Source organism: Mus caroli, unplaced genomic scaffold (genome assembly GCF_978045245.1).
Source record: "Mus caroli unplaced genomic scaffold, Mus_caroli_1 scaffold_17, whole genome shotgun sequence".
NCBI lineage: Eukaryota > Metazoa > Chordata > Mammalia > Rodentia > Muridae > Mus > Mus caroli.
Window position 1 is genome coordinate 53,445,761 of NW_028227272.1, and position 576,716 is coordinate 54,022,476.

The 576,716-nt window shown below is 40.0% G+C and overlaps 5 protein-coding genes and 4 pseudogenes across 16 annotated transcripts; 4 read left to right on the plus strand and 5 right to left on the minus strand.

Annotated features, from left to right (window-relative positions):
- Positions 1-16,310: 16,310 nt before the first annotated feature.
- On the plus strand, positions 16,311-233,390 carry Abi3bp (ABI family member 3 binding protein). Of its 7 annotated transcripts, XM_085832338.1 has the most exons (59): positions 16,311-16,458; positions 70,766-70,945; positions 92,895-92,963; positions 98,190-98,322; positions 109,832-110,013; positions 110,531-110,586; positions 121,380-121,422; positions 122,382-122,453; positions 123,089-123,181; positions 127,094-127,171; positions 128,972-129,046; positions 129,752-129,826; positions 130,776-130,847; positions 131,306-131,380; positions 137,348-137,410; positions 138,639-138,713; positions 139,181-139,255; positions 140,747-140,821; positions 148,239-148,280; positions 150,460-150,546; positions 150,964-151,011; positions 151,962-152,024; positions 161,670-161,729; positions 162,519-162,605; positions 163,921-163,956; positions 164,714-164,794; positions 166,320-166,376; positions 167,185-167,268; positions 168,761-168,820; positions 170,677-170,757; positions 171,572-171,655; positions 172,979-173,038; positions 173,743-173,826; positions 174,882-174,941; positions 175,768-175,851; positions 176,722-176,778; positions 177,752-177,814; positions 178,440-178,520; positions 180,146-180,220; positions 181,054-181,110; positions 186,495-186,566; positions 191,477-191,551; positions 194,877-194,936; positions 195,487-195,534; positions 196,317-196,397; positions 198,165-198,242; positions 201,576-201,641; positions 204,474-204,548; positions 211,491-211,565; positions 213,134-213,253; positions 216,108-216,236; positions 216,771-216,839; positions 219,620-219,829; positions 222,512-222,620; positions 229,894-229,973; positions 230,652-230,681; positions 231,159-231,320; positions 232,232-232,354; positions 233,107-233,390. In XM_085832338.1, exons 1-59 carry the CDS (start codon positions 16,380-16,382, stop codon positions 233,220-233,222), a joined length of 4,839 nt encoding a protein of 1,612 aa, XP_085688464.1. In that variant the 5' UTR covers positions 16,311-16,379; the 3' UTR covers positions 233,223-233,390. The 7 variants fall into 7 exon arrangements, with proteins under 7 accessions (XP_085688464.1, XP_085688460.1, XP_085688461.1 ...); XM_085832334.1 differs by lacking the exons at positions 150,964-151,011; positions 151,962-152,024; positions 161,670-161,729; ... (15 more) ...; positions 180,146-180,220; positions 181,054-181,110; XM_085832335.1 differs by lacking the exons at positions 150,460-150,546; positions 150,964-151,011; positions 151,962-152,024; ... (16 more) ...; positions 180,146-180,220; positions 181,054-181,110.
- A 1,100-nt stretch (positions 233,391-234,490) lies between these two features.
- On the minus strand, positions 234,491-261,985 carry Tfg (trafficking from ER to golgi regulator). Of its 6 annotated transcripts, none has more exons than XM_085832342.1 (9): positions 261,743-261,985; positions 257,107-257,336; positions 250,179-250,262; positions 248,938-249,084; positions 245,557-245,724; positions 241,924-242,052; positions 238,902-238,991; positions 236,014-236,054; positions 235,031-235,313 (listed from the first exon to the last, which is right to left on the minus strand). In XM_085832342.1, the coding sequence occupies exons 2-8, from the start codon at positions 257,288-257,290 to the stop codon at positions 236,020-236,022; spliced, it is 837 nt and encodes a 278-aa protein (XP_085688468.1). In that variant the 5' UTR covers positions 257,291-257,336; positions 261,743-261,985; the 3' UTR covers positions 235,031-235,313; positions 236,014-236,019. The 6 variants fall into 6 exon arrangements, with proteins under 6 accessions (XP_021040750.1, XP_021040748.1, XP_085688466.1 ...); XM_085832341.1 differs by having other exon boundaries at positions 241,912-242,052; XM_021185091.3 differs by lacking the exon at positions 236,014-236,054 and having other exon boundaries at positions 234,491-235,313; positions 261,743-261,984.
- Positions 261,986-269,065: 7,080 nt separating this feature from the next.
- Positions 269,066-353,456, minus strand: Adgrg7 (adhesion G protein-coupled receptor G7). The gene is made up of 16 exons (XM_021184877.2): positions 353,342-353,456; positions 332,459-332,572; positions 330,907-331,011; positions 327,206-327,318; positions 324,076-324,222; positions 321,688-321,788; positions 315,807-315,937; positions 315,587-315,694; positions 305,583-305,749; positions 304,762-304,917; positions 302,236-302,348; positions 290,746-291,089; positions 288,578-288,674; positions 282,515-282,670; positions 279,904-280,060; positions 269,066-269,299 (listed from the first exon to the last, which is right to left on the minus strand). Exons 1-16 carry the CDS (start codon positions 353,454-353,456, stop codon positions 269,066-269,068), a joined length of 2,358 nt encoding a protein of 785 aa, XP_021040536.2.
- Positions 311,967-312,424, plus strand: LOC110311977 (tropomyosin-like; annotated as a pseudogene).
- A 22,799-nt stretch (positions 353,457-376,255) lies between the features above and the next one.
- On the minus strand, positions 376,256-465,116 carry Tmem45a (transmembrane protein 45A). The gene is made up of 6 exons (XM_021185518.2): positions 464,797-465,116; positions 394,010-394,202; positions 392,218-392,424; positions 391,056-391,240; positions 381,357-381,502; positions 376,256-376,732 (listed from the first exon to the last, which is right to left on the minus strand). The coding sequence occupies exons 2-6, from the start codon at positions 394,197-394,199 to the stop codon at positions 376,639-376,641; spliced, it is 822 nt and encodes a 273-aa protein (XP_021041177.1). The 5' UTR covers positions 394,200-394,202; positions 464,797-465,116; the 3' UTR covers positions 376,256-376,638.
- LOC147000659 (UBX domain-containing protein 2A pseudogene) lies at positions 407,386-408,786 on the minus strand (annotated as a pseudogene).
- A 21,737-nt stretch (positions 465,117-486,853) lies between the features above and the next one.
- Positions 486,854-488,053, plus strand: LOC110311322 (programmed cell death 6-interacting protein pseudogene; annotated as a pseudogene).
- Positions 488,054-492,327: 4,274 nt separating this feature from the next.
- Lnp1 (leukemia NUP98 fusion partner 1) lies at positions 492,328-509,591 on the minus strand. The gene is made up of 3 exons (XM_021184383.3): positions 509,278-509,591; positions 495,739-495,969; positions 492,328-492,693 (listed from the first exon to the last, which is right to left on the minus strand). The coding sequence occupies exons 1-3, from the start codon at positions 509,440-509,442 to the stop codon at positions 492,550-492,552; spliced, it is 540 nt and encodes a 179-aa protein (XP_021040042.1). The 5' UTR covers positions 509,443-509,591; the 3' UTR covers positions 492,328-492,549.
- A 45,175-nt stretch (positions 509,592-554,766) lies between these two features.
- LOC110311323 (heterogeneous nuclear ribonucleoprotein M pseudogene) lies at positions 554,767-555,902 on the plus strand (annotated as a pseudogene).
- Positions 555,903-576,716: the final 20,814 nt, after the last annotated feature.

A 576,716-nucleotide genomic window follows, 5' to 3' on the forward strand; every position in this document is an offset into this window, starting at 1 on the left:
ATTATGGCTATTCCAGCTTGTTTCTTGGGACCATTTGCTTGGAAAATTGTTTTCCAACCTCTTATTCTGAGGTAGTGTCTGCCTTTGTCACTGAGGTATGTTTCCTGTATGCAGCAAAATGCTGGGTCCTGTTTAGTCTATAAATATCCAGTTTGTTAGTCTATGTCTTTTGGGGGGAATTAAGTCCATTGATGTTAAGAGATATTAAGCAAAAGTGATTGTTACTTCCTGTTATTTTTGTTGTTAGAGGTAGAATTATGTTTGTGTGGCTATCTTCTTTTGGGTTTGTTGAAAGATTACTTTTTTGCTTTTTTTAGGGTGTAGTCTCCCTCCTTGTGTTAGTGTTTTCCATCTGTTATCCATTGTAGGGCTGGATTTATGGAAAGACATTGTGTAAATTTGTTTTTGTCATGAGATATCTTGGTTTTGTCGTCTATGGTAATTGAGAGTTTTGTTGGGTATTGTAGCCTGGGCTGGCATTCTCTTAGGGTCTGTATGACATCTGCCCAGGATCTTCTAGCTTTCATAGTTTCTGGTGAAAGTCTGGTGTAATTCTGACAGGTTTGCCTTTACATGTTACTTGACCTTTTTCCATTACTGCTTTTAATATTCTTTCTTTGCTTAGTGCATTTGGTGTTTTGATTATTATGTGGTGGGAGGAATTTCTTTTCTGGTCCCGTCTATTTGGAGTTCTGTAGACTTCTTGTATGTTCATGAGCATCTCTTTCTTTAGGTTAGGAAAGTTTTCTTCTATAATTTTGTTGAAGATATTTACTGGCTCTTTACGTTGGGAATCTTCACTCTCTTCTATACCTATTATCCTTAGGTTTGGTCTTCTCATTGTGTCCTGGATTTCCTGGATGTTTTGGGTTAGGAGCTCTTTGCCTTTTGCTGGGGGCTGGAGAGATGGCGCCACAGTTAAGAGCACTGAATTTTCTTCTAGAGGTTCTGAGTTCAATTCCCAGCAGCCACATGGTGGCTCACAACCATCTGTAGTGGGATCTAACTCCTTCTGGTGTGTCTGAAGACAGCTACAGTGTACTCATACACATTAAAAAAAAAAGAGCTTTTCATTGTATAAGTGAATTGATTACATTTCTTACCCAGGGGTGTGGGGAGAAGCCACATGTTCAAATTTGTAAGATATTTAGGACAGATGTCAATACACACTGTCCATTTAAAGTGCTTCTGTGTTGGGCATCCTCAGTTAGCATCTATATCTAATGGGTTTGAAAAGGATTCAATGAGAATTACATGTTTATGTTTTCTGCTATGCCTTTCTAATCTCTTTTAACATCCTCAAGCTAAGATGCTTGTATTTAACATCCATAATTCTTCACAGTCCTTGAACCATCTTGTCAGAGATGTTGTGGAGAAAGTGTTTCTTTTGGGAATTTCACAAGAATTACCTTGAATGTATTAACTTATATAGCAAGGGAGAATGAAAACTGCAGATGAAAGGAAGTCTAATGTTCCTGGGCTGTAAAATGGATTGCATTTGACTATCTAGATTGACCCAGTACAGTCATAGGGGTCTTTAACAGTGGAAGAGAGATAAGAAAAGTACACACACACACACACACACACACACACACACACACACACACACATTTGGAAATAGAATGCATGGGAGCAGTACATGGGAGGATTTGAATCAGTCAAATTTTTGTTATTCTTATTTTGTTAAAACATATCTTAGTTCATGTGTTGCTATCACAAAATACCCGAGTGTAAAGACATGAGCTTTATTTGACTTGTATTTGTGATTACTGAAAAGTTCAAATAGCAATGTGCCCACATCCGACAAACTGCTCCATTTCAACATGGTGGGTGGCACTTTTAGATGAGAACAGAAGCAAAAGAGGTCACTTGGTAGGTGAGGAAATAAGAAAGTGGGGAAACACTGGCTTTAAACCTATATAACAACCTGAACTCATAGGACCTGTCCATTCTTGGAGTTCGAGTTCCCATGATATGTATTTGTGTGTGTGTGTGTGTGTGTGTGTGTGTGTGTGTGTGTGTGTGTAACCTCCAGTGCCTAATTGTTTCCTCATTGCTCAACATCTGATTCAAATGGTTTCTTAGTCAAGGCCTTTAGTTTAGTGTGAATTTTTATGGAGACAAACCATATTTAAGCACTGAAAGATAATTAGATCTTCTTGTTCCTTTAATTGTTCAGTCTCAGAAACCAGCATTTTCAGGAAGGTTTTCTAGCACTCTACCATCCCCAAACTAGGGGAAGCTAGAGACTCCAATGTTTCTATGCATTTTTGAGTCTTCATAAATATTGAGAAAAAAATTGGAGCACAGTCCACCTACTCTATTAATAAGGAGGATTTTTAAAACATCTGCTCAGATATGACCATCAGAGTGACAGAACTGGTTGCTCTGATTCTTACATATCATGTCAGTAGGCTAAAGATTGGGTTAAAGAACTTTATGAATATGGCATAACAGTTTTCTCCAAGATTGAAGCATTCCATCTGCAGTGAAACTCCTTAGGTAGGAAGGTAAACAACTCAAAGAACATCAGGAAGTCCCTGAAACTGACAAAATTCACCAGTCCCCTCTTTCCAAGAGTAATCAATAAAGACTATTAAAATTTACTTTCAGACAAGCCAAGCTGTAAAGAAGACTCCGAGATCAGACCAGCTGCTTGGAAGAAGAACCCATCTGAGCTGCCTGGAAGAGGTTTAGACCAATTGAGTCCCTTGGAAGGGATACTCTTCAGTGTGTTGAGTTTCGTGGAGGCTGTGCAATATGCTCTGGTTTCCCAGCTTTTGTGAGCTGTCACTCTGCTGGCGTGAGATTTGGTGATACAGCCTTCTGTGAGTAATTTCTGTCCCTTTAAATAATTATTCACTAATATTCCTGTAATCCCAATAAAACTCATAGTTCACCAGGTTAGACTTTCATCGTCTCTGTACTTTGGTCTGTCATGGATTCTTATCTGGGGTGGCTTATCTGACATGTATGCTTGTGACTTCCCAGGCAAAGTTTTGTCATACAACAGTGAATACAGTAGATGATAGATTGGGAATTTTTTTTTAATGTAAGAAACATGAGTCCTCTGGGAAGACTTCAGAACCCCACTGATGGTTATCTTATGTGATGCTCCAATGAGCATTGTTGTCAGGAAAAGGGAATTTTGTAGGTTAAAGGGTACCAGTTTTTTGTTCAGGATGTGACAGCTGATGATACACCCAGTTACAGAGTTGCCACATCTCATCCTCTGAACTCTCTCTCTCAGACCCTCCCGGTTGCTTTCTACACATTTTTATATTTCAAGCCTTGTTCCTAAAATTAATATCAGATGTTTTGGGTGAATCATGTAATTTCAAGAAAGGACATGGCATTTTATTTTAACATGGAAAAGGGTGCGGGGTGTGTGTGTGGGGAGGGATTTCCCAGATTTTCCTGAGATGATAATTGAGAAGAAACTCTCTGGAGAGTCAACCCTTTCTTCTATCAAGGTTATGTTTGACTATGGGTAGGTGGAGAAACCTGGGGAGAAACTCATTTTTTTTCCATATAGAATGGAACCATAGTGAACAAAACAAAATAAAACAAAACAAACAGTACTCATAAAATTTGTATTTGTTCATGTGAGATCTTAGATTGGCAATATTCAGCTGGTTGTTTCTTGTTCCCTTAAATTATTGTAGTTCTTTGAGCTGATACTAAAGAATAAGATACTAAAAGCAAGGCAAAGGGTTTGTGTGTGTGCACGCACTTATAAGGTGAGCACTGATGCTTTTCCAGAGGACCTGGGTTTGATTCCCAGCCACTCACATGGTGGGTAACAACAATCTGTAACTTCAATTCCAGGGGATCTAATGCCTTCTTCTGTGGGTACTAGGCATGTGCAGGGTACAAATATATGTATTCAAAATACCCATATACATATACTTAAGAAAATAAATAGGGCTGGAGAGATGGCTCAGAGGTTAAGAACACTGACTACCCTTCCAGAGGTCTAGAGTTCAATTTCTAGCAACAACATGGTAGCTCATAACCACCTATAATGGGATCCCATGCCCTCTTATGGTGTACCTGATGACAGATACAATATACTCATATAAATAAAATTAAAAATAAAATAAATAAATATGGAAAAATTAAAAGCAAGATACAAAGAAGGGATGGTGGATTTAAAAAGATAAAGACATGAGAAAGTTGTCTTCTATAGAATCTAACATGCCTGGATGGGTACAAATCTGAATCCCCACAAAGTCCTTAAGGTATTTCTGGTTTAAAATTCCTGCTTGAAGTCTTCCTCACACATATGAAGAACTCTTTTGTTCCATCCTCTAATCTGTTCTGTATATCTTCACTGAGTCTACGGAGGACCTACAGGTAACATCTACCTCTCAGCATTAACACAAGGGTCTCTAAAGGATCATTACATTTTATTTATCCGCTAAAAGAATTTTCTCTAACATATTATTTCAGACATGAAATAGCAGATACAGAATATGTTTGGTATTCCTTCAAGTCCTAGTACTTCAAGTTCCAGGAAATTACTAAACTCAAAGCTTGTGAGCTACACCAATGACCATGCTCATCGGGCCAGTCTCAAGTTGTTTGAGCCATGCTTTCTTTATTTACAAAAAAAAAAAAAAAAAAAAAAAAAAAGCTTTCATGGGTCATTAATAAAGATCAGACAATATCAAAGTGTATGGGTTTGAAAACAAAAAATGAACCAGAGTACTCTGAGGGAAAGGATAGGGGAATAAGTAATTAATTTTCTGTTTCGTAGTGGGTTTTATACATGTTGAAGAGAAAGACAAATACTTCTGGGGAAAATGAGAGGAAATATTCTGGAAAAATAAGAAAGAAAGACATGTTTGGAAGCAGCTGGGATGTAGAGGAAGCTGTATTTTCTTTAAAAGATGAATACTTGGGTGTGTGTGCTATGTGAGTAGCTTCTCCATTTCAATATGAAATCTTCAATAAAATTTATGTTATTGGCATGTTTGTGCTCTCGAATGAGAATAGGACCAATCCATTTGAGGTCTCACTATTTGATCTTGAAAAACATTGTCGGAGTTCGAGACCAGCCTGGTCTACAAAGTGAGTTCCAGGATAGCCAGAGCTATACAGAGAAACCCTGTCTCAAGAAACCAAAATAAATAAATAAATAAATAAATAAATAAATAAATAAATAAATAAATAAATAAAAGAAACGCAGCATTGTTTCCGGGACTCCGCAGAACTTAGGAACTTAGTCTGCACAGGTGAGAGTGTGCACCACAGAGGCAGACAGCTTCTGGAACAGGCGGGAGCCACAGAGCCACTGAGGCAGCACCCTTTTGGGGCCGCAAACATCCGGCTCCCTCCCAGCAGGAGGACAGTGGTCCGCCCTGCACGGGAGCCCTCTGCCTCAGGAGCAGGGAGCACCATCTTGTTTCCGGGACTCTGCCGAACTTAGGAACTTAGTCTGCACAGGTGAGAGTGTGCACCACAGAAGCTGACAGCTTCTGTGACCTGCCAAAGCAACACAGCATCTGGGAAAGGTCCTGTTTGGGCCTTCTTCTTCGTCCAGGAGGAGGTCCAAACACCAGATATCTGTGCACCCTCCCTGTAAGAGGAGAGCTTGCCAGCAGAGAGTGCTCTGACCAATGAAACTCAGAGGAGAGAGCCTGTCTCCCAGGTCTGCTGATAGACGGTAACAGAATCACCAGAAGAACAATCTCTAAACAGAGACAACTATAACAACTAACTCCACAGATTACGAGATGGCGAAAGGTAAACGTAACAATCTTACTAACAGAAACCAAGACCACTCACCATCATCAGAACCCAGCACTCCCACTTCGCCCAGTCCAGGGCACCCCAACACACCCGAAAAGCTAGACCTGGATTTAAAAGCATATCTCATGATGATGGTAGAGGACATCAAGAAGGACTTTAATAACTCACTTAAAGAATTACAGGAGAACATTGCTAAAGAGTTACAAGTTCTTAAAGAAAACCAGGATAACACAATCAAACAGGTAGAAGTCCTTAAAAAAAAAAAACAGGAAAAGACAACCAAACAGGTAGAAGTCCTTAAAGAAAAACAGGAAAACACATCCAAACAGGTGATGGAAATGAACAAAATCATACTAGACCTAAAAAGGGAAGTAAACACAATAAAGAAAACCCAAAATGAGGCAACACTGGAGATAGAAACCCTAGGAAAGAAATCTGGAACCATAGATACGAGCATCAGCAACAGAATACAAGAGATGGAAGAGAGAATCTCAGGTGCAGAAGATTCCATAGAGAACATCGCCACAACAATCAAAGAAAATGGAAAATGCAAAAAGATCCTAACTCAAAACATCCAGGAAATACAGGACACAATGAGAAGACCAAATGTACGGATAATAGGAGTGGATGAGAATGAAGATTTTCAACTGAAAGGAACAGCAAACATCTTCAACAAAATTATAGAAGAAAACTTCCCAAATCTAAAGAAAGAGATGCCCATGAACATACAAGAAGCTTACAGAACTCCAAATAGACTGGACCAGAAAAGAAATACCTCCTGACACATAATAATCAGAACAACAAATGCACTAAATAAAGATAGAATACTAAAAGCAGTAAGAGAAAAAGGCCAAGTAACATATAAAGGCAAGCCTATCAGAATTACACCAGATTTTTCACCAGAGACTATGAAAGCCAGAAGATCCTGGACAGATGTTATACAGACACTAAAAGAACACAAATTCCAGCCCAGGCTACTATACCCAGCCAAACTCTCAATTAACATAGATGGAGAAACCAAAGTATTCCACGACAAAACCAAATTCACATATTATCTCTCCACAAATCCAGCCCTTCAAAGGATAATAACAGAAGAAAAACAATACAAGGACGGGAACCACACCCTAGAAACAACAAGAAGGTAATCCCTCAACAAACCTAAAAGAAGACATCCACAAGAACAGAATGCCAACTTTAACAACAAAAATAACAGGAAACAACAATTACTTTTCCTTAATATCTCTTAATATCAATGGACTCAACTCCCCAATAAAAAGACACAGACTAACAAACTGGCTACAAAAAGAAGACCCAACATTTTGCTGCTTACAGGAAACTCATCTCAGAGAAAAAGATAGACAATACCTCAGAATGAAAGGCTAGAAAAAGATTTTCCAAGCAAATGGTATGAAGAAACAAGCTGGAGAAGCCATTCTAATATCTGATAAGATTGACTTCCAACCCAAAGTCATCAAACAAGACAGGGAGGGGCACTTCATACTCATCAAAGGTAAAATCCTCCAAGAGGAACTATCAATTCTGAATATCTATGCTCCAAATAAAAGGGCAGCCACATTCATTAAAGAAACTTTAGTAGATCTCAAAGCACACATTGCACCTCATACAATAATAGTGGGAGACTTCAATACACCACTTTCACCAATGGACAGTTCATGGAAATAGAAACTAAACAGGGACACAGTGAAACTAACAGAAGTTATGAATCAAATGGATCTGGCAGATATCTACAGAAGATTCTATCCTAAAACAAAAGGATATACCTTCTTCTCAGCACCTCATGGTACTTTCTCCACAGTTGACCACATTATTGGTCACAAAACAGGCCTCAACAGATACAAAAATATTGAAATTGTCCCATGCATCCTATCAGATCACCATGGACTAAGGCTGATCTTCAATAACAAAATAAATAATAGAAAGCCAACCTTCACGTGGAAACTGAACAACACTCTTCTCAATGATACCTTGGTCAAGGAAGGAATAAAGAAAGAAATTAAGGACTTTTTAGAGTTCAATGAAAATGAAGCCACAACATACCCAAACTTATGGGACGCAATGAAAGCATTTCTAAGAGGAAAACTCATAGCTCTGAGTGCCTCCTAAAATAAACTAGAGAGAGCACACATTAGTAGCTTGACAACACACCTAAAAGCACTAGAACAAAAGGAAGCAAATTCACCCAAGAGGAGTAGACGGCAGGAAATAATCAAACTCAGGGGCAAAATTAACCAAGTGGAAACAAGAAGAACTATTCGAAGAATCAACCAATCAAGGAGCTGGTTCTTTGAGAAAATCAACAAGATAGATAAACCCTTAGCCAGACTCACTAGAGGGCACAGGGAAAGCATTCTAATTAACAAAATTAGAAATGAAAAGGGAGACATAACAACAGATCCTGAAGACATCCAAAACACCATCAGATCCTTCTACAAAAGGCTACACTCAACAAAACTGTTGAACCTGGATGAAATGGAGAAGTTTCTAGACAGATACCAGGTACCAAAGTTGAATCAAGATCAGGTTAATGAACTGAACAACCCTATATCCCCCAAAGAAATAGAAGCAGTCATTAATAATTTCTCAACCAAAAAAAGCCCAGGACCAGATGGGTTTAGTGCAGAGTTCTATCAGACCTTCAAAGAAGATCTAATCCCAGTTCTTCACAAACTATTTCACAAAATAGAAACAGAAGGTACTCTACCCAACTCATTCTATGAAGCCACAATTATTCTGATACCTAAACCACAAAAAGACCCAACAAAGATAGAAAACTTCAGACCAATATCCTTTATGAATATTGATGCAAAAATCCTCAACAAAGTTCTTGCTAACTGAATCCAAGAACACATCAAAACAATCATCCATCCTGACCAAGTAGGTTTCATCCCAGGGATGCAGGGATGGTTCAATATACAGAAATCCATCAACGTAATCCAGTATATAAACAAAGTGAAAGACTAAAACCACATGATCATCTTGTTAGATGCGGAAAAAGCATTTGACAAGATCCAACACCCATTCATGATAAAAGTCTTGGAAAGATCAGGAATTCAAGGCCCATACCTAAACATGACAAAAACAATCTACAGCAAACCAGTAGCCAACATCAAAGTAAATGGTGAGAAGCTTGAAGCAATCCCTCTAAAATCAGGGACTAGACAAGGCTATCCACTTTCTCCATACCTATTCAACATTGTACTTGAAGTCCTAGCCAGAGCAATTTTACAACAAAGGGAGATGAAAGGGATACAAATTGGAAAAGATGAAGTCAAAATATCACTTTTTGCAGATGATATGATAGTATATATAAGTGACCCTAAAAATTCCACCGGAGAACTCCTAAACCTGATAAACAGCTTCGGTGAAGTAGCTGGATATAAAATTAACTCAAACAAATCCATGGTCTTTCTCTACACAAAGAATAAACAGGCTGAGAAAGAAATTAGGGAAACAACACCCTTCTTAATAGTCACAAATAATATAAAATATCTTGGCCTGACTCTAACTAAGGAAGTAAAAGATCTGTATAATAAAAACTTCAAGTCTCTGAAGAAAGAAATTATAGAAGATCTCAGAAGATGGAAAGATCTCCCATGCTCATGGATTGGCAGGATCAACATTGTAAAAATGGCTATCTTGCCAAAAGCAATCTACAGATTCAATGCAATCCCCATCAAAATTCCAACTCAATTCTTCAATGAATTAGAAAGTACAATCTGCAAATTCATCTGGAATAACAAAAAACCTAGGATAGCAAAAACTCTTCTCAAGAATAAAAGAACCTCTGGTGGAATCACCATGCCGGACCTAAAGCTTTACTACAGAGTAATTGTGATAAAAACTGCATGGTACTGGTATAGTGACAGACAAGTAGACCAATGGAATAGAATTGAAGACCCAGAAATGAACCCACACACCTATGGTCACTTGATCTTCGACAAGGGAGCTAAAACCATCCAGTGGAAGAAAGACAGCATTTTCAACAAATGTTGCTGGCACAACTGGTTGTTATCATGTAGAAGAATGCGAATCGATTCATTCCTATCTCCTTGTACTAAGGTCAAGTCTAAGTGGATCAAGGAACTTCACATAAAACCAGAGACACTGAAACTTAAAGAGGAGAAAGTGGGGAAAAGCCTTGAAGATATGGGCACAGGGGAAAAATTCTTGAATAGAACAGCAATGGCTTGTGCTGTAAGATCGAGAATTGACAAGTGGGACCTCATGAAACTGCAAAGCTTCTGCAAGGCAAAAGACACCATCAATAAGACAAAAAAACCACCAACAGATTGGGAAAGGATCTTTACCTATCCTAAATCAGATAAGGGACTAATATCCAATATATATAAAGAACTCAAGAAGGTGGACTCCAGAAAGTCAAATAACCCCATTAAAAAATGGGGCTCAAAACTGAACAAAGAATTCTCACCTGAGGGATACCGAATGGCAGAGAAGCACCTGAAAAATTGTTCAACATCCTTAATCATCAGGGAAATGCAAATCAAAACAACCCTGAGATTCCACCTCACACCAGTCAGAATGGCTAAGATCAAAAATTCATGTGACAGCAGATGCTGGCGAGGATGTGGAGAAAGAGGAACACTCCTACATTGTTGGTGGGATTGCAAGCTTGTACAACCATTCTGGAAATCAGTCTGGCGGTTCCTCAGAAAATTGGACATAGTACTACCGGAGGATCCAGCAATACCTCTCCTGGGCATATATCCAGAAGATGTCCCAACCGGTAAGAAGGACACATGCTCCACTATGTTCATAGCAGCCTTATTTATAATAGCCAGAAGCTGGAAAGAACCCAGATGCCTCTCAACAGAGGAATGGATACAGAAATTATGGTACATTTACACAATGGAGTACTACTCAGCTATTAAAAAGAATGAATTTATGAAATTCCTAGCCAAATGGATGGACCTGGAGGGCATCATCTTGAGTGAGGTAACACAATCACAAAAGAAGTCACACAATATGTATTCACTGATAAGTGGATATTAGCCCAAAACTTAGGATACCCAAGATATAAGATTCAATTTGCTAAACGCATGAAACTCAAGAAGAATGAATACCAAAGTGTGGACACTATGCCTCTTCTTAGAATTGGGAACAAAACACCCATGTAAGGAGTTACATAGACAAATTTTGGTGCTGTGATGAAAGGATGGACCATCTAGAGACTGCCATATCCAGGGATCCATCCCATAATCAGCTTCCAAATGCTGACACCATTGCATCCACTAGCAAAATTTTGCTGAAAGGACCCAGATATAGTGGTCTCTTGTGAGACTATGCAGGGGCCTAGCAAACACAGAAGTGGATGCTCACAGTCAGCTATTGGATGGATCACAGGGCTCCCAATGGAGAAGCTAGAGAAAGTACCCAAGGAGTTAAAGGGATCTGCAACCCTATACGGGGAACAACATGATGAACCAACCAGTACCCCGGAGCTCTTGTCTCTAGCTGCATATGTATGGAAAGATGGCCTAGTCGACCATCACTGGAAAGAGAGGCCCATTGGACTTGCAAACTTTATATGCCCTAAAACTTTATATGTACCTAAAAGTTGATGTATTAAATATCTTCAATAATGGAAACTTAATCTCTAGTGGAATATTGTTCAGATATGAGATAAAAGGTTGATTATCTGGTAGATTTACCCTCAAAATGGATTACTGTCATGATATGGGAGTGAAGTAATAAGATACTGAAAGTATTACAATAATGAATCTATTCTGTTCTCTAACATACTCTCTCACCTTGTGATACCTGCCACTATGCTAAGGTTTGGTTCAAAGGGGGAATCATAGAGGGTGTGTGTGTGTTGGTTTTACAAATTTTCTACTCCGTGATGTTTTACTGTGTATATATAATCTAGGCTGGGCCAGAAGGCCTACTTCAAAACTCAGAGATGGACCATTTAAAGACCATTTGGTCTTTTCAGACCAAAGGAAAAAAATTCATTCTTTTACAAGAAGTTGCTACTTACCTTTCATTCTTTTACAAGAAGTGAAGCCTAAAGCTAGTGGTCAAGATGCCTTCAGAAAGATTAAAGAAGGACTCAAATACTTGGGTCCCTTTCTCTGCTCTGTAAATCATGCGAGAGAAAGTTTCAAGCTCTGGCCAAGTGTACCCTCACTGGAGCGGATGCTTGTCCAGTTGGATCATAAGTCTCATTCAACACAGTAATTATAGACTTGAGATTTGGGCTGAAAAGCAGAATGCTGGGTTTCCCATTTAGAATGAGTCACATTAAAAGTATTTTTATTAGCTTCCCTAAAAACCACAGGATACCTTCATATGTTATTAATTGCAAATGTATATTAGCTTTAAAAAAATCCTCTACCATGGTTTCTAATGTAGTAGAGAATAAAAATAGTAGACTAATAGGTTAAATTTCTGCAAAGAGCTTCCAAGATTTGAAAGATTTATCTAAGTTTCAATTCAAGTCTAGGAATTAGTATTGAGCAATTAAAAAACCAGCTTGGAATGACTGAAAAACCATGATACCTATTTAGGTCTGTGTTGTAGAAGTCCTCTAAACTCAAGCATTTCATCCCCATCTCCCAAGAGAGTATATGTAGGTTGAGGCACTGTGACTATTGCAATATACACCATTAGCATCTACTGTTTGTAGAAAGGGAAAAGAGAACAGGTCTCCAGGTTCCATCTTCACCATGTGTATCACTTTCCTGACACAGCTTGTGTGCATAGGGACAGTTGGCTATACTTTACCTTGTTCCAGAAGAAATCAACACAGCTTACAAAATCACATAAATTAAGACTCAGAGTAAAATATGCAAGAAATAAGGGTATGTGTGTGAACAATAGAGCCAGCAATGATGCTTAAAAATGCACATCCTAACCTATACACTCAGTGTGGGTGGAGATAAATTTGGCACTGGTTTTCTAGGAATCTGACAAGAGAGAGAAACCCGGTTACAGTGCTCCAGAGATAAACACAGTTGCTCAAATAACTAGTCAGAGCAGTTTTGGAGAGAAAGATTGTCAAAGGCTTTCTGTAGTGTTGCAATCATGACAGTGTATATGGTTCAATAAGCAACAGCTAGCAACACAGGGCACACTGTGAGAGTCAAAACTAATCCTTACAGTAGACTTCAATGTAGGCTTTATAACGAAGCATTCTGCTAAAGCAAGATCTAATAAAGTACTTGAAAGTAGTCCAATTATTGTCAGGTCTGCAAAAGTCTGAAATTTTTGCCATATGCACAAGTAAGCACTCGTTTGCTCATGGATGCTGGCTTGAGATGCAAGATTCCTGGGTTAAAGACAAAGGCCAGCATATTACTCATAGCAATAGCAATAGCTTGAATATTGTTTTCATCAGAGCTTAGACTCTCAGTCTCTACAGAGCAACACAAATAATGGGTGATACCTGTATGTGATGTGGGTAATGTTACGGAACAGGAACAAATCTTTTAAGCTAGGAGACGACATGTATTCTGTTTGCTCTGTAATAACACAATCCCGTCTTCCAAGGCTACTGCAATGTACTTTTCGGAGGAGGTAGTCTAACATAGGTAGTTGGTGCCTTTGATCATAAAATCTGAAGAAACAAGAGATTCCTCAAAGAACTGACCTTCAACAATTCTTTGTATTCCAGGGCTCTCTGCATTAACCTAGGACTAACTGTTAAAGAATTCTTAGGAATCTGTAGGTTTTATGACCTTTGACATTTGCCTTTGACTTATTACTTTTTCTTCATGAATATTAGTGACAGTGAGCTTGGTAGTCTCCTACAAGTATCTGGAGTTTTGTATTTCTCCACTTTCAAGTAAGACAGTCTTAAGTAGTTGTTCTTTAGTGGAGATGGAGAAACCAAATAGAGTCACACAAATAATTTCAAAGACATCTCCACGAGGTCCAAGGTCAGGTTCAATTTTTCCTTAAGAATAGCCTAAAACCTTCCTACGATTATGTGATCCAAACCCCAAGGCTTTACTCAATGTGAGAAAGGATGTATTCATCTTGTTTGTGTTGGGACTCTGAAGGCAGTAAAATTTATAGTCATTAGAAGATGAAATGAAGTATCCTGTGTGTGAGGTCCCTTCGTCAAGTCACTTCCTCTCCCTGGCCTGAGCCCTTATATTGTCAGTGTGTCTGTTGAATGCTCGTTTGTACTACTAGCTAGAATATCTTTTCCTGACCAAATATTAGCGGCTGGCCTCGATTTAACTGGTGTCCAGTTGGTTCCAAGCAGCAAATAATAACTTCTAACATTGACTGGGCTTCATCTGCTCGCCAAGCAGAGTCTTAATTGTGAATTCCATTACCTAAGTCTCCCACCAGGCTCACCCTGTTTTGACCGAGGAGCCTCTTTTCCAGTATTTCTGCTAGGTTTGTTTCCTTTGAAATCTGTCGTTTCCTCTGATACTGTGATCTTGTTCATGTAGCTTGATGGCTATGGGCTACAGACACAGAGCCCGGAAGGGTGAGTCTGAACTCAGGTTTGAGAGAGCTGTCTGTTCAAGCATAAAAACAGAGCTGAGAAAGACTTGTTAAATACCCCACCCCCTTCCGTGGCCATTGCCAGAACATTCTATTGGTGAGGGCTCAGGATGTCAGAAACAGATGTCGTGAACCGGTGCATCCCCTCACTTTATTTGAGAGATGTCATTGTCTCTTTAAGCTGCCTTTATTTATTTATTTATTTATTTATTTATTTATTTATTTATTTGGTAAGCTACCCTATCATGCTTCATTTGACCCATGCCATTCTATTTCCCTCTGACTGATTTTTGGCTTAGTTATAGCAACTGCTGAGAAAGGCTATTCCCAAAGACTCCATTTAAACATATAAACAGCAGTCACTCAGAGTACGGTGGGAACCCAGCTGTCCCTGCAGTGTACTTGTGTTTGGGGCAATGTGATGTCATAGAAAATGGCACACACAGGGACTTTACAGATAAACACTGTCGTTGCTATTTTTCTTAATTAAGGGATTTGCTGTTGTTGTTGTTTATTATTGTTTACAGTAACTTTATCGTGCGTGCTTTCTGCATGCTGGACACTACGAGAAAAAAAAAAAAGCTGTTGTTGAATTTACAAACCTGGTGCTGCCCTTTCTTTTTCTTTGCCTGGAGGTGTGCCTATGTGTTTGTACGCATGTGCACTTGTGCATGAATATACTATACTTGTGTACCTGTGTGTCTAGGTGCTTCTGACGGTCAGGGGCTGACACTCAGTGTCTTCTACAGGTGCTCTTGTCCTTGGTTGCTTTGCTGAATCTTGATCTCAGTGAGGCTGACGGCACCGTAAGCCTCACTCCAGGGTTCTTCCTACCTCTGTCTCCCCAGTGCTAGTCCTAGCACATGCTGTGGTACTTGGCTTTTTACAAGGACAGTAGGATCTGAACTCAGATCCTCATGCTTGAATAATAGCAAGCTATGTTTCTGGTCCTCATCCTGATTTTAGAATTTAAAGTTTAGTAAGGTCTACTAGATAGCTATGGGTCCCATGGCCTACTTAACTGGCTACCCTTGCTTATTTGTGCCATGATATTGGGCCTTTTTCTTTACCTCCCTCTGCTTGATTTTCTATCAATAATGGAAGTCATCGCAATGCCCTCCTCATGAATGGATCTGAAGAATGATGCCTTAGTAATGTGTAAATTGAGTAGATCAATGTCTGTCATGAAGAAAGTCCTGTAACTTAAATGGTATTGACAACATAAAGAAGAGGTTTTTTTAAAGCAGTTAAGTGGGATCTAAATGTAAAACTCAGTGCTCTGTTACAAAGCCCGTCTGGATTTGGTAGACTCTACCTGCTTGGTTAGGCCACCTCTTCTCTCTACATCTCAGCCTTTCTTACTAGTAAAATGGAGATAGATCACACCATGGCCCCAGCACAGCCACTATGGCAAAGGTCATTGAGGAGACTAGCCCAGTGTGGGGATGAGGCAATGTGCTACCTCTCCGTCTCTGCATCCTTACCTATGGAATATGTTGATATACATAATACATATATGTATGCATTTGTATGTGGGTATATATGTACACAGTATATAACTGCACAGCTTAGGACTCCATTGCCATCCCTCATAATATTATAGCTACAGAATAGTACAAAATATATTTTTATGAATTCACTTCCATTTAAAGGAAGAATTGGATTGGTTTCCTGGCTAATTAAAAACAGTTTCCGTCTTAATAAACTATTTATTTTATATTTTAGTGTTTTGAAAGGTCTAAGTGGACATTTTTATTCTTTAAACTAGTTCATCAAATGTTTCAAAGTCGCCTGAGTCATTCTTTCATGGATACAGATTGGTCATAATTTCAATTCTTACACTGAGAGCAAAGAGAAGAGGCAGGCTATTGCAGCGTTGGAGAGGGAAATGTGATGATATGTTTTTGCTGTTGTGCCTACTTTCTTTTTTCTTTTCTTTTTTTTTTCTTTTTGAGTGTGTGGGAAAGGGTGTGATGTCATCTTGTCTCCACCCCCTGTGAGTAAGCCCACAGCAGAACTCAGAGCAGCATCCCGCCTCTGTCAGTGGAGGACGCCCACTTAAATGCAGTTCCAGGGTTGCAAGGCACCCAGCCGCATCACTCCCCGTGTGAGCAGGCAAATGCAACATGCTCTCCAGCCTGGGGTGTCTACTTCTCTGTGGAAGTATTGCACTTGCTCTGGGAAATGCACAGAAATTGCCAAAAGGCAAGTAGCTGGGATGTTTTGTGTTTTAAAAGTAAGATTAAGAGGTGCTTGGCTTTCGCTGTTGATATGAAATGTGATCTGCTGTACAATATGGGGGAATTGAATTATTCTGCAGAGAGTCAAAGGTCCTATGTGTGAAGGGGGTGACTCAGGGGTTGTTTTCTCTCGCACCCCTGTGATTTATTTTGTGAGCTCAGCTTCTCCTAGCAGCTTCTAGTGGAGTATGTTCACACGGACTGGAGTGGTGTGGTTTCAAACTCCAGCATCTGTCTATCAAATCTGATTATATAAACGACTATTGTGGCTTGTTAGAGTTATTTGGTGCTTTTAGCCCTGGCCACAGAGACGGTGGAGAGTGGCTTAAGCCCTGGGAGTAGCTTGTTCTGCAAACCGAAATCTTTTGCAAAAGTCTCAAACATACCTGTGGGGTAGGGGCTGAGGGAGTCTAGCCAGGTCAGACTTAAATACAGTTTCGAGCTAAGTAGCAGAGAAGGCTCTGCAATGGAGTTTGGCAGAGAATTTGATTTGCTGGACAGGACACTCCCCCTTCTCTTGACTAAATTGCTTATTTTAGTGTTGGTATTTTGTTTACAAAAGTCATCAAAAGAGAAGCAAATTTTCTAAGTTTAGACCCTAGGCGCAATCTTTGGAACTCATTAGCACTAAATCAGGAGCGTCTTCCTTGTCCTGTCTGTGAACATAAATGTTGTGTGAACTTTTGCTTTTTCGCAGAGGCACTTTACGTCGGTGGAGGCTTTTTATGGCTACAGACTGCTGTAGTCAGCAAGATTATAAGGGGGAAAAAAAAAAGAACTGGCTGGAATTTACCGTACAGTTAGGCTGAAAAATCTTAGAGGTAACGCACAGCACAGACTCATCAAAACCGAGTCTGAAAGAAAAGCTGGTCAGAACGCTTAAAGGACACTTCTGTGTCCTCTCTCTGTAGTGGTCAGTCTAGGATCATCTTCTCTCAACCGCAAAGCCCCCCACCCCCACTGGGTAAAGTGAAACTTGAATCCAGAAGGCTGAGGCATTTGGCTAGTTAGCTCACACTAGGATGGGAACTGTAGCAAAAGGCAAAGGAAACCTCAATTCTGATCAAATGATTATGCAAAGAAAGAAATATGAAACACCCTTAGGTTTTCCTCCTTCCACAAGTTTTATTCCTTGATCATAATAAACCCTGACTTAATCCATAATTAATTGTTCACTTTGATGTAACTTTTAACAACTTTGACATTTGAAAGGAGCCGGTAGCACAGTTTTAGTTTCAAAACTTACGGGTGTTTTTATTTTACTCTGTATTTACTGTGTAAGGATGATAGGCAAATTTGGTTACTACAGAATTATGTAAACTCTAAATGTCTAAATTTTTCCGTTGTCATCATTAGATATAGAACTTTTGGTAAAAGTTGCCTTTGTTTGTAGTGATAAAGAAGAATGTATAGGTGCAAATACTTGCCACAAAACTTTTATCTCTTTTCTTTTGCCAACCAATGGTTTGCATCCAGGTTTCTTTAGTAATGTTTCAGCAATCTATAGTTTTGGTTAGTCTGAACAAAACAACACATTATAATTACTATAAAATAAATAGTAAATGTCTTTGGTTTTATTTTCTTAAAAGCTATTGAGGAAATGTCTTTAAGTTGGTCACCTTTGTTAATGTGTGTTCCAGAATGCCCTCGAGTAGATAGAGGGAGGGTGGCAGATACTTTCCTCAGTGACTACCAGAGCATTTCTTGCTTGCTTGCTTTTGGTGTGTGTGTGTGTGTGTGTGTGTGTGTTGTGGGGTGGATTCTACAGTGGATGTTACCATTCTATATGATCCAAGTATTTCTCAAGAAAAAAAAGTATCCAACCTTTTAACCCATTGTTTTCCAAACCCATTTGAATGATAATCCCCTTTCTAGTCGAGCAGCTATGATGTCTTTCCAGAGACTCTGTGTGTTGGAATAAGTGCTGGGATAGATAGGTTCTTCCTTATATCCTTAGAGTTTAATATCTGTGATTTAAGAAGAGAATAGAAATTAAGAGCCAGAGATTAATGGTGGCTGAACATAGTCTATCCCAGACCTTTGCATTTGTGGACCAGTAAAATGCATTCAGGTTTGAATAGCAGGGTCCTGTTAATAGAGGTCACACTTGACTTTAGCCTTGTGAGAATGTGCAAAGCAAGGGAGAAATCCTTGCTGTTCAGGAAACCAAGCCATTTTCATCAGTTTAAAGAAATAAGTGCATTTAACTAGACAAATAATTCAGTCTGGTGTCCATCTTTTTTCTTATCTTATTAAAGAGTGATTAAAAACTCCATCATAGGCCAGTATTTGTAAAACACTGGCCTATCTTAACTGTTTATATAAATGAAGATACGCACAATAGGGGAGATTTAGTAACTTTCCCATGTTAATGGCAGAAACAGGACCAAATACCAATCTTGCTTCCTTCTGGGTAAACAGAACTCCTGAGCTATCCTTTGAATCAGGTCTTCAGCACACATGGGAAAGCTAACTCTCCCTTAGATCATATATGGTTTCTCATACAGATGAAGGAATTCAGACTACAGCATCCTTAAAATCATCTTGCAGAATTTCCTAAAAACATACCATCATTTTATATACTGGTATTATATAATATAAGCATATATATTTATAAGAACCCACTTGTTACATGTCATGATTATTTGCATATCTAGTCACATATCTTATTCTAAAAATAAATTGTTAGAAAATTTTCGTTTTTAAAAATTTAGAGACTACTAATAATGTATCTTTTCTTGGTTTCATAAGTTGATGACTATATTCTTTGGTAGTTTATTTATTTGCTAATTTATTTATTTGCATCTAGTGTCCAAACTGTGAGTCATGTCTAATAGCATGCAAGGTAGCATGTTCTTGATAGAGAGGTGATAGGATTACCAAGCACTGTCCATATAATAACATAGCGGGAAGGTATCTACTGACTTGTGTCCTGACCATCCTTGGCTCATAGGACAGATGTGACTGTCCACAGGAAGTAGCACCTTTGCTCTACCAGCCACTGCTCCACTACTGGGAACCCTAATGGCTCTCCTGGTGAGGTTTACTTGAACTTATTTTTAAAATTTATTTCTTATATTTTTTGATCTTGGTTTTTTTCCAGGAGGAAAAATTAAACTATGACTCTCAGACACTGGAGAAAACTAGCATATTGCTTTGTGCTGTTGGAAGCCCCTGTGCTCCAGCTCCTTCTGGGACTTGACTTTGGCCACTATAGAATTGTCATTTCCCCTGGCTCATGTGCTAAAATAAAAACCACAGAGTACATGGTATGAAGAAAGCCAACACAATCTTTTAAAGGGGCACCAGAGGCTTGACAAACCTGTGTGCTGAAACTCCTGTGTATAGAAGGAAAGTGCTAGCTCTACCGGGCAGCTCTCTTACTTCTCATGAAATATGCACAAGGAAAGTCACAGAGGAGTGTTTGAGATACAGATGTGACAGACAACATGACTAGGGGGACATAGAAGTCTTGGATACATGGGAGATAGTGAGCAAGTGGCACTTTGCCTTGAGTTCTTACTCAAAAGAGTAGAAATTCTTGTCATATTTCCTAACTGCCCAGTCATCTTTCCAGTGCATCCTCTTTTCCCAGAGGACCCGAGTTCACTTCCCAGCACCTATCAGAGCAGTTCACAACTGCTGTAGAAAATCCCCAAACTCCAGCTCTAGAGAATCCAAAGCTTTCTTGGACCTCAATGGATACAGGCACACGTGCTTATATCCATAAATAGACTTTGACTCTCTCCCCTCTCAATTAAAAACAAAATCATCTTTATTTTTTAAAGTGGACAGATGAATAACAACAATCAGAGCTATTAGCTGCTAGCTATTATTCAATTAGGTAGTACTCTTCTAGTGAGTAATGTGGTAATTTAGTGTTACATATTATTGATGCAGGAAATCTAAGCAGGCATCTTGTTCCTCTCATTTTATAGAATATCAGATTATGCCTCCAGGTGTTTAAATAATTTTCTCCAAGTCATTTATCCAGACAAAGATCCTAGCCTTAACTTCAACATAGTATCAGCTCCCTGACCCATGTAAAGAAATACTAATTAAAAAAAAAAAAAAAAGCTATGCGCCATGTCTGGAGTATGGAGACGAAGAAGACAAAGCATGGGTATGTCTTCTGGTATCTGACTAGTTAGCGGAGCTGATGAGAGAGAAGCCCCTAGGCTTTGAGAACGGCTTGATGGACTCAATCCAGACCAGAGGCTGATCTGAGACACCCAGGACAGGGCTGAGAGACAGGGCAAGGAAGAATTTGGCTGAGAGATGAAGGAACCTTCTTACTTAGCCTCCAGTGAGCTTTCCAGCAACTCACCTTGGGGCTGGCTCTGACTTTCTACAGCACCCTTCTGAAGAAAAAGATACAGCAAAAGAATGTGTCACTCAGAAAGCCTGGTCTGTCTCTCTAAGGGACAGATGACATTTGTGAGGCAGTGGGAAAATGGGAAGGTTAACACCCAATGGGTGAAGGGCTGATTTTATTTTAATTTTTTTTGTTGTTTTTTTTTTGAGACAGGGTCTCTCTGTGTAGTCCTGGCTGTCCTGAATCTTGCTCTATAGACCAGGATGGCCTAGAACTCAGAGATCTGCCTGCCTCTGCCTTGTGAGTGCTAGGATTAAAGATGTGCTCTACCATGGGCTAAGGGCTGATTTTATTAGAATAATGTTTTTGTGCATTTCTGGGACAGTGTTAAAGAGTACATAGGAAGAAATTATTTGGTTTTAAAAAGGTTGTAAAACCATAGTTGAGGCTAAGTTTAGAAACCAATGTCTTAAAATCAATTTTTCTGATGTTAATTATTCAATCATTAGTTATACATTCAATGGATTGCTCTATTGGGCTATAAGATACGAACTATTAAGGAATTTTAGCTCTCTGTTTTTCTTCAAGCTAATGGGTTGCAAGGCAATGTTTGAGAATACAGTTCATCAATATCATAGCAAAAAAGGTTAAGTTTTTTTTTTTAATAGGTTATTCCTGACAGAACGTCTGTCTAAGGCAGAGGTAGAGGGTCTAATGCAGGGAGAGCCAGTAAGGACACATGACCGACCCAGAGTTTCTATGTCGGTGACCAGCCTCAGAAAGAATTCCCTTTGCTTGTTCTCTGATGGGCACTGATAAAAACAAGCGCAGAAGGAAGAAGAGAACTTGCTAAGAGTGGTCAGAAAACGAACGTAAACTTAAAAGGTAAGATAATCTAATATGAGAGATCACTAGAATAGTAAAATAAAACCAAAACTTGTCTTTTTAACAAGCATAATAAATTAAAATAAATAGCATCAACTATAAAAGGAAAAGTGCTAAGTATAGAACGGGAAAACAATGGTTAAAGTGCATATATTTTATTAAAATAACATTAAACATATAGTCAAATTGTTACCTAGCATGATGAGTAATTTATATAAATTATCCTCCCACTTATATCTTATTAACTTAATAATATATTGACATTAGAATAATAAACCTTAATCGTATATTATCTACTGCAGTATAAAAGTTTCCATGAAATTGGCAGCTCAAGAAAATGCATTCATTGCTGCAAAGTTTCTGGCTTAGAGGGAATTCTCTGATTCAGTGTCTTACAAAAGGCTGCAATGAAGGTTCTAGCACTGCATTTCATCCGAAGGCTTGGCCGGAGAAGGATCTCTTTCTAAGATCTTATGGTTGAAAGTATCCAGTCCACGAAGGGCTGCTGGCGTGAGGGTCTCACTGACTATTGGACAGAAGTCACCTCAAGTTCTTGGCTGTGTGGGCCTTTCCTCTGTGGCCAAGTGCCTAGAACAGTCTGCAGTCGGAACATAAATCACACCCATAATTGCAGAGGTAAATATCTGAAACTTTCATCGCTGTGTGGTTTTCAGAGGGTAGAAGTAGTCACATTCCTCAGGTTAACTTAAAATTATCCCACCGTAACTGCCCAAAAGGCTGTTTCACGTCCCTCCATCATACAGTGGTACCGTGAACACAGGAAATGTAACACTCCATCAGCTTCCCACAAAATTCAGCCTTTCGTGACAGATGCTTCACAGGAGAGGTGCCAGGCAGCTTCCCTATATGGCTGGAGTTAATTCTGAGCAATCCTTGAGAAGCGACATGAGGTCTTATTAGAAAAGTGAACGCGTCCAATGTGAACCTTATTTTCTGATTGAAAGAGTCCAGTCGCTGCCTGGATTCCTTGGTCTATGTGGAGAGACACATGAAGCACATTTTCCCCAAAATCTCTTTTCACAGATGCCATGTTTGTCAAAGGAGAAGACGTAAGAGCTTCTTAAGAGACAAATTTTAAGTAGTCTGCACTCATGAACTTACCCTACAGTCCTCAGAATAACAGGCTTCTGAGAAGTTTGTGTGGTAGCTTTAAGAGTAAGCATGAGTGGTTACCATGAGGTCAAACTAACTTTGTGTCTTGCGGAAGGATATAGACATCATTACTGGATGCCGTGGAGAGAAGTTGGAAAAACTAAAGGACCTTCGTTCAGACATCTTTTAGTGTTAATAAAACAATTATATGTGCTCTCAGCACACAAGGCAAAATCTAGATGGCACAAAGAAAATATTCTTAGCATGACACGGGATTATTTGATATCACAAAGTATGATGTTTAATTATTAGGATGTTTATGGACAGTTTAATGTGAACACACCATGTGGCTTTTCCCACCCTTTGTGTTTCTTGTGCTGGGGTGGTTTATAGAAGGCATATGGCAGGTAAGGGTGGCCCCATTGTCCCAGCCCTAAGCGTCCTGTGGTCAGAAAGACTGATTTCCACTAAATCCTTCCATTGTAAAACATCCTTAGTGTTCTCCATGTTGTCCCATCTAATAAATCCTTGACCTGTATTCCTAGTCACTGGCATGGCGCTTTGAGATGCTCAGTGCTATACTAGGATCTGAGCTCCTCTCAGCCCATGAACAATGAAGTCTGCTACTGTTTGTCCTGTGGAATTCTGGAAATGAGGGAGAAAGGAGACACATTTGTAGACAGATTGTCTTCATTTTCCCATCAAGGGCTGTCCATCTGAGGCCCACCCAGTGGACAACCAAGGCAAAACTGCTCATTCTGACTATCTTCTGGTCAGGTTAGAAATTAATATTAGAGAGAACTGAGGCATAATTCATACTTTCCCTATGCCACAGCAATCTTGGCTACATATGAGCACAGCTGAAAGATTTCAGCTCAATCAGTAAGGCTCTGCCTCCGACTCAGTTTCTACCTAATTAGTGTGTTGTGAGAGGCTTTATAGATGCTTCATGGATGGTTTGAGTGCGATTGAGGACTACCGATCAGTCTGGAGGAGTGCGGTGTAAAAGTTAAAAGTTGCAGGTAAATTTCTTTGTTGGCTAAGGGTTAAGTTGTGAATTTCTATACATTTAAAAGTGATTATCATTTCTTCTCGTTACCTTATTTCAGGATTTTATGACCATGTTTTGTAAAAAGTTCAGACATCTTTGTCAGCTATAGAAGAGAATGCTTAAATTTGAGGCACAGTTTTTTTTTTTCTTTTTCTTTTTTTTTTTAGCGTTAACACCTAGGTGTAACTGGTTTCATAGATCTCCTGTGATATCCCATGACTGTATGGCTCAAACGCACCATCCTGTCAGAAAACCTCAGAAGCCAGGACAGAGAAGCTGTGGCTGTTCGTCTATCTCAAGGAGTTTGACCCTGGCTCTATTTAAAAACATTCGGCATAGATGGTTCCACAGTTCAGGGCATTCACTGATCTCCAGAATGCTTGTGTTCTTCCCTTAACACCTACATGGAGGCTGGCTTCAGCCTCCAGAAACTAGAAGATCTGACACCTTCCTTTGGCCTCCACAGGCTCCTGCCCACATGTGGAACACCTAAATTCACATACATAAACTCACACATGCATTCAGAAAAATACTAAATTAGTAAATACATTTTTTTTAAAAATTGGTCATAAAACATGTTCTTTTATAGGAATCTATTCTGTATCTTAGCTTGTGGATGCCCATGCGTACTCACATGTGTATGTGATTGGTACATGCACATGTGTATGTAGGATATGCAGAGTCCAGAAGAAGATGTTAGATATTCTGCTCTGTCACCCTCTCCCTTGGTTCCTTGAGACAGGATCTCTCATTGAACTTGGAAGTAGATGTTAGGCTAGCAGATTCTCAGCCATCCTCCTGCCTCCAACCCAACTGGGGTAACAGGCACTTGCATTTCCTAATTCTTTTATTCTCATTAAAATCAACATTTCCAGGGTCAGTCCATTGTACTGTACACTCATATTCAGAAATCTAATAGTTCACATATATTCAAAAAGATGACTTCTTTTGATAACGTAGTGTACCCTCTCTTCCCACCAAGCCAGGTTACATGAGCTAACTTTTTTTTCTCCTTTAGATCAAAGATACATTTTCTACCTAGTAGAATGCTTTATGATCGAATACATCTTTCAAATGCATGTGTCTGTGTCCCACATAAAATGGTGGGTCCCTCCTGAATGAGGGAAGGAACCCTGGTAGAACCTCAGACCTCCAGCTTTGCATCCAGTGTGCTGACAAGGTGGTTTCCTTAGATATCATCTTTTGATTTTCCCATTTTGTTAGCTGGTAAGAGATTTTCCTGGTATTCCAGGATCCTGCTGAGCATCCATTGTGCACACAGCACGTGGGTGGGGCAAGACCTAACAGCCCTTCTTTCTCTGAGAGCTGCGGATCCTGCCCTTTAAGGAAAGGGTTAGGATGGCTGCCAGAAACTCTGGAATTCAGTCCTGTTCCAAATAGGCTGTCAGTGGTGGAGTGTGGTCTCCTTCCAGTTTCCTGGATGGAGTTAAGCTATTCCTCGCCAGATTGTTCAGGAGAAAGCATCAACCCTGCATTCTTCTTCTGGTTCATCCTCTCCAGATACCCTGGTGACTGGACTATCACTAAATTCTTCCCTAAAGGCTCATATTTTCACCCGACTCAGAATATTGTGCATGCAGCTCCACTGAGGTTTACTCTAATCTGTAGTTCGTTACGAATTGGAAGGATAAATGTTCAAAGATATAGGTTAGTGGGTAACTAAGAGAAATAAATAAGAGCTGCTAGTTAATAATCCCTCTTTGAACATCAGATTATTCCCCCCCCCCCTGAAAAGGGCATAAAATATCAGTTATTTTGTTTTTGCAAACAAATAACACTAGGGTAACTTTAATGAATCTTTTGATTATTTTTTGTATATCTGGTGTGTGTTTATGTATGTGTGTATGTTTATAGAGGTAGTGCTAGAAGTTGATATCAGGTTTCTTCCTCATTGTTTACCTCATTTGTTTGAGACAAGTTCTCTCATTGAATCTGGACCTCACTAACTAGCAAGCTGGCTGAGCAGTGTGCTCTGGAAATCCATCTATTTCTACTTTCTCAGTATTGGTATCATAGACATGTGCCACTATGCCAGGCTTTTACCTACGTACTGGGGATTTGAACTCAGATCTTTTTGTTTGTTTGTTTGTTTTGTTTTTTGTTTTTTTCGAGATAGGGTTTCTCTGTATAGCCCAGCCTGTCCTGGAACTCACTCTGTAGACCAGGCTGGCTTCGAACTCAGAAATCCGCCTGCCTCTGCCTCCCAAGTGCTGGGATTAAAGGCGTGCGCCACCACCAGATCTTAACTACTGAGTCATCTCCTCAACTCCTGAGAGTTTTGTTCCTTTTTTTACTCCTTTGAGATAGGGGCTCACTATGAAGCCTTGGATGGTCTCAAATTCATTATGTAGACCAGTCATGGGGTTCTGTCTGCCTCAGCCTCCAGAGAGCTGAGATTAAAGAGGTGTACCATCATGTAGGTATTTGATAGTTATACCTCAAGTTCAGTGTAATAGTTATTTTTTTTTATACCTGTGACTAAAATCCTTAGGAGGGGTTTCAGAGGGTTCACTCCATGGTAGCTTTGCCCCATGTGCTTGAGTGGAACAACACGGTGATTGGAATATGTATATGATGTAGGTTCTTCACCTGACTGCCAAAAGCAAACAGAGAGGGACACAGGAAAGAGCCAGAGACAGTGTCCAAAATCTACACCTAGTAGCTATAGTAACTGCAACCTCCAGCTACTATATCCCCTCCTTCTCTAATTTATGGAACCTCTCAAAATGCTACTCTCCCAGCTGTTGTCCTTGACTTCAACTCGTGGGCCTGAAGAGAAATTTCATATTAAAAGTAGGTAAGAGCCTGGAAACTGAGGACCTTTTTGAAAACTCCATTCCCATCTTGGTAGAGGAAGATCTACAGAGCAGTCCAGAGCTTCGGTACTTCTTGAGAAGATGCTGAGAGAAAAGTATCCTTGGTCCTATGGTATAGCAGCCCCACACAGAGACAGGACCTGGGGAGTGAAACCAAGGCTCTGCAGAGGCTTTGAACGTAACTTTAGTCACCAGCTTCCCACGGATGCTGTCATCCATTCCTTCCTGTGAGAGTTTGGAAGGTCCAGCTCTGGGGAGACTGGCCTCTTACTCTGAAAGATCTTGAAGAACAAGCCGTGGTCCTTGGTTAGTTTTTTCTTGCACATATCTGTGGTATATAAGCCATTATGTGGCCCGACTTTCCTCTGGGATGCCTGCTACTATTTGTCTGGTTCATGTACTTGACAGACTTGATCAGAGCCTGATGAGTCACTTCCTGCTTCATGGAATTATTTTCCTGCCTATCCTTTTCTTTCCCTTCCTCCCTCCCTTCCTTCCTTCCTTCCTTCCTTCCTTCCTTCCTTCCTTCCTTCCTTCCTTCCTTCCTTCCTTCCTTCCTTCCTCCCTCCCTCCCTCCCTCCTTCTTTCCTTCCTTCCTTCCTTCCTTCCTTCCTTCCTTCCTTCCTTCCTTCCTTCCTTCCTTCCTTCCTTCCTTCCTTCCTTCCCTCCCTCCCTTCTTTTCTCCTCCTCCTCCTCCTCCCTTCTTCTTTCTTTCTTTCTTTCTTTCTTTCTTTCTTTCTTTCTTTCTTTCTTTCTTTCTTTCTTTCTTTCTTTCTTTCTGTCTTTCTGTTCCTATTTCTTCTTTTCCCTAAACCTTCATCCCCCATCTTCTTCTTCCTATAAAACTCATCAGAGCATTTTCTGGGTTTCCACTTCAGCCTGTGTTCTCTCCTCACAGCTGACTTTCCAGCTGCTTGGAACACACCAAAGTCATCTCTTTGGAAGACAATGCACACTCTGTCTTTTTAGGGAGGAAGGCTGTTTCTATGTTTCATACTAAGAGCTCCAATAGGTTGAAAATATTGCTTCTTGTTCATTTACCTTAGCATCAGTGAGCTTGCAAAAGGATACATTTGCATTCATCTGATGAGCTCTGTGTCTATTATTCAACATAAAGCAGAACTGTCTCTTTACTTCATGGTGCATTCTTTTTTTTTTTTTTTTGGTTTTTTGGTTTTTCGAGACAGGGTTTCTCTGTATAGCCCTGGCTGTCCTGGAACTCACTCTATAGACCAGGCTGGCCTCGAACTCAGAAATCCGTCTGCCTCTGCCTCCCGAGTGCTGGGATTAAAGGCGTGCGCCACCACGCCCGGCTCATGGTGCATTCTTAAGTGACAGCCTTTTCAAGCAGTGTCATCAGATGGTGACTATGTGTTCAAATACATGAGCCTGTGCTGGACCTTTTATGTTCAAACCAGTAAAGATTCTTTTTCTAACCTTAATCCATATTAAGAATAAATATAAAAAAAAACCCATATAGTCATGCCTGCATGTTCTACTTCTGAACCATCCATCAATGGTAAATCTGATGTATTTGAAAGACGAACTATATTTGTGCTGAATAATTATAGCTTCTTTTATTGCTCCCATTCCATAGACCATGCTTACAGTTTGAAGTCCATTTCATAATGACAGGTAAGGCATGGTGGCAAGAATGGGCTGAGCTCTGGCAACAGGAGTGTGGGTTGCTGGTGCCATTGTGTCACAGTTGGGAAGCAGAAACGGTAGAATGCAAACACTGCTTGCTTCCATGTTCTTATTCAGTCTCAGATTCCAGTCTGCGGCGTGGTGCTAATCACCTTCAAGATGTCTTCACACCTTAGTAGAACTTTCTGGAAATGCCCTCCCAGACATGTTTTATCAGAGATTTTAAATCTCTTGACAATAAAAATTAACCATCACAGATAATAAAAAAAATATCACGACCCCCTTAGCAGAGTAATACTGTGTCATACTATAAGTTAGTCAACATTCTTTTCTTGTCACATATTTTTGGTAAGAAAATCCACTCTTATAGCTTGTCACCAACATGTCAGTGCTTTTTCAAATATTTTCAGGCACCCCTCTGCTTATTAAAAAAACCAAACAAACAATGTATTTAGTTGTATAAACCCCTAAACTTGTCAGCTGAATTTTATTATATAACATTTCTTAGTCTGGCACTCAGTGCAAACATCTGTTTTCGCTTATGTCTTATTAAACTAAGATGAGTATTTACTGTGGTGTTTCCCAAAGTCATCACAGTCCATGGCTCAAGTGTCCTGTGCAAGGGCTTTGTGGTGTCCCAGTACCATTCATTTTAAACATTCCTTTTCATGGCTGGAGGTTCACAGGCCACAGAAAAACCACAGACATGAACAGTAAATAAACTTCCTATAAATTATGAAATAATTTAAAAGGCACTAAAAGATAAACATGGGCATATTTTGTGGACATGTCTTGTTAAAAGCAAAACCAGAAACCAAATGCCACCAAAACCAGCAAAAACTATTGATTTTAATTTGAACCAAGTGTTCAATAAAATCTATTGATCTCAATGTGAACCTAGTCTTCAGTGTCTCCCACCTGCTTGGCACTAATGATATTTGTAGCCTACATCCATCCTTATGGCTTGCTTGGGGAAGATTATTAAATGGATGCAGTAAAACAACCTTATAAAGGGCATAGAGGTAGCTCAGTGGTTAAGAGTATGTTCTAGCTTTGTTCTTGCTGAGCTCTGTGTCCACTTAGGTCTTCAGAGTAATGATTGTTGAGAGATAAGAAGGCAGTTGGGTACAACATGACTCAAGATTCTGACACTGGGCACTTTGTTTAAGGCATATTTAAGCACAGCACAATTTGGAAAAACATTCCTTGCTGATAACTCAATCAATGTGCACAATAAAGCTTATCGTATGACTAGACCTAAACTCTTTGTAAAGTACATTTGATCTCTTCCATAAAGATAACTTCTATAGATTAACTACAGGTTATATCTTAAGGATGGTGGCGTGGATCTGGTGTGGTTTCAGTTATACAGTTAGTGAGTGCAAAGATCACCAGGCTATTAAACAACTTCTCTCCTAACCTTCTGGGTGGAAAACAGGTTATATATCTCTTCCTTTGAGGAGACAACCCTGTGTGTTTATTCCTGGTTTCTCTATTACTTATCTGTGAGCACAAGACTCTCTGTGCCTCTGACACTAAGTATCTATGGGTAACCGATGGAATTAGCCGTGTGCTGAGAGATAACTCCAATTTTTTTAAATGTAATCAGGGTGAAGCACTAGGGTTCTGATTTAAAAGACAATGGTTTAATATAAACTTTGCTAGCATACTGTAGTCTCGTGGATTTGGAGAACCTGTGCATCCTACTGTTTTGTATGTGATACCCTTCTACAGGAGAAAGCTTATCTTGAGATAGTGACCTTGAAAGTTTATCTTGAGATAGTTCCTCGATCTTATGATGAATTTGCTGACTACATTTTATACTTAGCAGTTTTGCCACAGCTTTTACGATATATAACCTTGTTTGGTGGTGAGTAATGTTTAAAACTTGAACTAAAAGGTTCTGGTGACATCATGAGTGGTCACTGGAAGCCATTGTGTGTGTGTGTGTGTGTGTGTGTATAGAAGTTAGATTTGTGCGAATGTGTCAACTACAACCCAACTCAAGGTCCACATTATATGCTGTGGACCAGTTACTCCACTAGGTCAATGAAGAGAGGAATTTGATGCTTAAGGTAAATATTTTCTGTCATTTTGACATTCATAGATTGTTAGCTAGACCTTAAGTTAACGTTGGACATTTGCCTACTACATTTGTGGTTGGAAGTGAGTTGAAAGCTTTACATTCAGCTTAAAAGTTTATTTCCTTTGCTGAGGGGATCCATAAAATTCTTGACTTTGTATGTACTATGGTGAACTTGGGTTTCTGTACAGTTTGGTGTTACTTCTCAAAAAGTCCAAGAGTTAATGCAAATTAAGAACTTTTTGTTGTTGTTGTTTTTGTTTTGTTTTGTTTTGTTTTGTTTGAGACAGGGTTTCTCTGTGTACTCCTGGCTGTCCTGGAACTCACTTTGTAGACCAGGCTGGCCTCAAATTCAGAAATTCACCTGCCTCTGCCTCCCAAGTGCTGGGATTAAAGGTGTGCACAACCACTGCTCGGCCTAAGAACTTTTTTATGAAGAACATTAGGATGGGTCAAATGTGTGACTGTTCATGATGAAAGTTCATGAAGAACTTCACATTTTATAACTAAGATGTGAGTATGGTTTATTTTGGGTAACTGATCTCAATGTGCTGCAAACCATTTCAGTGAGGAAATCCAGTGTCCAGGAGGAGCCTCTGTTATGCTCATTTCCTATAATCTTGTATAGAGAGTCCATTAGAGTAAAACAATGAAGATGTGCAACCTCTGGGGCTAGATTATAAAAAACACTGAAATGAATTCCCTTCTTACCATCTTTTGGTCATGCAATATGGCAAAGGTGAGTTGCCAAGTCTTGAAACACAGTTACAGTCCTCGGTGGAGCCCTGGTTAAGCTAAATGGATCACAAACCAACCCAAAAGTCGTTAATGTGGGAAAGGGACTAATAGGGAGGAGGTGGGGTTGATAGGGAAGGGAGGGGAGGTAAGAGGGTGAAGAAAGAGAGTACTTAGAATGTGTTATATACATACATAAAATTGTCAAAGAAAAACTTTAAAAGTACAGAGATACATAATAAGCTTATTTATTGTAGCTAGCTTCAGAAACATTGTCGTACCTATGGGAAAAAGACACATAGGAATAAATTTGGGGGAGAATATTTAGAACAATTACCTTTTTCAAGACCACAAAATATTAAACATAATTGCTACTCAAGGAGTAAATTGGAAAAACACACAACAAACATTCCCTTTTTAAAATATCCGTAGAAAATATTTGATGGTTTAGAGCAACTTAAAGAGTACCTTCTGATGCTCTCACAAATGGTCTGTGATTTACCTCAGGGGCCGTATCAGGTCAGGCCTGAGTGAGGCCAAGGGTGTGGATCTGCATTGCTTCTGCTGACTTTTAAGAGTCAACCTGTGCCCAAGATAGCTTACAGAGAACCAGATCAAGGACCCACCCTTTAGTTGACCTACATCCCCAAATTCCCTTTGAGAACTAGATCTCCAAGGACAAACTTGATTCAGGGCCCAGCTCTCATCAGCTTGGCCTTAGTTTTGATTTCATGCTCAAACTCATTCTTTATGTAATTACGTTTCCAGGATAGGCACTGAAAATGTCTTATCTCTTATAAAAGTCATTTTATAAACATGTTATGAAGACTACAGATACAAAGAAGAAAAACCAAACGGTTCAGGTGATAGCTCCTTAAGTAATGTTCTTGACTTCTGTCTTAGAGTTAGATTGCTGTGAAGAGACACCAAGACCATGGCAACTTATATAAAGGAAAACATTTCATTAGAACTGGCATACAATTTAGAGGTTTGGTCCATAATCATCATGGCTGGAGGCATAGCAGTGTCCAGGCAGACATGGTGCTGGAGAGGCAGCTGAAGAGCTCTAAGTTAGCCAGCAGCAGGATGTGAAAAGTGAGCCACTAAGTCAGGTTTGAGCTGCTAAGACCTCAAAGCCTAACCCACAGTGACACACTTCCTCCAACAAACCCATACCTAGTCCAACAAGGCCCACCCCTTCCTGATAGTGCCATTCCCTATGGATGAATGGAGGCCAATTTTATTCAAACTACCATAACTTCCAAACATGAAGACTTGAGTTCAATCTCCATAACCCATGTAAAACAAAACAACAACAACAATAAAAAACATGAGGGTGGGTGTTTAGAATCTTAGTGCAGTGGCAGTTGAGATAAGTGGGTTCCTGGGGCTTCCTGTCCAGCTGAACTAGCCTACTTGATGAGCTCCAGGTTACTTTGTGATCCTTCAAATAATCCAAGCCAACCAACCAACCAACCATAGTAGACATCTCCTGAGGAATGCCATTCTGACTCCTATATGTGTGTGATTATCCTTCCTTTATACACATGTACCCATACACACATGAACAGGCACACACGTACATGAGAAATAGATACTGTCTCAGGGTAGTTCATATTATAGTAAAATGGTGAAACAATATACAGGAGAATACAACACTGTCATAGCTATGTCTGCAGATAAATAAAACTAACCTGGATACAAAGAAAGGAGGGGCATATTATGCATGGGGAAGTTGAAAAGGCTTGAGTTAGGTCTTTTTTGCCATTCTGCAATTTTCAATGACATTTCCACAAGTGTTTTATGTTTTCAAAGCTTTATAGAGAATAGATATGAGCAGGTAAAGTTTTCTGACTCTAAACTAGACAGCAAAGTATCTGTGAACACAATTTAGAAGACATAATAGGGAGCATGCCTGCCAATCAGGTCTCCCAGAAGGTGGCATACACCCTAATCCTCTGCCTTCAGTAGGCATCATTAGTGGATGCCATTATTGCGTAGGTCATCTACACTTGATTCTTTCTCAGACACAGCTTTATAAGATGTTTACAAAGAAGTATCAGACTCTTGGCAGCTAATAAGGCGGTAGCAAAGGCCTTGTTAATGAAGTTGGGGGAAGGCCGTTTCTATGAAAAACAAAATTTCAGTCTGTATCCCGAGGAGTCTTTCACACTAATGTGTAAGGATCCAGGGAATTTCAAGGCCTCATGTCATCTTTGGCTTTTGCATGGATTCAGAGTGTCTTGGATTTGACCTTCTCCAAGGCTCTTATCAGAGTTGCCAAGGAAGGGCTGTGTTAGCAGTGAAAACAACTCATTTCCTCTTTTATCCATTCTCAACCAACAAACCTAATTAAGCAAGGGCTTTGAAACAGTCTCTGTGAAGGATGCCATTAACAAAGAAAACAGTTGATTCGGAGCAAAAGTTTTGAGTCCTACCACAAAGCTGCATCCTCTTAGGCAGGTACCACTAGAAAAATCATAACTTCAATGAAGTTAACTGTTGTGTGATCCTTTTCCTGTCCCCTTCATTCTAGAAGGCTTATCTTTTTTTTAAATAATTTTTTTAAAAAATTATTTACATTTCAAGTGTTATCTCCTTACCCGGTTCCCCCCCCCCTCCCTCAAACCCCCATCCTATCCTCCCTCCCCATGCTTCTATGAGGGTGTTCCTCCACCCACCCACCCACTCATGCCTCCCCACCCTCAATTCCCCTACACTGGGGCATCTAGTGAGCCTTCAAAGAACCAAGGACCTCTCCTCCCATTGATGCCTGACAAGGCCATCCTCTGCTACATATGCATCTGGAGCCATGTGTACTCCTTGGTTGGTGGCTTAGTCCCTCGGGGTGGGTTCTGGTTGGTTGATATTGTTGTTCTTCCTATGGGGTTACAAACCCCTCCAGCTCCTTCAGTCCTTTCTCTAACTCCTCCATTGGGGACCCTGTGCTCAGTCCAATGGTTGGCTTCAAGCATCTGACTCCGTATTTGTAAGGCTCTGGCAGGGCCTCTCAGGAGACAGCTATATCTTATCTTTTTGATGGTTGTTAGATTCTCCTGTCCTCAACCCTTCTCCCATAATGTCTCTTAAGCCTCGGCATTTAAGCTCTGATTTTTGTTATCTAAAGTTGAATTTCAGTATAACAAAATAGGAACGGTCTCCAAAAGATGAAAGGTTTTCATTTACATTTAAATGTAAATACTTTCAATTTTTCAATATCCTTATTTTTCCCTGTCTTTTTCTAAGACAAGGTAAGCACAACAATGCCTTATAAGAAATTCTGCATAGTACTACTAATGCTTGGAGTATTAAAGTATTACTTAACCTTCAGATTAGTAGATTAAAAATTACTAACATCTTACAGAACAAGTGAATGTCTTTGTCTTATGTGGGGTCTCCTAGCAAACCAAGGTCTCAAACAGCACCTTGGTCAGATTTGGCTGTTGGAACTAGGATTACCATCCCATGTTGCACCCTGCAGCTAAACACACCTCATTTTAGCATTACTCTCAGCGAATCCGTAAATACTCATGCTGCTCATTATTGTGAAAAATAAGCAAAGCATGACTTTTTATCTTCCAAAATTTAAACAAATGGTTAAAGGGGGTCTTGTTTCCTATTTGTCTGCTCGATCCAATCTGAACACGTTTGTAGCTTGTCACAGTTAATCAAGATGTCAAACACTTGCATGCCCTCAGAGCGTTCCATTGTGCTCTGTGGTCAGTAATTTTCCTCCACCACACCCCCTAGGAAATGCTGCTCCAGTTTCTGCTCTACAGAAGTGTGTAGTAAATAGGCCTTTCATCTATTTTTTCCTTCTTAACAGAGTTTTAAATATGATCATATAGTCATAGGCATTAATACTTTCTTTTAGTTCATTTTGTGCTTACCTCCCCAATGATAAATGGATTATTTGGGCCTTTTTCCTGCTTTAAGCAAAAATGAATAAATGGTCTCTAAGTTTTGCTCATGGGCATGTGTGCCAAAAAATAGTTTCATTTTTTTTTTCTTCAGTAAATATGGTAGAGAGTGTTTTGTCATATATTAAGTAAATGTTCAACCTTAAGGGAAGTGTCAAACTTTTCCCAAGTGGCTATAACATTTTCTTAATAGAAAGGTATGAAGATTTTAGATTGTTCTACACATTTTCCGGAAATTTATAGCATCAACATTTTGGATTTATTTATTTATTTATTTATTTATTTATTTATTTATACTAGTAATTATTTTAATAGGAAAAAGCCAGCTAAGTTTTTAATCTGTACCTTTCTATTCCTTATAGAGTTGCTTCCTACTTATTAAGCATCTTTCTTTACATATGAAGACACCGGTTTAAAGGGTAAAAGTCAAATTAAATTGCTAAAACCCACACTGATTTCTTAGCAGGTGAGATGAGATCTGGACACTGGCTCGATTTACCTGGCACAGAGGCAACGCTCAGTAAAGCTTAGCCTTACCTCCTCTGCATGGAGCTTGTACTCACAAACCTTCAGGACCAAAGTTCTATAAAGGGAATTCAACTGTTATGTATCTTTTCTTGAATTCAACTGTTATGTATCTTTTCTTTTTTTGGCTTTTTGTTCAATTTAGGCCTGATTTAAGCCCTTCAAAGACAATACTTTATTAGTAACAAGAATCTTAGTTAAATCCTGGTACCTGTACCATGCAGGTACATGACCCCAAGGCAATTAAATATGTATTTCTTGGTCTTGTGGATCATGGAAAGTAATTCTGTTGGTCCTTATTTCAGAGAGAAGTAAACATCTACAAACTTTCAGTTAATTCAAGTTGTTGAATATTGAACCGTTCTTTCTGGGTGAAGCAGTTGACTTCCTCTTAACCTCTGGCGGTATTTTCATCAGCAGACCAGTGTATCATCTTTTCTTATGCGTATTTCTCTTCAAAGACACCTTACTTAGTATACATTGTTGGTTCATTAATGTTAAATATTGGCTGATATATTGTTGTTCATGTCCAAACGTTCCTCTAATTTCACGGTTTCTTTGCCTCCATAAGGCACATCTTAACCTTATCAGTAGAGATAGCATATAGCCCAACAGTAGTACACTCATAGATCAGTTGAAATCACCACAAGGGCATACTAATAGAGGCCCTAATCACATGATAAAGATCTTGGTTGCAGTCTAAGGGTTGAAAGGGACAGGGTCTCGTTTTGTTCGACATTAGCTAGGAAGGTGGGCATTGAAAGCATCCAATCTTTCACTGATTCACCCCTCCCTGTCCACAAACAACTGTGAGCATACATTCAATACTGGTTTAAGGGTTACATGTGCATTTTAGCAGGTAGAAACCTTTGCAAACACACAATCTGTTGGTAGTGAGGATCCTCTCTATCTGCCACATCTGTTCTGCTGGGCAGATCATGCCTGTTGGCAATGCCCCATTTACAAGATGATTCTGGTATTGTATGGCATGAACATCTTTTTCTATTTAAGGGCTGAGGCATCTGACCACTCACAAAGAAAGAAAGAAATATCAGCACTTAGAGATTGGACCTCTACTCCCCTAAGCAGACGAGTGGAAAGGAAAGGCCCAGTAGAAGTGCTCACTTGCTTTAAAATGTGTGTTAACACAGTGATAATAACATCAAGATAAAGAGCCTAGATTTGGGAAAAGAATAACTCCTGTTATCTGATTCTTTTATGAGATTAAGGACTTGTTAGAACATGATTGCTTTGTGCTCTTATGTAGATTACTACAGAGCCACTTCTAACTGAGTGGTCATTTCTCTTTTTGGCCTGGGGAGTACTTTTTATATCTGAAAGGTACTTAATAAATATTTGCAGTCACTGGTGTATTTGTAGACTTCTTTCAGCCCAGATAAGAGGGTTTTTTTTTTCCTATATAAATATTTGTCTTTGCTTCTCTGTTTATAAAGAACTTTCACATACTTATCTCACTTCAATTTTCATAGTGTAACTTTTATTTTTTAACTATAGTGTGGATGTTTTAATGACAATGACCTTAGACTTGGGGAATCTAGGTACATCAGCTCATTGAGCTATGAGGTGAAGTTACCAGGTGATGAAATGCTTTTGCGGGCCTTGAGCTGTGGAGGGAGGATGGCATTCCAATCTTAGTTGCCCTCCTTTTTTTTTTTAACCCCTTTGGGAGGCTCACCCTTCTCAGCCCACATTTCTGTGATTTTTCTGCTGAGAAAGAGCATGCTGATTTGACTGGCAAGAACTCTCCCATCTCCTTTCTGTTTAAATTTCCATTCTCAGTTCTATTTCTGATGACCTTGTTTCTAATGCTTTGTTTTTTTTTAATACTGCGTGGTTTTGTTAGGACAAAGAGAAACGAATACCTTGATAAACAAACAAGACACACTCAATAATCCATGAACACTTATTAAACACCAAAGACCAAACTATGCTTGGCAGTTTCTGTCATTTCTACTGTGTGAAACACATCTGTTATGAGGTATTAGAGAGAGAAGATCCAGAGTGGGTGATAGGGATGTAAGTGGAAGCGTGTTTTGCTCCTCAGGAGCATCCATACTTCAGGGTCCTTCCTTTGTACAGCTGAGGTGCCTAGGACCTGAAGACTTCTATTGCCCCATTTGGCATTGCCTTGTGGCAGCAGTACTGTCAGCTCCAGACTGTCCCTTCCCACACTCAATCCAAATGTCCCAAGTTAGTACTTTGTTACCACTGCCTGCTCTCCTTCTATCCTAGTAACATATAGGAACTGTGCAAATATTGAGATCTAGTGTGATGCCCCAATATATTCTCAACCATAGTAACGGGCTAATACTTGTTAATAGCTTAAGCCTCATTCTCCTAGAGCATATGTGTTCCCTCTAAAGACTCTTTGTGTGGATAAAAAATTAATCCCAGTGAGCCAGATTTGTTTTCTCTAAGGAGGTGACTTCAAACAACACACATAACCAAGAAGGTAGGTTTTTTAAAATCCAAGAGCCATCTTAACACCTCTTAAGTCACATCAAGTTAAGTGACCACTCTATTTACACATCATCTGGGTGCTGGAAAAGGTGGCCAGCAATATGTTCACTGTAGAATGTCCCGAAAGATACAAATGTTTGTTTAAAATGTGTGTGTGGGGGGAGATGGTTGTGTGTTGAATCTAGAAAATGATATCACCCAGTTGCCCATATCGCCTAAAACCATTATGATTTTACCAAGAAAACAGACTTAAGGATCCTTTGCTGGACCGACTCCTTGAAATAACACATTTTAAACTAGGATTTAAATAGGAAACTCTTGGCATGGAATATGTGACAAGAAACCTTGTGCCTGTCACCTCTCAGTCTTTTCAGAGATACTGGGATGAAGTAACAGGTATTTACCGTCAGGTGGGGCTCAAAGCCTTCCTGTTCTCACCTTTCTCCTTGGAGTTTCCACTCTCTAGGAGTGGGAGAACAAACTGATTATCCAGGGGAAATTTGCAGTACAGAAGAAGAACCCCTGTCTCCCATGCTTGTGTTGAAGTAACAAGCCAGAGATCATGGCTCCTAGATAGGAGAAGAGTCTTTGGACTTCCCGGAAAAGTCGGTGAGAAGATGCAAATATAGGAGAAGTCATCTGGCTTGAAGTTCTTGGGTTCTAAATAACTGAAAAGGTTTTAATCTTAAGCCCCATTGTGGGTCCGTACATAAATATCATGTGCTGTGACTGGATACCTGCCTGTCTATTTTATGAACTTCATCATATTTTTTTTTAGTGTGTTTGTTTTGGAAGGGACAATTGCTTGCCCCCAGGTATCCAGTTTGGGCTGCAATTTTCATGAGAGCAAAGCCCAAGACATTTTAATTTTTTTTTTTTTTTTTTACCAGTAAGCGCTATTACAGAGTTAGAGGATTAATCCCTGCCTCAAACAGAAAGTCAATGATGCATCCCATAAATACTTGTGCCTTAGGTAGTTTAGGCCCCATGGGAGAGTGCGTGTGGATAACGTCCTTTCCCTCTCTCTGGAGTGTACATATGTAGCTGTTCATGCATTCAGTTCACTGTCTAATCATGTAGAATGGAATCTGAGTTGCAGCCAGATTTTAGAGGCGTGGCCAGGACTAGTTTGACCTGTACCTATGAAAATAACCCCACAGGAGAATTTGTTTGGAAGAAACACTATAAATCTTTATGTAATATAAAGTGTGCAAACAAGGGCCGCTTAATAATGATTTCCTTTGAGAAAGATTGCGGGACAGATTTATTATTATTATTATTACTATTAAGGTTAACTTTACATGAGTGGATATTGAAAGGGAAGAAGTACACACAGGCATCTTCAATTAAATCTTTAAACAACAGCCCCCTCCCCCAGCCTTCCCTTCGCTGAGTTTCGCGGGGATTTCCTCTCCTCTGAATCTTGGCAGATGATTTACAAGAATGAGTTAACACCCTCAGATGTGGACTCTTCCCACTCCACCCTGACTGGATTCCAACAAAGTCCATTCCTTTTCAGAAAAAAAAAAAAAACCCACAGTTTTATTTTCTGTTGGTGACATAGGTCTGCTTTTCCATCTGTTCTGGGCTTTCTGCTTTGAGATTTGGAGGTCCTGGGGGTTTTCTGTCTTGGTCTTTCAAATATACACATTTGGAGCAAGATGTTGTTCTGAGTACAAGATCTTAATATTTGTGATTAATGGGGATATTTTCAAGTTTCTAATGGAATCCAGAGTCAAGGTCTTGCTGCAGAACATGTGTATTGAATGAGCCCATTCCATTCAGCACTTGGTATTGGCTTTCTCTGCATGGAGTAGTTAGTGGGTGGATGGTATGGGGTTAGATGCATGGACAGGATCCTGGTGCTTCAATTTGGGGCAATGCCACTACTCAGTTCTAGAGCCCTACATAAGTCACCTAACCTTATTTGGCTTCAGTTTCCTCTGATTTCAAATGCAGATCTTATACTGTACTCTTTCAGCCATATCTCTAACATTCAGCGTGGTGTATCAGATCACACTGGGCATTGACTTTTGGCTCATTGCAAGCTGCCTGCGTGGACATCTTGGCTTTGATTCAGGTCTGTGACATTTTCCCTTGGTGATTTGAATCACTTATGTCATGTCTGCACCTCCCTGACCTTTGTCTCATTCGCTGGAACCAAGTCAATGAGGCACTACTGACAGGACTGGTACGAGACCTTTGAAGAAAGTCATCAGATCCCACAGGACCCATGTTTTCAGGGGACACTTCTTTTCCAGGGTAATCTGAAGGTTGTTTTGGTACAAGAAGATCTGTGAAGTGGATATATAGGATTTGTTGTTCTTATTATGATTCTAGGGCCCTACGCTGTAGATTATACTAATAGAAGGCTTTCATTTAAATGGGTCACATTTGGGCATATTATCTTCCAGAACTTTTCAATCTTGCTTGTTATGGCAGGTCTATTCCTGAAGTCAGATCCTTTTGAATCTCATTAATTTTAGTGAACTTTGTTGTTTGTTTCTGGCAGAGTCTCACTATGTAGTATAGAGGCTAGACTTGAATTTTGTGTTTAACCTACTGGGGTTAGCCTTGAACTTAAAAACCTTCTACCTCCATCTTCTAAATTCTGAGATTCCCAGTACTTTGTCTTTATTTTAGACAATCTTAAAAAAGCTATGTGGCTATTGACTTAGATAGGTTTTTGTATGATACATATTTTTATGAAAACTGGTGTGAATTTAGTAAAACTAAAAGCCAATTTGTAGATGAAAATTTTGTTACCTACATAATGTTATTGAGAGATTTCTATTCCTAGATTAGTTGGGTAAAATTTGAATGGCAAGTAAACTATAAACATAATTATGGAACTCAGAAAAGGCTCAAAGAGGGTAAAATAAATCACTATAAAATTGGAATTATGCCATATTCATATGTAGATCTTTGTTCACAGTGCTGGTTTTAAAAAGGCCAAGAGTCCAAACATATCTGTGAAGCACCATTAATATTTTGTTTAACAGTACCTTACTACAGAAATTGGATAGAGTCCTTACAATTGATGGGATTCAAGGGGATTTGCCTTTACTTGAAGTTCAGAGCCCAGAGCCAGAGAGATTATTCAGTTTCAGCTGGTCCACTCAAGAGTGAGAAAACTGAAGATTAAAAAACATGAAGCTATGATCACATTACTAATAAATGGATCTGTCTTGAGGTTACATGACCTATGGTCATGTCCTCTACCTGTGGAGGGGCTTGGGGGCATTGCCCTTACATGATTGATGGCCACAAATCTATGGAGGGCTGCAACCTCATGTCAGGAGCCTAGTGTCAGGAGCCCGGTGTCTGGGAACCAGGCAAAACACCTGCTGTTCCTCAGGTCACCAGAGTTTCCAATCTTAGCTCAACCAGGAACCAGGCTACCTTTCATGGTCCTACAATGTTCAATATTGTTATTTCATAAAAACCTTATAGATTCTTATCTATGAAACATGGGAGTTCTTTAGTGTAAAATCCTTTGCTCATCAGGGTGGAAGATGGAGAGATATAGAATATATTCTCTTAGACCTAGAGACCAAAGCCACTATCTTAGCATGGATTCTAACTAATGCCTCGTGCTCTAAGAGTGTAAGAAATATTTACATTTCACTCTTTTCCATGTGAGCTCAATGGGGGCACATGAAACTTTATAAAATTCCTATCTGTGCTATGTTCATAGGTTTAAGTAAGTTAGGAAACCAAGTTTTCCAAATTTTAGCAGCTTCTCTATTGCAACATGCCCATATGTTGTTGTTTAGTTGGCTTTTAAGTATCTGGTAGCAAGATTTTTTCTGTGAAAGTGCTGTCAGTAAACATCAGAGTTGGTCCCAGATGGTATGTGTCATTCTCAACTCCGCTGTTTTCACTAAAACAGGTGGTGGACTGCATTTGGCCATGGACTGTAGTTTGCCCCTTACAGGATGAAACTAGCAGACAGTGTCGCCTCACTGGCTCTTCACCAGAGAGAAGCTGGCTAGAGCTAAGCGGATGGATGAAGGTCTTACCTAGTTTTCTAACTAATCAAATTAAAGAGAGACTGGGTTTATTGATAACAGATCTCTTGCCTGCACTCATACTCCACTAATGAAGTCATAGTCCTCTATTTTCAACACAACAGCTGTGCACTATGGAAACAATGTTGTGAATCCAGTGTTGGGCACTAAAGGCATTTTTAGGTGAAGGATGTCTCTCTAGCTTTCCTGTATCTCTCCTGGGATTAAGTTAGAAGAAAAACTAAGTTAGACATAGAATTGGACCTGATTCATGGACTTTGTTTAGGCCCATTTGTATTCTTTTGTGAAGTCCTTCCTTAATGTAGGGGTGTGATAGGTGCATGCAGTCCTACATTTCAGATGCCTCTATATCCATGGTAGCACTTGGTATTTGTAAAAACATATCTACATTAACTTGAGCACGGTGAAGGTAAATACTTTGCTGTAACTCTAGCTGTGATACATTGGCAAACACATTCAACAATCTAGGCCATGTTGAGAGCATCTGTTATGGTCCCCACGGTCCTTCTACTCCTCAAACTCCTTGATTTTATTTTCCAGAGCATCCAGAATAATGCAGGGGAAGAAAAGTTTTTCAGTAGACTTTTAAAAATTATTATTATATTTGTACTGACTGGTTTTGTGTGTCAACTTGACACAGGCTGGAGTTATCACAGGGAAAGGAGCTTCAGTTGGGGAAGTGCCTCCATGAGATCCAGCTGTACGACATTTTCTCAATTAGTGATCAAGGGGTGGGGGGGGCCCTTGTGGGTGGTGTCATCTCTGGGCTGGTAGTTTGGGGTTCTATAAGAAAGCAAGCTGAGCAAGGCAGGGAAAGCAAGCCAGTAAGTAACATCCCTCCATGGCCTCTGCATCAGCTCCTGGGTCCTGATCTGCTTGAGTTCCAGTTTTGACTTCCTTGGTGATGCACAACAGTATGGAAGTGTAAGCTGACTAAACCCTTCCCTCTCCAAATTGCTTCTTGGTCATGATGTTTTGTCCAGGAATAGAAACCTGACTAAGTCAATATTCAACACAATATATATTTTTATACCAATCATAAAAATGGCAGACGTGTTATTAAATGAACATAAATAGATAAAGTCTTTTTGTTTGTTTGTTTGTTTTGTTTTTAGTAGAGCTTAAAATCTTGACTCTTACTGTGGTATAAACCCAAAATAAGAACAATTTTTAGACATTGAAGTTCTTTGTAATAAGGCTGTACTTCAGTGTCCCTCACATCACCAAAGGATTTTACCTCCATAGTAGCTAAGCTAAGATTTGACAGTTTTGCTGCACCAAGGAATGAATTGTAGGCACGATTATTTGGATACAGATTTCCTGCTATGATAAAAGCTATTTGACTTGAGTGATTGTCTTCATTCTCAGCCCACAGGGAACAGGTTACATTCATTTAAGAAATGGTGTGTGTATTAAGATGGTCTATCCATGAAGTCATTCATCAACTATTTCAGTGAACAATGGTTCTGCTTGGAGGGTAGCACAGACATCAGTTGAGGGTAAGATTTTGGTTCATTGGCTGTGATTTTGAAAAGCATTCATCTCAGAAAAAGAGTAACTTATAAAGTCCTCTTCTTCAAAATTGATACAATAATTATAAATATCAGGCAAAGCCTTCAGTCTCACTCTTGGCTGTTCTCTTACAAGCCACCTCCCAAATTAATTGTCTATGTTTCTTTTGGCTGTATAAGTATTTTTGAAATATGTAAGCTATTCTGAAAACCATAGTATAGTGTAAAAACATCAAATAAACAATCCTACTAATATAGAGGCTGAGATAGGAGAAGCATGATTTCAAGACCATTATGTGGTACACAGCAAGACACTGTCATGTACAAATAAGCAGAAAGTATATATAGATTGTATAATATTGAACCTATTTCTCCATTACCAAATTAGAGAGACCATTGGATGACAGCCAACAAATTTCTAATTCCTCGTATTTTTGAGTTTCAATCAATTAGGATATGTTGGTAATATTAATTTTCATATTAGGAGATATTAAGGAACGTGATTGTTACTTACAGTTATTTTTGTTTTTAGATGTGGAATTATGTTTGTGTTGTTTTGTTGAAAGATTACTTTCTTGCTTTTTCTAGGGTGTAGTTTTTCTCTTTGTGTTGGTGTTTTCCATCTATTATCTTTTGTAGGATTGGATTTGTGGAAAGATATTGTGTAAATTTGCTTTTGTCATGGAATATCTTGGTTTCTCTGTCCATGGTAATTGAGAGTTTTGCTGGGTGTAGTAGCCTGGGCTGGCATTTGTGTTCTCTTAGGGTCTGTATGAGATCTGCCCAGGATCTTCTAGCTTTCATAGTCTCTGGTGAGAAGTTTAGTGTAATTCTGATAGGCCTGCCTTTATATGCTACTTGACATTTTTCCCTTACTGCTTTTAATATTCTTTCTTTGTTTAGTGCATTTGGTGTTTTGATTATTATGTGACAGGCAGAATTTCTTTTCTGGTCTAGTCTATTTGGAGTTCTGTAGGCTTCTTGTGTGTTCATGGGCATCTCTTTCTTTAGGTTAGGGAAGTTTTCTTCTATAATTTTGTTGAGGATATTTACTGGCCCTTTAAGTTGGGAATCTTGGCTCTCTTCTATACCTATTATCCTTAGGCTTGGTCTTCTCATTGTGTCCTGGATTTCCTGGATGTTTTAGGTTAGGAGCTTTTTGCTTTTTGCATTTTCTTTAACTGTTATGTCAATGTTTTCTATGGTATCTTCTGCACCTGAGATTCTCTCTTCTATCTCTTGTATTCCCTTGATGATGCTTGCATTTATGACTCCAGGGTTATCTCTCTTTATGATTTCTTTATCGTTTCTATTTCCATTTCTAGATTCTGGATGGTTTTGTTCCTTTCCTTCACCTCTTTGATTGTATTTTCCTATAATTCTTTAAGGGATTTTTGTGTTTCCTCTTTAAGGGCTTCAAGCTGCATTACCTGTGTTCTCCTGTATTTCTTTAAGGGAGTTATTTATGTCCTTCTTAAAGTCCTCTATTATCATCATGAGAAGTGATTTTAGATCTAAATCTTGCTTTTCCGGTGTGATGGTGTATCCAGGACTTGCTATATTGGGAGAATTGTGTTCTGACGATGGCCAATAATCTTGGTTTCTGTTTCTTATATTCTTATGCTTACCTCCTGCCATCTGGTTATCTCTAGTGCTACCTGCCCTGGCTATATCTGACTGGAGCCTGTCCTTCCTGTAATCCTGGTTGTGTCAGATCTCCTCAGAGTCAAGCTGTCTATGTGATCCTGGGATCCTGAGATCCTGGGTGTGCCAGAGCTCTTGGGAGTCAAGCTGCCTCTGTGGCCCTGAGATCCTGGTGTGATCAAGCTCCTGTGATCCTGTGATCCTGAGATCCTGTGAAAGTGGCATGTTAGAATACCTGGGAGTGGAGCTTCCTCTAAGTGTTGTGCAGCTGTCTGCGGAATTTGCGCCCAAGGTCTGCTCAGGGCACCGGCCCCCTTACTAGACTTTAAAAAAATGAGAGATGTGTAAACCCAATCCTTTCCTCACTAAAGCCCCTTTAATGGTAAATCAAATGCTTCCTTTGCTTTAGATAAAGACTTTCCAGGTGTTTATATGACTGCTTTGCACTGATTTGACAATTGTTGACTATTTTGACAGTCATTAAACGTAGCATTGAGCACTTTTAAATGAATGTTGTTATTGAAAGAAATGAGTGGTGATGATTTGAAGAACTTGGAGACTTGAGACAATATCCACTGGATTTTTGGACTTTCTTTTTGCGTACATTCCTGCCCCCAACAGGCTCATTTACAGAATAATCTTATGGAAGAAGCATTTTCTTAATTTAGCTTCCCTCTTCTCAGATGACTCTAGCTTACATCAAGTTAAAACAAAACAAAACAAAACAAAAAATGGGCTGAAGAGGTGGCTCAGTAGTTAAGAGCGCTGACAGCTCTTCAAAAGAACCTGAGTTTGATACCCAGGAACCACATGGTAACTCACAACCATCTGTAATGGGATCTGATGCCCTCTTTTGGTGTGTCTGAAGACATTGACAGTGTACTCCTACATAAGATAAACAAATAATTCTAATAATTCTAATAATAATAATAATAAGCTAACCAGGACAAGGTGACTTAGAAATGATTAGAGATGAAAAGGACCAAACAGAGAAGCAAGTATTTGAGATGAATTTGACCATCAGTGTCCAGTGCTGTTTAAAGTTCACCAAGAGAAGAATCTACCAAAGCCAGTGCAGCACAGACACTGCTGACCTTACAGAGTATATTTGTTTATGGAACTAACACAGGAGCAGTTTCATAGTGGGTTTCAGATGGAAGACTGAGTGAAACATAGACAGTGAGTAGACACTGTTGAGAAGTTGGTTGGAGAAGGGAGAAGAGACAGGAGCTGAGAATCTGAGGTCAGTTAAGAACGATGTCCTCTTGCTATAGTAAGAAAAGGGAAACTTGACTATGAAAGTCAGAGAAAAGTATAATGGAACTGAACAGAGTAATTTTCCTGGAAAAAGGAGAGGAATAAGATGTAGACTATAGCCAAAAGAAGTCTCTATGTGTGAAAAAGATGACTCCTGTTACTCAAAAGAGGAGAGGATGGACCCCCTAATCAGAAGGACTTACAGTTTGAAAAATGAGAGTCTGGGGAAATTCTTGTCCAATGGCTTCTGCTTTCCCATGAGTATGGGGCAGGGCAGGAAAATTTGACATGGTTGTCAGACAGAAGACAGAAGATACCTGTGTGGAGTTAAGGGGACCCATTTTAGATTAGTGACTGTGGATTTGTCCGAATGCCATCAATGCTCTGTGATCTTCATTAGATATTGGAGGCAGGCTCAAGGAAGGGTTGATTTAAGATACTGGGCTCATTCAGGGATTCTGAGTGAGGCATGGTTAGAAGCTTGTGATGAGGGAACGGGTGCTTGGTGGAGACGTGGAGGAGCCACTGAGGCTGATTTCCAGTGATGCTCAAGAGAGACTACAGCGGGACAACTTAACAGGCGAGCAGAGGTAATCAGACACAGATGGTTGAAGTGGTCATTTTGGAAGAAGGACGGATTTACTGGTGGAAATTTTAAGGCTGTCTTGCATGAGAGTGTCTGACACTGAAAGTTATGTTTTTGGTAAGCACTGGCATTTTCTATTTATTCTTTTGTGTCACAATAGAGATGATGTCTGGATCTGGTTTTGTGAGTTGCTGTATCCTAATTGCTAATGAAGCTTGACTTCCCTTTCTTGTGCTATCTTACTCTCATGCTGTGAGTCCTCTCTCCACAAGCCCTTGGATGCTATCTATCATTGTCAACCTCAGCCATGGTACTACGAAGTATCACTTCCTATCACACGTGTGGTCTACATGTGAGGCCTGAGATTACCCCACACTCAATGTCCCTTGGAATTTCTTTCTTTGAAATTTAAAGTTAGCATACAAAGTGAGGGGTTTCCTTACAGCATCTTCATGCATATATTTAAGTATTTGTTGTTTACTCATTTATCTGCATAATTAACACAGGCTATCCCCTGTCTAACATTTGACTCATGACTGAAAATCAAGCTGTGATGTTGGGTAACTGGGGAGGTTAATTTCATGCCTGAAATCAGACTCTAGATAATTCCCCTTTTCACTTGTGGGCTCTGTGGTATGCTTGGGAGCACCACTGATTTTGAAGCATGTTTTCCAGAAGCCAAACATAAAGACACTTAAGTAGTTTCAGTTGTTGCCATAACAAGTGACTACAAACTCCGAGGTTTCAAGAAGACCAGTGTGTTATCTCATAGTCTGAAGGTCATGATCAGGGTGGGCCTGACTAGTTTCTTCATTTCAGCTCTTTGGAAATTAAAAGAAGGGTGTCAACAAGTACAGGGAAGTTCCAGAAGCTCAGAAGCAGATTCAGTTCTGAGCTCATTTGTGTTCTTCAGAAAATCACACCCCACATGGTGATAGGTCTTAGAACTCTGTTTTCCTGTTGGCTACTGGTTGAGAGTCATTCTGAGAATCTTGAGGCCATATGCATTTATTGTCAAGTGACCCTGGGATGGTTAGATTCTTGTCAACCTGACACAAGCTAGGGTCTTCTGGGGGGAAGGAACCATATGTAGTTAAGAAAATGCCTTTGTAAACTGGCCTATAGTCAAGTCTGTGGGTGTGGTCCAGTTCACTGTTGGTGATGCCATGCCTGGGCAGGTGGTTCTGGGTTGTGTAAAGAAGTAGGCTGGTCACACCAGTCAGAATGGCTAGGATCAAAAATTCAGGTGACAGCAGATGCTGGCGAGGATGTGGAGAAAGAGGAACACTCCTCCATTGCTGGTGGGATTGCAAGCTTGTACAATCACTCTGGAAATCAGTCTGGTGATTCCTCAGAAAACTGGACATAGTACTACTGAAAGATTCAGCAGTACCTCTCCTGGGCATATACCCAGATGATGTTCCAACTGGTAATAAGGACACATGCTCCACTATGTTCATAGCAGCCTTATTTATAATAGCCAGAAGCTGGAAAGAACCTAGATGTCCCTCAACAGAGGAATGGATACAGAAAATGTGGTACATTTACACAATGGAGTACTACTCAGCTACTAAGGACAATGAATTTATGAAATTCTTGAGCAAATGGATGTATCTGGAGGATATCATCCTGAGTGAGGTAACCCAATCACAAAAGAACTCACTTGATATGCACTCACTGATAAGTGAATTTTAGCCCAGAAACTTAGAATACCCAAGATACAATTTGCAAAACACAAGAAAACCAAGAACAAGGAAGACCAACGTGTGGATACTTCATTCCTCCCTAGAATAGGGAATAAAATACCCATGAAAGGAGTTACAGAGACAAAGTTTGGAGCTAAGATGAAAGGATGGACCATCCAGAGACTCTACCACCCAGGGGTCCATCCCATAATCAGTCACCAAACACAGACACTATTGCATATGCCAGCAAGATTTTGCTGACAGGACCCTGATATAGCTGTCTCTTGTGAGGCTATGCCAGTGCCTGGCAAATACAGAAGTGGATGCTCACAGTCATCTATAGGATGGAACACAGGGCCCCCAATGAGGGAGCTAGAGAAAGTACCCAAGGAGCCAAAGGGGTCTGCAACCCTATATGTGGAACAACAATATGAACTAACCAGTACCCCCAGAGCTCATGTCTCCAGATGCATATGTAGCAGAAGATGGCCTAGTCAGCCATCATTGGGAAGAGAGGCCCCTTGGTCTTACAAACTTTTTATGCCCCAGTACAGGGGAAATGCCAGGGCCAAGAAATGGGAGTGAGTGGGTAGGGGAGCAGGGCGGGGGGAGGATATAGGGGACTTTTGGGCTAGCATTTGAAATGTAAAAGAAGTAGGTTGGGCAAGTCATGAAGAGCAAGCTAGTAACAAGCATTCCTCAGTGTTCTCTGCTTCAGTCCCTGCCTGTGTTCCAGCCTTGAGTTCCTGATCCTACCCCAATTCATTACATTCATTACAAGTAAAAATTATTTTAAGTTCCTTGTGTGATAATTCCAACATCTGTGCAACATCAATGTCAGGCTCTATTGCTTGGTTTGTTCTTTGGTGCTGTCTTATCTTCCTTTTTTGTAGTCTCATATATATTATGATGATGGTGATGGTGATGATGATGTGTGTGTTTATGGGGGTACTTCTGCCACGGTGTACATATCAAAGCCAGAAGATAGGTTTGTGAAGTTTGTTTTCCTTGTATCTTAACTTGGATTCCAGAATCTAACCTAGGTTAAAAGGCTTGTGGGCAAGTGCTATCTCACTAGCCCATTTAAAAAATACAAAACAAAACAAAACAAAAACCAAAAAACAAAACTGGCATCTTGTATAGGACTGCAGGGACCAAGAAAAGCAACACACATTTTCTCTTGTTAGGCTGTTTGTGGGATGTATTGAAACACTAGGTTAGCAGTTTGTTGAACCGGGTTTGTAGTTTGTTGTTTCCATGGTTACCCTCAGTGTGTTATTAGTCTCAATTGCCTTCAACATTATTTTTATGGCCAAGACTGACTTACTGGAGACTATTTCTTTGCTGTTTATTTAACCAGAGTTAGAGTTAATTAAGAAAGTCTTTTATATAGATCTAAGTAGGAGCTTTAAAAGATAGAGAGATAGAGATGGAACGAGATAGAAATTGAAAGGAAGTGAGGACAGCTGCACCTCTCTCTCTCTCTCTCTCTCTCTCTCTCTCTCTCTCTCTCTCTCTCTCTCTCTCCTCATAAAATTTCCTTCCTCTCTCCCTTTTTCCTTTCACACCATCATTTCTGGGATGGAGAGGTGTTATTTGTTTTTAAACTGGGCCTTACCATGCCTGGCTTTGAATTCTTACATAGCCTACGATGAACTTGAATTCACTACTACTGTGAACCCCGTATTGGGGCTCTGCTTCTAGTCTAGTCTTTTCTTTTCAACCCCTCACTTTCTCTCTCTCTCTCTGTCTCTCTCTCTCTCTCTCTGTCTCTCTCTCTCTCTCTCTCTCTCTCTCTCTCTCTCTCTCTCTCTCTCTGTGTGTGTGTGTGTGTGTGTGTATGCTTGTGTGTACTTGCTTGTCATGTCCCCATGTCCCCATGTGCATGCAAACAGAGGGGAAGTCAAGTGCCTTTCCCTATTGCTGTCTCCCTATTCTCTTGAGACATGGAACTTCAGTGAATTGACACTAGCATTTTCCTCTCCTGGAATCTGCTTGTCTCTCCCCCAGTGCTGGGGTGACAGAGAAATGCTGGCACACCTGGCTCTTCTTGTGCATTTTAAATTTTTTCCTCAGCTTTTGCCCTTTTTGCCCTACTCCTCAAATAAGGTTTCTCTGATAGCTGTTATTTTTCTTTAATGCTTATTAGTCTATGAGCAGGGGTGTGAAGGGTCCCTCTGCCTTGTTCTAATTCAGTCTCTGTCTTAAGCAAACCCCATCTCTGTCATGGAGATGGGGTAAGCTAAGTGATCCTGTCCCTTCAAGATCTCTAGCGGTGTGGGTTCCAGGGGGTATTTTTGTCTTTCTCCCAGGGGTAGAATTTAGGCCTCAGTTCCCTTCTCTGTAGCTGGTATTCACCTGTGCTCTGAGGCAAGCTTGTCCTTCTGTGGATTAGGTTAGGTCTGTACAAATGGCAGGTGAGAGGCTTTGGGTGGCTGCTTTCTGACTTTGCCTCTCTTAGTCTTGAACCTCAAAGGAGACTTTGAAGAATGGTTGCCCCTACCAACAGTTCCTGCAACTGTGAGGCTCAGTTCTCCTCTCTCACGAACCACACTTGGTGCAGTTACAAGTCTTTGAAGCATTCTCTTCTTCAGATTTTACACAGAATTGTCAGAAATGGTTTTCTCAGTCATGTTCTCTCCTATTCTAAGTGGACACTCCTCTATTACGTAATGGCCACCACTCTGTGACAGCTCACGTGTACCTTTCAGAATGGCTTCAATGCACCTAGAGCAAATCTGATAAACAAATGATCGATGGGACCTAAACATTCCTGAACTCGCAGAGTCAAGGTCTGCCCAACGGTCTATAAATTTGTCTCAGTTTACCTCTAAGAGTGTATGTCAGGCCCAAATCATGAGTCCCTAGCTCTCGAGGGAGGTTCTTTAAGAATTTATTAAAATTTTTAACTAACCAAATTCTTTTTACAAGCAGAAGCATCTTCCTTGTGTGTTCCTATCTTTTCTTACACTTCAGATCTTTCTAGAGCCTTGGCTTTTATCAGTTTTAAATATGGGATGTGTTTATGCTTATCTTGCCACTTTTTATTTTCATTCTTATAAATCTGACAAGGACGTTCTCTTAAGCTTGTTAGATAGCACATGGAAATTAGAACTTCAGTGTTTTCAAGAAGGTTTGGAACACACACACACACACACACACACACTCCTGATATAGAACTGTGGATATGCAGAGAACTTTATTAATGGTAAAATTACTGTAGTTAAAAATTCTGAGTATGCTTGTGTCTCTGGCTAAATATATCTCAAAGAACATTCTTCCTAATGAAGCAAGGCTACAGAAGAACATGTTTGTTTTCCTGGCTGTCGTGCCTGCCAGTTCCCCTGCCCTCTCCCACTCTCTCTTTTGTTTTCTGTTGTCTTGGTTGATTTATCATTATAGTGCAAACCGCGTGTTTCCAATTTGGACTAGTTCAATGATAAATCCCACCAACGCTAGTGAGCATGTATGCAGAGCTCTGGTACAAACACTGTCTCACGAGCTGAGCTGTGAGCCTTTCGCCCAGGATCGGAGCCACACATGATTCCCCTTGGCAGGTGGCTTCCCATTGCGGGGCTTTTCCACATTTGTCTGCTGTTGCTCTGTGCCCACCCGCTGCTCTTCAGTCTTCTTTGCTGATTCATTCTCATCTAACCCGTTCCTTAAACTGGAGCGTCTCAGGACGGAGACATTGGATCTCTTCTCTTGTGTCCTAATTCTCTTGGTGATCTCATCCAGTCTCATGATTTTAGAACAATCTAAATACAACAAGCTGAAATTTCCTATCACCAGCCAGGATCAGATCCATTGAACCGACTCCCCATTTAATATCTCTCCTTGGTTTTCTGACACCTAAGATCCAGCATGTCTCAAGTGAGGTTCCAGAAAACATTGTACCCCAGCCTTTCTTCTGCTATGGTCTTTGCTAACTCCATTAGATACTCTGCCACCTTTCTGTTAGCTCACCTGAAGACCTCTAAAGACATCTGTGACTCTTTTCATTCTTCTCTCACGCATCACATTCAGTGCAGTTACAAGTCTTTGAAGTTTTCTTTTTCAGATTTTACATGGGAATGTTTTTCTTTCTTTCTTTTTCTTAAAATTTATTCTTCTCTTACAATACATCCTGATGGCAGCCTCCCCCTACCTGCATTCCTCTCCTTCATGCTCCACCTTCCATTTCCCCAACATCCACTGCTCCTCCAGTTCCCTTCAGAAAAGGGTAGGCCTCCCAGGGATATCAGCTGAACATAGCATAACAAGATGCAGTCAGACTAGGCACAAATCTTCATATCAAGTCTGGACAAGGCAACACAGTAGGAAGAAAAGGGTCCCCAAAGCTGGCAAAAGTAAATAAATAAATAAATAAATAAATATCAGAGATACCCTAAACCCCCACTGTTAGGAGTTTCACAATAACCCCAAGCTAAACAACCACAGCTCACATACAGTACATACCTAGTACAGACTGATAGAGGTTCTGTGATTGCAGCTCCAGTTCCTGTAAGTCCTTGCAAGGGCTGCTTAGTTTATTCTGTGGGTTGTGTTCTCCTGGTGACCTCGACACCTCTGGCTCCTATGTTTCTTCCTCCTCTTCTGTGGATAATAAAAGAAAATCTCCAGCACAAGGGGGAAACTACTCCCTAGAAAAAGCAAGAAAGTAATCTTTCAACAAACCTAAAAAAAGATAGCCACATGAACAAAATCCCAACCCTAACAACAAAAATAACAGGAAGCAACAATGACTTTTCCTTAATATCTCTTAATATCAATGGACTTAATTCCCCAATAAAAAGACATAGACTAACACTGGTTACACAAACAGGACCCAGCATTTTGCTGCATACAGGAAACCCACCTCAGGGACAAAGACAGATACTACCTCAGAGTAAAATGCTGGAAAACAATTTTCCAAGCAAATGGTCCCAAGAAACAAGCTGGAGTAGCCATTCTTAATATTGAATAAAATCAACTTCCAAAAACCAAAAGTTATCAAAAAGACAAGGAGGGATAATTCATACTTACCAAAGGTAAAATCTACCAAGATGGACTCTCAATTCTGAACATCTATGCTCCAAATGCAAGGGCATCCACATTCATTAAAGAAACTTTACTAAAGCTCCAAGGGAATGTTTTTCTTAGTTATGTTCTCTCCTATTCAAAGTAGACACTCATCTATTACGTTATTGCCTTCATGCTGTGACAGCTCACATGCTCCTTTCAGAGTAGCTTCAATGCAGCACCCAGAGCAAATCTGATAAACAAATGATTGATGAGACCTAAACATTCCTGAGCTCAGAGAGCCAAGGTCTTCCCAATGGTCTATACATTTGTCTCAGTTTACCTCTAATGGCTTCCTTCCCACATGTCTTCTCCAGCCATGTTCCTCTCTCTGGAATTCACGTCTCATGTTCCTTTCACCTTGAGTGTTCTTCTTTGACATACTTGAATGATTGGCCCCTTAACTTCCTTTGTGCCTTCTCAAGCAGAGGCTGTGCGTCTGCACGCAGTCACCCCTCCTAATCAGCTTCCAGCTCCATTTTCCTTCATGGTGTTTTCCAAAGTCTGCAGTTGTCAGATTGCTTAGATTATGTGTTGGTAACTATCTCAACTCCTGATGGCTTGAAAACAACAAAAGCACATGTATTGCTCAATCACATGTTTATTAATATGACTAGCTTTCTGTTCTTTGTAATAACCGGGACCAAGGCTCCCCCTGGTCAGTGTATTCTGGCCAGTGCAGGAGGGGACGGGAGGGAAAGTTCTTACACTAACAGTTCTCGCTGCTAACCTGACCGCTTCCCTTAAGTGAATGGCCTGGTACTGAGGGTTAGTTACATGACCATGACTAATCTCAGGGAGATGGAGACATACTCCTTTCATGTGCCCAGAGTAAGGAAAGTATTATTTGCTGGAGGAAAAAGTTGTATGCGTGTGTTGCAAGGCAAAAGTGGGTCAGCACAGTCATTGACAGTAGAGTTCGGCATCACAATTTTAAAAGTCCCACCCATATATAAGGGAGGATGGCTTCTAGAGCTAGGCCATACCCTATCCTAATGATGCTGTTATGACAGTCCCTTGCCACACAGTGGGTCAAGTATGGACATGATCTCCATGTTTCCTTCCTGAGCCAAATCTGACGTTTTACTGGGTAGACTGCAAGCCCCTTGTGCTAGCATCAAACACAGCTTGCATTCTCCATATGCAATCTCTGTCTCCTTCCTGTTGACATGTGTGCTGATTGCTCTCTGTGTGGTTCTGGAAAGATTCTGTTGATTTGATGAGAGGAGGCATGTCTTAATTTCCCTGTCTAATCCTCACCAGCCAAGTTTTATGATCCTGTAAAAACCTAAAAAGTTAAAAAAAATGCAAGGAATGATAAGCATATTTGCTCTTGCCTGGGTCTAGTGGAAACATGACGTTTCTGATAACGGTGAGCCATTAATAGGACTAGTAGGGATTTCCCCACATGTGCCCCCATGCCTGGTAGATTCTTATCACAGGCTCCAGTTTCAACTCAGAATGACAGGGGGATAGTTTGCATCCCATCAGAGCTAATACAGATAAACTAATCCTGTGGTACCAAACAAACACAAGTTTTCTTCTAAGACTGCCCACCAAGATCTGATATTATAGTCTCAGAACTGTCTGTGTCTTGTTTAGCTTCATGTGACTTGCTCTTTGGAAAGGGGTAGCTGCAATGCACTGGAAAGGACCTACAATTGCCTGATTGAACTTAAGTCTACTGCTACTTCACTTACTTCGTTGGATCACAGCAGCAAAGAGGGAAGGAAAGGACTAAAGAATGACGGGGAAGCTGCCAGGGAGTCACCATCCTAAAAATAAGTGTAATGAGAGGAATGTAGGAAAAGTACACGATGGAAAATAATCCTGAAATTGATTATAAGTGACTCCATGACCAATGACTGGCCAGCAAACTTCTGTCCAAAGGGCAATTCCAGGATTTTATGATTTCCAGCTCTCTTAATCCTGTCTTCTAGCTTTGCCAAAAGCCCCCAGAGTTGTTGCCTTTCTGTCTGAAGTTAGCGCTTCCTGTTTGTGTTGCTGATTCCAAGTTTGAGGCTATTATGCCACATTAGCGAATAGCTGTATGCCTTTCCGATGACCACTGAGCGAGTTCCAAAGACAAGCATCTCGCGCCTCTTGCCAAATGCCATGTTTGCAAGGAGAATGGACTGACGAACACCAGAACTGCTGTGTCTATGGCCAGTGAATCGAGGCCTCTGCTAATCAAACTGGAATTTAGGATGGAGAAAAGTGGTTCATTATATAAAAAAAACCAAAATCCCCAGTCTGGCCCTGGTGTATCTGCCCAGTGTCTTCACAAGAAGGACAGAGGAGAACAGACAAAAACAGTTTCCAGATTTTCCCAACTCCTCTGCTGCCAGTATTTATGAATATAATCCTTGCATCTCCACAGAGTGGATTATTTGCATTTTGTAACTATGTTCAGGATTTTCAGTTCTATGTGGGCTGTGCCTTGACCATGGTTTTTTTTTTTTTTTAAATGACTGCTGTTCCAAATCCTGGCTTTGATTTGATACTTATTCTCAAAGCTGAATTGAAATCCATTCTTCCCTATGAGGATTTCTCTGTAAAATACTCTCTGTTCTCTCTAAATTCAATCAATCTCAATCATTCCATAAATTGCTAGCCTCTCCAACAGTCTGCTAATGTGCTCCAGGACAGAAATAGTATTGCTGACTCTGAGTAATGTTTGGAAAAATGCTGTCCTGCAGGCCTCAGAGAAAGACCTCTTCTTTCTTTGCAAACGTTTTGCTTGCAGCTGTTATTGTGTTTACGAAGTAACTCCTCAATTTTTATTTTTTTTATGTTGTTATGAGTGTTTTGTCCGCATGAGTGTATGCGCACTCTGTGCATGCCTGGGCCACAGAGGTCAGAAGGTGTCAGAGCCCCTAAATCTAGAACTACAGACATTTGTGAGCGGCTATGTGAGTCCTAAGAACTAAACCAGGGTCTTCTGCAAGAGCAGCAAGTGCTCCGAAGTGATAAGCCACCTCTCCATCCCTCAAATTAACGCTTTTAAAAAGTTTCCTTTCCTATGAGGTAGTAAACCCCTTCAACTCTTACAGTCCTTGCCCTAATGTCCCCATTGGGGTCCCCATGCTCAGTCCAACACCTCCCCACAGCTCGTAGGGGCTAAACTACCAACCAAAGAGAACACAGGCGGTTGTAACCATGGCTCCAGCTAGATATGTAGCAGGGGATTGCCTTATCTGCCATCACTGGGAGGGGAGCTCCTTGATCCTGTGGAGGCTCCATGACTGAAGGTAGAGGAATGCAAGGGTGATGAGACAGGAGTAGGAGGGTGGGTGGGGGAACACCCTCATAGATACAGGGGGAGGAAGGAAGGAATAGGGGAGGGGAAATTGGGAAGGGGGCAACATTTTAAATATAAATAAGCAAAATAACCAATGAAAAAAATAAGTTTCCTCTCTCCCTCCCTCCCTCCCTCCCTACCTCCCTCCCTCCCTGCCTGCCTGCCTCCTGCCTTTCTCATGTGCACCCAGCATGGTGCACAACTGGAAGGGAGAGAACATTTTTTCAGGAGTCAGTTGTCTGTCTACCACATCAGACCTAGGAATTAAATCCAGTTCCTCAGACTTGATGCCAAGCTCATCTGTCTGGTGCACCAGCTTGGGGGCTCTCAAATGAACTCTTTACAGATCAGCATCTCTCTCCACTGAGGTGTGAGGGCACACAATCTTTTACAGTCACACAATACTATTTACCCTGTACCTGCATCCTTATGCTGCTAGACTTTAATTTTTTCTCTATTTCTAAGTATAGCTTTTAAAAATACCTTTATTCTGTTAGGGATGAAGGGCTCAGCTACTGTTTTTCCAGTGTCCAGAAAGAAGGAAAAGGAAGTAACCAAACTTGGCAGTGTTTTGTACTTGATCAACCTGGACTAGACAAGGGATGAGTGGGAAAGATGATGAGCACAAAAACGTGAAAGATTGATGGTCTTTGGGGCCTTCAGGTATTGTGTCTATGTAGAGTCTGGGACCTGGAGAAGTGCTTCCTCCTAAGGGGAGCAGGTGCACTCTGAGGGCCATTGATAGTCTATGCGGCATGAGAAGAGTAGAATGTGACATCCAGGGAATACAAGATGAGGCTTTAGAGTTGGAAGCAGAGATGACAAAAGGAGAAAACAGAGTAAGTAAGCAACTTAGAGGAGTTAAGGGATTTACAGACATAAAATTAAAGTTAGTAGAGAAAATATATGTCTGCTTTAATGGAGAGACTGGCCATTCAGGGATGAAATGTCTTCATACTCCCAAGGTCTTACAAAGAAACTTGCACAAGGACCTCTTCCTAAAAGATATTCAATTATAAAAATAACCATTCCTTTTAATTAAAAAATCAAAACAATAAATGTTGGTAGACCAAATTATAAATTTCATACTATCATTATAACAAATTATAATTAGGGTTTTTAGTACAAATAATATAGTAAACATTATATATATATATAGATATATAGATAGATTCTTACTTTCAATTATCTTTTGGTTGACAAGTAATTGTTATGCTTGTGACATACAATGTGATGTTTTAAATATATATCATTGTAGAATGATTAATTAAAGCTAATTAAAATGTTAATCACACCTAAAGATTTTTATATGGTAAGAAAACAGTATATATCCAACATTTAAAAGTACATAATATGCTGTTAAAAGCAGGTTAAAAATGTTAATCATGACTATAGATTTTTCTGTGTGTGGTAAGAAAATATAGTATATTCACCATTTAAAAGTATACAATATATTGTTAAACACTGTAGTCTAAAACTACCATTTTGTATAAGAAATGCCTGAAACTTAAAATAATAATAATAAAGATTTCATGCTAATTGAAAAGGAAGAGAGGCAGTTTTGACCAAAACATAAGAGATTGTTTGTGGACTAGAGACGAAATGCCATTTCCTATTAGAGACAAGCATGCCACCAGGGAGAGCTTTCACTGAGTAGCACCAGGCACACTGGAATAAGCTGGAAACAGTAAGCACCAGGTTATGGGAGGGCTAGGAAGGAAGGTGAATGGGAATTCCTGGGAACCGAGTCATTTAAACTCAGACAGTAAAGCGAAATGGCTTTGGGGAACAGAGGAGATTGGGTTGTAAGCAGCAAAACCTTCAGTCTGCGTCAAGGGAGACAATTAAGTGCCAATTGCTTTACTTTTCATTTAGCTTTTGGCTCAAAATAGAATTGAGACTAGTCACTTTGCATGGCACATTTGGTTTTCAGGGTCTTGGAGTGGTTGAGTTTCATTAAGCTGTGGTCTCTAAGGTATCTTCAGTGCCTTTCATCTGAAAGTGTTTTGTTTAAATAGGGCTCGGAACACGTAACAACAGCAACTTTTTCCTCACTCAACACCTCTGCTCACGGGATGTCTTATGGTCAAGGACACTGCTCTGGCCCTGCCTTGCCTACACACCCTTGGGGTTCTGCTGACTCGTTCCTAACCATTCATTGCATGCACGGCCCCCTCAGCTCACAGCAGTTGCTTATTGGTGGAAGACAGGACCATCTCAGTGGTATAATCTGGATTTTTATCCTGGTATTTGCCCATGTCTGTTTCCCTCTACCAGTGGATTGCTTGGTTGAGATCTGCCATTTTCTCAGTATCATGATTTCTACCACCCACTGGTCTTTATTATCTCAACCTCAACTCCTCCAGCCTGTTGTGTCTCTTTCTTCTCGCCCTGATTATTTTAAAACTCAATTTATGCCATGCTAGGAACTTCCATGTACTGTGTCTAAGGAATGCTCTTCCAGGAATAATTCTTGTAATACTTAAAGGAAATCTCATTCCTTTATTTTAAAATGTAGATTATTTTTACTAGAAGGGATGAAATTTCTTTCAGAATATGTGTTCTACATATGAGAAGAAGAAAACCACAAAATTTTCCACACTAGAAACCTGAGCTCTAAGGGAACATACAACTTAGTCATATGCTTTAAAAGGTCAGGATGATGTTTGCTTTTTCAAATGGCTTCCTTCAGTTAGATTTTTGCTAATATTTAAAAAATGTTATAAAATTCTCTTTCAAGCCAAAGCTTGAATCATACCCACCTTGCAAAACTGAGAAATTTTAATAATGTGAGATGAGTAGGCAATGATGCCAGGCCTCAGACTTTCTATTCCTTACCTTCAAAAATGCAAATGCTTCATTAACCAAAATTGTAGCAGATGTTAGGAGTAAGACACATGCACACCACATGTGTTTGTGAACTAAAAATTTTACATTTTATTAGTATTTTAAAAATAGTTAGGACATTTAAATTATGTCAATTTTTACTATGAAAAAGAAATAAGAACAGGTATCAAAATAGGAATATCTCAGACAGGAATTTACTATTATAACCAGAAAAACTTCAACTGTGGCCTTTGGATACTGAAGCCAAAGTTTATATCAAATACCACTTTAAAATTTAAGTATATATAACACTAAAATTAATCTTTCTAGAATTGATTAATTTGGAGATAGAGAAATAATTAATATGGACTAAAATATATCCTTAAAACCGAAATAACTAGAAAATTAAAAAAAAAAAAAAAAGCAAGCCAATGCTTTAGCCCATACTGTGGTTATTGCTAAGAATACCAGTGTTTCACTCATCTATTGGATGGAACACAGGGCCCCCAATGGAGGAGCTAGAGAAAGTACCCAAGGAGCTGAAGGGGTCTGCAACCCTATAGGTGGAACAACAATATGAACTAACCAGTACCCCCAGAGCTCGTGTCTCTAGCTGCATATGGAGCAGAAGATGGCCTAGTCAGCCATCATTGGGAAGAGAGGCCCCAGTACAGGGGAACGCCAGGGCCAAGAAGTGGGAGTGGGTGGGTAGGGGAGCAGGGCAGGGGTAGGGTATAGGGGACTTTCGGGATAGCATTTGAAATGTAAATGAAGAAAATATCTAATAAAAAATTAAAAAAAAAAGAACGCCAGTGTTTGTTGGACTGTTTTACAAAAGATCCTATCTCCTAAACAAATTGGAGTTATTGTGCTTTAAAGTAATTATTGAAATAAACTTAGTCAAAGGGAAGGAGTCCCAAGTCTTTGTTTTATGCTTTTGTAACAGAATACAACAACAACAACAACAACCAAAATCAGAGTGTTTTTTTTTTTATTGCAAATGATCTGCAAGTTTTCTAAGTGTTTTTCAACTTTTGTATGTGCTTAGCATTTTGTTAAATGCTGGGAAATATTCTTCTTGGCCTCTAAGTCTCGGATTGGATTGGTTGGACTAAAAGACACTAAATGAGAGGCTGATTTGATTCCCAAATTATCAAACATATTACTTTTGTCTGTTTCCCAAAATTACAGCTCTATGAAACCATAATTCAGAGAATTTTTTTCAAAAGGACTAGGAGGTAGTTAGAGGAAAGAAAGAAGGATGTGTGGATATGATTAATATGCATTATATACATATACATAATATTCATTGAACATTTCATACATGTATACAATATATTATGTAATATTACACACATACATATATATATATACACACATACACATATATACACACACACACACATATATATATATAATTTTTCCTATGATAGGAAATTTAGCAGAGTTGTGGTTGAGGTCTTTTTTTCTATAAATGGAGTTCTTTTAAAAAGTCCTTTGGGGTTCATCAGCTTTGTTTTTGTAAAAAATAATGGTTCTCAACTGGAGTGGTGGCTATCCCAAAAGCGGTTGCCTGTACGTGGGATATGTTCTTCTAGCTGGGCTGCCTTGGCCTCAATGGGAAAGAAAGTGTGTAGCTTTGCAGAGACTTGAAATGCCAGGGTTGGGGAATACTCAGGGGGGCCCCACATGCTTCAGAGAAGGGGGAGGGAGGATCGTGGAGGTAGCTGACAGAGAGAGGGCATTGAGTGGGATGTAAAGTGAATAAGTTAAAAAAATTAAATAAAAACAAACAATAAAACCTATATATTCTTTTAAACAATTACAAAGAATCTACAAGTTTTCTAAGTGGTACAAAAGTAGCACAAACTGTCTTCCACACCTGCATTGCTCTTAATGACATCTCACATGGCAATGCCGTGGGTCAAGAATTTTGCGACTTGCTTACTGAAGGGGCATTTTCTTTGTACATCTTTTAGCTGAATTTAAGAAATTCTACTGTGGCTATACTTGATTAACTCTATTTGTCATGGCAGACTCACTTTACCTAGTTGTCAGCACAATATTCTGGAGTCCAGCCATTGCAATCAAAGAAGTCGTTAATACCAAGTATCTAGTAGTTAGAGAATAGTGGGTATTGAAAAGCGGATCAGCAAATGTACATATGTCACGGAGACTGGGTAAGCAGCAGTAACTGGCAGTGTATCAGCTCCCAGTTCACAGGTTGTGAAGTTCAGCCTCAAGGCCTTCCTGCTGGCTCTCATCTTCTGCGAGACCACCAGAGGGCAGCAGAATAGGAGACGGCAGAGCTCACCTTAGTGCAGTCTAATAGGAGTTAATCTCTAACATCCTGTGGTGTTTTCAATGGGGTTTAGGTTTCTGCATGTGTTTCAGAAGAGACTAAATTAGTCAAACCATTGACTTCTAGGCGGCAAAGGTAAACTATGTGTATATTTCTTGTCATTTGGAGACTTGCCCTCGTGAACATACAGCGGATATATGGTTGTTGATCATACATCTCTGTCATTCCCATCATCTCCCTCACCCCTTCCTCTCCAAGATACCATTGTCCAGACTAAAGAGCAGCTTTAGCAGAGTTGGATCAAAGGCTTACGTAGGTATGGGTGAGACGGTCTACATCTCAGGATGGGAAGCCTCCATAAGAATGATAGCTCGTTGATTTAGAGAGTCAACTATGAGAAGTAATTTTCCTCCCTGGCTCCCAGTTGGTTTATAATCCAGGCCATGCAGTTATGTCTCCCTTGGTAAAACTATTAACATTGTTGAATGGTATTGGGATGTCAGCGCTGGCAGGTCTAGCCTGTCACTCATTCCTCTAGAGTCACCAGATGGGGAAGTATTGGCCCAGGCAGTCAAAACATTGGGGATTCTGACCTAGGTGGAAACCGTGGCTGCTTTAGCTGAAGTGGGACCCATTTTTCACCACAGCTGGGCAAACATAGAAAGTGTTCCGTTAGGAGGAAAACATTTTCCCCTTCAGACTTTGGACATTGCTGCATTCAAGCTTCATAAATTTAATAGCAAACATCTTCTGGATAGTTGGTGTATTTAATGTCCTTATAAATAGCAAGCTGTCTAATTAGAATCCTGCTCTGTGGGGGTCACTCAGGGCCATTTGTGTGCCCAGAGGTCTCCAGGTGAACAAGTGTGTGTTTCCTACATTCTGAGAGTTCATGTCGCCTATGGGAACCCATTCTTCAGCTGCTGACTCACTAATATGTTGTCCTGGAGGGTGAGTGTCCTATTTTGTCCTAGAACAGAGTTCATGAGAAAGTATAGCTTGTGATGCCTACATATAGATCAGCATGGATGAGTAAATTCAAATTTTGAGTTTTTTGTTTTTGTTTTTTTAATTTTTATTTAAAGATCTAGTTCTCTGGCACTGGGGATGTTCATGAGGCTCACGGAACTTTTATCACCATATTTTCTCTCTCCAATTTTTCATTTTTCTTTAGAGCTGTCAAGATCGTTCTTTATAAGTTCGTTGTATTTTAATTGTGTTTTCATATTTGTGTTGGTAAGTCACACATAAGGTTGCTTTCTGTGACCATCTCGGGTACTGTGTGCTGTTGTTGATTTATCTCCTGAACACTGTGAACTCTTTAACTTCACAGTCCCTGTTTATGTCTCTGCTTCGACATGTGTTTTATATATATATAGTGAAGAAGTTCATTTGTAAGTTAGGGTTCACAGTGTCCAAAGTGTTTGTCCTCATCTCACTGTTCCAGGAACCCTGCCACCTGCATCCTTCAACTTAAAAATGACAAAGAATTTTCCTGACAACAACTCTGGGAATGTTTATAACGTTATAATTGTTTATAACAACAGTTTTATACACACACATACACACACACCATGGAGGTAACAGAATTCCTTCCACTGCCCCCCCCCCCCCCGCCCCTTGTTGTGGTACAGTCTCATGCCATGACAGAAGAGAGCCAGTTTTTCTCATCTCCATAGCTACTTAGACTCTACTGCTCATGGAAGGTCAATCAAGTCTTTGGCTATTTCAGAACTGGTAAAAGCAGTTTAAATAACATTGAATATTATTTAATTAACAGTGACATTAAATCTTTGTAGTCTCCTTAAATTATTGAACTGAAATTACCTTTTGTCTTTATGTAAAATTTCCACCGGGGAGCTGGAGAGACGACTTGGTGCTTAACAACGCTTGCTACTCTTCTGGGACCTCGGTTCAGTTCTCAGTACCCACACGCTGACTCACAACTGTCTTCTAACTCTAGTTCCAGGAGATCAGACATCCTCTTCTGGTCTCTGTGGGCACCAGGCATGCACATACATACATGCAGACAAAATACTCACACACAAAAAGTAAAACAAACCTTTTAAAAATTTTTCCCACTAGCATCCTTGGCTACTAGGTTGTTGTCATTGGCAAGAAGGCCCTGCCATCTGTCACCTAGGAGCAGAATCAAGTGAATAATTGTCTCACAGCCTTCTCCTCCCTAGCTACTCTGTGGATAGTGCAGAAAAATTACCAAAACTTTTAACATATTTCTTTACCTTATAAAACCAGGACAGGGAGGATCAATTGGGTACCAAACCTTTATTCCATGATCTGAGTTTCAATCCCTGAAAACCAAGGCAAATGGTTGACAAGGCTGAAGTTAACATTATGGTTGGTATATCTGAGCATGAGAATTCACTGGAATACAATCTAAGCTCTCAATTGTGTTTTTGAAAGCTTTTTAATATACTGTCACATATGTACTTAATAAAAAATACTAAGATGGGATGTCTTGATAGGTCCTTAATATTCTGTGTTAGTAAGACATTGGAATGTTTTAATAGAGTGCATTTGAAAGTTAGTTCGTTCCAGGACAGCCAAGGCTACACAGAGAAACCCTGTCTCAAAAAACCAAAAAAAAAAAAAAAAAAAAAAAAGAAAGTTAGTGCATTCTGACAAAACTTGATTTGTGTGTGTATGTATGTATGTATGTGTTAAATGATAAATAATACTAGATACTACTAAAGCTAACTCTACCAGTGTTGTGATGGCAACATGCTTGAATGTCTTATTAGAAGGCATCTGTATAAGGAAGAAAGCACTCTCCCATCCTACAGTGGTAAGGTTGCACACCAGAATAAAGCTTAAGCCTGTCTTAGCATACATAGATAACTTGTTTTTTATTACTGAATCATATCCAATTGTATGAATGAGACATAGTTTGTTTATCCTCTCAGCCACTGATGGATTTTGGGTTTGTTTCCAGTTTAATGTTGCTTTGGATGTTCTCATACATGTTTTACATAGACATGTTTTCACTTCTCCTATGCACAATAGCTAGGGTTGAAATTGCTGGGTTCTGTGGTAACTTTTCAACCCTTCTCCAGCTAACACAATCAAAATGTAAAATACTTCCAAATTGTACCTGATATATCATTAGCTTATTGCTACTTTAATTTTAACCTTTACACATCATTGTGGTTTTAATTTTTATTTCCCATTGATTAATAGTACTGACCAAGAAATGGTAAATTATGACTTGCACATAACAATGCACAGTTATTCCACTTACTTGTATGATGTGTACAGTTTAACTTCTCCATTCTCTCTCTCTCTCTCTCTCTCTCTCTCTCTCTCTCTCTCTCTCTGTCTATGTATCTTTATGTATGGTGTATGTATATGCATGTGTGTGGTACATGCATGTGTGCATGGAGTACCTATGTGTATGCACATGTATTGGCATGCAGAAGTTAGAGGATGATGTCAGGTATCTGCTTCAATCATTTTCTGCCATCTTCCCTTGGAGCAGGGTTTCTTCCTGAATTTAGAGTTTGTTTTTGGCTAAGATGCCTGCAAAGCAAACATCAGTGATTTTCCTGTCTCAAGAACGCTATCATCTTGATCAGCATGATGCCAACAACTTTTACTGTACTGTATACTACTTGAAAAGTATAAGATGTCTTTATGTGAAGAGAATTTTTCTAGATGTATTTTAATGTTGACTTCTTTTTCTGAGGTCTGTGACTGGATGGCTGAAATAGCTTTGGTGCTTTTTACAGAAGTATAGGTTGTGTTGGTGGTGTTGATGGTACTGTTTTTGCTGGTGGTGCTGTTTGTTTTGGGGTTGCTTGAACTCTGGTACCCCTTTTTGATTGAGCTTTATCCCAGGCCAGGCTATTTCTTTGCAGAATTGGAACCCGTCCACAGCCCTCAGCAGCCCTCCTTTGAGTGGCCTGGTGACCCAGAGTTCTTTGAGCTGACAGTGATGTTTCCTTCTTTTGTCTGGTCTACCAATCACATCCCATGTTTTTAATGCATATGTTTATCTTTAGGATTTAAAAATGGGCTAATTTTATTTTGCTTTGGAAGACGTTTTATTTATTTGTTTTTAGAATTTCACAATACTTTGAAATATTTAGAGATACTGTAGGGTGTTGCAAATAGAGGATTAGAAACCACTGTCATGGGTCCAAGAATGTACTGTGCCAATGTGCAGCTTTTCCAAAAGCAACCTATTATTGATTTCCTAGAATTTATTTTTGTTTTCTCTCACATGCAATAACATTTTCTTCCTGTAGTCTTTTCTTCTCTGTTCTCCTGACCATTTTTGGGTAATATATTTGTTGTTTATTTATGTGCTATTTTGTTAAGGTTATATTGTCATGTGTTATTTTCTGATTTAGCTACATTACTTACCAGAAGTTTAACTATGACTAAATGCTGAAAGATAACTTTTATTACATGAATGAGCTTTAAACCATCAGGCATGTCTAACTAGTGTCCCTCTATCCACATGTAGTTAGATATCTATCAATCCAGATCAACTCAAAATCATAAACTCACCTAAATAAAGCATTATGAATTTTTGGTAAATTTACACAGTTTTTGAGTGCCAACTTTGTAAGTGACAACATTATATTTAAGTGTCTAAAGGTTAAATATCCATAATAGAATCAAACCATAATAACTCATAATGAAGATTATTTATCATTAAAGATTAAAATTAATGTGTGATGCACAGAAATCTGAGTCCCCAATATTAGAGTATTGTCCAGGTATAAAGTATCATTGAATACTAATATAGACAGTAGTTTCAAGGATTGGTCTTGCCTGTGGGATGGGTTTCAAAAAGTTTTTTTTTTGGTTTTTCGATACATTTTGAAAAGACATTTTTTATATCCTCTCAGAATACTGCAAACAGCCTAGCTGTGTTTCAACTTTTTGTGAGATTTGACCACCATCTAAAGCAGAAAAATGTGTCCTTGACATACATGTCATCCCTTCTATTGAGAGAAAAAAAAATGGAGTAATTCTGGGGCCAATGTAGGAACGTTGATTAAAGGGGAAAAATTGATTTGGAAAAGTATATTTTTTTTCTAAATTATACATCATTTAATTAAAACCTGGTGAAATTAAGTCAAACCAAAGCCTTCAACGTGAGGCCCATGGCTTGACCACTCCTAACTTCGTCAAGCAATAGCAGTGGCCTTGGGGCTAATCTAGGCGCCAAGAACTTTGAGACTTAGTTTTGACACTGCAGTAAATGTACAAAGTAATGGGCATCATGAGTGTATCTAGTTGCCATTGCCATAATTTAGAAGAACTAAACTGTGTATGTAAACTGTGGAATGTAAACTGTAAGTTCCTTCTTTTGATTTTCAATAAGTCACTTAGTGTCTTAGTTAGGGTTTGAGTGCTGTGAACAGACACCATTACCAAGGCAACTCTTTTTGTTTTCAATTGTTTTATTAGATATTTTCTTCACTTACATTTCAAATGGTATCCTGAAAGTTCCCTATACCCTCCCCCCACCCTGCTCCCCTACCCACCCACTCCCACTTCTTGGCCCTGGCATTCCCCTGTACTGGGACATATAAAGTTTGCAAGACCAAGGGGCCTCTCTTCCCAACGATGGCTGACGAGGCCATCTTCTGCTACATATGCAGCTGCAGACACGAGCTCTGGGGGTACTGGTTAGTTCATATTGTTGTTCCACCTATAGGGTTGCAGACCCCTTTGGCTTCTTGGGTACTTTCTCTAGCCCCCCCATTGGGGGCCCTATGTTCCATCCTATAGATGACTATGAGCATCCACTTCTGTATTTGCCAGGCACTGGCATAGCCTCACAAGAGACAGCTTTATCAGGGTCCTTTCAGAAAAATCTTGCTGGTGTATGCAATAGTGTCTGTGTTTGGTGGCTGATTATGGGATGGATCCCCAGGTGGGGTAGTCTCTGGATGGTCCATCCTTTCGTCTCAGCTTCAAACTTTGTCTCTGTAACTCCTTCCATGGGTATTTTGTTGCCTATTCTAAGGAAGAATAAAGTATCCACACGTTGGTCTTCCTTGTTCTTGATTTTCTTATGTTTTGCAAATTGTATCTTGGGTATTCTAGGTTTCTGGGCTAAAATTCACTTATCAGTGAGTGCATATCAAGTGAGTTCTTTTGTGATTGGGTTACCTCACTCAGGATGATATCCTCCAGATACATCCATTTGCTCAAGAATTTCATAAATTCATTATTTTAATAGCTGAGTAGTACTCCATTGTGCAAATGTATCACATTTTCTGTATCCATTTCTGTGTTGAGGGACATCTGGGTTCTTTCCAGCTTCTGGCTATTATAAATAAGGCTGCTATGAACATAGTGGAGCATGTGTCCTTACTACCAGTTGGAACATCTTCTGGGTATATGCCCAGGAGAGGAATTGCTGTCCAATTTTCTGAGGAGCCACCAAGGCAACTCTTATAAGGACAACATTTAATTGGGGCTGGCTTACAGATTCAGAGGTTCAATTCATAATCATCAAGGCAGGAACATGGCAGCATCCAGGCAGGCATGGTACAATCAGAGCTGAGAGATCCACCTCTTCATCTGAAGGTTGCTATATGGGGACTAACTTCCAGGCAGCTAGGATGAGGGTCTTGAGGCCACACTCACAGTGACACACACCTACTCCAACAAAGTCATACCACTTCATAGTGCCACTCCTTGGGCCAAGCATATTCAAACCACCACACTCAGTGTCTATGGTTTTCAATAACCAAGAATGAAAAGTTTATAAATCATTTTGTTTGGGGGAAGTGGAAAGTAATATGTACATACTTAGGACTTATCCTCCTGGCTGCTAAGGTAGAAGTGAGTCCCATAGTGTGGCTCTCTTGAAGGAAATAGTTTTCTTCTTTCAAAGGCTTAAAGCAATCCTTTTATGTACCTAGGTTAGTTAGCTTCTTGTCACTGTGACAAATACCCAAAAGAAGTATATTAAAAGGATGGAAGGCTTAGTTTGGTTCATGCTTTGATGGGTTTCAGTGCATTGTCAGTTGCCTGGGTGCCTTGAGTTTGTGTTGATGCACAACCCTGTGCTGAAATTACAGTGTAGAGCATTGTTGTTCACAAAGAAGCAGAGAGACAGGGTGGTGCCAGAGATAAGATGGAGCTTTCTAGAAAATGTCCTTAGTGACCTTGTTCCCCCACATATGTTCTACCTTCTGCTTTCCACCATTACATATTAATGTCACCCTATTATAAATCATTCAAAAGATTAACCTACAGATGAAGTCAAAGTTCTCATGATCTATCCTCAGTGATTCGATCCTCCAGCCTGAGACCAAACATTTAACTTGCAAGGTCTCAAAAGAACATATCCCACACAAAACCTAACAGTCCCACACTGATCAAGATTGTTCAGAATCGTTTGGGCTGAGGTACAATAACATCTTTGGTGCGACTATTGTGGGGGTCTCATGTTTTACTGATGTGATGGTTAGCATTTGTCCAATGTATGACTTTGGAAAATGAGAAACAGGATGTGAATTGTTAAATCAGTCTTAAGGCAGTAAAGGCAGTCTTCTAAAAGGGCAACAATATTTGCAGAAAGAAGAGAAAAACCCATGACCCTAGACTTTTGAGGCAGACATGTTTTATAATTCAGAAATTTGGGCCACCTTAGAAAAATATTAGACTACATTTTATGAGTATAGTTTATATTTATTTCATGAACCAGGCCTTGACCAGCAAGGGTCATTTAAATAGGTATGACTCCTTAATGAAACAAATTAACAATTGACTAAGGTACACATGGTGGGCTGGAGAGATCTGATTCAGTGGCTAAGAGGACATCGTGCCTTTATAGAGGACCAGAGTTTATTTCTCAGCACACACAGGTTAGTTTTCTACCATATAACTCCAGTTTTAGAGATCTGACTCCCTACTTTGGTTTTCAAGTGTTCTTGCATGCAACATCACCCATTTCAGCACCTCAATAAGTCCTATACCAGAAACTTTCTTTCTTACTCCATATCCTGACCTATTAGTTACCAAAACCTGTGGGTAAGGGTCTGGAGAGCATCCCAAGGATATCGGGATATTTCAAAGTACATTTGTTAAATTTTACCAATAAGAAACATCAGCTCCTTGCACCATATCTTAGTGATGTATATAAAATGAATATTCTGGCCCACTTTGGATAAAAAAATAAAAAATGAGCCTCCCTAACGCTACCCAACACCTCTCCCCTACTCACCCACCCCTTTAGTAACAGTCTACCAAGAATTAGACCTCTCAATATTTTTATTTTTATATTAGTCTGCTTTATACACTCTTAAGCACATCTAACTTGATTTTAATGTTAGCCAATGTTTTGGTCATCTGAGCATACTAAGAAGCCAAAGAGATAGCATTTGTTCTACGAATGATGCCTCCAGGAAGCAAGGGTTGCTGAGGGGTGGTAGTTGCAGCCTGTGGAGGGGGTGAAATATCAGGCACTTACCTATGTTTCTCTGATCAGGTAAAAAGCCAAGCTTGAAAGTGCACATCAATACCACCAGCGACTCCATCCTCTTGAAGTTCCTGCGTCCAAATCCAAACGTAAAGCTGGAAGGTTTTCTCCTGGGATATGGCAGCAATGTGTCTCCAAACCAGTACTTCCCTCTTCCCACAGAAGGGAAATTCACAGAGGCTGTAGTTGGTAAGGTGTTTGGGGACCAGACTCATGGATGGGTTGTAAGAAGTAACTGCACTAAGATGCCCAAACATGGAAGATGAGAAACATTTATTCTACATCCTTGGCTGAGCCCAGTGTGGCAACACAAATCACTTTTGTAACTGGGACCTGGAGCCCAAGTTTTTTATACTAAAACTTTTTATTGCTTGAAGAAATTATTGTCTTAACAGCTGTTGAACCTGTAATCCCTCCCCACCTAATTGAATAAAAAAGGGAAAGAAATACCTGAGATCCTGGAGTTAACCCTTATGGCATTGTTTATATGACTAATTTTCTTTCTGTCGTTTTTACTTTCTTATGGTAGAAGATGACAACTATAGATTTTGAGTTATCTTTTTTATAAGATGTTATCATTGGAAAGAAAACATATTACACTTTAAAGTTTTTTAATTATTTCAAACAAAGAGATTAAAGCTTGGTATGGATTATAAAATCATGCATTTCTTTGAAAATATTTTAATGATGTAAAATTAGAGTCTCAGGATGCAAGCCATCTTCTTGCTTTTTCTAAGAAAAGAAATGTAAATAAAATCCTTTTAAAGGATTAAATGCTTTGAAAAGGATGATTCATTGTGAGAATTCTGAACCTCTAAGATGAAATTCACATTTTTTTCTCCCTGCTAAGATGTTGCTTAAGAGTCTGTCTCTGAACTTTAGAAGTTTGATCCCATGTGTTCATATATTGGCTCTAGTGTGTGCAGTGAGAATGTCAAGATGAATTGACTTTGTCCTTTTGTCTGTTGTTTCTCCCGGAAAAGTCTCTGCTGCTCCTTAATGCCAGCCAAGAGATAATATTATTAATAAGTAACTAAAGATAATGTTGATAATTAGCGAGTAACTTGATTTTACATGTAAGAAAACCACTTTAAACAACCCCGAGAGTTCGTTATCCTTGTACTCTGAGAATTAGGCAGTTTTGACAAGTATAATAACAAATTCCATGAAGAACTTGAATGTTTACAAATATTCCGTGGTATGTATTTAAATAGAGAACTGGTCATTTGTTAGCTTTCTTTATAGCCAGTGAAATAATTAAATATTAAAATGGTAGAAGTCAAATTACTAATTTTAACTTTTAAGTTGTGTAGAAAACTATAAAGAGAATTTTCAGCTTAAATAATCCAATCTTTCATTTTTTAAAAATAAAGATAGTGGATCAAGTAGGCTGGGGACTCATTATTTTATTATTTTTGTCCCTAGCATTTTATTGTATAAATTTTCAAAATCAAGGGAGATAATATTGATGAATGGCTTACAATGCATGTTAAATACATGTCATTGTGCTAATGTTCTATGTGTTCATGCATACTGCTCTTTAGAGTATTTTACAGCATAAAGAGTTAAACTTTTAAAATCAAGTATGCATTTCTAGCATATGAGAACTAATTTAATAATTCCATAACTTTATTATATTATTACAATTAATCCTATAATGTCTTTTAATACCTAGTTTATACTTAAAATTTCTCATGTGGTCTTACATAGGTCTTTTTAGTCTTGCTCCGTTTGAATCACTGTCTAAATAAAGTCCACATCATATATTACCTTATGGATCTTAAATATTTTCCTTTTCTCTTAGAATATCATTGGTATCTAGGGAAATTTGAATAGTTATTGGGTAGGCTGTCCACAGAGTGAATTTAGCTGGCTATTTCTGTTGTGTGTTTTTCTTTGTAGTACAGATGATAGCCTATTGGAGAATGGAGACAACCTACATGTTAGATAGGATTTACATTATCCAAAATTCTCTAGAACAGACAGGTTTTCCTAAAGAGCACTTTCATGTTCATCTGTAAGGAGGTGACAAGAATTTGTCTTTGGAATTTTTTCAGAGAGTTTTTGGCCAGATGATAATCTTACAAGGTTTAGACAGTTATCTACTAATGAACATCCATGCAGTTCTGAATCCACCCAGGCCAGAGATATGATCCTGACCCTGCTCTTTAGACCTCAATATTAGCAAAAGTGCTCCCTGAGCTTCACGAGGATATCCAAGTTCACACGGTTTTGTAGAATTGCTTTTTAAAAACAATCATCTTTTAGACCTCAGAATGAAGAACAAACATTCCCTGCACTGTGCCACTTAAGGCATCCTCAGTATATTTATTAAGAGTTTCAATATGTCAAATGATGTTCTCTGGTCCTGTAGATGGTATAAAAATGGAGGCCAGGTAAAAATAAAAGGGAAAATACTCCACATCTGGAGATGCTGTAACATATGCATACTTATTTGACAGGTGATCTAGAGTTTTTAACCTGTCACTTATACTCAAGAAAATCCTAGAGTATTTTGCTAATCCATCTTAGGAGTAACGAAGGTGGCAGAGCCACTGGTGCTCTTAGGAGGTGTCGACCATCTTCCTAGTCTCATGATCCACTCAGCAGCAAAAGGGCTTAGGGTGAGATCTATGTGAAAGCATACCCAACCTCTAAGGAGAGATATGTGCTAAGGACAAATATTATCCTCTAGTTAAACTGTATTTGCTGCTGGCAATCTTTTCCAATGGATATGATTACCACATTTGACCTTCCCAAAGGGCTAAGGTCTCCAAGAATAAGGAAGAAAAAGTCTAGTTCCCAGATGTGTAGCTGCATGGTGTGTGGTCTGATAAACTAAGGAAACACGTTATCACTTTGAAGAAATTTCAGGAGGCCAAATTGAAGAATAATTTTAATGGCCAGCTTTGGACTATTACCTGGTGATTGGAAGGGAGAGAAGAGACCGGAGTAGAGGAACTGTGTGACCAGGGATTGGTGTCTCCTGGCTTCAGGCTACAGAAAATATTGTTTGCATTTAGAGAAAGAATAAGAGTTCTTTAATCTGGTTTTAGATGGGGTGTTTGCTGTACCTGGGATGTCAATGTCCCTGATTGGGGTATAATAGCGAGGCTTATAAGAATTGAACCATTGTCCCCTTCTAAATCTGGCCTAGCTTGTTTTCTTTTGTATTATTATCAATTATTTCATTCTTTGGCTATGCTTCTCCCACATAGAAAGCTAAAAATTTACTTTTTAAACAATAGTTAAGGTCAGTTGATGGTCATTAGAGGTGGCTTTTAGGGGTCCAGGAGGAATTCTTGCATCTAAGGGTTTTGTCTGTCTGTTTGTTTTTCTTTCTGTCATGTCATCTGCTGGGATGCACTAGGGTCTTGCTAACCATTAGAAACACTAAGATTATTTTTCTATGCCATGATCACTACTTTGAAAAATGTTCACTGATGAGACTCCAACCTCTGGGCTCTACATTTTCTCTCTAATGAGTTAGGTCAGGATGATTTGCATTGCATGGACACCACCAAGTATTTGTGGCATAGGTTATAATAAACTCAAAGCTATTTAGATTTAAAGAGGTCGTTTAATTAAGCTTGATTACCAGGCAAGTCAGTACCTATGCCATTCAGAGGAAATCATAGACTAATCACTGTGTTTTAAGGAGCCTTAGGGACAAAGATTCGGAATGCCTAGTAGGCTATTTCATGTGGCATACCTAAAACTCTAACTTGCCCCTTAGATCAATGCATTTCTTTTCTTTCTTTTTTATTAATCCCTTTCCTTTTCTAACATTCTAGTAAAAGCATAAAATAGTTCAATATTTTTTCTCTTTTTATATTTCTTGCTTTTAAATTTTATTTAATAGAATTACATCATTTCCCCCCTTTTCCCTCCTCCAGCTCCTTCTCCTTTCTCATGAACCCTTCCTGTACTTTCCTACTCTCAAGCTGATAGCCTCTTTTGCCCAGACTATTTTCATTATGTGTGTGTGTGTGTGTGTGTGTGTGTGTGTGTATACATAAATGTATACCAATAGAACCTGCTGCATTTGTTTTTGTTGTTTGTGTGTATATAGTTTCAAGGCTGACCACTCTGCATTGGACAACCAACAGGGGGACTCATTTTATTTTATTAGTTCTTTGAATGTTTTTTATATGTTTGACCATATTTACAACCTCTTCTTGAACCATTCCCAAATCTAACTCCCTTCTGTATCCATCCAACTTTATGTCTTTAAAAAAATAATCGTTCAAGTCCAATTCTTGCTGTCCAAATATGGTCTTCCACTGGAGGCTGGTCAACTTACCAGGGGCTACATTCTCAGAGAAAGTCATCTCTTCCTCTCCCAGCGGCTAATAATTGCCAATATCCCCACAGTTGGGCATGGGAATGTGTGCCCAAATCCCCTGCTCACACTGAGATTCCATTTAGCTTGAGCTTGCATGGGTTTTGTGTGTGCTACTGCAACTGTAGTGAGTCCTTAACAGCTTCCCTCCTGTGTCCAAAAGACAGTGAATCCTTATACTCATCTCCATCTGTGGCTTTTAATCTTTCCAGCTCCTTTTCATGTTTTGTTTTGTTTTTTAAAATCATTAATCTTTTTATACAGTCCAGTCATTATCCCTCTTCCATTCTGCCCTCTGACAGTTCTTCATCTCATTACTCCCCCACCCCCATCTCCAAGAACATGTCCCCATACTCCCCCCAGCACCGCCATCAGGTCTCCCCATTCCCTGAAGCCTCAAGTCTTTCAAAGATTAGGTGCATCGTCTCTCATAGAGGCGAGACCTGGCAGTCCTTTGCTGTATATATACACATGTTGGGGGCCACATATCAGCTGGTGTATGCTGCCTGGTTGGTGGCTCAGTTTCTGAGAGATCTCCGAGGTCTGGGTTAGTTGAAACTGCTGGTCTTCCTATGGGTTGCCCTCCTCCTTAGCTTATTCCAGCCTTTCCCTAATTCAACTTCGGGGTCTTTGACTTTTGTGTGTACGTATCTGCTTCTGTCTCGGCTGCTTATTAGGCCCCTTGGAAGGCAGCCATGTCTGTAAGTACATTACAGTATCAGTAATAGTGTCAGGCTGTCACATCCACCCCAACCAGCAGGAAAGACACAATACCACATTGTCCTTCTTCAAGCAGGTTTATTCAGGAACACTTCACATTGCAATGCAGGAACGGGATTCCCCCAACAACCCTGGGGCGTGCCTTAAATACCCTACTGACTCCTCCCAATCACCCCAGTCACATAACGGCAGTCCATTGGTTCACAGCAAATGATGACACCTCAGGCGAGCTGACGAGGCATGGCATATGTGCAGTGCAGGCAGCTGTGATGTGGCTAAGTCTGAGGTAATGAGAAAGTCAGGCACAGGTCATAAGACCTGCCTGGCAGCCATCCCGGGTGTCATCTTGGGGCCGTGGCCACACTGCTCCTCACATCAGGCCTTGGAGCCTCCCCTTGTGCTGAACCCCAAGTTGGGCTGGTCACTGGACCTCTTTTCCCTCATTTCCTCTTCTCCATTTTTGTCCCTGCAGTTCTTTTAGACAGGAACAATTCTAGGTCAGAGCTTTTGACTGTGGGATGGCAACCCCATCCTTCCACTTAATGCCCTGTCTTTCTACTGGAGGTAGGTTCTACAAGTTCCCTCTCCCTACTTTGGGCATTTCATCTAAGGTCTCTCCCTTTTGTCATCTAAGGTCCCTCCATTTGTGTTTCTTTTTTTTTTTAAGGTTTATTGTTATTTTTAATTGCACACATACATGACTGCACGTGTGTGTGTGTGTGTGTGTGTGTGTGTGTGATTTTATATGTTTGCAGAGGCCAAAAAAGAGTTTTAGATCTCTTGGAGCTGGAGTTACAGGCAGTTGTGAGCCACCTACCATGCTGGAAACTGAGCTGAGCTCCTTCAGTCCTCTACAGGAGTAGCTCATGTTCTTAGCTGCTGAACCATCTCTCCAGCCCTGTTTTGTCACACTTCTCTATACTAAGAAATCTGTATGCTTTTGTTTTTATTACTTCAGAATAGACTCATGTTCTAAATTAAATGATCTTTTTCAATTCGTGAGATTGATTGCTTAGAACCTTGCCTGACTGTTTGCATTCATTATTCCTGGTTCATTAGCCAGCACACACTATCTTTCTGTGGCTGTAATAACCTATAACAAACTTGGAGGTTTAAAACATTATAAACATCATCTTACAGTTGTAGCTCAGAAGGATGGCTGGGTCTTAGTGGGTTAAAATCAAAGTGTTGAGTAGGTTACATTCTTGTCTGGTGGCTGAGCGGTGTGTGGTGTCTTGCCCTTTTCCAGCTTCACGAATGGCCTGCGTGCCTCTTCTACCTTAAAGTTGACAACAGTAGACCAAGCTGTCCTATCACAGCAAGTCACCCTGGCCTCTTTGTATTGAGCCCATCTAGATAAGCCTGGATGCTCTCCTTATTTTAGGCCAGCTGATTTTAACAACCTTAATTCTACCTGTGAAGTAAATTTCCTTTGTTGTGTAACCTCACATATCACAGTTATCTACCTGTCACAACCTGCAGTCTTGACATTCACATCTTTGTCTTTCTGCTGCCAGTTTCCCATAAGGCCATTGTCTGTTCTGTTCATTAGTAGCAGGTCAATTTTTCACAGATAGGCTGTGGCGAGGTGATGATTTCAGGATTGCAAACTGATGAGCTGAAATCCCTTGAGAGTGGATGAGCAAGGAAATTTTATTTCTTTGTGCAAAGAAAGCATCTTTTATAGCACCAATGCACCCCTTTGTAATAGAATAATAGCATTTCTTTTTCCAGTGCACTGGACTTTAGACAAATGAAATAAGTTATTTTTACTTTCAAAACAAGGACTATTATGCCACATTGCCTGACATACTTCAATAGTTGAAGGATGTGTTTACTATAATAGCTCACATGTGACATGAGAAGTTGTTTTTCAGAAATATTCAGGGTAATATTTAATGATATGTGGACTGATACTCTTACTAGTCACTGATAAACGAATCTGGATTTGTTTTCATATCTTTATACTAAGTACTAACTGGCTTTTTCCAAGTCATTTACTACTCTTATATACAAAGTGAAGTTCATCATTCTTTCTTATATTTTAAAATTTATATGCAGATAAAATTTGATAAAGCCTGACTTAAGTATAGCTGTGTGGTAGCTACTATCCATTATAGCCACCAGGAGTCCAGCCTGGTCTATACTGAGTGAGTCTCAAAAAGGGGGGTGGGGGGGGTGGGATCTTAGTAAATTGATTGAAGCAGTAGAAAAATTTACTTAATGCCCACTAGAGTCCAGAAGTGGGTCTTAAAAATCCAAAATTATTAGCAAACAGATCATCTAGGCTTCTACTTCTCTATTGTTTGACTCATATCCTGAATCAGCCTGGCTCTGAAGTCACAGAGGCTCACCTGTGCCCAAGTGAGCAACACGATCAAAGGCTGTGCCATTGTGCATGGCCCTGCCGCTCAGTTTTATGTTGCTGATTATTTTTTAAAATATGCTAGAGAGAGGGGGGTGGGGAGAAAGAGAGAGAGAGGGAAAGAGAGCAAATGAGAGAGAGGGGAGAGAGAGAGAGAGAGAGAGAGAGAGAGAGAGAGAGAGAGAGAGAGAGAGAGAGAGAGAGAGAGAGAGAGAGAGAGAGAGAGAGAGAATCTATTAACTGGGTAGCATAAGGCAAACAGCTTTCCTTTCTGGCTCAAATAACAAATGAGAAAGCGTCTCTCTACTCAAAAATCACATGAATGCCAACTGAAGAGCTTGCCTTCCAGTCAGGTGTTAGGAATTCAGTATATTTGGTAAAGAAAAGAGTTTGAATTCTTACAGTTGCACGTGTTTTTCAAAGAGCACATTTTGTGCAGCTGTGGGCCTCTCGGGGCACTTCCAGGCACCATCTTGTGGATTGATTCAGGGACTAGCACTGAGTCCCATCAGATGCTGTATCCAGAAAGGAGCTCTGAGCCAGAATGGTGACTCCTGTGTCCTAAGAAAGTTTATCCTTTACTTGCGAGGAAGCGGGTAGAAAAAAAGACTTCTGAGTCAAACAGACTTGGATTCAAATTGGATACCCCTGCTAACTGTGGAGTGGTTTGGAGTAAGGTATTTATTTAACGTTTCTGATCTTCCAGACGTGTTGTGAAGACTGGATAGATGATGCCTAGATTGATCTAGGTCCTAGCATAGAGTGTACGTGCTTTATTCATTTTTATCAGTTTCTCCTAGAAGTTAAATGGCCTAGGTCTTCATGTTTCTGAGCTTTGTTGCAGCTGCTAACAAGGGTTGGGCTATTATATTTCTACTGCAGTGTTGGTTTATGCAAGATTTTAGTGTCTAGAGTGAAAAAGCTTGGTCAAAGTTGGGTTGTGTGATTTGGTTTTTTATTCGGCACTGAGTGCCGAATAAAAGCTGTTTGCCTTATGTGAGGCCAGGAAATCATAGAAGTTATTTTAGTAGAGGAATGAGTAACTAAAAACAGTCCTATTCTTCTCACTCTTTTGTCCCAAGATGTTTTCTTGAGAAGGACAAAGCGAAATCAGAGGCTGTGGTGGCAGCCCAAGTGTGGCCGCACATGGCACTCACATGGTCAGGGTCTAATCATCAAGTGGAGAAGTATATTGAAGCTGCCTCACTGCACTTGGTGACCTCAGACCAGGTGCTGCTTAGAATCCATAGTTGTAGTTCCAAGCTTGATCCTTGACTTTTAAGGCACTTATTACAGTTAATTTTCATGGGTGTAGGCTGGAGGGCTGACACTCAGGATCTGAGACCCATTTCTCTCTTTCCAATGTGAGTCCTGGGGACTGAGGACATCTGTTCATCTGCGTGGCAAGCACTTTCCTGACTGAGCCATCTCACTGAGTCTTCCCTTAAGTTTTATATTTGACTAGACAACAAGAAAAAAAGTATGTGTTTCATGTATCATTGCAATTTAGACTCATAGCGTCCCTTTCTTAATCTCTACGTAACTATGCATCTGCACATCATTTTGTGTGGAAGCGTCATAAAGGTTAAAATGGTGGAGGTTGTCACCACTTATTCTCCTGGAGGCAAACATCACAAGAAAGCAGTTGTGGATTTGTTCGTGAAAACAGAAGTGGAGCTTGGGTTGGAAGAAAACTGTTGGGAAGGAGGCAGGACGAACAACAGAAGGGAGGGATGCAGAGCGGCTGTGAAGACCATGTGAAGCCCCCTTCCCTAATTGAACCCTTAGATAATTAGCAATAGGAAAACAGCTGTCATCAATGAAGATGGGTGCTTACCAAACTCCCAAGAGACAGCTGTTGGGCAAATAGCAGTTTTCAAATTCTCTTACTAAACCGTTCTCAACCTGTGTGTTTCGACCTCTTTCAGGGCTGAAGGACCCTTTTCACGAGGGATGTATGTCAGATATTCTGCATGTCAACTAGATATTGACATTACAATTCATAGCAATAGCAAAATTGCAGTTTTAAGGTAGCAAGGAAATAATTTTATGGTAGTGGTCGTACTGTATTAAAGGGTCGAAGCATTAGGGATATTGAGAATCACTGCTCTTATCCATAACGTTATCCATAAGGAAAACAAAAATTAAGTTTATGTCTTAAGGCTATGTAGCTAGTCAGTACAGGTCCAGAATGACTCCAGCAAACTGGCTGAGAACCCCGTGTTTTACGGCTGGCCACCACTTTAGAAAGAATCTTTTGGTCTACAATTGGAACTCCTAGTGGTTTGCTCCTGTGATCTCCTATAAAATTCCTTTCCTTTTTTTTTTTTAAGAGGCCGAGCATCATCACTACCTAATTCTTAAATATGCGAATTTTGATGCGTAACAACTGTGCCCCAAAGACTTGTGCTTTGCCACCACCACTGCCTTTATAATGATTGCCCACATGATCTGTGGTGGTGCCTCATCTCCACAGGAGGCCAGGAAAGAAACCATTTATGGCCCTCTCTGTGTTTATCAAACAGACTTGAGTTTTTTTTTTAGCATACCCCATGTGAACTGCTGTTACCATTGGCCTCATTTTACTATCTGTTCACCTGGCCTTGAACACGGGGAGGGGGGGGGGACAAGGGGTCCTCCTGTGTCAGCTTCCTGGGTAGCTGGTACCATTAACTACAGGTACCAAGAACTTGGGTACCCCTGGATTTAGCATCACTGTTAAGGTTAAGTGTGTGTGTGTGTGTGTGTGTGTGTGTGAGAGAGAGAGAGAGAGAGAGAGAGAGAGAGAGAGCGAGCAAGCGAGCTGTCTCCCTCCATACTCCATCTAAATAAAGTCCTATGAGTTGAAGATCCTAAGGGCCTTGTATTTCTTTTTTCTTCCATGTTCTTTTGAACTTAGAAACATAACTAATGATCTGGGAGTAGTTGGAGACTCACAAAGTCTGATTAAGCTGTGAGTACCCCTTAAGATAGATTTATTTTTTCTCTTTATCTAAAGGCACTTTCATCAGAGTTATTTTTTTCTAGAAATAGATTTAGTATGAGGTAAGTATTTGGCTTTAAATCTTCAAAATAAATCCAAATTTTTTCATTAAAAAATTAGAAATCCTAGAGCCATTTGAGTTTCTTCCAGGACATAAAATTTAGCAGAATTGAAGTCAATTTTTAAAAAAGATATGTAAAGCTATTGGCAGATAAAATATCAACTTCTGAATAAATGAGTAAGTTCTTAATGCATACCAGCTTTTAACCAGTTCACCATGAGTTTATTATCAGAAAGGCCTATTTTGAAAAGACAACTATTTCCCCATGTGGTGCTAAAGATAAATCTTTTTAATACTTTATTTTTTTTCTATTGGATTTAACTGGACTTTATTCATCTGCCTGATCTCAGAAAGCAATACATCATCTCTAAGTCAATCTTTTCTTAGAAATTCGCTAAAAGCAAATTTGCCTTAAAGTAAATTTAAAGTGCAGAATTTTATTTTTTTAGTCATATTGTATAAGGTACTGTCATCAAAATCTAACGTTTAAAAAAATCATTATGGGTTTAAAAAAATCATTATGGACCATTCCTTTAAATTGTCATCTTTCGTCATGGGGTAAAAGGATGTTTTGCTTTGGATGTTCTATTCCAGAATCCTTGCAAGAGTAGGGCTGCTAAGAAGGTGGTTTGAAATGGAAAGCTAGCTGATGACAAAGGTTAAACTGGAAGAGTCAGGGGGGTTGAAGGGGGGCTGAGGGTTATCCAGGGACTGGAAATACAAGAAAAGAATTAGATATTAGACTTTTCTTTGATTTAGGGATATTTGAAAACCAAGAACAGTAGTTTTAACGGCTTTCATAATTATCATGTTATTTCCCTTGGAATGGGTCAATTGCCCATTGAACTCAGTGTTCTTTGGCTCACGTGAGTCAGACCACGTGTTGTGCTGTGAAAACCTTCATTTGGCTTTACTGTTTTGTTGTGGTCACATTGGGGGTTTTGTGCATGTATTCATCTGTGTCTCATATTTACCAGCCTAATGAGGACTCCTGGAGGCAGATCTGGGCACCATCATTCAGATGTGCTTGATAACTAGATTCGATGAATCTAAGCTATCCTCAGCTCTCCAAACAAGGCTCATTATCAACAAAACAAAGCATCTCTCCTGGCCTGTAGTAGTAGTCTCTGAAGAAACAGTTTGAATTTAGGGGTTGATTCTACCACTGGCAGATGCCTGGTTTGCCTGGCATGTCAAGATTTATACCTGTTGTCTGGTATTTTTATTAAATGTGTCTCAACTTCTCAGGATCTCCCACTTTACTTGGAATGATACCTACTTAATCTATTTTCAAAGAAAACTAGCAGTCTCAGCATGATCCCCTGATCTCTCACAGTCTGATCAGTAGACCACAGCCAAGACTTCACTCTGCTACTGATGGTGCTCTGTGAGAAGGGGACTCAAGGGAAGCTGTTGGCTCTGAGCTCTCTATTGTGTCTACTCACCAAATGGAGTGTATAGTAGCTAGCTAGTCAGCACATGCTGGGATGGAAGTGTTCATTAACCAATGATTTTTTTAATTCCCTCCAAGTCTTCGATGGAAGAGCTGGTCAATTGGTCCTCGGAGTTAACCTGTAGAACAGACACTGTTAACAGCATCCTCTTTATTACAAGGAAGTCAGTGGATCCCTGGAGGTTTAGGAATATGCCAGCATCAGGCTGGCTCCAGATCTGGCTTGGTTTTAGTCACTGCAGCGCCATGCTTTTCAGCCCAGTGGGATGCACATTTCTAGGTTCTTTTTAGCTCTATGAGAAAACTTTTAGGGAACTATTTTTGGCCCAGTATACTACTTGGTAATGCCCCACTAGAACATTTTAAAGGAGAGGGAAACAATATCCTGCTCTTTGAAGCCTGACTTTGGACACTACTATTCTCTGAAAAACGTCTCCAAATGAAGTCCTAATCTTTCACCAGACCTTTCAAAAAGATAATATTAAAGAGTTCCAGAGTTCATGGGTAAATGTGTGTATGTGCCAGAATCAGTCCTAGTTCAAAAGTCAGCCCCAGACAAACATTAAACCAGGTAGTAGACAACAGACACTCCATAGTATACTTCTCTGTAAAGTGCATATATAAGTACAGGCAAAGAGAATACTGTAGGCAAGAAAGCCAGCACTTTAGTATGGCATATCCCAGTCAGAAACGATGTGTGCTGGCCATTAGGACAAGGGTTAGAGGATTATGTTACTGAGTAGTTATGATATCAGGAAGAGAAACAGAGTGGGTAAGTGGAGGAGGATTAGTTTTTGACAGTAGCTGGATGAGACAGACCAGGCTCTGTGCCAAATCACAGGAAACAAGAGTAACCTGGGACAGAGGCACACCCACTGTGCAAGGACAGGCAGCAGCGGGTCAAATCAGTGCTGGCTTCCTGAACAGGTGATAAGTGCCCTTGGAGGACCTAGTGCTCAGAGCTAAATGAGTCATTGCCAGCCTTCTCAATCCATAGTTTTCTTTCCATTTCTTTTAGTAAGTGACATCTGCCGCAGACCCTCTGGGCCCCCTTGTCTGCATGGAACGGGTTCCTGTTCAGGTGCCAACTGCTGCAGACCCTCTGGCCCCACTTGTCTTTGAGGAACAGGTCTCTAGTCGTGGGTGGGCAAAGTGTCAGATGAATTGACAGACAGATGCACACAGGAGAGGTTGTGTAGAATCTGAATGTAATTTGTCAAATCGAGCATCAAACTTTTTATACAAAAGACAATAAGGAAGTTGGGTGACACACTTGCAAGGTACAAAGAGGTTACTAGATTCTTACACAAAACAGAGGAATACAAACACAGAAGATCTAACAGGAACCACCTGAGATAGAATTTATTGTTAACAACTGAGATCAACAAGGGCTCTGCCTAAGATTTACTTAATCTTAGAAGCCAGGGTTAAGGGCTTCCTGCCCTTGCCATAGTTCTTTTTTTAGTATATTGTATAGTCCACCTTCCCCTTAGGCCATTGTAAATAGGCCAGTGTGTATGGGTGTAACTCAGCTATAGTTCTAAGTATCTATTCTGGTTTCTCCTTTGGTCTGAAACTTCCTTCTTCCTTGGTGATGGTAAATTCCTGTGTAGGGCAGTGACTTAGCTTTTATTCAAAGTGAAAGTGTAGTACCAGAGGCAAATCTAAATGTCACTGAATAGCAACATTCCTACTGAATTTCCAAGCCCATGGTCTTGCTCAAGGACTTTCTAGGACTGTTGGAACACCTGTGAAGGCTTTAGCTATGTCAAAATTCAATCTTAAAAGGCACTTATAATAGGATAATACTAAAAGAGAGCATGTGGATCCATACACTAGACTAACTCGAGAATGGAAAATTAATGTATGGGTTAGAGAGAACGCCAGACTCCAAGAGTGAGTTTCCATGAAACTCTTCTGCCTCGTGAGTAGCTTCTAAGCCTCTCGGCTTGTCAAGCTGACTCGACCAGAGTGCGTGACAGACATCCTATGGGGACAGGTTGGGGTATAGAAGCCTGAACTTCTGTGCTTTGGCCTTCCACACACCCCTCACCTTCTCAGTTCAGTTCTCAACTGTTTTGTCTCCAAGACTTACATGTCTCCATTCACTGTGTCCAGCATGGCTTGGTCCTGGAAATCTGACCTAGGCAACAAGGAACTGAAATTATAGCCAGGCAGATAGACACACAGATACACAGATAGACACACAAACTAACAGACACACACCAAGAGTGCTGGGCTGGAAAGGTACCTGCTAAAAAACTGGGAACCTTGGCAAATTTATTATACACAAGCTAGTTTTGGTAGGAGGTCTCTGTAGGGAAGCAGTCTTGGGTTGCAGTCATTCTTGAAGAGGAAGCTTCAATTGCTGGTTTTTATACACACTGCCAACATTCATATGCCCAACCAGAGGGAGGAACTGAGCCTGACCAAGGAGGGCTATGGCAGTTTCCAAGGGTCTGAGACATTTGGGTCCTTGACTTGGTTGTGCCCTTGTCAATGATACACAGTCAATAATTTGTCTACTCCCCACACATTCACTCAGAGCCTCCACCCCTCTCTACACATGCTGTCTGATTGGCTGTTGATGTCTCACTCAGAATCAACAACTTAAGTGTGCTTGCATCTCCAGCAGACCCTTAGGCATGAACTCAGGAAGAGTTAGATATATATACACACACTATGGTACCATATGGTCAGACGTGGTGGCAGTTGTGCTTGTTCTAGCTGGAGGTATCACTCTACATTCCTTAGGGTATGTGGATGAAGCAAATGTCATTCCAATCCTAATCCATATATGAATGTCCTACCACAGAGACTGCAGTCACAGAGGTGTATAGGTTGGAGTGACAGATCTGTAAGAAAGACAGCTTGAGTTTAATGTACTGAGGGTTCAGAGAGGGAGATAAGAATCTTTGATACTGGGGTGTCACTAATGGGACACATTTTTGTCTTAGCCTATTTTCTGTTATTATAACAGACTACCTAAGACTATGAATTTATTAAAATGAGATTTATCTTTGCTCATGGATCTGTAGGCTATAAAGTCCAGGACTAGACAGATGAATCTAGAAAAGTCCTTGTGCTGTACCACAACATGGAAATGGTGTCATGTGGTTGGCACATATGTGCAGACTGCAAGCTGGCAAATGTACAAGAGAGGGCATAGAGAGTGTACATGAGAGAGTAAGGGACCGTGCTGGGCTTGATTTATAATGACCTACTAGGGTTCCCAATGGGCTCTTCCTCTAATATACATATCTCATGTAGGAGTTGAGCCTCGTAGTGAAGCAGAGCAAAGTTCAAAGTTGTTGGGAGTCATAGGTAAGGTAGGGTGTGGTTAAGGAGAGTGGAGCCCAACTCCAGAGTATCACTTTAAATGGCAAATAAACACCATGACAGATCAAGACGAAGATAGGGAAAGAAAAGAGAAGTTTTTTTTTTTTTTAATGTCCTTAATAATTCTTTCTCTCTGCTTTTTAAGAAGGGTTTTCCTATTTGTTTTTTCCATTGGGTTCAGAATCAACATACATAGTTCTGGGTGAAATATGTCTCTAATAGGATTGCCTTCCCAAATCTCATCAAATTCAAAGCACAACCCCAAGCGAAACTCCAGAGATGTCTCCTTCAATGGGATGGGGTTTTGAAATGGCATCGTTTTGGAGACACCACAAAAGTGTTCTCTTCCAGACATGTTAGTAGACTGTGAGGAATAAGTGAGTACAGCAGAGTTCTGAGAACATTTGCTTCAGAAAGAAAAGCCCTCTGCTTTGGATCTTCACGCCCTCAGAGCTGAGTTTCCTTTCCACATTTCGAGACCCCGCCCATTTCACTCTATGGAGAGCAGGATCTGCTTCTCACTGGTGTCAACCCAAAAGACTCATCCAATGGCATACACTGACTGAGCTTTAAGCTCCCTCAGATGAGGTCTGCGACCACCTTCAGTGGCAGATATCCAAGTCCTTGCATTGTCAGTGGCTTTATGATAGGGCTGGCTACACTTCTGTAGATCTTTTATACTTTGCAGTGATTCCAGTCCTGGAGACGAAAGAAGCCAGGATTCTCTTTGAACTGAGGGGCATTGCAGTGTGTTCTGTCAGACTGGGCACAAGTTCATCATTGAAGTGATTTTGTAATATTTGACTGAAATACTTACCAAACAGTACAGGGTTTGCTTTCAAATTGTCTCCAATTACTTTTTTTTAGGCAGAAAAGTAGAAGGTTTATTGATCCACACTAAAACACATGCCTGGCATAGATACTTTTGTTAAGGAAAAGAATCAGTCCTGGAAATAGATTTATTAATTCTCTGCTTAAAAAGTATGAGGTTTCAAAAAGGCTGGTTTGTGTTTATGGACTATGCTGGTCCCCAGTCCCTAACGGTTTTCTCCATTCTTCCTGCAAAGTTCCATTTACTCCCTCTTTCAGAATGTGTTAATTAGATAATTGCTGCTTTTCAAGATGAAAGATAAATAAATAAAGCCTGAACTCAAAGAGTGGCCAGGTCTAGCCTGAGCTCATTTCACCAAGTCCTTCTAGGGAGACTTGGGAATATTCTAAAGGTGGGCTCACTTAGTTTCTGATAATAATAGTTGTATAGATATTGGTTTTTGGCACCACTAACAGAAAGCTAGTAGTCTAAATTTAGTAAATTATATCCATAATTTAGCACTGTGCTAACTTCACAGTGTTTACTAACACATTTGTTTGGCATTCTCTCTGGACTCTTGACTACCATGGGACTTTGCCACTGAATAACTGAGAGTTGGATCAAGTGAACAGCAAGTACCCTCAAAAGTCTAGAACAATGTCCCATCGATGTTTTTCTCAAATAGAACTTCCACTCCTTCCTGAAATGGGCTTCACGTCTTACCAATTGTGTTTTCTGGACCTGTGGATACGGTCTTACAAATAAACCTTATGTTTGTTCACTGTAATAAACTATGCCTAGTTAGATTGTACCACCAGCTTCTGTTTGACAATATATTTTGAAGACTTTTTACAGTGGTATCTATGAATGATTCTAGTATGTAATTTTGGGGGGTGGAGTGGATTTGTAGTTTAGAATCTGTGATCGTTTTTATTCATTATTTAATTATTCTCCTTCTGTGTAATCTGTCCTCCAATCCTACAGAACACATATATTCAAGAAAATTGATAATATTGCTAACATAATTAGTACATTACAAATTAGTAACTAGCATATCATCTGAATAATGGGAAAGAAATTTAACCACCATGGCATGCTCTGTGAAACTAGCCACTGTGATTGTCTCCACTTAGCAATGGGAGAAAATAAAAATTGCCAGTGCTGTCTCTGCCTTGCCCCACTAATAGCCAAGCAGCATAGAACCCCAGCCTCAGAGAGAGAGAACTGCAGTCCAACATAAAACCAAGTCATTAGAATAAGGCTGAGGAGAGAAAGAGAAGGTGAGAAAGAGGCAGGTAAAGGGGCAGGAAGAGACAAGAGACATAATGAATGAGTGAATGAATGAATGAATATGTCTAAGCTCTTTATGTGATTTTTTTGGTAGGGTTATCCTGGCTTATTTAATCTTTGCATAGACATTTGCATGGTAGAAGCTTTGTACAACAGAAATGCATACCATTGTGACATTCTGAGCAGTTTTCCTTGCAAGACTGGGGTCTTCTAATAGAAGCAGATCTGAAATTTGAGAGTTAAATTTTTATTTTTATTTTTTTAAGAGTTAGAATTTTAAAGGGGGAAATATAGTAGGAGTATATTCTTGAGTAAAAAAAGTAATGTGTGTAAATGACTTTAATGTTAAATTTTAGTAAAAAGTAAGCTCTCTTATTCCCTACCCTAGGGCACTTAAAATACTAAGCAAATTAAATTTAACTGGGCTGTATCAGTGTGTAGGATTAGCCACCAGAATTACAAATTTAACTGCATCCTCTGTAAATTTTCTTTTACTGAGATTTTAATTGTATAAGTTCCCTAAATAATGAAATAATTACCTTTGGCAGAATGTCTGCTAAGACCAATGTATAAATATTCTCAGTCTGCTACAAATCCAAAAGAAATTCATAGTGCCGAATGGAATAGAAATATTGACTTTAGTTGCGCTATCTTCCCATGTCTGTATCCCCAAAAGAGAATGAACATTGCTGAAATATTGGAGGTTGGGAGTATTTATTTTATTTTATTTTTTTAATATTTTTTATTATGTATTTTCCTCAATTACATTTCCAATGCTATCCCAAAAGTCCCCCATACTCTCCCCCCCCCACTCCCCTACCCACCCATTCCCACTTTTTGGCCCTAGCGTTCCCCTGTACTGGGGCATATAAAGTTTGCATGTCCAATGGGCCTCTTTCCAGTGATGGCCTACTAGGCAATCTTTTGATACCTATGCAGCTAGAGTCAAGAGCTCCGGGGTACTGGTTAGTTCATAATGTTGTTGCACCTACAGGGTTGCAGATCTCTTTAGCTCCTTGGATACTTTCTCTAGCTCCTCCATTGGGGGTGGGGGTGTGATCCATCCAATAGCTGACTGTGAGCATCCACTTATGTGTTTGCTAGGCCCCAGCATAGTCTCAAAGAGACAGCTATATCAGGGTCTTTTCAGCAAACGCTTGCTAGTGTATGCAATGGTGTCATCGTTTGGAGGCTAATTATGGGATGGATCCCTGGATATGGCAGTCTCTAGATGGTCCATCCTTTTGTCTCAGCTCCAAACTTTGTCTCTGTAACCCCTTCCATGGGTGATTGTTTCCAATTCTAAGAAGGGGCAAAGTGTCCACACTTTGGTCTTCGTTCTTCTTCAGTTTCATGTGTTTTACAAATTGTCTCTTATGTCTCGGGTATACTAAGTTTCTAGGCTAAAGGTGCGGCAAGGATGAATACACACGCCCAGGGTGTCACTTCTCTTCCAGGTTCTGACACACTGCCATGGACTGTGTAAAACAACTGGGAACACAAACAGTTTTTAAATTGTTCCCATGCCCATGTTGGGTCCTGGGCACTGTCTTTGGCATCTGTATTGCTCTAGTATTGCAAATCCTTTTCAAAAAGCCACTAAAGCATAATTAAATTAGTCTGTCTTAAGGAAGTAATTAAAAGTTAGCTCTAAGGAACTCCACCACAATGAGCAACCTAGTAAAACTCATGACTGACCCTTGTTTTCTAGAAGTGCATTTTTGAGGCTTATTAAAAGGGCATTTTGAAGACTAGATTAAGATATTTACATAATTGTAGGGCCACCTACAAAACTAACATTGAGAGCCTTTGTTCCAAAAAACAGGGTTGATTATCATTAAAGAGTAAAACTCTTCTGCCCGAAGTCTCTATCATGATTTTGTCACGTGTTACTTACTAATTAATGTAACTTTAAAGAATGGAAACCAAATTATAGCACTTGGACCTTTGACCTTCATAGTGACAATGCCCATTTTGAGTTCGAATGCAAGATCCTTGAACTCTCAACAGCAGCGCTGGAAGTGCACAACGAGCATCTTGTAGTTCCTGCTTGCAGAGGGATGCCTAAGCAAGAGTTGTGGAAAGGCCACACAGTGTGCCCCAACTTTCATCTCACCTTTGACCCAGGCATGCATATTGGCTGGGTGTTGTTCTTAACTTAGGACTGAGGAAGAACTGAAAGGGAATTGTCCCATCTTTCCCATTTCTTCCAGGTTGGCTAGCACAGTAAAAATGAGCACAAAGGGCTTTCTTGCTGCTTGAGTTTCTTTAAGCATCACCGTCTAGTTTCTTACTGAAGCAAGTTCTTGGCAATGTGACCTGCAGGGGCTGCCAGTGATTCCCTCCACTCCCTCTTAGCCAGTGATAGGGTGTGTTCGTCATTTCTACTGCATTGTGTGGTATATGTCCACCTGTGCGCACACACACTGGCCTGTGCATGTTCATGTGAAAGTCAGAACTCTACTTCTAGTATCTTCTACTACTTCCCCCCTTAGTGTTTGAGGCAGGGTCTCGCTGAACCTGGATCTTGCTACACTTGGAATGTTTTATGTGAAGAGGGAGGCAGAAATCCAGGACAAATGGTATATTTGGCTCCATTTGCTCTCATGCATGCTCCATTGTCCCGTGAGACTTAACTTTACAAAATTAAAGTTCAAAGATCAAAGTGAGAACAATCGCAGTGGGTTGGCAGGATGACTCAGAGAGTTAATGTGATTTTCCTCAAGCCCTGGGACCTGTTGATATCTGGAACTCACACAGTGGAGAGAACTGACTTCCACAAGTTCTCCTCTGACCTCCACCCACCCCCCCAACACACACACACACACACACACACACGTAAACAAGAGATTAAAAAAAATAAAGGAATTTCAAGATGCTGTAGGGCCTGAATCTAAACATGGGGTTCCTGTGAAGGGAACAACTGTATATGTTGCACATCTGTGAAGCTGACCTTGTCTCAGTGAGCTCACTATTACACAACGTAATTGCCCAGGATATGTAAGATTAGTGTGACATGTCATTAGTTTATAAAGTTATTAACACAGTTTTCTGTATACAGAAAGCATGTATTATATAGTGGTTTATTAATATCTGTATTGTTCTACATCCTTAATAAGCTCACCCAATGGTGACTGTGTTCCTGTTGCTAAATTTGGGTTGAGAACTTCTATGAGAGTTTCAAAGAAGCAAGAGACTCTTTCAAACCTGTGAGGCTTTGAAAAGCTTGAACAGCTTATCTGTGTGTTGGTCACGAGGCAACGGGGCAATAGAACCGGAGGTGAGTTCCAGGAGTTTCTTGGGTTGCTTGCTCAGTGGCTAATACAAGCCGATTATACATAGCAAATGCTAAGATGCCAATCAGTCTCCAACTGCAAATGAAGTTGGCTTCATGCAGCCTTGGGAAAGAAGGCCTCTTCAGATCCACAAAGGGTAAATGTAAATTCACATTAAAATCAAAACAAATGATAAATCAAAGTCTCAGGTCTCGAAGTTCTTCAAGAAACTTTGGGGTAATAACTCATCAACCAGTTAGTCCAATGGACTTGCTCAAAGGATGCTACTTTACAGGTCTGGGATGTATCTCATTTGTTTATGTATGTTTTACCAATCAGTTGTCCTCAGTATATTAGTTTTAAAAAGGCTATTTCATAAATACTCAGTCCTTATTAAATACACATATATATTTTAGCTTTAACATCACTTCTCAGCCTTTTAGCTGAGATGTATGTAATGGAGTTTAACATAATTTTACTTAAGACCTAAATATTTTTTAAGGATTATCTCTTATACATCAATGATAAGCTTGAGTGGGTGGCCCAATACTCATGCATTATAGGGCAGTAAAACAGGGCTCAGAGGAATGAACTGAATCCAGGAGATGTTAGGGGAAGAAACAGGAACTAAATATTATTAAAATAAATTGTATCTATGTTTGAAAATTTCAGAGAGTTAATAAATATGTTAAAAATCATATCTGACTGGTGCAATGACTCCGAGGTTAAGAGCATTTGCTGTTGTCTCGCGGAAGCCCAGGGTTTGGTTCCCAGCCCCTATGTGGTGGCTCACAACCATCTATAACTATAGTTTCTGGAGACCTGATGCCCTCTTTTGGTCTCAGAGGGCCCTTGAAAAGCATGCCTTGCAGGTATGTGTGTAATGAGTGTGTTGGGTATACTATAAAGTTTAGAAAGGCTTTCAAGAGGGCAGCAGTGGAGGACTTGGTAGGACTGGCAGTGAATGTAGAGATGAGTCACAAAGGCTGGGAAGTTATGTTTTTCTTCAGTTTCAATTCTTACAGTTGTTTTTACCTTTAGTTCTGGATAAATGCATATAATGTACTTGATAGTGAAAGTGTCAAACTTTAAGCAAAGCTGCATAGCTTCCGAATGGACATTCTAACTGTATAGACATTCATTGAGATGCATGGCATTTGTGACTGGGCAGGTATTAATCTAGCTGTGTGATGATTTTATTTGTGGATTAATAAGAACAAGGCAAGTTTATTTTAAAAAGAAAGGTTTGTGTATCGTTTTCTTTTTAAAGACCTCTTCCCCACCCATGCCCTTTTCAATTAGAAAATATGGGTCTAATTTTCATTTCTAGAACTTAATGGACTTTTAAGGAGGTATTAATTTTCCAGTTCTTAAACCTTCTTGTTCTCTGGTACCAGGGTCAGAGTGAGTTTGACACCACGAAATGTTCTTTTAGGAGTGTGCTAACTCTCATGCTCTCTCTGAAAGAGTTTTGCTGAAAGATAATGTTGTTGTTTCAGATGCAGAGCCCAAGTATCTGATAGTCGTGCGACCTGCTCCTCCTCCCAGCCAGAAGAAATCATGTTCAGGTACCGTTCTTGCACTGGCTTCTCTTGTAGTTAACTTTGCACCATGAAACTTTGCCTTCTGCTACACACCAGGAAGGAAATGCCTTGGGACTGTCTCAGCTGTGTAGGTGAAGATGGTGTCAGTCCCGAGTCCACAGCTTACCCTGTGGGAGGAGTCACATAGCCTAGCCTTAGAGACCTCTCTCAGCACAGGTTGGCACTACCATTTCTTGAGACTGTTTAAGCTGAGGTTTAGACAGTTAACATACCTTCTCCACCCTGGCTATTGGGTAAGTGAGTTAACACAGCTCCAGGCCCGTGGCCATTTGTCATTTGGGATTAGTTCCTACCAGCTTGTTTCTATTCTGTAAGGGTAACCTTTTACCTTCTTGTGGCCTTTCATATTTTTAAGAACAAAACTTTCTGATCTAACCTGAGCTTAAGGAAACCATTTGTGTTTGAAAAGGATAACTCATTTCTGTATATACTGACAAAATTGGCACTTTGTTTTTATTTACTCTGTGCCTCTCCCGTCTGTATTTCTCTCAGACCAAGAAGGGTGAAGACAGAAAATAGATAGCAAATGTATGAATAAGTGTAAAACTTCTGAGTTACTGTGACACTGTTGTCAAGACAGGAGCTGAAATCATTTTGAAAACATACCTCTTGACACAGCTGTCAGAGATTACCCTCCAGGATGCCTGTGGGGGATTATATTGATTAGATTATTGAAATGGAAAGACCTCTCCTAACAGTGGGCAATATAGTTCCCTGAGCTTAGGTCCTGAACCTAATAAAAAGGAGAAAATCTCTGTGTACAGGAATTCATTCTCTCTGCTTCTTAGTCTTCTTTGTGCCCTGACCAACTATTTTAAACTCCTGCCGTCTTTGATGCTACCATAGCATATCCTTCTATGCCAGGATGGAATTGCCCTTGAATTGTGAGCCAATGTAAGCTCCTTTAAGTTGCCTTTGCTAGGGTATTTAATCATAGCAATAGAGGAGCAACCTCTAAAGAACAAAGATTGAAAGCTTGCAATATTCGACTAGTCTGACCTCATCAGAGCATTGCTATGAAGGAAAACATGTAAAGGTTGTGCATGGGACATCTTTCTACCTTTATTTCATTGACCACGAGGTTTTGCTTTGCTTTTTCGGGTGTGAACTCTTTCCCACACAGTCATTCCCTAATCACTTCTGTCTTATGATGCCACACAGAAGAGCATCTTTGTGGATGCTTGTTCTGCTTACCAGGAGGAATAAATGGAAGGCACAGCATTAGACTCTTCACCCACACCAAGCATAGGAACCTTGGCTACTCTGAATTTATACTCAATATACCAGCATGGGCTGGTCACCAGAAATTCTAACACCTTCTACTCTCTTTGCTTGACTTTATTATTTCTTTTACAAGTAATACTGGATGATTATGCATTTGGATCTGTCTGTCTGTCTGTCTGTCTATCTATCTATCTGTCTATCTACCTAGCTATCTAAATGATGTCTAAAGTATTTATGGATATCACAATCAATGAACTGGCTGCACTCTTCTCTATAAACCACCATCTCTCATGTAGATGGTGACATGGTCTACAGGTGACTACTGCCAAGGAGGAGAGATGAGACTCTTGATTGAAGGTAAGGAAACAAACATGAGGAGATTATACTATGCTTCCAGTTTCTAAGTTGACTGTCGTGAGTGTAATACAACAGCATTATTTTATGAACAGTAAGAGCCAGAAAAGTTGCATGGGTGTCCCAAGTTACATAGAATGCAAGGATAAAACTCATATCTGGGTTTCCTTGACTGCTTTCTAAGTTTCTTTGAAGGGTATCCTTGGCTCAGTTCACAGTATATGAAGAGAATACACACACACACACACACACACATATGTATATACTATGTAAATACATATAAATATATATACATTAGTATGTATATACATATATACTTGCATATAAAAATAAACATATATGCATATGACATATATACACATACATATATACATACATATATATGCCTCTTGTCTCAAGGCAAAAGGGAAACTCAGTATCTCAGGTTAGTGTTTCAAAGTTTCGAACAATAAGGTCAAATATGAGTATGATAGTTTTAGATTCTAGTTTTACACAGTTTTTCATTATTCAGATATTTATGTAACTCTGATCATATAAATAAAAACTTAAAGGAAATCAGACTCCTGAGGTTTTTATAATAATAATTTCTACCTTCATTTCGAAGTTGACACCAGCCATGGAGATTATTTTCGCTTTCTTATTCTTAGCTCAGGATATGGTTTTATCTTGCTCAATAGCCTGTCTTTCTTCTCCAGCAATGGATAGCATTTCTGGTTTTTGGATTCTGCATCTGGGAGAGATGCGGCGACTAGTGGAATCACTTTTGGTTTGTTTTATATTGACATCTATTACATAGAATCTAATTAGCTAATCTTTCTCATATGATAATCACCAAGTTAGTGACATAATTGTTTAATCATGCAAGCTTAAGATCCATTGGGGAATAGAATATACATTTTTCATCTCTAAGCTGCGTTTCATCTCTTCAAACGTGGTGAGCGGAGCCAAGGATGCACTTCAAAGAAAGTTTGAAAATAATCAAGGAAACCTAAATATGAGTTTTGAACTTGCATTCTATGTAACTTTGGACACCCTTGCAACTTTTCTGTCTCTTACTGTTCATTTATAAAATAATGCTGTTGTGTTAACATTCATGACAGTCAACTTAGAAACTGGAAGAACAGTATAGTCTCCTCATGTTTGTTTCCAAGCTGTGTCTGCTTCCAACCTTCAATCAAGATTCTCATCTTTCCTCCTTGGAGGTCACGTGTAGACCATTCACGTCACCATCTGCACGATGTCAGAAGCATCTGGGAAGGTTTTTAAAGAAGAGTACTTGCGTGTTTGCAGCCAATTAAATGACTATGATCTTCATAAATACTTTAGACATCATTAAGAGGTCAGCTCTCCTAGTTATGTTTCTAGTCTTCTGCTGTTACTATGTCAAGTACCCGAGATAATCACCTTATAAGGAGAAAGCTTTAGTGTGGCCCAGAGCTTAGAAGTTTGATTCCATAATCACCGAGAGCCATTCTTTAGGGCTATGGTGGGACAGTATAGCAGGCAAGACATTTATGCTGACCTAAAGAGCAGAATGCAAAAGACGAGAAAGGGGAAGAGACTAGGATTTCCTGACTACCCTTTTAGGGTATACTTCCAAAGATTTAAACTCTTCTCATTATCTACTTCCTTGTAATAACTTCTAGTTCAATTATGGGATGAAGACCCAGGCATTCACTCATAGACTTTGGGGAGAGAATTACTCAAATCATAGAACCATATATAATAAAAAAATAGTTTTTTTTTTAATTGAAGATGTTTGATACTTTACAATTAGGAAATGTCAGATGGTTAAGGATATAGACTTACTTACTCTGCTTTGAACTTTATATCATGTGTACAGATATTGAAAGATTTGGCACCCCATAAATAAGCCAACTGCATTAGAATGGGGACATTTTTTGTACCACTATGTTGTGTCGATTCTGGAATCAGAGGCTTTCTTCCTGGAGTCATAACAGACAGAACTTAAAGAAGCAGATGTGACACTCTTCAAGAGCATTTGATTCAAATAGTCACTGTTGCACTCCCTGATGGGGTCCTGTCTTACCCATTTTAACAAAGGTCCCAGGCACTGTGCTGTCTTGTTCTAAGCCCATTAGGTTGAGAAAACAGAAGTTCTTCCCATGATAAACACAATATGCCCAGTCTCATGGAGTAAAGAAAGGACTCAGTGGGGATGTAATTTTATGAGATTTTCGTTCTAGATTTTTTATTTCATTTCCCCTGTTGACCTTGTGTTCAGGGTTCTTCCTTTCCCTGTCTTCTCAGTGCCTTGGATTCACATGATTTTGAAAATTAAAATGCTTACTTCCACATTATTACCCCCATGAGCTTGAGAAGATTCCATTGTCATTCATTAGCATAACTTGTGGTATTTCCCAGATTCAATTAGTTGATCAGAACAACTGTGCTTTCTGTTATATTCCCACCTTAATGGCATCATTAAAAATGTGGGCACCTTTCTATTTGTGTGCTTATGTAAGCATAGGTCTATTACAATATTATATCAAGGGAGTTTACAGTTTATTTATATCTTAAAATATATTACATTATTATATTTAATATTAAATTATGTAATATTAATAATTAGTATAATATTAGTAATAACTAATACAGTATGAAACTGCCATAATAATTTTATTTTCTTATAGGAGGATGTTAATTCATCTGAAAGACATAGTTTTAACTTATTTCTGAAAGAAATGATATAAGTGGCATGTGTATATATGCAGAGATGAAAGTATGTGTCTGCTTGTCTACTTCATTAATCATAGTCAACACCTCCATAACTATATGGCTCCTAGGAAAACTAAAGCTAGGTATCATTGTATAGCATATGTTTTATGTATGGATATATGTGTGAACATGTAGTACGCATGTATGTACACATGTAAACATGTACACCCAAGATCCATAAAGCATTTTCTCTGACTCATGTTTACATGCATGAACAAAAGTCTGTTTTGTAGACAATTTGAAAAGCTATAACATTCTCAAAAAATTTATAAAACATTATATATTTTTTAAAAATCACATTCATAATGACCAGAAATGACTCAGAAAAATATCTTGTTGGCAGTATAAAAGCTAAACCAAAAGGGAAAGGAATAATGTCGTCTTCCTAAGTCATCTTTACACATGCTTTTTACTCGACATCATTTGAAAGGCACTGTACTGGCTGGTTTTGTGTGTCAACTTGACATAGGCTGGAGTTATCACAGAGAAAGGAGCTTCAGTTGGGGAAATGCCTCCATGAGATCCAGCTGTGGGGCATTTTCTCAGTTGGTGGTCAAACGGGGAGGGCCCATCGTGGGTGGTGCCATCCCTGGGCTGGTAGTCTTAGGTTCTATAAGAGAGCAGGCTGAGCAAGCCAGGGGAAGCAAACCAATAAAAAACATCCCTCCATGGCCTCTGCATCAACTTCTGCTTCCTGACCTGGTTGAGTTCCAGTCCTCACTTCCTTTGGTGATGAACAGCAATATGGGAAGTATAAGCTGAATAAACCCTTTCCTCCCCAATTTGCTTCTTGGTCATGATGTTTTGTGCAGGAATAGAAACCCTGACTAAAACAGCATTATGTCTAGAATTAACTGTGTGCTTCCTCCACAGGGAAATCTCGCCCTCGCAAACCCCTCCAGCTGGTGGTGGGTACGTTGACACCGAGTTCTGTCTTCTTGTCCTGGGGGTTCCTCATCAACCCACACCACGACTGGACATTGCCAAGTCACTGTCAAAGTGACAGGTATTTTCCCATGCTGGAATTTTTTTTTTCATTGCTTTTGATGTAGTAACATGTGCATAGGAAAACGCACAAACTTTGGACCCTTTGCATTTACTTATCACCTATTAGCTATATAGTTGGTCTAGGTATGAGGGGTGCATTAATAACTAAGACAGGGACCCTGCCATTGATAGCACTAGGATCTATCTGAGTAGAAAATATGGATATGTTTACCAGCAAATCAGTCAACACAAGGGGAAGGAGCAAATATCAAATGGGCATTATCATACAAAAAGCATAGAGGAATGACCTAAGGAAGTAACGAAGTATATGTTTATGATGTATATATGCATTTACACATGCATACATAAATATATGTATGTATAGTGATATGTGTTTTACATATATATTATCTATATATATGTACAGTGTATGTATGTATGTGTGTGTATCCTTTCAAATAATCTAAAATAGTCTTTATTTCACTCACTAGTAAGCCTATGTCTTATTTTGCTTGGTTGGTTCTTGAAAGTACTTATATTTTTTATGATAATTACAGTTGTTAGTGTATGCCGATGCTGAAAAAGATAAATACATAGAGAGAGGGCCCTACTGTGTAACTCAGGCTGATCTTGATCCTCCTGCCTTTGCCTCCCAAGTATGGATTGTTGATCTGAAATTTGAAGAATGTTTGAAGCAGAAGGCCTTGAAGTCTGCACTCTAATCAAGCTGAGCCACTGTTGCCATCATTGGGGAACATGTAACACGAAAACTGAAGGTTCCCTATTCCAAGACTTCACTGAATCAGAAATTCTGAGTGTCAGTTAAACTATGTGTTTCAAAAAGAATTCCAAATGATTTTGATGTCCACTGATGTTGAGGAGAGCTGGGTTAGGAAGCTGGATGCGCACACACACTGGAGAATTAAGCAGAGATGAAGCGACCGCTTTCTTTGACAAAACAAATGAAAACAGTTATATTTTTATATCACCGCAAATCATTTATCCTTAAACCCAACACTCTGTTTGGCTCTCTCTGTAAATAAGCAATGTGTTAAACACTGAACCATGATCCTAAGTGGCTTATATGTAGTACTTGCTTTTCATAAATATTTACTATGTTAAGTATCAAAATCCAAAAGTTTTGACTGCATGAGTTTGCAAAATTTTCAAGCTTCAAGACTCTTTTTTAAAAATTGGATATTATATTTATTTACATTTCAAATGTTATCCCCTTTCCTGGTTTCCCCTCTGAAAACCCATTATCCCATCCCTCCTCCCCCTGCTTCTATAAGTATGCTCCCCCTTCTACCCACTGACTCCCACCTCACCACCCTGGCATTCTCCTACACTGAGGTATTGAGCCTTTACAGTATCAAGAGCTTCTCCTCCTATTGATGCCAGACAATGCCATCCTCTGCTACATATGCAGCTGGAGTCATGCGTCCCTCCATATGTACTCTATGATTGGTAGTTTAGTCCCTGGGAACTCTAGTGTGTGTGTGTGTGTGTGTGTAGGGGTCTAGTTGGTTGATATTGTTGTTCTTCCTATGGGGTTGCAAACCCCTTTAGCTCCTTCAGTCCTTTCCCTAATGCCTCCATTGGGATCCCTGTGCTCAGTCCAATGGTTTGCAGTGAGCATTTGCCTCTGTGTTTGTCAGACTCTGGCAGAGCCTCTCAGGAAACAGCTATAACACGCTCCTGTCAGCAAGCACTTCTTGGCATCTGTAGTAGTGTCTGATGTCTGTATATGGGATGGATCCCCAGGTGGGGCAGTCTCTGGATGGCCTTTCCTTCAGTCTCTGCTCCACACTTTGTCCCCATTTTTGCTTCAAGACACTTAAAAAGATTTTTTAAGTTCTTGTTTAAATATACTAGAAATTATTTCAAATTTGAGAAAGTTTGCATTTCTACTTTAAAGTTAAAAGGTGAGGTATAATTTAAACACAGTAAAAATCAATAAAACATATACAGTTCAAGTTATAAATATATGACATATATTTGATAACATTAAGAAATAGAATATAGTTTCTATTCTCTGCACCTTGGGCAACTGTAAGTCTCTGTGTTCATCACCATCTACTTCAAATCGATGTTTTTGTGATGAGGGTTGGGAGATGCCCTAATCTGTAGGTATAAAGGTTAATCATTAGGAGTCTGTATAATACTATATCCATTTCACAGCCTACTAAGTTCTTGACGAGGGCCCCTATGACTTATCCAGCCTAAGGTTTGTGGCCCAGTAATGATGCCAGGTATGGGTTTCATCTTGTGGCATGAGACTTAAATCCACCAGAATGTCATTGGCTACTTCCATGATGTTCATTCCACAATTACACTGGTGAACATGTCTTGCCAGGCCAATCATTACTATAACCCTCAGGGATCACAGATAAGATGGTGATGATTTTCTCCTCTGGTAGCATGTATAGCACCTTCAAATACCATGAAAGCAAGCCAGTAGGGTAAGGATGAAACTTCCAGGTTGGGACCAGCTTGATTTCTCTGTGTTCTATGACTCCAGCAACAGGGTCTTATTGTCAAGTTCTGGGAGGTAACAAAGAACAGTAGCAATGTTTGGGTGTCTATGGGAGCTCACTGGGCAACATCCAAAAGAAGAAACCCTTTCCTTACTGTGGAAATTTTATCTACTAGCCTGTGATGTCTAGAAACAATGTTGAGCTGCAGGTAGGAAGTGAGAGTGGTTCTAGTTGTGGGCTGGGGCTGAAACATATTGTAGGCAATTCTCAAAAGAACTAATTTAAATAGAGAGAAAATAAATAAAGAGAATTCTAGAAAGTACCCTCCCCCCCCCACCCCAAGCATCATCCGGTTTGATTTTCAGTCCCTATAGATTAGTTTTGCCTCCCCTAGAAACCTGTATAAATGGAATAACATTGTAAAGGAGGGATGGTCTGTCTTCATTCTTCCAGCATGCTTTTGAACTGCATTTCTAACACTGCAGGTATCAAAGTCTATTTCTTTTTTGTTCCTGAGTAGCATTCCATTATGTGAATATCCTAGCTCATTATATATTCTTCTGATGGTGGGTACAAGAATCATGTTGATAGGGATGGAGAGATAGCCCAGAGGTTCAGAGCCCTGGCTGCTCTTCCACAGGAACAGGTTTTAATCCCCAGCAAACACATGATGTTCACAACCATCTTAACTCCAGTTCTAGAGGATCTGGTACCTCTTTTGGCCTCCAAGGGCACTGCATACACATGACACACATGCATACATGCAGGCAAAATACCAATACACAGAAAATAAAAATTTTTAAAAGTGTTGATGAGTCAGGCATGGTGGCGCATGCCTTTAATCCCAGCACTTGGGAGGCAGAGGCAGGCAGATTTCTGAGTTCGAGGCTAGCCTGGTCTACAGAGTGAGTTCCAGGACAGCCAGGGCTACACAGAGAAACCCTGTCTCGAAAAACCAAAACCAAAGAGAGAGAGAGAGAGAGAGAGAGAGAGAGAGAGAGAGAGAGAGAGAGAGAGAGAGAGAGAGAGGATGATGACTTTATGACTATAGAGTCTATGTACATTTTTTATATATATAAGACTTTGCTTATACAAGTTAATCTCTCTTAGGACAAAAAGTACATCAAATTGGAATTGCTGCATTGAAGGAATGTTTGCAGGATGTCTTCATCTGTACGTGCTGTAAACCCTCCTCAGGGTTATGTATTACAGCATTTTCCATCGTGTAGCTCTCCTGGTGTAGTGTTGACCCATGGGTTACACTCAACCTGCCTGTCCCTTGCACTAGGGATAGCTGAGCACAGCATGTGAGCTTTTATGCTGTATGATTATTTTTGTAGGATTCTATTCTTGTCTAAACTGTGCTTGAAATGAAATAACTTTTAAAGTTGCTGCAAGTTCCCCAAAAGTGCCTTTTAAATTAGTCTGAAATTAGATTTTCCTTCAGATGCCCATGGTTCACAAGGGATAAAATAGCATGGGGATGAGGATTTCCAAAACTGTTCTTAAAAAATAACTTTAAGATGTTTCAAAGAATCTGAAATATTCCTTATTTTACCCACCACTAAGCCTGAGACTTATTTTACTTGGAAAATACACTCTTGAAAGTGCATATTTGTTTTACAATAATTCCAGTTTTTAGAGGAGTAATCCAGTGTGCCAACACTGAGAAAATAATGTGTGGGGTTTTCTTTCCTTAAAAAAAAAAAAAGCGAGAAGAGGAATGAGGGAGAGACTAAGAAGGAAAGCAGTCTGATACTCTTACAGCAGAATGCAGTTCGGTTTTAATGGTTGCTCAGCTTGCTTGATGGATCCTTGAAATGACATGTTCCACCGGGATCAGTAGCAGCCAAGGGGAATTCTTGAAGCATGTGGAGCAACTGTCCTCTAGTGTCTAGCGACTTTCCTTTATTTATGCTTCAGTAATACTGACCTTTCCATGAAGAATTTATCTACACTTGGTTCTGATGGACAAAGGTTGCCATGGTTGGCAGCAAAGACAAAGAATTTAGAGAAGGTCAGTCATAGCAGATGGCAGATCATCTTTATACAGGCCATGGACTCTTTAAACTCATCTGCCTTAGACCTTCAATACATCTCACCCATCCTCTGACTCACCAATTCTGGCCCTGCCCTTGCCGTTAAAGAAGTGTAGCCATGTATATCAAATCACAGTATTTAAAATTCTGCACTAAGTAAAGTGTTCAAAACGTTTAGTAAGTAAAATAATTACATCTTTTCAAATCTGAGTTGGCAAATTAGGCACCTGGTAAGATATAACTTGGAGAAGAACTAGAGAGTCATGGGTGAAAAGGAATATTTTAAGTACTTGTGGATTCTCTTTCTGTAGGCCTCTTTGCTCCCAGGTCAGCACAGTTAGTAATGAGCTGACATTCTAAAGCTTGTGTTGTGTTTGAGAAAAAAACAAGTAGTGCTTATATAAAAGCGCTGGAAATAGTGTTCACATTGTAAACACCCAAATGCATCTACCAGAACTGCAAATAATTTAAACAGACTTGGAGAGATGAACTCTCATATATTTGTGCCATATTTTATGAGATTAGACCAATCTACTAGGTCAGAATAAGCAATAACAGCTAAAGGGGATAATTATATCTTGAAAATTGTAAGACTAATGTAGTTGAGGTTTTCTTTCAGCAATGCCTTCTTTATTTCATTTTATTTTTATTGGTTATTTTATTTATTTACATTTCAAATTGTATCTTCTTTCCCAGTTTCCCCTCTGCAAACCCCCATCCTATCCCCCTCCCCTACTTTTATGAGGGTGCTCCCCCACCCACCTACCCACTTTCTCTTCACCACCCTAGCATTCCCCTAATGCTGGGGCATCAAGCCTTCACAGGATCGAGGGCAGCAATTCCTTCTTAAGGGTTGCTTTGAGTCCTTTTGGAAGAACTGAGTTATAAAAACATTTAACATTGGTTTCTAGAAATCTCCATTATCCCATGCAAAGAATGCACCAGGCAAGCTGTTCCCTTGTGCCTCGATGTTGGGCTTTCCATAGCAAAGCTCTGGCTTGGAAGCCTTGTGTTCTGTATTCATGGGCTCTCATTTCTATTCTTGCTTGCATACAGTCTTTCTGGGTCTCCTGTGATTTTTGGATACTTTTCATAGTTCATGCTGAAAAGTTTTTATGCTGTATTCATGGGTTTGTGCTCAACAGGTTTCAATGGAAGAAGGTAACATTGGTTCTCAATTTACCTAAGACCAACAGAGAACTTTCCAAGCTGACGTAGAGGAAGTGATAAGATTGGATTTTTTAAATCTGAAATTTGTTTTCACATTAATTGCTCCTTTGTCTTCCCCATTCTTCCAGCTTGCCAAAACTTTCAAGATTACTTTATCAGCACTTTTCCAGATTATTAAAAATTTATAATGTACTCATTTGCCTAAAATTTCATATTTCAGTTGCTTATTAGTATAAAATTAGAGTTCTTTCTTTTGATCATTCAAGAGTGATATTAACTTTTATTATTGTGATTTCCTTTTGCTCCTAGACTTCCTGAGAAGTGGGTATTTCCCCTGTCTGTGGATTCTCACTTGATTGAACTTTGAGTTTGTGGCTCATCTTAGTGATCTGTGGCAGTAGGGCCCATGTCCCTAGGCCGGCAGTAAACATGAGCTATCCAGTTAAGCAGGAGACTCTCCTTACTTTCCGTTCTGTGTCACTATTACCTCAAAAGAACCTAACAAAATTGAGCTGATACCTTTCTTCTAGAAACATCATCTGACTTCTCTTACTACTTTGGGATGTATTGCAGTTCTCCTTTTATACTAATTTTAATATTTTTTTTGTATGTCATTTTTTTAGTGTCTAAAGGCCCCAGGTCACACTGGTTTTGCTTAAGAGAAGTACTCATATCTGTGTCCTAATCTTTTGCTTCTCTGTTCCCCCATATACGATCCCAACCAAAGCATTTCTTTACACTCCATATCATGACAGCAGCATGCTGGCCAGGTTCTTTGGCTGTTTTCCATACCTTAGTCCCCCAGACCTTCAATAATGCTGGGCAAATCTAGACTGATCACTGTCAACTTGTCCTCCGTTTCAAATTTACCTTTACTTCTGCTCACATCTCTCTCCTCTAAGAATCACGCTTCTGACTTCAGTACTCCTGATTATATTTCTTCTTTCATCCTTTAAGCTTTGAGTCTCTTCTCTTTTCCAGTTGCTCCTTCATGACCGCTGGTTTCCCGCCTATTGCTTGCAAATAGACTCAAGATTTGCATAGCCAGGCTTGCCCCAAGAAAACAAGTCTCAATTCTGTTCTGTCTTCCATATTTCTTTTCAACCTCCATTCTTAATCCTGAGGCTACTCTTATATTCTTGATTTCTGCATCATCGCTATCCCTTCTCACTGGTTCCTTCCCCCTTCCTACTGTCTCACCAAATCTTCTTAGTCACCAGTGAGCTATTAATTACTAAATCCAGTAGAATTTTATCTTCTCTATAGAATTATTGGCCAGATGATCAGTTAGAAAATTACCCACAAGCATTCAAAAATAATATACTTGCCCTTAGATATTTTGTAAGAATAGAAAGATGAGTGTAAGAGAAATAACATATGGAAACATACATGAATCTGATCAAAAGATTAGACATGAAGGTAGAAGAGACTTGCAAGTTCACAGAAATGTGGGCTATGCAGACGACTCAAGGACAATTTTAAGGTAGACCTGAAACTTATGTAAGTTTAGAGCATTCATTGTATTTTATCATTAGATTTAAGTCTGCTAAAGATGCCATACTCCAGAGTAGAAAGGGACGTGGATATTTTTATCATTAAGAAGTAGAAGAAAGTAGGTTATGCTTATAGTGAAATACAATGACAGGGTTCAGAGACTGTTGAGTTTATTGTTGCTTTGGTAGGTCTCAAAACACCTCCACAATTTCCTTGGAAGATCAAAGCAAAAGTTGATGTGCTTACAAAGTAAGAAACTTGGATAAATTACCAAGGAGGTTACTTTGGAGAAAAGGGGGTTGTATATTATCTCCTGAAATTACCGCAAAGGAGGTAGGGCTGCACAAGGAGGACAGAGCATGGGCAGAATCTCTGGGGGTGGGGCTACAGTCACTATAAAGAACATTAGCAAAGGGGTGTTAGGAGGAATCCTTAGTTACAGAGTAGGGAACATTATATAGGTCCCATGTTTTGGGAAATAACAGTTGTGTCAAAATGCAACTCTTGCTGTAAAAGCATAGTCTACAGCGTAACTAATGATGGGAGAGTTTGCAAGGAATACATTAATTTTTATGTTTTCTACTTTCCCCCTAAGTATGGTTCACTGCCAGCTGCTACATCATAAATTTAGATTTTTTTCTTTTTGCCTCAGGGAGGGTTTTAGAATAGAATATCCAATCTGCTGCTGAAAAAAATGTATGAAGAGTCTCAAAAGGTTCCAAACTTTTTGAGACAATTTATTCCTATGAAGAAAAAGCCCCTGTTAGGCCATGCTATTGTTGGCAGTGGGATTATGGTCAAGCCACCGCCTACTTTTGAAGGTCCTATGATGATTTTTTTTTAAAGAGGCTTTTATTGCGTAGCCCAGGGTGGCCCGGGGTAGCCCTCATGATCCTCCAGTTTAGTGCTTTGATTACAAGTGAACATCGCTATGCTCCAGCTTGCTGTCTGTACTTTAAAAGACCCATTGCCTTCCTAGATGGTTGTGCTCAAACTTAATCATCCACAAAAATCTCACAGAAGCAACATTTGACTCTGAGTGTTCTCAGACAATGAGGAGAATGTTGGCTATGCATTAAGGTGAATATATAGTAAAAGAACAAGTTTGTTTTTTTTTTTTTTTTAAGCCTTGAGCAGTACTAAACTGATTCTTCTCTGACTCTGGGTCATTTAATGTTTGCTTTCCTTTCCTTTTGCCAAGCTGCAGAGCAGAAAGGGAATTTAGAGCAGACCAGAAAGTATAGCTTAGGACTCAGAAAAGAGGATGAAGGATTTGATTGTCATCCAGCTGGAGTTGCCCCAGGGCCTCTTCTAATTCCATAAAGTCTTGCTTTGCTAAGGCTTTATTGACAGACAAACTGAAATCAACAAGAATATGAAGTCTTCTGAAACACAAGTTTTTATTATGCTTTGCCTCAGCTTGTGACAAGCTTAGGGAAATGGTTTGTTTTGTTTCGTGGGCCTCAGGAAAAGTGAATTTGCAAAATGTAAGTATAAACCCAATAGCTTAAATTGTTCTTTGCTGATGTTTGAAAAACTTTGCTGAGAGCACTGGCAATCTAATTTTAAAATGACCTGAGGAGAAGCTCGGCATCTATCCTGCACAATCTTAATGAAGCACCTGTGGCGTGTCAGGTTATAAAGCGGTGCCCACTCTTAAGAGCCCAGAGTTTGTTTTAAAGTCAAGAAGAATTTACTACACTACTTCCAGAATAACGCCTTCTCTCTTCTGTAAAACTTGGAAGCTGCCTACCTTATTCACTTTTCAATTTATATAGTGCTGAGAAAGGCCAGCTTGAATGTTACAGAGGAAGGGAGGCACAGCGGCTTGTATACATCAAGAATTTGGTATAAGAGAGGGTGTTGTAATTGAAACAGATGAACATTACAGGATGAATGGTTTGTAATGTGAAGCTGAGGGTCTTTGAAGACCATGGAGCATTCTCTCCTATTGTCTTCATTGGCAGGCTATACAGCACTAAACTGATTAGAAAGCTTTGGGTCTGTCCCCAGCAGGTCAGCTAGAAATGGGATCTTGATTCATACCTGGTGTTAAGTCCTCAGGAATATATTCCATGGGGGGGGGCGGGTTGTAAGGTCTCATATGCTTTGATTTTAGCTTCTCAGCATTTCTCTAAGGTCCCTTAAGAGCTAGGAAGGGGTGGAAAGAAGGACGACAACAAAAATCCCATGCAGCATGCTTGTCAAGTGATGCATTTCATAAAACATTGTTGAGATTTTGACTTATAAGACACAGAGGACTCATATCCTATAACATTGGTTACTGGTAGCAATAAGCACTCTGGCTGGAAGAGCCATCTTCACTCATTGGGTTCTTTGCTATTTTGGAAAGGAGGATTGGAGCCCAAGATTAGTTTTTGCTGGAAAAAAGCAAGTTAATGACTGGCTGCAAGCATGTCCAGGCTTTGAAACTACTAAGAATGTAAGCTGCATATACAAAGACTCTCCCTTCTCTTCTGACTTGATGGACCTGGGATCTGGGCACATATTCTCCCCCACATACACTTAGGTTTAACCTTTGGCTTAATAGCTCCTGGCACTATCTGAAACTCCTGTGACTTTTAAACAAAGGTTCTGCCTTCTTTTGCTCTGCAAAGTCTACAACATATGTTCAATCCGGGTCCCCACTTCTTAAGATTCTAGGCAAATGTACTTTATCATCCAGAATGTGTGCCTAGAGAAGATAGTGAATGTTAAAGTAAACTTAGTCATCAGTGGGGATCTGGTAAATGCATTGAGCCTGAGTAAAGGAGTGACCTTAAAATCCTAAATAAAACCAGTTAATCTGAATCTTAGTTAATTTAGCTTTAAAAGGTGTGGAGTAGGGGAATCACTCTAAATTTTGAGAAAAAATAAAAGTAATTTAAAAGCTCTAAAATAGCATGCATGCATGCATACATACATATATGCATATATATTTATCTTGATGGTTTCCATCATCATATATGCAACAACTATTTTGTTATATTGGCTTAAAATATTTATTTAAAAATATAAAGGAATCAATTATCTGTCAGGATCACCTCTGATACCAGCTATCTCTTTGCTTGCTCACTAGTAATCAAAGCTCAACTGTAAATATGATATTTTCCCCCATCTGTTACCTCTTTATAATACTAGGAATAATATGGAAAATTTTATGTTCATAATTCTATAAATGATGTGAACCAATATACTACATTTTGCAGTTTTATTTTTTGCTATATCAGTTTATTCTCTTCGGTCTGTAGACTAGTGCAAAACTTGCTCTCCCAACCTGCAGCCTGGCTTACTGTAAGGGGAGTTAAAACCATACCCAGTGCAGGTTTCTTTGGTTTGTGGTTCTACTACTATCCAAGGTAAAGATCACCAGCTGGCAATTCTAGGAAAGCCCCACGATGGTTTACATTCATAAAACTAGATTAATAATTTCTACCATTCAAGATATCCTTTAGATCGTTACATGAGACAGTTAAACCTGCAAAGCCTAGTGCTGGAGATCGTCTTACTATGACATCTAAACTGGAGCACTGAGCGGCTTGAAGCAATATGTAAATATGATGTTAAATGTATGCTTTACAGTCTTACTGTACATTTAGCTTAACTATTAATTTTGCTTGTTAAATTAAAAATAATTGTGTTTTACTCTTAAAAGGTAGCCCTGTATATACCATAAATGCTCAGGTTTGTCTTTTACCAAATTGGAAAATATTACTTTTAATACGCTCTCCATGGAATAAGAAGGCTTGAATTCTTCAAATAGGGAAAAGACCACACTATTTATAATACTTTGTTTCTGTTCTCTATGCAGGAAAGGGATGGATAGCTAGCATTTTTCTCTTTCATGTTCCTAAGTAGCTAATAAGTGTAGTGAGAATTCTGAGGTTGTGTTGGCACCCAATCATGCTGCTACATGGCAAACTGACTTCAAAATTAAAATTTACAACAAAAGCACAGATTTTCTTAAACTTAAAAAAAAAAACAGAACGGTTCAATATTTAATATAGTCAACTGACTGAAGTCTCATGTGTGTTTAGAAGTTTGAGGGAGTAGGATTGACAACTTGGCAATTAACAGCTCTTACTGCCCTATCACAAGGACCAGAGTTTAGGTCCCAGCATGGATGTAACAAGCCACATATTCCACAAGCACCCGTAATCCCAGGCCTGGGAGATACAGCAATGCTTTCTGGGTCCTGTGTACACACAGACACACAAGTACCTGTATACACAGTGCACACCAATATGTGAATATAAGCCTAAGCAAAATGAACCTTAGAAACTTGCACTTGTATTTTTCATATCACCGTGTTTTCATTTTTCATTTTCATATTTTCATTATTCAACAGATTTTATACAATTCGATATAGAGAAAAAGATAAAGAAAAGAAATGGATTTTTCAACTCTGCCCAGCTACTGAAACAATTGTGGAAAATCTAAAGCCCAACACAGTTTATGAATTTGGTGTGAAGGACAATATAGAAGGTGGAATTTGGAGTAAGATTTTCAATCATAAGACTATTGTTGGAAGTAAGTATTTATTTGGTCCAATAAAGTATTTTTTAATTCTTTTTTTTTTTTGGTCTGGCTTAAATGGTTTCACTAGCTGTGTAATATAAGTTCACTTTCAGTTATTTTCAATAGCTTACATGTTCTAGTATTTTAAAAATACAAAGTAAATAGAATTTATTTATCACTATAATGTGCTTTTTAAAAATAAACAATGAACGGTGTGATGTTTCCAGCTATATCACTGTAGTACTTTAAAAGATATATTTGACCTATACACAGCAGCTGAGCTGAACAAATAAAATGTCAATATGTGTAAACATCACATGGGAAAGTAAGCCAGTAGAGTGAACACAGCCTACCTGAGGCTCGAACTTCTCTTCCTTACCTTTGTGCTCACACATCATTGGAGTTAATATCGGAAATGATAGTAAATGAAACAAAAAAAGATCATGACCATGAATTGTCCCCACAGTGAGCTAGAACTGATTAAGGAGCAGAAATAATAAAGGTAATGACATTTCCTTCTTATTTGCAGGTAAAAACAAAGTAAATGGGAAAATCCAAAGCACTTATGACCAGGTCCACTCAGTGGTAGGTGCCAATTTATTAAGATTTTTCTTTAAAGATAATGTAATTGTGTTTCTACTTAGAGGAAGGGAACAGCCCTGCTATGAGATACCAAGATTATCTACTGGACACTGGGGAAAATGCCTAATGATTTAGGAATTAGCTGCTTTTTTTTTTCTTGCAAATAATAAACATATGCTCCTAAACCCTTCCTAACTTGTTTAAAGCTCTACAATTTAGAGACTTGATGTAGTCATTCTAGTATTTGTATATTTTAGAATGTTTTGAGATTTTGTTCATTCTGCCTTGTGAATATTCTTTAAAGATGTGTTCATTTAGTGTGTGTGTGAGAGAGGGGGTGGTGGGGGAGAGAGATTATGCATGTATACCGCATGTGCACAGGTACCTGTGGAGGCCAGAGGGCATCATATTCCCTGGAACTGAGGTAAGGGCAGCTGTGAGACACATAACTCAGAATTCAGTCCAGGTCCTCTGGAAGAGCAGCAGTTGTTACTAAACACAAAACTTTCAGAGCTGACTGATAGCTACATGTCCCAGGTATATTGATAAAGTTCAAATATTTTTATGTTTTGAAATGATGAAACAACCAGCTTGGTTTTGAAATGTGCCCAACCTCCAGTCAGCTCTATAAATGTTTGTATGTTTTGAGTGTAACAGTTTCCCACCTCCAACACTTACATATTTTTTTTTAGATTTATTTATTTATTATATATAAGTACACTGTAGCTATCTTCAGACACTCCAGAAGAGAGCATCAGATCTCATTATGGATGGTTGTGAGCCACCATGCGGTTGCTGGGAATTAAACTCAGGATTTCTGGAAGAGCAGTCGGTGCTCTTAACTGCTGAGCCATCTCTCCAGCCCTCACAGAAACTCTTAGCTCTTCACACCATCACCATTTTCTCTCAGCTCAGTAAATGGTCCTCACAAATCATCTTATCAGTTATGTATGATGGGAGGCATGGTTAAAGTCATCAGTGAGAGAGATGGCTTGTATTTCACATCACATACTCAGGTATAAGGTCAAAGGTGCCACTTTATTGAGCAGGTAGAAGAGGCACTGGGGTGAGAGAATGAGAATTTGTACTGACTTGAGTTGCCATGTGTTGGAATTATACAGCTTGAGAAGGAGCCCTTCAGTCAAATGAACATAAAGGGGGCTTAGTATGATTTTTTCTCATTTTTCTAATGAGATAACATGGACCCTGCTAGTCCCTTCTCTCTTATTCCCCGACTCCCTTATCCTGGGAATGGTTCCTTTTTACTTTCTTTCCACCTGTACCTCTAGGTTGTTTACTGTCATCTGAAGATTTGGAACTAAGAGCCTCCAATGAGAAAGACTATACCATGTTTATTTTTCTGGGTCTGGGTACCTAACTGAATATAGTCATTTCTAGTTCCATCCATTTACCTGCGAAGTTCATGATTTCTTTTCTTCTCCACAGCTGAATTGTATTTTATAGTGCGTGCGAAGCACATTTTCATTATCAGTTTGTCAATATCAGGATATTGGGGTGTCTCTATTTCCTGCCTATTGTAAATAGAGGGGCAACGAACATGGCTGGTTGAGTATCTGTGGCGTCATTTGGGTACATATGCCACAGAGTTAGCATAACGGGATCATATGGTAGACTTGTATTGAGCATACTGAAATCCTCCACATTGATCTCCACAGCAGCTGGACCAGTTTGCAGTCCCACTAACAGTGAATGAAGGCTCCCTGTTTTCAGGCATTTGGCAGTTGTTTTGGTGATCTCTATTCTGACTGGAATAAGATGGCATCTCAATGTCGTTTTGATTTGCATTTTCCTAATTGCTGGGGACAATGAAAAAATTTTTAAAAAATAATCTCAGTAGTATGCTTTTTATAAAATCAACTACAGCAGATTTTTATATAATTGGATACTCCAGATTTTGTTGCATATGTGTTTAAGATAGTGATGACTTCTTACTTATTTGTTCCCTGATGAGAATAACATGCCCTTTATTTTTTCTGAGCAGCCTCAGTTTGATTTAGTCTTCCCCCTCAGACCATAGGATAGTGATGCTTTTTCCTGGCCCCCTTTGACTGGAACTCTTTTCTTCATCTTTTCGCTCTAACTGTGTACTGATTTTTAAAACTAAAGTGTGTTTCTTGTAGACAATGGATAGATGGATTTGTTTCCCTTTATCCGTTTAGGCAGCCAGTGTCTTTTGATTGTAGAACAATTTTATATGTGTTTAATTTTATATGTATTGATTGCAGTCATGCTGGAATGCGTCACTCTAAGCTCTTCAGCTTTCCCACGGTCCAGTAAGAACTCAGCTGTTCTTCTGATGGGTTTTCCTTTATGATGTGACCTGTGCTGATTCTCTTGTCACTTCAGTACTCTTTGTCTGTTCTACATGTTTCTGGTCTATGCCATTGATCTGGAATCTCCTCCCTTACCTGTTCCTAGAATTTGAGGATTGTTTCACGGTTCCCACAGTTTTTGTGTGTTCCTTTCCTGTAATTTAAAGTTTTTTTTTTCATATTCTTTGCTCATTTCATGTAGATTCTCTACTTCTGCAAGTCCTGATGTTTTTATCTGCTGCTTAATTCACGCTGCTTGTAAGCTTTTCCCTTGACTTTTCTAGTTGGGTTATTGGGGTTTTTAAATCCCATCTTTACTTCTGTTCAAGTCATCTTTAATATTTCTCTATTTTAAAATTCCATTTTAAAATTCTGTATTGCCTCCATCATTTGCATCAGCTCTATGTTTGTGGTTTTCAGGCAACACTGGGTTGTTTTTTTCTTTAAGTTTATTGAGCTGCATCTCTGTGTCTTCTTTACACCCATTGAATTCCTTGATGGAGTTTGTGGTTGTTCTTTTAAATTCTGTGTCTTGAGATTCATCTGGTAATTGTTGTGAGGACGAATTCTAGGACTGGTAGAATTTGTTGGGAGACACTGCCTTGCTCTTTTACAATGAGATCTAGACATGAGGACCTCTTCTGCTCTTTATGTGTCTGATATGGACAGAGCTGGTTGGAGCAGGACACAGGATGTGAAGGATAGTTTGAGCCTAAAAGTTAGATATGTCTTAGTTCGAAGGAAGTCATATGGACATGGGTCTGCATTGATGTGTAGGAGATGCATCTATATGCAACCTGAAGTCTGTGACATTATTTTCTATGAATTGCCTAACTTAAATTATGTGATCATTGACTTACTCAGTTTCCAGGTTATAGGCATTTTTATTTTTTGTAATTGACTTTTAATTTGAAATAATTAAAATGCCTATTAACAGGTCAGATTTTTAACTTTTTAAGGGCCTTTGGTATGAATGGGCAAATTTTCTTTCTAAGATTATCCCAGCTTATGATCTTACAAGTAGATAACAAGAGTTTATCCTGTTTATCAACAGTGTGTATTTGTATTAGTAACATCTGGCTAATATAACAGCTTAATAGTTATATTAATTTCTGTATCTGCGAGGGCTGATAGAGTGGTACTATCTCTGCTTTCATTTTCCATTTAGTGGTCACTAGCTGTGGATTTTTTTTAGCTGAGAATTGTGTGAATTTTTTCCTGCCCAGGTTTAAGACTTTATGGACTAAAGGATCCTTTGTGATATCATCTAGAAATATTTTTCTAACATTTGCTATCAACTTTGTTAGTGACAATTGTCAAAATAGTCACACCTTAAAATGTGCTTCATCTAATAGACTTTCATCTTATCTTCAGTTGTGTTATAATTTCCAAAGCCTTTCCCTCTGCAGACAACTGATAAATGTATACCTCGCTTTTTAATTTTAGCTTTTTGCAATAATTGAGCACCAATCTTTGGATTTTCCTTTCCTATTGCATACAGCAAGGTTCTGCATTTTTCTAAGAGACCAGTCGGCTTACTAGAATAGCTTGAAGCCATGAGTCTCAAAAGTGTCTTTGGTTTTGTCTTTCTGGAGTCGAGAAAACCTAACCTGCGACATTGCACCCGAGGAACAGTAGGGATGCAGTTCCCATTTCATTCTCTTGTAGAACATTCTTCATCATTTGTTGTAAATGTTTCCCTAGGGATCAAATCTTACCCCATACCCTCTTGTCTGTCTTGCCTAATCTTCATGTGATTTAATGATGTCATCTCTTTCATTCCCTATTTTTCAACTACCATATGCCAATCATTTTTATTTATTTTTGACAGAATACTTCATGTAGGATACGTTACTAGTGAGGTTGGGAACAATGATTGGGACTTTGCCACAACCGAATTGATTTCTTCTTTCTTTTCATAAGCAGCTGTGATTAGGGCTGGGAAGGAACTTCCTGCATCTGTGACACAGAGCCAAAGTTGTATCACTTCCAGCTGTGAGGTGGAGCACCCCCAAATCCAGCCAGCTGTGATGAGCTGTACTTTAAAACTCTTGGTTATTTCCAAAGGAAAACCCAAGTTCATTGAAAAGCTGCTTCAAAGCTCTGTGATACTCTCTTTATGAGCATCCTCCAAATAACAGAAAAGTGTCTCATGAGCTGATTTCTGTGCTCTTAGGCAACCTGAGACACGGAAAAGCTCAAAGGACTCATGCAGGACTGCCTTTGGCCATAATGTGGTCACTTAGAATCTATTCTGAAGTTGAATTAATATTTCAGATGTATATTTCAGTCCAAATGAAGTCTGTGTCCAAATATTCATCCATTTCTTCTCTATGACCAACCTTAAAACGTGGTATTTCAAGAGGCATATGATGAGGCAGACGACTTTTAAGTAAAAAACTTGTTGACTCTTTTCATTTGGTATTCTCACAACTATACCTTTGAAAACACAAAATATTCTAATACACTACTAAAAGGAGTATTTGACACAGGAAAAGTATTTTAACATCAGGCCATCCTTTCTAAAAGATAAAAGGCTAAAGGTTTGTACATTAAAGCACCCTATCTCATGCCCATGGCCACAATGCATGTGGTAATTTATATAACTAGGCATGTATTCTGTTGGCAGGGCCTGCTCAAGTTGTGTCAAGGACATGTGGCTGGTCTCTTCTGATTGGTTAGTGCCTTTGTTCTACCTGCTGTTAGTATCTTCAATGATGTCACTATCTTTACCTCTAGATAACAGAAAGTATTAGCTTTAACAAAACGGAGATTCTTCTTATATAATGTAAATGCATCATATAAAATGCATATAAGGAAGAAACTGTTTATTATAATATTTGTGATGTTTTCTTTTTCAGAGTCTATATCTTCTTACTGTAATATTTTTGTTTATTCCTTGTATGCAATAGACTACAGACTTTTTATTCACAGTATATACCTATCTCCTAATACTTGTTATTTGGGTTTTATTTAATAATCAAATGGCTAAAATTTAAATACATTTTCTCTCTAAATTTTTGGTTTTGGTTTTGGTTTTGGTTTTTGGTTTTTGGTTTTTCAAGACAGGGTTTCTCTGTGTAGCCCTGGATGTCCTGGAACTCACTCTGTAGACCACGCTGGCCTCGAACTCAGAAATCCACCTGCCTCTGCCTCCCAAGTGCTGGGATTAAAGGCGTGTGCCACCACTGCCCAGCTCTCTCTAAAATTTTTAATCTAGTGTATTCACTAGGCACCACTAATTATTGAAGTATGCAGTACATTTAAATATATTTTGAAATATAAAGTTATTTGATTCAATTTCTCTCAGAATCTGTGTTCCTGTAAACAATGGTGACAATTCTACCATTTCACTTTCCATTCAAAAATTAACTTATTTTAAGAAAGCTACTTGCACAAAATGAAGGATACCTTGGAGTGTCCTCTTAAAGTTTTCACTTCTCAACATGGTTGCACTGAGGATTAAGTTACTAACACGGTTGTGAAGGGCGCATTCAAACCACAGCATCATGCCAGCCCTCGCGCACTGTGTGACAACAACACGTGTTCATAGGAGTTCATTAAAGCAGAATGAATGTGTAAAGTATAACACTGATCAGACAAATGAACCAGGAGAATTTATATAGCATGAGCATAACAAACATCTTCATTCTTAACATCTGTTTTATTAAGCAGAAACTTAAACATACACACAGACAGACACACAGACACATACACACACAGACACACACACACACAGACACACACAAACACGTACAATCACATTCACCAGAGGTTTATATCTTATTTCAGTTGAATTTCTTATAACCAGAAACTTGAATACTTTTAAAAGGGGCATGCTAAAGTCAATTTTATCCAGATGTTAGACTGAAATGGTATGTTTTGTAACTTTCATCAGGTCATTCTAAAGTGAATTAAAAGCCGGATTTAAAAGTGACCAAGTGCTTCTCGAGTGGTTTGGCTCTTGAGCCCTTGCAATTAAATTTCAAACACCCCTTAGCTTCTTCCTAAATAGACAGCTGAAACTTTGCAGGGCCTGAAAATAAAGGTAAATTCTCAATGGATACTCTGATGCCACAAAAATGCCAGATGAACAAACCTTCCAACAGTTGCCTTGATTAGCACTAATATGAAGTAAAGGTCATTTTCAATATAGTATCTAGGAGGGAGTTGGTATAGTGCAAAAGGTGAACTTAGCACTCTTTGTCTTGTGTAGCTGTTGATGCTGTAGCTGTCACTGCTATACTTATTTCTACACAATAAAGGGCTTTCTCTAATCATGGCAAAAACACACTAGCATGACAGCAACATCTCCCAACACACACACACACACACACACACACACACACACACACACAGTTTATCTCGACTGGCTCTCTGTTTCCATTCCAGTGTTGTTTCTGCACCAGGCAGCACCAACTTTATACTCTGTGATTGTCTTGCTCAATGGCTAATCAGTCTACTCACGGCTAGTGCAATCTGAGATATCTATAAAGAGACGAGACTTTTGAGAAAAAGAATTTATTTCTTACAGAGCAGTAAGGGTTATCTTTACCTTCTGACATCTTGTAAACATTCAGAAAATATCTTGCTAAGTGAAGAGGATGGAAATTTTAGAAAGAATAGTGATGGAGGTTGCAACAAGGTTGGGAAGGTTGGGGCTCAGCAAGTTGCAGAGCAAAAATACAGCAGAGAAGCTGCCTAAGTATGTCATCGCTAAGGTGCTATTCATACCTATGTATAACTTATTTTGTTGTTTTATATGGGTGTAAGATGCTACAGCCTGGGTAATTCATAAAGACCATAGTCTCAGTTGCTGTTTCTATTGCTGCAAAAATCCACCATGACCAAAAAGCAATTTATGGAGGCAGAAACTGAAGTAGAAGCCATTGAGGAATGCTTGCTCCCCATGATTTGATCAGCCTACTTTCTTATACATCTCAAGACCACTTGCCCAGGAGTGGCACTGTCCCCATGACCTGGGCCCATTCACATTAGTCATTAATCAAGAAAACACATCCACAGATTTGCCTTCAGGAGACATTTTTCTGATGGAGGCATTTTCCCAACTGAGATTCCTTTCCCCAGTTAACTAGCTTGTGCTGAGTTAATAAGAGACCAGACAGGATGATTAGGAAACCCACAGTATTATTGGTTAACTTACTCCCCAGTAATGGAGGATCTCTTGTGATCTAGTCACCTCCTATAATTTATGCCTGCTAACAGTGTTGTACTGAAGGCTAAGTTTCTAACATGTATTTTGAGAACCATATTCACACCATAGTACAACACTGGCCCACACTGCCTGTACCCTAGTTCCTCACTATCTAAACCCATGACCCAGTATCCATCCATCCATCCATCAGTTTTCATAGGATCAAGCCTATGAAAACAGAAGGGAAGTGTTGGTATTATTTATTTTTGAACATTGAAAACAAAACTCGACTATAATTGATTAAATCTTGGTATCTTCAGAATTACATTTTGCTTTCTAGTGATTTTAGGTGACAGATGTTTTCTTTTACTTTTACTTCATAAGCAGACACCGAAGAAGAATTCAGTGTGGATTTCCTGGAGGGAACTTTTGTCTTTGGTGGACATTGAATAGCTGGACTTTCTTGATCCCTTTAAGTCTATCTTCAGAGATGTGGATATTTGCTCACTGGTCTAGTCTTAGCCTTTGGATTACAGCTTAGGAAAGAGAGCAATTACAGGTCTAGAATGAAATGCATTCTGCAGCTAAATCATTTCCTTATTTTTGGCAGCACACCCTGTACCTATATTCTTGTCATCAGCGTAATAAAACATTGGTCAGTACTCAAGCAAGAACTCAGAACAGAAACTTTGTTCCATTCATGTGATGAGTGGAATATTTTCCATTTGTCAAAAAAAAGTTTGTCTGAAACAAATCAGTGTCACATAGGAACTGTAAATTAATATAATTCAGTGCAGAGGTGATCAGGACAGCCATGTGTAGGCATTTCTGCTATAGTGTGTTTTCAGTCTTTGAGAAATGTCACATTGTGCAGATTATCGTGATAGGACTCCTAGGGCAAACAAGCTGGGTATACCGATGTCTTTTTAACTGTAGTTTAGACCTGACCTATTAGTACTAGGACTCTCACGTAGCCGGAGCTTGCTCTACTAGACATGCAGGATTCTCAGGCATCTTAATCTCATGGATATAGAGACTACTGTGGTGGCTAAGGGTGGGAAGAGGGCTATTGAGCAAGGAGGGCATGGTAAAGCTTCAGTTAGACAGGAGGAAGAGGTTCTTGAGAAGGATCCTGTAGTAGAAAGCAACAATTAAGTTTATTGAAATGCATTTCAAATTTCTTACCACAAGTGTGATGGGTCACACTGTATAACTTTGTCAAAACATCACATTGTATCTCATAAGTATTACATGCTTATAGACAAATATAAAACTTATAAAATATAAGTTGAAAGAAAACCAAATATGAACTGTTCACATGTAAAAAAAAAACATTCTTAGAGTGGTAGATAAAGCTTGGGATACTTCCACATTACCAGCACAACAGTGGCTGGCTACTGTTAGGTTGGTATGGGGGGGGCAGCATAAAGTGTCAGGGACCTGTCGTCAATGGGAACTGTGTATATGTACCACAGTGATGAAGCCAGAAGGAATCCTTCTGCCAGTGTGAGCTCATAGATATTCTTTTTCTTTGCTATGAAGGTTTGTTTTCTTTTTTTTTTTTCCTTCTTCATATGGTTTCCCTGTTCTTGCCTGAGAAAAATCATGGCAAAGTTAATTTTCAATCATTGCTGTGTCTACCAGTGGCCATGACCTAAGTTGCAGTATGGAAACATGTGACAAAGTAATATGAAAACATTTTTCTCTGAATATATATATTTATATGTATGTATGTATATATATATGTATATATATATATATAACTATTATAATGCACTTGTTTCAGGAACTTGGCAAATAAAGGTATATTGCATAAAAATTAATGTCAGCTTGTAATAACTACTGTTCAAATTATGATATATTTCTTTCTAGTCTGTTGTATGTGTGTATGCATGTGTGTGTATGTATGTATGTGTATATGTATGTATGTGTATATATGTATTATAAAATTGGGTTATAATGTGAGTCTAAATTTATACTTATAGTGTTCATATTTTTCAGGATATTAAATAGAAGAAAACCATTTGAACTACAGCTTATTGAATAAAACTCAAACTTTGGGTGATGAAGTTGTTTTCAATTCTAGTAACAAATGTACTCACACACATAATTATCTGTATCAAATTGATAATTATCTGGGTCAATATGTAGAGATTATACTTTAAAAAACACATATCCAGTAATGAGAGTAGGTTCTTTTACAATTTTTAAACATACTATAGGAAGAGAGGTATCTAGGAGTAAGTTTGGTGTTATGGCCTCTCTTTACGATGTCTTATACCATCCTGAAAAATAATAATGTTACCATACTCTTTTAGTCACAACTGCGAATGCCTATTTTATTACTGTCTCATATTCAGTGCGAATTCAAAATAGGCAGATCTTCACATGCTGTGTCTATTCTGTGTATGCAAGCTAAACCAAGTGCCAAAATTTGGCCATTCTTCCTCTTTCAACAACTCATCTCTAATCCTCCTATTTGGACTTCCTGCAGCTCTCATTACCACCTCTCTCAACATGTCACTCATCTGCTTCACCTTTGACCATGTGATCCTGTCTAAACCTATTCCTAGGCATAGGGTGACATCAAATCATCCCATGGGACTTGGAAGACAGTTTGGGTGAGGGAAAGATGTATCATCCATATCACCCTCTGGGTCGTGACCTTCAGAGTTCCCCATGTATAAATCTGGGCAGTGTGGCAGAATGATTAAGTTCAGGTTCAACTGTTCTTCACTTTGGGGCAATAAATGGTGGTGCTAAAAGCTCGTGGAGGTCATTGTATCTGCAGCAACAGCAGCGTTAATAGGCCATGCTCAAATGGTTTGACTTGATTGCTTTTAAAAGATAATGGCATCTTTTTGAGAGGAAGGGTAAAGAGGATGCTTGGCTGGGCTATATCTCAAAAAAAAATACAAATGAGCTCGCTCTCTCTCTCTCTCTCTCTCTCTATATATATATATATATATATATATATATATATATACACACACACACACATACATACACACACACACACATACATACATACATACATACATACATACAAGATTTAGTTTCTTTTGACTGTAATTTCTAAGTAAATGGGTGCTCTGAAGACCTGCTTCTGTGTGGTTTTGGCTCTCTCAAGGGGAAACAAATGAGTTCAGAACAATGTGGGCAAACATGCATGCTGAATATCTATCCAGTGACTTCTAAGGCTCCATTGTGGATGGTTTCACTGAAGACAAGAAAAACCTCCCCTCAGAATTCTGATTTTATTTTAATTAACACTGATGTAAAAGCTGACTTTGTTTCTCTCTTTCTAGCCAGTCCCGAGGAAGCTAATCCCACTAACGATCATTAAGCAAGGTAATTAGTCTGGCGCATTCAGGAACTGTTGTAGCAGTCTGCTCAATGAATATACACAGACAGTGTCTGTTTTCTGTTTTTTCTAACAGTGAGGTTTGGAAAACATTTGAAGAAATTAGTGTAAGTTAGTAAGTTTGTGGTTCATACATACTTTTGGCTGTGGTACCAATATGAAAACCCTTAAATAAACCATACCATTTGAGACACAAAGCAGTGGTATCATGTGTTATATTTAAAATAACAGTTAAGCATGTGGATCTTTACTTAGGATTAAGTTAGCATACGTAAAGAAAACGATTAGCAGACCATTGAGGATACTGAGGATGGAAACTGACTTAGCGGTCACTTGGGGAAAGTAAAGATGCCCCCGTTTTAAGAATTACAGTGCTGTATGTCATTTCAGTGTCTAGCTGTTTTTGTTTTGGCTTCCAGCTTTCAAATTATTAAAATGACTCCATTATTTATGGAAAAAAAAAACTCTTGGTAGAAGAGCTAAAGCCTGAAAATAATTCTCCCTTTTAAGAAAACACAATGTCCTAAGCATAAACTAAAGGCAGGGCCAGGTACTGCTGGAATCACGGAAAGATTCTTTGATTTGAAGATACACAATTTCTGATTTCATATTGTCTTGGCATTGCAATATTTTACGCTAGTTCTTATTTTCTCTGTGGAGAGGGCAGAATGCATAGAGAGTAGAGACAGGGAGAAGTTTCCAGTATTTAGCATGGGATACTTTATGCTAGAATGATAAAGACAGGCTTTGTTACCTCAAGCAAGGATGGTAGGGTAAGACCTATCTGATTCTTCTGTTGTTTGTAGCCAACCCACTGAGTGGCTTCTCTTAGTTGATACATTTAGATCAAGACTGTACAAGGAATGGTAGCTTTACACCATCAGCTTTGTGTTGGTTCCTGTGTTCATCCCCAAGAGTGTGCTCTTGTCTTTTTATATTTCACCAGTGATTCAGAATGTTACTCACAGGGCTTCAACCAAATCCCCAGACAAGACTCCTTTTGGGGGAACAATATTAGGTAAGTCCGTCACAAAATGTGTATCTAGAATGGGCAGTCTAGGCGATCTTTTGACAATGTGATTCTAGTGAGGTTTTGCACTAGGAGCAAGTGTGCTAAATTAGTGTCCGTGCATTTCATTTTACTGTTTTAACTTCTTGGCTGTGTCCATTCTAAGCTACCAACCAAGAGACACCTACTTTATCTTGGCATGTTAAAAGGGGGTGGGATGGAAATAACTATAGCCCATGGGAAAGCTTTGAGTCTGTGAATCTGAACCCAGGGAATTTCTGTTGATAAGTTCTAGATATGGGGGGGGGGGTGGGGGTGGGGAACTCTTTTAAAAAGGTGTGGTCATCTTCTTTTTTCTGCATTTTTAAATTTTCTTTTTATTTATTTTTTTATTCGATATTTTCTTTATATACATTTCAAATGCTATCCCGAAAGTTTCCTATACCCTCCCTCCGCCCTGCTCCCCTACCTACCCACTCCTGCTTCTTGGCCCTGGCATTTCTGCATTTTTAATGAGGAGTTAAAGGTAATCAGGAAGGCAGTGTCAACCTTTAGGTTCTGCTTTATGATTTTGATTTTCCGTGGTTTGTTTTTGTCTGGTTTGTTTTCTTCCTCCTCTTACTCTTTTATCTATTTCCTTACAGTTCATCTGATTATTCCCGGTCTTAATGAATCCACTGTAAAACTTCCCACATCCATAATGCTTGAGATTTCTGATGCTCTCAAGGCACAATTAGGTAAGCAAAGGCTTTTCAGTGCACACTAGCACTGGGATGATACCGCACGGCGACTATGTAAGGGATATTTCAGATGAGCTATTTGAGGGCAAAATAATGAGTGTGGAGGAGGAAGTTGGAGGTTAGATATGACTATCAGTCATCTGTAAGGAAAGCTATTTTATGCATATGGATATGGATATGGAAAAGGAATGGGCATCAGGATCCGAAGTGCACCCATTTGAATAGGTATGCTTGCCAAGTAGAGAACATTTCCTAAATCATACTCATTGAACTTTGTTCTGAGCAGACATTAGGTATTTTCAGTGGGAACGGACATAAAAAGAACATAAAAATGATGGTGTGCTTTACAACGGTATTGCTGCCTTCTTCTAGAAAGAATTGGGTACAATTTGTGTACGAAAACACTAGCCAAATCCCCTTCAAAGAGGCCCAGAGGATAATTCTGGTAGCCACATTTTACTATCAGATTGGGCTCAATGTTGTCTCTCTGGCTGTAGATCTGAAACTTAGATAATGGCCATTCAGACTGAAGTGAGACAGAATAGGAGGCTAGTTTGAAGGCTAAGGATGGTGAATTTTTTCTATTTTTCTGCGTATTAGGTGGTGTGTGAGTTACTGTATGTGTGTTTACATGTGCGGGCATATATGTATGCATGCTCGTGGATATGTGTATTTGTACACATGGAGGACTGAGGGAGGTTGATGTTTAAATCATCCTGAATTACTCTTCCAGAGTATTCACTGCATCAGGGTTTCCTAATCAAACATAAGCTTACTGTTCTGCTTAGTCTTGCCTGCCAACTTGTTCTGGGGATCCCGTGTCTCTGCCTTCTGAGGGATAATAATAGATGGGCCACCATGCATGCTCACATGACATTCAGTGAGTTTTAGGGATCTGAACTCTCTAGTCTTATGTGATAAGTATTTTTGCCACTGAGCCATCCTCTTTTAAAACAAAACAAAACAAAACAAAACACTTTTTAAATAGTTTTCCTTTTGAGAACTCTGTTTAGCCCATTTTTTTAAAATTGTTTTCTTAATGCTTAGGGATACTTTAGTTCCTTGTATATTCTAGACACTGGTTATCTATATGATGTATAGCTCAAAAACATCTTCTTACACTCTGCAGGCTGCCTCTTTGCTGATTTATTTACAATTACATTTGCTGTACAAAACCTTCAGGGCTTTCAGAGACCCTATTTGTTGGTTTTATTTCTTGTGGAGTCCTATCTAAAATGTCCTTATCTCTGCCTAGATGCTGAAGTTCTTCCTTCTTTATCCTCTAGCAGTTTCAGAATATCAGCTCTCATTTTGGGTTTAGTTGGTGGTGATTATCCATTTGTATATAAGTGGTAGTTCAATACAGATATACAAAGGATAACAATGAGTTCAGGATAAGTGGCATATTTATCACTTCAGACATACGCGATGTCTTCGAATTGAGAATATTAGAGCTCCTCTCTAGCTGCTACTTTTAAATGTCATATTAATTGCTGTAAGTCACAATCATCCTAGTATGCTATAAAATGTTACCAAGTTATGGGGGATATGTTCATAGTTTAGAAGTTGAGTCTATCTATGAACCATAGCTTCCAGATGTTTTTCTTTCAGTCTGTAAGCAAGTTTTCATTCTGTTAATTGATTGTTTTGCTGTGCAAAATTTTTCCTCCACAAAGTTGCATGGAAATAAACATTTTTATATTACCAAAGGAGAAATAAACTTCCCAAAGTTAATTATCACTGCAATTCAGAAGAGTTGTATTTTTTTGAGAGACTAAATCCTAAAAATAATAACCCCATTTCAGCAGAGCCCATCATTAAGACATTAAGAGATGCAATAGCTTTTGTTCTAAGAACACATGGTGTGAATAAATAAACAAGAGAAGTCAGTATTATACACACTCATCTCCAAGGGACTTACAAAGGGTTTGCCAAAGCTAAGACACCCCTTGCCAAAAGTTAAGAAAAATAATAGTGTTGAAAATAATATTTTAAAAAATGGAGGAAAAAGAATTACTGAGGTTTAGGCCATAGTTGGATAGTGTTTTACTCTCTCTCAGGATAGCAGGTGTGTAGTGTATAGACAAATGCTCATGGGTTGCAAACCGATGCTAGAACTCTCTCATCTAAATATATTTCCCATCTCCCAACTACTCAGATATCTGGTGTGTCATATTTAGAAGTACCGTATGCCTTTACAAGAAATTAGCATTGTATGAAGGTTACAAATATATCTTGAGAAGATGGCCTACCATGTTTTCCAATTTGTGACTGAATTTAGGTTAATGTGATTGTCAATTAAAGGCAGCTATTGAATATAAGAACCTGAAACCATCTAGTTTCTGGTCCCTGACTGAGAGTCTAAGATCTAGAGGAAGGGGAGACTACAAGGGACACACACACACACACACAGAGAGAGAGAGAGAGAGAGAGAGACAGACAGACAGACAGACAGACAGACAGAGACAGAGAGAGAGACAGAGAGAGAGACAGAGAGAGAGAGAGAGACAGAGACACACAGATAGAAACACAGAGACAGAGAAAGACAAAGACAGAGAAACAGAGACAGACAGAGACAGAGAGGGGTACAGGGGGACAGACAGAGAGATGAACAGATAGAGAGACAGACGGACAGAGAGAGAGAGATGAAGAACAGACAGAAAGACAGAGAAACAGAGAGACAGACAGACAGAAACAAGATTCCAAAGTTAGGTTTCCTAGACAGATAGAGGTTACCAAAATCAAGATCATAGGATATTATTAAGGGAAAAGGAAAAAAGTAACCAAACTGCCCTGATGGAATTGGGAACACCGGATGGGACCTTGTAATTGACATTTGAAGGGTTCATCTTCCTCTGGTGTGCACTGAAAAGAAGAGGAACAGAACTCAGGAGAAGCGTGTTTGTCAATGATTCTTCACTTGATAACAATCAGACAATTTAAAGTGGTCACTATGGAAGATGTCCAGAAAGAAAATCTTGGTAAATAGTAGGGGGGGGGGGGAGATTTTATAAAATAAAAGGTGTGCATGTTTGGTCATTACAGACAGACTTGCTACTCTTTTTGTCCTTGTAACGAGATGGGAATAGCGTTGTTGACTATTTCTGTGATGTAAGCGTGCTGTCTAACCATGGACCCTAGATTAAGAGCAGTGGCCAGTCCACTGCACCTGTCCACAGAAATGTGCACACCCCAAATTGATATGTGTCTGCTTTCAAATTGCTTTCACATCACACCCCAGGTTTAGAAGAAAGGTTTCCAAAAGTTGCATAAAAAGGAAGAAAAATTCCATTTTATCTCAAAATCCCAGAAATTGAACCAGAAGATATGTGAAACATGCATCTCGAATGAAGCCCACTCACTCTCATTGTGGTTTTGGTACACATTTTTCCAAATAGCTTATTTTCCTATGTCTCTTATTTGTGGGTTTCAAATTTTTCAGTGTTATAACTGTTATATTTTTTATCATCTGTAATAATGGAAAATCCCTATTGATGTGTGTGTGTTTTAAAATTAGCTGTTCTTGAATAAAAATAAAGGAACATTCGCAGGTCCAACTATGCCTTGCCGAAACTTTGAGTTGAGTGATGGGATTTATTCAAGTATTCTATCGTGAGTCTGTCATTCCGGTACCTATTAAGATCTTAAAGAAATTCTAGGATTAACTGGGAGGAACTTTAAAGTCTGTGTTCTATTCATAATAGCCCTTGGGACAGTAGAGTGGACTGGCTGGCAGGAAGAGGTGTGTATATATAAATTTTTGTGGTTGTTACATGCAGGCATTAGGCTCATACACATAAAATAATCAAATAACTGTGCAATACATTTTGTGGTTGATTATGTTTGCCATAAGGTAATGTTGGACACTGTACTATGACGAAATAAATTGACTTTCTTTCCTTTTTTCAGCCAAGAATGAAACATTGGCTTTACCAGCAGAATCTAAAACGCCAGAGGTCGAAAAAGTAGCAGGGCAGCCAGTAACAGGTAAGGAGATGCTATTGAGAAAGGATGAAACATTTTTTCAAATAGTGAGTGAGCTATAAACCTTTTTTTCAAAAAAGCAAAGAATGAAAAGAGAAATTAATTTTGATCATAAAACAATAGGAGATTCTAGGGCTCTAGGCTTGGGAAAAGAAGAGATGCAAGTGGGTGGAGCAAAGGTTGGTGGACACAGTAAGTAGCAGAAGAGGTTTGAATTTGATGATGAATGGAGATGCCCTGAGAGCTGAGAGAGTTTACACTAAAGGTGACATAGTGCTCTGTGGCCCTTCCTCTTGTACGAACACTAAAGACCAGTTTTTTATTGCCCGACTAGCTTCACAGGTGATCAACATATCAGAGTGTCTTATATCTCTCATAAATCCATGATGATGTGTCTAAAAACACATTGAAATCATTTAGAAATCATTTAGAAATCATTAGATTAATAGCCCTAATATAGAGAATGTGTATAGTCTGGCTCAAAAAACAAACAAAAATCAAAAATCAAACAAAAACCTTTCAAACAGGAGGGAAGCACTATGCCCATAGTTTATCGTTGCTACTACCAAACATTCAATGTCTGTTCTCCAAATAAATCTACCAGCTGATTCCTCTGGGGAGACACTAGGCTCAGAAGTACTGAGTTTTGGCCAGAATAATGCCACCTTATTCAGGATTTCATGAAACAAACGATGGCCAAACATTTCCTGCAGATCGCTGTTAGTTAAAGAAGGCTCATCAAAAGTGAGCTTTTTCATTCATAAAATTTCTATAAGGTGGGGTATTTGTGGGGTTCCACTTGCATTAAATTTGGGGGCTTGTGTTGGTCACGAGAGAATACGGTTGGTGGAGTAACAAAGTAACTAGAATATGTCTCAACAGAGTATAACCTTACCATAAGAAAGGGGCCTTTATAAGATGAGATAGAAACCATCTGAGCTACCAGCAGAATCCACCTGGGTAATATTCGAAGCTGATTTTTTTTTTAATGACTTTGGTGTGATCAGTTAATATAGAGAAAAGTACAGGCTTGAGCAGTGGTTAAACGAGGCTGTTTCTGTGTCAAGCGTTCTGCCCAGCCTTCCAAGTTCCACTTTCTTCTCTTGGCACGATGTCTGAAGAGAGTCTTCAGATTTCCCAACTTTCTGCCAAGCTCTCCCCAGAACTTTCCACTTCAGAAATACTTGGGCAATCCCCAGCCCTTATTATTCAGTATTGTTTAGTATGTGTCCTTGCTGCAAAATTTCAGGGTTTTGTAGAATGTTAAAATCTCAGCGTTCATGGTTATTATTTCCTCACATCTTTTACACACATTGTCATTACCTTTAACGAAGCAGCTCAAAAGACAAAACAAAACAAAACAAACTCTCTGGACATTTGAACGCTGCCCACAATTCAGCCCAGGCCAAAACTCTGCTGGTTATTTGTGGGGTGTAGAAGAAATCTGGTAACATGGTAATTGGCTTTATTTAACTCTGGATCTTTTTTTTTCTATTTATTTATTCACTTAAATCGTCATGAGCCTGGTTACCATAGGCTCACTAAGGTGTGGGGATAAAGAAAGGGAAGAGGAAACATTCAGACTGCTGTAAAAAAAAATGGCTTCACGAGAACCCAACCTAGAAAGGGTGGATCAGGGAGGAGAGGCAGCCAGAGGCACCTGGGGCAAGTAGGTAGCTAGCTAGCCCGCACCCTAGGAAATTGAATAGATATGTAGGCTGTCAACGGGTGTGCCATGCCTGGGTGGCTTCCTTAGTTTATCATCTCTTAGCTCATAAAGTTGTTTTATGTATTACTTTTCAGTGACTCCGGAATCAGTTTCAAGAAGCACTAAGCCCACCCTGTCTAGTGCTTTAGACACTGCAGAGACAGCACTGGGTAATACTGAAAACTGTCTATCCATTCCCCCTCCCCCAACAATAGAACAGCAATGATGAGGAACCCCGGCGCTCACAGGTTTAACACTGCTTTATCTCGCCACACTCCTTCTCCCTTCCTTTTTTTTTTTTTTTTTTTTTTTTTTCTGGGAATTAACATTCCCATTTCTTGGACAAGTTCTACTGGAGAGTTGCACGGTGCCTTGATCTTGGTGACCAATGGGACAGACAGGCAGGTGTGGATGCTGCACACTAACCGCATGGCCCTTCTGACCCCTGTCTTGTGGGTTGGGTGGGCAGGGGTAGTGTTTCAGCCTCGAGAGCTGCTGGAAATCTTGACTCTCCCTGGGATTTCTGCCCAGACCGGCTATGGGAAATCTTGTGCCAACTAAATTTGGGAAGAATCACCGAGAGACATGCTGTTTAATGAGAATTTCAGTTGCTCATGGTAACTGCTGTTTCTATCTGCTGTTTTAACCAAAAGCATCTATCTTGCTCTTTGTATTTCTTCTCTTCCCTTGAGGAAAAGGAACAGCATGTGTTTGGCTGTGCGCGTACGAGGCTGACCTAAAAGACATCTCCCATTTAACAGCTACGTGACTTTTCCGAGGAAAGCCAGCTCTTTCTATGAAAGTCGTGGATTGCTCACTGCACGCTAGTCTGTTGTGAAGCGTCACATTGCTAACTGTGTCCTTCTTTATTGTAGTCCTCAGTGAGAAGACGTCAGAAACAGCCCGCTCTGTTCTAATACCTGAGTTTGAATTGCCCTTGAGCACTTTAGGTAAAAGTTATCAAGCGATGTAGCGGCAATGACTGCCCCTTCGGGAGTATTATGCATGGCTACTTCGAAATACTTGGCATCCACTTTATTCAAATAAATCTCCTCACAAGAAAAGGGACAAATAATATAGAACAATGAGCTCTCAACACCTACACCATAAATGTGATTTTTAAATATTTATAATTTAGGGCCCTAAAGAAGCATTTCCTATGACAAAGCCACCTGTAGTTTTTCTTGGTGGTGGTGACATTGTTATTTTATTATTTTGTTTCACTCAGAATCATATGAGACTGAACAAATTGGTATCTTATCTCCCCCTCCCCCAGTGGCTTGTATTCATTTCTAGCTTTATCTTGACAGATAAGACATATTAGATGTTTCTATAGATTCCTTAGGATTCTTAGAATTTCTTTATGAATGAAGTATTTAAATGGAGAAGAATATACATAGAGTTCTATAGGTGCCTTATGATTTGTAAAGCTCTCACACAGATGTTTTCTAATCACCCTGTTCGGGGCTTTGCATGGATTAAAGGGAATTATACCTAAGAACACATGTATTTTCCCAATTTACAGAAAACTAGTAAATGTAGATGGAAAAGCCTGAATGCTTCAGTTAGTGGCTTGATTATAAAATTCCATAAAAAGGAATTGTACAGTGCGCATGGTGGTCCATCCTGTAATAACCAAACATAAAAAATATAGACAAGGGGTATCATGGATTCCGGACAGCCTAGGCTATACAATGTCTCAAAAACAAACAAACAAACAAACAAACAAACCAGTTATCCGTCATTGAAACAGAAGTAAAAATAATACTTCTAAGTATTTGCTTGACTTATGGGTGATATTTTTAATCTTGTATTTGTTGTTTTTGTAACTTTGAAACATTTAGAAACCTTTTTTGTTTTTATGCACCTGCCCTAACTACCTCATGTGTTTTATTCTAGCTCCAAAAAGGTTCCCAGAGTTTCCTGAGGCAAAAACAGCCTTCCCATTGGAGAAACCTGGGGTTTCCTGGGGTAAATAGACGTGCTTTGTTTTTGACGCTTTGAATGTGCGTGATGAGCTCAGGGACAGAGTGCTGGCCTGCCACGTATCAGGGCCAGACTTGATCAGAAGCGTCACATCAGGCGGGTGCCGATCAGCTCTGTAGAGCACCGAGTCCTTCCTCTATGAAGCTAAATGCACGAGTGCTGTCAGTTAACTCAGGGAAATCAGTAGTTGGTGGGTTGAAAGGAAAATAAAAAATACTATTTGGTTAGATTTCATACAGCATCATCAAAAGCCGTGCCTGTTACTTCTGCATAGTCTAGCTGGTTGTTTGCTGTCCGGATGGGTACACATTGGCTTTTGTGTATACGGTGACTGCCGATTGGATCCATTTGAGCTTTGCAGTGCACTTTTCCCACCCACTTACCTATCCCAGCAGTCTGTCTGCCATAATACATTTAGCACCTTCTGATTCTCTCTAATATAGCTTCAAGTGAGGAGCCATGGGTGGTACCTGGAGCTAAAACATCTGAAGATTCCAGAGTCGTACAGCCTCAAACTGGTAACTGCATTCTTTAAAAAAAGAAAAAAAATTAACATCTTCTGGCTTTACTTACATAGCTTGCATTATTAGTCACCAATCTACTTTATGGCAAATAGTGATACGTTTCTCTTGTTTCTGCTAATGTGCAAGCATGCATCTCTCTAAGCAGTAGTTTAAATATTCCATGGAACCATCTCAATTTATGTTAAGCTTCAAATTAAAATTTTAAATTAGGTTATTTGTGATCACAAGAATTTATTCATTCAGGAGTTAGTTGACACACTTATGTTTATATTTTATATATTGTTGATATATTTGTACTTTCATTCACATGAGCTTTCTCACTTTTTAATTTGGGGTATATTTGTGCATATACCAAGCTGCTTCCTCTGCAGTTTTGATATATAGCATTAATTTCAAATTACTTGAGTAGCTTCCCATGTTTAATTATTACAAACTTGAAGAACCCAGACTCTGAGGAACTGAGGACCTCTTAGAAGATGTTAGGAAACGTTCGTTTATCTGTCTCCTGTGATATGATCAGCAGAAGGGAAATGGCTCTTTGCCTCTGCTGGTTGAATACATTCAGAAAGTGAGAGGCTCTGTGAATGAGGATCTTCATACCTTGTGACTAGATGGCAAGACCATCTGGATGGTGACAAAGCTGTGCCCGGAGCATAGCACAAACTGTCGGCCTTAGTGAGAATGTGGGGAGGGGAAAGCCAGTTGTGGTTTTGCCTGTGTCCTATGTGAATACAGAATAATTTTGATTTTTGTCTTGATCCATTTTCATGGCAGAACAGCCTCATCTAACATTAATATCCTTAGAGACTGCTGACATTCAGAAGGGGAAAGCCATGGGCCAACTCCTATATGGCTGGCGCTGTTTGATTAGTCACTAAATGTGAAGTGTTGTTTCCTTTTGTAAAATGTATTTTGTTTTGGAACTTAGTGGAAATTTTGCCACCTTTACACTCTGTATCAAAACTGCAGAGTGAGTGTTCTCATGAAGACTTCTGTGCCACTTTTTGAGATATAAAGGACAACTGAGAATTCTAGCTTGCTTGGTAATGGAACCTCTCGAGCTATTTTGATAGTTTCTGGCAATGAAAGAACAGGATATTTGAGGTTTGGAGCCCTGCAAGAAATATGAGAAACACAGTCACTTAATATATACTCAGTCTCTTTGCCCTAATCTTTCACTAGTTCTGTATGTTGTGATTTTATTATGTGGACTTTCATTTTGTATAGCCTTCTGTAAAGTATGCTAACTAGGGATGATTTAGCTTGATTTCCTTGGCAAATCTAATTTTCCATAAAGTATATAAGGGAAATCATAAAAATGTGCTCTATAATAGCATACCAGGATGTAAAATTACTCATAAATTCTGTGTTTAAAGGAAACTGGCCAAATCTTTGAAATACTTAAGTACTTGTGACAGTTACTCAGGGTTAATTCTGTCTTTCTAGTGATTCAGTAGAGTTAGACTTACGTTCTATTAGACAGTGGTCAGTCTGCTATAATTCTAGTGTTACAGTAGAAAGCGTTCTAGAAAACTCTAGACCTTCTACCATCTGATGGACAGTGCACTTGTGTCTCTGTGATCCACACACGGCTGTGTCCTTTCCCCCTTCGAATTACATAATTTCTGCATTAATATTCCTCAAAAGCTTATGGACCCAATGTCACTGGCCTTTCTGAAGGCCTTCAGCATGGTTATTCCTTTTATAGTAGGTTGATGCAAGAGAGACTTTGCCCCGGGATGGGCAGACAAGCAATAGTTAGGCTCACTGAGCTTTTCACAATCACTCCACTGAATGACTCCCAATGAAAAGTGAAGCAGCATCATGTAGCATGCTTTGGAATTTTGGGAACAGAGTTTCACAACAGAGAATTACATGTTCTTCTCCTGTCCCCTGAGTGCAGTAACCTGAATTAGTCCATGAGTGTTCTCTGAGGACATGTGCGTGTTTAATAAAACAATGTCCTGGTCAAGTTTCTGTGTTTTCTATGGGCAAAAGAGCTGGAAAGGCTCCTAAATCACACAGACAGGGTGTGTGTGTGTGTGTGTGTGTGTGTGTGTGTGTGTGTGTATGTCTAACGTCCTAACACAGTACAGGAGATATAGGTGATAGACATGAATTTCCTGTTTCTGGCTTGATGGTGCCAGTGTTAAGCCTCCTTAATTTATTTTAACATTCTGTAAAAGGGCTTTCATTTAGTACCACAAAGGTGCAGAATCAAAGGAGGAAAATGGCCACAACCCCAGAATAATTCAATGCGTTTGATTTCAGCATTAGAAAACCCTTCTGTCTGTCCTTCCCCAAAGTGTTCAAACAACTGAATCACACCCTCCAATATATTGAGAGTTATCACAAAAATGTCTTCCTCTGGAAAAATCATTTCTTTGTAAGCCACAGGTCATCTTTTAGAGACCCATCCTGTCAGGTCAGGATGGAGGACAATCAGTCCTTTTATTACATTCCACATTGGAACTTTCTTTAAGAGGTCAATATTCGCCATTTTCAGTGTGGAATTCGTGCATAGTTTGTAGAAATTCATGCAAACGTGTGTCACATAGCCAGGCTCTGTGAACTAAATAGCTCGGCTGGCATGAGGAGGAGTTTATTAGTTGGAACATTCATATCCTGGGTGATTTCCTTAGAGTTGTTGAAAGGAGATAAACTCTGTATTTGGACCTTACTGCCTGCTGTGAAATACTGATTAGCCCAGAGCTGGCTCATCCATCCAAATTAAACCCTAGAGAGGATGGAAAGTAGGAACAAGTTGTAGTGTTGATGCTCAAGGGAGAGAAGGATGGTATACAGGCTCACTGTGGCCTCTTAGAGATTTATGAGCTCAATCTTTCATTTCACAGACTTCAAATTCAAGCAGAAAAGTGCTATAATTTTCCACTAACCAAAGTATTGTTTGTGTATTCAAACAGTCCAGAGAATCGGGGTTGCTTTCTTAGCTGGGTGCTTTGCTACATCCCTTCGTTACTTCTTCATGTGGCTGTAGGAATTCTGTTTTCATGGCGATGCATAACAATGGCAAGTCTGGTAGCAGATATTTAGGTGCACAAATTTCTTTATTATAAAATGATTAAAAGGAGTGTTTCTCCTCCATCCCCACATCTAAGTCAGAAGGTCATTACTTTTTTGAAGACCTTAACACATCTTCCAAACTAATTTGTGTGCTAAAATGGGAACTTTGAACATTAATTCTTCGGTTGGTCTACCATGTACCAGGATCTAGAACCTTGTAAAACAAAATAGCTATGACAAAATCTCTCCCTAATAAGGTCTTTTATCCATGAAATTATGTTAGAAAAGGAAAATCTTTTATATGGTTATTGATATTCAAGAAATTTAAGCAAAATAAAAGGTATTGTTGCTTATTTGGAATGCTTTATGTACTACCCATGACTCCATCAGGGCGTTTTCATGTTAGTATTTGCATATATTTAGTTTTGCAAAGTAAAACTATATGGCCAATAAACATAATTACCAAATGGTCTTACAAGTATAAATACTTCTGGAAAAGCTGAAAGTAAAATTTTGTGTGATTGCTATAGCTTTGAATTGTGCTACCCATTTTAGCTCCCAAATTTGATTTCTCTTTCAACTCTGGTCTTACAGAAGCGTTGTGAATTAAATATCAAAGCCATCATTGCCCAGTTTCAAATAGCATCAGCGTTTTATCCAGTAAAGGTGGTGATAAACAGCAAGGCATGGTGGCATGCAGACTGTCTGAAAAAAAAAAAAAAAAAAAAAACAGTAGCATTTACCCCAAACTCTTGGGGCTTTTCATCAATTTCATACCTAGAATGGTTTGTTAGAAACAGGCCATATAATTTAGTGAATTCTACTCAGGCAGGTTTAAATGCAAAGTTTTGTAAAGAACTTTTAGATGCCAACGTTTTTGTAAGGAAATCTAGACCTCATGGTGATATTAAGAGCATTTTTCAGAGAATTCCATTTCAATTCTGCCCTCTTCTCTCACAGCTGTAACTTCAGAGTCAAAGGATTTTGATTCAGTACAGCAAGTTTTGGTGGCTGCTTTTCAAAGCTGTCCAAGCAGCATAAGACTTCTAGTATGTAGGGTTTTTTTCCCCTTTTCCCCTTTTTCTTTACCACTCAACTCTCAAAAAGTATAGAACTAGAAATAGAAATCTAGAAAGCAACTGAGCTAACAAGTATGTTATTTGGATCCCAAGTATGTTCAAGAAAAAGACTTGAAAGTAAGAGACTCCTAACAAATGGAAATATGCAGACATGAACCATAATTAGTAGAGGATAGCAAAGTATTCTATTCCTAGTGATGCCTCTAGTGATGACTTACAGAAGTTGTCAGCCTTGCTTGGAACCTAGAAGTGTGAATATAAGAAGTAAGGTTAACTAATAAAAGCCCATTTGAATAAAAATACAGACTGCAGAAAAATTGATCTAACATATGCAATTGAAAGGAGATTTGGGACTTATCATAAATGCAGCCATGGCATTTTCCAGAGGTGTGAATATAAAGTCAAGGTATTAATTTGCAATTTCACAAGTTGAGAGGAGTATGTCTAAATTGATGACATTTCTTATCATTTAGAGGGGGACAGAGCTGATGTCACTAGAAGCTTGACTTGAACCTTAAAGCAGGGCAAGGTTTAGCAGTATTTTTTGTTCTTTGAAAGATTAGTCATTCCTGTCTTTTAAAATAACAACTAGGCTAGCTTTACACTAAAATGTTAGGTCCTAACAAAATATGATTCTCGCAGCATGTGCCTATTTTTACACAGGATATTCTATTTCTGAGGACTATGTAGGTTTACCTTCACAAGTAACATACTTCTCCTGTGTCCTCTTACGGGATCACATGAGTTGGTCTCTTCTTTGAGACTCTGTGTCACTGTATAATAGCATCTTACAGCTTCAATTAGCATGAGCTCCATGTCATTAAATTGTCATTGGGTCCAATGAATAAATCCTCCTGCGTGCTACCCCCATGTCATTAATTCTTCTATGAGCCAATTTGAATGCCCACAATAAGCAGTGTCTACCTCCAGTTTCTGCTTTCTCTGCTTCTTGTTTCCACAGTGGCAGTTATTTGTGTATCCAGAGAAGATTTTTTCAGTACTGTGTTTACTTGCAAGTTATTTTATGTGAACACGAAGTTTAACCCTATATTAAAATACTTAAGCTTGAGTGCATCCCATTTTCTTCCTTTTATACAGAATATAAAAATCTGCCTTCAAATCTACCCATCTTGTAGAAGGGATCGTGACTCTTTGGAGGAATGTAGAATGTTGCCTCTGAATAAAACCAAGAGAGGTGGTGCCAAGTGTGCCCTGGTCTCAGTCCCACTGTCCTTAGCTCTGAAATTAGGGTGAAAATGCACCAAGTCAACAATCTCCCCATATGAACACTGAGATTATGTTTACCACTATAAACCTCAACTTTACTGGCTAGAAAATGGACAGACTGGTGACAATGCCTGTCCCGCCTCTATCTCAGGGATGGTAACAAGGGTAAAGAGGTGAATGCGTGAGACAATGTGAAATTTTAAGTACCATTTGCTTCTTAGGTACTGTACCAGAGACTTTTATGAAGCAGAAAGACCAAGCAAAGGATTCTACAAATAATACCTTCTATTTCAATGTGCCATCTCTTTCCTTCTTTAGAAGCCTCTCTCCTAGCTGCCATATGACTACTAGATTTGTGTTTATGCTTGCTGAAGCTCTTTGATTTAGAGCTGGCACCACTTCACTATAAACAAGTGACAAAATTTTCACAGCATTTTGGGGCCAGGGCCATGGCATGGTAAATGCCTGCAGCTAAGACAGTAGTGGTGACTGTCAGCTCAGTCAGTTGTAAGGAGGCCAAGAGCTCCAGAATTTAGTATCTATGTAAAACTATGCTTTAGCCACCACTAAAATATGTCAGGCAATCATAGCAAAACTAACATGCCTTTTGTTTTACTTTTCTATTTTTAAGCAACTTATGATGTAATCTCAAGCTCAACAACTTCTGATGAGACTGAAGTAGAGCTTCGCACAGGTATACCCAACCTTTCAACGATGCCTTTGGATCCTGGGTCTTCTTATACCTCATGGTTGCTCTTTAGTTTTTGTAGGATGAAGAAGTGTGCTCCCCAGAATTCCATAGCAAGTAGTAGCTATCCCCATCTGTGTCTGGGAGACAGTTCCTGTCCATCCTATTGGGGATTGATCATTATTTTTTATCAGTAAACAAACTCTGTCACACAATGGAAGAGTACAGATAGACGAGGCCACTGCCTGGGGAAAGTACATGGCTCAGAAGTTAAAAGACTGTTCTTCCAGAGGTCCCGAGTTCAATTCCCAGCAACCCACATGGTGGCTCACAACCATCTATAATGGGATCAGATGCCCTCTTCTGGTGTGTCTAAAGACAGTGACAGTGTACTCACATACATAAAGTAAAAATATTTTGTATTCCTAGAGTGTATTCTGTAGGGTAGTAATTCTCAAATGGGGATGGTTTAGAATCTCTCCTCTGCACAGGGGCATTTGGCATTGTATAGAGACACATCTGTTCTTAACTGCGGGGGGAGGTGCATCTACATCTAGAACATAGAGACTTGAGATACACTGCTGTGCACACAGCAGCCTCTGCCAGCTAAGCTTTCTTGGGCACCAGTTGTTGTACTGCTGAGCTAAGGAGCCCCAGGCTGGGATGGGAGCATCACTTGTTTTTACAATTCAGTTGTGTCTAAATCTTACATTCACTTACTGACCCATCTACAGTGGGTTGAGCTCAGCCCAGCGGCTTCTTTTGGCAAATGTGTATCAAGCATCTACCAAACCAGTCCTGGAGACCTAAATGTCAGACTGGTTTCTGTCAAACCTAGATAAGCATGCAGTATGCTTTGTATGAATAGACTTATCTCAACATTATTTGTATGGGAAGCAAAGATAAATAATTGTATACAGTAGGAAAAAATAATCCTCATAGTAGGTCCATTCAGAGTTATGAAGTGAGGGAAGAAAGTAGAAAAAAGGCAACTGAAAATAAGTTGAATGGCATAGCTGCTTTATCATGGGTTCTGATTTTTCAGTGATGTGTGTTTTGCAGAATGAGACCATCTTCAGTTCCTATTGAATCACTGGCTTAAAGCACTGGCTAGCAATTCCCTCAAGTGTCCCTGATATTTTCCTTTCATAGGGCACCATTTCTTACTCAGGAGTTTGTATTTTATCCCTAGGAACTTGTATTCCCTTTTAAATGTTGATATTTATTCCAACAGCAACAAGAGATCCTATTCTGGACTCTGTCCCACCTAAAACTTCTAGAACTGCTGAACAGCCAAGGGCAACACTGGGTAATGTTTTTAACAGAAAAATTGTGCTTTGTTTTCCATTAAAAGTTCCATAACCCATGTGGATGCCTTTCTTCCAAAATGACCATTCGATCCCATTTCATCTAACCATTTACCTCTTTTCTATTTCTGAACATAGAGAACATTTCTCTCATACTAAATGAACTCCATAAGAACAAAACCAATCTCCAATCTTTAAGAACTGCATGGACATCTTTCTCATCTGCAACATCTCTTGCTCTGTGCTTATGGCTTGCATCCCCTCATGTTCGTGGACCAAGTTTGCCTGTTCTGAGCAATTAGCATTCTCACTTCCCCCTGCCACAGTGCCATCCACCAGCTGAGGACAACATGCATCTTTTCCCATCCTCCTAGCATGCAAATCATGCCATCTGAAAGCATGTTGAAAGACCTAAAATACCTCATTTTAACTGAGATTGCTTGGTGGGGTGGGGTATTTATGCTTCCAGCTCCAATCAAAGCGTTATTTGAATCCCGAAATGTGGAAATCTTCACCAGTCCTGAAGTGCGACCTACAACGGCTGGTAATTGATATTTGTATAGTTGTATGCTTTGAAAGGACAGGTAAAGTGACAGCAAAAAACCAGTGACATTTGCCTTTGATGTTTTAATGACTAATCATTTCTTTTCTTTCTTTACCATGGGGTCCTTCAAGAAGCTGAGTTATCCATAGCTAGTCTTATGACAAACCTCAAGGGATTTGTACAATTCTGATGTCTATATATTTTGAAAAGTATTTTTCTTTTTTTCTTTTCTTTTCTTTTTTTTTTTTTTTTTTTTTTTTTTCGAGACAGGGTTTCTCTGTATAGCCCTGGCTGTCCTGGAACTCACTTTGTAAACCAGGCTGGCCTCGAACTCAGAAATCTACCTGCCTCTGCCTCCCAAGTGCTGGGATTAAAGGCGTGAGCCACCACACCCAGCTGATTTCTTTTTAACACTACTCCTGTTGGGTATTCACTGATGGTTATAGGGAGAAAGGGAAGCTGTGTATTAAAACAAAGCCATTTTGTTAAGGACTGTGGTCCAGTGTTCCACCTCTCATCAGGCAGTGGGGGGGGGGTGGGAAGGGTGGGGGTGGCGCAGCTGGTATACCAGCTCAGGAAGGACAGAGTGACTAGGTCAGGGGTCTACAGTCTATGTCTCCTGCCAAGCCAGAAGGGGAGATCTGGGGTGGGGGGTGGGGGGTAATGGGGGATGAGTTGGATTTCGTTATTGTTGGGAGTGAGTGCTGAGAGAGACCTTTTTCTGGAGTCCTAGTGTTGCCACTCATTTTGGCAAAGGCCTTGTCCATCTTTATGTCCATCTTTAATGAAGCAGCTGTGAGACCATCTTAGCTTGCTCATATTACTTTATTGGAGGTGAATTTGGACACATACACTTGATTCAGGTTTTGATTGCTTTCAACATTGTTGACCATAAAAGTATAGCAGGAGCAAATGATGATTGTTTTAAGTATATTTCTTTCTGTTGAGCATAGTAGTAGCATCCAATCCATGGTAGTTCAGAAAGAACCAAGTAGTCCCTGCAATCCTGGATATGCTGAAGAAAGATGTGAGAGAGCGCGTGCCATACAAAGAAAATGAAATAATGGTGTCTGGTGAAGGTGCTAATGAACTGCAAGATAAAGATGTTCTGAATGTTCTTTCCCATTCTATAAATCCAAAATATTGTATAAGTTGTATAAATATCATATGACATATGTTAGACATATGTTATAATCTAAAGAGCCTTCATGCTGCTCAGTTACCAGTATCTTTAACTGAGTAGTATTTTTCCTCAAGTAGAAATTTAAGCACTCCTTTATACAAACATGATTCTTTTGGGCCCAGGGAACACTTAAACTTATTGAATATGTACTCTGTAGAAAGCACGCACAGCATGGGCATCTAGAAATACAAAGACAACTCTCTAGTCCTTCTTTCATTCAGTAGGGTTGTGTATTTATGTTTACAGGCACAGTGTGGCTGGCCTTTGGGAAGTATCACTTACCAAAGCTGTATTAACTCTTCTTGCAGCTCCTCAGCAAACTACATCTATTCCTTCCACACCCAAACGACTATCAACACCCAAACCGCCAAGAGTCAAGCCTGGTAAATAAATGTCTCTTCAACTTTTCAAATTACTTAAACCCGAATAGATCACGCCCATCTCCTTAGAGTAAGAAGAAAGTTATGTTTCTCTGCAGGGCAGTTTCTTTATAAAATTTGAAAATAACTAACAGTAATATAAAAGAGAAAACAGGGGTCTCCAATAACGTGTGTCTAGGTTTGGCGATAAGCCGTGGAGCAGGTCCTGCCCCTGCAGCTCACAGCATGAAATAACTCTTCTGAGTATGCATTGCACTGAAGCCTCTTTCATTTTTACCCTAGGGCAGTGGTTCCCAACCTGTAGGTCTTATCTCCTTCAGGGGTTGTGTGACCCTTAACAGGGACTGCCTAAAACCATCAGAAATCATAGATATTTATAGTATGATTCATAACAGTAGCAAATTATAGTTATGGGAGTAGCAAGGAAAATAATTTTGTGGCTGGACTTTAGGAAGGTTGAGAATCACTGCCCTAAAGTGTGCTGACGTCAAGAGGATGTTATTCTGGTCTTTGGGTTTCTTATAACCCCAAGAGTAATAATATTGAAAATAAAACATAAGATATAAAACTCCAGCCTATAGTGCTCATATAGAAGCTTGAAGAAAGATTGAGTTGCAGCCGTGAGACTTAGAATATTTGTAGGATTCAGGAGGAAGAAAGAGGAAGGGAAAACATCTATGGCAGACTGAGGAAGTTCTAGGAATTTACCATCAACTTGGGAGTGAGGATTTTCATTGCCTAATAGTATGCCCAGATACTTGCTCAGCAAGCTGACTTACTCCCCTTACTTTGTAATGTAAATATTTTTTCTGACCTATATGTGTTGTGATGGTTCAGAAATTCTTTCCTTCAAGTTTTGTTCAGTGCATACTTTATGGCTGACTACTAGGTATGGCAGGGCTTTGAAAGGTCACTCTGTTCTTGAAGGAGATTTTACTATCTCTACATTGTTAATTTTTCCTTCCTGTCACCAGAAAGAACTCCAAGTCCAAGGACCAGTACTCTGAAATTTCTAAACATCCTGATGCTACTCAGTGTTGTATGTGTTTCTTCTCGCTATGGAGAATGATGCTACTCAGTGTTGTATGTGTTCCTTCTCGCTATGGAGAATGATGCTACTCAGTGTTGTATGTGTTCCTTCTCGCTATGGAGAATGATGCTACTCAGTGTTGTATGTGTTCCTTCTCGCTATGGAGAATGATGCTACTCAGTGTTGTATGTGTTCCTTCTCGCTATGGAGAATGATGCTACTCAGTGTTGTATGTGTTCCTTCTCGCTATGGAGAATGATGCTACTCAGTGTTGTATGTGTTCCTTCTCACTATGGAGAATGATGCTACTCAGTGTTGTATGTGTTCCTTCTCGCTATGGAGAATGATGCTACTCAGTGTTGTATGTGTTCCTTCTCGCTATGGAGAATGATGCTACTCAGTGTTGTATGTGTTCCTTCTCGCTATGGAGAATGATGCTACTCAGTGTTGTATGTGTTCCTTCTCACTATGGAGAATGATGCTACTCAGTGTTGTATGTGTTCCTTCTCGCTATGGAGAATGATGCTACTCAGTGTTGTATGTGTTCCTTCTCACTATGGAGAATGATGCTACTCAGTGTTGTATGTGTTCCTTCTCGCTATGGAGAATGATGCTACTCAGTGTTGTATGTGTTCCTTCTCACTATGGAGAATGATGCTACTCAGTGTTGTATGTGTTCCTTCTCACTATGGAGAATGATGCTACTCAGTGTTGTATGTGTTCCTTCTCGCTATGGAGAATGATGCTACTCAGTGTTGTATGTGTTCCTTCTCGCTATGGAGAATGATGCTACTCAGTGTTGTATGTGTTCCTTCTCGCTATGGAGAATGATGCTACTCAGTGTTGTATGTGTTCCTTCTCGCTATGGAGAATGATGCTACTCAGTGTTGTATGTGTTCCTTCTCGCTATGGAGAATGATGCTACTCAGTGTTGTATGTGTTCCTTCTCGCTATGGAGAATGATGCTACTCAGTGTTGTATGTGTTCCTTCTCGCTATGGAGAATGATGCTACTCAGTGTTGTATGTGTTCCTTCTCGCTATGGAGAATGATGCTACTCAGTGTTGTATGTGTTCCTTCTCGCTATGGAGAATGATGCTACTCAGTGTTGTATGTGTTCCTTCTCGCTATGGAGAATGATGCTACTCAGTGTTGTATGTGTTCCTTCTCACTATGGAGAATGATGCTACTCAGTGTTGTATGTGTTCCTTCTCGCTATGGAGAATGATGCTACTCAGTGTTGTATGTGTTCCTTCTCGCTATGGAGAATGATGCTACTCAGTGTTGTATGTGTTCCTTCTCGCTATGGAGAATGATGCTACTCAGTGTTGTATGTGTTCCTTCTCACTATGGAGAATGATGCTACTCAGTGTTGTATGTGTTCCTTCTCGCTATGGAGAATGATGCTACTCAGTGTTGTATGTGTTCCTTCTCGCTATGGAGAATGATGCTACTCAGTGTTGTATGTGTTCCTTCTCGCTATGGAGAATGATGCTACTCAGTGTTGTATGTGTTCCTTCTCGCTATGGAGAATGATGCTACTCAGTGTTGTATGTGTTCCTTCTCGCTATGGAGAATGATGCTACTCAGTGTTGTATGTGTTCCTTCTCGCTATGGAGAATGATGCTACTCAGTGTTGTATGTGTTCCTTCTCGCTATGGAGAATGATGCTACTCAGTGTTGTATGTGTTCCTTCTCGCTATGGAGAATGATGCTACTCAGTGTTGTATGTGTTCCTTCTCGCTATGGAGAATGATGCTACTCAGTGTTGTATGTGTTCCTTCTCGCTATGGAGAATGATGCTACTCAGTGTTGTATGTGTTCCTTCTCGCTATGGAGAATGATGCTACTCAGTGTTGTATGTGTTCCTTCTCGCTATGGAGAATGATGCTACTCAGTGTTGTATGTGTTCCTTCTCGCTATGGAGAATGATGCTACTCAGTGTTGTATGTGTTCCTTCTCACTATGGAGAATGATGCTACTCAGTGTTGTATGTGTTCCTTCTCGCTATGGAGAATGATGCTACTCAGTGTTGTATGTGTTCCTTCTCGCTATGGAGAATGATGCTACTCAGTGTTGTATGTGTTCCTTCTCGCTATGGAGAATGATGCTACTCAGTGTTGTATGTGTTCCTTCTCACTATGGAGAATGATGCTACTCAGTGTTGTATGTGTTCCTTCTCGCTATGGAGAATGATGCTACTCAGTGTTGTATGTGTTCCTTCTCGCTATGGAGAATGATGCTACTCAGTGTTGTATGTGTTCCTTCTCGCTATGGAGAATGATGCTACTCAGTGTTGTATGTGTTCCTTCTCGCTATGGAGAATGATGCTACTCAGTGTTGTATGTGTTCCTTCTCGCTATGGAGAATGATGCTACTCAGTGTTGTATGTGTTCCTTCTCACTATGGAGAATGATGCTACTCAGTGTTGTATGTGTTCCTTCTCACTATGGAGAATGATGCTACTCAGTGTTGTATGTGTTCCTTCTCGCTATGGAGAATGATGCTACTCAGTGTTGTATGTGTTCCTTCTCGCTATGGAGAATGATGCTACTCAGTGTTGTATGTGTTCCTTCTCGCTATGGAGAATGATGCTACTCAGTGTTGTATGTGTTCCCTCTCGCTATGGAGAATGCAGCCCCCTGGCTCTTTTGTAAGCTGTCAGAGGCTGTTTGTTCTAATTGCTTGTTTGGGAGATACTAAGTATCTCACAGACTGCATGGGCTCTATAGCTGTTTTGGTTGTGAATAGCTGGCCCTTGAGTTAGAAGATCTGAGCTCAGATTCAGATGTTGTCTACCGCCAGTACTTGGTAGGTACTACTACTGTTCTTTGCAGGATGGCACACACAGTTCTTGAGGCTTTTTGGGAAAACGCCTTCCAGCTCAACCTATGAGTTCTATGAAAAGGTGACTTTTAACTTGGTGTCATTGAAATTTCTTTGTGTTTCAGATCATAGGATTATGCCTATCAATCAATTACTAACATCAAAACATACCCCATTTTCTAGTAAATATGAAGTAAAAGTGAGAAATAATTAAGCATAGATTAAAACCAGTCTTTGAGGAGTTACCAGAAAGTAGCAACACTCTTCCATAACTGATTCTCTGTGCCTGGAGTGTGAAATATTCTTTTAATGGAATATTTCCAAAATCTCCCAAGCTGATGAATTCATTCCATTTATTCAGCATTAGTATTAGATTTATCTCTTATGGTTTTATATGCCAACATAGGAATCTGTTGGTTATTTTGTTCATTTTTAACTCAGTAAAATACAACTAATTTCTCTGAAACTTCAAATATTCTCTCAGTCTAGAACTGACACCATACATGATAGTTTCTCTGATCCTCAGTCATTCTAAAAATAATGCTGACAGTTTGATTTATGCAAATCTTTGGCTCAAGAAGTTGCAATTTATATGTTAGCATCTGATGAAGGTTTTCCATGGAAAGTGCAAAAACCCAACCAGATGACCTCAGCACAACTGGGCCCTTTGGCATTATCACAGTGTTGCTCTGAACTTTGTGACAGAAAGTTATGTTCATGACCATCACACGAAAAACCCAGAAATCCAGCCTTGAGGCTGAGGGTCCCTTGTCTGTATTACAGCATATTTTCCAGAACCATAGTTGAGTGGAATCCTGAATAACAGCCTTTCACTGGCAAGGCAGGCATGGGTTCCATCTTCTGAGAACCCTGTTTGTTTGGAGCTCTTCAGCTCCAGCTGCAGGACCAGGAAGAGCTGTTTCTTGAATGTGCCAAGGCTTCTTAGTTAAGGATGGTTGTTGCATTTTGTTTACATCTCAGGAGATTTTATGCTGTTTTTCTAAAGTCTAGAAGGCTCTTTGATAGAAGCACCTACTTAAGGATGGTGGAACATACTGAATGATCTAATATCCACCTTTTACAGTTTATCTGGAATCTACATAACAGTCTTGGATATCAATTTATAAAATTAGCTGTGGAGAGCTTTGGTGGTTCTTACTGTCATTGTCATATAAATTGTAAACCTTTAGCTCTCAGGAGAATGCACTCTAACTCCGCTGTGTAGAGGATTCTCAACTTGGATTTCCGCCATCGGTGTGTTTATAACGCAGTTATTAAAGCAAGAGGTTCTCTGCTCAAGTGACCGTGATTAATTTTCATGCTGGCCTAAGGCAACAAGAGCAACTGTTAAGAAAACAAATTTCTGTGGCTGGGTCTCCAGGTGCGGGTGGCAAGCTGAAGGAAATAGAGTGGTGACAACACTTTCAGGGGGTTAAATGACACTTTCACAGGGGTCACGTATCAGATAGCCTGCATATCAGACATTTACATTACAATTCATAAAAGTAGCAACATTACAGCTATGAAGTAGAAACCAAAGTAATTTTATGATTGGGGTCACCACAGCATGAGGAACTGTATTAAAGGGTCCCAGCATGAAGAAGTTTGAGAACCACTGAATTAGAGGCATGGGCAAGTATGTGAGTGACCCTGGCTAAGTTTGCCAAACAAAGAAGCCTAGTGTATAAAAATCAAGTATCCTAGCGGTTTAAATGAAGAGCTTTGTCAGTTGGAGTGGGCAGGAATTAATGTATATGAGTTTTAAAAATAATTCTTAGGATTGGAATGAGGACGTGACTATTTTTTGCTGGATTCCGAGTAGGAGCTGGTACCAGGCAGATGAGGAGCGTGCCGTATATTTTGCTTAGCAAATTAAATAGTCCTCCTCAGTTAATTATGTCTGTTAATTTCACTATAAAGTTTGAAAGCATCAAAAAGTGCCTATAAATATTGTTGGACATTTACTTTTGATAAGTTTTATTATTAGAAATGAGTTTAACATATTAAATTAGAGGTCCTGCTTTTACTCTTTAAAATGGTCAAATAGACACACTTAATTGGAGTTTTTGTTGTTGTTGTTATGTCTTGGTTTTTGGCTGGGACTTTCACTTGGAAGCTGGTGTGGTTTTGTTCCTTTGATTTCTAAGCTTTGTCACAGCCTGAGGTCCTCACCCTTTGTAGCTCACAGGTCAGGATCACCACTTGAGGTGGTTAACACTCAGACCTCACTGTAAGGGACAGTTTCCGTTTCTCGCTTGAGTTCACAAGAGCATGTAAACCATCAAAGATGTCTCAGTGCAGAGAATCCCTGCCTTTCTCAGCTCGCCTCCAATGCCTGCTTCTCCATTTCTCTTCCCCCTGGGAGCTGCTTTTGTTTGGGGGTTGGGTTAGTCAGTGATGCTTCGCATTTGTTTTTGACTGGTTTTATATGCATAACCCAGTGCATTTCTGAAACCCAGTGCCTCTGCCTTTACCCTCCCTGCCTATCCCATAGAATGAGATCTGTCACTCTTCAGTGTGGTATCACACTTGGCTCTGAATTACTATATTTTCTTTCTTTTTGAGTTCTGAAAGCAGGTCATTTAATTCCTAGAAAGTTGCTCTATAAAAGCATCTGTTGTCGCTTTTTCTCCCATTCACTCCTTGTATCTTCCAAACCTGCCGCTCTCTCATTCAGAATTATCAGGGTTAACTCAGACAAACTGCTATCTGAGCTGTATAAATAGACAGATAGTTTATGTTGTAATGAAAGCTGATAGGTGCCAAATTGATTAATTTCTTTTTATAGGAAATAAAAGAAGTTCTAATCCCCCTACCCCATGCTTGAAAAATACAGCTAATTTTAATTATCGTCTTGAAAGAAATTTCTTTTTATTGAGTAGAAGAATACAAAAACTACTGGAAAGGACCTGTTGTTCTCCCCCCCCCCCCTCAGAAATAATAAATGCCACCCAACTATCGTCAGCAAAATATAGATTTCTCACTTCTCATTTGGCCATCGGAGGGTTTGTTATTTATCATCAGATGTTATTTTATTTGTTAAGTGGTTCATGAAACCTGAGACCATACTTGGATTTTGTTTACTGGCAATATGTACTCATAACCACGGGCAGTACCATATGAACACATGTGGCCCTTTTACACTAAAATTTCTTATCTTTTATGAAAGAACATGAGGTCCAGCCAAGCTGGATATCATTCAAAACTAACAGAGTGCAGGCATTAGAGAATGGGACATTGCCTTCTTCTCACTTCCTGGGTTGAACATGGCTGCTCTGTGGGAAACGAAATGGCAGGTGGCAAGAACTTCAGAACACCCCTGAGACAGCCATCAGACATTTATAGTAAGAGCCACAGCAAAGATGGCAGGACAAATGAGAGCTCTTAACTCTTTTGCTGGGGTTTATGCAACGGATGCAAGGGGAGTAAACCTCGGTATCCTAAGCTGGAATTGCCTAGGCCTTCGTCAAGGAGTGAGTGAATGTGTCTTGTGGTAAAGACTGTGTAGTTTCTGCCTTAGGTGACCCCCTCAGCACTGCTCTAACGCTACTTGCTTTCATTGCAGCCCCGGAACCTGAGACTCGATCATCTGCCCAGTCAACAAAGGGTAAAGATGCTTCCTTGAATCAAAGTGGAAGAACGGCCTGTATCACGTTTTGTGCTCAACTTTTGCCCTTAGATTTGCTTCACTTGAAAAATACTTAATTGTTCTTCAGATAGGTCCTTTTTTTGCAGCTGTTTTTGCAAGAACATTGACCCTGTGCCTGGGCTTGGCTGAACAGAGGCTCTGGGACACCCATGAAAGCCATACAGCCTTGGATGTGACCTATCATATTCAAGGAGATTTTCCTTAGCTGCTTCTAACCTGTTATTTCCAGTGGAGACTCCTGGCATCCACAGGCATAGTTGTGCTTCCCTTTGGGAGGTGTTTCCCACCCCTCTCCCTTTTCAAAAACCGCTATCATTTGCAGACTTTCTTGAAAAGCGAGATGATTGTTCCAGATCTGAAAATTCTCATGTGTCACCAGATAATCTATTAGGAGTCAGGGAAAAAGAAAAAAGAGAAAGTAACAACAAAGCTAACACTGATAGCTTCTTTTTCTTCAAAAGAGAAAAAAAAAAAAAAAAAACAAAGCAAATCCAAACCAACCAAAGAACAGCCCCATCCTGCTGCCACGCTAGCCCGTTACACACACTTTCCTTCACAACCAAAGCTCCTGCTTGGCGGATTACATCCACAGCTTCCAGAGGCCCAGGCCTCTGCCCTTTTTCCACTTCTTTCTCCAGACTTTAGCTGGCTACATTTTTATTCATTTTGTCTAAAACCTCAGGAATTGATTTCAGTAGAAATCTCATGTGCATAAAATTTCACCACTTATAATTTGCTCAAGCTAGAAAGTTAAAAATTGAGCATATCCCACATTTTAGTCCATTCTGCATTCATTTTTCCTTTGACTTGATTTCCCCCTTGGTAATTTTGCATGTGGTTTCAGGATCTAGAGCCCGGAGAAAATGTCAGTAATAATGTTGGTTGGTCGTGCAATTACTGAGGGTCACTCCTTTAGATTCATGTTCATAGAGTAATAATATATCAGTGTCTACTAGCTTTGTTTGTTTGTTTGTTTGTTTTTGTTTTTGTTTTTTGAGACAGGGTTTCTCTGTATAGCCCTGGCTGTCCTGGAACTCACTTTGTAGTCCAGGTTGGCCTCGAACTAGAAATCCGAATGCCTCTGCCTCCCAAGTGCTGGGATTAAAGGCGTGCACCACCACGCCCTTCTTCCACTAGCTTTTGTATTCTTGATTATTCTTAAAAATTTTTTTAATCTTTCACTACCTATAAATAAAATCTTTCACTACCTATAAATACCTATAAATTTCACTTTCCTATAAATATGTCTCATTTTTAAAAAAAAGTTTCCCTTGACATAATTTTGAAATTCAACATTTTTTTTGCCCTATTATTTACATGTGGGTTTCTTTAATGCTAAGTAGAAAAAAAAACCCTTCTGTTTTATAATATTAAGCCAAATTTTAATTTTAATTCTTAGTGCTTCTGAAAAATCAATCTTCCTCATGTTCCTTCTGATAGTATAGCTTCAAAACTTTCATGTGACCATCTCCTCTACACTGCACACTCATTTTGAGATTTTTCAATGTCTGTCTCAAAGTGGAAGAATAGGCAAACTATAAAGAGAAAGGGATAAAAGGAAGAGCGAGCGAGCGAGCGAGAGAGCAAGAGAGAGAGAGAGAGAGAATGAGCACAAAATAACATTAAAAAACCAAACTAACTAAACTCCACATTTTATGTAATGATAATGATAGAAAATGACAAAGTACCTGGGACAAAAAAATAAATTAAGGCAAACAAAGAAAGGCAAACAGAACAAACTGCAGGGGGCAAGCCAGTAAGCAGCATCCCTCCTAGGAGCCTGCCTCTGTCCCTGTTTGAATTCCTGCTGTGGCTTCCTTGAGTGATAGGTTGGGACTTGGAAATGTGAGTCAAATCTTCACCAAATTGCTTTTGGTCTACATTTTACACCTCAACAGAAAGCCAAATTAGGACAAGGGTTTTAAAAAAAAAAAAAAAAAAAAAAAAAAGGAATGGGGGCACTCCTTGGACACCTCTGGAGAAATCAAAGCATTCCAACAAGAAAAAAAAAGTGGCAAAACAGAATGTGTCCAGATTGAACAAGAGGTTAAAATATGTGACTAAACTACATGTAACCTTTACTCTCAATTTCTAGCATTAACCTTTCTCTGCTAACTAGAAATTTTCCCTTTTTTAGCTCCACGCGAGACCAAAAAACCAGGTCGCCACCGCCTCCGCCGTCCTAAAACCACACGTAGTCCAGAAGTACCCAAGTCCAAACCTGGTAAATGTGACATTTAGGGTTCTGGTTAGGTTCCGGTTACCATAGATGCAATGATGTGGCTTCTACCCCCCCAAACAGCTGGGCTTTAGGAAACGATATGGTTGGTTGGTATACTTGAGATCTTTATATCTACTCTCGGCGTTCGTGTTATAAATGATGCACCTATGTCTTTACTTGCAATTAGTAAGTATACAATGTGAAAAGCTGGCCCACCAAGTGGATTATTAAAGCAAGAATCTTTAGAGTCTTACAGCTGATTCACGTGGAGGACTGCTGAGGTATGGGAAAGCAAGAGCGGATTGGCTAGGAGAAGCCAAAGGAGAGTTATATTCAGGAAAACGGGAGACTGTGTACAGCTTCTGCCTTAGGATGCCACTCCATGGTATAATTAGTGTTCTTGGTGTTTTGCTTCCATAGCTCTTGAATCTGCCACTGTGACACCGGAGATCTTGGTACCCAAAATTGGTAATTCTGCATCCTCTCTGTCTTGTCACTCTTTCTTCTCATGGTCTCCAACCCGTGCATGGCTGAAGTTCTCTCACCCCATAAACCATACTTTCCTTTATTTCTGGTGTGGGCGGGAAGAGGCCAGAACCTGGAGAAATCTTCCGGTATAATCTGCTATGCTGGGGTAGGGAAGCTCTGTGGTCTTACGCACAGCTTCCCTGTTCTCTGCTGACCCTCTGTGCTTCAGTCACATGTCCTGGTGTTCAGAGAGCCATCTGTTTTTCCTCACAGATGTCTGTAGTCTGCTTGGACTAAACAAATGGCAGACATTTTTCCAGTTTCATTTCCCATTAGTGAATGTTTTTAGTATGTTTGCATACTATAGGCTGATTGTGATCTAGGGTCCAGCGTAAAACTGGTGGTTTGTTTGTCTTTGCAACTTGAGACCATTCAATGTTCCAGGATAACTGTTACTATTTTTAGTGGGAATACTGTGACTATAATTGTTTAACTTCTCAGAATTCAGTTTGTCTCTGATCATTTTAAGAAATTCCCCCAAATCGTTAGCCATGTGTCACTATTTCTTGTGTTAATAGCAGATGTTTATGGGTAATTTTCCAGGTTTCTTCTTGAGCAACTTTAAAATTCCCTATCTTACTGTTTTGTACCAAAAGCAAAGCAAAGTGATAGAAATGATACACTTAGTCCTTAAATGGTGTATTCAAGAAGAAAATCCTATGATGGTTAATACTTTGACGCAAAGACACATTTTGGGCATTTTAAGATTGTTCTTCCATGGGAAACGAATGGTACAAACGAAGAGCTAAACTGAACATGATTTCCACCGTTCCAGGGACTACTTTTACATTTGAATTGAGTCTACACAGAGTGTTTCTCAGCTTATACAACCTTTATTTTGACAGTCACAACTGTGACCATTATGCTAATTTTAATACCTTCTCTTCTAGTTCCCAAACCACCTCAGAAACCTAAAGCCACACGCAGGCCAGAGGTACCCCAAGTCAAGCCTGGTAATTAATGCCTTACATTTTCTTTTTTTTTTTTTTTTTTTTTTTGAGATTCAAGTACATTTTATTCTGACAGTCAGATAAAGCAATTCTATAAAAGGGGACATACAGCTCATGGGTATATGCACATCTCCATCCCATTACTAAACTACGGTATTTCCTACTCCAAATTATTATTTTTTTTTAAATATTTTTATTACATATTTTCCTCAATTACATTTCCAATACTATCCCAAAAGTCCCCCATAGCGCCCCCCACTTCCCTACCCACCCATTCCCATTCTTTTGGCCCTGGCATTCCCCTATATTGGGGCATATAAAGTTTGCAAGTCCAATGGGCCTCTCTTTCCAGTGATGGCCGACTAGGCCATCTTTCGATACATATGCAGCTAGAGACAAGAGCTCCAGGGTTCTGGTTAGTACATCATGTTGTTCCAACAATAGGGTTGCAGATCCCTTTAGCTCCTTGGGTACTTTCTCTAGCTTCTCCATTGGGAGCCCTGTGATACATCCAATAGCTGACTGTGAACATCCACTCCTGTGTTTGCTAGGCCCCAGCATCGTCTCACAAGAGACAGCTATATTTGGGTCCTTTCAGCAAGATCTTACTAGTGTATGCAATGGTGCCAGCGTTTAGAAGCTGATTATGGGACGGATCCCTGGATACAGCAGTCTCTAAATGGTCCATCCTTTCATCACAGCTACGAACTTTGTCTCTGTAACTCCTTCCCTGGGTGTTTTGTTCCCAATTCTAAGAAGGTGCACAATGTCCACACTTTGGTCTTCATTCTTCTTGAGTTTCATGCGTTTATCAAATTGTATCTTATATCTTGGGTATCCTAAGTTTTGGGCTAATATCCACTTATGAATGAATACATATTGTGTGAGATCTTTTGTGATTGTGTTACTTCACTCAAGATGATGCCCTCCAGGTCCATCCATTTGGCTAGGAATTTCATAAATTCATTCTTTTTAATAGCTGAGTAGTACTCCATTGTGTAAATGTACCATAATTTCTGTATCCATTCCTCTGTTGAGGGACATCTGGGTTCTTTCCAGCTTCTGGCTATTATAAATAGGGCTGCTATGAACATAGTGGAGCATGTGTCCTTTTTACCGGTTGGGACATCTTCTGGGTATATGCCCAGGAGAGGTATTGCTGGATCCTCCGGTAGTACTATGTCCAATTTTCTGAGGAACCGCCAGACTGATTTCCAGAGTGGTTGTACAAGCTTGCAATCCCACCAACAATGGAGGAGTGTTCCACTTTCTCCACATCCTCGCCAGCATCTGCTGTCACCTGAATTTTTGATCTTAGCCATTCTGACTGGTGTGAGGTGGAATCTCAGGGTTGTTTTGATTTGCATTTCCCTGATGATTAAGGATGTTGAACATTTTTTCAGGTGCTTCTCTGCCATTCGGTATTCCTCAGGTGAGAATTCTTTGTTCAGTTCTGAGCCCCATTTTTTAATGGGGTTATTTGACTTTCTGGAGTCCACCTTCTTGAGTTCTTTATATATATTGGATGTTAGTCCCTTATCTGATTTAGGATAGGTGAAGATCCTTTCCCAAACTGTTGGTGGTTTTTTTGTCTTATTGATGGTGTCTTTAGCCTTGCAGAAGCTTTGTAGTTTCATGAGGTCCCTCTTGTCAATTCTCGATCTTACAGCACAAGCCATTACTGTTCTATTCAGGAATTTTTCCCCTGTGCCCATATCTTCAAGGCTTTTCCCCACTTTCTCCTCTATAAGTTTCAGTGTCTCTGGTTTTATGTGAAGTTCCTTGATCCACTTAGACTTGACCTTAGTACAAGGAGATAGGAATGGATCGATTCGCATTCTTCTACATGTTAACAACCAGTTGTGCCAGCACCATTTGTTGAAAATGCTGTCTTTCTTCCACTGGATGTTTTTAGCTCCCTTGTCGAAGATCAAGTGACCATAGGTGTGTGGATTCATTTCTGGGTCTTCAATTCTATTCCATTGGTCTATTTGTCTGTCACTATACCAGTACCATGCAGTTTTTATCACAATTGCTCTGTAGTAGAGCTTTAGGTCCGGCATGGTGATTCCACCAGAGGTTCTTTTATCCTTGAGGAGAGTTTTTGCTATCCTAGGTTTTTTGTTATTCCAGATGAATTTGCAGATTGCACTTTCTAATTCGTTGAAGAATTGATTTGGAATTTTGATGGGGATTGCATTGAATCTGTAGATTGCTTTTGGCAAGATAGCCATTTTTACAATGTTGATCCTGCCAATCCATGAGCATGGGAGATCTTTCCATCTTCTGAGATCTTCTATAATTTCTTTCTTCAGAGACTTGAAGTTTTTATTATACAGATCTTTCACTTCCTTAGTTAGAGTCACGCCAAGATATTTTATATTATTTGTGACTATTGAGAAGGGTGTTGTTTCCCTAATTTCTTTCTCAGCCTGTTTATTCTTTGTGTAGAGAAAGGCCATTGATTTGTTTGAGTTAATTTTATATCCAGCTACTTCACCGAAGCTGTTTATCAGGCTTAGGAGTTCTCTGGTGGAATTTTTAGGGTCACTTATATATACTATCATATCATCTGCAAAAAGTGATATTTTGACTTCATCTTTTCCAATTTGTATCCCTTTGATCTCCTTTTGTTGTCGAATTGCTCTGGCTAGGACTTCAAGTACAATGTTGAATAGGTATGGAGAAAGTGGACAGCCTTGTCTAGTCCCTGATTTTAGAGGGATTGCTTCAAGCTTCTCACCATTTACTTTGATGTTGGCTACTGGTTTGCTGTAGATTGCTTTTATCATGTTTAGGTATGGGCCTTGAATTCCTGATCTTTCCAAGACTTTTATCATGAATGGGTGTTGGATCTTGTCAAATGCTTTTTCCGCATCTAAGGAGATGACCATGTGGTTTTTGTCTTTGAGTTTGTTTATATACTGGATTACGTTGATGGATTTCCGTATATTGAACCATCCCTGCATCCCTGGGATGAAACCTACTTGGTCAGGATGGATGATTGTTTTGATGTGTTCTTGGATTCGGTTAGCAAGAACTTTATTGAGGATTTTTGCATCAATATTCATAAGGGATATTGGTCTGAAGTTTTCTATCTTTGTTGGGTCTTTTTGTGGTTTAGGTATCAGAGTAATTGTGGCTTCATAGAATGAGTTGGGTAGAGTACCTTCTGTTTCTATTTTGTGGAATAGTTTGTGAAGAACTGGGATTAGATCTTCTTTGAAGGTCTGATAGAACTCTGCACTAAACCCATCTGGTCCTGGGCTTTTTTTAGTTGGAAGACTATTAATGACTGCTTCTATTTCTTTGGGGGATATAGGGCTGTTTAGATCATTAACCTGATCTTGATTCAGCTTTGGTACCTGGTATCTGTCTAGGAACTTGTCCATTTCATCCAGGTTCTCCAGTTTTGTTGAGTATAGCCTTTGGTAGAAGGATCTGATGGTGTTTTGGATGTCTTCAGGATCTGTTGTTATGTCTCCTTTTTCATTTCTGATTTTGTTAATTAGGATGCTTTCCCTGTGCCCTCTAGTGAGTCTGGCTAAGGGTTTATCTATCTTGTTGATTTTCTCAAAGAACCAGCTCCTTGATTGGTTGATTCTTTGAATAGTTTTTCTTGTTTCCACTTGGTTGATTTCACCCCTGAGTTTGATTATTTCCTGCCGTCTACTCCTCTTGGGTGAATTTGCTTCCTTTTGTTCTAGTGCTTTTAGGTGTGTTGTCAAGCTGCTAATGTGTGCTCTCTCTAGTTTCCTTTTGGAGGCACTCAGAGCTATGAGTTTTCCTCTTAAAAATGCTTTCATTGCGTCCCATAAGTTTGGGTATGTTGTGGCTTCATTTTCATTGAACTCTAAAAAGTCCTTAATTTCTTTCTTTATTCCTTCCTTGACCAAGGTATCATTGAGAAGAGTGTTGTTCAGTTTCCACGTGAAGGTTGGCTTTCTATTATTTATTTTGTTATTGAAGATCAGCCTTAGTCCATGGTGATCTGATAGGATGCATGGGACAATTTCAATATTTTTATATCTGTTGAGGCCTGTTTTGTGACCAATTATGTGGTCAATTTTGGAGAAGGTACCATGAGGTGCTGAGAAGAAGGTATATCCTTTTGTTTTAGGATAGAATGTTCTGTAGATATCTGCCAGATCCATTTGATTCATAATTTCTGTTAGTTTCACTGTGTCCCTGTTTAGTTTCTGTTTCCATGATCTGTCCATTGGTGAAAGTGGTGTGTTGAAGTCTCCCACTATTATTGTATGAGGTGCAATGTGTGCTTTGAGCTTTACTAAAGTTTCTTTAATGAATGTGGCTGCCTTTGTATTTGGAGCATAGATATTCAGGATTGATAGTTCCTCTTGGAGGATTTTACCTTTGATGAGTATGAAGTGTCCCTCCCTGTCTTTTTTAATGACTTTGGGTTGGAAGTCAATCTTATCAGATATTAGAATGGCTACTCCAGCTTGTTTCTTCATGCCATTTGCTTGGAAAATTGTTTTCCAGCCTTTCATTCTGAGGTAGTGTCTATCCTTTTCTCTGAGATGAGTTTCCTGTAAGCAGCAAAATGTTGGGTCTTGTTTGTGTAGCCAGTTTGTTAGTCTATGTCTTTTTATCGGGGAGTTGAGTCCATTGATATTAAGAGATATTAAGGAAAAGTAATTGTTGTTTCCTGTTATTTTTGATGTTAAAGTTGGCATTTTGTTCTTGTGGCTGTCTTCTTTTAGGTTTGTTGAGGGATTACCTTCTTGTTGTTTCTAGGGCGTGGTTCCTGTCCTTGTATTGGTTTTTTTCTGTTATTATCCTTTGAAGGGCTGGATTCGTGGAGAGATAATGTGTGAATTTGGTTTTGTCGTGGAATACTTTGGTTTCTCCATCTATGTTAATTGAGAGTTTGGCTGGGTATAGTAGCCTGGGCTGGAATTTGTGTTCTTTTAGTGTCTGTATAACATCCGTCCAGGATCTTCTGGCTTTCATAGTCTCTGGTGAAAAGTCTGGTGTAATTCTGATAGGCTTGCCTTTATATGTTACTTGGCCTTTTTCTCTTACTGCTTTTAGTATTCTATCTTTATTTAGAGCATTTGTTGCTCTGATTATTATGTGTCGGGAGGTATTTCTTTTCTGGTCCAGTCTATTTGGAGTTCTGTAGGCTTCTTGTATGTTCATGGGCATCTCTTTCTTTAGATTTGGGAAGTTTTCTTCTATAATTTTGTTGAAGATGTTTGCTGGTCCTTTGAGTTGAAAATCTTCATTCTCATCCACTCCTATTATCCGTAGGTTTGGTCTTCTCATTATGTCCTGTATTTCTTGGATGTTTTGAGTTAGGATCTTTTTGCATTTTACATTTTCCTTGATTGTTGTGCCGATGTTCTCTATGGAATCTTCTGCACCTGAGATTCTCTCTTCCATCTCTTGTATTCTGTTGCTGATGCTCGTATCTATGGTTCCAGATTTCTTTCCTAGGGTTTCTATCTCCAGTGTTGCCTCATTTTGGGTTTTCTTTATTGTGTCTACTTCCCTTTTTAGGTCTAGTATGGTTTTGTTCATTTCCATCATCTGTTTGGATGTGTTTTCCTGTTTTTCTGTAAGGACTTCTACCTGTTTGATTATGTTATCATGTTTTTCTTTAAGGATTTGTAACTCTTTAGCAGTGTTCTCCTGCAATTCTTTAAGGGATTTTTGTGCTTCCTCTTTATTGTCTTCTGCCTTTTTATCAGTGTTCTCCTGCATTTCTTTAAGTGTGTTATTAAAGTCCTTCTTGAAGTCCTCTATCATCATCAGGAGATATGCTTTTAAATCCGTGTCTAGCTTTTCCGGTGTGTTGGGGTGCCCTGGACTGGGCGAAGTGGGGGTGCTGGGTTCTGATGATGGTGAGTGGTCTTGGTTCCTGTTAGTAAGATTATTACGTTTACCTTTCGCCATCTGGTAATCTCTGGGGTTAGTTGTTATCGTTGTCACTATTTAAAGATTGGAGCAGAAGCTGTGTTCCACTCACCAGCAGTCTCTAAATCCTGCGGCGGGGGTCGTGGGTAGCTGATGGTACCCCGGTGCTGGTCCAGCCGGAAGAGGCCTGTGGTCCTACTCAGGCCGTTTTTCTGCTTCCCTAACTAATGTAGTCTCTGGTCCCGCGTGCAATTGGATTGGAGCAGAAGCTGTGTTCCACTCTCCAGAAGTCTTAAGATCCTGTGGTGGGTGTTGTGGGTAGCTGGTGAGTGTCAGCTGACCCTGCGCCCCAGCTGCCCAGGTGCTTTTCTGACCGGAAGAGGGTTGTGGCCCTATGTAGGCCGGATTTCTCTCTCCCCAACCAGAGCAGTCTCAGGTCCCGCGTGATTGGACTGGAGCAGAAGCTGTGTTCCACTCACCAGCAGTCCCAAAATCCTGCAGCGGGGGTCTTGGGTAGTTGGCGGGTGTCAGGCAACCCTGCGCTCCCGCTACCCTGGCGCTGATCCGGCCGGGTGAGGCCTGTGGCCCTACTCAGGCCGGTTTCTGCTTCCCTAACTAATGCAGTCTCAGGTCCTGCGCAATTGGATTGGAGCAGAAGCTGTGTTCCACTCACCAGCAGTCCCAAAATCCTGCGGCGGGGGTCGTGGGTAGCTGGCGGGTGTCAGGCAACCCTGCGCTCCCGCTACCCTGGCGCTGATCCGGCCGGGTGAGGCCTGTGGCCTTACTCAGGCCGGTTTCTACTTCCCTAACTAATGCAGTCTCAGGTCCCGCGCAATTGGATTGGAGCAGAAGCTGTGTTCCACTCACCAGCAGTCCCAAAATCCTGCGGCGGGGGTCGTGGGTAGATGGCAGGTGTCAGGCAACCCTGTGCTCCCGCTACCCAGGCGCTGATCCAGCCGGATGAGGCCTGTGGTCCTACTCAGGCCGGTTTCTGCTTCCCTAACTAATGCAGTCTCAGGTCCTGCGCAATTGGATTGGAGCAGAAGCTGTGCTCCACTCACCAGAAGTCTTAAGATCCTGTGGCGGGTGTTGTGGGTAGCTGGCGAGTGTCAGCAGACCCTGCGCCCCAGCTGCCCAGGTGCTTTTCTGCCTTACATTTTCAATGCCTTAGCATGGACATGGAAAAAGAGTATGCTTGTGACACTGATTTCCACATCCCCAGCTTAACTCATGGTAATACCCTGGGAAGCAATTGCTTCATAAACCCAAAGCCACACCTGATATGCCACCAACTAAACCGAGTAAACATAGTTCCCACTGTCCTAGTTTAACACACTTTAATATTTGGAAACATCACTACTGAAAGGGTTTCTATATGAAACTAATATTACAATAGAGCACTGTCATTTGGTTCTTTGTCTTCTGAAAGTACTCACACTGCGTATAGGAAATAACATTCTATACCTGATAGTCTTATATATCCCATATACTATAAAAAACCATTTTTAGGCCTTTCTGGGTTTATAATGAACAGAAGTTGAACTTTTCTGCACCTCTGACAACTTAAAGTGACTTTGCTAGCTATTTTTAGATACTGCACACTGGAGGGAATATGTGCTCCTGTGTAATGGGCACAACTGAGAGACTTACCACATAGGACTTGGCTTCCTTTGAACTACTTGCTGATATTTTAAATGGTAACTGGGTGGTTTTCTACAACATTAAAAAAAAAAACTTACATAACAGTTTTGAAAATTCTGTTTACAACTGAAAACTTCTCCTAAGAATCCAACCAGTATAAAACTCTCATTTACTAAGAGATCTCCTCATTATAAATTAAGCCCATCAAGAAAGCAGTGTGCATCAAGCCAGAATAAACTGTGCTCTTTATCTGTGAACTAAATATCACAAGTACTTAAGGTTGTTTTCTCTTCATCTGTCTCTTATGTTTGATGTTGCAGCCCATGAACCGGTCACATTTGGAAGTGAAGCCCCCACCCTAGCTATAGGTAACACATGTCTTCCTAGCTCATGTTTCCCTGAGAGTTTGCCTCTCATCTCTCTCATCATCTGTACGTTCACTTTCATCACCATCTAGACTTGTCCTATTTGTTACTTGCTATATTTGGCAGAGGCCATTTTTAACACGATGCTAGGCATTCTTGCATCTGATCAGCTAAAAGCACCTGGACATTGTCCTTCCTTTGACCTTCAGAGTCAAACAGATTGCGTGCAGCACCTAATACTGCCAAAATCCAGAGGACTCTGTCCATCCATCCTTCAAAGTAGGGACTTCCTGAAGCTTTTCTTGCATGTGTGTGAGACCATAAAGTTGGTTGGAGCTTTTGATAATGGCTCATCAGTTCTGATAACTGTCCTTTCTTCCTGGGTTCCACAATATTCAAATGTGAGTGGACCTTTCTGCTGAGATACTCATCTTGTGAAAAGTTCTAACAATGACTTCATCACCTTGTCCTAGCTTCCTTCATCATTTCTGTGTATCATTAATTTGGATGCTGATCCCTGCTGCCTTTTCATCCAGCTTCATGCTTTGGTTTCCTGAACAATCAGGGAAAGTCAATCTCTATACTAATGCTTAGAGGACTTTAGATTATGATAAAATCGAAACTTACATGAAATCTCCTAGATCTAATGAAAAGAAAAATACAAAGAGATACTGATTTAATACCAGAATTATAATTCTTCATTTCTGGTCTATGAAAATGTATTTCATTTATAGAAATCACATATACTAAGATAAAAAAAGTTGTATAATTTCCCTTCTAATCTGAATTATCTTTATTCTTTCAGTTGGGGGGGGCTGAGTATTGAAACTGAGTTTTTATTTGTGCTACATGAAGGATCCTTTGCTGAGCAATACTGCCAGTCTTCCATATCTATTCATATACTGGATAATTGCATGTAAACTATCCATTTGAGATAAGTAAACACAGAAACATAGCAAGCAACACATTTACTACAAACAGAAGGCCTTCGGTTTACATCTGTGTGCTTGTCACAGATCTTCAGGAAACAGTACAGTTGACGATACATTTCCGATTCTAGCAACCATCAAAAATAATGGTGGTGAAGATGTTTGAAATATAAAAGAAGCCTCCATAGCCATTTTCAGAAAAAGTTAGTATACCACATCATATGACTGTACAGCAACAGTGTCAGAATAGGTAGAATCAGACGGTCAAATACAGGGAAATACTCTCGGTAACTTCACAGCCATTCTGGGTAAAAATTGTGTAAGTGTCTTACAGTATAAGTGGGCAGAGAATCCAGCCAGCTCCTGGCAGTAATAGAGTTTCCCTAGACTTTAAAAATGCTTTTGAACATAGCTATCTTACATTGCTTGATCACATCTGTGTCAGAACTAACATTCTGTGACTTCTACCAATTCAAAAATTAAGAATATTATTAGATAGCTTATTAGACCTATAGAAAATCTTCCTCCATCTTGCTATACCTGCCTTTCTAATGTACCCACCAATGTATTTGAAATTTGCCTTGATTTATGACTTTCTTTGTTCTATAAAACTATACAAACTTCATGAAACTGTTTCCACATTGAAGCATGGAATTTAGGGTAATCTAAATATGTGTTTCTGGCCCATGGTCACTCAAAATATCTGTGAAATAAACTCTCTCTTACACCACTTAAGAAAAAAAATAACAGGCTTAAAATGTATCGCCTTTAAGATGAGTTACTTTGTATATTTCTTAATTTCTTAATTTCTGTCATGTATTGCTTTTGGTCAGTTACTACTACGGACATTGAACCTGTAATTACGAGAACCAAGGCATCCGTGACAACATTAGGTAACAGCCTTTTAGTCCTTCCCTTCGTTTTTAGTCTTTAGTCTTTACATTCTCTGCTTATTGTCTGATTCCTATCTATCTGGGTTAGGGGATTTTTCTTTCACAAAAATGCCTTACCATTATCTGTATTTCACATTACTTAGTTATATGTCTCTCTGCGGCTCCTGAAGATACCAACCATTAAGCCTCTCTACAGCTCCTGTAGATATCACCCTCTACCCCCATTATCTTGCTTTGCACGTGTTCTACAGAACCTATGAGTCTACTCAGTACTCAGTAGTCCACAGTAAAGATAAAAGATTAGACCCACGTCAGAGTGCCTACCCCTTAAGCTATGGTTCTTGAGTTCTTTTTATTTTGAAGATATGAAAGACTTCCATTGTATGCAAGTGATTTTAGAAAGTGTAAAAAATTTTAAAATGCTAATTTTATGGGTTGTATCTTGAAACTGAGTCTTTCTAAGGACAATTATCCAAAAGCAGGTTAGCCCAGGTCTCTCTGATGTGATAACATACCATGCATCTGACTCTCTTTGGGTCTGAGACCTCTCTGATGGTAGCAATTAACAATTAAGTTTTCAGAATAATAAAAACAATGTCATACAGTCTGTCTCGACAGTCAGCTGACCAAACTGGTTTTACATACATATTACTAAGAAATAATTCCAAACCAGAGACATTTTTTTCCTCTGACTGGAGAATCTGAGGTCTCAGCAACTTTACATTCACATGTTCATCTTTCTTTAGTCCTGAACTCATACAATCACAGTAACCACTTTGCTTTCTCTAGCTCCAAAACCACCAAGACCAACAACTCAACGTCAACATACCAAATACAAAACCACCCAAAGTCCAAAGATACCTCATAGTAAACCAGGTAAATGTGGTTCTTGGCTCATGTAGTTCTTCTCTGGGTAGTAATTACACATGCAATTAAGGGTGAAGGCCTTAGGAAGCAGCTACCACCAGCATGGTGTTCTGTCCAATCCCTAGGCTTTCCTATGCTGTTTCCATGAAGAATTCCTTGATACCTGAATTTTTTTTCTTCCTCCGACATTTAATTACACTTTTCTCTTTGATCATAAATTGGAAAAACCCATCTATTTAGTTTACTTGATGAAACACCTCATTAGCATCTGTGAGCTATGCACTAGAGGTAACAAGTGACTTAGATGACCAAAGGAACAACTCCCATGAATGAAAGTAAAGGATAGGGAGCCGCAGAAAGTAGTCACTGTTTTACCAACTGTTAGACAAATAATAAGTTCTTCAGTTTAAAAAAAAATGTATATATGGGCTAATACGTGTAACCTGAAACCTTTATAGATTTGCCAGCAAGATTGAGCCTGAGCCTACAGAGACAAGAAGGTGCCTTGTCTTGGGGAAGAGGGGACAGACAATAGAAAGATAGGAACTAGGAGTATTGTCAGACTGAGAAGGGTGGTATTTGCTTAGTTGAACAATGATGTTATTTTCGGAAGGTCCACAAAGATCTCAGATGCCCAACTTCAATGGCTACTTTGAGCTCATTGGTATATCCTGCTACTGTTCAGAGCCAGGTCTTTTCTGCCTTGGTAATTAAGAGATGTAGTAACAAGTTCCATGGATCGTCCAGGGCTAGATCTTTTTTGCATTTGCTCAAACATAAGTCTTCATCATTTTCTCAAAGTAGACTCTTAACAAAATCAAGCACTGTCTAATTTTCCTTCAGTATAGTGAAGTTAATATTCACTGTGTCTCCTTAAATATATCAATAATCATATTTATCATGACTCTAGGATTTGTTTTCTATTATACAGACTCACCATAATTGGCTTTCACATTAATTTTTCCAATTGTTATTTATCATAATTGTTCTCGTATGATCTTATTCATGTATAACATTTGTCTAAGCAGAGTTTTCTATCACATTATTGCTAATTTAAAAGCAATCAAAACTTATAGCTAACCCTGTAGATAAACAAGCAAACTTGCTATTAACTATGTATAAATGCCAAGGATAGAGCCATGTTGTACAAACACCTGTGGACTCCTATATAAACTTTAAAGGTTTTGGAATTTGTTGTTGTTGTTGTTATTGTTGACTATAGAACTGATACTAGTCTGGGAAACCTCATATTGGGGAGAAATTGATGGCTTTTCTGATGGGTTTATCATTTCTTTGTTTTAAATTGCCTTTGATCATTTCCCAGCAGACTTGGGACCTATCACTCCTGAGCCACCTTTAGGTAATGGTTCTTCCTATCCTTCTGTGGGTACTTGTTTCTGGTCACCGTTGAGCTTTGCCATGGTTGCTGAGAAGATGATGGTGACACCCCTCTATAGGAATCATCTCAAAGTATTGAAAATTTTCTTACTTTTCAACAGAAAGGAATCTTGGCTTAATTCAATACAGCTATCTGGTCTATGCACTGTCTTGGAATTGTGTCACGTCAGGCAGTGTCTCATTGGATAGTTATGTCATCTGGCTCTCCTTTAGGCCTCTAATGAAGCTCTAGTGGTGGAACAGTGAAGCTCGTATGACAAGTTTGCTTTCTGTACTCAAGTTCTGTGTAACTGGTTTTGGCTCTGCAGTTGTTTCAGTGACTTTCAAAAACACTCTAGTAAATCACCAAGTGCAGAACTTCCCTAGGCACAGTCATGTTTTACTAAAAGCATTACTGTAGAGTTGGTTCAAAATTTACACCACTAGAGTTGAATGTGGAGTTATAACCAATCTGCGGTTAGAGGTACATTCAAAAAATAGGGAGTGTTCCTAACTTCTATTTCTTAAATATAATTATTGATTATTTTTGTTGCTGGAGGATTTTCTATTATTAAAAAAATCTGTTAATATATTAGAGAAAAAATTCAAACCTTACTGATAGGATCTCTTATCTCAAACTATTAAAGGCTTTAAAAAAAATGCTCAGACAGGGTATATCATCCTAGGCGGAGATTATGAACTCGTAAGCACTGAGTTAATTCTAAATTTTCTTCCGTCAGCTTCAACAACAAAAAAAGTCCGCCGTCCACGTCCCAAACCTCAAACCACACCCCATCCAGAAGTGCCTCATACAATATTGGGTAAATATGTGGTTTGCGATTTACTCTGTGTTAGAGGGTATCCTACATATCTCCTTAGGGTGAAAACTCCTGGTTTGCAAAGAGAACAGCACATAGCTAGGCAGCTTATGGTTCCCTTTTAAGAATAGTGTCTTTCAATGGCCATTTTATTTACTTACTCTCTGATTATACTCACTTCTTAAAGAGAAGACTGATTAATATAGTTTGGGCTAAACATCTGCTCCTATCTATACTCATTAAGCTCATACTTGCTCTCCTAAGCCACCTCAGCCCATGGCTCTGAAGTAGGAGGTGTGTTCCATTGACCAATTAGTTGGTAATACAACAAAACCAGCCTGTTCCTGGATAAACAGAAAGTAATATAAGGTAGCATGTTCATGCCAATGTAAGATAAGGAGAGCAACACAAATGCTACATATTAGGAGCCTTGTGGAAATATCCGAAATAATGAATAAGAAGTTAGCTCAGGATTTGAAGGTTGGAAGGATGAAGGAACAAAGGCTAACACATGGAGAACATGACAAATGACTTCCCAGGCAGGATAATGTATTGATGCTCTTCTGTCAGATATGCCAAACAGGCTTACAGAATTAACTAAAGAGATAGGCAGGGCTGAATTCTTCAACTCGATCGTATGAGACTTAATAGTTCTCACTTCTCCACAAAATCATTCTCTTTCTGTTCAGAGAAGTCATGATAACCCAACCCAATGATGACGAAAACTAAGGAGTGATTCCTTATCTTGTTAATTAACTCTATTCTCTAAAGACTTTACCTCTTAATGGGTGTGCTTTCAAATTACTTATAGCTATGAACACACACACACACACACACACACACACACACATATATATATATATATATATATATATATATCATACACATGGAGGACACTAACATACATACATATATATATATATGTTAGTGTCCTCCATGTGTATGTGTTAGTGTGACCTTAGCACTTTCTATCATTCCCCTCTGCCCCCTTCTCACCCTATACACCTGTTTCTCTCTATCTGGTTCTAGTAAGCCATGTGTCCAGTATATACTCAAGGGAGGATACAAATACAAACTTAATATCTGTTGTGACAAAAAGTATTAGCAAGTCATTGTGAATCACCACAGAGTCTGCAAACCATCAGGCATATCTGAACTGCTCATTGCATCTGGCATTGGTCAATGTTTATAGTGGATGCATACTCTGATTTTTACCTTTTATAAAAGTTCCGGGTATCTTTTTCTGATGATGAGTCATATTTTCTCTATAAGAGAGTGTTAGTTAAAATTGGATAATTAGCCAGCAGTAGGATTATATACCTGAGCTCAAAGAGATATGCTGTGATTAATCTCTGAATCAAATGAGTGATTCTTTGGAGAAGTATTTACAGAAACAAAATATATTCATTTTCTTCAGATTAAGAACATTAAAAATAATGTTGCAGTCTAAGAAAACATGTTTTTACTGGTAAGATGAATTTTCTAATATTTCACGCATTCATAAGGTTTCTTTGATTCTTTCAATCAGTTCCTGCTACAAGCCTTGAACCATTTATTAGTACTGAGGCTCCAGGGACAACATTAGGTAATGGTATACCATGTTTTTCTGCATCTTCATTTCCTTCCCATTTTATCATTCCCATGACCGCTGCTTCACAAGACTTCTGTATTTTCTGTCATCCAACTACTTAATATGTTTATGTGTGTTAAAAGGACTCTTATTTTTATGAGAGTCAACTTATTGAAAAATTATGTATGTATATATATGAATATATATAAAATAGATTCACTATCACAGCTTAGATTTGTCTTGTCTCTGCTTCTGTGCATATTAGGTTTATCACATCCACATTTTTGCTGTGGGGCATCCATCTCTGTTCATGGCTACAGGGGAACCTATGCACCTTCTAGGCTGAGTTAATTTGTGTAGTTCTTATAATATGATTGGGTCTTTTTGAAGCTCTAACTTTCTGCATTTTCACCGACTACATTATTTAGTTTTTGCCATTTTAAGGAATAATAAAACTTTGCTTTGTTGTGGATGAAGGTAGAAAATGTATTCAAGACTGGTCATTTGAAGTTATTCAGACTACCATTAGCATGAAACACCCATACCTGTACTTGTGCATGCTGTAACTCTTCAAGTCTTTGGAGCATGTCTTCACTCACAAGTCCTTATGAGAACCTATAGGAAATATTCTTGATATATAAACTCATATTTCTTTATGAGCTTTGTTTCTCAGACAAATGCAAGTGAAAAAAGCACAATATCAAAACAAAGACAAATATTCCAAAACTCAAAAGGGAAATTTCACAAAACTATAAGAAGTGTATTCCTAGACACCATTTCTGCAACCCAATATCCTGTATTAACCTGATATCTTTTCCTTCAGTTCCCAAACTGCCTCAACAACCAGGCTATCCACATCCCAAACCTAAAACCACCAGGAGTCCTGCAGCATCTCCAACAGAACTGGGTAATGTGTAGATCCTGGGTTAAGAATTCTGACAGCCTATCCAAGCAGGTCCCATAGAAAGTACAATAGCAACTGAGGGTCAATAACTCAGATAAGGGATAAGGTGGGGGATAGGGGCAGAGAGTCCTTATGCCCTGCGTGCTAGGATTTTCCCTGCCATGGTTGTTTTCCTGGCTATGCTAGTCATTACCAAGCAATCATAGTGAGCAAGAGAACAAGTATATGATTGTACTAGTGGGAGACGATTTCTCAGTTACTGTCAAGGCCTGTGAGTCATACATAGTTAGCATTGGATAACAACAAGGCCACAATAAGCATTTTCTGTATGGCGCTAGGGGGTTGATACTTCAGGCTTCAGGCTCTGTAGAGGCAGGCTATGGTCTCCGAAGTACATTGTTTTGGATGCCATGTGTTTGTTTCCTAAAACTGTTTATAAATGTAAAAGTAATACCTACAGAGAAGATAGCGTAGACTTGAAGGGCAGAGCATGCAGGAGAGCCAGTGTAAGGAAGCAAGTCTCCTCTTACAAAAAAGATAAGGCTTCTAGGAACTGAATGGCTTTCATGAGGCTCCTGCATATAATGGCCTATAGGGCATATTGAAGAGTTTTTAATGTCGACCTTGGGAGCTTAGAGCTCATCAGATAACTGATTTATGGCCACACTTTCTTTGGGTGCCTTGATATGCCACAGAGAGAGTAGCTGTCCCTTGTAATATTCTCTGAAGTACTCAAGTTGGGTATCTTTTTGGTGAGGTGGACTTGGTCTAGCTATCAGTCAGCTTTGTTCACTATAACAAAACTACTAGCGTGGGCTACTTGCAAACGAGAGGATTGTCTAATTCAAATACTTGAATTCTCATAGCTACACATCACAGGTTCTGTGGTGAAGGCTGTTCCAAGCTTGTATCACCTCATGGTGTGGTGCTATGGTAGGTGTATATATAAGATCTAGCAAGTGATCATATCTCAAACCAGGAATAGAGGACACTGGAAGAGCCAATTTCTTTTTCCTCTAATATTTATCCTCTCTGGAAAGCTCAAAAGGTTATACAGAACTATCAAGGGGTTGTGCAAGCCATCTCATGCCCTCAATGATCTAAGACCTTTTCACTAGATCCCACCATTCAAAGGTACCACTGCTTCCTAACAGTAACTGTGGGCTGGGCCTCAGAGGACACAAGCCGTATTCAAACCTTAGCTATCTGTTCGACACATTAAGTAGGCTCAGATCATAAGAAGATAAGGACAACTGACAGGCCTGTACCTGCAAGGCTTTTGGTTCCCTCCTAAGAAATGAGTTCACATCTAAGAGTCGAGATACTATCTATATTCTCTTGGTTCAGAGTTAACAACATGGCTGAGTGTTTCAAGTATGTTTCAGAAATGTTTCTATTCTGCTAGAATTTGTATTAATTGAATTTAGTAGTTTTTGATAAATTTAATGTTTGGATTGGACTTTTTGTTTACTTTGGTTTTGTTATTTCTGGCTAGTTCCTACTCCAGTCTTTGAACCAGTTACTCCTTTAAAAGAGGATCCAGTGACCACAATAGGTAACGATACTCCTGACTCTCAGCAAATACATTTTCTGTTCATCGTCATTGTTCATCATCAACATGGGATCATGTTGCCACCCAATTACATTCTTCATTTCATTTGAACTGAGCATCCTTAGAAGCACTTGCCTGTTGTTCGTTATATGCATGGATCTAGTTTGTGTGATTGGTCTGCCTCATAAATTGCTTTAAGGTATTTACCTGTTGCTTTATAGTTTTGGTTTAACCAAAATTCTTGTTAAACCAGTTTCATGTGTCTTTGTTGTGCCTACCTCTGATTTGTGCCTGCCAAGCTTCTCTTTTGTTTGTTAATATGTTGGCAATGTGATTTCATACATTGAATAGCATATTTTCAATCTGATTTAGTAGTCTGAATAGCATAACATCAGGTTAAGATCTTTAAATAGGAAACTTCAACCTTAATATGAATTGAAGTCTTCTCTCTCCATCTATCATAATTTAGATGATTCTCAGCCATGTTAGCCCAATCAGATAATTTTTGGAGAATGGTTTGAAAATTCCAGTCTTGACTTTCTCACCTAATAATTTCAATTGGTATATTGGTATTTCCCCCTCAAAAGCCCTTTCTAAAACAAAAGATAAAATAATACTCTATGGGGTACAGCTTTCATACATGGCCCAGAACTCAAGAAAGTTCACCAAGCCTTAAAATCCCTAGAGATTTTTTTTTAATTTTCTAGTATGTTGAACCATAACTTTAAAATAACTCAAGCTTATCTCTTTTTAATCCCCAAAACTTGTCTGAGAGAACACAAACTTAAAGCTACTCAACTCTAGATACACTAGGTCTTCATGATAAACAAAGGGTCCTTGGTTCAAAGAGCCTGAGAACCATCAATGCTTGCAAATATCACATTGTTATAGGTGTCCCTTAAAAAGGGGGCATTATTGGCTGGCAAGACCTTTACAATTGGAAGGGATGCATCTAAGATGTTTTATTTCTCTGTTTGGCAACTAATGAAATCATGAGAAGTTTGTTTGTTTGTTTTAATGACTTCTCATGTATTTCTTAACTACAGAACTTTTTATGCAGTCCTATTTTCATGAACCTGGTAGTTATTTTCTTTTCAGTGTTCCAAAATACAAGTTAGATTGCTATATAGTCCTTACAAAACATTGGAAGCATATGTATGGGCATGGGTAAAGATGCCCTGAAATCTTTCCTGTTAGAGTCAGAGAAGCATTGTAGCATGAGGAACGGCTTGCCTGCAGCATTACAAAATGAGAGCAAGGATGATGCCTATCAGGGAGAACAGTGCTAGCTACTGTTTGTCTGGACAGAAGGATTAATAATTGCCTTGAGTTTTACTAGGCCAGCCATCTCACAGTGTTACATATTGGTTTCTTAACAGCGATCTATTCTTATAGCTCTGGAAGTTACAACTCAAAGACCAAAGTGGTTCTGGGTCTGGTTTTCCCTGAGGCCTTTCCTTGGATCATAAATGGCTGCCTTGCTACATTATCACATGGTCTTTTTTCTATATATGTTCATACCTACTGTCTCTTCTAATAAGGACATTTGACAAATTGGAGAGCCCTGACCTTATTAATCCCTTAGTTACATCTTTAAACATACTGTCTTCAAATACAGCCCACTTCGATTTACCTCTTCAGTATATAAATTATGAGGACACAATTCAGTTCATAATACACTTCAACCAGAAAAAATGTGTGTATATGTATATAAAATTGTATATTATATATTACATATTACATATTATATGTATATACATACACACATTCTAGATGCTGTGTTATGCTAGCAGAATCATTTTGAAAAAAATATTGTGTGCTTATACATGTTTTTTAAAAGCTCCTATTTGTTAATTCAGTTCCTATTACAGACCTTGAACGAGTTACAGACCTTGAAACACCTGTTGCTTTTAGAACTGAGGCCCCTCGGACAACACTAGGTAACACTCTTACTTTCCAAGTGCTTCTATTGCTCATTGAATAATCCATTAAGCCTCCATCCCCATGAGGTGGCCTTTCCACCTTCCTGAGAAAGTACCCATCATCTTTAGCCATCTGCTAGAGAGTTCCAAGCTTCTTACAGACTTGCTTCCTGTTGTGTTTATGAGAGCTAAACGTGAACTTAGTTCGAATACCAATATCCACACGGAACTATTCAAAGTGCTTTGTTGTCTTGTGCATCACAGAATTCTGTATTACCACTGAGTTTTAACCACAGTGGAATGACTGCCCATCAATGGCAACTACTCCTTCGAACATCTAGGTTTCTATACTTGTTTTTGAAAATGATTATACAGTCTTTTCATTTCTTTGGTGATATATCTTAAGTAATGATATGTACATAATGATATATGTAAGTAATGATTTAAGTAATGATATGTGTTACTATAAATTTGACAAATTAGGGATGACCCATTTGAAATGTTAAATTATTGGCTTCTATCATACTGTGACCCAAAACTCTCCCACCCTTCCTTAACTGATTCCTTTTCAATCATTTTCTCTAAAGTGGAGGTCTATTGCTTTCTCCAAATGAGTATGAGTCTTCTTGCATTGAACGAGCAACTCAACAACAGGGATTTTACTTCAAACCACCATCAATGACAAAAAGACATGCTTGTTTTAGGGAATGAAAAATTCAAACTAAAAGAACAAACGCCTGCCAGTTTAGGAAATCTGAGAGCTATTGAAGGCGCTCTTTGCAGTATCCAAGGCCATAAGGGCCAAAGTAACATGAGGTTTCTCTTTTCTCAGCTAGCAAAATATCACAAAGAACCCACCGTCCACGACCCCGACCTAAAGCCACCTTGAGCCCTCAAGCACCTGAAACAAAAACTGGTAAATTTGGGAGTTACATGGCTTCTGGGTGAACCTGATGGTCTTTCCCATCAGAGACTCAAAGCAGGGCTTGTGGTAAGCAGTAGCAGCTCTTACACCTGTGAGTGAGAGGACTCAAGCAGCATCAGTAACTTCTGTTGATGTTGTAAGGAAAATACAGGTGGGTGAGACCCATTAGGAGCTGGAATGCCTTTAAAAAAAATTCAATGTAAGGCCTTCTATTGCAACTTTGTATTTAGTAAATTTCAAACTATACATTTCTATTCAAATCTTAATAGTGAAACTACACCAGCAAGCTCAGTATATTTAGTTTAAGTAAACAAATCCTAAGCCTTTACATTTTCCCAGACTCACATTTGCAATTGTAAATAATAGACCCGCTGTACAAAGTTGTTTCTTCTTCTTCTTCTCCTTCTCCTCCTCCTCCTTTTATACTACAATAAACTAAGGCCATGCTGCACAATATACCCACAAAGTAACAATCTGAAATCTAGAAAAAGACAATATTAAAGTTGACTGGGTTTGGACCTTGAATACAGTACAGGATTTTGATCAATAGAGAAAATAGAGGATCAGCCAGAAACACAGTCCAGTCCAGATGGACTGTAGGTATTCACTCACTTTGTTGATGCTATTGCCTTTGAAAGGCTCTATTAGAGGCCAGCAGAAGAGGGGCTATGAAGATTTGAGTCAGAGTTTAGGTAAGATACAGAGACACTGCATCATTCACAGATAGACTCTTTGATTTCCACTTTTTATGCTCCTGGGGAAGACGGATGCTACATTGGGTGTTAGACTAGTAGCCATCTTTATGCTGCTCTCTCATGGTTTGCATGGAGGTGTCAAATTTCATAAGATTGGCAAGACCAACACAAGCCATGTAGTGATTATTTTTTTAATATATGCTTCAAACTTGTATCAGTGTTTAGTTAAACATGGTAACTCATGCTTTTTAGCTTACTTTTCTAAGGCTATATTAAATGAATGCACTAAAATATTTTCTAATGCAGTGTTTTCTATATAGGCTAGAATTCTTTTATTAAAAACCTTACGGAATGTCACATTGACTACTATGCTTGTTTATATCTCCTCCTCATTTTATTCCCCTTCTTTATTCTAGTCAGTTAGGTAGTTAAAAAGCTGAGACCAACAACCATCCCAACAAAAGTTTAGCAAACTCTTAAAAAGCAAATTTTCAGATAAAGAGTTAATTATATTCTTTCCCTTGCGACAGTTGATATTTTAGATATATATAGTATATATAAATGTTCTAACTCAGTATGCATTTTTTAAATCTCCTTGGCTTGTGTTGTTTTTGGCCAGTTCCTGCTGTAGTCCTGGAACCCGTCACTCTTAAACCTGAGGTCCAAGTAACAATACTAGGTAATGTTGCTAAGCTATTTTTGTAACAAGTCTTCTTGTCACAGCAAAAGTTTCATCTCAATTCAGGTGGCAGCTGGGTGGGTCTTTGTGGCCACTCACTTATATTCATCTAAAAAATTATGAAGAGTTTATAGTTGTCTGCTTTTAAGACATTATACAGGAAACTTCTTTGGGCCATTTATCTGCCATGTTACCTACTTGGAGGTGTGTCCTGCTTTGTGTTTTGTTTAAAGGGTGCTTTTGCTGCAGCTGTGTTTCAAACATGTCATAAGTCTCAGGTACACGGAGAAGCATTAACACTTCTCAGTGCCCAGAGGGCCTGTATTTACATTACACTTTTTTTTTTCTGTGTGCATAATATTTTGTTGTTTTGTTTCTATTTAATAAATTTTTACTTGATAATTATATAGAGAACATATCAAGGATTTTTTAAAGATCAGAGTAGAAATGCACACTATTCATTCAAATTTCGGAATTGTCCTTATCCATTTTAGTTCCAGCCAAGCCATCTTTTGAAACTTAGATAACAATTACTAGCCTTAATTTCTATAATTAAATAGTATTTTTTTCTTCATTATGATTGAAGAAAAAAAACTAGATGATGAACATGTGAGAACCAGCGAGCTATCATCTTTGCACCTTCCATGGCTTCCTGACTCATAAATGATGAAAATACAAAGTAATCCAATAATTTCTTCCTTTAGCTCCCCAAAAACCACGGAAAAAACATCGCCCACATCCCAAACCAAAGCCTGTACCAAGTCCTGAAGTAACCGAGTCCAAACCAGGTAAAGCCTATGTAGCTGGTTTAAACAACCTTAGCAGTGTGTCCTAGCAGGGCTGTGAGGGTTTTCTGAGTGACTGAGAACCTCCAGTGTATCCCAAGTAGAGCAAGTATACAATTCTGTGTGGGAGGGGTAGGCGGTCAAGTATCTCCATTGTACAGATGTCAAGCAAACAATGTTGTAAAAGAAGCCTTGGGGCAAGGAGATACCCACTGCTTCCTATTTTCAACCTTCTCCATAACCACACATCTTTGTAACAACTTTTTATCTCCTAAAAATAAAGTCACTTTAGGATAATCATATTCAATCCAAATAAAAAGCATTATTAAATACCTTTCACCTCCTCCTTATCCTACTAACACCTTTGAGTGAAATAGAAATATCTTGATTTTTATAAGACAACATGGAAACCTTTATAAGTATAGTTGAAAATGGTATAGGAAGAATCTGTACATGAGCATTGATGAATTTGGGGTTATAAACAAAAAGTCTTAGGTAAGTAAGTATTTGGAGCCAGGGACTAGAGATTTAAAAGGAGTAGAGTCTTAAAATCATACTAGAGCCTGGCTGACTAAAAGAGGGGAAGGGAAAAAAAGTGAAGAAGGAGAAATAAATGAAATTGGTCAGAGGAGTCTTTGGAGGAGAGCTATGGATGAGCTCTCCCTTCAAGGCTGTAGTAATCCTTTCTGTATCTCAGAGAATATACATATTCTCTTGGACATGCATATCAAGGTCTTAGGAATGTGATAGGGCAGAGCAGGGGAGGAGTGGGCTGATAGACATCAGCAACCTCTTCCTTCTTATAAGAGCGTACTCTTCCTTTGTCTGTGATAAAGCAACCCCACCAGTTCACCATGCTGATGCCTTGGTTTCTTACCTAATCTGAGTGCTAAGCAATGCCTCCACAGTCCATTCTGGGTTATTCATTAGATGAGAAATGAACAGTGACAAAACGGTTACCTGACTTTACTATGCTAGGGAGATTCATAATGAAGAAAAGATCTCTTTTTTCAGTTGTATAGAACAATCATTTGGCTTATTTTAATGCCTTTGCTTAGTTCCTCCAAGAGAACGTGAACCTGTGACACTCAAAACTGAGACTTGGGTGACAACAAAAGGTATTAACATGTTGTGATGCTGGCTGTGTCCTTTGTCTTGCCATTGCCAAACTCATGCCATTAGTGTCATGGTCACATGTTGTTCTTCTCGTGGTAACACCATCATTCTCTCTGCCATTCTATGAAAATCACTAAGGCTCTTCAAAAAAACTTGTCCCTTGTGAGACCCACCATCATTCTAACCCACATCATCTGTCAGGCTTGTAACAACATGGAATCATTTTGTCATTGTGTGTGCTCTGGGGAGTGACTCACGAAAGCAGTTTTCATCATTTTAACCATTTCTATACTATTGAGGGGTCTCCTAAAGATCTGAAAGTCTTTGCTATGTTTAACCATTCATTCACTTTTGCCATGTGGCATTTGTTCTTTGATTGACATTTCAGTTAGTTATATGTGCAGTCTTACTTTCACAAATTTTCCAAAAAAAATTCCTGACCAGCCATCGCTGCCACCACCATGTTTTAGCAAGAATTCTCAGCATCTTTGTGTGAAGAGTGATTCTCCCTATATAGTCCAGCCTCAAGTTTTCTTAGTATCTCAGTTGGGTTTTCCTCAAACTAGCACTCTTCTTATTGCAACCTCCCAAGTGTTTGGACTACAGGTGGGGGCCACTATTCCTGTCTCCTTACCAATTTCATTCTATACAAGTTCTATTTTTGCTCCTCACCTCTTGACCTATCCAATAGGCCTTCAAGTTGAAAAGTTGAAAATTTGAATTGCCTGAAATATGAGAAGAATCTGATGTTTTACTACATTTAGCACACACCCCCCCCATAGCTTTTGAACTACAAACTTTGTAATAATGAAGATTTTCTTTCCTCAGCTCCTAAAACACCAAAACGAACCCGTCGTCCACGTCCCAAACCTCAAACCACACCAACTCCTGAGACTCCTCTAACCAAACCTGGTAAATTGAGTGTCTGGTCACAGGGATACTTATAGAAGCTCTGGGGAAGCCATAAGGAAGTCCAATGGTAGAATGATGAGCTCGTGGGAGATTAAGTGCTGCATGGGCTAGTGTTACCTCCATTGCCATGTGTAGAAGGAGAAACATTAGGGTCTTGTGTGGCAGCTGATTTGCTTATGATCTCTGCCTAAGTATTGTCTCTATTACTGCATACCTTTTTTGGTATTGCTAATTAAGTTACATTCTTCATGGTTAACAGTTCTTGAATGAAAGAATTCAGAAGTTTGGATCTGATCCAAAAACCATTAGTGATCTGCCAATCTATCTAGAATACTCTAGCAAGGAGCAAGCTGTTCACTCGGTACCACACTTACTAAATGTCCCTTATCCTGGTTTGCTGAGTGAGCACCCTTGTCATACATGAGATCTCAGCCCAAGCCTACTCATGAGTCCTCGAGTACATTTGCCTCATTTGCCTTATCCTTGGCTGGATCTCATACAGAAAAACTGTTGTATTCCTGCACTTTTAGACATGTTATTTTCTTAATGCTTCTATACCAAAGCCCAAGTTATATCTGTGTGGCTTTGGTAAATGTCTAAAATTTCTAGGACAGCCTTCAATAGTAGTAGGAATGAGATATTCCATGTACTTAGAGGAATATCACCTTGACTCTATTAAGAGGTTTAGCACAAAGTATAGGCAGCAACCGAGTACTTCTTGAAATGTTTACCAGGGCACAATGTGACCAAATCATCAAGTAACAAGTATTAAATTGGAAATAGCTCCTTAAACTCATTCCTTATTCCAGTAAGAGTGAACTGTTGTCTTACTGATTTTTCACATATGTTTATTTCATTGTTTTTAATTAGTTGCTGCTACAGATCTCGAACCCAGTGTTCTTAGCACCGAAGTACCTGCGACCGTGGGTAATAAGAATGTGTGTCTTTCTAATCTTGGTGCTTTTCCTGTCATACCATCATATCACCACTTCTGCATCTTATGACCATTCCATCACCAACCTCTGTTGTTACTCCATTACATTCTTTACCTTGAAATTATCCTCAGTTCTATGTCAAGTTATTCGTTGAATTCAAGAGCACCATGCATGAACTAACTTCAGGACAGCAAACCACCATGTAACTCACTGCTCAACACTGTGACATGTGCATTTTAAAAGGGTCCTGACTAAGCCTGTGTTTCCATGTGAATCTCCGTCTGTCATGTTTATGCTGCATATCCATCAACAATTACAAAAATATGCTTCTTTATTCAGAATGCTTCTTGGTAAACTAGAACCTTTTTGATACTTTGGAGCAATCATTTTTAAAAAGTTATGATTATAGTAAGTTGTCAAAGTTAAAGGTGTATGATCTTGAAATGTTCCACTGTTTCCATGATAGAGACTCCTTTTCTAGAAGGTTCAGTGGTCTTTTAAAATCAAGGAATACTTTTTGAATGGGGATATTTCATTAGTTTTGTCTTTATACTTTTCAACAAATGAACTTTTAATTTGTATAATTTTTTCAAACAATAGACAAAACCTTTAGGAAGCTATCTCATGAGTTTCTATAGACTCTCAAGGACAATAACAAAGCTTTTTTTAGTGTATTCAGAAAGTCATCTATTGTGAAAACATAAAAATATGGTCAGCAGAATTCAACAGTAATGGGGGCAGTCAGTCAAATATCCAGAAGAGCATCTCGCATACTGTGACCTAGTTAGTTCTGTACCACGCCTTCTTCCAAGTCTATGTCATGAGCACCCATCCATGGTCCAGCCAAACTTGAAAGAAATGAGTGTCTCTTGTCCTGTTAGTTTTGAGGTTAAAGATAATCTCAAAATTAGCCTAAACATGAAGTTTTAATTTGTCTTTGGTTGATTTTCCTCCTTTCTATCCAGTTCTTGCTACAGCCCTCACACCTGTCACTCTTAGGACCAAGGCTCCCAAGACAACAACATTAGGTAATGGCACTGTGCTCTGGAATGCTTTTTTTTTCACATGTTTCATCCTTGTTTCCATGTGCACTCCATCTTCATCCTAACTTCATTGTCATCTGCTTTATTAGATTGTCTTGCCGTCTGCTGCTGGTCATCCTCATATACTACAGCTTCTTGAGAATATTAAAGGTTTTTAAAGTTACCTCTTTTAAAAGCTACCCACAGACCTAGAATATTACTATCCTTGTTATCTTTGTTATCCTTGTTATCTAAAGCTGAATTGCAAACTCAGCTAGTAATGTCTATATCTTACTGAGACAGAATAAGTTAGAAAAATATCATGGCCCAGTGAATCCTTGAGAATGCTGAAAACTTTCAGTGTCAACCTACAATCCTGCCACATGGAGTTTAGCTTAAGCATTGTTTGATGTTGGAGACTTGTGGCTCTCTTCATTCATTGACTTAATTTTATGTTTTAAGTTTCTTTCTTAAGAATTTTTGGTGATTAAAAAAAAACTATCAAAATAGGGGATAATATTTTAATTCAAAAGCATACATATCCCAGATTTCATGGCAAGATACCTTCACCACAGTCTTTTTTTTTCCCAAAACCAAAAGCATGAAATTAATTGAAAGTTTCTTCCTTCAGCTCCTAATGTACAGCGGACACGCCGTCCACGTCCCAGACCTAAAACCACAGCAAGTACTGGTGTGTCTGAGTCCAAGTCAGGTAAATGTGGAAAGCCTGTTTAAAGGGATGCTAGCAGTCTGTCCCAGAAGGGTCCCAAAGTAATACCTGCAGTGGGAAGCTCCTGCTATTTAAGTAAACTAAGGCATTGGTTCTGGGTAACAGCTGTTCATTCTAAGAGCTTCCCATAAGAGCAGGGATTGGGGGAAATTTGTCCCTAATTCCCTAGTGACTTGGTTTGGACCAAGTTCTTCTCTTTAAAGATGAGTTGATGGCAAGGTTCATATTAGCCATTCATGTTCATGAATTGCCATATTAACATTAAATGTAAGATCTGTTGCTTAGCCTTGGTCACATAAACAGATAATTGTTTTCAACTTCCAAGAAATACAATACCTATTTCCATGGATACTTTCATACATACTACCTTAGAAAATTTCCAAAGTCATCTTCCATATTAGTTATAGCCAGAAAACCAGGTACCCAGGAATCTCTTTATGTGGGCAAAACTGAGAAATAAATAGCCAAGTTCAAAGTGATTGTGACTATTTTCCATAACTGTCTTGGCTACTGTGACCAGCATTTCAGAAAGCAACTGTTTGCTTCCCGTTGGTTTTAGAGTTTAAAAACATGTTTGACATTTGAAACTCGTGTTGCGAAAGAAAATTTAAGGCACTTTGCGGATGTTCAGCTGTCTCATGTGTTCATGTACTGCTTTTAATTAGTTTTAGTTTGGGGCTTTAAACTCGATATTCACAGAACTGGGTCTCCAGAAACAACACTGGGTAACATTTGTGACATTCAGTGAATGTTCTTTTCCTCGCTGGTTAAAACCCATCTGCTGTCATGTCAGCATTCCTTATGCCTCAGAAGACTGTGGTTAGGCTTCCATTTCATACTCTGTAGTCAGTCATGGAAACTCAAGTGTCACCTACCTGTTATTTAATCATTACCTCCTTGGAGCCACTGAAAGATATCAGTATGCCATGAAATTCTCTTTTAAAAAGCCAGAGATCCATATTGTTGCTCCTCTCTTTAGTGGCTATATCTGCAGAGCTACAAATAATTTAGAGACATAACTCTCTCTCTCAGCAACTTATTTTTCATAAAATCAGTGTGTTGTGCTTATTACTTTATTGTGAGTCATTAGATACCCTATTATCAACAAAATAAATTGTACACTATAAACTCCTGGCTCCTACGTCACTGATGAGTTCCTCCAGGAGTTGCTCTTTACTAAGTATCGGCCTTGTTGGGTATCCCATGACTATTAATATTTATTACTTCAATTAACACATGAATGATATGGCTTGGGTTTATAAAGGAACCCTTAGTGATGCTCAGTAACAAATGAATAGTTTCTTTGCAAGGAGGATGCTTCAAACCAGAAACTAGGAACTTTAGTCTGTGAAGATAATAAAAGTTTCAGACTTTGTAGGATACCCAGTCTTAACCACAACCGCTTACACATACCTTGTAAGTGCAAAGCAGCAGTGTTAGTGTGTGAATAGGCCCTGCCTTATTTTGGTCCATGCTCCAATTAGACTTTGAGTTTCAAACCATTTTCATATTTTACCTGGCATAAAATGTTGGTCATTTTTCCCATCACCTAAATTTGTTTTTAAAGATTCACGGGCTAACTTAAGTTTTTTTTGTTGTTGTTGTAGCTCCTACTGAACTGCAAACTCTTGTTTTGAAACCAGTGACCTCACCAAGCCTAGAAATTATACAAAGTCCATCTGGTAAATTGATTGATTTATCTGTCTGGCTGTAACAAGAGCTTCAGAAACATACTATAATCCCCTCCATGTTGTATGTTCAAATATAAAAATTTCTCCTTCCACGGTTGTATATTGATATTAAATTAGTAATACTTTATCTTCTACTGTTCCATTATACATAAAATACCTACCTTTGTTTCACTGAGTTTGCTCTGTAATGTCACTGATAATGATAATGATAATGTCACTGATTAAGCAGTCTTAAAACCTCTGAGGACTGATTATATTTCTTAATTTCATCCACAGTTTAAAGATGTGTTTCTATTAAACAGTATGCTAAATGCTTGCTGACCACCTAAAATAGTGATAATCCCTTTGTAACCACTGAAAAATGAGAAAATCATTTTAGTAAAGATTCTTTTACATTCCTTAACTATAGAGAACCATTTAAAATGTATACTGCCTTTCAAATTACAAACGGAATTTAATGTCAGTATTAGGAATACTGCTGCTGTTCTCTAGCATTTAGATTTAAAAACTTGAATTCCATATTTCAGCATGGGATTATAATTTCTTTATAGCATCTAACCATTAGTTAGATAAGATTACAGTTTGGTAGTCCTGTTGAAGATTTAAGGCATGTTTGTTGATGGCAGCCAAAACAGTTATGTTGTGAATTCAACTAAGTTATGAGAACTTCCTTAAGTGCTCATGCTAATGAGATGCTTTTTATCAGAACCAGGCAACTGGATCACTTACCAGATATCCAGCACTCCTCTGAATAGTGTGTTTAATCTACCTGATGTTTACAACAACACTTCCTTGACCAGTTATATCCTTGTTTCCTTTGCTAGTTTCTGATGACCTGGAATTGGTTGCATTTAGTACTGAGTCACCACAGAAGACAATAGGTAAAAATGTTCCCAGTGCAAAGTCCAGACTATGTGCTTTTCCATCTCACTGTGAAATTCATCATTGGATGTTGTCATGCTTGGGCCATTTGGTGACATTTCATAGCGTCCCGTTCCTTGTGTTGTCTCTGTGCCTATCCAATGGCTCTTGAGAGCCACCATGCATGTGGTACCTCATGTTAGCTACAACCTGCTATATTACAATGCAAGTTTTATTCTCTAGTTTCCTCTGTTAATGAAATTCATAATTTAAGATTTTTGATTCTTTGTATACACACACACACACACACATGTATCTGTCTGTACACATGTGTATATGAAATTTGTCATCTTCAGGTCATTTTCAGGCTTTCTTGTCAAGTTTCCTAAGGACTCATAACTTTTTTCCTTACTAAAATATTCATAAAAAACCATAAGGAAGTCAAATTACCTACTCTACTCTAGGTAATTGCTATAATGGAGCCTAATTCTCATTTGTGCATATGCATCTGTCTTTCTGTTTCCCACACAGCAAACTTCATTACCTAGCTTTGTCTTTCCTCAATTGCAACAGTTTCCATAACCTAGAAAACTAACCTATGTTTTCACCTAAATTCAGGGTTCCATGATAACCTGCTTTGCCCTACCCACCACTGACCTGCCATTTCGTGTTTCTTCCCCAGCACCAGCTGAAACAGGTTATGTAGATACCAAAGAACCTCTCAGGCTAGAGGAGCCAAAGACAGAAGGTGGTAAAGGTTTTATGCTGTGATTAACTCATTCTGCTATTCAAGCCATGGTACTTGATTGAAAGGATATGAAGATCTGTAGATCCACTTCTGATCCATCTATAGATCCACTTACACCCCCTCACTAGGAATCAACCTAGAGAGTCACATTTATTCTGCATGTGTTTTCGCAACGAAGTATATACACCAGCAGCTCTAATGCTCTTGGATTCTTAAAATTAATGTGATAGTTGATGATCTCTGAAAAAAATATACTCTGAAAAAAATATACGTTCTATTTATATCTGTTAGTAGCTGAAGGTCAAGGCATAATACATTTGAAAGTCAGTTGTTGATAATGAATACCAGCAGTTTATTACTCTTAAATATGACTTCTTCCTTTGTGTCCCATCTAAAACACATTAGTGTTTTTTTCTGTAAAATTATGTCATAAGTTCTTGATAATGAGGTTGCAAATACTCAGGAAACACTTGTGGAACTGAACATCTTACAGTTTTAAACTCATTCTCCTGTATTTTGATACAGTTGTGGATTCTCTTACATATGTGTCTGAGCTTCCAGAGACCCACACTAGGTAATGGCATCCTTAGAGCACAAACTGGATGTTCTCTGTCTTCACTGTCATCCCCTGAGAGTCTCAGAAGTGTCCTCCCTGTGCTCTCACGTGGCACATCCTTTCACTGTTGTCAATCTTCCTCCTTATGTGTCCCTATTCATACTCATTTTCCAGAAATGTCGTTTCAGTTAGTATCACTGATCTTGGTCTTTGACTGTTCTTAAGTCGGCCAAACGGTTGAATACAAAATAGAACATTTTCCCAAACAACACACTCCCTGCCATTGGAACTATTTGACTGAGGTTCATGACCCACTTCTGCTTTCTGACCTAGAGGTATTCTTTCCATTAGCAGTCTTCTCATCCTGATGACTCACCATGTTTGGTTCTTTGTTCTCTGTCGTCCAAGTGAAAGTCAACACCTCTTAACCGGCCTGTGCTATAATTTTAAAGCTATCTTTTCCCTTCGTAGTTCTCATTCAAGCATTGTGGAGGAGGTGAAGATTCTTGAAGTAATGATATTGTTATCTCAAAAGTATTTTGCCATCTGAAGGTCTGCCCTTTTTAAATAGAATGAGTTATGAGGAAACCTACTTATTCTTTTTTTAAATTAGACATTTTCTTTATATACATTTCAAGTGCTATCTTGAAAGTTCCCTATATCCTTCCCCCACCCTGCTTCCCTACCCACCCACTCCCACTTCTTGGCCCTGGCATTCCCCTGTACTGGGGCATATAAAGTTTGCAATACCAAGGGGCCTCTCTTTCCAGTGATGGCCGACTAGGCCATCTTCTGCTACACATGCAGCTAGAGACACGAGCTCTGGGGGTACTGGTTAGTTCATATTGTTGTTCCACCTATAGGATTTCAGACCCCTTCAGCTCCTTGGGTGTTTTCTCTATCTTCTCCATTGGGGGCCCTGTGTTTCATCTTATAGCTGGCGGTAAGCATCCACCTATGTATTTGCCAGGCACTGGCATAGCCTCATACGAGACAGCTATACCAGGGTCTCCATCCTTTCGTCTTAGCTCCAAACTTTGTCTCTGTAACTCCTTTCATGGGTATTTTGTTCCCTATTCTAAGGAGGAATGAAGTATCTACCCGTTGGTCTTCCCTCTTCTTGATTTTCTTGTGTTTTGCAAGTTGTATCTTGGGTGTTCTATGTTTCTGGGTATCAGTGGGTGCATATCTAATGACTTCTGGTGGCACATGCCTTTAATCCCAGCACTCGGGAGGCAGAGGCAGGCAGATTTCTGAGTTTGAGGCCAGCCTGGTCTACAAAGTGAGTTCCAGGACAGCCAGGGCTATATAGAGAAACCCTGTCTCAAAAAACAAACAAACAAACAAAACAAAACAAAAACAAAAAAAGAAACCTATTTATTCTTAATATTTCAAATGTCCTGTAATTTAGCCATTCTCTTACTTTTGACATCTGTTCATTGCCATCCTGACTGTTGTCTATAGTCTGAGTGTGCCTAGCATTATAGTAGCCCCACATAATTTCCTTCAGCTACCATAGAAACGTCACCTCTGTCTTCCCAAACTATAATCATACCCAGACCAGATGAGCCTCAGACTGAACCTGGTAAATACACTTTTTGTGCATTTTGTATGTGAGGTGAGTGTTTGCAAAATGACAATGTGGCCTGTGCATAAGAAGTCCTGCCTTTCATTCTTCTCACCCTTTGATGGGTGAGCCTGCTTTTCCAATGTGACATCTCTCTGTCATCAGAAATCTTTTTTGAATGGCAATGTGTAAACCTTTAACATACTACTGAAAAACTATATCTCCACTACTCTTCAAGTTTTTGAGTTTAGAAAATAGAAATATTTAGGAAGAAGATCATATATATGTATATATATATATATATACATATATATATATATACACACACATATACACACACACACACACACATATATATATATATATATATATGTGTGTGTGTAGATTACTTTGTCTTCTTCACTAGTTTTATAACTGTAAAGTATTTTGAGGTAGCTGATTTATGTATGAAATTATACAATACCGACAGTAACATATTTGGCTGTATAATCCACATTATGCGGTATTGACCAGTCCTCATCCCATTATTTAGAGGCCTCTCTACTTCCGTCTTCTGCCTTCAGTAGTATGGTGTTTCCCTCTATACTGCTCTCTGGTATTAGAGAAATAGCAATTAAAGTATGTTAGCTGTAAAGTTTCCCTTGATAGTGGAGTTTGATTCTAATTAAAACAAAATACTTTCATGGATACTACAATTTCTGCAGTACTCACGGGTTTCCATGGGCTAGAATAGCCATAAATAGGCCCAAGCTTCTGTTCTGGTTGTCAGGAAACTATTTTAAACCAGGTGTGGTGTTCATGTGTTTAACCCCAGCATTCTGTAAGTCTGAAACAGGAAGATGCTGAGTTCAAGGCCAACCTCAGCTGTATGGTGAGATACTGTCTCATACCCCTTTCCAAAAACAAACAAACAAAAAACCCCACTTTTATATGGTTCTATTTCCAGGGGAGATAAATTATTAATTTTGATGACTGTACTCTAAAACACTTTTTAAATAATGTTGCCTAATGAATGGTAGTTTAATGTTCTACCCAAATTCTACACTGACATGAAAGGAATGTATCTCATATCAGTTAAAACTGCCACTGCCAAAAATTCTTTCAATAGCCTATTAACATATTATTGTGTGTCTAATTGTATATACTACCTGTAATTTATTTGTTTTTATTTCTTTTTGGTTTTGTTTGAGTACAAGAGCTTGCAATGTAGACCAAGCTGACCCAGAATTCAGGTTCCTCTTGTTTCAACCCCCCTGGTCCTGGGATCCCAGCCATATACCCCATGTCTGCCTAACTGTCCTGGATAACATTCCCAGGAATTGCTTTTGAACATACCTTTGTCTTCACATGGCCTGTTTTGCCTTGGAGGAAAGCAAATAGCACATTAATTGAGACCTCAGCAAGAAATGGAGCTGAATCATGACATCAGTAATAAGCACAAATAATTCATTTTAGGATTATAATACTTCTTAAATATTTCAGTTTGGGTAGCAAATGTATCTGTTGACCCTGACTAGCAAATGGTACTCTAAACCACTGCATTATTCAGCCAAAATAGTCTCATGTGTATCTTAGTAATTATCTCTTTCCAGGCCAGAGAAGAGCCCTGAAATGACTGTGTACCTTGTATATTTCCATCTATTATCAGGAAGAAACCACCCTGAAGCTTGACCTGAGGATGCATGCACACTTCCAGTGCCTAACAACTCATTTTTAGTGGATGTTTCTTAAAGGTTCAGAGAATACAGAGTATTAACACCAATTTTGTTTCTTCTTATCAAGCTTCCAATATCAAATAATTCTTATTTTCAGCAGTATTTTTCTTAAGGTGTCTAAAGCTGTGTGACACTGGGGATAGCATTTTATGTATTATTTCTAATCTTCATTATTTTAGTTCTCCTCACACTGTTCACAGAGGCTCCAGCCCTGGACCTGACAATTCCTTTCCTTTGTTGGGATATACTTTTAATTTTCTCACTGAAGAAAACAAATTATTTTTATACTAATTGTTCCATAGCCTTCCTTAGAGTCTCTCCGGTGAAGAATAATGCTTTGCAGAAAAGTATCTTTAGTGCTCAATATTTCTTTCCCAACATAACCAATAAAATTGTGCTTCAATTTTTTTATTTTTCTATTGGACTTGCTATTTAAATTATTCTATTTGAATTTTGCCATAGTAATTTCTTAGAAAAGATGGGTTTATAGTGAAAGAATACATCTGCAAATTCATTATCACATGTGGATTAGTAATAAGGTGACTTTGTTTTTAACCTATTGAAAAAGTATTTGAAGTAGACATTTCTAAAATACCAGCAGGTCTCTTTTGCAAGCTGAATATTTGAGGTGTCTTTAATCTACCTCTTTCATCCTGTATCTTTAATCTCCCTCTTATTTGTAGCTCTGGAGATATTGACAGCAGTTATTGACTTTATCTTCAGTCACTCAGAAAATACCTTTCAGCTTCTAGAAAACACTATAGTTCTTGAAGGGTCAAGGGCTCCAAAGCTGTGAACCTATTATGTCTTTCCTTTAGCACCCAGGCAGACAACCAGCATGCCTCCCAAGCTCAAAACACCACACTCAAGGATGCCAGCAAAAGAGCCAGGTAACTACAAAGCCTATGCTTTAACTTGTTTGTTTGTTTGTTTGTTTGTTTGAGATTTTTCATATTTGAACACTTTATTATGTAATAGAATATGTTATGTGTCAATTAAATTTTTTCATTTATTCACTTTACATCTGGATCACAGCGCCTCCTCCCTCCTCTCCTCCCTTCCCCTTTCCCCTTTACCTCAGGGAATTGAAGGCCCTCCGTAGGTACCAAACCACCCTGGCACGTCAAGTCCCAGGACTAAGGGTCTTGAGGCCAGACAAGGCAGCCCAGCTAGGGGAAAGGGGATCCAAAGACAGGCAACAGGGTCAAAGAAGACCCCCAACCACCATTCCATTTGTTGAGGGACCCACATGAAGACCAAGTTGCACATCTGCTACTTAAATGTAAGAGGCCTAGTCTAGCCCATGAATGCTCTTTGGTTGGTGGTTTAGTTTCTGTGAGCCCCTATGGGCCCAGGTTAGCTTATTCTGTGGGTCTTCTTATGGTGTCCCTGACTCCTCTAGCTCCTGCAATCCTTTCCCCCCACTCTTCCACAGACTCCCTGAGCTCCACCTTGTGTTTGGCTGTGGATTAGTCAGCAGCTAATGGAAGCATCTGTTTCCATTGCTAGATGAAGCCTTTCAGAGGACAGTTATGCTAGGCTCCTGTTTATAAGCATAGTAGAGTATCGTTAATAGTGTCAGGAGTTGATTCTCTCCCATGGGATCTCAAATTGGTCTCAAATTGGGCCAGTCATTGGTTGGCCATTCCCTCAACCTCTGCTCTATCTTTATCCCTGCACATCTTGTAGGCAGGACAAATTTTAGGTCAAGAGTTTTATGGGTAGGCTGGTGTCCCTCTCCCTCCTCTGGAAGTCCTGCCTGGCTACATGAGGTTTCAACTTCAGTCTCCCTATCCCCTGCTGGTAAGAACCTCATGTAGGTTCACCACTATAGACTCCTAGGAGCCTTAGCAGTCCCAGGTCGCTGGTTCATTCCAGAGATGCAACTCCCAATTTCTGTTCTCCCCCCTAGTCCTCTCCCCTTCTCTCCCAACCCATTTCCCCTCCCTACCACATCTTCCACCCAGTTCCGTCCCTCCAGCCACCTCCAATGTCTATTTAATTTTCCTTTCTGAGTGAGATTCAAACATCCTCCCTTTGGTCCTCCTAATTTCTTAGTGTAGTCATCCTTTTTGAGTATAGTCATCCTTGTGGTATGGTGGAGTGTCCTTTTGTTATATGCCCAAGAGTGGTATAGCTGGGTCTTGAGGTAGAGCTATTCCTAATTTTCTGAGAAACCATCAAATTGATTTTCAAAGTGGTTGTACAAACCTGAAGTTAGTGAGTTAGTTACTTAGTTCCAGCAAATTGAGTTTTTAGCCATCATCAAATAAGGCTCCCTTTCCTTGGTAACTCAAAGTATTTATGTTTGTATGGTGAATGCAATCAGAAAGCACATCACGGGGAGAACTCAGCCCACAAAGCTTTCCTAATGTCTTATTGTTTTGGAGAGGAATGGTCAAGAACAAGTTTTCTTAGAAGAGCCACTTACTCCCTTCCCCTACAATTTTAGGCTATCCTCCTGACCTTCCTGCTGTCCCATCCCCTTGCCAATCATACAACTTAATGAGCACTCATCTGAGTCTTGCTTCCAAAAATTATCTGAGAGCCACTTGCCCACTAAACCAGGAAAGAAAAGCTATTGTCACAAATGGTGCAGAAGTAGGAAAAGAAAATATTTATCAACATCGTATTAGTCTTGATCCAGGTGACAAATTCTTGAATCCTACCAGGAATAACTTAAATAATTTCAGGATCTTTGTTATTGTTTCAGGTACCACCTCTAATATTTGATTCTGTCTTTATTATTCTTTTTAAGAAAATTGATTAAAAAGACTATTCAATGTTCTCCATCTCTGTAATAATCAAAAACCCGTCCTACTCTGTATATTATTAAATTTGTTCATATTAACTACAAAATTCTATTATGACAATAATATTTTTGAGGTATAATATACAAAGATCCCAATGTAACATTCCCCCAAAGAATTAGAAATTTAAAATCATAATCAATTCTTAGAATATTGAGATATGTGGAATTCTGGTAAAATGATGAATGATTAATTAAAAAATAATAATTAGTGAATAAAACAGGGCTAAAATGTGTCAAATATTTTAAGTGACTGTCACTAAATCAATAAGGTATGTTAAAAATTGTTGATACAAAATTAATATAATACTCTAGGGCCTGGAGAGATGGCTCAGAGGTTAAGAGCACTCTCTGCTTTTCTGGAGGTCCTGAGTTCAATTCCCAGCAACCACATGGTGGCTTGGAACCATCTGTAATGAGAGCTACTGCTCTCTTCTGCCTTTCAGGATACATGAAGGCAGAACATTGTATATAATAAATAAATACATCTCTAGAAAATTAATACTATATAAAATTGAATAGTTGTTAAAATTGCATAGTAAACAGCTATCAAGATATGTAGCATAAGAAAAGAGTTATAGATAAGGATAAATGGAAACTTTAAAGACAATAAAATGATAAATATAAAGTGAGACATGCTAGGAGTCCAGACTTCTAGACTATAAATTTCTGGATACAAAGTTAAGTGAAGGGGATATAAACTACTAGGAAAAATTTATTAATGATTTTCTCTTTTTGAAGAATATTTTTTGTACTTAATAAACTTCAGTGCAGTAAATTAGCATCCTTCTATGATTAAACAGTAAATTTTAAATTTGCTTAATTTTAAATTAGCTTTTTAACAAACACAAGATATAAAAGCTCAGAATGAAGAGAACTAACCCAGTTCACTCCATGCTAACTCTGGAGGGCTGGAGGGCTGGCAAACTATAAGGACAGAGGCTTTTGGGTTTGTTCCAGCTGAGCCAGCTTCCAGTCCATTGGCCTGGGCAGTGAATAGCAGCTGCAACTCAAATGTTTCTGACCTTATCAGTGATGTTTAATAAGGGAAAACTAACAGTGGAAATCAAAACATACTAGAATGATTTTTTTTTAAGTGATAGAACTTAGATCTCTCTTTTTCAACATAAGACCATGTTTCTTTTTTTTGTCACTTTCTTTTTTAATATTTTTTATTACGTATTTTCCTCAATTACATTTCCAATGCTATCCCAAAAGTTCCCCCATACCCTCCCCCCACTCCCCTACCCACCGACTCCCACTTTTTGGCCCTGGTGTTCCCCCGTACTGGGGCATATAAAGTTTGCATGTCCAATGGGCCTCTCTTTCCAGTGATGGCCGACTAGGCCATCTTTTGATACATATGCAGCTAGAGTCAAGAGCTCCGGGGTACTGGTTAGTTCAAAATGTTGTTGCACCTACAGGGTTGCAGATCTCTTTAGCTCCATGGATACTTTCTCTAGCTCCTCCATTGGGAGCCCTGTGATCCATCCAATAGCTAACTGTGAGCATCCACATATGTGTTTGCTAGGCCCTATGTCTCTTAAACAAAAACAAAATCCAAATAATACATTAGATTTTATAGCCTTTCAAGAATGTGCACATGTGCACATAAGTATTTTAAAATATTATCGTTTTATATTTTATTTACTTTATATATGTGTGTGTGTGTGTGTGTGTGTGTGTGTCCATGTATGTGTGTGCCACTGCACAAGTGTGAAAGTCAGAGGAAAAGGTTAGGTACTTGTTAATCTCAACCATGTGAGTTCTGAATATCAAACTCAGGTTGTAAGGTTTGGAGGCTGGACCCCTTTACTCACTGAGCAATGTTGCCAGCCTATAAAATGTTTGAAAATTAAATATCCTAGTTTCTCCTCTGTTATCTTTGGATAGCATAAACTTTAAGAGGCCAACTGCATGAGTGAATAATCTGTACGTCTAATCAGTTAGCCATATGTCAACTAACACTACTGCTTCTCCCAATACACAACACAGTGTTTACCTGCACCCTTTTTTAGTGTAAAAATTTTTTAATAGGTAGGTTATCTTTCTAGATATTTAGAACCTATCTATGAAATAAATTATATAATTTATATATGTGTTTAGTTCTGTAAGATAAAATAGAAAATTTGGAACAAATAATCACTATTTTATATAAGCCATTACAGCAAAGTTCTTTGCTCTTCAGCCATACTGACCGTAAAATAATTTTATTCTTAGAGATCTTACAACCATCAAACAACCATTTGGTCATTATAACAATCAGAATTATGAGTATGACTGATTTTGGAGAAGTAAACGAAAGTATAAAATAGGCTAGAGTGAGCTTCCTTAGTGCCAAATTTATAAAGATTCTGGGGAAGGTGAAGAACCTTTAGGGTAGTACAGTTCTCGCAGCATTCACAGTCCATACTTGGTACTTATACTCACCCTGTAAGACATCATTCATAGTCCATACTTGGTACTTATACTCACCCTGTAAGACAGGGTTTGTTACTTCCAACTCACCCTAAGGAGCAAAGTAAAACCTGGCCCAAGCGACTCGGGTATCAAAAGCCTGGATCTGGGCACAGTCATTGTGTCTGACCCTTAGAATCTGCTGCAGGTCTCAGCTCTGGAACTTAATGTGACCCCTGTCATTAGCGCAAGTCAAGCAAGCACATCCAGAAATGACAAGCTTTATATTAATTCCTGTCTCCTTTGACATGAAGATTAAGAAACAAACACACACCACCACTAAAAAACTCTTTATCCTGATGACTTGTCAAACATGATTTCTCAGACTTCATTTTCCAAAAACGAGAAATTTTCACATGTACTCTCTTTATGACATTTGTATTCCTTTTTTTTTTTTTTTGGTCTGTCTCTGTCACTGCTACTGCCTTGTTTTCAATATAGTTCAAGCATATTCCGTGCCAGGCCTGCTGTGTTAGCATGACTAAGAAACGAGGAATCCCAATGGCTCACATGACCTGAGTTTCTCTCTTTCAGTTCCTAAGGTACCTCTGCATACGACTTCAAAGCCAAAACTGCCACCAAGTCCTGAAGTGGCAGACACTACATCTGGTAAATATCTTTTGCTGTGTTTAAGCTGAATTGTGCCGTGTTGTCCCACACACATGCACTGAAAAGCAAGGGCTGAGGCATGTGAGATTAATTCAATTGTACCTCTATTGTACAGTCTGGTGGTTTTTATATTTATTGGTGCCTCAAGAATTCTAGTTTCACATTATTACACTAAGAAGGTAGAGAGGATTATGCCAAGGACGGAATTTTTTTCCTTAGAACCAAAGATTGTTGTTTGTTTTATGGTTGGTGAGTTTTGTTAGGGTTGTTGGATTTGAATAATTTTATAGGGGAATGACCTTATTGGAAGAGAAGCATGAACTAATGAGAAAACTATAGGATAAAATGGCTCAGTATATCTCAGTAGTAGAGTATTTGGCTGATATGCCCATAGACTTAGGTTCAGCCCCCAAGACTGACAAAAAAAGCTACATACTTTTATCTGGTTGTGATACGATCTCAGTACTTGGGAGCTGTAGTCAAAAGGATCAGAAATTCTTTTTTTTTTTTTGGTTTTTCGAGACAGGGTTTCTCTGTATAGCCCTGGCTGTCATGGAACTCACTTTGTAGACCAGGCTGGCCTCGAACTCAGAAATCTGCCTGCCTCTGCCTCCCGAGTGCTGGGATTAAAGGCGTGCGCTACCACGCCCGGCCTCCAGGATCAGAAATTCTAAGTCAGCCTCAGCTACATGGCAAGTTTGGGACCAGCCTGGGCTACATGGAACCCTATGTCAAAAACTAACTAGGATAGGACTAAATAATGAAAGCTAACATGCATTAGAGGAGATGGAAAGGGGCAGACCAATAGCACAAGGAAAGCAGAGGTAGGGGTGGGACATTGGGTCCCTCTCACACTCGCAGTAAGGAAAAGCCCACATAGTCTACATATTTCATGTTTCTAAGGGAAGCGATCTGGCTGCATCCCCTGGGTGGGGTAAACACTCTTAACAGGCCATATTATACCAGTTTTCTCCAATAGTGTTTTGATTTTACCACTGAACTCCAGTGACACATTCATGTATGTGCATTTTACAATTGTCCCCACTTGACACTTTCTACTCAGAAAGTGTATAAAAAGTGTAACTTTTTATAGTTAACTTTTCTTTAGAATGACCCAGTTTACCTAAGAAGGTGGTTGATATAATTGATCGGACAGTTGATATTAATGATATAAATTGGTTAATTTAATTACATAATGATACACTAATGATAAATACAAAGAAATCAAAAATGCGTTCTCAAACAAATTATCATCATCATTTATATTGATGAGATGCCCTCAGCGTGGAGGACATGTTTTAGGGATTCTAACCATGTTGGATTTGATATGCAGATGAAAGCCTCAGCGGGGAGAAAGTCTGACTTGCTTAGAACAGCAGAGGATCAAGTAGGGAACAGGATTCATAGGCCTTTGCTGGGATTCACTCAGCTGCTTTCTGCCCCACTGGTTTCACCTGCACTAGAGAGTTTGCTCTGCAGTTTATGAAATCACCACTTCATGCTAACAAGGGAGGTGCCAGCATTAGCAGCTGGAATCCACATTAACCTCTTGCAAACTCTGCAGGGAGCTGAAGCAGCAGCCACTGATGTGTTTAGAGTATTGCTGGTCTGTGAGTAGCACATCTTTCCTCCCTTAATCCCAGCTCTTCCACGTCCAGCCCGGAACTGTCATCAATAGACATCTATGAACAGCAGCATTCTTTTTAGCATCTTTATGGCCTTTGCAGAGCTAAATCAAAGCACCTTTCCCTTCAGCCTCCAAGTAAACGTTTAGTTTGATTTAAAGTTGGAAATGAATTCCCCAAAACACCAAGTGGAAAGGGCAAGAGTTTGGTATTGGGGTGGATTTTCTTCAAATTTATGAATTACTGATCTTTTCCTATATTACATAAATAAATAAAAATATGAGACTTTTAAATTCCTCTGGAATTTTTTTTTTCTTTAAGCTTATGAGCACTCTGATCAGGCTGGCCTGGAACTCATAGAGATCTTGTTGCCTCTGCCTCCCAGATGCTGGCATTAAAGGCGTGTGCCACCATGCCTAGTTTGAGTAAAGTCTTTATTCTACTAGTCATGTTCAAAATTCCAGAACTGTAATTGACTGCTGTAAATTCTAGAGTAAAAACCAATGCGGCATATGGATGAAACCATCCCTCTTTCCCCAATCAAAACAAAGTCCATTCTAGACAACCTAAATTAGGTTGTGCTCAGCTGCCTCAAGGTGTGAAGGTTGCTTCATCATCATTGTGAGGCAGAGCTCCTGCCTAAATCTTAATTTTTAAAGCTTCCAGCAGGATGCAAGGAAATCACACTAACAAAAGAGATGCTGGTGTCTTGCAAATCCTCAGTGTGAAAGGAAAGCTTTGCATTAAGAAAGTAGGCCTAGGCAGGACCTCACTATAGGTGCACCATGCCCTAAGGTTTTGGCTTGGCGATCTGATATGAGCAACAGGATACCACTCTGGTATTTTCCCCCAGTTAAAAAAAAAACAAACAGAAAAACAAAAAACAAAACCAAACAAATAAACCAGTCAGTGAGCTATCTATTTCATTTTGTTAACAAAGAGCACAAGCATTCAAACTTTATTGTGTTTCTACTATAAGCTGGTTTATTGTTTAACTAAATTATCTTAATATTCTCAAATGTTAGGTATGTATAACACCCAACACACAAGAAGCCATGCCATTAAGCAAGGCAGAAGTTGGTAGTAGTGTGGGTTTGTCTAGCATTTATTCTGTACTGATCACAATCATGGGATTCACACACAGCTACTTCTAGGGGCTAGCCAGCTCCGTTGCCTTTATTTTCTTTCCACAGTAATTTTTCAGGGTCACTTGCAATGAAGTTTTGTTCCCCCCCTCCTCTTAGGTACTCGAGATTTTGGTCTCTTGTCTTAGTCTGAGGACCATTTATCTGATTTAATGTATTTTCTACTGCTCTCTGAATTTTAATGAGTGTCAAATGGCAGCTACCACTTGAGCTCAAAAATTTTCTTGAAAGTCTTGAAAACAACAACCTTAAGGGGAAACTAATTCCCTGTGTCTAGATTATCCATTTTCTTTTCTTTCTGTTTTTCTTCTCTCTCTCCCCACCCCCACCCCCTGTTTTGTTTAAGTGCAGCTTCAGCATCAACTATGACCAACTTACATGTGTTCACTGTAACCAGACCCTTCTTCAGGAAGGCGTAGTCTCCATTTTGAAAGAATGGTCATTCTTTCAAGGCTTTGCTCTTTTGCCTTTGCATCCTTCTTGCTTTAGGGATTTACACCTAAAGATTATGTTCACTCCAGTAGTATGCAGTGTTTTATAATATTTTTCTTTCAGTTCCAAAAGATGAACGACTTTCCCTTAAACCAGATCCAGAGGTCACTCACAGTGAAACTGGTAAAAAAAAAAAAAAAAAAAAAACAAAACATTTTATTTTCCTAGTTAGAGTATATATTTATGTTTTAAAAATCCTGTTGTAAATATATAAATAAAAGGGATATGATACAGAAAAGTATGGCTATGAAATATGTTTCTATGTAGGAAGTTCGGCCATATAATCCTATTTAAAGTTTTTTTCCTGATTAAATATATGAAGATTAACATAATAGGTTTTACTTGTTTTGGAAATGTTTTTACTGAAGAGGAGATCATGTTGAAATTATACAACTCATTTATTAGCTGAGATAACTGTTTTACACTTTTTTGTGTACTTTGTTTTGTTTTTAGTAAAAACTAAATGGTTGCCTGTTGATTCATGTTTTCCTCAAGTGATGAATGACTGGTGAATGAAATAAAGATTTAGCTAAGTTCCTTGACTCCAGTAGCGCTTTCTCATATTTATTATGATTCCTAAGGGATACTCAAGTGTTTAAGTAACTCTATCTATCTATGCTTTGACTGTGTAGCAGTTCTCACAAGTATTTCTTTGGTTTACTTTTTGGCATAGTTCTGCCTCCTGTCACCTTTAGAGTTGAGCCACCAAAGACAACAATAGGTAATGTTTTTCTCATATTAACCAACCAGCTTACTTACATTTTCTGATACCATCAAGATTGCAGGTCTTTCTCAAATGATTGCTAATTGAAAAGTCACTGCTTCTCTGTTCACTTCCTGATGGCATTCTCCCAGTGGCTACCGTTTCCAATAAAGAGAAGCATGGTTTCCATACTGAAAGGTTTTGCTTTGGAGACCAGCCCAGGAAGGCTCATTACCAAGCTTGCCCATATCTACCTCACTTATCTCTATGATTCCACTTTCCCTGTTCCCCATCTAGTTAATAACTCCTGCTGGTTTAATGGCTCTCAGCTGTGATGCTGCAACACAGTAGCATACATCAAAGCATGACAGACTGATGCAAGAAGTTTAATATTGGTCAAAATGTAAAAGCTGCCAGTGATGTGCTTGTTAGAGTAGACTCAAAAGGCTTATCCCAACAGTTTTGTAATCCGTTTGGCTTTGAGGTGAATGGTTGAGAGACAGAGCTACAATCAGAAAACCAGGAAGGTGTCCTAACCACATTCTATCTTGGCCAGGTCTCCCTTACAGAGGGAAACCAGAATGTTATTTATTATGCCTCCTGGTAGAAAACAGTTAAGAATCATTAAGCTAGCATTCCATGGTCTTTTTCCTGAGAGTCCTGTGCATGCTAACTTTCTTTACCATTCAGGAGATGTTTTCTCTATTATATTCATATGAAGGTGTCTCCTGCTGTGCAGTTCTGGTTTATTACTGGCCTTGACTTAATAACTTACCAACTTAGTACTTTTTCTTTTGCAGCACCTTTAGAGACACGGGGCATTCCTCTCATACCTGTGATTTCACCAAGACCTAGTCAAGAGGAACTACAAACCGCCATGGGTAAATTGTGTTATTTTGCTCCACAAGGGACTTATCATTTACAGATTGCCCTTCAAGTAACAAGCTCAGTTCACTCAACTTTTACATTGTGTGACTTCCCATTCAAGAAGAATGTCTGCAAGCATCTCGGCAGTCAAGCTCCAAGTACAGTCAGTTCTCCTGAATGCAAACTACTTTGTAAATAATTGTATAGGAAGTGCTCCGGTGTTTCCCTCAAATGGTACAACAAGCAATTACTTGCATAACATTTTCATCTGTTTACACTTCAAGCAATCTAGAGAGGGCTTATGATAATAATAGGACACCCACAGAGCTTATAGGTTGCCTGCAGAAAGATGATGGATCAGACAAGAAAGTGGTTGATATGATCTGTTGCTTTTGAAGAACTCAACATAAATATGGCCACAATTGTGGAAATCATTTGCTGGGTCCTGAGTGAAAATGATGGGGAAGTCACATTGGTTGGCCCTTCAGCCCTTTCCTTCTTGCATCCTGCAGAGGTGGTTTTGTTTTTGTTTTTGTTTTTTGACTCAATGGCTTTATTTTCCTCTCTTTATCCCTTTTTAAGTGAATCCACCATCGTGTGTTTGTGTGTACACGCATGTGTAACTACCTGATCATATATGTATTTATTTAAATTTTTTAAAGATGTACTTATTATATCTAAATACACTGTAGCTGTCTTCAGACACACAAGAAGAGGGCATCAGATCTCATTATAGATGATTGTGAGCCATGTGGTTGCTGGGATTTGATCTCAGGACCTTTGGAAGAGCAGTCAGTGCTCTTAACTGCTGAGCCATCTCTCCAGCCCCTGATTATATATCGAAATGAAGTTCATTTGGAAGAAAACTTTAAATGGAAGGAGCAAATAAACCCTAATGATTAACAATGCATATCATTTTAGCCTATGTCTGCAAAGTCATGAAATGGTAAAGTTAAAAGTACTTCATAAAATTAACACTAAATACACTAATACTCTAATTTCCACTCCCTGTCTTGTTTTGTTTTACTTTTTAAATGCCTCTTCATTGACTGAAGAAAGAACCATCACCTCACACCCATCACAAATCTCTTCCCAGAAATTCAATCATGAGAATAAACTGGGGCAGGCAAAAAAGAGGGCAATCCTACTACCTAACCAGCAATTTCCTTGAATTTTAAGGTAGCAGAATAAGCAATATCATGTACCTTGTCACTATGATGTAATGATTTCAGGATAACATGAAGGTGGGACTTATTTTGCCAAGAACAGCATGTCTGAATATCAGGACACATACATTTCTATTTTGACACATAGAAAACAAAAGGATATTTCTTCTTCTACAATTGAACATCTCTCCATGTGTTCTATTTATTTTCTCTATATAAATTGTAGAGTAGGGAAGAGACAAAAAACCTAATACATTTAAGGTATTTTCAAGGATATTATCAGGTACATCCAAGGATAGCAACTACATAAAACAGCTACCTCGGCCCTTTCACTCAGTAGCAGGGCACTTGCCTGGGGTTCAGTCCCCAGGGCTGTAACACCAAAAAGCAAAGCAAAAGGATTCTGAACTCAAAGATGCCTTGGAAGTCCTTGTGATAATCACTAAAACAGTAATATACAACAGCAAAGCCAAGTCATTAACATATGCATTCACTTTAGGTTACTATAAAGGATGGAGATCTGAGTGATGTGTTATTTTTTGCTTTGCCCTTGTTCTGTTCGTGAAGATGGCTGTTTAAAGCACAGCATCCTACTGTTGTTTTTTTTTTCCCTAGAAGAAACAGACCAGTCTACCCAAGAGCTCTTCACAACTAAGATTCCACGAACAACTGAAATGGCAAAGACAACTCAGGGTAATGCTGGTTCTCCTCTCTTGGAGGGAAATTTTTCCTTATTTTCCTTTGATCAAGAAATTTTGCTTTCAGATATTTCCTCACTGGAGTGAACTACTCGATTGATTTCATATTAATGATGAAAGGTCTTGGGTAAATTGAGTGCCATTTTGAGTACACAGCTTTTTTGGTTGTTGCTTCAGATGTATTGTTGGATATAGGATGCTGATTTTTAAAGTCCCTAGGGCTTCGGGGATATTTGTTTGTTTACCTTGCTGAACCTTCATGAGCCTGATTGTCATATCTGACAAATAAGGCAGGCCTTCTCCATCTTCCTACTTTGCTTTCCCTTCTCAAGCCCTCTTTGCCAGCTTCATCCACTGACGACACACAGTCAGCTCTGTATGGCTACAACCCTCCCTGGCTTTGGTATTTTCTTCTCTTTTTGAAAACCAGGTTACTGTCTAGAATGGCAGTAGCATCCTGGTGCTAAAATGATGTACCTCTTCAACAAAATGATCTGAGCAGGGTTGTACAATAATTTTTTGCTCTATAATTTTTTCTTGTATCCAGGTCCAGATAGCTCTTAATTTGAGGCTTTGCTCTGTTATTCTAGGGTTTATGCTTCCCTGGTTTTGTCTCAAAAGTTCTGTTTAGGTTCACTTAGGGTACAGTTGCATGGAATTTCTAATAATAATTAGGAAGCCATCTTCAGGGAAAAGAGGAGTACCCATAAACGGGTGCCTTCCAATAACCCTGATTAGAAATAGAGAGGGGCAACTTTGATGAAGACAAGCTATGTGTTATCAGGACCCTCTTGATAAGCTGTGCCTGAGCTCTGAGGCCCTTCAGGTCCATCTGGGACATTGGGGCTGGTTTAATGCTATTCCTCAGATAGCCCAGAGCAACGGAGAGACTAGAGGCAGAAAAATCATTCCTTCCGATGCTGTGCTCTAACCGCGTGAATACCACTGATGCTCGAGACTGTGCCATTGCACACCCTCAGCAGCGGTTCTCCTTGGGCCACAACAGAACTGGCTACGAGATGCACCTACATAGTTTCTCTGTGGCAACCTTGCTTTCCACTTCTAGAGACAATGGCCACACAAAAAATGCTCCATCTTAAGCTCATTTCTCTCTACCTTCCACTTTTGTTTCTCCATGTATTTATTTTGTCTGCACATGGGGCTAATAAGAGGGTATCTGTGGCCATGCCATGGCATGTGTATGGAGGTCAGAGGGTGTCTTGATGGAATCGACCCTGGTCCTCTCATCGCATCGCTAGGATTCTGGGGATTCAGCTTGCCAGGTGTGGCGACAAGCGTTTTTACACAGTGAGTCATCTCTATGTACCAAGCTTTCTGCTTCAATACACTGCAGCAATGTGTATTGAAGATGCCCAAAGGCATCTTAGGAAGTCATGATTATTTGACTTTGAGCTCTTGATCTTGTCTCCATTGGAACGAGGCAGAACTCCTATCATCACTGTGTATTTATTTCTGATGTTGTTTTAAATACTTTATTTTTAATACTTATAGAGGTTAAAAAAAAAGATATGAAATATTTTTAATTTTTGTTTTACTGGCCACCACGCAAAAATTCATGGCATGCTGTTTACATGATTACAAAGTCAGAAAACTCCATCATCTTCCTTTTTATGTGTAAAGAAGTTAGAGCGGTTTTCTGGAGGCCATGTGCTGTCGGGTGCTGAGCTGTCTGAGTGCCTCAGCCTAAAGTTCAATTTTATTCCAGCTCTTTAAGTTCTTCCTAGAAAAACCAGAACAAACACTCTCATGTCCTGGTGTTGAAGTAATGGCAGCACACGGCTGGGTATTACTGCACCCTGCTCTGATCTCCTTCCTGTGCGAAGTTGGGAGATTTGGACGTTGTCTATGACAAGGAAAATAAGAAACCAGAATCCTTTTATTTCTCTCTCAGCAAAAGCAATCAAATACTCAAAGGGATTTACACGAAAAGCAGAACTGGGTTAAAACAACTGGCACTTTCTCAAAGTAAAATCAAAGGGAACCGTTTGCAAATCACCATGAGGCATTTTTGGCTCTGTGGGCATTAGGCTTTGTGTTCGCTGTGGTTAATACCCTTGGGATGGCCCCAGAGAGGCCTCTGGAAGATCTCAGTCTGCCTCTGTTGTTGGCCTGTTGTATGGCAAAATCCTGCTCATCAAAGCCTTCACGCTGGAAGCGTCTAAGCCACAGCTACGGCATGAGCTATTTTACAGGTGGTATTTTTTTTTTAAAGCCCGCCAGGCAAAACATTACTGATTTATGGTTAATAAATATCCACTCATGATGTGTTCAAAACCATTAAATGATGTAACATTTGTATAGCTTACAAGAAAAACTTTTTTTTTTATCCTGTCTATAGCTAAAGTATTACCAAGAGACTTGGTGGCAGGAATACATGTGTGGTCTGCAGTGCACTATCAGCAGTCCATAGACTCCAGGAGCAGCACATGCATTAAGTCCTTAGGGCACACAAATAGTTCTTTATCTTCCCCCGATTTGCCTGCAAGGGTCACTACCTCTTCATTCAGCAAGGCTCCGTTTCCACTCCTTCACGGGCAGGCGCTGTGTACCAGGAGGTAGCAAGTTAGTTTTAGGATCCCTTGATCACTTTTCCTTGACAGGTGGGACAATGAGTATGTTTTCTTTCATACCTCTGTACGGCAATCACAGACAGTGAATATTTATTAATTTCAGAGTTCATAAGCAAAGACACAGATAAGGACTGCATGATGTTATTAATTTTCTTAGCCATCTAAGTCTCCTTTCTTTATATTTCTCCTTTTATCCCTTAAGATTGCTTTCTTTGTAAAAGTAATGTTCCATGGGATAGTAGTTCCTTATTGAGAATGCTGGCTGGCTGGGTAGGTGGCTGGCTGGGTAGGTGGCTGGCTGGGTAGGTGGCTGGCTGGGTAGGTGGCTGGCTGGGTAGGTGGCTGGCTGGGTAGGTGGCTGGCTGGGTAGGTGGCTGGCTGGATTGATGGATGTATAGGTAGATGGATGGATGGGTTATTATGTATTTATCATGTTAAGCAACCACCTGATAAAATTAATACTTTTGGCAACCATATACTAAATGATTGATTCTTAATATTACAAATGACCTACCTCATTCTGTGTACTTTTGCCTTCCAGCCACGGGTATTTTCATTTGTTTTCTATCCCTTTTGCATGATCTAGGTGATAAGTAATTGGCAATTTCAGAATGTTCTTTCTATTTCTATGGGAAGTTTCCTCCTTATTGGTCCCTAGGTAACTAAGGTCAATTGGCTGGCCTTTCACGTACTAATTATTGGGTATACTCATCTATAAACTCTGTCTTCTATTTCAGCACCACACAGATTGCATACAGCTCCTGTGAGGCCCAGAATACCTGACAGGCCACATGGCAAGCCTGGTAAGAAAGCTTTTCTCTGATCTTTCTCATCATCTTTCTCTGATGACCTATGCAATCAGTAGCCTGGGAAAGCTACAGAGGACAAAAATGCAGATTTCCCAAAGGTGGAAGTGTTGAGAGAGAAGGAATCTGGGTCATCTACCATTACGTTGAAATAAAAGGAACACGGACATTCTGGTCCTTGTGGATACTTGAAGGGCTTAGTTCACTAATGTGATAAGACTTAAAGGTTTGTTTTTTTTTTAAATGGATGTTAATTAAGATTCAGAGACCTCTGTGGAACTGAACAAGTATTTTGGTGAGGCTTATTCATAAGTTGCACACACCTTAAAATTTTGTGACAATTTCAAATGTGTTTTTTCTTGCCTCAGAAAACAAATGGCCTCATTCTAGTCAGAGAGGGTTTTCAGTGTCAAAGAGAATAGTTTTACTTGGTATCCTTTGTCTTCAAAAGAAACACCTCTCATCTCTAAAAGGATAAAAAAACATGATTTATCTTGGAGCCAAAATTTTCAGTGACCATAGCCCAGGAAAATACATTCCAGTCTTCTTTGTTGGAATATCATGTGTGTCAAGTAGTTTCATGCATGTTTTTTAGTCCCAGAACAAAGAAAGTTGTAAAGTGGGACATTTTAAAACAAACTAGTAGGCACATCTGAGGGGCCAACTAGAGTACAGGAAGCTGGGGAATCTCTCTTACAAGTCTCAGATGCTACCTGGTGGTGACATTCTTCACTTGTGGGTTGGTGGAAGCTCGTAGCCTTCTTAGCTAATGCGCCCCTAAAGATTTATCTGTTAGTTATAGCATACACAGAAGGTAGACTAGGATTGGCTATTTAGGAGGCTAATGGTAGCTTGAAATTATTCAAGCTCTGGACCTGCATTATTCCAACCTCTCCACATCATGGTAGTTTGTATCAGCTAATCACTCTTGCTGACACAGATTCCTTTCAGGAATTCTTGTCCACAATTCAAAGGATACACATATTTATAAACAACAAAAGTATAGTTCTGTATTGAGAGAGAGAGACGTCATACGAACCAATTCAGAGAGGGATTGTAACTCTATCCTTTTGGGAATTTAAGGCAATGCTAATTGCTCGGTGTAGGTTGCTCTTGTGCTATGGCACCAGCATCTCAGCACCAGCTAAGGCCTTTCTGCTCTTTCTTGTCCTTTTCCATTGCGATTCTAGCTATTCTCAAGGTCCTGACTGAAACAAGCCATTCACAAAGGTGTGATCTTTGTGAATGTACCTCCAGGTATGTTAGGGAAACGAAACAGCATTCTTATATTCTTTGAATATCATATATGTAATATTCAATATATAATGTAAGTATGTACGCATACACATATTTGAAAGTGGACTCATCTAAGGGTGCAGGAATGGTTTCTTTTTCTTATACTAAAGAATAAAAAGGCACAAGAGCAAGGTCTCATCTCTCAACCAGATCCTGTTGAAAGTAGATGCCCAAAGACAACCAACTACACATTGGCAGAGTCCTGGTATAGGAAGGAGACCCAGAGCTGGAATTGGAGTGGTGTGTGTGTGTGTGTCTGTGTGTGTGTGTGTGTGTTTAATGAGTGGTCTTTCTCTCTGGGAATTGACTGATTTGGGCTGTCCCAGGTTGTTGGATGATCTGGACAAAGAAAGGGAAGTAGATTATTTCCCTCCGCATTAGTGCTCCCCAATAGTTTCTTGGAGTGAAGAGGAAGTTCAGCTCCCATCAAGTGTTTGTCTTGGGGAGGAAGAAGCAGGAAGTTAGCTATCTTAAATGTCTATGTGGAAACAGATTAATCTTCCTAGGGTTTTTGTCCTTTGCCTGCCTGCTGGGAATCTGCTGTCTCCTAGTCTATCATATAGAGAGCTAATATTTTGGTTATAATCTCTAACTCCTAAAGGTAGTTAGGTAGAAAAATCTATTACAAGAAGGTATTTCTACGTGACTTTGTGTTACAAAAATCAAGGAATCTTTCATATGTGACTGACTGAACATTTCTGTAGAATACAGAAATAATAATGGTTTACAATGAGTGAGTGCTGACCACGTGCTAGGAGGTCTGTTTGAGGAAACTGAGGTGCTGAGTGGAATCAAAAATAGAATGAAAAAACAGGCAACAGCTAGTGTTTGGTTTTCTAGAGAACAGGACAGAGATATACATGGTAGGATCATGGCTCAGTGCTCAACAGTGGATCAATACAAAGACTACTGTAATTAAAAAGTCCACAAAAGGATCACCAATTTACGAGTGGCCTTGACATTAAATACATTTCAGGTCTCAGTTTTCACTTGGTAAAATGTAGTCCTGATATTCCTTCAATTCTGTTTTGGAATGTGTCTTATATCATCTCTCTAGCTGCATATGTAGCAGAAGATGGCCTAGTCGGCCATCATTGGGAAGAGAGGCCCCTTGGTCTTGCAAACTTTATATGCCCCAGTACAGGGGAATGCCAGGGCCAAGAAATGGGAGTGGGTAGGTAGGGGACTTTAGGGATAGCATTTGAAATGTAAATAAAGAAAATATCTAATAAAAAAATAAAAAATATTTTACACTCAGAATTAGAAATTCCCTTGCTACTTGCCTTTTTTTTTAAAGAAAAGATCCTGAAACCCAGTGACCACCCCAGTATAATTCAGATTTTCATTATTACTTATGAAAGTTTATGACTAGAGTGTGGTGTCTATATTCTATATTCTGGATCATGTATTCTTCTGTATGTGAGCTGTCATTACTTTATTGCCTAGCTAAATGATTTTCAGTTCTGTGAAAAGTTTTGTTTTCCTTGGCTGCAAACTTTTAATACTGAATATCGAATCCCTACTTTGTTGTAGCTCTGAACAAAACAACTACAAGGCCTGATAAAACCAAACCCAGAGGGACGTCCCATAAAAACGGAGTAGGAACAGGTAATAATCACAAGTGTATTTTTCTTTGGTTGTATCAAAATTAAATGTTGCCCATCTCATATAATTTTCTTAAATTCACACATCAATTCCTTTTTGTATATATTTTGGAAAATATTTGTAAAATTAGAATTTAAAGTTTCAACTCATTTCAAAAATCAACTTCAAATATCCCTAAAAATGTTGGAAAAGAATTTTTTACTTTTCTAAACCTAGCCTACTAAATTAGCTATCATATATAGTCTTGTTTCTCAAAAATAATTCTAGTTAAATATTAATTATAGAATGAAAATAGTAAAAATACTTGTTTTTCCATTATTCCAAACGACTTTCTATGCACAAGTCAGTCTTCATGGTTACTTGGTTTTCCATTTTATCATCTCCCACAGAAGCCATCACAACATCTGAAGGGCCTCTATCTGTTAACAGTGTGCAGTGTGGAATATAAGTTACAAGAAGCAGACTTAATTCAACACAGTTAACAACTGGTCGCTATGGCTGTAGTCCTATTAAAGTTTATAAACCATTCTGATCAAATGAAACAGTCCTAACTTCCTTAGAGCTATAGGAATGGGCCTAATAAAACTTCAAATGCCAACCTATCTATTCCATGGGCAAATGGAACTGCTGTGTTCCCTTGAGATATTTTAATAATATAAATCATGTGTTTACATGTGCAAAATGCTGTTAATAAAATTAGAATGCATTTAATGTATATGCACCATGTTTAATCAACTCCTAGTAAGAAAGAGATATAATGCTTAAAGATAGTCTAAAAATGATTTATATTCATTTAGAATGTGTTTCCTATACTTGAGGAATATGGTATCTGGAATTCTGAAAATTTAATTATTTCTCAGACCAAATGAAAGAGGATTTATAGATTTCTGAGACATTGCAGCACCTATTTGAGCCTATTTGTACCAATTTCTTCCCACCTGGAAGTGGGAACTGCATAATTTCTCAGATTGGCATAGATTATCTGGCTCTATCAAGAGCTATCTTCTCTCAGATCTCCTTGGGAGTAATTTAAATACCCAGGTTTAATATTCAAATGATTCTCTGCAGGTCACACAAGTAAAAATAGAAATTAGGTATTCACAGAGCAAATAACAACAAAAATGAAAGTTTCTATGACCCTATTTGAGAGCTGTTGCCTCTAACACAATCAAACATGATCTAGGACAATGAGTATCATCCAAAGAGGGCAAGCATATTACTGTTGGTAAGTTCCAGTATGGAGCTTACCAACAGTATGGCTTTGTCTCAAGACCCACTTTTGAACCAATATTTGTCATTATTATCTTGTATATATGTCATCTTTGTAATATCTTACCCAAAATAATTTGCAGAAGACAGGTGCATTTGAGGTATAACTACTGGGAAGAAACTACTGCCAAACACAGGTGAAGCAAATGGGGTACCGTTCCCCATTCCTTGTTTCTCTTCCAATGCCCAACCAAATGTGTTGACTTGTTCTACATTATGTTGTCAGCCTATTGAGAGTGTCTGTTGAGCCATCTTATTCATCTGAGGTAGTAAGGTCAACAGACAGCATCTATCCATCATCATCTTCAGGGTCAGTCTTAGCTAGGTGCTAATTAAATATTTCTTATTTTTTTAACACCATTGTAGATACTTGCTTTGCATTGTGTAGGTTGATATTTATTTACTTCGGGGCTATTTTAATGTTAGAAAGTAGCCTACAGAGGTTAAGGTTTTATAAAACGTATTTATTTGTGTGTGGGGGGTGGGGGTATGTACAGGTACATGTCCCTGTACAAATACAGAAATTAGAAAATCAGAGGACAATCTGCAGAAGTTGGTCCTCTCTTTCTATAATGTGTTTCTAAGATATAGAACTCAGTTACCCATCATGCTAGCCCAAGGCTCATAATTTGGATGGGCCCTTATTCTAGTATTCTGCTTTTTTTTTTTTTTTTTTGATGATTTCCACACATAGACACATGGACGTCACAGTTTAGTTAAAGTGTTCCACACATTAGAAATTTCTAAGTTGAAAAGTGATGAGAAACAGTATAGTTTATTGCCTGAGTCTTTAGAGAAGAGACTTGTCTGACTTTTCTTGGAAGATGACAACTACTGGGCTGGTTAGGTACTCAACCATCACTGTTTTGTTGTTGTTTTTAAGATTGTTTTTAAAAAATTTATTTTATGTATATGAGTACACTGTAACTGTCTTCAGACACACCAGAAAAGGGCATCAGATCCCATTACAGGTGGTTGTGATCCACTGTGTGGTTGCTGGGAATTGAACTTAGGACCGCTGGAAGAGCAGTCACTGCTCTTAACCACTAAGCCATCTCTCCAGCCTCTCAACCATGACAGTTTGAAGGCTCTTTATATGCCAGGCGAAGTAGAATTCTGAAGCAGACTCTGCTACACAGATGATCTCAGACTCCTCTGTCTATCCTAATAGGGAAACCACACTTTATTGCCCCCACGTGGAGTGTGTCTCCTCAGGGTGAGGTATGTGTTTTCCTAGGATGTGGCTAACTCTTCCAGGCTGCTGGATTATTGCTCAAGAACTTTTAGCTAGGTGCTAATATTTGGAGGCAAAAGCACAGAGAACTGTCCTCCATAATATCAACCCTTTTCATCACAGGGGGTAGAGTCACTGATTCATTGAAAATAGATTTCCCCTGATACCATTGGAAATCCAACAAGTTTGTTTGCAAAGGTTTTGTTACTATGGTTAGAAATACCCTGAATCATTATTTCATCTTGGATAAGAAATTGCTAAGTGATGAATTACGTAAATCTGTAGACTTCTGGAAAACTCCCATATGGCAATGGTGGGCCACACTGAGGTTCCAGTCTTGGTGCCTCGAGAGGAAACTGCCCTTTAGCATATATATCCATTAATCCTGTTTAAGGGAAAAGAATCCAGCCCACCGGCAGGGCTAGATTGCCTGATAGGCATTCCACAGGACCCATTCGCTACAGTGTCTTATACTGGCTTCCTTTTAAAAGTTTTCTCCTTCTTATGATTCTGTGCTTCCTTCAACCTTAAATTGCCCATGTTCGCTGGTTTATCAAGCCTAGGGCTTAGTTGCCTGTCTCCAGCTCTCTCGAGTGAGCCCAAGAGCTAATGTTCTCAGGGCCCTTTCCAATGATTCCAATGATAATGGGCTGGATTTGAAGGGCTGATGTACTGCTGACTTGCTGATTTATATCTACTGATATAAATAGACCACCCTTGGGGGTGGCCACATATCAGATAATCCTGCATATCATATATTTACATTAAGATTCATAATAGTAGCTATGAAGTAACAATGAAACAACTTTATGGCTGGGGGTCCCCACAACATGAGGGATTGTATTAAATGGTTGTTCTCAGCATTAGTGAAGCTGAAAATCACTCTGCTCTAATGTAGTCTTCCTTCCAGTTTCTCTCCCTTCTTCTCACCACTTGCTCAGACCCATGTCCCTTCCTCCCTTTTCTCTTTAATCTCCAACTTACCTTTTGCTTCCAGGCATTTGCCTGTACCCATGCTGGGGTTAGTGGATCTGTGTTTGCCCTATAAGGAACTGCTGAGAGCCTGCAACTATTTGTTTGGGAGTGCCACAAGATGGTGGCATGGCATGGTTTCAGGACAGATGCTCCCTAGCCAAAGTCATTAACTCTCATATAGGGTGGAACCATAGCCCTCTCAGCAGATGATATATAGGCTGTAGTCACTTAGAAGCAGTGTGAGGAGCAGAAGAAGGTGCCAATAGGAGGACTCAGTGCTTGAGAAAGAGGCTTCGAAGCTGAGAGCACGCAATTCTGAGTCCTAGTAGACCTTGGGCAGCTTGTTGAATATGGCCTTGGGTTTCCTCATGTGTAGGTCCTGGATATTATATTTCACACAGAAGCTTTGTGAAGCTCAAATCAAGTTATAAATATACGGAGTGCTTAGACAGTACTAGAATTAAATATTTTGTTTTTGAAGGACAAAATATTTAGAGAAGGGCTTATAAGATCTACTCAAAGAACACATAGCTTACTGGCATTCTAGGGTGGGTGTGTGTGTGTGTCTGTCTGTCTGTATCTCTGTGTGTTACCTTTGAGAAATTATGGTAAATCAAACCTCACCAAACCTATGGACGTATTTTTTTTCTGTGCTTTTATGCCATTTACAGAATAATCAGTTGCATGATCTAGTTCCCTGACCCTACAGTACCCCAGGCATAGGAACAGCTTTTCTAGAAGAAAATTACAAAGCCTTTCTCATTCCTCCAAAAATCAACCGGGTTGGGTCCTTCACAGCAACAACGTCATTCTACGGCACCAACCTCTGTGTACGTTACTTTTAGTTCCTGTGAAAAATACACCATGGCCAAAACAAACCAGGAGAATGACTGTGTGTCCCGCCTGTTTTCGGGGCCTAGATGTTCATAGTGGTGGGAAGGCATGGAGACGGGCAGGGGCTGCGTGATCACGTTGCAACCACCACACACAGGAAACACAGAATACAGGGAGGAGGACAAGGCTATAGGTGTCAGAACTCACCCTTCTTCCATCAAAGCGCTGCGACGTAAAGGTTCCATAACCTTGCCCTAAAGCAGCACCACCAACAAGGTACCCTGGGTCTAAATACAAGGCCGATGGGAGACATTCTCATTCAAACCACAATAAGCAAACAAGGTACCCTGGGTCTAAATACAAGGCCGATGGGAGACATTCTCAGTCAAACTACGATAAGCAAACAAGGTACCCTGGGTCTAAATACAAGGCCGATGGGAGACATTCTCAGTCAAACTACGATAAGCAAACAAGGTACCCTGGGTCTAAATACAAGGCCGATGGGAGACATTCTCAGTCAAACTACGATAAGCAAACAAGGTACCCTGGGTCTAAATACAAGGCCGATGGGAGACATTCTCAGTCAAACTACGATAAGCAAACAAGGTACCCTGGGTCTAAATACAAGGCCGATGGGAGACATTCTCAGTCAAACTACGATAAGCAAACAAGGTACCCTGGGTCTAAATACAAGGCCGATGGGAGACATTCTCAGTCAAACTACAATAAGCAAAACCATCTGGGATCAGTATATCTGCCTGCACGTTAAATGTCTTTAAATCATTGCACACATAATGTAAATAATTGCCTTTTTAAGTTCTCCGAGACATAACTGTGAAATCAGAGTTGTTGGCATTCAGTTACTGTGGTTGTCATTGTGAATGTACAAACTGGCACATTAAATATGGTCTCTTATCTTTACTATGCAAACTACCATCAAGCTGTCAGCGCATGGCTTCTTTTTTAGGATGATTGTTTCTGAGGTGAGATTCCCTACTTAGATTCCAAAGACTGTTCCGGTTCTTAATAAAAATTGTCAGAGACAGGAATAGTGGCACAGCCTTTAATCTCCACACTCGGGAGGAGCCAGAGGCTAGTGACTAATCTCTATGAGTTTGAGACTAGCATGGTCTACACAGTGAGCTCTAAGCCAGTTAAGGCTACATAATGAGACCCTGTCCTAAAAAGGAGGAGGAGGAGGAGGTAGAGGAAGAAGGAAGAAGAAGAAGGAAGAAGAAGGAAGAAGAAGGAAGAAGAAGGAAGAAGAAGGAAGAAGAAGGAAGAAGAAGGAAGAAGGAAGAAGAAGAAGAGGAAGAGGAAGAGGAAGAGGAGGAGGAGGAGGAGGAGGAGAAAGAAGAAGAGGAGGAAGAATGGGAAGAGGAAGCACATATCAGACAGGAAGCATCACCAATATGGCTGCCTAAACACAGATGACACCAACAAACATGATCCACATGGAAGAAGAAAATCTCATAGAGCCCCAACCCTCATCAAAGACCTACAAGCAACTAAGAAATATGGAAAATGAAATAACCTTCCTCCAGGAAGAGCTGCCTCATATTTGGATATGTGATACCAAAGAATCAGCCCTGAAATCACACATGCAAGTAATATTAAACAGACTGGGCAGGTATACATATACACATACACACACACACATACATCACATATGTGTTTCCATATGTGAATATATATGAATATATATATACACACATATTTAGCAGTGTGTGTGTATGTGTGTGCGTATTGTATATGTGTGTGCAACAGCAATTAAAGGGAAAAAAGCCAAAGGCCATGAATTTGAGAGAGATCAAGGTGGGGTAGAGTACATGAGAGGAACTGGAAGAAAGAAATGGAAAATTATATAATTGTATTTTAATTTCAAAATAAAATTGTAGAAAGCAAAGATAATTTTTAAAAAAAATCAGTACCACGAAGCTGCGGTGAGTCACCCTGGTCCCCTGCATCCTGAGAAGCTTCCCAAAGCCTATCTGAGGTACTTAGGTGAATGGCCAGAAAACTACTATGTCTGAGGGAGATGGGAGAGAAAAATATCGCACAAAGCAAATTCGAACTGGTTTCCTACAAATGGCAACTTAGCATTCTATGCCAAGCCTGGACTATTTTACAACCCCCAAAGGTAAAGATCATTCATAGCCTCCACGATCTCAATACACCAGACCTGCACAGGAATATTTTTTAAAGCCAGTTCAATAAATATAAACCCAACCACACTGGATTTCTAAGGTTTCTCTATGGGCATTGGGGAATTGGAGGAAATTATCTTTTTAACCACAAAATGTACTCATGAAGACTGGCAGAAGGTGACAATTCACCCTTGGTAAAATCTGTCTGGTGAAGCAATACCTCCCAGGCAGCCAGCACAGAATTAATGCCATGGGAAATTATGACAAAACCCCAAACCACAGCCCAGTGCCAGCTCTACAGAGAAATATAGAACCAATGAATGTAGGCCTTTAGTATCTTTATGTCTGGATAATAGAAGACGATTAAAATGAGCACAAAAGTACCAGTGTTTATGAAAGAAATGCACCTTTTCCCAGACAACACTTATAAAACGCCCATGACAAAGAATGCTCACTGTTATGCCTGTTAATTGTCTCTGTCCCTAGGAACCAAGCAAGCACCTAAGCCACCAAGTACTGGGAGAAATGCATCAGTGGATTCACATGCCACAAGAAAACCAGGTAAGGCATAAGTTGTGGACCCTCTGGAACCTTAGCTCAAATTTTCGCAGTAACCACAATGACGAATGATGAATTCTATCTGCATGGTTCCTGTATGTGAGAACCACATAAGCAGTAGACCAGCAGCTAGAGAAACATTCCATAGTTGGGGAAAGAAAGGACAAATTAAATTCTTTTAATACCATTCAGGGAATACTAACCTAATGGTTGCTTCCTATAGTATTCTGAGGAGCCGCCGTGGTCACGTGGTATAAAGCCACTGGATTGTAGACCTTTTAGTTTTTCAAGCTTCGCTCTTGTCATCATGATATAATTTGACCTGAAATGATTTATGTTCCTGTATTAAGAGTAAGGTGTATGTAATAGACATATGAAGCTGACAGTCCAGACTCTTTACTCTTTAAAAGGATGCTGTGAGAGACGCTCTCATGCATTCGTATTTATATGGCCATCCTCGCCTAAGCAAGTACGCTGGCAGGCTCTCTCCTCCCTCTCCTCCCTCTCCTCCCCCTCCCTCTCTCCTATCTTTCCAACCTCTTTCTTCGTTGTCTCTAACAGCCTTGAAAATACCTTAAAGTGATATGGTATTTTCCTGGGTGGAGAATTCTTCTTGTTGATTTAAAATCAACACAAATAATGCAAAGAAAGAAATACACTTTAAAGCTGTAATGGCTTAAACATACGGTGAGTTGCGCCAGACACCATTAACTTTTCCAACCATCCTGCAAAACAGACTCTATTAAACAAACTATAAAAAGTAAAAATAAAATAAAATGCTACTTTCCTTTGCCTTCTAGGCAAACAGGGTTTAAAATAAGTAAAAATAAAATAAAATGCTACTTTCCTTTGCCTTCTAGGCAAACAGGGTTTAAAACTGTACCATTTATTGGGCTGGAACCCTGCAACAGAGGTTGTGGGCAGGTGAGCAAAGGGCATGGTAAACCTGGCTCCCAGTCATGTCCCCTGGCTAGGAATCCTTGCACACTTCAACTCTGCAGTTGCTTCACAGTCACAGCATTCCCGAGGCTGCCACCGTGCTATTTGGTATAATTTGAGAAGTTCAAACGTTGTTTAATTATAACTATGTATTAGAGTTAAGGGATAGTGTGAAACACCCACAAAAAGAAAAATTATAGATATGCTAAACACTTCAAAGTCGAAATGATAAAATGACTTGTAGGTTCACAACTTCAGACAATTGGGAACGATAAAGTTCATCGGTTTATTCTATCTGTTTATTATATGTTTCTGTTGTATCTCCAGAGGAAAGATGTTCCAAGTCATGCATGTCTACATATTATATCTGAAGTTCCAGGAGATGATTTACAAATGCTAATGTGATTCATTATCCATAAATATTTGACTAGTGTAAGTTTAGAGGCACTTTTCTATAAAATATGAAATATTTTAGCATCCAACTGCTATTCTGCTGTTTATAAAGGAGCAGTTATTTCAAACTGATTTTTTTTTCAATTACATTTCCAGTGCTATCCCAAAAGTCCCCCATACCGCCCCCCACTTCCCTACCCACTTGTTGTTGTAAGTACTGACTTTTTAATATCTTTTAGGCTCAGTCTCAGGGACTCGTCGTCCACCCATACCACATAGGTATACATCCCCTCCACCTGTGCCTCCACAGAGAAGGCCTTTACCACCGAATAATGTCACCGGGAAGCCAGGAAGTGCAGGTATGTTCGCTTGCCTCTTTTCTCTCTTCTTGACTGCATTTTAATAGCCAACCCAACAAGCCACTGCACACGTGACAGATGCTTGCTTGTGTTGGCCACAAAGACTGGATGCTGTTATCCACAGCTTTGCAGAGTAGATAGGCTGAAAGAAGCCATCCCTCAATATCCAGAGCAGTTAGTTACTGAGATATCCGCATGCTTGGAGCCTAGCGAGAAGGTTACTTGGCTTTCAATGGTGGGTGAGTTCAGAGTAGAAGTAGGGGGTGCTGTGCATTGCCAAATCCTCAGGGAGAGTGGAAAATATGACATCCTGTCACTGACTTCACCTTCTTGCTATTGGCAGTATTATAGTGCTTGCGAAGATATGTGAGCACTCAGGCTGTGTCTTACTTCCATTTCTAGGTTCATGCTGTCAAGGAATGGTCCTACCAGACCTGCATTTTCATATACAGCATCCATCTTCTAGCTCCACAAAAAATCTTAGCACTGCCACTGTACTCTGTGTGGTTCTTGGTATATATCTTTGGTACAACAACAAAAACCCAAATGGTTTTGTCCTATTTTTATTTTTAATCTTCCTCTCAGAGCTTGTGAGTTCTGTGATGACAGCTCTTGGTGTCTTCTCTCTGAAACTCCAGAGGCCAGTTGAGTGCTGAAAATATAGAGGAAATTTGATAGTCTTAACTGAATAAATAGATGAATGGAATTAAGAACCAGTGATAACTGATCCAGTTCAAAAACAGCTTCACCTCCCTCCACTTGGGACTCTGCTAGCAAACTGTGTGTTCCTTGTCTTCCCTCCGTTTCCACAGCTTAACATCCTAAAGACTAGGTAAATTGAAACTATATAAAAGTTTTACAGTCAGCTATGAAAGGAGAACATGTAAAGGGTTTTAGTGAAGGGAGAGAGATCATTTTTTTAAACAAGATAATGAGAATGGTTTTAGGATGTTTCATGAATCAAAGTCAATGGTTCTCAACCTGGGGGTTGAACAACCTCTGAAGGGGTCATCTAAGACCATTGGAAAAATCATAGATATTCACATTACAATTTCTCACAGTAGCACAAGTACAGTTATGAAGTAGCAGTGAAAATACTTTTATGGTTGGGGGTCACCACGACATGAAGTCCTGTATTAAGTGGTTGTAGCATTAGGAAGGTGGAGATTCAGTGCTTTAGGTCTCCCCCAACTGTCTAGAGGAGGATTCAGTCTCTAGGTGGTGCTTCTTGGGCCTTTCTGGGTCAAGGCCCAGTGAGGTCCTCATGAGGAGGCCGGGTTATTCTCTTTAACTGTAATGTGAAGCAGCTGTGACATGAGTGGCACTGTGTTCAGGTCTTCCTGGTGAGTCACGGGGCTGCCTGAGCGTGCTGAGATCACCCCTGCAGGAGATCCCATGGGCAAGGCTGTGTGGCTCCAGCCACAGTTCACTGGTCCTGCATTTGGGCTTATGATGTCCTTGTTCTTCTCTGTCAGAAAGTGTAGCTCTGGCACAGCCTCTCTACCTGTGAGCCTGAGGGGAAGCTATAAACACACTCCATCTCTCGGATTGCCTCAGCTCACAGGTCTCCATGCCCCACCATTCCCCTCTAATCAAAAGGATTTCACTTCAAAACCTAGCACCTAGTACCTACAGTGGTATATAGTCCTGGTGACTCAGAAATCCACTGGATGTTTGGGACTTATTCAGAGGCTCTCTCACAGTGCTTGTTAACAGTCTTGGACCCCGTGTGACATCTACCATTTCTTGCCTATCTCCAAATCTCCTGAGGCCTCCAAGTCCCACTTTGCTTGTCAGGGTGAACATGTTAACCCCATTTCCAGTGGATTCTGTCAATCTGAAAAGCACAACTTCTCTTGGGTTTGCTTGCCATTTTCCTGTGACCCACTCCCTCTAGGACAAAGGGCCTGTGTCTGTAGGGGAAAGGCTGGGGTCCATCTACCTGACTTAGCTATGATTGCACACTGAGCCCAAGTCTGGAAGTCCAGCAGGTATCCCTTGACTGGTAGCCAAAGAAGAGCTTCTTTTCCCAGGAGGAATAGGAAACCTACTCTATATTACTCTTACTCTACTAAACACTCAGTCTTGACTGGACTTTGGGATGAATTCCATTTTAGAGGTTGATAAGTAGCTTTAGTGTAAAGGGGCTGGGTATAGCAACTCAGAGGAGCACTGTTCCGGTCCCCGGGCATTGCTCTGGGGATCTTTGTCCTCTTTCTCTGGATGTCTTCCAGGTCTACCAGTTCATCTCTAAGCAAGGTCATGCCATCTCCCCCAGCTTCTTTCATAGCCCACCAAATGGGTAGGGTAGCCCATTATGGCGAGTGAAATATCATCCATTTGTGTCACTTCACTATTGGAAATCTTTTCACAGTCCTTTAACCTTCAAATAACATCCATAGGAATGATACCCAAGTTCTTCCATGATCTACTTTTTCTTGACCCTCCATGCTTAGCTGGGCCTGGGCTTTCTCCTCCCTCAACAATCATGTTTTCCTGATTTGATTCACAGACCGAAGCTCTTCTCGCTTCCTACTGATCATTTCATTTATTGGCATTTGTGTCAAGACACTCTTCTCCACTGATACCCACGTTCCCCATAGACATAACCATTCCCTCTTTTTGTCCCTTCTGTGACCTTCTGTAGTTCTTTCACAATATCTGTGATGTTTCAAGATCCTTGGCTCAGGCATCTGTCTCTGTCGAGAACCAGGTCTTGCTTGCTCTCCAAGCCTGGCTGATCGTGCCAAGCCACATGGTGAAGTGCTTAATAAACATTTATTGAATAAATAAATAAATTTGAAAGTTGGTGCTGCTCCTAACAAAGCCTTACTGCTTTGGTTCTGAATTGCAGGAATTGTTTCCTCCAGCCGGGTAACTTCCCCACCCCTGAAGGCAACACTCAAACCTATTGGGACAGCCACAGAGAGACCAGGGGCAGAGCAAAAGGGACCAACTGCTCCTGCTTCAGAAGAAGAATTTGGTTAGTGTGTTCAATCTCACTAGACGCATTGCTCTGAGATGCTAGCGTACTTGAAATTGGGGTGAGCGAATTCCTGGTTTGGGGTCCTCAGTTTTCATCAATTTTAGGAATCATTGTCTTTTCAGGTTTAGAGAAATCATTATTGTCAACCTCTTGTTACAGAATACGCTCCTGTCCTTGGCAGACAGAAATGTCAAGTCTTCTTTTTCTTTTAATAAAAATATAGACTATCCAATTACCAAATTAAAAAATTTTGACTACCTGTTACTATAAACTACAGATATTTCAATTTATTAATTAGTATTAGTTTATCATTATAATTTTTAATCCATCATTATTACACTCCAGAACACAATTAAAAACGTTTTTACTTCGGATAAAAGTGTATTATAAGAATAGCAAGGGAAATCAAACCACAAGCAATTTATCTCGGAGGAATATTATCTTTCATCTATACTGTTTCTGTCAATGTGTTATGAATTTTTATTTATATTTCATTAAGTTTTTCATTCTTTTTTTTTTTTTCATTCTCAGGTACTACAACTGACTTCAGTTCAAGTCCCACCAAAGAAACTGATCACCTTGGGAAGCCCAGATTCATAGGTATGTCTGGCTCTGTATTTTTGGTTCTTGGAAGGAATATTCTGTAGGTAGGTCAGGTATTCACGCTATAAACAGTGTAGGAGCTTGCTACCATATGAATTTCTCATATTTGTGCAAGGCAGCTGGGCAGCAGGAGCAGCCTGCTTCTGCTGGGTGAGCCTCAGGTCGACCCTGCATGCCTGCCTTTTGTGCTGGGACAAAGAGTAGCAGTGACCCAGGAGATGCCATTCTCACCATAATACAAAGTAAAGGAGGTGGGACCCAAATAGGCACATTTTGAGATCCCTTTGAAGTGACATCTGCAAGCATACATTGGCCAAAACAGTCTCACAGTCGAGCTTCAGCCAATAGAAGGGGAGAGCATGGCCATTTTTCATGGATGCAGAGATGAAGTTTGAAGTTACCGCAAAACCATTTTTCATCATTGTATCTTTCCACACACTGACATTTCTGATGGTGTTGGTAAGGGTTCTGGTTTCTCCACCCTCACCAGAAGTTGGTATAGTCAGTTTTAAAATGCCCTTTCCATTTTAACAGATGCAAAGCATATATAATTATGCTTTTAATTTGACTCTTTGGATCTACCCTAAGAAAATTCCACAGACTTGGGTGTGGCTTTCACAATGTAAATTTATTTTTCTCACAATTCTGTAGGCAAGGAATGCCCTCTTTCCTTGCCCTGCAGGTGGCTTCCTTCCTGTTGTGTGGTCACATGACCTGCGCACTGCACTGTGCCTGTGAGTCCCTTCTGTCTACTAAGAACTCCACGCTGATTAGGATAACACGCCACACTTTTAAGTTCTTACTTAGGTTTTTATCAGTCCCTTTCTTTCTATATTTAAGTTCATCGAGGTGAGGTGCAGGCTTAACTTATTTGTGATTGTAATAAATTACTGATTGACTGATCTTTGGATTCATCCTGCAAGACATTTCCTATTTCTAATGGACATCTTCACTCTGAAATCTGACTTGTTGAAATTTACATATCCAGTCACGCTTTCTCTGAATTACATCCTTTCTTCACCTTTTTATTCTTACCATAATTTAATCTCTTTATATTTGCACTGTAATTTTTAGACATCATATCACTGGGTCTTACTTTTCTCATCTAATCTGACAATTGCTATTTTTTGTTTCTAGTTTATGGACCCTTTCAAATTATTATTGATATTTTTAGGGGTAAATTTTTATCTTGGTAGTTGTTTTCTATATAGATCTATATATATTCTTTGCTCCCTCTTTTTTTCTTCTTTCTTCTTAAAGTTTATGATTCTACTTTCTGTGTCTTCTCCCTCATGACTCCTTGTTTCAGCTGTTCTGTGAGGACTGACAGGGTGAGCCTTAACTTCTTCCCATCTGCCTTCCAGCGACAATGAAGAGTCTGGCACTTAACACACGTATGCTTCTACAGCTCCTTTCTGCCCTCCTGGCTCTGTACTATTACTGCCAAGAACCATTACACAAATTTGCTTTCTTTTTTAAAGTAAAATAACTTTTAGTCTTGGAGTAAAATATTGTTTATAGACATCATTACTATCTTACACCTCTTATCCTTTTGTGGGAGGCAGGACACGCCCATCCAATGAAACTTTTCCTTCAACTACTGTATTACAGTGTAGGCTTGCTGGTTTTGAAAGCAAGTATTTTGCCATTTTTTTTAAAGTATTTTTCACTGGTTATTAATTCTGCATTGAACATGTGACCCCATTATGGGTTTTTTTTTTTTTTTTTTTTGCATTCTCCCAATGAGAGACCTACTGTAACATTCACTTTTATCAGTCTTTACACTGTCTGTCTGTCTCTCCTTTAAATACTGTGTCTTTTCCACTAGTTTGGGGAGCTTATGATCAGTACAGGTATCTTCATATTTATTGTTCTTGAAAGGTGTTTTGATTTTTAGCTCTTTGAAGTTGTGATTTAGATGTTTAGGTCATTTAAGGTCATTATTTCTTAAAATATTTTTGTGCTCATGCATCTCTTCCCCGACCTCAGGTACTTGAATTATGTCCATATGAGAACTCATCAATGTTTCTCAAAGCTCACAATTCCCATTATCTATTCATTCTCTCTCCCTCTCTCCATTCTCTCCTCCCCCTCTCTCTTCTGCCTATCTGTCTGTCTGTCTTGTGCTATGTCTGTAAGGTCACTGTCTTCTGTCTTTTGGTCTCTTGTGCACTCATTTACCTTATGTGGTTTATATCTTATATACAGTTTTCATCTCTAGAAATTTGGGTCATTTTTTAAATCTCCTTTCATGGGTCATTTTTATACTGCCATGTTTTCCTTGTGTCATATTCTAGCCCCTGTGCAAGTTCTAGGTTGGTTTCAAAGGACTGATTTTTTCCTACCACGGACAATATTTTCCTGTGACTTTTATCTTGATGGGTGTGTGGATATTTCATTTCTAAAATATAGTTGATTATTCAGAACTGCTTGGTCCTTGTAGGTCTGGCTTTGTTCAGAACATTTAGTGTGGTGCCCATTCTTACTGCCTGAAACTCACTACCTACAAATTATGAGGTAGGAACCAACTCTGAAAAAATGAACCAATATCCAAAGAGATCAACACTAGGTACATCTATAAATACAGCATCTCTATCAGATACCCCAGAGAAAACAGTTTTGTTTCTAAGTCATCCTCAGTTCTATTTTCAAATGCCTTCTCAGGATATGACACCAAAGCCTTCACATAGGTGATAAAACTTAGCGAGGTTACCTCCTCCGTCTTCTTCACGAGTTTCCAGCGGGCTAACTGTCAGTCCCCTTCTTTCTACTCATAGGTCCCCATGTGCGATATATCCCAAAGCCTGAAAACAAGCCCTGTTCCATCACTGACTCGGTCAGACGGTTCCCTACAGAGGAAGCCACGGAGGGGAATGCCACCAGCCCACCACAGAACCCACCCACCAACCTCACTGTGGTCACTGTCGAAGGCTGCCCCTCATTTGTCATCTTGGACTGGGAAAAACCTCTAAATGACACTGTCACTGGTAAGACTGTGGCACTAGGATGTGATATTTTGGTGGGAAGCTTGGATAGCATAGTACCTAGACAGTGTGGGTCAAATTGTGACACAAAAATCCCATCTAAGGAGAAGTTCTGGTGTCTAAAGCATCATAGGTAGACAAAGATCTTGGTCTTTGTGATGGACTCCTAGTTAACTGAGGACTTTAAAGCTCTACACCTTCCTTTCCTCTCAGAATCCCCTTCACAGTTTGAAACTCTAATCTTATGATTTCACCAAGATCATTACATAAAGTGTGTGAAAATTTGACACCACTGATAATATTTAAATAGCTTTCTTTTCACCAGCCCAGTTTCTAAACTGGCTGAGAACTTCCAAACAGGCTAACAATTATTTCAACTAACTTTGCAGAAATTAAAAATAAAATTAAACGCTGGGCGTGGTGGCGCACACCTTTAATCCCAGCACTTGGGAGGCAGAGGCAGGTGGATTTCTGAGATCAAGGCCAGCCTGGTCTACAGAGTGAGTTCCAGGACAGCCAGGGCTATACAGAGAAACCCTGTCTCGAAAAACCAAAAATATAAAAAAAAAAAAAAAATTAAATTAAATTAAAAAAAAAAAAAAAGTCCCTCACTTCCAGGCAACTTGTTACTTATTTGAGGAAATTTTTGATTGTGCTGCACTGCCCCACTTCCTGGTAGAAATAAGAAACTTGAAGTCATTTTTTAAATTTGTTTGGTACACCTTGATTTGACGCATAGAAAAGGAGAGTCAAACAAGAAAGGAGAGGAATGACATCCGGGATTGCCAAAGGACATAGTTCCTAGTCAGCCTGAGTCTCTGAGCAACTGTTGCTGGGCCCTGGTGCAGGGACTAGAAGCGTAGGATAAGCATCTGTCTGGAGTAGACAGGAGCATTATGGGGGGCCAGGGTGTGGGTGAAGAGACTCAGAATCTTCTGAAAATATTTTCTACCATGGGTAATGGGGAAAAAGCAATCATTTTTTTCCCTACAAAACCATGGGATCTGAGCAACTTGCCATATAAATATTACCTGTGCTGACTTGTCATATTGCACCCATTTCCTGTCTTACGAAGACAGCCTCTGTTCTGAGACAGAGTGCACCCCCACCAGTATTCCTAGGAATCTGACTGGTCCCGCTTATTCCTTTAGGGTTGAGTCAGGAGCTACTGCTATCTCAGTTCCTAAAAGCCAGTCGGCTTTCAAATTATCCACATATATTAAAACATCCAAAACTCTGACTATACACTGGCAAATAACGAGTTCTAGTTTCCTGAAAGAAACGATAAACCAAATTTTGTTTGCCCTAAAGATGTGGGCTATCAAGTTGGAATTATTTAATCTGACATACCTAATTATCTAGTACATCTCCACTTGGATAGTATCTGATGTAAAAAATTAAAATTGTATGATTTCCCTTTATGAATCTGTAACAATTATTTAAGTTGTATACATTTTTAATTGTAATGAGTCATGAGTAGATTAAACTTTACTTACCTAACAGTTTCCATAATTATTTTCTTACTAGATGCTAATGAGTCACTTGGAAAATTTTAATTTCAAAATTAAAATTTTCATGTCCGAGGATTGCATTTAGTTCTTTCACTACATTCCACATTTAGGCATTGTTCTTTTAATCTATATTAAAATCAGAACATCTCTCCTAGTGATGTGTTCCATAGATGTCATTTTTAATTTTAGTGTTACAAAACTATAGATTACCTACCAGCAAGCTGCTCGGCTAATACCAACTAATCCCAAATGAGAAGTAGAAAAACACCACTTTAACATGTCTGTCAGATTCTCTTCTTCTGAAGGACTTTCCCTGTTGATGAATGAGTCCTGTAAGTTCATAGAAACAAGCCTTTAAGGGAAAGTTACACAGACATTAAGGTTGTGGCTTTTATTTAATACAAAGGAAACTAGGGAAACCAGGGAACATAGTTAAATAAGCATTAGGTTCAAAATCCAATTTTACAAACAACAAAAGGGTTTTATAATTTGGTTAACAGTTGCTGCTTACCCAGCTTTAGAGCCAGATTTGTTGTAGCTGGACACCACACTCTGTGCCTTTCCCCCCAAACAAAAAGATAGCAAGAAACACCTCTTCCATTTGAGCACCGTTCCTCATACAGTGTTTTCCATAAACTGGTCTTTCTACCAGTGGCAAACCATAAGCTCCCTATGCAAAGCAATGGACATCAGTCTTCACCAGTTCTCGGGCCTTCTTCCACTCTGATAAAGCTTGAATGGTTACTATGCCTCTCCCCAAATGCTTTGAGAACTTCTGCCATCTGGTGACTAAAATTTGCTAAAAGATGAGATCGTGATGTCACAGGGCTAGAGGATGGCTGAGCTGTCAGGAGCATTTCTCTTTCTTTCGGCACACATGACTCTGGTTTCCAGCACCCACACTGGGCAGCTCACAGATATCTGTAACTACAGCTCCAGGAGATGCAACACCATCTCCTGGATTCCACAGGGACCTGCATTCACATCTTTCCCCTGCAACCAAAACACACATAGACACATAGAAACAATTTATGTTTTTTTTAAAGATCATGTTTCTGGAACTGCAGCCAGTCTGTCATTGCTATGAGAGTGTCTTTAGCATTCCATTAGCTCCAGGAACAGTTAAATCAACTGAGACATAACACAAGTCTCTACTGTTTTCTTCCATCTTCAGAATATGAAGTCATATCCAGAGAAAATGGGTCATTCAGTGGGAAGAACAAGTCCATTCAAATTACCAATCAAACGTTCTCTACAGTAGAAAACCTGAAACCAGATACAAGGTAAGGCCCAGTGCTATTGCAGATGAATTCTGAGAGTGCAGAAATGGTACCCGCCACGAACGGACAATGCCTTTGAGGGTCTTACTTTAATTCTGGATTTCTTTAATGTACTTCTGAATAACTCATATCACATTTTCAAAATATTCTCATTAGGGATAGAAGAGCTAATAAGATGGCCTTATAAATTAACAGAATAAATGGCTGCATAAAAAATAGGCCATTAATTGCAAATATTGGTTTTAAATATGAAAATTTAGAAAAATCTGTGAGCTGGTAAAAATGGAGTATGCACGGCAGAAATGAACTCGACGCTTTGACTCTGATGCTGAAAGGGGTTAAACAAAGAATGAAAACTCCTTGACAAAACACAGACAAGGATGATTTTACCTCCTGGGCCCAGGTTGTATTAGTTACCGTTCTATTGCTGTGATGAAATAACATGAAAAAGAAAAGCATTTAATTGGAGTCTTGCTTCCCATTTCGGAGGGTGAGTTCGTGGCCATCATGGTGGGAAGTATGGCAGCAGGCAGGCACGATGCTGGTGTAGGAGCTGAGAGTTTATATCTTAACAGCAAGCACAAGACTGGGGAACCTCAAATCCCACCCCCAGTGACACACCTCCCCCCATAAGGCCATGCTTCTCCCACAAGGCCACACCTCCTGATCCTTTCCAAATATTCCACATAGGTACAGCATCCCTTCGCTTTGGAGACTTGACACTGAGAAGGAGAATAGAATTTTGGCAATCATTTGCATATTTTATGGTTTATACATTAACATGAGACTATTCATTTTTTCAGTATACTTGTATTATTTCTTTTTATTCCAAAATATCAATCCATTTTATTACTGAAAGAAAAAGGCCCTTGGACATTTCTGATTAGTTGTAGAAAAGGTCCTAGGTTGCCTTTGCCCCCCAATCTTCCATTCTTAAACCTCCCTATTATCTTCTTCCCGTGGAGAGGATGGGTAGGGATGTGAGAATGAGCCTGTTTGGATTCTGGCCACAGGGATACTCTAACAATCATTTTAGAAGAAAATAAACAGCTAGCTAATTGAAGTTAACTATGTACAATCTTTAGGCCTTTATTGTAGAAAAAAATATATTTCTTTCACAAATATGATTTTTAAAAGTGCTCTGTTTTGAGATGTAACATGGAACATTTTTCCACTGTTCATAATCACGAAAGGTTTAAGTTAGCCAACATAAGCATATTTTTCAGTTAAAGCCCAGTTGATCTTGATTCTGTTTCCTTAGCAAGATTGAGAGAAAAGAAACCCATTTTTTTTTTTTTTTTAGTCATAATTGATTTTAAGGAAAGATTAGAAAAACGTTTCATTGGCCCTTTTTAGTAGGTAGGTCTACACTTGCAAAACGTTCTCTAGTTGCCTGCTTCCTTTCCATTTCATAACGTGAGTGGCACTGAACACTATCCTCATGGAAAGGCATCTGCTTTGCAAATGTACTCTGTTCCTTTTCCGAGTCAAGCTGCCCTCACGGCTTCTCACAGTGCACCTATTGCTCATGATCTAAATGGAGAGCAGTTTTTCCAGGGACATTTGAAGCCCAGTTTTGTTTGCTGGAGCTACAATTGGGAACCAGTGTGGTGTCTGCCTGTGAGCTCAAGACTAGCAGGAAGGCTAATCAGTTAGCGTTCTTCGACACAGCCTGGCCAGAGGTCTGGAAGTGGCCTGTGGAAGTGCCGGTGTGGCCGAGGCACAACACTCCACAAAACCTGGAAAAGGGAAGAGGTGCAAGTTGGGCTGGAGCTTGGAGGACAACTAGAAACGCGCCAGATGGTGATGGTTGTAGGGAAGTGTCGCCAATAGTATAGCGCAGTACTTGTCAACGACCTGAAGCAAACCCAATTGTAATTTAGAATTTCCCCCAGGGTTTCTTATAAGAATAACAAAAAGTGACTTTGGGGTGATTTACTGAGTTACATTATAATGACACATGTGCATACTGCATTTTAGTGATTTTTCTAATATTTCACCTGATTTTTAGAATGTGAAATCTGAAAACTGGGACTACCTAGCAGCTAATGTGTATCCATCCCATGGGTGGAATAGAGGTCAATGTAGAAGAGTGAACCAGAGAGAAAGTATAAAGGGGGAAGCTTAAATATTCATAGATTCCAGAAGCTAAGTCCTCTCGGACCACACAAATGTTCTTTCACATCCGAGTCTGTTCTCCTTGTTCTTAATTACTTACCCATGTTCCAATCTACTATGCAGGAGCTCAATGTTCTATTTGCAGTAGTGGGACAACCAGCAGCTGTCTTGCTGATGAGACGCCATACCTGGTGTCAGATGTTCCTATCTATCTCTGGGCTGGTACCTCACAGCCACAGCCTGCTGATGCAAGGTGTTATGGCCTCAAATGTGCACAGGGCTGGGGAGTCATCACTTGGAGTGAATGAGGCAAAAGTCTAGAGATAAGACACTTGCTGTCTCTTCCTTTGGAGAGAACCCATCTCACTGAGTACCTCTAAAACAAACAAAAAAAAAATGAATTGTGGGAACGTTGATATTAGTTGTCTCAGCATCTTAGTTACTTCTCCATTGCTGTGCTATCAGACCAAGGCAATTTATAGAACGAGTTTATTGGGGGCTCACAGTTTCAGAGGGCTAGCATCCATGACCATCACAGCAAGGGGCATGACAGCAAGCAAGCAGGCATTGGATGAGAGCTGACATCTTTATCCACAAGTAGAAGGTAGAGAGAACTAACTAGGAATACCAGGAGTCTTTTGAAACCTCAGAGCTCAATGCCAGTGACCTATCTCCTCAAACAAGTTCACAGTCCCTAATCCTTCCCAAACAGTTCCATCAACTAGGGACTGAGAATTTAAATATATGAACATATGGGGGGGGCATTCTCATTTAACCACCACAATCAGTATTCTAGCGTACTCCCTAACACTTCCTACTTCCCCCTATCAAATCTCCTTTCCTGAAGTTGGCCAGAGTAACAGTCCTTTCTCTTCTAGGCAGCATATAGCTCTTGGTGAATTCAAAGTACGTGTAGATAGAGCCTCTTCTGAAAGCAAGCCATTGTGTCTGTCAGACCATCAATTATACTTAATTCTAGAAATAGGAAAGCTGATAATATCTTGAATGATCAATCTGGCACCAGTACTGATAGGGCCCAGCAATGTGGCTTAGACCCCCTTGGGATCTGGCACATAATTCTGAGATAGTCAACACTATGCAGAATCAGTGAGAATAAACTCAGATCCAGATCCATCCATAGTGAATGGTCTCAGTCAGCATCTTGTCTTTGACTCTCAGTCTGCCTTCAGATGAACTGGTAACTCCTTCTTTGGTAATGTGTTGATGGGATTAGCTCTTCCTGATGAACTGGTTGGTAGTGAAGATGGACACACATGACCACTCTGGCTGAAAAGGCTCAGTCTGTTCCAAAAAGCCTACTTCTCCCCTTACTCAACTGAAAAACCAAATCCGTTGTGTGAGCCAGAATTCCGTGGTCCAACAATTTCCTATGGAAAATGAGCTCTGGTAATTAAGATAAATCAAATTCACTTCATCTATTCAAGTCCTTTATTGGCATCTGTGGGCTGAGAACAGCGCATTAGGAACAGTTTTTCTCTGAGACTAAAACCTGCTGAAGTAGTAGCGTGACTGGGACTCTTGTTTATGTTGATTGATAAAACATTGGCACTGATGGTTAGCCACAATACAGACAGTAACTTCTTATAAACTGTAAATTTGGCTCACTCAGAGAAACAGATGTGTGGAATAGTCATGCCCAGAACACAAGGTTTATGTGAAATTCGGGTCTCTGCAAATTCTGCATTTACTTTGCAACGCCATCTATGGCTTTGGTAGAGAGTAAAATGAGGTGCCAATGCATCAGGCATTTTATTTAGTTTAATTGTAGGTGTGGGCAACAGACAGATAATCCCTTCCTTGTTAAAGACATTGAGGCATAATGGAGCAAGGTTACAATCCTCCATGACTTGTGAGTCTGTTTTCACTGTCACTTTTATTCTCCTCCTCCACCTCAAATTTGGGATACTACTTCATCTTTAATGTGGCTGGGGTTACAGTATGCACCGCCGTGCAGGTTTTAGCTCTAAAAATTGGGGCTTTTGTGTTTCTGTATTTGCATGCATGCACACATGCATGCACTTGTGCTTGCATGTATCTGCTCAGCTCCATGGTTCTGTTCCTAAAAATTGAGGCGTGGATGTGTTGTGTAGATTTTAGGTGACAAAAGTCATGTAAGACACCCTGTCTCTTCCACTGCCCTCTAGCTCTTTACCTGTATTCATAGTGAAAGCCGGGGGGGGGGGGTGCAGGAATGAAGGAGGTATCTACTCCACCAGAGCCCCAGGCTTTACTCCATACCATACTGCAGAGGGTAGCTCCTAGAGGTGAACATTTTGCCTTTGACAAATTAGCTCAACAACTGCAGACCATACTCTCCGGAACCATTTTGTTTTTTCATTTTATTACAGAAATTGATAAATTTTTAATTTATATGCCAAGTTTTACAGTTGTCCTCAAAACTACTGGCTTCAAATCTTGCCCTCCACTATCCCTTTCCTTTAGGATAGTCTTCTGAGCCCTTGGATACAACAAATTCTTGCCATCAGCCCTTACTCTGTGGCTTCCTTAAGAACAAAATATTTGAGAAATGGTACAAGCCACGTATCTTTCTCTAAGTTTGTTTTCCATTGGTCCTGTTGTTTAGCTGAATGAATTTGAAGTGGAATGATGATAAAATAAAGATCTTCTAATAGTCTCTTGATGCTTTTCCTTAATTTCCGGTCCCCCTGGGCAGTTAAAATACATTCTGATTCTGGTTCCTCCAACAGGGCCCATTATTTCACTCTCACGGTTTTGGGGCTTTCTGTCATACTTTGGGACTCTGAAAATCTGAAATGTGTGTTAATTCTTTTTTCTTCTCATCTTGTTGGACACAGAGTAGGTCTCTTTATTCTGAAAACTTCCATCTTTAAGTTCTGGGAAATATCTCACACAGTTTCTAGGACTGATGCCCCTAGTTTATAGTTTCCTGCCAGCTGGGTGCTCTACAATAATCCAATTTTCTTATTTTGTAACACTGACTTTTAGTTCTAGTATCTGTTAACTTTATCTTCTAAATGTTTATGTATTTTCCCTAAATAATTTTGTTAGGTAGCACCTATATATAGTTGTTATATATAATTATATACAATCACCTTTTGAGACTTTCCTCTTAGAGGCCTAAGGTGTCATTCATGTGACAAAATGTGCTTTCAGGGTAAGATTTTGCCAGCACAAATTTTTGTTTCTACTGGGTTTAATCAGCCAAAAAATGTCCTCATGCTGCTAAACAGTTTAAAATCGTTTTTCCACACTTGCATCAGATTGGAAAAACTCTTCAGAAAAAGTTAGAGACTTGTGGCCATTCTAGAAGTGGAGCTCAGGTGTAAGTCGCTAAAATGAAGTGAAGAGACACAGGAGAGTCAAGTGGTCAGCCTTGGCCAAGGCACAGGTTGGCTGGCAGAGGTCTAGAATGGATGTGGCATACATTCCTACTTGAATCAAACAGTGTATGCCAGTGAGTTCTTGCTCCACTACCTCCCATAACCAGCTCACCAGGTTTGTGAGGTTTTATGTTACTACAGGGACTGTCTGAGGCCACAAGCCTTTGGAATTTGTATACTCATGTATGTGAGTTAAGTAAATGGTAAATGGCCAATGCAGGTGGCATGTGTGCATGCGGTGGAGCATGGTGGAGAGCAGAGGGCAGCCTTGAGTCTTGGGCCTTGCTTTAACCTTTGTTGTGTCCCGCTACATGGCCATGCAAGCTGGCCCGTGAGTTTCTGGAGATTGCTCTTCTCACTCCCCACTAAGCTATAGGAGCACTGGATTTGGGCTTGCAACTACCCTGCTGGACTCTGGTTCTCGCACTTGCATGGCACTTCCTTTACCCAGAGTCATCTTCCCTGACCTATGGCAATTGGCACAGAACCTTACAACAGTTCTTTAGCTTTCAAAATGCTTTCAAGGATTAAAAGGTAAAATTTTAAGAATTAAAAGGTACATTTTAATTTTTATTTCATAAATGTTTCAAGTTTGAAAAAAAATGAAGGGTGTATTACAATAGTTATGAGCTTCACTGTTCTGAGATGAAACTGGGGAGATGAAACTTCAGACTCCAACAGTGATCTATAAGTAGTTAAGGAACTCCAAGGGTTTCCCCCACCAACCCCACTTTTTTTCTTTTTAGCACCCTCTGTAACAAACTGAGAACAGTCATCCTCCTGCTTCCCACTTGCTTATAAAATACCTACCTTGTGTGCTGTGCATTCTTCTTTGTTGCAAACTTGTCAAAGAATTATTTTTCAAACACCTTTCATAGATCACAAAACACCATCAGCTGACACATGCTCCTTATACTTTGCTGCTAAGTCCTCTGCTGAAGAATTCTGGTTCAAATGATAGACTTTGCTGCTGTGGGTTTCTCAGTAGGATTTGCAGGTTATAGATCTTGTGCATAAGATCTGTCAATTACTGCACAATTAATTGACTGCCTCTTTTTAAAAAAACAAACAAACAAACAAAACCCGATGAGCCTGGCTTAGTGAGTTGGGGAGAACCAAGTCTCAACTTTGTGCTCATGGTTAGGCTATCAGTGGGCCCATTTTCTAGACCCGTGGCTTCCTGTGATCTGGATCAGACCTGACCAGACCCGAGTTCCAGGAGACACGTCCAACCTTGTAAAGAAACACTCATGTGTATCCATTCTTGCAACTAGTTATTAACTCGCAAAAACAGTGGTCACTGAACTCATCCTGGTAACCCACTCATTGCAACCTCGCCTTGATTTTCAGTAGCAGAGGTGGGACAATACTATGCACTTAGAAACTGCCTATTGGCACCGTCTGCTGTGATCCAGACACCACGACGAAGAGCAGAAGGGCAGTTATGCTGGATCATGGTGGGGATGAGAGGGAGCAGGAAAGCCCTCAACGTGACAGCTGAAGCAAACGGAGGTTCCTCGGTGCTAGAACCAGTGCGGGTCAGCACAAATCTTTCCTATGTATCCACTGTAAACCTGCCTGCTTGACTTCTACCCATTTGTTATCTTAAGACAGCCAACTTTTCATTTTTCTCATCTGAAACATTAGGCAAGATGTTTAGAAAGTAAAACCTTAGACGGTCATTTCAGAGAGGCAGGACTTAGTATAGTAAGAGAGTGTTGTTCCTTATACCCCTCAATAATATACTACTATTATTTTTATTTCTCCTTATACAGCTATGAATTCCAGGTGAAACCCAAAAATCCACTTGGTGAGGGCCCCGCCAGCAACACTGTAGCGTTCAGTACGGAATCAGGTAACCCCGTGAGCAGTAATCCCCCAAAAGGATGTGAGGGTAGAGCGAGGAGTGCTTTGCATAGGGGCTGATTTAGAGCCTAGCATGCCCGCCCTGAATTTTCAAAGTCCATGAGAAAAAGCTAACAGAGGAAGGACTTACAGAACCACTGCTCCTCTCCATCCAGGTTTATGTCAGGAAAGAAACTAAATGAAAAACTTTAATCTATACCCAAAACGGGAGTGCATGAATGCTTCCTTGTATGACCAGAGTAATATCTGTCAGTCCATCCGAAAAGGGAATTCATGACTTGTGAAACTATCTGCATATCCCAAGCTTCAATTTCTCAATAAAATGCACCTGTATTTACAGGGGAAAAAATGAACTGAAGTACATCATATTTTGGTGACCTTACAACGAATAGTTTTTGTACAAAACTAAATGAGAAAGCTTCTGTAATTAATAGAACAGCAACCTATGGCTCAAATCTACTCAAATTATATGTAAAAGATGCACGTGGGTACCTCAAGGATGCTCAATAACCATTTCCAAACAAAACAACCCTTTCAGAGTCGGTCTTTAGCAAGATTGGATCATTTTGCAAACAAGACCTAAGCATAAGCACCCCATCTTGTTTACCACATCCCCGCAATATTAGAACTTCACCTAACTGGCTCTTTTCTGTCTATTTCTCCTCAGCTGACCCAAGAGTGAGCGAGCCAATTTCTGGTAAGTACCAATCTAATGGGCACACATACATTTCTAAATTAGGTAAGCACAAAGCCAAGCATCTGTCTATCTAGAGATAGAAGAGGTGCCACTCTTAAACTCATCAGCATCTAGAACCCAGGGCGGGGAGGGTCTAAAATTTGCTCTCACTTTTGTATTACTTCAAACTTTGTTTAATTTGGTCACATTAAGTTTTATATTAGGGCAAAAAGGAGTCCTGAAAGTGCCTACACAGCTAGCACTGCAGAGACTAGTCCATTATCTATGATCATGTTCTGAGGCTGACTTCACTACAGACACATACAAATACTGGAGTTTGTTAAACACATTCAAATATTCTCAGCCTCCAGTAGTTACAGCATTAAACACATAGGGTATCAGCAAGCTGGCAATGAACTCCGCAGTCTGCTTTTGCTGTCTAGCTTTGAGTTCTTCAGAGTTAAATACTAACCCAAATCATGTGTTTTCTTCATGCAGCAGGAAGAGATGCCATCTGGACTGAAAGGCCTTTTAACTCAGACTCTTACTCAGAATGTAAAGGCAAACAGTATGTTAAAAGGACGTGGTATAAAAAGTTTGTCGGAGTGCAGCTATGTAACTCTCTCAGATACAAGATTTATTTGAGCGATTCCCTCACAGGTACGTTTCAACCCTTTGCATAGTTAGCAGCAGTCTGTACCTTATCCTTTTTTCTCTGTAGTTTCAGATTCGCTACTTACACAAGTTCCCTTCAAAAAAAAGGTTACAGAAATAGTTACAATAGGGAAACAAGGACTTAAAGATCTGCAATTTGGAGGTAGATAATGAAAACACAGCATGAGACAGTAATACTCGGATCAACTTGAGTGCACAGGCAGGCACCTGCACAGCGGAGCTCAGTACTGTCATGACCACCCAAGCATTAAAAAGCGACTAATCACGAATGTGACATCCTTATGTTGCCAAAAGGGTCCAAACCCCTTGCAATACTCATTTATGTTTTCTTCTGTATTCATATGGTGGAAAGACATATGTCCCAACATAGACACAGAAAATATGTACGTTACACACGAATGTCTCTCGGGGGTTTTGAAGACAATTTTTACTAGACAGAATGGCTCTGCAGAAGGTCTGTCTACAAGTTTTTGTATGTCTACTTAGAGTAAAATTTTGAGAAGTAAAGTTTAGGGACAAAGATCTCTGGAGAAGTAGAGGAAAGAGAAAGTGAAAGGCGTGAAGCAAGACACACTTGTCAGTCCTACCAGGTTTGCGATTTTGTAAAGAAGTTGTATTCTGGGAGCTTGCTGGATAGAATTATGAAAAGAGTAATAACATTTTTTACATTTCTTTTTTTTAAAATCACTATGATCTGGAAGGGAAAGGAGAACACCAGGAGGTTAGTTTAGCAGGGACAGAAGGACACCAGCTATGGCATGTCTGTAGTTCAGGAGATGCTAGTGGCTTAGACCTCTGGGAATAAGGGGGAAAGCAAGGCCAAGACTACTCTTTGAAATAATTATGGGATTTCATAAACTAAAGAAAAGAACATGGTTTCATTTCTGTTTTTTCAGGCAAGTTTTACAACATAGGAGATCAGAGGGGCCACGGAGAAGATCACTGCCAGTTTGTGGATTCATTTTTAGATGGTCGCACAGGACAGCAACTCACCTCTGAACAGTTACCCACCAAAGAAGGTATGCTTTCTCATCATCCTACATACATCGAGGGCTTTGCAGATTAGCAAAGAAAGACTGAGACAGCTACAGAACTTTATCCCTAGGGAAAGAAACTCAACTCAAGCTCAGCTCTAGAGAAATTAGATATATAAGTGTATTCTGAGAAAAACAAAAACCTTGTCCCACTCACAGCTGTCCCTCATGGCTGAGGTCATATGGAACACACTTAATCATCTTTTCTGCTCTGTTAAAATTAAGAAAAAATTATTTTCAATCTATATAAAGCAATCAAAATAAATCTGAGAAGTAAATATACTCAGTAGCTTTCTAAATACATATTAACAGCAGGCTGTGTAATGAGGATTGGAAATTTGATCCTTGCCTAAGCAGAGCAAAATGGAGTGAATTGTTCAGAGAACCGAGGAAAACCCAGGAGGTTCTTTTAAATACTTCTAATTATTTGAGCTTTTCAGTAACATAGTTTTTTGTTCATGGACACAAAAAAATCCCAAGCCTTTTAAAAGCTATCTCTATAAGATACTTAGATATAATGGGCTACCAAAACTACTCTGATATACAGTACTGACTTGCTAAGAAAAATGTCAACACTCAAGCCCTATACTGCATATCAGATCCACTATAGCTATTGATTTTCTAAATTACTTTACTTCACTCAGAATAATCTTCCGCCACTGAACAGCCTTACATCTGTGAATAGTGTGGGCAAAAATATGAACGCTCTATTAAACTGAACTATTTTTTCCTCTTAGGCTATTTCAGAGCTGTTCGTCAGGAACCTGTCCAATTTGGAGAAATAGGTGGTCATACCCAAATCAATTATGTCCAGTGGTATGAATGTGGGACCACAATACCTGGAAAATGGTAGATGCAACAAAATTATTTCCAAAGTACTTCTGGTTCATTATCGCAAAAAGAAACACTAGCATAAGAAAAAGAACCCATTGGAGACAGTGGTATGTGCCACACCTATGCAAAGCTATTTTTGTTTACTATGTGTAAGTTTGCAATCTGATAGATGTTTATTATTAGAAAAGATTACTGAGGATATTTATCAGGTTTTTTACAAAGTCATTTTTAAAAAGCAAGATTAACATTAATAGAATAACATTTTAGGGAAGCTGGCTCCCTAGTCATATTTTAAAAGATCATTTGTATATTATTTATCACACTGTTGTAATGTTTTCAGATACTTTTATAACAAAATTGTCAAAAATCTTTAATCTTTATAAAAAATATTTACTTTATTGATGTGTACGTGTTGTTGGTGAATTAATTCCATAAATCTCTTCTTGGTTTAACTTATTGGATGAAATAATCTTCAGCATATACATGTGACAGAAAGTCGTTCAAATACTTACGCTGATGTAAACTTCCATTTTATGTATGAATGCTAATATTTCCATAAGTTACCAGCAAGTTACTGCAAAAAGCCTGAATCTATACAATTTTATTTCAGTCAGAAACAACTGATAATCTGATATGTGTCAAATGATAAATGTCTTTTTCTTCTGTACCCATACTACAAATACTTTCTCTAGCTCTTCCTTTAAGCAGGTTTTTTAAACGGCTCTATGGTTCTATTCAAGCTGTGTGTAGAGACTGAGTGTGAAGTCAGCGTGAAAAGATAATGCATGGTGAGAAGCTATTGTTTTATAGGATATAGGATATATTTATATGTTTAGGCCATGAATGAATGTATCACAGAATGTTTTTGTGAAACTGTTTACTTAAGCTGTAACAAAACTGACTTATTTCATGGGAAAAAAAAAAAAAGCATTGCTTTCCTTCATGTGTGGGAGGGAGCCAAGAAAATTATTGCTTGCCGTGAAAAGACTTTTCTCTGTATGTATCTTTCAACATGCTTCAGTTTTATCAATGCTACATTTTGTATTTTCAAACAAGTATAAACACTGCAATAAAAAGTAGGTTTTTAAAAACATTCTGAATAGTTTGCCAATATGTAAATACACCTTTATCTCCATAAGGAAAATCAGAAAATGAAGAGCTTCTGAACCCATACTGTATTTATAGTCTAAGTTAATCAAATTTATTATATGAATGGAAATCAATTTCATTAATTCTATAAAATGACTATTTTCTTTATGTGTTAAATAATTAGGCTACAAGACACAGTTGGATTCAATCATCTTTATTAGCCTATCAATGTTACATTTTATACATAATGTCTAGTCATCTTCTCAGAGGGCTCTATTTTTAGTACATCATGTTAACAGTAAATAGCCAAGTGTGATAGCTATACCTTAGCCTAGCTTTTTAATATTTTCTGGGAAACCAGAAAGCCAATCATTTTACACGCATGTAAGAGTAGTGTTCCAAAATAACTAGGAAGCGGCTACAATTTTAAGCAGGGGAGGAAACAATATTCATTTTGGTCTTTTTGTGTCTGTATTCCGGTAAATTATATTTTCAATTAACAGCAACAATGATATCATTAAAAAAATGCTCTGCTTTTTAAAATTTTAAACTTCAATACAATACAAATTGAAACAAAATAGTATTGTATAGTCTTTTGGGAGGCAATCAGCCATCATTATTAGTGTGGCTGAACCTCCTTATCGATAACCAGGTCCAGGTTGGGCATACCCCTGACCAAAAGGAGGACGGTTACGAGCATAAGGGTTAGCCCCACTGGAAGGAGGGGCCATGGTACTTGCAGGAGATGGTGTGAAACCTGGTCTTGGTTGGTAAGCACCAGGTTGGCTTGGAGCCATTCCAGGCTGAGAGCCAGGGGGAACAGTATAGTTGGCAGGTTGAGATGTTTGGGTAGTATAAGTTTGTGGAGGGTAAGTGCTCGCCTGGTACTGCTGTGGTGGTTGAGCAGGCAGTTGTTGTGGCTGGCCAGAAAAGGCAGGAGCCGGTGCCTGGGAAGTTGGTTGTTGGCCATATCCCTGGAACTGCTGAGGTTGTTGGGGTCCAGTCTGCTGGCTGTAACTAGCTGAAAAAAGCAAAATAAATAACAAATGTTTTGGGTTTTTTGGTGAAAGTTTTCCAGAGATTTAGTCTTACTGCTATGGACCAAAAATGATTAAAAAATTAACAAATATATTCATAATTATGTAGTGAGTCCAGCATAAAACATCTCAAAACCAAAGAGTTACAAAATTCTTCCAGACACTTTTTAAATTCTATAGCCTAAAATTCAAGTCACTATAAGCATGTATTTTTCATTACAACTGCTTTGAAACTAATAAACCCTTGAGCAAATTCCCATAATGAATGCTCAAATAGGTGAAATAATTATACTTCCTAGGAAGACGAAAATCATAAAAGCAAAGTAGTCATTAATTAGGTTTAAAGGGAAGTCCTATTTAACAGTACGACATGAAATCATATTACAGACAAGTGCTTTATAAGTGAAACATTACTACAAACACTCTTCATATACATTGTTTTAAAATGTACTCACTATAATATCTAGGAATAATGACTACCATGTTTATAGTTCTTAAATCTTTTATATTTGGTACCTGATACTTTTGCCTTTAAAACTCAAATTTTGACTTAGCATGGCATAATAAACAAAAAACATATCATATTGTCCCACATAACCAACATCTATATTCATTATTTACTAGAATATAATAAAAAATAAAATCCGCTTCACTGAAAACTTTTATCTCTACTATGAAACACACCTGCAGCTACTTGCAATGAAACCTCTCCATTGACTGGAATCCTGTCAGCATTAAATACCAGATACATAAGACAATTATTAAAATGTGTACAACCCTGCATTTAGAAGAAAAGAAAAAAAGGATTGAATGAATTTGAGTATATTCTGAACTCACCTTGAACCTGGGTTCAAAATTTACTTATGAAAGAAACCTTTATGAACAAAACTGGAAAAGGTCAGAGGGAAAACTGGCAAACCAAAGGTATGAGAGATTGGTCAATGTCACTACCAACCATCAAGTCTGCATGCAGAGTAATTAGTTATCTATTTCCATAGCTCTTGAAGTCAAGGAAATAGAACTAGCAGGATCAGAAATACAGAGGCAATTTGAAAAGCACTAAATTTTACTCTGTGAAAATCCTGTCTTAAACTTCCCAGAAAAAGCTTAGGTATAAGTTGTAATTCACTTATGGTAGTTCCTGAATACTGAATTAAAATAAATTTATAAGATCTTGGATGTCACTAATTTCTCCTGGCTTCTATGCTAAACTTAACTATTGTGTGTGTGTGTGTTATGTACCGACCCATGAAAGGCAGAAGAGGGAAGGCAAATTTCTGAGCCAACTTGTCAGCCCTGACAAAAACTTTCAAATGTTAACTTTTTACTTTAAGTTTTGGGGGAATACTTTTATATAGAAAATGACTATTCCAATTGAGAGGAAAACAATAAAACTATCTTTTCATCCTACACCTGAAATCTAAACTTTACGTGCTAACAATACCATTTCAGTAGCAGTCTACTGGGCCATTAATCATAACGCAGCAATACTGCTCTATTAGGTCTATTTGTCTCCATTTCTACACCCTCCTAACACTCCTAAAATGAGTAACGTTAGGTGGAAAATATCACAAATTGCAACAAAATAGGTAATAGATATTTTTAAAGTCAATAAATAGCTATAACTAAGCCTAAAATACTGACCACTCAAGTCTAGATCGGAGAATATAAAATGGAATAAAGACAAGAGAACACCATTCTGTTCAGCCCCCTCACTGAATATCTGCATGCCTTGAAAAGTCACTTATAAAAGAGTGAGTAGAACAACATCAATGGTCCTCACGGTGGCTACATAACCTGTGATGCCTTTAAAATACCAAAGCCTAAGGCAAGCAAACCAAAGCCTATAGAAATAGGGCACAGGGGAGGAAGCTATGAGAGGTGAGAGCATCTCCTAGATTAGAGAATGACACTTATCTCTTCAGACCCCTAGACTGGAATGTGCATCAGAAATCCTTGCAGCCCCAGCCTCCTCCCATCCCCGTTGCTCTAGGCTTCCTGGTTACCCTGAGATGAGACTCTGTTCTATCCTGCCCTCTCTACCATCTCCCCTGCCCACCAGGGCATCCAGCCCCTATGTCCAAGCCTGGAAACAAGGGGTTGAGGCCTCACATCCCGAGATCCCTGAGACCAGGAGCCACGGTAAATCTCCCCCACCCCTTCATATCAGCTGGGCATGGGGGCTCACTCCATTAATCCCAGCACTTGGAAAGCTGAGGCAGGAGAATTGCTACGTTTTGCACCATCGTGTATATATGTTATACAATTTGTACTATATACTTTTTTTTTTTTTTTTGCTTAAAAGAATAACACACTCAAATGGCATTTCCTTTAAAACCACTTCATCTGGTTTTTACAATCAGATCTAACAACTATAAAATAAAATCAGTCTACAGCAAAAACCCCCGAAAATTATTCTTTGTATAAAAATATACCAAACTTTAGTAATGACAAAATTTTGTAGTCTAGGTTAGCAATCAGCAACTGTCTGGACCAATAAAAGATCATTTAAAGGGCCAGATAGTAAATATTTTAGGTGCTGTGGGCTACACTGCTTCTCTCACTTTCCAACTACTCACTCTCCTCTCAGTATGCCGAAGTGCAGCTGCACCAGGGACAACTGAGAAACATGTAGGGTGCAAGTGAGGCTTCCTTTACAAAACCAGGCAGTAGCAGATTTACACTGTAGCTGCATCTGCTGTAGTCTATCTATAGCTATCCATCTATAGCTATATACCTGCAATTTGCCGATCTATACTCTTATTCTCTAGTTAATAACACACAACTCCCAAAATATAATTTTGTTTAAGATTCAATTTATAGAAGTTATTTTAATCTTTGACTATACATGGTAGAGAGACACTCTGATGTAACTAGAAGAAATACCTAAATTATAACCACAGCTAAACAAAAGAAACTTATCATATTAAATATAGATAATCTTCAGTGGAGAGATGGTAAAACTCAAACTCCTCTGTGTATGGGAATGGGCCACCTACAGACACCTCCTCAGGCTATGCAGACTTCTATGTGTTGCAGTCCCCTGGGTTTTCAGCTGTGCCACGTCACCTCAGCAGTTAAAACACTGAATACTCTTAGTTGCCCGAATTAACTGTCATTTTGTTTGCATGTTTTATTTTTGGTATTCTAGCATATTTTAAACAGCCTTAAATAAAACAACTTAGTTTTTATTCAATTCGCTTCTGCATGTGTGGGGAAATTGTTGATATACCTACAATAGAGTACTCTAGAAATATGAATGATCCAAATAGAAGAAAATCTTAGAATTTTTTTCTCAATTTGAAGTCACCTAAGAGGTTAGATTGTTAATGTAAGAGATAGCTTTGTAGTAAAACCTTTTTATACTATAGATTACTGTAGAATCATCTCTATAATTACATTGAATTTGCTCACTAAAAAAAGAAAACGCTGATTTGATAAAACATCACTTTTAAATAAGTAAGTATTGCTTGCCCTAATTAGTAAGCAACACTTCCAACAGTGTGAACATTGCAGATCAAGTACTCAGGAATCAAGAATGGAAAGTTAACTGTCTTTCAACCCCTCCTCACCTGAGTACTGAACACCATACTGCTGAGGAGGGGCCTGAGGCTGCTGGGCACTGTAGCCAGCCTGCTGCTGGTACTGCTGGTACATCTGACCTACGAAAGAAAATACAGGCAAAGGAGAAAGGCTTAATAACTTGGCAGAGAAATACTTTAGGGTACCTTTATATTCCCTCCCAATTTAATATGCAAGCACATTGAATAATAATTATAATTTTTGTATTATTTAAATGTCTATGAAGAGAAGAATGAATAACTTAAAGGTGATTGCTTGCTCGGCTACAGATAAACTGCCAAACATGTTAGCTGGCAGCAAGTGTTTTTATGATGTAACTCCAGTGGCTACCACTTTCTAAATTCTATGAAGTACATTGTCCATGCTATATGCCATCAGGTAAGTAATCAGAGAAAAGGGACAAACATGTGTCCTTATAAATTAGCAATAGTTCTCTGACGATTCATAGCACATTTCTCAATACAAGTCATTTAGATTTTAGCAACTATCGAATTATACAGAAGAAGAGAGACACTGACTCTAGAGTAACATTGTATTTCTTTTTTTTAAAATGACTTTCAACCTGGTCACTCACTGTGTAATAACCTAGTGATGTTGGAGCCATCTTAGTTTATATAAACATGCTCTATGACAGCGGTTTTCAAGCTGAGGGCTGTGTCTCCCAAAAGACAATCAGAAAACCCAGATACTTACATTACAATTTGTAACAGTAAAATTTATAGTTATGAAGTAGAAGCAACAAGAATATTACGGTTGGGGTCACTACAACACAAGGAACTGTACTAAAGGTCACAGCATTAGGAAAGTAGAGAACCACTGCTCGATGTTGTTTACACAAGGCCAAAGTTACTGAATAACATTTCTCAGACAGTTTTTATTTTATTATTATTTTTGAGACTCACTATGAAGCCCTAGCTAGGTGGAACTAACTTTATAGACCAGACCCAGTTGAACTCATACATAGATTGGCTGGCCTGTTTCTTTTTCACTTTTCAAAATTAAACCTAAGGCCTCACATAAGCTAGCAAAACATACTTTGGGGGAAAATACGGTATTTATGGTATTCAATTAATAACTTCAAATTCTTAATTTTATTCCAAATTATTAATTTCGTAAGAGATGTTAAACAATTAAGTCATACTTTGTTGATAACTTTGCTCAAAATATAATCAGAAGTCAATCTAAATAATTGGCAGTGTCTACAATGTATACATTATGTATCAAGAGGTATTCACTAAAGCAGCTTATCCTACATCACTATCTTCAGCTATATATTACACAACTGAGCTACTGAACTAGAGTTAGTCGGAACTGGGACATAATGTATGGTGTTTAAAATGTTCCAAATCACTGTCTCATTTCTAATATACAAAATCTAATAATAATAGCAAAATCCACCAACCTCTTTCTAAATCGATGCTTATGAATTTATATAGACATACTTGGCTGATTATCCATAAATATAAGAAATAACTGTAGTAAGGCATATAATTAATACCACTTCAAAGAAAATGCATCAATAGTATTAATGTGAAGCTGCTGGAAAGAGGTGTATGGTTGCTAGAGAACACAGGTGGAAGACCATTTTCACTATATAAACTATTAACAGATTTGATAATTTTGCAATTTAAAAAAAGCTCTCAAAAGATAAGTGAAATTTTGCTCTCATTCCTGCCACTGACCTTATTTTGTACAATTCTCCTTCTAAATAAGAATGTACATCAGTGCTACAATAGCTTTTAGTTCACCTGACATGGCTATTGGAATCTTTGTCCACCCAAACTCTGTATTCTGCTTCAGTCTCCCATTTGAACCAATGTCTGCATCAGTTCTAGTTTGTTTTAGCTCTGGCTCTTGTAATTTTGATGCAGAGTAAGACTTAAGTTGGTGGAGAAAAGACTTAACACAAGAATACATACCCTAATAAAAGATGCCACCTGCTAGTCCCCAGTGACTCATATGAATTCTCTGAGCAAGCATGGAAAGTATCATCACAGGACGAGAAGATTCTAGTCACAGATCATTTTAGCCTAAAGCTCTAGTTTGTTTTTGTTTTAATGTAAACGTTGCTTTAGGTACTGTGGACTTATTATGATTATGATCAACCCGCTGGTACAGACTGTTAGAGCACCATCTGGTGTTTCTTTTAAAAGGTCCTAACATGTATAAGCAGTTAACAGGGGGACGCGGGGGGGGGGGGGGGGGGAAGCCATGTTAAGGGTTGCCCTAGAGATCAGTGTGGTCTTTAGTCATGCTCTGATGTCATCTGTGCCAACTAGCCCTTTTAAATACTGAGCATTCAATTTCATTCAGGATTAATGAGGTAGTTTTGTTTGTTTGTTTGGGTTTTTTTTTTTTTTTTTTTTTTGAGACAGGGTTTCTCTGTGTAGCCCTGGCTGTCCTGGAACTCACTCTGTTAGATCAGGCTGGCCTCGAACTCAGAAATGTGCCTGCCTCTGCCTCTGCCTCCCAAGTGCTGGGATTAAAGGCCCACGCCACCACTGCCCGGCAAGAGTTATTTTTTAAAACTACTGATTTAGTCCAATTTTCATATTATTTTTTAAATCGGTGAAAAAATAGCAAAACTCTGATATTAAACTACTTACTGAGGACACCTAATTTCAAGAGGAAAAAAAAAAACCACCTCAAATGCATTGACCCAAATCTACATATTTACCTAAAATTATGTTTCATCATCTCGATATAAATTCTTTTTAAGTGACAGAAAAATGTAGTGTTTGGAATGGAGATTATAAAGTAATTTTTCCCCAGTCTTTCACTTTGTGTTCATATTAACTTAAAAACAGTTTTCATCCCCCTTTTCTTCTTTTCAATAATCAGAAACATACTCAGTATATTGTTTGGGTCCACAATACTAAATCACACCATGTCAGTAAGACAGACAATTTTCCATCTGTGTAAAGAGTGGACTACTGATGCCTCAATAAACACTTCTGCACATGCCCTTCCATACACACAGGGCTCTGAACACTATTTTACCTTCAATCTGACCTGCTTGTGTCTGAGCTCCTGTATAGGGAGGCTGCTGTGGCTGAACTGCTGCTGGGTGTGCTGCTGAGGAGGAAGAAGCAATGCTGTCAGGTGTTCCGGAGCGGTCTTCTGTAGGAGCACTGGGTGGGCCTGGGTGGTCATGAAAAGTCAGTTAATTACTCTTCCCAAGGTCTTTCTTTAACAAGCACAATTTAAAGTTCAGGTTATTGACAATCGAAATCACTATGAAACAACCATGTCACCGAGGACACACTAAGCTTATGTGCTCCGTATTTTGACATCTGCTCTAGTCTTTAGGATCCAAAGTCAAAATTAGAAATGCTACAATCCCTACAAATGTGTGAAATGCTAAATTCCTGAGTCCTAACCTCCCCCAGGTCAATAATCAAAACTATCTACAGTCAACCAAAAACAGTGCTGCTTTCTTAAGCAGGTCTCTAATGTCTGTAAACTCAATTTAATCTCCCTGGTTGTGTTCAGAGATCCAAACATTTCTCACTAGTCTTCTGACATGTTCTTCTTTTAGTTAAAATGATCCACTTCATGGTTTCATAGGATGTCTAATTATTTTTTGGCCTCTACTTCATTTATCATAATTACTTCACTCTCTCTATGACTAACTGCAACAGTCACATACTTAAATGACCTTCTTTAAAACCTAGTTATAATTCTAATAAACCTTTGACTTATAAATGCTTTATTCCTTAGTGAATTTATCTATGGCTTACTTTTTAAATAAGCCACACTGATTTCTACATTGTATAAATGTCTACACAGGCCCCACTTTGATTTTCCTTAAGACTGTGAGAACTTTGGCCATACTCTTGTTCTTTCCTGATAGGCCCAGGACTCTAGTTCTAAACACCCATAGTCAATCCAGCTCTGTCAGGATAAGAAAAACACAGAAGCAAGTACAGAGAATATAGATTTTCTGTATATGTCTAATACTGTGACAGTAAGTGGATTCTGAAGATGACACACGGCTTAAGTTATGCTAGCAACACAGAAGGGTGATATGAAGAGTTCCTGGAGCTAATTATTAGATTGTATTGCCCGAGTTAACAATGGCTGCTGACTTTGGGCATGCTACTGAATCTTTCTGTGCCACAGCTTCTTCACTAATGCAAAGGACACACCAATTCTGACCTCAAGGTTACTTGGAAGGGTTATGAGTTAAACAAAGTTTACAGCAAAATCTTCTAAAGGCAATTACCATTTAGAGAGCTTAATTCAACCACTATTACTAGCAGACTCTCCTTGAAAGCAGTCTCTAACTGTTCCAGTGGCACGCCATCAGAACTTATCATGGTTTAAATCGAAAGCATCACCAAAGCCCAAGTACTAAAGCTGACGAACGTTTGAGAAGTGTTTGAAATGAGTGCTTGGACATCGGAACTGGGCTATCCCACCGATGAACTGATAGCTGGTGGGCTACCAGAAGGTGAGAGGAAGAAAGAGGAGTGGGCTCTTGAGAGCATGCACTTTAAGAATGCATCTTGTCGGTAGCCCCTTTCACTTCCTTGTTTATTTACCTTCTGATCACCACAGAGTAAATAAATAGCCTTCTCTTACACATACTCAGCCCCTAAGGTGTTTGCCTTGTTTCAGGCCCAAGCTAATGGAGCCAGTAGATCATGAACTGAGATTTCCCTTAAGTCAGTGATTCTCAATCTCCCTAATGCTGTGACCCTTTAATAAAGTTCCTCATGCTGTGGTGACCCTCAACCATAAAATTATTTCATTGCTACCTCATAACTGTAATTTTGCTAGTTATGAATCATAATATAAATTTCTGATATGCAGGATCTCTGATATGCAACCTCCAAAGGAGCCACCCCACAGCCTGAGACCACTACCCTAAGTTATTTTCTCAAGCGTTTTGCCACTGCAAGACAAAGTTGATTGATATACGATATACAAGGCTTACGGCTTGTCCATTAACAGTCAAGTACTAATGAGAAGCCATGCTAGGTTACGGCAATAGGAATGTTGATCACGGGATTAAAATACATGACTGACTGGCTCACTACTTTACTTGTACTAACTTGTACTTGTTCTCTTCCCCTAGAGAAGATACTGTACTATTAATCCTAAAAATACTCAGTGCTTGGCTCTTCTTTTCTCTCTTATATGTAGCTTATTACTGTTGTCTATTCTGTTTTTCTAAGACTTCATTCTCTTCACTCTGCATTACTGTGGTAGCTATTTCCTCCCTTAACCATATCACACCTTTAGAATTAAAAAATATATACTCTGGTTGTTATCTATGTGAAGACAACTAAGTAAACATATCCATATGAAAAGGTAATATATTCAAATATTTTCTCAAAATCTAACATAATTCTCTTCAGTAAATAATCCCACAAAAGTTTCCAAGAAAATCAAAATGAATAAATCAAATAAATTCTCTATTTTAAACTGCTAAAATTGGCAAAGTAAATGGTTCAGGCAAACCCTTCCCCAAGTAGCAAAAACTTAAACAAAGTAGAAGAAAACAATTATTTAAAATAGATACTAGTAAATCAAATCTCAGCCAACTCAAAAGGGAGTTTACCCCTGTAGAAATATAGTGAACTAAGAATTTCAAGACAACCATCTTGTTAACAATTTCATGGTTAGACAAGGAGCTGGAAATGAAGGATGAAGCTCCCTGTCAGTGAAGGCCTGATTACTTGCACTAGAATAATTGTAAACTCTAAACAAATCCTTAGCCACTAATCTGTTTATGGAATGGGGATAAATCCAAGAGGTCTCAGAACCAAAAAAGAAAAATAAATAAATAAATAAATAAGGAAGGAGGAAAGAGGAGGAGGAGGAAGATGCAGCATCTACTGCTGAAAATAAAAACAAACAAAAGAATAACAAAAAACCAGCCCAGAGATACCAGCTACTACTTTCCTCTGGTAATCTAAGTCCATACAGACTAAGAACCTGTTGGAAGGGCAATACAAAAATAAATAAATAAATAAATAAATAAATTACAAGTCAGCAAGATACACTAATGAAAATGCTCACTTTACAATGAAAACCTGCAAGATGGATAGAAACGAGAAAATAAGACACATATTGTAATACTGGAAAGCAGCCAATAAAAACATGAAGCACTCTGCAACATGTGTGTGATTAGGATTCTCTGTCCCCACCAAGAAAAACAGGTACAACGCTGACAAAATGATAGGTAAAAAATAAGAGAAAAGAATAAATCACATTTCAAAAAATTTAAAGCTTTACAGCTAAAACCTTATTCATATAAAAGCAATTAATCAGAAATATGCTTAATTTTAAATTTCCTAAGATTAGAAGAGATAGCAAGATGTATCAAATGCAATTTACAAAATTAAAAAAAAATCTGGACTTTTTTTAAAATAAAAGTTCTGCTTTAAAAAAAAAATAATCTGAAAATACTTTTAATAAAATTTACCTGAAGCAAAACAGTGGTTCCTTTAAGGTAGAAAAGCATGCTAAAGGCCAAACAGATCACCTTGGGGGTGCTGATATCATGAATTTTCTTGTTTTATAGAAGCTTAAATATGTAAAAAAATAATTGGCTGAACCCTTAAGACATCATAGTATTTCACCATAGTCAAAAAAGGGCAAGATAAAAAGATGAGTGGGAAAAAGGAACTGACTTACCTGAAACCTGGTCATCTGTTAATCCAAAGGCTGACATGACATTTTTGTTGATTTCATCTTGGTTTTTCAGAGGATCAAAAGCTGACATACTTGCTGCCATAACCTGAGTTGACTGTTTCCCAGAAGAGTCAGAAGCAGCAGGCTTCTCTTCCCTACCATCCACAGTATCTATAATAAAGAATAGGCAAGTTTACTTTATCTATACCCAAAACGACATTAAAAAAAATATATATATATATGTGTGTGTGTGTGTGTGTGTGTGTGTGTGTGTGTGTGTGTATAAATACTGTCAGGACTTTGTGAATATAGAACTTTCATGCTTCAGGGAAAGTAAGTAAAAAATAAAGAACAGTTTTCCAAAAGAATTATTGTCTCTAACAGTCACTGCCCCTTTTAGAATTACTGATTAAACTGAGTGCCAATAATCCTGGCAATCAAAAGGCTACAACAAGAGGATCAAAAGTTCTAGGCCAGCTTGAGCTATAGAGCAACACTATCTCAAAAGCAAAAGAAAAAAAAAGAGAAAGTAAGCCATTATTATCATTATTATTATTTAATAGTCTCCTTAATAAACACAAACATTTTACATGTTCCTCTTATGGTGCCTTGAGCTGGCTAGTTTTTCTGTACACTTGATACAAGCTACAGTCAATTGAGAAACTGCCTTGCTAAGATCAGGCTGTAGGCGAGCCTCTAAGGCGCTTTCTTTAGTTGGTGATCTGTGTGGATGGGGTACCCGAGGCTGGTGGTCCTGGGCAATACAAGCAGGCCGGGCACTCCATGAGCAGTACACTCATGAGCAGCACTCCTCCTCGCCATCACAGCAGCTCTTGCTTCCAGATTCTTGCCTCCTTTGAGCTCCTGCCTTGGATTATACCAGTGGACTATGATTCAGGATATGGAAGCCCTTTAATAAATCCTTTCCTCAAGTTGCTTTTGGAGATGGTGTTTCAGCACAGCATGAGCCCTAACTCATTCAGGTGTGCATATGTTTGTGTGTGTTCACCTGTGTACACAGAGATCAGAAGACAATCTCCAGTGACATTTCTCAAAAGCTGCCCTGTATGCTTTCTGAGAGGGTCTCTCAAAGGCCTGGAGCTTACCCAGCAGGCTATATGGTCTATCACTGACTGGCCAGGGATAGCCCCAGGTCACTACCTGTTTCCATCTTTACAGTGCTGGAATTACAAACACACACCATCATGCCGACATTTTTTCACATGGGTTCTGGAAACTTAACACAGACCCTACATCAAGTACTTCATCAACTGAACTACTTATCCAGCCCATACCCCAATGGCCTACAAATACAGGTAAAATGCCCAAGAAACAGTTATAGTAATGAATGTTTTATTTTGTAAAACAACATAAATCTTGTCTAAATTTAGGAACTCAACTCTTATGTTTTGTCTATTCCTCTCTTAATAAGCCAAGGCAGCCAGAATTCCTAATCATCAGTACAATAACACAATTCTGCTCCTCTTTTAAATATGTACTACTTATTAGTTATTAAAATTCTTATAGAAAAAATATTTAGAATTTGCTTCAAAATAATATACAAGGTGACAAAGTATAAACAGGCATGATCCTGACTTAAGGTAATTCTTAAAGTAAACGTGGATTTATTAGTGTTAGGGCTACTTTCATAAGATGCATCTGTACTGTGTCCTTGGTTCTTAGTTACTTGTTCTATTGCTTGAAAAGACATCATGGTCATGACTTGCTTTGTATTCAAGAGAACCTGAGTTCTGAACCTCCAGAATTCACATAAAAAGCTGGCTAGGTAATACCATCCTGTAGTTCCAGCAATAGCAAGATGGAAGGCAGAAACAAAGCTAGACTAGCCTACTTGGGGAAGTTCCAGGTCATTTAGAGACCCTGTCCTAAACACTAGGTGGAAGGCACATGAAGAATGAAGGGTGTCTTCTGAGCTCCAAATGCACATGCTCACAATGCTGCACTTGTATGGACATCCACCCATATGCAAGTATGGACACAAAAACAAACAAGGGCAAAGTTCAGAATAAGCAAACTGCTTTCATCTGTAACATATAAATAAGTCTTCATTATAAAGTGTCTAAGATCAAAAGTATTTCAGTAAATTTTACCATAATCTGAAATAGAGGTAAGACTAAAATTACTAACTCATTAGCAAATATTTATTATTATCATCAACATAATTCCAAATGGCTAAAGGACATGAAAGAAATTATAGAAAATAGTTCTATTTAAAACCTAACCACATTTTAAAAAGGTGTCTAAAACTCAGTAGCACATGTAACACCCTGAGTCTGATACCCAAAGGCAGAGATTGAGGACACAAACAAGCACGTAGGAATGGAGGAAATGGGGAGGAAGAAAAAAAATAAAAGCCAACTTCTTAAACTCTGTAGGAGCAAAAATTACAATATTTGAGTCTAAGGCTTTCAAGAAGTTATACATGACATTTTTCCACAGAAATTCTCATGGCCCTTACATGTAGCTAGCTTGACTCTTAAAAAAGTTGCCAGTTTGTTTTTTAAACATTTAAAACTTGTATAGTTTTAAGCATTTGAAAATTATGAGCAGCCAGTTACAAAATCATTTTACCTGAAAGTTAAGAATATTAAACAAAAGTTGAATAGTTGTTTTTTAAACACACACACACACACTTTCAACCTATGACATATGCTTTTAATTTCTGTCCATATTTTAAAATACATTTTGGTGCCTAAACTATATCAGCTTCCAATATGTCAGTAAGCCTTAAACTATCTTTGCTATTTATAAATACTACATGTCACCAGTAAGTGCAAAAAAAGTTTCATATTATTAAAAATTGTATTAAAATAAACTTTAATAAAAAAACTTATAGTACTAATCTAAAAGTATTTTACATTTGAAACACAGTTTTTACTACAGAAAATCGATTTCTAAGATTCATTAATTATCACACTAATAACAATCCGTGAATCAAAAGTGTTTGAAAACTGGCCTACTGTACAGATTGAGACAAACTAAAGAAATCATCACAAAAGCACTCCTTATGCCGTCATCTGCACATTTATTTATTATTCAGTACTGGGGACTGAATACAGAGCACTGCATATGTCAGGCAAGCACTCTACCACTGAGTTATTTCCCCAGTCCTAGAGAGTACTTCAAAATGGGATTCCAGGCCCTGTCCTCCCATAGCTCTATGATTCAATTAAAGTACCGTAGTGCAAGTTTACAGTAATCTTGACAAATAGTTGTGGGAATGCTGACATATACAAAAGCATAAACAAGGAGAATAAAGATATTAAGGATGCCATCTTACTCCAAGAAACAATCAAATAATCCTCTCCCCACAAAAATGAAAAAAAGAACTCATTACAATAAAATAAAATAAATCCAGTTTACCATTTTCAGGAATACTGGTGGAAGGTCCTGGTTCTCCAGGTGGCTCTAAGCTATCCAATAAGCGATTCACTTTATTTCGAAGTTCTATCAGTTCTCGACGAAGATATTTCACCTGACTTGATTCAAGAGGTCTTGGCTGGCCATTAACTAAAACAAAAGCATTCATTTGCTTAAACTTAGGAGATGATGCCATTAAAATAACAGACACTAAGTTTACTTTCATCCATGTATTTTAACCAGTTTATGTGTGTAGAGCATGCATGCAGGTGAGTGCTCCCACGAAGGCCCAAGGCTGATGCTGAGTGTTTTCCTCTACCCCTTTTTTAACCTTACTCTTGGAATGAGGGCTTTCATTGAACCAGCTTTTCACCAACTGACGAGATCAGCTGGCCAGCAAGGCCCTGGATCTGCCCATTTCTTTCTACTCCAGAGCTGGAGTTACAGACATATCCCCATGCTCAGCTGTTCACAGATCAGAACTCAGGTTGTATGTACTGCAGCAAACTGACCAACTGGGCCATCATCTCCCTATTCCCTAGTAGTATTTTTACAATGTTGGAATTTAAATGCATTAAAATATATACCTTTAAAAAGTAACAAAAATCAAACAAGATACACAGTTGATGCCAAATTCCCTACTTCCTTTTTTATCCCCCACAGAGAAGGGTCTCGAGTGAAACCCTGGCTACCCTGGAACAATATCCAAGATCCATCATTTTACTCCCTGAAAAGTAATACCCAAAGTAGCTTTTATATGCTAAGCCTTAAAACAAACAAACAAACAAACAAAACATACTATAGAGGAAGATAATTATGAGTTCTTAAGAGACCTCAGAGGTAGTTTGAACCCATTCTAAATTTGACATACAAGGCATTACTATTTGGGGTAACAAAACAAATATAGAACTTAAGAGATTAATCTTCCCAAACATAAATAATCCAATAAAGCCAAAATTCTGACATTATAAATTAAAACTATACTACTCTTACTAGAGATTCCTAAGTTACACCTCATCTCAAAACCAAAATCATCTTTAATTCTGCCTGAATTACACTTCTAAGACACAAAGTTCCAAGTAATTCAAAGTCTCACCGAAACGCAAATATTTTAAAGAATTATGTAACTCTGAGCCATTAAGAGGAAAAATCCAAAGCAAATAAAAACATTTATTAAAAAAATTCATATCTAATAAGCATTTGAGTCCAAAAAAAATAAATTCATTTTAAAGGTTGCCACTCACCAAATAATGTCAGTTTCAGTATTCTACTACACTGAATTGCAAAGGAAAGGTCAGAACTATCAAAAATTGTTATAAGATCTCCATCTGAAATTCAAAAGAAAAATAAATTCAGATTGCCATCAGTAATAAACTGTCATATAAAAAAAATGTAAAGTTACAGAGAATTAGAACCTCCCATAAGTACCAGAAAAGAAAGATTTTTTTTAGAGCTACTAAATCAACTTTATCTACTAATCTTATAAATATTTATCATACATTCATGAGAAAATGTAGCCAAAGTTAAGCAGGGTGTGGTGGTACACGGCTTTAATCCAGCAGGAGGGCAGAAGCAGAGGCAGAGGCAAGTGACTCTCTGAGTTGAAGATAGCCTGGTCTACTAGGGTTACACAGAGAAACCCTGTCTTGAAAATGTTTCATACGCATTAACTTTTAGTACTCAGAGATGTAACAATATCACAAATTACTATATTAGATTGAAAAATCTTTCCATTGTATAATGCTTAAATAAATGTATCAAGCATGAAAACAAGGATTCCCATAGTTCAAATCCTTATTTTTAATAGAATGCACTAACACAAATTGAGGGAAGAGTTTCATAAATTAGTAACATAGAGCTGCAAAAGGGTTTATGGGACTGCTTTAGTAAACCACAGTGAAATCTTTAGATCACTGACCATGCTGAAAATGAAACCCTAATTTTTTCCATTTAATACATGTTCTTATGTGTATGTGTATATGTATGTGTATATATGTATAAATAATGCATGTTGAAGACTGAGGTTCCTTAGGATCCTAAGAATAAAAATACTGTAACTAGAATACTAACTGAATGTTTTAAACACATTCACAGAGTTAAGGAATGCTATGGGGTAGAGGGAACCAGTGAGAAGACACAGCTAACTATGTCTCACAAAACTGGGTGAGACTAACTAAACCAATTTTAAAACTTGTTAAGCCATGTTATTTTAAACAAAAAAACATGTCAAAATCCAGACATAGCTAGGTACTTTGTAACTGTTTTTAGAACTGTATAAGCAGGCCCATACATATATACATATGTATAGCATACATGCTTAATAATGCTCAATTCTCAGGGATTCTGCTAATAAACACATTTTATAGAAATTAACATACTGATGCAAAAATAGTGAAACTTTCTGAAATCAGTCTTAATCTTGTTTCTTTACTTGAATCCCGTATCAGTAACAGAATGTGGTAGTTTGAATAAATATGTTCTCTCCCACCCTCCCCATACACATATGTTTGAATAATTGGTTCATAGGGAGTGGCACTATTAGGTGTGGCCTTGGTGGAGGAACTGTGCTACCATGGGGGCAAACTTTGATCAAGCTATACCCAGTATGGAACAGTCTCCTTCTGCTGCCTGAGGATCAAGATGTAGAACTTTCAGCCTCCTCCTATAGCACCATGTCTGCCTGCATGCCACCATGTGCATGTTTGCTGCTGTGGTGATAATGGACTAAACCTCTGAACTGTAAGCTAGCCCCAATTAAATGTTTTCCTTTATAAGAGTTGCTGCGGTCATGGTGTCTGCATAGGAATAGAAACCTTAACTAAGACACAGAATGAGTATCTCCGTTGAAAAGTTATATAAGTTGCCATCTCATGTAGTTGCTAACTGACTATGAAACAACAATCTGAACAAATTAAACAGTTTTTTAAAAATACCACAAAAAAGAAAAGGAGTGAGGGAGAGAAGAAAAGGAGGGAAGGAGAGAGGGAGAAAGGAAGAAAATACAGTGTGGTAACTGGATATGGAGGACAGATTTCAATAAGGAAGGTACCCTAAAGTGTGAGCCACAAACCACACCCAACAGAACCTCTTTTGTTTCTGCAGAATAATGAACTATGTCTTTTACTTTTTTTACTCATCAAAAATGACGGTTGTATGACAGAATTCTACTGTGAGATGCAAAGCAACAGTATTTATTTTCTGACACTTCACAGACTGCTGACACTTCCCCTACATGAAAGGGAGACAAGAGAACACCAGTCCTAAGGTCAGTTTTAAGATGTGCTAGTAAGTGTGAGGCAAGAATAGAGTGTCTTGAGTTAAAATGATTTTTAAAATTTTGAGTTGTGGCTCTGGTAAAGTGCCTACCTAGAAGATTTAGTCCCCAGCCCAGTAAAAATGGATGGATGAATGGACTGAGGAACGAAATATAAAGAAATACAATCACGAGTTTTGCTGGCAAATAGATGGAACTAGAAAAAAAATCACCCTAAGTGAGGTAACTAAGACCCAAAAGGACATGCATGGTATGTACTCACTAATAAGTGGATATTAGCCATAGAAGTACAAAGAATACTCAGGACACAACCCACAGGATTCAAGAGGTCAACAAAGGGAAGGACCCAAGTGAGGATGCCTCAATCCCACTTGGGAGGGAGAAGAAAGCAATCACGGGGGGTGGGGGGTGAGGAAATGAGGGACCTGAGTGGGAGAGGGGAGGAAAAAAAGGGAACGAGATCAGGTATTGGAGGAGGGGAGGAAGAACAGGACTGAAGCCCTGAGGGCCAGCAGAAAGAATGGAAACAGGCAACTTCTGGAGGTAGGAGGTGGAGGGACCCTCTAGAATATACCAGAGACCTGGGAGGTGAGAGACTCTCAGGACTCAAAGGGAGAGACTTGGATGAAGTGCTCTACAATAGGGAGGGAGAACTTGTAGAGAGTCTACTTCCAATGGAGAGACAGAAGATCAAGTGGAGGGATGAGGTTGCCATCCCACAGTCAAAAGCTCTGACCTAGAATTGCTCCTGTCTGAAGGAACTGCAAGAACAAAAATGGAGAAGAAGAAGAGAAAGGAAGTCCAGTGACAGCCCCAAACTGGATCCAGCTCAAGGGGAGGTTCAGGGCCCTGATACTGTTACTGATGCTATGCTGTGCTTGCAGACAGAAGCCTAGCATGGCTGCCCTTTGAGAGGCCCAACAAGCAGCTGAAAGAGTAAGATGCAGATACTAGTACCCAAACAATGGACAGAAGCCGGGGACCCAGGTGGTGGAATTAAGGAAAAGCTGGAAGAAGCTGAGGAGGAGGGTGGCCCCCATAGGAAGACCAGCAGTCTCAACTAACCTGGACCCCTGAGATCTCTCAGACACTGAGCCACCAGCCAGGAAGCATACAGTAGCTGGTATGAGGCCCCAGGGAATTGGGAGGTCATCAGTGGGGTGAGTGGGGACATCCTCCTGGAGAATGGAGACCAGGGGCGGGGTGGGGGGTAGGAGGGGAGGTATGGTATGAGGAGCGGTTGGGAGGCAGACTGGGAAGGGGATGAAGTCTGCACTGGATAAAAGGATTAAAGAATAATAAAATTTTTTTAAAAATTAAAAATTGAGTTAGAAACTCAAGAAAAGAGAAGAAATTGACTTAACTAAGGGATACAGCTGAACAGTATAGAGTTAAAACTATGTATTTACAAACAGATAAGATTGCTCAAGGAAATAGGAAGAACACAATTGACTCTCAAAAATTTGTTTGGCTAATTTCAGATCATATGTCAACAGAAAAGGAGAATTTACACATGTTGGTAGATGACCAACTTAGCTGATCACCAGTGTAAATTGTCCAAAATAGATGCCAAGGGATGAACAATTTCCATCTGCAGTTCAGCAAAGCCACGTGACCAGGCTCTGACCAATGCTATATGCAGATATCCAACATCTCAAAACCTAGCCAAGTAAAATCTTTTCAAAGTATTCATCAGCATGCTGGATGTTAACGCTCAGGGTAAGCCACAGGATGCTAGATAACATTTCTTGATTTTCTTGCATGTTGAACCACTGAGAATGTAAGATTTCTATAATAACAACAACCATCATGATTTAAAGTCAGTTCTCAGAGAAAAGCAGTTGTCAGTAATAAAATCAGGAAATGCAACTGTAATTCTACCATGTTTGATGAAATATTTAAGCAAAATATATCTCCGTAAAAAATAGTTGTGGACAAATGAGCCCAAGAGCACTGCATATTATAAATTGACAATGTATATTAGCATAATGAACACCAAAAACTCCTGCAATAAAGACATCTGGCCAGGTATAGTTAACCTCAAGTTTCATGTCAGTATTGGACTACATAGTAAGAACCTGCCAAAGGAAGAAGAAAAAAGAATAAAGAGATACAGAGAGACATCTGCCTTTGTTTAAGCCAGCTTTCCTGTATTTGGTTGGTGTCTTAGGGTTTTACTGCTGTGAACAGACAACATGACCAAGGCACCTCTTATAAGGACAACATTCAATTGGGGCTAGCTTACAGGTTCAGAGGTTCATTCTATTATCATCAAGGCAGGAACATGACAGCATCCAGGCAGGCATGATACAGGAGGAGCTGAGAGTTCTACGTCTTCATCTGAAGGCTGCTAACAGAATACTGATTTCAGGCAGCTAGGGTGAGGGTCTCCAGTCCATGCCCACAATGATACACCTATTCTAACAAGGCCGCACCTAATAGAGCAACTCCCTGAGCTAAGCATATACAAACCATCACATTCCACTCCCTAGCCCCCATGAGCTTGCTCAAACACATGAATCTACGGAGGCCATACCTACCCATACCATAATGCAAAATACATTTAAACCAACTTCCAAAGTCCACATAGTCTACAGCACTCTCAACAATGTTAACAGTCCAAAATTCAAGGTCTCTTCTGCGATTCATCCAATCACTTAACTGTAATCCTTAAATCAAGACAGGAAACCAGCTGGACAAAGTCCAAACTGCATCTCCATGCCTGATGTCAAAGTGGTCTTCAGATCTCCAACTCCTTTTTTATCTTTGTTGACTACAACAAACTTCCTTCTCCTAGGGTGGTTTCACTCCCTGTTAGCAGCATTCCTCAGCAGATATTCTATGGCTCTGGCATATGGAAAATCATGGGGTCTCCAAGGCAACTTCAGTATTAACAGGTTCTTGTTTCAATGTCTGGGATCCATACATGACATTCTGGGCTCCTCCAAAGGGCTGGTATCAGTTCTCCAGCTCTGTCCTCTGTAGCACTCTTAGCTCAGGTTGACCCCACTCAACTGCTGCTGCTGCTCTTGGTGAGCATCCCATGGTACTGGCATCTCCGATACACTGGATTCTTCTGGGGCAACTAGGCTTCACCAACTGCCAAGCCTCAAATCCTTTTCATGACTCCTTCAGTCCTAGGCCAACAACTGCAACTGAGGCTGCACCTTCACCAATGGCCTTCCATGGCCTCTCACAGTGCCGAGCTTAGCTGCTCTCCATGACCACTTCATGCTTCAAAAAGTGGGTGACTCTTACACATTACAAGTACAGCTGCTGCAGGAGGTACAACCTTGGCTATCTCTGGAACACAGCTTCTTTGTGCTCTCAGAAAACACTCCCCAGAAGATTTCACCTCAGTGATGCTGGTCTCTTCTTAGTCACCACTCATTTCTTAGCTCTACCTAACCAGAATCAATTGTCCCAGTAATGCCTTCTATTCTGGACTCTAAAGCCCTCAGAGCCACAAGGCTGAAGCTGCCGAGTTCTGCTGCTTGCTGGAGCTAGAATATGGCTCCCTTGCTCTATTACATTATCACTAGCTTTGTTTTCCAACTCCTTCACTGCCTAAGCTTGGCTGTCCTGGAACTTGCTCCATAAACTGACTATGAACTCAAGAGATCTACATGTATGTCTTCTAAACACTGGGATTAAAGGTGTGGTCCACCAAGCCTGGATTTAAGTTTCTCTTCACCTAGAACTTGCTTTGTTCTAGGCTGGAATTGAACTCAAGAGATCTGTTTGTCTTAGCCTCCTGGGATTAAAGGCTTGTGCTACCATGCCTGGATCTTAACTTATCTGGGTGCGATCCTGCCCCAAGATCACTACTCCCTTAATTCATTTAATACCCTTGAAAATAGTACTTAGCTTCATTTCACTTCTTGGTACCCCTTTAATACCTGAACCATGTTTTATATTTTTCCTTTCTAAGCCTGCTACTCTTGTTCAAATGCTCTTCATGAGACTTAACCAGAGAACAAAGTCTCTCTTGGGCTTCTTTGAGACTTTGTCAATGCAATTAATTTAAATCTCCCTGCCTTAGCCTCGGGTAGACTCTTCAGACAACAGCAAAAAGCAGCCGCATTCTTCACCAAAATATCAAGAAAATAGTCTCTGGTCCATGTATTAAAATTCTTCTCCTCTAAAACTTCTACAACCAGGCTTCCACAGTTCAAATCACCCTCAGCAACAAAGTCTTCCATATTCCTACCAGAATGGCCCATCAAACCCCACTTAAAGCATTCTACTGCTTTCCAAATCCAAAGTCCCCCAATCCACATTTGTCCAAACAGAAGCGTGGTCAGGCCTATCACAAGAACACCCCAGTCCCTGGTACCAACTTCTGCCTTAGGGTTCAAGTGCTGTGAACAGACACCATGACCAAGGCAATTCTTATAAGAATTGGGGCTGGCTTACAGGTTCAGAGGTTCATTCCATTATCATCAAGGTAGGAACATGGCAGCACTAGGTAGGCATGGTACAGGAGGAGCTGACTTCCAGGCAGCTAGGGTGAGCGTCTTAAGCCCATGCCCACGGTGACACACCTATTCCAACAAGGCCACATCTCCTAATAGTGACACTCCCTGGGCCAAGCATATACAAACATCACAGTTGGTAAAGAAATTCCTTTTCCATACAATATAGTATCAGAATCCCTTTCAAATCTGAACATACGTATGGAAATCTGAGCAGAAGAAAAGTATTTAAAAAACACATGTGAAAATGTCAGACACTCCCTTCTACTAATCAATTACATTTTTAACATACAAAGGAATTGTATGAACTATACAAATAGTAGGTAAAATAAAATGGTTGGGGGAAATGGAGAATTAGTCTACTGGGGAGGTGGGGGAATGGGTGAAAGAACATGTATAGTACTCAAGACCTTAAAACCTTACCTTCATCCTTATACTTTATTGTAACTTCATCATTACTCAGAAGCTTTCCTCTGAAGACTCGCTGCATCATTAGCACTAATTCATCGTAAGTAATGTCTTCATTATGAATGGGAATTCGTCGGATATCTTCCCCAAGTTGAGCTTTGATAATCAGCTTCCCACTTAGGTCCAACTGTCCGTTCATTGTGGAGTCCAGGATGCTCTATATATACAACTCTAGGGGAAAAAAACTGATCAAAGCAGAACTATTAGAATGTTAAGAAATTGTGCCCCTTAAAAAAAAGTGCCTCTCACTGACATATAAATGGTCTAGAAGTGTTTTATTACTAATGTAATTTCTATTTTATGTATTATTTTATTTTATCCATATACTCAACTAGTTAGCTGACAATACAATACCATCTGTCTAAAAATAAATTCCTGACCTCTACCCCAAAGTTGCCTCTCCTAAGGTTTTCACATCTGTTAGTGGCAACTCTTTTCTTCAAGAAGGCCTTGCTTCCCTCTTCTCACACCTTACATCTAAAGTGTCAGCAAACCTGGCTGCTACCACCATCTTTAAAGTGTTCTGGTAATCCATCCAACTTGGTATCTTCAGTACCAATAATTTAAACCAATTCCCTACTTTGATTCATTTCAAAATGTCTCAAATGATCTGCTTATTTACCTCCACCCACTTTCACTGAATCTTCAACAAACCAGACGTTTGTTCTTAAGTAAAATCTAATGTCATTATGCTTAGAACCTTCCAATGAATTCCCATAGAAAAATGTACAAATGACCCAACCTCCGGCATTTTCTACTTCTCTGCCTTACTCGCACCTGCTACACCAGTTTTAGATCACCTCCCAACTGAAGGCTTTGTGTTTACTCTGTCCTTTGCCTTCAAGTCTTTCACACCCCTCACTGGAACCAGATTGCTAATTATGTATCTTCTAGAGGTTTCCCTAACAATCTAACTTAAAATGCACCTCATCACTGTCTTCTCTCCCTGCTTTATTTTTCTTCAAAGCCCTAAACACTATGTGACTTTTTAAAGCTATGCTTTTGTTATCTTTCTAGATTGTAGAAGAAGCTTTGTACATAGTAGTTATTCAAATGGACAATGGCTACAAATTATTAACTTGCAACTCTAATGTTAACCTGGGAAAGGAAGCATGTATGAACATGAAATTAGAACCTATATTTTCCTAAATAAAATCTCAAGAGTATTTTTTCTAATTTTCTATTTTGAAAACTCAAAGAAAAAGGGCAAATGAGTAGTATTCTCCTGGGCTTTTGAACAACTATCCATGATCAAGCAACACAACTCCATTAACCTGTCAACCCACATTACCTCCAATCAAAATGGGTGTGTATGATTAGACTGTATTCTCCTATTAATTTTTTAAGATTTATTTTATTTCTGTGTGCAGGTGCCCCAGGAGGCCAGAGTTGGATATCAGGAGCTGGAACCATGGGTAACTACCTCTGATGAGACCTCTGATTTGAAAACTGAACTCGGGTCCTCTTCAAAAGTAGTACTGCTGCTAATAGCTTGGCCATCTATCTCCCCAGCCATGCATTCTTTATTTTAAAAAGAAGAGAACTAAGTATAAGATGGACAGGATCAGGAGCTCAGGCCAGTCTCAGCTACATAGTTCAAGATCAGTCCAGGCACTGGGCCGTGGTGGCGCACACCTTTAATCCAAGCACTTGAGAGGAATAGGCAGGTGGATTTCTGAGTTCGAGGCCAGCCTAGTCTACAAAGTGAGTTCCAGGACAGCCAGGGCTACAGAGAAACCCTGCCTAGGAAAACCAAAAATAAATAAATAAATAAATGATCAGTCCTGGCTATCAGACTCTAAAAAAGGACATTGATCAGTGGTACAGTGCTTGCTTAGCATGCATAAGGCTTTGGGTTCCATAAATATCTGGTACCACGTTAAAAAATGTATTTTTTCAAATGGTAAAAGTAGCTATTTGATACTGGCTTGCTACAGAATTTTCCCCTCATGGGTTTTATTTTCTTCTTATTATCTCATTTCAGGTTATTAAATATGATTGTCCTATGAATTTATAATCCGAATTCTGAACCCTAAGACCTTTAGTAATTCAAATTACTACTATAAAAGTGCATATTTAGGATCAAATAATGGGTTAATATTTGTTTTTCTGCAAGGCCAAGTAATTCCTGAACATGATTATCTATAGACACAGAATGTTCCTACTCTTTTTACATGTTCCGAGTAAATGACCAAGAGCGCCATTTAAGCTGTCCTGAACCTCCCACAGGCTACTCTGCTGTCATTCCTGAACTTTCACTACTGCCAGCTTTCTGTTTCCTTCTCTAAAACTTACTGAACCTCCATTTTCACCCTCGCCCCTTTAATGTGGAAAATCCCTCACCAAATCACCAAACTATTCATCTTGAATTGTTTTTCATGAATCCTGGCTTATGTCATGAATACTAAATATAAATCTCCCAGTAGTCCTCACATAAATGCTCTATCTAGTCTTTGCGTCTAACTATCCCTCGAATGAAAACAGCCCTTCACTACAAGGTCAAAGCAGAACAAAGTGGACCTATGTGCCACAGTCTGGATGCCATGGTTATCTTAATGTAAAGAGCTCTGTTGGGTTTTGTTTGATCAGTCTCACAGGTGACTTCGAACGGCTGTGATGACGTGACACCTCTATAGAGCCAACTCTTACACTGTTGGCCCAATTTGTTCTCCACCTTTAGAAAACATTTACATAACACCAACTATATCCCAGGCTCTAAAACATATTAAGTTTAGAAAGATAGTAAATATCTCATACTTTCATTGATAGTCTGACAGGAATGAAGATCTTACAATAAATCTGCATTTACTGCCTTCTATCTATAGGCCATATAAGTCAGCAATATAGACTAAGGACCGGTGCTTAGAAGGCTGAACACTCTCAGTTCCTGAACCATCGAACCATCTCACAGTACCTTCTTCACCTGGCCAGAAGGGGCACCTCCTATCAAGATACACTCCCAAGTAAGACGAAGTTCCAGCACAAATGTACTTAGTAATTAATATGCCCTCTGACGGAACTGGGAAGCAGTCAGCTCCAGTGGACCTAAAAGCTAACATTACATATCCTTAACATCTACCACGGGTGGCCCAGTTTCATTTCTAGTTTCCTCCCTGCAGTCTTAGCTAAAAGTTGTCCATTTGTGTAGCAATGTCAGGCACCACGGTTATTTCCTGTCCCAAGAGAAAACCTCGTCCACACAGCTGTCAACTCTGGGCCTGCCTTTCTCTAAGCAGGTAGAGATTAACATGAATGAGTTCCTAGAACTGCTGTTAAGATCACTATGCATTTTCTGATGCGTCTCGTTGCTGTCTTACTACTTCCTAAGTCCAGAAGTGACTCTACTTCCTAAGTCCAGAAGTGACTCAACCTGGAACTTAACCTTCATCCAAGGAAATTTCCTGGTAACTGGGATACACTGATGTGTCCAAGGACATAAAGCCTGCCCCCTACACTAGGATACCTCAGCCTCAGGCACCTGTCGCTTAACCTGAGAGGAGGCCCTCTTTCAGAAGCTTCTAAAACACCCACCCTCTAAATGAGTTTCTTTTTCCCTTCTTTCTTTTCTTGTCCCCGCCTCCCCAAGACAGGATTTCTCTGGGTAGCCTTGGCTGTTCTGTAGACCAGGCTGGCCCCGAACTCAGAAATCCACCTGCCTCTGACTCCTGAGTGCACCACCACCAACTGGCTCCTTTTTCTTCTCTATTTTTTCTCTCTTTTCTTTTCTTTCTTTAAAGAACCTTGATTATTCTAAAACTGTTAAAACTGTAAGTGGGTCTCAAAATCTGTATGACATGCAGTGTATATGGCAAGAATGTAACCATTTTCACTGGTAGCAATGTGAGCTCAAGTTCTTCTCCGCGGTGTACTTTCTTCACATGCGAAGGGAGCCTAACAAGCTACTTTGGTAGAATCTTTGAGATTACCTATCTACAATTCTCCCTACCGTGCCCAGAGACCGCAACTTAACAAAAGTTGGCAACTGTAATCAGTAAAACTGGGTAGGGCCCCAAGAGGACACTAAGCACGGGAGTGTACGACCGAATGGGGCTCCTTTCTGTGTCCTCAATCTACCGATTACCTCCAGGTCTACGCTCTACCGCTCTACCGTCCAAGCCACTCCCGGGGATCAGGCACAAACGCTTTGGGCTTTCTCAAGCCCCCTTTCTATGTCTTCCATGATTCACCCTCCACCTTCCAAGCTGCTCTAGAGGGTGAAGCGCCGAGCAAACGCCCCAGGCTTCCTCGATCCCTGGTTCTCGACCTCCGTAAGAGGTACCCCCAGGCTCCCCTCTACTCTCTGGGGCCGGAGGGAACAGGACTTGGGGTATCAGCGGGGCCAAACGCCCGCCAGGTCAGGCCGGGCCGGGCGCCCTCCCCTCCCCCTCCCTCCCTCCCTCCCTCCCGGCCGCCCCTCCCCCATGCCGGGCCGCTTCACCCGGGCCCTGCGCTCTCCCTCCCAGCCCCTTCCCACGGTCCCCAGCCCCACCCTCCCGCCTGGCGCTGGGAGGTTCCAGAAGCCCTGCGGCCCTCCCGGCTCCCCTGACCTCCTCCTTGAGCCGCCGCGCGCGCCTCACTCCGGCGGACGTACCCCGCTTGCCGAGGCCGTCCACCTCAGCTGACCCGGCCGCTGCGAGGCCGCCGCGGGTTCCCTCGGTGTCGCAGGGGAAGCTTCCAAACCCCGTCCGCTCCGCCGCCGTCCGCCGAGCCTCGCCGAGCTGCAGGCTGCGCGGAGCTGGCCAATCGCTCGCACCCGACGAGCCTAGCGACGGCCGCGGTCCCGTACGTGGCAGGTGGGAAGCGCAGGGGCGGGAGCGAAGGGGAGAAAAAAAAAAAAAAAAAAACTGCCCTGACGCCCCGCCTCCAGGCGCACAAGCCAGTCACAGGACGCATGCGCGGTGGGGTGAGGGGCGGGGCGGGCAAAGACCCCGCTGCGTCGGGTGAGCGGCCCCGCTTCCTCACTGGATGACCGAGTGTAGGAAGTGCGAGCCGAGGCGGACACGCATGCGCGGGGAATTACCAGCACTTCCGGTTTTCCGGCCAGCTGCCGGGTGGGCGGGGCGTAGTCTGCAGGGCTGGGTTTGCTGCGAGAGCCTGGGGAAAGTGGGGCATCTGTCCAGAAAGGTTTGGGTCTTGTTGCTTTGTGGCTGTCGTGACAACGCGCTAGTCTGTCACATCTCGGAAAAAACGAACCCCTTTCCCGCCTTCTTTCTACACGTTCATTCATTCATTCAGTATTGAGCGCCTACGCTTTGCCGAAAGAGTGCTAGGATGAGTCAGTTCCCCAGCTAAGCTCTACCCAAACATTTAGGAAGCTCCGAGTTTAGAGGGCACACCCACGGGTGCAAAAGACAAACTTGGATAGTAAAACCGAGGCTTCAAGAAGGCTTTTATAGGATAGAGATTTGACTACACTCGCCTAAATTCCGTTTTCTTTTCTTTTGGATGTGTTTAAATGGATGGAACTTGAGAATTATCATCCTGAGTGAGGTGACTCCGTCACAAAGGAGCAAATACGGCTTGGACTCACTGATAAGTGGCTATTAGCCCAAAATTCAATTCAGAGACGATGTGAAGCCTAAGAAAGAAGGAAGATCAAAATGTGGATGCTTCAGTGCTTTTTAGAAGGGTGAACAAAATATTCACAGGAGGAAATATGGAGACAAAGGGTGGAGCAGAGACTGAAGGAAAGGCCATCCAAAGACTGCCCCGCCTGAGGATCCATCCCATATACAGCCACCAAACTGGACGTTATTGTGGATGCTGAGAAGTGCTTGCTGATGGAAGCCTGATATGGTTGTCTCCTGAGAGGCTCTGCCAGAGCCTGACAGAGGCAGAAGCTCAGCTCACAGCCAACCATTGGACTGAGGTCGGAGGTCCCTGATGGAGGGGTTGGAGAAGGGACTGAAGGAGCTGAGGGGGTTTGCAGCCCATGGAGGGAGCAACAGTGTCAACAGGCCAGACTCCCCGGAGCTCCTGGGGACTGGACCACCAACCAGAGTACCCATGGGGGGACCCATGGCTTCACCTGCATATGTGGTAGAGGATAGCCCTGTTCCATCAGTGGAAGGAGAGGCCCTCGGGCCTGAGAGTGTTCAATGCCCCAGTGTAGGGGAATGCCAGGGTGGAAGGATGGGAATAGGTGGGGTGGGTGGGGGAGCTCCCGCAGGGGGAGAGGGAATGGGATAGGGGGTTTCCGAAGGGAGACCTGGAAAGGGGAAAACATTTGAAATATAAATAAAGGAAATATCCAACAAAACAAAACAAAAGACCAGCCTCAGACTGAACGCTGAAATTTGTAGAGGTGCTTAAAAAATGTTTTGCCCAGCTGGGTGTGGTGGCTCACGCCTTTAATCCCAGCACTCCGGAGGCAGAGGCAGGAGGATTTCTGAGTTTGAGACCAGCCTGTTCTACAAAGTGAGTTCCAGGATAGCCAGGGCTATACAGCGAAACCCTGTCTTTAAAAAAAAAAAAAAAAAAGTTTTGCCCCTATACATTGTTTTTAACAGTTGCATATAAAGGCTTTTCAGCAGTTGTTTTCAGAGATCGAGAAGCAGAGGGCTGCTGATAGAACAAAAGATTTCCCTAATTTCCCTAGGAACTGTTCCTCAGTGCTTCTCATTTAAAACCGAATAGTACTGATTCCGAGTGCTGCTGTCAGGTAATAGTATTCTTCTATCTTCCTTATGACTTGGAGTTCAGACCCTAGGACAAAAGGAGTGTAGCAGGGAACCCTTGCACACGAGAACATGCATACCCGTTAATGTTCTATCTTCAAGAAAAAAAAAAAACTAACTCAATGAAAAGAAACATATATAAGTTATACCTCAAAAACATTATGAGTGTGCAAAAGATGTTTCAAAAAGTTATCCTGGCATGACTAAAAGTGTTACCACAGTAGCAGAAGATGGCCAACCCTTGAAAAGACTGCTTACACATTGGTCCCTGACTAGTGTCTGAGCAACTAGAATTCAACAATGCTTCCACTGTTCTTTATTAAGAGCCATGCCTTGTGTCTAAAGTGTTTGAATAAATGTATTTTACACTGAACACCTTTCAATCTGCTTGCAATCTGGGTGCCAGGAATCTTAGTATACAACAACCAGTGGACCCTGTGATCTCCTTTAACAACAAAGAAAAAAGGGGAGTGGTTTAATCTAAGTCTCACAAGTAACTTCTGGCAGACTGTTCACATGGTTTAGGGACTTGTTGCTGGAAGAAATTAAGTGTGTCCGGGAAGAAAGCTTAGATGTGTGCTCTGGTCTCATTCAGACTTTTCCCTTTATAATTTGTTCTTTTGCTATGTTCCCTTATATTCTTGCCTATAATACCATATGTCCTAGACATGGACACAGTTCCCTATAGTATCTGTGCAAAAACCATACAATGCCTATAGGTGTAATTTGAGTATACTTTTTATTTAAAAAAATCTATATCTAGAAACAGAGATCTCATTGCCAGAATAATCTGGAAAGAAGAGGATGTGGATTTTGTAGCAGTGCTCAGAGAGGACTTTAGTACTGTTGTTTGTCTGCTTTCAGGACAATATACTCATTCACTACTTAACTGGGGTACTATTTTGTTAATAATTTCAGCTTACCTTCATAGTCACAAATTTTAGTGGTGGCCTGAAATTCAGAGTTTTCCTTGTCTTGCTTATTCCTTTACAATGTCTTATAGTCTTATCTCAAATCACATGACTTGTAACTGTCATCTAAACTCCCAGTCTAGAACACATCCCTTCTCTATTGCTGTCTAGTGAGTACCGGGTGGTTGGGGGTAGGGGGTTTCATCTTCATTTATTATCACCAAGGTCCAGAAAGTCTCAGTTATTATATTATGGTTTCATGGCAAACAAAGTCCAAACAAAGTCCAACAAATTGTAAGATCATACCTCTGCATGTAGCAAAGTTCCACTGAGGAAACTATACAGATAGGAACTGTACCAAACTATACAGATAGGAACTGTACCAGAGGCCCCTGGGAACAGCTTGTAAGAGATAAGCATTGGATCATGTCACTCTGCCCTACTTGCCTCTACTGCACACACACACACACACACACACACACACACACACACACACGAACACGAACACTCCACATCTTCAGTTAAGAGCTGGTACTCAGAAACATGACCAATGGGCCAAAAATGAATTATAACTATTTACACCCTTTGGAATAATCAAAACCTTAAAGGTTAGCACTAAACTGCTACGTATTGCTGTTGCCACTGTAAAATGACTCAGCCTCCTTAGAAAACAGCTCAGCTCTTATTGATTTTTTTATTAGGTATTTTCTTCATTTACATTTCCAATGCTATCCCGAAAGTCTCCCATACTCCCCCCAACTCCCCTACCCACCCACTCCCACTTCTTGCCCCTGGTGTTCCCCTGTACTGAGGTATATAAAGTTTGCAAGACCAATGGGCCTCTCTTTCCAATGGTGGCTGACTAGACCATCTTCTGATACATATGCAGCTAGCTATTATTGATTTAATAAAGTGTTAAAAAATACACATGTTTGTGTAGGCTAAGCTATAGCACTTGCTACATTGGGCATATTAAATGCATTTTATTATGGTATTTTTAATTTACAATGAGTTAGTTACAAACTCATAAGGTTAAAAAGTGCCCATATATGCTGAAACTGCTTTACTCAATTGTCCAGAAACCAACAGTTAGGTGGATTCATTAGCTTTACTGTCATGAATAACACCACACAAACGCGGGGGGAAAAAACAAAGAAGCAAGATAAACGTAAAGATGGATACGGGAGGAGGAAAGAGCAAGGGACTGGCAGTTGAATTGTGAACTTTCAAATGTCAGTTAAGATGCAGGCAAGAAAATCCAAAGGTCAGATGATTTCTTTCTATTGACATTGCAGGAAAAGAAGAAGAAAAAGTCATCAGGAACTCTTATCACAGAGGTAACCAGAAAATGGGTAGAGTAGGACCTGCTCATATTCAACAGCATGAAAACCAGTTCGAAGTCTTACTTACTATACGGTGTTTTGGTTTTCTTTTTAAAGCCACATGTTATAGTCTGTATTTACTCTTATCCTATTCTCCCTATGGATGATCCCAAAGACAGTTCAGACGAGGAAGATGAGTGACCAGTCTTAGACTGGCTCATTTCTAAGCAGATATTTGTATTTTGTCAGATGTAGTAGCCCTCTAAATTTTGCTTTCAACATCCCTTCTGTGATGTAGTTGTCTATTCTTCACAGTGCTTAATAAGCATCTGTCAAATAAATTATCCCTTATCTCTCCCTCACAATGAGTATTTGACCCAGGCTACCATAAAATGTCTAGCACTAAGCATATATTCTGGGTAGAAGATAGCAGCTCTGGACCTGCTTGCCCTCCTTGTCTCTCCCTGCCCACTGTACTCTATTGCAGAGGGCTACCTGTGTGCTCTATAGACTCCTGTTTCTTGACTTTTGCTGATTGCACCCAGTGTGAGACTTGCTAAGAACCTGTTGCATAGGACGGGGTGGCAGCCCAGAGTCGTTTCTGCCCTTTTTTAAGGGAAAGCTGGTTGACTCTGTCTCAATCCCAGACCACTGAGAAGAGGTGTTTTCAGCTCCTGCTCATACCTTCATGTTTTGTTCTTCATGTCTCTGGCTCAAAAGAAGTGTCTTCTCCCCTTGCTTCCTTGTGGCTGTCTACAGTGCATCTCATTTGGTCCTCCCTTTTTAAGTACCATAAAATAGTCTTAGAGTCCCTCTATTTTAAACACCTCTGCTTCTGCTGGAAGAGTAAGGAGAATAAAATCCCAAGCGATTTGCCAAGAGGAATGAAATCCCTCTTCTTGTTAGATCTTAAGGCTTTAGGGTTAGGAGTGCCAATGCCAATCAATAGCCATGTTTGAGAACAAGGATAAAGAAACACAGAGACAGGACATGGGGGATAGAATTCTGACACATTATCACTATTCTGGGTTCTAGTTAGGCCTGGAGTTCATGTTACCATGCACTTATTTCACGTCTCAAGCCAGGGCACTTGAATGTTTAAAATAGCTGTTGCTAACACACAAGTCAGGATCATAAACAAAACCTGGTATTGCCTCAGACAAAATGGAACACAGAAACGTTATCAGAAGCCAACGTGGCTCTTGGACTTTACATTAAGTTAGCATATTCCCTTTAACCTTTGACCTAAATTTGAGTTAGATTCATATCACCAAATGAGACTGCTGACTAGCACCCAGGGTAAAAGTTCAAACCAAAGGAATGATCTTCTCCTGGTCAAATTTCAGGGTTTCATGTGAATTAGTCTCCACAATTGCATGTGGACTTTGCATGTTTAAAGGAACATTTTATGGAATTTTACTTGGGATACTCGAAAGATACTAAAAACACAGAAACGTTAGCCACCAAGGGAAAAAAAATCACATCCTCCTCTGGCTGAGTATAGTTTGTTTTGATTTTCCTCATATTTTCAGGGCTTGGCTTAAGGGATATTTTCATCTGATCAAATTTTGAGTCAATCGCATCTTACTATTTTTCTTTGTCCAGCCCATATCTGAGTGTAGCACTGTAACACTGCTTAGAGCATGGGCCTTTCAGAATTGGTTTTCTTTTGTACTTCTCTTTACTTATTTACTCTCTCATTAGGTCTCATCTATACTATAGATTAAATAAGCTTGTCTCGGCTTCCCTCGGAATCCAATTGTCAATTGTCATTTGCAACCATTTCTGTGAGAATGTACATTCTTTGTGTAATGGTGAGAAGGATTTGCATTTTAGAGCACTGGATGCTCTTCCACAGGACCCAGGTTCAATTTCTAGCACCAGCATGTCCACTCACAACTATAACTCCAGTCCCAGGGGATCTGACCCCTCTTCTGGCCTCCACTGGCACTGCATGCACATGGTATATGCAGCCATAAAACAGATTTTTTAAAAGAAAGAATTCAGTCTTTAGTGAATGATGACAAGCCTGTGCTAAGATCACATGAAATTTATTAGATCCTTAGTTCATACACTCACATGAGAAGCCCGGTTTCTGACAAAACAAAAAGCAAAAATTCAAAGAAGGCATCTCCTGAGTTCAGAGGGGGTTCTCTTCATACTTCAAGGTTTGATGTTCTATGACTACCTAGAGCTTTTAAAAGCCATACATGTGATTACGAGTATAGTTTTTCATTTTGAATCTCATCAATCATCAATAATATAAAGATATTAAGCCAGGCGGTGGTGGCGCATGCCTTTAATCCCAGCACTTGGGAGGCAGAGGCAGGTGGATTTCTGAGTTTGAGGCCAGCCTGGTCTACAAAGTGAGTTCCAGGACAGCCAGGGTTATACAGAGAAACCCTGTCTCGAAAAACAAAACAAAACAAAACAAAAGATATTAAAAGGTGTGTGTGTGTGTGTGCACGTGCACATGCACATGCATAAGTAACTAGAGGTTTAGCAGTCTACTAATCTATCTCTCTATCCATTTCTTACAGAGTTGATTATTCTTGTCACAAAACACTTTTTAAACAAAACACCTTTTCCTAAAGAGGAGACTGGTTGCCAAACAATTCATTGGCAAAAGTTTAATGTCTGTAAGCAACTCCCTGTACTCATCAGGAGCCACTGTGTTCTAGAAGGTAATATTGTTTCTCATCGTGAAATAATTTGTTGTGAGTTCTGCATAATTGTCAAAGTGTGTCATGCAAACTTAGTAACTATGGTCATCTTAATATATATGTATGATTCTTCATTTGACTCACATAGTAATATAGTGAAAAACCACAAAGAGCTACCAAATACATTCTCCCTGTGATAATAAACAACCTTAACATGCATTCAGGAAAAAATTGTAGGACAATTAGAGAATAACATAAACAGATACAATTCTTATGAGTTGGAATCAAAAGACCGTCATGGGTAACAGTCTTGTTAGGCACTTGATTTTGCTTGGTCACTTTCAAGATAATGATGTTTCCTCAGTCATTCCAGATGGCTCTAGCAGCCTAAAGCGTTCATTTAGGGATGGTAGGGACCTGAGCATATTGTACATCCTTACACGCAGTTTCAGTGGGGTTATTGAAGGCATTGGCTTCGTTCTGTCAAAGGATGATGACAGTGACTTCAGTACTTTGGAAGCTTCAGTCTGAAATACTTTTGTTCGAACAGTGTAGAGAATGAATATTTGCAATCCCTGAAAAGAGAGATAAGCTTTAATACTAGGCAATATTACAATACAGACTTCCGCAGTACCTAAGGAAGAGATTTCATTTCACCCTCCGACTCTGAGGAAGCACAGCGGCTCCACAACAGGAGCTTGCAGCTGCTGCACGTATGCATGCCCTTCAGATATACACAGTGCTGCATGTAACACATATTTCGAAGACCAGGGCTCATGCCCTGGCTTGACATCACCGCTGTGCAAGTCTATTCCTTAATCTTTACAATCTTCAGTTTATAAAGCTGGAAGAGATTTTGTGTGTGTGTGTGTGGGGGGAAAGTTACCCGTTTCTTCTTCTACTTCCTACATTCTGTCACTCTGTTTCTTAGAGATTTATATACTCAATAATTTCTTTTTTTTTTCTTAAAGATTTATTATTTTATGTATGTTAGTACACTGTCTTTCAGACACACCAGAAGAGGGCATTAGACCCCCATTACAGATGGTTGTGAGCCACCATGTGGTTTCTGGGAATTGAACTCAGGACATCTGGAAGAGCAGTAGGTGCTCTTAACTGCTGAGCCATCTCTCCAACCACTAGTTTCCTTTTTTTTTTTTAATATTTTTTATTACATATTTTCCTCAATTACATTTCCAATGCTATCCCAAAAGTCCCCCATACCGCCCCCCACTTCCCTACCCACCCATTCCCATTCTTTTGGCCCTGGCATTCCCCTATATTGGGGCATATAAAGTTTGCAAGTCCAATGGGCCTCTCTTTCCAGTGATGGCCGACTAGGCCATCTTTCGATACATATGCAGCTAGAGACAAGAGCTCCGGGGTACTGGTTAGTTCATCATGTTGTTCCAACTATAGGGTTGCAGATCCCTTTAGCTCCTTGGGTACTTTCTCTAGCTTCTCCATTGGGAGCCCTGTAGCTATCCAATAGCTGACTGTGAGCATCCACTCCTGTGTTTGCTAGGCCCCTGCATAGTCTCACAAGAGACAGCTATATTTGGGTCCTTTCAGCAAAATCTTGCTAGTGTATGCAATGGTGTCAGCGTTTGGAAGCTGATTATGGGATGGATCCCTGGATATGGCAGTCTCTAGATGGTCCATCCTTTCATCACAGCTCAAAACTTTGTCTCTGTAACTCCTTCCATGGGTGTTTTGTTCCCAATTCTAAGAAGGGGCATATTGTCCACATTTTGGTCTTCATTCTTCTTGAGTTTCATGCGTTTAGCAAATTGTATCTTATATCTTGGGTATCCTAAGTTTTGGGCTAATATCCACTTATCAGTGAATACATATTGTGTGAGTTCCTTTGTGATTGTGTTACCTCACTCTAGATGATGACCTCCAGGTCCATCCATTTGGCTAGGAATTTCATAAATTCATTCTTTTTAATAGCTGAGTAGTACTCCATTCTGTAAATGTACCATAATTTCTGTATTCATTCGTCTGTTGAGGGACATCTGGGTTCTTTCCAGCTTCTGGCTATTATAAATAGGGCTGCTATGAACATAGTGGAGCATGTGTCCTTCTTACCGGTTGGGACATCTTCTGGATATATGCCCAGGAGAGGTATTGCTGGATCCTCCGGTAGTACTATGTCCAATTTTCTGAGGAACCGCCAGACTGATTTCCAGAGTGGTTGTACAAGCTTGCAATCCCACCAACAATGGAGGAGTGTTCCTCTTTCTCCACATCCTCGCCAGCATCTGCTGTCACCTGAATTTTTGATCTTAGCCATTCGGACTGGTGTGAGGTGGAATCTCAGGGTTGTTTTGATTTGCATTTCCCTGATGATTAAGGATGTTGAACATTTTTTCAGGTGTTTCTCTGCCATTCGGTATTCCTCACGTGAGAATTCTTTGTTCAGTTCTGAGCCCCATTTTTTTAATGGGGTTATTTGACTTTCTGGAGTCTACCTTCTTGAGTTCTTTATATATATTGGATATTAGTCCCTTATCTGATTTAGGATAGGTAAAGATCCTTTCCCAATCTGTTGGTGGTTTTTTTGTCTTATTGATGGTGTCTTTTGCCTTGCAGAAGCTTTGCAGTTTCATGAGGTCCCACTTGTCAATTCTCAATCTTACAGCACAAGCCATTGCTGTTCTATTCAAGAATTTTTCCCCTGTGCCCATATCTTCAAGGCTTTTCCCCACTTTCTCCTCTATAAGTTTCAGTGTCTCTGGTTTTATGTGAAGTTCCTTGATCCACTTAGACTTGACCTTAGTACAAGGAGATAGGAATGGATCGATTCCCATTCTTCTACATGATAACAACCAGTTGTGCCAGCACCATTTGTTGAAAATGCTGTCTTTCTTCCACTGGATGGTTTTAGCTCCCTTGTCGAAGATCAAGTGACCTTAGGTGTGTGGGTTCATTTCTGGGTCTTCAATTCTATTCCATTGGTCTATTTGTCTGTCACTATACCAGTACCACACTGTTTTTATCACAATTGCTCTGTAGTAAAGCTTTAAGTCCAGCATGGTGATTCCACCAGAGGTTCTTTTATCCTTGAGAAGAGTTTTTGCTATCCTAGGTTTTTTGTTATTCCAGATGAATTTGCAGATTGCACTTTCTAATTCGTTGAAGAATTGATTTGGAATTTTGATGGGGATTGCATTGAATCTGTAGATTGCTTTTGGCAAAATAGCCATTTTTACAATGTTGATCCTGCCAATCCATGAGCATGGGAGATCTTTCCACCTTCTGAGATCTTCTAGAATTTCTTTCTTCAGAGACTTGAAGTTTTTATTATACAGATCTTTCACTTCCTTAGTTAGAGTCATGCCAAGATATTTTATATTATTTGTGACTACTGAGAAGGGTGTTGTTTCCCTAATTTCTTTCTCAGCCTGTTTATTCTTTGTGTAGAGAAAGGCCATTGATTTGTTTGAGTTAATTTTATATCCAGCTACTTCACCGAAGCTGTTTATCAGGTTTAGGAGTTCTCTGGTGGAATTTTTAGGGTCACTTATATATACTATCATATCATCTGCAAAAAGTGATATTTTGACTTCATCTTTTCCAATTTGTATCCCTTTGATCTCCTTTTGTTGTCGAATTGCTCTGGCTAGGACTTCAAGTACAATGTTGAATAGGTATGGAGAAAGTGGACAGCCTTGTCTAGTCCCTGATTTTAGAGGGATTGCTTCAAGCTTCTCACCATTTACTTTGATGTTGGCTACTGGTTTGCTGTAGATTGCTTTTATCATGTTTAGGTATGGGCCTTGAACCTTGAACCTTGAAGTCTTTCCAAGACTTTTATCATGAATGGGTGTTGGATCTTGTCAAATGCTTTTTCCGCATCTAATGAGATGACCATGTGGTTTTTGTCTTTGAGTTTGTTTATATACTGGATTACGTTGATGGATTTCCATATATTGAACCATCCCTGCATCCCTGGGATGAAACCTACTTGGTCAGGATGGATGATTGTTTTGATGTGTTCTTGGATTCGGTTAGCAAGAACTTTATTGAGGATTTTTGCATCAATATTCCTAAGGGATATTGGTCTGAAGTTTTCTAACTTTGTTGGGTCTTTTTGTGGTTTAGGTATCAGAGTAATTGTGGCTTCATAGAATGAGTTGTGTAGAGTACCTTCTGTTTCTATTTTGTGGAATAGTTTGTGAAGAACTGGGATTAGATCTTCTTTGAAGGTCTGATAGAACTCTGCACTAAACCCATCTGGTCCTGGGCTTTTTTTGGTTGGGAAACTATTAATGACTGCTTCTATTTCTTTGGGGGATATAGGGCTGTTTAGATCATTAACCTGTTCTTGATTCATCTTTGGTACCTGGTATCTGTCTAGGAACTTCTCCATTTCATCCAGGTTCTCCAGTTTTGTTGAGTATAGCCTTTGGTAGAAGGATCTGATGGTGTTTTGGATGTCTTCAGGATCTGTTGTTATGTCTCCTTTTTCATTTCTGATTTTGTTAATTAGAATGCTTTCCCTGTGCCCTCTAGTGAGTCTGGCTAAGGGTTTATCTATCTTGTTGATTTTCTCAAAGAACCAGCTCCTTGATTGGTTGATACTTTGAATAGTTCTTCTTGTTTCCACTTGATTGATTTCGCCCCTGAGTTTGATTATTTCCTGCCGTCTACTCCTCTTGGGTGAATTTGCTTCCTTTTGTTCTAGTGCTTTTAGGTGTGTTGTCAAGCTGCTAATGTGTGCTCTCTCTAGTTTCCTTTTGGAGGCACTCAGAGCTATGAGTTTTCCTCTTAGAAATGCTTTCATTGCGTCCCATAAGTTTAAGTATGCTGTGGCTTCATTTTCATTGAACTCTAAAAAGTCCTTAATTTCTTTCTTTATTCCTTCCTTGACCAAGGTATCATTGAGAAGAGTGTTGTTCAGTTTCCACGTGAATGTTGGCTTTCTATTATTTATTTTGTTATTGAAGATCAGCCTTAGTCCATGGTGATCTGATAGGATGCATGGGACAATTTCAATATTTTTGTATCTGTTGAGGCCTGTTTTGTGGCCAATTACGTGGTCAATTTTGGAGAAGGTACCATGAGGTGCTGAGAAGAAGGTATATCCTTTTGTTTTAGGGTAAAATGTTCTGTAGATATCTGCCAGATCCATTTGATCCATAACTTCTGTTAGTTTCACTGTGTCCCTGTTTAGTTTCTGTTTCCATGATCTGTCCATTGGTGAAAGTGGTGTGTTGAAGTCTCCCACTATTATTGTATGAGGTGCAATGTGTGCTTTGAGATTTACTAAAGTTTCTTTAATGAATGAGGCTGCCTTTGTATTTGGAGCATAGATATTCAGGATTGATAGTTCCTCTTGGAGGATTTTACCTTTGATGAGTATGAAGTGCCCCTCCCTGTCTTTTTTGATGACTTTGGGTTGGAAGTCAATCTTATCAGATATTAGAATGGCTACTCCAGCTTGTTTCTTCATACCATTTGCTTGGAAAATTGTTTTCCAGCCTTTCATTCTGAGGTAGTGTCTATCTTTTTCTCTGAGATGAGTTTCCTGTAAGCAGCAAAATGTTGGGTCTTGTTTGTGTAGCCAGTTTGTTAGTCTATGTCTTTTTATTCGGGATTTGAGTCCATTGATATTAAGAGATATTAAGGAAAAGTAATTGTTGTTTCCTGTTATTTTTGTTGTTAAAGTTGGCATTCTGTTCTTGTGGCTGTCTTCTTTTAGGTTTGTTGAGGGATTACCTTCTTGTTGTTTCTAGGGCGTGGTTCCCGTCCTTGTATTGTTTTTTTTTTTTCTGTTATTATCCTTTGAAGGGCTGGATTCCTGGAGAGATAATGTGTGAATTTGGTTTTGTCGTGGAATACTTTGGTTTCTCCATCTATGTTAATTGAGAGTTTGGCTGGGTATAGTAGCCTGGGCTGGAATTTGTGTTCTTTTAGTGTCTGTATAACATCTGTCCAGGATCTTCTGGCTTTCATAGTCTCTGGTGAAAAATCTGGTGTAATTCTGATAGGCTTGCCTTTATATGTTACTTGGCCTTTTTCTCTTACTGCTTTTAGTATTCTATCTTTATTTAGTGCATTTGTTGTTCTGATTATTATGTGTCGGGAGGTATTTCTTTTCTGGTCCAGCCTATTTGGAGTTCTGTAGGCTTCTTGTATGTTCATGGGCATCTCTTTCTTTAGATTTGGGAAGTTTTCTTCTATAATTTTGTTGTGCAAAGAAGATATTATTTTTTGACTAGAAAGGTGGCTCAGCAGTTAAAAGTGTTCACTGCCCTTCCAAATGATCTGGGTTTGAATCCCAAGATCCACATCATAGCCATATGTAACTTTACTACCTCTTCTAGCCTGCATGGACATCAGGCATGCACTTGGTGCACACTCAGCATTTTAAAGAAAATTCTAAAGATGTAATTATTAGTTCTAATGTTTGGTGCTGGGTATTTGGGAACTTTGTAGCATTTTTAAACTTCAAATAGTCTAAAATGAATCCAAAATTATCACTTAAAGGGTGTCAAATATCAATGAGGAAAGTTCTGCAGCAATTCAGCGTTTTTATAAATAATTTGGTGCCAAAAAATTTCAGTTAATGTACTGCATCTACAGAAATCAGCCAGCAAATTTTTCAGTGTTTTTTTCACATTCTACTGAAGTGGTTACTCAAAAATACTATCACTGATGTGCCATTCACTTTAAAAAGAAGTCAGGACAATAGGACAATCCAATAAGATACCTTGGAAACTTTTTAAATGGAGTGTTTTATCTATAATACAATTTAGTTAATACAGATATCAAATATAATTTAATATTTTCAAGAGAAAATATTGTTGACAGTGTCAATCATGTAGTAAATTTTAAATTGTACCATAAATTTAGGAGACAATAAACAATTATACAATATTAATAGTATTCTTTCTCTCAGACTATAACTCAGCAGTAACTGTGTTTGTATAACAAGAGGCCCTGGTTCAGATTTCCAGTATTGCAAAAAAAAAAAAAAATTTTTTTTTTTGTTCACACATATTACTTTTAAAGGATGGGGGGTGGGGGGAGGACCAGTAGATGCCGTTTCACTCCAAAAAATGAAAGTTGAACTTTATAGTAATCATTAATAATCAAGGATTGTAATCAATAGACTTTAAAAATATAACAAAAATATTTAAAATAATTACAGAAAATTATATGTACAAGGTAATGTTATTGACGAGGCATGATATTTAAAAGTAAGGAGGTGATGGTAGATCCATGTGACAAAATGTGATAGAATTAAGAACCAACAGGTTCATCTCTTTCAGGTTTTAAACAATTTTGCTTGTTTATCGTGTGCAAACGTGTGGGTGCACACTCGACACACTGTTTGGGTGAGTGCCAGAGGATTCTGTAGGAGTCAGTTCTGACCACCATGGGGGTTCTAGGAACCAAACGAAGGGACTGGAAGATCTTGAATAAGTAACTAACTCCAGTAGTATAATGACTAGCAAGAAGAATGAGCAAGATGAACAGCTCTCTGGGATCTGCAGGGCAAAACCAAATGGCCTCGCATCAAGGCATTCTCAGAAGGAAGAGGAGAGAAAAGGAGGAAAAACTATAAAAGATTCTAGCAGTTCAGCCATCCTGAGAAAAATACATGCAAAGAAGGTAAGAGCTGTGTACGCCATAGACATACTGAATGCTAAAGCTAGGAGGAAAACTGTGATGTAAGCAGAGAAAAATAGCACATTTGTGTACAGTAGAACAGTATGAATGGCTGAGGACATCTCATTAGGATATGTAGCAGAGTGTGAAATTACTTCTCTAAAATGCCAAAAGCAGGGGGAGGGGGAGGCTCACCCAGCCCAGAGTTCCATATCTAATAAAAAAAGTCCTTCAAGAATAAGAACAAAACAGATAAAAGTTAAAAGAAAATGCTTAGTCACCAAAACCATAAATTACAAGGAACCATAAGTTGCAAAGAACCCTAAGGATTGACTTTGGACTCAAGGGAAATGATATGTGACATTCGAATCTTCAGAAAGGAAGGAAAGGTCCTGGAAGTGGTTGACACATGGCCTAATATAAAGTTTTACCTATAATTTTCTTTAGATGTATATGTCTTTTTCAGGAAAAGTAACATTGATTTGTGGGGTTTATTCTGTATGCACATGTAGGACATAAGAAAATGGCAGCACAAGGGAGGGGGTGGCAGGCAGATTCTATTGTTATGACACCCTTCATTTTACTGGATGCTATAAAATATCAATTTTTAAGTTCCTTATGAAAGAAGTTATGAATGCATACTACTACATCATGAACTTATCCCCAAATTCAAAGTGTTATTGATTACTGGGATGTGAATTAAAATGGAGTCATAATAATAATCAATTATACTCAAAAGTGGGGAGGAAGTGGGTAGCAGAGGAATGAAAAACAAATGAGTGGTCAGTTTTCCACTACCAGCATTCGGATGAAGATGTTGAACCCTCAGCTCTGCCTGTACCATTCCTACCTGGATGCTGCCATGCTCCTATCTTAATGATAATGGACTGACCCTCTGAACCTATAAGTCAGCCCCAATTAAATGTTTACCTTATAGGAGTTGCCTATAAGGAAATGGTATCTGTTCACAGCAGTAAAACCATAACTAAGACAGTGTGTTTTGTCTGAGAATTTAAGGGAAGCTGGGCGGGGGTAACACACCTCACCTCCCCAGAGTTAAGGCAGGTACAGCGTAAAACTAAACACTATACCTGTATGTTGACATGCTCTTATTTCTTAGCTGGGGGATTGTGATCAAGGTAGAAGCAAGTGCAACTGTACTGAAAACAACTCAACTATTACCTGATGTGTGTTCTAGCTGGACACAAAACACAGAAAACTGAAACATTTACCATTTGCTGACTTGGAAGCCACATTCTAGCTCATGGAGTTCTGAACCTATGGTCATTTCCCCCAGGAAACAGAATTTTGCTATAGGATGCTTCACATCCATGAGATACACAAAATGGTTAGTCAGTATGACATTCTTCACTGCTCACAACCCTTCCAGTTAGTAATGTGGATGTTCTTCTCCTGAAGAAATATAGTCTGACAGAAAGAAGAGAGAGAGAGAGAGAGAGAGAGAGAGAGAGAGAGAGAGAGAGAGAGTGAGTCAGAGAGGGAGAGAGGGGGACAGATAGATAGAAGGGAAGGGGCAGGGAAAAGGGAGAGAGGGAGGGAGAGAGAAATAGAGATAGAGAGAGGGGGCAGAAAGAAAAATGATACTAAGGAATAATGGAAAATGGATCAGAAGTGAATACGGAGGCAGGGAGATAATGCACGAAATCAAGGAATGATGAGCAACTGTATGGTCGTTTGGTTTTCTTTAGAGTTGCATATTGTTATATATATAAGTGTTATGCTACAACAATTCACATTTAACAGTCCATATGTGTGCAAGGAAAGGATTATAAATGGTTTTGTTATTACAAAAGAAATGGGTTTTATGGTAATTACTATGTCTTGTCCAAGAAAGAAAACTTATTACATAAATAACTCTTCTCTTTACTTGCAAAGATTATTTCTCCCCCCCCCACACACACACAAATCTAAATGAGCACAGAAGACAAATTGTAAAATAACAACTGACATCAATGAGTTACATCAATGAGTATATTAGATCCAAATGAGCCTTACCCTCTAGTAAAGTGGAGACTCTTACAATAGACAAAAAAGTGAGGCTCATGCATTTGGTGCCTACATACAATAGTCTTTAAAGGTACAGAGGTCCATAGCAAATGCAAACACATGCATACATACATATATTCATGCATGTGCACACATGTGATCATATAACCAATGCACATAACAAGACTAGGTGATAGATAAATTATACCTTATGACAAAAGGCACTATCAGAAATTAAAAAGGCATCTTACTACAAATGATGAAAGGGCCAATTCATCTAGAAAATATAATAACTTTATATCTATATCATGAAGATGAGTGTTTTCTCTGTCTTCACTCAAAACACATGACACCCACTGGCAAAATGCAACAAGGGACCAAACAGAGTCAATCCGTGATGGAAAATTTTAGCACTTAACGGTTAAAAGAACCAGATGAAGATACTAGTAAGCTCAGAGAATCCCCACTGAACTAGGGGTCTTCAGCTTTATTGTTTATTTTAAAACTTCAGACCCAGTGTCTTAATCAGGGTTTCTATTCCTTCACCGTTATGACCAAGAAGCAAATTGGGAAGAAAGGGTTTATTCAGCTTACACTTCCACATTGCTGTTTATCACCAAAGGAAGTCAGGACTGGAACTCAAGCAATCAGGAAGCAGGAGCTAACACAGAGGCATGGAGGGATGTTACTTACTGGCTTGCTCAGCCTGCTTTCTTATAGAACCCAAGATTACTCAGCCCAGGGATGGCACCATCCACAATGGGCCCTCCCACCCTTGATCACTAATTGAGAAAATGCCTTACAGCTGTTTGTCATGGAGACATTTCCTCAAGGGAGGCTCCTTTCTCTGTGATAACTCCAGCCTGTGTCAAGTTGACACACAAAACCAGCCAGTACACCCAGTAACTCCAGAATAAGCAGTTTGTTTTCCCCAGGGTGAATATTTTGCTTCTGGGCCTGTGAGACTTCGCAGAGGGTAAGGTGCCTGCCACCAGGGTTGAGGATCTAAGCTCTCTATGCACAGGGCCCACATGGTGGAAGGAGAAAACGGACTTTTGCATTTTGTCTTCTGACCTCTGAGATATATTCCATGGCATGCATTAAATTAAAATATATTAAAATAATAATAAATGTAATTAAGATTTTACAGAAAAGATAGATAAAAATGAAGGACCTAAATCCAATCTTAACACATTAAGAAAAAAAATGAAAGAAAAAATTCAACAAACCTACAAAATTTACAGTTCAAGAATAATAACCATTGCCCATTCCAACCAATGTACACTCTCTGCATGGGAGAAAAGAAAGGAAGTGTTTTGCCTCATGAGGTATGATTTAATCAGAGAAGAGGTGTTATATGCCAAACCTATAAAGATCTTACTCTGGTACCCCCAAGCCAGAAAGGGACACAGGAAGCTTTTGTTCTTCTCATGAAGTCTATTTAATATAGATCCCCCTAAAGGTAACTAAGCAATGGCCCTCAGGGAGTTTACCAGGAACACTGGTCCAGGGTGACACATATTCTGCTTCTTTCTGACCATCTATACCATACCTGAGTGGTGTTGAAAAGACAGAATATGTAGCTGAAAACAATCCTGATGTCATCGTTACTAATTAGCATAGCATATGCCAAGATCCAGGTAACTCCAAAAACAACAGCGATAGATAGTGTGCTGAAAACCTTCTTTAGGGATGAAACTTTTTTTGTGCTACATGAGAAAATAAGAAAATGAGAAAATATGGAGTGTTAGGGTTTGGCTTACTTGAGTCATCACTACTCATAGCTAGCAAGCATGTTCAACTGCCCATCGACTTTGCTTACTTAATGTTGTACCATACATACCTTATCACCCTCGGAAGAAAATGTGATCCCACTGTTTTAAATGACCCTAACATTCCCTTCAAAGTGCAGGCAAACCATTCCTTTCATACTACATAGGAAAGTTCATGAGGAATTGCTATTTTTTTAAATGGGATTTTTGCTATTATTAACAGATCAACTGGTGAAGAATTCCATAGGGAGACTGGGATACGTGGGAACTTCTTATGCCTTGAGATGATATAAAAATAAGATTTAGAAGCCAACTGATCCTCTCTCTTATGGAAGTCTATACCCCCAGTATCTGGTCTTGACTGTGTGACTTCCTATGGCCAGGAGAGCAAGCCTGCTCTTCTTGCTCTTGAGAACCTGACAGTGTTAGTGAGTGGGTGAACCAGGCCTCTTCAGGACCAGACTCCCATGTTAGAATACTCTCAAAAATACCTTTCTCTTTATTTTCAGTAAAAACTTTGTAGTGCAAAATGGTTATGTGTTCAGAGGTATTTCTGACTGTCCTTTTAATTTTTACATGTGTGCTCTGAGACATTGAGCTAACTGCCCAAAACACGTGTCTACCATCTTTTAAGTTATGATTCTAAATTGGACCTCCCTGTGAGTTGTATTCCAAGTATATATACATATTCCGCGATATATACATATCCCCTATGTAAATATGTATAGGCTCCCCAAATAAAATCCCCATGCTTCCTTTACTCAGGCAAATTGGAACTTATTCTCCTGCTCTTCTTGCTGGTCAGACATTTTCCCACTTCTTTATGTCTTAGTTATGCTTATTTTCAGCTCTGTACTCACCAAAATGTAAACCCACCATATCAGTTTATAATAGCAATATATTAAGAGGTATGAGCTGAGGTAATAGAGGATTTACTAAAAAGCAACACAAAGCACAAATAAACTTCCCCAACTGAAAAAGCTGCCACCCAAGATCACCAACAATCAATTAACTTCCAGCAACTATGTATGGAATGGATTCATCATAACTTACCTAGTAACACTTGAACGTGCTTATCCTAAACTACTTGCATTGTGCAAGCCTATGGCATATAGTACTTTGTCATTGTAAGTCCTTAAGTGTTGGAGTGATTTGGTTTGTATCTAGCTAGCACATGAAGGAGGGTTAGCTGAAACAAATTATGTATCCTCCTCATTGTTATTAAGCCAATTTAAAAACCAGAGGCTTGTCATTCAAAATTGAGGCATACAAATTTGATTGTTATCTGTGACCCAAAATTATGTTATATATATATATATATATATATATATATATATATATATATGAAATATAATCTAATATACAACTAGTCTAAGAACCCACCACCAAAGTGTTCCCCCCCCAACATTACTAAAATGTATATTTTAATGCTTAGGGAGAATGGAAATTTCTCCATATAGCCTTTAAATAGGAGCTATTAACCATGTATGAAATGTAATACTTTGATTTGTAAAGCACATACTTAAGATTGCATTCTCATGAAAGATGGTAGTTTTCATTTATCTGTCCTCAGGAAGTAGATCCACCTGTGGGCTGAGTGTAACATACAGACGTCCGTATGGAAAGGATGCTTGGAATGAACAGGCTTGCAGAATTCCGCCTGAGCTTATAGCTTCATCTGTACTATGTTCTGCCCCATCTGCCGTAAACCCCGGGCAGGAGGTTACAGCATGTATGCATTCAGGGGGTTCTGATCTTTATCCTTCCTAAAGCTCTTGTTGAATAGTAGAGATAACAATAAGACCACCTACTGGGGCCAGAGAAATCACATTCAGAAGACATGCAGTTGGGTGGGACCTGGTAAGCCACCCAACTCACTGTCTCAGTGTCACTAAATGAGAGAATCCATTTGTAAGGGAAGTCTCAAAATGTTGTATACTTGGAATACATTTTGGAAGGTTTGAAGCTACTGTATAATCCAAACTCCGCAGGTAGCAAGTTTCAAATTGAAAACATGAATGCTAGCACCTGCCTCCTTATAACTCTCTTATTCAAGTATTCAAATTTTGTTTCCTGAATTTGGAGGGGAGCTTTTGAAGAGAAGATATTTTCTTGAAACTGTGTGGTTTAATTTTTGCTTGGGCCAATGTGTTACAGAAGTGTGTTATACAATGCTGTGCATAACACAGGACCACTGAGGTTAGAAGAGAAGGGGAGAATATCCATCTCCTCGGACAAAGTTCACTGGGAAATCTCTCTTGAATACCCTATGCCCTTGGTTTGTGCAGATGTTGAAACCTTCTGCAGGGGTCTGAGGTGTACTGAGGTGCTGTGTTACATATACGTTAGTCCTTGCTGTGTTATATATACATGAGTCCTGGAGAGTCTCACCTTGTTAGGTTCTGGTTGTTCTTCCACAACACTTTGACTGTGATTATGACAAATATAGTAATGTTGGTGATGAGGATAATGGTTACAGGTATGATGAACGACCACAAAAGTGGACTTCTTGCATAATCATTGTTCTTGGGAACAGCCAGCCAGCAACTGTGGGGAAAAAAAATATTTCAGCAAACTAAGGAAAGAACAAGTAGCAATTCCTTTTGCTATTACTACTATTGACATCCATGGAACTGAAGTCCTTGATAAGAATATCCCTTGGCTTCTTACACATCCGAGGTTAATTTCAATAATTTAGCCTAGTAGAAAAGTTGGTTCTGCCAAAATTTCCTTGAGTCATTGTGGACCAGCAGAAGGTAAAATACACTTTGAGTCAGATACCAACAGTGAAGACTCAGGAGTCAGATGCTGGGGTGAAAGCCTCCTAGCTCAGAAAGGCAGAAAAAGCACCCAGCTGACCTTTCTCCTTAGCCAATGTCCCAGAAGCAGTGCCCCTCTTTCAAGCTGTCTCAATAAACTCCCTTCAAACCAAATGTCCCTCCATTCTACTCCCTGTGTGTCTCTATATCCATACCCCTGACTCATCTTACTCTCTACGATTTTTTCTTAATAATCCTGCGTTTACTTCCTATGTTCAACTGGTTGCTTGATCCTCTTGACCAATGGCCTTCTTTTAATCCTGTTTACAATATTGAAGAGGAAAGCTCTTGGATTAATGGTGTGTGCTAAGGCGGATCCACACCTTAACTAAAAACAGGTTTTCCCAGTAAATATCAAAATCTTGGGGTTCACAGTGTGATCAAATATCCTGTAACACAGGACATAGGGTATTGCTAGTTAATAGTTCTACTACTGAGTTATATACCCTGTTGTGATTTGAAGGACAAATGCCACCCCCAGGCTCATGCATTGACCACTTGGTTCCCAGTTGGTGGCACTGTTTGCTGAAGGTTATGGAACCTTTCAGAGGCAGAGACTTGCAGGAGGAAGTACACTGAAAGTGTGCTTTAAGGTTTTATACTTCATACTTTGTAGGTTTATACTTTATATTACATAGGCTTCAAGGTTCTACTCCCTGTCCCCTCTCTACTTTCTGTGTATAGATGAATGCCTAAGCTCTGCTTGGCCACTTTTTAGGGTGGCCTCATGTTTCCACTGTTGTGACTTCTCAGGCAGGTTGGACTGCTCCCCCATGCAACCGTAATCCAAAATAAAACTTGCTTCTCTAAGCTGCTTCTAAAAGGATATCCTACCACAGCAACAGAAAAGTACTAATACGTGCACTCCTATGCCTTCAACAGTCTTGAGTTTAGATGTTACTTCCTGACATTTACGAGGTACCCAACCTTAGGCAAGCCATCACTCCTATTCTACTTATGGATATGTATCTTATCCTGGCTCATAATATGAAAGGTATAAACTACTGTAGAAGGACAATATTTCCAGCTCCAAATTTCACCAGTATTTCTGATGTATCCTTAGAGCATTATATAAACATTTTATTATAAACATTAGCAAACATACATGTTCCCTTAATTTTTCTAAACAGATGATATCATTCAATAAATGTTCTAAAACTTCCTTAGCATATCTTAGAGATCATTGGAGAATAGAAAACACTTTATTAATTAATTTAGCATTTTTACTCTATTACCTAATATTCTATAGTAATACTTAGTGGTGTGTGTATGTGTGTGTGTGTGTATGTGTGTGTGTGTGTGAATGTTCACATGTATATGTACATGCCTATGGAGGCCAGAAGATAACCATGAGTGCCCTGTGAGAGGCAGCTCACTGAAATAGATGCAGATACCCACAGCCAAACACTGGGTGGAAGTCAGGGGCTCTTATGGAAGAGTTGGGGAAAGGATTGAAGGCTCTAAAGGGGATTGGAACTCCACAGGACGATGAACAGAGTCAACTAACCTGGACCCTTAGGGGCTCTCAGAGGCTGAATCACCAACCAAAGAGCACACATGGACAAACACCAGAGGCACCTATGTAGCAGACACACAGCTCAGTCTTCATGGCTGTCTATTTTGGCCTCGGTAGGAGAAGATACGCCTAATCCTGCAGAGACTTGATGTGCCAAGGGAGCCATACCCTCTGAGAGGAGAAGGGGGTAAAGGAACTCTGTAAGGGGGACTGGGAGCAGGGGCAGCATTTGGGATGTAATTAATTAATTAAAAAGAGAAACATTGAGCCAATGCACAAATGAAAGAAAAGGAGGCTAGTGAGTCTCAGAATGAGTAAATGCATGAGGTGTGTGGATGCATGGGAACCACTCTGGAGCTCCGTGAGCAATTGCTTGCATCCTGGATGAGGGAGAGAGACATAGAATGAACTGCTTTAGGTTTAAAAGTATTACCCCAGAGACAGTGATGAGAGCAGGACTTGAGCAAAAGGGGGGAAACCATGTAGGAGTTCATTGTATTGTAAGGTACATGCAGTAGGAGAGGTGCTAACAAACAGTCTTGGTAAAGACCATTTAAAAGGAAGAAGAAAGACCAGGCTGGTAGTACACACTTGCACACTCAGCACTTAGGAGGTAGAGGCAGGAAGACTAGGAGTTCAAGAACATCCTTGGTTATTTTGCAAGTGCAAGGCTAGGAGATCCTACCTGGAAAAAGTAAGGAGAAATAATGTAATGATTGTTTAACTGTTGAGTGGAGGAGAATTCAAGATGACTGGTATCATTGTCCTGAGTAGTTTTCAAAGGAAAGACAAGAAATTTCAGCAGACAGCACAGCATACAATTTACAAAAACAAAACAACAAAGATATAAAACAAAAACAAAACAAGGTCTGGAAAGGTGGCCCAGGGGTTGGCTGCTGGGTTCTGGTTTTTTGTTTTGTTTTTGTTTTTGTTTTCATGTTTTGTTTTTTGTTTTTTTGGGTTTTTTGAGGGGGGAGGGGACGGGGTTGGTTGTCAGCAACCACACTATGCAGCTTAGAACCACCTGTAATTCTGCTTCTAGGGAATCTAACATTCTTCTGGCCTCTACCTGTATCTGCATGTATGATAATGCCTTGGTATCCTAAATACTGTCTAGCATATACACACATACACATATTATATAGATCTTTTCTTTTTTTTTACAAAAAGCATTAAAAAATTACCAGAGACTCCATTTGGCTTCAAACTGGGTAGGTTTTGTGCATGTTGCCACAAAATGAGTTTTCTCCAATGGAGTCTCAACAGATATATCAACCACACTCTAGGGTCAGGCCTCATGCTCTGGAGAAGCTGGCCAACGCATAACATATTCAGTGATATTTGTGAGGACTTTTTGTTTGGTTTTAAGTTGTTTGGGCATTTTTTGCTTATTGGCATCTTTCTTGTTTTCATTCTGCTTGTTTGATTTTCAGTTTTGGGGAGGTTTGTGTGTACGCGTGTTTCTTTTGTATTTTGGTTTTGTACTTATTTTTTGTTTTTCTTGAGAGAGGATAAGAAAGAAAGAATGAAAAGGTAGCTGGGTGGTCTGCCTTTAACAGAGTGGCTCCATCTCTAAATAAGATAATTAGAGAGTATTAAGTTTATCTTAAGAATGTGCAGAATCGCTTGACTTTCATCTGTCATTGGAGGATAGCTGTTATGGTGTAATTACAAAGCACCCCCTGCACATGCTCAAAGGTATAAATTATGAGAACCATCATTTGTTGTGCATGTACGTTTGTTTGTAAGCATCTCCAGTGGTCCAAGGTTGGGAAAACCTGTAGGAACATATTCTTAGATATCAGCTTCTATAGGAAAACATGTATCAGGACCACTCTCTCGCTCTATCTGTGGCTTTAGTTTAAGACGGATTATGGTACTTTGTTCTCACTGCATCTCTTATGCACGTTATTCTGAATCCAGTGACTCATACCTTGAGATGCAGACTGCCGAGGAGGAGGAGGAGGACCAAGAGGAGGAGGAGGAGGAGGAAAATGGGTCTTAGTAAGGCTAATTTCTACAGTCCTAGGAAATTTCTGCAGTCAGACTTTCTAGGAAAAAAGAGGGTCACAGGATGTAGACTGATAATAAAGATGTGGAGTCTACTGAGCATCTTATATAGACTTTAGATGGGCTAAATGGTTTGGTTATTTTGCCATGGAATATGGAAAGACCCAGTTTAAACTCTATAGCATACACTGGAAAAATTCACCACCAATATCTTATGAGTTCCCATGGTTAACACCAACCCTGCCCCTATCAGAGAGTATGATAGTCTATCTGATGACAGTGTAGAGAACTGAGGTAGTGCATCAAGAGCGTGTGGCCTGGACTGTATTTTCTTCTTTGCCTTTTTAAAAAAATTACATATTTTCTTTATTTACATTTCAAATGCTATCCTGAAAATTCTCTATACCCTCCCCCCCGCCCTGCTCCCCTACCCACCTACTCCCACTTCTTGGCCCTGGCATTACCCTGTAGTGGGGCATATAAAGTTTGCAAGACCAAGGGGCCTCTCTTCCCAATGATGCCTGACTAGGCCATCTTCTGCTACATATGTAGCTAGAGACACAAGCTCTGGGGGTACTGGCTAGTTCATATTGTTGTTCCACCTATAGGGCTGCAGACCCCTTTAGCTCCTTGGGTACTTTCTCTAGCTCCTCCATTGGGGGCCCTGTGATCCATCCAATAGCTGACTGTGAGCATCCACTTCTGTATTTGCCAGGCACTGGCATAGCCTCACATGAGACAGCTATATCAGGGTCCTTTCAGCAAAACCTTGCTGGCATATGCAATAGTGTCTGGGTTTGGTGGCTGATTATAGGATGGATCCCCAGGTGGGGTAACTAGGCTCATGGGGAGAAAACAACAGGTCAGAGAACTGGGTGAGGGACCCTATAAATGGAACTCTGGGCAGAGAATCAGAACCTTTGATGGCAAGAGTATGTGGCAGAAGGTAGTAGGGTGATCTGGATGATCACATTACATAGCCTCTCCTTTCCCCCATCTGTAATTATCAGTGGCCTGGTGCTGTCCTCAGTGGCTAACACTGTGCTTAGGAAAGGGCCCACTATAAATTAGTGATAGTTCAGTGTGACTAAACTTACATAATCTGGCTTCTCTCTCATGAAAGCTCTATGCCTGGGGTAGAAATGAATAGAAAATTAATGGCAAGAAATTAATGATGTGATGAGAATAAATTATCTCTCCCATGAGATATCCACATCTTGTATTTCTAACTGTGAAATTTAAGGTTTAAAACTCAAAGAGATTTCAAAATCTAATGAAACAAAAAGTCTAGGATGTGAAATCCAGCCAGGCAGTCAGCCTTACAGCTTGAATGAGTCCCTTGACACCATAGCCTTCTCTGGGATGTTCAAGTGTCATTATGATTGTTCAGGTGAGTTGGCTTAAAAGTTAATGTGGGATTTGGGGATATGGATGGCAGGGTGATACAAGAGAAGGATGGATAAGCTACAGGACAGCTGCTATCTGGTGAGAGAAATACAAGTAAAGTATGGAGCCTGAGTTCAGCTCAGCTCAACTGTCTTCTCTTCTTCCCACATAACAACCAAACACTGTACAGTCAGGTATTGTCCAATATAAACAGTTAATTGTTCATGCTGGTGACCAAGCAAGAATTTGTGATATATGATCCATCACCATTAGATAGTTATTATTATAATCATGTTTAACACAATGAGTTCATCTGAGTGAGACATCTAGAGTCCTTAAATGTTGATGTTTTCAGGGTTGATTGACATCCCTTCATAACAACCTTAAGTAAAATTGCTATAACTGCCATCCACACTCTAGATGAAGAAACTAAGACACAGGATTACTAAGACCATAACATTTATGCTGCATGATTTTTTGACTAACCAAAAGAATGTAATTTTAATATGAGAAATTTCAGACTTATCTGGTGGATACTTCCTTTTCAGGAAATAGCATAGGAAATTTCTGTGTTATTGTATCTAAAATACAACATATTTTTTGAGAACTTAAAATAACCGTTATAAAATGTGGCATTTATAAAGTGAAAGTTGGACACTTGGAGCGAATATCAATGAACACATATCCTTTTATGTCAAAGTAGTTTAAAGAGCTAAAACTTACATTTCCTCTTGCCGATAGTCTAACTCCCAGAATCTCTTGTTCCCACTCAGGGCATAAATACTCCCAATCGTCACACCTACTATTATTGCTGGAACTCCTAAGTGATAAAGAGAGGGAAGAGGTTAATACTTTATCCAAGATGGAAATTAATTATAAAAGACTTTGAGTAAATTATACATCTGACCTCTTTAGATGTATTCTTTTTCCTCTTTGGACAATATACTGACCCATGGCCAGCAGTAGAATTAAAGTAGAATTTTCCTCTTCTCTTTCTATTTTTTAGTGTTCTGTAAATACCAATCCTATGTGATTTCTCATTTCTTAATTTTCCAATAACAATGTTCACCACCAAATGTTCCAATTTATTTTTACTTGAACAATTTAAATTTGATTAGGACTGAAACAGTTCTTCCCTTTGTCTTTCCTGGGACACAACATAATGTTCAAGAATTTTTTTCATAACAAATCACTCTGATTACTTTCCTTTAAATACTGTTAAAGTAGCTAGGAGATTTTCTTCTGTTCCAATGTGTTCAAGGCTATTTTCCATATCCTCTTCTATTAGATTCAGTGTATTTGGTTTTATGTTGAGGTTCTTGATCCACTTGGACTTGAGCTTTGTGCAGGGTGATAAATATGGATCTATTTGCATTCTTCTACATGCTGACTTCCAGTCAGACCAGCACCATTTGGCTTTCTTTTTTTCCACTGTATGGTTTTGGCTTCTTTGTCAAAAATCAAGTGTCCATAGGTGGGTGGGTTTATTTCTGGGTCTTCAATTCTATTATACGGATCAACCTGTTTGACTCTATACTAATACAATGCAGTTTTTTGTTTTTATGGTTTTGTTGTTTGTTTGTTTTGAGACAGGGTTTCTCTGTGTAGCCCTAGATGTCCTGGAACTCACTCTGTAGACCAGGCTGGCCTCGAACTCAGAAATCTACCTGCCTCTGCCTCCCAAGTGCTGGGATTAAAGACATGCACCACCACACCTGGCTACAATGCAGTTTTTATCACTATTGTTCTGTAGTGCAGCTTGAGGTCAGGGATGGTGATTCCTCTAGAAGTTATTTTATTGTTCAGAATTGATATTTTTTCCATATGAAGTTGAAAATTGTTCTTTCCATGTCTGTGAAGAATTGTGTTGGAATTTTGATGGAGATTGTTTTTGGTAAGATGAACATTTTCACTATGTTAATCCTACCAATTCATCAGCATGGGAGATCTTTCCATCTTCTGAGGTCTTCTCTGATTTCTTTCTTCAGGGACTTGAAGGTTCTTCTCATACAGATCTTTCACATGCATGGTTAGAATTACACCAATATATTTTATATTATTTGTGACTATTATGAAGGGTGTCATTTCCTTAATTTCTTTCTCAGCCCATTTATCATTTGTATAAAGGAGGGCTACTGATTTCTTTGAGTTAATTTTATATCTGGCCACTTTGCTGAAATTGTTTATCAGCTGTAGGAGTTCTCTGGTAGAATTTTTGGGGCCGCTTATATATACTATCATATCATCTGTGAATGTCATATCATCTGTGAATGTCATATCATCTGTGAATGCTGATACCTTGACTTTCTTCCTTTCCAATTTGTATACCCTTGATCTCCTTCTGTTGTCTTATTGCTCTAGCTAGAATTTAAGTACTATATTGAATAGATATGGAGAGAATGGGCAGCCTTGTCTTGTTCCTGATTTTAGTGAGATTGCTGTCCTGTCTGGCCTCAGTGGGAGAGGATGCACCTAATCCTGTAGAGACTTGATGCCCCAGAGTAGAGGGATACCTGGTGGCACCCTCTCAGAGGCTATGAGAGACATCTCCTCAGGATGTGGGCAAGACTCTGTGAGGAGGCACTGGGAGGGAGGGCAACATTTGGGGATGGGAAGGATATAAATAAATAATTAACAAAGTAGCTAGGAGATTAATTGCATATGTTCCAAATCTAGCATAAACTAATAAAGGGATGTTTTAAAAATTAAACCCTTTAATTTAGCTTATAATATGTCCAGTATACCTGTGTAGATCCCTCACTGGAGAGTCAGCTACTAGACAGAACGAGTTCTTAGTGATTGCTCTATTTTCTTTTCCCCTACCCTGAATGGTTAGCCCTCCAATGGGTGTTTGTTGAAATTTCTAATTAAGTGTTGGTGCAAACACTTACCCCATCCGACTAATGAGATGAAGACAATGAAATGCCGAGGGAGAGGCTTCATGGTTCTTATCAGAAGGAAATAGAGTTGTGTGGCACTGAGTCCATTCCAGGTGAATGTCACCAGCAGAAAGTAGTGGAGCAAGGCAGCAATGGCTGTGCATGAGGGATTCGGGTTTTCAATGGTGTCACTTTCTGGTATTTTGTTATTTTCAGGGTTAGCATTGATGTCACTATCACTTGTCTTTAGGTTCTTATTGGAGTTTTCAATTCCAAACACAAAGAGGAGGTTAAAAATCAACATTGATGTACACAAACTGACCAACACCCAGGTTACTGAGGTTTTTCTGATTTTCCTAAAAATGAAAAGTAAAAATAAAATAAAATAATTAAATATGAAGAACCAAGTGAAATCACAGAAACTGCAACAACAACATCAACTGAGACAGGCTAGGCTGATTCCATGACAGCCTTCTTCAAGTTGGCAGTTCAGGAGACCAGGCCTAAATCTCTATTTCTAAGAATTGGGTAGGTCCAGTCAAGCCCAGGCAAGTCAGTTACTAAAAAACCCAAAACAAAAACAAGAACAAAAACAAAACCTCGGTTTCAGGCAGCCAGTCAGAAACTGCCCTGCCATCAGAAGCTGCCCTGCCACCTGGCCTAAGAGAAGGACAATGGGTCAGCAGCAGTTCCCAGACATCCCCAGCAATAGTTTCCAGTCCCCCACTCCCCACTAATGGTTCTGGAATGTCCCTAGAGTTAGAGCCAATGATTAAGATAGAGGTCACCTACCCCTCCCCTAATGTGCTTTAAATCAGGTCTGTGAGCTCACTGGGGGCATCTCTATCTTGGTAATGGGAGACGCTAGCATGCTGAACTTCTGCAGAATAAAACACTCTTTGCTTTTGCATACTATTTGAATCCAGGCTATCCTTCAGAAAATTATGGACCCTTACAAAACATCATCAACAATATCAACAGCACCACCACCAATATCATCAGCAAATCAACAACATCAGCACCATGAGGAACTGTATAAAGGGTTGTGGTATTAGGAAGGTTGAGAAGCACCGTCCTAGAGGGACCTCCAGAGGGCTCATCCCAGATATTTTTCCAACTCCATCTCCTGAAATAGCTCAGCAAGACCAGACCAGCCCCAGGAAGCCCCTAACTCATGAGAGGTAATACTTTACGTCATTGAGCTCAAGCATGTGCAAACATATACAAAGGCTACGTACAGAAGAATGTCTACATGGCATTTCTACCTGAAAACAGAAAATTTCACATTAATAGGTGAACCCATGTTTGAATGTAGAGAAATCTCTGTTTGTAGCCAATATTTATTTTTAAACATCATTTGTAAATTTTAAGTTAATGCCAAATATAATTTAGAAAATTTAAAAATGTAATAATGATATTTTTAAAGTTCATTTTGCTTATGTTTCAAAGAGTAAATATTCCACAAACCTGTAAAATTAGGCAAAGTGTTTTACATTACTACTGATGCTTTTTTTTTTTTAGTGGGCAGATTATTACTACCTTTTTTGATATGTTAGAACATAATCATATTTCTTTTCTGTAAGTCAGCCTAGAATTCTCTTTCCACATGGTGCCTCTGAATGACGAAAAGTCCCACGGTTATACTTTGAGAAATTCTTGCTGATTGAAAAATATTTGAGATGTTCTGAATTGGCCTTTTAACACAAAATATGCTCAAAGAAATTCCAGCATTTAGGGCTGTAATTTCTAGATGCAAAACCAAATGCTCTTCAAAATTGCTCCTCTGTGCCCCACAACCAGTTCCTATGAACTTAATGTCTTTGTTCAAACATTTTTTGCTGTCCTGGTTTTACCTACAGACTGGCAATGTTTACCAGCAACACTTAGAAGGCAGTATGATCATGTTGATCATGTGTGTGTGCCTGTGTGTCTGCATGTGTGTATATATGTGCTGTATGGCATGGAAGAAGTATTTAATATGCTGTAATATTCATGCTGTGGTCCATGTATGTGTTCTCTGTACTGGCCAATATATATATATTCACCATTTCCATTTGTTATTAGATACTTTTTTCTTTTGTTAATATTTCCTAGCCCAATTTGGCAATCATATATACCACTAACATTCTTAAGAATACATAGCTGAGGGGTTGGGGATTTAGCTCAGTGGTAGAGCACTTGCCTAGCAAGCACAAGGCCCTGGGTTCGGTCCTCAGCTCTGGAAAAAAAAAAAAAAAGACAGGAATACATAGCTGAACAAAATAATACAGGCATTTTTTTTGGTATTTTAAATCTTGGATGAACTAATCTTTTTCTTCTATAAATCTCCCCATGACAATAACATAGAGAATACAGCAATATGCTATAAAAAGGTCCAGGCTATTTGAAAATTTCCCTTCTCAGGAGAAGGGAGCGCCATCTTGGATCCGGGAATTCGCCAAACTTAGAAATTTAGTCTGCACAGGTGAGAGTGTGCACCACAGAGGCAGACAGATTCTGGGACAGGCGGGAGCCACAGAGCCAGCCGCTGAGGCAGCACCCTTTTGGGGCCACAGACATCCAGCACACTCCCAGCCGGAGGACAGTGGTCGCGCCCTGCACGCGAGCCCTTTGCCTCAGGAGAAGGGAGCGCCATCTTGGATCCAGGACTCCACCGAACTTAGGAACTTAGTCTGCACAGGTGAGAGTGTGCACCACAGAAGCTGACAGCTTCTGTGACCTGCCAAAGCAACACAGCATTTGGGAAAGGTTCTGTTTTGGGCCTTCTTCTTCGGCCAGGAGGAGGTCCAAACACCAGATATCTGTGCACCTTCCCTGTAAGAGGAAAACTTGTCAGCAGAGAGTGCTCTAACCACTGAAACTCAGAGGAGAGAGCCTGTCTCCCAGGTCTGCTGATAGACGGTAATCAGAATCACCAGAAGAACAATCACTAAACAGAGACAACCATAACAACCCCAGAGATTACCAGATGGCAAAAGGTAAACGTAATAATCTTACTAACAGAAACCAAGACCACTCACCATCATCAGAACCCAGCACTCCCACTTCACCCAGTCTAGGGCACCCCAACACACCTGAAAAGCTAGACCTGGATTTAAAAGCATATCTCATGATGATGGTAGAGGACATCAAGAAAGACGTTAATAACTCACTTAAAGAATTACAGGAGAACATTGCTAAAGAGTTACAAGTCCTTAAAGAAAAACAGGATAACACAATCAAACAGGTAAAAGTCCTTAAAGAAAAACAGGAAAACACATCCAAACAGATGATGGAAATGAACAAAACCATACTAGACCTAAAAAGGGAAGTAGACACAATAAAGAAAACCCAAAATGAGGCAACACTGGAGATAGAAAGCCTAGGAAAGAAATCTGGAACCATAGATGCGAGCATCAGCGACAGAATACAAGAGATGGAAGAGAGAATCTCAGGTGCAGAAGATTCCATAGAGAACATCTGCACAACAATCAAGGAAAATGGAAAATGCAAAAAGATCCTAACTCAAAACATCCAGGAAATCCAGGACACAATGAGAAGACCAAACCTACGGATAATAGGAGTGGATGAGAAGGAAAATTTTCAACTCAAAGGACCAGCAAACATCTTCAACAAAATTATAGAAGAAAACTTCCCAAATCTAAAGAAAGAGATGCCCATGAACCTACAAGAAGCCTACAGAACTCCAAATAGACTGGACCAGAAAAGAAATACCTCCCGACACATAATAATCAGAACAACAAATGCACTAAATAAAGATAGAATACTAAAAGCAGTAAGAGAAAAAGGCCAAGTAACATATAAAGGCAAGCCTATCAGAATTACACCAGATTTTTCACCAGAGACTATGAAAGCCAGAAGATCCTGGACAGATGTTATACAGACACTAAAAGAACACAAATTCCAGCCCAGGCTACTATACCCAGCCAAACTCTCAATTAACATAGATGGAGAAACCAAAGTATTCCACGACAAAACCAAATTCACACATTATCTCTCCATGAATCCAGCCCTTCAAAAGATAATAACAGAAAAAAAACAATACGAGGATGGGAAACAAGCCCTAGAAACAACAAGAAGGTAATTCCTCAAAAACCTAAAAGAAGACAGCCACAAGAACAGAATGCCAACTTTAACAACAAAAATAACATGAAGCAACAATTACTTTTCCTTAATATCTCTTAATATCAATGGACTCAACTCACCAATAAAAAGACATAGACTAACAAACTGGCTACACAAACAAGACCCAACATTTTGCTGCTTACAGGAAACTCATCTCAGAGAAAAAGATAGACACTACCTCAGAATGAAAGGCTGGAAAACAATTTTCCAAGCAAATGGTATGAAGAAACAAGCTGGAGTAGCCATTCCAATATCTGATAAGATTGACTTCCAACCCAAAGTCATCAAAAAAGACAGGGAGGGGCACTTCATACTCATCAAAGGTAAAATCCTCAAAGAGGAACTATCAATTCTGAATATCTATGCTCCAAATACAATGGCAGCCACATTCATTAAAGAAACTTTAGTAAATCGCAAAGCACACATTGCACCTCATACAATAATAGTGGGAGACTTCAACACACCACTTTCACCAATGGACAGATCATGGAAACAGAAACTAAACAGGGACACAGTGAAACTAACAGAAGTTATGAATCAAATGGATCTGGCAGATATCTACAGAACATTCTATCCTAAAACAAAAGGATATACCTTCTTCTCAGCAACTCATGGTACCTTCTCCAAAATTGACCACATAATTGGTCACAAAACAGGCCTCAACAGATACAAAAATATTGAAATTGTCCCATGCATCCTATCAGATCACCATGGACTAAGGCTGATCTTCAATAACAAAATAAATAATAGAAAGCCAACCTTCACATGGAAACTGAACAACACTCTTCTCAATGATACCTTGGTCAAGGAAGGAATAAAGAAAGAAATTAAGGACTTTTTAGAGTTCAATGAAAATGAAGCCAAACATACCCAAACTTATAGGACGCAATGAAAGCATTTCTAAGAGGAAAACTCATAGCTCTGAGCGCCTCCAAAAAGAAACTAGAGAGAGCACACATTAGCAGCTTGACAACATACCTAAAAGCACTAGAACAAAAGGAAGCAAATTCACCCAAGAGGAGTAGATGGCAGGAAATAATCAAACTCAGGGGCGAAATCAACCAAGTGGAAACAAGAAGAACTATTCAAAGAATCAACCAATCAAGGAGCTGGTTCTTTGAGAAAATCAACAAGATAGATAAACCCTTAGCCAGACTCACTAGAGGGCACAGGGAAAGCATCCTAATTAACAAAATCAGAAATGAAAAAGGAGACATAACAACAGATCCTGAAGACATCCAAAACACCATCAGATCCTTCTACAAAAGGTATACTCAACAAAACTGGAGAACCTGGTTGGAGAAGTTCCTAGACAGATACCAGGTACCAAAGTTGAATCAAGATCAGATTAATGATCTAAACAGCCCTATATCCCCCAAAGAAATAGAAGCAGTCATTAATAGTTTCCCAACCAAAAAAAGCCCAGGACCAGATGGGTTTAGTGCAGAGTTCTATCAGACCTTCAAAGAAGATCTAATTCGAGTTCTTCACAAACTATTCCACAAAATAGAAACAGAAGGTACTCTACCCAACTCATTCTATGAAGCCACAATTACTCTGATACCTAAACCACAAAAAGACCCAACAAAGTTAGAAAACTTCAGACCAATATCCCTTATGAATATTGATGCAAAAATCCTCAATAAAGTTCTTGCTAACCGAATCCAAGAACACATCAAAACAATCATCCATCCTGACCAAGTAGGTTTCATCCCAGGGATGCAGGGATGGTTCAATATACGGAAATCCATCAACGTAATCCAGTATATAAACAAACTCAAAGACAAAAACCACATGATCATCTCGTTAGATGATGAAAAAGCATTTGACAAGATCCAACACCCATTCATGATAAAAGTCTTGGAAAGATCAGGAATTCAAGGCCCATACCTAAACATGATAAAAACAATCTACAGCAAACCAGTAGCCAACATCAAAGTAAATGGTGAGAAGCTTGAAGCAATCCCTCTAAAATCAGGGACTAGACAAGGCTGTCCACTTTCTCCATACCTATTCAACATTGTACTTGAAGTCCTAGCCAGAGCAATTCGACAACAAAAGGAGATCAAAGGGATACAAATTGGAAAAGATGAAGTCAAAATATCACTTTTTGCAGATGATATGGTAGTATATATAAGTGACCCTAAAAATTCCACCAGAGAACTCCTAAACCTGATAAACAGCTTCGGTGAAGTAGCTGGATATAAAATTAACTCAAACAAATCAATGGCCTTTCTCTACACAAAGAATAAACAGGCTGAGAAAGAAATTAGGGAAACAACACCCTTCTCAATAGTCACAAATAATATAAAATATCTTGGCGTGACTCTAACTAAGGAAGTGAAAGATCTGTATAATAAAAACTTCAAGTCTCTGAAGAAAGAAATTATAGAAGATCTCAGAAAATGGAAAGATCTCCCATGCTCATGGATTGGCAGGATCAACATAGTAAAAATGGCTATCTTGCCAAAAGCAATCTACAGATTCAATGCAATCCCCATCAAAATTCCAACTCAATTCTTTAACGAATTAGAAAGTGCAATCTGCAAATTCATCTGGAATAACAAAAAACCTAGGATAGCAAAAACTCTTCTCAAGGATAAAAGAACCTCTGGTGGAATCACCACGCCAGACCTAAAGCTTTACTACAGAGCAATTGTGATAAAAACTGTGTGGTACTGGTATAGTGACAGACAAGTAGAACAATGGAATAGAATTGAAGACCCAGAAATGAACCCATACACCTATGTTCACTTGATCTTCGATAAGGGAGCTAAAACCATCCAGTGGAAGAGAGACAGCATTTTCAACAAATGGTGCTGGCACAACTGGTTGTTAACATGTAGAAGAATGCGAATCGATCCATTCCTATCTCCTTGTACTAAGGTCAAGTCTAAATGGATCAAGGAACTTCACATAAAACCAGAGACACTGAAACTTATAGAGGAGAAAGTGGGGAAAAGCCTAGAAGATATGGGCACAGGGGAAAAATTCTTGAATAGAACAGCAATGGCTTGCGCTGTAAGATCAAGAATTGACAAGTGGGACCTCATGAAACTGCAAAGCTTCTGCAAGGCAAAAGACACCATCAATAAGACAAAAAAAACCACCAACAGATTGGGAAAGGATCTTTACCTATCCTAAATCAGATAAGGGACTAATATCCAATATATATAAGGAACTCAAGAAGGTGGACTCCAGAAAATCAAATAACCCCATGAAAAAATGGGGCTCAGAACTGAACAAAGAATTCTCACCTGAGGAATACCGAATGGCAGTGAAGCACCTGAAAAAATGTTCAACACCCTTAATCATCAGGGAAATGCAAATCAAAACAACCCTGCAATTCTACCTCACACCAGTCAGAATGGCTAAGTTCAAAAATTCAGGTGACAGCAGATGCTGGCGAGGATGTGGAGAAAGAGGAACACTCCTCCATTGTTGGTGGGATTGCAAGCTTGTACAACCACTCTGGAACTCAGTCTGGCGGTTCCTCAGAAAATGGACATAGTACTACCGGAGGATCCAGCAATACCTCTCCTGGGCATATATCCAGAAGATGTCCCAACCGGTAAGAAGGACACATGCTCCACTATGTTCATAGCAGCCTTATTTATAATAGCCAGAAGCTGGAAAGAACCCAGATGCCCCTCAACAGAGGAATGGATACAGAAATTATGGTACATTTACACAATGGAGTACTACTCAGCTATTAAAAAGAATGAATTTATGAAATTCCTAGCCAAATGGATGGACCTGGAGGGTATCATCTTGAGTGAGGTAACACAATCACAAAGGAACTCACACAATATGTATTCACTGATAAGTGGATATTAGCCCAAAACTTAGGATACCCAAGATATAAGATACAATTTGCTAAACGCATGAAACTCAAGAAGAATGAAGACCAAAGTGTGCACACTATGCCCCTTCTTAGAATTGGGAACAAAACACCCATGGAAGGAGTTACAGAGACAAAGTTTGGAGCTGTGATGATAGGATGGACCATCTAGAGACTGCCATATCCAGGGATCCATCCCATAATCAGCTTCCAAACGCTGACACCATTGCATACACTAGCAAGATTTTGCTGAAAGGACCCAAATATAGCTGTCTCTTGTGAGACTATGCCGGGGCCTAGCAAACACAGAAGTGGATGCTCACAGTTAGCTATTGAATGTATCACAGGGCTCCCAATGGAGAAGCTAGAGAAAATACCCAAGGAGCTAAAGGGATCTGCAACCCTATAGTTGGAACAACATGATGAACTAACCAATACCCCGGAGCTCTTGTCTCTAGCTGCATATGTATGGAAAGATGGCCTAGTCGGCCATCACTGGAAAGAGAGGCCCATTGGAATTGAAAAACTTTATATGCCCCAATATAGGGGAATGCCAGGGCCAAAAGAATGGGAATGGGTGGGTAGGGATGTGGGGCGGGGTATGGGGGACTTTTGGGATTGCATTGGAAATGTAATTGAGGAAAATATGTAATAAAATATATTAAAAATTAAAAAAAAGAATGTTAGTGGTATATATGATTGCCAAATTGGGCTAGGAAATATTAACAAAAGAAAAAAGTATCTAATAACAAATGGAAATGGTGAGATTTTAGGTGAAAAAGAACTTAGTTAGACAGTAACTACAAATTATACATAGTGAACTGAATAATTATTGGTTGAACTATAGTGTTAGAAGGAATGCAAATGAAGGGACAAATATGTAAGGCATTTAAAGTTCCATGATAAGCTAGCTAGTAATTATATGGCATATTCTTTTACTACAGTACTCCTGTTGCAATCTATAACTGTATTATATCTCACTTTGTATATACTTGTACAGTATCTTGTTTATTCCCTGAGCGTGTAAATTCTCCAAGAATGGGAGCTGCTTTGCTTACAGTTTACTGTTTAGCTTCTGGCATGGTGCTTGGTAATGTTAAGCAGTTAACCAAAAAAAAAAAAAAATCAGGGAATCAATAAAAAAAAAAAAAAGACATTTACTGTGAAAGGTGGAGGAAAACGGAAAATAATTCTACTCTGGAGAAATGACAAGTTCAGGAATTTGAGCAGAGGGCCAGAAAGATGAACCCAGTCATTTTGTTGTGATCTAAATGAGACAGTGCTTAGAGTCCAAGGAAACATGGGGAAATGGCCTAAGGATCTTGCTGTGGCTTTTTATTAGTGTATAGTCAGAAAACAAGAAAGTAAAAAAGGAATAGAAATCATCAATGCAATCGTGTTCTAACAAGGATCCCTGTGGACCTCAGCAGATTCACTGTGAGAGAGACCGTTGGAAAACAGAGGGATATCATAGACTCTCAAATTCACCACATGGATCACCTGTTATTTAGACAGTGAGAAATGAGCTGTGATGATAATAGAAACATAGCCACTCATGTAAACAGCACTGAAATCATAGCCAATAACAGCAGGACTACTGCCATGCGCTTTATGTGGTATCACACAGAGAAAGACTTGATCACATAGTATTTACTCTAAAAATCTTTAACCTGAATCTAACGATCAGGAGGATGTCAAACAAATCCTACACTGAAGATCAGTCTTCAAAAAGCTTGGATACGTCAAAGATTTTAGTGTCATAAATGCCCAAAACAAACAAACAAACAAAAAAACCAAAAGGAATTATTATGGGCTAAAGCATAATGGTAGTAAATGGATTTAGAAAAATATACCCAGCTGTAATAGATTACTGACTGAATTGAGATATTTGATTATAGATTGCATAATTTAAAATTTCTTAGATTACATTTCCAGAGTGAGGCTACTGATACAATGCTCTATAGGAGAATATTCTGGAGACACACAGGTGAGGAATTTAAAGATGATTGTTTTATGTACAGTTTACTCTCAGAATTTCAGGGCAAAAGTAAAATATTAAAAAATCGGCATATATAGTTGGGGTTTACAAGGACATCCAGTATCCTATTTCTGCTTTGCTATGTAGATTTGATTTGTTAAGTAAGACAACATGGAATTATAAATAACAGTGTCTTTATAATTCAAATCTGTTTCTATACATCTAACTGGGTAGGAATTTAGCAGGGAGAAATGTTTGTAGAGAAATCATGAATTCTTCTTGATACAAGAGGAGTGAGAGAGGAGAGAACCAGATTGGAACACTTGCTAGATCAGTTTATTTCATAGCTACAGTTTTATGTGGGTCAAGTGTGGTGCTTAATCCTGGGGAGTCAGGGGCGAAAGACAAACCCAAACACAATGAGAAGGCGGCCAGAGGAGGCTCCCACCTCCTTTAACTGTCCTGTAGCCTGTAACAACAATAAAACCCCAAGAAGATCTTTGGTAGAAAAATAAGGTGAAAAGAAATATATTTATAGGTACTTATTCAAATGTTAAAGTAAGATTTTTGCTTTACCAACAAAAAGCTGTGAAATTCAAAACTTTAAAAGTTCCACAGGTTCAGGGACCGGCGCAAATTGGGATCCATCTTAAGGGGAGGCCCCAAGGCCTGATACTATTACTGATGCTATTGTTTGTTTACAGTCCGGATTTTAACATGGCTGCCCTTCGAGAGGCCCAACAAGCAGCTGACTGGGACCGACACAGATACTTAACACTCAACCAATGGACTGAAGTTTGTGACCTGTGTGGTTGAATTAGGGAAAGGCTGGGAGAAATTGAGGAAGAAGGTAACCCCATAGGAAGATGAGCAGTCTCAACTGATCTGGACCCCTGAGATCTCTCAGACTCAACCACCAACCAGGCAGCATACACCAGCTGGTACAAGGCCCGGACACATATACAGCAGAGGACTGCCAGGTCTGGCCTCAGTGAGAGAAGATGCATCTAACCCTAGAGAGACTTGAGTTCTAAGGGAGTGGGGATGGCTGGCAGAGTGGAGTGGTATGGGGTGGGTTGGGGGTGGTGTGGACATCCTCTTAGAGATGGGAGGGGGTAGAGGAATGGAATGAGGAACTGTCCTGAGGAGCAGGGAGGAACGAGAGGGCATAACGACCGGACTGTAAAAAAAGATTAAACAAAAGTTCACCATTTTACACATTTTAAAAATTATTTTAAGACCTTTTTGTTCATCGATGTTTTCTTCTTTTGCAATCCAGATTGTCAGACATGTTTCATTCCATATTAAAGAGTTATAGGGTCTATGGGCTGTGGACTCATAAAACAGCTTTTGTCTTAGTTACAAGTATGTATTTACTTGTGACTCTATCTCAGCCTCTCTGAGATCATACTGCCTGTAAAATGGGTGTTTTGAATGTTTCCTTCTATTTCAGAAAAAAGTATATTCTGATGAGGAACTAAATTTTGATATGAATGTACCCAGTAAATTACAATCAGGATAGCAGTTTCTCCATAAAATAGCCCCTTATTCCTCTTACCTGGTGAGAATCTGGAATAAGATTGTGAGAGCCAGACCAGCAATGGATAAGGCACAGCCAATGTTGGATAATATGTCTAGAGATTTGGGATACTTGTAATCCTTTTTGAAACTCTGAAAAATAATTTGACATAGATTTTTAAATAAACTGGCCTAGGAATTTTAAAAAATATTAATATCAGTCTGTACCATGGAATTACACCGATTAAAATAACCAGCTAGATGCCAAATATACCTTTGTATAAAAATGAATATATAATTTATTTACATGTATGTGTTTGGGTAAATTTATGCCACCTGTGGAGAGCAGAAGAGGATGTCAGATTCCCTGGAACTGGAGTAACAGGTAGTTGTAAGCCATTGATATGGGTGCCGGGAATTGAACTCAGAAGTGTCCTTATCTGCTCAGTAATCTCTCTAGCCCTGAAACTTTGATAGATTCTTAAATGAGGTAAATTAATAATAGCTTCCATGGTGTCAAGGCTTAATTAATTAATCTCGTTCAGTTAGAATACATATAAATATAGAGAGAAAACTTTAGTTGATGAAGACGGGGTTGGTTATATTAGGCCTGAATTGTCTACTGTTGCTATTGATGGCATGATTTCATGTATTACTGAACACTTCTATGCTAATTTACTTACAATAAAGTTCGGGCATATCTTCAATATGAAGGAATGGTCATATAATCCTGTTAATTTTTTAAAAGGTTTTATTTGTGCAATATATCTATATCTATCCCAACAGGTTCTTAAATATGCACGTAAAAGTGTATTCTAGACAACCAGCAAGGTAGCTCAGCAGACATATGTGTTTGCTCCCAAACCTGATGGCTTCAATCTGATGGCTATACCTTACATGGCAGAGAAGAGAACTGACCCCTACAAGTTGTTTTTTGATCTCCACAAGTTAAGCCCTGGCATGTGCATATATGTACACTCATGCATATGCACACACATATACATATAACATAAATATTTGTTTTAAAGTATACTTTATGCAATTAAATATGCTTTGAATCCTGAATATAAATGTGTGTGTGTATGTACTAATTCACACATATTTTATTACAAACATTTTCTATTTCAAATAGAGTTCTATTTATGAGGTAAGCTTTTATTCTTTATACAATCCGTATGTATTATTTTTGTAGGAAAAATATAAAAATAATAATCTTGATTTAAAAGAAAAGTGTCAAGGCAGTATGCATATATACACATACACATATAAACATATGTGTATGTGTATATACACATACACATATAAACATGTGTATGTGTATATACACATACATCTATATTCAATGCGCAAAGAATCATAGACAACACGGATCATCAGATCTTAGATATCAACTCTTCCTTCAGAGTCTATTTGGCTTAATTTGCAATTCAACTATTCATTTGACAAATTTCACAGCTCAAAAGTTTTACAACTGTGGTTAGGCAGATATTGGTGAGAGGTTGGGGAAGCCTCACCTGGAAACAGGGGGCTTATATATAACTGTTACAAAGCTTTCTGTATCATTTAACATCCAAGCTAATCTTCATAGCTAATACGACTTGATGTCAAAAATGGAAATTTTTATTGCTAGTGTCTTCTGATAGGAAAATCTGCTCTCAATGTAAGTTAGACAAGAAGTAATTAAAATCAACCAAAATAAGAAAAGTTTAACAGCTAAAGTGAGGGAGATACAGTTGTCTCAAACATGTCTGAAAATAAAGTTCTATTTGATTGTCTACACTGTGTCAGTGTATTCTGTGAATCTCCATCCTAAACCTGGCCACATGTTAGCTCTTGCAGGATGAAAACATGGTTTTCCCTCCAGGGATTCATGAACGAGTGCTATTCAGTAGATACCCCTGTTAATATTTGATTCTAACATTCTACACACGTCCTCATTCAAACCAACACGTTGCTTTATAAGAATGTTTTTCAGAATTGGCATGTAGAGGAGACCTTCTGAAAATGGCCAGAGGTGCACATGTCAGATTGGCTTCTGGCCCTGTACAGGGATATCTGATGGTTAATAAGCTTAAGGGAGAGAGAGTGAACCTATGGGAGAGACGTAAAGAATTCAAGAGCTGTTTCTTTTCTACATATCAGCAAGAGCAGCAATTAGGACAGCTGCAATGGAAAGAGGCCCAGGAAATCCAAGTGGCCTACATATGGCCAGGTATGTACTAAAGTGTTCCACTCCATAAGGATCTCACTCTTAACACAGTTTGTCTAGTGGAATGTGCCAACTTCTCCTTCCCACTTATACGTCTTTTCCATTCTTATAAACACAGTGCTAAACTAAACTTGTCTGTCTCTGTCCTGAAACCCCATGGTAAACAACAACCAAGACCTCTGTTACTTTCTAGCATGCTCCTTTTTAGCCCTATCGCTTTATCCCCTTTCCTATTTTATCTGAATTTACAATCTATGTAAATAATACCTCAACGGTATCCTTGGTTGATGTATCCTAGACCTGTGTATAAGGGAAAGCCTTGTCTCAAAAGAGATTGATTGTTTTGCGCATGCTTACCATCAATACAGCGAAATTGGTCGTGTGGCTGCAGTGGCAACGGAGGAATTCTGTGGTGTTCCCAGTTTTTTGGCAGCCTTGTGTGTCCCAGTCATTTATTAAAAAATTCCAGTAGACACAAGCATAGGAGTGAAGCCGGAGTTCTCTTTTGTCATACTGTGAGTTGATGGCACATTAAATGATTAATTGGATAGGGAAACCTCTAATAGGATTAGATAGTCCCAAGAGAAATGAGTACATACCAAGCACTCTTATAGACTGAGGGAAGAAGAAAGGCATAAAAAGTTGTAAAGCTAGAATCCCAGTACTTGTGAATCTGAGGTTGGAGGACTGCTCCAAGTTCATACCCAGCTAGAGCTGTATAGTGAGTTTGTCTCTAGTACACAATAAACAACCAACCAACCAAAGAAAGTATGTGAGGATACAAAATCAAATTAATTTTCTATTTTAGTTTGTCAGAAAATTAGATAAGACAAACATTTAAATGAATACTTCAAAAGACTTTTCCTGGCTAGTTTTTTTTTTTTAAGATCGATTTATTTATTTTATGTATATAAGTACACCATTGATGTCTTCAGACACACCGGAAGAGATCAACAGGTCCCATTAAAGATGGTCGTGAGCCACCATGTGGTTGCTGGGAATGAACTCAGGACCTTTGGAAGAGCAGTCAGTGCTCTTAACTGCTGAGCCATCTCTCCAGCTCAAAAGACTTCTCAAAAAAAAAAAAAATTCTGTAGAGTTCTTTTATCAAAATAACCTCCAGTTTTTTAAAATTAAGAGTAGACAGAATTTTTATTTCCATTCATGGAAAAACTTACCGTGGGATTAAATACCATTTCCACAGAAATTTTATTTTGGCGTTGTTGTTCACTTTCATTTATTTTGCTGGAGATAATCTTTTGACTAAAATCTGATGTAGCAGTGAAAGTTTTTGATTGGAAAAGCTTGTGGTTTTGATACACTATAAAACCACATGATTTTTTATCTACGGAGAAAAAACAGCAGATATTAAAATCAACAGACATACTCTGTGGTGAATGAAGTAAAGTTTCAATCATTGTAGAACTGCATGGTTCCTTCATATTTAAGGCAGGGTAAGAAAAAATTCACTGTCTGAGCTTTTACTTAATTGCAGTATATTACCCTGATGTTACATACTGCATATATACCATTTCTATTCGCAGCTCTTGGTTCATAACTACTTGCAAAGTGCAATACATGGGAACTCGAATGTTTCTTTTGAAGCTGGCCATCAGGAAACTCTCTGACCCTTCTGATCTGGTAAATGGTAAGATTCCATCTAAGTAAAGCTCTTACCTCAAGTCCAAGAGGCAGGGATACTTGACAGAGTTGAATAGAAGTGTACACAGACAGGCTTTTTGAATTTCCCTATTCCATTTATTTCCCAATTCCATTAGATCATATTCTCTGTTCAAATCACATTTACACATTCTTGCCTATGGTTCAATTATTTCTATGCAATGAAGCCTCCATGGAAAGCTCAAAGGACAGAGTTCAGACAGCTTTGGAACAGCAGGCCGTGTGGAGCTTTCTGAGTGGGGTACACTCCCAGAGAGGGTGTGAAAACCCTGCACCCCTTCATTCAAACCTCACCTTGTACTTATTCTCATACGTATCCTTTGTAGTATCCTATATAATAAATGTGTTTATTATCCAGTAGATGTGTCTACCTGAGATACGTGAATTCCAAAGCAAATTAAATCCAAGAAAGGTTTATGGAAACTAGTTTATAATTGGTCAATAAATAAAGGTAAAACTCTCTGGGGCTTGTAACTGACTCTGTCTGTCTGTCTGTCTGTGTATGCATGTGTGTGAAAACCTTGACAGACCAGTCTAGGCTTTTAGGCTATAAGAGATATTGTGAACATATGTGACCCTCCAGTTTGCTAACTGCTCCTCTCCTTCCCATAGATTTCTTCCCGAGGTTCCCTTTTCTTATCGTCTATGTGGAGATGATATATGTCTGCTTATTCTGCCTCATTTATAACCATCTCACTTTCTATGCAGTAAGACGGGAGGCGGAATCTCTGGGTAGACACAACTGAAGCTTCTTCTTCCTCCAGCTAGTACAACACTGAGCGAGAAATAGCAAAGGGTTACCGTCTGTCAAGGTGACTGTGCCTACAGAAGCCCCCATAAGGGCTGCCTGCCATTTGTGGCAACAGAGCAGATGCCTTAAGTCACCAGGCAACACATTTGAAGGAAGCTTTGATGGAGGTCTTGGCATGGACATGCCTCACTGTCTCTGCTCTGACTATTAGGAACCCAGCTATCTCAGAGCAGGAAGGCCATTGTGAGGCACTTCCTTTGGACATCAGAGAATAGAATCAGCTGTTGATTAATGGCCCTGTGGGGTTACAACAGTGAAAGTTGTACCTGCATGGTTATGAGAATGTCCAAAATGAACTAGTTGAGGAATACTTAACCCTTTTACGTAGCTACTAGCCACATACAACACAGCAGAAGAAATAATAAGTGCATCTCTTTAATGTACGGTGTTATGTGTATATGACATGGTTCATCACACATCTGTGAGTGTGCACACCCATACATGCATGCTGAGGCTAGAAAAGGACATCAGGTGTTCTGTTCTATCCTTCTCCATATTACTTTCTTGAGACATGGTCTCGCACTGTACCTGAAAGATGGGTTGGGGACATAGCAGGAGTTGGAGGAAGGAAAGGTATGGATGGAAACCAATCTTTTAAATACAGAATTCGTGCATAAATGTCTCAAAACATTTGTAAATGTAAATAAAAAATAAAAAACCAAAATGCATATGTTAAGCCAGTACCTTGGATTTCTATTTTTTAAAAAAAAATAAAACAGCATATTGGAGATAAAACAGAAATCCATATGAGCACATAGATTCTGTCTTAAAAATTAGAGTTCTTGGCCATTCATCCCCTAGTCCTAGAATATTTTTTGGCATCTTTTACAAAATCAAAATTTTTATGAATCCTCATATTTGTATCTTGTGTACATCCAACTCTCTACATTTTTAGTTATTCCTTTTCCATCCTCCTCCTCCTCACTTTATCAGCTTTGTTAAATGCTTATTTCATTGTTTTTCACAGAATCTATTTTCCATTTTGTTGATCAAGTCTAGCATATGTTAACTTATAAATCTCTTCGCTTATACCCTCAATTTATTCTTACTCATAGCCTTCTGTGTGTTACTTTTATGGATCTTCAGGCGAGTGTTTATGTGCCTTTCCCTAATTTATTTCATTTTCTAGTAAATTTATTAAGCAGTAAACACTTTTTTAAAAACAATTTTATCTATATCCTCCACAGTGACATGTGGTATTATTGCTATTAATTTTCCAATTATTTGAAATCCACACTTTAATTTCTTCTGTAATAGACTTCTCACTTCAAAACTTCTATATTTGGCAAAAACATTTGCTGCTCTTTTATTGTGATCAGGAACTGTCGTACATAATTTTTATTTTAAAAAATGAATATGCATTTCCTTTTTAGTGGTCTCTTTGAGAATTTCAAATAATGAATTTTGATTACCAACAGCTCCCTGTCAACTCCTCCCAGATCCACTATAATTTCCCGACTGCCAAGTTTCTGCCCTTGTCTGCTTCTCAAATCCACCAAGTTCAGTTTGAGCTGCCCATGCACTCTTGGGTGTGTTGGCATCCACTGCAGAGTCGTCCAACCACCATGGGCCACACAACCTTAAAAAACAATGACTCTCCCACTCTTGGCAGCTACCAATTTTGTAAACTGAGGATAGTCACTTCTCCAATAACTTTACAAACGATTAAAAGGGATTCGCAATATATACTTTTAATATTCAAATAAAATTATACATGTTTAGAAATATATACAGAAATAAAGCTTATTATTTCCATCTACTTTCTCTTCAATTTCTAGAATGGTTGCAATAAAATTTCTCCTTCTGGTTACTGTTTGGTCCGTTCTTCCTGTTATTTTCGATTATTTTTTCTTTTTATTTTACTATCTTTTTTAAGAGAACAAAGTATTAAAACATGTTTGACAGGCTAGTGCCTTATATTAATGTGGAAATGTGTTTAGGGTTGTTGGAAATGTTAGAAAAGTATTGATTAAAGGCTACAAAATTTTCACTAGGTAGGAAGAAAATGTTTAAAAATGTCTAGTCCCAATGGTGACTACAGTTAGTATGTTCTGCTCATGAAAACAGGTAAAGACGGTGGAAAATAAGTGTTTTCACCACAAAAGACTCATTCTGTGAGGTAATGGAGATATTGATTGCTTAGAAAAGTTGTTCTACAGTATATTTCAAAACACGTCTACACCAAATACACATAACCTGCAATTTAAAAACATTTCCTTTCAATTTGACATAGACCTGTTTCTTAATAACATTTAAAACCATTTAAGAAATATTGCTTATTTGTATCCAAATAAGAAAGTAAAATATTAGACCCTCTCCTTTAACCAACCATGAAGTAAATTCTAGATATCCTAGGTAGACTGAAACCTCAACTTGGATACAAGCACTGAGGTTGCTTAAGAGAAGATCAGAGAGCAGCATGGCACTCTTAGGATAAACATACTTAAGACATTCACAGAGCTTTACCAATCCCACATCCAATAGAATCAAGAAATTAGACTCCATAGAACCAAATAACCCTAGTAAAATGGGGTAACAGCTAAACAAAGAATTCTCAATGGCGGAAACTCAAATGGTTGAGAAACACCTAAAGAAATGTTCAACAATTGTAGTCATCAGGGAAATAAATAAATAAATAAATAATAAAAAAATAAAACCTGAGATTCCACCCCACACCAGTCAGAATGGCTAAGATCAAAAACTCAGGTGACAGCAGATGCTGGCGAGGATGTGGAAAAAGAGGAACACTCCTCCATTGTTGGTGGGATTGCAACCTGGTACAACCACTCTGGAAATCAGTCTGGCGGTTCCTCAGAAAACTGGACATAGTATTACCTGAGGACCCAGCTATACCACTCCGGGGATATACCCAAAAGATGCTCCAACATATAACAAGAACATGTGTTATGTTCATAGCAGCCTTATTTATAATAGCCAGGAGCTGGAAAGAACCCAGATGACCTTACACAGAGGAATGGATACAGAAAATGTGGTGCATTTACACAGTGGAGTGCTACTCAGCTATTAAAAATAATGAATTCATGAAATTCTTAGGCAAATGGATGGAAGTAGAAAACATCATCCTGAGTGAGGTAACCCAGACACAAAAGAACACACATGGTATGCACTCACTGATAAATGGATATTAGCACAAAAGCTCAGAATACCCAAGACACAATTCACAAACCACATGAAACTCAATAAGAAGGAAGACCATGGGTGCTTCGGTCCTTCTTAGTGTGGGGGAATGTCAGGGTGGGGAGGAGGGAGTGGGTGAGTGAGCACCCTCATAGAAACGGGGGAATGGAGGATGGGATAGGGGGTTTCCAAACCAGAAACCAGGAAAGGGGATAACATTTGAAATGTAAATATCCAATAAAAAAGAGAAAATATTCTAAATGCACAGCTTCTGTATAGAATCCATGAATATAAAGGGCCTACTGTGTATACTGCAAGCTTTAATACTGTGAACAAGTATTACAGTTTTGCAGCTTGCCTGCCATTTTCCTGATATTGGTATGTGTTCGCTTCATGCTTGTGTCTAAAGTTTTGTTACATATTTTATGCAAAAAAGAAAATTCTATAATTGGGATATTTTATCTATGCACATAAATGGTATGCTATAGACTTGCATTTTACCTAAAATATTCTTAAGTTTTTTTTTCAAGTATATTATTGGTTTTATTAGCTGTTGCCTGTTAAGTATGAGACATTTTTTTCCTTCTATATCTTGAAAGTTCATGATACAATATTGGGGTATTTTTTTTTTTTGCTCTTGGTTTTTACTTGTATTTGTTAAGCACATATCTCCTATTCCATGACTTTCTGACTCAAATGTTTGTTTGCTCTTCTCTTATTGATCAGAAAGATTTTATGGGTTTTGATTTAGCATAAAAATGTCTAGCTATCCAGGTAAAGAAACACAGTAGAACAAATGCAAAGAAAGCTAGATAGAATTGTTTTCTCTTTATCTAAGTTGAGAACATCTTCCCTTCAGTCTGATGGAATCTTAATGTTTTATGGCTTGAGACATACCAAAATCTGTACTTAGGAATGTCAGTGTATCTAGCGGGTCTACATTTGCTCTATAGTTTGTCCCTTGTTTCTTTGGAGAACTGGAGCTTGAATGCAGAACCTTGTATATAGTAAGCAAGTACTCCACGAGGAGCTGCATCCTAGCTGCATCTTGATTTCTTTTTAATTGGATATTTTATTTATATTTCAAATGTTATCTCCTTTCCTGATTTCCCCCTAGAAACTCCCTATCCTATCCCTCTTCCTCCTGCTTCTATGAGGGTATGCCCCAACCCACCCTCACATTCCTCTACACTGGGGCATTGAGCTTTCATGGGACCAAGGGCCTCTTCTCCCTTTGATGTCCAACAAGGCCATCCTCTGCTATATAAGCAGCTAAAGCCATGGGTCCTTCCATGTGTACTCTTTGATTGTTGGTTTTGTTTCTGGGAGCTCAGGGCGGGGGTCTGATTGGTTGATATTGGTCTTCTTATGGGTGGCAAACCCCTTTAGCTCCTTCAGTCCTTTCTATAACTCCTTCATTGGGGACCCCATGATCAGTGCAATGGTTGACTGCACGAATTTGCCTCTGTGTATGTCAGGCTCTGGCAAAGCCTCTCAGGAGATAGCTATATCAGGCTCCTGTCAGTTAGCACTTCTTGGCATCCACAATAATGTCTGTATTTGGTGACTGGATATGGGATGGATCGCCAGGTAGGACAGTCTCTGGATGGCCTTTTCCTTCAGTCTCTGCTCCACACTTTGTCTCCATATTTCCTCTGAGTATTTTGTTCCCCTTTCTAAGAAAGACCGAAGCACCCACACTTCCTTCTTCTTGAGCTTCACATGGTCTGAATTTCACCTTAGGTATCCCTAGCTTTTAGGCGAGCTGGATGGCAAGTGTGAGCGGTAAGAGAAAGCTGAAGGAGATGTGGCTGCTTTCAATGGCAGCATCTAGCTGGTGGAGGATGAGCTGGACCAGGCTTAGGAGCAACTGGCCACAGCCCTGCAGAAGCTGGAAGAGGCAGAGAAGGCTGCTGATGAGAGTGAAAGAGGCATGAAGGTGATAGAGAACCAAGCCATGAGAGGTGAGGAAAAGATGGAGATCCAGTAGATGCAGCTCAAAGAAACCAAGCTCATCCCTGAGGAGGCCGACCACAAGTATGAGGAGGCTGCTCATGTAAGTTGGTCATCCTGGAGGGTGAGCTGGAGAGAGCAGAGGAACGGGCAGAGGTGTCTGAACTAGAGTGTGGTGACCTGGAGGAAGGGCTCATGAACATAACTAATAATCTGAAATCACTGGAGGCTGTTTCTGAAAAGGAGGATAAATATGAAGAGGGAATCAAGCTTCTGCCTGACAAGCTAAAGGAGGCTGAGTCTGCGGAAAGGACAGTTTTTAAACTGAAGAAGACAATCAATGATCTGGAAGAAAAAAAACTTGCCCAGTCCAAAGAAGAGAACGTGGGCTTACATCAGATACTGGACCAGACACTGAACAAACTTATCTGTTTATAATACAAACTAAACCAGAAGAGTCCTGTTTTGATACCAACTCTACACCAGAGTGTGTGCCCTGTTTTCCTCTCTCGTAAGAAGTGCACTTATTACCATGTCTCCACCTTGCTGGAAATGCCAAGCCGATAATGAATTCATGACTAAATATTTGTGTTAGACAATCTTTGAGTATCAGTTAAGTTTAATTCTTTCCTTTTCCATTCAAATGAAGCACCAGCTTCTTTGGCTATCCTTATTTCTTCCCCCCCCCAATAACTTCTAATCTTTATTAATGTTTATCATGTCTATAATCTTTTTATTAGATATTTTCTTTATTTACATTTCAGATGTTATTCTCTTTCCTGGTTTCCCCTCCAACCCCCCCCCCCATCCTCTACCCACTGCCCCCTGCTCACCAACCCACCCACTCCCACTTCCTGCCCCTGGCATTCCCCTACACTGGGGCATAGAACCTTCACAGGACCAAGGGCTTCTCCTCCCATTGATGACCGACTAAGCCATCCTCTGCTACATATGCAGCTGGAGCCATGAGTCCCACCATGTGTACTCTTTGGTTGGTGGTTTAGTTCCTGGATCTCTGGGGTTACTGGTTAGTTCATTTTGTTGTTCCACCTATGGGGCTGCAAACCCCTTCAGCTCCTTGGGTCCTTTCTCTAGCTCCTTCATTGGGGACTCTGTGCTCAGTTCAATGGATGGTTAGCATGTACAAGAATGCAAATTGATACATTCTTATCTCCGTGTACAAAGCTCAAGTCCAAGTTGATCAAGGACCTCCACATAAAACCAGATACACTGACACTAATAGAAAAGAAACTGGGGAAGAGTTTCGAGCACATGGGCACAGGGGAACATTTCCTGAACAGAACACTAATAGTTTGTGCTCTAAGATCAAGAATTGACAAATGGAACCTCATAAAATTGTAAAGCTTATGTAAGGCAAAGTACACTGTTAATAGGACAAAATGGCAACCAACAAATTGGAAAAAGATCTTTTACCAACCCTACATCTGATAGAAGGCTAATATCCAATATATACAATGAACTCAAGAAGCTGGACTCCAGAAAATCAAATAACTCCATTAAAAATGGGGTACAGAGCTAAACAAAGAATTCTCAACTGAGGAATACCGAATGGCTGAGAAGCACCTGAAAAAAATGTCCAACATCCTTAATCATCAGGGAAATGCAAATCAAAACAACCCTGAGATTCCACCTCACACCAACCAGAATGGCTAAGATCAGAAATTCAGGTGACAGCAGATACTGGTGAGAATGTGAAGAAAGAGGAACACTCCTCCATTGTTGGTGGAATCGCAAGCTGGTACAACCACCCTGGAAATCAGTTTGGCAGTTCCTCAGAAAATTGGACAACTGAAGAAAATTGGATACCAGAAGATCCAGCAATACCTCTCCTGAGCATATACCCAGAAGATGTTCCAACCTGTAATAAGGACACAGGCTCCACTATGTTCATAGCAGCCTTATTTATACCCACGGAAGGAGTTACAGAGATGAAGTTCAGAGGTGAGACAGAAGGAAGGACCATCCAGAGACTGCCCCACCCGGGGATCCATCCCATAAACAACCACCAAACCCAGACACTATTGAATATGCCTGCAAGATTTTGCTGACAGGATCCTGATATAGCTGTCTCTTGTGAGGCTATGCCAGTGCCAGGCAAATACAGAAGTGGATGCTCACAGTCATCTATTGGATGGAACACGGGCCCTCAATGAAGGAGCTAGAGAAAGTACCCAAGGAGCTGAAGGGGTCTGTATCCCTATAGGAGGAACAACAATATGAACTAACCAGTACCCCCAGAGCTTGTGTCTCTAGCTGCTTATGTAGCAGAAGATGGCCTAGTCGGCCATCAATGGGAGGAGAGGCCCTTGATCTTTCAAAGATTATATGCCCCAGTACAGGGGAATGCCAGGGCCAGGAAAAGGGAGTGGGTGGGTTGGGGAGCAGAGTGGGGGAAGGATATAGGGGACTTTTGGGATAGCATTTGAAATGTAAATGAAGAAAATACCTAATAAAAAAGTTGTTTTTGAAAAAAGAAAGAAAGAAAGAAAGGAAGGAAGGAAGGAAGGAAGGAAGGAAGGAAGGAAGGAAGGAAGGAAGGAAGAAAGAAAGAAAGAAAGAAAGAAAGAAAGAAAGAAAGAAAGAAAGAAAGAAAGAAAGAAAGAAAAAGAAATTGGCTTGACTTCGTTTCCATTGTTCAGGGAACAACAAATGGAAGCTTGACTTTGCCACTACTTGAATTCCTTTGGGAATGACACTCATAAAAGTCCAAGGCCTCCTGATAGAACTGGATGTGAAGTGTTCTGTAGGCTGCACATCTTTTTGCCTTTGTAGCTTTGCTTTTTCAGTTAACATCTCACATTGAAACATTCCACATTCCCCAACAGTGCGCGGCCAACTCGAGTTTACAGTCCTGATGCCAAGTCATCCTGCTTCTAGATTATCTGAACCCTTGTGCCTCACTCCTATTTATTAAGCATCACACTACCAGGGAGATAAACTTTTAGCAAACTGTGCAATTGAATAAAATCTGCTCTGTTCTTTAGATTCTTGCAAGTGTATCATATGCAGTTGTATCACCTTTTCTACATTTTGGTCAAATAAATGTTTGCATAAATAAAAATATGTTCTTTGGAACACCAGATTGTCAGTGTTGTTGGGAGAGAGAAACTTCATTAGACTTCTAGAATATAACTCTTTCAAGATATCGTGCCACATGCAAGACTGTGAGGAGCCTAGAGATGGTAGTGCAATTGTTACCACTAAATGACAACTTTCCCAGTTATATAAAAGGTTCCATGAGTGCCACACCATGAGGAAATAAGTACAGAGTTTGTGACTGAGCCTTCTTACAACACAGAAATGTAAGGAACACTTCTGCGAGCGTTTCATAGAAATACAAACTTGTGTACCTGGCACTAATATTTCAATCTGTTACTCTCCAATGTGGTTTTGAAATGAAGAATTCTCTGTGACCTGAAATAGTATCATTGAGATTACTGCATCAGAGCCTAAAGACAAACCAAATTATTAGGTGTGAAACTAAACAAGGGTTGTTTCTCCCTTCATGGACTTTTAAGTTAGTAATTGTTTGGATTCAGTGTGTTTTAAAAAGCAATGCAAACAAGGTTCAAGACGTACTTTCCCCAGTATTAAGTAAGATCTGAAGTTCAGTCTGTCCGTCTGGGTTGAGTGCATTTGCAGATTTGTCAATCGATGTTCTACCAGAAACCAGAGAATTACTAGATCCTGTAAGAAAGGGAAATTAGAATTTTAAATATCTGCATTTTGGTGAACTGTGATTTGTTATTGGCAATGGACTGTTGCTTACTGCCACAAGCATAGAAGGCTAACAGCTTACCTTTCTGTACAGAGAAGAGAACACTTGGCCCCGAACTGTCGCCTCGAGTGACAGACTGGATTGCTATATTGGGTTCCACCACTGTCTCATCATTCAGAGTATAGGAGTAATTCTCCATTTGCTTGATAAGACTGCATAGAATAAAACACAGGAACATGGCATGTTGTCATAAACCCAAGAGATGTGCTGTTTCCCTCATGAGAAAGGGCAGGAGCACACAGACCATGTAGTCACAGTGACAACCACCAAATGTGTGTGTGCATTTACTTAAATATATATCTGCCTCTCTTCACCAGGGTTTTGTTTTATCACATGTAGTTTTTTTATTTTTTTTTATTTTTTTTTATTTTTTATTTTTTTTTTTTTTTTGGTTTTTCGAGACAGGGTTTCTCTGTGTAGCCCCGGCTGTCCTGGAACTCACTTTGTAGACCAGGCTGGCCTCGAACTCAGAAATCCACCTGCCTCTGCCTCCCGAGTGCTGGGATTAAAGGCGTGTGCCACCACGCCCGGCTAGTTTTTTTTAAAAAATGCTATGATTATCGCTCCCTCAGGCTTTGTGCCACCATTGCATTAGCATATCTTGCAGGCAGGACAGCATTGTAGGTCAGAAGGGTTTTGTCTGGCTGGTACTTATGTTTTTCCTTTGATGGTGGGCAGAGTACCTTCCTGTATAAAAAAGGCCAACATGCAGGTGTGAAGGACTTTGTAGGCACCAGCTCAACTTCTCCATGTCCAAGGAGTTTTGTAGATAGGGTCTTCTGCAATGGGGCATCGCCCTTCAGTTTGTGGAGAGTCTTGGCAAGAGCCTGGGTTGTTTGGGGATTCCCATGGACCCTTTTTTGGCCAACAATTCATCTAAATATAACCTATTCTTGGTACTGGAAGCTTTGTTTAGAAGAATTTGTAGGAGCAACTAACCAATATCTCATCAACCTAAGGCCCACTCCACAAGATAGAACTCATACCTGACACAGCTTAGGTGACCAAGCACCTGAGACAAGATAGCCCAGAAACACAGAGTAAAACCCAAATACCACTGCTCTAAAAACAAACAGAAAAAAACATAGCACTAAACTGACTCCTAATGACATTCTGCTATACTCACAGATCAGTGCCTTACTCAGCCCTGATCAGAGAAGTTTCTTCTTAAAGCAGATGGAACTAATACAGAGATCCATAGCCAACCAGACTTTGTACCCACAGAGGGAGACCTTGAAACACTCAGCCCTAAATGGGTTGCCTCTATCAAATTCCTTCTCTTAGGGTTCAGGGAACCTTAGAGAAAAGGAGGCAGAAAGAATGTTCTTTGATCATAGTCAGCTATTGGATGGATCACAGGGCCCCCAATGGAGGAGCTACAGAAAGTACCCAAGGAGCTGAAGGGGTCTGCAACCCTATACCAGGAACAACAATATGAACTAACCAGTACCCCCAGAGCTTGTGTCTGCATATGTAGCAGAAGATGGCCTATTCGGCCATCATTGGGAAGAGAGGCCCCTTGGTCTTGCAAACTTTATATGCCCCAGTACAGGGAAAACACCAGGGCCAAGAAGTGGGAGTGGGTGGATGGGGAGCAGGGTGGGGGAGGGTATAGGGGACTTTCAGGATAGCATTTGAAATGTAAATGAAGAAAATATCTAATAAAAAATTGAAAAGAAAAGAGAGAATGTTCTCTGAGTACATATTACAGACTCCTTTAGTATTTTTATGGGATTCCTGAGTGTGTGAATGAGTGTGTCTCTGTTTCCTGTGCCTTCTCTTGGGCTCTTTTCCCTCTGTTTTACTCAATTCCATTGTGCTAGTTTTTGTTTTATCTGATTATATTTTATTATAAAAAGTGATGAAGGGATGCAATTAATTTGCAGTTTAAAATAGATACAGAAAAAATATGAATTATTTTGATTAGTATAGTCTTTTAAGAAGCTTAAACTAGAGATTTCTAGAAGAGGATAATGACATTTAAATTTCAAATGTTACACAATTTCATGAGTTGTTGGCAGTTTGTGCTATATATTTCCAATGTAATAAATAATATTAATACCCGATAGCATCTTTCATTAGAACTTACCTAATGATGGCTCTAAACTGCTAAGAGGATCATTTGCTTCCACTGTACCTGATAAGTTCCCATTAAGGAATACTGAAACACTGGGGTACCAAGAAAAGTATCCCCAGGCATTCAAAGGCTGAGAAAAGATGTGCTAAATGTGTCAGGGTTGTTTATCACAGTCACAGAGACTTCTAGAAAGTCATCTCACAGCTACTTTTAAGACCATTTTTCTCTCATGTCATAACTGAGTAGGTTAAATATGGGCCTCAGAGTAGCTGGTCTGATTCAAAAGGCAGCAGTCAAACAGACTTACATGACTGAAAGGGACCATCCAGTTTTTCAATTAGTAATCTTCTAGTCAGGGAGATGGGTGTGATCAGGAAGTTTCAGATTTTAGAGTAAAAAGTCAGGCCATTCTATCATTGAAAGGATAAATACAAAAGAAAAAGAGGCAATTTTCTTCCTGTTGAGAATAAGGGTGGGCCCACACAGTCTTAGGAAGACTGCAAAGCAGCCTTAGGGTCATAGCCATCTCCCTCCTCCAGGGAAGATCTGGCTCTGCACACATACACAGACTCTGTTACCACCTTATGCTTGGATTTTGGTGAGATTCAATACATCTTACAATAAATTTGTTTCGTCAGTGTGGCGGTTTGAGTGAGAGTAGCTCCTATAGGGTCATATATTTCAATGTTTGGTTCCCAGGTGGGGGATTATTTAGGAAGGATTAAGAGATGTGGCCTTGGAAAAGATATATCACTGGAGGTGGGTCTTGAGGTTTCAAAAGGCCATGTCAAACCTTGTCTTGCTCTCTCGCTCTCTCTCTCTCTGCTTCCATCTTGTGGGATAAGATGTAAGCTATCAACTACAGCTCCAGTGCCTGCCCTCCTGCGCACTCTGTTGGTCATCGACTAACCCCTCTGAAACTAAGAAAGCCCCCAATCAAATACTTTCTTTCCTAAGTTGTCTTGTTCAGGGTGTTTCATGACAGCAAAAGAACAGTAACTAAGTCAGCTGGGAAAACTCAAGTAGATAACTGTCTTAGCTACCTAAGAAAGCTAACTGGAGTACAAATTCAAACAATGGGAAAGGCATATGCAAGAGTGGATTATGTTACAGAGACAGTTTTACATCTCAAATCAGGCCACTAGGGAGATAATTTTGACCTTCAATACAACAGCAAGGATCCAGGGTTACATTGCAAGCAGAGTTCAAAAGGAAAACTAAAAACCTAACTTGTTGATTGGATCATCATATTGCCTCCACCACCAGAAACCCTACTCAGAGCCTCTGAGCTCTGGCCACGGGGGCATTGTGCCCCCGCCAGTCGGGAAGAGGGGGACAGACACTTCCTTCCCTTTGACACCTTGATGGGGTTGAAGCTGGATAGGGTTCTTCCTTCCCGTCCCTCTCCATCCCGTTTGCTTCCAGCTTTCCTATTTTCACTCTTCCCCTAAATAAACAGACTAAAAGGAGGATTCAGAGGCTGAACGCAGTGAGTTACAAGAGGGAGAAGTAAAGGAGATTGTTGGCTGGTCCCTGGCTTATGAAGAGACCCTTTTATAGGCTTGCGTCAACAGATAGAGTTTGGAGAACCAGACTTACCCTGAGAAAATTTAATTCCCTTCATTTGAAAGGAAGAGAATGAAGAGAGATCTTTCTTGGTAGCTCTTTAAGAGTATAGCTGCCCCTCAGTTTCCATGGGGGATTGGATCCTGAGCCCTGTTATCCTTATGGACACTGAAATCTTACAATGCTTAAATTCTTCCATAAAATGGCACAGTGCTTGCCTATAATATGTGCATTTATTTCTGTATATTTAGATAATTTCTACACTACTTATGAAACATACTATGAATGCTCTGTTTCATATGTATCCTTTTTTTTTTTAACTTTGATAGTTTAATCCTAAATAGATGATGGCTATATTCAGTCAAAAACTGTAAATTATATGGAGGATGCTCATAGATAGAGATAGATAGAGATATAAAAGGTCGTTGAAATAATGCTTTTATACAGAATGTTGATTGCCCATAATGCTAAAAGGCTTGATATAATCTGAAGTCTACCAAACATCAGAGACTTGGTTAGATAAAAAAGCATTTGTATGTATGTGTGTGTGGTGTGGTTTGGGGGTGTGTGTGGGGGGGTGCAGGTGTGCGGTGCATGTGTGCTGGGTGTGTGTGTGTGTGCATGGTGTGTGCACAGGGGTGGGGTAGGGTATGTCGGGTGTGGTGGGGTGTGGGGGGTGTGGGGTGCGCGCGGGGTATGGGTATGTGTGTGTGGTGTGGGTGGTGTGGAATGTATGGGTGCCATGCCATGTATGTGGAGGTCAGAGGACTGCTTGTGGGAGTCGGTTTTCTCCTTGTACCATGTGAGACCTGAGAATCAAATTCAGGTTGTCTGTTTTGGTGGCAAATATCTTTACTTCCTGAGCCACCACACAGATCCAGTAGTTAATGGAGATTGTCAAGTTGATGAGATCTGGAATCAACTAAAAGATAGCCCTCCCACCACCACCCCCAAAAACCTGTGAGAGTGTTTTCAGGAATAATTAATTACAGGGGCCAAGATCCTTTGCTAGAGTGGACATCACCTTCTGGACATGGCTCATATGAGGGTGGAAAGCAAGGCAGTGAGCTTGGCTGTCTTCCTCGGCTTGCAGGGAATGAGCCTGCTTGGTTGTTGCTGCTGCCATTTTGTGTGGATATTAAAACCCAGCTTCTTAGACCTTCCAATTGAACTGAAGGTCGTGGTTCTCCAGAAATCATTTAGGCCTTCAGCAGGACGACTGAGCCATCCAGCCCTGAATTCTGAGCAGCTACTGACCTAGCCTCTATAGTGTGCACATAGCTGTTGTTGTGCCCCATATTGTATAAGTCAATCCAATAAGTACCCCTTTGTAGTACATCCTCATCCTGCTGTGCTGCTCTGCCAGTGGACTCTATAAGTACAATGCCATAATATAGAATTATGTTCATGTATACATAGTCATAGCTTTTAAAAGGTTTTAAGATAGTAAATGACAATAGGTTAACACATTATGTAGTTACTTATGTATGAGGGCATGAACTTATATACAGAAAGAAAATATTTGGAGTATATTCTAAACAATTGAGGTAAATAATTTCAAAGAATTTGCCCATTATGTATTTGCTCATTTTTCTGCAGTAAGCAAGATTAAATGTAAAAAATAGGTTTAAAACTGTATTTTAATGATAGGCCTCTGTAACTAAATATGATTTGGGGGTATACATACATAATCAAAAATAATCAAGTACATGGCCTTAATAAGCAAAAGCAAAGGAAGAGGGGTTAGAATTCCTTCCCCCCCCCAAAGTAGCCATAGGAAAACAGAAAGCAAAACAAAACAACACAAAACAAAACAACAATAAAAAAAAGCCCTGCCTATCAATTCTTGGGAAGAGAGAGCTGAGGTGTGGACTGTAGGCTGACAGTGTGGTACATCCTGTAGTCGGGTGCTCTCTGCAGCTCTGTGCATGGAGAAGGGAGTTGAAGAACACCTTCTGTATGCAGAGGCTGATGCTTTGAACACACCAGACCCAGGTTAAGAGAACAAACTGTAATCTGAATCATCCCAGACTCACTTTTTCTCCTAGCCCATGAGCACACCTCAAACCAAGTAAGTAGCACATATCACTCCATATAGAACAAGATCAAGTAGAAAGTCAAGGGTTTTCTCTTTAATTCCCAAAGCATCAGGAGGCAGTTATTGTAGCCCTGCGAGAAATAGATCCTCTAGTCACACTTTCACCCAAGGAGGTAGATAGATGGCACTTCCTCAAACTTTCCTTCCAAACAGTTGCTTACTTGCTAAAGGATTTGCTATTGTCCATCTCAGCAGCTTTTTGAAAAACATCTTCACTGGCATCCAAAATCTGACTCACTGTGGCTATAGCAGTTTTTTTTGCCTGTGAAGGAGAAGGCACATCGCGTAAGATATGGGTCATGCATAATTGTCACTCTGATCGTGAGGAATTATCATGGTAGCCAATAACAGGAATAGCATGATTGTCCAAAGGAAAGTAACTTTTTAAAATCAAAGTTTCAGTTTGAGACGTGAGACAAAGGAAAGACCCATGATAAGAAGTAGAAACATAAATGAAGCTGGGGAAGGAGGAGGCTTAGGAGTTTGAATTTGACTTCATGATAAGGTCACTCACTGAGCTCTCTCTACTCACAAAAACACTTGGCTTGGATAAAAGTAGACACAAATATTGCTGCAATGCTGGCTATCCAAACCTCACAGCCCATGATACTTAGCACAACTTAAATACTTAGTATCAGGTGTACTTTTAGCTATCAGTAAAATTATTTTCTGATAATTGAACACTCAGGTGTGTCAGAGATATAGTCTCTTGGCCTTTTATTCCTACATGTCTTTACCAACTAAACTTTACTGGGAGAAGTGCATATTCTTTGAATTCTGTCTTTAATTACCTTGCTACTTAAAACCACTTTTCAAAGAATGTTTGGTAAGTAAAACAATTTTTGAAAGAAGGTTATCTGAAAATCATGAAGGAAATGAGCTGTGTTGATGTACTTCATTTTGATAGCTTACAACCCTGCTGACCAAATTAAGAACTCCATTAATGACAAATGTCAAGTATAATTCTTTTTTTTTTAATGGTTGAGAATTTAGCAGGCCATGATATTAGACCTGTAAACCTGGGTTAGGGCTTTTTAGAAAAAAAAAGTGAGTATGCTTGACACAAATGCAGATATTAAAAGGCATATTTCAGAGCAAGTGTATAGGAAAACTGTTTATTTGGAATAGAACAGGGATGACCCAGTTTAATAAAATTGTTCATATGTACCTAATAAAGAGACTGGTTTATTCTAAGACATGCTGGAATATCTAATGTAATAATAATCATGTTAATTCCAGAGGATGTTTAGACACGGAGTTTAACTTCTTTGAGCATCTCCCCAGGAAGTGTTCTCTGCCCAATGGTCTTAACTTAAACATCACTCAAATCACAGTGCAAGGAATAGATTTCGGGATGCTCCTCCCATTTTAGGTTTTGGGAATCAAACCTAAGGCCCCACATATGCTAATGAAACACTATCAATAGGCTACAATCCCAAATACCTCTTATGACTTAAAATCTTGGATTTTTCAGTCCCAAAAGGACATGCATGGCATGTTCTCACTTATAAGTGGATATTAGCCATAAAATACAGGATACCCATGCTACACTCCACAGACCCAAAGAAGTTAAACAAGAAGGAAGGCACAAGTGAGGAAGCTTGACTCTCACTTAGAAGGGGGAATAAAATAGTCATAAGAGGCATGTGTGGGGAGGGAACTGGGTGGGAGTGGGGAGGGGTAGGCGAATAGAAAGGGTTCAGGATCAGGTGTGGGGAAGGACAGGAGACAGACAGGGGTGGAGAGGTGGAGGGCATCTCCAGGATCTGACAGAGACCTGGGATGATGGAGGTGCCCAAGAATCAATGGGGCTGACCTTAGCTGTCACATCACTGGGGCGATGGAACCTGAAAAGGCCACCTCCTATAGCCAGGCAAGAACACCAGTGGAGTGCCCACAAAATTTTCCACCCAAAATATATCCTGTCTATAAAAAAAAATCATGAATGGGGGATAGAGGAGAAACTGAGATTCCCTCTTGAGACCCATCCCATGGGCAAGCACCAATCCCTGGCACAAGTACTATGCAGTGCTTGCAGACAGGAACCTAGCATGTCCTGTCCTCTGAGAGGTTTGGCCCAGCAGCTAGCTCAGAGAGATGCAGACACCCACAGCCAAGCAGTAGATACAGCTTGGGGACTCCTATAGAAGTATAGGGGGAAGGATTGTGAGAACTCCACAGGAAAACCAACAGAGTCAACTAGCCTGGGACCCTCAGAATCTGAACCACCAACCAAAGAACATACACAGGCTGGACCTGTGCATATGTAAAAAATTTGCAGCTTGTTCTTCAGGTGGGTTCTAAACAACTGGAGCAGGGACTATTCCAAAAGCTGTTGCCTATCCTTGAGATATGGTCTTCTAGCTAGGCTGCCTTGCCTGGCCTCAGTGGGAAAAGATGTGCCTAGCCCCTGATGTGCCAGGGTGGGGAAATATTCAGGGAGGACACACCCACTAAGAGAAGGGGGATATAGAGGGAAGGATAGTGGATGGGAGTGAACAGGAGGGGGAAGTATGTAAAGTGAATAAAAATAAAATCTTGTGTTTTACCTGGGTTTCATTTTGGGGTTTACCGAAGATCTCTCCAACCACTGTAGTAGCAGAAGTAATATTCTGAGCAGTCAGTTTACTGGCATCTGTTGTTAAAACCTGGGCTTCTCTAGAAATATTCTCAGCACTTGCTGTTTTGTTGTTTATCTGTTTAAAGGTAGTTTTGTTTATTTCAAAAAGTCTAGTTTATACAAGTATTCCTAAACATTTTGCAAATGGCTGCAGTTAAATGAGCTGTTTAGCCGAATCTTTGTTTGCTTCTTTTTTGTGTGAAAGCAACACAGTTCACAAAGCCCAGGGCATCTCCCCATTCTCTACGATCTGCGTGCATTATACTAAGAACGAGGTGCTACAACTCACAGACCACATGAAGCTCAAGGGGAAGGAAGACCAAAGAGTGGATGCTCCAGTCCTACTTAGAAGGGGGAACAAAATAATCAAGGGAAGTAGAAGGTGGAAGGGAATTGGGAGGAAGAGAAGAGGGGGAGAGGAAAAGGGGGGGGGAAGAATTAGGTATGGGAGGAGATGGAGGAAATATACAGAAGGTCAGGAAATTGAACAGAGGTGTGTAGCAATGGGGGATTTGGAACTGGTGGTAGCAACTAGAAAGCCCCAGATGTCAGGAAAGCAAGAGGCTCCCAAGACCCAGCAGGGATGACATTAGCTGAAATACCCTACAAAGAGGAGGAAGGACCTGTTGACACCATATCCAGAGGTTAGGCATGCCCCCCATCACCGATTGAGGAATGGGGCCACCCACCCATCTCCAAAATTTTAACCCAGAATTGCTCCTGTCTAAAGGAAATACAGGGACAAAGAGTGAAGCAGAGACTGAAGGAAAGGCCACTCAGAGACTGCCCCACCTGGGGATCCATCCCACATGTAGACACCAAACCCAGACACTATAGCGGATGCTAAGATGTGTTTGCTGACAGGAGCCTGATACAGCTTTCTCCTGAGAGGTTCTGCCAGATCCTGACCAATACAGATGCAGCAGCTTGCAGCCAAGCATTGGACTGAGCACAGGGACCCCAATGGAGGAGTTAGGGGAAGGACTGAAGGAGCTGAATGGGCCTTATGTGGCATCAATGGGAGGAGAGGTTCTTGGTCCTGTGAAGGCTTGATGCCCCAGTGTAGAGGAATGCTAGGGTGGTGAGGTGGGAGTGGGGAGTGGGTGGGGGAGCACCCTCATAGAAACAGAGTAAGGGAGGTAGGATAGGAGCTTTTCGAGGGGAAACAGGGAGAGGGGAAAGGGGATAATATTTGAAATGTAAATAAGATAAAAAAATTGTAAAAAAATAAAATAAAATAAACAACAAGGAACTGCTATAGTCACGTTGCTATGGAAGTGGAGTCAACGTGTGGGGATGCAGTGAACTCAGTTTTACACTAGATGGCACCATCCCTTCAAAAATCAAACCAGTACTCATTTGTAAGGAGGCAGCAGAAAAACAAATATTGAATTCAACAGCCAAGTCTCAGTGCTGAGCACACTGATGTTTTAGGGTATGGTCGTGCATAATAAAATGTATAAGCATACATCATTTATAATATAAATTATAAATAAAAATGGTTCTGTGAGCTGAGCTCCCTCCTAAAAAGACTTAAAAGACTTGGAGACGTTTAGAAGCTTATCCTAAAGTTTACACAGCTTGGAAATCGCAGCGTCGAGAGGCTAATACTGGCTTGTCAGATTCCAGAATCTGTACTCTCTTTCAATATGTAACTGATACCTACCTGCACAACCGCTCTCTCATTTCCAACCCACCCACATCCTGGCCATCCACAGGAAGTTGCTGTGGTTCCTTGTGGATTTTTTTTTAATTAGATATTTTCTTCATTTACATTTCAAATGCTATCCCCAAAGCCCCCTATTCCCTCTCCTCACCTTGCTCCCAAACCCACCTACTCCCCCTTCTTGGCCCTGGCATTCCCCTGTACTGGGGCATATGATCTTCGCTAGACCAAGGAAGGGCCTCTCCTCCCATTGTGGATTTTAAACTCAGCAGTAGCTCTGTGTCAGCTTGGCGATGGTCCCTGGCAAAAGCATTCTCACTCAAGAGTTCTAACTTTTCCTCACCTATAATATTTATCTGTGGCTTAAATATTAAATATAAAGCTTAAACATGATTTCAAAAGCTTGGCAGTGTACTTAAAATGTTTTAAATGGTACAGGGATATTCCCCCAATCAACCAAAGTTTTGTTTACATTTTATTTATTTATTGGTTTTATCATTACAATTCATAAGTGATGTATTCAGTACTAACAACACATTGACTCATTTGGATGCTAATGACATGAAGATGTGTTGCACTTTTATGAGTCTGGACAGCAGCAAACCACAGCCTCTAGTCATTCCCAAGATGATGAAGAGAACTGAGTATGCTTCATTGGTCAACCATGATGTTGAGTAGATTAGGTGATTTAAATACATTTTAAATATACAGTGGGCTTATCAGGTCTTAATTGAATTTTATGTCCAGGATCATCTGTATTTGGTAGCAGTAAATGATCATCCATTGGTGGCATTAGCTGTAATTACCTTTAGTATGGAAATCATATCCTATTTGATAAAGAAGAAATAAGATAAAATATCTGCACAAAGAAGTGCCACATCAAAGTTTTCAGCTTCTTCCTCTTCTTGAGTGATTATACAAGTTAGCACTTCTATGCATGCTCGATTGTCTATTCCTCAGCCCATATAATTAAGATGAGTGGGAACATATCTAGTCATAAATCCTTATGGATATAACCCTGAGACTAGTGTCAACATGAAGTTGTCTGTGTCTAAGGGTAATGAATTGTTCAATTTCTTTTTCATTCATTTTAATGGAGTAGACTATCTTTGGTTTATGAAGCCAGGGCTCTACGCTCAGTCAAAGCTTGAGCAGTCTACAAATATAAGGTCATTTAAAATATTTGCTAAGCTACCATTTGCTAAAATAAAATGTCAACATTAAAGAGATGTCGACTTTTAACCAAATAAGAATGGTTTCACTTACTGATATTGTGATTTATAATTTGAGAGTTTTAAAAGCATCCATTTGACCTTTAGGTATGTAAAAACCAAAGAGTTGGCCTAGACTCAGAATGTATCCCGCTGCCCAATGGATGGGCTAGAAGGCCTACCTGTATCTCCAGGGTCTGTAGATTTATAGAACAACTTCCTTTGGTTACATTTTGTAGTTCTATGTTTCCAAACTCAGAAACATTGCACAGCCGAGTTGCTTTAGGACTGCCGGCTTCAATAAAAAGGAAAAAAAGTGTAAAAAGCCAAACGTGGAAACCATTGCATGCTTTGTGCCAGCGTGACTCTGCTTGGCACTGCATGTATTCACTCTTGAGTCTGGGCTGACCCGTGACTGGCCTTCATCAATGGAGTGTGGAAATACACAACTTCCAGCACCTGGGCCTCAAACATTCTCTCAGTTTCAGTCTCCACCATTTTAAGATGTTAGAATGCTTTCCTAAGGTTACAATATGAGGGAGTCTGATGACTGGGAGACAATGTACTGGATTGAGGTGCTGTAGCCAATGGTCAGCATGCGTGTTCCCCAAATGAACATTCTAGCTGCCACAACCAACTTATAGCAAGGGGAGAAACCTAAAGCATTGTTTTAGGATGAGCCTTTGGAATTATTTTAATACCCACCAATAGGAAACTCAACCAATTGCTACAGTATTCTGCACAGTTGTCTTGATTTTTAAAATGGGAGTTTCTGCCATGACCAGTTGCTATTTACTCCCCTCTTTGTCTCAAAGATTTACTTTCTAACCCATAGGAATGAAATAACTTTGAACAGGTCACAATGAAGGTAAACTAAGCTGAGACTAGAACCTATATATAAGATTTCTTACTGGCTCTTAAGTTATATGTTAATCCTTTATCTCTATGCAAATCTGGGTAACTCCCAAAAGGCATAGAATTCCAGAGTATTACAGCAAATGCTAGATGTTCTATTGGCTCTCAGGAAAGCATCTCCTTGGGCAGTTTTGTTTCCTCAGATCACCTGGACTTTCCACCTCATTGTCTACCAATTACTACTGACTACATATGTATAGGTAAAATCATAATTAAAGGGGTGCTTAATCACAGGTGACACTTTTTCTCAGGATCAGTATTAAGGCAGCTGCTTTTTGAGAAATGGTAAGAGATGTTGATATCAAAAACTGCTTTAATGACACTTAAAACAAGTTAGGGTTTTCATTAATTTATATGATCACTATACATCTACTGCAAGACATATGTACTGGCTGGTTTTGTGTGTCAACTTGACACAGGCTGGAGTTATCACAGAGAAAGGAGCTTCAGTTGGGGAAATGCCTCCTCGAGATCCAACTGTGCGGCATTTTCTCAATTAGTGATCGAGAGGGAAAGGCCCCTTGTGGGTGGGACCATCTCTGGACTGGTAGTCTTGGGTTCTATAAGAGAGCAAGCTGAGCAAGCCAGGGGAGGCAAGCCAGTAAAGAACATCCCTCCATGGCCTCTGCATCAGCTCCTGATCCCTGACCTGCTTGAGTTCCAGTTCTGACTTCTTTCAGTGATGAACAGCAATGTGGAAATGTAAGCTGAATAAACCCTTTCCTCCCCAACTTGCTTCTTGGTCATGATGTTGGGCAGGAATAGAAACCCTGACTAAGACAACATAATAAGTTTTAATACATATAGGATTTATATGATTTAAGAAGCCATACCAAGTGTGCCTCTTCCATTATTCATTGAATTATGAATATATTCAAGTATCGTTGAAATGCACTGTAATTACTTGTTATATAAATTAATTAAAAAGAATTCTTAACAGAATTAAAAGTGGATTTGGTAATAGTTGAAATATATATCTTTAAAATGATAGGGACTCAGTCTGAAATTCAAAGATATAATAAACATTTTTATAATAGTTGCTCAAGAATCAGGTAAATGACAAACAAAATATGATACTGTGACTGGCTTAGCTGCCTCCCCAAAGTATTATATCTATCAGCTGTGATAACCTTCATGGGTATATTACTGACACTTATTTTTTCCCATTCATAGCATGCAGTTATGCTTTGTAAGTTGTATCTGGTTTATGAAGCATAAAAAATGTAAGGTATATATATACAATATAGAAACTGAAGACAACAGTTATCCATATGCTCACATGCATAGTAAAAACAAATGTATTGACATGTTCCTTTAGCTTTCTGAGATATTAAGAGGCTTGTGCTGTCTAGTTTTATGTCAACTTGACACATCTGAGAGATAGGAACTTCATTTGAGAAAATGCTCCCATAAGATCTGGCTGCAGGTAGGCTTGTAGGGCATTTTCGTAGTGATTGATGGGGAAAGGTGAAGCCCATTCTGGGTGGAGCCAACCCTGGGCTGTAGTCCTGAATTGTATAAGAAAGCAAGCTGAGCAAGGCAGTAAGCAATCCTCCCTCGCGGCCTCTGCATCAGCTCCAACCTCAAGGTTCCTGCCCTGCTTGAGTTCCTGTCCTCATTGCATTTGGGGCTGAACTGTGGTATGGAAGTGTGAGTGAAACAAACCCTTTCCTCTCCAAGCTGCTTTAGATCATGGTGTTTCACCCCAGCAACAGTAACTATAACTAAGAGAAGGCTGGGAAGGACAGATACTAATCGTCGGATGGATCATGGACATGTGAGTGATCACTTATAGAATAAGTAAAGAGGGAATGTAGGAAAAAGCAATTCCTACAATGTATTTAGAATTTCAGTGTGGTCAGGATATACCCAAAAGTTAATATCTAAGTAAAATATGAAATCATTCTGTTACTGATGATAGCTTTACCATACATTTTTATAAATGAGTTTTAAAGTGATTGCATTCTTGAAACATCCAGTCTGTGAGAAATGGGGGATGCTGGCAAAGCTAAGAAGATACAAATTAATGTAGTCAAGGGACAGGTCAAACATCTAGATAAAATTACATGACCAGTAGGCTCTAGTTATTATGAAAAGAGATCTCTGGATGAATAAAGTCTACACTCAGAACACTTTCCTCAGTGTGGTACTAATTTAAGTCATCAACATTCTGAATCCTGCCTGGAAACATATTTTTTATAACTTATTATTTGCTGCTTTTATTTATTTATTTTTAACAATTTATCTATTATTATATGTAAGTACATTGTAGCTGTCTTCAAACACACCAGAAGAGGGCGTCAGATCTCATTACAGATGGTTGTGAGCCACCATGTGGTTTCTGGGATTTGAACTCAGGACCTTTGGAAGAGCAGTCAGTGCTCTTAACCACTGAGTCATCTCTCCATTCCTGTCTGGAAACATATTAGAACCAGAATATACTTCCTTTGATTCTTGAAATGCCTCAAACACATAGGGTTGTCATACTGATGAAAGTGTCATGAATCTAGAAACATACCATGATGAATAACCAAAGTGACCAAGGAAATAAAGGACTACTGACAACAGGCCTACTCCAGTTAGTCTCTAGTTGGAAAGACACATACTTAAAAAGGTACAGAAGAAATCTATAATATATATTGATTTAAAATAATGTACACAAATGCTACAACTCACAGAATAAATATTCACCTCAACCAATGCCATGGGACAGAATAAGCTAGAGAAAAACATTCCAATTAAACACAGATCAGGAAGAGTTTAGAAACAACTGATCCACGTTAAAGTTTTTAGGGAAATTATGATTTTATGTAGTTCTACACTAACCTTTAAACTCTGACATTAAAATAAGCTAAGACTTTCCTTTCTGTCTTGTCCAGAGACCTAATTCTAGTTGGGGGAATGGTAGGTATGATTCACTCTAACCATTCTTGTGGTAAAATAGAGATTCCAGGGGAGGAACACATACCATTGAGGGTGCCCGGTTCACATGTTTGCAAAGAAGGTCCATATCTGCCCACTGGGATTCTGCCAAAGGTGAATTCACCGTCGGTACTATTTTCACAGAAATTAGCTGTAATGGAAACAAATTTCTCTCATAATAAATCATTTATTTTTGAAATTTGAAGATGGGTAAAAGATGAATTTCAGAATCTTTGCAGTGTAATTGGAGTAAAAAAAGACTTAATAGTCAATGAGCCAGTTCAGTTTCCATACTTTCTATCAGCTTACATTTTTGTCATTAGAATAAATGTGCTAGATAATTGGTTTCTGTTAAAATGTACAGCATACAGACTTGGGTTGGGGGGAGGTGTGACCACTAACACACTTTACACGATGCATTGCAACGATGCATTGCAAGAAGTATGTATCAATCAGTTAGGATCTAGAGAATGGCCTGATGACAATCTATGGTGGCAAAGGACTTTATGAGACTTTGGGTCAAAGCAAAAAGGACAAAATCATGGGGGTGTAGGATACATTCTCTGGAAGGAGTAGAGGCAATTGGAGGAGATGGAGAGACTATTCTAAGATGGAAGTACGAGAATGAAAACTGTTGGAAACTACACATTGATCCAGAAACAGCTTGAAATGGGATTCTGACATCATGTATGGACATCAAACCATAAATTTAATAGCTCAAGGGAAAGGAAAGGACTGAATTAAGCACATATTTAAGCATATCCTCAGACTCATTGTGATTCAAAAGCAAAATACTAAACCTCTGGCTTTTGAAAGACAGTCAAATAGCGTATAACCTCTCAAAAGGACTTGCAGAAACTATATTGCTAGCTGTCCTGGATTAAAGGCTGGAAGCAAAAGGAAAATTATATCTGAATTACAGAAAAAAATAATATTTAGAAAATGGACAAAGTATCTCCATCATATAGACGCTAAGAGGAAAACATGGCTTTGATTGTTGAGAGGAAAAAAAATCTCACATTTTTAGCATTTATAATATTTTTTCATATATATGTGTGCTTGTGTTTTATTACTTGACAGTTTTATACAATTACATAATAAATGCTAGATTTTTCCTATTGCCACTTTCCTTCTTATTCCCCATCCTCTAGAGTCCCTTTCCAAGTTAGTCCTCTGCCTATTTTCATGCCTTCGTTTTGTGTTTGCTTCTCTAAGTTTAGTTAGACTTTCTTGCTCAAGAGCATGAGTGAGAGATTCGTTACTGAGGCAAGGGCAACTTTATCAGTGAATACACCCCTGGGGAAAAATCATGCCTCCTCCCCTAACAGTTAACTCTCAGTAGTTTCCCAGGGAGGGAATAGAATCTCATTAAAGCCCCTGGTATCCATGACGAAATGTGGACAGACCAATCTTGTGCAGGTCTGTGGTTACAGTTGTGGTGAATTCATGCATCCATATCTTAGTGCTCTCATCATGCTTATTGTGTCTATAGTCTTTAGCTAAAGCTTCTAGAGGTTTTTTTTTTTTTTTTTTTGCTGCTGCTGTTACTAACAAAAGTCTCACCAATATGTCATCATAGTATTATTCAAGTAACTTACCAATTGTACAACGCAGCCCTTTCCACTCTTCTGTACAAATGCATCTGCCATTTTTCCAGGTTCCGCCATTCCTGCAGAACTGTACAGGGGTGCTTGACACAGGAACAAATACCCCTGAAGAACCAGTAAACAGAATAGTATGGGAACTTGTCAGTTAGTTTCTCTTTTTACGTCTGTAGCTCTTTAATTTCTATATGCAAAACCAGATTGGCATTGCTGGAAATATCCATTATACCATCCTCATCAATATGTAACATTATGAATACTAAATAAGATATATTTAAAAGACAGAGCATTCAATGGGAATCTTCTAAGAGGAAACAGACAATACATAGATAAATAATAGATAAATAGACAGACAGGTTGACCAAGTTAGCATGCAGACTTCCAAATACTATTTGGATACTATGTTGACTAATTTTATGTCAACTTGATACAGGTTAGAGTCATTTTAGAGGAAGGAACTCCAGTTAATTAAATGCCTCCATAATATTGGACTGTAGGCTACCCTGTAAAGCATTTTCTTAATTAGTGATTGATGAGAAGTTAGCACTCAGCCCATTGTGAGTGGTGCCATTCCTGGGCTGATGGTCCTGGGTTAAGTTAAATAAGTAAGAGGCTGAGTAAGCCATGGGGAGCAAGCCAGTAAGTAGCCCTCCCCCATGGCTACTGCATCAGGCCTTGTCTCCAAGTTCTTGTCCTGATTGAAACCCTGCCTGCACTGCTTTTAATGATGAATGGGTATATGGATCTGTGAGTGAAACAAACCCTTTCCTCCCCAAACTGCTTTTGGTCGTGGCATTTTGTCACAGCAATAGAAACCACCAAGACAAATACAAAAGAAATAATGAGGACAGAGATCAGACCAACAAGGAAGACTTTCCTAAAGAGGTAGTATTTGAATTACACTGTATTATTAAATCAAGTAAACTCAAGATAAAAACTTATGGCCTAAATTGAAAGCACAGAAAGAGTAGCATCAGAGGGTGCTCAGTAGGTAAAGAACTTCCTTACAAACCTGAGTTCAATCCTCAGAACCCTTGTGGAAAAACATGACAGTATCTTCCCAGTGGCAGGAAGGGAGATACTGGTCGATGTCTGAGCCTTGCTGGCCAGACAGACTTACGGAATCAAGGAGCTCCAGGCCAATATGAGAGCCTGTCTCAAAACACAGGGTAGACGGCACTTAAGGGATGATAACACTAGAGGTTGACTGCTGATCTCCACAGGTATGCCTGTGCCATACCACATGCATCTGCACACAGACATGACCATGTGTGCATACTGGATGCCCAGTGTAGCATCACAAAGCACGGAGAGTTCTCACATGTCCCAACAGCAGTAGAATGAACACAATAGCAATGGTCTTGTGTACATTCTACATCCTGTCTACATAGTAGACTGTGAAGACCTTTATACACTAAGCTCAGGAGATTAAATCCTGAGAGGATGCAGAGGGGTCTTAAGGCAAAGGAGTTGCATTAGGAACTAGGATGACTGATCCAACGATGTGGGAATAGGCTGGGCATATGGCAAGAAGAGTTAAACAGTGATCCAGTCCTCCATGGAGGCACTGAGATGGTAGACAGTAGTTGTCTTAGTCGGGGTTGCTATTCCTGCCCAAACATCATGACCAAGAAACAAGCTGGGGAGGAAAGGGTTTATTCAGCTTAAATTTCTACATTGCTGTTCATCACCAAGGAAGTCAGGACTGGAACTCAAGCAGGTCAGGAAGCAGGAACTGATGCAGAGGCCATGGAGGGATGTTACTTACTGGCTTGCTTCCCCTGGCTTGCTCAACTTGCTCTCTTATAGAACCCAAGACTCCCAGCCCAGGGATGACACCACCCACAAGGGGCCTTTCCCCTCTTGATCATTAATTGAGAAAATGCCCCACAGCTGGATCTCATGGAGGCATTTCCCCAACTGAACTCCTTTCTCTGTGATAACTCCAGCTTGTGTCAAGTTGACACAAACCCAGCCAGTACAGTAGTACACTCAGGATGAATACCTGAAATAGGAGCCCTTGGGAAAACTTTGTTTTAGGTAGGGGACACTAGTGTTTGTAGACTGAATGGTGAAACTCTAAGGGTAGAGTGGCTTGTACTATGTTGAGTCTCCCACAGATTGACAGCCTTACATGCTCAGCAGTATTTACAAATGCAGTAACACCGGGAAGGACAACAAAGCCTGCTTAAAAGTAATGAAAAGCCAAGAAAAATATCCAGATATTAAAGAGAATTCTGTTTCTGTAGTTCTTTCACGAAAGATGTAACTGAGTCTGAGTGACCAAAGTGGATGAAAATCCAGCAAAAAGCTACAGTCTTAACAGATAAAGGCATGAGAAGACATAGGCAGTGACAGAGCAACTGGAATCTCAGAGGGGATTTCCAGGAGAGAGACAAAGGAATATGGCTTAGCCTCTGTGTATAAGTTTCCATTAAATATGGAGAAAGAAAACATTTGAAAAAAATAGAATTATAAGATCTAGATCTAGAGGAACGTGTGTGTGTATGAGTGTGTGTGTGTGTGTGTGTGTGTGTGTGTGAGTGTATGTGTGAGTGTGTGTGTGTGAGTGTGTGTGAGTGTGAGAGTGAGAGAGCAAGAGAGAGAGATTGAAGTCATAAAGCAGGAAGATAAAGGAAGCTTGAAAAATTCTTAAATTTGGTTAAAAAATTTGTTTAGAGATCTAAGCTCAGAAAGTCACAGGCAAAATAAATATGCATATAAATATGACCAAACTGTGAAAATTCAAAATTTAAGAAAGATTCTGAAAGTAATCTATTAACAGCCTAAGCGTTACTAATGAATTAAGAAGGTAAAAATATCAGTCTTACAGACGTTCTCTAAGAAAACAGAGAAAAGCAAAACTAGTCAAGTTGTTTCATAATGTGAGAATAACTCTGATGCCAATACATGAGAAGGACATTACAAAAAAACAATTCTAGGCCATTAAATCTCATTTACATATGACTATTTTGTAACCCTTTGTCTTACTTAGGGTTACTGTGATGAAACACCATGATCAAAAGCAACTTAAGGAGGAAAGGGCTTATTTAGCTTTCACTTCCACAGTAATGTTTATCATTGAAGAACTCAAAATTGGTAGGAACCCAAGGGCAGAAGCTGATGCAGAGGCCATGGGCCTGAGGGTGCTACTTGCTACCCATGGCTTGCTCAGTCTGTTTCCTTATAGAGCGAAGGGCCACTAGCCCAGGTGTGCACCCTTTCACAATGGGCTGGACCCTCTCCCAATCAATCAGTAATTAAGAAAACACACTAAAAACTTACTGCCTGTTCTTCTAGAGGCATTTTCTCAATTGGTGTTCCCTCCTGTCAGATGACTATAGCTAGTATCAAGCTGACATGAAATTTGTACTCACTAATAAGTGGTATTAGCCAAAAAAAAAAAAAGAGGTACAGAATACACAAGATACAGTCCACAGAACTCAAAAAGGTCAACAAGCTGAAGGGCCCAAGTGAGGACGCCTCAGCTCCACAGGGAGGGAGAAGAAAGCAACCACAAGGTGGGAGGGAGGGACCTGGGAGGAAAAGGGGACAGGGGGAGGGGGGGTGGGAGAGAGGGAACAAGATCTGGTATTGGGTGGAGGAAAAAGACTGAGAGCCAGCAGAAAGGATGGAAACAGGCAACTTCTGGAGGTGGGAGGTTAAGGGGACGCTCCAGAATGCACCAGAGACCTGGGAGGTGAAAGACTCTCAGGTCTCAAAGGAAGGAACCCTAGATGAATTGCCATACAGTGGGGAGAGGGAACTTGTAGAGCCCACCTCCAGCAAGAAGACAGAGGAGCGTTAAGTTAGGGATGGGGTTACCATCCCACAGTCAAAACTCTGACCCATAGTTGTTCCTGTCTGAAAGAACTGCAGGGATGAAAATGGAGAGGAGCCTGAGGAAAAGAAGAACCAGTGACAGGACCAAAGTGGGATCCAACTCAAGGGGAGGTCCCAAGGCCTGACACTGTTACTGAGGCTATGGAGCACTCACAAAAAGGGACCTATTGTTATTGCCCTCCGAAAGACCCAAAAAGCAGCTGAAAGAGTCAAATGCAGATATTTGCACCCAACCAATGGACAGAAGCTGATGAACCCTGTGATTGAATTAGGGGAAAGCTGGAAGAAGTTGAGGAGGAGGGTGACCCTGTAGGAGGACCAGCAGTCTCAATTAACCTGGACCCCCAAGATCTCTCAGACACTTGACCACCAACCTGGCAGCATACACCAGCTGATCTGGGGCCCCCAACACATATACAGCAGAGGACTGCCAGATCTGGGTTCAGTCAGAGAAGATGCACCTAACCCTGAAGAGACTGGAGGCCCCAGGAAGTTTAGAGGTCTGGTGGGGTGGGTGGTGGAGACATCCTCGTGGAGCCAGGGAGCCAGGGAGCCAGGGAGGAGGTATGGGATGTGGAACAGTCAGAAGGTGGACCAGGAGAGAAATAAAATCTGGAGTTTTTTTTTTTTTTTTAAAGGAAAAAAAATAATAAAGTAATAAATTTTTGGAAAAAACTGGTCAGCATAATTAACCCCTTATAAACTTGACATACACACTGCTGTTAAGCCACAACTGTTCCTTCCTTGTTCACTCCAATATCACACATTAATATGAACATCACAATTTTAAACATTCTACAGACTAAAAAAGTTCCACAGTCTTACAAATTCAAACACTTTAAATGCTATCTCTTTTAAAAGTATCCAATCTCTTTTAAAATCCAAAGTTCTGTAAAACTCCAAAATATCACTGGGCTCCTGTGAAAGCAAAAATATGTACTTTCTTACTTCAAGAAGTAAGGATTCAAAGACTTTAAAAGTTCAGTCTCTTAAACTCCAAAAGTCTCTTTTAAACCCAAAGTACCTCAACTGTGGGTTTCTACAAAATCAAAAAACTACATTAAATATTTTCTCATTTCACAAGAGAAGAACGAGGTGCACAGGCACAACCAAACTCTAACTGTAAATAGCTCAAGTGTCCTATGTTTGGGAACCGTTCATGTTCTTCTGAGCTCCTCCAAAGGCCTCAGGTAGCCATTCAAAGCACATGACGCTTATTTATTTATTTAAGTGTAGGCTGGCTCAACTCCACAACTGCTGCTGTTCTTGGTGGTTATCCCCTGGTACTGGCCTCTCCAAAGGTTTGGAGTCTGCTGGTACAGCTGAATTGCATTTTTACTGATAGCCTCACCTGGGCTCTTTTCACAGTGTGAAGCCTGTTTCTCTGCATGACTCCATTAATCTTGGACCTTCAACTGCTACTGAGGGTGCACCTTCCCCAGTGGCCTCTCCTGAGCAATCATCTTTGAAGCCTCAGCTGCTCTCCATGACTCCTTCATGCCTTCAAAACCAGGACTACCTGGGAGACTTCTACACATGACCCGGCTCAGCTGCCACCATGAGGTACAGCCTCAGCCATCTCTGGAACACCATCTCTGTGTGCTCACTCTGGAGGGAACACTTCCCAGAAGATTCTACCTGGTCTCTTCTTGCTCGTCGCTAATTCCTCAGCTCTAGCTGGCCAGCATCAATTATCCCAGCAAAGTGAAGGTTTTCCCTTCAGTGGTTCTGGAATCTTGTTAACCACAGCTGATTCTTCAGCCCTGGCTAACTAGAATCACAGATTCTTAACTCAAAATATGCAATAACCTCTTTTTTGTTTCTTTTATTGGATATTTTCTTTATTTACATTCAAATGTTATTCCCTTTCCAGGTCTCCCCTTCAGAATCCCCTATCTCATCTCCCCCTTCCTTCCCCTGCCTCTATGAGGGTGCTCCCTCACCCACCCACCCACTCCCACCTTCCTGCCCTGGCATTCCCCTACACTGGGGCATCGAACCCCCTCAGGCCCACTTATGTCCAACAAGGCCATCCTCTGCCACATATGTGGCTGGAGTCATGAGTCCTTCCATGTGTACTCTTTGGTTGGTGGTTCAATACTCAGGAGCTCTGGGGGCTGTAACAACATCTTTGAGTGACTCTCAAACTTCTCTCTGGAACTTCACAAGCCAGGCCTTCATCATCTGCATTATCTCAATACTCTTTTCTTCCACTCTCTCACAGAACAGCTCACCAACAGCTTTTCTGTCCTAAAGGTTTAAAGTCCTTCCATAGTCCTCCACCAAACAGCATGGTCAGGCCTGTCACATCAATACCCCACTATCCTGGTACCCATTTCTGCCTTAGTTATGGTTACTATTGCTGTAATGAGACATTATGACCAAAGACAACTAACTTGGGGAGGAAAAGGGTTATTTCACTCACAGTTCATCATCAAAAGAAGTGAGGACAGGAACTCAAGCAAGACAGGAACGTGGAGGCAAGAGCTGATGCAGGGACCATGGTGGAGTCCTGCATACTGGCTCTGGATCCTTTCTTATAGGACCCAAGACTACTAGCTCAGGTGTGTACCTACCTACAATGGGCTGGGCCCTTCCCCATCAATCACCAATCAAGAAAATGCCCTACAGGCTTGCCTACAGCCTTAACTTATGGAAGCCTTTGCTCAGGTAAGTTTCCCTCCCTCATAGCCTATATCAAATTGACATAAAACTAGCCAGCACACATACTCCTTTGAAATAATCACAAATCAAATCAAACAACAAATAAAACAGATACCACTTGACTGTGTAATATTTATCCCAGAAATGATAGGTTGGGTGAAAAAAATATATATATTTGCAACTTTGGGACATGCAACTATATTTGAAGGGTAACAATAGTACTAAATATAAGAATTATAAAATATAAAATAATAATAAATATAAAAATATAAAATGCAATTAATCTAAATTAAAAACTGCTGCTCATCAAAATGTATTTTTTTCAGATAAATAAAAGTGACAGTCACAGGGTTGGATAAAATATTTGTGTGTGTGTGTCTGTGTGTGTGTGAGAGAGAGAGAGAATATAAATTAGAATTGCAAGTTAAATTGTAAGTTAGAATTGTAACTTATAAAGAATATTCACAATTAGAGTGCAAGCATACAGTTTTTATTTTTAATGAGCAAAGGTGTTGAATGGATACTGTAACAAAAAAGCCATAGAGACAACCATTATAAGAAAATGCTGTCTTTAGTCCTTAGATAAACAAGGTGTGATGGTTTGCATATGCTCAACCATTGAAATGGCACAATTAGAAGATGTAGCCCTGTTGAAGTAGGTGTGTCACTGTGGGTGTGAGCTATAGCTAGCTGCCTCACCCTAGCTGCCTGGAAGTTAGTCTTCCACTAGCAACCCTCAGATGAAGATGTAGAACCCTCAGCTCCTCCTATACCATGCCTACCTTGAGACTTCCACGTTCCTGCCTTGATGATACTGGACTGAATCTCTGAACCTGTAAGCCTGTCCCAATTGAATGCTGTCCTTATAAGAGTTGCCTTGGTCATGGTGTCTGTTCACAGCAGTAAAACCCTAACTAAGACACAAGGCTTTAGGGGAACACTGCTTTATTCTCCGCCATCATAGACAAGTCACCTATCGCATGGAATAGAGTTCATGCACGGACTACTCCAGAACACCCAGGTGATGTTTGAGAAAGGGGCAGTTTGTTCAGTGCAGAAAAACAGATTTCGCAGCAAATGTTGCAGGACATCTAGGAACAGAAAAACAAAAGTGGATATAAACACAGATCTTCTGCTTTCAAAAATTATTTCAGAACAGATCATGAACTCTGTAGTTTTATTGCATAAAACTAATAGAAGGAAATCTTGGTGGCCTACAGAACAGTAATAAAACATTAGATATCTTATGAAGACCACTAAAATAAAATGTGTACATGAGACTTCCAAATAATTCTGTGATATTTTTGTTCTTCCTGTCATAAAATATCACCAAACACACTTGTTTTAGAAATTGCTATTTCTTTTCCTATCTATCTATCTATCTATCTATCTATCTATGTATCTATCATCAGAGTTTCTCTGTATTAGCTCTGGATGTCCTGGAACTCTCTCAATAGGCCAGGCTGGCCTCACATTCAGAGATCTACCTGCCTCTACCTCCTGAGTCCTGGGATTAAAGGCATGTGCCACCACCACCTGACTCTTTTCTTAATTCCTAAAGTTCAAATGATTTATGTGTAAATGGTGAAGTAGAGTTTGTCCCTGTGTAAGCCAAAGAAAAAGGGTCAGGATAATTTAAGATAGATTTTTATCCTAAAAGGGGAAACAGAAGAGAATAAAAGAAAACTTCAGCAATCTATAGGGCGAGGAATGAAAGGATCCTAGAAAGCACAGAAGTAGAGGAGTTGCGGGGGTGAGAGGCATTCATTGCAGAGAATTACATGCTAACCCAGTCTCAGCGATGACACGGAACAGAAGCAGAACCTGCTTTCAGGATGCTAGATGGAAATCTAGAGTTCCACTTTCAAGACAAGCTCACAGGCCTATAATCCCAGCAAAAAGCCCAGCAATTCAAGGTTATCTAGGCCTAGGTTAGCTACTTGCTTACATGGGCTACATGAGACCCCATTTTAAATCCACCACCATAACAGAAAAGTTAGATCATTAGATCGTAAGAATTATTCAATGTTTCAGTGGCACAGGGCACAGAAATTTTCTAATCTCCTTTTTATGGCTGAGATGACTCCTGAAGGCTTCAGGTTTTACACTGGTGGCTTGGGTCCAGCTTCTGTACCCATAACCTCTAGTGTTTATGACCATACCTACTTATCATCATGGTATCTTTACAGTGTTTCTGTCCCCTGGAATTTCCCTTAAGAATGGAAACTTGTTGGCATGTTTGAAATTTTACTTACAATTTGTATATATTCAATAAGCAGGAAGAAACATCTACCCACGCTTAGTCAGTCATTCTGGCTTTTAGTAACAAGTCTTATCATTAAAGAATATTTTGAATCAAGGTCATAGATTGTATCTCTAGATCTCAGAACATTCCTCAAAAAGAGAAAGTTAATAACTATTTGCTCAATTGCCTCTCTGTCTTTGGAATTCCAGTTAAGGATATCTAATTCAAGATGGAATATCCACTCTTGTTTTTATGGTACATTTAACACTGTGTAGTACCCACTTCAGAATCTTAGCCTCTAAGGTATGCAAATGACACAAAATGTCACCCAAAGTAATACTAGCATCTTTAAGAATCTATCATAAACATACATATAGATAAAAGATGAAGTAGTTTGTTCATATAATGACTTGTACAGTTGACTCAAAAAGAAGACATTAATCTGGTCATGTTTAGTAAAATGTATTCACTGTAGAGAAAAGCAAGGAAAAAAGAAACCTTGGAAGATATATAAAGAAAGCACATGAAGTATATCTTTTGTTAAGATATTTGTTAACATTTGTCCAATATTAACTACTGAGTTAACATATATGTAATAAGCTTTCTTCTGCTAGGGGAAGTAGCATAGTTATCGAAAGCAAATATTCCATGGCTGTTCTTGGAGCTCTTTCTGTTTTTCTTTCCAGCTCGTCAATTTAACTTAATGATTAAACCTCCTGCAGAGTTTTGGTGTAATAACTTGAATCTCAATCCAAAGGTCCAATGTGGCTCAGTGGTATCCATCTAGGTATAGTTCAAGGACAAACTGCTCAGAACTGAGTGACAGAAAACTCCACAAATTAAAAAACATTTGTCTAATATTAACTACTGGGTTAACATGTATGTAATAAGCTTTCTTCTCTAGGGGAAGTAGCATAGATATCAAAAGCAAATATTCCATGGCTGTTCTTGGACCTTTTTCCTTTTTCCTTTTCAGCTCATCAATTTAACTTAATGATTAAACCTCCTGCAGAGTTTTGGTGTGATAACTTGAGTCTCAATCCAAAGGTCCAATGTGGTTCAGTGGTATCCATTCTAGGTATAGTTCAAGGTCAAAACTGCTCAGTACTGAGTGACAGAAAACTTCACAAATTAGAAAACACTTGTCCATGCAGATTGAGTGCTTACAAGATACAAGTCATCATTTTAAATCTTCAAGTGCACTGACTCATTTAATTCTCAAAATGGTTTCAGTGCACAGAATTTATTATCACTAAGGGGGAAACTGAGGCATGAAAATACTGACTACAGTAATGCCCAGTCACTTGGCTAATAAGCAGCCACATTGAGATTTAAAACAAGGTAGTCTTGCTCCAGTGGTCTCTTCCTTCTCTCAAAAACACAGTCCTGACCACAGAATTTGGGAAGGACCTTTACAGCTTGTTAGTAGAGTCTCGCCCACCCTGATGCCCTTACATTAAAAACATCTAATACCTGGATATCCAGGAATAATCCACTAAGCCAAGAATCCAGCTTCTTTGTTTAAGACAAAGGCTTTTGAAATGGGATCAACAGAAACCACTGATTCTTATGTTAACATAGTCCAGATCACTGTCCCTCAAGCCACTTGTATAACAAAACTTATCCCTTGAGAGACTCTCTTCCTTTTCATGGATAATTTTGTGTTTAAAAATTACTTAGCATGATCTTGAATGCCGGATCTCTCAGAGACTAGTCTGTGCAGGTGAGAGTGTGGACTACAGAAGCGACACAGCATCTGGGACAGGGAGAAGTGACATAGCTTCTGGGGCAGACCCCATTTCAGGCACCAGACATCCGGGCACCTTCCCTGCCAGAGGAGAGGGGTCGCCCCACCTGGGAGGGCTTTGCCGGAGCACCTGGGGGAGCCATCTCTGGTCCTGGATCTCTCAGAGACTAGTTTGTGCAGGTGAGAGTGTGGACTACAGAAGCTACACAGCTTCTGGGACATGCAGAAGTGACACAGCTTCTGGGGCAGGCCCAGTTTCAGGCCTTCATCTTCAGGCAGGAGGCAGGTCCGAATGCCAGATATCTGTGCACCTTCCCTGCAAGAGGAGAGCTTGCCTGCAGAGAGTACTCTGACCACTGAAACTCAGGAGAGAGCTAGACTCCCAGGTCTACTGACAGAGGCTAACAGAATCATGGGAGGAACAAGCTCCAACCAGAGACAACTATAACAACTAACTCCAGAGATTACCAGATGGTGAAAAGCAAACGTAAGAATCAAAAAAGACAAGGAGGGGCACTTCATACTCATCAAAGGTGAAATCTTTCAAGATGAACTCTCAATTCTGAATATCTATGCTCCAAATGCAAGGGCATCCACATTCATTAAAGAAACTATAGTGAAGCTCAAATCACACATTGCACCTCACACAATAATTGTGGGAGACTTTAACACCCTAATTTCATCAATGGACAGATTGTGGAAACAGAAACTAAACAGGGACACAGTGAAACTAACAGAAGTGATAAAACAAATGGATTTAACAGATATCTACAGAACATTTTATCCTAAAACAAAAGGATATACCTTCTTCTCAGCACCTCATGGTACCTTCTCCAAAATTGACCATATAATTGGTCACAAAACAGGCCTCAACAGATACAAAAATATTGAAATTGTCCCATTCATCCTATCAGATCACCATGGACTAAGGCTGATCTTCAATAACAACATAAATAATAGAAAGCCCACATTCACGTGGAAGCTGAACAACACTCTCCTCAATGATACCTTGGTCAAGGAAGGAACAGAGAAAGAAATTAAAGACTTTTTAGAGTTTAATGAAAATGAAGCCACAACATACCCAAACTTATGGGACACAATGAAAGCATTTCTAAGAGGAAAACTCATAGCTCTGAGTGTCTCCAAGAAGAAACTAGAGAGAGTACACACTTGCAGCTTGATAACACACCTAAAAGCTATAGAACAAAAGGAAGCAAATTCACCCAAGAGGTGAATAATCAAACTCAGGAAATAATCAAACTCAGGGGCAAAATCAGCCAAGTGGAAACAAGAACTATTCAAAGAACCAACTAAACTAGGAGCTGGTTCTTTGAGAAAATAAATAAGATATATAAGGCAGACTCACTAGAGGGCACAGGGACAGCGTCCCAATTAACAAAATTAGAAATGAAAAGGAAGACATAACAACAGATCCTGAAGAAATCCAAAACACTGTCAAATCCTTCTACAAAAGGCTATAGTCAACAAAATTGGAAAACCTGGATGAAATGGACAAATTTCTAGACAGATACCAGGTAACAAAGTTAAATCAGGATCAGAATAATGACCTAAACAGTTCTATATCCCCTAAAGAAATAGAAACAGTCATTAATAGTCTCCCAACCAATAAAAGCCCAGGACCGGAAGGGTTTAGTGCAGAGTTCTATCAGACCTTCAAAGAAGATCTAATTCCAGTTCTTATCAAGCTATTCCACAAAATAGAAGCAGAAGGTACTCTACTCAATTCATTCTATGAAGCCACAATTACTCTGATACCTAAACCACATAAAGACCCAACAAATCAAAACAATCATCCATCCTGAGCAAGTAGGTTTCATTCCAGGGATGCAGGGATGGTCTAACATACAGAAATCCATCAATGTAATCCACTATATAAACAAACTCAAAAACCCACATGATCATCTCATTAGATGCGGAGAAAGCATTTGACAAAATCCAACACCAATTCATGATAAAAGTCTTGGAAAGATCAGGAATTCAAGGCCCATACCTAAACATGATAAAAGCAATCTACAGCAAACCAGTAGCCAACATCAAAGTAAATGGTGAGAAGCTTGAAGCAATCCCTCTAAAATCAGGGACTAGACAAGGCTGTCCACTTTCTCCATACCTATTCAACATTGTACTTGAAGTCCTAGCCAGAGCAATTCGACAACAAAAGGAGATCAAAGGGATACAAATTGGAAAAGATGAAGTCAAAATATCACTTTTTGCAGATGATATGATAGTATATATAAGTGACCCTAAAAATTCCACCAGAGAACTCCTAAGCCTGATAAATAGCTTCGGTGAAGTAGCTGGATATAAAATTAACTCAAACAAGTCAATGGCCTTTCTCTACACAAAGGATAAATAGGCTGAGAAAGAAATTAGGGAAGCAACAATAGTCACAAATAATATAAAATACCTTGGTGTAACTCTAACTAAGGAAGTGAAAGATCTGTATGATAAGAACTTCAAGTCTCTGAAGAAAGAAATTAAAGATCTCAGAAGATGGAAAGATCTCCCATGCTCATGGATTGGCAGGATCAATATAGTAAAAATGGCTATCTTGCCAAAAGCAATCTACAGATTCAATGCAATCCCCATCAAAATTCCAACTCAATTCTTCAACGAATTAGAAATGGAATAACAAAAAACTTAGGATAGCAAAAACTCTTCTCAAGGATAAAAGAACCTCTGGTGGAATCACCATGCCTGACCTAAAGCTGTACTACAGAGGAATTGTGATAAAACAAAAACAAAAACAAACAAACAAACAAAAAAACCCCCAAAAAACTGGCATAGCAACAGAGAAGTAGACCAATGGAATAGAATTGAAGACCCAGAAATGAACCCACACACCTATGGTCACTTGATCTTTGACAAGGGAGCTAAAACCATCCAGTGAAAAAAGACAGCATTTTCAACAAATGGTGCTGGCACAACTGGTGGTTATCATGTAGAAGAATGCGAATTGATCCATTCCTATCTCCTTGTACTAAGGTCAAATCTAAGTGGATCAAGAAACTCCACATAAAACCAGAGACACTGAAACTTATAGAGGAGAAAGTGGGGAAAAACCTCGAAGATATGGGCACAGGGGAAATATTCATGAACAGAACAGCAATGGCTTGTGCTGTAAGATCGAGAATTGACAAATGGGATCTCATAAAATTGTAAAGCTTTTGTAAGGCAAAAGACACTGTCAATTAGACAAAAAAACCACCAACAGACTGGGAAAGGATCTTTACCAATCCTAAATCAGATAGGGGACTCATATCCAATATATATAAAGAACTCAAGAAGGTGGACTCCAGAAAATTAAATAACCCCATTAAAAATGGGGCTCAGAGGTAAACAAAGAATTCTCACCTGAAGAATACTGAATGGCTGAGAAGCACCTGAAAAAATGTTCAGCATCCCTAATCATCAGGGAAATGCAAATCAAAAAAACCCTGAGATTCCACCTCACATCTGTCAGACTGACTAAGATCAAAAATTCAGGTGACAGCAGATGCTGGTGAGGATGTGGAGAAAGAAGAACACTCCTCCATTGTTGGTGGGATTGCAAGCTTGTACAACCACTCTGGAAATCAGTCTGGTGGTTCCTCAGAAAATTGGACATAGTACTACCAGAGGATCCAGCAATACCTCTCATGGTTATACATTCAGATTTTGTTCCAACTGGTAAAAAGGACACATGCTCCACTATGTTCATAGCAGCCTTATTTATAATAGCCAGAACCTGGAAAGAACCCAGATGTCCCTCAACAGAGGAATGGATACAGAACATGTGCTACATTTACACAATGGAGTACTACTCAGCTATTAAAAACAATGAGTTTGTGAAATTCCTAGGCAAATGGATGGATCTGGAGGGTATCATCCTGAGTGAGGTAACCCAATCACAAAAAAAACCTCACATGATATGTACTCACTGATAAGTGGATATTAGCCCAGAAACTTAGAATACTCAAGATATAATTTGCAAAACACAGGAAACTCAAGAAGAAGGAAGACAAAAGTGTGGATACTTTGCCCCTTCTTAGAATTAGGAACAAAACACCTATGGAAGGAGTCAGAGAGACAAAGTTTGGAGCTGAGATGAAAGGATGGACCACCTAGAGAGTGCCGCACCTGGGGATCCATCCCATAATCAGCCTCCAAACACAGACACCACTGCATACGCCAGCAAGATTTTGCTGAAAAAACCCTGATATAGCTGTCTCTTGTGAGGCTATGCCGTTCCCTGGCAAACACAGAAGTGGATGCTCACAGTCAGCCCCCAATGGAGGAGCTAGAGAAAGTACCCAAGGAGCTAAAGGGATCTGCAACCCTATAGGTGGAACAAGAATATGAACTAACCAGTACCCCTGGAGCTTGTTTCTCTACCTGCATGTGTAGCAGAAGATGGCCTAGTTGGCCATCATTGGGAAGAGAGGCCCCTTGGTCTTGCAAACTTTATATGCCTCAGTATAGGGGAACACCAGGGTCAAGAAGTGGGAGGTCACTAGGTGACTCTAGTCACCTCCAACATGCTTTACTCTATTTATAAGACAACGTCTCAAACTGATGTGGTTTTTTTTTTTTTTTTTTTTTTTGGTTTTTCGAGACAGGGTTTCTCTGTGTAGTCCTGGCTGTCCGGAACTCACTCTGTAGACCAGGCTGGCCTCGAACTCAGAAATCCACCTGCCTCTGCCTCCCAAGTGCTGGGATTAAAGGCGTGCGCCACCACGCCCAGCTCTGATGTGGTTTTTAAACATTAAAATGATCCTACTGTTCCAGGATCAGTTGTGGGAGTTAGATTTATTACTTAAGTTGATTCTGCAGGAAGTACTCAATTTAGTAAAAGGAAAGAAAGAGATGATTCTCTGAACAGCAGTAAACTCACCTTGATTTTTCCTGATAACATTCTTTTTGTTGTTGTTGTTTTGGTTTTTTTGTTGTTTTTGTTTTTTGTTTTTTGAGACAGGGTTTCTCTGTGTTGCCCTGGTTGTCCTGGAACTCACTTTGTAGACCAGGCTTCCAAGTGCTAGGATTAAAGGTGTGTGCCACCACCACCCGGCAACATTCATTTTCTATTGAATTATGATTGCTGTAAAGTTGGACCTTGGGTTTGAGACTATATAAACCTTCTGTAGCCCCTTTGTTAGGCAGCTAATAAACAAGTCTGTCCTGAAGTGGGGAAAGAAGGTTATATCTGGTGTAGGGCAGGAACAGAAATCAGGGAATTCTTAGAGCCACAACTATAGGATACAGTTAAAAAGACATTGCCATTGTGTGTTGAGGTTGAGAAGCCCTCTCAATAGAAATCAAAGAAATCCTCTCACCATTGTATTGTGAACATCTGGGTATGTTTATATGAGGATTAGCTCAAGGTTGTAAATGTCAAAGGAGAGAAATGTAATGAAATACATGTTTGTATTTAACTTTAGTTCTCAAGTGTGGTGGGTCTCAAAGACTCTCTGCTTCTTGCATTGTAAGCCTATTGCTGTTAGAAGCATGGATTCAACCATTGTAGACCTCTTATCTCTATCCCTCACAAAAACTATATTAGACAGTTTTTATGAACACCTAAAGTGAAAGGACTGGGGTTCTGGAAGGACACAGATTTCTTCCAATATAAATGTACCTGGAAGGTTACTGACCATATGGGTAAACAAGAGGCTATTTGTAATGGGAAAGATCTTAATGAATCCTGGAGTCTAAGTCATATGCCACGTGGCTTGAAGCAGCAGAAAACAAAAATAATATCTTTTAAACACCCAAATCTGCATTTCTCTTACTATTTTGAGGAAAGGTGTCAGGACTTTCCAGCTTTGCTATTTCTTTTCTGAACACAAATATTTGAGAGTTTTTCAGCCTTGCTACGGACTGAATGCATCCTCTCAGAATTCATGTGTTGAAGTCAAGTTTCCAACACCATAGCATTAAATGGCAATTTTATAAAAGGTGACACATTCATGAGGGTTGATCTTTCATGATGGGATTAATGCCCTAAAGGGACAAAGAGAACAGTGTTGTCTATTTATATCACATAAGATGCATAAGATGCAAAAAGAAGAACCAAGAGGCAGACCTTCTCAAGATACTAAAACTGGTGCTTTCCTTCAGACTCCCTGTACCCATGACTGTGAGAAAAGAGACTTTTATTGTATATAATTACTTACAGTTGCCCTAATAGACAAAGTCTACCTTCTAGCTGTATAAGATTTATTTATTAATCTCAATAACTCAAAATTAGTTGTAGGGAATCTATTAGGTTTCTAAATCAGGTCTCTGTTCTCTTCAACAAAGTAAGTCAATTTGAAGAAATGGCCAATAAAGAGAATCATGACCAAAACTACATGTAAAAGGGGAACTGGGAATAAGAACTTGTATTGGGTTGGTAGAAAAATGTCCATGGAGTGGAGACATTCAGCTGAAGAGCTCAACCATCAAAGGAGATGTTCATGTGAAATGGATGGTGCAGCTGTAGCTAAACTAACACTACAGAGAAGAAACCACGTCTAGAACTCCATTTGGAAATTGCACAAGCTATCAATACTACTGAAAGTTTTCTTTGCCAAAGTAATGCCAAATGCCTAGGAGTCATGTGTTAGAGAGCACGCATGATATATTACACCTGGCAATAGATAACATCACTATTAGTTAATAATGCCATCAATGTCATATAAAAATGACAGCCTACCCAGCAAACCCGAAGGAAGCTTCGGCTACTCCTGAGCAGCAGCATCTGTTGCCAGAATGAAACCCTTAACTGCTGGTGACCTTTTAACAAGAGGCACACGGTTCAGAAGTAGAAACAGAGCCTTTAAAAGATCCATTTGCACTCTTGCTCTCTTGCCTCTTGCCCCCTTGTGCCCCCTAGCTCCCCATTCCTTTCCCCCCTTCCCTCAACGTGGTCATGGATGGCCTCCACTTCTCTATTCCCTCTGTCTTTCTGCCTGCTACCCTCTTAACTCCCCTCCCCATGTCCTAAATAAACTCTATTCTATACTAAAAAAAAGTTCCATTTGCTCTCAGAAGGTTGCTGGAATTCTATAGATCATGTTTTAAAGTGTTTCTTTGACATTTGAACCAATGGTTCACTTAATGGGGGAGGCTTGCTTAGAATAATTAGAGTTGATTTGATTTGTGATTTTTTTTTTGGCTGTTATGGATTTGCCTTTCCATAGAAATTGGGCAGTGGCCAAGATGAAAAACACTAAAACATGAAGTTTCTTTTGATGTATTGAGCTAGAAGATCAAAGCAGACACACTGTGATGCTGCAATGTTGGAGAAAGCACTTTAACAGTCTCCCAGACATCTGCAAAGCATGGGGGTTACTACACCGGCAGGAAATGCATAGGTATGCTCAAAGACTCAGAAAACCTGGGAACTGAAGCCTGACTCCTAATTTATGCTCCGCAGACTATATTATTACAGGAGCATCATAAACAGTAACACAGCAGACTTCTCAAAGAACAAAACAGGGCAGTCTGATGGTCAGGATCTCTGCACCATTGTGAAGATCTTTTGGAAAGAAAGGGAAAAAAGAAGAGAATTAATTTACTCTAGTTTCCTTTGTGCTTCTGAGAGCAAAACCCAGCAAGACCATAATGGCGCAAGTTCAAATTCACAGCCTGTGTTGCACAGCTATATAAATCCAAATATTTCTCTCAACCCTAGTTTCTCCATATGCAACACAAACAGAATATACCTGCTTTAAATGTGGTTGTCCAGATTAAGTGAGAAAAGATACATGAAATTTGGGGTATGATATCTTGGTCATGGAGCTTTTGAAATTGTAAGGTATAGAAAAGTTAAGTATAAAAACTAATTAATATTCACTCTGTGGCCAGATAAAATTTTTTCAAAACAGAAGTTGGAAGTTTTCTTTATTTCTTCTGTGTTTTTTTTTTTCTTCAAACAGTCTTATTCTGCTCAGTGTGGCCTTGAACTCCATCGATCCCTGAGCCTCAGCCTTCTGAATGTTACTGTAACTGTGAAATGGAAGGTTTTTTTTTTCTTCTGTTTTTCACAAATAAGTTATCATTTTTTGTGAAAAATACATTGTTTGTATGAAATGAATTTTGAATATAGTAAATTAACTTGGACATAACTTAATGTATATGTGCTTATGCACTTTTTCCTAAATAACTTATTTATAGTTAGCCAGGAGTGTGGGGTCATGCCTGAAACCCAGCACTTGGAAGCCTGACATGGGAGTCGTCATACTCAGGACACAATGAGTATTATGTCATCTGGGATACAAATTGTGAGTTCCAGGACAATTCAAACTATAAAATAAGGTCTTAAAAACAAGAAAAAAAGGCTATCACAGATGGATCTATTTCTCTGAGATATGCATGAACTCTGTATCTAAAATTTTTTTTAATTTAAAGATAACTTATAACTAAGCAAGGAAACAATGAGAAGATATTCCGTAATGACATTAGTAGAAAGAAGGGAGATGTGTGGGAAAGAGGTGAAATACCCAGAAGTTAACAAAAAGGAAGGAAGTGGAATAGAACTGAATAAAACAGATACAAACAGAACTAAACAAAGATAAACAGCTAAAGTGCACCCCAAATAGAATTTATAAGCACACACACAGCAAACAGCCAGAAGTGTCAGTCTTCATCCTTTCTATTTGTTAGTGATAGTGACAACCGTCTAATTTTCTGTTGGCTTTACCCCAAAGCTGAGGAATATCCCTTATGTAAAGAGCTCTGATAAACTAACACCAGGTGCAAAGCTAGTCTTTCTGAGGAGCTGGTATGTTACACTCTGAGAGGCAGAACTTTTAGTACACTTTACTTCCTTCAAAGGCCTCCAGCAGCTTGGAGGTGTGCCCACACTTAAGCAGTTCCCCCTACGCCTTTGACTAACTTGCACTTTCTGTCCTCTCTTCAGTATTGTTCCTCATGTTGGATTTGTACTTTGTCCTTGTAATGGTTGGATTTAATGGTGTCATTTCTAAGTCATGTGTTTCCCTTTGAAAACAGAAATCATTATGAATGCAACAAGAAGGGAGACATTTCTCAAACATACATCCTTTAAAGGAGACCTTACAAGTTTAATGCGAGTAACAGTGAGAGAGACTCTTTACAGTTTTTCCTTAAACCTGAAAGTGTTTTTACAAACATTAATGTTTTTAATTTTATTCTTTTGTCCTGTTTAATTTCTTACTCAACTTCTCTAAATGTCAACAACACAGTATTCTCTGAATTCTATTCTTTTTGGGTAATGTAGGGATGGCTCCATTCCATGATACCTCTCCTGTACCAGCCCATATCAAACATTTGTTCTCAGCATGGGATTCTGCCACCTGGCACCATTGCAGAGCAGTTCTCTGCCTTCCTTGAGGACAGACTTCTCCTTACTGGTACTAGTCACCTCTAGTCACTCAGTTCCACATGTTCTACAAATCATCTTTGAATCCCTTTCTTGCAGTGGTTCTCAACCTTCTCATCACTGCAACCCTTTAATCCAGTTTCTCCTGTTGTGATGACCCCAAACCATAAATTATTCCATTGCTACTTCATAACTGAATGTCGCTACTGTTGTGAATTGAAATGTTGTCAGACATTCTTAGGTGACCCCATGAAAGGGTCGTTTGGCACCCAAAGGGGTTAAAACACACAGATTGAAAACCAGTGCTTTATAGAGAATCTCCAGAGGCAAAGGGGTGCAGTGTTAGAATCATTAAACATGTATTTTTTGCGGTCTCAAGGGCTTTACTTTAACACCATCACTTTACACGTGACCCTGCTTCTGTCCGTACTTCCTCCATGAGGTCTGGAACACAGCAAGAAACTTACAAACACTTGTGGAGCCAGCAGGAAAATAACCTTTAAATTCATTTTAACTTTTTCATCTTTTCTAATTGTCTACACCTGCAAAATGGGAAACTTGAATGTAAACCTAAGTTCATTTCACACACCACTCTGGTGCTAAGGTCTCTAAGCTTCCTTCTTGAGATGAATTTCTATTCTGTACATGGTTTTTGGGGGGAGTCCGAGTTCACAACTATTTATCTTTATAGGATTTAGCTCAGTAAACCCAAATACACATTGTTATACTTTCTATTGTTCTACATTCTATGAACTCTGAAATTAAAATAGCGCAAAGAAGCCAATTTAAAACTCATTCTTCACCCTGCTTATTCACAACACACACACACAAACACACATGTTCTATATATAAAGCTGTCCACTGGTCATCAACGGACTGCTGTCTTACAATTCTTAAGTTGGGTTGTGGAAGGCAGGCATCTCCTGGACAAGGCACTTCCCTGGCACTGAAATATCAGGTAGCAGAGTCAGAGGTTCAATGCCACCCCCCAACACCTACTCTCTGTCTCAGTATATTATAGCAGGGTGACATTACCTCTGTTGATCCTTATGACCATCCTCCAGATGCCCAGTCCCAAAACAATGCCCGTCAGTAGCCCACACACAATAGCCACCAGTACCCGGACATTGCAGGAACGCCAGGAACGCATGGTGAAGCCAAAACACTGCATTATTGGAGATAGTTATAAAACATGAAAAGAATTCTTCCCTTCAGCAGTCTGTCTGGCAGGTGATCTCATGGTTTAAGAGTTTTGAAGTTAATTCAGAATAATGCGGTTGGAATCACCAAATAGAAGGTATTTTTCTGTGTGCAGTATGCTCATTCTTCACCGAGGGAGATCAAGAGACAAGGGTTCTCAGAAAAGGAAACTAACTCAGGGCAATAAAGAAGGGGCGGGATTAGCCTTGAGGGTCAAAGGGTGAATATCTAGACACTAAAAACAGTCAAGGAAGGAGGCAAGCTATCAGAACCCAAAGAGGAAGCCAGGAAGGCAATGGATCCCTCTGGTTATCTACAGATCAGACTCCTGTACTTTGGTCTTAAAGGACTTCAGCAAGTACTTCAGGATAGTCAAACACCCTCTTGGATAGGGAGTCATTGTTGCCAAGGAAAGGACAACCTGCAATAGCCACATAAGATTTCACTCTTGCATTTCCTTAAGGAGCCTAGATTCTAATGGCCACAATTGGTGGTTGAGTATACTGACTTGGGAAGGATTATACAAAGCACTAAAACAGAGTTATAATTCATCTATTATGAATTAAATTATGTGCCCACATTCATGTGTTAGAGTCTTAACCCAAAGCATCCACAATGCAGGTAATTGATTGAAGGTAAGTTTGAACTCAGGACCTCTGGAAGAGCAGTCAGTGTTCTTAACCACTGAGCCATTTCTCCAGTTTGGTTGGTGTCTTTATAAGAGATAATCTGGGCACCAATGTGCACAGAGGAGCAATGTCTGAGGAGATAAAGGAACAATACAATCAATGGCAAAGAACTACAGCAAAAGACTTAGAGTATAGTCTTCCTCCAGAGTTCTAGGAACCAACTACGATGACATCTTGACTTAAAACAGTAATTCTCAACTTGTGGGTCCTGACCCCTTTGGGGGTTGGTATCAACTGACCCTTTCACAGGGATCGCATATCAGATATCCTGCATATCAGCTTTTTACAATACAATTCATAACAGTAGTAAAATTACAGTTATGAAGTAGCAATAAAAAACTTTTATGGTTGAGGTCACCACACCATATACATTCCTGTTCCGTTTGTAGTACTTTTTCACAGCAATCTGATCACAAACTGCTGTTTCTCCGAAGTTGCAGCTGTGACACTGGGGATCCGGCCTTACTCTTCCCTGCCCCTCCCTAGTCTCGAATGAAGGTGCTAATGAGCACTCATGTGGTTGACGTGCAGGTTCGGGTGGATGCATCAGAGTGGACGGTTCCTCTGTTCATCTAAGACCCAGGATGATAAAGTGCCTTCATTGTGTCAGGATTGTCACAGGTGTGAACAAGCCCTCAAGCACTCACACTGCCCCAGGGTGAAAAACCAGGGTGTAACTCCTGATAAGACAGATCATAGTTGTTAATGATTACAAAACAAGTTGCTACAGAATACTCTTCTGGGAGTATTAGACATAGATTTATAAAATAAATTTTACATCTAAACTGATCATCTGTTTACCCCTCAAAATGATGTGTTATTCCCCAATTCTCAATAAAACTTCCTAAAGTACAACTGGGGGGGATATTAACATAAAGTTCTAATTTTACCTCATCCTAGAGCTTCAGAAAAACACATTAATATGTCACAAAATGAAAGAGTTTCAAAGATTTTGACAGAAGAAAAAAAAACAAATCTATGTTCATTGTCTGTTGTGAATATGTGATATTTATTCTTATGTGTCTCTATTATCTACCCAAAACGGCAAGAGTAGGGTACATAAAAAAAAATTATTCATGGAAGTCCAAAGGATCTAGGTACAAGGAATTTTAAAACCATTATACCTTTTCTGTGTTATGTATTTTTCCATTAGTATAACTTACTGTACATATTACTTTTTTCAATATTAAAAATAGCAATGTTCCATAAACTAGGAAGATGAATTAAGCAGAAAACCAGCACAAGTGCTTTATACATTTCATATCTTTGCCTCATTTATTTCATAACACAACGCCTTTCCCAGTGCAGAAACAAGGATGAGGTTAGAGATGACTTCAAGATGAATTAAGGAATATTAAGCAATACTAGTTGTATGGGAGCCTCCAGTGTGTTCATATACATTGCACATTGCCAATCTCCTAATCTTTCTTAACTATAGATCTCCCTTCCCAGGAAGACTCTCCCAGAGATGTCATTCTTCAGAAGACACTAGGGAAATCCTGCTTTGTGGGGGAGAGGGCGACAATTGCTGAAGAGGGCTATGCATGGTGACCCTATCAGGATGACAGGTTTTTTTTTTTCTACCAATGGCTGAAAACTGATTTTGGTGGTACTTAGACATTTTCTTCCCCAAGTCAATGGATGTGCAGGAACTTTGTGATGCTGTGATGCTCATAGCTTTGTAATACATATAACTTTGTGACTTTGGCCACATCACTGAATTCATAAGGTTTTCCTTATTGTCTAAGAACAACAGAAATTTGTGAGAAGGAAAAAAACTCTAGGCATAATTCAGATGTTTACATTTATAGAAAGATATGAATTACTATCATTTTAAAAATTGTATAAACTGTATTCTTGTGGTCTAGATATTCATTTATCACAAGGTAGGTCTACAGATGGTGGCACTATTTTGGTAGGTTCTGAAAGCATTAAAACATTAGGAGAAAAGGCCCTGCCGGAAGAAACAGGTCACATAAACATGTACTGAGGAGCCCTGTCTTGCTGCTTTTTACTTCTCTTCTGTCTTCCAAGAGATAAAAGGACTCCTTGATTATGAATTCTTGCTACCATGATATTCTCCCAAAGCACATGGGACAAAAGAAAACAAAACAAAACCAAAGAATAAAACAAAACAAACAAACAAAAAACAACAAAAAAAACCCCACAGACTTCTTCAGAAACTATGAAGCAAACCTTATCTTTCCTCTTTTAATTTGCATGAGTCAAGATATCCTCACACAGGCTCAAAAGTCGGTAGCACAAGCACTATTTTTACATACACATACTTGAGAAGTCAAAGGAGAGAAAAGATAAGTAGGAAATAATTTGTTTACTAATTTATTCTACCCAATATATTGTGTATTGTGATGAACATGTGAATAACACAATGAGCCAGAAGGACAAGGTCCCTGTTGTCACACAGCAGACACTCAGGGAGACCTGGTAGTGTTTTTTGTTTATGTGGTCACTAATTTGTTTCATGGACCCAAACATGTCACACAAAATCCAGGTCTTCACATTTTAAATAGCCCCATGGGACCTCTGGTCCCTGTGCTGGTTAGTCATAAAGACTTCATCTGAGTAAGATCAGGAAAAGTGTTTATCATGTGTGGGCAGACACATTGTGATTCAGATTGGGTGTCTAGGACTGAGCAGAATAATGAGAGCGTCTATCAAAGATCAACTTAAAGGGCCACACCCAAAGCAGGGCAAAGAGGCAGTCCTGGAATGAGGCCAAGTGAGCCAGGATTAGAGATCATTGTCACATAGGGGCAAGAATCACCTGTATGGGAAGGCAGAGGCAGCAAAGAAAGAATAAGGCATCCTTTGGAGACCAAAAAAATCTCTTCCCAGGTGCCCCACTGGGTTAACCGAGGAAGACACCTGCAGCATGGCACACGTAGGGAGGAAGGACACAAACATGTGGATGTGGGTGGCAGAGCAGAGCAAGACTGTTTGCACACAGGGTGATAGATCAAGCAGGCAAGCATATCAACAAGGACGCCGACCACAACTTCTGAGCTTCCCAGGTTGTGAACGTTGTGCTAACCTGTATCTTGGAAGGAAGCTTCTCTCTCCTTCCTTCAAGAGGTAAAGTTCAAATGAAAGAGCTGTAAAACACCGATGAACTAGCCTATTGTCTGTGGCTCTCCGGAGAATGCCAGGAATCTTTTTGCGATAAGTGTCAGGCATTTTGAAAGACAGCAGACTCATAGTGCCCAGAAAACTTAGTAAGAGTCTACAAATCAAGGACATTCGAGGTGGCCTTCTTTGGGAGAAGTCGTGAACCCTCTGGGAGAGTCTTGTTGGAGGAAGCACATCCCTGCGGACAGACGTAGACACGTTTTGTTCACTGTCTCTGCTTTGTGCTTGCATTGGAAGATGTGATCTCTCAGCTTCCTGTAACGGCTTCTGCTTCTACGCCTGTGGCTTGCTGCCATGCTTGAGCCTCACTGTGATAGACTCTCATCCCTCCCTCTGAAACCGTAGGCCAAATTAAAGCTCATTTCTCCTTTATTTATTTATTTATTTATTTATTTATTTATTAGTTTGGTTTGGTTGGTTTGGTTTGGTCATGGTGTTTATCACAGCAAAAGAAAAACAAAGACAGCTGCTCTTTAGGTCATAGATTCCTTGAGATGTCCATCCAGGGTCAAGTACTCTGAGGTCTACTTGTTCTCCACACTTTAGCCACTAGTGAGACTTTGTGTTAATTGCCCCTCCCTGCAAAAAGGTTTTCTGATGAAGGCTGAGAGCTTCCCTAATCCATGGGCATTGAGCAAAATAATGGCGCTAGGCCCACCCTATGTATGACCCTGCCTCCAGTGACAGATTCTTGGCCCAGTTTAGAGTCTGACACATGAATTGTGTCCTGTTGGAGTGAGCCCATAGTCCAGGCAAAGATCAGTTAACCCCATCACATGCATGCTGCTATCACAACCAATGACCTATTCTGTCAGGCTGGCTGTCATTGTAGCTTAAAAGGTGCAGAGCTGGGGAAGACTCTTAAGAATTTCTCTCCCTCCTCAGCTAAGGGCACCATAAAGCGAGCCAGCATGGAGGAAACTTCCAGCTCGGTACCGTCTTGAAACGTCCATGTCCTGTAACAAAAGAATCTTCAGCAACAGACCTGTGGGCAACCAAGAGTAACCTGTGTCAATAACCTGTGTTGTTTCAGTGAACTGACTTAATTGGATTTAGGAAGCAACGTTAGCTTAATGAGATGTCTTTATATACTCTACCACTAGGGGGCATCATTACGTAACTTCTTTTCCTCTGACTGAGCTCTTCTATAGTATCTTCAGGTGTCATCCCTTTGCCCATCATGTAAACACATCAGAACACCAGCCATGTAATAAATTTCTTGCACTGGGGTGTAACTTGATGTTATGATTCTTTTGTAAGTCCCTGGCTTTGATTACCAACTCTACAATAACAAACACGTTTCTTAAATGGTGGGAAATGGAAGATGTAGCATGTAGTGGAAAGATGCATGTTTCCTAAGCATCCATTCTTACCATCCCTCTCCTGAACCTCTGGATGAAATGGCAGAGAAGCCAAAACTCTCTGGTGGCTTTCTTTCTGAACAGGATACTATATGAGATAAACAAGTTCACCTAAGAAGCCACTGAGCCATCACGATGCACTAGTAACCTTGGAAGTGTAATCTCCTGTGAGACTGCGCCACTGAGAGATCTGGAGCCATCGTGAACACTGACTTGGGGGTTCTCTCCTACTGGATGTTGGCGAATTGCCACATGATCCTCTTACACTTGCTGAAAGCAGACTCTGGGGCAAGGGTGGCTCCCTTGTCTCAGGTCTCAGTGTGTTTACATATTCTCCTAATCTCCCTGTCCTATGGCAAAATGAACTTTTAACTCTGTGGAAGAAAAGAAAACATCAAAGTGCTAAGGATATTAAGACATTGTGCCCTCAGAGAATGGCAGAAGAGAGAGCCCGTTTCTAATAGAGGTTGGTTTGGGCTGCTCAGTTCCATGGTATAAAATCTATGGTGGGATGAGCAAGCAGAAGTTCTGTTGGGAATTTCAGCTGACCATTTCAATGAGACTTGCCTAGTGCATTTCTGTGGACTGTTGTAAACTCCACCTTTGTCTGCTCTCAATCAGCCCACTGCATCTGTCGCTGTCCTGTGTTGTCACCTGGCTTGATGGATTGCAACATTTCTGCTGCCCATGTCTATATGGCAATGTTTATTATTTTTCATTTGTGCTTGCCATATGCTTACTGATCACACACTTTCAAAACTGGAAATATGGATGTTGTTTATAATTTTCTGCCCTCACAAAGCATAACATTTTAGGGGACACCTCCCTTTCTATGCCCACATCTCCTTTTCCAATGTAGCAGTGGGCAGACAATTTCTGATAAGCTTCAGAGGTTAACAGTTTTAACAGCAGAGACAGAGGAGTGTGAGCCCTACAGGACAGAGGAGTGTGAGCCCTACAGAGTAGAGAGGATTTTATTTCTAGTGATAGAGGTCTGCAAAGCATTCTACCCAGCATTGGCTTAGGCTCTGGGCTTTAGAGATAAGGGCAGAAGTAGGCAGTATGAAGTAGCAAGGGGAAAAATGCTTTAACTAGAGACTTAAAGGACCTGCTGAGAGGTAGATAGTAGGAAGGACGGCTAATAAAATGTAGATATGGACATAAAGTTTCCATTTTTTAGGTTGAGGGTACAACATGAGGCAGAACTGTACACTGATTTACAAATGAGGCTCCAGTAATTTAATGTTAGTTAATGTTTGGAGTCAAAGCTCTGAGTATAGTACTAATGAATTTAAACTCATTCTGAGAGACAAAGGGAACATGGGTCTATTTCTAAGCAGGGAAGAGGTTGCTCTGTGCTAAATTGCTAAAGCCTTCTGTTTGTTTCATGACCCGATTCCTGTATGCTTTGGAGTCAAGGTATTTTGGCTTCAGATGCAATGAGCAAATAGGGAACAGATTCAGCTCCAATTATAGACATTTGTCAAATCCTAACACCCATACCCTTTTAGGACATTCGAAATCAGCCTAGGAGACTCAATTTGAGGGGGGAAAAGCCAGACAAGGAGCAATTTCTCACTTTCATTTTAATGTTTACTTAGTTATACACTTCTTTCCGTAAGTCATATACAGGCTTAACAAGTGTACGTAGATCCTGCTTCAAGCCATTTAGCCTCTGAGCTGTTGGTCACATTTAGTAAAGTGCACAAGTCATTAGGATATGTCACCTTAATGGTTATGACAAGCATGTACTGTCAAATAGGACATGTATGTGTCGAAAAGGTAGGGTTACATCACGTTCACAAATCTTTATACCTCAAAGATGATACATTTAAATCTCATTGTACACACATGTTTTAATTGGGATGGATGCCCACTCATCTTAACTCAGGGTGCTTTGTGTACTGCTGTCTTCTGAGGGAACATGAGTTCCCTCCATAAATATCCTCCTATGGGCTGACAGAGGACCCTGGCTCAGTCAACATGGAAGGGTACCATTCTGCATCCCATAACCCCCTGAACACTTGACATCTGTAGCGCAGAAGCTGAGGCTTGGAGCCAGGTGCCCCTTCTCATGGTTCCTCTTATCTTCTGGGCAGGGAAGAAGGAGAAAGATCTTCTACTTAAATCTGTCTTCCATAGTAGGTTGTCACCTTTACAAAGGACTAAAATTAAGCGGCTCAACAATAATGACATCTCAAGTGACCCAAGAGCCTACATGACCCCACCCATATGTATGCTTCCTATACACAGAATGTTGGGACACAACCTGTGTGGAGGATATGACACACGGCACAAATAGTATTCAGATTATGTTATGTGCTATGAGAGTCACTGTGAAAAATCCGGTTCTGTTCATTATCCTTGGCTTTACAAGCTCACAAAAACTGCCTGGCATTAACAAACTCATTTCTTCACAACAAGCTCAATTTTAGCCCAGAAAGCCTTAGAATTGAGTACAGGAATCACAACCATGCTACTGATGGTCTAGGTTAGACGATTGTCTAAGATGTGTAGCATTGTAGATATTTATAGCTTTAAAATATTCTGCATGTTCTGATTTATAACCAGTTTGCAAGTGTACAGTTGATTAATAAATTTGGGATTATAGTTCCACAAGGTCTCACCAGGTCAATAACACTATTGGGATATTCCAAAGACTTAAATTTCTCCAGCTTTACTTAGAAGTTTATCAAATTAGATTTGTAAGAACAATAAAGGCTTAGGAAAAATTGCCTGTTGGTCGAGATACTTAAAGATATGCAAAATATTTAGTTCACTGCTACAAAGGAATTCGAAAGTGTAAAAAGAAATCTAATCATTTAAGTCTCAAAGCAAAACACCTTAAAACTCAGAGGTTAAACTTCCCAAACCTAAAGAAAGAGATGCCCATGAACATACAAGAAGCTTACAGAACTCCAAATAGACTGGACCAGAAAAGAAATTCCTTCCGACACATAATAATCAGAACAACAAATGCACTAAATAAAGATAGAATACTAAAAGCAGTAAGGGAAAAAGGTCAAGTAACATATAAAGGCAAGCCTATCAGAATTACACCGGATTTTTCACCAGAGACTATGAAAGCCAGAAGGGCCTGGACAGATGTTATACAGAAACTAAGAGAACACAATTTCCAGGCCAGGCTACTATACCCAGCCAAACTCTCAATTAACATAGATGGAGAAACCAAAGTATTCCACGACAAAATCAAATTCACACATTATCTTTCCACGAATCCAGCACTTCAAAGGATAATAACAGAAAAAAACCAATACAAGGATGGAAACCACGTCATAGAAAAAGCAAGAAGGTAATCCCTCATCAAACCTAAAAGAAGACAGCCACAAAAACAGAACACCAACTCTAACAACAAAAATAAAAGAAAGCAACAATTACTTCTCCCTAATATCTCTTAATATCAATGGACTCAACTCCCCAATAAAAAGACATAGACTAACAGGCTGGCTACAGAAACAGGACCCAACATTTTGCTGCTTACAGGAAACTCATCTCAGAGAAAAAGATAGACACTACCTCAGAATGAAAGGCTGGAAAACAATTTTCCAAGCAAATGGTAGGAAGAAACAAGCTGGAGTAGCCATTCTAATATCTGATAAGATTGACTTCAAACCCAAAGTCATCAAAAAAGACAAGGAAGGGCACTTCATTCTCATCAAAGGTAAAATCCTCCAAGAGGAACTCTCAATTCTGAATATCTATGCTCCAAATACAAGGGCAGCCTCATTCATTAAAGATACTTTAGTAAAGCTCAAAGCACACATTGCACCTCACACAATAATAGTGGGAGACTTCAACACACCACTTTCACCAATGGACAGATCATGGAAACAAAAACTAAACAGGGACACAGTGAAAATAACAGAGGTTATGAAACAAATGGATCTGACAGATATCTACAGAACATTTTATCCTAAAACAAAAGGATATACCTTCTTCTCAGCACCTCACGGTACCTTTTCCAAAATTGACCACATAATTGGTCACAAAACAAGCCTCAATATATACAAAAATATTGAAATGGTCCCATGCACCCTATCAGATCACCATGGACTAAGACTGATCTTCAATAACAAAATAAATAATAGAAAGCCAACACACACGTGAAAACTAAACAACACTCTTCTCAATGATAACTTGGTCAAGGAAGGAATAGAGAAAGAAATTAAGGACTTTCTGGAGTTTAATGAAAATGAAGCCATAACATACCCAAACTTATGGGACACATTGAAAGCATTTCTAAGAGGAAAACTCATAGCTCTGAGTGCCTCCAAAAAGAAACTAGAGAGAGCACACATTAGCAGCTTGACAACACACCTAAAAGCTCTAGAACGAAAGGAAGCAAATTCACCCAAGAGGAGTAGACGGCAAGAAATAATCAAACTCAGGGGTGAAATCAACCAAGTGGAAACAAGAAGAACAATTCAAAGAATCAACCAATCGAGGAGCTGGTTCTTTGAGAAAATCAACAAGATAGATAAACCCTTAGCCAGACTCACTAGAGGGCATAGGGAAAGTACTCTAATTAACAAAATCAGAAATGAAAAGGGAGACATAACAACAGACCCTGAAGAAATCCAAAACACCATCAGATCCTTCTACAAAAGGCTATACTCAACAAAACTGGAGAACCTGGATGAAATGGAAAAGTTTCTAGACAGATACCAGGTATCAAAGTTAAATCAAGATCAGGTTAATGATCTAAACAGTCCCATATCCCCTAAAGAAATAGAAGCAGTCATTAATAGTCTTCCAACTAAAAAAAGCCCAGGACCAGATGGGTTTAGTGCAGAGTTCTATCAAACCTTCAAAGAAGAACTAATCCCAGTTCTTCACAAACTATTCCACAAAATAGAATCAGAAGGTACTCTATCCAACTCATTCTATGAAGCCACAATTACTCTGATACCTAAACCACATAAAGACCCAACAAAATTAGAGAACTTCAGACCAATTTCCCTTATGAATATTGATGCAAAAATCCTCAAAGAAGTTCTCGCTAATCAAATTCAAGAACACATCAAAACAATCATCCATCCTGACCAAGTAGGATTCATCCCAGGGATGCAAGGATGGTTCAATATACGAAAATCCATCAATGTAATCCATTATATAAACAAACTCAAAGACAAAAACCACATGATCATCTCATTAGATGCTGAAAAAGCATTTGACCCATTCATGATAAAAGTCTTGGAAAGATCAGGAATTCAAGGCCCATACCTAAACATGATAAAAGCAATATACAGCAAACCAGTAGCCAACATCAAAGTAAATGGTGAGAAGCTGGAAGCAATCCCACTAAAATCAGGGACTAGACAAGGCTGCCCACTCTCTCCCTACCTATTCAACATTGTACTTGAAGTCCCAGCCAGAGCAATTAGACAACAAAAGGAGATCAAGGGGATACAAATTGGAAAAGAAGAAGTCAAAATATCGCTTTTTGCAGATGATATGATAGTATACATAAGTGACCCTAAAAATTCCACCAGAGAACTCCTAAACCTGATAAATAGCTTCGCTGAAGTAGCTGGATATAAAATTAAATCAATCAAGTCAATGGCCTTTCTGTACACAAAGGATAAACAAGCAGAGAAGGAAATTAGGGAAAAAACACTCTTCTCAATAGTCACAAACAATATAAAATACCTTGGCGTGACTCTAACTAAGGAAGTGAAAGATCTGTATGACAAGAACTTCAAGTCCCAGGAAGAAAGAAATTAAAGAAGATCTCAGAAGATGGAAAAACCTCCCATGCTCATGGATTGGCAGGATCAACATTGTAAAAATGGCTATCTTGCCAAAAGCAATCTACAGATTCAATGCAATCCCCATCAAAATTCCAACTCAATTCTTCAACCAATTGGAAAGGGCAATCTGCAAATTCATCTGGAACAACAAAAAACCTAGGATAGCAAAAACTCTTCTCAAGGATAAAAGAACCTCTGGAGGAATCACCATGCCTGACCTAAAGCTGTACTACAGAGCAATTGTGATAAAAACTGCATGGTGAGGGTCGGCGGACACTCGCCAGCTACCCACAACACCCGCCACAGGATCTTAAGACTTCTGGTGAGTGGAACACAGCTTCTGCTCCAATCCAATTGCTCGCGGGACCTGAGACTGCATTAGTTAGGGAAGCAGAAACCGGCCTGAGTAGGGCCACAGGCCTCATCCGGCCGGACCAGCACCCGGGTAGCTAGAGCATAGGGTGAGCTGACACCCACCAGCTACCAAACGACCCCTGCCACAGGATTTTGAGACTGCTGGTGAGTGGAACACAGCTTCTGCTCCAGTCCAATCACTCGGGACCTGAGACTGCTTTGGTTGGGGAGGCAGAAATCCGGCCTGAGTAGGGCCACAAGCCTCTTCCGGTCAGAAAAGCACCGGAGTAGCTAGGGCGCAGGGTCAGCGGACACTCGCCAGCTACCCACAACACCCGCCACAGGATCTTAAGACTTCTGGTGAGTGGAACACAGCTTCTGCTCCAATCCAATTACACGCGGGACCTCAGACTGCATTCGTTAGGGAAGCAGAAAACCGGCCTGAGTAGGACCACAGGCCTCTTCCGGCTGGACCAGCACCTGGGTACCGCCAGCTAACCACGACCCCCGCAACAGGATTTTGAGACTGCTGGTGAGTGGAACACAGCTTCTGCTCCAATCTTTAAACAGTGACAACGACAACAACTAACCCCAGAGATTGCCAGATGGCGAAAGGTAAACATAATAATCTTACTAACAGAAACCAAGACCACTCACCATCATCAGAACCCAGCACTCCCACTTCGCCCAGTCCAGGGCACCCCAACACACCGGAAAAGCTAGACACAGATCTAAAAGCATATCTCCTGATGTTGGGAGAGGACTTCAAGAAGGACTTTAATAACACACTTAAAGAAATACAAAGGAACACTGGTAAACAGGTAGAAGACAGTAAAGAGGAAGCACAAAAATCCCTTAAAGAATTGCAGGAGAACACTGCTAAAGAGTTACAAATCCTTAAAGAAAAACAGGATAACATAATCAAACAGGTAGAAGTCCTTAATGAAAAACAGGAAAACACATCCAAACAGATGATGGAAATGAACAAAACCATACTAGACCTAAAAAGGGAGGTAGACACAATAAAGAACACAAAATGAGGCAAAACTGGAGATAGAAAGCCTAGGAAAGAAATCTGGAACCATAGATACCAGCATCATCAACAGAATACAAGAGATGGAAGAGGGAATCTCAGGTGCAGAAGATTCCATAGAGAACATCGGCACAACAATCAAGGAAAATGTAAAATGCAAAAAGAGCCTAACTCAAAACATCCAAGAAATACAGGACACAATGAGAAGACCAAACCTACGGATAATAGGAGTGGATGAGAATGAAGATTTACAACTCAATGGACCAGCAAACATCTTCAACAAAATTATAGAAGAAAACTTCCCAAATCTAAAGAAAGAGATGCCCATGAACATACAAGAAGCCTACAGAACTCCAAATAGACTGGACCAGAAAAGAAATACCTCCCGACACATAATAATCAGAACAACAAATGCTCTAAATAAAGATAGAATACTAAAAGCAGTAAGAGAAAAAGGCCAAGTAACATATAAAGGCAAGCCTATCAGAATTACACCAGATTTTTCACCAGAGACTGTGAAAGCCAGAAGATCCTGGACGGATGTTATACAGAAACTAAAAGAACACAAATTCCAGCCCAGGCTACTATACCCAGCCAAACTCTCAATTAACATAGATGGAGAAACCAAAGTATTCCACGACAAAACCAAATTCACACATTATCTCTCCACGAATCCAGCCCTTCAAAGGATAATAACAGAAAAAAAACCAATACAAGGACAGGAACCACGCCCTAGAAACAACAAGAAGGTAATCCCTCAACAAACCTAAAATAAGACAGCCACAAGAACAGAATGCCAACTTTAACAACAAAAATAACAGGAAACAACAATTACTTTTCCTTAATATCTCTTAATATCAATGGACTCAAATCCCGAATAAAAAGACATAGACTAACAAACTGGCTACACAAACAAGACCCAACATTTTGCTGCTTACAGGAAACTCATCTCAGAGAAAAAGATAGACACTACCTCAGAATGAAAGGCTGGAAAACAATTTTCCAAGCAAATGGTAGGAAGAAACAAGCTGGAGTAGCCATTCTAATATCTGATAAGATTGACTTCCAACCCAAAGTCATTAAAAAAGACAGGGAGGGACACTTCATACTCATCAAAGGGAAAATCCTCCAAGAGGAACTCTCAATTCTGAATATCTATGCTCCAAATACAAAGGCAGCCACATTCATTAAAGAAACTTTAGTAAATCTCAAAGCACACATTGCACCTCATACAATAATAGTGGGAGACTTCAACACACCAATTTCACCAATGGACAGATCATGGAAACAGAAACTAAACAGGGACACAGAGAAACTAAGAGAAATTATGAATCAAATGGATCTGGCAGATATCTACAGAACATTCTATCCTAAAACAAAAGGATATACCTTCTTCTCAGCACCTCATGGTACCTTCTCCAAAATTGACCACATAATTGGTCACAAAACAGGCCTCAACAGATACAAAAATATTGAAATTGTCCCATGCATCCTATCAGATCACCATGGACTAAGGCTGATCTTCAATAACAAAATAAATAATAGAAAGCCAACCTTCACGTGGAAACTGAACAACACTCTTCTCAATGATACCTTGGTCAAGGAAGGAATAAAGAAAGAAATTAAGGACTTTTTAGAGTTCAATGAAAATGAAGCCACAACATACCCAAACTTATGGGACGCAATGAAAGCATTTCTAAGAGGAAAACTCATAGCTCTGAGTGCCTCCAGCAGGAAACTAGAGAGAGCACACATTAGCAGCTTGACAACATACATAAAAGCACTAGAACAAAAGGAAGCAAATTCACCCAAGAGGAGTAAACTGCAGGAAATAATCAAACTCAGGGGCGAAATCAACCAAGAAGAACTATTCAAAGAATCAACCAATCAAGGAGCTGGTTCTTTGAGAAAATCAACAAGATAGATAAACCCTTAGCCAGACTCACTAGAGGGCACAGGGAAAGCATCCTAATTAACAAAATCAGAAATGAAAAAGGAGACATAACAACAGATCCTGAAGACATCCAAAACACCATCAGATCCTTCTACCAAAGGCTATACTCAACAAAACTGGAGAACCTGGATGAAATGGAGAAGTTCCTAGACAGATACCAGGTACCAAAGTTGAATCAAGATCAGGTTAATGATCTAAACAGCCCTATATCCCCCAAAGAAATAGAAGCAGTCATTAATAGTCTCCCAACTAAAAAAAGCCCAGGACCAGATGGGTTTAGTGCAGAGTTCTATCGGACCTTCAAAGAAGATCTAATCCCAGTTCTTCACAAAGTATTCCACAAAATAGAAACAGAAGGTACTCTACCCAACTCATTCTATGAAGCCACAATTACTCTGATACCTAAACCACAAAAAGACCCAACAAAGATAGAAAACTTCAGACCAATATCCCTTATGAATATTGATGCAAAAATCCTCAATAAAGTTCTTGCTAACCGAATCCAAGAACACATCAAAACAATCATCCATCCTGACCAAGTAGGTTTCATCCCAGGGATGCAGGGATGGTTCAATATACAGAAATCCATCAACGTAATCCACTATATAAACAAACTCAAAGACAAAAACCACATGGTCATCTCGTTAGATGCAGAAAAAGCATTTGACAAGATCCAACACCCATTCATGATAAAGTCTTGGAAAGATCAGGAATTCAAGGCCCATACCTAAACATGATAAAAGCAATCTACAGCAAACCAGTAGCCAACATCAAAGTAAATGGTGAGAAGCTTGAAGCAATCCCTCTAAAATCAGGGACTAGACAAGGCTGTCCACTTTCTCCATACCTATTCAACATTGTACTTGAAGTCCTAGCCAGAGCAATTCGAAAACAAAAGGAGATCAAAGGGATACAAATTGGAAAAGATGAAGTCAAAATATCACTTTTTGCAGATGATATGATAGTATATATAAGTGACCCTAAAAATTCCACCAGAGAACTCCAAAGCCTGATAAATAGCTTCGGTGAAGTAGCTGGATATAAAATTAAATCAAACAAATCAATGGCCTTTCTCTACACCAAGAATATCAGGCTGAGAAAGAAATTAGGGAAACATCACCCTTCTCAATAGTCACAAATTATATAAAATATCTTGGCGTGACTCTAACTAAGGAAGTGAAAGATCTGTATAATAAAAACTTCAAGTCTCTGAAGAAAGAAATTATAGAAGATCTCAGAAGATGGAAAGATCTCCCATGCTCATGGATTGGCAGGATCAACATTGTAAAAATGGCTATCTTGCCAAAAGCAATCTACAGATTCAATGCAATCCCCATCAAAATTCCAAATCAATTCTTCAACGAATTAGAAAGTGCAATCTGCAAATTCATCTGGAATAACAAAAAACCTAGGATAGCAAAAACTCTTCTCAAGGATAAAAGAACCTCTGGTGGAATCACCATGCCGGACCTAAAGCTCTACTACAGAGCAATTGTGATAAAAACTGCATGGTACTGGTATAGTGACAGACAAATAGACCAATGGAATAGAATTGAAGACCCAGAAATGAACCCACACACCTACGGTCACTTGATCTTCGACAAGGGAGCTAAAAACATCCAGTGGAAGAAAGACAGCATTTTCAACAAATGGTGCTGGCACAACTGGTTGTTAACATGTAGAAAAATGCGAATCGATCCATTCCTATCTCCTTGTACTAAGGTCAAGTCTAAGTGGATCAAGGAACTACACATAAAACCAGAGACACTGAAACTTATAGAGGAGAAAGTGGGGAAAAGCTTTGAAGATATGGGCACAGGGGAAAAATTCCTGAATATACAGTAATGGCTTGTGCTGTAAGATCGAGAATTGACAAGTGGGACCTCATGAAACTGCAAAGCTTCTGCAAGGCTAAAGACACCATCAGTAAGACAAAAAAAAACCACCAACAGATTGGGAAAGGATCTTCACCTATCCTAAATCAGATAAGGGACTAATATCCAATATATATAAAGAACTCAAGAAGGTGGACTCCAGAAAGTCAAATAACCCCATTAAAAAATGGGGCTCAGAACTGAACAAAGAATTCTCACCTGAGGAATACAGAATGGCAGAGAAGCACCTGAAAAAATGTTCAACATCCTTAATCATCAGGGAAATGCAAATCAAAACAACCCTGAGATTCCACCTCACACCAGTCAGAATGGCTAAGTTCAAAAATTCAGGTGACAGCAGATGCTGGCGAGGATGTGGAGAAAGAGGAACACTCCTCCATTGTTGGTGGGATTGCAAGCTTGTACAACCACTCTGGAAATCAGTCTGGCGGTTCTTCAGAAAATTGGACATAGTACTACCGGAGGATCCAGCAATACCTCTCCTGGGCATATATCCAGAAGATGTCCCAACCGGTAAAAGGGACACATGCTCCACTATGTTCATAGCAGCCCTATTTATAATAGCCAGAAGTTGGAAAGAACCCAGATGTCCCTCAACAGAGGAATGGATACAGAAATTATGGTACATCTACACAATGGAGTACTACTCAGCTATTAAAAAGAATGAATTTATGAAATTCCTAGACAAATGGATGGACCTGGAGGGCATCATCTTGAGTGAAGTAACACAATCACAAAAGAACTCACACAATATGTATTCACTTATAAGTGGATATTAGCCCAAAACTTAGGATACCCAAGATATAAGATACAATTGGCTAAACGCATGAAACTCAAGAAGAATGAAGACCAAAGTGTGGACACTGTGCCCCTTCTTAGAATTGGGAACAAAACACCCAGGGAAGGAGTTACAGAGACAAAGTTCGTAGCTGTGATGAAAGGATGGACCATTTAGAGACTGCTGTATCCAGGGATCCATACCATAATCAGCTTCTAAACGCTGACACCATTGCATACACTAGCAAGATTTTGCTGAAAGGACCCAAATATAGCTGTCTCTTGTGAGAAGATGCCGGGGCCTAGCAAACACAGGAGTGGATGTTCACAGTCAGCTATTGGATGTATCACAGGGCTCCCAATGGAGAAGCTAGAGAAAGTACCCAAGGAGCTAAAGGGATCTGCAACCCTATTGTTGGAACAACATGATGTACTAACCAGAACCCCGGAGCTCTTGTCTCTAGCTGCATATGTATCGAAAGATGGCCTAGGCGGCCATCAATGGAAAGAGAGGCCCATTGGACTTGCAAACTTTATATGCCCCAATATAGGGGAATGCCAGGGCCAAAAGAATGGGAATGGGTGGGTAGGGAAGTGGGGGGCGCTATGGGGGACTTTTGGGATAGCATTGGAAATGTAATTGAGGAAAATATGTAATAAAAATATTAAAAATTAAAAAAACAAACGAAAAAACCCAAAAAAAAAAACCTGCATGGGACTGGTATAACGACAGACAAGTAGACCAATGGAACAGAATTGAAGACCCTGAGATCAACCCACATACCTATGGTCACTTGATCTTTGACAAGGGAGCAAAAACCATCCATTTGAAAAAAGACAGCATTTTCAACAAATGGTGCTGGCACAACTGGAGGTTATCATGTAGATGAATTCGAATTGATCCATTCCTATCTCCTTGTACCAAGGTCAAATCTAAGTGGATTAAGGAACTCCACATAAAACCAGAGACACTGAAACTTATAGAGGAGAAAGTAGGGAAAAGCCTCGAAGATATGGGCACAGGGGAAAAATTCCTGAATAGAACAGCAAAGGGTTGCGCTGTAAGATCGAGAATCGATAAATGGGACCTCATAAAGTTGCAAAGCTTCTGCAAGGCAAAAGACACCGTCAATAAGACAAAAAGACCACCAACAGATTGGGAAAGGATCTTTACCAATCCTAAATCAGATAGGGGACTAATATCCAATATATATAAGGAACTCAAGAAGGTGGACTCCAGAAAATCAAATAACCCCGTTAAAAAATGGGGCTCAGAACTGAACAAAGAATTCTCACCTGAGGAATACCGAATGGCAGAGAAGCACCTGAAAAAATGTTCAACATCCTTAATCATCAGGGAAATGCAACTCAAAACAACCCTGAGATTCCACCTCACACCAGTCAGAATGGGTAAGATCACAAATTCAGGTGACAGCAGATGCTGGCAGGGATGTGGAGAAAGAGGAACACTCCTTCATTGTTGGTGGGATTGCAAGCTGGTACAACCACTCTGGAAATCAGTTTGGCGGTTCCTCAGAAAATTGGACATAATACTACCAGAGGATCCAGCAATACCTCTCCTGGGCATATATCCAGAAGATGTTCCAACCGGTAAGAAGGACACATGCTCCACTATGTTCATAGCAGCCTTATTTATAATAGGCAGAAGCTGGAAAGAACCCAGATGCCCCTCAACAGAGGAATGGATACAGAAAATGTGGTACATTTACACAATGGAGCTTGGGAGAGCCACTGCTGTCCTACTCAGCTATTAAAAGGAATGAATTTATGAAATTCCTAGGCAAATGGATGGATCTGGAGGGCATCATTCTGAGTGAGGTAACATATTCACAAAGGAACTCACACAATATGTACTCACTGATAAGTGGATATTAGCCCAAAAACTTAGGATACCCAAGATATAAGATACAATTTGTTAAACGCATGAAACTCAAGAAGAACGAAGACCAAAGTGTGGACACTGTGCCCCTTCTTGGAATTGGGAACAAAAAACCCATGGAAAGAGTTACAGAGATAAAGTTTGGAGCTGTGAAGAAAGGATGGACCATCTAAAGACTGCCATTTCCAGGGATCCATCCCATAATCAGCTTCCAAACGCTGACACCATTGCATACACTAGCAAGATTTTGCTGAAAGGGCCCAGATATAGCTGTCTCTTGTGAGACTATGCCGGGGCCTAGCAAACACAGAAGTGGATGCTCACAGTCAGCTATTGGATGGATCACAGGGCCCCCAATGGAGGAGCTAGAGAAAGTACCCAAGGAGCTAAAGGGAACTGCAACCCCATAGGTGGATCATTATTAGGAACTAACCAGTACCCCAGAGCTCTTGTCTCTAGCTGCATTTGTATCAAAAGATGGCCTAGTAGGCCATCACTGGAAAGAGAGGCCCATTGGACTTGCCAACTTTATATGCCCCAGTACAGGGGAATGCCAGGGCCAAGGGGTGGGGGTGGGTGGGTGGGGGACTGGGGGGGGGGAGTGTATTGGGGACTTTTTGGATAGCATTGGAAATGTAATTGAGGAAATTACCTAATAAAAAAAATAAATAAATAAAAATAAAAAAAAGCAAACAAACAAACAAAAAAAAAACCTCAGAGGTTAAAATTTTCTGTGCTTAAAATTGGAACAACAGAGCTTGGGAGAGCCACTGCTGTCCTTATCTTGTACATGAAAGGCATCCCCCCACACACACGATAATAAAATAAAAATAGATGTTTTCAAATCTAATTTAAAAGGACTTAGTCTTGAGATATTTTTAAGTGGGTGAGTCTAGAAGCCTAATTATTCTACCCACTACACAGCTCATGAAAGCACACATTCCTCTAAGCTTAAAGCAATGCTATCTTTTCATTCACATTTATTTGGGGGAAGTTTAGATTGTTGCCTGCCTGTCCTCTATCCTTTTACTTTTCTTTATCTGGATTTGACAAAATACAAAATGGGGGAGTCTATTTTCCATATATATTAATTCTATCAATCATTGGCTTGTGTTTGGGAAAGTTCCTTACTTCATTTTATTTCTGGTTTTTCCTGTATTACGCTGACTGCTGCCTCACCTCATTAATCCACATTCAAGGTGTAATCAGCACCTTGATCAGCTCCTATACGGATGAGGCAATAGTACACATAAAGTAATATTCCATGAGAAACTCATGAAGGGAATACAGCAGAACGTCAGGGACTCGGACTTCTGGTTTGTGACAGCTGAGAGAGACAAAGCACGACAAAGCGGGGAGGGGGATCCCCATCTCTGGTCTGCCCTTGATGAAGGCAAACTCTGTCCTGGCACAGCCTAACCCTCTGGAAATACAAACACCACGATTTCATAGTTTCCCAGAACGATTGAGCAGAGGTACCACTTTCCTTCATAGACAGACCTCTGGGGAAGGACTGTTGGCAAAGCATCCCTGATGTTGCTTTATTCCATTCTTTATTGTCCTTCACAGATTCTTTTCCTTCACATTGCTCATTGTCTCCCTTCTTATATTCTTATATTTTACTTTGCCACTGCCTGTCCCTCCTCCCCCTCCCGCCAGAAATGTATGTCTGATGGAGACATACAGCTTTGGTTTGACCCTCACTCTACTCCTAGCTTACTGAATACTTCCTAGCATCTGGAAATGGAACATCTGCTCGACAAGTGACCTCGTTTCTACCCACCTCACTGGCTCATAAGCAGAGTTGAGCTGTCCTTCTCATCCAGTGCTCTAGAGTAGAGAAAACCATTTATACTTTTGTTATATGTGTCATTATTTTGGACAACTTGCGGAACTATATTTTTTTGATAAACCAAAATCTTTACACATTCCCCAAAATGGACTGACATTACCTGGGTTCATGGTAAAGGAAAGGAATAAAAGAAGAACCTATTTTCGGCTTGAGGTCATGGTTTACTAGTTTGTTCGTGCTATCCCAAAAACAGTATTCATAAAACACAACCTCAATAGTACAACCACACAATTGCAAGAAAGGTTTTAATTTCAGACTCTGCAGGGAAGCATTCTCTAACTGGTCTCAGACTCAGATGTTCTGAGAACTCCCTGGGTTGTAGCTTACTTGCATTCTCTGGGTTTGAACCTGGAGAAGTAGTGATCTCTGTATTCTCATAAAAACAGCAGGAAATCTGGATTCATTGGCTTTCAAACTTCCAGGTGTAACTTTATCTGTCCTCAATGTCAGTGACTTGTCTCAACTAGCTGAGGCTGGTTTCTGGTTCCCTTGAAGCTCAAATGTGGCAGTCACAGAATATTGTTGGTCTAAAATGGAGTCCTTAAATCTGAGACAGGCATGAGCAGAACACATGATCATCAGAGGACCATGACACATTGGTACCTTGTAGCCTGGAGTACACTCACTTACAGATCAAGACATATTTTTGGGCACTCACATCTGTCTTTTAAAAATCTTATATAGCAGAATGAAGACCAAAGTGTGGACACTTTGCCCCTTCTTAGAATTGGGAATGAAACACCCATGGAAGGAGACTAAGTTTGGAGCTGTGACGAAAGGATGGACCATCTAGAGACTGCCATATCTGGGGATCCATCCCATAATCAGCTTCCAAACGCTGACACCATTGCATACACTAGCAAGATTTTGCTGAAAGGACCCAGATAGAGCTGTCTCTTGTGAGACTATGCCGGGGCTTGGCAAACACAGAAGTGGATGCTCACAGTCAGCAGATTCGATGGATCACAGGGCCCCCAATGGAGGAGCTAGAGAAAGTACCCAAGGAGCTAAAGGGATCTGCAACCCTATAGGTGGAACAACATTATGAACTAACCAGTACTCTGGAGCTCTTGACTCTAGCTGCATATGTATCAAAAGATGGCCTAGTCGGCCATCACTAGAAAGAGAGGCCCATTGGGCTTGCAAACTTTATATGCCCCAGTACAGGGGAATGCCAGGGCCAAAAAGTGGGAGTGGGTGGGTAGGGGAGTGGGGGGGAGGGTATGGGGGACTTTTGGGATAGCATTGGAAATGTAAATGAGGAAAATACCTAATAAAAAGTATATTAAAAAATCTTATATAGCAAGATGACTGCTCCCAGTTTTGGGGCAAGAAGATTATATTCATCTTGTTCTTCAGGTCCACCATGATGTGTAACACTGTATTAATTTAGTTCTCTTCTTGTTTCCATTTGAGACTCATAGGATGTGATAGTAAGAAAGGGTCCATATGCCTATTAAGTCATTTTGACCCCTTTAATTTAGAGTGAAGAACCACTTTTTGGCCTTTTAACTAAGGTCAAGTGCAGGGAGAAAGATGAGCTAATTATGAGAAACATGGAGAGTGGTTAACAGTAGGGCCAGAGTTATATGCATACTATTTTTTATACATGTCTGGGAGTTTCTTGGCCCACAGGGCAAAAAGGCTCTGACTTTTTACCCTAGGATTGTAGAAAGGCTTGCTATTTAATCCTTTACCTCATTAACAGAGCAAATGACCCAGTGACCACGCTCGGTTATGTGAATACCACACTTCCTCTCTCCTAGTCTCCGTCATCTTTGAAACTACATGTCTCAACATCAGTCCTTTTTGAAAACGCAGAAGAAGACTTCTGCTCTACCTTTTGCATCAGGCTCTTCATAGAGAAAAGTCTCAAAGAAATGGATTTTTGTACATGCAGATTTTTTTCTGTATCATGTGCGGGTGCGGTATACTTCACTAAGAAAAAAAAAAATGAGGATTTGAAGTTTCTGCACCAAGGTGCATTCATTCATTTATTTTCCATTGTGACAACAAGATAGGCAAAAACACGTCAACACTTCATGTATCACAGTGATGGCAAGTCCACAAATCTTGAAGGTATCTACCCGGAAAATAAAATATATTTATTAAAAATATATTTTAATAAATGGACACAAAACTAAACTTGGAAAACAATTATGATTGGTCTTGAATTACATGGCATGCACAGTGTGAAAAGTGAATTTATCACCCATGGTTCTTTCAGAGCTGAAAGTAAGATACTTAAAGTCCAACACTTTAACAAAACTGGAAGCACAAACAGCATGGAGTCAGCCTCAGACCAGTGTTCTTGAGACCAAAGGTCAAGAAACAAAGCCATGAACAAAGGCAACGCAAAGTGAGAAGGCTTATCAAGAAAGACTAGGTGCCCATCAAGATCATACTTCTTCTTCTGATTCTTGCTCACGGTCAGCATGTTTCAGGAGTCCAACTTCTGAGGTGCAGCCCTTCTTCAGCCTAGATTTGACTAACCTAGGAGAGAAGAAGATCATCTCTGGTTACAAGCTATCAAAAGTCAAAACTTTAGAGAAATAAGAATCTAAACTGTAATAAGCTATAGATTATTCCCACAATGACCATGAACAGAGGCAATCCAACAAAGGGAAATGATTTCCACATGGCCTTGAGATACCTGGAAATGAGTATGGACTCCACCAAGGACTAAGGAAAGAGGAAAGATGTGTCTGTAAAATGTGTTATGAGATTGCTTAGTTATGCACCAGAAGACAACCAATCATTTGTAAAAACAAGCAGGAGACGCTATTGACTGTGACAAATGTAAATGAATCTGACTTTAGCAGAACATCTACATCAAACTACCTGTGGATTGCAAAGAGGTGTTATTTGCTGTAAGGAAATATGACCTGTTCTAAGGATGACAGCCCAACTGAATACGCATGTCAAGTCTGGCCTGTATTTCTTTTTATGTAAGCTTCCTTCAGCCTCTTTACATTCTGACTTTTACTTTCTCTCTTTCTTTGTCTGATGAAGTTCTGGCTTATTCTGTCTATACACGCTGTCATTCCCTGTGCTCTGGACCCCACACAAAAGCTTCACAAGAACTTCATCGACTTCATCTCATTTTCTGGCCTAACCCTAACCAGAGTCAGGAGTGATTCTAACCTAGAACATTGACTCTTTTGACACATCACTGACATTTGGAACAATATGACAGGAGGTCACATCACTCATCTGTGAATAGAGGCTACCTATTCCTTAGCCACCAACTAACCCTAGCATCCCCAATAAAAAACAACTGAACAGATTCAATAATGTCTGTTGACTCAACAGCCAAGAAAAACTGTTCAGTTATTTGCCTTGATTTTTGACTACTAACTTTGTTCATATGTCCTGAATAGTTCAAGCCACTACCCTTGTGAGGGGCTGATGGTCTGTAACAGGTTAAAGACTGGAGAGCATTTATGTCATCTTTAAAAAGCCAGTATATTCTTTCCATATAGAACAACACCAATCCACGTAAGATGAAAGAGATGAATCAATTGTGTTCATTTCTGAAGGCTGCTTACTGGGAATGAAATGTTAATAAAGATCCAGTAACTCCCACTACTTCCTGTTCTTTCTCTCTGGGTTATACCTGCTCTTGCCATAAGCAAGTGCAGACACATTTAGACCTTTATTGGGTTCTAGGCATCTGTGGCTCATGTGTGGCAATGGTCCTGTGAGGCACTGTGAAAGGTGGGGTGATTAAAAGGAACTGCAGCCTGGCATGGTGGCACCTGCCTTTCACCCCACCATGGAGGAGGCAGAGGCAGAGGCAGAGGCAGAGGCAGAGGCAGAGGCAGAGGCAGAGGCAGAGGCAGAGGCAGAGGCAGAGGCAGAGGCAGAGGCAGAGGCAGAGGCAGAGGCAGAGGCAGAGGCAGAGGCAGAGGCAGAGGCAGAGGCAGAGGCAGAGGCAGAGGCAGAGGCAGAGGCAGAGGCAGAGGCAGAGGCAGAGGCAGAGGCAGAGGCAGAGGCAGAGGCAGAGGCAGAGGCAGAGGCAGAGGCAGAGGCAGAGGCAGAGGCAGAGGCATTCTGTTGCCAGCCTGTTCTACACAGAAAGTTCTAAGCAACTTGGGACTAAATAGAAAGACCCTGTCTTCAAAACAAAACAAAAGTCATTCAAAACAACATACCCCAAATAGGTAAATAAGGAGAGAGAGAGAGAGAGAGAGAGAGAGAGAGAGAGAGAGAGAGAGAGAGAGAGAGAGAGAGAGAGGAGAGAGAGAGAGGTGTATGGGTGGTTAGACAGATAGATGATAGAGATAGGCAGATACTCAGACACATTGCTAGTTACTAGAATGGAGAAAATTGAAGAAATCAAGATTAAGATATGTCTCTGCTCTTGCTTCATGTTCTTGTCAATTAATATCCAAGAGAGCAGAGTTGTCACAAGTTACTTCCGTGAAACTTAGTGTCTGGTGTGTGAACAGCCCTCACTTTGTTCTTACAATAGCTCACATGACTCACTGTGTGAAACATATATCTGGATCTAGGCTTCTTTACTCATAGGCAGGGACTGTTGAAATAGTTATTTGCAACAGAGGTATATTTGTGGGACATATTAAATATGCAACAAGATTTCCCAATACATAGCTTTCAATAAGCTTATGTAATCAAGACTACAGGCAGGGGATAGAATGAGGCAATCTTGAACCATTATTTTGCAAAATTGGGATAATTAATGTAATCTTTCAAGCATTTGGGGAGGAGACTTCTGTAACTTAGATGTGCTTGTGTGATTGTCATGGTGCTATGTCAAACAATGTGGATATAACATCTAACACTTAATGACTTGTAGATAAGCAATCAGTTCATAGTCAAACCCTAACTAAAGGAGTTCCAAAGCTCTTTATTTTCAAAGCTAGAACTGAGCTAGTTATCTGCATGATCTCACTAAAAGACAATACTGAGTCTTTGTGATATTTTAAAACTGTTGCTTAAATATATATCAAAATAGTTCAGGGAAAGTTGAACTCTTGGTCATGTCTTTTCAATTTCAATATTAAAGGGAAATTGAAAAACATATAAAATAGGATTTCTGAACAAATGAAGATTGTATTTAAATACTTCTGAAATGCAGATAGTACACATCTAGTAGATGTCAACTGAGCACTTCTTATTTGTCTGCCAATTTGCCAGTAGGTACAGGGATATAAAAATGATGGTTTTCACATGAGGATACAATGTAGCTGGTAGAGAGGATTAACAGGGACTAGTAGCCAGCATATGACAATTGGTAGACCACAATACTTAAAGTGTCTGTGCAAACAAAGCTCAGACGGGAGCTCAGGAAACACAGATCAATACAAATCAAAGGAATTATAGAAGGTTTCAAAGAAGAGATGGGCATTTAGCATAAATATGCCAGGCAAAGGGAACTGTCCACTTAGAGATTAGAACAACACTTGGGGAAGGGGCAGGGAATTGTAAGAGGTTACAAAAAATAAAACTGGAGTTTCTTGTTTCTAGGGACCTGTAAATGGACAATCCATTTATTAAGCATCTGCAGGCTTTTGAAACAGGAAGAGACAGTAGTCCTCTGTTGGCTCTGGAGGGGAGCTGACACGAAGGAGAGTTTTTCCTGGCATCCTGGTACTGTTCCTGAAGACTGCCCAGCCCCTAAGAGGATGAGGCTCAGATGCCAGCCTAGAACAACAGGGGAAGAAAGCAAGACTCAGTAGCCCAGCCAGCCATAACAATGAGCTGAAGCACACGCTTTGCAGCAAAGGGAACAGAACTAACAGAAACGATCTGGAAGAGGAAGAAAGGATCTACAGAGTGAAGTACACCCATCCAAAGACCAAGAGGGACGTCTGGGAGCTGGAGAAGGCAATGGTTTGAGTTTCTTTTTCAGAGTCCCAGTGTCGCAGTTATAGTAGTGGAAAGTTCAGAGGAGGAGGGATGACCTGGAACCCTTGCCTAGAGGACGCAGAGCTGGTTACAGTAGAAGTCGACAAACCGTGGGGCCTAGGAATAGCTGCTACCTTCTAGGGATCTGGAGAACCTGCAAGGTGTACAGCACTATCTATATAATAATTGTACTATGGATTGTGTCTCTATACATTCTGGGGGCCTAGCGTCCACTGTGCTGAACACTAGGTACACTTTGCTGTAGGGGTAGAGTATTATAGTCAGTGTAGAGTCTGGAGGATTGAGCGTTAGAGGCTGCGTATGTGCCCAGTAATTAGGATCAGCCAATCCTACTGTGCTTTGGTACTAACTACCGTGGGAGCCATGATCATCCTCTTTCTGTCCTACTCATTTTCTGAGCTAACATTACCTTTCAGTTGTGAGAAGCCTTCCTTGTCCTCTAGACTGCTTCCACTCACTGGACTGTATTTCAATTGTCTGCCTTTCTAATTCGCCCTGGCTACAGGACAAGAATGTTCCCCTGGGAGAGTCTCCACCTCCTATTTTTATACCAAATAAGGAGGAAGGCAACGTGGACTGGATGACCATTTGTTGAGGTTTTACATCTTCATGGTCCCATTTAGGTTCTCTTATTTAGTAAGATTCATACTTTTTTGTGTCTCAATAATGAGTCTGAAGTCATAGCCAATAGGCAATAGAACTAGGACAATGTGTTCTCAGCAATCTTCTATGTTGCTCCTCCCCTGCCGAGAAAGTTAGATCAGGATTCTTGTGTATAAGAATACATCATTCAACTTTTAGAAATATTAGGGTTATTGTCTTATTTAATTTCGTTAATATACATTTGTCAAAATAAGTCCCAAGGTTATGAAATGGGACAATTAAAGTGTGTGCCCATGAGTAAGTGGAGATCTCACTGCACAAAGGGGAATCTGGCCATTCAGAATAGACAACAGTATATGTGAAAGGACAGAGGATCCAGAGGGAATGTGCAGGGTAAGGCATGGGTCAGAGGCACAGCAGCTGTGTGTTACAACTTTAAGTCCACATGGACCTTTTTTTGCTGGCTACTTCTTTGTGTAGAGATAATTTCCCAATACCCTGGTCTGTCTTATAAAAAAGCTAAGATAAAATCTCCCTTTTGAATTAGAAGTTCAACCTTATCAAGTCTTGATGGTCATGTACCAAGGAATGGATCATCCATTAAAAACAATCCCTAACTTACCAGTTGGCCAAAGCATATTTTACTCCAATGAGGATAATGATTGATGCATAATGCCAGCAAAAGCACATTGAGAGAAACATTTTATTGTGAATATCTGAGAGGTTCCATGTAGCGCTTCCACTAGGGGGGTACAGCACAAACGCCATCTGTAATTCAAAACAAGTGCACATCAAAATAACCAACCATATTCTCAAAGAAGGCACATTTAAAAATGTTTGCTAAGTAATATGACTCCCATAATTCGAGACATCACAAACACAACGTCAGGTTTTCTGTATGTTTCAGTATTGTCCACTCTCTCCCAAGCCATATTTTTGAAGAATAATATTAATCGTATTTAATTATCTAATTTCAAAATGTTTATAGTGGTCATCTCTGGCCTTAGATGCACTTTCAGAAACCCCCAGTCTGTCTTATAAAAAGGTAAGAATAAAATCTTCCTTTTGAATTAGAAGTTCAACACTATCAAGTCTTGATGGTCATATGCCAAGGAATGGATCATGTATTAAAAACAATCACTAACTTACCAGTTGCCAAAGCATACTTTATTCCAATGATGATAAAGATTGATGCATAATGCCAACACTGCATAGTCTCATCTCTGCTGTTTCAAAATTAGACTGTAAAATGCTTTTTTAAATAGATAGAAACCCACAGACAATGTTATATTAACTGGTAAAAGGCTAGGACTTTCTCATCAGGATCAGGGACAATGTAAATATATTTTCTATTATCACCTCCATTAAACACTTTATTGAAAATTTTTGTCAGGAAAATTAATCAAGAAAAACAAAGACATTCATTTTGGAAAAGAAAGAGTAAAAATTATCTGTGTTGATATATAATATGATCAGAAACAGAAAATCATAAAAACCCACAACCAAATTATCAAATGTAATGAAGGAGATTTACAGATTTGTAAATTGAAAATCAATACATAATCATCACATATATATCCCACAATAAAAGTTTCTTTATTGTACTTAAACTAACACTGAGCAAAGAGAAGTACCTGAGAACAACTGGAAATATAACTCCATGGGGGAACATTTAACTGGTACCCACAAGGCACTGGTGTTGATTCCAGGTGTCACCCAAACATGCTCATGTAAATATACATATGAATTCACACAGATTGAGAAGCTTTAAAATATATGTCAGGCTCTGCATAACACTGGTAAAAGGATTCAAGAGCCCAAGGAAATGAAAAACCATCTCAAATTATGGACTACATGTCTCAATATTATTGAGATGGCAAAACACCCAGGGCAACCTGCCAAATCAAAATAATGGCTGTTGAAATCTTAATAGGATTTTGTCACAAACCTTTTTTAAAGAGCTGATCATAAAATTTGTGTGGAATTGCATTGTATCCATTATTACATTCTTTAAATCATGGAAAGAGATCATCAAAGTTATAGGACTCACACCTTTCTATTTTAAAATGCATTGCTTACCTATAGTAACCATAACTGCTGCATTGATAAAATTGTGTTGGAGTTTTTCCTTTATTATCCTTTGAAGGGATGGATTTGTGGAAAGATATTGTGTAAATTTGGTTTTGTCATGGAATACCTTGGTTTCTCCATCTATGGTAATTGAGAGTTTTGCTGGATATAGTAGCCTGGGCTGGCATTTGTGTTCTCTTAGGGTCTGTATGACATTTGCCCAGGAACTCCTGGCTTTCATAGTCACTGGCGAGAAGTCTGGTGTAATTCTAGTAGGCCTGCCTTTATATGTTACTTGACCTTTTTCCCTTACTGTTTTTAATATTCTATCTTTATTTAGTGCATTTGTTGTTCTGATTATTATGTGTCAGGAGGAATTTCTTTTCTGGCCCAGTCTATTTGGAGTTCTGCAGGCTTCTTGTATGTTTATGGGCATTTCTTTCTTTCTTTTTTTGGTTTTTTGAGACAGGGTTTCTCTGTGTAGCCTTGGCTGTCCTGGAGCTCACTCTGTAGACCAGGCTGGCCTCGAACTCAGAAATCCGCCTGCCTCTGCCTCCCGAGTGCTGGGATTAAAGGCGTGCGCCACCACGCCCGGTTTCATTTCTTTCTTTAGGTTAAGAAAGTTTTCTTCTATAATTTTCTTGAAGATATTTACTGGCCATTTAAGTTGGAAATCTTGACTCTCTTCTATACCTATTATCCTTAGGTTTGGTCTTCTCATTGTGCCCTGGATTTCCTGGATGTTTTGAGTTAGGATCTTTTCGAATTTTGCATTTTCTTGATTGTTGTGTCAATGTTTTTTATGGTATCTTCTGGCCCTGCTATTCTCTCTTCTATCTCTTGTATTCTGTTGGTGATGCTTGCTTCTATGAGTCCTGATTTTTTCCCCTAGGTTTTCTAACTCCAGAGTTGTCTCCCTTTGTGATTTCTTTATTGTTTCTACTTCCATTTTTAGATTCTGGATGGTTTTGTTCCTTTCCTTCACCTGTTTGGTTGTGTTTTCCTATAATTCTTTAAGGAATTTTTTGTGTTTCCTCTTTAAGGGCTTCTACCTGTTTACCTGTGTTCTCCTGTATTTCTTTAAGGGAGTTATTGATGTCCTTGTTAAATCCTCTATCAGCATCATGAGATATGATTTTAAATCTGAATATTACTTTTCCGGTGTGTTGGGGTATCCAGGACTTGCTGTGGCGGGAGAACTGTGTTCTGATGATGCCAAGTAGTCTTGGTTTCTGTTGATAAGATTCTTGGGTTTGCCATTTGCCATCTAGTATTCTCTGGTGTTAGATGTTCTGTCTGTCTCTGGCTGGAGTTTGTTCCTCCTGTGGGTCTGTAAGCCTGTATCAGCACTCCTGGGAGACAAACTCTCCTCTGGCAGAAATGATGCACACAGGGCTGCAGAACAGTCCCCCCTCTTGGGTGCAGATGGATGCAGGCAGGACCCTGTCCCAGCTGCTCTGCCTTTTCTGTGGCCTGTGTGCTTCTGGCTGATCCTGCCTTAGATTTAGAAAGTATCTTACTAGGTGTAAGAAACATACTTTGGAGAAAAATCATGACACTAAACTGGCGGGGAAACAAAGGGCATGGGACCAAGATGGAAACAGAAAACAGGTTTCTGGTCACCTTTGCCACTTTGGAATAGAAGAAGAAGAATGAAGGAGGAGGGGAGAAGGGGGAGGAGGGGGGGAGGAGGGGGAGGAGAAGGAGGAGGAGAAACTGAGAACATAAACACTTTAGTGTGTTCCCTGTATTTACAGCATTGACAGCTAAGATGTCAGGCTATAACGTGTGTTGTTCATAATGTTTTGTTGTTGTTTGTTTACTTTTTTATTCTTTTGGGATTTTGAGACATGATTTCTATGAATTACCTTGCCTGGCTTAGAACTTTCATGGCCAGGCAATTTTAGCTGGCTTACAATCCATGACAGGCCATATGTGAATCTGTGGCATTGAAGCCTAGGATGAAATGGAGACCTTAGCATCTTAGAGATATCAGAATTAGGATTTTCTCAGTCTACCAAAGAAGGCTGCATACAAAAACCGAGCTGGCTCAAGATAGAGGCTGAGTGTGCTATAATTTTTATTCTCCAAAGATTTGTATGGTTTCTTTGGTTTCTCTTCCAGTTGATTTTTAGCTTTATTCTTCTACAATCTGCATGATATAGGGAGTTTTGAAGTTTTTTGTAATAATCTCTCTTTAAAAAAAATGTATGTGTATGTGTGTTTGCCTCCTGCTCTGTATGTGCAGCACCTGCAAGTGAGTGTTCACAAGGATTAGAACTCCTGGAACTGCAGTTACAGATGGTCACGTGGCTGATGTGGTGCTGGAAACTAAACCCAGGTAGGTCTTCCAGAAGGGCAGCAAGTGGTCTTAACCACTAAGCCATCTCTCCAGCCCGATTCTTTTGTATTCTCAAGGCTTACTTTGTGGCCTGTAATCTCATCGATTTTAGAGATCGTTTTGAGAGGTGCCAAGAAGGCTGTGAATGTAATCTTATCTTTTCAATGAATTATCTGTTGACCTCTGTTAATCCACGTGATCTATTAAATAGTCTATCTCTGAAGTTTCTTTAGGAATTCTTAGATGGGAAGGCCTACTTCAGGATATAGACAAGGAATTAAAGTCTCCCACTATCATTAAATTAAGACCTATCTGACCTCCTCTGCATTTTAGTGTTTGCTTTGTGAAACTGGGAGCCTGACATTCTATGAATAAATATTTACAACTACCAACACTTCTTGAATGGTTCCCTGAAGTATGCAGTGGCCTTCATTATCCCTTCTGACTACTTATAGTTTGGAGTCTACTTATCAGCTCTTATCAGCTCTTATCAGCTATCAGAAGAGCTCTGCCAGATTTTTTTTTTCTCTCCTTCTAGCTTCAATGTTTTTAGTAGATTGATTTCCAAACTTTGACTCTCAGTTTTTGAATTTTTTTTTGTTTTGTTTTTTACAAGTGAAGTGTATTTCCTGGAAACATACATACTTTGATCTTGTTTCTCTTTTTAAGATTTATCTTATTTTTAAAAAATGTGTGTGTATATTATGTCTGTGTGTGGGTATAAACAGATGTGCCTGAAGAGGCCAGATGCCTCAGATATGCTGGAGCTGGTATTACAGGCAGTTATGGCCTGTTTGATGTGGGAACCAGCCATTGAATCCAGCTCCTCTGCAAGAACAATAAACACTCCTAGCCTTAGTATCTTTTCCCAGACTCTGGATCTGGGTTTTGGTTCAGTGAGGTAGTTTGCATCTTTTCACTAGGAAGTTAAGAGCATTTCCCCTGTCATTATTATTGAGTATGCTATTTCCTATGGTTTTGCTGAAGGGAGGAAGAACAGAAAACCAAGACAACAACCGTTATATTACAGAGGAAGGATGGCGGCAAAAAACTCTTCTGTGGAAATCCAAGCTTTCTCAGAACAACTCAACAACATAAGTGGAGCCCTGCAAATTCTAAAAGGTAAAGGAAAAAATAATAAATGAATAAAATATGAAGTGAAGTGAAGGTGTTATAACCCAGGGTCACTTCTTGGTGGAGTTGATTGTGGTCTCTTCCACCTTTTTGCTTTGATATCCATCTCTGCAGGTGAAAGTAGGGCTGCCAGTCTCATTAATTCACACACACAAGGCAGGTTGGTACATCCACCTGGTAATACGTGTTTTGCTGTAGGACTCTAACTTCTGTTAGACTTTCCCAGACTGATATCTCCTCATCTTCCAGTTAACACTTCCTTACGTCGTGTTTGAGCGTTGTCTTTTTCTATGTGAAGTTTTCTGTGTTGAAGGCACGGAGAAAGTGTAGAACATCTGTCCTATACCTGCCTTTGGCACTAGACTGTGTCTTTCTGGCCACAGACCTACACAAGATTCCTGGACCAGTTTAACCCCTCAATTCTCAGTTTCCCATGAAGTCAGTAGCCCCGGCAGTTGGGTTGTTTATTTCAGTGTCCCCATGAAGAATCTCAGCCTTAAAAAACCTTTCACAATTGTGTCTTCATCTCCATGGTCTAAGGGTCTCAATGTCTCCTCCATTAACAGTACCTCCAGTCCTTGTATGTTTGTAACCTGGCAAGAATCTCTCCTGCTCACTGACCCGTTAGCACAGAGTCCATAAAAAAAGCACCTTTCAGCTACCAAAAAGTGCAAGCAGTGTATTGACATCAGTGACTCGCTGTTGGAGTTTTGTAGCTGTGTCTTTACTAAAATCTCACGCAGGCATCTTTCTTTTTTACTTCATCTCTCTCAACTAGAGACAGGGTCCCTAAATATGTTTTAAACCTTGTTCCCCTCTTTTTCTGGATATTATAGAATTGGGTTCTAATGTACCATTTTACGCAGACTCCACAGTTGCCTTTAGAAACCTCCAAAATAGACTGTCTCAAGAAACCTTTAGTAGCCATCATTAAAAATAATAATGACAATGATAAATAAAAAAAACTACCATTTTACAACAGGACTTTACTCTTTTTTTTCTATTTTTATTATTATTTTATGTCAGAGTGACAGAAAAGTTGAGTGTTTCTTACTGGACCCTTACCGCCTAGTGTTTGAGAGCTACTATATATAACTAAAGGCCAAGATGTGACCCAAGAACAGGTGCCATGAAGATAACTACTATGGAAGCCAAGGGATATTCTAGGCCTTTAAGCTAAACTTAAGTGAATTAAGAACATTGTAACTTGGGGCCAGAAACTAACAAACCCACCAACACATCTTGTAAAATGAACAACATATTTTTATAAGTGGTCCTAATTAGTTTTCTACCAGAAAATTACAAGAGAAAAGACCTATGAGGGAATTCTTTTTACTATGTTTTGTATGCTACCCCACCACCATGAAAAAACCCCACATTTTGATTAGTTTAATCTTCACAGTTATTAGAAACACTGTAGCTACCTTTTCTATTCTGATAAGGAATAACCCAGAGGCCCACTTTCTATAGCTTACAGTATGAATTATACTGCCCCATATTATGTTAATCTCATTGAAGTCAACATTGAAAATCCAAACAAGGGTTTTATCTACAATGTCAGGCCTTGGGGCACAACTGTGAACCATTTTGCCATTTTAGAATGGACTTTTGTTTTAAATAGACATTTATTTTATTTTGTGTGTATTTACTTTGAGTGTTTACCTGCATGTATACTGAATACCACTTGCACACCGGGTATCTATAATAGTAGTCACAGAAGGTTGTGAGCCACCATCTGGGTGATGGAAACCAAACCTGGGTCCTCTGCCAGAGCACAGTGTGCTCCTAACTGCTGAGTCATTTTGTTTTTTATAATATTCAGATGAGGATGAGCTACAGTTTGAACTCAGAATCTAGACAGTTGTCCTGTGACTTTATTAATTATAATCCTATGTTATAATTCCTTTCATCAACTCTCCTCAGGTTTCCTTTCTTGCTCTTACTGTCTTTATATAAATATCAAGCTCATTAATAAAATTATGTATGTATGTATGTATGTATGTATGTATGTATGTATGTATGTATGTGTGTATGTATACTACAATTTGAAAACTGCAAGGCTCCTCAAGGCCCATATGGTAACTGCTTGCTCTCCACTTGTTTCACTATTGATAAGTCATCTAACCTTTGGGTTGGAGTCCTAAAGGAGCCCTTAGGTCAGAAGGAGGAGATTGTGGAGCCCTGCCATTACTTCTCTCTTTTACTTTCTAATCATGAGGCGAGTGTTCTCTACACATATTCCCCACTGTGATGTGCTCACACACAATAGCCTAAAAGCCAAAGGGCCTAACAAAGCACAGACTGGGACCTTGGAGAGCACGTGGGAAGATATCCATTCTCTCTCTGTAATTGATCACTTAGTCATCTGTTGCAGTAATGGAAAGACAGACAACACATACAATCCTGAACCAAGTAAAGAACTGATACCTGCCTTTAACACAGAATTCATACTCATAAACAATAGCAGCAGCAACAACAACAAGAGGATCATAGAGACAAAACACATACAGCAGCCAGACGAGGTGCAAGGGCCTGACTTTACCCCAACCATTGTCCTGGACGAGCATCAGCAGGCCTCCAGCTCAGCTCTGCTCCTGCCACGCCCTTCTGTTTCACTTTTGGCCACAAGACTTTATACCCTGCCTTTGTCTGTTTTACTTAAGTATAGTTAGATGTTTTCTTTTCTTTTTTTTTTTTTATTTTCTTCAAAAAATTCTCTTCTATTTTTCTATGTTCCTTTTTCAAATCTCGGTGGCTGTTTTCTATCTTATCTGTCTTTTCCATGTGCTCAGGGCTGACAATAGTCAGGGAAGCCTAAGTTCACTGCATCAACTTGACCAGAATAGCTTTTCTTTTGTCTACTAAACATATGCACATGGGAAAGCATTGCGAGTCACTGTACACTAGTTCTTTCTGTGCTATCCTCTTTACTCCAGTTAGGTTTTCTGTTAAGACCCTACCTCAACTGGTATAGACAGCAATCATCTGATTGATCACCTTATAGAGTACTTATCATATTTTTCTTTTTTTAAACATAATTTATTAGATATTTTCTTTATTTACATTTCAAATGTTATTCCCTTTCCTGGTTTCCCCTCTGAAAACCCCCTATCCTCTCCCCCTCCCCTTGCTCACCATCCCAACCACTCGAACTTCCTGGCCCTGGCATTTTGCTATACTGGGACATAGAACCTTCATAGGACAAAGGGCTTTCCTCCCTTTGATGACCGACTAGGCCATCCTCTGCTACATATTCAGCTAGAGCTATGAGTCGCACCATATGTTTTCTTTGGTTGGTAGTTTAGTCCCAGGGAGCTCTGGGGGTACTGGTTAGTTCATATTGTTGTTCTTCCTATAGGGCTGCAAACCCCTTCAGCTCCTTGGGTTCTTTCTCTAACTCCTTCATTGGGGACCCTGTGCTCTGTCCAATGGATGGCTGTAAGCATCCACTTCTATATTTGTCAGGCATTGGCAGAGCCTCTCAGGAGACAGCTATATCAGGCTCCTGTCAGCAAACACTTGTTGACATCCACAAAATCCATCTGGTTTTGCTGGTTGTTTATGGGATGGATCCCCAGATGGGGCAGTCTCTGGATGGTCATTCCTTCAGTCTCATATTTTTCTATAAAGCACTTTCAAGTTAATGTATGAACTTAGTCCCATCTTACCATAGGTCCCTGTACTACAATCTCTCTACCTCCTCCTACATACTTCTTTCCCCTTCACCTGTCAATTCTTTATCAACTATCATGGGGAATTTAAGTCCCCTGAGATAGCCACATCACCCCCAAATCTTGGCTCTCTGGTGACTGAAAGATCTCCTCTTTAAAGTCTTGCCCAATCAAACCACATTCTCACCTCATTCTAGACTTAGTTTATATGTCTATATGAACGTGATGGAAACTCAATAGTCTCTCTAAAATGCACAGTTAGTATTTGATTTGCTGCTCTCAATGGCATGGCAAGTTTAGGGAGCTGATGATACTGTAACATGGGAAGTGTAGGGATCTGGGATTAGAGACAGCTAGATTTGGACCCTAGCTGTATTATTGTTTGAGCATGAGAAAATAGCTTGATCTTGCTGGAGACACCTAGAGATGAATTAGAAGTGGTAATACCTAACCCCTGGACCATTGTGAATAGGGAATATAATAAAGTGAGATGAGCTCTGCCTCTGATCCACACTTCCAGCCTCTCACTGAGGAATTCTAGGCAGGGGCTCTAGCCCTGAGCAAGATACCATTCAAGGCCAGAGATGCTGGACCCCTGGAGTGGAAGTTATGCTAAAAACAAAAACTTTATCTTCTCCAAAATCAACAAGTACTGCTCATCACTGAGCCATCTTGTTAGCCCCACACTGTTCATAAAATCCTAAGCTTCATAGTATGTTTGTTTCCCACACACCACATGACTTGTTGTCTTCCTCCCCACCATAGAGTTGTCTCTCAGTAAGTGTTCTGTCTTTTGACTTTCATATGGCTTTTGAGCTTTGATCCATCAGACTATAAGCTGTTCTAGCTACAGGAGTCACCTACAACCAGAATCATTCACTCCAACGTTTGACATACATGATCAGTGAATCCACCATGAAGGAACACCACACCTACTTCCTCCACAGCTACTCTGACAGTAATCTTCACTAGACCTGCCAGGCTACTCCAAGAACATTACCTCTTTGATGCTCCCGCAAGGGGAGTATTAAAAACAAATGCCTCATCAATTAGAAATGACAGATAGAAATGACACTGGGTCTGTCAGCTAGAAGTCTCAACTCACCTGCCAGAACCAGGTTCCTTGAAACATGAAGAGACTGCACCGCAGGAGCTCCAGAAGTGCATTGTTCTTTATGAGGAACTCCAAGAAGGAAACCAGACCCGAAAATGTGCCAACGAAGACCAGAAGTTGGTGTACAAAAATGTCAATCATTTCCCGACCGTGTGTGTGGTTGTAGAACATAAATGCTAATAGAGGGGGCAAAACATATTTTCTGGTAAAGTCAAAGGCTTCCCACTGTACCACTCTCTCTCCACAGAATTTTATACAAACATAAGCTTGTCCCAAAGAGCAAATCCCCACTGATCCCCCAGAGCAATGTACTTTTGCTTTGGGGGAGAGTAAATACTGACTCTTAGGAAGAGAATCCTTGAATTCTATCTCCACTGTCCCGTTCTTCCAACCTTTGTCTTGTGTTCTAATAAACCATAAAAAATTTTCAAGTCTTGTCCAAAGTATTTCTGTGCAGGATAATGTATAATAAACATGACCACAGTGGGGAGCTATAATTAATGTGGATGTATGGATGAGTAAGGTGAAGTCAAAGTCTCACTTTTAGGAATTCAGCAAAGACTGACTTAAATTATCACAAATTTTTAAACACTTGTTTCATCCACTATCCTTAGGATAATCTGTAAAATATACTGAAAGAAATACTCTGTCATTCTCATTAAACTCTTGGAATTAGGAAGTCATCTTTTAGATACTACGCACCACATTTTCACAGGGTTTCTGTTTCTGACCTTTGAAAAGCTCATTAGAGGTTGGTAGACATATTCTATTGTGAGTTGATGCTCTGTTTCAAGTAGTTCATGCACTACCACTCTGAGTTCAGCTTTCACTGTTAGCAGTGAAAACAATAATAGGCTCCACAACTACTGATGGTAAGTACCCATTGTAGATGACTTTTAAAGCAAGACAGGAAATACAACTAAAGTTTTTTGAGTGGCTGTGTCTGCCCAGATCTAAATTAGTCTGTAAAGATGTAAGGAAGGAAGACTATAGATATCTTGTCTGAGATACACATATTCAACTATGGCCTAGACAGATAGCCCTGCCAATCAAGGTGACAAAAAGAAATGAAAGATGCATTATTATAAAACACTACATCAATGCCCACTGATAGATAGAAAGAGTACAGAAAATGTATTTTCTTCATACTTACTCTCCACAAAGATGGCAATTGATAACATTAACTTGCTTAAGGAAAGTGGAAGTACATTAGTAGTGAAACATATGATTTGGGTTATACCCTGTAGCCCAAAGAATAAGTACATGGTTGTGTGATGCCAGCCCAGGATCTGGTTCCACTGGCCATCTTTATACAAGATCAAGGCGGGTCCTCCTGAGATAAACTGTTCACCAGCTATACCTGTGGAGGAACATAGCACATTTTAGAACCACTCCTCAATGCTACCTGGTATGTGAGAAGACACAGGACCATATGTTCATTGATTATTCTAACCTTATGATACTGATTTCTCCTTCTGAGCTTTCCGTCAAATGCCTAGCCATAGGATTTAGACTTGATTCAGAAGTTTAGATGCTTGCTAAGATAGTCAGTTTTGTCTATGCATAGACAAATGAGCCAAGCAACTGTTTCATATCCTTGCTACTGCTAATTTCAGTTTAACCATTGGTTCTAATTTAATGACTACTTGAGGGTTTGGATTTCCAATATGTGTCTGATAAAGGACAATTCCTTTCTTTCTAGATATTGCATGCTTAGGCAGCTGTTTCCAAAAAAAAAAAAAAAAAAAAAAAGAGTATTTTCCCTGAATCCTGACAAACAAACTTGATAAAGAATTAGCTTTTGCTCCAACTAAGAATAATGAGAATAATAGTGATGGTTGATGCAGACTCTACACATGGTTAATTATTTATGTAGACAAGTGTTCCCCCCACCCCCTTAAAGATGCTGTCTTGTTATCCTCTAGAATGGGCAAGAAAAGTCCTCTCTTTGGAAATGGTTACTTTGCAATTTGATGATCATAACAAAATCCTATTGATTTATTGATGAATAAAAAGAAGCAGTGGGAAAGTTAGAATTGTTACCTTTTACAAAAGAGCAGCTAAAGCAATCCTGTAAAATCACAGAACCTTTTTATAGAATGCTCAATAACAATGGAAAGCTTTGAAGTTAAAAGTTTCCTGGACTCTGTTCAACTCAAGAAATAAGGTGAATATACTTGAAGCAAGATGTCCCTCAGGCCTGATTCTCTCCATCTCTACAAAATGATTTATTGGAGATTTCCCATAACTGTTTTATTATTTTAGGATAATTTACACAGTGGTTTCTTAGAGTTTACTCTTCGAGGAATCACAATCTGTATTAAACTACTTCATAGGTTGTCACTGATATAAAGGAAATTCACTTGACTGCATATACAAATTAAATACTAACTCATTAAGGATTAGGCTTTGGGGACTGCTCAGCAGTTAAGAGCACTGACTGCTCTTCCTCTTCCGAAGGTCCTGAGTTAAATTCCTAGCAACCACATGGTGGCTCACAACCATCAGTAATGAGATCTGACGCCCTCTTCTGGTGTGTCTGAAGACAGCTACAGTGTACTTAGATATAATCAAATACATCTTTAGACTGTAGTGAGCAGGGCTGACTGGAGCAAACAGAGATCCTGAATTCAAATTCCCAGCAACCACATGATAGCTCACAACCATCAGTACAGCTACAATGTACTCATATAAACAGTAAATAAATAAATAAATAAATCTTTAAAAACAAAACAAAACAAAAAAAGGATTAGGCTTTTGAATAATTACTAAATGTCACTTTCCTAAGATTATGACAGTTGTAAACTGTAATTGGGTTAAGTACTAAGCAACATAGTAATACAAAATTCATTTTGTACATTTCAATATTGTATTGAATGGATTTTTTTTGCTCATGAAATACTCAAAAGGAGAAAACAGAATACATCCATGAATGGTCTCCTTACCAGTGAGAGACATTAAAAGCACAACCACTCCTTCCCAAATCTCTGTCCGACGTAATAATGTTTTAGAGTTAAGGTAGCAGGTTCGCGTTTGCCTTTTGTAGACAGATTTCAGGATGTTCTTCATAGTCCACCAAAAGCCCATGGCAAAGAAGAAACTCCCAGGGAGAGCATGTCCTTTGAAACTCCCCATGACCTACAAGTACAAGAAATAGATATTTCACTTAAACACAGCAAAAACATCTCTTGTCCCCACCAAATCTACTGCTGTGTGGATTATGAGTATACTGTAGCTCCTACTATAAGATTGGCAATTCAAATAAAAATAAAACAAAAAATTGCATTTGTTTGACATTTATCATATATTAGGCACTGGGACAAGTGTTTTAAATGTCATCCTCACCCTAATTTTTGAAATATACCCATAGATAAGAAATCACTATCCAATTTTCAGATGAGAAGTTAAATGACTTATACAGATCTTAAAATTGATAACCAGAATGTTTTGACTTCTTTAAAACACAATAGGTACTATATTGTATACTTGCCCTTTAAGCATAAAGGAAAACAACATGGAAGTTTAGAAAAGTGTTACAAGTTTAAAATTTGAATAAGTTTAAAACTTTAAAAAGATGTGATACTGCCTATAGATTTTTAAGTAAATAATTTCAAAGGATCAAGGATCAAGAATTTTTAAAGAGTGGTTGGATTCATGAAATATTTATATGTCCCTCTTCTGGGAATCTTCCAGACTTCTCATCCATCTGGATTTGAACCGTGTTTGTAATCCTGGCTAGTTGAAAAGCAAGGATTTGGTGCGTGTCACTTTCAAGCTGAGTCACTTAAGTCTACGTGAATAACTTAGTTGTCTAGCTATTGCACAAAGATGGACAGCCAGGCTGACTCACATATATTGCGTATATGTGCCTGCATGCATGCACGTGTGTGCATGAGTGTGTGTGTGTGTGTGAGTGTTTGTGTGTGAGTGTGTGAGGTGTATGTATGTGTGTGTGTGTGCATGAGTGTATGTGTGTGTGTGTATGTATGTGTGTGTGTGAGTGTGTGTGAGTGTGTGAGTGTGTGTGTGTGTCTCTTTATTAATGTAGACCACTGAAACGCTGAGGTTTACTTCTAGAACAACACAGCCTGATGGACACCAACCCAAATCACATCATAAATTTTGCTCATATTCTTGCTACAATCTAACTAAGAAACAGAACTACAATCTGGATTCAGTCAAGAGTTTTGAATTACTTGGGAAGTCCTTCTTTCAAGCATATTTATTGTACTATTAACAGAACAGTGAAAGTAGAGTCCAAAAATCATCCTGCATGTCTAAGAGTTGGAGCCAAGCAAACTCACAAAGAGGATTTCACAGTGTTCCTAGTCTAGGAGACTGGAATCCTTATTTTTTTGAGTGAGTACTGAGGCTCTCAGTTTGGGTTACTCCCCTCTGACTTTAAAGGGTTGATCTGAAGGAAACCATGACGCTGACCCACATACTGTATCCTGGGAACACTCATTTCCTGCACCCTGGAGTCATCCAAACCTCCCAAGAGTCAGACTACATCACACATCTCTAAGTACAGGTTCTGGCCCTAACTCTCACTCTGTGCTATAGTTTGGACCATATACTTTACTTAACATGTGTTGGACATCTAATTGCAGTTCTTTGCTACTAAAAAGAGTATGCAGACCTTAATGATACATGAAATTTCTGCTCTGATGAGCTCCCATTTAGCAACCTAGCCCCCATGAGCTGTTGATTCTGCCTGCTTGTCTGGTTCAGACAACCACAAGAGATTGAGAAATACTGCTATGAAGAATTCAGAAACACACCCAGCCTATACATCCTCTGTCCCCCCTCTTCTTTTTGGGAAAGGAATTCTGTATGATTTAATGATCTTGATACATTTTGTTCCTTCTTAATATAATAAACTTGTTTGTAGGAGTGTCTAGAATCTTAAGATTCTGGATTAAAATGAAAAGTTTTAAAATTAAAAATTTTTTTTTGAAATTTAAGATCAAATAAAAACAAGACCTAAGTCAAAGGATTAAGAGAATGCTTCAAGAAATTATGCAGACACTAAAAGTACAGTTTTCAAATAAGCAGCAATATATTTAGTGAAAATAATGGGGTGAAAATGGAGCGAGAGAGAGCAGGACTATATGGATGAGGGGCGAAAGCAAATGCCACCCAGGCCTGACAACGTTAAGTTGGATCCTAGAACCCTTGTGATTCTACAACCCACATATGCATCATGCCACACCCTCCACACAGTGGACTTCCCTAATAACAACTAAAACTGATACTAATTTTTAAAAAGATTTATTTATTTATTTATTTATTTATTTATTTATTTATTTAATGTATATGGGTACACTGTAGCTATACTGATGGTTGTGAGCCATCATGTGGTTTCCGGGAATTTTGAATTCAGGACCTCTGTTCGCTCTGGTCGACCCCACTCGTTCTGGTCCCTGGCCTAAAGATTTCTTTATTATTATATCTAAGTACACAGTAGCTGTCTTCAGACAGCACGAGAAGAGGGCATCAGATCTCATTACCAATGATTATGAGCTACCATGTTGTTTGCTGGGATTTGAACTCAGGACCTTCAGAAGAGCAGTCAGTGCTCTTAACTGCTGAGTCATCTCTCCAGCCCAAAACTGATAGTAAAATGTTAAAAATGAGGGTAGGTCTGAATACCTCTTTATCACTTGTTACCTCTGTGGCTTTTGGTAGGTGACTTAACGTTTGCGTGTCTGAGTTTCCACCTTTGTAAAATAGGATCAATAACAGCACCCACTTCTAAACAATTACCCATGTTACTATCAAACAGCTTATGCAATCTTTTAGTGAAAACCAGAGGCCGCAAGCTGGAAGGAGAGTGGTGAAGGGTATATGGAGGGGCTTGGAGATGGCGAATGGAAAGGAGAAATGCTACAATTATAGAATAATCTCAAAATACAAAAGTTAAGTCAATAAAAGTTAAAATATAACATGAATATCTGTCTCTACCTGAATCCTGACTACAGAAAACCAAAAAGCATTCTACAGAATTATTTTTGGCAAGCCTAAATGTATATCTCCTAACTTTTCTTCTGCTACTGTCAGGGAGAGTTCCTGGGATATTCCATGGTAGTTAAATAAATTCCTCAAAAAATAGAGATCATGAATGCATGCTGCCATTTCCTTCTAACCCCAGATAGTATCTAAGTACTATAAGCCTCTAAATTGACAGGACGTGCTCACCTCTTCTCACAAACAAGATCATTTCATTACAAAACATCTCCGATGTCTCAAAGGCCATCTCATATTCAACACACCTCAAGCAGAACAAATCAGCTTTATCGATCTGCCTGAGGTGAGAGAGTTACTTGATTCATGACTCTGTTAGTTAACAACACTTCTTCCTATTCACCCACCTTCACAAATCAAAAAATATGAAAATTATCTTGGACTTTGACTACTTCCCTAAGAAATGAATTAGTTATTGAAAAGTATCACTTGGGATGATTAATGTCAACTCTCCACGGTCTCAAACTTAGGTGACTCTCCTTAGCCACTTCAATACCATCAGCCCGATAAATCTTGCCAATCCTCCAAGCAGAGATGGGTCCCCATCTCACTTTCACAAAGCCTTGGCCCTTTAATGACTTCTTTCTCTGATTAGTTGTGGAAGTTATGTTCTTCTCTTTAATCTGTATGACTACATCACTGTGCTGTGAAAGTCTCCCTACATAAGCAGACTCAAGGAACTTTCAGAAATAAAGAGCCTAAATCAGTGCTATTATCTTGAAGCCCCAGCATATTAGGAAATGTCAGATATATGTGCCCAAAGAGGAACATAAAGGGTATATTATAGTTGCAGTCAAGCTTTGGAGTTGATGAATATACTTAACATACAAGTAAGTGAGTAATAATTCACATGAAATTTTAAAACCCAAGCCTTCCTGAATGAATAAGTCTAGGTTATACAGTCTTCCTGACTTGCCCCCATGACAAGAGTAAGTGGGCCTTTGTATTCACCCGTGTTACTGGGCTGTCCTAAGGGATGTAATAAATAAGGAGCAACAGATTTTTAAATGGATATCAGATGATCACAGAGGGGAAAGAAATGAGTCCTTCCTAATTCAGTTATAGTGCCACTGTCCCTTTTTTCTAGAACGACTTGACAATTCAGATGTTGCTATTTTTAAAAAGACTAGGCAAAATAAAGATATGTCAATCATATTTGTCCGGCAAAAGGACCCAACACATACAGTCAGTCCCAGTGATTAAAATAACAATAATTTCACTTCACTTTCATGTTGGAGAGGAAAAATGCCTTTATCCTCACATACATCTCTTGGCTCTTTGTTATAAAAACCATCTATCTTCTGTTTCCTGGTGTAGAGATACCTGCCAATGTAACTTGTTTCTTGTAAAACCCTAGTTCAATAGCAGAGTCTGATGAGCTCTAAACCCCCCACAGCAAGCACCTTCTTCACGAAACACTGGGTCTCCTTCCTCACTCATAGCATTGAACTTAGCAAGCAGCCAGTGGTAATCAAAGGGGCAGAAAATAAAAAGAACCTTCCTCTTGATCTTCACTTCTATCTGCAAGTTCAATCCCTGACCTCCAGATATGGTTCATTCTAACGTTCAGATTCTTCTCCTATACAAAGAGACCTATCACTCATAGTAACATCAAATATTATTCATTTGGCTGAGAAGGAGGAAAATAAACAATCAAAATAACCAACCAACCAACCAACCAAATAAATAACAAAAAACCTCCACCTTACTTATATCCCATTAGGTCACTTTTATTGGCAACACACACACACACACACACACACACACACACACACACACACACCGTCACTCACATTTACTTAGCATCAAAAAGAGATATGTTTTTAAACTCTAGTACTGAAGAGACAATGCTCTATTGTAAAGCACATGTGTTACAGCCATGCAAACCACAGGCTTACCCTGTGAATAGAAAGAGAAGAAACTTAGCCAAGAGTAAGGGATTTAACAGTTTTCTTGGTAGAATCACAAACAGCTAATTTCAATATAAAAAAATATTTTTATAAGGCAGAAGATAAACTATAAGTTTTTCTTTAGCCATAACCAAAAAAGTATTTGTGTCTTAGTGATTCATATTTCAGGACACATTTGTAACTTCTAATTCACACACACACACACACACACACACACACACACACACACACTCAGCTACTTCTTGAAGTTCCCATTGCTATTGGCCTCATTCAAGAATGTGATGCAGGCATATGTAGCTTTGAAATTTCTAGATCATCCATCCTTCCATATCAGCACTTTACCTCCACAATGTAAACTGCTTTGAAGAATTTTTCATAAATTATCCTTACCTTAACCCTGTGCTCAAAGTCAAGTGCAACCCAACTGTCTTCTCTCCAGGACGTGCAATGAGTGGTTCCAGAGTCGAAAGGAAAAAGCAGCTGCCAAATGCCTCTATATCTAACGCTGCCTCCTCCTGTTGCTTTGACACTAAGCTTGTGTGCTTGTCATTCCAGCATGAAGTCAAGCAGTTGAGTTTCACATTGTGTCACAGAGCAGTTAAAGCCAAGAAACACACCCTTGTGTTTCTTGCTTCCCACCTACCAGGTTCCTAGCCTAAGCTGTGTGCTACCTGCTCTGTGGGTCACATGAGCTCTCTTTCAGAACATAAAAACGAGTTAGAAGACATTGAAAAAAATGATACTGGTGATATTTAATTGTGCACTGGAAGTTCCAAAGAGATAATGTGCATTTCCTGATGCCTCCAAAGTACCTAATGTTCCGTGCCTCAAGAAAGAGATTGCCACAGGTGTCAGGATTGAGTCATAGATGCACTGAAGCTATAGGAATAGAGAAACAAAAGCTACTGTAGGTCAGCACCTATGGCTCAAAGAATATGGAACACTAGCCTAACCACTGCCTGTGTTGCACAATAGCATCTTAGGTGCTCAGGATACCTACTAGGTAATAGACACAATTCATACTGATCCCAGAGAGATGAAAACAGCAACGCTGAAGAACTATGTATTTCATACTAACAGGTAGGTCACAGGTTGTTTGAGAATTATGATGCTGGCCCACTTAAAATTTGGACAAGACTCTATCCTAGAAGGGTATGTAGTCAAAGATGCCATTGTAAAGCAATGAAGTGAATGATGACCCAGGGCAAGGGCAGCATCCTGACAGAGAGTGACAGGAATGTAAATTAGTATGGACATCATAGAAAGCCATGTGGCTATATAATCCCATGCTACGTGTACATTCAAAGGAAGTGAAATAAAGTAAAGTATAAAAATAAGATAAAATAAAAATAAGTATGTCAAAGAAACATGTTCACTCATGTTGACTGCTGCTCTGTTCACAGTAGCTCAGACATGAAAGCAACCTAAGTAACCGGCAGCACATGAATGGATAAAAATGGGGCAGAAGAGACTGCTTGCTGCTCTCGCAGAGGACCACAGTTCAGGTCTCAAAAGCCACATCAGGCAGCTCATAACCACCTATCATTCCAGTTCCAGGGCATCTGACTCTCCTGGGCCTCTGTGAGCATTTGTATTTATCTAAACATACTGTAGTGCATACATATCCAAATAGAAAAATAAAATAACAAATGAAAAATGTGTATGTATCTATACACCTCGAATACTACTCAGCTAGGAAAAAAAATCATTTACAACAAGGTGAGTGAACACATAAGATTTCAGGATTCAAGAAGCAGGATAGACACAAAAAGAAAAACATCGTATGATTTCACTTATTTGTGGACTCTGCCGAAGATGACCCATAGCAGTTGCGAGCAGCATAGAATTTACTAAAGGCTTTATAGAAGGAAGAAAAGAGAGATGATTTGGGATAAAGACTTGTCTGTGGGTACAAGGTTACTTCAAGTTAAGAAAAATACCTTTTCATTATCTACTGGAAGGGGAAGAAGGGGCTGGAGAGAAGATTCAGCAAGTGAATGGCCTCATTGCCTAGGTTGATGACCTGAGTTTATTCCTGGTACCCACAAGGTGAATGAAAAGAACTGACTCCTGCAGGTTGTCCTTCAGCACTCACACATGCACCGTGTCACACCCCCACACAGACACCCACACACACAAAGAAACACAGTAAAATATTTGGAGAGTAACAGAGAATTACACAATAAGTTCCAACAGCTACCTAATCTGATCTTAGGATCAAATACCAATGTTTCTAAATACCGAATAAATAATTATGTTTAGATTACTCAACTGTGCCAATTCTTAGGAAAAATAAAGACAGTACACTCTTCTCTGCCTGGTGTAAATAGTGATAAAGTGAGTTAAAGATGCTTGTCGCATTGTAAGATGCTTAACCTTTAGAAAAGTTCAGTGGAAATGCAAACAGCTCTATCCAACACCTTAAATGTTCAGGTCTCGGTGTTCTGAATATAATTTCCATAGCTACCAAGTCTTACCCACACACACAACTTTTCCCCACTTCTGTTTTCAGACAAATTCAACGCGTAGTGGATAGCAAATGCATTGTTATGTACAGACATATCTGGTAAATCAACTTGCCTTAGCTTTTCAGCTCGGGCTTACAGTCTCAGCTATGTAGGAGGCTGAAGCAGGAAGAGTTGTCTGTCAATTCAAGAGCAGTCTGTGCAACTTAGCAGCAAGATCCTTTCTTAGAACAGAATATAAAACAAACAAACAAGGCAGGTAGGACCAGAGGGTATAGGTCAGTGGTAGAGCACATGCTTAGCATACATAAGGCTATAAATTCAACTTCAGCCCCACCCCACAAAAAACAACCAGCACTAATAATAAAATCCAAAGAGCCCAAATTGTGCTGGTTTGTTTTCTATTACTATAATAAACTGCAGGGCCCAAAGCCACTTGGGAAGGAATGTATTACTTAGCTTATATATCTCAGTAACAGGTGATTATTGACTCCTTGAGGCAGGGCAAAGGACTCAAGGAGAACAGAGGCAGGCATCAGGGAGAAATGTACTGCTTTGTTTTCTATGTCTTGCTCAGCCTGCTTTTTTATACAACTCAGGACCACCTGCCCACGGGTGGTACCTCTCACAGTGGGCTGGGCCCTACAACATCAATCATTAACTAAAAAACATAAAAAAATAAAAAAATTTAAAATTAAAAAAAAAATTGCCTCACAGACATACATACAAGCCAATCTGATGAGGTAATTCGTCAACTGAGATTTCCCCTTCCCGATATGTCTATGTTTGTGTCAAGTTGACAAAATAACTAGCCAGCACAAAAACAAAGAGAAAAGCCTTTCAAAGCTGAATTTGGCTATAGTGAATTAGCAACTAGCTTGCCAAACTTAGTGAGATCCTATCTCAAAATATAAACAAACACAGTCATAGAGTCCTTGTTTATCTGCAGTTGAGATCCTAGATTCCATACACAGCATAGTAACAAACTAAGGACATACAAAGAAACAAGCAAAACTAAGGAGATTTGTGATCTAGTAGAGACAAGGACAGAAGTTACTCTTGTCTTGGTTACTTGTGTCTCAGGATGTAACTCTCACTTCAGAGTTCAACCATGGCAAGCAAAGGCTGTGCTTCTCAGGACATTTTGCACCTAGTTAACATTCATAAACAGCCCATGGGCAGTGTACGGATCTATTTCTAGGTTGGAGTGAAAAAAGGAAGCTTGCTAGCAAGCACAAGCTTTGTTCTTCCCGAGCAGTTGTGTCATTGCTGTAGCTGTCACCTGTGGTGTTCAACTCCAGCATCTCCATTCTTCCAGTACAAACTTGCCCAGAGCCTCCCCTGATGACCTTCTTGCTCTGAAGGTCACACCTTCCTCCGACTGAACAAGGCCCTGCTGCTTTGTCGCTGCAGCACGTAGATTATCATTTGAACTACTGAGCTCTCAATCACTAATCTGGTGTTAATGTATTCCCCCCTTTAATTATGAACTATATGTGTCTCCTTTAAACAGTCCCAAAAATACAAATACCAAGAGAACAATCCACGGAAAAAAAAGGTGTGTGGGTTAGATGTCATTAAAAGGACATAAAAACTACTAAAAGAATGGACCGTATGATGCAGAGGAAAAACACTTGCAAAAAAATCCAACAAAGATTTTTTATCTCTAAAATTTTTAAAGGAATTTGGGATTCAACAAAAGACAAGAAACTGAACTAAAAACTGAGTAATATCTGACCATTCATTTTATCATAGAAAGTACAGATCACAAATAAACATGTTTAAAAATGGGGGGGGGGGCGCTCAATGGAGGTTTACAAATGAGAACAACATTGTTCTCATATGAACAATGTTCATAAGAATGCACTTATTTAAAATACGTCAATCCAAAACGCTAACAATGCAAAATAAAATTTGTGAAGCAACAAGAATCTCTCATCGCCAGGCAGCTGCTTCGGAAGGCAGAGTGGCAGCTTCTCCCTGTGTGATGCTCCCAGACATTGACTCAAATACATTGGGAACTTTTATCCACTTGGATACCTGCACATGAATGTCTGTTTTGTTCACAGCTGCCAACACTTGGGAACCACCTTTCATTTTTGCGTAAGAAATGCAGTATGAGCTGGCAATACCAGATCATTCGGTGATAAGAGGAACTAAGCCTTCCGGTGTCAGAGGATAGCTTTGGTTGCCAGTCCTTGGTATTTGACTCTTTGTGAGATAAAGTACAAGTTGCAGTTCCTCTGGACTTAAAGAATGCATGACACAAAGAAGAGACCTAAACAGAATAATGAGTATATTTCTATCATTGTCTCCTACTAGAAGGTCCTTCCCTCTGTCTCTACCACTTCCTCCATGAAGTCTTTTCCTTTGTAATTCCTCCCTCCCTTTCACATCTGGGACTTGTTCTGTGATTACAGGCGGAGAAGATGAAGGCAAGAGTATGGGGACCAGGGACTTTAGGGAGGGAGATGGCTTGTGTTTGGAACTTGTTCTGTCTCTCTGCCTCCTATCTCTCTGTGGGAATACTGGGACTATATATGCCTGCTACAACCCCCTTCTTTATGTGAGTTCGGGGGATTCAAACTTCTCATATTTGCCTGGCCAACACTTTATACATGGAGTCATCTTCCCAGCCAAGATCCTGCTTCTCGAAAACAACATCAACAACAAAAAAAGAAGGCCTGTGGGATGGTCCCGAATATTTCCGTTTTTTTTTTTTTTTTTTTCAGTGTGATGAGCATCTCTTTACTGAAGGGGTAGAAACGTACAAGGGAGTGAACACTGTAAACAAGCCTCCATGCTAGGTCAAAGAATAAATAACAACCATTGGACAGCCACTAAATATCACTTCTTCACATTTCTGAGTAGGAAATGAAAACAACACTGCTTAAGGAAAAGGCATCTAATAGACAATCATTGATTCTCAAACTGTAGAACTCGGGCAAATACAAAACGACGAGAGCATTCACAGCAACCATCGTATAACAAGTGTGAATCACTAAACAGATCCTCTCAGTGAGCAGCATTTTATCTTCAAGAGACAGTTCATTTTACCATTAGCAAAATACATCAAAAATATATTAAGGCACTAAAATAAATGCATAATACTACATTGTCAATGAACGGAAACACCATGAGGTGTGCTGAGTGAGTCGTGATGGAGTACGGTTACTTTAATACAATAAATGCATACTACTACATTGTCAATGAACGGAAACACCATGAGGTGTGCTGAGTGAGTCGGGATGGAGTACGGCTACTTTAGCTGTGATAGTGGTAGTGATCTAACTAGCAAATATGACGTGTGCAATCAGATGTGTATTTCAATGTCTGTCTCATCTGCAAGACAAGACAATGGACTATGACAATTCTGGAGCAATGACTTGGGTCAACTGTATTCTACTCCTGAGATGTTCACTTACTTTAAATTTTGCTTCCCTTGGCAATTTATTCTTTCAAAATCAACCTGCAATAAGGAGTCTATACGTTAGCAACTTTATAACTTTTGAATTTTCAAGTAAAAAGATTTATCAGATGATTATCTTTAAGGAAATCTTTGCAAACATTATTTACATTAACATTTTCACAGTTTTAAAAAAATGCAACTTATTGCTGATGACTGTTCTTCCTAGTGGAACATCTCCCTGGCATGTACTCTACATGGACACACAAGGACCCCCACTGTACCTTCTGGGTAATTAGAGACTGGAGGCCTTATTTGTAGATACACAAGAAACATTCTTGTAAGAGGTTCCTCATAAAAATATGGAGAACCATTTGTCAATTATAACTATGTAAATAGAGAGGTTTCAGGATAGGCCTATATGAAACATTTCCATACAGATTCCTGAACATATTAACAATCAAAAGTTTTTGCCTATATCTGAAAAATAAAACCATTCATTTTACTATCCCCTTTCTTGTTAATGAATTGTTTATATTGCTAAAAGGGGGCTCTGATAGTGCTATGTAAATGTTATCGACAAATATTTAATTTTTCTATTATATACATGCTGATTTCATAGGTAAAGGGCAAAATAAAAATGCTCTCTTTCATTCTCTATTACACAAAGCCCACCCAAAATAAAGAAGTCTGGCATGGAAGCCTGGAAGCCAGGGAAGAAAGCATCTTTAAAACAGGAGTGCAGAAGGAAGGGCTGAAAGAAAGGACATCTAGTTATGCACGCACACAGGCTCCCTCTTGTTATTCCTGAGTCTTACTGAAAACCTCATTCACACTTTCCAGCCCTGCCTCACGTGTGGATGGGAGGCAAGGCATAGCCTGAGGAAACTGGGCAAGAGGATAAAGCTCAACTGTGGAAACTACTTGAGTGGAGCCATTCTCTGTCCTTGGTGAAGCATATGGGGTGGACTCGGGCGAGTGTAGAATTCCTGCATTTACACCAAATACCTACGAGTCACTCAAGGTTCCAAGTGCAGCTGTCACCCATCTCAGACAGTGACGCACAATGCTTGTAACAGGGGCAGGAATAGACTTTGTTGTTTTGACTTAACAGACTCTCATTCTGTAGCCCAAGCTGGCCCTGACCTCACAGTAATCCTCCTGCCTCAGCCTCTCAAGTGCTTAAGATCACTGTGAATTTCCATGTTTGGCCAGGACTCCCAAATGACCCCTTGTCAAACTGTCTTTCCTAATCATATAGTTAAATGTTTCTTTTTCATTCCCACAAATGGAGTGTTGTCTTCTAGAGACTATAAGCTATGTGACACTGCATCACAGTGAATGTGAAACAGGTAAGAATCTTTTTGTGTTTGTTTTGAGACAGAGTTTCTCTGTATAGCCCTGGCTGTCCTGGAACTCACTCTGTAGACCAGGCTGGCCTCGAACTCAGAAATCCGCCTGCCTCTGCTGGGATTAAAGGTGTGTGTCACCACGCCCAGCTAGGTGAGAATCTTTATCTTCATTGTTAGACATTTTTGGAGAAAAGGAAATACAATGCCACCTTTCTCCATAAATCTTTCCATTCGTTGAAAATTATTAGTTTAATATGTATGATATTTTGTCTGCGTGTATCTCTACGTATAACTTGAGTGCAGTGACCACAGAGGCCAGAAGAGGGAGTTGGATATCTTGAAGCAGTAGTTTCATATGGCTGTGCACTGCCATGTGTGTGCTGGTAATTGAATCTAGATCTACAGCCAGGGCAGCCAGTGTTCTTTTTTTTTTTTTTTTTTTTTTTTCGAGACAGGGTTTCTCTGTGTAGCCCTGGCTGTCCTGGAACTCACTCTGTAGACCAGACTGGCCTCGAACTCACAAATCCACCTGCCTCTGCCTCCCAAATGCTGGGATTAAAGGCGCAGCCAGTGTTCTTAACAGCTGAGCCATCTATCTCTCTGGGTGGGAAGGTTGTTACTATCAGACAGGGTTTTGCTATGTCTCTTATGCTGACCAAACTCCTGGGCTCCTCTCCTCTCAGCTTGGTGTGAGCTAGAGCTACGGCATGCACCTGTGGGAAGTTTCAAAGTTATTTTTAAATGAGTAAAGATTTGAAAACTATAATTTTCTAGGGTTTTCTTTTCTAGACAGGGTTTCCTTGTGTAACCCTGGAAGTTAGTTAGCTCTGTAGGACAGGCTGTCCTTGAACTCAGAGATCCTCCTGCCTCTGCCTCCAAAGTGCTAGGATTAAATTAAAGGCCTGCTTTGCCACCACCACCACCCAGCTTTGAAGAATTTTTTTGTGTGTGCTTTTACATTACAAATTGAAAGGATTTTTTTTGTAGAGCTGGGATGGATTTAAACTAGTCTCATGGCAAATAATCCCTACCACTGAACTACATTCCCAGTCCATAAAACTACATGTAGAAGGTATAGAAAACTGTGTATATACATTCGTATTTATATTATACTAAGCTACACAATTTTATTCCTAGAATTCTACATCTTGGATACTATTGCCAAATGAGTATTTGAGTATCTTTTGCCATCACAGAGTAGAAACTGAAAAGCTCCGAGGATGAAGCACAGGCAATATAATAACTACATTGATGCTTTTAATATGGCATGGATAATATTTTAATGTATTGCTATTTAAAAACTGAGATAGCTAACATTTATATAAATATCTGCTGTTTGGAAATAATATTTGAATGCTGATGTTGATTTAGCTAATTGAATACTCTGCTAATTTAGACCACATTAAGATTAATGACACAGCTATTTAATATGTCATATTGGCTAACTAATATCTGAATAGCCTGTTGAGGAAAACGCACTGACCCTGGCTTAGAGCCATGTCACTCTCCTAGCTTGTGACGACTGAACCCCCTCATAAGGGATTAAGAAGCCCTCAAACCGCAAGTTTTGTCACATTGACTTCTGTCTCCCACTCTGCATGTCTACTTGCAACCATCATTTTTCTCAGTCTCTCAAAAATAAAAACTATCAAAGTTTTCGAAAAGGCTCGGCAGTTTTTTGGAGTCTCTGAATGATTACAGCATTCTTCAAATCTGCTTCTTCCAATGTGAGCATTTCATCCAGAAACCTGAGGAAAGGAAGGGCTGTTGCCAGAGCAAAGGGAGGGCTTCTCTGAGGTCCTTGGTATTTTTCAATGAAGTCTTTGATGTGGCTCACCCTATGAGAAACATTAAATCTTTGGACAGTTCTTTCCCCATTGGCTAACCAGATCTGGATCCTGGTAATGGGCTCCAAGTTGTTCAGTGAAACAGCAGACACAGGACTTGTATTGTCAACTTCAACACTCTTTGCTTTAGAAACGATTCTTGGTGTAGCACTTCCTAGTCTGTGGCCCTGTCCTGAGAAGGGCTGGAACACAGGCTTTGTAGACATACATACTTCATTTTTCTTATCTTCAACTTTAACATCCACCTCCTCTTTATCAAAAATTCCCCGTAATTCTGAAGGTAATTCCCCCTTTTTGATGGAGTTCAGAAACTGCTGACTTGCACCATCAGAGTAACTTCTAAAATCATCATTGACAGTGAATCCATTTTTCCACAATTTTATATTTACATCTACCTGTTTCTTCTGTTCAGTTGGGGACAAGCATTTGGCACCTGCCTTCCCTGCTTCCTCAAAAAGGCTGTCAACAAAATATTCACAGTCCTTTTGTTGATTATCATTGAGGGGTTGACTGTCAGGAGGTCCTGTTTCACAAACCCATTCTTCTTTTACACTGTCAAGATTATCTACTTCTTTCATTCTCTTTCTGCTACTCAGGGCGCGGCCCCACGGCCTAGTCCTCGGTGCCCGGGCTCGGGCAAGCGCCGGCGCCGCTGGGCTGAAACCCCTCAGCCCCGGAGCGCCGGGAAACCCTGTCGGGACCAGCGGCCTCGCCGCGCAGATCTCTATTTCCGTTTTTAAAACATTGTCATAGGAGCAGTGGTGGCACACTCCTTTAATCTCAGCACTCAGGAGGCAGAGGCAGGTGCATATCTGTAAATTCAAGGTAAGCATGGTTCACATAGCAAGGCTCCAGAACGGTCAGGACTACACAGAAAGACCCTGTCACAAACCAACCAACCAACCAACCAACCAACCAACCAACCAACCAACCAACCAACAAGTAACAAATAAAAAGCAGTCATTAATTTTAAATGAATAATTTTATTGGTCTAGCTGTCCAAATCTATGTCAGCTGGATTCCCAAAAGTTTGGCATCTGCCACACAGTCTTAAAAGCCTAACCTTTGATGGCAGTCTTCCAAATTCAAGGTTATATTTTCTCTGGTGTAAGATATCTGCAGTCAGTCATATTCTAATTTGTCTAGATTATAGACAAAGTCCCAAAAGTCAACAATTTGTAATTTTAAGTGATTTTATTTGCATTATTTTGGTATAAATATTTTACGAGTTATTAAGTTACCCTCTTAGTGTGGCATTTAAAAATTAAATTTTTGAAAAGAGAGAGAGATAAAAAAGAAGACATGGACATAAATGCATATAATTAATTGAAAGCAGCCAGTGTGAAGAACTATAGATTCTGTTAGTCTACCAATAGAATTATTTGGGAAAGGTAAGCCTATGAGTGTAGTAAAAAGAGGCCAGTGGTTGCCATGACATCAGAAGAAAATAGGTATAAATAAATAGATGTACATTTTACATTTGCTAAATATCATTATGAAATACTGTAATTGTGGATACATAACATTACACATCTGTCAAAGGTTAAAGAACTTAAAAACAAAAACTGCACAAATACTACTGGAAGATCCAGCAATTCCTCTCCTGGGCATATACCCAGAAGATGTTCCAACCTGTAATAAGGACACATACTCCACTATGTTCATAGCAGCCTTATTTATAATAGCCAGAAGCTGGAAAGAAACCAGATGTCCCTCAACAGAGGAATGGATACAGAAAATGTGGTACATTTACACAATGGAGTACTACTTGGGCAAATGGATGGATCTGGAGGATATCATCCTGAGTGAGGTAACCAAATCACAAAAGAACACACGTGGTATACACTCAGTGATAAGTGGATATTAGCCCAGAAACTTAGAATACCCAAGATATAAGACACAATTTGTGAAACACATGAAACGCAAGAAGAACGAAGACCAAAGTGTAGATCCTTTGCCCCTTCTTAGAATTGGGAACAAAACACCCATGGAAGGAGTTACAGAGAAAAAATTTGGAGCTAAGATGAAAGGATGGACCATCCAGAGACTACCCCACCCGGGGATCCATCCCATAATCAGCCACCAAACCCAGACACTATTGCATATGCCAGCAAGGTTTTGCTGAAAGAACCCTGATATAGCCGTCTCGAGTGAGGCTAGGCTAGTGCCTGGAAAAGACAGAAGTGGATGCTCACAGTCATCTATAGGATGGAACACAGGGCCCCCAATGGAGGAGTTAGAGAAAGTACCGAAGGAGCTGAAGGGATGTGCTACCCTATAGGTGGAACAACAATATGAACTAACCAGTACCTCCAGAGCACATGTCTCTAGCTGCATATGTAGCAGAAGATGGCCTAGTCGGCCATCATTGGGAAGAGAGGCCCCTTGGTCTTTCAAACTTTATATGCCCCAGTACAGGGGAACACCAGGGCCAAGAAGTGGGAGTGGGTGGATAGGGGAGCAGGGTTGGGGGGCGGGGTATAGGGAACTTTCGGGATAGCATTTGAAATGTAAATGAAGAAAATATCTAATAAAAAAAGAGAGGAAAAAATTAAAATTAAATTTAAGAAAATCTACAAAGGTCATTTAGAGTCAGGTAGTAGAAGATAGAACACATTGAACAGCATGGTAGGAACTATAAGGTAGATAATTAAGTTAAGAAGGATCCTTAAATCACCTCATAATTAAAAAGCCTAGTTTCTATTGAAAACATCTAAGAAGAGGGTTTCCCCTCAAGGGCTTCTGTAACATATTCTAGAGACAACATAAATCTCACTTTCAGTTAACCTTGCCTTAGAGCAGCTCTGAATCCCTTGCAGGTCCCAGTAAAGTTATGGAATCTTCATATGCCTTGGAAATGTTACCCTGGAGGTGTGGCTTCCCAAGTATAATTATGCTACTCTACTCACTGTGAACACAGAAAAGAAAGCAACCATTTCTGGTTTATGGCAGAGTCACAGACATCTAGTAACCCCAAAACTAATTTACTTTTAAATAAATAAATAAATAAATAAATAAATAAATGCCATGAACTACCACTGACCACACACAAATCATCAGTGGGGTGAGAATTTTGTTTGTAGAGCAGCACTGCTGATGGAGGAATCGAAACTTCAGAGAACTGTAGATACCCTACAGGAGCTTTCCGATGTCTTTGACACATCTAAAGAGAGCATCTTGAAATCTTTTCCCCATAGGCGTGCCATTCATGAGGACTCTTTACCCGCCTGCATGGCATCCTCTGTTCTCACATCATCTCTGTTCAGCCTTCCGCACCTAATTCTCAGAGTGACAGCCTAAGAAACAAAGCCCATACAAGCATGCTTTCATCCTCCAGAGGCTTTTTATTGGAAGCCCATTTATGGCTGCCATCCTCCAGGGATGGGTTTTGACACATTCCTGAGTTTCCTGGGAGAAAAAAAAAATTTTTTTTTCATTTTCTTTGGGAAAGTGCCTCTGAGGTTCTTTGAGGGGTGGCTGTAGGGAAACTGGGGCTTTTGTCTATCTGCATACCCACTTACATCCTCCTTCCTTTGTCCACCTAGCCAAGCTGTCAAAAATATTCACTACAAAACTTTATTCTGCCCATACTAGTTCTCGTCATGACATGAGACAGACAAGCCACATCCTTATAGAGTAAGAGTCATAAAATACTAGTACTTACAGTGAAGTCCTTACTTTAACAGGGCCTGCCCCACATGGAGTGTTGTCAGAGGAGTAGTCTCTTGTGTCCCTCCCTAGCCCTAACATTCATTGTCCTCATTTGAACCAGATCCCTGGGTGACTCTCATGTACACTAAAGATTGCAAAACATTAGTATAGGACAGAATTTCTCAGCAGCAACATTCTTGATTTTTTCAGACTGGCTCATTCTTTGTTGTGGCAGAGGGGTGCTCTCCTTCCTAATGAATTATTATATGTTGAGAGAGATTCCTGGTCTGTACATACTAGATGTGACCAGCATACTTCCTAAGTTGGGACAGCCAAAAGATACCTTCACGTATTGATAATGTCTCCTGGAGAGAAAAATCATGCTTTATTTCCCAACTAAGAAAGTCTGGTCTACAATGGAATAGAATTGAAGACCCAGAAATGAACCCACACACCTATGGTCACTTGATCTTCGACAAGGGAGCTAAAAACATCCAGTGGAAGAAAGACAGCATTTTCAACAAATGGTGCTGGCACAACTGGTTGTTAACATGTAGAAGAATGCGAATCGATCCATTCCTATCTCCTTGTACTAAGGTCAAGTCTAAGTGGATCAAGGAACTACACATAAAACCAGAGACACTGAAACTTATAGAGGAGAAAGTGGGGAAAAGCCTTGAAGATATGGGCACAGGGGGAAAATTCCTGAATAGAACAGTAATGGCTTGTGCTGTAAGATCGAGAATTGACAAGTGGGACCTCATGAAACTGCAAAGCTTCTGCAAGGCTAAAGACACCATCAATAAGACAAAAAAACCACCAACAGATTGGGAAAGGATCTTCACCTATCCTAAATCAGATAAGGGACTAATATCCAATATATATAAAGAACTCAAGAAGGTGGACTCCAGAAAGTCAAATAACCCCATTAAAAAATGGGGCTCAGAACTGAACAAAGAATTCTCACCTGAGGAATACCGAATGGCAGAGAAGCACCTGAAAAAATGTTCAACATCCTTAATCATCAGGGAAATGCAAATCAAAACAACCCTGAGATTCCACCTCACACCAGTCAGAATGGCTAAGATCAAAAATTCAGGTGACAGCAGATGCTGGCGATGATGTGGAGAAAGAGGAACACTCCTCCATTGTTGGTGGGATTGCAAGCTTGTACAACCACTCTGGAAATCAGTCTGGCGGTTCCTCAGAAAATTGGACATAGTACTACCGGAGGATCCAGCAATACCTCTCCTGGGCATATATCCAGAAGATGTCCCAACCGGTAAAAAGGACACATGCTCCACTATGTTCATAGCAGCCCTATTTATAATAGCCAGAAGCTGGAAAGAACCCAGATGTCCCTCAACAGAGGAATGGATACAGAAATTATGGTACATTTACACAATGGAGTACTACTCAGCTATTAAAAAGAATGAATTTATGAAATTCCTAGCCAAATGGATGGACCTGGAGGGCATCATCTTGAGTGAAGTAACACAATCACAAAAGAACTCACACAATATGTATTCATTGATAAGTGGATATTAGCCCAAAACTTAGGATACCCAAGATATAAGATACAATTTGCTAAACGCATGAAACTCAAGAAGAATGAAGACCAAAGTGTGGACACTGTGCACCTTCTTAGAATTGGGAACAAAACACCCAGGGAAGGAGCTACAGAGACAAAGTTCGTAGCTGTGATGAAAGGATGGACCATTTAGAGACTGCTGTATCCAGGGATCCGTCCCATAAGCAGCTTCTAAACGCTGACACCATTGCATACACTAGCAAGATCTTGCTGAAAGGACCCAAATATAGCTGTCTCTTGTGAGACGATGCCGGGGCCTAGCAAACACAGGAGTGGATGTTCACAGTCAGCTATTGGATGTATCACAGGGCTCCCAATGGAGAAGCTAGAGAAAGTACCCAAGGAGCTAAAGGGATCTGCAACCCTATTGTTGGAACAACATGATGTACTAACCGGAACCCTGGAGCTCTTGTCTCTAGCTGCATATGTATCGAAAGATGGCCTAGTCGGCCATCAATGGAAAGAGAGGCCCATTGGACTTGCAAACTTTATATGCCCCAATATAGGGGAATGCCAGGGCCAAAAGAATGGGAATGGGTGGGTAGGGAAGTGGGGGGCGCTATGGGGGACTTTTGGGATAGTATTGGAAATGTAATTGAGGAAATTATGTAATAAAAATATAAAAAAAAAATAATAATAATAACTTAAAAAAAAAAAAAAAAAAAGAAAGTCTGGTCTAAACATGATGTACTAACCAGAACCCCGGAGCTCTTGTCTCTAGCTGCATATGTATCGAAAGATGGCCTAGTCGGCCATCACTGGAAAGAGAGGCCCATTGGACTTGCAAACTTTATATGCCCCAATATAGGGGAATGCCAGGGCCAAAAGAATGGGAATGGGTGGGTAGGGAAGTGGGGGGCGCTATGGGGGACTTTTGGGATAGCATTGGAAATGTAATTGAGGAAAATATGTAATAAAAATATTAAAAATTAAAAAAAAAGAAAGTCTGGTCTAACTCCTCCATTGCTGGTGGGATTGCAAGCTTGTACAACCACTCTGGAAATCAGTCTGCTGGTTCCTCAGAAAATTGGACATAGTACTACCAGAAGATCCAGCAATACCTCTCCTGGGCATATATCCAGAAGATGTTCCAACCGGTAAGAAGGACACATGCTCCACTATGTTCATAGCAGCCCTATTTATAATAGCCAGAAGCTGGAAAGAACCCAGATGTCCCTCAACAGAGGAATGGATACAGAAAATGTGGTACATTTACACAATGGAGTACTACTCAGCTATTAAAAACAATTAATTCATGAAATTCTTGGGCAAATGGATGGATCTGGAGGATATCATCCTGAGTGAGGTAACCAAATCACAAAAGAACACACATGGTATGCACTCAGTGATAAGTGGATGTTAGCCCAGAAACATGGAATACCCAAGATACAATCTTCAAAACACAAGAAAATCAAGAAGAAGACCAACGTGTGGATACTTCATTCCTCCTTAGAATAGGGAACAAAATATCCATGAAAGGAGTTACAGAGACAAAGATTGGAGCTAAGATGAAAGGATGGACCACCCAGAGACTACCCTACCTGGGGATCCATCCCATAATCAGCCACCAAACCCAGACACTATTGCTTATGACAGCAAGATTTTGCTGAAGGGACCCTGGTATAGCTGTCTCGTATGAGGCTATGCCAGTGCCTGGCAAACACAGAAGTGGATGCTCACAGTCAGCTGTAACACCCCCCCCCCCCCGCCTGAAACCTGGCTGAACAGGTTAGCAAGGAAGAGAGCATCAGGGGTGGAGTCTGCCACCCTATCATTCTGCCACTCCCACTGCTACTGCCTGCAGCCTAGCTGTTCCTGAGCTATCACGTGGTCACCTGTAACCGGACTCCATGGATGATTTGGCTAGAATGGGCCCCTTCCCCTTCCTCATAAACCGGTGTCTGGGAATAGTAAAATTAAACCTTGATCAGACCATTGTCTCGGTTTCATCTTTCTTGTGCCGCCTAGTTCCCTCTTCTCTTCCAGATTCCAGATTCCTACCAGACTAGAACCCAGACATGTGGGCTGCCTGCCAGCCGCAACAGTCAGCTATTGGATGGAACATAGGGCCCCCAATGGAGGAGCTAGAGAAAGTACCCAAGGAGCTGAAGGGGTTTGCAACCCTATAGGTGGAACAACAATATGAACTAACCAGTACCCCCCAGAGCTCGTGTCTCTAGCTGCATATGTAGCAGAAGATGGCCTAGTTGGCTATCACTGGGAAGAGAGGCCCCTTGGTTTTGCAAACTTTATATGCCCCAGTACAGGGGAACACCAGGGCCAAGAAGTGGGAGTGAGTGGGTAGGGGAGCAGGGTGGGAGTGTGGGGGGGAGGGTATAGGGGACTTTTGGGATAACATTTGAAATGTAAATAAAGAAAATATCAATAAAAATTGAGAAAAAAAAAAGGTCTGGTCTAGAAGATTCTTGCTCAAATCCTCTTAACATTAAAGTATTTTCTCAGGGGGAAAAAAGCCAAAAAATTGGAAGTTCAACCAAGGATGGGTGCACCTATTATCAGAAAGCACTAAACAAACTAACACATTTGGAAGAATGTTCAATTCCAGTGAAAAATATTTCACCCAGAAATCTTTGTGGCTTAATGTTATAACTTAGAATAAGGGTGAGCTATTGGAACTAAATATAACATACATCATATCAGTGCCTCATGAATGGCTATCATCTCTGGCAATTATATTTGCATTAGCTACCATCATATAAAGGTTCCTTAAAGCAATGTGCTATTGGGCATCCTGATGTAGGTCTAACCTCAAGCACCAAAAGCCAGGCATGGAGTTGGGGGGCTTCATGTTCAAATCCAGTGAAAGAAAATTAATAGACCTGAGAAGCAAAGTCTGAAGCCCGTGGGTGTTATGGGCAATGTTCAGTTCTGGCTGGCACAGAGGTAGCTTGGGGATTCGAGTAAATAGTGGATCTCTGAGTCTCTGCACCAGGAAACTTGTTTCATTTCTATTTTCCCACAAGCACTTTTAAAATTATACCCATGCTAGGGTGTAGTCACTTATGATTTTGACAAATGTCTATGATAAGGTACCAGAGAAGATCATTCTCACTAGGGCTAACATAATTCAGGCAGCAAAACAGCACAAGCTGAGCTTAAGGAACTGGGACTTTGGCTCTCCTTTGAAGGTATGACCTGAACTCAGCTGTGTGGAAGGATGGAGCCTGTGGTGGGGGTTATACTTACAAACGGGAAGAGGTCAGCCATCCAGACCTGGCCCCTGGCGCTATAATTCATACATCTTTCTCCAAAGTGCCAGCTGAGTTTACAGATGTTTGATACTTTATCTCAACAACCCAGAGCTAATCCTAATAGAAGACAAGGAACCCAAAGCGCCTGGATGCTTTCTACTAAAATAGTATAGCTTTCTATAGCTGGTTTAACCGATTACAGCTCATGTTTACTGTCTTGCCCTTCTGAGAGTCAGAAGACTGGATGGGCCTCAAAGGCAGAGTTACAGGACTGGCTGGGCCGGGCGAGACTCCCTCTGAAGGCCCTAGGGGAGAATCACTTTCCTTGCCTTTTCATTTCTTCCTGAATGCCTGCACTGCTAGCCTGCAGAATAGCATCTTCAAACCTCCGCACTGCCCCCACCCCCCATCCCTCAATCCTGACCTCTATTCTTCACAGATCTCATCCTCTTGCTTCTGTCTTATGAGGATCTTGTGATCACATCAGACCTGCTGGGTATCAGGTGATCTCTCTAAGCTTTAATTACACCTACAAATATCCTGCCTCCCAAGCAGAGTAACCTATGCCTGGTTTCCAGAAATTAGGATGCCTCGTCTTTTGAAGGCCATCGTTCATCTTACTCTAATGCCTTTAAGACCTGTCACAAGGATATGTGACATTCGTTAAAACAAGCTACTTCAAAACTGACACAAGCTAGAGGAGACAAGAAGAGAAATAGAAGTTTCTACAGGATTACCAGGTTTCAAATTATTTGAGGAGGGAACAGAAGATTGTCATCCAGTCCTCAACACAGGCTGCCCGTTAGGGACCCTTGAAAACTTCATTAAAAGCTACAATGATACATAACTATAGTTCATACAAAATACTCAAGATTGAAGCAAAGTTACAAGGTCAGGGTCCCAATCTCCACAAATTCTTTTCAGTTAGGCTGGGTAGGCTCAGGATCCACCTTTTCAAGGCTTTCCAAAGGGGACTGGCTGAAGTCCAAATTCTGGAATCAAGACCATTCACTTAGAAAAGGGAATTCCAGCATTTCCATATGGCTTGGTGAATATTATTTAACTTTGCCTTGTTTCCTCCTAAGTGATGATATGAGCCAAATGACTTCATAAATCCAAAGAAAAAGACAGAAGGAAGTAAAGTTCTTAGCTCACAGCAGGTGATGCAGGATCCACCTTTTCAAGGCTTTCCAAAGGGGACTGGCTGAAGTCCAAATTCTGGAATCAAGACCATTCACTTAGAAAAGGGAATTCCAACATTTCCATATGGCTTGGTGAACAAATCTCTCCAGAGAGACATCTAACCTTCCTCAGATGGAGAACCAGGAGATTGCTCTGGCTACTAAGAAAAAGACTAGTACTGTTGTACCTGTCTGCCTTCAGAAGTGCTCACCCCATGTGTGTGTGTGTGTGGGGGGGTGTAGATTTGGGTGCAGGGCTGAGGAGCTTCCCTCATCCTCATCCTGAAATGTAAATGATATTAGAAGGAAGAAGAAAACAGAGGCCTGTAGCTGCAAGTAGAAGAGTCTGTGGGTTGTGTGGTTGCTCTGATAGTGATCTAGGCTTGGCAGCAAGGGCGGTGATTCTGAGCCTCGCTGCGTGTGCAAAGCATCAAGAAAGCCTATCAATCCTGAGTGTCTAGTCCCTGCTGTGAACCAAGTAAATCTGGATCTAGGACAAACCCCCAAAATAAACCTTTTATTTCTCTTCTTTTCTTCTTTCTCCTTTCCTTCCTTCTTTCCTTCCTTTCATCCTTCCTTCTTTCCCTTTTACTTTCAATTTCTGCCCTCCCACCCATCCTTTCCTTATGATTTTCTGTTTTGAAATCTCCAATTCCCATCGAAATTAAAACCAGCCAGGTCCCCTTATTATCACTGGTATCTAAGCACTTGTTTTTCTTACCAATTGAAACACCAGTTTATTTTATTTTTAAGGGTTTATTTTTTTTTTTATTTATATGAGTACACTGCAGCTGTCTTCAGACACACACTAGAAGATGGCATTGGATCTCATGACAGATGGTTGTGATCCACCATGTGATTGCTGGGAATTGAACTCAGGACCTCTGGAAGAGCAGTTGCTGCTCTTAACTGCTGAACCATCTTGCTAGCTCTGAAACACCATTTTAAAGTTGGAGACAGCTGTTTCACATTTGTGTATATAGACTGTATGCTACTCATTGTTGCATGCTCTCTCTCTCTCTCTCTCTCTCTCTCTCTCTCTCTCTCTCTCTCTGTCTCTCTCTCTCTCCCCATCCCCTCTCCCTTCACCCAACCCACCCTGGGTGTGCTGTTTGGTAACATACAGGTCTGGCCTAAGATCCTCTGTTCACCCACTCTCATAAGACACCAGTGGAATGTACAGTAGGAGAGCCCCTTCTGTGCCACAATTTGAGATGATGTCAGGGCAAGAAGGAAGTCCAAGGGCTGCTCCACTAGTGCAGCTCTTTATTCTGAGTTTCGCTCTAGCACACACCATAGGATTCCAGATACAACATCAAAGCCACCAATTAACAAGGCAGTGGCCAGTGTGTAGAACATGAAGAAGCCTGCGTGGGAAAACAACATTTCTCAAATGTGTCGCATGCAGACTTCTTGCAAAGGGACCCAAATCAGAGTTGGCATGCTGGCTTAAACTAATATTATGCATCTTTTTTTTCTTTTTTAAAAACTTTCATTCTACAGATGGAAGTGAGCTTTCTTAAGTAATAGAAATATTTGGGGGCCTAGGAAAATAAAAAAAAAAAAACATTTACTGACTAAAAGTAACCTTAACTCCAAAGTCAACACAAATCATGTAAACTCGTGCATATCAAATGTAACAGGAAGAGTGCCTGCTGAAACAAACCACCTTACAAGCACGCGCATGACACCGTCATTGCTCATTCCATGCTATTATAGTAGAATACCTGAGAGTGCATAAGTTATAATTAATAAGAATTTACCCCATCGTCATTCATTCCATGCTATTACAGTAGAGTACCCGAGAGTGCGTAAATTATAATTAAAAAAAGTTTACTTGGGTTTGGTGACTTGAGATCAGGATGTTCAGAGGCCAGAAGCAATATCTGACCATGCCATCATGCTATGTTACAATACAAAAGAAAGGCAAGCCATCATCTGCCAGGCAGTGAGCACAGGGCAAGCGTATGGCAAGCTAATCATAACTAACCTCACCCACAGCACTACCATTAATTTGATCATGATGACATCACCTAACTATCTCTTAAAGTTTCTGCCTCTCTTACCAGGGCAATACATATTGGCGAGGGAGTATTCAACCCAGAGTAAATAATCATTACTACACTGGATATTTCTTTTGGTCCAGCACACCCATCCCCCCACCACCCCCACCCCCACACACATACACACACACTATGTCGAATAATTTTACCTAGTATCGTGGTTTGAATAGGTTTGACCTCCATAAATTCATGTGTTTGAATGCTTGGACATAGGGAGTGGCACTAATAGAGGTGTGACCTTGTTGGAGGAAGTGTATCCCTGTGTAGGTGGGCTTTGAGGCCTCCTATGCTCAGGCTCTGGCAAGTGCTGAAGATAGTCTCCACCTGTCTGCCCACAGGAGACAGTCCCTTTCTGCTGTCTGTGGATCCCCGAATTCTGTTATGCTGCCATTCTCCTGCCTTGATGATAATGGACCAAACCTCTGAACCTGTAAGCCAGCCCTAATTAAATGTTTGCCTCTTTAAGAGTTGCCTTGGTCTGCCGGGCGTGGTGGCGCACGCCTTTAATCCCAGCACTCGGGAGGCAGAGGCAGGCGGATTTCTGAGTTCGAGGCCAGCCTGGTCTACAAAGTGAGTTCCAGGACAGCCAGAGCTATAAAGAGAAACCCTGTCTCGAAAAACCAAAAAAAAAAAAAAAAAAAAAAAAAAGAGTTGCCTTGGTCATGGTGAATCTTCACAGCAATAGACCTAACTGAGACACCCAGTTTTCTCTATCCAAACTAAAACCTTCTGAAAGTTTATTTGGCAAGTGCCATCTCCTTTCTCCCTTAGCCTTGTGAGTTAAAACAAGTTTTTTTCCACCATCATGATCCTAAATATAAACTAGAATTCCAACTGAACTCCAAGAGCAAAGGAATGTCATCAGCAAGCCATATATAGATATATAGATTAGATGTAAAGATATAGATAAATATAAAAATATATACATATATGTACTAGTAATGACATACCTAGGCATTTTAGAGATGGAAATGCAGAAGTATGGTATTATGTTTAAAAAGTGGCAGACATACAAAACAAAACAAACGCATAAACATAGCCACAAACTCCAGAATTGTGCCTTCATAGCTAATGAGGGCAAAATACTCCTTATGGGATATATATCAATTAACAAATGAGAAAAATAATAGAACTTAAATTCTATAAATCCCACATGAAATTAATAGATTTGGTCAATCTTAATGAGAGCAAACATAGTAATGAGGAACAGTCCAACAAGAATCACCTAAAATATTCCGGTCAAAAACAAATCTGAGTGTGGCTGGATTATATATGTGATAACCAATCTACAGGAAATCCAAGGTCAAAGGAGTATGTTCAAGAATATCATGAGTTCTTTTGTGATTGTGTTACTTCACTCAAGATGATGCCCTCCAGGTCCATCCATTTGGCTAGGAATTTCATAAATTCATTCTTTTTAATAGCTGAGTAGTACTCCATTGTGTAAATGTACCATAATTTCTGTATCCATTCCTCTGTTGAGGGGCATCTGGGTTCTTTCCAGCTTCTGGCTATTATAAATAAGGCTGCTATAAACATAGTGGAGCATGTGTCCTTTTTACCAGTTGGGACATCTTCTGGATATATGCCCAGGAGAGGTATTGCTGGATCCTCCGGTAGTACTATGTCCAATTTTCTGAGGAACCGCCAGACTGATTTCCAGAGTGGTTGTACAAGCTTGCAATCCCACCAACAATGGAGGAGTGTTCCTCTTTCTCCACATCCTCACCAGCATCTGCTGTCACCTGAATTTTTGATCTTAGCCATTCTGACTGGTGTGAGGTGGAATCTCAGGGTTGTTTTGATTTGCATTTCCCTGATGATTAAGGATGTTGAACATTTTTTCAGGTGCTTCTCTGCCATTCGGTATTCCTCAGGTGAGAATTCTTTGTTCAGTTCTGAGCCCCATTTTTTAATGGGGTTATTTGACTTTCTGGAGTCCACCTTCTTGAGTTCTTTATATATATTGGATATTAGTCCCTTATCTGATTTAGGATAGGTGAAGATCCTTTCCCAATCTGTTGGTGGTTTTTTTGTCTTATTGATGGTGTCTTTAGCCTTGCAGAAGCTTTGCAGTTTCATGAGGTCCCACTTGTCAATTCTCGATCTTACAGCACAAGCCATTACTGTTCTATTCAGGAATTTTTCCCCTGTGCCCATATCTTCAAGGCTTTTCCCCACTTTCTCCTCTATAAGTTTCAGTGTCTCTGGTTTTATGTGTAGTTCCTTGATCCACTTAGACTTGACCTTAGTACAAGGAAATAGGAATGGATTGATTCGCATTCTTCTACATGTTAACAACCAGTTGTGCCAGCACCATTTGTTGAAAATGCTGTCTTTCTTCCACTGGATGTTTTTAGCTCCCTTGTCGAAGATCAAGTGACCGTAGGTGTGTGGGTTCATTTCTGGGTCTTCAATTCTATTCCATTGGTCTATTTGTCTGTCACTATACCAGTACCATGCAGTTTTTATCACAATTGCTCTGTAGTAAAGCTTTAGGTCTGGCATGGTGATTCCACCAGAGGTTCTTTTATCCTTGAGAAGAGTTTTTGCTATCCTAGGTTTTTTGTTATTCCAGATGAATTTGCGGATTGCACTTTCTAATTCGTTGAAGAATTGATTTGGAATTTTGATGGGGATTGCATTGAATCTGTAGATTGCTTTTGGCAAGATAGCCATTTTTACAATGTTGATCCTGCCAATCCATGAGCATGGGAGATCTTTCCATCTTCTGAGATCTTCTATAATTTCTTTCTTCAGAGACTTGAAGTTTTTATTATACAGATCTTTCACTTCCTTAGTTAGAATCACTCCAAGATATTTTATATTATTTGTAACTATTGAGAAGGGTGTTGTTTCCCTAATTTCTTTCTCAGCCTGTTTATTCTTTGTGTAGAGAAAGGCCATTGATTTGTTTGAGTTAATTTTATATCCAGCTACTTCACCGAAGCTGTTTATCAGGCTTAGGAGTTCTCTGGTGGAATTTTTAGGGTCACTTATATATACTATCATATCATCTGCAAAAAGTGATATTTTGACTTTATCTTTTCCAATTTGTATCCCTTTGATCTCCTTTTGTTGTGGAATTGCTCTGGCTAGGACTTCAAGTACAATGTTGAATAGGTATGGAGAAAGTGGACAGCCTTGTCTAGTCCCTGATTTTAGAGGGATTGTTTCAAGCTTCTCACCATTTACTTTGATGTTGGCTACTGGTTTGCTGTAGATTGCTTTTATCATGTTTAGGTATGGGCCTTGAATTCCTGATCTTTCCAAGACTTTTATCATGAATGGGTGTTGGATCTTGTCAAATGCTTTTTCCGCATCTAACGAGATGGACCTGGAGGGCATCATCTTGAGTGAAGTAACACAATCACAAAAGAACTCACACAATATGTATTCACTGATAAGTGGATATTAGCCCAAAACTTAGGATACCCAAGATATAAGATACAATTTGCTAAACGCATGAAACTCAAGAAGAATGAAGACCAAAGTGTGGACACTGTGCCCCTTCTTAGAATTGGGAACAAAACACCCAGGGAAGGAGTTACAGAGACAAAGTTCGTAGCTGTGATGAAAGGATGGACCATTTAGAGACTGCCGTATCCAGGGATCCATCCCATAAGCAGCTTCTAAACGCTGACACCATTGCATACACTAGCAAGATTTTGCTGAAAGGACCCAAATATAGCTGTCTCTTGTGAGACGATGCCGGGGCCTAGCAAACACAGGAGTGGATGTTCACAGTCAGCTATTGGATGTATCACAGGGCTCCCAATGGAGAAGCTAGAGAAAGTACCCAAGGAGCTAAAGGGATCTGCAACCCTATTGTTGGAACAACATGATGTACTAACCAGAACCCCGGAGCTCTTGTCTCTAGCTGCTTATGTATCGAAAGATGGCCTAGTCGGCCATCAATGGAAAGAGAGGCCCATTGGACTTGCAAACTTTATATGCCCCAATATAGGGGAATGCCAGGGCCAAAAGAATGGGAATGGGTGGGTAGGGAAGTGGGGGGCGCTATGGGGGACTTTTGGGATAGCATTGGAAATGTAATTGAGGAAAATAGGTAATAAAAATATTAAAAATTAAAAAAAAGAATATCATGAGAATGCAGTCATCAAAATCTAGATGATGCAATATGCTACAATCAAACTGGTATTTTATTTATTTATTTTTCTTTTTTTATTATATATTTTCTTTATTTACATTTGAAATGTTATCCCCGTTCCTAGTTTCCCCTCCGAAAATCCCCTATCTCCTTCCCACTCCCCCTGCTCCCCAATCCACCCACTCCCATTCCTGGTCCTAGCATTTCCCTATACTGGGGCATAGAAACTTCACAGGACCAAGGGCCTCTCCTCCCATTGATGATCGACTAGGCCATCCTCTGCTACATAAATAACAAGTTCCACCATGTGTTTTCTTTAATTGGTGGTATAGTTCCAAGGAGCTCTGGGGGTACTGGTTAGTTCATATTGCTGTTCCTCTTATGGGGCTTCAGTCCCCTTCAACTCCCTGGGTATGTCTCTGGCTCCTTCATTGGGGACCCTGTGTTCCGTCCAATGGATGACTGTGAGCATCCACTTCTGAATTTGCCAGGCACTGGCAGAGTCTCGCAGGAGAGAGTTATATCAGGCTCCTGCCAGCAGGCTCTTGTTGGCATCTGCCTAGTAACTGGGTTTGGTAGTTGTTTACGGGGTGGATCCCCAAGTGGGGCAGTCTCTGGATGGTTGTTCCTTCAGGCTCTGCTTCGAACTTTGTCTCTGTAACTCTTTCCATGGGTATTTTGTTCCCCATTCTAAGGAAGGACAAAGTATCCACACTTTGGTCTTCCTTCTTCCTGAGTTTCATGTGTTTTACAAATTGTATCTTGGGTATTCTAAGTTTCTGGGCTAATATCCACTTATCAGTGCATGCACATCATGTGTGTTCTTTTGTGATTGTGTTACCTCACTCAGGATGATATCCTCCAGGTCCATCCATTTGCATAAGAATTTCATGAATTCATTGTTTTTAATAGCTGAGTAGTACTCCATTGTGTAAATGTACCACATTTTCTGTATCCATTCCTCTATTGAGGGACATCTGAATTCTTTCCAGCTTCTGGCTATTATAAATAAGGCTGCTATGAACATAGTGGAGCATGTGTCCTTATTACCAGTTGGAACATCTTCTGGATATATGCCCAGGAGAGGTATTACTGGATCTTCCTGTAGTATTATATCCAATTTTCTGAGGAACCAGCAGACTGATTTCCAGAGTGGTTGTACCAGCTTGCAGTACCACCAACAATGGAGAAGTGTTCCTCTTTCTCCACATCCTTGCCAGCATCTGCTGGCACCTGAATTTTTGATCTTAGCCAATGTGACTGGTGTGAGGTAGAATCTCAGGGTTGTTTTGATTTGCATTTCCCTGATGATTAAGAATGTTGAACATTTTTTTCAGGTACTTCTCAGCTATTTGGTATTCCTCAGATGAGAATTCTTTGTTTAGCTCTGTACCCCATTTTTAATAGGGTTATTTGATTTTCTGGAGTCCAGTTTCTTGAGTTCTTTGTATATACTGGATATTAGTCCTCCTTTCAGATTTAAGATTGGTAAAGATCCTTTCCCAATCAGTTGGTGGCCTTTTTGTCTTATTGATCAAACTGGTATTTTAATGATGGGTAACTTGTTGCTAATCTTTTTAAGTAAACACAGAAACCATGAACTACAAATATTCTGAATTATAAATGTGAATTTAATGTATGGCCTTTATTTGGATCCCAATTTACACAAAAATATGGTTATTAATTTCATGAAGATGATAATAACATATGCCTAGTTTGTAAACTGTATTTTCATTGATGCACATTCATTGCACATGGTACTGGGTTTCATAAAGAGATTTAAATGCTAATATGTAATGTACGCTGGCATAGTTCTCTCTTCCCCTTCCTCACTCTTTCCCTCTCTGGTCAGTCTCTTTTGTTATCTTAGACAGTCTTGCTTCTACTTTCATGACACACATGCACAGACTTGCTTTTTATGTATCTATATAAAATCTAACATACACAAATAAAAAATTAATAATGATTTGATTCCCTTAATATAATAACCTCCAGTTAAATGTATTTTTTCCTGGAAATGACTTTGCTCTTCTTGAAGGCTGAAAAAGTACTTATACAAATCCCCTCATGTTTATTCATTCCTCTGTTGACACAGACTTAGGGTGGCTCCCTAATTTAACCACTGTGAACAATGCTGCAATAAAGTTGTCTAGGAACTCGCTTCTCTGATCTGTTCTTTTTTTTTTTTTTTTTTTTTTGGAATGTCATTCAGAGCTGGGCCAGTTGAATTGCCATCTTAGTTTTGATTGACCAATCTCTGAGAGGACCGTTTTGAAACTTTTCTCATACACTCATTAACCATTTGTACTTCATCATTGGAGAACTGTGTTTGTTTCATTGACCCATTTATTGATTAGATTATTGATTTACTATCACTTAGTTTTCTGAGTTCTTTGTGTACTCTAGATGCTAGTCCTCTATAAGATATTGGATTAACAAAGATTTCTCTCTTGCTTTGTAAGCTGTTTCTGCACAAAATTAATTTTTCTTTGGTTCTACAGAGTTTTATTTTGTATTCAATGGGTCCCAATTCACTTACTGTTGGCATTATTTCCTAAGTGACTCTAGTTATCTTCCCTATACCTATATTTTTAAGTATTTTCTCAGATGGTTACAGAATTACTGGCTTCACATTAATGTGCTTTAATCTACTTGGAGTTGATCATTGTACGTGGTGAGAGACAGAGATCTAGTTTTCTTTTACAGGGAGTTCAGGTATAATCAGTTCTTTCAGCAAAATGTGTTAAAAAGGCCATACTTCCTTCAATATACACAAACTTGGTATCTTTGCCAAAACTTAGATAGCTATAGCTCCATAGCTTCATATCTAGGTTGTATATTATACTTCATTGATCTACACATTCGTTTTTATACTAATATTGTATCGTTTCTTCCTGTCATTATGGCTACACAGTGTAACTTGAAACTAGAACAATGATATATCCTGTCTTGTTCTTTTTGTTCACGATTGATTTGGTTATCTGGAATATTTTGAACTTGTATATGAATAAGATTATTTTTCCCTCCTGAAGACTGACATTAGGATTTCTATAAGGATTACATTGAATCTGTAGATTGCTTTTGGTAGAATGGCCATTTTTCGAAATACTAATTCGTCCAATCCACGAGTATGGAAAAATATTTCCATCTTCTAGTGTGTTGCTCGATTCCTTTTATATCTGCTTATGCTTTTCTTTAAAACTGGGAAGGATATAAGGGTTGGAAGAAGAGGACACAGAGATCTGGATTTTGAGCATAGGAACTGCTGGGCCTGAGCAGCCTGAGCTCGGAGTGGACTTTTCAGTTGTTTTGTTTGGTTGGTTTTGGTTTTTGATTTTTGGTTTTCTCTGTGTAGCTCACTCTGTAGACCAGGCTGGCCTCGAACTCAGAAATCCACCTGCCTCTGCCTCCCAAGTGCTGGGATTAAAGGCGTGCACCACCACGTTTCCTTTGTTTTTTACCTTCCACCTCGACCTACTCTGCATCCCTCCGCCTCCACAGCACCTGCACGGTTCTTTATCACCGTGTTTCTCAATCACAGCATGTTGACATGACCTCTTGGATCCTCCATCTCTTCTCACTCGCCCAGAGCTCCTTGTTCATCTATATAACTAAGCCGTCTTCACTCAAAATGTCTTACCAGTCAAACAATGCCAATTGTGTTAGCTAACAGCCTTGCAAAAGCACCAACACGTTTCTCAGACTCGCGTGTTCCATCCTCCCTGCTCTCATTTCCTCTCTATTGTGAGAGGCTTAAGCAAAACTCCCTTTTAACCTCCGCACACTGAGTCCAGATTGGACACCGTAACAGAGCATATGTCACAGGGGAGAGGAAACTCCATCCAACAAACAGGAGATTTGTGTTTAGTGTTTCCGTTCCAAATTCCTAAGAAGGAGTTTTTGACCCGTAGGATGGGACATTTGGTGGAAACCGTTTCTGTGGGTAGGTATGCCCTGTGGTGCACAGCTCTAACATATTTGCTCACATTGGCTATTTCCTTATCGTGTTCTACATGATTTCTGGAAAATATCATTGATCTCATCACCTGAAAGTTTTAATATGTAAGGGTATTCCATTTACAGATTAAATAGTTGAGAAAAGTAGTTTTACTTCTGAGAGAGAGAGAGAGAGGGGGGGGGAGAGGCAGACTCATAAGCTCTAGTCTCCTTAAAACTCAAGTTCAAACAAGAAAAGATAAAGAATGTCAGAGCCTGCCACAGAGAATGCTTTGCCTCCACTTCACACTGAGGATTCTGACGGGCGGATGCTGTCTTCTGTCCTACATCCTCCCTGTCCTATTAACCACATTTAAAGACAGAATTAGCACCCCACCACTACCACCACTCTCCATTTTTGATTATCATGATCTCACACTGTAGGTATGCAGGTTCAGTAAAATATCGTGAGGGCCTCGAGAATGGGCTAAAGGAACAAGGACCAATCAGTGATTGCTTTAGGAGTTCAGGATCAGGAACAAGGGCAAACTCCTGAGGCAATCCTGCCTTTGACACTGATCTGAAATGTCCTAAGAGAGTGAGTAAGTGCTCTGTGTAGACAGCTGTACAGGAAGTCACTCCCGATGGTGAGCACTTGTTACCACTGTGGCTCCCTAAAGGCAGAGCAGTGGTGTTTAGCAATAGCAACAGCAAGGAAAGCAGAGGTTGGGGATTTAGCTAGGTAGTAGAATGCTTGTCCAGCAAGCACAGGGCCCCTGGATTTGGTCCCCAGCACCAAAGAATAACCACAGGTTACTCAGTGAAGTATAGAAATATTTCATGTAATTTTAGCTTAAGTATGTCCAACATATTTCATGTGTGATTCAATATTCCGATTTCACGAAGCAGGCTGTGTATGTCTCTGGGATGTCTATATTGTGATAGCTCAGTATGACTTCTCAAGCAATAACCAGCATCTCTTACTCATTATCCTAAGTTGACTTGACTACTGGATATTTCAACATGTCAATTTGAATGACCTCATTTGTTATGAATCATACCCAGGCTATTTCTTATCACTAACTAACCCATTCTTTGCCTCACTTGTACAATGAGATTGTCCAATATACAATGACTGAAATGTTGTTAGTATCATCGGATAAAATGGATATCATTGGGCCAAGGTTTCATTGCCAAAGGCCACATAAATTGGGAATATGTCTTTTTTATCAACTATTAAATACTAAAAGTATATCTCTAAGTTGCAGGATGGGATTAGATAGGATCCAAAAGATCTGATGCTAAAACCTCCATATAACATATATTAAGGCTGATATTGTGGGTTAATAATGATCCTCCATGCTTCTAAAATCTTCAGAATTATTAGTACTCTGGCACCAAAGCCATTAAACCATTGTTGTATCCTGGATCAAAACAAGTATAATCAGGTCAGCTTCTTAAACTGTGCAACACTGCCATATGAAGTCATGGAATGGAACACAAAGTTTGTGCCAAACTCGTTCAGAGTAAAAGGGTTTTTGAATGCCCAATGACCAAAAGTAGAGCATATAATTAGACTAAGATGTTTCTGGAAGCTTCTGTCTATGTTGTGTCATAGGACTCTACTACACCCTTTATTCTGAACTGGTCACAAGTGCATGTAACATAGAACCTGTTGTCATGTGACTCGAGGCCAATGAACATTGCCACACTTCAGCTCAGATTCAGCACTGCTGATTTGCGGTGAATTATAATGGGTCTTTTCACTGCATGTGCCAAGTTTTCTCTTATGGAAACACGATAGTTAAGCACAGTAAACAAAGACCTTTAATGTTTTCTTACTGTCATTCCCCACTGTGCAAGGATCAAATAAGTTTGTATATTTTTGACTTGCTACTGTGTTAGAATTTTTGATTTTTAAATTTTCTGTTTGAGTTACTGACTTGTCATTTTAAAAAATAACTATTAAATTAAACTTAATTTGGGATTAGGCAGGGTTTCCAACAATTAATGGAATGGTCCCTGTACTAGCTAGTTTTGTGTCAACTTGACACAGCTGGAGTTATCACAGAGAAAGGAGCTTCAGTTGAGGAAATGCCTCCATGAGATACAACTATAAGGCATTTTCTCAATTAGTGATCAAGGGGGAAAGGCCCCTTGTGGGTGGGAACATCTCTGGGCTGGTAGTCTTGGTTCTATAAGAGAGCAGGCTGAGCAAGTCAGGGGAAGCAAGCCAGTAAAGAGCATCCCTCCATGGCCTCTGCATCAGCTCCTGCTCCCTGACCTGCTTGAGTTCCAGTCCTGACTTCTTTCAGTGATGAACAGCAATGTGGAAATGTAAGCTAAATAAACCCTTTCCTCCCCAACTTCTTCTTGGTCATGATGTTTGTGCAGGAATAGAAACCCTGACTAAGACAGTCCCAAACACACTTCTGCCATTTTATACTACATATTTAGACAGAGTGGCATACTTAGCATTTGAGAACTATGAAACCAAAATATTAACTTTGAAAAACAGTGAAGCAATTCAGTGTCCTGCATTATTAAATATTTAGGCAAGACATAATTTTTTATTTGTATTTAATGTGTATGGGTATTTTGTTTGCATGTATGTCTATGTACCACATGCATTCAGTGCCCATGGAGACCAGAAAAGGACATCATATTACCTGAAACTGGAACTATATAGATGGTTGTTAGCTACAAAGTTGATGCAGTATTAAAAGACAGAGAAATTAAAGGTTGGAAAAATTAAATAACTTAGCAGAAAAGTTCCCATGGCTTATTCAGTGGTGCAGCTGGGATCTGAAGCGGTCTGGTGGTTCGGGAATCTGAGCAAACATCATTCAGCCAACCAAGAGAAGGACATTTCCTCGGCTTTTGAGGACAGGGAATATGTCTGATCCAGGGGTTAACATGGGACAGAGACCATCCTGTCTAGAAGTTAAGCTTTCTTGTCTGTTGAGCCTCTGCTAAGGAAACTAGCTGCAGGCCATGCTTCTCTAACTCCATGAAAAGAAGGGTGAGCTTAAAAGTGCAGGAAATACAACTCCTCCTAGCATCCTGATCCCCTGCCAAAAAGTGCTAGAAACAGCTTTGGAGAAAGCCAAGTATGTGTTTCAATGGTCATTTCAAAGGCTGAAATGACAGTCACACCTGAAATGTATGAAGGGGAGAAAGAAGCTGCAGATGAGGAAAGCTATCAAGTATTTATTGCACATACTCATTTCTGAGTCAGACTAGCGTGGTAAGAAGAAGGCATGAAGGGACTAACGTGTGTGCTAGCTACTGACCACTTTGAAAGAACACACTGGTCTGAGGAATTTACACCTCTGAGGCTGTGCTCTGTGGTAGCTCTGCATGAGAAGAAAAGGGAAAATAACCAGTTCATATCCCAGCCCCCAGTCCTTACATTCTGCTTTTCTTCTCACCACAGCACAAGTTCCAGGTAGTCAGGGAGCCTTGTGTGGACCTGTCAGCACCAGCACTGTGAGTTTTCCCACTGCTGAGGACAAGCAGATGTTGGATGAATGACACAATAAATAAATTAATAAATTTAAATTCCCAGTGCCATGTTCATAACCTCCAGAGGGAAGTGCAAGTCATGTAGTCATCTTAAATTCCCAGTAGCCACGTGAACTTAAGCTTACTAAATAAAAACACCCCATTCTACCTGGATACATCCCTATTGTACCATTTAAATATGTGACCAATAAAAAGTAACTGCTAATAAAGCAGCTGGCATTCTGTTTTCCTCTAGAGAGTCCGTCTCCACAATTCTGTAGAAAATAAGATTGCAAAGTGGAAATAAATTTAAAAGTAAGACTTGGTCTTCTATGAGAACATCAGCGTAGGAGGAAAGGAGGGCAGCTGAGTGTCTCCTCAGGAACCAACCACATCTGGCTTTCTTTAGGAAGACTTTTCAAAACTCAAAACATGAGTCATGAGCAAGGTAGAGGGAATTTCACACTTGGTATCCAATTAAGTATCTCATAGTTCATGTGTTCAGTAGCTGCATGTGGCTAATGGCCACTGAACAATTCCAGATACCAAATGTCTACGACAAATAAATAAGTGGGATAGAGAAAAGGAAGGAGGGGGAGGAAGAAAAGGAGATGCTGGTAGCATCCTTAGCTCTATTCTCAGCTTCCCATCAGCCTCGACACTGAGTTGTTAGACCTACCTTTATCTATAAAGACACTTGTTCGAAGATACCATGCAACTTTACATGTCATTGGAAGGAAAGGAGCAGAATGTACACTGCAATATTCTCTTCAGCCTCACCTGCATTCGCAGCAGCCATTCCCAAGTTTACTGAAAACAACGGTGAAGCTACATATGACAACCAGGTGACACATTCCAGATCTCCTGCAGTCACTGGTTTGAATGCCACAGAAGACTCCTCCCTTCAGTGGACAAGTCCTCCACTTCTTGAGTGGCCCTCCATTTCTGCACTCAACTTACTAAGAACAAAGCAGAGGCTCCACCTGTGGCTCCCCAAACAAGCTGAGCTTGGACATCCCTTCCTGAATCCAGCTAGCATCCCTTCTCACCTTCATCCAAGTAACACATGCCCTATTCAACTCAGCCCCACAAGGCAAAGGAAGAAGAGGAAGAGAACGGGAAGGAAAAGGAAGAGGGGACAAGGGGAAGAGAGCAGGTACAAACGTTTTTCTCTGTCCAAGAATCATGTCACTGCAGAACCTTCTCAGATCCTCTCTCAAAGATAAGTCTCCCTTTTCTTTATTTTCAAGGCCCCACCACTTATGTGAGGATCCTTTTAACTGGACAATAAACTTCTAGAAAGGAGCAGCTATGTCCCTGATCATTGTATCCATTGAATGGAAGATGTCTATCTCCATTTTAAAAGTAAGAGTCACTCCATTGTACCACAGGGTCCAAAGGACTAAGAGAAGACAGGAATATATGCATTCTACTCAGAAACCTCATCCAGATGTGCGTGACAGCCCTGTGAACAGTCACCCCATTATACTGAGGTGTCCAAAGAACTAAGAGAAAACAGGAATATCTGCATTCTATTCAGCTGACATCCAGATGTGCACTCACTATGAACAGAGTGTGTCAACAGAGCAACCCACGGCACCTTAAAGCACTTCAGGAGAAATATATTCCAAATTATTAAGAACATTGAAAAGCTAAGAGCCTAGGAGTATGTGAAAGTCAAGTGAAGCATGATCATAGTGTGGTAAGGGAGGAGGAAGCAATGCTAATTACAGTGTGGTCAGAGAGCTGAAGTGTGACTTAGCGGAATACAGGATATGTAGTGTTGTAGCCTCTGCTCCTCCCCTCCACCACAGGATGGGCATTGTTAGGCATCTCTAAATATTAGAGATCACAAATGGAACTTAATTCCTCTTTATTCCCAACATCCTAGACAGAACTGTTCACTCCCTGGAGTTAATAGGAAGGATGTTTATGAGTGGAACTCACAGTAGTGCCTTAAACTGTTTGTGTTACAACTATGTATAACCTTTGCTTCAGAACCTTGGCTTGCTCCCAGTGGGGAGAGCTGTACCAGAGTCCAGTCTAAATCCCCCTTCCTAAGCCTCAGCAACAAATGGTTAAGGGTAATAGAGAACCAAGGGGTCTAGTCAACAGACCTAACAGTTATCATATTAAAAACTGAAGTCACTCCTTTTAATAAATAATACCCTGTCCTTGTATTCTATCACACAGAGAGCTGGAAATGGGCTGGAGAGATGCCTCCGTGGTTAAGAGCACTTGCTGTTCTTTCAGAGGACCCAGGTTCAGTTCCCAGCACCTACATGGCATCTTATAACTACTTTTAATTTCAGCTCCAAAGAATCTGACAGCTTCTTCTGGCCCCTCTGAATAATACCTGCATATGAATAGAAAACATCTTCAGGCATATATATTGGTTTTTCAAGACAGGGTTTCTCTGTATAGCCCTGGCTGTCCTGGAATTCACTTTGTAGACCAGGCTGGCCTTGAACTCAGAAATCCACCTGCCTCTGCCTCCCAAGTGGTGGGATTAAAGGCGTGCGCCACCACTGCCTGGCTATATGTAATATTTTTAAAGCAGTTAGAATCTGGAAGCACTAAGTTAAGACAATAAGAGATGAATGGACAACACCATGGACTTAAGACTTTTAAAATAGATCTCCATCCAGAGTGGGGCATGATGGTATATGAGAGCGGTCCCAAGACTAGCTTCTTCCTCTGCAACATAGAACTGAAATCAAGAGCATTTCTGCCTGTAGAAATGTGTAGGCATGGGAGAGGGTTAGAATTACATGTCAGACAAAACCAGCGTTGGATAATATCCTTGTACAAGAAACAGTGTGTTCCAGCATCTACCACACACCACGGTTACTGAGCCAGTAAAATCCATTTGGGGGGGGAGGGTATGGGTTGAAGAGAGACTCCCAGTAAGAGAGAAAGTTGTTAGTCAGCTCCATACCAAAAAGGTTGACATCTTGCTGGCTTATTGCCGCTATAGATAGAAAGACCTGTGGTCTATAGAGCAGGCTAATGTTAAAGAAGTTTACTGTATCTTCTTGTGAACTCTCAGGGTGCTGAAGCTTCGAACGATTTTGAAAAGGGTCCTGTAGCTGGAGCCGGTTTGGGTTGCTGAAGACAGGGCAGTAGTCCCCTTTTAAGATCTCATGAATATCACCCTTCATTGCAGGAAGTGGGAGCTTCTAAGCCTTGGTTCTAGGGAGTGACTCTTAGCGGTCTATAACATAGGGGTGTGGGAGGGAGTGATACCGCCCTCTAAGACTGGAAAGTCAAGGAACCTGCCCTTCAGCTCTGGGGCATGACTACTTACAAGTAGAAACATCCTCTGGGATGGAAGACAGCGAGCTCACCAGTCACTGCCCCCACCTTGCCAACATAGAACTTTGTGGATCTTTTGCCCTTAACTTCAGAGTGGCCAGAGAATAGCTCTGGTATACTTCCACCATGAAACATAATAAGAACTCACATACATACACACACACACACACACACACACACACACACACACACACACACACACGCAAGATGCTGTACAATCTAGTTCAGGTAATAGCTCACATTCAGTGCTAACTTCTACCCTGAAACTCAGTTAAGAGGAATTTCAAGTTTGTTTCATCTACAAATCACTTCTGCTTAACACTTGGTAGGTACTTTGCTGAAAAAAATGCAGGGTGTATGTGTGTGAAAACCAGTGTATGTGCATGCAAAAGTGCAAGCCCCAGCTAAGAGCAAAGCACCCAGCCTAAGATGACCCCAAGAGAAGCTGAGCTCAGCAAAGGTAATAGTCTGTCTCTCTCACTGTTCTTCACTAGTCCCAACATCTCAGTCAAGATAATTTTCCCCTTCTTTTTTTATGTTCCATTATTATTATTATTACTATTACTATTGTAAATATATTATCATCATCATCATCATTATTTTACTTTTTCTTCTTTTCTGTTGCTGTTGCTTTTTTATTTTATTATTTTGTTTTATTTTACTTTTGTTGCAATGGAGTTCAAACCCAGCGCCTTGCACACCTTGGGCAGACACCTTGCCACCTGAGCTTCCTTCTCATTGCACTTAAGATTAACTAAGATTATTCAGCTTTAAACATCTTATTCAAACCCCAAAAGACACTCCAACCTAAAGAAAGGGGGTGGGGCAGCAAGACCTCCCAGCCACTAACCTTTCCTCAGGAGAGGAGAATTGCACAAGCTTTGCTGACGCTCCATCTGTATGGGTCTGTTATACATGTCAAACACAAGCCTTATCAGATGAGCCCTGCTTACGGGGCTGTATGTGACTGGCACAGTAGAAGAGCTATGATTCCAGCATTTACATCTTTCCATGAAGTTTATGGATCTGCAGCCATGTCTAATCAGAAGATAAGAGCTTCAAGTCCTTCAGCACAGTCCAGAATCACTTTGATCAGTAACAACAGTGTCTATGGAACTCCCATTGATTTATAGGCTACCATTCCCATTGTGTAAGTAACCACAAAGGACACACCCATACACTCTAGACCACAGCTGCATAAATTACCAGGGTGTTCCAACTCTTATAAGTCCTACAGGGAAGTGAGTCATGTCAACTCTTATAGGGTTGGTACTTAATCGCTACTGACAAAGCCACCAAGAGTGTAGACTACATTACAGTGACAAGCTGGAAATACTGTCAACCTTATGTAACAAACCAATATGCCAAGCTATATTGTCACTCTCTTAACAAGAAAGCACAAGCGAGAAAAACAAAGTAGAAACATCCTGGCAGACATATAGAGGGATGGAATGGGATAAAGGACCCAGAATAAGTATACTCAGCCAACCAATTTTTAATGAAATTGACAAAAATGAGTGTCAGATGATAGCTACAGCAAATTCTGCTGGGAAAACTGTATATTCACATAGAAAACACTGAATACTATCCCTCTCACCTTGTACAAAAACTAACTCCAAACAAACCAAAAACCCTAATATGCAGAAGATACTAGTGGAAACCAGAAGAAAACCACTTTATAGCCAACAAAGGAAGTGATTTCATTTCAGGGATTTCAAAGACAAAGGAATAAAGGCCAGACAATTGGGTTTGCCCCAGACTTAGAGGCCTCTGCACAAGCAAGGACTCCATCACCAGGGTGAAGGAGCAGCCTGCAGAGGGACGACACTTTACTAACATAACCAGAAAGAACATTAATACTCAGCACATATAGATTATTTCAAAAGCTTAACAAGAAATAACGCAATTAAAAATGGGCAAGTGATTGAATAGACTCCTTTCAAAAACTGTACGAATGGCCAACAAACATATTGAAGAACTGCTAAATATCTTTTGCCATCACGGAAATGAAAATCAGAACCATAATGAAATGCCACCTCATGCCAACCATTATCAACAAGAAGTAATAATGAGAAGGGACAAGTGTGGGGAGAGGGGAAAGTGAGGTGTATAGAGAGAATATCTTCAATATAAAATACATTTCAGCATGAAATTATTTTTTTAAAAAAAATCAATCAACCAACTAATAAGAAAATAATAAAGGCCTTTTGGGGCATGAAAAGAGAACCCTTATAAACTGTGGCTGGGTGTGTAAATCTGTACTGACACTATATCATCCATCTCTACCCCTGCTGAATGCATTTATTGAAGGAAGTAAAGTTGGCATATAAAAGAGGTACATGCGTGCCCATGCTTGCCAAGCATCGGAAAGAGCAGGTAAGACACAGAATCTGCCTCTGGGGTTTTTCAGTAGATATATAAAAATACCATAGATGCAATATGTATGAGGAAGAAATCTGGCCATTTGCAGGAAATGGAGGAGAGCACCTCCTTAAGTGAAGTACGTCAGAAAAAGAAAAGGTGACATAGGTGTGAAGGAAAGAGGCAAAGAGAAGAGAGAGAAGAGTGGGAGGGTCGATGGACATGATCAGTGCAAAATGTACATGCACAGTAGATCAGGGAAGCAATTAATGTTTGTGATGGTTTGAATATGCTTGGCCCAGGGAGTAGTACTATTTGGAGATGTGGCCTCATTGGAGTAGGTATGTTACTGTGGGCGTGAGCAGCGGGTAAGAGCACTGACTGCTCTTCTGAAGGTCCTGATTTCAAATCCCAGCAACCACATGGTGGCTCACAACCACCATAATGGAATCTGATGCCCTCTTTTGGTGTGTCTGAAGACAGCTACAGTGTACTTACTTATAATAATAAATAAATAAGAGAGCAAGAGAGAGAGGAGGGGGCAAGCAGCTCAAGAAAGAGAAAGAAAGGAAGAAAGAAAGAAAGAAAGAAAGAAAGAAAGAAAGAAAGAAAGAAAGAAAGAAAGAAAGAAAGACCCTCATTCTAGTGCCTAGAAGACAGTTTTCTCCTCGCAGCCTACGGTTGAATATGTAGAACTCTCAGCTCCTCCTGCACTGTGCCTGCCTGGAGGCTGCCATGTTCCCACTTTGATGATACTGGACTGAACCTCTGAGCCTGTAAACCAGACCCAAATAAATGTTGTCCTTATGAGAGTTGCCTTGGTCATGGTGTCTGTCCACAGCAGTAAAACCCTAAGACAATGGTTGTAATCAATATGTTAATAATTAGAGCAAGTAAATCAAAGGATTTCATTTTTAAAGGACCAAGTTGATGGAATACAATGGTTAAGACAGCAGGCAGGGGCGAGCCTAGGAGCCTGGCAAGATTAAGGGCTCAGGGATGTCAGGCAGGTCACTAGAATTCAGATGGAAGGTGGAGCAATATAGCCTCATGTTAAAAACAGCAAGACACAGAAGGGTAAAGTCAAAGGAATCAAGAAAAACAAAGTTATGCAATGCGAACATCTTGACGGACCACTAATACAATTGCCTGACACGTTCCTACTTCCCTTTCTAGCTGCCAAAAGGCCCAGGAGGAGTGGCCTCCAAAAGAAGAGGTGACAAGGAATGCTGGTAGGAGGGAGCAGAGTAGGGAGGGGTCAATGAAGGGTTGACATCCTCTGGGGCATTGGGTTCACAGTCATCAAGGTTCACTTTTCAATCCTGTTACTCTGTATCTTAACCATAAGAATGACTCCAAAATAAGACACCAGAAGATCACTGGAGAACATTAGCAACCTCGGAAGAGGCTTAGGGAAGAGTTATGACAATACTCTGCAATCAAACACAGACAAACCCCCAGAATTTAGAAACTAACACCTCTTCTATTTATATGAGCTAGTTTAAAAAAACAAAAAACAAACAAAAACAACTTTGCAATCATAACCTGGAGGTGTCAAGTAGCAGCAGATGACCCCACGCAGGAGCCAGGTCGCCCAGATGAGCTATTCTGATGGGCAGTGTTCTCTTCCTATAGCCTGTGTGGGCAGCCAGATGACACAATATGATGGCAGGAGGGCATGTATGGGAATTTTCCCCTGCTGATTTGCGCCATCCTAGGTCCAGCCAAGAAGAGGCCACAACTGAGAGGAATGTAAACCTTTGCCAAGGTGAGGCTGGAAAAAAAGCTGAAAGCTCGCCACATCCCACCTCAGACTGTCCAGATCCAGGCATATTTGGAGATGGGTCCCATTTGCCTGGGTCCCATTTATCCTCATTGACTAAGGGGCCTGAGCACATGGCAGAAGGAACTTAGCTCCTAGCAGAGTCTCTGCCTTGCATTCTAGGGTGATGTGCCCTGCTGTGTTCAGTAGGACCTGACCTATGACAATCTTTCTCTCATTGAACAGAGAAAGAAGTCGTTGCAAGCCCTGGCCTCAGCTGAGGCTAGAGACAAACTCATCTAGAAGGGAATCCCACCTCAGCTCATTCCAAGGGGCTGACAAAGAGAAACAAGGTTAATAAAAATAAAAGTGATTGAGAAAAGGACTCTGAGAGATTAGGACCTGCTGGATTGGGGGCAGGGGGAAGTTTGCCAGCAGTTTGATGGCCTCTGCCTTCAGCCTGCCCCACTTCGTTCTGGTATCATTTGCCATTCCTCTATCACGCTAGCTCTCTCAGCAGGTCAACAGAGCCCATCATGTCCATATTCTATGGAACATCCCGTCTCACCTCACTTGAGCCTCTAGTAGAACTTAGCAGAGCCAAGCACCACCCCATCCCTGAAAGACAACATCTCATCTATTTTTCTCTATCTGGAAGCTTCTTTTCTGTGTCTCCTAAACATCTAACTTCTCGAACCTGGGATGTCCCAGGGATCATTTTAGGCTCTTTTCCATTTTTGCTCAGTTCTGAGGGAGAAGTCTCATCCTGCTTGAAACACTGTGCCATGTATCCACTTCTCCCAAGTGCCTAACTTCGGGCCAGTCTTCTCCCGGAATGTTCAGCTTCCATCCCACCTGGTTTCTCCACCCAAGTGCCTAACGTGCCTCTTAAACCGAGAACTGTCTAGAAGAGAGGTCGGAGCATAACTCCTAACACACCTGACTAGGGAGGGCCTGCTCACAGCAAAACTTGTAGCCATCCTTGACTCTGAGTTGGCTCTTACTTCCCACATCCAATCCACTGAAAAATCACTCCATCTCCAAATATGCCCAGATCTGGCCAGCCCTCATCATCTCCACTGCTACCACTCTCATGCAGAGAGCATCATTACAATTGCCTCTGAGGTGGCTTCAATTGATAATGGCCCTCGGAGGCTCATATATTTTGTTACTAGGCCCCTAGTTGGTAGAACAATTTTGGAAAGGATTAGAAGGTATGGTGGGTGGCCTTACTGAAGGAGGTGTTCTACAGGAGTGGGCTTTAAGGTTTAAAAAGCTCTTGACAGACCCAGTCTTTCTCACTCTCTGCCATGTGCTTGTGGGTCAGACCTCAGCCAGTGTTCCAGCACCATGCCTGCTGCCTGCTGCCTGACCTTGTGCCTGATGCCTGACCCCTGACACCTTTCTCCACACCATTTTGATCACAGACTCACCTTCTGAAATTGGAAGCAAGTCCTCCATTAAATGCTTCCTTTTATAAGTGGCCCTGGCCATTATGCCTCTTCGCAGCAATGGAACAGCAACTAAGACAATCTCCCAGCTGGAGTCAACTTTGCCTCTGCCCTTATCAGACTATTCTCAACACGAGTGCAGTTCTGTAGACATGCAGGTCAAGCCCAAGTTCACACAAGGACACCCTTGACTCCATGACCCACGCAAGCCAGATCACCACTTTTTCAACATCCCACAGTCGAGTCTCTTCCCCACCAGCCACACTGCCTTCCTGCTTGTCCTAAAGTATGCCAGGATTGCCTCTTTAGGGCATTGGCACATGGGACCCCTCCTGCTTGAAAAGCTCTTCCCTCTAAAGCTATGTTCAAATGCAATCGTTTCACATCAGCATATTTTAAAAAATTGCTTCAATACCTCATCTCTATTTTTTACTTTATTTTCTCTACAGTAATTGTCTTTTAATATACTGCAATAATTTACTAAGTTATTATGTTATTATACTCCACATCCTTTTCCTAATAAGAAGCAATGCCCTATAAAACCTGTTTTATGAATAAAGGATTTCGTCTGTATTCTTCTTCACTTCCAGATTCCTAGTTCTCAGAATTAGATGGACTAAATACTTCCATAGGAAACCCTTGGTACATAGGTGGGTGAAGGATAATGAAGATAGATGGATGGATGGATGATGGATGGATGGATGAAATGATAATTGGATTGAAAATGTGGATAGAAAACTTCAGTGGATGGAAGGCTTTTTAGTTCAATTTTAAATTCTATTACAGTCCCAGAGGGTTAAATATCACAGAATCAAATGAAATAAAATTCAACATTAAAGACCTTTAATCTCTTCTCTGACTGACTAATAGCAATGGTAACATCTAGCATAAGATATATGGTCTTTCTACAAGTTCATTAGAACTGGGTAGTTTAAGCTTTGCTTCAATCTTCTATAATACATAAGAAGCCAACTAGGGAAATGCTTGTGATTTTAAGAGTCAAATTTGACAGTCCATGACCTTAAGGCTAGAGAATGGAGCAGGAAAGGATGTTAGCAGACTCAAGGGAGCTAGATTTCGCTGTGACGCTACCACATGACAGACAGCACAGCAGGCTCTTTGCTTACTTTACCTGCAAAGATACCTATCACCTTGAGAAGCTGATATCATGCCACTTTACTCATAAAGGAACTGAAGTTCAGAGGTTAAGTTATTGCACAAGGTCTCAAATGCATAGTAAATATGCATTCAGACTATGTTTATATCAATCAACATTCTTAGTCTGTACATTGTCAAATAAAAGGATATTTGAGATATAGTAAGCCAACTGTTGGCTGTCAGTCTGTTGCTTCTATGTCAATGAATCTTGACTAATAGAACAAAATATACAAAGGCTCAAAGACCTCTGTTCATGCTATGTGCCAAAACACTCCTACTCCATGGTACTCAAACCCTTTGATAGCTGGCTTCTTCTCCTCCTTGACCTCATACTGGCAATTGGAGCCCTACTCCTCCTGGATTCCCTGCCTCATCCAATTTCCAAAAGAACAGATAAGAAGCATTGCAAACATCACTGTCAATCAGATCTGGTTCAATACCAAAGTGACCCTAACATAGAGGCTGATAACTATAATTGTGCCTCCCCTCTATAAAGCAAAAAGGGAGAAATATGGGGATGGAAAGCCGTGTGACTGGGGGAGCCAGTGAAGAGCAAGAGTGAGGTCAAGCTATGTCCAAATTCTGAAAATCTCATCCTGAGACTGGCAAGAGAAGGGCTGTTTCCTTCTTGCTCTAGGCCTGCGTGGCCCAACACATGTAGCCTTATGACCTCAACATCTGCCACCCTTGAGGTAGCAGTCATGTGGCTGGTTGCCAGATTACAGGTTAAACTTCCTCCCTTCCTATAAGGACATGTCCAGCAAGCACCTAGAATTCCTCTTCATGCAAATAAAGCATTCCCAGCTCCTCAGCTGATGATGTGCACTCACTCCAAAGACCCCTACCCACTCCCCAAGTTTTATATAGCTTTTGTCGCCCCCAATAAAGAAGAGCTGTTTCACTGAAAACTGTCATAGGAGAAGGCTGTTTCTCCCACACCCTTACAAATGTAACCCACCTGCTCAGCTAAGCTCATTCCTTCCAGTCTGGCCTATACACAACACTGCCTGGATACTCCCAAGTGTAGAAACAAACCTGGGCCGGCAACAGTCCACATCCACCTTCTAAGATATTTATCTGGCTTGATTTCAGTGCACCAAGCATCTCAGACAGATGCAAGAATGATAAGAATTGGACAGTTAAAAGTCAAGGTTTTGTTTTGAAGTTAGTGCGAAGAAGTTTCTGGACTTAAAAAAAAAAAAAAAGAAGATAAGGCTTCTCGGCTTATAGTCATAGTCAAACATGCACACACTCACAAACACATACCCCCCCACACACACTCATAAATACATACATATTCTTCTATGCACATAATTCATATGCACACACATTCACAAACATGTTCACACACACATATTCATTCATACACATTTTTGTGTATAGCAAAAGCAACTAATAAAAAACTTTAAAATTAGTAACTTTTACTTTTGCTCAAGTCCCCAAGGGTTGTGGGTGTTGAAGATGTGCTGTACAGTAGGTACATCCTAGAAGATGCTACTTACCACCCCAAAAACGTCTGCTTCAATAGCATCCGTCTTGCAGCAACCCTTCTCCTAATTCCCATTCTTCCTCCCACTCACAGCTTCTCTGTGCACGTTTGACTTATAGTCAGCAGTTTCCACCAGGACTCATCTGACAGAAACCTGGCCCACAGCACTCTGTAATTAGTGTCATCCGACACACAAATCTGGTTGTCAGTCTGTTTGTGGAGCTTCCAGTTTGCCAGAAGACAGAGTGTTTGTCCATTCAGAAAGTCATCAGTTAATGGCTGCCTCTCTCGTAACTGAATAGTAACTACGCCCATTTGTAGTCATTCTCACCAAGTTTGTCTTCCCACTCTGTGACACTGTTGAGCCAGCCCACTTAGGTGCTGAGCAGGTCAACATGAAAGTATGAAGCTCCCGTGAGGATGCTGCCCACCTCCGGTTTGCTTCTCTCACCTGGACCAGCCTACCAAGCCAACCGCCTCAGATTCATTCAACCCAAGGAAGAGGATAAGTACCTCAGACCACACCCTCTGCCTGAACTGCATGTATGAAGATTAAGAAACCCCGGAACTACTCCTCATAGTCAGCGATGATGATCATTTTAGCATTGGGATCTGCCAATAAAACAAGATTAGTGGTATACATACATATCACTTTTAGCCAGCGATATACCTTGCAAACGTACCCTTCCAGGCCTTACCACATTCCTTATGAATTATCTTCCATAGCCAAGTCTGTCAATAGGTCTCACGATTAAACTGAGAAACTGAAACATAGTGGTAAAGAAGTCTGGCCTAAGAGCTGGCACTTCCATGTTTACAGTGGGATTACAATGAGCAGCCAACACTTCCCTGTTTACAGTGGGATTACAGTGGGCAGCCTCCTTAATGACTAAATTCCATGTATGAATCAAGGACATTTCGAAATCAAACTGCCCCTTACTTGATCTCCTTCCACCCTAACTTTTTCAAGATCTGCATCACTAAAGCAGTTTAGCAGGGGTGGGCAGGTCCTCTTAATTTCAGGAATGTCAGAAAGGCTCTTTAGAGTGGTGTGCACCTTTTCCTTTACATCCAATACACAATTCCTATGAATGAGGAAGGCCATCAGGCAGAGACTCTTCATCATTTTGTGGAATTTCTATGTGAATAGGACTGCAGGAAGTCACTGTCAGACAGTTGCAGGTTTGGGAAATGGCATGAGAATATAGGAAAGAGAAACCAATGGATTAACAACATAAGACTGGGGATGTGGTGGTTAAGAAACTCTGTAGGGATGGGAGACATCAAGAAAACAATGCTGTCCAGACAAATGATGGGTGTACATACAAACTCACAGAGACTGTGGCAGCAAAAATAGGGCCTGCAAGGGAGTTCCAGTGCTAAGAGGGAAAGAGGACATGAGACCCCATCCCTAACCCAGAAGTTATCTCCAATTGACAACAGCTCACAAAGGAAAATTTAGTTTTCTTCAGTGGATTATCAGAGGACATATAAGCTATATTTGGGCAGGTTACATGCTCAGCAGTAGATGGTCGGCACAAAAGAAACTCAATGGCACTTTTTTGAGGGTTCATTTGTTTTGTTTTATTTTGTTTTGGATGTTTGGTTAGTTGGTTGTTTTTTTGGTTTTTTGAGTTTTTTGGAATTTTTTGTCTATAATGCTTTGCTTGATCATTTTGGACTTTATTGGACTTTTACTTATATATTTTATTTTAAAAAGACAGAGAAAGAAAGAACCTAAATTCCATTAAGTAGAAAATAGCCCACAGTAAGTAGGCTAAGGAAGGCTAAGTGAGGTGGGATGTGGTAAGTGGATGGCATCTAGGTAAAGGCCAAAAATAATAATTAGGAGTCATCACATTGCAAGAAAAGTTTGGCTTAATTGGATTTGTCTGGTCAACCTTCTATTAGAATTTCAGTCTCAAACCTAATAAATACTCTCTTAATCTTTTTCTCCTTATTATGCCTAGACTTTAATATATATTAAATATATATATATATATATAGATAGATATAGATATAGATATAGATATAGATATAGATATAGATATAGATATAGATATAGATATAGATATAGATATAGATATAGATATAGATATAGATATAGATATAGTAAGAAAGAAAATAATTAAAACTTCATGTGCACATTGAAAAAGAAAGGAAGGGAACAAGGAAAGAAGAGAGGGAGGGAGGGATGGAGGAAGGGACAGAGGGAGGGAGGGAAGGAGGGAGCAAACAGGGGCTGTGGTCAAGTAAAATGCTCTTGACTCTTTTACCACAGTCAGGCTAACTCCTCAAGCAACACCATCTCCCTTCTGAGAACCAGTTAGCACGGAGCTGCTTCTCTAAAACAGTCTCATCCACTCACCACACCCTATTTTGCATGTCAACCCCTGCAAAGCATAATTATAAAAGGCAAGGTCAGTCACACTTTTCACAATTAGCATCACATAGATTATATCAAGTTTCAGTGAAATTTTCCAGTCTGACTCGTCCTTGGCTCCACCTTCTTAGACATGCCCAGAAATACAGAGAACAATCCGGAACTCCTGAGACAGAATTGCAAGCTTCTTCATGTCCTCTTGCTGTCCCTTCCTCTTGGAAAGAAAAACAAAACAAAAGCAAACAAACAAAACAACAATAAAGCCAAGCTAGAACCTCCTCCAGTGCATAATTACTGGAAGAAAATAAAATTCTAAGCACACCGTGTCTAGGGTTGTGGATACTGCAGCAAATTATTACGTCCTGTAAGTGAATTAAGTGAATTGTTCTGACCCTGTGATGATAATACTAACTTCCTTTCTCCCCACATTCCTTCAGCTCCATCCAATCACACTATCCATAGCAGTTGCCACTGGCAATGTCCCAAGTGTTCCAAGACCATTGGTGGGACATCAATTTTCACAAAGATTGACTGACCCTTTCTTTCAGTCTGAATTTCTCCAAGAGTCAAATGTTGATTGCATAATGATAATGACACCCCACTCTGATATTCAAGTTGAAGATTTTCTAGTCCTCAAGAATCTAATAATTATAAGAAAAATATTCCCATTTCTGTACAGGCAGAGTGGAAAAGAACATCTGGGCCCAGTTCATGTCAAACTTCTCCTGGCAGGGAAATGTCTAACAAAGATATGCAGAGGTTAGAAAATGTCAGGCTGACCCTCGGGGTTGGGAAGGAGTGAATCAGACACACAGACATGGGACTCAAGGCAAAAACTGTCAAAATTACAAAGGGAGAAGAGATAGCCAGGCTCAACCTACAGAGCTCTGTTATGGACTGAAGAGTCACTGTTCAGGCAAGACCCTAACTTCTGATACTGACAAGGTCCTTGATCATCCTCCTCTGCCACCGTGCTAATGGGATGTGGCCCTCTTCACTCTTGCCAATAACCACACTGGGATTCAAAGACTCTGAACCTTAACCCCTCTGAGATTGGGCCTCCCACTGCAGCCCTTACTCCCGCCTATGACTTTTGAGTCTTATTCATCTGCCTCAGAAGATCAGTGCCACCTCTCCTACTAACCTTTACTGTCTGTTACTCAGAAAATAGCATGTAGTTGGATAATAACTTAGCTGAGTTTAGCTTGCTGTAATCCAATGGGGGGTATCAAATATAAGAAATATTTTTGCTTAAACAATAATAGATATCAAAGACGAACTGCTGCTCAGGAGCCAAAGCAAATATCCATACAGACGACTGTCTGGCAGTGTCTGGCTTGTTATATACAAAATGTGACACTGAAGTCAATTGTTGGACTTAAGCAGTTGTGGAAATACTCCTCCAGGGTAGCTAGGCAAAGTGACCTTTTGTTTTAAACACAACTGATCTACTGTTTTTGAGGTGCCAGATATTATCTGAATTGGGAGTAGATTGATTTTTTTAATTCTTATAAATATTTTTCAGCTCTGGGATAAGGGTAAGTGACTGGAAACAGTTGGATTCCTGGGGAAGTTGTTACGTTATGATTTGATGGCCTACACAGTAGCAGCACTGAGACTGGTACCAGTAATTTCTCACTACCCAGGAAGACTTTCCAAATGGCTCAACCTCATGGACTCATAGATTGTGGGCTTTCTAGTATGACCGGGTTAGGCAACATCTCTGGTCTATGAGTGCCAAGTTCTCTTTTTCATTTCCCTTTGATTTTGTTATCACTAAATGATTAAGGCTAACTAGTATGTAATGAAAAACAATGTATTCATCACAAGCCAGGAGCACAAGGAAAGAAAATAAGAGACCTCATGCTTCCTCATAATGACCAGAGAACAATGCCTTATGAAAAAACAGCAAGCTAGCTAGTACAACCTCTTCCTCTCCTTATGAAGCCATTAATGCCATTAAGAGGCCCTGCCCTCATGACTTCACCTAATCCCAATTACTTCCTTACAGGACCCACCACCACATTAGCATACAGACCTGGGAATTAAGTTTCCACAATTTGACTTTGTACCGGATACATTTACACCTACACCATAACAACCCTAAATGCTAGCCTATCATTAGTTTCCACAAAAGCCTTTGCTTACCGGTGATGCTGATCCTTCCCAGGGATCCCCTAAGGAATCTAAGGTGCCTCCCCTTCTCTCTAAAACTCTCTCTCTTCAAACACTCTGTTCTAAATCTAGTCACCTTCATTCTCCCTTAAGGTCCTCTCACCAATGTCCAGCTCAAGAAATCTGAACTCTACCTGCTCTGAGACTCTTCTCCCTTAGACAGTCTCTTCAGATGAACTCCTGGAGCAGGGAGGATTCACATCTCGTTTACTTCTGGTTTATGAGTTTTCTTCGGTGCTTCATAACCAGGATCATAGGAAGCACTAACCTATTTCTAGTAATATCAAACCAAAGATAAATCTAGCTATGGTACTCATCTGCCATAGAAGGAAAATGCTTTAAAATTCTGCCCACTTTTCAACGATTACAAATATTACAGAGCAGAGATGCTCCTTTAGCCAACTTTAAAAAAGGTCCTTGAACCACCTACCTCAGAGTCATTCAGAATTTGACAAAAATAACTTGATATATTCTACTTAATATTAATATAGATTAATATTTATATACTTAATGTTAATATTAAATATACATTTCTCAAAATTAAAGCATAAGGTTTGTCACTGGGGTGACAATTAATTAACAAAAGACAAAAGAATAATCTTCCAAGAGTCCAGAAATCATCAGAGTAGACATCAGACAAACAAGCCAAAACCAAAACTACTGGCAGGTCGTTTTTCTAGAAGCCATGGCTCTCTATAGCTCAATGAATCATCCTGCCCGTAGCTGCTACCTTGGCATTGTTGCCACAGGCATGCGCAGTGGTGAGATGAGGCGAGAGTCCTAGCTGCTCCCATACAGAAGACTCTCTGGACAGCAATCATCAAAGGCCAAAGCCACACCAGACAGGAAACTGTTTGGCGAGAGTAAAGGCTTTACCTCAGTTCTTTACCTAAGCACTGGATAATGGCAATCAAGCTCCTAATGGGTAATCTTCCCCAATGGGAGCAAGGTACCCGCAATGGACTATCTTCATTTTGTTCCCCAATCTCAGAGGCATTTGGAATGAGCTCTCCAAAGTATTGTTCTTTCAGAAGGAAACAAACAACCTAAAAGCACTTATGAGGCATGAAGCATCTTCACACTAAGGTGGCCAGGGGAGTATCAGGTAATACTACTAAAGCTAAGTTGCCCAGATCTTTTCTGGGACTTGGTTTTAAGCCTCACATGTTGCTCATTCTGAAAGGTCCTCACTGCCCAAGAGTCAGTGATGAAAGTGTTTGCCCATGCTTGATCTAATATAAAGTAATTTTATGGTTGGGGGGTGACCACAAGATGAGGAACTGTATTAAAGGGTCTCAGCATTAAGAAGGCTGAGGATCGCTGTCTCAGTGACTGAGAACCACTGATAAAACAGATGAAAGAACAAACGGAAGTGTTTATCACATCCTTAGTCACTGTGACTCACTTTTCCCCAAAGCCTGAACAGTCTTTATTAGCAGTGGGGACACCTAGTGAGCAGAGATTGGCATGGAAGAGGGTGGAAACCACATTCTTTAGACACAGGGATTAACGCCCCTGAGCAGGAACTGACTTGAAACCCTTCTCTCTGGGGACTTGCCTTCATGCTGCCAGAAGGCACCATGCAGGCTTCCAAAGGAGGGAAGCAAGCAAGGCAGCCCTACCAGTTATGCCTATGAATCACAACATCCACCAGGTCCAATAACCCTAAGGGTGCAGTACTGGTATGCACAACTTAGTGGTAGCCAACAGTTCTCTAATTGGACTTAAGACTTGCTCAACGAGAGTGAAATAATGCTAGAAATGTTACTGATAACCTAGTTAAGTACCCAGGGCTAGTGAAGCCATGGATCTTGAAGGAGAACCTACAACAACTACTTTATTAAACCTGCACAATCTCAAACTACATTCTAAGCATTTGGCCTTATACCCACAGACACATGTTAGTCTTACTCCCTCGCCTCTCATCAAGAAAACGGCTGTTGGCAACAAAAGGAGACCACTGAAGAAAAGCTCAGCCAATCAAACTGCAGTGTTGTGGAGCCCAGTCCCAATGGATACATCTACAACACAACTCGGGCACCTCAGGCACAGGTATCACTGTAGAAGAAGGTACCCAAAGATAAATAAGAGCCAGAGGCACAAGGGGGTTTGCTGTCAGATTGTGTCTTCTAGAATTGTCAAAAACTACACCCATAAAGTTTCCACAGTATGACTGACTAAACATTAGCTGAACTAGGATGGCACCATAGTCATGCTAATGTGGAATGGGAGAAAGCCAGGGGAGGCCTCAGACTGCATGGGAACAGGAAACTAAGTAATGCTGAGAGTGGGAGATTGAGTCTTCCCCACAGGAGAGCCCACCAATTGATTGTCCAAACCTAAAGGTCTGCTCTGGAATTATATTCATACAGGAAACAATATACAGAACGAACAGGTTGTATTTATGTTTTTAGAAACACACAGGTAACAACAGTTAAAGCAAATAAACACCATGAATTTGAAAGAGTACTGAGGTGGGAGGGGATTTGTGTGGATTTGTAGGGAAAGGGAAATGGTGTATTTACATTAGTGATGTGTTTATGAAACGATAAAGAGATAGGAGATATGTCCTATCAGGATGTGGAAGAGGGAAGGGAAGGGGGAAAGGGAGAGCCCAAGAGGGCAAGAGGGAAGCAAGAGTAAGAGAGGGAGGAGGGGGCAAGCAGCCCCTTTAATAGTGGGTAAGGCCTACCTGGCTGTTGCCAGGTAACTGCGGGGTAGAGTTTAGACAGAATGCTAACAATTATAATCTCAAAAAAGAAAAGCAAGATGGGAGGTATAAAAGCAAAGCTATAGGAAGTGACTTAAGGCTTCCTAATACAGGGTAAGGATCTGGCTTTATTTTAAATGAAATGAAAAAAAGCCTTTGGGGGTAGGGTTGGCTAAAAGGAAGAATGAGTGACTTTTATTTGCACTACTTATTTGTTTGCACAAACTGTCTGGATGCCTTGCGGTCTTTTAAAGAAGCCACTAGTGAAAATGTCATTTAAACTGTTCCGTAGAGGGCTTTGCCAGAGCATCTGCCGGAGCCATCTTCATTCCCAGATCCCACCAAGACCAGTCTGCAGAGGTGAGAGTGTGGACTACAGAAGCTAACACCTTCTGGGACAGACAGGAGCCACAGAGCTTCTGTGGCAGACCCCTTTTTGGGCTCCAGACATCCGGGCACCTTCCCTGCCAGAGGAGAGGTGTCCAGCCCGCCCTGGAGGACTTTGCTGGAGCATCTGCAGGAGCCATCTTCATTCCCGGATCCTGCCAAGACTAGTCTGCACATGGTGAGAGTGTGGACAACAGAAGCTAACAGCTTCTGGGACAGGCCCTGTTTCGGGCCTTCATCTTCTGCCAGGAGGCAAGTCTGAACACCAGATATATGTGCACCTTCTCTGCAAGAGGAGAGATTGCCTGCAGAGAGTGCTCTAACCACTGAAACTCAGGAGAGAGCTAGTCTCCAAGGTCTGCTGGTAGAGGCTAACACAATCATAAAAGGAACAAGCTCTAACAATGGACAACTATAACAAATGACTCCAGAGATTACCAGATGGCAAAAGGCAGACGTAAGATTCTTACTAACAGAAACCAAGACTACTCACCATCATCAGAATCCAGCACTCCCACCTCAGCCAGTCCTGGGTACCCCAACACACCCGAAAAGCTAGACCCGGATTTAAAGGCATATCTCATGATGAGGGTAGAGGACATCAAGAAGGACTTTAATAACTCACTTAAAGAAATACAGGAGAACACTGCTAAAGAGGTAGAAGTCCTTAAAGAAAAACAGGAAAAAACATCCAAACAGGTGATGGAAATGAACAAAACCATACTAGATCTGAAAAGAGAAGTTGACACAATAAAGAAAACCCAAAGTGAGACAAAGCTGGAGATAGAAACCCTAGGAAAGAAATCTGGAACCATAGATGCAAGCAGCAGCAACAGAATACAAGAGATGGAAGAGAGAATCTCAGGTGCAGAAGATTCCATAGAGAACATCGGCACAACAGTCAAAGAAAATGCAAAATGCAAAACGATCCTAACTCAAAACATCCAGGAAATCCAGGACACAATGAGAAGACAAAACCTAGGGATAATAGGAGTAGATGAGAATGAAGATTTTCAAATTAAAGGGCCAGCAAATATCTTCAACAAAATTATAGAAGAAAACTTCCCAAACCTAAAGAAAGAGATGCCCATGAACATACAAGAAGCCTAGAGAACTCCAAATAGACTGAACCAGAAAAGAAATTCCTCCCGACACATAATAATCAGAACAACAAATGCACTAAATAAAAATAGATTAATAAAAGCAGTGAGGGAAAAAGGTCAAGTAACATATCAGGCAGGCCTATCTGAATTACACCAGATTGTTCACTAGAGACTATGAAAGCCAGAATATCCTGGACAGATGTTATACAGACACTAAGAGAACACAAATGCTAGCCCAGGCTACTATACCCAGCCAAACTTTCAGTTACCATACATGGAGAAAGCAAAGTATTCCATGATAAAACCAAATTCACACATTATCTTTCCACGAATCCAGCCCTTCAAAGGATAAAAACAGGAAAAAAGCAATACAAGGACGGAAACCACGTCCTAGAAAAAGCAAGAAAGTTATCCGTCAACAAACCTAAAAAAATACAGCCACAAGAGCCCAATGCCAACTTTAACAACAAAAAAATACAAAGCAAAAATTATTATTCCTTAATATCTCTTAATATCAATGGACTCAACTCCCTAATAAAAAGACATAGACTAACAGAGTGGCTACATAAACAGGACCCAACATTCTGCTGCTTACAGGAAACCCATCTCGGGGAAAAAGACAGACACTACCTCAGAATGAAAGGCTGGAAAACAATTTTCCAAGCAAATGGTCTGAAGAAACAAGCTGGAGTAGCCATTCTAATATCGAATAAAATCGACTTCCAACCCAAAGTCATCAAAAAAGACAAGGAGGGGCACTTTATACTCATAAAAGGTAAAATCTTCCAAGAGGAACTCTCAATTCTGAATATCTATACTCCAAATACAAGGGCAGCCACATTCATTAAAGAAACTTTAGTAAAGCTCAAACCACACATTGCACCTCACACAATAATAGAGACTTCAACACACCACTTTCACCAATGGACAGATCATGGAAACAGAAACTAAACAGGGACACAATGAAACTAACAGAAGTGATAAAACAAATGGAACTAACAGATATCTACAGAACATTTTTATCCTAAAACTAAAAGATATACCTTCTTCTCAGCACCTCATGGTACCTTCTCCAAAACTGGCCATGTAATTGGTCACAAAACAAGCCTCAACCGATATGAAAAATATTGAAATTGTCCCATGCATCCTATAAGATCACGATGGACTAAGGCTGATCGTCAATAGCAAATAATAATAATAATAATAATAGAAAGCCAACATTCACATGGAAACTGAACGACACTCTTCTCAATGATACCCTGGTCAAGGAAGGAATAAAGAATGAAATTAAGGACTTTTTAGAGTTTAATGAAAATGATGCCACAAAATACCCAAACTTATGGGACACTATGAAAGGATCTCTAAGAGGGAAACTCATAGCTCTGAGTGCCTCCAAAAAAAAACTAGGGAGAGCACACACTAGCAGCTTGACAACACATCTAAAAGCTCTAGAAAAAAAGGAAGCAAATTCACCCAAGAGGAGTAGACAGTGGGAAATAATCAAACTCAGGGGCGAAATCAACAAAGTGGAAACAAGAAAAACTATTCAAAGAATCAACCAAACGAGGAACTGGTTCTTTGAGAAAATCAACGAGATAGATAAACCCTTAGCCAGACTCACTAGCAGGCACAGGGACAGCATCCCGTTTAAGAAAATCAGAAATGAAAAGGGAGACAAAACAACAGATCCTGAAGAAATCCAAAACACCATCAAATCCTTCTACAAAGGGCTATACTCAACAAAACTGGAGAACGTGGATGAAATGGACAAGTTTCTAGACAGATACCAGGTACCAAAGTTAAACCAGGATCAGGATAATGATCTAAACAGTCCTATATCCCCTAAAGAAATAGAAGCAGTCATTAATAAATAGTCTCCCAATCAAAAAAAGCCCAGGACCAGATGGATTTAGTGCAGAGTTCTATCAGACCTTCAAAGAAGATCTAATCCCAGTTCTTCACAAACTATTCCACAGAATAGAAGCAGAAGGTACTCTACCCATCTCATTCTATGGAGCCACAATTACTCTGATACCCAAACACATAAAGACCCAACAAAGATACAGAACTTCAGACCAATTTCCCAAATGAATATTGATGCAAAAATACTCAATATAATTCTCGCTAACTGAATCCAAGAACACATCAAAACAATCATCCAGCCTGACCATGTAGGTTTCATCCCAGGGAGGCAGGGATGGTTCAATATATGGAAATCCATCAACGTAATACAGTATATAAACAAACTCAAAGACAAAAAACACATGATCATCTCCTTAGATGAGATGTTGACAAAATCCAACTCATGATAAAAGTCTTGGAAAGATCAGGAATTCAAGGCCCATACCTAAACATGATAAAAGCAATCTACAGCAATCCAGTAGCCAACATCAAAGTAAATGGTGAGAAGCTGAAAGCAATCCCACTAAAATCAGGGACTAGACAAGGCTGTCCACTCTCCCTACCTATTCAACACTGTATGTGAAGTCCTAGCCAGAGCATTTAGACAACAAAAGGAGATCAAGGGGATACAAATGGGAAAGGAAGAAGTCAAAATATCACTTTTTGCAGATGATATGATAGTATATATAAGTGACCCTAAAAATTCCACCAGAGAACTCCTGAACCTGATAAACAGCTTCAATGAAATAGCTGGATATAAAATTGACTCACACATGTCAATGGCCTTTCTCTACACAAAGGATAAACAGGCTGAGAAAGAAATTAGGGAAACAACACCCTTCTCAATAGTCACAAATAATATAAAATACCTTGGTGTAACTCTAACTAAGGAAGTGAAAGATCTGTATGATAAGAACTTCATGTCTCTGAAGAAAGAAATTATAGAAGATCTCAGAAGATGGAAAGATCTCCCATGCTCATTGATTGGCAGGATAGTAAAAGTGGCTGTCTTGCCAAAAGCAATCTACAGATTCAGTTCAATCCCCATCAAAATTCCAAATCAATTCTTCAACGAATTAGAAAGGGTTATCTGCAAATTCATCTGGAATAATAAAAAACCTAGGCTAGCAAAAACTCTTCTCAAGGATAAAAGAACCTCTGGTGGAATCACCATGCCTGACCTAAAGCTATATATTTGTGATAAAAAAAAAAAAAAAAAAAAAACTGCATGGTACTGGTATAGTGACAGACAAGTAGACCAATGGAATAGAATTGAAGACCCAGAAATGAACCCAGACACCTATGGTCACTTGATCTTTGACAAGGGAGCTAAAACCATCCAGTGGAAAAAAGATCGCATTTTCAACAAATGGTGCTGGCACAACTGGTGGTTATCATGTAGAAGAATGTGAATTGATCCATTCCTATCTCCTTATACTAAGGTCAAATCTAAGTGAATTAAGGAAATCCACATAAAACCAGAGACACTGAAACTTATAGAGGGAAAAGTAGGGGAAAGCCTTGAAGATATGGGCACAGGAGGGAAATAACTGAATAGAACAGCAATGGCTTTGTGCTGTAAGATCGAGAATTGACAAATGGGACCTCATAAAATTGCAAAGCTTCTGCAAGACAAAAGGCACCATCAATAAGACAAAAAGGCCACCAACCGATTGGGAAAGGATCTTTTCTATCCTAAATCAGATAGGGGGCTAATATCCTATATATATAAAGAACTCCAGAAGGTGGACTCCAAAAAAATCAAATAACCTCATTTAAAAATTGGGCTCAGAGCTAAACAAAAAATTCTCACCTGAGGAATACCGAATGTCTGAGAAGCAGTTGAAAAAATGTTCAGCATCCTTAATCATCAGTAAATAGAAATCAAAACAACCCTGAGGTTCTACCTCACACCAGTCAGAATGGCTAAGATCAAAAATTCAGGTGACAGCAGATGCTGGCGAGGATGTGGAGAAAGAGGAACACTCCTCCATTGTTGGTGGGATTGCAATACCTCTCCTGGCCAGACATTCAGAAGATGTTCCAATCGGTAAGAAGACACATGCTCCACTATGTTCATAGCAGCCTTATTTATAATAGCCAGAAGCTGGAAAGAACCCAGATGCCCCTCAACAGAGGAATGGATACAGAAAATGGGGTACATTTACACAATGGAGTACTACTCAGCTATTAAAAAAAATGAATTTATGAAATTCCTAGGCAAATGGATGGACCTGGAGGGCATCATCCTGAGTGAGGTAACTCAATCACAAAAGAACACACATGATATGTATTCACTGATAAGTGGATATTAGCCCAGAAACTTAGAATATCCAAGATATAAGATACAATTTGTGAAACACATGAAGCTCGGAAAGAACAAAGACCAAAGTGTGGATACTTTGCCCCTTCTTGGAATTGGGAGAAAGGCACCCATAGAAGGAGCTACAGAAACAGAGTTTGGAACTGAGATGAAAGGATGGACCATCTAGAGACTGCCCAACCCGGGGATCCATCCCATAATCAGCCTCCAAACACTGACACCATTGCATACACTAGCAAGATTTTGCTGAAAGGACCCTGATATAGCTGTGTCTTGTGAGACTATGCCGGGGCCTGGCAAACACAGAAGTGGATGCTCACAGTCAGCTATTGGATGGATCACAGGGTCCCCCATGGAGGAAATGGAGGAAGTACCCAGGGAGCGGGGTATCTGCAACCCTATAGGTGGAACAACAATATGAACTAACCAGTACACCACCCCCCGGGGGGGTTTGTGTCTCTAGCTGCATATGTATCAGAAGATGGCCTGGCTGGCCATCAGTGGAAAGAGAGGCCCATTGGTAGTGCTGACCTTATATGGGGAATACCAGGGCCAAGAGGTGGGAGTGGGTGGGTGGAGGAGTGGGTGTGGGAGGGTGTGGGGGCCTTTTGGGATAGCATTGGAAATGTAAATGAAATAAATACCTAATAATAATACTAATATAATAAAGTATAATGCTTAAGTCTACAGAGAAAAAAAATTCCATGAAGTCTTTAAAAAAAAAAAAAAAAAAATAGACCAGTCTAGTCTACAAAGGGTAGGTTTCCATCTTCATGGAATAATGAAATTAAAAGGGAAAATATAGAAATAAATTAAATGTATTTTGATAATTTGAAATTGAAGGAAAAAATCTATGTAAATGTCTTTAATCAAATAAGAATAGGCTGTAAATATCTGAAGAATAAATGTTAAAAGGTCTTTTACAAATACTTTGAGATCCACTGTAGTGCTTCAGGCAAAGAGTGTTGGGTGTTTAACCAAAAGGTCCCAAGAGGCAATTGTGTTACTGCCCTGGGATCATAAAGAATGCTGAGAGAGATCTGGGCAGTGTGAATAAGGAGATAGATTTACCCAGGGATTCCTGTCTCCAGTGCCCCACACTAGATCTGAAGTTACCACACCCTGGAAACTGACAACTAATAAGCATATTTACTTTTTAAGAATAATAGTATACATGGCATTCTGTTGAGTTCTGAGATTAGAAAGAAGAAACCTTGGATTTAAATTCTGAATTAACCACTGTATGAAACCTTATTCTCTATGTTTAGGCTATGTCATTTTCAAAGTGAAGACATAGCCTCTCCCATTTAAGGTTGACAAATACAGTCATAGCACATGTGTCTTTCTGTGAAGTAAACACGTCATAGCATGCATGGTCCCAGAACTGTCCAGTTCTGAAGCAAACAGGGTAAACAAAGCCCAGCATGGTACACCACTTCATTGTTTTTCTCATAGTGACCGGTAGAAATAGGGACCAACCAGCCCAACAAACAACATTACACATGTAGGAAGCACCACTCACGTGCTGCAGATGAGTTTGGTATCGTTCAGTCATCTGCTCCGAAACAGTTCATGGAAGCGGAAAGAGGAAACCATCACCCTGCTTTGTGAGCAGTCCTCGCCATATGCAGAGAATATCAAAAGTGAGTCCATCCTAAACACCAGGATGAAGAGACTGGGGGAGTCTATCTTCCATGGTACCCACTTAAAGGGATGATACCTCCATGCCTCTAACTCTAATTCCTTCATCCTTCCTCAGCATCTTCCTTTGCATTACCCTGACTTCCTCTGGGCCATATCTCCAAGGTTCAGCAACTATAGATGTGGATCTGATCATTTTTCTTTCATTTTTTTTAAAGATTAAGTTTTATGTATATGAGTACATGGTAGCTGTCTTCAGACACACCAGAAGAGGGCATCTGATCCCATTACAGATGGTTGTGAGCCACCATGTGGTTGCTGGGAATTGAGGTCAGGACCTCTGGAAGAGCAGTCAGTGCCCTTAACCACTGAGCCATTTTTCCAGTCTGGATGTGATCATTTTCAATGTTCCCTTTTTCCCCCCTCTCCATTACTGCTTTCAACATTTAAATCTTTATTGTTTATTATATTAAAGTACACAGAAAATTTAAAAAAATGCCTGAGTGTACTAGGTACTATAAAATCTCTATTTTTAGCTTCTTATCTGCTTTTAATATTTCTACAATCATTGGTATTATGCCTAGTTCGTGAATAGAGAAAAAAAATCACATAAATGAGAGAAAAACATATAGTGCTGAAGAAAGATGAGTCTTTAACTTAAAATGACATATTAAGAGAAAGGAATGAGAATGGAATAAGGGAATACATACACACACAAGATCAAAGTGGCATGCAACATTTTAGTCTGTTTTTGCTAAAAACGAAGATGTAAGATCTACTGTGTATGAGAAATGTCTTTTGAAGTACGGAAGAGTTGGGGATCTCTTGTCTAAACATCTGGAAGCAGAAGGCTTTCTACTTTCCAGGTTGTCAGATTTAGCAACACTTGTATAGATTTTATGGCATCCTTAATCAGAAAACCAGAAATCCAAAATGCATCTGAAATTTTTTGGTCATCATATAAGTACTTCAAATTTTTCCTATTTTGAACCAGGCATGGTGGCACATATCTATAATCCCAACAGGTAAGAGACTGGGGCTGGGAAGACCATAAGTTAGAGACCAACCTAGGCTATATAGTGATATCCTGATTCAGAGAAAGACATTTCAAATTTTGAATTTACAAATTAGAAAATGTTCTGCCCATAATCTCATTATTATGATATTTTAGTTTATTGTTTCAGGGATATTTAAGGTACTAATACCTTTTGTAAAAGAAATGTTTATCTGAAATTGTAAAATCTTTCATATCATGAACTTTGGATTTTGATATTTCTACCGAATTTAATCAAATTTTCTTTCCTTGCATTGCTCTTAAACAGCTTTCCTCCTGAGAGCTGGGTGTATCCTGTCTCTGACTCATTCCACCCAATCCCTCTCTAACTCTCATTTTCTCTATCCCTCAATTAGACTCCATGTTTGGGATTAAAGGTGTGTACAAAGGGGTTCCAGCCAGCCAGGAGGATTAAAGGCGTATACTAAGGACGTGTCTGCTTTCTGTCCAGATCACAGAGACCTTGAAGGTCTTCAGATGAGATCAGAATAGCCGTGTTGATGGATTAAAAATCCTCTACAGATGCTCATTACAGAAAATATATTTTATGATAGACTTTGGGTCAAAGATAGACAATCCTTATGCCAAAAGAACAGTGTTAGTTTGGCAACTGATTGTTGATTCAAATCAGAAGTGGAGTCATTATACTTTCAGGTCATAAAGAATGAATAAGGGTGGCCGGGCAGTGGTGGCTCATGCCTGTAATATCAGCACTTGGGAGGCAGAGGCAGGTGGATTTCTGAGTTCAAGACCAGTCTGGTCTACAGAGTGAGTTCCAGGACAGCCAGGACTGCACAGAGAAACCCTGTCTCGAAAACCAAAAAGAAAAAAAAAAGGGTAACTTCTTCCTCTTTTTTTTTTTTTGTAGAACATGATTTTAATATTTTTAACTGTTGATATTCAACAAGCAGAATAGTTATTTTAAGATATACTTTGTTGTTATATCTCCCTTTCCATTTCTGATTTTATTAATTTGGATACTGTCTCTGTGCTCTCTAGTTAGTCTGGCTAAGGGTTTTCTCAGAGAACCAGCTCCTGGTTTTGTTGATTCTTTGTATAGTTCTTTTTGTTTCTATTTGGTTTGATTCTTTCCTGCTGTCTGCTTCTCTTGGGTTTATTTGCTTCTTTTTGTTCTAGAACTTTCAGGTGTGCTGTCAAGCTGCTAGTGTTAGCTCTCTTCAGTTTCTTTTTGGAGGCACTCAGAGCTGTGAGTTTTCCTCCTATCACTGCTTTCATTGTGTGCTCAAGGAACTTACATGGGTTACTACTCCCAAGAGGAGTACAGCATTCAGGAAACATTGACTCTGCAGCAGGGAGTTAACAGGAGCACAGCATAAATCAGGACTGGAACAGTGAGTGGTCACAGGAAGGAAGCGGCAGGCTAAAAAGCGCCCTCTGTAAGCATCCCCGAAGAGGTCTGATTTAATTTTGTTCATGTATTTATTTAGCTAGGAGCTTGGGTGGAACTTTCCTCCAACAGGGCCTATTGGCCTACTTCTAAGTGCTGAGAGAAAGGGTACCAGCCCACTTGGAAGAGCCCCAGTTGGGAACTCATCAGGAAAGCTGTATTAATACCATAGTGCTACTCTGTAGAATAGTCCGAGGAACTCTGTGATCTTTTGGAGGTGGCAATGGTGACCAACCAAAAGAGACTAAAATCCGAATCCTTTAATTTTTCTTCCTAATCAAGTAGCACAATTTCCTTTTGGAAGATCGTTTTTCATAGACATGGTATTTTTCTAAAATCCCATTTTCTCTCTATTAGAGAGAATCGCATGAAATATTGTAAATATTTTCTAGAGCCTGTTTAATTTCAGGCGTCATGGGGAAAGGTGCAGACAAAGTCACCTTGTTTCTTGTCATGGAAATGACCACCTTGTTCTAACTCATGGCCTTTACATTGTTTTCTCTTGAAAAAAAAAAAAAAAACTGCCTAGAGGACAGTCATCTCTGCTCAGGACAGCAAGAACAAGTCATTCGCCTTTGAACCTTTTTCCATATTAGGATCATGTAAGGCACCTCAGGGAAATAGGCTAATCCAAAGTGGTGATGGGTGGTTTGGGAGAAAGGACTCATTGTCTTCCATGGTTTTCCAGAGACAGGCTAAGTGTCAAAGTCCATAGCGGGCTCGCTAAAGCCAAGGGCAGACTTTACACAGACCAACTGTGTGAGAGGAAACCATGCAAACAAACCCCATTAGACAAGCTTCTCTGGATGCCAATGTGACCTTAGAAAAACAGTCGTCACCTGAGTGTCTCCATCTTTTATCTTCGACAAGCTAATAATCCTCATGAAGATGTGTGTGCCTCAACTCTCGGGTCGAAGTGTGTATATTATATAGTGTTGAGATCATTGTTGAAGCAAAAATCAGAATAGTATGATGAAGTACCATTTACAACCTTGAATTAAGCTGAAAAGAGACTTGTAGAGAAAGTCTGAGAGAATAAGACCCAACTATGAAAAGGAGGCTGTGTGTTGGCTGCTCGGCTCTCTGCTACTGCCCTGCTGGGTGTGGTTGTACACACCTGTAAAAGCAGAGCTCAGGAAGTGGGGACAATGGGTTTCAGTTGATGAATGATTAGCTCTGTTGATTTGTGCCATCAAATGATAGTTGATAATGCAGTACTTCGAGGCAACAGCATTTAGGGGAGAGCACCTATTTGTTGCAAATCTGGGAGCAGAAGAGAGAGAGAAGGGAGGCAACGGCCCCAATAACCTGATTCAAAGGCCTTTTAATATTTATTCAAACTCAGTATTTCTCTCACTCCATTTGTGAACTCACCAATTGACAAATAGACATGGCAGGGGGATTCTGGCAAATGAATAGTGTATGTTGTTCCCCACCTGGGACATGCTACTTCCAAATTGCTCTTGTGAAGGTTTGGGGGTGATCTAGAGCCGGGTACACTAGAGGGTAAAAAAGAGGATTGTGCTTCCACACGCAAAAATTCAGTAACACACCAGTGGTCTCCTAAACTTTTTTATGTTTGATTCTTATGCTTACTTTAATGCCTTTTTAGGGTTTGCTGAAGATGTCCTTTTTCAAATCAGATAATCAACCAATTGACACCAGGTGACATTTTTTGCATGTGTATTTTAAATCCAGATACTACAGTGAGTTATGTTCAAACAAGATAAAAAGACAGATGTTTGCCTACAATGAGACTTATGTCATAGGCAAATATGATGAATCCTGTTTCTATCCTGCCCTCTTCAGAAAAATTTTACCAATGCAGCCCCTGGCTCCAGTGATCCTCTTTCCATGGGCTAGTTGTTTCTTACAACCACACACTAGAACAATGAAACTTGGCATGGTGGGCAATGGATGCAAGGACTCAGGAAGGTAGGACAAGAGGACTACACATATGAAGCTGGCATAAGCTGCACAGCAAAACCCTACTAAGAAAGGAAGAGGAAACAGAGAATAAGAAAGCGAACAAAGTGGGGAGGAAGGAGGAGAGGAAGGGGAAGGAGGAAGAAGAGCCAGTTTCTCATATACCTAAGACTGTGTAGCCTAATGGTTAATGCTTGAGGATCTGGTGTTAGACTGAGTCTATGCCTACCACTTGTTCACTATGAATTGTGGGCAAGCATTTTAATCTACCTGTGGCTCTGTCTCCTCGATAATAAAAGCAAGGCTCTGTGGGGTAGAAATTCTCAGAAGGTTTCCTTCTGAGAAGATGCCACGAGTTGAATACTCAGAACACTTGCTAACTGTTAAATTATCAAAAATAATAGCTAGATGTGTATAACAGTCTGTGGATAACAGACTGTTCCCAAACTAGTAGGAGATGAATGAATATATGGCCATCTAAGGGTAAAAGACCCTGAAAATCATTCCACAAATTTTTAACACAGGGTCATAATGGCTCAGCATCTTGCCTGAGGTCAGGCAGGTGGTCAGCTGCCACACCAGTACCCAGCTCTCTGCCACAATGTCATTGAGAGAATGCACAAGAACTCAAACATGACCCTTTACTTACATATATGTCATAGGGATAGATGATTTTTACTAACAGAGTGTTAAAGATCTACCTGCATATGTCAGGTCTATTACGAGAACAAGACAAGGTTCTAACAATCACACCCCTGTAAAAGACTTCAAAGTGGCCTTTGTTAATGAAAAATAATGGCCCAGGGTACCAGGCCACTAGAGCAGAGCTAGAAGACATCACTGCAGATGTTCACATTGCCAGGTCCTACTGAGCATCTAGCCTAGCCCACCCTGGCTGCAGGAGGAGAGCATGTTGGACAAGCTGTGGAGACCCCAGAAATGAATCGTTTCCCAAGGCCACCACTTGGCACTGGTGTCAGGTCAACTTACCATGCCCATATCAATCTGCTTCACAATCTCTCCTTCACTGGCAACCCCACCCCTCTCAGGGTGCTTGCACTTTCAGCAGAAAGCTTACCTCCATCACACACACACACACACACACACACACACACACACACACACTTCTCATAGATGTTCTCAATGCTCCAAGGACAGCTCCACACTTCCCAGCACTTGAACCTTTGCCATACTTTGCCTTGCTCCTAGATGCTGTCTCAGCCCTACGACCCCTTCCCACCACCACCCCTAAAACAAACTAACAACCCCTCCACCAGTACAGGGGAATGCCAGGGCCAAGAAATGGGAGTGGGTGGGTAGGAGAGCAGGGCAGGGTGGAGGGAGGGTATAGGGAAGTTTCAGGATAGCATTTGAAATGTAAATAAAAATAATATCTAATAAAACAGATTCCATAAACTGAAAAAAAAAAAAAAGAAAGAAAGAAATGGCACTGTTTCCATGAAACCAGCCTACATTCAGACGGCCTTCTCTACCGTATGCACTCCAAAACCTTTTCCATCTAAGGCCCCCACCAGTTCTTCTTTGCTGTCCGTTCATGAAGCTTTTTCTTTGACAACCTTGCATCATGCCTTGGCTAGCAAGTTTGCGGAACTGAATAAATCCTGGTTTCTAGGAGGGAAGTCGGAATGCTATTGAAGAAATGCACAGAAGCTGGGGAAGAAGGCAATAAGGAATGAATGCCAGGCTAACCTAATACTTGGCAGGCTTTAACTCAACACTCTAGACCTCATCAGTATGTATGATTGCTTATTATTAACACATTAAAAGGAGAAAATTGGGGAACAGCGCTTTACCCAAGCTCTACTGTGAAACTGTGAATGGGTCAAGACGAGCTAACTCTCATTGCCTCTTTGCAATAATACGCTTCTAACCCGGCATTTCTAAATCCTCTGAAACTGTTCTACCTTTGTGGACCAAAACATGCTCTAAAAGTAATCATTTCTGCTCTAAATTCCCAACTGGTGCTTTAAGAGCCAGAAGTTAAAGATCTATTTGAGTCAAATCTTCCCCAAACAGTAAACAGCATGCAACAGAACTCTGAACTTCAGAACATTACTCAGGCAGAAGGAACCATAGATGTTTCAGAAGGAATGGGCCTTGAGCCACCAGCAGGTCAGTATTTTCCATCACCTCATTGCTAAATCCTGACGTATAAAGTAGAACTATCTGTAAGCGCACACGTATAATAAACACCGTGGATATTGTTTTTGATGGAACAACAGGTTAAGTGTGTAATTATAGGACTGCAGACACACAGAGAGGTCTACCACTTATTTAATTATTTTGTTAGTAACCTAAGAGGAATTTAGATCTCCCTCTTTGAGATATGATATTGGCACTTTGAACTACAAACTTAAGTGAAGGATCCAGTAAGTCCTTTATGAGATTCAAGTTTTAAATAATTTGTCAAACTTTGTGTTAATTCTAAATACACCAGAGAGTTTTCTCAGTCATCCATCAAAATAGAGAGTGGAGGACAGGAGGGGGAGGAGGAGGAAGAAGAGCAAGAGGACGAAGAAGAGTTAGAAGAAGGAAAAGGAGAAGGAGGAGAAGAGGAAGAGGAGGAGGAGGAGGAAGAAGAAAGAGGAGGAGGAGGGAGGAAAAGAAAGGATGAGAAGAAGGAGAAGAATAACTTTAGGATGAAGAAAGGTTTACAAAACACCAGTCAAAATTTTGTTCCCAAGAAATCTTATAAGAGCACCAACTCTCCAACCCTCATCAATTTTAAAATGCAAACCAAACATTTCCCCAAAAACAGAAAAGAAAGAAGCCTGATATCCTTACAGTCTTTCCCAGCGTGAGATGTTTTTCTCCCCTTAACAAACACAAGTCTGGCGAGAAGGGCAAAGACACAGGCTAGAGAGCTCAGCAGGACAAGGAGGAAGATGTCCCCAAGTCTCCAGAACTTACCAGGCTTGTCCTGTTTACGCACACCTTACTCTCCCCACTTTTGTCAGTTAAGATCAGAAGGCAGCTGAGCTTTGGTTGCTGTTTCTGTTCTTTTGATCTCAAAGCCCCATGAAAATTAAACTGTGTTGAATGTGATGTGGCCTCGCCTCACATGGGGGCAGGGGGAGAAAAAGATTCAAGGGTAGGTTGCTGATTGCTTCTTGGGGAAAAAAACATTTAAGTAGTAAGTGGCTAGCAGGAGGCTACGTGGGGGACGTGCCTTGCGGGTGGCAGGCCTGGAAGAGGCCCACAAACTTTCTCAGCACAGCTGTCCAGATGTGCTTCATCTGGTTTCCCCGGTGGGGCACTGACTGGGGCTGCAGTTGGAGGCAAAGCCTCCTCTCTGATTGCCGATTGGTGGAGCAGCCCGCCACTCCTGCGGGCTCAATCTGCCTCCACCCACTGGGCCGCTCGCATCCTAGAAAGGAACTTAGCTGGGCGCGCTGTGCAGTCGCTGATGTGGCACTGCGTGGCAGTGGGGTCTGGGGTGGGGTGGTTGGAAGGGTCGCTAGAACTCAGAGTTTGCCCCTGCCCTTGGTCCGTGAGGGCAGGCCTTGTAAGGGAATAGTTTGTTTAAACAGGGGGATCGCTATCCTTTGGGAGAAGAATCAGGATGAGTAGCTTAAGGGGCCAGGCATTTCCAAATAGAAGGGGTTGGAGAAGTACCGTACCCACGCCTTCAAATGGGCGGTCCAGTCCCACCTCAAAGATTTTCTATCCACACCTTCTCTGGCAAGAGAAAAGTGGATGTCTTGAGAGCGCTATTTTGGGAAATAAAGGTTCAGGAATAATGAACCTTTTAGTAAGACTAATCAGAAATGTGGTCGTTTCTGTGAAGAAGCCCTGGGTGGGTGCTAAAAAAAAAAAAAAAAAAAAAAAAAAAGCTTAAATGTAAATAAAGAAAATGTCCAATAAAAAGAAAAAGAAAGAAAAGGGGGAAAATGTTTGAGGATCTTTTACAGCTGAAAGGAGTAATGGTTGGGAAGACATCATGAACTCTCATTTTGATCTTTGAGGACTGCAGAATTGCACCAAACATGTTTTGATTGTATATGAAGTCATTCGTGTCCTGTGGTCAGCTTTTAGAATCATCTGTGATCAATGGGGCACATTCTGTCATGGGAAGCTGCTTCACAATGGGCTGGTCATCGAGGAAGGATTAGCTAGCTTTTCATACATTACCTTCAACAGACGTCACGTTTGTTGACTGCTAGGACAGGCTCCTCACAAAAGACAAAAAGATTGCTTCCGCTTGCAGGAATGTAGATTCAAGTTTCTCATGGCTATACATAACTGGCCCTCTTGGACTTCTACAGAAGCCAGAAGGAAGAGGCTCTGGAAGGCTGACAGAAGTTAGACCCACTAGAAATCCCAGCATTCAGGGGACCACATTATGGTGCGGCCATAGCCTTTGCTTCTAATCCACTGACACTGAAGATGTCAGTCTGGACCTAGAATGTCCCCAGAGGACATGTATTAAAGCCTGAGAAAGTGGAACCATTAATGTCAAGACAAGATAGGAAGAAGTTAGACCACTGTGAAGCGTTATCTTTTTTTTCTTTTATTTTTCTTTTTTAAAATATTTTAACTTATTCACTTTACTTACTGCCCCCCACTCTCAGTCATCTCCTCTCACAATCCTTCCCCCATCCTTGCTCCCCTTCTACTCTGAGCAGGTGGAACCCCCCCCCCAGTGTCCCCCAACCCTAGCATTTCAAGTCTCTGCATGCCCTAGATGCTTCCTCTCCTACTGAGGCCAGACAAGGCAGCCCAGCTACAACATAATCCACATACAGGCAACAGCTTTTGGTATAACTCCCATTCTAGTTGTTTGGGACCCAGATGAATAACAAGCTGCACATCTATTACATATGAACAGGAAAGCCTAGGTCCAGCCCATGTATGTTCTTTGGTTGATTGTTCAGACTCTGAGAGCCCCCAAGGGTTCAGGTTAGTTGACTCTGTTGGTCTTCCTGTGGATTTTCTATCCCCCTAGGGGCCACAATCTTTCCTCCTATTCGTCCATAAGAGTCTCCAAGCTCCATCCAAAGTTTGACTGTGGCAGAGCATGGTCTTAAAGGATGTATTTGGCCCCCAGCCATTTCCTGTTTCTCTTTGCTGACTAGCCACAAGCAGACTTCCTCTACCATGAGTTTCAGCCATGGTAGTCTGCCTCATCATAGGTCCAAAAGTGACTAAGGCTGAAAGCTCTGGAACTTTAAGCCAAACAAACTTTTCCTACTTTAAGTTGTTTATTTTGTCATGGTAAAGGAAAGGCTGACTGCAGAGTAACTAAAATGCAAACAAGTATAGAAACATACAAATGTCTGTCTTTGTCCTTGAGGTGGGTTTCCTGTATGCAGCAAAATATTGGGTCCTGTTTATGTAGCCAGTCTGCTAGTCTACGTCTTTTTGTTGGGAAATTGAGTCCATTGATTGTAAGAGAGATTAAGGAAAAGTAATTGTTGCTTCCTTTTATTTTTGTTGTTAGAGTTAGGATTCTGTTCTTGCGGCTATCTTCTTTTAGGTTTGTTGAAGGATTACTCTCTTGCTTTTTCTAGGGTGTAATTTCCCTCCTTGTGTTGGAGTTTTCCCTTAATTATTCTTTGAAGGGCTGGATTCATGGATAAATATTATGTAAATTTGGTTTTGTCACAGAATACTTTGGTTTCTCCATCTATGGTAATTGAGAGTTTTGTTGGGTATAGTAGCCTGGGCTGGCATTTGTGTTCTCTTAGGGTCTGTATAACATCTGTCCAGTATCTTCTGGCTTTCGTAGTCTCTGGTGAGAAGTCGGATGTAATTCTAATAGGCCTGCCTTTATATGTTACTTGATCTTTTTCCCTTACTGCTTTTAATATTCTATCTTTATTTAGAGCATTTGTTGTTCTGATTATTACGTGTCAGGAGGAATTTCTTTTCTGGTCCAGTCTATTTGTAGTTCTGTAGGCTTCTTGTATGTTCATGGGCATCTCTTTCTTTAGGTTTGGGAAGTTTTCTTCTATAATTTTGTTGAAGATATTTACTGGTCCATTAAGTTGAAAGTCTTCATTCTCATCTATACCTATTATCCTTAGGTTTGGTCTGCTCATTGTGTCCTGGATTTCCTGGATGGTTTGTATTAGGATCTTTTTGTGTTTTGTATTTTCTTTGATTGTGGTGTCCATGTTTTCTGTGGAATCTTCTGCACCTGAGATTCCCTCTTCCATCTCTTGTATTCTTTTGCTGATGCTCGCATCTATGGTTCCTGATTTCTTTCCTAGGATTTCTATCTCCAGAGTTGTCTCCCTTTGGTTTTTCTTTATTGTTTCTACTTCCATTTCTAGATCTACCTCAAAGTAAAAGTCTGGAAAACAATTTTCCAAGCAAATGGTCCCAAAAAACAAGATGGAGTAGCCATTTTAATATTGAATAAAATCAACTTCCAACCCAAAGTTACCAAAAAAGACAAGGAGGGGCATTTCATACTCATCAAAGGTAAAATCTTCCAAGATGAACTCTCAATTCTGAATATCTATGCTCCAAATGCAAGGGCATCCACATACATTAAAGAAACTATAGTAAAGCTCAACGCACACATTGCACCTCACACAATAATAATGGGAGACTTTAACACCCCACTCTCATCAATGGACAGATCCTGGAAACAGAAACTAAACAGAGACACATTGAAACTACCAGAAGTTATGAAACAAATGGATTTAACAGATATCTACAGAACATTTTATCCTAAAACAAAAGGATATACCTTCTTCTCACCACCTCATGGTACCCTTTCCAAAATAGACCATATAGTTGGTCATTAGCCCAGAAACTTAGAATACCCAACATACAATTTGCAAAACACTTGAAACTCAAGAAGAAGGAAGACAAAAGTGTGGGTACTTTGTTTCTTCTTAGAATGGGGAACAAAATACCCATGGAAGGAGTTACAGAGACAAAGTTTGAAGCTGAGACAGAAGGAAGGACCATCCAGAGACTGCCCCACCCGGGGATCCATCCCATATAAAACCACCAAACCCAGACACTATTGCATATGCCAGAAAGATTTTGCTGAAAGGACCCTGATATAGCTATATCTTGTGAGACTATGCCAGTGCCTGGCAAATACAGAAGTGGATGCCCACAGAATGGATTGAATGGAACACAGGGTCCCTAATGGAGGAGCTAGAGAAAGTACCCAAGGAGCTAAAGGGCTCTGCAACCCTATAGGAGGAACAACAATATGAACTAACCAGTACCCCCCCCCCAGACCTTGTGTCTCTAGTTGCATATGTAGCAAAGGATTGCCTAGTTGGCCATCAATGGGAGGAGAGGCCCTTGGTCTTTCGAAGATTATATACCCTAGTACATGGTAATGCCAGGTCTAGGAAGTGGGAGTAGGAGGCTTGGGGAGCAGGATGCGGGGAGGGTATACGGGATTAAAAAAAAAAAAAAAAAGGAGTTCGAGGCCAGCCTGGTCTACAGAGTGAGTTCCAGGACAGCCAAAGCTACACAGAAAAACCCTGTTTCGAAAACCAAAAAAAAAAAAAAAAAAAAGAAGAAGAAGAAGAAGAAGAAAGAAAGAAAGAAAGAAAGAAAGAAAGAAAGGAAGGAAGGAAGGAAGGAAGGAAGGAAGGAAGGAAGGAAGGAAGGAAGGAAGGAAGGAAGGAAGAAACTAAGAAATTCTCATCTATGGAGTGAAACCATCTTGTTTTCTGTGTAAAAAGCCAGTTATAATGTAGTCTAATATGTCTAGTAAATAAATGCACATGAACACTAAAAAACAAAGCCACTCCTGCTGTTACTAGCACCCAGTAGAACACTCAGTCATTCAGGATTAACTCTCTTTTCTGTAGCATCTGTGTTAAAACAATTTTCTTCCAGCTATAACAAATTGTACAGTGTTACTTAAAATGTGCATATGAATATATGTCAAAGGAATGACATACAGTGAGGCCCACAAGAGGAAATAACATTTGAATAAGGTCTTTATTATCGCATTTAGAAATTCACATCTATTGGGCTTAACTGTCTTGTTTTCTTCATGAAAAGATGTGAACACTAAAACTAAAATGCTCGTGTGGTTACTAGTGCAGAGTAGAGCACTCAGGGAAAAAAAGAAAAAAACATACGAGTGGAGGGAACTATAGTAAACTTACAGTTTGTTCCTTCAATAGCCAAGGATAAGGGGAAGGGAAGTCTAGATTTTAAAAAGAATGCTTTAAGACTTCATTTATAACCACTTTGCTGCAACCAAACACCAGTAAAATCTGTAGTCCACTCACATTCACATTCCTATCAAGAAAGCTCCACGAGAATCCTGCCATTGGATCTCCATTATCAGTCCATGACAAGATAAGGAGGTCAAAACTCTTTAGCAAAAGGATAGCAAATGCAATGCAGCGATTTATAAATGGAATTACACACACACACACACACACACAAGCAGAGATTTCTCAAAATGTAAGTTTTGTTCAGCACTCAAAAAAAAATCAATCAGTATAGTCCATGTTATCAATAGGAGAGAAATAAAGTCATAAAATATCAAATGTGTGGAGACAAGGGCTTAGCAAAACTCAGCACCATAAATATTCCAGAGAAATGGGAATAAGGGAGAAGTTTTAAACTTTGATCAGCATGTACAGAAAAGCTCTCCAAACTTAATGCAAAGGTCAAGATAATTTTGCACTTGCTTCATTACTATGCTTAAGTAAGGTATTCCAACAACAAACTTGTGAAACAGAGAGCAAGTGAGTGGTTGTTCAGGTTTAAGGAAGGCGAAGGCTGGAAAAGAAGTGGGCGTAGCTATAAAAAGGCATCCTAAGGAATTTTTATGGTAATGGAAGCATTGTGACACTTGGCTGTGCTAGACCACAGCAAGGCTCAGCATAGTGCAACTGGAGGAAACTGGAGTTTCCAAATTCCAAGACATCCAAGACATCTCTTTTGTTTCTACCAACTACCTGTGCATCTCCACCCACCTCAAAAGAAAATGGCTAACTTATAAAAAAAAAAAAAAGTTTCTGAGTCTGCACCTCATCTCCTCCTAGGCCACATTTCTCTAGACACCAGTTTGGTCCCTTGATGAAGCCCTCTCCAAAATGAAATCATCTTTTTACTGCTCCTGGATGACCCCCTAGAAAAAAGAGGTTGAGGATCCTTTAAAATCAACCAACCAACCAACAAACAAACAAAAGCAAACAAAAATTGGAAGTTTGGAACTCTTCCCTGACCATCACGGAACATGATGTTCGTTATTCCTTTCATGAGAACACCAGGCCAACTGGATGGTTCTCCCTATAGTGTGTAGTTGGACCTGCTAAACTGACATGGACCTAGATAATAAGGATAGTGAACACTTGGCTGGGTGCTCAGCTCACTGAGTCTGACCACAGGAGGATGCGTACTTTTGGATATCTATAGGCTTTATTACAAGGTACACGTCCTTCTTGTACTTGACCGGCTTGACAAAGAAGCTTGATGTGAATAAAGAATAAAAGGAAAAGGGATGAGGCCATGGACACATTGACTTGGCAGTGGTAAAGGGAAACCAGAAAATGTCATGAGCATGAGCAGTACCTTAGACTGTGAGACATACAGAAGAAGAAGGGGGATCAGTGATAACTTTTTTTCTCTCAGAATTGTCCTGAAGCTTCCAAGGGAAACGTCTTGATACTGCTCTCTCAAAGTGCTGTACGTATCTTTGATCTGTCATCTCATCGGTATCCACTGCAATTTAGCCAAATGTATTTAAAACAACAAGCAGCAGGGGGTGGCATATGCTCCCCATACAAAGCATATCTTAACACCTTTGGATGTCTTCTTTGCCTTGCCTATCACACTTTGGTATAAATTATGATGTTCAGCTAGTTACATGGACAAGTAGGGCAATGTGGATCAGCTACACTAAAAATCATTCTTCATCAAAAAAAAAAAACCCCACAAAACCCAAAAAACTGGCCTCAGTCATTGTAAATTAACTGGAGCCCTAATACTTACCAATTAGTGAGCCAATAGGCCACAATGGAAACACTAGGAAATGTATCCTTTCTCATTCTCCCCTGAGACAAGATCCTCCAAGGACACCAGTAATGAAATGGAATTTTTAGTAACACCCTGCATAACCCCAAGGCTGCATATCTTGAACGAAGTCAGGTACTAGTTTTTTTCTCATCCTAAAACATAGTGATCTCTATCTTAAAGGGGGATAAGAGGTCTATACTTGTTTTAACAAAGATAACCAAGTAATTTTGATTGCTGAGGTGATCTCTCTGGAAAAGAAGCTAAGGGCTGGAGAGACAGCTGAGGGACCAGGCTCTCGCTGCCAAGCCTGATGACATGAGTTTGATCTCCAGAACCCACAAGGTGAAACAAGGGAACTGACCCCCATAAGTTGTCCTCTGACCTCCATACACACAGCTTGGCATGTGGAAAGACATGCACTAAATAAACAGACAAATCAAAATTTAGCGTAGGGAGCTTCCCTTAGTTCCTTGGAGGAACTTTCCAGAGAGTTGAGTGGTATCTTACTTGTGTGAATCCTGTTGGCAGTTTTAATGACAACAGTGATTACTCAATTAGAAAAAATGGTGTAAGTTTTATCACATGCTTTAAATTAAGTCATTAGTGTTGTCAGCTTCAAGTCATTCAGGTTAACTTTAGCTTACAGGCAATAGCACCCACAGTAGTCTATATAATCACTAACACGACTTGTGGAATCTGCATAAATGTTGGGTACCAAGAGAAATTGTGAAAAAAAAAGGGGGGGAGGGAAGAGAGAGAAGAAGGCAGCACCACTGGCTTTACAAGGTAGATTCTAATGGCTTATTACAAGCATCCACCTGATTTGATACAGGGGCCTCTGCAGGAAGAGAGTCTTGGATCTGTATGACAGGGATGCAGATACTTACAATGCTGTTGACATAGAAAACCCAAGACCCATCTCCATGTGTGTACTTGTATCAAACAAGTGAGGTAGATTTTTGTTCCTGCCTCCATTGATTGTATTAATCAGATTGGCTGGTGGTGACAGAAAACATTCATGAAAAAACATGTTCTCAGTAAAGATGTAGAAGCAAGGAATGGATGTTGTTAGGAGGCAATTTTCTCCATAGATGTCCCAGTAACAGTGGTACTGACAGCTCTTTTTCAAATATATTCTCAAGAACGTTTGTGCAACCTAGAAAAATGTCTCTTGGTGAAAACAGCCTTTCAGTTAATAACAAAGATAATGTCTCATTTCAGTGAAAAGCAGGAAAGAGTTTCTTTCTATACTAGGGCTTTCTAGGGTTAGGAAGCCACTAAATAAATGTCCCTTCACCCCTTGATACTCATTGCATATTCTGGAGGGTTTGGGATCCTGGAAATGATCACAAATACTTATGCTTTAGCTATTGATGTCACTGTATAAAAGCTATCCTTAATCTTATGACTTATTTTTAGCCTTTAAGAAAGAAAAAGAATGCAAGAGAAAGAAGAGGAGAGAGGAGAGAAGAACAGAAAGGGAGTGTTAAATAATGATTTTTAGACCAGATTATTAATTCAATATTGGATAAGGAAGGAACTGAAGGAAAAGGAGAAAAAGAGGAAGAAAAAGGGGAGAGATAGAGGGGGAGAAGAGAGAGAAGTAGGTATGAAGGGATAAAAAGACAGAAATGTAACAGGTTACTACAATATAATTTCTTGAGGTATAATTTCAAAACTGCTTCCTAAAAACCACAAAAAAGGACCTAGACCTTTGGCAAAATTCAGTATCACTTCATGATCATAGTCATGGCAGACTAGGGATGGAGGGAGCATACTTCAACATAATAAAGGCTATATATGACAAGCCTATAATCAACTTAATACTTACTGGAGAAAAACTTGAAGTATCCTCTTTAAGGTTAGAAATAAATCAAGGATGCCTACTCCCTATACTCCTATCCAACATAGTACTTGATGTCTTCTTACCTAGAATAATAAGACAAGAAAAATAAATGGATACAAATAGGAAGAGAAGAAAATAAATTAACCCTACTTGAAGATGATAAATCTATTTATGAGACCCTTCCTCCTGCTCCTCCCTTCCTTCTCTCCCTCCCTGTGGGGCTGTGAAAGGCAGGCTGTTTTGGTTGAATGAGGCTTGTTCCGGAGACACAGTAGGAAACTCTACAAGGGATGGAATAGTGAACCACGTTCCCAAAGACAGGCGCCTGACACCACAGAGCCCCCACCTCCACAATTCTGTGACTATTAGTCATGCAGACAATGTCCCAAGCTCCTGGCATTCTGGCTAGACTCCACCCCCCACAGTTACCTGACTATAGCCAGGTATGCTCATCCCCACAGCTACCCTGCAACTACAAGATAGCCCAGCCCACTCTAAAAGGGGCTGCTTGGGACCTCCTCTCTTTCTTTATGTCTTTCTTACTCTCATCTCTAGCCCTCCTTCTCTCTCTTCCTTCCCCCTCTCTCCACATGGCCATGGCCAGCCTCTCTTTCTTTCTACCTTCTCTTTCTCCCTGTTTTTCTAAAATAAAGTTCTAAAACCACAGACAATCTCTGCTCATCGAGGCCTTCAGTGCTTTAAACGATGGGATAGGTTTTCCCCTAAAGAGCTACATCTAACCTCCCGCCAGAAGGCCTTCCTGCGCTCCAGCCAAGGTCTGGACCAAGGACTCTCACCAGTGTGGGAACCACCCAGCTCCCCCTCTCTCTGTGCCCTCTTCTCCTTTTGGCCCTGGGGATGATTGAGCTGCCCCCGGGGACCTCATTTTGTTCTCAGCTCTTCTGTGGTGTCCAGTGGCGTCTGGGATGCCCAAGACTAAGAACCTGTTATCTCTGGCTTCCATGAGGCCTAGAGACCTCAGACTGCCCATTGTCCACTCACCGTGGGCTGGGTCTGTAGCTTCCCACAGCCAGACACCCACCCTAGGCCGCTTGGAAAGCATGCGTCAGTCCTCCCAATTCTATCCACCCAGAGCACTGGAACTCTGGCAGGACGTGAGTTTTCTCCCCCTCCCTTTTTTCCCCCATGTCCACTGCCACACACACACACACACACACACACACCCCGGTCTCATTTCCCCATCTCTCGTTCCCTCCCAATCTTACTTCCTCATCTTTTTTTTTTTTTTTTTTTTTTTTTTTTTTTGTGGCAGTGGCCTTAAGGCTCAAATCTAGGGCTCTCACTCTCACTAGTCAAGCTCTTTATCATTGAACCACATCCTGAGCCCTGCAATTATTACTTAATTTTGGATTCTTGGAAGGAAATTTACTGAATCAAAGAATAATCACCTTTATATTGCTCTTGTTACAAAAATTATTTCCAAGGAAGATTAAAGTATTGGTTATTTTAGTGTATCATTTTTCTACATTAAGCTCCAAGAATCATTTTTATTAAAATTTAAAAACTTGTTTCAAATAACCTCTTCTTTCCTTATTTTGTTACAAATGACCTCATACTTATTTTTTTAAACAATGGCTAACATTTTTTTTATTTGTTCTCTCATACAATACATCTTTACCACGGTTTCCCTTCCTTCCACTCCCCCTACCCCCACAGCCCCTGTCCCTCTGATCCACTCCTCCTCGGTTTCCCCTCAGAGAAAAAAGCAGGCCTCTTAGGGATATAAACAAAGCACAGTATAAGAAGAAACAATAGTACTAGGTAAAAATCCTCATCTCAGGGCACAGCAAGGCAACCCAGTAGAATGAAAAGGGTCCCAAGAGCAGGCAAAAGAGGAAAAGACACCTGTGGAATTCCCACTGTCAGGAGTTCCACAAAAACACCAAGCTCACAACCATAACATAGAATCAAAGACCTAGCCCAGACCCATGCAGGCTCCATGGCTGCCACTTCATTCTCCCCACTGAGCTCCTATGAGCTCTGCTAAGTTGGTTCTGTGGGCTGTGTTTTCCTGGTGTTCCTCTAGATTCTATGATTCTTCCTCTACCTCTTCCTTGGGGTTCTCTAAGCTCCAACAGGAGGGACATGTTGAAAGTTTCCAATTTGATCTCTCTCTGCCTAGTGTTTGGCTGTAGGTCTCTGGATTTGTTCCCATCTACTACCAGAGGAAGCCTTTCTGATGATGACTGGTCTAGGCACTGTTCTATGAGTATAGTAGACTATCCCTCATGGCTAACACTTTAAAGGGAAATTGATGAAAGTTTCATAGGAAGTCACTTAGGATAAGGGGAGCTTGGAACAGTCATCTTAGCTAGGAATACACCATCTCTCAAGTAACTACAATGACATCATTCAGGAATGTGGGGCTCAGTCGGCCTCTCTCAATCCATGGGAAATCAGAGTTTCAGACAGATGGGCAAAGAGTTGTCGAGAAAAAGGTGACAAACCCACACAGACACAAGGGAGTGCTGAATCCGAATGTAATTTTTTCCCAAGCAAACACCAGGCTTTTAATACAGAAGAAAAAACAAGAAAGCCAGGTGAACACATCTGCCAAGTTACATCGACACACACAAAAAAAGATGCATACATAAAAAGATCGCAGAAGCCAGGCCATGTTTAGCACTGAGAATAGGAACAACCCTTAATTAAAATCAGCTAAACACAGGAGCCAGGTGAATGCTCTGATACAATGCTAGTCTATTAAACTCACCACCAGGGGTTCTTTGGTAAATATCTAATTATGCTATTCCTCTGGGCCTAATGAAAAAACCTGCTCCAGGGGAATTCCCTTCTACTAACCCTTTCATACTACAATCCACCTATTTCCTAGGCCATTGTGTATTCCTGTGTTTGGGAGTGACTCGGCTATTATCCTAAGCTCAGGGTTGGCTTCAAGGACTTTATAGGAACCATTGGAACATTGGCAAAGGCTTAGCTATATGTCAAAATCAATCCTTAAAGGCGCTTATAATAAAACAATACTGAAAGAGAGCACACGGATCCATATACCAGACTAACATGGGGATAGGTTTTGAGTATATGGGCTATGGGAATGCCAAGGTTCCAGGAGGCTAAGTTTCCTTGAAACTCTGCCTCGGGACTGCTTTCAGGTTTCTAAACCAGTAATGTGTGTCACTACTGGAGTGGGTGTAGCAGGAGTGGGAACAGAACTTTTCTCCTGAAAACCTGAGTGGGGGGAAAATAGTGAATGACAAGTCAGGACTAGGAAAAGTCTTTGTTTTATTTGGAGGATGGGCAGTGACAGGAGGCAGAATAGTGCCAATGTCAATTATTAAAATTCTACCAAGCTGGGATATCTCTGGTATTCTAATAGTCCAGTAGAAGGAGTTTCTGCCTCAAATAGTTAATATCAAATCTAGTGGGCTTAATGATATTTCACTCATATTCTCTCCTTTACATCTTTTCCATTTGCTTCTGTACTTCTCTGGAAACCATGACTTCTTTTTCTAGTTACAAATCAAAAGATACAAAGAAAAGCCACTGTTCATAAGAACAGAGTGAGCAATAGGAACAGTAGGTGATCATAGTTAATAGAGACATTTCAGAGATGACGAGAGATTGCTGGAGCAACATTTGGCTCTTTCAACATATTAAAAGGATTCATAATCGGCTCAAGATCTTTATTACCGTTTTAATTATGGGTTAGTCAGTGTCCATCCCAACTGGAAAGCCTTAAGCAAACAGACACAATAACCATTAAGAAGATTTCATTTGCTTATACCTATCCCTCCACCAAAACACTTGGAGTCAGTTTATACCACAGCAATGAGTATGTCCTGTGATGGGAAATAGACTTTGCATTCAAAGAGAAGTAGCCTGGGAAGGAAGTAAAGAGTTTGAAAAAAGTTGACATCTTTATTAAGGTTTGGTAGCCAGTAAAACTGGGGATTTGAAGCTATAGGGAGTGCTTTTATTTAATTCTATAATTTCTATAGAATGTACCACCCGGTTGTTTTAAAGACAAAAATTCAAGCTATTCGATTTTACTGAGTGAAGACTCAAGAGCCAGACCCTGTGGTGAAAAAGCATCCTAGCTCAGAGATACAGAGAAAGCACCCAGCTGACCTTCCTACTCCACTACCATCCCAGAAGGGAAAAAGTCTTACACCTTCTAAAAGCTGTCTTAAATCCCTTCAACTCAAAGGCACACACACACCCCTTTATGTTTACTTATGTTCACGCTCTGTCAGCTAGTTTCTTGCTCGGGCTCTTGACCTAGGGCTGACTATATTTAGCTCTTGAATTAAAGGTATGTGCTAGGACTGACCCACACAAGTAATCGTTTGCAGTAAACAGAAAGCTCTTGATTAAAAGGTGTGTGCTAGGGCTGAGGCACAACATAACAAGGTCTTTCTAGTTTACAATCTTGAGGCTCACAGTGTGATCAAATATCCTGCAACACCACAGTCTTCAAGCCTGAACGAGAGATGGTCTTCCGTTTTGCTTTTTGCATGAATTAACTTAGTGAAGATGGCGGTGGAGGATCACACAATGAGAAAAGGCTAATGATTATGTTAGAAATATAGTTCATGATGGAGTACCTGCTTGTCATAAACAAAGTCCCTGCTACCACAGTTCAACCCCTAGTGCTGTTGAGGCCTGCTCCCCTGGCATAGCTGTGGCCATTTCGTTCCATGCCTGCCAGCGGTTTCATATTGTTGCCATAATATGGCTGTCAGTCACCATCATAGCTGGATTCAGAGATGACCTGCAACCATAAAGCTATTTCCTGATACCAACAGTTTCTGTTTCAAGTTTATCCTTGAGTTCCTTCCCTGACTACTCTGTAAAGACCTATAACCTTATAAACTTGAAATAAACCATTTCCTCCTTTAGGTTACTTTCAGGGGGGCCGGCAGAGTTTATTATCCCAATAGAATGAAACTAGAACAGTAGAAAACAAATAAAACTCGTGAAAAGAAAAATCACTAAAGGTTACTGAAATATTTGAGATAGATAACGATATCAACTTTGTGGTATGTATGGATGCAATTGTTAGAATGATTTGAAATTTCAAGCTTAACTCATTTCACATTTTTTAGGGTAGGCAACTGAAGTTTGTCCAATATCACCTCTTTTCTCATTTAATGTTACGTTAAACAAAATGAAGACATTACATTTAGCAGATATTTTCTTGGGGATAAAATCCATATGAATTTTTTAAGGTTTGATTTGTTTTTATTTTTGTGAAAGAGTGTGTATGTGTGGGTATGTGCACTTGTATTTATATAAGTGTACAGACCAGAAGAGAATGTTGGGTCCTCTGGAGCTAGGGTTACAGTCAGTTGTGAGCCCCCTGAGTGGGTACTTGGAACCAAATTTGAAATCTCAGCAAGAACAGAATGTACTCATGCTCTTTAAACCATCTCTCCAGCCCCTCATAGGAATTTCTAAAAGGTTTTAATACACACTTAATACAAAAAAAAAAAAAAACCAAGACCCTGAAAAGAAAGTTTAAGAACAAGAAGTTACCAAATTCTTCTGTCCATTCATTGCCTCAATAACTAAAAATTATTCACTTGCTGCTGGATTTCCGAACACTAGAAATACAAAAGTAAATGAGAAACACAAAGTTTTCAATTAGAGTCTTAATTGAAATTATCATAATTTGTTCCAGCCTTATGCAGAACAGTTTGGGATTTGGGAATTTAAATTCAAGATTAGTAAAGCTAGTGTGGGGTCCAACAAACCCACCCACATACTCCCAATGGATAAATAAGTGAGCTCCTGCGATGCACTATTCCTAACAGCCAAGCTAAAGAAACAATGTACACTCTACCCATGGCTATAGGGATAAAACCAAACCGAAATCCAGAGATCAATTCAGGAGTTGGTATAACTTTTAAAGCAACCCACTCTTTCCCAAGCTCAGAAATCCCAAGGAGGATACATCAGTCCCTCAATATGAGGGTGGCTTCCCTCAGCACTCAGACGTCCTGTCAGGGCCTCCACTTTTGTTCTAGTACCACAGCACTATGCTCAGGGCCCCGGCTTGCAATGTCTGAGCATCAGTGGGACAAATACCATTATCAAACCATAGCGGCTCTCCCTAGTAGCTTTCTTCTTCTTCTAACTATGTCTTTACTTACTATCAATGTAATCCATCAAAATTCTTAGCTTTTAAGCGAATTTGGGGTTTTGTTCTTTATTGTAAAAAGAAAACACTTTATTAAGTTCTCCTTCCTGGAGATGCCACCTACCACTCTCCCTTAGTTGCAGATTTCCATTCATGCTCATGGTCATTAGGCCATGCCCCTCCCCCTCCTCATAGCCAACCCCAAACTCCCTACTACCCTCCCAATTCCTTCTCCTATTCAGCTCCTTTCCTCCATATGTCTTCAATGGTCATTCCATTCCCGCTTCCAAGTGAGACTCAAGCATCCTTGCTTATTCCCTTCTTCCTGTCCATCCTCCTTAGGTCTGTGGAGTGTAGCATGGTCATCCTACATTTTATGGTAAGTATCCATTTATACGTGAATACTGTGCATGTCCTTTTGGGACTGGATGACCTAACTCGGGATGATATTCTCAAATTCCATCATGAAAAATTCATAATGTCTTTGTTTTTTCAGCAGAGTAGTATTCCATTGTGCAGATGTACCAAATTTTCTTTATCCATTCTTCAGTTGAGGGACATCTGGGTTGTTTCCAGTTTCTGGATAAGCTTTAAGTTAAATAAAACTACTATGAACATAGTTGAGCAAAGGTCCTTGTGGGATGATAGAGCATCTCTTGGGTAATTGAGCATGGGTGGTATAGATAGGCCTTGAGGTAGAACTATTCCAAATTGATTCCCAAAGTGGTTGCACAAGTTTGCACTTCCACCAGCAATGGAGGAGTGTTCCCCTGTTCCACATCCATGCCAGCATGTGCTATCACTTGAGTTTTTGATCCTCACCATTCTAATGGGTGTAAGATAGACTCTCAGAGTTGTTTTGATTTGCATTTCCCTGATGATTAAAGAATTTCAACCTTTCTTTAAGTGCTTCTAGGCTATTTGAGATTCCTTTGTTGAGAATTCTCTGTTTAGCTCTGTGTCCCATTTTTTTATTGGGTTATTTGGTTGTTGGTGATTACCTTCTTGAGTTCTCTATATCTTTTAGATATTAGCCCTCTGTCAGATGTAGGGTTGGTGAAGATTCTTTCCCAATTTTTAGGCTGCCATTTTGTCTTATTGACAGTGTCCTTTGCCTTACAGAAGCTTTGCAGTTTTATGAAGTCCCAATTTTCAACTGTAGATCTTAAAGCCTAAGCCATTGGTGTTCTGTTCAAGAATTTGTGTCCTATACCACTGTGTTCACATGTATTTCCTACTTCCTCTTCTATGAGACTTAGTGTATCTGGTTTTATGTTGAGGTCCTTCAAACACTTGCATTTGAGTTTTCTGCAGGGTGATAAAATGGATCTATTTTTATTTTTCTACATGTAGACATCCAGTTTGACCAGGACCATTTCCTGAAGATACTTTCTTTTTTTTCCACTGTATGGTTTTGGGCTCTTTTTTTTTTTTTCTAATCAGAAATCAAGTGTCCATAGGACTGTGAGTTTATTTCTGAGTCTTTGGTTCCATTGATCAATATGTCTGTTTCTGTACTAGTACCATGCAGTTTTTATCACTATTGCTTTGTAGTACAACTTGAGGTCAGGGATGGTGATTCTGCCTGAAGTTCTTTTCTTGTTCAGAAATATTTTGACTATCCTGGGTTTTTTGTTTTTCCATATGAAGTTGAGAATTGCTCTTTCTAGGTCTATAAAAAATTGTGTTGGAATTTTGGGATTGCATTGAATCTGTAGATTGCTTTTGGTAAGATGGCCATTTTTACTATGTTAATCCTACCTATCCACGAGAATGAGAAAATTTTCCATCTTCTGATATCTTCTTTAATTTCTTTCTTCAAGGACTTGAAGTTCTTGTCATACAGGTCTTTCACATCCTTGGTTAGAGTTAAGCCAAGAAATTTTATATTATTTATGGTTATTATAAAAGGTTTTGTTCCCCTAATTTCTTTCTTGGCCAGTTTATCATTTGTATAAAGGAGAACTACTAATTTCTTTGAGTAATTTTTGTATCCAACCACTTTGCTGAAGCTGTTTTTCAGCTACAGGAGTTCTGTGGTAGAACTTTAGGGATTGCTTATCATATTATCTGCAAATTGTGACTCTTTGACATCTTTTTCAATTTGTATCCCTTTGATCTTCTTTAGTTGCCTTATTGCTCTGGCTAGAACGTCAAATACTATATTCAATAGATAGGCAGAGAGTGGAAAGCCTTGTCTTGTCCTTGATTTTAGTGGAATTGCTTTAAGTTTCTCTCCATTCATCTTGATGTTGGCTCATGGCTTGCTGTGAATTGCTTTGATTATGTTCAGGTATGTGCCTTCTATCCCTCATCTCTCTAAGATTTTTAACATGAAGGGGTCTTGAATTTTGTCAATGGTTTTTTCAGCATCTAATCATATGATTATTTTTTCAGTTTATTTACATGGTGGATTATGTGGATGAATTTTTGTATATCGAACCATCCCTGTGTCTCTGAAATGAAGCCTACCTGATCATGATGTTTTTGATGTGTTCCTGGATGTGTTCAGTTTGTGAGTGGTTTATTGAGTATTTTTGCATTAGTGTTCATAAGAGAAATCAGCCTGAAGTTCTCTTTGTTAGTTGAGTCTTTGTGTGGTTTAGGTTTCAGGGTGACTATGGCCTCATAGAATGAGTTTGTCAATGTTCCCTCTGTTTCTATTTTGTGGAATAGTTTGAATGGTATTGGTATTAGCTGTTCTTTGAAAGTCTGGTAGAATTCTGCACTAAAACCATCTGGCCCTGAGCTTTTTTTGGTTGGAAGACTTTCAATGACTGCTTCTATTTATTTAGGGGTTATAGGGCTTTCTAAGTAGTTTTCTGATCTTAATTTAACTTTGGAAAGTGGTATCTGATTAAAAGTTTTGTAAAGATTACCAGTTTTGTGAAGTACAGACTTCTGAAATAAGATCTAATGATTCTTAGAATTTCTTCAGTGTCTGTTGTTACATCTTCCATTTAGTTTCTGATTTTGTTTATTTGGGTATTTTCTCTGCCTTTTGCTTAGTTTGGCTAAGGGATTGTCTATATTGTTGATTTTTCTCAATGAACCAACTCTTAGTTTTGTTGATTGTTTTGTACTGTTTTATTTGTTTCTAGTTGATTGATTTCAGCCCTGATTTTGATTATTTCCTGCCTCTTCTACCCTTCTTTGAAGTGCTTTCTTCTCCTTCTCCTTCTCCTTCTCCTTCTCCTTCTCCTTCTCCTTCTCCTTCTCCTTCTCCTTCTCCTTCTCCTTCTCCTTCTCCTTCTCCTCCTCCTCCTCCTCCTCCTCCTCCTCCTCCTCCTCCTCCTCCTCCTCCTGCTTCTCCTCCTCTTCCTCCTTTTTTTTTTAATTTGCTTTCAGGAGTACATTAAATTGCTGGTATGAGAACTTTCTGGTTTCTCTATGGAGTTACTTAGTCCTATGAACTTACCTCTTAAGACTGCTTTCATTGTGTTCTATAAATTTGGGTATGTTGTGCCTTTATTTTCATTGAATTCTAGAAAGTCTTTAATATCTGTCTTTATTTCTTCCCTGGCCCAGAGATCATTTAGTAGAGTGAGTTGTTCAACTTCCATGAGTTGGTAGGCTTTCCAGTGTTTCTGTTCTTGTTGTAGTCTTGTTAATCCATGGAGCTATGATAAGATACAAGACATTGTTTCAACTTTCTTCTATCTGTTGAGGCTTGTTTTGTGACCTACTAAATGATCAGTTTTGGAGAAGAGTCCATGAGGTGCTGAAAGGAGGTATATCCTTTTATGTTTGCATAAAATATTCTGTAGACATCTATTGGGTACATTTGATTTATTGTGTCTTTTAGTTTTGTTATTTCTTTGTTTAGTTTTTGTCTGGGTGACCTGTCAATTGGTGACAGTGGGGTATTGAAGTCTCCTACTGTTAATTGTGGGGTTCAATGTGTGATTTAAGTTTTATAAGTGTTTCTTTTACAAATGTGTACCCTTGTGTTTAAGGCATAGATGTTCAGAATTGAGATATCATATTGGTAGACTTTTTTTTTCTTCTGATGAGTATGAAGTGTTCTTCCTTGTTTCTTTTGATTAATTTTGGTTGAAAGTCTATTTTACTAGATATTAGAATGGCTACTTGAGCTTGCTTCTTGGGTCCTTTTGCTTGGAAATCTTTTTTCACCTGAGATTCTCTCTTCCATCTCATATATTCTGTTAGTAATGCTTGCACGGTTTACTTCCAAGCTTCTGTTTAACTAGATTTTTGTACAACGTAGGGACCTCTGCTTAACATCCAAGAAAATCCCACAAACAAACCCATAAGCCAATATGATCTAGGCAATCTCCCAACTGAGACTTTCTCATATAATTCTGGGCTGTGGCAAGTTGACTGCTGAGGCTAACTAGAAGAACAAGTGTTTCAACCTCTGAGATATATCTCTAATTTACTATTGTGTATTGAGTACTACCTGCAGTAATAATCACTATAAAGTAGCTAATTCACTCTAATAATAAAAATAACAAGTGGTTACAAAACAGACCTTTGTTACTTATTAGGGAGTGAAAGGATACCTATGCTATTGTGTTTACTATTATAGTATGAGTCTAAAGGAAAAGAAAATAGATAAGCAGAATGAGACTATTAATAAGTATTAGGATGTTAGATATCAAGTAGCCAGAAGAAACATAAGCTGTTCTGGAAATAATTAAAGCAAAGGGGAAAATGGGTAGATATGTGGAAGTTTTGGTTAGTAGTGGACTAAAATGGAAAGGTAAGGATATATAGCCTGATATCATAAACCAGAACAGTCTCTGGGTTTTGAGAGCTGTAACAGTAAAAAGAATGAATATGGGGGAAAGAAAAGAAAGGAAGAAAAAGTAAAAAGAAAAAGGAGAGGCAGGGATGCAATGCCCTGAACTATATAGACAAAAAATATCTGTGGGCAGCAGGGTTGAGAGCTGGGAGTACATAGAAGATAATGGATTTCTGACAGATAGATAATAACAGTAGGCAAGTAGGAGAGCTTGGTGGAAATATAAGAAATGAGATTAAGGGCCTGAGTATTGATTTCTATTCCTTGGCTGATCTGCCACTTTGCCCCTTGGTCCTGGTCTGGACCATATTCCATATTGGTTTTAAATAATCAGTTTTTCTCATATGATGGCCACTCCCAACCCCCATCATGTAAAGGCTTTTAAAAATTGCTTTTCTAAGTATATAGAGGACTGAAGCAAATTCCAACCATCTGTTTGCTGCATTTTTGCAGGGTTAGGGGCTACTGGTGGCTGGGCTGTGCCCAAAGCACTGTTCAGAGTTTGTGTTTAGTTTCTACAGCTTCACCTCTTCTGGGTGAACACTGATGATGGATTGGGCAACACTGGATGGCACTCCCCTCTACCAAATCCTTACCAGTGCCTATCTTATCAACTTCCTAGTAGGAATCTTTTAGCCCAGTTTGCAGCTTGCAATCACAGCAGCAAGTCCACTGCTATAGTAGAGAAAGCTCATGTGTTCCATGGTAGAAATAGTCCCATGGGAATTCCCATTATTCTGGGACTGGAGTTATAGAAAATATTCCTCTTTCTTTTAACTACCAAACTGTAATCATCTACCCATTCTGACATGGCTTCTACTTCTCCATCGTACCTGAAGTCCTTATTCTTTTCTAGCCTGTGTTTTCTTTTTGTTGCAAGACATTATTCAACTACAGCCAACAAACCAAAATTTTCTGGAGATTCCACGTTCAGAAACTCTCTCTCTCATATATATATATATATATATATATATATATATATATATATATATATATAAACATGAGTTTAAAAACAGGTTGTAAATACTTTTCTTCCAATTTAATGACACATAGAATATCCCTAACCACTTCCCTTGTGCCATCACCCTCGAACCTAGAAATAGGCAAACTTCCCAGATATCTTGGCTAGAGTAGGAGGTGACAACTGACCACCTATTGAGCCAAGGTAGTTCATGGAGGCCTCTGCTTCTCAGTGGAAGACCATTCTTCCCCAGATCTTTCTCTAGGGACCAAAACAGATGAACCTGATACTTGGTTGGCATGACTGAAAAGTGGCTAAAGCCAGGGCAGAAAACAGTGTTTTTTTTTTCCTGTGACTACAATTCAAAGCTGATAGGTGATCCCCCATCATGTCCCTTAGTGGTAACACTCACCATATGATAGCTTGATATTATCTCTCATTTTGCAGATATTTGTGTATGCACATGCATACACCAAAATGTACAATAACATGTTTAGCCGACGTTATGAAGATACTGAAAGGATGAAAGTATAGCTGTATAAAAAATTAAAAGATGCCAATCAGTATGATTAATACTTTGCTTTTAAAACACTTTTTTCTGTCCTGTTTTGCCTTCTCCTGTGAGTTTTCTATATAATGTCACTATGTTGTATAAGTCATCAACCACAGTATCAGTAATGAGTTGAGAAATTTCCTTTACAAAATAGAGAATCAAGCTACCCCTAAATCTGAAGATTTAAGTCAGAGACAAGAAATAAATGAGAAATTATTAGAAAGTTGAGGAATCCCCCTAGATACACACACCCCAGGGAGGAAAATAGAAGTAAATTAGTATTCTTCTTCTTCTTCTTCTTCTTCTTCTTCTTCTTCTTCTTCTTCTTCTTCTTCTTCTTCTTCTTCTTCTTCTTCTTCTTCTTCTTCTTCTTCCTTGTCCTCTCCTTCTCCTTCTCCTTCTCCTTCTCCTTCTCCTTCTCCTTCTCCTTCTCCTTCTCCTTCTCCTTCTCCTTCTCCTTCTTCTTCTTCTTCTTTTAAACAATGGAAGACTTTATTTTTTTTCAACATTCTCTCAACATTTCAACTCTGTAGAAATCAAATGCAAAATATGTACATTTTAAATTAGCATATACTCAACGATCAGGATCACAGTGATCTCCTATAGTGAGACACACCTACGAGGGGAGAGGCCTTGCCAATCTGTACGTAAATTAGTCTTCTAAATTTCAAGCCCAGACCACAAAGATAACCTCAGACAATTGTTGTCTACGAAGATAATCAAGGTGGTAAGTAACTGACTTGTCTCACTCACAACCCCTCACCTGCATGCACATCACCTTCATACCAATTGTTGACCTGTTTATAAAGAGACTAGGAGGCCCTGCCTCACATGAGGTAAGTGAGCTCTCCCATGTTGTGAACGGGCTCTGGCTGTAATTCTTCCTCCATGTCAACAAACCATATAACTTTCTAGACTTCTCTTCCCTCAACAATAGAGTAAAGGGAAGAATAGTTTTGTGATTATGGCAGAAGAAGACAGCTCGATAAGCATTGATTTGGGGTGAGCCTGTTTCTGGAAGAGATTGGTATTTGAGCCATTAGGCCATAAACTAAGAATCTGCTCTCTACATGTAGTGCTGCCCACTTGGCTGAGGGTCAAGCCAGAACAAAAAAAGAAATGGAAGGTCAATTCCCTTTCAGAGAGCTAGGGTAGCTCTGCCTTCCATCCCTGCGTTGCCATTTAGCTGAGGATGCTTTTGATCAATTTGGATAAAAGTCATGAAAGTGTTGCTCCCATGGTGTTACCAGCTCTGGCTGCTGTCCATCTGGAAGTAGTGTTACCAGCTCAGCCTGTTTTGTCTGAGATTAAAATCAAGGACAGCCAAAACATAAACATCCAAAGAATACTTTATCTAGACTTGTGCTTGACCTCCAAACGAAGAAGCACAAGGGCGCACTTTAGATACTGCTGAAATATTTTGATTAAATTTGTTCTATTGAACCCAAAGTTCCATATTCTGAAAATCAGATCTGCTTGACATTTACATGGAAGGATGCTTTTGAAGGTTCCCTTTTTGGAGGATCTGTAAAATTGCCTCTGGCAAGCTTAGGATATGAACCAGGCTGTGTGTAGTTCAATTGTGCTGCCTTAGCTTAGTCAGATTGCTACAGAGCAAAACCTGTATAATGATAAAGGTTTGAAAACTGCTGCTAAGCAGTAGCAGTTTGCTGGTGGTGCCTTTTTACATATCAAAGTCATGCTTTTATCTGCCTTAAATTGAGAGCCTATTTTGGACCTGTCTCCATATGCTCTTGGGGACCTCAGTCTTATTATGCTGGCCCAAGTTCCAGAAGTATTTTTCTTAAATGTCACAAGAAATAGCGTGAAAGCTGTCATCATAACTTAAGCTTGCAAATTGGGCTTCAGATTATATTGATGATGCTTTCAAACAGTGTCAGTGCAAAGATACTCTCTTCAAAGAGGTGTCCCCCATCCTGGCTACAAAGCTTTGCAACATGCACTGATGCTGAGTGCTACCAGTCTCTCCTGACCAAGCAGCAGAAGATGTTTGGGAAAGAGATCCTGACCAGGTTCTGGAACAAATGCAGTGATGTAGTGATTGCACAGAAGATAGATATGGGTTCCTGAAGGATTTGCAGCAGAGCGTTGCCAGGGAGCCCAGTGCTCCTTCCATTCCCTCCCCTCCCATGTTGAACATCCTCTGTATATAGATGGATGCAGGAATAGCCCAGTGCTATGCTGGAGTAGCTGCTGTCCTGATCCCTCCTCCCTTTGGCTCTTTGATACATTTACCTTTAGCCCTTTTTATACACACCCTTTTCCCAAGAGAATATTTGGGCTAATGTGTGTGTGTGTGTGTGTGTGTGTGTGTGTGTGTGTGTGTGTGTGTGTGTGATTTCATGCACATGAAGGCAGGGGAGAAGTCATGATAAGTGAAATCGTTATCCTTCTTTGCTGCAGTAAGAGGAGGTTCTTGGAAGCATAGGACATGAAGGCAGAGTTGGAGGTTGGTAGGGGCTCACTTAGCAGGGGACGTTCTTGGAGGTGGAGAAGAAGAAGCTGTTATTTGTCCTCCTGCTGGGGAGGACTAATGTGTGGTGTCAGTCTCTGAGCTGGATAGCCATTCCTCTGCTTTTTAGTTGAGAAAAACCACCACATGTCACTACACAGCAGCCAGCCTCTGAGATGCTGAGTCCACACTCCAGCCTTGGGAATCATGCCCCCCAGTGTAAATGTGGATATCACAGGTATATCCCCACCTCTGTCCCAGACAGCTGCCTTTTCCTAGTCAAAACAGATTGATGTTTTTTACATTGAGCTTATAGTTTGCAAACATTACTTTATATATATATTTCCTAAGGGCATGAGCAGGATAAAATGGCAAACAGGCCTCAGTTTGTTAATGGGAAGTTTTAAATCAATGACTAGTGTATCCTACAACCTTGGTACAGCCCTGTGGCAAATCATTTCCAAGCCTTGTACAGTTGTTAGTTGACTCATAATATAGAGCAGGGCACAAGCTGGACCAGACCTTCGCATGAAGAGTTAAAATTGCTGATTTAAATACAGACTTCAGAACTATATAGGAGAGCAAAGAAGGAAATTGCTTTAAAAAAAAAGTTTGTTCATTGTCTTTTGTATGTGAGTTCATCATCGCTCTCTTCAGACACACCAGAAGAGGGCATTGGATCCCATCACAGATGATTGTGAGCCACCATGTGATTGCTGGTAATTGAACTCAGAGCCTCTGGAAGAGCAGCCAGTGCTCCTAACCGCTGAGCCATCTCTCCAGCTCCAGAAATGGTATTTTGTAACAAAAGAGAATATATACATATATATACATATATATACACATACACATATATATTATTCTATATTATCACATAGAGATTTTTTTAGATTCCTTTCTGGTTACAAACACTGCTGGTAGTTGAATTGCATTTTTATTATATTCATTTCTCTTTGGGGAAAAATTGAAGTCAAAAGATTCTTACTTAGAGAGAGAGGGAGGGAGAGAGAGAGAGAGAGAGAGAGAGAGAGAGAGAAGGGAGGGAGGGAGGGGGGACTTGTGCATGTGCAGTGTCTCAGGGTGAGTAGCATGCTCCTCTTGGATGTAATTGGAGCTGTCTGAGGCTCTTTAAGAGCTTTAATAAAGCTGTGGATCAGAACCATCTGACACTCATGGCTGAAATTTCTGCGACCAAAATAAAAGCCCCTGACACACTCCTGGATGCTAGGACAGTTGTCTAGTATGGCTATGAGGTATTTGAGTGGCCCCTTCCCCAATTACAAGTCAAGTATCTTCTAGGCAAGGTCAGGCCTTTCAGACCCAGAAAGAACTTATCAGAAGCATCCCTGGTCCTAAGAGCTTTGAGCTTAGCCTGGACATGCTGCAAGCTTCTTTAGCATACTGACAGCCCATCATGAGACTTTCGTGCCTCCATAACTATGCATGCCAACTCCCCTAGTAAATCTACTCTTTTGCATTGCGGACTTGGAATTTGAAGATGCAGTCTCTCCCACAATCTCATGTTGGATGCTTTGTCTCTACCTGGTGCTGATGTTTTTAGAGGTGACAAAAGTTATTAAGAATGTCTTTGATGCCCCCACTCCCTTCCCCATCCCCTCCTCCAACCCGTTTGTTCCCTCCTCCCATCCATCTCTGGTATCTATTTTGTTTCCCCTTCTGAAAAAGATTCAAACATCCTCTTTTATGCCCTCCTTGTTCTTTGGCTTCTTTGGGTCTGTTGATTATAGCATGGTTATTATGTACTTTATGGCTAATATCCACTTATAAGTAAATGCACACCATGCATATCCTTTTGGGTCTGAGTTACCTCACTCAGGATGATATTTTCTAGTTCTGTACATTTGCCTTCAACACTCTTGATGTCCTTGTTTTCAATAGCTGAGTAGTATCCCATTGTGTAGATATACCACACTTTCTCTATCCATTTTTCAGCTCAGAGACATCTAGGTTGTTTCCAGTTTTTTTGGCTATTGCAAATAAAGCTGATATGAACATAGTTGAGCAACGGTCCTTGTTGGATGGTGGAGCATCATTTGAGTATATGCTCAGGAGTGGTAGAGCTGGATCTTGAGGTGGAACTTTTCCCAATCTTCTGAGAAACCACCAACTTGATTTCCAGAGCGGTTGTACAAGTTTTTACTCCCACCAGCAGTGGAAGAATGTTCCTCTTGCTCTAAAACCTTGCCAGCATGTGCTGTACTTTGAGTTTTTGATCTTAGGTATTCTAATGGCTGTAAGGTAGAATTTTAGGGAGAGAAAAGGGAGATTAGCTTCGGTGGTGGTGGTGGTGGTGGTGGTGGTGGTGGTGGTGGCAATCTCTAGGAGGTTCCAGAGACCCAGGATTGTGAGAGTCACCAAAGGGTCTAAGGGTGTGACTCTAACTGAGATTCCTAGCAGTGGGTGATATGGATCCTGAAGTGGCCAATTCCTCTAGCCAGCCACGACTCCCAGTAGAAGGACAAGGACAGCAACCCACCCACAAAGTCTTTGACCCAAAATGTGTCCTGCTTACAGGGACAGAGATAGAGCAGAGACTGAGGGGATGACCAACCAATGACTGCCCCAAATTGAGACCCATCTCATGGGAAAGAACCAATCCACGAGTAGTGATACTTAGTTATTCTTGCAGAGAGGAACCTAGTATAACTATCCTCTGAGAGGTTCTACCCAGTAGCCAGTAGACAGAGATGCAGAGACTCACATCCAAACATTATGTGGAGTTTGAGGAGTCTTACAGAAGGGTTGGGAGAGAGATTGAGGGATTCGAACATGACAGGGACTCCACAGAAAGACCAACAGAGTCAACTAACCTGGACCCTTGGGAGTTCCTAGAGACTGAATCACCAACCAACAAGTGATCACAAGCTAAACCTAGGCCTCCTGCACATATGTAGCAGATGAGCAGCATGGTCTTCATGTGGGTTCCCCAAACAACTGGAGCAGGGGCTGTCCCTGAGCCTGTTGCCTGCCTGCCTGCCTGCCTGCCTGCCTGCCTGCCTGCCTGCTTGCCTGTGTGTGGACCCTGCACTCCTATATGGGCAGCCTTGTCTGACCCCAGTGGGAAAGGATGTATCTAGTCTCACAGAGACTGATGTGTGGGTGGGTGTGTGGGAGAGTGATGACACTCAAAGGGGAACTTCTCCTTCTCAAAATAGAAGGGGAGGGGGAAATGGGGTAGGACTTGCATGTGGGGGTACAATGAAGAGAGGAAGGGCTGATATAGGGTTGTAAAGGGAATAAATAAATAAATTAAAAGAAAAAAAAGAATGTGTTTGAAGGGCATATTCTGCTTTTTCCATTCCTGTCTTATTCTGCTTCCTGGCCACCATGGTATGGACTCCTCCGTTCCATCATTTCCTGTCTGCCAAGAAGTAATGGCACCTACTAAACTATGAACCTGAAGTTGCTTATGCCAGGAATTCTGCCACACCAGCAAGAGAGCTAATAAATGCTATGTCCTTTTAGATCTGAGTTTCAGAGAGCCAATACAAGGCCTCCCTTCAGTGTGTTAAGGATTGCTTTAGATAATGTGTTAAATCATTCAGGGTAATACTTGTCATGTTAATTGGTAGTTTTCATTAAGTGATGGCTATTATACAGCTTAATTACCGGGAATAAGGAAGTAAGGTTAGAGACAAGGACTTTTGTTTAGGATGATGTGGGAGGTTAATAAGGAAAAGGAATTAGTGATGACATATAAGTGACTCATTAGAAACCAAATTTTATAATATCAGGAATTCCTTTATTTTATTCAAATACTTTTTCTTCTTACCACAGAAAGACATAAAGATTGTACAAGATGCCAAGGGCAGTTGGAGCAAAACACAAATCATGTTGAAAAGCAGCCATTCTAACTGCCCACTTTTGTCTCAACATCTGCTAACACCCTTTCCAGATGTCATTCTGCAGGAAGTTCTAGGTCTCTGAACAACCAGTCATATCTGTCATTGGCAATGTTGAAATGAAGTGTTACTCAGGTCCCCTTTCAATCAGAGGAGCCATGGGTCCGTCTCCATCCTTCACTGAGCTCCTCCTGTCCTCCACCCTCTTATAGGATCTCATGGTAGTCTCTAGGCAACGTCTTTCATCTCTCTCCTTCCTCCTCTTGGGTTCCTGGAAGAATATCAGAAAAGGGTAAAATGCATGAGATGCTGACCAGGTCTCACATTTGTCCCAACAACTGGAAAGGAAGAAAGCTCTGAATTTGTAGCATATATCCATGTCTTACGTTCTAGCACATAAATTGACATCAACCCAATTTAACATCTCAGTAAAGGTCTCAATCATAAAAAGGAGCATTTGCTATAGTGTAAGGTAAGAGCTACATGAGCAATTTGGTGTTTTGGAAGGACATCCAACCAAATCATCATTCTCCAGTAGACTGGCTGGTCTGAGAGCGATGGGGCCATTCACAATGCTTCACTGATGTATTGAACACACACTGGTGTTCTAGGATCAGAATATACAGCAGTAAATAGATTCTACTTTCTGGACACTCCACCTATATGGAGTGAGACAAAGCACCAGTGTATAAGCCTAAAGGGAAATGAGGAAACTGGCTGGTGGTGCACTGACAACTCCAATAAAACTAAATAGCAGGGGACTGTTGGGGAGGGTTCTTTAATTTTGACACGCAAATAGTGCCTGCCTTTTAGAGGAACTTTTGGAACAAAACAATGACATTGATAACTGCCATATCTATGTATATTTATGCATTTATGTAAGAACAGAAGAATCCCTCTTCCCCTTATCTGAACTAGAAAATGAAAATTCGTTGAGTGTCTATGGAACTCATGCTTCACATGCTTTGAGTGGAAGTCACATGACTCCCACAGCCCTACTGGGGCAAAGTTATGGAGGTGTCTGGTTCAACTGGTTGTCATCTTGGCTCCTTCATTAAGGTCAGAAAGAAAGATAAATAATGAAGCTGAGATAAAAAATTAAGAGAAAATTAAAAATCAAACTAGCTCTGGGAATGTTCTGAGGAATATTTTTCATTAGATCCAGGACTTATATCCACATAATCAAAATGCATATTTAGGAGTCATCAATATCTCTAATACTTGTCAGATCTATATAAAAAGAAAAATTACAGTGATGATCCTCCCCAGATTAGCTTTCCTCCTACTGAGATTATCTGAAAAACACTTATCAATAAAGATCTCACAGAGACTGACTTCTAGCCAGCCAATGGATGAAGGAGGGATTCATAAAGCTCCAACCCTCGGGGAGGAGCGATTGTTGAGTGATGGTTGATGGAGAAGGAAGAATTAGTTTTCTTCAGGGGTGTGGTCACTAAAGGGACTATTGTTAATTTTCCAGCAGGAAATGGTCCTACATACACACTCACACACATACACATGTACACATGCACCCACACACACATGTACACACACACCCACACATAGAGACACACACACATACATACCCCCCTACAGATATATACACACTCATGTACACACATATACCCCACATGGAGACACACACAGAGACATACACACCCCACACAGAGACATGCACACACATGTACATACACACACCCCACATGGAGACACACACATACATACACTCCACACAGATACACACACACACACACACACACACACACATATACACCCCCCTCCACATGGACATGTGCACATACATACTCCATAAGAGATACACACACACAAACACCCCACATGGAAACACACACACACATACACCACAGGAAGCTCTAAGTAGACTCAGTGGGTTTAACATAAAAGATGGAGAGAAAGCACAGAAAACTGAGAGCAAAAAGTGGTTGGGGCTAAAAAAGGAGTTGGAAGTGAGAAAATAGGGGGGTAGATTTGATCAAATCACATTCTATCGATGTATGAAATTCTCAAACAATAAAAATGCTTTCAAAATAAATGTGTAATGAGACTAATAACAGCTGATGACAACACAGCTTTATGGATAGGTCATAACCATTGAGTATATCTTTTACTTGAATGGATTTTAGGGTGTGTGCGTGATATCTCAATCAAAATAGTCCAATTGAGTTTTAAAACCAAAATAGAAGAATTTAACCAGGCATGTTGGCATGTGCCTATAATTCCAGCACTCGGGAGGCTGAGGGAGGAGAATCAAGTGTTTGAGTCCAGTCTGGGCTAAGCAACAGGCTCCAGGATAGCTGGGCCTTCACAGTAAGGCCCTATCTCAAAACAGGAAGGAGAAGATGGTAGGACAAACAGAAGGAGGAGGAGCAGAAAGATGAGGAGGAGGAGAGAGGAGGAGGTGGAAGGGAGGGTGAGAAAAAGGAGAGAAGAAAGGAATCAAATATAATCTAACATCATTGGTGAAGAATAGGACACAAATGCAGGTTTTGGCTCTTTTCCTGCTCAGATTTATAAAAATATTGAGTCCACATGTTATCATAATTCTGTCTTTAAGCAGAAGATACCAGAAGGCCTTTCCTAGCCCTGAGCTCCACATCTGTGAATTCAGCCAATGAGTTACCAAAAATATTCAGGGAAATCTTTCAGGAAAAAATAGTTGTTACAATACATTGGAACAACTTGACTTATAAGCTTGTACATTGCGTTAGGCATGAAAAGAAATCTTGAGATAGATTACATGGAATTCCATGTTTCCATGTTTGTATTCCAGTGTTTGATATATATGCTTTACATATTATTGGCAAATGCCACTCTTTAATGTAATTATCTTAAAACTACTATGTGGATTATGAAACAGAAAGATCTTTAAAAGAATATATATTCTAGGGCTGGTGAGATGGCTCAGTGGGTAAGAGCACCCGACTGCTCTTCCGAAGGTCCAGAGTTCAAATCCCAGCAACCACATGGTGGCTCACAACCATCCACAACGAGATCTGGCGCCCTCTTCTGGAATGTCTGAGGACAGCTACAGTGTACTTACATATAGTAAATAAATAAATCAAAAAAAAAAAAAGAATATATATTCTAAAAATTCTTATTTTTTACTGACATTTTTCAGTTTACTCTATTTAGAGCTAATATGGAAATAGACATTTAATATTAAGTTATCATAAAAATGCTGAATAGTATGTTCCAGTCACTTGTGCTATGAATGAAGAAGTTAGACTTCCCTCCTCAAACCCAAAGAAGACTTCAGGTTATGGCTTAAATAATAACAGTTCTGTCTATCACGTACCGCAGAAGAAGAGGGCTTGGTTTGAAGGCACAGGTGTCTTTCAAAGGACTCTGAAAATTCCTTCATTTTGGAATGGGCTCTTCTTTGTGATTCTGTTGGCTCCTGGAGTGATCCATCCACTGAGCATTTTCTATGATACCGTGTGGGAAGATGGCTTCGGGATCCCTGGTCCTCATGAGAATGTCTTCTAGGGTGACAGTCAGATGACGTAATGCTGGGAAATGCAGGAAACTAGGAATACAGATTTTTTTTTAAAATTTACCTCATAAAGGACATGTTAACTAACACAGAGACAGGACACACATAAACTAATAACTAAAGGAATAATATGTTTTAGGAAAATGTTATCTTCTTTGTCAGAGAGCTTCCTCTTGCCAAGAGGCAGCAGAATCAATTGTTAAAATATCATGCAGAGTATCTCCAGACGACCATCATTGCTCGCTGTTCTACCAACAGGACAGTGAAGGCCTCCAAGCCCTGACCAAAATTGCCAGAATAAGTTTCTAAAACCTTTAAAATTTTAGTGACACTACAAATGTTTCAGAAATAATGTAAAGGTGAACATTTATGGAATTTTAAAGAAAAATAATGGAAGAATTATGAAGAACAATTAAATTATATATACGTATATGTATATATATATATTTATATATCACTAAAATCAAAAGCAATGTAAACATAGACAAAAACTTTTTTAAAACCTGCATATTCTCAATGCCTAACTAATAATGAGAACATATACAATTTTATCATGAGGGCTTCCAGACATGGAGGTCACATAATATAACATCAATGCTGGAGTCACAGTTGGTAAATAAACAAAGGTCAGAGGTCAGAGAAGCCAGACTTCCTGGAAGAACTATGATGCTCTTTCCATCATTCTCACACTCCAGTACACTTCAATGTAGGCTTTGTGCTAAGGACACTTATCTACGTGTTGCTAAATTCTGCACACTCTTTAGTCTATCTCTGTCACTGGGTCTTATCCAAGTTAGCTTCCCATGGGGCCTTCAGGAAACATTCCTTCTCCTCCCTTTCATCACTGCACATCTTTAGCGTTCTTTGATCTTTCTGCCACAGCAACATGGACATTTTTGCTCACTAACCCTTCAGCTCATGAGTGTGGGAGGTCACAAGGTTCTAGGTTAAACCCTGCCTTTTCTTTCCCTTTATATTCTATACTATCTCCCTAGGCATGTCCGGTCATCAATTTATAGTTATAATCCTGATTGATATCATTAACCCTGACCTCTCCTCTGAAGTGCCTACTCAATTCCTATAGCATTCCACAGACTCTCAAGACCTAAAGTATCTTCTCATTAATCAACAAGTCATTGTCCTACCATTTTGTCACCTTATCCCACCTTTTAAGAAAAGTAACTTGGGAAGGACCCATCTGATTTGCTTTCCTTTGTTTCTGCTGTTTTTCATCCTCTCTGTGTCTTTAAAACCAATGCCAGCCCATCAGAAAACACGTTACATTATGTAGAATGCAGACATGGAGCACAATGATGGATCCACTATTAATCTCTTCCCTATAGATACATCAATCTGAGTAAAATCATGCACCAGACTGCAGGATCTAACAGAGCCAGGAAAGATTACATTAGTGCCTAGGGTCAGAATGTAAGAGGGAAGGGCACGCTGAAGAAGACAAGAGTTGTCTCTAGCTGTCCTCTCTCAGCTCTAAGCTGTGTGAAGCCTGTAAGTAGGAGAACGAGGAACTAAATCAAGCCAGGTATCAGGGCTACTACAGTGAAAGCCAGTGTCACAGACCCATAGCCTCTGTGCCCTAGACAATGCCCACAGATTAAACCTCTGAAACCACGTTAGGCAGGCAGCCAAGACAGCACCATCACTCCCTTAACGTTGACCAGTAGAGGAAGAAGATTGAACATTGTGGAGCAGGACATAAAAGTTACCTCAAGACTTTGTAGTTCAAGACCAGGGCTTCCCACAGTGATGCCTACACCAAACCCAACCTTATATAGTAATCCTCTATGTATCCCATAGCATCTGATGGAGATCTGTACACAGACAGAGCAGATCTATGTGTCTGCTCACAGACTTCAGATCTTCGTGGCCGTAGGACCCTAAGCTAACCAGCTTAGCATTTACCTGGAAAGCCAAGGGACCCTATCAACAAAACCACCCACAACTTTAGACAGCACAACAGGGAACAAGAGTGTATTTGCCAGTAGCATGAATGCCAAGAAGACAGGATGGCCCTATAACTCAGTGTCAGACTAGTGACCTCCACAATTTGAAACTCTGCAACTGTCCCAGTGCCAGAGAAAGACATGTCACCCAGCCATTACTATCTGTAGCTAGTTACAACAGTCTGAATCCATGTGCCTAGCTCAGCACCTGGCAATATATAGGAGTGTGGCCCTTTATCTTGCATGGGTGCTACACGCTCTCAATAGGCTTTGAGCTCATGCTGAGGCTGTTAGCCAACATATTACTTCTGGTCATCACACAACTGTTTGTCCCAGTTCTTTCAAAAATCCAAACAGCATAACACAGAGAGAAGATTTTCCACTAAAGGAATAAAAGGAAGCACATGCCAAACTGTAGAATGAGAGCCTTAAGTTGGTTCTTCCACAGTCAGAAACTGGGCAGATTCCCACAAGGATTATGGACAAACTCTCTGGATCTACCTCAGGCGAGGATGAGGTCGTGGGAACAGAGCACCTTTTTCCCCATTAAATTATTTGATTATTCACTTTATATCCAAATTGCAGCACCTCACCTTCCTAGTCCCCGCCCCACCATCACACACAGCTTCTTCCCCCATGCCCACTCCCCTTCTCCTCTGAGAAAGGGTTAGTCTGCTCTGAGTACCAACCCACTCTGGTACCTCAAGCCACTGTAGGCTCAAGTCACTGGAGGACTAGGTACATTCTTTCCCATTGAGGAAAGACAGTCCAGTTAGGGGAATAGGACCGACCCACAGGCAAGCAACGGAGTCAAGATAAGATCCTGCTCCAGTTGTTGAGGGACCAGCATGAAGACCAAGCTGCACATCTGCTACATATGTGCATAGCATCTTTTTAAAGTCCTGCTTCATTCCAGTTAAGCAGCATTCCAATTTAGGGTTTGGAACAAACTGAGCCTGGATCTCCCTCTAGTGTTGAAATATAATAAAACACCAACTGAAGGGCTTTAAACAATTCACCAGTGCCATCTAATGATAAAATTGCAGAAGGAACTCTAGGTAGGAAAATAAGCAAGCACAAATAAATACTTAACCCTTCAATGTGCAGACAGCATTGAGCATCAACAGGCACTGCCAGAGATCCATGGTCTTACCTAACGTTCAAAATATGGTACCAGAAACCGATGACATTAGACTACGTAATAACTCTTAGTGGAAACCTCAGAGCAGCTGTTTCAGGATACCCTTGGAACAACTTTGAGGAAACACAGAGAAACGAATAATCTAACAAAGAAATTTCACAGAAACAGGGCAATATTTAAAAATCAAACTAAAGGGCTGGAGAGATGGCTCAGTGGTTAAGAGCACTGACTGCTCTTCCAGAGGGCCTGAGTTCAATTCCCAGCAACCACATGGTGGCTCACAACCATCTCTAATGGGGTCTGATGCCCTCTTTTGGTGTGTCTGAAGACAGCTACAGTATACTCATATTAAATAAATAAATAATTTTTTTAAATCAAACTAAAATCTTTGAGGTGGATGATACACTAAGCAAAACTTAAAACTTGATGACAGGAGCCAAGAGCAGAATAGAGCCAAGGAAAGAAAGAATAAATGAAAACAGGCAACTTGAAAATGCAGAGAAGTTAGGAAGAAGTAACGAGGAGAGTGTGGGATCTTCTGGGCACCATGGAAAAAGAAGATATTTAGCTTGCTGGGGCTTGGTGGTTGGAACCTGTGAGTATCAGAGGGAAAGCTTATCAGTGTTATAAAAGAAAATTCCTCAAACATATCCCCCAAGTCAGATAACTAGGTCAGAAGTCACAGTCAGACTCAACTCAAACACGTGTGCTGTAACTTATAGTCAGTTCCCCCAAGCACACTACAGGAGTTAAAAGTGAATTTTCTCAAAGGTTGGGGATAAAACAGAAGACTCCAAAGTCAGAACAAGTAAAGAAACAAATAACATGCAACGTGTGTGCCTCATACTGTATTTCTTAACAGAAATGTTACATGTCTGGAAAGAGTGGAAGGGGATTTTTATGGTACTAAGGAAAAATCAGACCTGCCAACCAAAAACATTGGGCCTAACACAGCACGTCTTTAGAAGTGACGGAGAGATAGAGATCTTCCTATATGTATAAAACATGGGTAGGTTCCTTAAACAGAGTAAAACAGACACTAATGGGCAAGAAAAAAGCACTAGATGGCATAAAACTTACTGGTAACATTCACAATTCAGGCCAGTGCTCTAATACACTAAACATGGTGTGAAACTCGTGAGCATGTTCCGTAGGAAGACTAAGGGACAAAGAAACTAAAGTAGTAAGCACACCAATAAGCTAATGAGTTCACCAACATGCTAATAATTACACCAATGCGCTAATACGCATACCAATCTGCTAATAGGGAGACAGCATACAGATGTGGAAGGGGGGCCTCACAGGTGAAACTCTGGGGAAACAGAGTGACTATGCAGAAGCCTTGCATTAGAATATATTTCTATATCTGTTTCTTTACAATAATGGAAATTGCTATCTTTCATAATAATTCACTATAACTAACTAATGGTTTTTGTTTTATGAATTGAATTGCTGCTGAAATCTAGAACTGGAAATGAAGTCAAAATCTTCACCTTCTTATGTCACCTTATTGCTCTTCAACAGGTCTGTCATAATTCATCCCCAGTGTCCTTCAATGTCCCCACATTCAGTGGACGGCAGGACATTCACTTGGTTTCATGACACTGAGCAATTGCCTCAATACCCAGATGTGCATTCAGCAGATTCCTCGTCTCAAGTGTCTCTCAAGACCAACCACTTCTTTAGTCCACGTCATCAGTGTAATCCTTCATTAGTGCCTTGTACTGTTCCCTAATGCACACTCCTGGGGGTGCATACCTTGTGTCTGCTTGCACTTCCTTCACTTTCCTTTTCTGAAAACAAACAGGATAGAGTTCCAGCTCTCCTCTCCTGCCCAGGGCCATGCTATGGAGGGAGTCAGTCCTCCCTACAGTGGCCTCATCCACCACCATCCCTCTTCACTTCCCTGAGGGTTGTGAAAATTACTGAGAAAGGCAGAGTGGGATGGCTCACACCTTTAAGCCCAACACTTAGTGGGCACAGGCTTGGGACTTTTTGGGAATTCTAAGCCAGCCAGGGTTACCTAGTGAGACCCTAACTCGAAAATAATAAAATAAAAGAAGAGAATTACTAACATGAAGATGCCCTCTATCATGCCAAGCTGAGATAAAATTCAGCAAGTGAGAGAGATGTGTTCATACTCTACCTGCCTGACCAACTGTCTCAAAAAGCTCCTCAACCAAACATAAAACAAAACAGAACAGAACAGAACAGAACAGAACAGAACAGAACAGAACAGAACAGAACAGAAAGTCCTGTGTAGAAAGGATGCCTTTTCACACTTACACAAATCCATATTTGTGTAAAAGAATTTATACGTCTTCACAGTTGCAGCAACACCAATGAAATGCTTTCCAACAGTGGTACTTCCACCAAGCAGCTAGTGACTTCTCCTTTGGGTCTTCAAGAACAGAGACCTTTGTATATAAGCAGGCCATGTGAATTTCCTCCCTCTTTGATAATAAAGCCTTATTGGTCCTTTTCCTCATTACATATACCTATGGCTTGCCACACTGTGGATTCCAGACTGCAGTTATTTTACTAGTTGCTGACTGTAAAATTTCCTTGTTGTTGCTGTTTGCTTCCCACCCATTCTTTCAACTTTGACCTGAGTAATTATTTTCACTCTCAGAAGAAACAGCAATCCCCCATAAATTTTCAGCCACTATGATTGGGTCAGGTCTCGAGTAGACGCTGTTCTAGAATACTACCTCCATTGCTCCTTTGTGATACTACACAGCTCTAACCAGTGATCTGGCTAAGTGTGCTTATTGTATCTCTTCTCCATTAGACCGTTTGCTCTATCACATCAAGGGCTATGTTGTAGTACCTGGCCCCTTGACTTGTTCATTATGTGAGTTAGATATATACTGAATAGATGGGTGAATAAAAAATTGAGACAGGCACAGAGGGCCAAGGAGTTTGCTGTGAGATTGTGCTTTCTAAGAATGTCAGAAGCCACACCTATAAAGTTTCACTGATATAGATACCTAAACATGAGCTGAACAAGGACAAAAATAGACCTGCCAATGTGGACACAAAGAAAGCCTAAGGGGCATCAACCCTACACAAAGAACTTCAGGCAACTAAAGAATGCTGAGAACAGAAGAGATAGTCTTTTGTAAACAGGAGCACACCAATATTATCCAATGTCAAATGGTTATCCCTAAAAATACAAGTAACATTATAATGACTGAGAAAGTTGGCAAGTTACATATACATATATGCAACTAATGACAAAGAGGCCAAGAATTTGATATAGAATATGAAGTGGTATGTGGGAGGATTTGAAGGAAGGAAAGGGAAACAATAAATGATATAAAATCTCAAAAAATAATAATTTTAAAACAAAAGAAAGTGAAACTCCTAATGGCAAACATGATTGTGTTATTCATAAAGATTGTATAAAATGATCAAAAAATACATAAAATTACAATCATATCTTTTAGGTTTCTTAAAAACACATATTTAAACAATACAACCCTGATCAGAATAGAGGAACCAGCACCTTCTACATAGGCCTGTCAATATGTAGAGCATTTCTTGAAATCTTTGGAATATACAAGTCTACAAACTTGAAATACATGCTCAGATCTAGCCATTGAGCACTATTGTAGTGTGAGATGTATTGCTCAGAGAAGTTCATCTATTGAAACTCCTAGTAACTCAGAAAGTGACTTATTTAACAGTAGGACCTTTATAGAAGCAATTTACTTAATGAGGCCTTTAGAAGATCCTGAAGGGACTCTAGCCTTCTGAGCACAACAAACGTGGCTCTGGCAGGCCTTCCTCTTTCCCTCTGCCTTGGTAAAAAAACATCTGGTTACATTCCTAAAGCTAGTCCCCACAGCCCATTGCCTTATTTGGCCACTTCTTCCTCCTGTGGCCTACTATCAAGGCTCAGCAATCAAAGTATTGAAGTCCAACAAACAAATCCCTACAGTAATTAACATACTCAATCAAAATTAAACAACCAACTCAAGTTAACATGGGCTTTCCCTCTTTTCCTTCATAAACTGCCATTTGCCTATGGGCCATGTCTGTCTCCCCTCTATCCAGAGACAGCCCTTTGCCCACCTCTCCTCCCAACAAATAGCCCTTCCCCCTTTCCCTTGCTACCACACCCCCTTTGCCCTCATCCATAGAGTGGCACTCTTAGGAGGTGTGGCCTTGTTGAAATAGATACCGCCTTGCCACACAGTCTTTTTCTGCTGCCTAAGGATCAAGATGTAGGCCTGTAAAAATATGTCAAGATTTTTCCCAGCCACTTAGTCCCCAGAAATAATGACTGTTTACTAAGAAATGTCTAAGCCATACACTTCAGCTTCTTTTCTGACTCGCTCTTAACTTATTATTCCTTTTATTCTAATCTGAGTTCAGCTACGTGGCTGATTTCCTCTCCTTGTCTTTTTCTGCCTGTCTTCTCAGTAGTTAGGGACAAATCTCTCCTTTTATTTTAACCTGAGTTCAGGTACCTGCTAGTTTATATCTGCCTCCCCAGCATTCCAGAGAGAATCTTGCCTGCCTTTGACTATTTCTCAGAATTCTCTCTATCCCTGCTGGATGTCCTACCTCCTATTGTCTGCCTCAGCTCATTGGCCATAGCTTTTTTATTGACAGGTGATGAAATTCTTTGTACATAGAATTCTCAGCTCTTTCTCCAATACCACACCTACCTTGATTCTGCATGCATCCCACAATGATTATAATGGACTAAACCTCTGAAACTGTAAGCCATCCCCAATTAAATGTTTTCTTTTATAAGAGTTGCTGTGGTCATGGTGTCTTTTCACATCAACGGAAATTAAATAAGACATTCATTTAGGGGAAAACAACAGTTTTAAAGTTGATTAAATCCCTGAGGTAACTTTGTTGATCTGTTTGCTGTGGGTCAGACACAGTACTTGGTGATGTGAAAAAGGAGGAGATCAGATAGGCTCAGCACTCTTCTCTTCTATCAGGATTCGCTGAAGAGACAGGCATTGTACAAACAGGGCATATCATTGTATTCTGGCTGAATGCTATAAATTTTGACATTGCAATATAACATCATCTTCAAAGTTCATGCTCACAATCTCATGATCAAATTACCAAAATAAAAAATTGAAAGAAAAAAAAAGCCTCAGTGTTTTGTCTTGGATGTCATGATTGTTCTCAGCTGCGTTCTCAGGACTGAAAATGCAGGGAAAGAACAAGATATAAATATGACTACACAAAGCAACAATAGGGTCAACTATTTATATTTGCACACTGCTGGGGATATGGATGGGGGAATAAGGAAGACTTCTGTTAATGTGTGATGACTGATTTTCCTGAAAGAGGCTCCATGCAGAACACAGACTGCTCTGTACCTGAGGATAAGCCCCACACTTGGGTAGGAACACTGCTACAAAAGGGAGCTTGCTACTGGGCTAGAGAGTAATTGGTCTAAGGAGGGAAGAAAAACAGGAGTGCAGATATGTAATGGACTTCTAGCAGGGCCATGGTGCAGGTGGGCAATAGCAATGCAACCTAAAGCATCTAAGGTTTGCTCTGTGCTGTGGGGCATTTTCTTCCTTCTCCTTTCATTGTTCAGCGAGGTTTGATGATCTCTATTAATAGTTAAGTATTTATTTGGTACCTGGTGCTGTATTGAGTAGTTATGTCCACCAGTCGTTGTAACATGTATGTACCTTTGTACCTTTGTGAGGAACATACATTACCACCAGTCCCATTTATGGTAATTTAAACAAAAAGATATTAAAGCTCTTGTACAGAGCCATGCTGCCAGTGGAAGCAGAAGGCACCACGAAGAGCACCTTCCAAACCCATCACCTTCTTCCCTGCATAGCAGCTCCCCCATCGTAGAATCCCATAAAGTAGAGCAAAAGCATTATGGTAAAAGTTTCACTATAGCCCTTCACTCCCTTGAATTAGAGTGCTTACCTATTAAAACTGAATATGAATATAATGTAAAGTATGAGAAGCCATTCACTGCCAATCATGGAAATAGGGCAGTAAGTTTTCTCTCTAGCTTTTTGAGATAAGCCTTTGGGCTCCAGTTCCAATCTCCCCTTTTAGTGAACAACGACAGGAGAACCTCTACAGAAGTGAGCACGTAACCACGCTAGGATCATCATGAACAAAGATTAAAATTTAGAGAATTTACTACTTTAATTTGAAAATATGTCAAAAGAATATAAAATAGGGAAATGTGTCTGAAGAAATAAAAAGAGAACAAGCTGGGTGTGGATGGGTAGAAACTTGTCTGTTCCCATCAGATGACTACACCAAGCCTGTCATACATGGTGTCTACCCTGGAGCATGAAGGAGCTTCAGATTCTACAGAAATCAGGGCACTCGGTCTGTTCTGCAAGTGATGTTTCTTACAGTGCAAAGCACCCTTGCACAGCCTTGGATGATACAGAACAAGGTTACAAGAACTGTAGTAAGCAGTAAAGGTGAGTGGACAATGGAATCCACTAAGCTATTAGAAATACAGTCACACAATGAACAGAATAAAAGGTCTGCTGCTGTTTTGCATCCCCGTGATGATGGAAAGAAAAGGCAGAATGTTTAATAACAGGCTTCATCTTACCTCTTTCTTTTCCCACCTAAGATAATTGGCTAAAGCCAGATTTCTGCAAGTCGTTACATGAACCACAGACTGAATCCAAACACGTGGCTGTCTTTTCTGAGAAGGTCTGACCTTCACCCCTGAATATACATAATTTTACCACCACTTTATACTTCTATTAGACTAAAAGTTTCAAAAGCATGACCACGCATGCCTATTTTTATTTCACAATCTCCATATTTGGCACAATTCCTGGGGCAAAGTATGTGCTCAATGAATATGTTGAATGAATGAATGCTCTATTACTGTGTCCTTAAATCATAAGATATATTAGTAAAGGTGTATTACAAAGAACCTTCAAAACAGGCAAGAAGAAGGGATCTCTTCCTATTCACTTACTAATACTGACTCTAGATTATTTAGATTTAGAGAAGGAAGAGGCTTCAACTAGAGCAGTGGAAAAGAAGAGAAAGAGATGAGAAGAAGAGAATTGCATTTCCTTGTTAATCATTTCCATTGAAATAAAACTGGAAACTGTTAGTGTCCAGAACTTGACAGTAAGGCCCTATTGCTGAAGGCACCACACACTTGAGGCATAGGACATGGAGATATCAAGCTTGAATTCACCCAGAAGCTATATCCCTACCCGCTGTTTTCACATTGCTGATGTTTTCACAGTACTGAAGAAGAAACCCAATCATTAATTTTACCCAAGTGTGGACCCTGTAAGCTGCCGTTGCACTAGACATGCCCATTGGTGCAGTAGTAGGGTAAATGTCAGAGTTTAACCAGTTACTTTCTGATTTAAGAGCCACTCAAAACTATGAAATTATACCTGACACTATTACTGGGACAGGAAGCTATTGCTAGTTTGACCATAGACCCTAGGAGAGAACCTACTACCTACTACTACTAACTCCTGTCTGTATATCCATGTGTTAATGAGTCTCTCAACCTTCACCAGAGAAGCTTCTCATTTCAGTAGATGATAATCAACACAGAGACACACAACCAGCCATGGTGTAAAGAATAATTCACTTTAGAATGCCCAGCCCTAAATGGAAAATATACACCACAGCTCCCCCTCCACAAGCTCAGGAGTCATTGTGAAAGAGGAGATAGAAATAAAATATGAGCTTGAGGGGGGCTGGAGAGATGACTCAGTGGTGAAGAGCACTGACTGCTCTTCCAGAGGTCCTGAGTTCACTTCCCAGCAACTATCTGTAATGGGATCTGATGTCCTGCTCTGGTAACATCAACATTGTACTTATATAAATAAATTTAGTCACAGGAGGAAAACTTCACATATGAACACAATGGTTAATGAAAGTTCAAGCTAAACCAAGCCCTAGCAAAAAGAGGAGAGGGAGTTAGGCATAACTTTCCACCCCTACTCAAGTAGCTATTGGCAATTCTTAGCTGCTAGAGAAGGAAAGGTTATTCTCTCTGAAAGTATACCCTCTGACAGGCTGACCAAGCTACAGTGCAAGGTCACACATCCAGAACATCTAAGCAGCATAAACTGCATCGTTGTCTTGATGGGAGGGTGAGAGAATGAAGAGACACAAAGTTGAATAGAAAAGGAAATTTGGGCAGATCTGGAAGGAGGAATGGGAAGAAAAGCAAAATATGATAAAAAAAAAAAACACTGTGTGAAATTCTCCAAGAACTAATTTTAAAAGAAAACAACATTGATCAAAAATAATAAAACTCTTAGCCCATTTAGATAATAAAACATAGATTTGACTCCCAAACATACACATTATTTACTTAAATGGGAGAATCCGAGTACTTGTTTTCTATGACCATGATCTTGTCAACTGTGTCCTTTAGACCATAGCCATGTCACCTGTGTCCTCTAGGACTATGGCCATATCAACTGTGTCTTCTAGACCATGGCCATGTCACCTGTGTCCTCTAGAACCATGGCTGTGTGAACTGTGTCCTCTAGAATCATGGCCATGTCAACTGTGTCCTCTAGGACCATGGCCATGTCAACTGTGTCCTCTAGAATCATGGCTTTGTCAACTATGTCCTCTAGAATCATGGACATGCCAACTGTGTCCTCTAGGACCATGGCCATGTCAACTGTGTCCTCTAGAATCATGGCTTTGTCACCTGTGTTCTATGATTTATGTTCTGTTCCTGCATCCTCTTTCCTATCACTCACATTTTAAATTTTATTCCACACTTTGTCTCTTAAAGTAAATATAAGCATGGTAATATTTTAGTTATGAAATGGTTTACTTGGAGACTAGACATGTTCAGTTAAGAAAATGGTTAAATTAGAGATGAGCAGAAAATACACTATATATATCATTGAGAAACACTATTTACAATAGATCTGTGGTTCTCCAACAGTTCAAGTGAAGAAAAATATTGCAAGCTCAACATGAATTTTCTAAACAGAGTAGATTATGTATGTGTTTAAAAAGCATAAATAAACTGTAGTTTATTCAGGAAACTATATTTTGTAATGCAGGTTGCTTTCTTTATTGTCACATTCCCTGTGACACTAGGAAGCCATTGCAATGACCAGTAAATCACAAATTCTCTCTTATTATCTTTGCTTGGCTCCCATATTTGCAAGCTTCAAACTAATTGTATTCCCAATTCACAGATTCTGAAAATCTCATTAGATCTGGAACATTTCATTGTGTTGAAAATAAATCAGAGCACATGGTGCAGGCTTATTTCTTTAAAGAGAGGAAAATGGAAAGATGGAACTGGGTCTCACTGAGATTATCCCCTCCAACTTCATTCTTCACCTAAGGCAATGGAAGTGAGAAAGTGTCCACTCATGTGCCAAGGAGCTAGCTTATTTTGAAGCATTTGTGGCTCAGACACAAGGTATTGGTCGATGACAGTAAAAGTAATCTCTCACACACCCTACCATCACTGTGATTCTGAGACCCTGGAACTGGCCTTAAATAGGTTTACTCACAAGTTTAATTGGTTCTGGGGTTTGCAAAGAAGGGGTTTGGGTAAGCTAGACTCTACTAGTTTAGGACTCCAAGTGACTATTAAAAAAGAACTATCATCATTATTTCTCTGTACATGGGAAGGAGATAACATGTGTGGAGCCTTCCAGCACTGCAGCTGAAGACAGGACTGTGTTGGCCATCTACAGAAGAGTCCTTACCTGGCCCAGGCTGCCCACCCCTTCCTAGGTGCGTCCCTCTGGCATTGTGCTCCCTGCCTCTCTGCAATTGGAAAGGACTGAGGACTCTTCCCTCTCTAATCATTAAAAATAATGACAACCAAAAGGTGATTTTTCTATGTGGAATCACCAGTTTCTTAAAGGCCATCATATACATGAGCTAATTTTACTATTTCGAAGAGACAACTGGAAGTCACATATTGACCCATAACACCTCCACAGAAAAACTACAAATTCCTCTCCTTTGACCAAAACGCCATTACTCAGTGGGATGCTTTCTGACTCATCGGGGACTGTGAACTACATAGTTCAAGATATCTTAGGTTACTGAAAATGAAGAAGCCCTTACTTAAAACATTAAAAACAATAAGTCTTAAAGGGCAGCTCAAATAGGTAAGTTTTTTTTATAAGAATGAATAAAGGTTTGGAAATATTAATTTAAGTCAAAGAACCCCTCAAATATTCTCTAAGAGACCCCCTTGTCCATGCTACTCCCACTTCCCTTGACTTAATGGTAACTCACTGGGCAGGGTAGCGAAGCCTTCCTGTAGCTTGCTTCTTGTAGTCGTTGGTGGTCCCGGAGTCCTCGCTCATCTTTGTCTCTCCAGCTGTGACCCCAAAAGCTGCTCATCCACTTGGCAAAAGACACATCATCGTTATCATCATCATCATCTTCTCTGTGCTCCATGGAAATGTGATTCTAAATATTAAAGGCCTGCCCCTAAAACTCAAGAAATACAACCCAAGATTTGAGGAAGCCCACCAAGAACACTAAATGAAACTGGTATTTGAAACGGTTTCTGATAATGGCATCCTTAAAAAAGAAAAATTTACCAAACAACCACTTCATCATCAGGCAGCCTGGAGCACTGTCTATTTATAAACTGTGCAGCCCACACTCCCCTCCCCCTTGTCTCTTTAAATTGAGAGGCTTTTTAATCCTCCTGTTTCCAGGGCTGTGCCTTCGCAGCCTAAGGGTAGGCAGCACAGTCCACTGCCTGGTTTTCCCTGAGCCTCTCTGCCAAAGGCATGCGGTGGCATCTCCAGCTGTCAATGGTGATGAAGCATGACCCTCACAATATGCTTGTCAGCTCCAGACTGGCTCTGAAATAAGGCCACATCCAAGAGACAGACAACTGCATTTCTCAAGGTGGTGAGCTATTGGCATGCCAGATCTAAAGCTAGAGATGCTTCTCTAATAAATAAAAATGATATAGGAAAAAAAATCTATCTCCAGGTCAAGTTAGATACCTTTTTTTTTATTTAAGTATTATCTGTACATACCTGTGAGTGACATACATACAAATATACAAATCTTAGGTGTACAATGTCTGTACACCTAATTTATGTCTGTACAATTTAATGCATTTTATGTCTGTATACCCCTATGCTACCAGCCACTGTAATTGCTTAATCACTGAACATTTTCCAGAAGCTAAGAAAGCTCCTTTTAACTCCTTCCCATCCATATTTTTGAAAAGGTCACTACATCTACCTTCTACAAATTTATAATCCCAGAGAGTTCCTATTCTTTCTAAAGTAAACAAAAAAAATGTTACATTTACAGAACTCTTACTTTTTAATATATATGACGACAAATAATTTACAAATGTGATTTTCATTAAAACAATTCTATAATTGAGAGCCTTACATCATACTTTGTGGATGATGAAATTGAGATTCAAATTGACCATCAATCCAAATTCAAATTACCGATAAGCACTGTGGCCAAGTTTAAACCATGAACCTTTTTATCATCCTGTTGATATTCTAAGAGATTTGAGGAAATATTAGCTTCAAAGAAAGGGATCCTAATTAGTTATCTGATGAAAATCTTTCCTGAAGCTGGAAAAAAGGTAGGCTTGAAAGCTATGCCAATATTCCTAGAGCTTTGTTTGTAAAATGTGACTTGGGAGTGGACCTTTCTTTGATTCTTCCTAAGGTAAATGTTATATAGCTCTTACCTGAAAATAAAATGTTGCCTGCCACCCAAGAAGATGAAGGAGGCTCATAAGTCTGAGGAAGTAAACAAAACTTAAAAGCCTCAGGAAGGCCATGAAACTTACAAGCCTCAGGAAGAACATGAAACTTACAAGGTCCAGGAAGCCCCTCAAAGTTACAAGATTTTCAAACTCCTTGTAGACAGGGTGATAACTCAGTAAATTACAGTTACTAGACAAAGCAGCCTCTGGCTGGAAAGCTGCCTGTAAACTAGGCAAGGAACTCATGGATGAAGCCATGGATGAGTTGTGCTCCATGCTGGGCTTTTCAGTGGTCTATTGACAGCTGTCCTTGAATCACTCATGCTTCTATTAAGAACACCTCACTTAAGCTCTTGTAAGTAACTATGATAAACTCACTGTTTCCTTAAGCCAATACTTGCTATCATCATTTCATTGGACTTACATCAATGCCTTGAGTTGACTAGATGTTTACATTTCTTCAGGTAAAGTTAAGACAGAAAAACTAGTACCCAAACGGAGCATAATTGAACCAAAGATGAGTTGAGAAGAATGGTTGCATGGCCCCCTATAGTGTATTCTGAGACATTCATGTGAGAATATAACATCTGTGATTTCCTTTCCTTATGTACAGGAAACTGTACTGCCTAGTTTTATGACAACTTGACACAAGCTAAAGTCATCAGGGAGCAAGGATGTTCAGTTGAGAAAATGCTTCCACAAAATCAGGCTGTAGGCAAGACTGTAGTACATTTTCTTATTCTTTTCCTTCCTTTCCTGTTTTTAAAAAAAACTATTTGTTTGCTTATTTATTTATTTGTTTATTTATTTACTTAATGTAGGAGTGATCTGTCTGCAGGCATACCCACATTCCAGAAGAGGGCATCAGATACCCTTTTCGATGGTTGTGAGCCACCATGTGCTTCTTGAAATTTGAACTGAAGACTTCTAGAAGAGCAGACAGTGCTCTTAAACACTGAGCCTTTTTATCATTCCTGTAGGGCATTTTTCCGGGATTAGTGATTAGTGGTTGATGAGGGAGGGCCTAGCTCATTGTAGGTGGTGTCATCCCTGAGCTTGTGGTCCTAGGTTCTATAAGAAAGCAGGCTAACCTAGCCATGAGGTGCAAGTCACTAAGCAGCAAAGCCCTATGTCCTCTGCATCAGCTCCTGACTCCAGTTCCTTTCCTGTGTGAGTTCTTATCCTCACTGTTTTTGATGATGGGTTGTTATATGAAACTGAGCAAAATAAACCATTTTTTCCCAAGTTTCTTTTGGTCATGATATTTCATCACAGCAATAGAGAGCTTAACTAAGACAGATGATGTCTCTTTTCCCTATGGTGGCAGCTGAATGCTTCCTGCAATGAGTAGAACATGCAACCAAAACCAAGTCATCTGAGAATGAAGCACCCTTGAGCCCATAGGGAGTGGCACTATTGGGAGGTGTGGCCTTGTTGGAGTTAAGTGTGGCCTTGATGGAGTAAGTGGTAACTGGGAGTGGGCTTTGAGGTCTCAGATGTTCAAGCCACACCCAGTGTGACAGTCTTTTCCTGCTGCCTGTGGATCAAAATGTAGAACTCTCAGCTCCTCCAGCAGCATGGGTACCTGCACACTATGCCTCCTGCCAAAAAGTCATCCAGTGGCTTACAGTTGAGGAGGGTTTACCTGAAAGGAGGGCTGGTAATGAGGGGCATGGGGATGAGAGATGAACTCAAGACAAGGTTCTGATCAAGGCTCAAAGTTTAATATTCGGCACAGCGTGTATAAAGGGAAAAACCATAAAGCCCATGCCCAAAACAGTAATGCAGGGTAGCAACAGCCCAGCGGTCGAGCTGATAGGTTTCCATTTCTTGCCAACTTATTAATTCTAGTACATCAAAGCTCAAAGCTGCAGCCAAGGCAGGTGTCTCTGTTCAGGCAGATAAAGCCTACAGTTCAGACATTCAAGATCTGCTTAGCCAAGGTCTGTTCAACCTGACAAATGCTCAAGGTCTGCTTGGCCTGTACAGGCTGGGGAGGTCACATTGCTATGACAAAAATGTCCTAAATCTCTAAACTGTAAGACAGATTCAATAAAATGTTTTCCTTTCTAAGAGTTGTCATGGTCATGGTATCTCTTCACAGCAATAAAATCCTAAGACATCTGTCTTTCTCTATATGGTATGGAGTCACATGCCGTCTTGATAAACAGTGTCTGCAATGCAAGTACAAAAATGCCCCCAAACTGTTGATAGACTACAGAATATATTGCAATCTTTAAGTACCAAGGTTAGTACGATATAATAGGAAAGCTGTGATGCCAATTGTGTGGCCTTTGTTGTAAATGATAAGAATTGCTACTGAGCCCCAGATGCCTTTTCAGAGTGAGCTTTTATATATAATGAAGGAACAGGGTAAAGACACGTGGATGCCATCCATTGTATTAGACTCTGACCTGACAGGAACAATGAAGGGAAAAGGAGACATTTAAATGGATGTTTTGTAGCTGGTTCATGTTGCTGGAATTTCCAACCTTAATTAGCCCATATAAAAAACACACAATCCATATCTAATTATAAGCTCTATGTCTAGATTGGGCAGATCTAGCACTACACTTATTCCCTAGCTATAAGACCCCTTGCTACTTGAGGTTTCTCCTGACCACAGGGCTCCAGTCTATAGTGGCTTCTCCTCCTCTTTTTCTATCCCCTCTCTTCCTATGCTGTCCTCCTCTTCCCTCTCTACCTCCAATCCCACTTCCTCTCTCCACTGCTGAAAAACAGGCTCTCGACTTTTATTGACTAGTCAAGATGGGGAGAAGGTTCCCATGACATCACCTGAGTACTTGACAGACTGCTTGTCTGGGTCAACCCCTCTTGAGGAAGTAGTGTTAACATCAGAATACAAACAGCATCAGGCCAACCCACTACAGGATCTTTTTATGCAATGGAAAGGGAATGTAAATTAGATCTATGACAAATTAGTCCTTTCTAGCTTAAAAACTTGGAATCTGTGAGAAGAACTGAACAATAGGGGGTAAGGGAGAATAGAAGATAACCCTTAGGTCTGATTTTTACAAAAATGGAAGGAAAAATCTGTGATTTATCGTGTAGATAAGGGCTTTTTTTAGTTAGCTGCTATTTTCCTGATAGACAATAGAAAGCGACTTGGGGAGGGAGGAAAGGGTTTACTTCATCTTACAACTCTCAGGCCATCCTCTATCACTGAGGTTCTGAAAAGTGTTAAAGCCTATCCAACAGTTCAGAGAAGACATGGATAGTCAAATAATGCAGATGACCTCGGAGCATATGGTACACGTTTTTTCCCTTCAAGAAGGTTCGCTTGGGGTAAAGATTATTTGTTCAAGATCGGGGTACATTGCCCAGCAAAGGATGTGGTACTGGCCCAGAGACTGTTAGTGCCTCGGAATTCAAGACCTTCAGGGAAAATCCACCAAACAGAACTTTTCTCAATTTAAAAGGTAAGAAACAAAGCTATTTTATTTATAGCAACATTGTGGCAAACCGCCTCCTTTTCCAATCTGAGAGCTATACTGCAAAAGTGGAAGGCAGGGATTTTAGAGGCACAAATAACAATTGTCTCAACTCTGAGGATTTTTCTACTGAGAGAACAATCGTCATGTTTTTGTTTTTGTTTTCCTAGCAAGCAGTCTGTAAATAAGATTACAGAGACAGAATGAGCACTTGCTTAATATTTTAGGATAATGATTACATAATAGGGGAAAGATGGAACAATTTTTGGGAAATGAGCCCCCGTGACTCTAAGATGTCTCCTCTCAGGACTCACGTGTTGAAGGGTCATGGTCTAGACATCCTGTGGTTAGCAATCCTTAGGATAAGAGTAAAGTCCTACTGAACCTGGAGGTTTTCTTTTTAAAAGACACAGTTACTTAGTAACTCAAGTTGAAACTCGGTTTGAAATGGAGCTTCTTTTATAGCATCCCATTAGAATGCTGGGTGAGCCAGCTCCAGTAGCAGGCATTGGCAGGCAAGAATGCATCCCTGCTCTACCTTGATCCTGAAATAAATTGTGCAAAATGAACTATGAATAGTCAAAACTATTGGGGGATGAATCTGATGCATGTTTGCCCTATGGAAGCAGCAGCAGCCCAGGGAAACAAGGCAGACTGGCTCCTGGAAAATGACGGTGGACTGTAAAGAGCTAAGTGCTTTGGGGGAGAGGCCCACCCCACTCTCCTGCCTACCTTATTACATAGCCCCAATAGTGGCATGCTTAACTCTCCTTCAACACAGGGTATTCTCATAACTCCTGTTTGGTGTCTTCATCCTCACATCCCTCTTGTTCTCTCAAGATGACCTATTCCCCCCTGCCAATCATTCTCAATTAAAATAAATTTAACTTCTTTCCTCACACTCCTTCTGTCTAAATGACTACCAAACATCCACCACCAACTGACCCCCTAAATTCATTAACTGTCCAGACATATTCAGACATCAAACATTCTAAGCAAATCCAACACTCCCAAGTACAAGACATAACTAACCCCAAGCCATATCCTCTCCAAAAATCACTCGCATGAACATACTCTATTCTCTCTCTCTCTCTCTCTCTCTCTCTCTCTCTCTCTCTCTCTCTCTCTCTCTCTCTCTCTCTCTCTCTCTCTCTTCTCTCTCTCTCTCTCTCTCTCTCTCTCTCTCTCTCTCTCTCTCTCATTCTCTCTCTGTCTCTGTCTCTGTCTCTGTCTCTGTCTCTCTCTCATGGCCAAAGCTTCTCATGGATCAAGGTCATCCAACAAACTTTCTCTCCTAAACTTCACTGATCTCGCCTTCAATAACCCCCTTCACTGTTTTCTTTACACCTTTTTTCAAAGACCTCCATTAGTCAAGGTCCTTCTTGCTACCAATACCCCAAAATGCCAGTGCCCAGCTTCCACTACTGACTGCTTGTCTTCTTGACCATCCAAGCCCCATTCTGGGAACCAAAGGCAAGTTCTCTCAACCTTTCCACACCAACCTCAAAACCTCATATCATCCTTTCATTGCTTGACAAGAGACTCCCCAATCATCCATGTTCTTGAATTTTTTCTATTTCAGAACCCACCTGAAAAACCCTGGGAAAGTCTATTCTGATGGAAGAGAAGCCTCACAAATTGTATTTTCCCCAAAATAACAACACCCTGCTTTCAGATAACAGTTGCTCCCCCAACTAACCTTATGTAGCCAATCTAAATTTTCCTTGATCCTTTCCAGAACACTCAAACAGACTCTAGATAAACGTTCTTGCCAACAAACAGCCCAAGTTTTCCTGCATATTGCCTATTAGTAAGGGTGGGGTCTATCCCCCTTTCCTTGGCCTTGGGACTCTTCTTCTCAACTTTCAGGGCCATGTGTTGTGATCACAAAAAGAGAAAGAGCTATTTAGATATATTCCGTTTGGGTGTAGGGGAAGGGGGTGTCTCAGAGGACCCATGCCAAGGCATCCTTTTCCCTGAGGGACCAGACACACACTGGTATAATATAGAATAGAGTTTATTCAGGGCATGGGGAGGGGAGTTAAGAGGGTAGCAGAGGCAGAGAATGGCAGAGAGAAGGAGAGTGTAGATAAGTAGAGGCTGGCCATAATCACATGGAAAGAGGGGGGAAGGGAATGTGGACTCTCCCTAGGGTATGCTTTCCTTACAGATGTTATCACTTCCTGTGATTAATGAAGGGAAGAGGACTGTTGGAAGAGTGAGCTATATCAGGGTCCTCTCAGCAAAATCTTGCTGGCATATGCAATAGTGTCTGGGTTTGGTGGTTGTATATGGGATGGATCCCCGGGTGGGGCAGTCTCTGGGTGGTCCTTCCTTCTGCCTCAGCTCCAAACTTTGTCTCTGTAACTCCTTCCATCTGTATTTTGTTCCCCATTCTAAGAAGGAACGAAGTATCCACACTTTGGTCTTCCTTCTTCTTGAGTTTCATGTGTTTTGCAAATTGTATCTTGGGTAGTCTAAGTTTCTGGGCTAATATCCACTTAACAGTGAGTACATATCATGTGAGTTCTTTTGTGACTGGGTCACCTCACTCACGATGATATCCTCCAGATCCATCCATTTGCCTAAGAATTTCATAAATTCATTCTTTTTAATTGCTTCTGGGTTGATTTTAATCCCTCCTTGCCTCTTCAGAAATGTGGTTTTGGGCAGGGCAGTGAGCACTCGGTACTGGGTGATTGTCCTGTTCCAGGTGAGTTAGGAAGTTTGGGGGACTATTTTCTCCTCTGTGGCCATTTTCACTTCAGGAGAAACTAAGAAAAGAATGATGATCATTTCTAACAGTGGAAACTACTTAGTGGCTCACGCTCAGCGGAGTTTCTGAGTCTCTGATGAGAAAGGGTGGTAAGGCTACACAAATCTCTTCACTTGTGTGATTTTCACAAGGACACTGTGAGTTTGGCCTTGTGAATAAGGCGTGATGTGAATATGGTGTGATTTCCAGAAACACAGAAGACTATGGAAAGAGGATTGACAGAGCAAGTCCTCAAGACCATTCTTATAAGAGAACATTCACCCAGCCACCCACATGTGGTCTTTACTTTCTAACTTCCTCTAATGGAGTTCTGCCTTTCCCTGTCAATGCTCCATGCTTTTCCTTAAGCTTTCAGTCCCACTAAAGCTTCACCTGAGTAGAGATATTATCTGGCACCCTAACCCCAGCCAGTCTGAACTAATCCTGGCAAGTAACATTTTGGATTCTTTGACAGGAGGTCACATTACTCATCTGTGACTAGAAGCTAATTCTTCAACCTCTGCCAACAAACACTACTAACTGTTCTAATAAAGAATGATTCATTAGCATCTGAAGCACCTGTTGACTCAGAGCCAACAACAACCATTCAGAATAATTTACCTAGACTATTGAATATTAATATCATCCCCACTGTCCTCAAACTTCAAAACACTTCTTCATGAAAGGCTGATAACTCTGTAACAAGTGAGCCTGAGAACTTTCTTTTGTCATTTTTTTTCCAAACCACCCCCTCCCTCATTGCACAACTTTCAGCACATATGGAACATAAAGGATTGGCTTGTTGGATGGCTAGTTTCATTACTGAAATTTCTTGTTGAATTAAAGTACATGTAGTTGCTTATAGCAAATTATTTAAATGTTCTCTCTCTGTCTCTCTGTCTTTATCTGTCCCTGTCTCTGTCTCTCTGTCTCTGTCTGTCTCTGTCTGTCTCTGTCTGTCTGTCTCTCTCTCTCTCTCTCTCTCTCTCTCCCTCTCTCTCTCTCTCTGTGTGTGTGTGTGTGTGTGTGTGTGTGTGTGTGTGTGTGTGTGTGTGCCACATGTATGAAGGTACCCTGAAGGGTGGGAGAAAGCATCAGATATCCTAGAAAAGGAGCAAGAAGTGGTTGGGAGCCAGAAGACTTTGGTGCTGGGAACCAAACTGGAGTTCTCTAGTAGAGCAATAAGTGTTCTTAACCTCTGAGCCATTTCCCTAGGCCATGAATTATTAACATAGCCCCTAGTGACTTCATCTTCACTCTCCCTGATTTATGTGTGCTCTTATCACAAGCCACCAAAGTCACATTCAGAAATCTTTACCAGGATCTATTTTCCTCTAGTAGTGCTAAGATTTACAGATGCAGAGATGGCCTCCAGGGCACAAGGGAAAGCTAACAAACAAGGATGGAAAATAATCTCTTGTCACAAGAATGGAGCAAATTTTAGGAGCTAGGATCAGAATAGATATATTCTCTTGATCCTATATATTCCCTTCACAGATATGAGTTAACTGGCTGTCTTGCCAGTTAATGTCATAAGTCTGGTATTTGGAGAATCTATACTTTTACTCATCAAACTGGCTCATATAAGTCATCATTTAGAAAACTTGTTTTTAATTTGGTTGCTATTTTCTGTACACAGGGGAGATTTTTTGAAATAGTTCCATGCAACAGGAGACCTTAAACGTAAGTAAGCTGTATTAGGTACATAAGAAGATTTCTGAGAACATAGCTCCCAGATATAAGCAGTCTAATTGAACCTACAGAGATGAGATAGGATGAGACTTGGTTTGAACTGTGACTTTAGGAAACTGGCACAGATCTCATTTTTTAGGGATTTGGGGAGTGACAATTCCATATCTTATTTAGACTGCATGACAATAATTGTGCTATGCCAAATCAGTTACATAATGTTTGGTACTTCATCACATGTGGATGAAATGCAAACCTCTGGTGAAGCTCTATGTACCAGATTTGTGATACCTATTATCCTGAATTTCAAGGTTGAATTAGCCAGCCATTTAATCACAGAATGGTAGTGCTGAATCTTGATAGCATCTTTCCAACATCAAGATAAGCGCAAAACTAAAAAGTATATAAGATTTTCTTTCAAAACAATGAAGGCTGTATGCTGTATTCTGTTTTATCTGGAACACTGATCTATTATATAGAAACAAGCACTGACTTTGTATCTGCTGTAAAATTAGCAGTATGCCCTTATGACAGCTAGAGATAGCAAGTATAACTATCATGAATAAACTAGTAGTCAGTACCGCTGTTGTAAAACATGTGGTAGATGAAGAAGGTTGGAGAAATCACAGGAACTATGAAAGAAGAAATAACCACTTAATGTGACTATGCCAGGTAGCAGAGAGTGCCTGATTGGCAAGAGTAGAATTAAATATGTTAGGGAGAGAGAAAGACAGGCAATGAAGACACACTAGAAGAAATGGATACTACAGTTGAAGAAAATATTAAATTTATAAAATCTTGGCACAAAACATTGAGGAAATCTGGGACAATGCAAAAAGACAAAAATCTAAAAGTGATAGGAATAAAGGAAGGTGAAGAAATCCAAGTCAGTGGCACAAAAGGTATTGCAACAACATTTTAGAATAAAAGTTCTACAGCCAAGGGTAGGCAGTGAAATCACTGAAAACAGAAAGCTGGTAAAGGTGTAATAGAACAAGGCGGCCATGTTCCAGCCCCAGCAAACAGCAGAACTTGGCAGCTTTGGCATGTGACTCTGGCTTTAGAGTCAAGAATAGAAGAAGGGGTTATAAAAACTAACGTCTTCAACTAAGAAAAGTCACTGGGGCCAGATATGTAGCAAAGGTGTTCCTGCAAGGAGGACCAGGTAGGCCACTGTGTTATAGAATCTCCCTCCATGGCTAAGAAAAGTTGCTGAGGTCACTATATAGCAGGTGTGTCCCTGCATGGAGGCTCAGAGATACCATTGCATGAAGCTGTGAAGTTGATGTTGCCTTAGAGCTCTGAAAATGTTAGAGATGCCAAAGTGGTAGGATACCTACTGAAGAAAGCTTCTAGAGAAAGTACAACAAGCCCAAAAGAAAGAATTGTGCTACACACAACAAAGCTGAAAGAAGTTGGAAATCTGAAGGGTATTTTGACATCAGATGTGGAGATGCAACGTTTGGAATTTGCCCAGCTGGTTTTCAGTCTTGCTTTGGTCCAGTATTGCCTTACTATGCTCTCTTCCATATGTTTTGGAATGGGAATGCATATCCTGTGATGTTGCAAGTATGTGATCTGCTTTTTTCTTTTGATTTTATAGGGGATTACAGTTAAGAGATTTCATGAATATCAGAAGAGACTTTCAACTTTTAAACATTGTTGAGACTGTGCTAGACTATGGAGACTTTTGAGGTTGGACAAAAATACATTTTGCCTTATGTTATGTCTACAAGTCTATTGGGACAAGAGTGTGCAATAATGCTGGTTTGAGTAGGATTTGGGTTTTTTGTTGTTGTTTTTTGTTTGTTTGTTTGTTTGTTTTTTTCCCTCAAAGATTCATGAGTTTGAGTGGTCGGCCCATAGGGAGTGGCACTAAGGTGTGGCCTTGTTAAAGTGGGTATGTGTAGCCTCCCCACCCCCAGCCTGGAACCTGCTGGCTCAGGGGTGGAGTTTCCTGCTCATTCATTCTGCCACACCCACTGCTGGACTGTGCTGCTTTGCTGCTTGGAGTCACACACGTGTTCACCCTGCTACTGGACCCCAAGTTATTTGGCGGGAAATCGGGTTCCCTCCGCCTTCCTTTATAACTGGATGTCAGAACTAGTAAAATTGGGCTTTGAACAGGATGAGCTTGTCTTGGCCTCGTTTCTTCTTCCTCCCCGTCTAGCTTCCTCTCTTTTCAGCTCGGAGCTGCCATCTCAGTGGAACTGTTCACATTGCAGGCTGCTGGCTGGCCCCCAACAGGTATGGACTTGTTAGAGGAAGTGTGTCACTGTGAGTCTTGAGGTCTCCTATGGTCAAACTCTCCACAGTGTGGAATTCCTGTCTCCTCCTGGCTGCCTTTGGATAAAGATGTAGAATATTCTGTTCCTCCAGCACCATGTCTGCCTGCACTCTACCATGTTTCCTACCACAGTGATAATGGACTAAAACCTCTGAAACCGTCAGCCCTAATTAACTGTTTGTTTTTGTAAGAGTTGCCTTGGTTATGGTGTCTCTTCACAGGTGTCATAAAATCCAAATTATGACACCATTCTTGAATATACACCCAAGGGATATGTCATCTCACCACAGAGACACTTGCTCAGCCATATTCATAGCTGCTATGTGCATCATAGTCAGGAATTAGAAACAGCCTAGATGTTCCTCTACAGATGAATGGATAAAGAAAATATAGTACATTTATACAATGAAATATTACTCATTCATTAAAAATTAAAATGTGGCAAATATCGTTGTTAATTAGTTTATGAAAGGAATTCCAGTCAAGATTATAGGCATTTTTTTTACAAACAATTATTCCAACTTACATAAAAAGAAATGCTGCAACTTATATAAAAAAGAATGTGTAATACTGATGATTTCACAATCCTGAGTAAAAATTTCCTGCAAAGAATGTCCAAGTTTGTTGTTTAATGTTAAAATTAATAATGAAGAGGGACTTGGAATTCAATATAGTCTACATGAGGTAGAGGACTTTTAACTGAATATCATACATGCAATGATGTTAAGATTGGGAGAGGGAATTCTACTTTTCAATAGAGCTGCTTATTTGACACTATGCTACCTAAGTAGGGTCAAACAACAGAATTGAGGAAATACAGAAAGTTCTTTTTTTATTGGTTATTTTATTTATTTACATTTCAAATGTTATCCCCTTCCCAGTTTCCCCTCTACGACACCCCTATCCCATCCCCATCCCCACTGTTTAAATGAGGGTGCTCTTCCCACCATCCACTCATTCCTGCCTCACCACCCTAGCATTATCCTATTCTGGGGCATCAATCCTCCACAGGACTAAGAGCCTCCCCTCCCATTGATGCCCAACAAGGCTATTCTCTGCTACATATCAAGCTGGAGTCATGGGTCACTCCATGAGAACTCTTTGATTGGTAGTTTAGTCCTTGGGAACTCTGGAAGTTCTGGTTGACTGATATTGTTGTTTTTCCTATGAGGTTGCAAACCCCTTCAGCTCCTTCAGTCCTTCCCCTAACTCCTCCACTGGGGTCCCCATGCTCAGTCCTATAACCATAGGCTGTGAGCATCCATATCTGTACTGGTTAGGCTCTGGCAGATCCTCTCAGGGAACAAAGGCTTTATAATTACATCCAGCAAAAGACAAATTCTTAGTCTGGTATCAGGGAACTGGTCAATTTTCACTGCTGTGTAAGCATTAAAAAAAAAATGATCTCCTAGTCTTTTGGTGTCAGGAAAATTGTTTTGTTTGTTATTTTTATTTATAAATGGTGGTGTAGTAATAAGCTAGTTCAGTCGATAAAGGCTCCAGCCTGATGACCCAAGATAAGTCCCTGAAACACAGGTCGCATGCATTTGTAATCCTGGCATTTCTATGGCAAGATGGAAGAAGATAAAGAATTGTCTAGAAGTTAGTGGGCCAGCTATCTTGGAGTTTGTTATTTAACAGCAGAAACTCCCTCAACAAGATGGAAACTGATATCCAATTTCCAAAACACATTACCTGACCTCCACATACATAGCTGCACACAGACACAAACACACAACACACAAACAATTGATTAATCACTTTAATTTTAACAATTTACCAAGGCTAGGTATGAGTGATTTCTGATTTTGACAAGAGGTATTATAAAAAAAAAATCAAAACAGAACAACAACAACAAAGGAAGAGAAAGAGAGGAAGAGAAATTTTCAGCTAGTGCTAAAATAACCTAGGGTTTTAATGACCAGCTTTGTCAATACAGGGTAAACTGAGGCAGGCAGCTGGTGGAGGTCAATGCTGAAAGCAGCTGACAGGGGTGAATCCAGATACTGACAGGGGCTGCTGCCTACAGCAGCCATGGATTAGAGAAATTACTCAGCAGGCTTTTCTCTGAGGGGACAAAGCTTAATTTACCTGAGCTGGCATACCCTTTGGCCTGTGGAAAAAACTATTCTAACTATTCACTTAATTCTTTGGAGTCAGTGAAAAAGAAAAGGAAAGAGAGAAAATTCACACACACACACACACACACACATGTGTATATATATATATATATATATATATATATATATATATACATATATATACATATATACACACACACATACAGTTGGTAGATGGAGCAAGCTATAACACACACACAAACAAGCTTTACAAATCTGCATACATATATCCATATATACATTTATACTGTATACTATAAACACAAAGACACACACACACAGTTGATTGTAAAATGTTCCAACAACTTTACTCTTTCTCCCAGGCTTATATATCCCAGCAAAATCTTTCAAGCAGTAAAAATTACAATATGATTACATTCTATTTTTCTTCTACCGAATGACTATAAAAAAAGAACAGTCTGTTCTCCAAACATTTACAAGAAACAGCAGTACATAGTACAGATAAAGAAAGCAAATTGTTCCCAAGAACCCATGTACATTCGTAACTAAGCAACTTGTTATAGATTAACGAAGTGTGCACAAGCAAGGGAGATGACTCAGCCAGTTCCTCTTACTGTCAGACAGCAATGTTTGGTTACAAAGAAAGGATTGTTTTATTATTTATCTTTATACAATTTGCAAAACACATGAAACTCAAGAAGAAGGAAGATCAAAGTGTGGATACTTTGTTCCTTCCTAGAATGGGGAACAAAATACCTATGGAAGGAGTTACAGGGACAAAGTTTGGAGCTGAGATGGAAGGAAGGGCCATCCAGAGACTGCCCCACCCAGGGATCAATCTCATAAACAACCACCAAACTCAGATACTATTGCATATGCCAGAAAGATTTTGCTGACAGGACCCTGATATAGCTGTCTCTTATGAGGCTCTGCCAGTGACTGGCAAATACAGAAGTGGATGCTCACAGTCATCTATTGGATGGAACACAGGGCCCCCAATGGAGGAGCTAGAGAAAGTACCCAAGGAGCTAAAGGGGTCTGCAACCCTATAGGAGGATCAACAATATGAACTAACACCCCCAGTATCCCCCAAGAGCTTGTGTCTCTAGTTGCATATGTAGCAGAGGATTGCCAAGTTGGCCATCAATGGGAAGAAAGGCCCTTGGTATTGCGAAGATTATATGCCCCAGTACAGCAAAATGCAAGGGCCAGGAAGCTGGAGTGGGTGGGTTGGGGAGCAGAACAGGGGGAGGGTATAGGGGGCTTCCGGGATAGCATTTGAAATGTAAATGAAGAAAATATCTAATAAAAAAAGAAAAAAAGTAAAATACAAGAAAAAGAAAATTTTAAAAAGTAACCTTAGAAGAATTTTAAAGGTATCACAAATCTAAACTTTTATATCAAAATCAGTCATATGTACTTTCAATCCTCAGAATGAATATTTACTCATCATCAATTCTTATTAAATCATATCAGGAATCTGAGGGTAAAAATGGATATAAGAAATCAATCAGCAGCAGTCCAGCCTCAGTGAGAGTCACGTCAGCCAGTGCTGACATTGATCTTGTTCCCTAGCCATAAAAGGTCCCTAGTTAACTAATAAGAGTGTGCCTTTCTGAACTTCAAATTGTTCCCTAAGATTTTCCGCATCAGAGCCAGTAGAAAAAACATCTTAACCTAGCTTCACTAACAATTTTAACATTTTTTCCCAAATGTTTTCTAGGGATGGTAGACATTGCGACAATCTACATTTCTAAGCTCTTTCCTAGGGTGGAGATAGAATCATTAATCTGTTCCAGCAGCAGTGCCTGGAAGAGATCAAGCGTTATTTTGTGTGCCAGAGATACTGCCCAGTAAGGGGCTGGAAGCCCCCTTAGAGTTTTCATACAATTACTGGATTAAGAGGGAGACCCTTTCCTTATTTTTTCTCTATACCTCAAGGTCCCCTGCATGTCTTGGCTTCTGTGTTTCCTCCAACTTCAAGCCAGAAGCACAGCATCTTCAACTGTCTCTCACTAATCCTGACCTCCATCCTCCTGTGATTTTGACCTTCTTGTCTCTGCCTGACCTATGAAGGCCTTGTGATTACATTGAACCAATTGGATACCATTAATATCTTCATCCCAAATCCTTAATACCATTCACAAAACCCATGTTAACTACACAAAGCTACATATTCTTGATTTCCAAAGGTTAGGGAAACTTATTCTTGAGTATCATTCATGGCCTTACCAAAATCCCCCTAAGAACACCAACTGTGATGGTTTGAATATGTTTTGACTCTCATAGATTCATGCATTTGAATGCTTGGCCCATATGAATTGTCACTATTAAGAGGTGTGGCCTTCCTTGGTCCTGAGAAGGCTTGATGCTCCAGTGTAGGGGAATGCTAGAACAGGGAAGCAGAAGTGGTGGGTTGGTGAGCAGGGTAAGGGAAGATGGGATAGGAGCTTTTGGGGAGGGGAAACCAGGAAAGGGGATAACATTTGATATGTAAATAAAAAAATATCTAATAAAAGAAGGCTGGAGGAAGGGCACAAATGAAAATAAAAATAAAGAAAGAGGTGTGGCCTCATTGGAGTAGGTGTGGCCTTGTGTATGTAACTATGGGGGTGGGCTTTGAGAGTCTCTTGTGCTCAAGTTCTACTCAGTATGGAAATCTAGTATCCTCCTGAATGGCTGCAGATCACGATGTAGAACTCTTGACTCCTCCAGCATCATGTCTGCCTGGATGCTGCCATGCTTACTGCCTCGATAATAGTGGACTAAACCTCTGAAACTGTAAGCCAGCACCAATTAAATCTTTCCCTTTATAAGAGTTGCTGCGGTCATGGTGTTTCTTCATAGCAATAAAACCCTAAGACATCACTTAAAGGAAGAATCTCTGACATTAATAAGGAAATTTTTATTATTAGTACTAAGATACATTGGAAGAAAATAGGAATAAAGCAAATTCTGCAGACTTATAAGTTTCAAATTAATGTGTGGGCAGAAAAGCTGTGTGGGCTGGATTTCAACACCACCTCCCATTAGGATCTTCTGGGAGTTAATTAAAATGAAACTAAGTAAATAGATGGAGGGAGGAAAGTTCTTCCTGGTATCAACTTAATTTCTTCATGTCCTGTGACTAAAGTGCGTGGGACTCTGGGATAATTCTGACAAATAACTCTACTGGAGGTATATCATGTGTGGCCCTGTACTTTCTACTTGAAAAGCTATGGCTTCTGAGAGAAGCATTATTCCCTGTGACGGGTTCTTCCAATTAAACTTGTTTCTATTAATATATAAACAAGCATATGAAACTTATAACACAGTAGGTTTCTGAAGTGCTTTTTCAAGCATCTTTAGTATTAGTTATCATCTCTCTCTTCCCATCCTTACTCTTCCTTTTCCTCACTTAAGCCTCGTTGTCCATTATTCCTTTTTCCTCTTTAATACTAGACACATGAGAGGGAAAAGTCATCACCCACATTACCTAGCTGTAATGCTGTAAGCTACAATAACAGTCAATCTGGCAAAGTATGCCCATGAGTGAAAGACTGGTATAAATGATGTGGGAACTAAAGGGGCGTTGGGGAAGAGGGGGGAGGATAGCCCCAGAGTTCCTCCTATGCTCTGGGCAGGTGGATTCGGGAGGGCTGCCAGATGCTTTCCACTTGGCCCCAGGTGGGCATCTAAGCCTCTGACCCCACTCAACAAGGGGCATCCCTCAACTTGGGGGGGGGGGGGTACTGTGGCAACACCCTGTCTCCCCGGGGGTTATGGGAGAGAGGGCTTAGGGAGAGAGTTTCCCACACAGGTGAGAGTCTGTGCAGTGGGCTTTGATGAGAAGAGACTGTGTATAGTTTTAGAGCTTTGTTATAGAAAGGCAGGGGGAAGAGAGAAGGTAAAAGAGAGAGAGGCTGGCCATGGCCAAGAGGAGAGAAGGGGGAAAGGAGAGAGAGAAAAAGGCTAGAGAGTGAGAGGAAGAGAGAGGAGAGAGAAGAGGAGAAGACAAAGAAAAAGGAATGAGAGATCAAGGAGGGGTCAAATAGCCCCTCTTAAAGTATGCTGCTAGCTTTTCTGTTGCTAGGTAACTGGGGAGGAGTTTAGCCTGAAGGTCAGAAGCTTGGGACATTTCCTATGTGACTACTAGCCATGCTTCTCTTGTGGAGGTTGTGGGGGCAGTAACTTTGACAGGGGCCAGAGTTCCAGGAGCATGAAGGAACACCTACCTTGTCTTGTAGGTGAATTATCACCACTCCAAGGTTCCACTTCAGTTCGACTGGAGATCAGCCTGGCTGTGCATAGCCCAGTGCCCCACAAAATGGTATGGAGGTAAGCAATCACTATCTTAATGGGTTCACGGCTCACTCTGAAAAGGTATAACGTAAAAGCAAAATTCTAGGCCTTTAGGCCCAGGCTTGAGAATGTGACCTCTGTGACTCAATGCTCCAAGGTATGCTAATCATAAAACAGATAGTGACATTGCATTCCTCCACCCACCCGCTTCCTGGGTTCAAGGAGTGTTCATTCAAAGAAAGTCACCCTGACCCACCCTGACTATTGCTGGAACCCGCTATGCAAATGTGCTATTGTTAGGGGCTCTTAGAAACTGGAAATCAGTCTGGCGGTTCCTCAGAAAATTGGACATAGTACTACCGGAGGATCCAGATATATACCTCTCCTGGGCATATATCCAGAAGATGTCCCAACCGGTAAAAAGGACACATGCTCCACTATGTTCATAGCAGCCCTTTTTATAATAGCCAGAAGCTGGAAAGAACCCAGATGTCCCTCAACAGAGGAATGGATACAGAAATTATGGTACATTTACACAATGGAGTACTACTCAGCTATTAAAAAGATTGAATTTATGAAATTCCTAGCCAAATGGATGGACCTGGAGGGCATCATCTTGAGTGAAGTAACACAATCACAAAAGAACTCACACAATATGTATTCACTGATAAGTGGATATTAGCCCAAAACTTAGGATACCCAAGATATAAGATACAATTTGCTAAACGCATGAAACTCAAGAAGAATGAAGACCAAAGTGTGGACACTGTGCACCTTCTTAGAATTGGGAACAAAACACCCAGGGAAGGAGTTACAGAGACAAAGTTCGTAGCTGTGATGAAAGGATGGACCATTTAGAGACTGCCGTATCCAGGGATCCATCCCATAATCAGCTTCTAAACGCTGACACCATTGCATACACTAGCAAGATTTTGCTGAAAGGACCCAAATATAGCTGTCTCTTGTGAGACGATGCCGGGGCCTAGCAAACACAGGAGTGGATGTTCACAGTCAGCTATTGGATGTATCACAGGGCTCCCAATGGAGAAGCTAGAGAAAGTACCCAAGGAGCTAAAGGGATCTGCAACCCTATTCTTGGAACAACATGATGTACTAACCAGAACCCCGGAGCTCTTGTCTCTAGCTGCATATGTATCGAAAGATGGCCTAGTCGGCCATCAATGGAAAGAGAGGCCCATTGGACTTGCAAACTTTATATGCCCCAATATAGGGGAATGCCAGGGCCAAAAGAATGGGAATGGGTGGGTAGGGAAGTGGGGGGCGCTATGGGGGACTTTTGGGATAGCATTGGAAATGTAATTGAGGAAAATATGTAATAAAAATCAAAAAAAAAAAAAGAAACTGTCTTGAGAAATAATACGCACAATTACCAGGTATTCCTTGTGACTCGTGTGACTTTGCACTTCCTTGTGACTCTTAACTGGTATTTTTAGTATTTTCCAACAACACCCTCCCCACCTTCTAGAGTTGTGGTTTCTTCCTTTAAATACCCCCTTACCCAGCTACTCAGGGTGCCACGGACCTCTACCCCTGCATGGTGTATGACTGTGAGCCCGAGAGTGCTCTTGAAATAAAAAGTCCTCTTGCAGTTTGCTGCAAGACTGTTTCTCATGAGTGATTTGGGGTGTTGCCTCTCCTGAGTCAGAACATGGGGGAGTCCTCATGTTGTGGGTCTTTCAACTCCACAGGAACTATAAATTTCACTAAGAACCCAGGGTTTGGCCTGCGCCAACTTGGGTGCAAACTCAGCAAACCCTAGCTTATCCAGGATCTTGGGATCACTGGTGAGTGGAATGCAACATCTTTTCCAAAAAAATCCGGGAGGGTCTTGTGCCAGTAGGAACAGGGACAAAGGAAACCTGCTGACCATTGGCTGGGGTTTGTTCTCACCAGCACCAGCCCTACGTCATCTTGGGTACAAACTTGGTGGAAGGTCCCAAGATCCCCACAGGACTCTCCACTCTGCAGGCACCCTAGCACACCCAGGAACTTGAGATCACTGGTGAGAGAATGTAACATCTGTTCCAAAAACCCCAGAGGGTCTTGTGCTAGCAGGAACAGAGACAAAGGACAAAGGCAGGCCCTAGCACACCCAGAATCTTGGATTCACTGAGTCCAGTCTACACAGGAGAGCACATGGGCAGCAGAAACAACAGAGCTTCTTGGACAGGGTCTCTTCAGGCCTTCACCCTCAGCCAGGAGGCAGAGCTGAGACCCAGAGCCCGGGGCACCTTCCCTGCCAGAAGAGAGTCGGCCTCCAGGGAGGGATCTGACCCCAGGACTCACGAGATGGATCTGAGCTCCAGACTTCTGTGCACCTTCCCTGCAAGAGGAGAGCTTGCCTGCAGAGAGTGGTCTGACCACTAGGACTCAGGAGAGAGTTGGTCTCTCAAGAGTGATGACAGAGTCTAAAGAATCACAGGAGAAACAAGCTCCAGCCAGAAACAGCTAGACCATCTAGCACCAGAGATTACCAGATGGCAAAAGGCAAATGTAAGAATCTTACTAACAGAAACAAAGACTACTCAGCATCATCAGAACCCAGAACTCCCACCACAGTGAGTCCTGGATACCCCAACACACCCCAAAAGCAAGATTCAGATTTAAAATCATATCCCATGATGCTGGTAGAGGATTTTGAGAAGGGCATTAATAACTCACTTAAAGAAACGCAGGAGAACACTGCTAAACAGGTAGAAGTCCTTAAAGAGGAAACACAAAAATGCCTTAAAGAAATACAAGAAAGGGCTTGTGAGATGGCGCAGTGGTTAAGAGCACCGACTGCTCTTCCGAAGGTCCTGAGTTCAAAAATCCCAGTAACCACATGGTGGCTCACAACCATCCGTAACGAAATCTGATGCCCTCTTCTGGAATATCTGAGGACAGCTACAGTGTACTTACATATAATAAATAAATAAAATCTTTAAAAAAAAAAAAGAAAGAAAGGAAAGAAATACAAGAAAACACAACCAAACAGGTGATGGAATTAAACAAAAGCATCCAAGATCTAAACATGGAAGTGGAAACAATGAAGAAAACCCAAAGGAAGACAACTCTGGAGATAGAAACCCTAGGAAAGAAACCAGGAACCACAGATGTAATCATCAGCAACAGAATAAAAGAGATGGAACAGAGAATCTCAGGTGCAGCGGTTTTCATAGAGAACATGGACACAACAACCAAAGAAAATGCAAAATGCAAAAAGATCCTAACCCAAAACATCCAGGAAAAGCCAGTACACTATAAGAAGACCAAACCTAAGGATAATAGGAATAGGTGAGAATGAAGATTTTTAACTTATAGGGCCAGTAAATATCTTCAACAAAATTATAGAAGTAAAACTTCCCTAACCTAAAGAAAGAGATGCCATGAACATACAAGAAACCTACAGAACTCCAAATAGACTGGACCAGAAAGGAAATTCCGCCAGACACATAATAATCAGAACAACAAATGTACTAAATAAAAACAGAATATTAAAAGCAGTAAGGGAAAAAAGTCAAGTAACATATAAAGTCAGGCCTATTAGAATTACACCAGACTTCTCACCAGAGACTATGACAACCAGAAGATCCTGGACAAATGTTATACAGACACTAAGAGAACACAAATGCCAGCCCAGGCTACTATACCCAACACAACTCCCAATTACCATAGATGAAAAAAACAAAGTATTCCATGACAAAACCAAATACACACAATATCATTCTACAAATCCAGCCCTTCTAAGGATATTAAAGGGAAAATACCAATACAAGGACGGATTTACACCCTAGAAAAAGCAAGAAAGTAATCCTTCAACAAACCTAAAAGAAGACAGCCACAAGAAGAGAATCCCAACTGTATCAACAAAAATAACAGGAAGCAACAATTACTTTTCCTTAATATCTCTTAATATCAATGGACTCAATCCCGCAATAAAAAAGACATAGGCTAACAGACTGGCTACATAAACAGGATCCAATTTTTTGCTACTTACAGAAAAACCCACCTCAGGGAAAAAGACAGACACTACCTCAGAATAAACGGCTGGAAAACAATTTTCCAAGCAAATGTTCCAAAGAAACAAGCTGGAGTAGCCATTATAATACCAAAAAAATTGACTTCCAACCCAAAGTTATCAAAAAAAAAAAAAAAAAAAAAAAAGGAGGGGCACTTCATACTCATCAAAGATAAAATCTTCCAAGATGAACTCTCAATTCTGAATGTGCTACAAATGCAAGGGCATCCAAATTCATTAAGGAAAGTATAGTAAAGCTCAAAGCACACATTGTACCTCACACAATAATAGTGAGAGACTTCAACACGCACTCTCATCATTGGATAGATCCTGGAAACAGAAACTAAACAGAGACACATTGAAACTAGCAGATGTTATGAAACAAGTAGATTTAACAGATATCTACAGAACATATTATCCTAAAACAAAAGGATATGCTTTCTTCTTGGCACCTCATGGCTCATTCTACAAAATCGACCAAATAATTGGTCATAAAACAGACCTCAACACATACAAAAATACTTATATTATCCCATGCATCCTATCATATTACCACGGACTAAAGGTGATCTTCAATAACAACATAAATAATAGAAAGCCCACATTCATGTGGAAGCTGAACAACACTCTATTCAATGATACCTTGATCAAGGAAGAAATAAAGAAAGAAATTCAGGTACTCTACCCAACTCATTCTATGAAGCCACAATTACTCTGATACCTAAACCACATAAAGACCCAACAAAAATAGAGAACTTTAGACCAATTTCCCTTATGAATATTGATGCAAAATACTCAATAAAGTTCTCGCTAACTGAATTCAAGAACACATCAAAACAATCATCCATCCTGACCAAGTAGGTTTCATCCCAGGGATGCAAGGATGGTTCAATATATGAAAATCCATCAATGTACTCCATTATATAAACAAACTCAAAGACAAAAACCACATGATCATCTCGTTAGATGCTGAAAAAGCATTTGACAAAATCCAACACCCATTCATGATAAAAGTCTTGGAAAGATCAGGAATTCAAGGCCCATACCTAACCATGATAAAAGCAATCTACAGCAAACCAGTAGCCAACATCAAAGTAAATGGTGAGAAGCTGGAAGCAATCCCTCTAAAATCAGGGACTAGACAAGGCTGCCCACTCTCTCCCTACCTATTCAACATTGTACTTGAAGTCCTAGCCAGAGCAATTAGACAACAAAAGGAGATCAAGGGGATACAAATCGGAAAAGAAGAAGTCAAAATATCGCTTTTTGCAGATGATATGATAGTATACATAAGTGACCCTAAAAATTCCACCAGAGAACTCCTAAGTCTGATAAATAGCTTCGGTGAAGTAGCTGGATATAAAATTAACTCAAGCAAGTCAATGGCCTTTCTGTACACAAAGGATAAACAGGCAGAGAAGGAAATTAGGGAAACAACACCCTTCTCAATAGTCACAAACAATATAAAATACCTTGGCGTGACTCTAACTAAGGAAGTGAAAGATCTGTATGACAAGAACTTCAAGTCCCTGAAGAAAGACATTAAAGAAGATCTCAGAAGATGGAAAGACCTCCCATGCTCATGGATTGGCAGGATCAACATTGTAAAAATGGCTATCTTACCAAAAGCAATCTACAGATTCAATGCAATCCCCATCAAAATTCCAACTCAATTCTTCAACGAATTAGAAAGGGCAATCTGCAAATTCATCTGGAACAACAAAAAACCTAGGATAGCAAAAACTCTTCTCAAGGATAAAAGAACCTCTGGTGGAATCACCATGCCTGACCTAAAGCTGTACTACAGAGCAATTGTGATAAAAACTGCATGATACTGGTATAACGACAGACAAGTAGACCAATGGAACAGAATTGAAGACCCTGAGAACAACCCACATACCTATGGTCACTTGATCTTTGACAAGGGAGCAAAAACCATCCAGTGGAAAAAAGACAGCATTTTCAACAAATGGTGCTGGCACAACTGGCGGTTATCATGTAGAAGAATGCGAATTGATCCATTCCTATCTCCTTGTACCAAGGTCAAATCTAAGTGGATTAAGGAACTCCACATAAAACCAGAGACACTGAAACTTATAGAGGAGAAAGTAAGGAAAAGCCTTGAAGATATGGGTACAGGGGGAAAATTCCTGAATAGAACAGCAAAGGCTTGTGCTGTAAGATCAAGAATCGATAAATGGGACCTCATAAAGTTGCAAAGCTTCTGCAAGGCAAAAGACACCGTCAATAAGACAAAAAGACCACCAACAGATTGGGAAAGGATCTTTACCTATCCTAAATCAGATAGGGGACTAATATCCAATATATATAAAGAAATCAAGAAGATCGACTCCAGAAAATCAAATAACCCCGTTAAAAAATGGGGCTCAGAACTGAACAAAGAATTCTCACCTGAGGAATACCGAATGGCAGAGAAGCACCTGAAAAAAATGTTCAACATCCTTAATCATCAGGGAAATGCAACTCAAATAACCCTGAGATTCCACCTCACACCAGTCAGAATGGCTAAGATCAAACATTCAGGTGACAGCAGATGCTGGCGAGGATGTGGAGAAAGAGGAACACTCCTCCATTGTTGGTGGGATTGCAAGCTGGTACAACCACTCTGGAAATCAGTTTGGCGGTTCCTCAGAAAATTGGACATAATACTACAGAGGATCCAGCAATACCTCTCCTGGGCATATATCCAGAAGATGTTCCAACCGGTAAGAAGGACACATGCTCCACTATGTTCATAGCAGCCTTATTTATAATAGCCAGAACCTGGAAAGAACTGAGATGCCCCTCAACAGAGGAATGGATACAGAAAATGTGGTACATTTACACAATGGAGTACTACTCAGCTATTAAAAGGAATGAATTTATGAAATTCCTAGGCCAATGGATGGATCTGGAGGGCATCATCCTGAGTGAGGTAACATATTCACAAAGGAACTCACACAATATGTACTCACTGATAAGTGGATATTAGCCCAAAAACTTAGGATACCCAAGATATAAAATATAATTTGTTAAACGCATGAAACTCAAGAAGAACGAAGACCAAAGTGTGGACACTGTCCCCTTCTTGGAATTGGGAACAAAACACCCATGGAAAGAGTTACAGAGATAAAATTTGGAGCTGTGAAGAAAAGATGGACCATCTAAAGACTGCCATACCCAGGGATCCATCCCATAATCAGCTTCCAAACGCTGACACCATTGCATACACTAGCAAGATTTTGCTGAAAGGACCTAGATATAGCTGTCTCTTGTGAGACTATGCCGGGGCCTAGCAAACACAGAAGTGGATGCTCACAGTCAGCTATTGGATGGATCACAGGGCCCCCAATGGAGGAGCTAGAGAAAATACCCAAGGAGCTAAAGGAACTGCAACCCTATAGGTGGAACATTAATATGAACTAACCAGTACCCCAGAGCTCTTGACTCTAGCTGCATTTGTATCAAAAGATGGCCTAGTCGGCCATCACTGGAAAGAGAGGCCCATTGGACTTGCCAACTTTACATGCCCCAGAACAGGGGAATGCCAGGGCCAAGGGGTGGGGGTGGGTGGGTGGGGCTGGCGGGGAGTGTATTGGGGACTTTTTGGATAGCATTGGAAATGTAATTGAGGCAAATACCTAATTAAAAAAAAGAAAGAAAGAAAGAAATTCAAGACTTTTTAGAGTTCAATGAAAATGAAGCCGCAGCATACCCAAACTTATGGGACACAATGAGAGCAGTCCTAAGAGGAAATCTCATAGCTCTGAGTTCCTACAAAAAAAGAATCTAGAGCAAGCATACACTAGCAGCTTGACAGCACACCTAAAAGCTCTAGAACAAAAGGAAGAAAATTCACCCAAGAGGAGTAGAAGGCAGGAAATAATCAAACTCAGGGATGAAATCAACCGAGTGGAAACAAAAAGAACTATTCAAAGAATCACCCAAACCAGGAGCTGGTTCTTTGACAAAATCAACAATATAGATAAATACTTAGCCAGACTAACTAGAGGGCACAGGGACAGTATCCTAATTAACAAAATCAGAAATGAAAAGGAAGACACAACAATAGAACCTGAGGAAATCCAAAACATCATCAGATCCTACTACAAAAGGCTATACTCAACAAAACTGGAAAACCTGGATGAAATGGACAAATTTATAGACAGATACCATGTAACAAAGTTAAATCAGGATCAGTATAATGACCTAAACAGTCGCATATCTCCTAAAGAAATAGAAGCAGTCATTAAGAGTCAACTAACCAAAAAAAGCCCAGGACCAGTTGAGTTTAGTGCAGAGTTCTATCAGACCTTCAAAGAAGGCCTAATTCCAATTCTCCTCAAACTATCCCACAAAATAGAAACAGAAGGTACTCTACCCAATTCATTCTATGAAGCCACAATTACTCTGATACCTAAGCCACATAAAGAACCAAGAAAGAAAGAAAACTACAGACTAATTTCCCTTATGATTATCGATGTAAAATACTCAATAAAATTCTCTCAAGCCAAATCAAAGAACACATCAAAACGATCATTCCTCGGATGCAGGGATGGTTTAATATACGGAAATCCATCAACGTAAGCCACTATATAAAAAACTCAAAGTAACAAACCACATGATCATCTCATTACATGCTGAGAAAGCATTTGAAAAAATCCAACATCCAACATCCATTCATGAAAAGACTTTTGGAAAGATCAGGAATTCAAGGCCCAGACCTAGACATAATAAAAACATATACAGCAAACCAGTAGCCAACATCAAACTAAATGGAGAGAAGCTGGAAGCAATCCCATTGAAACCAGGAACTAGAGAAGGCTGCCCACTTCCTCCCTACCTATTCAATATAGTACTTGAAGTCCTAGCCAGAGCAATTAGACAACAAAAGGATGTCAAGGGGATAAAAATTGGAAAGGAAGAAGTCAAAATATCACTATTTGCAGATTATATCATACTATATATAAGTGATCCTAAAATTCCACCAGAGAACTCCTAAACCTGATAAACTAACCAGCTTCAGTGAAGTAGCTGGACATAAAATTAACTCAAACAAATCAGTGGCCTTTCTCTACATAAAGGATAATCAGGCTGAGAAAGAAATTAGGAAAACAACACTCTTCACAATAGTTATAAATATCATAAAATACCTTGGTGTGACTCTAAGGAAGAAAGTGAAAGATTTGTATGCTAAGAACTTCAACTCTCTGAAGAAAGAAATCAAAGAAGATCTCAGAAGATGGGAAGACCTCCCATGCTCATGGATTGGCAGGATCAATATAGTAAAAATGGCTATCTTGCCAGAAGCAATCTACAGATTCAATGCAATCCCCATCAAAATTCCAACTCAATTATTCACAGAGTTAGAAAGGGCAATTTGCAAATTCATCTGGAATAACAAAAACCTAGGATAGCAAAAACTATTCTCAATGATAAAAGAACCTCTGGTGGAATCACCATGCCTGACCTCAAGCTGTACTACAGAGCAATTGTATTAAAAACTGCATGGTACTGGTACAGCGACAGACAGGTAGACCAATGGAATAGAATTGAAGACCCAGAAATGAACCCACCTATGGTCACTTGATCTTTGACATGGGAGCTAAAATCATCCAGTGGAAAAAAGATAGCATTAACAACAAATGGTTCTGGAACAACTGGTTGTTATCATGTAGAAGAATGCAAATTGATCCATACTTATCTCCTTGTACAAAGCTCAAGTATAAGTGGATCAAGGAAGTCCACATAAAAGCCGAGACACTGAAACTTATAGAAGAGAAAGTGGGGGAAAGCCTCGAACATATGGGCACAGTGGAAAAATTCCTGAACAGAACAGCAATGGCTTGTGCTGTAAGATCAAGAATCGACAAATGGGACCTCATAAAATTACAAAGCTTCTGTAAGGCAAAAGACATTGTCAATAAGACAAAAAGGCCACCAACAGATTGGGAAAGAATCTTTACCAATTCTAATTCTGATAGGTGACTAATATCCAATATATATAAAGAACTCAAGAAGATCGACTCCAGAAAATCAAATAACCCCATTTTAAAATGGGGCACAGAGCTAAACAAAGAATTCTCAACTAAGGAATATCAAATGGCTGAGAAGCACCTGATGAAACGTTCAACATCCTTAATCATCAGGGAAATGCAAATCAAAACAACCCTGAGATACCACCTCACATCAGTCAGAATGACTAAGATCAAAAATTCAGGTGACAGCAGATGCTGGCGAGGATGTGGAGAAAGATGAACATTCCCCCATTCTTGGTGGGATTGCAAGCTGGTACAACCACTCTGGAAATCAGTCTGGCAGTTCCTCAGAAAATTGCACATAGTACTATCGGAAGATCCAGCAATTCCTCTCCTGGGGATATACCCAGAAGATGTTCTAACTGGTAATAAGGACACATGCTCCACTATGTTCATAGCAGCCTTATTTATAATAGCCAGAAACTGGAAAGAACCCAGATGGCCCTCAACAGAGGAATGGATACAGAACATGTGGTACATTTACACAATGGAGTTCTACTCAGCAATTAAAAACAGTGGATTCATGAAATTCTTAGGCAAATGAATGGATCTGGACGATATCATTGTGAGTAAGGTAACCCAATTACAAAAAAACACACATGATATGCACTCACTGACAAGTGGATATTAGCCCAGAAACTTAGAATATTCAAGATGCAATTTGCAAAACACATGAAACTCAAGAATAAGGAAGACCAAAGTATGGATACTTTGCTCCTTCTTTGAATAGGGAACAAAATACCCATGGAAGGAGTTACAGAGACAAAGTTTGGAGCTGAGATGGAACGAAGAACCATCCAAAGATGGCCCCACCCAGAGATCTTTCCCATATACAACTACCAAATCCAGATACTATTGCATATGCCAGAAAGATTTTGCTGACAGGACCCTGATATAGCTGTCTCTTGTGAGGCTATGCCAGTGCCTGGCAAATATAGAAGTGGATGCTCACAATCATCTATTGGACGGAACATAGGGTCCCTAATGAAGGAGCTAGAGAAAGTACTTAAGGAGCTGAAAGGGTCTGCAACCCTATAGGAGTATCAACAATATGAACTATCCAGTACCCCCCAGAGTTGAGTCTCTAGTTGCATATGTAGCAGAGGATGGCCTTGTAGGCCATCAATGGGAAGAGAGGCCCTTGGTCTTGTGAAGATCATATGCTCCAGTACAGGGGAATGCCAGGGCTAGGTAATGGAAGTGGATGGGTTGGGGAGCAGGGTGGGGAGAGGGTATAGGGGGTTTTGGGGGTAGCATTTGAAATGTAAATGAAGAAAATAGCTAATAAAAAAAGAACCCAGGGTTTGGGGGCTCAGAGGCACAGTGAGTGAGTATGCTACTGTTATTTTTCTGATTGAACACAGTATAAGACTACCCTCTCAATTCCTAAGTCTATGCTTATAAATTAATGCAGCTCCCAGCCTTGGTCAGAGGAATGTCTTTGTGTAGTAGATAGTGTTTAATACAGAAGTTTACAACTAATCAAAGTAAAGATAATAAAGTGTCTTTGAGGTGCTCAGCCACAAATCGTACATTTATATCACACACAGGGACCCTGGCCTCTATTCTCTGTGATTCTGAACATCAAGGAAGAGGGAACAGAAAGATTCTCAGAGCCATAGGCTGGGGAGGACCACAGCAAAATAGTGTCTTCTGGACATGATATGACTGATCCCACCCCCCACTAAACTTATAATAGCAGCCATTGCCATTGCCTCAGAGGATCTGGCCATTCAATATTCCAGCAAGAAGTAGGGTGGGACTATTCTAGAAGAGGAGATGTTGACCACTGATTCAACTCTGGGGAGACATAGTTTTTCTAAGGGTGTGCCCCTTGATGTGTTAACCATGCTCCAGTGGAGGGCCCCACACCCATGAGTATAAGGGATGTTCAGCTTGGCTGCAGTGGAAATTTTATGGAGAGAAACAGAGACAGAGATACAGAGAGAACATAAAGTTTGGAGGTGATAGAGGGTTGAGAGCCCAATCTGGAAGAAATTAAGGGGAGGATTATGGGAGTAAAAATGACCAATATACATTGTTCGCATATATGAAGGTCTCTAAGAGTTAATAAAAATATTGCAGTTCCCAATGGACTGTCTATCTTACCACAAGGACACTTACACAATTATGTTCATAGCAGCTTATTCATGATAGCCCCAAACTGGGTACAACTTAGATGTCTTTAAATGACTAATGGATAAAGAAAATGTGGTACATTTACACAATGAATTATTACACAGGCATTTAAAAAGATGACTCATGAAATCTACAGGCACGTGTGTAAAACTAAAAGAAAAAAATATCCTGATATAACTCAGATCCAGAAAAACAAACATGATATGTACTCATTTATAAAAAGATATTAGCTCTAAGGCAAAGGATATCATTTTACAATCCACAGACCCTGGGAGACTAAGTAACAAGAAGGGCTAAGCTGGGAGGACACATGGATCTCGCTGGGAAGGGGAAATAGAATAAATTATGCACTGGGGACAATTGTGGATGGTAACATGGTGATTAGGTGGTGGGGAAGGGTTAAAGAATACTAGAAGAGACAATTGGAATTGGGGGGCACTTGGGGGGCAAGGTAGAAACTTAGTCCAGGGAGGACTCCCTGAATTCTACAAGGATGACCCAGTGAACACTCCTAGTAATAGGGGATATGGAGCCTGAACTGTATATTTTCTGGAGCCAGGTAAGACTTCTATGGGAGGGACTAGAACAAGCCCAGCCACAAAACTTTCAACCTACAATTTGTCCAAAGACGTGCTGGGGTAAAGGTGGCTCAGAGCTTGCCAGTGACTGGTCCAACTTGAGACCTATGCCACAAAAGGGAACCCAACCTTGATACTGCCTAGAGGGCCAGGAACCAGAATTTCTGGTTATCCCAGAGATTTATCATCATAAAGAAGAGCCTAGCATAGTCATCATTAGAAAACTTCATCCAGCAATTGATAGGAGCAGATGCAGAGACCCACAGTCAAACATTAGGCAGAGCTCAGGGAATCCCACAGAAGAGAGAAGAGAGAAGAGAAGGATTGGAGGAACCAAAGAGGTCAAGTATATTACACAAACATGGCCCACTGAATCAATTAACCAGGGATCATAGGGGTGCACAGAAACTGAACAAATAATCAGGTAACCTGAATGGGTCTGGCATAGGTCCTCTACATATATGTTAGAGTTGTACAGTTCAGGCTTCTTTGATGTCTTCTTCTTCTTCTTCTTCTTCTTCTTCTTCTTCTTCTTCTTCTTCTTCTTCTTCTGCTTCTGCTTCTGCTTCTGCTTCTGCTTCTGCTTCTGCTTCTGCTTCTGCTTCTGCTTCTGCTTCTGCTTCTGCTTCTTCTGCTTCTTCTGCTTCTTCTGCTTCTGCTTCTGCTTCATCTTCTTCCTTTTTTACATTTGTTTATTATTTTATGTATTTACATTTCAAATGTCGTCCTCCTTTCTCAGTCTCCCCTCTGCAAACCCCCATCCTATCTCTCCTCCCCCTTTCCTCTAAGAGGGCACTCTCCCAACCAACCCTCTCCTCACCCCTCTAGCATCCCCCTTCACTGGGGCAACAAACCTCCACAGGACCAAGGGCCTTCACTCCCATTGATGCCAGATAAGGCCATCCTCTGCTACATATGCAACTGGATCCACAGACCTATCCATGTACCCTTTGGTTGGTGGTTTAATCCTGGGAGCACTTAGGGGTCAGGTTAGTTGAAATTGTTGTTCTTCCTATGGGGTTGCAGTCCCCTTCAGCTCCTTCAGTCCTTCCCCAACTCTTCTTCCTTTGGGGTCCCCAGGCTCAGTCCAATGGTTGGCTGTGAATATCTGCATCTTTGTCAGGGGCTGACAGAGCCTCTTAAAGGACAGCAATACTAGGCTCCTGTCCTCAAACACCTCTTGGCAATAGCAATTACTGTCAGGGTTTGATGTCTGCAGCTGGAATGGATCCTCAGGTGGGACAGACATTGAATGGCCTATCCTTCAATCTCTGCTCCATTTTTTGTCCCTTTCTTTCCTTTTAGAGAGTAACAGTTTTGGGTTAAAACTTTTGAGAAGGGTGGGTGGCCCCATCCCTCAACCAGGGGCCATGCCTATCTACTGGAGTTGGTCTCTTCAGGTTCTATCTTCCCTCTGTTCGGTATTTCTGCTAATGTCATCCCCACTGGGTCCTGGAGGCTCTCACATCCCTGGTGTCTGGGATTTTCTAGTGGTTACCCCTGTTCCCCACCCCCCACCGCTACAGATTCCTATTTGTTCTTCTGGCCCTCTGGACTTCTCTCCTGTCTCTTCCCATACTTGAACCTGCTCCCCCTTTCTTTCTCCTGCCCTTTCCCACCCATAACACTCCCTCCCTCTACTTCCCATGATTATTTTGTTCCCCCTTCTAAGTGGAATTGAAGCATCCATACTTTGGCTTTCCTTCTTGTTAAGCTTCACATGGTCTGTGAGTTGTATCATGTGCATTCTGAGCTTTTGGGTTAATACCCACTTATTATTGAGGGCATACCGTGTATATCCCTTTGGGTCTGGATTACCTCACTCAGGATGGTATTTTCTAGTTTCATCCATTTGCCGGAAAAATTCATGTGGTCATCATTTTAAATAGTTGAGTAGCATTCCACTGTGTAAATGAACCACATCTTCTGTATCCATTCTTCCACTGAGAGACATCTGGGTTGTTTCCAGCTTCTAGTTGTTATAAATAAGGTCACTGTAAACATAGTGTAGCTCGTGTCCTTATTATATATTGGAACATCTTTTGACTATATGCCCAGGAGTGGTATAGCTGGATCTTCAGGTAGAAAAATTTCTGATTTTTAAAGAAACTGCCACACTAATTTCCAGAGTGGTTGTACCAGTTTGCAATCCCACCAGCAATGGAGGAGTGTTCCTCTTTCTCCACATCCTTGCCAGCATCTGCTATCACCTGAGGTTTTTTTGGTTGTTTGTTTGTTTGTTTGTTTTGATCTTAGTAATTCTGATTGGTGCAAGGTGGAATCTCAGGGTCATTTTGATTTGCATTTCCCTGATGATTAAGAATGTTGAACATATTTAAGTGCTTCTCAGCCATTTGAGATTCCTCAGTTGAGAATTCTCTGTTTTAGCTGCATCTTCTTGTTTTGTTTTGTTTGTTTTTCGAGACAGGGTTTCTCTGTATAGCCCTGGCTGTCCTGGAACTCACTTTGTAGACCAGGCTGGCCTCGAACTCAGAAATCCTCCTGCCTCTGCCTCCCAAGTGCTGGGATTAAAGGTGTGCACCACCACCATCCAGCATAGCTGCATCTTCTTGAGGGACAACTAGCAATGGGAGAAAATGTTGTCTCTGACTATTTTGCCTGCTTTTGGGACCCTTTTTCTCCTATTGGGTTGCCTTATCCAGCCTTGATATGAGGGTTTGTGCCTAGTCTAATTGTAACTTGTTATGCGGTATTCAGTTGATATCCATGGCAGACTGCTCTCTTCTGAAGGGAAACAGGAGGAATGGATCTAGGGGAGTGGGGAGATGGGCAGGAGAAACTGGGAGGAGAGGAAGGAGATGAAACTGTAGTCAGGTCAAGATATAATAAATGAGAGAAGCACGATATATATATATATATATATATATATATATATATATATATATATATATATTTCGCACTTCCAAAGAATCCTGCCAGTACTTGAGCCACAATCAGAGATTCTAACTAAGTAATCAGGGTAGAACCAGGAGTTGTCATGTTCAAATCCCTCCTGGAAGATCTTTAAGAGCCAAGGATCAAGAACCCATTATTTGCATTCAAGGGCAGCTCCACTATTGTGCATTTGATCCAGAACACATATTTAAGCTACCTCACTTCATTCTAAGATATATGAACAATGTTATTAATAAAACTCTCCTGTACAGCTGAAGATAAGAAGGCAACACATATATCCTTGCCATACAAAAGTCACTGCCTAAAGTCAAAAGTTGTTTCTGTCTAAAAACCACATAGCTTTCCAGGGTAATGTCTTATATTTCCTGAGGCAGGAACCAGGGGATTTCTGTGTAGCGCAATTACAAAGCAATGTATGGGAGATACTGAACGGACACTCCTCTGCCCTGTGTCATTACAATGCTCTTTAGAAGTGCTCACTCCAGTTTGCCAAGGGAATGGTAGCATTAGGACAACTGCTGCAACTCTCCTCATGGCAGAGTGCATAATTTAGAAGACTAAAATTGAGAAAGGCTGGAGCTCCCTGTGGGAAAAATTTGATAAGTTGTGTAGTCAACAGTGGTCAAGGCTTTGCTCTCTGCTAGAGTAGTGATTCTCTGCCTGGTAACATAAAGAAAACATATGAAAAGCCATATGCGAACTTCTGAAGAGTCATAAAACATGAATGATGTCTAATCCCCACCCCAGATTTGTTAAATCATAATGTCCATGGGTGAGGTCTGAGAATGACCTATCTCTCTTTTGTTCTTTGGTTATAGGATATTTGAACCTATTTCTATTTAGGGTCTGGCTAAGCCCTTACTTAGCACACACCTTTAATGCCTCTAGCTGGAATACACATACACCCTTAGTAGTCACCTTTAATCCCAAATAATGAAGGTAAAGGTAGCTTGTAGAAGGAGGCACCCATGTTTGAAAGTGATGTCTAATTGAGTGGCAGAAAAAGTGATGAATCAGAGAAAGATTTGACAGAAAATAGGTAGGATATGCTCAACTCTCACAAGAAAAGAGGCAGAAAGGGAAGCTACTTAAGGGAGAGACAGACAGTACAGGAGGAAGAGCATACAGTGCAGGAATATAGTAGAGTGTGTGGAGGCAGTACAGTAGAGCTGAGAGGGAGAGTAGAGTGACACAGTGAGGGAGGAGGCAGGGTTTACCTGAAGAGTTTTACAGAGACAGACTAAAGAGAACAAGTTAGACACAGGTGAAGACAGAATGAGCCAGAGAATGAGAAGGAACCAGATTAAAATTTATTGTCAAAGTCAGCATGGGTCCAAGGAGAATAATTCAGGAGAAGTTGAGAGAAGCCAGATTGAATTAGCAAGTGTGGAGAAAAGTTTTGAATCAGAACAGCAGAGGTGAACCAGTCAGCTAGAGTTCAGAAAGAACTAGAAAGGGTGAGCTTATTCAGAAGTAAGTTTCCGCAGTAAGTTTTAGGAGCAAGTTTTCAGCAGCTGAAAACACTCTGGGCCTAGATAACATTGTACAGAAACTAGAAGTTTCCAGGAGTCGGCCTAGTTAGCAAACACAGGAAGACAGTAAGCCTCCAAGACAACAATTACTACAGGAGAATAAAAGTTTCTTTTACAGCCTTTCTTCACTTCATTTTTCCTTTCTTTGTAATCTCTCAGATGTCAATTCTTTTATGCCTCCTTTGTAAGGTTGATTGGCCATACCAACATTACTGCTAAATGAAGGAAAGAATAGACATGGGTGGATAGCAACCAGATTTTCAACATTTACCAAGACGTCTTACATGCACTAATTAATTTAATGATCCTAATCACCACTCCTCATTCAAAGGTAATAATAAAATCCGAATGCCACGGGAGATTATAATGTACTTTGTAATTGTGTTATTACAAAGCCAAATGTCAAAATAGAAATCTGCCTAAAATGAATAAGGCAAACAATTTACATTTATTGGATACCACCTATCGATCAGTTACACAATGCTCTCAATTTCATGAGAGTGACCCCTCCCCCTCCCCCATCTTTATACTCGACATGACTATATCAGGCTAAGGATCTTGTTTACTTGCCACATAGCTCATAACTGGCAACGCTGGGATCTTAACCACCCACATCCATTTCTCAAACCTCTCTGTATTTCTCTCTTTACATTTCCTATTCTCCATGTCTTAAAATTTGATAGTAGCAGCTACAGTGAGAGCAATGAATATTTACCAGGTACCATATCTGTATTGAGCACTTCACTGAGATTTATACGTGCATTATTCAAGGGAAACATGATTATACCCTAAAGACAGAAGTTTGTTTGTTTGGTTGGTTTTTTGGCTTTCTTTTTTTTTTAATTAGGTATTTTCTTCATTTACATTTCCAACGCTATCCCAAAAGTCCCCCAAGCCCTCCCCTTCACTCCCCTCCCCCCTACTCCCACTTATTGGCCCTGGTGTTCCCTTGTACAGAGGCATATAAAGTTTGCAAGACCAATGGGCCTCTCTTTTCACTGATGGCCGACTAGGTCATCTATTGATACATATGCAGCTAGAGACACGAGCTGGGGGGGGGGGCGTACTAGTTAGTTCATATTGTTGTTCCACCTATAGGGTTGCAGACCCCTTTAGCTCCTTGGGTACTTTCTCTAGCTCCTCCATTGGGGGCCCTGTGATCCATCCACTAGCTGACTGTGAGCATCCACTTCTGTGTTTCCTAGGCCCTGGCATATCCTCGCAAGAGACAGCTATATCAGGGTCCTTTCAGCAAAATCTTGCTAGTGTGTGCAATAGTGTCAGCGTTTGGGGGCTGATTATGGGATGGATCCCCGGGTATGGCAGTCTCTAGATGGTCCATCCTTTCTTCTCAGCTCCAATCTTTGTCTCTGTGACTCCTTCCATGGGTGTTTTGTTCCCAATTCTAAGAAGAAGCAAAGTGTCCACACTTTTGTCTTCGTTCTTCTTGAGTTTCATGTGTTTTGCAAATCACAAAAGAACTCACATGATATGTACTCACTGATAAGTGGATATTAGCCCAGAAACATAGAATACCCAAGATACAAGAAACAATTTGCAAAACACAAGAAGTTGATTTTTTGAAAGAGTTTTTTTTTGCCCATCAATCAGTATTTCATGCTGTGGGAATGTCACCTGGGGGAGTTAGAGAAATGAAAACTTTAAGAGTCCCAGATGGCTCAAACACATATTAAAGGAGAAGAAATAGTGTTCTCTCTCTCTCTCTCTCTCTCTCTCTCTCTCTCTCTCTCTCTCTCTCTCTTCTCTCTCTCTCTATCTCTCTCCCTCTGTGTGTGTGTGTCGGGGGGGGGGGGGGTTAGGGGAAATTTTTCTTGTGCTTTCTTTTCATTTTCCCCAAAGACTTTTGTTTATTATTAGCTCTCAGGGGAAAAGAGGTTATCACTGATATGTATGTAGGATTTCTGTTTATTGAGCCACACAAAGCATCAGAAAAAAAATACACAGTGGACCTTATCATCTGTTCTGTGGTCTGCAGAAATGCAAGAATAAGTAGAGAGGGCATATGCCCAAAAGATCCTTCAACATATAACAAGGACATATGTTACACTATGTTCATAGCAGCCTTATTTATAATAGACAGAAGCTGGAAACAACCCAGGTATGCTTCAACAGAGGAATGGATACACATTTACACAATTGAGTACTACTCAGCTATTAAAAACAATGAATTCATGAGTTTTTTAGGCAAATAGATGGAACTAGAAAATATCATTCTAAGTGAGGTACCCCAATCACAAAAGAACACACATGATATGCACTCACTAATAAATGGATATTAGCCCAAAAGTTCAGAATACCCAAGATACAATTCACAGACCACATGAAGCTCAAGAGGAAGGAAGACCAAAGTGTTAGTGCTTTGGTCCTTCTTATAGGGGATAACAAAATACTCATGGAAGCAAATATGGAAACAAAGTGTGAAGCAGAGACTGAAGGAAAGGCCATCCAGAGACTGCCACACCTGGGGATTCATCCCATATACAGTCACCAAACCAAGACACTATTGTGGATGTTAAGAAGTGCATGCTGACAGTAGCCTGATATAGCTGTCTCCTGAGAGGCTCTGCCAGAGCCTGACAAATACAGAGGCAGATGCTTGCAGCCAACCACTGGACTAAGCATGGGATCCCCAGCGAAGGAGTTAGAGAAAGGACTGAAGGAGCTAAAGGAGTTTGCAACCCCATAGGAAGAACAACAATATCAACCAACCACAGCTCTCAGGGTCTAAATCAACAACCAAAGAGTATACATGGAGGGACCTATGGCCGCAGCTGCATATGTAGCAGAGGATGGCCTTGTCAGGCATCTATGGGAGATGAGGTCTTTGGTACTGTGAAGGCTCAGTGCCTGAGTGTAGGGGAATTCAAGGTTGGGGAAGTGGGAGTGGGTACGTCCATGGGGGGACATACCCACATAGAAGCAGGAGGAGGGGGATGGGATAGGAGGATTCTGGGGGGAGGGAGGGATTGGGAAAGGGGATAACATTTGAAATGTAAATAAATAAAATATCCAATTTAAAAAAAAGAGTGAGTAGGGACATCAGATTTTCACAACACCACCTTGCAAGTGTCCAAGGTGTGGATCACTAATTCCAAATATCCTGACAAAAAGTCACAAGATGAACTGTGATGAGTTTGGCCACTTCTTCACAGGAACTAATATCTTGTGACTAATAGATAAAAGGCTTTTGGAAGTTAAGGAACTTAGCAGACCCACCTCCCCAAAACCTATGAACATCATCAGATGTCATCTTAGGCTTACAGAAAGGCTCCTTCTGTCTTGCTGAACTTCTTCTCTGATGTATGTACCCACCAACTTATTTTAAACTTGCCTTGATTTTCTGACCTTCTTTGGTCTGTAAAACTATTAAAAAAAAAAATCCTCATGATGCTGCTTTCAAGTTGGAACATAGAAGTTTGAATAGCCTTCATCTGTGACCTGGCCCATGGTCACTCATATATGCCCCAGAATAAACTCTGTCTTTTAGTCCTTTGAGGTGAGAACTATTTCTTTCAATGACATTAGTTAAAGCCAGGATGGAATGGCTAGTTAATTTTGAGCCAGAAAGGACCAGATAGTTGCATTTGCTGCCATCAGCCTGTGGGGCTCTGGCATTCGCTGAAAGGCCAGTGCTGGTTTATTTTTAATGTGACAGTGTTAACAGAGCTTGAAGATGAATTACTAGCACCATTGAACTTGAACTCTGCTTCTTTTTTTTAATGTTCTGACTCCATGCCTGCACTGGCAGACTCAGCAGGAAAAGCCTTTACCCCACTGCCTTTAGGAGTAGGGCTCTGGGGACATATAAGGTCCCTATCACATTAAAAGGACTCTTAGTGTTTCCAATTTTCTTACCTTGTCCTCTGGTATGTCACCAAACTCCTTATCTTTTGACTTTATTGGCCTTCTGTAAAACAGTGTTTGTCCTCTAACAAGGAAGGACTCATGGCTCAGAAGATTCCCTCTTATCTGATCTTTATATGAAAAGTACCCACTCTCACTTCCAGAAGAGGACTTACTGACTGCTTGTCATTTCTTTTGTAGAAAGTATAATTGACATTACCCATAAATTTGTCTCATTTCCCATGCAGAAGCTAGCATATGGCTATTCATATGTCTCTGGTACAGAGCAAGAGATTGGTACCCATGGAACTCTACTCTCTTTCTGCCTAGCATCCACTATCATTAAATGCCCATAAAGAGAAACAACAACCCTCACTCTCTGTAGTCTTTGCTATTGTACATAATACAAACACAAGAATAAGCAAGAGGCGAAAGGAAAAGAAAAGGAAAAGGGAAGAAGAAAGGGGAAGGGGGAGGGAAAGGAAAAGGGGAAGAGAAAATCAAAAGGAAAGGGGAAGAGTAAAACAAAAAGAAAGAGAAAAGGGAAAGAAAAATGGAAAGGGAAAGGGGAAGAGGGAAGGGGAAAGGAGAAGGGAAAGGGGAAGAGGGAAGGGAAAAGGAGAAGGGAAAGGGAAAGGGGAAGGGGAAAGGAGAAGGGAAAGGGGAAGAGGGAAGGGAGAGGGGGAAGGGAAAGGGAAAAGTGAAGGGAAAGGAGGGGAAGGGAAAGGAGGGAAAGGGGAAGGAAAGGGGAAAGGGAAAGGGAAAGGGAAAGGAAAAGAAAAAGAAAAAGGAAAAGGAAAAGGAAAAGGAAAAGGAAAAGGAAAAGGAAAAGGAAAAAAAGGAAAAGGAAAAGGAAAAGACATCTGAATTTGAAACTCCCACTGCCCAAGAAAATGTTCTCCAGGCTATAGCCAAGGCAAAGCAAATGCCTATTTTCCGTTCTAACTTCTCTGTTTTCTTCATTGCCTGATGTCCAAGGGTATAGAATGCATTTTTAATGTATTTTCCCCTTTTATTTTTTTCATTGTATTAGGCAAATATAAATCTGGTAATTTTCACCTTCACCAGTCAGAGAACTTTACAGTTTAGCCTCCTCTTACCCAATACATAAATCATATAGAGAAGTCATAGCACTTTACCCTGTATTTGCAAAGCATGGTCCTGAAACCATTTACCTCAGTCTTTGAGGATGATTCCCAAAAGTGCATGTTGATATATCCCCAAATCCATTCAATATAAATTTCCTGAAAATAATATGAGACATGTTGTTATTGCTATAACAATTAGTTAACAAAGACGATGAAAGTCTAGATATCGCTGGTTGGGCATCACACTACAAGCCAAGGAGGGCATTAAATATCAGTTTTCTAGAAACAAGAGCTCCTTCTGCTTCAAAGAATCCTGGAATGCCTCTCCCCGAGGGGCCTCATTATCCTCAGGTATATCATGAGGTTTTTCCCTGTCAGTCTTGCCTCTGATGTGGTGACTAGGCCCTGAATCCCACTACTCTGGTAGACCTGGCACTAATAAGAGAAGCTGCCAATGACTTTGGCCCAGACTCCCCCTATTGGCCTGGCTGTCTGAAGCTGATATCTGGGTGAACCAGTGGCTCATTTTGGAATCTAAGCTTTCTGCTCTCAAGGAATTAGTCTTGGACCAATTAGCTTTGGGTCATTTGGAACGCTCAAACAGCAGACACAATACTCCCGTTTTTGTCATTTAAAAAAGGTCAGAGAAATATAGGCTTCTACCAGATCTGAGAGTCATTAATGAACATATGGGAAAAATACTTAAGCAGGATTGCCTCAACCTAGTGCTATCTCATCAAATACCATGTGATGATCCTAGATATTAAGGATTGCTTTTTGCCTGATCCCTCTGGCTCCCCAGGATAGATGCTATTTTGCCTCCACAGTATGGGAGCCTAGTATGAATAAAACAGCTGAAAGGTATCAGTGGACAGTCCGGCCTCAGGGCATGAAAAATAACACAGCCATTTGTCAGCCATGTGAGGCTGAAGCCATACATTGAGTCCCCAGGGATGACCTGATAGTCTATTACAAGGATATTATCCTTGCACACCCTAGCCTGCCTGATCTTGAAAGAGTATCCTCTTAATTTTTTTCCTAACTTGGAGAAATTCAACTTTAAGGTTGTTCCCAAATAGATTGAGAGAGTTCCACCGTGTGCCTCCTGAGTTTTTCTATTTCTGACAAGATCAAGCCCCTGGCCATCTCCATCGTGGCAAAAGAATCCTACCCCTTTGTGGAACTACAATTATGTGAAACTGTTAACCGGCTCAAACTTTTCCTGCCTATTCTGGACCAGAAGATGAGGCTCCTCTTTTCTCTTTTCTCTTTTCTCTTTTCTCTTTTCTCTTTTCTCTTTTCTCTCTTGGAGGGGCCTAGCAGCCCTTCCACCAGGGTTAAACTAACATCTGAGGCTAGCAACCTACTACAGAAAGTTATGGCATTCTTTTCTGTATCAACTCTGGGAAGGCATAATCCAAGGAAAGCCCTGCTAGCCATAATTCTGTGGTCCTTTAAGGGGGTCCTAGAAGTATTATGGCAGAATCGCCTCTCATGTGGTTGCACCAGGCCCACTGTGATCTACTTAAGGTCACCTCAGAGTTTGAGACTGCCTTCTGCCTTGCCCTTAAGGCAAGAGGCTTGGCAAGGAGAATTTATAACAAGGAACCAAACAAAATAATTCTACCATTCTCCTTATGATATTCTCAATCAGTTTGGGCAGATTTTATTCACTTTCAAGAAATGGTGGTGGGGTTCACAGGCTCTCTTGGTAATCACATGCTACCGGGGAAGCATCTTACTGCTTTATCCCAGCTGCCAATTATAGTTAAACCCCATAGCATACCTAGCTCTCACTCCATTCCTATGGCCTTTTTTGTTGGCAATAAAGCCAGATATGGGGTTCTTATACAAAGACCTGGGGAAAAGGACACAACTCATATTCTCCCTAATCCTGACTCAGTGCAACTAGGTGAATTATTTAGACTCCTACAAATTATTGACTGTTTCAACAAGAGCAAGTTAATATTTTCTCAGATAGCCAATATGCAGTACAAGCTGTCTGTACCCTGTCCTTCTCATATATTAAAGAGCAAAACAGTCCTATAAGTGTCTGCATGTGTTCTCTCCAGAAGGCTCTAGGGAACAGGGCACATCTCTGGTTCATCTCACAAATAAGATAGCATTCTAGATTGCCTGGCATATTAGTAGAAAAAAAATGAGAGAGCTGATGCCTTGATTCTAACAAGGAATTGCTAGAACAACCCAGAATAGTACACCAGCAATTTTACCTTTTCCCCTCTGAATTTACATAAGCTCTTACCCAAGTTGCCTAGGTTGCAATGTAAACATCTTGCAAGGTCCTGTGTTACTGTGCCCACCTCTTGCACCACTGGGGCCCCAGCAGGTGACCTAGAGGTCTACTCTCCAGTGCGATCTGGCAAATGGATGTCACCCATTACCCAGCCTTTGGTAATCTTAGGTATGTTCATGTTCTGGAAGATACTTGCTCAGCCTTTGTACCCTTGCTTCAGCGCCTTCTTATCCTTATGAAGGATCAGCCAGTCCTTTGGGATACCCTATAATCTTCAAGGCCAAGAAGAGGAGCATTTGCTCAGGTCACCTCTGCAGAATCCAAAAGAGATCCACACCTAGCATTGGTGGAGGTCCTGTTCCATGGAAACTCCCTCTCCGTCAGTGAGAAAAGGCTGAGCCCTGCTTACAAACATTGGGCATTTTTGCTGAAGGGCATTCCTTTCCCATTGGTTAGATGAAGGAACCCAATAACCTCTGAATGGCAATGCTCTGCTTCTCACAAGGGGGCAAGGTTATGCTTGTGTTACCTCCCAAGATACAACTGCTCCAATATAGGTATACTTGAGAGATGTTTGCCTGGACATGGACCAGACAATGATGAAGGAGCCAGAAGACCAGCACCAAGAGACATGATGTACATACTGTTTTTATTAATTCTTCTTCAGCTTTGGAGGGCCATTGAGCTCCAGGCTTTGGTGCCTCTGGCCTCCATTCTTTTTTCTGTGGGCAGTTAACTCACTGGCCTACCTGTTCTTTTCCCCTTCCAGTGTAAGTTTGGGTTTACCCTTCATGGACCTAGTCACTACTACAGGACAATTAGAAGGCACCTGTCCCACAGAGGAAATTCTCTCCATTAACACCAATGTCTCCTCTGTCAGTCCTTGTATCCAACTACATAATATAACCATGGGGGACTTTCATGGTATATAATTTATGGCACCACATTAGGCATGGAATTCATATTCCCCTTACTGATTACAAATCCCCAAAGGATCCTCCAACTGTATCAGATATACCCATGCCTTGCTGTCCAAGGGTCCCTCAAATGCCCACTTTAATGGGACTTTCTAACCCTTGGGAGCACTGCCAGCATACACTAGGTATAAAATTCGCTGGGGATGACCCGATATTGTCATCTAACCTCACACTTGGCATGTGACAATTTACCTCACATGATACTTCCAATATTGCTCCCTATATTAACAGGTATCCCATTAGATTCTGGTATGACTGCATTATGATCAATTGGAATTTATGTGGTCTCTCTGTCTGAACTTATACCCCCTTACTCTCCTAAAAGGTGTCCATTCCTTTAATAGGATGTATTGCCATATAAACCTGTCAGTGAAAATGTAGACTTGGGTGACACATGTGAATGTGACCATTGGCAGCCAGGTTGGCTGGAGAGCCACCCCAGTCTGTATCTGACCTCCCTTTTTCTTTCTGGTCACAAGTACCTCCATTGTCAGAGACAGCCTTAACTTCTTCAACAACAACAACAAAAAAATGTGTCCTGACTACCTGCTAGATGGGGTATTCAACAAAGGCTATCCTGATGAGGGAACCAACTGCCACTGGATGCCTATGATAAATATCACTCCTCTTTCATGCCACCACTCTGATGGCCCAGACTTACTTACATCCCCTACACAGGGGAAGTGAGGGTTTTTGTTATTACAGCTGCCATCATCTCAGCCATCATTGCAGGCATTGCTGGGGCAACAACAGCTGCTCTTGCCTTGACCCACTATGGTGGAGACTGTCAATGCTGTAGTCTCTGCATCAGCTGAGGTGTTATGGGCACAGGAAGTACTAAATTAACATCTTTATCAAGCCACCTACATTTTACAACAACAGATTGACTTAATGGCAGAAGAACTGGCCCTTGTTAGGGATATGTCTCTATTGGCATGCAACATAATGGTACATAATGCCACTGAAGTCCAACAACATATCTTGAAGGTACCTGATCAGACAAATTTCTTAACTATTCTGTGCTGTTAAGTGAATACATAGCCAACCTCAATGCAACCAAGGTATCTGTGCTTTTCCTAGATGCTGAATTCTTGGGGAAAGTGTGGGATAATATTAAGAGGCAGTTTGATCCTTCATGAATAACCACTTATGCTATGATGGGAGGAACTGTCATACTAATGATTTTAAGTGTCTCACACAGCATGTTTCCGGGCAGCACTTCATAAATAAGGCGACCCTCCAGGTGCTGATGGCTCTCAAAAATCCTGACTGCACCCCCCCCCAAGTAAGTGATCAAAGCCTGGATGGTAGAGATCCATGAGGCCACTATGTAGGCTGTTCCTCATCTCCCCGTTAGGTGACATGCCTCCAGAGTGATATCTCTTTCATGGTTGGTAGTTAATGATGGGTAAGATCCTAGAAGACAGGACAGCCTAAGACAGGCACAGTCCAGTATACTGGGGATACTCTGAAGTGGGGTTAACAATGTGGAGACAATGGCACCCTGTCTCCCACTGGGTTGTCAAAATCTAAAAAATGAGGGGATAGAAATGTAGAAAGAATGACACAGCTGCCTCTGCATAAATGCACGCAATCTCAAAGGCATCTCCTGCAGGAGGACCTAATTGAAGACTGCCTGAAAGAGCAAGGATTACTGATGCAGGCAATGCCAACCATTTGGGAACTGCTGTTTAGAAGAAATGCTTTCTTGGGATCAATGGGGTGTAGGTGGAAGGTATTATAGGAGCTTGCAGCAGTGTTCAGAAGAACTTGCTGCCTGTCTCACCTGCTCCCAGATTCTGTGCTGTTGATTCCATGCCACCTCACCTCCAATCCCCAAGAACAATTAGGGTTGGACATCAGGTAGTTCCAGGGAATAGGCAGCAACTGTATATATGATTCTTTCCCACTTTTTTCTCACTAGCCACAGAATTTTTCTTGTTGGTTCCAGGAAGTACTTTGCTGGCCCTAGAGAATCAAGCTTTGTTTCCTCTGAGAAATGTCTGCTGAGTGATTAATCATTGACTTGATGCCCAACTTCGGGTTACCCTGGATGTCAAAGATGGCTTTTGACAGGTATGAGAAACCTGAATCCTGCAGGAAGTGCAAGGCATAGGATTGGAATAAATAAAATAGGATACATAGAGCAATTTAGATCTAGCATGAACATGGACCAGAAAAACAAAATCCTAAGTAACATACTGATGAGAGGAGAGATCATTGCAAAGCAGGGAGAAGGCAATGTCCCTGAGATAGAAAAGATAGGCCCTGGCATTGTTGCTTTGGCTAAACTGGTATGGAGCACATGAATGCAGGCTTAGGATATGGACTGAGTAGGCTCTGAACATATGGACTTGGTCATGATCTGCATGGACTCATTGATGGCATGGGCTTTGGCATTAACCACATAGTCCCACTGGACCTGGACCACATGACCTCCAATATTGAGCACATGGGCCAGATCATGGAGCTCATTGGGTCTGACATCTAGCACATGGGTGTGTGCATAGGCTTTGGCCTGGAATGCATGGCTGGACCTATTGACTCTGTGGAGCAAACCATTGAGAGCATGGGCTCTAGTATAGAGCACATTGACTCTGCCATTTACAGCATGGATCTGCACATGATACCCACAGACATGGGGCTGGCTTGGAGTGTATTGCTCCTGTGATGGATGCTATGCTTGCTTGCCTGGAGCACATGGGTGCCACCAACCTAAAGCACATAGATCTTGAGGACTTACAAGCCAATCATCTTGAGCACATGAGCCTGGAGCGATGGTTGCCAATAGCCTGAAGCACATGGGCCCTGCCATGGGCTCAGCATTGGGCACTGGCATTGAGCAAATGAGACTAGCCTTGAGTGACAAGTTCATGCTAACTTTGACTGAACCATTGAGATGAAGCAGAGCATCTTTAGAAGAAGCTTTCTGGGTTCCTTTGGGAGAGCTGGTGGCCATGTACCCAGGGCAGCCAGGAAAGCCTATCAGATATTTGTGAGAAATCTCCCTTTGGTTTTATATGGAGGATACAAAAGGACAAATTCAATAAATGTGTCCATGTGCTGTATGCCTACATCAAGCTGAAGAATGTAAATTCCAAGCAGTTGCAGAGTCGTTGAGTCTCCAGAGGTGGCTGAAAGAGTCTGCCAGATGATGAATGTCACAAAACTGAGAGACCAAGAGATTGATGTTTGAACCGATAGACATGCTTAAGCAATGTCTTTTATAGACATCAATACCGGACTTCTTGTTAATCATTTTAATTTGTTGGGTGGATGTACAAAGACATTTTTAAAACTCGGAGGCTTTTGGCTAAAATGGAATTACTTCTTTAGTAACTGAGGTTCCATTTGGTTTTATAGAGTTGCAATGTGCACCATTTGTGTGTGTGTGTGTGTGTGTGTGTGTGTGTGTATACGCGCGCGCGTCCGTTATCTTATTAATATCTAATATGACTTTGATAATAAATACCAGTTCCTGAGGAAAAAGAAAAATAATAAAATCTCAAATGTGTTTCCAATTAAGCAGTGACCATTGTGGGAGGTGGTAGAAGACTGAGAACTGTCTAAAAAAATACAAAGTCCAGGAAAAACAAAATGGCATCACATTGGTCATGTCAAGTGTGATACATTTTCAAGTGTATCATTAAGAGTTTTTAATATGACCTCTTTTGAGCTTTGTTTTGTTTTGATTTTTTATGTAGGGACTTTGTGCTATGAATTTGCCTCTTAAAACTGCCATAATTGTTTAAGTATGTTATATTTTTATTTTAATTCAGTTCTAAAGGTTTTTGGTTTCTTTCTTCATTTCTAACTTGACCCAATTTTTATTCATTAATGAGCTGGTTACCTTTCATAAGTTTGTATGCTGTCTGCCATTTCTATTGTTCTTGATATCCAGCTTTAATCTATGGTGGTCACATAGGTTATTTGGGGTTATTATTTAATTTTCCTATCTCTGGTAAGGCTTGCTAGTATGTGGTCAATTTTGGAGCAAGTTCCTTGGGTTGTTAAAAAGAAACCCAAATAAATGGTAATATGCTACAAGGGTTGACTGAATAGGACAGCAAGGAAGTACTGGGGGGGGGGGTGGACTCTGCCCACACCACAGGTCTGAGTTCAAAGGGGATGGAGGTAGACTGAGAGGAGGGGCTTAGGTGTGTGGGAAACAGTACCCTGAAGAGTACTGTGGAGGATAAAGAATGGAGAGTAAGACAGGCACATTTAGCATATTTGGGTCACAGCCAAATGTGGGGACTCTGGGATTCCTGATAGAGAGTAGTTCTGTGGGTCAGCAGAGAGTCACAAAGAAATGGAGATGGACTAGTGGGAAAGTCTGTAGGGGAGGCTAGGAAAAGCTAGGGAAGCCCATGTTTTCATGAATATCCACCTTAATAATAGGCACAGGACCCTGAGACACGAAATATAGGATGTGAGCTGAACACTGGCATGCATTCTTCCCACTCCACTGCAGAGCTCGTGCTAGGATGAGCTGTACCTTTTCTCTCATGTTGCTCTTGTTGGGGTATCTCATCTTTGCTCTCTTTTCGTCTGTGTATGTGAAAAAATTCAAATTGTAAATTTGGAAATAAAATGTTCAAGAAAAAAAAAAGCACTCAGTGTAGAGTTTGTGAATGGAATTGATCAGATGGAAGACAGAATATAAGGGCTTGGGGACAAAGTAGATGAGTTAAGACATACAGACAGGAAAAGGTTATTAATAATAGGACATTAGAAGCTGAGCAAACAAGATTTATTTAACATCATTTAAAGATCAAATTTAGGTATTATGGGCATAGAAGAAGTACAAGCTAAAAGTATATGAAGTATATTCTAGAAAGTCATCGCAGAAAAATCTTCCAAATCTAAAAGGAGATGGCCATCCAAACACAAGTAGCCTTTAGAAAACCTCCCCACATTACATTATAGTTAAAATACTAAGTATATAGGACAAAGAAGTAATATTGAAAGCCACATAAGAGAACTAAAAGGAGATGGCCATCCAAACACAAGTAGCCTTTAGAAAACCTCCCCACATCACATTATAGTTAAAATACTAAGTATATAGGACAAAGAAGTAATATTGAAAGCCACAAAAGAGAACTACCAAATCACACATTTTTTTTAAAAATCACACATAGAGTAGTGATCTCCACGTGACTCTAAGATCCAGCAATAAGAGTATTTAGGATAATGGCAGACTCCTTGGAGTGTGTATACATAACATCACAAACTTATATTCATATTCTTTCTGGGATATGTTATACTACAGTAGAATAGCTTTTGTGCCATTTTTAAACCATTTCCCCATTGATATTGATAACAGAATTGCTATAAATAACTGCTGCTTTATGGAATAAATATTTTGTTAAAGAAGATACCATAAGTTTCTGAGTAAGGTGATAGGTGAACTTAGTTAGGCTTATTTACTGTTAAGCCATGCCATTAGTTTTATTGGAAAAGAAAAAAATGGTTGTTGTTTTTTTATTATTATTATTGATGGGTCATATTTTGTGTAATAAGAAGAAAGTCTTTTTACACAATGGTCCATGTTGTAATCTTTATACTTTGGCTTTAAGGTTTCCTTATTTGTATTATAATAAAAAGATGATTTTGAGAGGAAAATAGATTTTAAAAAAAAAAGCAAGGGTAGCCATGTTTGTTCCTGACCTGACAAACTGAACTTCTGTGGTGAGTTCAATGAGAAATGTTCCCTACAGGCTGGTTTATTTGAAAACTGGGTCTCCAGTTGTTGGCACTGTTTGGGACGATTATAGAAGGTTCAGGAGGTAGGGTCTTAATGGAGGAAGTCACTGAAAGTGGCCTTGCCCCTTGGTCCTTATTTTGCTTTGGCTTTCCTTTTTTTTTTTTTTTTTTTTGCTTTTTCATGCCTTTTAAAAAAAATATTTCAGACGGTCTGTGGAAGCCCCCCAAAGCAGAAAAATTCCTTGTACAGCATGACCAATTCTGCTGCCATTTGGGCCCAGATCCATTGAATCTATCTGTTCAGTCCAATATCCACTCCATCTACAAGCTACTGGAGCAGGGAGAGGAGCCAGTCCTGCAGAAACAGATGTCACTAAATAAAACCAGTCCTAGGTCTGCTGGTTTGAAGCTTCCAGCTTGAAGCTACAGCAACTGCAGCCTGAACTGCTTGCACCACTGGTAGATGGAGTTGGGGAGGCAGTAGTGCTGCCTGCAGGCTATAAGCCAGCTTGCCTGAGAGAGGCCAACATTGAGGGTGGGAAGGTGGGAAGCAGGCTGGAACTTGCACCGAACCTGCACGCAGACATCCCGCCTAGGTGCAAGATCATCCAGACTCTGGGCAACAGCAGGATATCCACGATAAGTCCAGTATTTATGGTGTGTCAGAAACGAGAAATCCGGAACCAGACAAATGTCTCATTGCAATGAATATTTGCATGTAAAGCTGTTTGGGCAGAAATGTGTGTGGCACACTTCAGTATCCAATGCCATTACAACAACTAAATACGTTATGGAGAGGTGGGAAAGATGGAGGGATGAAAAGGTCGCTGTGCAGTGGGGAAAGGTGAACTAGAGACTCGAGAGTGAAGACCAGGTGTGAGAGAAGGCTGTGTGTTACCACCAAGGACCATGTGCATGTTTGTGCTTTATGATGCTTCCTGAATCCATGTTGATGTTCATAGGCTATACTGCTGCAAGACGAGGCAGGCACAAGGAGGGGCATGTTGATGTCCGTAGCTTGTGCTGCCACCAAGGGCTATAATGGTATCTGTGGACTGTGCTGTGGCACAGGGCCAGGCTGGTGACCCTGCTTTATGAGGCCAATGGTGACCATGTGTGGGACCATGAAAGGCAGCCTGTTTTCTGGTTGAGCTAGGCTTAAATCCCGGACACCCAATAGGTGTTCCTGCAAGGGACAGAAGGCCGTTTGCCATGCCACAGACATCAGGCTCCTGACACAAGACCTCAGCTCCATAATTCTGTGGCCATCAGTCACATAGGGCAACGCCCCAGGCCCCTAGTGTTCTGTCTGTACTCCATCCCCACAGTTACCTGGCAACAGCCAGGTATGATCTTCCTCACAGTTTCCTGGCAATAGCCAGGTAGGCCTGGCCCACTATAAAAGGGGCTGTTAGCCCCCTCCTCCCTCTCTTACTCTTACTCTCTTACTCTAGCTTCTCTCTTTCTCTTGCTCCCCCTCTTTCAGCATTCCCTTCCCCCCTCTCTCCATGTGGCCATGGCTAGCCTCTACACTTCTCCGTCTCTGCCTTTCTCTGCCTCTACTACCCTCTTTGCTCCTCTTCCCTAACCTCAGGCCTGCCCTGAGAAAAGGGAGTACGGTTTCACTCACCACAACTCTCCGCCATGATAGTAAATGCCTTAAAACCATGGACTGCCTCTTCTCATCCAGATCCACAGTGCTGGAGCAATCGAGCAGGTCATCCTCTAAAGAGCCTCAGCGTAATCTCACACGAGAGGCCTCTCTGCATTCTCAGCCATGGCTTTCACCAAGCCAAGCCGCCCACTGAGCAAGCCAGAGACACTCATCCTCGAGAGAACCAGCCGGAGCCCTCCTCCTTTTGCTCTTTTCCCTTTGGCTCTGAGTCAGAGCCAGCCCTGCAGGCCTCCAATATGTTCTCAGCACTTCCAGGGCACCCAGAGGTATCTGTGGTACCCAAGAATCCAAGCCAACTCCGACAGGTATGTGGGGTCCTCAGGCTGCTCTTCCCCATCCTTGGAACAGGGTCCTGTGATTTCTCACAGCCTGATACCCTGGCTGATAGCCTGGTGGCAGCAACATAAAATATACACAGTCCAACTTCCGCCTCCATGAGCAGCCCTAGCCCTGTGGCGGGCCGGACGCAGGACACCATTTTAACCCACAACCATGCTGAGGTCCATGATGTGTAATGTCACCAGAAACTATGCAGAAGTCCATGATCCATGCTCCTTTTAACTGTAAGGGGCAAGGAAGTTACTTTTGGGGTGGCATCCATGACTGCAGACTCACAGTTGAGAAACAGGGACTTGGAAGGCTTTGGTGAAGACCCTACCTGCACTCTGCACCATCTCCGCCCCCCCTTCCCCCCAAAAAAGTAGCAACCTAGGCAGAAAACTATCTAAGAGAACTCTTAGAATTTGTGGTAAGGGGCTGAAGAGATGGCTCAGTAAGTAAGAACACGGGTTGCTCTTCAAGAGGACCCAAGTTCAATTCTCCACAGCCACATGGCAGCTCACAACTATCTGTAACTCGTTTCTGGGGATACAACACCCTCACAAGGACACACATGCAGGTAAAACACCAATGCATAGAAAATAAAATAAATAAATTACAAAAACAAACAGAAAAATGTGATAAGGATGCTAAGTATTGATCTCTACAACTGAGGGCTTCTGGTGGAGGTGCTGATGAGAAAAGACTCAGGTTTCTTTAATGGGCTAGACTGAGAGTTGGACCATGCTCCAGTGAGCATACAGGCAACACAAACTGGACTTGCATGGTTGTGCTTGTTATCATCATCATTGTCGTCTTCCTCCTCTTCCTCCTCCTTCCTCTGAGGGGGAAGTTCACAAGGGTGGGGCTGACCTAGAAGGACTGTGAAGTAAGTGTGATCAGGGGGTGGGATTTGAAATTCCCAAATATTCAATAAAAGTATTATGGGAAGATATCTCAGTATTGTTTCTTTTATAATACAAGTCCTTTTCTGATTCTTATTTCTAGTTTTGTGAGGAATTACATTATAAATTTGATAGTCATTCCATAAAATCCAAAGGTTATTTTTGTAATACAGTTGTTTTCTCACTGTTAATTCTCCCAGTCAAGAACTATGAATGTTTTTGCATCACCTATTATCTTCTGTGATTACTTTTCTCAGTGTCTCTGTGTCATGGAGGTCTTTAATGTGTTTGGTTGACTTCTAGGTTCTCTCTCTCTCTCTCTCTCTCTCTCTCTCTCTCTCTCTCTCTCTCTCTCGACTATATTTCCTACTTCCTTTCTCAGCAGGCTTGTGATTTGTATATATGAAAACATATATGTTGATTTTTGTTTGTTTGTTTCCTGCAACTATACTGAATGTGTTTGTTACATTTGAGAATTTTGGGGGGTATGACTTAGAGCCTTTTAAATATCGAATTAGGTCATCTGTAGAAGGATAATTTCTCTTTCTTTCCAGTTTGCACACTTTTTTATGTCTTTTTCTCATCTTTTCAAGAGTATTTTATTAGTTCTCTGAGAATTGTATTCACCAAGTTTTTTGATCACAGCCTCCCCTTTCTCCTTGCTCTTCCCAGATAGACACCCCCTTCCCTACTCTCCCGATGTTGTGTCCTTTAACAAAATCACCTGGATAAATCTGTGCTGCCCAGATATTCTGAGACAAGTAGCCTTCCAAAGGAGCTTGATTCCATTGCCAGGGGCTAGCTACACTCTTAGACAAAACTGTCTTCCTCTTCTAGCCACTAACAATTGTCAAGTCTCCTCAGCTAGGGTGGGACTTTATGACCAATTCCCATTCCCACGCTGGCTTTGTCTGGCTTGTGCTGGCACAGGGCTTGTGGGTGCTGTCACAACTGATGTGAGCTCATATGTGCACTATTCTACTATATTCAGAAGACACTGTTCCCTGAGTCATTCACTACCTCTGGCCTTGGTTACACAGGGGTCATGTATCTTTGGGAGGAGTAGATCTATGTTTGTTTCATTATGGGCTGCATGTTCTGTAGTCTCTTATTAACTGCACTTTAGCCAGTGTGTACCACTGTACTAATCACCTTCTACTTCAGAGAGGAGCTTCTCAGATGAGGGTTAAAAGGTATATCTATGGATATAATAAGTTCCACAGCAAATGTGTGTGGGTCAAAGGACAACTTTGGGAGTCTGTTCTCTCATTCTACCATGTAGGTCCCAGGGATAAAACTCAGGTTGTCAGGCTCAGATGGAAGACCCTTAGCTGACTGAGACATTTCACTCACCCAGGAAAGCATTTTAGGGGTCACCATGTTCTGTAACATGTACAATTAAAGAGGACAATACTCATGCTCAGTATAAAGTTACAGTTCAAGACAGAAAAGAAATCAGGCAGATATGGAGACATTCTTAGCTCAAGGGCATGAGAATTGAAAGGTTAAAATGGCAGACATGAACATATTTGAGCAACATTTTTTTAAATCAAAATATTAGGATGTGACATGTCTGGGCATGTTTTTTGCCCCCCAACATGTTTTACTGAAAGAAAACTTTGAAAGCAGTTGTTCAACATAAAATGGCCTCCAAGCTGGGCTATGGGTGGTGCACACATATAATCCCAGCCCTCAGGAAGTAGAGGCAGGCAGATCTCAATGAGTTTGAAACCACCCTGGTCTAGAGATAGAGTTCTAGGACAGCCAGTACTACACACAGAAACCCTGTCTTCAAAAAAAAAAAAAAATGGACTTTGTATTTTGTTTTGTTTATGGACTTTTTGCTTTTTTTTGCTTTGTTTTGTTTGGGTATTTTTTTGTCTTATTTTGTGTTTTATTTGTTTTGATTTTGTTGTTCTTGTTTGCTGTTTAGGAAGGCCTTTTATGTTTTCTGATAGAGCATGGAGCTGAGTGGGTAGGGAGGTAAGGAGAATCTGAGAGAAAATGGGGGAGAAAAATATATTTCAAGGAAAAAAAAGAAAAGAAAGTACTTTAATATAAACTTCACCTTTAAAGTAGATTGGATTGCACAGTGGTTAAGACAGGAGGTAGAGTCAATATTGTCATGGCTACTTCTAAGTTTCAGAGGCATCAGAGATGGCTCTATACTATGGTGGATTGAACAATGGTAAAAAGCTGGTTGAGAGGAGGGGTGCTGTAGACAGGGAGACTGGATACCCTTGTTGTGTATGGTGTCTATGGGTAAGACTTTTCTGTTACTGGGGGAAAATATATATACTATATATATATACATATACATATATATATATATATATATATATATATATTTAGAGAGAGAGAGAGAGAGAGAGAGAGAGAGAGAGAGAGAGGTGTTTCATGTACTTGGTTGTTGGGGACTGCCTGGGGCTCTCATGTCCGGGTTTGAGCCTGGGAGGCAACCGAGCTGAAAAAGAAGAGGGAATCTAGGCAGGTCAAGAAATAACAGAAACCAAGACATGCTAGTCTGTTCAAGGTTCAAATGTTTAATGGCAGATGTGCTTTATAAAGGAGGGGGAGGCCCATTCTTGCCAATTCATCCGTGCAGGTGGCCAAGTGTAGGATAGGGTGTAGTCTCAGGAATAGTTAGGCAGCCTCCCAGCAGGTAGCAGCGACAGTGGCTGAACAATAGAGTGATCTAGGGAGGCTCCACCCTAGATAATCTCCTTAGTGGCAGCAAGGTCGAGGTCTGGCTCAGCCTGCTTCAGGCTGAGGGGAGGCTACACTTGGTTGAGTTCATATATAATGAGTAATATATACATACATACATACATACATACATACATACATACACACACACACTCACACACATATATATATATAGTCATTGAGAGAGAGTTGCATGAACCCATTTGTTTAGAGCTTTTTGATTTTGAGGATAATGGAGATTGTTTGTTTGTTTGTTTGTTTGTTTCATGTGTTTGTTTTTGGCTGGGGGTTGTTTGTGTTGTTTGCAAGCTCTGTTGTGTATACATATAGAAGCCAGAGTAGGACATTTTGTGTCTTCTTCTGTTATGCTCCACCTTATTCCCTTGAGATAGAACCAGTCACTGAACCAGAAGCTTGCCATTTTGGTTAGGCTGGCTGGCCAGTAAATTCTTGGGATCTGCCTGTCTCTGTTCCAGTGTGTTACAGCTATACCCAGCTGTTTACATGGATGCTGGAGATTCTAATTCAGGTCCTTGTTCTTGCAATGGGAAATCTCTTACCCACTGAGCTATCAAAATGCTATGCTACCAGAGTCCTGTAAAAAAATAAAATCTCCACCAGGAATCTCATGATGCGGGGAAAGGAAAGATGGAACCTCTGTTGTCAAGCGGAGAAGGAACTTGCCTCCTAAGAAAATATTACACCCAGTACTACATACTTTGCATGACCGATTGGAGACAGAGATAGGCCAATGATACATCAATGATGGGTGAATAATATCTTGATGAGGACAGTTTAATTGTATATATTCTTTTATTCTTTTATTTAAACATAATCCTTAGGTCACATCATTAAAGAAAACTCTCTCTTTTCCAGCAGCCATTAAATGTCAATAACTCCTCAGCCTGTAAGTGGGGTTTCATGCCCACCTCCCCTCTTCTAACCTGGGATTGTATCTGGCTTGAACTTGTGCAGAATTTATACAACTGCCACAACCAGTGTGAGCTCATATGTGCAACTGCCCTGCTGAATCTGGAAAACACAGCTGCTCTTAACAATCTTTGTGTCCCTTCTTCCATGAAGACCATTATAGGGTAAAACAAAAGTGACACATATATCCTCTTCAGTGCTGAACACTCCATAGTTTGTTTCTGCACCCTGAGCAATGGAGCATATCATTAATTGCCATCTACCTCAAGGAGAAACTTCTCTGATGAGGGTTGAGAGGTGTGCTAATCTGTGAGTATAGCAGTAAGTGATTAGGAGTTATTTTAATACTTTGTCCATTTAGAAGAGTAATAATACTGGGTTCTCCCCTAGTGCTCATGACCAACCTAGCTACAGATTCTTGGCTTCTTTAACACTGCTAGGATGTGGGATAAATCATTTGGAACAGGCCATAGATCATTACACCCACAACGGCCATACCACGACTGCTTTAGTGGGCATAATGTATCTGGCCAGTCATTGTAGTTAGTTTGCAGGGTTCTCAGCTGACTCAGACTGATGAACTTTTTTCTCCTCCTGTAGTATGCACAGCTTCTTGCAGTACCATAAAAGCTAGCCCGTAGAAAAGAAGCCTCCAAGCATATACTAGCTTGGTTTCTCCATGGTCTATGAGTGAGTATATGGTATCTTCAGCAATAGGGTCGTATTGTCAAGTTCTGGGTAGTACTCAAGATTAATTCTTTTTAAAGCAGTCATTTGTTTCCCTCCGTGATAAGACAGCGGATACAGTGGAGCTTTGAATAATTTCCTTTCTAAAACCTAAGCCAATGAAACCAGAAAGAGCTGTTCATAAGATAAACCCTGCCCTGCCTTTCCACTTAGGGTTCCTGTGCTTTGACTGGTGCTAGACTCGATGCCTGCCAGTGTTTTTATAATCAGGTCATTAATGTAAGTACAGTGAAAACAACCTCAAACTGTTCCACCCAGGTGGGCAACAGGCCCAAATTCTTTGACACTCCCTTGTCTCCAAATTACCTTGTCCTACCTAGGAGTAGACACAGTAGATCCTGACTAATGATAACGTTTTCCTCAAGTGACTCTGTTTGTTATAAAAGCCAGTCAGATCAAAGCACTCTGCACTGGTAATGTAAAGGAATTGAGTAATCCTGCATGCTCTGCTGATGCTGGTACTTGTTCCAGTTACCCCATATTCCCCTACCCCAGCATGCTCATAGTCACACAGAACGTGTACTCCTCTTTACATAAGTTGCAGCTCTCTGATATAAACACCTTCCACTTCCCTCTGTGGTGTATCCTACCTCTTCCATTATATAGAGACCTCTCTCAGTAAATCTGAATCCAAGTCACAACACATTTCCTGGGCTCTCAGAGTTCTACATGATGACCACTTGATGAGCTAGTGGAAATGAGGAAGACATTAGGGCTTTGAAGACATAAAAATCATATTGTCTCACTCTGCTAAGATTATGACTCACCACAACCAGTAAAGACCTAGGGGCCACTTTGCAATGATCTGTTTGATGCCTGAATTGTAGATACTTTTATAAACTGTATTTTTAGAATGTTGTACTGTGTTCCTATATAGTTCACTGAAGCTCTCTGTTCTTTTAGTTAAAGCCTTCCTGAGAACTCAGAACCATACCACACATTAGTTGGGATTCAAAAGAAACAGCCCACTGCCATTCTTCTTCCTACCCCACCACAGGTGCATAGCCACTGCTCAGGGGCAGGCCAAACCAGGCTAAAGGACAGATGTAGGTGATGCCAATCAGAAGAACAAGCGAGGGCCATACCAATATGTCATCACAAGAGCCCAGCTCTCCTACTACAGCAAGCCCTGAATATCCCAACACAGATGAGGTACAAAAAAAAAAAAAAAAAAAAAAAAAACACCTTAAAACCTACTTTATGAAGATGATAAATGCAAACAATTGAAGGAAATTAATAAATCCCTCAAAGAAAGCTGGGAAAACACAATTAGAGGAAATTAATAAGTCCTTTAAGGAAAGCCAAGAAAAAAACCAGTTAAGAACATGAATAAAACTGGTCAAGATCTGGAAATGGAAATCGAAGCATCAAGGAAACACAAACTGAAGGAATTCTGGAAATAGAAAATCTAGATAAGCAAACAGAAGTTACAGATGCAAGCCTCACAAAGGGAATACAAGAGAGAGAAGTGAGAAGCATAGGCATTGAAGATACAATAAATGAAATAGATACATTGTAGGAGGAACAGCTCAGCCACCTCTGTATAAACACCAGGGGCCATCATATCTGCCGAACCTGTTAGTCATTTGTTTCTTTTGCTCTCCTTGTTATGGGTTCCCTCCTCTCCACAATCAAGGAACCCCAGATTAGGGCACTCAAAACACTTCTGGTTACATGTGGTCTCAAGATTAAGACTCATGACCTGGACCAATTTGGGGAGGAGGCTGCTATTTTGACCCCTTGGATATCACCAGAGAACTTGTAGGACCCTGACCTCTGGGTACTTGTTCTCTTCCTTGCCTGCAATCTTGAGGTACAGTCTGGGATTATCCCTCCCTTGTCCTTTGTTCCCGTCCTCCTTGCAATTATCACCAGTTTTAAGAATTCTTCCACTGAGGAAGTGGTACCCACCCATAACAAACACTGTGAGGATCACCTTTCCATGACTGGGAAAAGACTAAAGTTCATTTGCAGGGGGTATGGAGAGATACTGATATTTCTCATAACATGGAACAGTTAAAGGCAGAAATCTCAGATATTAGCAGAAGCCATTTGAATACTTGGAACATTGATGAATTGGCCAGAGATTTTAAAAGTAACCTAAGTGCATTGAATCCCTTGGATTGGGTTCAATATATAATCCTGCTTGCTATTATTATTGGAATTATTTTATTAGTAATCGTTGTGTTTCCACTCATCTCTAGATTTCTTCTGAGATCTGTAGCTACAATGAGGACATTCTGGAACTTCGGCTGAAAAATAAAATAAAAGGGGGAACTGCCACACCCACTCCAGGGGAGTTTGAATGACAGGCCTAAAAACCTGGAAGCAGTCCCAAGGCAAAGAGTTTCACGGAAACTCAGCCCCCTTGGCATTCCCATAGCATGTATGCTCCAAACCTGTTCCCGCATTAGTCCGGTATATAAATATGTGTGCTTTCTTTCAGTATTGTTTTATTATAAGTGCCTCTAAGGATTGATTTTGACATATAGCTAAGTTAGATTAGCCTCCACCAGTGTTCCAATGTCCTAGGCAGTCCTTGAGCCGACCCTGAGCTTCGAATTCAGTAAGAATGTTACCTATTCAGTAACATTCAAAATTACCTCTAGTAGAGACAGTGAAAGTAATCAGACATTACAATTTACTTGAATGGGCTAGAAATCTCATGGCTAGTCTACAAAGTAAATACTTAGAACAATAGCTGAGTCACTCCCATACACAGGAATTTATAATGGCCTAGGAAGAAGGTGGGTTGTGGTTTAAGGAGGAACTGGAGTATTATATTAGGGTTAGTAGAACTGAATTCACCTGGTGCATGTTTTTCACTAGGCCCAGAGGAATAGCATAATCAGGTATTGACTAAGGGACCCCTGGTGGTGGGTTTAACAATAGACTAGCATTGTATCAGACCATTCACCTCTCTCCTGGGTTTAGCTGATCTTAGATAGAAATGTTCCTATCTCAGTTGTAAACACTGACTGGCTCCCCCTAGCTTTTTATGTATGCATTTTCTTTGTTTTGTGTAAAGAACCATTATGGATGTACCTTGGTGGATGTATTCACCTAGCTTTCTTGTTTTTCTTCTGTATTATAAGACTGGTGCTTGTGCCAGTGTGGTGGTTCACACCTTTAATCCCAGCACTTGGGAGGCAGAGGCAGGTGGATTTCTGAGTTCGAGGCCAAGCCTGGTATACAAAGTGAGTTCCAGGACAGCCAAGGCTACACAGAGAAACCCTGTCTCAAAAAACCAAAAAAAAAAAAAAAAAAAACCAAAAAAAACAAAACAAAAAAGAGACTGGTGCTTGCTTTTGAGAAATTACATTCAGATACCACACTCCCATGTGTCAGTGTCTGTTTGTCACCCTTTTTTCACTGACTTCTGCCCACCTGAACCGGGATCCTGAGTTCTCCTGCAGATCAAGGGCTCGACTGAGGTCAGTCTACAGCAGGTCATTAAAGTTCTAAAGCAATAAGACAACTAGGGAGATCAAGGGAATACAAATTAGAAAGGAAGAAATCAAAGTATCATTATTCACAGATGATACTATAGTGTGTATAAGCTATCTCAAAAAATTTGCCAGGAAACTTTACAGTTGATAAGCACCTTCAGAGAATTGGCTGGATACAATATTAACTCAAAAAAAAAAAAAAATCCATAGCTCTTCTATAAACAAAAACTTGACTGAAAAAGAAATCAGGAAAACAACATCCTTTACAAGAGCCATGAATATTATAAAATATTTTGGTGTAAGTCTAACCAAGCACATAAAGCACATATAATACAAATAAGCAGTCATGTAGCAAGACAGAAAAACAGAAAAATTATAATGACTTGGAAAGATAACTTGGAAGATGTGGGGAGAGGTGATACATGCCAGTATTGAATCAGTTTGTTCCACTGGGAGGGACAGGAAATTTAGATGCCACTGAGAAAACCTAAACAGCCCACGGAGATGATATATGTGTTATAGAAAGCATCTCGGCAAAGACAATAAGTAAACTCTATTTCCTCGGGTCCACAGATCTAAAGAAAGACATCTCAAAGATATCAAGTGCAGCAAATAACTGCTTACTTAAAGCCAAACGATGTAGAACCTTGCATTTCTAGCACTCTCTTTGCCTAAAGATAAATGGCAATCCTTGTACATCCACCTTACAGCTTTATTTACAAGAGAAAACAACTTCAGTGTTTAAAAAAAAAAGATTCTGAGAGAAGTTTGGTGAGGGAAAACCATAATCAGAATATGTTGCATGAAAAATCTATTTTTAATAAAAAATAAGAATATAAAGGGATGAGATATTTCTTAGTAACTTTTACAGCTATAACTTGATGAGTCACCAAAATTCAATATTGTATAGTTGTATTATAAAAGCGATTCTCCCTCTGAAGCTCATACCTACACTTTTGTATGTAGTATTTTTGCTCTAGTACATCTCTTGCCTTTAACTTCTTGAATCATGTGAAAAACATGCCTCAATAAACTTCTGTTTAATATTGACTCACCCTATAGTTAATTTTCTCACCAAAACCATGAATTCCAGTTTTGCCTGGGGCTAGCATTGGGTCCCCATACTGCCTACTGCTGACATCTTAAGGCCTTATCAGGATCCATCTGAAGCATTCATTGTTGGTTAGTCTGTCTGCCTGTTTCTTAGTTAATCTGTTCTGTTAGGCCTGGTTTGCATCTTATATTGTTTGGTTTTGGTTTTGCTTCTGTTTTCTGGTCAAAATATCACAGTGTTTAATGAATGTCACTAGTACCAAGTATAAAAATCTGCTAAAGTCATCCATAACCCACTCCTGGGTCAGATGGAACCATATGAAGCTTGGTCATTCGGGTACAGTCTATTATGTTTGGTCTACTTATATCCTAAGGCATTTTGCTACCCCACCCAGAAGCAGCCTGAGACCAAAAAAAAAAAAAAATGGTGAAGAAGATACTCTTGAAATTAGGTGGGTTAGTACACAGGGTGTGGGGGTTCCACATTCTCAGAGAATGGATGAAGAAAATGTGGGAAGAGGCTGTATTTGGAGTGACTGGGAGAAGAAGGAAGGGTATGATCAGGATGTAAAGTGAATAAGTAAATAATTTAATGGAAAAAAATAGCACATTTTAGATCCAAAACACATCAAGAATTGTGTGTTTGTAGAAGCTAGAAGTCTGGATATCTTCCCCAACCACTCTATACTATGTTTTGAGACAGCGTCTCTCAATGAACCTGGACTTTACCAATTTTGCTAGACTCAATAGTCAGCAAGACACGGGGCTTGTCTTGTCTCTGTTTTCTCAGTACTGGGGTTACAGCATGATTTTCCACATCCAGCTTTTTTATGTTTAGGGATATAAATGCAGGTCCTCGTGTTGGCAAGTGTTCAAATACACGATCCTGAGGGAGACATTTCACATTTGAGTCACAGCATTGGTCTTTACAGTTCTAGACTTAATTCAGAGGTGGTGATTTCCAAAGTTCCCAATCAGACTTTGGCACCAATAAGAGTAGCACCAAGTACCTGGAGCTGACTGCTCACACCTTCCTTGGAAATTCAAATTTGACAGACTCAAGAGCTACAGAATTGTGTTTTACTAAACAATAGCTCTAAAACATAGGACATACATGGGATAGAACTCATGGCCCCCAGAAAACTATGTCATATTAAGATTCTATGTACAGTAGAGGTCCCTTTGTTACTAAGATAGATCTTCACAGACCCATGTATGTGTTCTAACTTCATGTAGCAAAAACAGTGTACTCAGGCCATGAGATTGAGGAATCCATTAGCCTTCATCTTCAAGGCCACTGTGGAATATAGATGATGGGAATTTGTTGGTATGTTAGAATGACTGAGAGCCTCCAGGGCTCAGTTGCCCATACTTCAGCACCATTGGCACAGAAGACAAAGCCCTTTCATCCACATTTAGATGACATGTCAGGATCTTTTTAATGTCTCTTCCTTGCCCTGCCAGGGCATAGGCTAGTCTTTTCTAAGTTAGTTGTCCATATACCTCAACCTGAGAACTGCAAGATGTGACAGTCAGAAAGGATCCCTGATTCAATTTAGGTCTCATAATTTAGAGAGAATGACACAAGGATTCAGAAAAAGCCAAAGTAGTAGAAGTAGAAACAAGGGTTCTTGGCTTGAAACTGGGCACGGTACAGCATGGTAGACTAGACAAGGTCTAACTTCTTACTTAGACATTCTGTAAAAGGATGTATGTTGAACTTTAACAATGGAGCTGGCATGGTGGGTATGATGTAATCCCTTTCTGCTTAAAGCTAACATAACTCCTCTCTCTAGATTTGGTACAAGGAGATAGGAATGGATCAATTTGCATTCTTCTACATGATAACCACCAGTTGTACCAGCACCATTTGTTGAAAATGCTGTCTTTTTTTCCACTAGATGGTTTTAGCTCCCTTGTCAAAGATCAAGTGACCATAGGTGTGTGGGTTCATCTCTGGGTCTTCAATTCTGTTCCATTGGTCTACTTGTCTGTCATTATACCAGTGCCATGCAGTTTTTATCACAATTGCTCTGTAGTACAGCTTTAGGTCAGGCATGGTGATTCCACCAGAGGTTCTTTTATCCTTGAGAAGAGTTTTTGCTATCCTAGGTTTTTTGTTATTCCAGATGAATTTGCAGATTGCTCTTTCTTTTTTTTTTTTAAGATTTATTTATTTATTTATTTATTTATTTATTTATTATGAGTACACTGTAGCTATCTTCAGACACACCAGAAGAGGGCATCAGATCCCATTACAGATGGTTGTGAGCCACCATGTGGTTGCTGGGAATTGAACTCAGGACCTCTGGAAGAGCAGTCAGTGCTCTTAACTGCTGAGCCATCTCTCTAGCCCCAGATTGCTCTTTCTAATTCTTTGAAGAATTGAGTTGGAATTTTGATGGGGATTGCATTGAATCTGTAGATTGCTTTTGGCAAGAGAACCATTTTTACTATATTGATCCTGCCAATCCATGAGCATGGGAGATCTTTCCATCTTCTTAGATTTTCTTTGATTTCTTTCTTCAGAGCGTTGAAGTTCTTAGCATGCAGATCTTTCACTTCATTAGTTAGAGTCAAACCAAGGTATTTTATATTATTTGTGACTATTGTGAAGGGTGTTGTTGTCCTAATTTCTTTCTCAGCCTGTTTATCCTTTGTTTAGAGAAAGGCTATTAACTTGTTTGAGTTAATTTTATATCCAGCTACTTCACTGAAGCTGTTTATCAGGTTTAGGAGTTCTCTGGTGGAATTTTTAGGGTCACTTATATATACTATCATATCATCTGCAAATAGTGATAAATGTATCTTAGTCTAGTGACTAATTAAAGTCATCAGGAGATAATTGTAATTTATATACTGAGCAAGGGAATCTAAGGGCAGTGGTAAAACAAAATAAAATTGAGGTCAATGGAACTTTACCATCAAAAGCACATTGGCCTATATGTTGCTAAAGGATACCTGTCACTGAATCCACTACCTTTCTAAGAGATGGCTCTCAACTCGAGCTGTCTTTTGTCTCTAGAAGGGAAATGATATAAAGTACAGTTCAGTATTGTCTCTAAAGATTGCCAAAACCCTAAGGAAAACAGACTAGATTTCATCTAAGATCAGTAGAGGAAAAAGGGATTATTTTTTACTCAGCCACATAATATTCTCATGAATATGCCTGAGGAATGGAATAGGACCAAGAAAAACAGACAATGAGAAGGCAGAGTGTGTTACACTCAAAGCCAATTAAATCATCAGGAGGCAACTACAGATTGAAATGGGATTCCTCTCACAGAATTTGAATGTGCTGTGTAAGAGGCTGAGGGAAAAGTGCAATCCTACCTAGCCATAAACATGACTATAGTCAGCCAGCAAGATACAAGTAATGGTACAATAGTGGCATATTTTACCTTGGAGGTAACCAGTAGCTGTTTAAGGGGACTTAAGACTCACAATGTGTATCCTTCAAGACCTACTGGTACTATATTTATGCCTGGTACTGTGTTCCTAGCCAATTACCCAGGGCTAGAGAGATCACAAGGCCATAGAGGAGAGTCTATCTCTGCCATTTTCCTAAACCAACATAATTTCTAACAGAGATATAAATACTTATGCTTATACCGACAGATAAATGAAGCTCTCACATCTCAGCAAAGAAGCATCTTTTTGAAATAGATGGAGACTATTGTAGAGATCAAAAACTGCTCAACATATAAAGAATGAGTGACCATGGGATATCAAACCTCAACTGGTACATCTACAGTACAATCCCTATATGTAAGGTACAGGAGAGATCGTGGAAGAGGAAGCAGAAAGACTAAGATCCAAAAGACCATGAGGCCAGCCATGAGATAGTGTATTCTAGACAGGACAAGAAAACTGCTACACATATGAAATCTCCATAGTGATTACTTAAGCAAGACCTGCATAATAACACCATGTGACATGTCAAATGATGGCAGGAAATTTCACAAGGCCTCACCACTAGATGATAGCTGCAGGCAATCTAGGGCAGCAAAAAGGCAAAGAGAATCAATTATTAGTACAATTATTGCCAAATTGCCAAACTGGCTTGAAATCCTGATCACACCTTTCATTCCCATTAATCATTTCAGCTGCACTTTAACTTTGAATTGTGGGAAGTCTTCCAGAACTCCCAAGCACTTTGATCTTCTGCAATTCCCATTTATTGCACTGTTTTAATTGTCGGTGTCTCTGAGTTAGTCTGAAATGTCAAGGTAAGCATTTAAGATGGGTAGGTTCTTTATCACACTATATTTATATAGCAAAGAGAAAAAAACTGTATGTACAACAAGGAGGTGGTAATGTTGGTTGGAACCTTGTGTCTCCAGCATGCAAAATATAGAAGGCCCTGTTTAGATATGACTACTGAAATTTTATAACCAAAAGCCTAAGTTCTGGCTGAGCAACTGAGTTAAAGACATGCAGCTAAATAGGTAGCAGAGTGAGGCCTTTAACGTTGATGGATATTTATTATAAACTTGAGAGGATCTAGAATCTCTGGTGCATGCTTGTGAGGGGCTATCAAGATTAGTTTAACTGAGGTAGGAAGACCCTACCTAAAAGTAGGCAGTGTCATTCTATGAGCTGGGGTCCTAGAATACCTAGAAACAAGGTGTTATCACTATCTTCTCCTTGGTTTCCTCCTGATTACAGACACAGTGTGATCTGATACCTTGATTTCCCAATCGTTACACGTGGATCCTCATCTATCAGCTAAAATAATGCCTTATTGGAATTCTTGTTTTTAAAATATCTTTTAGTTTTTAAAAACTATGATAAATTTAATGTCAAACTACACAGTTGCTCAAGTGTAATGGGACTCATAAAAGTTGTGTAAAAAATCGCTCTAGGCTTAAGAAGTGCTGTAAGTCAAGTATGTGCATGTTGGCATATATGAACCCCTTGCTGCACATAGGGGAACTAACCAGTCAGACAAGGAGAGAACATAACGTGAATATTCAGAGTGTGTTAGTCAGGGTTCTCTAGAACTTATGGAAGATTTGTGTTACATAAAGCATGCTCCATCATGTTGTAGAACTATTTTAGCTAATAAATCTATGTTAGTATTTTCTTGTATGTCAATTAGCTTACAGGTAGTCACTAGTCTCTTATATTAGGGAGTTTCCTTTTGACTTAGCATTTCAGCCTCTTAGGTAGAGCAATAAATGGAATACTCTCCTTTCTAACTACCTCCACCTGACATTAGGGCATTGTTACCAGGGCCCAGGAAGGCCAAAAGGCTAGGCAAAGGCTGGGTAATGGGACATTTACCAGAAGCATCTGATTCACTGATCTAGCTGAAGAGACAGGGAATAATCACATTGGCGAGACTGGTTTATGTCAACTTTCAGCAATGCCCAGAGCACAGCAGTTTGTTATCTGCAGATAATCCCTGGATAGAGTCTGTCAGCCAAGAGAAAATCTCCTGAAACAAATATAGACTAGGGGCAGATATTAAAATTGCCTAGCAGTTCGGGAAGGGGCAGAATCCCTAGAACAGTGAGGAATTCCATTCTCGGGAACAGACAGGTGTGAAGCTTAGACTGTAATTATCTGGAATCCATTTGACTTGTGGCAGATGAATTCAGGTCTTATGACTTCTTTGATTTCCTGAGGCTTATATGAATTTTTTAGTTTTCAGAAGGATGTATATTTATCATTACCATTTTTGTTGAAATTCACACTGTAGAAAAAGCAGTTAACAAGTGTCTGTATGTGGAGAAACCCTTCTTATTAAGGTCGAAATCTACCATTGTCCAGATAGCCTTCTGAGCTCGAAGCAAAATGGCAGACTCCCTTTACCAGCAGAGCTTCTCTGAACTTGTCTGGGGAGTTTGAAACCCCTCTACCCTCTACCTGTGGAATGCCATGTAGCCTTGGTTAGATTACAGGTTCAGCTTCCCTTCTCCCAATATGAACCTGATCAACAAGCACCTGAGATTGTTGGAGTGCCTCTGATTGCTACTCAGACATCTCAGAACCTTAGCCTTCAGTCAATGACTCTTGTCCACTCTGGATATTCCTACCTCCTTCCCCCAAACTATAACCCTTCATTTACCCTGAGTAAAGTTGATCTGTCTCCCCAAAGCTGATCCTTGAATGTGTCATCATGTCCACTCATACTCAGGGGTGGTCCAAAACCCTGTTCAACTCTGATTCCTTTGTCCTTGTGAGCCAGTGGCCAATTACTCCAGGGAGACTAGAGACCCACATCTGTAAAACAGGAGGAGACTTATGCCTTTGAGTCTTAGAAAGTATGGGATGTGTGGAGTGCACAAATCAGCTAATGATGCTCAGTGTCTGATCAGGTAAAAGGCATCTGTAAGTCAGTTTGGACTGCATAACCAAACTTAGTGTTATATATCCCTATCTATGCTATATGAAAGGGTGACAAATAATAGTAAGTCATGAGGACCAGGTAGCCACAAAGATTCATTGTCTACTACAGAGACATCCATGTCTCAGTCTCCCACACTGTTCCCACATAGGGAAATCAGCATTTGTGTCACCTATTTTCTTGTCCT

Coding starts and splice junctions, on each gene's coding strand:
- Lnp1 (XM_021184383.3), bottom strand. CDS start 509,442: ATGGAGCACAGAGAAGATGATGATGATGATAACGATGATGTGTCTTTT. Junction 495,970..509,277: donor AGGCTTCGCTACCCTGCCCA/GTGAGTTACCAT, acceptor CTGTATTCCTAG/TTTCCTGCATTTCCCAGCAT. Junction 492,694..495,738: donor CCAAGCCCTCTTCTTCTGCG/GTACGTGATAGA, acceptor ATATTCTTCCAG/GAACCCAAGAGGAGGAAGGA.
- Tmem45a (XM_021185518.2), bottom strand. CDS start 394,199: ATGGGGAGTTTCAAAGGACATGCTCTCCCTGGGAGTTTCTTCTTTGCC. Junction 392,425..394,009: donor GCTTTTAATGTCTCTCACTG/GTAAGGAGACCA, acceptor GTTCCTCCACAG/GTATAGCTGGTGAACAGTTT. Junction 381,503..391,055: donor AAGGAACCTGGTTCTGGCAG/GTGAGTTGAGAC, acceptor TTTGAATTACAG/ATGGCGTTTGTGCTGTACCC.
- Abi3bp (XM_085832338.1), top strand. CDS start 16,380: ATGCTCTCCAGCCTGGGGTGTCTACTTCTCTGTGGAAGTATTGCACTT. Junction 180,221..181,053: donor AATTATACAAAGTCCATCTG/GTAAATTGATTG, acceptor TTCCTTTGCTAG/TTTCTGATGACCTGGAATTG. Junction 216,237..216,770: donor TGCTTCAGAAGAAGAATTTG/GTTAGTGTGTTC, acceptor TTTCATTCTCAG/GTACTACAACTGACTTCAGT.
- Adgrg7 (XM_021184877.2), bottom strand. CDS start 353,456: ATGCGTTCCTGGCGTTCCTGCAATGTCCGGGTACTGGTGGCTATTGTG. Junction 331,012..332,458: donor AGGGCTGCGTTGTACAATTG/GTAAGTTACTTG, acceptor TTTCCATTACAG/CTAATTTCTGTGAAAATAGT. Junction 288,675..290,745: donor CATCTCATTAGTCGGATGGG/GTAAGTGTTTGC, acceptor TTTATCACTTAG/GAGTTCCAGCAATAATAGTA.
- Tfg (XM_021185089.2), bottom strand. CDS start 257,290: ATGAACGGACAGTTGGACCTAAGTGGGAAGCTGATTATCAAAGCTCAA. Junction 250,263..257,106: donor AATAAAGTATAAGGATGAAG/GTAAGGTTTTAA, acceptor TTTGAATTTCAG/ATGGAGATCTTATAACAATT. Junction 249,085..250,178: donor ACTGAAACTGACATTATTTG/GTGAGTGGCAAC, acceptor CTTTTGTTTTAG/TTAATGGCCAGCCAAGACCT.